The sequence below is a fragment of the Peromyscus maniculatus genome, chromosome 1, assembly GCF_049852395.1.
Source record: "Peromyscus maniculatus bairdii isolate BWxNUB_F1_BW_parent chromosome 1, HU_Pman_BW_mat_3.1, whole genome shotgun sequence".
NCBI lineage: Eukaryota > Metazoa > Chordata > Mammalia > Rodentia > Cricetidae > Peromyscus > Peromyscus maniculatus.
The window spans coordinates 72,947,268-73,508,525 of NC_134852.1; the positions used below are offsets into that span (position 1 = coordinate 72,947,268).

Genomic DNA, 561,258 nt, shown 5'->3' on the forward strand with positions numbered 1-561,258 from the left:
CCAGGAAAGGCACAAAGCTACAGAGAGAAACCCTGTCTCGAAAAACAAAAAAAACAAAAAAAAATTCTTGCTTGATAATGGTTTGGTTATTTGTAATTTTACTATGTGAAAAGTAAAACCTTCCTCTTTGAAGAAAAGAAAAGGAGAAGTGCTATGGGATGTTCTGTATGCTCTAAATATGTTGTTCTGATTGGTTAATAAATAAAGTGCTGATTGGCCTGTAGCCTAGCAGGAGTTATAAGTGGAACAAAGAAAGAGGAGAATTCGGGGAAGTTGAGGGCTGAGTGAGGGAGATGCTGCCAGCTGCCATGATAAGAAAGATGTTAAAAAATGGTAATCCAAGAGCCACATGGCAATTTATAGATTAATAGAAATGGGTTAATTTAAGATATAACAACAGCTAACAAGAACCCTGAGCCATTAGGCCATACAGTTTGTAAATAATATGTCTCTGTGTGTTTGTTTGGTTCTGAGTGCCATGAATCTGGGAAAGAATAGGATAACTTCAGCTACACCTACCCTGAGGAATTATAGTCCTTAAAAACTGTTACTGGCTATTGTAAAAGTTGACAGAAGACAGAATACAGTTCCACATTTTTGAGCCAAACTTTTCACTCCAGTCAGGTTAGAGGGTACCTTCCAAGGCCTGACTGGCACCTCAGTGTTACCCATATTCCCACGGTCAGACAAAATAAAGTTCTCTTCATGGTTCAGGACTCATTATGGAGTTGTGTAGAGATATTTCTTGTTTCTATTAAGTGGTCTCAGACATTCCCTGACCTCCTTCCCCAGGATATGGGATCCCTATATTTCTCCAGTCTGATATTAGTCTGGAGTTCACCTCCAGATTTTCCAGACCATATCTAAAGTTTTTAATATACCTCGGCATTTTCATATCCCGTATCATCATAAGTCCTCAGGGAAGGTACAGTATACCAAAAAGTCTTTAAAACACAGTCTTATTAAGATGCCACTGGAAATTCACTCTGACTTGATGAAATTATTGTTTCTAGCTCTTTTCATGCTCTGGACACATGCAAAGCAAGTCCTTTCAATCTCACCATTTGAACTCAGGTATGGGTGCCTAGCTCTAACCCCTGGCCTCTGATCCTAAATTTACGTCTCCCTGATCACCTCGAGAATTTCTAGGAAATGAGGGGGTGGGAAATGGTACAACCCACAGGAAACAATATGGAGAGTGAACTCAATTCCACCAATGGAAAGAAAATCCCAAGTTTCTCTTTGAGATCTCTTCAGAGCTGCTGAGTCATTTCACCCTCTCAACTAAATGTGTGCTGCAGTCAAAACAACGAAACTCAGTGTAGATGACAGAAAATGATGTACTGAACCTTAGGCCCAGAATTAAAATCTCCAAAGAGAAAAACATCACATAGTAACTAAACGGTGATCATGTACCTGGTACTTGGCCCTGTTTCCTGGCTATCTATCTGAAAGCCTCACTTATAATTCTGGTGGGCAAATTTTACCTTTCAGGTAACAGTGTTTGATATGCCATTTTATATTACCCAAATGCGATTATTTGTGGAATCTGATTCTGGAAATTTTCATAGATTTCCAGGTGGCTAAGTAAGAATTGTGACTGACATAGTCATTTTCTTAATGGGTCCTCTGAGGGAGCATATGATCAATACATCACTGCTTTCTGTCGGGTATTAAGGCTGAACCAGTGGCTTCAGAGGAAGGAGGACATTTCTAGCAGAGCATGCAGTTGCAGGTGATTTAGAGAAGGAGTGTGGGCAATACCACCAAACCCTGCTTATTCGTGTTTCTACTCCCTCTGTCTGCAGCAGTTCTCTGGGACAGTTATCCTTCTCTTGTGTTATTTCCAGTCAAGCTTGGCTAAATACCAGCTACGAGCTGGAATTTAGCCAGAAGCCTGGCTATTGAAACTGTGGATTGCAAGCACTTTTATTCCATCTGTCTGACTCATATTCAAATACACAACCAATAAGGAGAGAGCTGTCTAAAGTAGAAGGGAAAGCAAATGACAGCAATGACTTTGGAGATCGCCATTAGAGCTCTGACTCATCTGTCTCTCCCTCCTTCCTGTGTATTGTTAAAGGAGCAGGGAAACTGAAAAGGAACACACTATGAAATGAAATTACCCTAGGCTCACATTCCAACTAACAGTAAAGTACTGGCTTATGGTCTCTTGTGGTGTTATGCGTGCCAGCCACCCCCTAAATACATGACTGTGCATCCTCTGTCCATAAGTCAGGAAGATAACTTAGGCATCCCAGGGCCTTGCCTACTAAGTTACCCTATGGCATGTGATTATGTAACCTGCATGCAGCTTGATTACATAGTTTATGTTCCTGCATGGCATAGCTATGTGAGACATGAATAAGCCTGCAAACAAGACTGTCAAATCTAGCACAGGCTATCTGACCAGCCACATGAAGGCCTCCAGGTCCCTGTTTAAAATTTGTAGAGAAAGCCATTGGGCTTGAGCCAACCCCTGTCCCATGTAGATCACCTGGGCCTCATCTAAACGCTATTGATATGGACATAGGTCAGTTGACTGACCCTGTGTAACTCATGACATTGGGACATCAATCTAAAACCAACAAACAGGCAACACCCTACCCTGGGTAAGGGGCTTTTGAAGGTACGCAGGAACTTACCCAACAATACTCAAGTCATACCAAAATCTTGAGTAGCTATTATTATATAGGGATGATCCATATTCATTCTATGAAAACTGGAGGCCCTTACTGCATCCTGTGTGAGTTTTGGTGTCTTACTTGTCATTCCAATCTCCCTGTTGTTTGGGTAGAGGGACACCCTAACTTACCTCACCAAACCCAATGACTTGAATGTATTTTCATGGGAATATCTCTTACACGCAGTTTGTATGTGGAAAACTGCTCTGTGTTCATAATGGGAAGAATATTTTTAGCTAAGGAAGTAGCTTCTATTTCATTTGTGCCCATATTTCCCTACCACAGATTTGTCAGCAGCTCCTCTCCTCCTCATTCTTGGCACTCAACCCACTACCTCTGACATGATATTTTCCTTTCAATCTCTCATGTAGACCCCATAGTCATGTATAGCCAGCAATCTTCTGCTGCTAGAAACTATCACTCTATTGTTATCCAATTCCAGCACCCTACTTTGTACATCAATCAAATTCAGTACACTTACTCCAGAGCCTTAGAGGATTTAATTCCATCATTCTTGAACTTCTCAGAAAGATGCTACCTCATGTGATTTTTTTCCTTTTAATATCTCTATACTTAGAGTTAAGAAGCCTAAAAGAATATACCACCTAATTTAAGACATGCATGTAGACAAGTTTCTAAATGGTATCATTAAATAAAAAACACAGTGCTAAATATAGGGGTGAAGACTTAGAGATCATGGAAATGGGAAAAATCACACTCAAACCTTACCTCACCAACCCTGCAGCTTCCCAATGCAAGCTACTTGCTGTCTTACACATGCTTTCATTAACTTGTTATTTCCCCTTTATTTTTCTATATTAGCTCAGCTATCTCTTTTTACATGGTATGTCTGTATATAACTCCAGGTCTTTATGTTTGGTACTGGCCATAAGAGTGTGTCACCATGCTTTGCTCTGTTCCCAAGTATGGCGTTGAACACACAGAGACCCTGTCTGATAAGTGTGCTGCCTGAATTTTTGTTTACTTAAAATGGCTTTCCTTTCCTTCCTTATTCCAGCAAGATTTAATAAATCATAAATAAAATATCACCACATTTCAGCACAAACAAAATATCAATACACCTGCATCTCATTAGATCTTCAGATGTCCTCTCATTTGGTTATGCCTGGACTTTACTAAATTCTTTACACTATCCCTTCAGAAACCACACACTACTCAGTTCTAGATCTCAAGGATACCTTCTTTCCTATACCTCTCAACCCTCTGTCTCAAAATATCTTTTCCTTATCTTGGGCAGATGCTGACACTTACCTGTACATGTAGCTAACTTGGACTGCCTTGACTAACAGATTCATGGACATCCCACAATTATTTCATCAATCCACAGCTTGTGGCTTGCTCTCCTTCTCCCTCGTTGGCTTTAACTTTTACAATTAGTAGATAACATTCTACTCTGTGGCCCATAAGTATAGGTTATTCAAATTATCACCTCTCCTCTTCAAAATTTTTTGTAGAGTTGGAGTTATTGAGACTCAAGTTCCAAAATCCAGCTCTCCACTCCTCAGATCACCTATTTGGGTGTAAACATTACCACATCATACTAGGTTATAGCTTCAGATAGAAAGCATATAATTCAGTCTTTTGTAGGATGCTCTACTAAACAGGTTATTCTTACCTTTCAAGAAATAACTGACACCTTGTAATCCTGTGTTTGATCTTCTTAATATCCTGTCTCACTCCTCTTATGAGACAGCTCAGAAATCCTATATTAATCCCTCATTCACCCCATTTTTAATCCTTTCCAGAAGTTGCAATAGTCTCTGCTTAAGGAATCTGTACTATACCTCCCTAATGTCTCTCACCTATACCTTCCAGTTGGCACAGGGGCAATTCCTAAAGAGTATACATACTCCAAATATGATTTTTATTTTTGTTATGCAAGACAACTAACTCTGTGTAATTTTGGTGCCTGTCCCAAATCTTGCTCTGTAGACCATACTAAATTTGAACTCACAGACACCTGGCTGGGTCTGACGCCGAAGTGCTGGCATTAAAGGCATGTGCCACCACCAGCTTCCAAATATACTTTTCCTATCCTCCTAACCCACACTCATATCTGGAAAAACCATGGGCTTCTCACAGCAAAAGGACAATTCATAACTAACTCAAGGCAAATATTGGTCAAGATAAAAGCTTCCTATTTCCCAAATGCAATAGGAATTATTCACTGTCAATCTCATCAGACAGATAGCTCTATATTCTCTAAGGGAAATAACTATATCAACTTGGCATCGAGGATAGTGACAGTCTAGAGCCAAGACTCATGTACTTCAGCACAGGCAATAGATAGATTTCAACACATATCCTCACAGTCATCTCTTGTAACTAGGCCAATTCTGTCATATCTAAACCACCCAGTTCACGCTAATAGTATTGTTGTGTTTCAGTTAAAAAAGGGAACCTACAGCCCAAATGCTGTGGGATGTTCTGTATGCTCTGAATGTCTTGCTCTGATTGGTTAATAAATTGCTGAATGGCCAGTAGCCAGGCAGGAAGTGTAGGCAGGACAAATTTGTGGAAGTGGAAGGAAAAGTGTGGGAGATGCTGCCAGAATCCATGTTGAGAAGCAACATGTAATGATACTGTTAAGCCACGAGGCACATCACAACTTATAGCTTAATAGAAATGTGTTAATTTAAGATATTTAAACAGCTAACAACAATCCTGAGCCGTTCAGTCATACAGTTTGTTAATAATAAGTCTTAGTGTGTTTTCTTCTGTCTGAGGGCAATGGGAGCCTGGAAAATTCAGGCTAACTTCAGCTACAAAAGGCACCCAGTGGCTCAAGTATCCATCTGAAATCTGAAAATAACCAATTTTAAAAGGAGCAGGAACCATATCTCATGTGGGTGCTGAGAACCTGCAACATGCCGGCTTGAACTACTCTATGGTGGGTTCCACACATGTGGGCTTGACCTATTCCCACTGAGTTACACAGAGTTTTCTGTAAGACAATTCAGCCTCATGGACTATCTCTTAATCCTAAAATTTTCTTTATATTCCCATAAGAATAGAGAATCCTCATCAAGCAGGAAGTAGTATGAGAAGCTGTGCCCAAATTCCCAAATATGCCAAGCTTGCATTGGAGGTGAAATTGGCTCACTCTTTCTTTAAACCCAAGCATATTGCTAAAACAGAGTTTGAGAGATTTTTTTGTCCCATAAAGAGCCCTATAGTAGGGCATAGAAATAAGGAAATATTTTTATTTAAAAATGGTTGATTTAAATACAATCTCTTTCTGAAAATAAAAATGGAGGATAGGATCAAGATATGATAAGAAGAAATGGTAGGTTATTGAATGTACATTTAAAGAACAACTTGTTTAAAATGTTTTACATTGCAAAAGATTTTGGTTATTGATACAAGTTTAAACTTAATTTGTAAAACTGTATATATATTTCTACTCTTGTTTAAGATATTATTTTTATGTAATTCATTTAGACTGCACTTGATAATTAAAAAATACAGATTAATATTTAGTCTTCAATGACAGTCAAACTTATATTCATGTTAAGTTTTCTTGGTATACATAGATACATTGCTGTTATGGAGGTAATCTTCAAAGACTTCTAAGACCTACAGAATATGACATTTAAAATATTTTTAAAAATTTAGGCATTCTGTACAGTGAGACATGTTTTTTCCTGGCATCACCATATTACTTCAGACAGGAAGATGAACATTGAAGACACTCCATATGGAGTTTATCTTTTTGTTGTTAAAAATAGCCATTTGGGCAAGAAACTGTTCTTGCCTGGACTAAGTGATAAAATATATGACACGACATGCAGGAAACATAGGAAGGTGACCACTAACTTTTTTGGCAAAATGGTACTTTAGGTTCCTGTTTTGTCAAGGAAACTGCCATACATTCTAAAGGACACAGAGAGAAGTGACTGAAAACACTAGCAGTGGTGGTACAAGCCTTTTATCCTAGCACACGTGAGGCAGAGGTAGGTGGATGCCTGTGAGTTCGAGACCAGCCTGGTCTCAAAAGTGAGTTCCTGGAAAGGCAAAAAGCTACACAGAGAAAACCTGTCTTGAAAAAATGAAGAGAGAGAGACAGAGAGACTGCAAGACAGCAAGAGAGAGAGAGAGAGAGAGAGAGAGAGAGAGAGAGAGAGAGAGACAGAGACAGAGACAGAGACAGAGACAGAGAGAAACTGAGAGAGAAGTGACTGAGAGCCTCTAGGACTGTGGGTTGAAGACAGAAGACAGATACCCAATCTGTATAAAGGAACTTTGGATGACTGTCTAGGCTACCAGCTGTCTCTGTCTACTCTCCCAAGACTCCTGAAAGTTGCTCTCATCATTCTCCCATTTTACAGGTAGTAATATATATTCTTCTTAGGTCTTTGATGTAGTTGAAGACTAGATAGTTATAATTTTCCTTAGTTATGATAAAAGATAAGATAGAAACAAAACCTTAGAGTCACAAATATAGGATAGATAGGATATCTCCGATAATTTTGGCAGATACAAAATGGACTAGATAATTTAACTATAATTCTTGCTTGAAAAATGTTATGTTATTTGTAATTTTACTATGTGAAAAGTAAAACCTTCCTTTAAAAAAAAAAAGAAATGGGGAAGTGTAGTGGTATGCTCTGAATGTTTTGAACTGATTGATTAATAAATAATTTTCTGGTTGGCCAGTAGACAGGCAGGAAGTATACGTGAGACAAAGAGAGAGTAGAATTCTGGGAAGTGGAACACTGAGTGAGGGAGATGCTGCCAGCTGCCATGAGGAAAAGCAGCATGTTAAAAAACCGGAAAGCCAAGAGCCACATGGCTTCTTATAGATTAATAGAAATGGGTTATTGTAAGATGTAAGAACAGCTAATAAGAGGCCTGAGCTATTAGGCCATATACTTTGAAAATAATATAAGTCTCGGTGTATTTGCTTGGTTCTGAGTACCATGGGAACTGGAAATGAACCTCTGAGAACTTACAGTCCTTAAACCTATTACTGGTTATTTTAAATGTTGTCAGAAGACAGAATAGAGTTCTTCATTTTGGAGCCCACGTTTGAACACCAACCAGGTAGAGGGAACCTTCCAAAGACTGACTGGCAGCACAATTTTACCAATATGCCCACAGTCAGACAAATTAAATGTCTCCTCATGGTCATGGACTCATTTTTGAGTTGTGTAGAGATATTTCTTGTTTATACTAAGCTGAGAAAGAACATTTAGAAATGGAGCAAAAACAGCTTCCTAGTTGTCTCTCTCAAGTGACCTGCAGCCTGAGGTCCCGACCTACTCTATGGCAGGTTTGTGGTGTGTGGGCTTGATGCATCATGGCAAGAATGAGATATCTAAAAGCTACATATTATGCTGTATGGTGGTTTTAGCCTTTGATAGTACAGACCAAAAAAAATGTTTGTGAGCTACATGTTGCTTTGATAGAGGAATAGACCCACTGCCTCCCAGAGTCTGGCTGTGACCCTGCTTTCTCCAAAGCCACAGCTAATCTTTCAGTATTAGTAATGCTCCAGTTAAAAGCAAGAGGTTCACAAAAAGACAGATTCAAATGAGACAATTTACAATGCGTGTAAAAGTATATATAGGCTTGAAAGAGAGACAAAAATGAATATATGCAGTTATATGTAGAAATAGATAGTTTTAATGAATAAACTATTTAAAGAGAAAATAAAAGTAATACAAAAAATAAGCCATGTAAGGATAGATATTATACAGAGAATCTGTACTGTGCTGTCTTTGAACATTTTAACTGCAGAAAGACATTTGATTATAAAGACTGCTTAATTAATCTAATATGTATATTGTAATGCTATTTTGACTTTAAAATTTGGATCTATGGCTATGTTGCTTTCAAAAGGAGACTCTGCTTTTATTTCCACACAAAGCAACAGGCTACGAATTTGATCCAGATGAAGGTACATCATGTTGACCAACCAAGATCCCATGAAAGGTCTCCAATGACATCATGGCCTAGATGAATCAACATCCAGAATGGTTTCAAGACGATTGGCTCAGATAATACAGCCTCGAGGACTTTCCATAATCCTAAAATTTTCTTTGCGTCCCCATAAGAATACAATGCCCTCATCTAGCAGAAAGTATTATGAGAACCTATACCAAAACTCCCAAATATACCAAGCTGGATTTGGAGATAGAATTGGCACACTCCTTCTCTAAACCCAAGTATATTACTAATAAATGTCACCATGGGAATTGGCTTGGCGAATTTGTCCTTCAGGTTACCACTTCTCAGAGGAAACTGCCAGATATTCTACAGGACACAGAGAGAAGTAACTGAGAGACTCTAGAACTGTGGGCTCAAGACAGATACCCTGCCTTTACAGAGGAACTTTGAATGACTATTCAGGCTGCCAGCTGTCTCAGTTTACTCTGGCAAGAGTCCTGAAAGTTGCTTGCACCCTTCTCACATTTCTCAGGTCTGCATAGAGAGGATGATTGGACCACAGACCTGAGTGCAGGTGTCTGAGATGGTCTGCATTTAGGTGTGCTGAGGGGTTGTCTTTTGCTCTAAATTTCTATAAATACCCTAGGACAGAGAATGTCAAGGCCCATTGAGATAGGTTCCAGGACCTCTTAAGGCTATCTTGTATTTTCTATCTGTTTATCTCCACAATCTAAATCCTTCTAATCCTTCTAATGTTTCCTGCTGCTCTTCCTCAATAAAATGCTGGGGAACTGTGGGGTTGGTGGGTAGCCACCTCCACAGGCTTATCAGGAGTTTGTAGGTAGGGATAAACACCAGAAAAAATTAAAGCCTTATATTCAATAAAAATAAATGAATGAAGTGTTGTGGTCACCATTAAAATAAAGCATCCTGTCACATTTCTTAAGGTATTTTAAATGATTGTGTACATCAGAGTGTCTTATAACACAAAGTGTCTGACCTGAATAAGCACTTGCTTATGATGAATGTGAATTGTTTAAATTGTTATTTTATTTATGTGTGTGCACACATGTGTATCTGTACACACAGAGGCCATAGGAGGATGTATGATCTCCTGCAGTGGGAATCACAGAGAGTAGTAAGCCACCAAATTTAAGTTGCAGTTTCTTAACTTTGACATGACCTCTATGAGAAAATTTTCTCTATGAGAAAATAATTTCGAGCAGCATGAACCTGTAACCTATCTATGTTTATGAATGGCAAAGCTGCATAGGCCATATGCTCATGTGGGGAAGTCCCATAAAAAGAGGTTCCACCAATTCCTCTTGCACCCTATCCACAGAGGTTATCTCCATAGTCCTATGCAAATTTTCCCCATTCCCTTTGCTTTAGAAACTTTGATAGTGGGTTTCCATGTACCTCAAGTTTCTCTCAAGGGAAAACAGTGCCAAAAATAAATAACAGATTGGAATGAACAGGACCCTCCAAGTATCTGTCAGATTCTAAAGTCTGTAATGATTTATCTTACTTCCAATTGCATGGCATTTCAGGGCAGACACAGGGATGTCATTTCTTTTTGTTTTATTTTTCTTCCTGTCAGAAAGGCCAAGATCAAAAATAGTAATGACATCATTCGATGAAAAGTATGTATATTAAATGGCATTTATCAGCAGTTTGCTACTCACTGTCAGCATGGATCAACAACCTCCCAAGCTGCAGCAATAATTCTGACTCCCTGAAACCTAAGCCAAGAAGCTAGGCTCTCAGCTAACCAGGGATGAAAAGCCAACCGCAAATGATATGTTCCAACCCATATACTAAGCTGAGCCCTGTTAAACTGCAACTATTATAGGAGTTTAGGATTTGTCTCATGAGTTCAAAAACAATACAGATTTTCAATAAAGAATGATCCACCAGAAAAAAAAAATGTCTAGAAGAGTAACAGTGTGCTTAAAAAAATACCATATACCAGTGTCTCTGCTGTTCTGTTGTTATCCTCACAGACGCATTAAACAAGAAAATACAGACTTGTCTCTTGTACATAAAAGCACATTATTTGGGAAAATTGTGTGTGATCAATGTTCTTAAAGAGATGTCTTTTTACAATTGTTTACACTATGAGGATTTTAATAACATTCCCTTAAGCCATTGATATATCTAATATGTTCACTTATAATCATTCTATTTTATTAAGGTAAAATTGTAGGTAAAAGGACTACAAAACAAAAAGGTAAAGTTGATGATTTTACCAGTTCCTTTATATGTCATAATTTACCAACATTTAACACTTCATAGATTATTGCTGGTTATTATATGCAAAGACATTTCTGAAGTTTTCACTGTAAGCTTTTTCAGAAATTCCAACATATATCATTGACAAGAAAAGAAAATTCTGTCCAATATAATAAGCTAGCATAGTCCACATGGCCAGGGAGATAGTAGACACAGAAGGATAAACTTCATCTGCAACTTCTCTGAAAACATATGATTTCAGTCATTCTTCTATATATTTATCATTATTATCACAGACAACATTGCTGTGATTGTCAGAAAGAAAAAAAGCATCATTTACATCACTATTATACAACTTCTCAGATTGTTAAGGAATTCTAATCTTTTGTCTCAGGCCGCCTGATCAATCCAGAACACTCACCATTAATCTTAGAATAAGAAAATATTAAATACAATGGTTACATAGAGTTCTTATTAAAAGGAAAAGGATGTCTGCTGTGAAGACAGTGTCTTCTACAAATGACAGGGAATTAAGAATCATAAATATTTCAAAATCTAAAAAAAGTAAATTAAAAAAATAAATAAATAATATTTCAAAATCTGAGAATCAACAAAATACTACATGAAAGCAAGGAAATAATGAAAAATGGTTAGTACAAAGAAACCACAAGTTGTAATGTCAACACAGATGGGAAATGCCCTCAAATTTCCACAATTAACTGAAAACTACTGTGACATTGGCTGTGGCTTATTCTGCTCCTCTGATATTTCAAAATTCACCCTAAAACTGACACTGAGTTTTTTATTAATAAGGCCTTTTAAGATTCATGTTACATCTGATTCCTAAATTGGGCCTCGAACACACAACCCTGAGATTAAGAATCTCATGTGGCTGGGTCTGTTCAGGCCACAAATGGTTGTGGCAAGATAATGGATGCTGCTGATGCTCTGAGCTACATGGTGCTTCACATCATGTTGATAGTGATGGTGATGCTGCTACAGGAGTTGAATGAATTACTACTGATTGTTCAGAGAAAAATTGCCAGCACCATCCTATTTCAGGAAAGCATTGACATAGGTCAGTTTGGAGAAGTCTGTCAAGGCAAGTGGTGGGGAGAAATTGCTGTTAAGATATTCTCTTCTAGCAAAGAATTTACATAGGTCCAAGAGACAGACATTTATCAGACTGTGATTGCTTGAAACCACAGAGGAGGCACAAAAAGCATAAATAAAATAAAGAAAAGAAACAAGGAAATTTCTGTAGGAAACCACTGCCATGCCTAACACAAATTTGAAATCTTTAAATGCATGACAGGACCACACAATATAGATTCCACATGGACTATGATAAAGCCATTAAGCTGATTAACACCACTGAAATATCAGTTTAGACTACCAACTGCTCAGGAAATTTCAAGTTGGCCTGCGGAGATAATCCAGATTCACACACAACTCCATCAAGGACTGAGACAAGCTCTGTACTGTGCATTATGCAGAGAATAGATACTGTGACCTTTTCAGGACTTGACAATTAACCCCCCAAATTTTTTCAGGGTCTCCTAAAGTTGTCTTTGCCCTAAAAAGCAGAAAGTAATTTTAAGAAAACTGCCCACATGCACAAGAGTTGGAGTTGGTGGTTTTTGGTTGTTCAATGGCTTATTGTTAATTATCATTGCTTATAATGCTTGGTTACCAGTTAATTTTTAATGGTCAGAACAAAGGAAAATAAAGGAGATTAGATTGATGGTTCTTGTCTGCATACATATGTTATTGTGATTGATTTAATAAAGAACTTACTGGTTTATACCTAGGCAGGATAAATTTAGACTGGACCAGATTTGGACCAGAAAATAAGGTTTATGGGAAGAAGGGAGGAGGCCTAGAATTGTGAAGAGACTAAGAGAGAAGGAGCTGAACTTGCAATACTGAGAAAAGGATCCACTCTACATGGCAGAGCATAGGTAAGTATTATGGGTAAATTTAAAATAAGTTAGCTAATAAAAACAGGAGTTATAATTATTAATAAGTCACTTGTGGTTATTTGGGAACAGTCTGGTGGGACACAGAACCCAAGCTACAAATGGGATTTTTACATGGGGCCAGAATTTACACATAAAACTGAAAAAATCAACAAAAGTGATGCTAAGCACTCACAATAAGTGCTAATGGTGGCTGACTGATAACTGGCTTTCTTAGCTCAGATATTGCCAGTGGGAAACAGATGCATGGCTCATTTAAGAGCAGGCTTCTTGACTGGGTACAGGCTACTAATAGGGGCATGGCAGTTTTAAGAAGCTTTCTGACCAAACAATAATGGATTTATTTATTTTTTAATGTTTCCTCATGTAAGTCTTTTTTAATTTTTTTAAAATATTATTTCACCATGTTTGTCTTTCTCAGTCTGGGTTACCTCACTCAGAATTATTTTTTCTAGATCCATCCATTTGCATGCAAACCTTAGGATGTCATTGTTTTTTTCTCAGCTGAGTCATATTCCATTGTATATATGTAACACATTTTATGTATCCTTTCTTCAGTTGAAGGGCTTCTAGTTTGTTTCCTGGTTCTAGCTATTATGAACAATGCTGATATGAATATAGCTGAGCAAGAGCCCTTGACTGAGTATTCCTTGGGAATATGCCCAAGAGTGGTATAGCTGGATCTTGGGGGAGATTGATTCCCAATTTTCTAAGAAAGCGCGATATTGATTTCCAAAGTGGTTGTACAAGCTTGCATTCCTACCAGCAGTGGAGGAGAGTTCCCCTAGCTCCACATCCTCTCCAGCATATGGTGTCTTCATTGTTTTTGATCTTAGCCATTCTGACAGGTGTAAGGTGGTATCTCAGAGTTGTTTTGATTTGCATTTCCTTGATGATTAGGGATGTTGAGCAATTCCTTAAATGTCTTTCAGCCATTTGAGTTTCCTCTGTGGAGAATTCTGTTTTGTTCTATAGCCATTTCTTAATTGGATTGTTGGGCATTTTGTATATACTCACTCATAGGAGGATACTAGAAGTAAAACAAAGATGACTAGACTGCTACTCACAACTCCAGGGAGGCTACCTAGAAAACAGGACCCCAAGAAAGACACAAGTACCGGCCAATGATAGAGAAATGGATGAAATCTGCATGAACAACATGGACGTGAGTAGGGGAAATGAAGGCAAGCTTTGAGAGAAATAGAGCTTAGGAGAGTGGGAGATCCCAGCTGGATCAAGAACAGAGAGGGAGAACAATAAAAGACGATGATAAATGAAGATCACATAAAAACAGGAAGAAGCAGGGTGCTAGAGAGGCTCACAGAAATCCACAAAGATACCCCCACATTAGACTACTGGCAATGTTCAAGAACAGCCCAAACTGACCAACTCTGGTGATAGGATGGGCAAACACCCTAATTGTCATGCTAAAAACACCATCCAATGACTGAGGGAACCAGATGCAGAGATCCATAGCCAGGCCCCAGGTGGACCTCCAAGAGTCTAATTGTCAAGAAAGAGGAGGGTTTGTATGAGCAAGAATTGTTGAGGACAAGGTTGGATAAATTAAAGGGACAAATAGCCAAACGAATTGAAACAGAAACTATGAACCAATAGCTGAGGAGCCTCCAATTGGATCAAGCCCTCTGGATAAGTGAGACAGTTGATCTGCTTGATCTGTATAGGAGGCATCCAGGTAGTTGGACCTGGTCCTGTACTCACTGCATGTGTTGGCAGTTTGAAATGTGAGGCTTAAAGAGGGACACTTGGCTCAGACTGGGAGGAGGATACTGTACCTGCATGGACTGAATCTACCAGGTTGAACTCAATCCTAAGGGGAGTCTTTGCCCTGGAGGTGATGGGAATGGGGCATATGTTGGGGGGAGAAGGAGGGTGGAAAACAAACGAATCTGTGGCTGATATGTAAAATTAAAATAAATTATAATATAAAAAATAATAAAGTTATAGGTATTCACTTAAAAATATTATTTCATGTTATCAATGACACTTTCCCATCCTTGCTTGCTCCCATATTCTCCCTGTAAGTCAATTGAAATCCCCAATCCTTCCTCCCTCTCCTTTCAAAAAGGGTTAGGTCCCACTTGGGAATCAACAAAACACTGAATATCAAGTTGAGGCAGGAGCAACCAACTCAACGATGCATGAAGGCTTAATAAGGAATCCTACCATAGAGAATAAGTTTCCAAGAGCCAGCACATGCATTAGGGGCAGGTCCTGGTCCCTGTGCTAGGGGTCCCATCAAATACCAAGCTACAAAAATGTCTCCCAGATGCAGAGGGCTTATCCTAGTCACATGCCAGCTCCCTGGCAGTCCTTTCACAAAACCTCAGGTCATCTGTCTATGTGTTTTTTCTCATGATAATCTTGATGACCCCCCACACTCATATAATCCCTAATACTTATGTCCTGGACCCTAAGTTATCAAGCGAGGATTTGAATCTGGATCTCTGCATTTGTTTCATCAGGTACTGGATGAAGGCTCTATGATAACCATTAGGATAGTCACCAATCTGATTAAGGGGGTAGGCCAGTTTGGGACCACTGGGCCAGCTTGGGCCCTCTCTGAAATGCTGACAATAAGACAAAACAGCATCCTACAGAATGGGAAAAATCTTCACCAACTACACATTTGACAGAGGATTGCTTTAAAAAATATATAAAGAACACAAGTAACCAGGCATAAAAATACTAAATAAGGCCAGTAAAAACTGGGGACTGATTTAAAGAGAATGTTCTCAAAAATATAATTTGAATATCCCAGGTACACTTAAAAAAGTATTAATACCCTTAGAGACCAGGGAAATACAAGTCAAACTGCCAGTAAGATACCATCCCTAAGACACCTGTCAGAATGGCCATGATCAAAAGTACTAATGGTAGCATATGTTGAAAGGAAATGGATTAAATGGTGTTTGTAAGCAGTGGGACATATGCTACTCAGTGACAGAATGGACCCAAGAGCTTCCCAGTGCTACAGCAGTAATCATGGATCCTGATAGCTAAGCCATGAAGCTAGGCTCTCAGAGAGGGGGGAGGAGGGAAAAAGAACCAGCCATAAATGTTGTGTGCCATATCATACCTTAAGTTGAGCCTTGTTAAACTGCAAATATCATAGGAATTGAGTATTTGTCTCATGAGGTCAAAAACAATACAGATATTCAGTAAAGAAAGCATCAGACAGAAAAAAATGTCAAGACATTTAATAGTGTATTTAAAAATATACATATACCAGTGTCTCTGTTGTTATTTTGTAATAAAGACACACACACACACACACACACACACACACACACACACACACACCACCACCACCACCACCACCACCACCACCATACAAGAAAAATGCTGAGGAGTCTCCTGTATATAAAATCTTAGAATTTGGTAAAATTATGTGTGATCTTTGTAGTTCTTAAAAAGGGAGGTGCTTTTAACAATTGTTTACATTATGAGCATGTTATAAACAGTCCCTTAAGCCATTGATAGATCTGTTATCTCCACTTATACTCATTCTTCTTTATTAAGGTAAAATTGCAGCTAACAGGACTACAATGCAACAAGGTAAATTTGATGACTTTACCAGCTCTTTCAAATGTCATAATTTACCAAAACTTAGCCCTGCATATGGTATTGCTGGTTTCATATGGAAAGACAGGTCTAGCTTTCACTCTAACCTTTTCAGAAATGCAGACCTATAACACAGACCAGAACACAAACTCTATGGAATATAATATCTTAGTATATTTCACATGGCCAGGAAGGTACAAGACCAGAAGGAGAACCTTCGTCTGTTAACTCCCTGAAAGCATATAATTTCTGACAGTCTTCTAAATGTTTATCTTCATAAAAACAGGCCACATTGGCTGTTACTGTCTGAAAAAAAAGCACCATTTATATCACCAATACAGATCTCCAAATTTACACAAGTGAAGTATAACTTAAATTATTTTGTCTCATGTCAGCTGATCAATCCATAATCTCATCATTTTTCTTTGAATAAGAAAATATTTCATGCAATGATCAGACACAGATCTTATTTTTTGTAAAAAAAAGGATGTCTGCTTGAAGACAGTGTTTTCGAACAAAGATAGGGAATTAAAAAGCACAAATATTAGACAATTTAAGTGCCAAGAAAATATTACATGAAGGTAAGAAATAAAATGGTTAGCACAGTAAAACCACAAAAGATAATGCCAACATAGATGGGAAAAATCTCTCAAGATCCCTACTTAGCAGAAAATCTTGCACAAATATTGGATGCTAAGATACAAAGTATCCATTTATACTGTACACTAACACTGATAGTCCTTTCAACCACAAAAAGTCAATGCTGAAATGACTATACATAATCACCACATTCTGTACAGTGTGTGAGTTAGTTATACATTTTTATATGTAAAATTTCATACAATAATTTTTATAAATAATGGTATTTACTTTGACAATTTACACTGCAGATATATAGTAGGATGGAAAAATGAGTGCAAAATAATCTAAATTCAGTACTCATGCATGAAATTAAAAACTATATCAAGAAAATGTACACATGCATGTGTATCTCTGTATATGTATACACATGCATAAGCAAACTCATACATATACACATATATAAACTTATATCAATGTTATAATGTTTTTGAAGTGCATCATAGAACAAGTGGAGAGGTACTGTAAAAACTGAATCCATTATATTATGAAGGGTGTCAGTGTTTTCTCAATAATGAGGCAGTAATGTGTTATTTGTTTTACTTCATGGACAAAAGCATATCTTTAGTGCCAAACTAGAGCTCAAAAGACCATTTCAAAAATAAACTTACACATCCCAATATGATGGAAATAAACTATTTTTGAAGTACCTACAATCTTATGTCATAAGAGAACAGAAATGCAATTGCTGCTATTTACATCTTCCCTAGGATTGACTATATGTGACAGGACTGAAGGTAAATCTGCATGTTAGTGGACTAAATGATGAGGAACAAAATTTCTCAATCTCATGAGCTGCATAAACTAAAAGAGAAAATAGTGAGTAATTCTCAAATATAATTTTGTCATAGTGGACAAATAATCAGTGGAGGAATCAAGTAATTATTCAAGAAAAAATGAAAAAGGTGTGTTTATTATTATGAAATGAAAGATTGAATGCCTGTTGCCATCATCAATAAATAATTGACTTCCAATGAAGGTAATGCCCTCTCTTCTTTCATATATAGGAATGGATTGAGAATTAGGAAAAAATCATGTACAACACTCTTTTTATGCAAGAACACAGTGATAATGCAAACCAAGAATGCAAAGTTGATACTGTGTACCTAAAAGGCACCAGGATATTAACAAGTAATTTTCCAGTGCTAATCTTTATTTTTCATACTTTATTGACTCTGGTAACAGATAGAGAAGAGACTGCAAATTTTACTGCTCCATATTTTCAGTGTCTCTATGGTTCATGAATAAAATTATAATGCCAAGCCATTCCCACATTAAATCTCCCAGGGTAGAAGAAACAGTAGGGTTTCACCAGTCTCTGCCAGATATTAAAGCCTCAAGAAAATCAACTTGCTTTCCCATAGGGCAGGACATCAAGACTGGCACAGGAATGCTATATCCTTAAGGAAAGCAGTAGCGTCAGAAGAAGGGGAGAGCAGGAATCCCCTAGCCTATGCCACATCCTAAAGCCTGAAGGAACCTCAAACAGAGAAGGAGAGACCACATCTTTAAAGAGAAGTCATAGCTGCAGAAGCAGGAATCTGCTTGCTGCACATTGAAAAGGATCAGGTGACTCAGATCTGTAATGCTTGAATCAAACAATATTTGATTTGGAAATTTCCATGGGATCTGTCTCCCCTGTACTACAGGAGCAATCTGTCTTGTGGGCACCAAATAACAATCGGATTTTAGTTTGCTCATAAGCAGCTGAGTCCCAGATTATACCCACAGGCTGACTGGTGAGAAACTGCTGTGCTGACAATTTTTTAGCTCTTCTTGCTTCTGAATGAGGAGGGTGAGCATTCAAATTTTGTTTGGAATAGGAACCTGTTGGATCCCAATTAGGCTTTACCCAGCCAGTCTGTTTAGAGAGGATGATTGAATCATGGTTCTGAGTGCAGGTGGCTGAGATGACCTGCACCTGTCTCTGCAAGGGGTTGTCTTTTCTTCACCCCTTGGCATTGCTTTAACTACCCAAGGGCAGAGACAGTAAATGCTGGATGGATTAGGATACAAGCAATCTCAAAGCTATCCTGTAATTTCTATGTGTTCCTCTTTCCTAAAGCCTTCTAAATCATATTTCCTGCTGTTTCTACTCGAGAATTCTCTGTGGAAATGAGGGGATGGGACATGGCACAACCCACAGGAAACAATAAGGAGAGTGAACTCAATTCCACCAATGGAAAGCAAATCCTGGGGTACTCTTTGAGATCTCTTCAAGAGCTGCTGAGTCATTTCACCCTCCCAACTAAATGTGTGCTGCAGCCAAAACAACGAACCTGAAAGTGGATGACAGGAAATTATGTAATGAATCTTAGCCACAGAATTCAATTTTCAAAAGAGAAGAACATCTCATGGAAACTAGACAGTGATCATGTACCTGGTACTTGGCCCTGTTTCCTGGCTGTCTCCCGAAAAGCCTTACTTTACACCTGTGGATGGCTGATTGTGATTCTGGGCTGCAAATTTTACCTGCAATGGTTACTCAGGTAAAAATTATCAATATACCATTTTTGATTTCCCAAATATAATTATTTGTGGAATCTGATTCTTGAAATTTTCATAGAGTCCCAGGTGGCTATGTGAGAATTGTCACTGACATAGTCATTTTCTTAATGGGTTCTCTAAGGGGGCATATAATCAATACATCACTGGTTTCTGTCAGGTATTAAGGCTGAAGCAGTGGCTGCAGAGGAAGCAGGACATTCCCTGCAGAGCAGGCAGGTGCAGGTGACTCAGAGAAGGGGTGTGGGCAATACTACCAAACCCTACTTTTTCATGTTTCTACTGCCTCTGTCTGCAGCAGTTCTCTGGTTCAGTTATCCTTCTCTTGTGTTATTTCCAGTCAGGTTTGGCTAAATCCAGCTATGAGCTGGAATTTAGCCAGAAGCCTGGCTATTGAAACTGTGGACTGCAAGCTCTTTTATTCCATCTCTCTGACTCATATTCAAATACACAACCAATAAGAAGAGAGCTGTCTAAAGTAGAAGGGAAAGCAAATGACAGCAATGACTTTGGAGATCTCCATTAGAGCTGGTGACTCATCTGTCTCTCCCTACTTCCTGTGTGCTGTAAAAGGAGCAGGGAAACTGAAAAGAGAACACAGGATAAAATGAAGTTACTAAGGGCTCTGCCTCCAACTAACAGTAAATTACTGGCTTATGGTCTCTTGTGGTGTTATGTGTACCAATCAACCCCTAACTACATGACTGTGCATCCTCTGTCCATCAGTCAGGAAGATAATTAGGCATCCCAGTTACCCTATGGTATGGGATTATGTAACCTGTATGCAGCTTGATTACATAGTCTATGGTCCTGCATGGCATAGCTATGTGAGACATGAATAAGCCTGCAAACAAGACTGTCAAATCTAGCACAGTCTATCTGACCAGCCACATGAAGGCCTCCAGGTCCCTGTTTAAAAATATGGAGAGAAAGCCATTGGGCTTGAGCCAACCCCTTTCCCATGTAGGTCACTGGGGCCTCATCTAAAATACTATTGATGTGGACATAGGTTAGTTGACTGACCCTGTGTAACCCATGGCATGGGGACAACAATTGAAGACCATTATACAGGCCATCTCATACCCTGGTTAATGGACAATTGACAGTACCCAGGTGTTTATTTAAAAACTCTCATGTCATACCAAAATCTTGAGTAGCTATTATTATATACGGATAATCCATTTCCCTCCTTTGGACAGTGGAGGCCCTTCCTGCATCCTGTGGGAGTTTTGTGGTCTTACCTCTCATTCCAAACTCCCTGTTGTCTGGGTAGAAGGACACCATAACTTACCCCATCAAACATCATGACTTAAATGTATTTTCATGAGAATATCTCTTACACACAGTTTTGTATGTGGAAAACTGCTCTGTGTGCATAATGGGAAGAAATTTTTTAGCTAAGGCTTTAGCTTCTAGTTCATTAATGCTCACATTTCCCTAACAAAGATTTGTCAGGAGCTCCTCCCCTCCACCTCCTTGGCACTCAGGCCACTGGCTCTGACATGACAATTCCCTTTCAATCTCTTATATATACCCCAGTGTCTTAGATACCCAGAACACTGCTTTTGCTAGAAACCATCACTCTATTTTTATCCAGTTTCAGCACCCTACCTGGTACTTAAGCCTATCACCCCTGAACTACTAAGAATAATGCTACTTCATCCAAATTCTTCTCCTTTTAACACCTCTATACTTAGAGTTAAGAAGCCTATTAGAATATACCACCTGATTTAAGTCCTGCATGTAGACCAGTTTATAATTGGTATCATTAAATAAATAACACCATGCCAAATACAGGGGTGAAGACTAAGAGATCAGTGAAATGGGAAAAGTCACAAGCAAAACTTACCTCACCAACCCTGCAGCTTCCCAATGCAAGCTACTTGCTGTCTTACACATGCTTTCATTGCCTTGCTTTTATGCCCTTTAATTGGCTATATTAGTCCAGCTATCTCTTTTTATATTGTATGTCTGTACAGAACTCCAGGACTTTATGTTTGGTACTGGCCTTAAAGAGTGTGTCACCATGGTTTGCTCTGTTCCCTAGATTGGCCTTGAAAACACAGAGACCCTGTCTAAAAAGTGTGCTGTCTGAATTTTTGCTTACTTAAAATGGCTGTCCTTTCCTGTCTGATATCCAGCAAGCTTTAATAAAGCATAAATAAAATAGCACCACATTTCAGCACAAATAAAATATCAGTACACCTGCAGCTCATTAGAACTTCATGGGTACTCTCAATCCTGTAATGGCTGGACTTTACTCAATTCTTTACACTATCCCTTCAGAAACCACACACTACTCAGTTCTAGCTCTCAAGGACACCTTCTTTACTATATCTCTCAGCCTTCTGTCTGAATAATCATTTCCTAATCCTGGGCAGATGCTGACACTCACCTGTGTATGTACCTAACTGGACGGTCTTGACACACAGTTTATGGACATCCAACAACTTTTTCATCAATCCTCACCTTCTGGCTTGCTCTCCTTCTCCCTCATTGGCTTTACCTTTTACAATTAGTAGATAACATTCTCCTCTGTGGCCCATAGTGTAAGTTAGTCAAACTAACACCTCCTCTTCTATTTTTTTGTACCAGTGGAGTTATGGAATCTCAAGTTCCAAAATCCAGCTCTCCACTCCTCAGGTCACCTATGTGGGTGTAAACATTACCACATCATACTAGGCTATAGCTTCACATAGAAAGCATCTAATTAAATCTTTTGTAAGATGCTCTACTAAACAGGATATTCTTACCGTTCAAGAAATAGCTGACTCCTTGTAATCCTGTGTTTGATCTTTTCAGTCTCCTGGCTCACTCCTTTTATGAGGCAGCTCAGGGATTGATCCTGCATTAATCCCTCAATCATCTCATTATTAATCATTTCCAGAGACTGCAATAGGCTGTGCTTCAGGACTCTGAACTACACCTCACTAATGTCTCTCATCTATACCTTCCAGTTGGTACAGGGGCAATTCCTAAAGGTTATACATACTCCAAATATGCTTTTTTATTTTTGTTTTGCAAGACAAGCTCTGTGTAATTTTGGTGACTGTCCTGAATCTTCCTCTGTAGACCATGCTATCTTTGAACTCACAGACATCTGCCTGGGTCTGACTCTGATGTGCTGATTTTAAAGGCATTTGCCACCACCACCAATTTCCAAATATACTTTACATACCCTCCTGTCCCACACTCATCTGTGGAAAAAGCATGGGCTTCTCACAGCAAAAGGACAATTCATAACTAACTGAGGCCAAATATTGGTCAAGTTAAAAGCTTCCTACTTCCCAAATGTAATTGGAATTATTCACTGTCAATCTCATCAGAGTGAGAGCTCTATCATCTCTAAGGGAAATAACTATATCAACCTAATTTCTAGGACGGTGGCAGTCTAGACCCCAGACTCATGTCCTTCACCACAGGCAATACATAGATTTCAACCAATATCCTCACAGTCATCTCCTGTCACTATTGCAATTCTGGCGTATCTACACCAGCTCTTTCATGCGAATCATCTTTTTTATGTTTCAGTTCATAGTAGGGAACCTACAGTCCACATGCTGTGGGATGTTCTGTATGCTCTGAATATATTGCTCTGATTGCTTAATAATTAAAGTGCTGAAAGGCCAGTAGCCAGGCAGGAAGTATAGGCAGGATAAATAGAGAGGAGAGTTTGTGGAAGTGGAAGGCTGAGTGAGGGAGATGCTGCCAGAATCCATGTTGAGAAACAACATGTAATGATTCTGTTAAGCCATGAGTCACATGGCAACTTATTGATTAATAGAAATTGGTTAATTTAAGATATAAGAACAGCTAACAAGAAGCCTGAGCCATTAGGCCTTACAGTTTGTAAATAATATTAGTCTTGGTGTGTTTTCTTGTGTCTGAGGGCCGCAGGAGCTGGGCACAATCAGGATAACTTCAGCTACAAATAGCACACAATGGCTCGAGTTTCAATCCTGAAATCTGAAAATAACTAATTCTAACAGGAGCAGGAACCATGTCTCATGTGGGTAGTGAGAACCTGCAACATGCGGGCTTGAACTACTCTATGGTGGGTTCCACGCATTTGGACTTGACCGGTTCCCACTGAGTTACACAGAATTTTCTGTAAGACATTTCAGCCTCATGGACTATCCATTAATCCTATAATTTTCTTTATATTCCCATAAGAATAAACCATCCTCATCAAGCAGGAAGTAATATGAGAAGCTGTAACCATATTCCCAAATATGCCATGCTTGCATTGGAGGTGAAATTGGCTCACTCCTTCTCTAAACCCAAGCATATTGCTAAAACAGAGGTTGAGAGATTCTTTTTTCCCATAAAGAGCCCTGTGGTTTGGGGTAGAAATAAAGAAATATTTTTATTTAAAAATGGTTGATTTAAATACAATCGCTTTCTGAAAATAAAAGTGGGGGATAGGACATAGATATGAGAGGAAAAAAGGATAGATAATTGAATCTACTTTTAAAGAACAACTTGTTTAAAATATTTTATATTGCTACAGATTTTGGTTATTGATATAAGTTTAAAATTAATTTTGTAATAATATATATATATATATACTCTTGTTTAAGATGTCATGTTTATGTAATTCATTTAGAATGTAATGGATAATTTAAAACTACAGATTAATAATTAGTCTTCTATGATAGTCAAACCTATATTCATGTTAATTTTTCTTGGTATACATAGACATATTGCAGTTAGGTAGGTAATATCCAAACACTTCTAAGACCTACAGAATATGGCATTTTTTTCTATTTTTAGACTTTCTGGAGAATGAGACATCTCTGATTCTGGCACCACCAAGGTAATTAATAGGTGAGGATGGGCATGGAAGACACTCCGTATGGATTTTATGTTCTTCTTGGCAAAAATAGCCCTTTAGGCAAGAAACTGTTCTTTCCTGTACTAATTGATAAAATATATGACTCCATTTGCAGGATATATAGGAAGGTGACCACTGAAATTTGTTTGGCAAAACAGTACTTTAGGTTTCTGTTTCATCACAGTAACTGCCAGACATTCTACAGGACACAGAGAGAAATGACTGAAAAGATGGCAGAGGTGGCACATGCCTTTTATCCCAGCTGTAGGAAGGCAGAGGCAGTTGGATCCCTGTGAGTTCGAGCCCAACATGGTCTCCAAAGAGAGTTCCAGGAAAGGCAAAATGTAACACAGAGAAACCCTGTCCTAAAAAATGAAGAGAGAGAGAGAGAGAGAGAGAGAGAGAGAGAGACAGAGACAGAGACAGAGACAGAGACAGAGACAGAGAGAGAAAGTGACTGAGAGACTCTAGGCCTGTGGGCTGAAAACAGATACCCCATCTGTATAAAGGAACATTGGATGACAGTCTAGGCTAGCAGCTGTCTCTGGCTACTCTCACAAAACCCCTGAAAGTTACTTTCATCATTTTCCCATTTCTCAGGTAATAGCATATTCTTCTGATGTCTTTGATGTAGTTGAAGACTAGATAGTTATACTTTTCCTTAGTTATGATAAAAGATAAGTTAGATAGGGAACATTAGACTCACATATATACAGGATAGATATGTTATCTTCCATAATTTTGGCAGATACAAACAGACTTGATTTTTTAACTAAAATTCTTGCTTGAAGCCGGGCGGTGGTGGCACATGCCTTTAATCCCAGAAGAGGTAGGCGGATCTCCGTGAGTTCGAGGCCAGCCTGGGCTACCAAGTGAGTTCCAGGAAAGGCACAAAGCTACAGAGAGAAACCCTGTCTCGAAAAACCAAAAAAAAAAAATTCTTGCTTGATAATGGTTTGGTTATTTGTAATTTTACTATGTGAAAAGTAAAACCTTCCTCTTTGAAGAAAAGAAAAGAAGTGCTGTGGGATGTTCTGTATGCTCTAAATATGTTGCTCTGATTGGTTAATAAATAAAGTGCTAATTGGCCTGTAGCCTAGCAGGAGGTATAAGTGGAACAAAGAAAGAGGAGAATTCGGGGAAGTTGAGGGCTGAGTGAGGGAGATGCTGCCAGCTGCCATGATAAGAAAGATGTTAAAAAATGGTAATCCAAGAGCCACATGGCAACTTATAGATTAATAGAAATGGGTTAATTTAAGATATAATAACAGCAAACAAGAACCCTGAGCCATTAGGCCATACAGTTTGTAAATAATATGTCTCTCTGTGTTTGTTTGGTTCTGAGTGCCATGAATCTGGGAAGGAATAGGATAACTTCAGCTACACCTACCCTGAGGAATTATAGTCCTTAAAAACTGTTACTGGCTATTGTAAAAGATGACAGAAGACAGAATACAGTTCCACATTTTTGAGCCAAACTTTTCACTCCAGTCAGGTTAAAGGGTACCTTCCAAGCCTGACTGGCACCTCAGTGTTACCCATATTCCCACAGTCAGACAAAATTAACGTCTCTTCATGGTTTGGGACTCATTATGGAGTTGTGTAGAGATATTTCCTGTTTCTATTAAGTGGTCTCAGACATTCCCTGACCTCCTTCCCCAGGATATGAGATCCCTATATTTCTTCAGTCTGATATTAGTCTGGAGTTCACCTCCAGATTTTCCAGACCATATCTAAAGTTTTTAATATACCTCGGCATTTTCATATCCCGTATCATCATAAGTCCTCAGGGGACATATAGTATACCAAAAAATCTTTAAAACACAGTCTCATTAAGATGCCACTGGAAATTCACCCTGACTTGATGAAATTATTGTTTCTAGCTCTTTTCATGCTCTGGACACATGCAAATCAAGTCCTTTCAATCTCACCATTTGAACTCAGGTATGGGTGCCTAGCTCTAACCCCTGGCCTCTGATCCTAAATTTACCTCTCCCTGATCACCTCGAGAATTTCTAGGAAATGAGGGGGTGGGACATGACACAACACACAGGAAACAATATGGAGAGTGAACTCATTTCCACCAATGGAAAGCAAATGCCGTGGTTCTCTTGGAGATCTCATTCAGAGCTGCTGAGTCATTTCACCCTCCTAACTAAATGTGTGCTGCAGTCAAAACAATGAAACTGAGTGTAGATAACAGGAAATGATGTACTGAACCTTAGACCCAGAATTAAAATGTCAAAAGAGATGAACATCACATAGTAACTTAATGGTGATCATGTACCTGGTACTTGGCCCTGTTTCCTGGCTATCTACCTGAAAGCCTCACTTATAATTCTGGGCGGCAAATTTTACCTTTCAGGTAACAGTGTTTGATATGCCATTTTAAATTCCCTAAATGCGATTATTTGTGGAATCTGATTCTGGAAATTTTCATAGATTTCCAGGTGGCTAAATAAGAATTGTCACTGACATAGTCATTTTCTTAATGGGTCCTCTGAGCGAGCATATAATCAATACATCACTGGTTTCTGTCAGGTATTAAGGCTGAACCAGTGGCTTCAGAGGAAGGAGGATATTTCTAGCAGAGCATGCAGTTGCAGGTGACTCAGAGAAGGAGTGTGGGCAATACCACCAAACCCAGCTTATTCATGTTTCTACTCTCTCTGTCTGCAGCAGTTCTCTGGGACAGTTATCCTTCTCTTGTGTTATTTCCAGTCAGGCTTTGGCTAAATCCAGCTATGAGCTGGAATTTAGCCAGGAGCCTGGCTATTGAAACTGTGGATTGCAAGCGCTTTTATTCCATCTGTCTGACTCATATTCAAATACACAACCAATAAGGAGAGAACTGTCTAAAGGAGAAGGGAAAGCAAATGACAGCAATGACTTTGGAGATCGCCATTAGAGCTGTGACTCATCTGTCTCTCCCTCCTTCGTGTGTATTGTTAAAGGAGCAGGGAAACAGAAAAGGAACACACTATGAAATGAAATTACCATAGGCTCACATTCCAACTAACAGTAAAGTACTGGCTTATGGTCTCTTGTGGTGTTATGCATGCCAGCCACCCCCTAAATACATTACTGTGCATCCTCTGTCCATCAGTCAGGAAGATAACTTAGGCATCCCAGGGCCTTGCCTACTAAGTTACCCTATGGCATGTGATTATGTAACCTGCATGCAGCTTGATTACATAGTCTATGTTCCTGCATGGCACAGCTATGTGAGACATGAATAAGCCTGAAAACAAGACTGTCAAATCTAGCACAGGCTATGTGACCAGCCACATGAAGGCCTCCAGGTTCCTGTTTAAAAATTTGTAGTGAATGCCATTGGGCTTTAGCCAAACCCAGGCCCATATAGGTCACCTGGGCCTCATCTAAATGCTATTGATATGGACATATGTCAGTTGACTGACCCTGTGTAACTCAAGACATGGGTACAATAATCTAAGACCAACATACAGGCAATTTCCTACCCTGGGTCATGAATGATTAAAGGTACCCAGGTCCTTACCCAACATCCGTCTTGTCTTACCAATACCTTGAGTAGCCATTATAGTATAGGGATGACCATTTCCTTTCTTTGGACACTGGAGCCCCTTACTTCATCCTGATGGAGTTTTGGGGTCTTACCTGTCATTCCAACCTCCCTGTTGTCTGGGTAGAGGGTCACCTTAACTTACCTCACAGACCACATGACTTAAATATATTTTCATGGTTATATCTCTTACACACAGTTTGGTATGTGCAAACCTGCCAGGTGCACATAATGGGAAGAAATTTTTTAGCTAAGGCACTAGCTTCTAGTTCATTAGTGCCCACATTTCCCTACCACAGATTTGTCAGCAGCTCCTCTCCTCCTCTTTCTTGACACTCAGACCACTAATTCTGACATGACTTTTCTCTTTCAATCTCTCATGTATACTCCATAGTCTTGGATAGCCAGAACCCTTCTGATGCTAGAAACAATCACTCTATTGTTATCCAGTTCCAGGACCCTTCCTGGTACATCACTCAAATTCAGGACACAATTTCACTCCAAAGCCATAGAGGACTTAAGCCTATCATCCTTGAACTTCTCAGAAAGATGCTACTTCATCCAAATTCTTCTCCCTTTACCACCTCTATACTTAGAGTTAAAGACCAATAGAATATACCACCTGATTAAAGACTGGCATGTAACTACTAAATGTTATCATTAAATAAAAAACACAGTGCTAAATATTGGGGTGAAGAATTAGAGATCAGGGAAATTAGAAAAGTAATGAGCAAACCTTACCTCACCAACCCTGCATCATCCCAATGCAAGCTACTTGTTGTCTTACACATGCTTTTATTGCCTTGTTCCTATGCCCTATAATTGGCCTTATTATCCCAGCTATTTCGTTTTTACATTGTATGTCCATAAAGAACTCCACGTCTTTATGTTTGGTACTGGCCTTAAAGGAGTTTGTCACCATGCTATACTCTGTTCCTTAGTATGGCCTTGAACACACAGAGACCCTGTGTGATATGTGTGCTGCCTGAATATTTGTTTACTTAAAATGGTTGGCCTTTCCCACCTGATCTCCTGCAAGCTTTAATAAAGCATAAATAAAATATCACCACATTTCAGCACAAAAAAAATGTCAGTACACCTGCCGCTCATTAGATCTTCAGTGGTCCTCTCAATCCTGTAATAGATGGACTTTACACAATTCTTTACACTATCCCTTCAGAAACGACACATTACTCAGTACTATATCTCAAGGTTACCTTCTTTCCTATCCCTGTCAGCCCTCTGTCTCAAAATATCTTTACCTTATCCTGGACAGATGCTGACATTTACTTCTATATGTAGTTAACTTGGACTGTCTTGACACACAGATTCTTGGATTCCCACAACTATTTCATCAATGCCCAGGTTCTGACTTGCTCTCCCTCTCCCTCACTAGATTTAACTTTTACAATTAGTAGATAAAATTCTACTCTGTGGCCTATAAGTATATGTTCATCAAACTAAATCCTCTCCTCTTCTAAATTTTTTGTACACCTGGAGTTATGGAGTCTCAAGTTCCAAAATCCAGCTCTCCACTCCTCAGGGCACCTTTTGGGTGTAAACATTACCACGTCATACTAGGCTACAGCTTCAGATAGAAAGCATCTAATTCAGTCTTTTGCAGGCTGCTCTGCTAAACACGATATTCAGTCCTTTCTAGAAATAGCTAAATTATTGTAATCCTGCATTTGATCTTTTTAATCTCCTGCCAAACCCTTATCTGAGGAAGCTCAGAGATCTTGAATTAATCCCTCATTCACCCCATTATTAAACCTTTGCGGAAATTCCAATAGGCTCTGCTTCAGGACTCAGCACTATTCCTCCCATATCAACTCATCCATTCTCTGTCTATGTCACAGAAAGAGAATGATATGCCTTTGGGACTCTAGGGCACCAGCAGAGACCCTCCATTGCACCTGTATCATACCTGTCAAAAATCAACACCTCACCACACAGAGATGGTGACCAATCACATGTGATTTGGGGGCTGCTAATCTCCTTAATAGTGAATCCAAGAAACTAAATTTTGGGTCACCTAATCCATCCTCTTCCCACCATAATTTGTCCCATCTTTTAACTTATAAAATTTTACAAAATTTTCCTACTTCCTCCGTTTTTTTGTCTCCAAGTGTTATTACTGGAAGATACCACACTTACTTTCCAGACTTCCCCACTTGTTAATATTTCAATCCTCCTTCCTCAGACTAGTGCTGACTATTCCACATCTCACTACTGCACTTAAATCCTAAAGGGAATTTTGCCTCATCCTTCACACATACTGGATTGCATGTGCACCAGGCGACTTGTTCCTAGTACACAAATTGATGTTCCTTTTTATATGATGGGATGAATAAAACAGAATCTGCCATAGTGCCAGATATTAGGGTGGTAGAATCAAACGCATACACAACTAATCAAATGGCTGAGCTAATGTCTCACACCTGTACCTTCCACTTGGCAAAGGGGCAATTCCTAAATGTTATACATACTCCAAATATGATTTTTATTTTTGTTTTGCTAGACAGATAACTCTGTGTACTTTTGGTACCTGTCTTGAATCTTGCTCTGTAGACCATGCTAACTTTGAACTCACATATATCTGCCTGTGTCTGACTCCCAAATGCTGGTATTAAAGCATGTGCCACCACCACCCAGGTTCCAAATATACATTTCATATCTTCCTGTCCCACACTCATATCTGGAAAAACCATGGACTCTTCACATCAAAAGGACAGTTCATAACTAACTCAGGCCAAATATTGGTCATGATAAACGCTTCACATTTCCCTAATGTAATAGGAATTATTCACTGTCAATCTCAACAGACTGACAGCTCTATCATGTTGGAAATAACTGTATAAACCTGGTATCTAGGACAGTGGCAGTCTAGAGCCCAGACTCCTGTCCTTCACCACAGGCAATACATAGAGGTCACCCGAAATCCTCAATGTCATCTCCTGTTTCTAGGCCAATTCTGTCTGGGATACACCAGCTCTTTCACCCTAATAGTCTTGCTCTGTCTCAGTTCATAGAAGGGAACCTATAGTCTACCTGCTGGGGGATGTTCTGTATGCTCTGAAAGTCTTGATCTGATTGGTTAATACATAAAATGCTGATTGGCCAGTAACCAGGCAGGAAGTATAGGCAGGACAAAGAGAGAAAGAGAAGAGGAAGGCTGAGTGAGGGAGATGTGAACAGAATCTATGTTGAGAAGCAACATGTAATGATACTGTTAAGTCATGAGTCACATGACAATTTTTAAATTAATCTAAATGGGTTAATTTGAGATATAAGAGCAGGTAAGAAGAAGACTGAGCGATTAGGCCATACAGCTTGTTAATAATATAAATCTGTGTGTTTGCTTTGTTCTGAGTGCCATGGGATCTGGGAAGGAATAGGATAACTTTAGCTACATCTACCTCTGAGTACTTACAGTCCTTAAAAACTATTACAGGCTTTTGTAAAAGTTGTCATAAGAAAGAATACAGTTCCACATTTTGGAGCCAAACTTTTCACTCCAACAAGGGTAGACAGTACCTTCCAAGGCCTGAATGGCAGCTCAATTTTACCCATATGCCCAGAGTCAGACCAATTAAATGTCTCCTCATTGTTAGGGACTCATTTTTGATTTGTGTAGAGATACTTCTTGGTTATTCTAAGTGGCCTCAGACAGTCCCTGACATCCTTCCCCAGGATTTGGAATCCCTGAATTTCTTCAGTCTGATATTAGTCTGGAGTTCACCTTCCAGATTTTTCAGACCATATCTAAAGCTTTTAATATACGTGGGAATTTTCACATCGTTTACCATCATAAGTCCTCAGGGAAGGTACAGTATATGAATTATCTTTAAAAGACAATCTCATTAAGATGTCACCAGAAATTCACCCTGACTTGGTGAAAGTATTGTTTCTAGCTCTTTTCATGCTCTGGACACTTCCCAAGCAAGCCCTTTCAATCCCACCATTTGAACTCATCTATGGGTGACTAGCTCTAACCTCTCGCCTCTGATCCAAGCTTTTACCTCTCCCTGATCACCTCCTCACTCCTTTATGCCATCACCAATGAAGTATCCTCTGGAATTTTGCTGACTACTCCTTACACCAGCCATGTGATAATCCATGCGTAAACCTCTATCCACTTTGGGGATCAGGTCCTTCTTTCCCCTCCATCCCAACAAACCTCACCCCTGTACAGTAAATGGAAGATACCCTTCAAGGAACTTCTTGTAACCCTGCACAGGTGATAAACTTGAGGGCTTTCCCCACTAGATACATCTCCATAGCCTGAAACCTTTAATCCTGCCCCAACCCAACAGAAATTCTTCTTCATACACAGTGAATCAAATAAGGCGCCAGACTCTTAAGTTCCAGAGGACATCAGAATAATTCCTTGTCACCAATTGCAAAAGAATGTGCTTTCCTGACACAACATTCAATCCCACTGAATTGTGAAGCTTTTAAGGTTTTTTTCTCCTTCCCAATTTCCTCTTCAAGTTCCCCTTTCCCTACTGACATATTCTGCTTCATAAGTTTCCCTCTGTTGACTCTAATACTATATTCAAATTTCTAATTAACTACCCAGCTAATTGTTAAAAGACCAACTTCAGCCATAGATTTGGAGGTACAAGGATTATGAAAATATACAAAAAATGTACTGGTAAGAAACCCTAATAGACCAGAGGTATAAACACCTCTGTGTCAAAAGGCCCTTCACTTTGTAAAAACAAACTTTAATATAAAAATCTATCATTGTAAAATGCCCTCAGCAAGTTATCACCCGTGTCTCCTCAATACTAAAGTAATAAAGGAAAGAAGTATTTTAAGATTTGTCTCAGGAGATCATAAAAATTCCTAATTGATAATGGTAAAAAAAAAAGCATGATCCACATTGCTTTCTCTCACACTACTTCTTCTGCTATGGATATTGCTCTGTATAAATAAAATTCAGAATGGCCAGTAGCCAGGCAGGAAGTGTAGGCAGGATGAGCAGAGAAGAGAGTTCTGGGAACAGGGAGGCTGAGGCAGAGAAATGCTGCCAGCAGCCAGGAGTACAAGTGTGATGTAAGATACCAGTAAGCCATGAGCCACAGGGCAAAGTATAGAGTAATAACAATGGTAATTTAAGATATAAGAACAGATAGCAAGAAACCTGACATGGCCATACAGTTAATATACAATATGAGTCTCTGTGTGTTTACTTGGTTGGTTCTGAGCAACTGCAGAAATGGCAGGTGGGAAAGATATGTCCTGATAATGGGCAAGTCACACCAGGAAAACTCTAAACTCTATCTACATTCTCCACCCACTTCTCTCTCTCTCTCTCTCTCTCTCTCTCTCTCTCTCTCTCTCTCTCTCTCTCTCTCTCTCATAGAAGCAGAGTACTTAACATTATAAGATTATGGCTCACAGCTCAAGATTTTAAATTCCTTTTGGTTGCCTCATAATATGTTTAATATTTTATTCTTGGTAAACATAAAACTTCTTCCAAGCTCCACAGCCAGCTTGGATCCAACTGGACAGTCCAGATCCCCTTCAGATAAGTTTCATTCAAACTTTACTGATCATAGGATGTACCTCCCTCTTACTGGGGACCCTCGCAAGATAATTTTTTTTCTGAATTGCTTCATCTGACTCTCAAGCAACTTGTCAATTTCACAGGGCACAAACCAGAAGAAAATATTCCAATACATCTGATTGTCTAGCTACCTCTTGAAAAGCCACCTTCCCTACACCCAAAATTACTTAATGCCCAAAAAGTCAGCTGGAAGCAGTTCTCTGCAGCAAAGATCCCACATTCCTATTTATCTGTCACCCTTTACTCCCTACGTTTTCCTATAACTACAAGTGTAGTAGGTATGTGGCAATTCCTAGCCACCCCTAACTAAATAACTATGCATGCACTGTCCATCAGTCAGGCAGGATCCTCAGTCATCCCAGATCCTTGCATCCTATGTAATCCCTGTGCTAGATGAACATGGAATATGCTTGCAGCTTGATCAAGTAAATTATGTGGACATAGCTTCATAAGGCCACAAGCACATGCTCACGGGACCAACAACAGAAGATGCCACCAATTCCCTGGCCACCTTTTCCACACCATTTACTTCTAGTAAACCTATTGCACAATCTCTCTTTGCCCTTCCCAATTAACATTCTTTCAGTGGGGTTTAATGCACATTTTGTTTTCTCTCAAATGGTAAATAGCAATAAAATAAATAATAGATGTACTGAGAAAACTTCCAGCTGAATGGCCTAGATTCTATTTACAAGAAAGTCTTCATTCCTGTCTCGACTTTGGTGATTGTGACTGCCATCTGTCAAATGAATCTGGCTGCTATCTCTGTGATCTGTTTGTTTCAGAAACTTATGTGTGTTTTCTTATGTAGTAGAATTATAATTATGATATATAAGTACATACATTGTTGCAGAATTATAATCATAATTTTACATGTAGTTTAATAATAATTATACATAATATATTTATATCTATTAAAGTGCTCTACAAAAAGCTATTATGGTTGAAGAAAAATATTGAATTCAAGCTTTCTTCAAAATAGTGCCAACAGTAACATAATATCTCAGTGTCTTAATGATAAATAAATAATAAGATTAATTCATTTTATAAAAGAAAAATATACATATATGTATATTCTCAGCAATTATGTTGTCTAGTATAAGGCCTAAGTAGTTATTGCACAGTGACTTTTGCATGAGCTGTAGCAGTAGTCATAGTTCTTGATAGCTAAGCCATGAAGTTGGACTCTCAGAGATCCAGGTGGTGGGATGTTACAACAACAAATATCATGTGCCAAATCATACAATAACTTCAGTCCTGTGAAACTGCAACTGTAATAGTAGGTCAGGATCTGTCTCATGCCATCAAAAACAATACATTTGATTATTAAAAAGTGATCCAAACAGAGAAAAAATACCTAGACTGTTTACAGTGTGTTTAAAAGTATACCCATACCAGTGTCTCTGCTGTTCTTTTGTAATCCACACACACATATCCTACAAGAAAAATCATATGGATTCTCAGGTATATAAAACCACAGTATTTGGTTAATTATGCCAGACCATTTTTGCATTATAAAGGGGATCTTTTACCAGTTTTTTACACTAATCGGATATTAGAAACAATACCTAAAGCCATATGTAGACCTATTATGACCACTTATAATCATCCTTCTTTATGATGGCAAAATTGCAGCTAACAGGATTAAAAATCAACAAGGTAAAGCTAATGATTTTACCAGCAATTTCTTTTTTTAATTTAACCAATATGTCTGCTTTCTTTTTGTTTGAAGGTTTAGCCATGACAAGATTCATCCTGTGATGATTATGATGTGTGAAAGTTTGAGTGCCTCAGTCAGACTTAGAAGTGAAACAATTAAACATGAAAATACATTTAGCCCTCAGCATTATTACTAGTAAAACCAAGTCACATGTAATTAAAAAGAAAAACTTAGCGGAAATTATTTCACACTTGATGTCAGTACATCAAAATCTTCCCTCTTTGTCTACTTTTTAGAGTTTTTGAAATGATGGTCAACTTCAAATAATCACATTATATTTATGAAATTAAACATGCTCATTTTTTATAGCAATTTTGGTCAGACATTTATTTTGTGACATCATTGCTTCATTACTGGAGAACACAAATTCCCTTGCCACCAGTATTTCTATAAGTTACACATACCACATTTCATTTTTTTCTACTGTAACATACATTTAATCCTATAAGAACTTGCTTCTTGTAAAACCATTACTGTACTAGGTGACACATCGTGAGTGACAACTCTATTGTTAAACATGGGAGATCCACAGTGATCATTATGCCTTTGGTATTTAATTGTTCACAAATTCCTCATTGGTACTCATTAGGACTATAAGTTCTAGCTCATAGAAAGAAGATTTTTCAGTCCTTTTCTAGCTATATTTATTCAATTGTCTAAGTGTCCCACAAAAATCAATCATCTTCCTCATCATAACACCTTTTCCTTCCATCCTGAAATGCAATCAACAAATACACAACACTCTATAGGTTAAGAAGACTGTAAGACCTATGTAGCCAACAACTACTTGGAATATACCTCCTCCTAGAAATGTCCATCACAATGTATAAAGCAAGGAGGGAGGCAGGGCTTGAGTTCCCAAAAAAATCTCTCTGAAAAGGCTGAAATGACTTACTGGTACATCTGTTTTCTTTCACAGGCCTGGTAGGGTGGAGGAGCAAGCCCCTGGGACATCTAATTGACTAACTATAATGCAGAGAAAGTCTGTAAAGTCAAGTGAAACATTGAGGAGATAACAGAAAAGACAAGAAAAGGAGGAGGTGAAACTAAGTTACTAGAAATCAAAGGTGGCAAGATTTGAGGGGAACCTTATTTCCTAAGTGAAATTGCTTCACATGGGGCTTTCCCCACTTTCACCAAGTCCCTGGTCCCTATTCGTGGCACCACTATCTGTCAGGGACCCAGGGTACTCTCGAGGAGGGAGAAGTGAGAAATATTTAGTTAGAAGGATAAAGGGGAAAGAGACAGATAGAAACATAGGATGGTTCTGGAAGGCCTAGATCAATATCCACCAGCCCCTTCTCTCTCTCTTCTAAAGGGCTATTTATAGAAATGCTAAGGGGTGGAGCAAAAGACCTCCCCCTAGCACAACTCAGTGCAGACCCTTCCAAATACCTGGTAAACATGCACGTGGTCAATCCATCCCCTTATGCAGCCCTGCTGGTTAAAGCAAGCTCAGATCTCACTAGGAAACCTTTTTGGGCTACCACAGCATAATGTATTTTTAGTACATCAGAAACTTTCAGGACTACCTCATGCTAAAATAAGAGAAAAACTGGAGCGTTTTCTCTGGGGCACACTGCTTAGAATTTGGTGGCTACACTGAGTTCTTCACAATTCATGTTCCAGGATCTGTGTGTGCAATAACAAAGACAAGTGATTGTCCATACTGGAAATTCATATGTGTATCAAGGGGGGATATGCCATCTGTTACCAACCCATGAAATGTATCTTCTGCATTCTCCATTCCCAGACATATGTATCCTCTCTGGATCATTCAGGAGAAATTAACACTGCCTGGGGGAGGTCGGCGCTTCAGAACTCTTCCAGGGTTCTGAATAAAAGACCTCAGAGTAGCAAGGAAATAGAAAAAAAATCTTTTCTATATAGAGGCTAGACTTTTCTCTCTGAGGGTATTTAGAAATACATTTTTATCTATATGATGGGTAAAATAAACACACATGCTTTCTGATATAACTTTCTCTTTTACTACATCTTGAAAAATCTTTCTCTGATAATTTCTCTGTCTCCACACTGTTACATTCTCCATAAATCCTCCCACACAGCCATATACATCATTTGCACAGTAATATCTCTTTCTTATATAGTTCCATGTCTTTCTTCTATACACATTTCTCCTTTCTACTCTGTTACATTTCTTCACATATATTATTACATCATTTATTCACTCAATACTCATTTATTCTCTCATACATTCACTCTCTCATCTTACTCTCTGCCCAACTTTGGACAATCCTATGCAATATTTTCTTTCTGCCCATTCAGGCACATCCCTGACTCACCACACACACACACACACACACACACACACACACACACACACACACACACACACTCATATACTCTCTCTTTCCTCCTCCTTCTTCCTTTCTCAACCAAACTCTGGACAATTATATGTTACATTTTCAGGGTACCACCCATTCTCATAACACATGATAAGTCACACAGTTTCTCTCAGGCTAGGAAGTTTGTGCTGACCTGCTGGTGAGTAACATTTGGCCAAGCACGTAGCCTGAGTTGGTGATAGTTCTTAGGCAGAAAATAAACAGTTGGCTGAACCTAGATCCTGTGACATAAACTGAGGCTTGGACTACATGCAAAAAAGTCAATTACTCTAGGAGGTACATGCAGAAAGAAAATTACATCAGGGAGTTACATCTACCAAAGTTGCTTCAGTTCTGACCTTGATGTAACAAAATCTCCTGGAACTTATGTTTGTGCATTCTCTACTTGGCAGTTAGTCTGTTTTGAATTTTTTTCTGAAGTCTAAAATTAGCTATCTTTGAGACTAAGAATACTGTTACTTTCCTGTGCCAACTAAGAAAATACTCTAGTATATTTTCTATTCCTCAGAATTATACAGCTTAAACAGAAATCATCTTCCTAATTATCCACAGCTATAAGTGTGCCCAACTACCAATGGGCTGATTAAAGGACCCCACTTCTGTTCATTTTGGGGAGGTAAAGTGTGGAAACATGACAAAGTTACAGACAGGAGCAACTGATCACTAACAGTCAGTAACTTCACCACTTTGTCAGGTGGGGCTCCCTAACCTAGGGTTGACCTGATTAATACTACTTGTCCTATGGCCCTCTGCAAGCATTCACCACATAGCCATAATAAACAAAGCCTTATAGCTGCAGGAAAACAGAATCCCCCTACTTGCTTTATCAATGCTGGAGTTTGAAACTGAATTGGGGATTGAATTTTACTTGACAATATTGTGTTGGTCTCCTTACTCAAATGGGGAACTAAATAATGCATGACAGTCATTTCCACATCCAAGTCTTTTCCCATGATTTTCATTTACATATATTTACTTGACAAGAAGTCTTCTGAAATCCTGGATGACAGTACCCAGGAAAGGTTACATGCAAAAATGCAGTCGTCTGGATAAAACATGAGCTCATGTTCAGTGTAGGACAGAAGACTGAGACTTGAAAAAATAAAACAAATTATCAAGGTTTCTCAGTATTAGTTAGGAACGGAATGGTCCCAATCAAAGATTCTGCTAAATAATCTTTGAATAGATGTTTCAAAAGATCCTTGGATCTCATAATCTCTCTATTGTCCTGTTAGACATTTGCTACTGGGTCCTCTTTTTGTATCTGCTAGAAATGACTTCCAGAATTAATGATCACCCATTGTAGGGAGCTTAAGTTTGTTTTCACTGTCTACCTATGTCTCTACAAGTCTCCTATGTGAATCAGAGAAAGAAAGTGTGAATGTGAGTAGTTGGAACATGGGGGGAATGTGAGAGCAGGACAATGTGTAGAAATGGTGAGAAATATTGTCTTCTGGATTAGCATAAATATTGTTTTCTGGATTAGCATTCTTACTTCACAGTTCATTTACATAAAAAGCACCATAAGAGCAGCATAAAATCATGTTAAACTTCTAGCAAAGAAGAAGAAGGTATATGAGACAATATTACATGTTTAGTAATATTCTCAGTGCATAGCTTCAGGGAAACGAATGATAACTTTCTTGGGACCACAAGTGCCAATTTCCCAGTGAGTGACCTAACATTTGTGTGCATATGAGGAACAGTAATTTGAGATGTTTAACTTTAAAAAATTAATAAATATTAGCTTGAAGTTCAAGGGAATGTTTTGGATGATGTCTTCATGGTTTATGGTGAACTGGCATAAGATAAGATTTATGGAAGACTAATGTTCTAGCATATGTAAGACAATAGGTTTCACTCAGGTATAAAAAATAAGTATTTGGAGAGTACAGTAGGTGTGGATATTATTATGATATACATTCTATCAATTCTCTTTCACTAGACTCTAAAGACTAGGGGACCCTGATTAATGCACATAATAACTTCATGGAAATTTTAAAGGGCTTTCTTTCCAACTATTAATGAAATCACAGTATCTCCTAATATTAACAATTTTCCTCTACTGTCATTATTATTTATAGTTTGGATATGAATATGATACCAAATAAGATATAGTCACTTCTATTATCATTTGATAGTGCATAGCAATTTTACCATATTTGTATGTTTTCAACTACACATGGTATATTCTCATTTTAATGTTTTGATTATGCAGATTTAGATCATGGCAAAGTCTGTGGACTGAAATTAAGCATCACCTGGACAGGGACCACTTCCACATTCATGTAGTTGTTCTTCAGTTTCTAGGACTGAGCACTCAGTATGAATTCGCTGTTAGATAAATGTATTATTTAAGTAATAAACATGGATATTTTAGACTAAACATACATAGAAAAAAAATTTATCAACAAATTTCATAGGATGTTTTTAATTATAGAACATGGCATACAGAGGGCAAGGACAGAAATTTCTGTCTTCATATGCATATAAATAAAATATTACAGAAACATAAATGCATTTCATGTGTGCTCTCATACTAACAATGGATTTATATGAAATACCTCTTAAGCATCCTAGGCCTAAATGGCAGACAGAATTAGCTTCTCAGACAAAGCACTGATCTGAATTAAGGTAAACACACTTACGGAGCCACTGCCTGTCCTGTAGGCCTAGGAGACAGGAGGAAGTTAGGTGCATAGCTTTGTTTCTTGTGCAAATGAAGCTCAGACCTTTTATTGAGTTCTAAGATATATAGGCTATAGGAATGGGCTTATGTTCCACCTCATATACTGCAGGGATGCTAAACTAGGTGCAGTATTGTGAAACTCCATTGTTACCTGTTATGAGAAAGTATTAGACCTTTCACAACTAATGAGAAAGTAAATCAAATATAGGTCAGGTGCTTTAGAACATGGTTAGTTCTGATGTACTAGCATCATTTGTTTCTTCCCCATATAAATGATTTATACAAATAAAAAATATGAGGCATTGACTTGGTTGGAGGTGTAAAATCTACTTTCATTCTGACTGATTCAGACCAATTCCATAACCTAGATATCTTCAACTGAATTCTTTTATTTTCCCCACCAATAACTGAACTGAGAGTTTTGGATTCTGCTGCTCTCCTGTAACTTTAACTACTTTTGCACATCAGGCTTATTTCCCTCGGCTTAACTTTAGCCTGTTCTATATAGTTTGTTTTTTTCTAAATCTGAGAAATAAAGGCTATCCTAGTACAGAAGGTGATCATGGAAATGCCTACACCCTATGCTATGAATCTATCTGGAAGAACAATTGAAGCACTACTACATTCTCTACCTTTTAGAAACCCCTTCCTACAAAGGATGACTTTAGGCCTCTCCTTGTGGATGGGATGATCTACCTGTTTTCTCTATATGGGCTATTTGTTTAAAACTTTAACCTTTGGTCTCATGGGTGTTTTGAATTAGGGGACAAGGAAAGTAGTTATTAATATGAAGTGCAAGTTAAGAATGGGTAGTATATTGAACAAATATCAATTGATATTTGCCCACACCAAGTATAAATTTGTCTTTATCTACACTGCTTTATGATGTATGCCTTCTATGAACTTCTTGACATTCTTTAAAACCTGCCTCAATATCATCAGCACAAAATAGATTTTTCTTTCAATATCTTTCCTTTGGAAACTAAGACTCCATGCAAGTCTTGCCACATTTTATTTCCAGTAACTCAGTTTCGCCTCTTCCTTTTCTTGTCCTTTCTTTTATCTTGTCAATATGGCATTTCCACTTTAAAGACAATCTTTGCATTATAGTTAGTCAATTAGCTTTCTCCCCCAAATTCCAACACTATAAATATACTGCCACAAAAAAATGTCTCAAAAAGCTATGAAATCTCCATGCCAGTCTAGAGATCTAGGCTGAATCCAGGTATTTCTTAAATCTCCAGTTAATGTATACTATTAACCCCAGTGAACCATGCAACATATATTTCTTTCCTCATACCTGGTCCTCTCAGACCTCCCTGTCCCATATCTGTGACATCCCAGGGCACCTTTTCTGGTGATGCCCATATATGTCTAATGGCTGATGTGAAATAGTCCATCATGAACTGATTCATATTGTACTACTTGAAGTATTTCAGCATTTGTCTCAAGATGATTAGTGTGGAGATAATGCTAAGTTTCTCTCTTTCAACCATATTCAGGCTGGTTCTTTCTTTTACCCTGTCCAACAGCTAAATATGCCAATGTGTGAAAGATTTTTTTCTTTAACCCTTAACTGTGTTAAGGCTCATCTATGGTAGTATTTTATTTGTACTGAAATGTGATTTTAATTGTATGTTAATAAATAAAGTTGCCCTGGGGTCAGAGCTATTAGAGCCATAGCAAGAGCGTGGTGGTTAGAAGAGCTAGGTAGATTTCTGTGTGTTCAGGGATACAGCAACCATTGGAGACATAGACCTTTAGGACCTGGAGGGCAGTACTTACAAGCAGTGACAAGGCAGTCATGTGGTTGGGTTTACAACCAATGAGAAGGCAGAACAGAAAGACTATTTAAAGATAGACAAGCAGGAATTAGCTCTCTCTCGGGGAAGCTAGGAGCACTGCAGGAGGTAAGATGTTAGCTCTGCACTCTGACCTCTCGGCTTTCTGTTTTACATTGGTTCTGTGTTTCTTATTTTAATAAGATGGTTGGTTACATCAACACTCATCTGTATTTCTAGCAATTTCCATATTTAACTGTATGTTCTTACAATATTCTCTCAAACCTAACCACAATTAATTTTTTTTTTCTAGGTCACTCACTTCCTCACTGCTATATAACTTTTTTCATGTGTGCCAGCTATGGAATATCAAGCTGTGCTGTTTACTATTGGGTCCTTTTCAGTTGTTGTCCACCTAAAGATTAAACAAACAAATAAATAAACTTCCAACACCTGCATTCCTCATATCTTATACAATTTACACACTGTGTCAGAGGCCCATATCAAAGATGTCAGCCAAAATTTAAAGATCCACCATTCAAACACTGCCTGTGCTATGAGTTTGTTTTTCCTTGACACATGTTTTTCTCTAGTGCATTCTGTGCTTTACTTAGATTCTGCTGATACTGAGATGCTCAGACTCCTTATGCCACAGTATCTGGAAAATGAAACAAAAGTGCAAATGCCCAACTCAGAGCATGAAAGCCCAGAAACCAAAAAAGAGGCATGAAGGAAAGAATATATTCCATATCATAAAAATTAAGTAATGGTGGATTATTCCAGGTGATTAGAAAGAAAATGAGAATTAAGACCCAGTGAATTCCTCAAATTACAATACTCAGGCAGGCTCATCCTTATATTCCTCTCATCATTACTGGCAAGAGCTTTCCTAGAACTTGGCATTGGAGAAGTACAAATGCGCATGAGCATCCATGTTTTAGCAATCTTAGAACTGGAGTCACAAGGCCAGGAAATCTATATAGAATTCTTCTGACAGAGAAACTGTATTTTCCCCTTGTACTGACTATTCTGTTGCTGCAGAGAAACCAGAGATTTGCTGTGGAATGTCTTTCTATATGCTGTGAATATGTATTGCTCTGATTGGTTGATAAATAAAGCTGTTTGGCCAACAATGAGACAGAATAAGGTTAGGCAGTACATTCCAACTGAAGAGAGAGAAAGAGGAAAGGAGAGGCAGGGAGACACTGAGACACTGCCAGGAGAAGCAAGATGTGAAAGTAACAGTAAGCCATGAAGCCATGTGGCAATTTATAGACAAATAGAAATGGGTTAAGTTATAAGAGCTGCTAGTGAGAAGCCTGCCATAGACCATGCAATTGGTAATTAATATTAAGCTCCTGAATGATTATTTTATAAGTGGCTGAGGGACTGTGGGGTGGGCAGGACCAGAGGAACATTCCAGCTACAGAGATTCATGTGTTCAACCAAGCTTTCTACTACTGAGCCACAGCCTCAGTTCCTAGAGTGTTTATTTACCATTTTCTTCCCTACTCCCACATCACATTGGGTTATTCCAGACCCTAGTTCTTTTTGTTTTTGTTTTGTTTTGTTTTTTGGCAAAGCAAGCACAATACTTTGCATATACAATACCAAAAAACAATCCTTCATTGGAGAAGGAGTACATGTAAACAGGAGACATCTGCAACTGCATAACTATAAACTACCAGACAGTCCATCCAAACACACCTTGCCTCTGATGTACCAGTTCCCTCTTTCTGAGGTCAAATATCACATCCATATGAAGCCACAAGGAACACAACTGTGCATCTGAACTGTTGGCATAAATCTTTGAAGCAGTATATATTATGGTTTCCTTACAGTGATCTCAGGGACTAGCTCTCATAGCCCTGTGATTTCTTGACAAATAATCGAATCTCTTCAGGGCTCCCAAGCCCCAACATATATTTCCTATGTAGGGACAGAACCTTCACTCCTACATCATCCAAGGCACCTCCTCTTAAATTGAAGGACCTGCTCACTTTGATCATGAAAACACTTGATATAATTTTTTTAACATTGGAAAACTTTAAAACTATTTGAGAATGACAAAGGAAAAAATGTGAGGATTTTCTTTATGGCTGACAACTTAAACTTTGGTGGATACACTCAGTTCTTAACATTTCATATTCTAGGTTCTGTGTGCGGGATGACACAGAGGAGTTACTCTCCACAATGGCAATTTCTATGTCTATCAAGGAGAAAATTTCTCCCTGTTATCCAACACAGAGAAAATATTGCTTCTGTGGGCTCTATCCCCAGGCATATGGCTCCTCCTTGGACTACTCAGGAGATATCGCCACACAGACATGCTAGACAAAACATCATACATCCTTGAAAGTAGAATTACCCTACTTGTTTTACTTCTTCCTGAGTTGGAAATTGACTGTGGCATTGAACTTTACTAGCCAATATGGTGTTGGTCTCCTTACTTGAATGGTGCCCTAAAGAATTCAGGATAGTCATATCTACATCCAAGTCTTTCTCTATGATTGTGATTCACATATATAAATTTAGTAGCGGTCTTTTGAAATCCAGAAAGATAGTTCCTAGGAAAAGTTACTTGCAAGAAAAAGTTCTATTATCTGCATAAAACAGGAGCTCATTGCCTGTGAAATTTTCAGAAAAAAATAACAAGATTTTCCAGTATTAGTTAGGGATAGAATAGCCCCAGTTAAATATTCTGCTAAATGTATTTTGGTATAGATGTTTCAAAAAGTCACTGGATCTCTTTCCCCCTATTTTCCCTATTAGACACTCACCAGTAAGTCCTCTCTTCATCTTTAATAGGAAAGTTTTTCAGGATTATAGATAACCCATGTTAATAAGCTTATTTGTGTTTTAACTGTCTACCTATGTCTCTGTATATATCCTTAACTCTACCATATGATTATTTATGTCAGTCAGCAGAAGAGACTGAGAATGAGAATAATCAGAACATGGGGAGGATGTAAGTAGGAAAATGTGTAGAAGTGGTGAGAAACTTTGTCTACTGGATTTGAGATTGTTATTGCATAGTGAACTCACCCACAAAAGCTTGAAAAAAGAACAGCACAAAATCATGTTAAAGTTTTTAGCAAGGAAGGACAGGGTATATGGGGACCATATTACATGATTTGTAACATTCCCAGTTACATGCAGGGGAATGAGAGTCCCCTTTTCTTGGGACCACAGATTTTATAATGTCATTGTTCCAGTGAATGACCTAACACTAGTGTGCATATGAGGAGCACTAATCAGACTCAATGAGTTTAAAATTGAATAAGTAAATAAATAAATACATATGAGCTTGAAGTTCAAGGGAGTAATTTGGATGGTGTCTACATGATTTACGGTGGTGGGGCAGAAGATAAGGAAGACTGTTATGATAGCAGATGTGAGACAACAGGTATATTAAAAAAATACTTAGTGAGGACAGTAGATGTGGATCTTATTATGATGCACAATCTATCTATTTTCTTTCCCTAGACTCCAGAATCTATAAGACCCTGACAAAAAGAAAAAGAAGCTTCATAGAAATTTTAGAGGTTTTCTTCAAAAACTACTAGTGCAATCACAAAATCTGCTATTTCAACAATTTTTCTCTAGTGTCACCATTATTTATAGATTGGATATAATCATAGTATTAAATAAGATTGTCACCCCTAGTATCACTTCATTGTACATAGCAGCTTTACAATATTGATATATTTTTAAACTCAGAAGGCATATATTCACTTTTATCCTTCATATTAATCAGATATAGTTCATGGCCAAGCTGAAATCAAGCAGCTCCATTTCCACATTCATTTGGGAGTATTTCAGTTAGTAGGCCTGAGCATTCAACATGAATTCACTGATTAATAAATGAAATATTTAAGGAATAAAAATAGGTATTTTAGCCTAAACATACATATAAAATAATGTTTCTCAATTACATAGGACAATTTCAATAAAAAAAAACTTCTCAAACATCAGAAAAGGATGGAAATTTATTTCTCCATAAACATATAAATAAAATGTGATAAAAAGTATGTGTATGAAATAGTCAAGAAATTGGCTTGTGCAAGACTGTATTCTAGTAACTGGTAATATTTGTTTCTATCTGAATTTTGCACTGTTAGTATAACTAACATAATTAACCGACTTTCTATAAAGAATTGGATCTCACAAAACTAATACATAGGTCAATAAGGGATGCCAACTGACTTGGATTTATATCATGTAGACTGATATAATGTGCATGATATACAATACTATAGGTAAATGGGAATACAGTGATACTCATCTCAAAACATAAAGAGCAAAATGGAAATTAAAAATAATGGGGAGAGATGGTGAAGTTCAAGGTTAATATGTTTATTTCTCCTCAGCAAAATGATGTCAAGGAACTCAATAGCTTAGATAGAAGGGATGTGAAAAGGCCTCAGCATTTAAGCCTCAGCAAGATGCCAATCACTTACACTGGCAGGAGTTTCTGTATTGAGAGTGTATGTAGAACATCATCAACAACAGAAAGAGAATGAAAATAATAATGTGTAGAAAGACTGCTAAATAAATGGAGCAACATATTTTCAAATCACACAAATGTATAGCATCTATCATCCAGAATATGTAAAATACCACTGTAAAATTATCAGAGAATTGTATTAATTACTCAAACAAATTCCAAAAATAGATAGTTCTCCAAAGTAGCTATGTCACTATGCAAGAAACATAAAAGATTTTACTATTATTCTTATTACAATACAATTGTAAACTACCTGAGACAGAGTATGTAAATCTTTTTTTTTTGGTTGATTTTTTTTTTCAAGTCAGGGTTTCTCTGTGTAGCTTTGTGCCTTTCCTGGAGCTCACTTGGTAGCCCAGGCTGGCCTCAAACTCACAGAGATCCGTCTGGCTCTGCCTCCCGAGTGCTGGGATTAAAGGCGTGTGCCACCAACACCCGGCAAGTATGTAAATCTTACAAGCATACTGGGAAAGAGCTAGAACATTGCACTTAGTATGGAAATTATTCACTGGAGAAATACTATGCTACATTCTTGTGTTGTATAAAAGTTTCTACAGTAGCAGAGAATTTAGGGCTAAATTATGGAGACTGAAAACTGGATGATTGTAAGACATGCTATTTGTTCTTTCAAATATTAAGACATGATAAGGGAAAACAGACCATAAAAGTACTGTGTTCATATATTGGATAGCAGTGAATTCAATGACAATATCAAATCTTTAGACTTGCCATTTCACTTTAAACCAATGTAAATATTGTACTTACCTCAAGGAAACATGCAAAGGACTAGCATTGCAGCTACACTTATGTTCTTGAATATATTTAGAATTGCATTACAGGTGAGTAGTTGTGCAAGGTGAGTAAAATTACTGTGTGATATGATGGGGATACTCATTCCCTATGTAACAACATTAACCAGGTCCAATGTGTCACATATTCTTAATTTAACCTTGTAAAATTAATATGGGTGCCAATATGGGATGTTGGAATGCCCTCTACACCAACAGGAGATATGGACTTCTGGAAAGGCCCTTGCATCTTCCTAGATACACTTCCACTGAACCTCCTGTGTGTGCAGACATTTAACTGTCAGCATATCCTTCAGCCTTACCTGGAGTTTGTGGGTATGAATAAGCACAAGTACAATCAAAGCTTTATAATGAATAAAAATGAATGAACAGACTGATGTGTTCATCATGAAAATAAAGCATCATGTGACGTTCCTTAAGTTATTTTTGTGTGTTCATGTAAATCAGCATGTCTGTCCTGACTCAGCATTTCCTTGTGCTGAATGTGAATTTTAGAAAATTTGTTATTTTAATGTATGTGTGTGCACATGTGTGTCAGTACCCACAGAGGCCATAGGAGGATGTCTGATCCCATGACCCTAGAATCACAGGCAGAAGTAAACCACAAAATATGGGTGTTATATACAGCAAATGTATATGACTTTGTATTTTGGCATTTCTATTGCCAACATTTCTTGAGATCTCTGACCTAGGTATACCTGTGCTCACAGAATTTTCTGTACACATATAACCTGTGAAGCTCTGTTTCCCTATTCACTCCACGCCATCTCCCTACCCACTCAATCACAAGTTCAGTGAACATAAACCAATACTGAATACGTGGAGGTATTATAATCAGTGAATGCTGAAAGTAAATTCATTTAGTCATTGTGTCCAAAGTTGTTTCATTATTTTCTTGATTTTTGTTTTTTTCTATCTCTGTAAATATTTGTTTCTAATTATCTTATGCAATCTTTATACTAAAAGAACTATACAAATTAGAAATTTTTAACTTGTGCATTGTTGATAATGATATTTTTGACCAAAAAGAAAAAGCTGACATTAAAGCTGAAGTTATCAAAAGGACTGTATTATTTTCTTCAGATTGAATCCACTATATTAATCATATTTGTATATACTTGTACAAAAAGGCATGTAATAACAATATAAAAGAGGGCATGGACTAGAATGTGTGTCCGAAGGTCTATATAGGATAGTTTGGAGGGAGAAATGGGAATGAAAAATAATGTAATTATACTAGTATCTGAAAAATAAAATAAAATACAAATATATTACTGACATTCTCCAAAGAAAAATATAGTATATAATTAAAGAAAACCTATCACAAATATATTAAAAACCTTCTTTAGAACTGTCATAATCAGTTAATATATATTTTTCAAATATAAACACATTTTTGACAATTAAATGGCCCTGAATAAAATGCACCTTCTACCAGGACTGATGACAAGATCTGCATTTGAAGTCATGTGTTAGAAGGAGGTATCTGTCTCCATAACATCGTATTCTGGAATACACAGAGATATAGAAGGGAGGAAGGATGAGAAAGGAAAAGAGTTAGGTGGAGAAGAAAGAAGAGGGAGAGAAAGACAGAGACACGGAGAGGAAGAGGAGAGAGATGGAGAAACACATAGAGAATTAATTATGAAAGAGGTAACTGAGAAATAATTTAGATGTGTCAATGCTTTATATTACTCTAGAAAATGTAGTAATGTTTGCCATGAAATGTACAACTAAAGAAAATGACTTGAAAAGTTTTTCATACCCAGGAAACATGAACTATATTCTCTTGAGGTGTGCACTCATGTTACAACCAAAATCAACAGTTTCTTTAACTTTATCTTCAACTCTGGCTCTTTCTAGTCACCTGAGTATGATAACACAAACAACAAATTGATTCAGTCTGAGATGGGTGAATAAACTCAACAGCAAGTTTTCATTAAAAATGTTTGGCTCACGCTTCCACCAGACACCATGTTCCATTTAGGGCAGTGAATTGATAAGTTTGTGGCTTCTGGGTCCAACTCCAGTCTCACTGTAGTGTTTGCAATGGTTTCTGTATTGGGCTTCTAAGCGGCACAAGACTCTGAGAAAAAAAAATCACTAAGGGTGCATTAAACAGGTTTGGTTAAATCCTACCTTCCAGTTTATCACAGTGTTGTATAGAGACAGGATGCTCAGCACCTGGTCCTGAGTGACTCATTTATTAGTGTTTTTACTGTTAGCATTAGCATTTATTATATGGTACTTACAGCAACTGTTCTTCATATTCTTAAACCCATGTATTCCTGAAATGTTATGAATGCATATTCTTATAGCGAGAGATATGCAAAGATCAAGGAACATTGAAAATGATAACTGGGTTTTTTTACACACATGCATATATAACAAATATTATTCAAGAAGAAGTTATGAAATTGAAAGGGTGAGTACTTACAAAGAGTTGAAGAAAGGGAGATGTAGAAGTGATGTAAATATAGTACTCTCAGATGAAGTTCTGAAAAAATGTTACAAGTTTAAAAGAAAATAGTAATGAGATCGATAAATTATGGATTAAGCAGCAGAAACAGTATGATGAGACAGGGTAATTGGCATAAATAAGACTAACACACATAAATATATGAAATGATCACTTTGCATAAAAAATAGAGAATCCAAGAAAAAATTAAAAATTCATCAAACAAAATCAGGAATACATGTGGGATTTTTGAATCTTAAATGGAAGTAATTACTGAGAATTTTAAAAGTGTTCATTTTTTCCTCAAGGTTAGAAATTAAAAGGCATTTTTTTATTCCACACAGAAATTATTGGAGAAAATGAACAGTAGATGTTTCTGTTCTCATGTAACTTTTCTATGGCAGAAAGACAAGTGACTTCTGGTTGGAAAAGACATCCTGATATTTACAAGAAATAATAAGATATGAACAAAAGATATAGATTTAATAAATCAGAGCCAGAAAATATGTTATTATATATTGAAAATTCAACTTTATTTTATGCACAAGTAACAATTAATAGAAAATAAGAACAAAAAGTTTCTTTGCCTACAATGTCACTAGTAAGGTGTGGTTCTGTGCCACCATGAAACATGCATCTGCCCATTGCCTGAGTCTGAGACAAGCATGAGCAGCAGCATGAGACCATGCCTCAGGACCATAAATGGAAGAAAATAAGCAGTAATAGAGAGATAGCAGAGATACCTCTCTAGGGTGCCAGCAATGAGTTACTTAAATTGTTGTTGGCCAAAGACATTCCTATAGTTCCCCACCAAAGCTTCACAGACCATTTCCAAACCATGGTTACACCTCCCAATACAATGGTGAGAACCTATTTCTGAATTTCCTACATACTTAGGTCATCATAAAACAGACATCCATCTGGTGCCTAGTGTATAGCTTCACTGGGAGTTACTAAAGTTGATAGGGCCCAAAGTTAATCTGCATGATAGTGGAACAGGAACAAAATTCCTCACTTTCAAGAGCTACAGGTTCTAAAAGAGAAAATTGTTAGCAGTCTTCATATATATTGATGGCACAGTGGCCTAAATATAATAGGAGTAATCAAGCTACTTATGGGAATTGTGATTAAATCCACGAGAAGAAAGAAATACCATGAACTGCTAACATGACCAAGAATCTGAGATAAAATGTCACAGCCCTATGCAGATACTAATTCTCTCATTCTATTAGAGGAATACAGAAATAAAGTGAGTCCTAATTACATATTGACATACTGATAGATTTGTATATCACTTGACCCTATATATTTCTAGATGAGAAATAACACAATGATGTGCAGGTGGGTTCTTTATATAGAGTGCTAAGAGGCTTTGGGGTACCATGTTCTGATGTTTCATATCTTCATAAAATCCCTGCTTCAAAGCCTCATACATCTGCATTGAAAAGGCAGCAAAAAGATTCTAAGTGATTCAGAAGTGGTTGATGATTCCATACTGACAATCTCTTCCAGCCTCAACTTTACTATCAGACATAGGAATTCAGAGTCTGTGGAAGCAGACACAAGATCTGCACAGGATGAAAAACATTAAACACACACACACACACACACACACACACGCACGCACGCACGCACGCACGCACGCACACGCACACGCACACGCACACCAGAATCAAGAACAAAGAAATCTAGAGTGCCGTGGAAATTCCCAAGTTGGATCTCCCAGGGTAGAGAAAAGAGCAGTTCTAGCCTAGTATGCACCATCTACTAAAGTTTGAAGTGGATTATCTTCTATGCAGGCAATCCAGCACTGCAAGACTGAGTCAGGGATGTCACATCTTAATGGAGAAGCAGTAGCTTCAGAAGCAGGATCCTGCTTACTACAAGGTGACAGGAGTGGCAGACTCAGAGCTATACTGCTGGGAATCAAAAAATCCTTGCCTTTGCTGATTTCAATAGGATCTGTCTCCAGTAGATGTCAGGGGCAGTCTTTATTCTCAGGGCCTATGAACAATTAGGCTTTGGTTATACCCAGGACCAAGTGAGACCTGGAATATAGCCAGAGCATTACTGGTAAAAACCTGCACTACTGAGAGTTTTATTAGCACTCCTTGCCTCTGATTGAAAGAGTGTGTGCATTCAATTTGAGCATGGAGTAGGAACAAATGAGGGTGATCGCAGTTCCAGCAAAGGAGGTAAATCCTGTGGTTATCTTGAAGATCTCCATCAGATATACTGATTCATTTCTCCCTTCCACCTATATAAGTGCTGCCACTGAAGCAGCAAAATTGAAAGTGCACAAGAGGAAAAATGTAATTTACCCTGGGCTGCCACTCTGATTATCAATAGATAAAACCAGATGGTGGTAACTAGCAGATAATCGTTTATCTGGCTGCTTAGGCCTATTATCCTGGCTATCTACAGGAAAGCCTCTGTTTCTCTCTGAAGCTGGCTGATTGTGATTTTTGGGCTGCTAATTGCTGCTTGTTGTTTACTTTTTCTCTTATGCCATGTGAGATTTCCCAAAAGCAGTTATTGAATGTTTAACTTATAGCATTGCATTTTACATTTAATATTTAACATACATGTACATATATCATATATATATATATACATATATCGTATATATCATAGATGTATATATATATGTGTGTGTGTGTGCCTAAAATTAGATTCTTGTATTAAAAATAGAAATTTACTTATAAGCCCTTCTCTGAACATACCCAATTTGCAATTCATATTCCCAGTATCATGATGATTAAGAAATAATCTGAGGTATTTGTTTTAGAAAGAAGTATTCATAACACATGCATATTCTCAATAATATCATGTTTGTATATATGATTTTATGTGTGATCCCATGCATGTGTGCACACATTTGGCAATCATTTTTGGTTCAAATTCTAATTCATATTCTTGAAATATTTTAGTCAGTATTAATACATGGATATTGAAATTTTAAAACAATTCACCAAATTCCCTATTCTAGAATTCCACTCCAATCACTGCCATCACCATTGCATCATTACTTCATTTACTTACTCTATTTTTAGTGACATCTTAGTTCAGATATGGCACCTGTGTGTGTGTGGATGTGGGGCCATGTACAAGCACATGGGTAGCCTCTCAGGGATAGCATTACTGAGAAAAATCTGTCTTTCCCCTTTCATCAGTTCATTAAATAATATAAGGCACTCTGATATCATTTGGCTTCATAATTTTTCCTCACAATATAGTAGAATGTTGGCTGGGTTTTATAGTGAAAGAATTATGCATGCCAAGTCAACTGGTGGGAATTCAAGAGTACAAGTGTGCTTAAATACCCATCAAATACTAGCAGAATGCAGAGATAAATTAGTAATGGCAGACTGACATGGTGTTTCTCATGGGTATGGAATTTGGCAAACACGTTGCACAAGTTGGCCAATAAAATTCAAAGTTCTTACTGTCAATGCCCATTCCTTATAGCCTGGGTTTGCATGCTTAAGTGAATACACCTAGTTTTCTGTATTTGTATTTCATAAAATAATCTCAGATTATCATATTTCCAAACAGTGAGCTTGCTGAGAGAGCCATCTACTGGCTATGAATATCATAAACATAACAGCAAAACAGCATGATGAATATTACTCTAAGTCCTGATGTTCATTCTATGAACCAAATCTTCTATCACTTTCCTTTCTGTGATTTTACCCCCTGTGTTCCTCCAGTTTTGACGTTTGGTGCCTTACTCTTGGATTGAAATCATAGGACCTAATGTGTCTCTGACGTTTATTTGTTATCAACATATAGATGGAATTATAGCGACACTGAGGACTCTCCAATGTATAAAATCTCAAGAGTTCAATAAAGTTTTCACCTATCTTCATTTTACTTTACAATAATGTCCTTTTTCAGAATTTCTTACAATATAAAGGTCTTAATGACAGTTTTCTAAGTCACTAATATTGATATTATTTCTACTCATAACCACCATTGTGTGTTAATATCAAAACTATGGCTAACAAGATTGTAAATCATCAAGGTAAACTGTATGCTTTTACCAACTTTTTCTAATTTTGTACCAATACTCAACCCTTAGTAGGGTATTGATGGCTTGGTTCCCAAAGACATGTATAATATTTTTTCACTCTCTCTCTTTTTTTGAATAATGCAGAATTATATCATTGACAGGAAGACAAATCATGCACAATATAGCAAGCATAAAATACAACACATGGCAGAGGTTATTGTGGAACCAGAAGGGTAACTTTCATTGGCCTTTTTCCAGGAAGCATATAATGTCTAACTGTATTCTAAATACCTATCTTTATTTCCACAGAAAGCACACCTATAACTGTTATAAAAATAATCATTTTGGGAAATCAATATGGCGCTTTCTTAGAAAATTGGGAATCAATCTCCCCCAAGATCCAGCTATACCACTCCTGGGCATATATCCAAGAAATGCTCAATCATACCACAAGAACACTTGCTCAGCTATGTTCATATCAGCATTGTTTGTAATAGCCAAAACCTGGAAACAACCTAGATGCCCTTCAACTGAAGAATGGATAAATAAATTGTGGCACATATACACAATGGAATACTACTCAGCAGAGAAAAACAATGACATCATGAGGTTTGCAGACAAATGGATGGATCTAGAAAAAATCATCCTGAGTGAGGTAACCCAGACTCAGAAAGACAAATATGGTATGTACTCACTCATAGGAAGATGCTAGATGTGGAAAAAGGATGACTGGACTGCTACTCACATCACCAGTGAGGCTACCTGGAAAACGGGACCCCAAGAAAGACACGGAGAAATGGATGAGATCTACATGAACTGCCTGGACATGAGTGGGAGCAATGAAGGGCGAGGGTCAAGGGAAAGAGAGAGGGAGATCCTCGCTGGATCAAGAAAAGAGAGGGAGAACAAGGAATAGGATACCATGGTAAATGAAGACCACATGAGAAAAGGAAGAAACAAAGAGCTAAAGAGGCCCACAGAAACCCACAAAGATACCCCCACAAAACACTGCTGGCAATGGTCGAGAGAGAGCCGGGACTGACCTATTCTGGTGATGGGATGGCCAAACACCCTAATAGTTGTGCCATAAACCCCATCCAAGGACTGAGGAATCTGGATGCAGACATCCACAGCTAGGCCCCTGGTGGAGCGCTGGGAGTCTAATTAGTGAGAAAGAGGAGAGTTTATATGAGTGAGAATTGTTGAAAGTAAGGTTGGATAAAGCACAGGGACAAATAACCAAATGAATGGAAATACATGAACTATGAACCAAAGGCTGAGGGGCCCCCAACTGGATCAGGCCCTCTGAATAGGTGAGACAGTCGATTGGCTTGATCTGTTTGGGAGGCATCTAGGCAGTGGTACCATGTCCTGGGCTCATTGCATGAGTTGGCTGTTTGAAACCTGGGACTTATGCAGGGATGCTTGGCTCAGTCTGGGAGGAGGGGACTGGACCTGCCTATACTGAGTCTATCAATTCGATCCCAGTCCTCGGGGGAGACCTTGATATGAAGGAGGTAGGAATGGGGGGTGGGCTGGGGGGAAAGGGGAGGGGGGCAGGAAGGGAGAGAACAAGGGAATCTGTGGCTATTATATAGAACTGAATAGTATTGTAAAATAAAAAATAAAATAAATAATAATAATAATAATCATTTTGCTGTACCATTATAAAATTCCACAACTACAAAAACTGCTATGAAGAATTGACAGTCTTGTGTCCAGCCACAAATGATGAATGCACAACTCATCATCAGTCTTGACTGAGAAAATATTTTATACAATGGGGAGACACTGTATAAGAAACTAAGGATTTGTATATCTATTGTGACAAGTATCTTCAATAAGGATAAACAAGCCACAAAAACAAAATTTCAAAATAATTAATACCAAAAACATGATTAGCACAATTATACCACAAATCATGACAACAACGCCAGGAAATCATCTCAACATCCCACACTTAGCTGAAAAACTGCAGACAAATGGTGGATGCTAAGAGAGAAAGAACCCATCTTTCACTGGGACAATAATACTGATAGGCATTTTAATTCCAAGAGGTCAATGCTAAAATCTGTTATATATTATACCTTATAATATACACATTGTGCATTTATTTTGTATTCATTTGTGTAGGAATGGAAGAAGAGTATTAATAATAAGGGGTATTCACCTTGAATTAGTAACAGAAGATTTTCCTCATATTAAACTCTAGATTTCCATCAAAGTAATCAGCTTTCTGCATTCTACCTTACCATAAGGTTCTACTAGGAGTTTCTTATGATATTAAGGCCTTAGAAATAATCTGCTATGCCATTAATACTGTTTTTGTTTCTACTCATTACTACCATGTTGTATTAATGTAAATCCTAGAGTTAACAGTACTACCATAGGTTCAGGTAAACTTCATTATTGTACTAACTTTATCAAATTATACAGTTTGCCAAAACTTATCCTTTATTAGCATATTAGTGCCTTCATTCTCAAAGCCAAGCCTCAATTTCTCACTCTATCTTTTGTAAGTAACACAGAGCTATACCTTTGACAGGGAAATAAATTGTAGCCAATATAGTCATTCTAGGCTACTACACATGGCAGGTGAGATTATGAACCCAGAAAGAGACACTTTATCTGTTACTTTCATGAAACTGTATAACTTACATGTTCTAAATAGCTATCCTTATGCCCACCAACAAGTTTAGGTGTTACCATCAGCAAAATTCTACATGTTACAGCACCATCACACAAGTCCACAACTGCGGAAACTGCAAACAAGAACTGACAGTTGTGTATACAGTTAATGAATCCTCACAAATCATTATATGTAGACTCAGAAAATACAATGGGTAGACACACCATAAGATCATAAGGAATAGGCCATCTGCTGTGACAAAAATGTGTTCTAAAATTGACAGGGAAGATCCACAATGAAAATTTCTAAAGCATGAAAAAAGTTGGGCACAATGACACTTCAAGTTGTCATGCCTACACAGATGGGAAAATCAGTCAAATCCTATACTTTGTTGTAAAGGTACATGCAAATGAGGGATGCTAAGAGAGATAGAGAGAGAATAAGTCCTCTTCTGTGTCAAGACCATTGATATTTTATTCAGCTCAAAGAATTCAGCCCTAAACAGAGTTATATATTATCAGTACATAATGTACACTTCACAAATTAGAGACATATGTAGTCATGAATATATATATATATATATATATATATATATATATATATATATATATATAAAGAAAATGTTGAATAAAAAGTGGTAATCATTTTGATATTTAATGGAGCAGATATGTGCAGGAGACAGGAGAAAGAAATGTGAAAATAATATGAATATACATATACACAAATACATATAGATATATATGCATATGAAGGGAATTGAAAAGGAATCAAACTGTATTTGGAGAGATATTGCCACAAATATCCAAGACGTTTTATTGGGAATAACTCAAGTGTCATTAAATTTGGTTGAGTTTTTGGCTATGGGTATTCCTATAGTTCCCCACTCAAGCATCACAGACCATTTCAAAGCTGTGGTTAAATATTCACAATCTGATGGAAAGGCCCTATTGCTGAAGATATTACTTACTTATGCCATTGGAGAGGAGAAATCCATCTGCTTGCCAAATAGAAGCTTCAATGCTACTGACTATATTTGATAGGGGAGAAAGTTAAGCTGCTTGTTACTGGAGGAAGAAAAAACAATTTTCAATATTGTGAGCTAAAAATCCTGCAACACGCAATAATCAGTAGTCTTGAAGATATACTTTTGCCATTGTGGGATAAAAATTATGGGAGTAATGAACTACTTTTGATTTGAATTATTATCTACTCCATGAGATGGAAGCCTTACCTCCCAATGTTCAAGTGCCCAATAACCTGAGAATAGATAGTTTACAGACCTATGAAAAAATCTATTTCATATTCTGCTGAAGACACATAGTAATAAATTGAACCATAATGACATATTGTCATACCCACATGTCTGTGCATCACTTGACCCTCATCAGAGATCCTCCTTCTCATAATAGATGGGAAATAACACAGAGATACTCAGATGATATATCTGTAGAGACAGGGAGATTTTGGAGTACTAGGTCCTAAATTGGATAAGTTCTTCAAATCTCTCGCCTTAAACCTCATAGATATATGTTGAAAAAGAAGCATAAAGAATGTAACAGAGGAAGAGTTGGTGGGTGAAACCAAGGAAACAATGTGTTCCAGACTCAACTTTCCTATCAGACATAGGATCTCATAGAGTCTGTGACAGCCACAGAAAATCTGCATAGGTTCAAACCATAAAAATAAAACACCAAGAAGGGAAAGTAAAAAAGTATATCATCTTTAACCTAGAAGCTTTTTGCAATTGTTATATATACTGATAAGTACAAACATCAGATACAAAGAAAAAATTATGGTGTGACAAAGCAAATGTGACTTAAATATGTAGGATTACTTTAGCATACATAAAGTGGTAATGTAAAGTATTATGTTAATATAAGGAATGAAATGCTCACAGAAGAAACTTCTTAGAAAATTCCTATCCCCTTTATGATTTCAAGAAAGAATCCAATGATTGTTTACAAAAATTAAATTTCGCTGGGTAGTAGTGGTGCATGCCTTTAATCCAAGTACTTGGGAGGCAGAGACAGGCAGATCTCTGTGAGTTTGAGGCCAACCTGTTCTAAAAGCAAGTTCCAGGACAGCCAAGGCTGTTACACAGAAAAACTGTTTGAAAAAATACCAAAAAAAATAAATTTCATAATTTTAAATGGAAATATCACATGTGCAAATCTTAAATGCCTCAAAAACATGTGCAAATTTAAAAGCAGTCCAAAGATTCCTATTGTTACCACCTGCAATAGACATCTTCCTATTTAGCATCTTCAGGGAATTCATTAGGGAATGTAAATGCTGGGTCCTTTACTTTCCTTAATATCCTATGTTTAAGGCAAAGAAAACAACTTGAAAATATTGTATAGTACATAACTCCTGTGGATAGAAAACATACATTCTTTAAATTACTTTTAAATATAAACATAATTTTACCAAAGCTCTAGAAATTAAGAAAATAGAGTTTGAAATTGAATTGATTACACAAGTGCTTATATCTCAAAAATGCAAGTCAGAAAAGAGGTTGTTTTACAATACCATCAGCTGAGTGTGGTGGTAGACATCTGTGGTGGGAACTTCTCATGATGCTGAGGAGAAGTGAGGTTCAAGAGGTGAGTTTGAGATGGCAGTGAAGAGCACAGTGAGACTCTGTTTCAGAAGTATAGGACAACAATTAAAGAACAGCACTGGAATAAATGCAACATATGCACATTTTTAACTAAAATACAAATTAATACCCATATATATTTCAGAATTAAACTTAACACAAACTGCTCACAAATAAAGAAACAATGCCACTCTTCTAAGATTGCTAAAATAAAACTCATGAAATGGTGTGGGATTACAACAATCTATATTAAAATACTCTAGATTATGAAGTTCTCCATTAAAATTTATACATAAACAGAATAAAATTCCTAATAATCTTAAAGTTAACCATTGAGATCATGAGGATTAATATATCTGACCTATTAAGAAACTTACATGTTCAACAATTAAGTTAAATTTCTTCTACTTTTAGACAGCACTGCTTTTTTTTTCACATGCTTCCCTCTGATATCATTATTCTTTTCACGGGATTTTTATCTCTTTAGACATAATGTAAGAAGAATGTGGTTTGAAGGCAGTGAACAAATTTAGGTCTTAATTATCTATGTATATCCCTCTGTTATTGCAACAGTAAATCAGTTTAAGTTCATGCACTAATTTCGTTCAGAGAGCAGAGCCTTGCTTTATAATTCTGTGCTGTGAAATCTAATTTTCAACACTGACAGTACTATGAACAATTAACATTTTACGACAGAGTGTTTTAAGCAGGCGGTTTGTTAAGGAATAGGAACTTAGTAAAATGTGAGTCATTGTTTCTACATGTTTTCATTATATGCTTTCCTTCCAAAGATCGTATAAAATAGAAGACTTTGGGAAATGCAGTGCACATAGATAAACCTTATCACCCTCCACTCCCTTCTTCCTTCTTATTTTTTTATACTTTCTCTATTTCACTCAATTCCAGCTCTTTATCTATCTCTGTATCACTCAACCCTCAACTTTCCTAACTTTTCCTATCAATGTATCATTCTGGGAGGGCTACAAATTCCTTCACCTGATATTTCTAAGTGACACAATAATTCCATTGCTGCTTGTGCTTTTTGAATAGTTTCTACTCTGTCTCAGCTGACCATCTGATAAGACCCCAAATGCTTTCCCTCTCATATGCTCTAAAACAAGAGAAACTTGGAGAGAATTAAATTAATCTAGGACATAAAGACCATAATATTATATTACCATATTCACATGAAAAATGTTTAGTGATTGTAAGTAGCAACTCAGGCAAAGAACTATAAATGCATAAATATGTATGACATACCAGAGTGCTTGGTGGAGATAGATTACCAATGAGGAGATATTTAGTCAGTGGAAATTCAACATTTAAATGTATTAAGGAAATCTGGTGTGAAAATTTCTTTCAATGGAAATATGTAATAACAATCTGATATTATCAATAAATACTTGATTTCCTAAAAGGCTCATGCATCAATTGATGTAGTGGGTATCTGTTCCAGTTTTCACCTGGAATTACGACTCCTAGTGAGGCTTCTGGTAACTGCCATGCCTACCTATGACCAGCCTCTGGGGCATGGCCAGGACAGGAGCCCTTAAGACAGGAGTTCTGTACATACTGGGCCTCTTGCTTCCTAGTGATCCTGGATGCTGGATGGCAGACTGAGGCAGAGTTCTCCAGAGAACCCCACTGGGCTGCACCTCACCTCTCCCAGATCCTGTAATCAACCCTTTTACTGGCTGTAAGTTACCCCAAAATAAAACTTTTTTTTACAACATGGAGTTGCCTTGATAAATCTGCACAATAACATGACTTCATAGAAATGAATTGGCAGACCAGGAAGAGGGAACAAACTACATGAACTATTATTGCCAAAGTGCAATGAGACCCTTAATGGGAACAGAATGATAATAAGTAATTTTGCTGTGTAATCTGTCTTTGCCTACAAAATGTCTTTGGTGATATGTAAGACAATGCTAAAAATGTTACTGCTTGAAGATCACCATGAATCTCATGGCCCCAGGAGAGAAATGTCCCTGCTATTGGAATTTTTCACACTGAGTCCTCCAGGAAGTATAAGGAACTCTCTTTGGTTTCTGTCAGATAATCATTCTCAAAATAAACCCCCTTCCTTGCAGGATCCAGTAATGTGGCAGTGATGACAAATCTTAAACCAGAAGCAGTGTCTCCAGAGGTAGGAACACATTTCCTGAACACAAACAGGAGCAGGTTTGTGAGCAATCCTAGCAAGTCCCTTCCAGTGTTTGTTTTCAATTGGCTCTTTCTCCTGCAGGCATATTGAGCAGTAGTTTTTTTCTTCACTAAGGAGCAAGGTGTAGTGAGGCCCTAGCTAGTGCCAAAAACCATATGGGAACTGGACTGCAGCCAAGAGCTTAACTGGCAAAAGTTCTGTCTACAAATATTTACATTACCTTTAATTGTCTCTGTTTGGCTGAGTATGTACATGAAAATGAAGAATGGATTTAGATCTAATCATGAGGGAGATCTCAAATCTATGAATGAAAATTAAAACCATTAAACTGGGTAATCTCTATCAGAGTTTCTCTTTCATCTCACTTAACTTCCTCCTTTTATATTGCAGCAAATACAGGGAAAGGGAAAGGAGAAAGACAAGAAAAACTCAATATATCCTAAGCTCTGGCTCCAAATGACAACAAGCAATATCAGCCAGTAGTACCTTGGGATTCAGCGTGTATCTGACTACTTTGGACTCTTATCATGGCTTTCTAAAAGAAAGCTTCCATTTCTGTCTGGCCCTTCTGTTTGAGTGTCTTGAAATTCACATGACTGACAATTTCACATATGTACTGCAATAAGAGATACACAGAGAACTCTCCCATATATTCTATCCCTCATTTCTGTCAAGTTCCTCACTGATATGCATTATATACACTGATATACTCTACAAGAAGTTATAAATTAGAATTTATCATGCTAGTAGATACAATATTACAATATGTGTTGTCTAACCTTAATACAAACTGAGTTCAATTAAGGCACTTGTGTGTGTGTGTAGATATGGGAAGTGTAGTGTATTAAGGGAAGCATACCTGAAGATTCCTGACCCTCCTTTCTCCAACAACTCATCAGATGCTAATAGCTACTCAGTTCAGGGTAGGGATTCAAAAGTCCTTCTTCCTGCCATACTAGTTTGTTTCCTGGCTTGATCTGGTGTAAGAATTTTTGTGCAATATCACTTGTTGATAGTTTGTCTATTGAACAGTGCTGAAATATGCATCAAATAAATTTTTGATGCAGATGTCTACTATCTCTGCCTTCTCTGGGAAAGTATGTCTCCAAGGACTAAAATTTGCTATAACATATAGGTTAGTATTTCTTCAACTACTTACCATCATGGTACATTAATTTAAACATGGGCACTGTGCTATAAAACTTCCAGGTAAACTCCATGATTTTTATCAACCTTCTTAAGTGTCATCATTTCCAAAATCTTAATTCTTCTTATGATATTAATTGCTTGTGTCACACCTGGATATTTATGATATCTTTAGTGAATAATTGAGACTTATATAATGATCAAGAAAATAATATATGCATATTACTATAAACCTAGCTAACTACCTATGGTTATGCTATTTGTGGACTATGGAGAAAAACTTAGTTCTCTCAATTAACAGAAAGAGTGAGAGCAAATGCAGAGTCCCATGGTAACTCGGGACATCGGCAATTTTAAGGTTAATCCAACAATTACTTTTATCATGATTACTGCTACACACTGTACTAAATGGAATTCTTGGGGAAGTTGAGAATATGAAAACTGGACATTAGGTTTCTTAAGTATGTGATGCTTAATGTAAAGAAAATAATTCATAAGTTTGTAAAAGACATAAACTAATGTTCAGAAAACAAAGAGGTACAGTTAGATCTAAATATAAATGCATCAAACCTGTAGTAAACGAGAAAATAAAATTTTCAATTAAATTTTATAAACAAGTAATGAAAATAAATATTAAAATTAAGAAAGCAGGTGATTTTTACCATACCATCAGCAGAGTGTTGTTGCATGCATCCGTATTGGGAGCTTCTCATGATGGTGAGAGGAAGCAGGGCTTCAGGGATGAGTTTGAGACCACAGTGAGCAACCCAGTGAGACTTTGTATCAGAAGTACATGACATACATTAAAGGAACAATACTAGAATAATTGCAAAGTATATATGCATATAAATATTCAAGAACTGATCTTAACAGTAACTGCATAGAGATTATGAAAAGAAAACAATGTCATTCTTCCCAGAAAACTTAGACACATGGAAAAACTAAGGAATGCCATTGTCTATGTAAAAACATATTAGATTTTGAAGGGCTCTCCTATAGTTTCTGCATATATATAATAAAACTACAAATAAGTCCTTAACCTTTGAGATAATGTAATTTTAGTCATATCTTACCTCTTTAAATAACTTGTATATTCATATTTTTTAATTTTATATTCTTGTTTTTGACAATACTGCCTTATGCTGAGACCATATTTTTGGTTGTGAGCTTAGACTTTAATGGCTGAGCCATCTCTCCAGCCCTGAGATCATATTTTTATTAATCATTTTAAAATGATTATGTTTTGTTATGGTGGTGGTTATTTATTTTGGGGGGTTTTTAAGACAGGATTTCTCTGTGTAGACTTGGTCATCCTGGAACTTACTGTGTAGAACATGCTGGCCATGAACTCAGAGATTCACCTGGCTCTGCCGCTCAAATTCTAGGATTAAAGACATGTGTCACCAATGCTTGGCTAAAAATGATGCTTTCTAATATTTATGTTTCTTACTAAGTTGTATTGGTTTCGTTGGAAGCTGGATTTCATGTGATGATCCTGCTCTTGTATTCATCATCTAAGTAAATCCCACAGGTATGGAGATGGCAAAACAGTTTAATTCCATGTGCTATCTTCATTCCGATAGCAGAGACTGGTTTGGAATTCCTAGCTGTAAAAACTCAGTTCCAATACTTACAGCAATATGATTAATTAATATTTTACTCCAGAGGCTTTAACACAGGTGGAAAACTGATGGATAGAAACTGAGTATAATGATAGTGCTTAATATAAAATATATTCGTTATGAAATCTCATTAGCCATAATCAATTATTAACCATTAATTATTCCAAATAATATTAAAATTGTCACAGACATACTTTAAAATCTTTAATAATACCTAAAAACATTGTAAATACTCTGATACAATGAATAGAATCTCACTATTGTGAAGAATCCTAAAATCCTTAAACCTATTAGGTATTAGGACTATTCCCTTCCAAAGCCTTGATGTTTTGCTTTTGGTCCTATGGTCAAACTCATCTAATATTCATAAGGGATTCCAAAATAGCTAACATGATACAAAACAGATATTAAGAGTGAAGATTCGGAATTTGAAACAAACTTTGTTTTCAAAGTGATTATAATCAAGATATTGTTTTACTGTTGTATGATTAAAGTACACATGGATGAAGCAAAAATTAGTTCTTAACAATTAGCAATTAAACCAGGCATGATTATGCATGAATTTAACCCTAGCACATGGAGAAGAAGTTCAGGTGGATCGCTGCAAATTTAAAGCCAACCTGCTCTATATAGGAAGTGCCAGGCTATACAAACCCTTACAGTAGGTCCTTGATTCAAAACAGAAGACTTATTACATATCATATGTTTGAATGTAGCTGTGTATATATTGGTTCATGAATGTGTGCATTCGAGTTATGGGACTGGGCATGTAATTGTGAGATGTCAATTTCCCATATCTTCCTCATATGATCTCCAACTTATGTTTTATGATACAGTCTATCATTAAGTTCATATGTAACAAATTTCATAGAATTGCTATCCTATAGTGGAGTTGTAGATAGACAATTCCATGGTAATTTATTTTTATTTATTTATATGCAGATTCAAGTGTTCTGAACAGAAGTCTTTCTGCTTCCCTGAATGCAAATTCTAGACTGTCACCTCCTAAGCCTTAAACAGTTACATATAAGGTCAAATCATCTTACAAACTGAAGTACTGGGCAACAGAAAAAGGATTTTTAAAAAATATAGAGTCAAGACATATTGAAATTTACAGAAGGTTAGCATTTTGGGAATATGGATTATATACTCCAAACTCTCAAGATAACCCTACAGGATGCAAAGGATCTAAGTGGAGAAGAATATTTGTTTGATGCTTTTAAGAGACCAATGGAGTAGAGAAAGTATTAATGTGAGATGCTGTATCATGTACATTGAATAATATGTTAACAGCATCCTAAAGTCTTTCTGGTATATTTCATTTATTTTACTAGAATTTCAGTTATGATTACTGTATTAACATCATTTCTATCCTTCTCTCTGCCACATCATACTCTTCCTGTGCCCCTTACTCTCACTAAAATTCATGACATCATGCGCTTCAAATTTTAAAGGATTAATACCTTGAATAGCAATTCTAGATCTTAAATATTTAACCCATGCACCACTCACTTGGTCCTGTCCAGGAATTCAGAAGGTGATCCACGAATTATGTCTCATGGAGGCTGAGCTGGCCATGTCCAACTTCAGGGTATGTGGCAGCTTTGAGGATTAACTCAATGATGAAGAGAGGTTTTAAATAATTTTAGAAAAATAATAACTTTCCTATACAAGTTCCTTGGGAACTGAACAAAGAAAGCATAGTTTAAACAATTGCAGAAAACTGCAGACAAATATGATGTAAGAATAAGGGGAAGTGGCAGGATATATGGCTCAACACTTAGAAATACTGCCTGGTCTTCCAGAATTCACTAGTTTGATTCCCAGCACCGACACAGCACCTCACAAATGTCTGTAACTCCAGGCAGGAAGTTCTACAACACTTTCTGGCCATTAAAAGTACAAGACAGGCAGTTATTGAAACACATTCATAAAAGCAAAGCACTCACACACATAAAATTAAATGAAAAATTCATAAAGGAATACAAAGAAAAAAACTTCTTAAAATATACTGTTGAATGAAAGCTAACAAAAGAGAAACAAAATCAAACAATTCGTCAGTGGGTACAAGAGCCACATTCTTTCAAGATTAAAATAAGTGTTTATATGCTATACTATAAATAAAGAACATATTTTTAAAAAATGATGTGCATCCTCTCCACATTTTTATTCAACTTTGTTCCAAGAAACTGTCAGGTATATTACATGAAGAAATAACATAAGGAATCCTGTATTTAGTGTAGCCCCTTGAAAAAAATGATAAAATCATAATTACACCTTTGTGAAAATGACATAACCTGTATATATATATATATATATATATATATATATATATATATATATATATATATATATGCCACAAAACTCCTTTAAAAATATAAAAAAGATTATGCCACTTCTGCAACTCATAATTGCAAATAAATACTCAGGTGTATTTTGGTACAAATAAAGTTCCAAAAGATAACTCAATAGTAAAGAATATATGCCAAACCTGGTCATATGTGGTCACAAGCTCCTATCTTCACAGGTCACTAGGGTCTGAGTCAGAAGCATCACATGAGTGTATGAGTTCAAGTCCTACCTGGCCAACACATAAAGCACAAGGAAGAGCTTAGCACACCTAAAAATAAATGAAATGCAATTTGACTTCATTGAAAACTAGCAAGGAAACATTCTTCAAGTAGGTCCAGGTGTAATTTCTTTCTGTGTGTCTTTTCCTGGAATGACAAAGAAAAGGTCAGTTTCAACAAGATAGAACATGGATGACAAGCCAAATATTAAAAAGGTCCTGTAAAATCCAACGGGTTTAATGATGTTACATACAGAACCATGTGTAAGCACGGTGCTTATGTTCCTCAGTTCTATGAACAACCTTCCTCTCTTCAACTCAGAGGTAACAATTACCCAACAGGTTTGTATACAAAGAAACTACTCTACCAACTAAAATGGAGAGCTGAAATAATTTATGTATAATTTTGTTTTATTTTTGAGGGATTCATCATAGATTCAGAATTGGACTTAGGAAGTAGAAGTAATGGCCACTTCCTCACATATTGTGAGACCTGAAAATTACAATGAACTAACCTGTGTCTCTACCTATGTTACACTCTGAACATCTCAAAACTATGTCATTTGCATGAATTATCAAATCTTCACTTCTTGTGTAATGAAAAACAACCACTAGCAAAATAAGAGATGAAACTTTCTTGAAACTTGTATTTCTCATTTTTTGAGCATTTATTTAATTTTATTCCATGTACATGAGTTCTTTGCCAACATGTATGTCTATGTCTTGTATGTATGGAGGCCTTATGGAGGAAACATATACACTAGTACTAGGGATGCAGACAGCAGTTAGCTGTAGATTAGAACTCAGGATATCTGGAAGAGGAACAAATGTTCTTAATTATTGAAAAATCATTCCACAAAACCACATATATTTCTTAGTATTTTTATATAATTACATTAAAATATATTGTATTTATAGATATAATTGTAGTTAGATTGTTATTTATAATGAAAATAGCAGAATTCTTTAAAATTTTAATTCACAATTTTTCTCTTTAGGTCCAACTCTGGGGAAATTTGCCTTGTCTGTTTATCTATCATTTTCTGTACCCTGACATCATCTGTGCTGATAGGATGCTTTATTAATGGTGAAGTATATTTTAAAGCATTTTCTATCACACTCCTTATAGGATTACATTTCTAATCTATGAAAGCCCCTATGAATGCTATAATATGGATGGTCTCTTTTTAATGGGCTTACAAACAGAATTTCAGCAATTATAATGTTGGAGTACTTAAGTATAGTTACATTGTGTTGGCTTTCTAGCTAATATATAATCTCTACTGATGTGAAAACAGTTTCATTAGTGAAATAAAATATTTTTTCTTTTTTTATCCAATTTTACATGTAAAACTATGAATGCCTGGCTATAGTCTTGTCTAGAATGATAAAACATTTCAAATAATATTTCATTAAAGAAAAAAATATTGATTTGTTTCCTATAGTGATTGGTGCAATAACATTTTTTTTCATATTATAATAAACTATTGGAATGACATGATGAATTATTGGTATTTTATGTTGAGTGAGCATCCATTTGAATATGAGTTTCACAGTTAAAAGGAAGAAAGATCATTCAACCATTACTGTTTCCAGGTCTATGCCTCCTGCCAATTCCTTGAAGATGTCCATTCAGCTACTGGAGTTATTCAACTGTTGCATCAGGATAATCTCCCTAGGAAATGATGAAATAGAACATATGAGTTATTTCTTTTATGACACTCCTCCATGAAGTGATATACTTCTCACATCATCTTCTTAGTTGCAACGTGAACTCCTGGATCCTTCTTTCTTCATTCAAGCCCATGCACAAAATGAAGAGCCAAACCAGCTCAGTAAAGGCTTTAGGATTCTGCTCTTACAAATATATTTTTCTGTTTTTTTCATGTCTCTATGTTCTCGATTATTTGTCAGGTGCTATGATGAAACCCTGACCAACAACAATTTGAGGGGTGTAGACTGAAACTTTCTTACAACTTATACAGTTCATCATCGAGAGAGTTCAAGGTTAAATCTCAAGGAAGGTACCTGGAGGCACGGACTGAAGCAGAATCCATAGCAAGTTTTCCATAGCTTGCTTTCTTATAAGACTCATGACCACATCTCCAGGGCAGAACCATCTCCATAGGAATGGCCCTCCAAGATCAATAATCAATCAAGAATTTCACCACAGACAAGCCCAGATAATTATCTGATGAAGATATTATGCTACTTGGGCTACCTTCTTACCAGTTGGTTCTAGTCTTCATTAAACTGACAAAAACTAACCAGTATGACTTCACCTTCCTTAATCCACTCATCACCTTTTCTTTACCTCTCCCTCTATTTATATACCCCTCTCCTCTTATCTATCACATTTGCCCTCCTACATCTTCACACACACGCGCACACACACACACACACACGCATGCACACACACACACATACACACACACACACACACACACACACACACACACACACACACACTTGGGGTTGGGGGAGAGGCTTACAAACAGATCATCATAACTCTTTCATTGTTCTTCTCCTACCACCCCTTTATTCTAGCACTCTGCCGTGTTTGCTGACACCATGACTTCTCTCATGTGTCTGTATCTCACTGATGAAGTACTTAAGATGCTACTTCTTTGTTGAGCTGCTCTTCTGCTTCCCACATGATCAACACTCTAACCCTTTGCTCCTTCTCTGTCAAGGATCCCTTTGATAAGTAAAACCTGATGAGAATGAACTGGAAACCATTAACACAAGGAATATAGTTTTTTTTATGGAAATACAGAAACACTATGTCAAACACCAATAAGGCATTATGACATGCACCAATGCAAAGAAATATTTCACAAATGTTATAAATATCTACAAGATTGTGAGATCCATACTCTTTTTCTTGAAGTGGAACTAATACAGAAAAAATTAAAATATCTAGAGAATACCTATAGTATATTCTCAAAAAGAAAAAATTAAAAGACCATTAAGTACCAAGGCATCAAAGGGTTATTTGAAAACCCACACTAGAGTTAACACTAGGAAGACTTAGAAATTGTGGTTTTTCCTGCCTCTCATTTACAAAAATGAACCATATGCCAAGGAAGTACCATTTCAAATTTAATCATTTAGTAAACAGCAACCTTTCAATTTGATGGTTTTTTTCTCCCCAAGACTATCATTATAATCACAGAAACAATGGTCACATACACACAATAAAAAATCAATATAAAATCAGTTTGGGCTTCTGAAAGAAATTCTCCTATATCTATTTATTGTGCTACCCATCCCTACTTATGTACTTAGAATAGGGATGAATTTTGGTGTTCCCTAACAAAAATGGTGCAAAAAGTAGTCTCTTCTATTCATATGTGACAATCTCATACTTTTGACCTGTGCATCAAATTTATACCCAGGTCCATGTAGGACAATACAGGGTGACAGGATTCTGCTTCAATATGTATTGTCATTCTATATTACTCTAACATTATGTTTCTCTGAATTCTGTGGGTCGAGCTTACCTCAGTGACATCTAACAGTTTTAGTAGGTATTAGTCAACCAAATACCCTACATTCTTAGTAAATGGGGACCTCGTACTGGATCCTCTGTGTCCATAGTATCACATTAAGAAAATTATAATTTCTCTTAATCCTCACCATGTATTAGTCACTGACTCCTATTTGTCACTGACAGATTCTAATCCCTTGTTCTGATCTACTTATGCCTCATTTCTGACTGTCCACCTTGCCCCAATTTTGTGTAAAGTAACTGATATACAAAGGCATTCAGATTATACCTTATGATAACACACCCATAAGACTAATCAAGAGGAAATAAATGTAACAATACACTTCTTACAGGATCTCATGCACTTGTTCCATGGTAGAATCTTCTTCTTCTTCCTTTACATGCAATGAAATTCCTCCACCTATGTAGAACACATTTCAAATCATTAATTTTCTTCATTGTCAAAAACCTGTTGTTTAAATATTTATTTTCATGTATTACAATCAGTAGTTTACCTAAGTTCCCATGTTAATATTTCTATTTTTTGACCATGGTTTTTAAAGATTGAAACACTTCATCCCAACTCTTCCTTGTCTATGAACTTTAGCCTAGATATGGAAAATATAATATTGCATATTAGTGATTTTGTGTAAATAGCCACAATAAATGCTTGATAAAGTCTACATAATAAAAATACTTAGTTGTCTGTTCCTTAATGGTGACAGATTGAAGTACATTAATGACGTAAAAGAATGCATGCACCAAACTACAGTAGTTCATGAAGTTAGATTATGTTACCTACTATTGAGAATGAAAATCATAGTAACATAGTTCTAATCATTATTGTCCTTGTAAGTTTCATTAAAATGCAAGAGTATGGTGGAATCTTGACCTCTTTTAACACTGTTTCCACTTCTGTCATTAAATCAGCATTCCTCCATGCATTTCTTCCATGATGTGTTACCTTCCACATATGCCAATTAGTAACACATAATGTATGCCACAATAATCACTATTCTTTCCTTCACTATAGATCTGTGAGCCCGAGACCCTCGGGTATTCATTTCTGTTATAAATGTTGTCTGGGGAATGTAGCCAATGACATAACATAGTCAAAATAAGGATTCTGTCTTCATGGATGGCTGTGATATAAGGTGTGATTTCCATTGCTTTACACATTTTGCTAACAGGGATCTTGGATATAGCTCATGTAGTATCCAGCAGAGATAAGTGAGCATAAACAGATGATTTGACAAAAGTGAACAGTCAATACTGCTGCAGGATTCTTTGCTATCCAGCTAATGTGCAGCAAGTTTTTTTTTCAGTTACCATCCTAGCTCCTTGACGGAGAATGGTTGATGTCTAGGCTCCTGGTTCTTTACTTATGCACTAAGACCAATTTGGCTGTTGACAGTCAAATTCTAAATCAGTACATGCATTGATTTTTTTGAAAATCACAGTGTCCAAATAGTCATTTCTTGTATTGTTACTAATGCTATGATAAGAAATCCATGGTAAATTTACTTTAATCTGTATTTTGTTTTTAAGACAAAAGAAGTGGTCTTCCACAAATGCAATATACTTTTTGCCTAGGCTTATCATTATATTGTTGTCATTAGTTGTTGTTTTAGTGCATTAATGTTAAGATTAATTAGCATATGAGTGTGTGTTTATATATGTTCATATGTCCACACAGTATTACTTGTATATGTAATTAGGGTTGAAATTCTCTCTCGAAGTATATTTAAAAATGCACTTAGGTCTGACACTTAAAGATGATACTATCTACTCTTAAAATAGACTTAGTTATCTACAGGATCACTGAATTTATACCCTAAGATAGACGAGAATTAAAATGATGGTCAAGACAGAATATTGAACACTAGAGATTGAATTCTCAGGCCCTGTGAAAACTTCTCTTTCACTTATTGATATTGTTTCAATGTCTGCCCCATGATTTCCCTCAGTTTCTCCTTGCAAAATATTGCGTTGCAAAAATGTCATTTCTCAGGAGCCAGATATTACTTCCCTTGTTTAATTATGTGCCCATGTATCTGTCCTTAATTTATTATTCTCAGAAATCAGCCCCAAAAGATGCCAGGGGAGACAGCAATAACTGTTAAAACTAAATTGTAATTAGAGTGGGCAGAGTCTAGTTATTATATATCCAAGAGAATATGGACCTTTGTTGCAAAATATTTGTTCTAACTGTATAAAATTGTGTCTCTGTCCTTCCTCACCTGCCTAAGGTACCTTATGATTGGTTTAATTAAAGAGGTGAATGCCAATAACTAGTCAGGAGAAGATAGGTTGGAGGTCTCGGCAAGAAATTTTGGGAAGAATCTGCAAGGCAGGGAATTTCCCAGCCAGATATGGAGGAAGTTGGATGCAAGGTACTGAGGAGAGGTAATGAGCCACATGGCAGAATGTAGATTAATATAAATGGGTTAACTGAAAGTTTAAGAGCTAGATGGGAACAAGCCTAGGCTAAAGCCAACCTTTCATAATTAATTAAAAGTCTCTGTGCCATTATTTGGGATCTGGTGGTCAAAACAAAATCCAATTATTGACTCTTATAAGGTGCACTTTCAGGTCCTGTGGAAGATCTATTAGAGCTCCTTTCATTGAATCCATTCACAATCAGAACTTAGGTTGTGAAGTTATTCCTCCAGTGTCACCCACAGCTTCATTATTAATGATTATGTTAGGTAAGTCAATAAAAGACTTTTGTTTCATTAATACTAGAAAGAGAAGAATGAATTCAATTCCCATAGAGATTTTTTCCTCAGATATGCCATGGAATAATACATTGTATACATGTGGGAATAAAAGTTTTTAGGGGTTTCACCAATACAGACGTTCTGGGATGCAGGCAGTGCAAATAACGGGGACAGTCTCTAAATCCTTTGGGTGAACCAGTCCAAGAAACTGTCAGAACTAATGAGTTAGATAGCTTCTTTAATCTCTGGAGAAAAATCTTCTAAGTTCTGGAATACTTATGTACTATGGATTTGTTTTCAGGCCTTTGGATAGTTGTTGGATTGATGAGAATTGTTGTGTAATGCCTCTCCCAGATGGTTTCCATAAGAAGAAGATAAGGTAGAAATTAAACTAGTATTTAAGTTAAAAGAAAATAGTGGTTATACCTATCTTGTCTGAAAGTAGGCACTGTGGTATTGAATTGACTCAATATCATAACCTCTCTGGGCTACCTGTGAGGTAATCTGCATCCAAAGGAAAAAAATGCATCATGATGTCGCTTTCTGTACATCTACATTTTTGAATTGTAGATGTAAGAATCTACCCTGAACTAACCAGAGGAAACAGGATAGTTAAATGGATTATGGGCTTGGGAAATTTTTCTAAACAGGGGGATTAGAAGAATATATGTCCAAGAAGAAAATGGGAAATTTGAGAAGAAATTCTTTTATGGGGAAGTAAGATAAAAGACAAAATTGAGGGTAAAGAAGGCAGTGGAAACAAAGTGCATAGAGAATGATTGAAAACACCACAGTTAAATAATATTTTATTTCTACTTAATCACACATATAACATATATGTCTATACATGTGTAATAATACAGAAGAAGTTATGTAACTTGTGGTGATAATGCTCTCCTGAGTAATAAACTAATCAAATAAACTTCATTGCAAGATAAGTAAAATCACTTTTGAATCTTGCTAATGAGAGGATTGTAGGAAACTCAAAAAACAATATAACTTACTCCCATTTTTTATTGACTGTGAGATCTTGAAGGCAGTATTTTATTTATAAATATACCAACTACTTTGGGCTTAGAACTTAGAAAATTTGAAGTGAAAATCCTGCGCTGTGGATGATTGATTGACAAATAAAATGCTGATTGCCCAGTAGACAGGCAGGAATTATAGGCAGGACAAAGAGAGAGGAGAGGTCTGGGAAGTAGAAGGCTGAAGCAGAGAAATGCTGCCAGCAACTGCCATGAGAAGATGTTAAGATATCGGTAAGCCACGAGCCATGTGGCAACATATAGATTAATAGAAATGGGTCCATTTAAGATATGAGATATACAGTTAGCTAGAAGCCTGAGCCATTAGGCCAAACAGTTTAAATAATATAAGTGCCTGTGTGTTTATTTTATAAGTGGGCTGGGAGACTGTGGGGGTTTGGCGGGACCCAGGGCAAAACTCTCCAGCTACAATCCTGGAATTCTGCTATTTGAATATTCTCTCTCATAACATCCAAAGATGTTTTACAAGATACTAAAGGAAAAAAGTAATCGATATTACTACCCACTTATAAAGGCTGTCAAGCACAGTGGCCGTTATGTCAACATATAATCAATAATTCAATAGTGATACTTATGACCTTAGTATGCAAACAACTATCTAATGGGACATAGGCCTATACAGTAGAATAGAAGCTATGTCAGGTTTAATAAAACATAGGAAATTATTTATGGAAAGGGAGGATGTGGATCAGAGAAAATAACTTATTACTGAGATGTCCTTAAAGCAGTACATTTCCAAACTACACTAATTAATATTATCATAGGTAAATGTAGATCTAATTTCTAATCAATGAAAAATTTAATTCAGTCGAAGCATCCTAAGGTACAAAGAATAATAAACTTACTGATGCCCATCTCATTCTCACACATAATTTACAAAATTCCCATACCACTACTACGAGAACAATACATCAGTAAAAGATATAAATTTAAGGCTATATAACCAAAACCTTTGTTATGAGAAATATTTTAATATATATTATGGATTTTAGCCCATCAAGTCTTAACAAATACTCTGTACAAGATGTGCACAATTGAAACATCATGCCAGAATAAAATGAGAGAATCTCAAAAGGACTCACTCACAGATAAAGAACTATAGGCACATATTGTCTTCTAATAAAGGGTGATTAAGTATTCAATAGGGATGTGCCTCATGACAGGAATCCAATCCCAAGTGGGCAACTCTAAACACATATGCATATCATCAACTCTAAGGTGTGTGTGTGTATGTGTGTGTTTGTGTGTGTGTGTGTGTGTGTGTATGTGAGAGAGAGAGAGAGAGAGAGAGAGAGAGAGAGAGAGAGAGAGAGAGAGAGAGAGCATGCATATATGTATTAGGTATCACTGATAGTTTGGGGGTTGGGCATTGGATGAATTAGAGGGCAAAGAAATTGGGATTGACATATGGAACTACAGTAATCAAGTATGAAACAAATAAATATTAATATATATATCTTCTTATGATATCATGTAAAACACACACAAAATAGAATGCAGTCTTTAAACTGAAAATAGAGTGAATTAAATGTGCTTTTGCATTTGAGTAAATGCAAGAGAGAAAAGTGTATTTCTGGATTTTTTTCACCCTACCTTCTTTTCTTTATATTATAGAAATAATAAAAATCAAAATAATGTTATCATTTGAATTTTGTGTTTTATGCTTTCTCATTTCATAGGGTAGGACAATCTGACAGGAAAAGGGGGGGTTCAGATGACATTTTGACACAAATATGCTTGATATTAGAATCAGAAGGAAAAATCTTTGCTTGACCATGTTCAATGCTATTTTATTCACAATGTTTAGCAAATTGAGACAAAATATCAATGCTTTAACTAATAATGGATAATGAAAATGAGTAGATATACAACATGGAATTTATCAGTAAAAGAAAATGAAATTTTCAGATAATCAGAGGGAACTAGGAAAGATCATATTGAACACTTAACCCAGACATTCAAAGATAGCTGTGAAATGCTTTGTCACATCTGAGGCCCCTAGGTCCAACTTTTTGTATGAGGCTCCATGCCCTGAAGACATGGGGATAGTGAAATGAGACTATTGCTTAGGAAAAGGGTAGGGAGAGGACTGGGTTGTGAAAAATTAGATTATAATGATCCAATGGGGAAAATGGAGTAAACAGTAGTACTTTATTTAATTAGACAAAGTAGGAAGAGATAAATACAGAATAAAGAAAGGAAAGTTATAATAATGATGTTTGAAAGCCTGAGAAGTGATCATAATATTAACTATTACCTAAAATCTTATAATAAATACAAGATATCATATAGATGAACATATTAAATTCAAATCAGTTCTTCTTATTGGGTAAAAATGCCCAATGAAATAGCTAAAGACCATCATGCAGGGGGGGGGGCAGACAGAAAACAACAATCAAAATACATTATGAAGCCAAGTCAGTGAACAGTTCTACAAAACTTTTCCTTCACAAAAATGCTATTTACATAGAAAAAGCTAAAAATTTATACAAAGGATGGTAAAATAATGAGGCAAGTTACTGAACCAATGCTCTGGATGTCTTTCTGTACAATATGAATATGTGTTGCTCTAATTAGTTGATAAATAAAATGCTGATTGGCCAGTAGCCAGGCAGGAAATATAGGTGGGACAAGCAGACAAGGAGAATTCTGAGAAGAGGAAGGCTGAGTCAGGAGACACCAGCCCACTGTCCAGGGAGCAGCATGTAATGGCACACAGGTAAAGCCATGGAAAATGTGGCAACATACAGATTACCAGAAATGGGCTGAGTTTAAGTGTAAGAGCTATGCTGTTGGATGGTCTGTATGTCAAATCGCTCTGATTGGTCAATAAATAAAACACTGACTGGCCAGTGGCCAGGCAGGAAGTATAGGCAGGATTAACAGAGAGGAGAAAAGAAAGAACAGAAAGGCAGAAGAGACACTGCCAGCTGCTGCCATGACAAACAGCATGTGAAGATGCCGGTAAGCCACGAGCTACATAGCAAGGTATAAATTTATAGAAATGGATTAATTTAAGCTATAAGAATATTTAGCAAGAAAACTGCCACAGCCATACAGTTTGTAATCAATATAAATCTCTGTGTTTACTTGGTTGGGTCTGAGCAGCTGTGGGACTGGTGGGTGACAAAGATTTGTCCTTACTGTGGGCAAGGCAGGAAAACTCTAGCTACAGAGCTAGTTAGTAGTAAGCCTGAGCTAATGGCTGAGCAGTTTTAATTAATATAAGGCTCACTGTGTTTACTTTGGTCTGAACAGCTGCAGACTTGGTGGGTGGGACAAAGGAAAACTTCTGGTTACAAATGGTGCCCACATGTGGTGGCAAGAGTTTCCACCTAAAACCTGAGAGAGCTTAAGAAAAGATTATAAATGTAGCCAAGAGCACCTTCCTAGTTCATGTCACTCATGGCAGGCCTAGGTACAATGATGTGTCCACTAGCTCTGGTGGGTTCACAGCATGCAGGATGGAGCTACAGCATGGCAGATTCCCGCCAAGTTAGAGAGAGTTTTCTGCAAGCATTGCCACATGGGTCATGGTGGATATAGCTTTTGTTACAAAAAGAGAAAAAAGAGGTTTCTGGGCTATATGCTGCTGGATGGAATCATAGACACACTGCTTCCAAGAGTTGGTGGTACACATGGTTCCCAGAGCCAGAGCTGGCAGTAAACATACCACAGTCATGAAGAAAAGCTGAGATGGGTGGAGTTAGCAGCCAAGGCTGCTGCTTTAGTACTAATCACTGCAGTTTAAAGCATAGATTCATAATAAGCCAGATTCAGATGAAATAAGACTTTAAATGGTTTACGGTGTGTGTAAAAATGTATATAGGCTTGGAAGAGAGAAGAAAGGAATATAAGCATGGGAGATCTTTCCATTTTCTGACATCTTCAATTTCTTTTTTCAGGGACTTAATGTTTTTGTCATATAGGTCCTTCACTTGCCTAGTTAGTGTTACCCCAAGGTATTTTATATCATTTGTGGCTATTATAAAGGGTGATCAATTGTATATAGGAGGGCTACTGATTTTTTTAGTTGATCTTGTATCCTGCTATGTTGCTGAAGGTGTTTATAAACTGTATCATTTCCTTGGTTGAATTTTTGGGTCACTCAAGTATACTATCATGTCATCAACAAATAGGGAAAGCTTGACTTCTTCCTTTCCAATTTGGATACCCTTAATCTCCTTATGTTTTCTTATTGCTCTGGCTAGAACTTTAAGTACTATATTGAATAAGTATGGGGAGAGCAGACACCCTTACATTGTTCCTGATTTTAGTGGAATTGCTTTGAATTTCTCTCCATTTAATTTGATGTTGGTTGTTGGCTTACTGTAAATTGCCTTTATTATGTTTAGGTATGTTCTCTGTATTCCTGAGAAAGACACAGGGATCGCCCAATGACAGAGAAATGGATGAGATCTACATGAACAACCTGAACGTGAGTGGGATAATGAAGGGCAAGGGTCAAGTGAAAGAGAACTTAGGGGAGTGGGAGATCCCAGCTGGATCAAGAACAGAGAGGGAAAACAAGAAATAAGAGACCACGATAAATGAAGACCATATGATAATAGGAAGAAGCAATGTGCTAAAGAGGTCCACAGAATTCCACAAAGATACCTCCACAATAGACTACAAGCAATGGGTGAGAGAAAGCCTGAACTGACCTACTCTGGTGATAGGATGTCCAGACACCCTAATTGTCATGCTAGAAATCTCCTCCAATGATTGAGGGAACCAGATGCAGAGATCCACAGCCAGGCCCCAGGTGGAGCTCCAGGAGTCCAATTGGTGAGAAATAGGAGGGTTTGTATGAACGAGAATTGTTGAGACCAAGGTTGGAAAAGCACAGGGACAAATAGTCAAACGAATAGAAACACATGAAATATGAACCAATAGCTGAGGAGCTCCCAACTGGATCAAGCCCTCTGGACAAGTGAGACAGTTGATTACTTTCATCTGTTTGGGAGGCATCCAGGCAGTGGGACCGGGACCTGTCCTCAGTGCATGAGCTGGCTGTTTGGAACCTGGGGCTTATGCAGGGACACTTAGCTCAGCCTGTGAGGAGGGAATTGGACCTGCCTGTACTGAATCTACCAGGTTGAACTCAATTCTCAGGAGAGTCTTCACCCTGGAGGATATGGAAATGGGGCATAGGCTGCGAGGAAGGCAGGGAGGGGTGGAGGCGGGAGGACAAAGGAATCTGTGGCTAATATGTAAAATTAAATTAAATTAAAAAATAAAAACTACAACATAAAAAAGAAAAAAGGAATATAAACAGTTATATAAAGAAATAATTTTAAAAAATAAAGTCTTTAAATGGACAGTAAATGTAATATAAAAAATAAACCATGTAAAGATGGAAATCAAACACAGAGTCTGGATTATGTTGTCTTTGGGATTTTTTTTAACTGCAGAGAGACATTTGATTGTAAAGCCTGCTCAGTTAAACCAATATGTATATTTTAAAGGTATTTTGACTTCAAAATTGGATCTAAGGATAAGTTGCTTTGGAAAGGAGACTGTTTTTGTTTCTACAGGAAGCAAGAGGCTATGAATGTTCCAGGTTAAGATGGGTCAGACTTGATCATGCCAGATCTCCTGAAACTTAACAGATAGTACCTATCAACAAAGGTTATAGCTGGTCTTCCCAGGACTTGACCATTATCTTGAATTTTCTCAAGATGCCCATAAGACTACTAGTGCCTTCTATAAGCAGGAAGTGGCCTAGAAAACTATTCCCACATTCAAAAAAAAAACAAACTGGATTATGTATGTTTGTCTTTGTTTAGGTTATTGGCTACAAATTGTTATTGGTAATAGTCAATATCTTTCAAAGAAAAGAAAGAGGGATATAATTTGGAAATATAGGATGTAAATATGATAGGATAAAAGGGTGGATTGTTGAACATACTTTTAAAGAACAACAACTTGCTTAAAATATTTTATATTGTTATGGATTTTAGTTTATCAATACAAATTTCAAGTTAATTTTGTTATATTGTAAGTATATTTCTACTCTTGTTTAAAGTATTTTGTTTGTGTGACTCATTTGAAATTGAAATGCATCACTAAGAAATACAGATTAATTGTTAATCATCTGTGATAATGAAACTGATAGCCATGTTAGTTAGTTTTCTAGATATACATAGATATATTTCAGATAGCTAGGTAATCTTCTAACACTTCAAAGACCTACAGAAAATGGCATTTTAAAAGTTTTAAAAACTTAGACTTTCCTGGACAATGAGGCACATCTACTCCTGGCAGCACCAATTTACTTTAGAGAAGATGATGAGTGTCAAAGACACTCCATTGTGAGTTTATCCTCTTCTTAGCAAAAATCACCATTTGGATAAGAAACTGTTCATGCCTGGACCGCTTGACAAAATGTGTCAACTGGAAATGCAAGACCTTAGGAAGGTGACCACTGAACTCTGCAAGGTGATATGGTCCTTCAGGTTCCTGCTTCACAGAACAAACTGCCAGACATTCTACAGGACACAGGAAGAAGTGGCTGAGAGACTCTAGGCCTGTGGGCTGGAAATGGATGCCCCAACTTTCCAGAGGAACTTTGGGTGACTGTCCAGGCAGACAGCTGTCTCTGTCATTCTAGATTTTTAGAAGTTGCTTACAATGCTCTTCCTATTTACTTAGACCATATTTTATTCTTCTGAGGTTGTTGATACAGTTGAAGACTAGATAGTTATAATTAAAATATCCCTTGGTTATGATAAAAGATAAATTAGATATGAAACATTACATTTGCAAATATAGGATAGATAGAATATTTTCTTTAATTTTGCCAAATAAAAATAGACTAGATGTTATAACTGTAAATCTTGCTTGATAACTGTTCTAATATATGTAATTTTACTATGTTAAACTTAAAACCTTCCCTTTTGAATAGACACAAAAGGGGAGGTACTGTGGATATTCTGTATGCTTTGAATATGTGTTGCTCTGATGGGTTAATAAATAGAATGCTGATTGGTCAGTAGCCAGGCAGGAAGTGTAGGTGGGATAAGCAGACAAGGAAAATTCTGGGAAGACGAAGGCTGAGTCAGGAGATGCCAGCCCACTGTCCAGGGAACAGCATATAATGGCACACAGGTAAAGCCATGAAAAACATGGCAACATATAGATTAACAGAAATGGGCTGAGTTTAAGTGTAACAGCTAGTCAGTGGTAGGCCTGAGCTAATGGCTGAGCAGTTTTAATTAATATAACCCTCTGTGTGTTTACTTGGGTCTGAGCAGCTGTGGGCCAGGAGGGACATATGAAAATTTCTGGTTACAGGCCCCATTGTTGAAGATAGCACCTACACAACTCATCAAAGATGGAGATCTAGAGTTGCTGCCTACATAGAGACTTTACCCATATGTTCCAGTGTCTTTGGTACAGGAAAGTACTCTACATGCCACCAAAAAGTGAGACTATCCAACCAATACCTTGTTTGACTGAAGGCCCACGCAGAGAATCCATATCAACCCTGCTTAGGTAACCAAGAACCAGAGACTGGATAGTCTCACATCCTAGACTTTAACCAAATAGTGCTGGTCTAAAAATATAAACAAGACACAAAGTAGTGATAAAATGACTCCTAACGATATTCCTCTATACTCACTGATCAAGGCCTAGCTCAGCCATCACTTTTACACAAGCTTTCTCCAATAGGAAGTATGAATAAATATAGAGAAGTTATGAAAACAATGAATGACCTTGGAACACTCACCCATAGTAGGCCTTCTCTGTAAAAATCTCTTCCCTAGGGGCTCAGGGAACACTTTGGAAGAAAGCGTGGAGGAAGGTAAAAACCAGAGGAGATGAAGAATACCAAATAAAGAAGGCCCTTTTACTCCACTGGATCAAAGCACATACGAACTTAGAGAGACTGAGGCAGCATGTACAGGGAAAGCATGACTCATCACCAAGTCCTTCGTGTATATATCATGGCTCACTAGTAAGTGTTTTCTGTGATTTCTGAGTGTGCAAACAAGTAGGTATCAGATTCTTGTGCCTTCTCTTGGACTCTTTTTCTTTTTCTTTTTGCCCTGCCCAATCTCAGTGTGATAGTTTGATTTTATTTCATTTTGATATATTTTATTATTATCCCTTAGAAACATTTTCTAATGAGAGATAGAAAGGGAGTGGATCAGAATGAGAGGGAAAGTGGAGAGGAACTTGGAAAAGTAGACAGGAAATTGTAATTGGGATAAATGTTCTCTAAGTATATTCAGGTGCTTGGGGGTACCTTGGAGTGCTTCCACAGCCCCTGATCCTGCTTTGTGATATGTGGGAAGTTGAATTTCCTAAAGATACAGGCATTAGAGGAAAGAAAAGAAGAAACCTACTGTAATGTGTAACTGAAAATGTACTTATAAAACAAGAAGGGTGCTAGTGTTTGCTTGGGCTTTACAGTAACTTTGGAGACAGAAGTCTCTACAACAATTCTCTAGACATTCAGATCTTTCATTCTCATGAAAATATAACATATGTACTAAGATAACAAGTAGAAATTTTATATGGAACTAGACATACTTTCCTGATGTTTGCCTTTTTCTACAGTGACATGAAGAGAGAAGTCCACTCATCCAGGAAAGGACATTAATAAAAGAATCTGAACAGTCACCTCCTCCCCATTAATCATTTACTATTCATATAAATAAAACAAATGAATGAAGCTGATTCAAACTAGCAAGTGTATGAGTTTCCTGTACCATGTAAATTAAAGAATCATCTGAATCATTGAAAACTTTTTCCACCAATGTGAATGTTTCAATTCTGAGCAAATAGTCTTACAACCTTTTCCCCAAGCAAGTATAACTAACAGCATATCTCTGTTCTCTGTCAGATACTGAAAGCTAAAGTAAATTACCCCCTGCTGACAATGGAGGACTCTAAGACTGAGGCAGGGATAGCAGAGTTATAATCAAAATTAGTGCTCTCATGTAGCTGAAGTTTTCCTTTGCACACCTGGTCCACAGACGCTTAGACCAAGTAAACACACAGAGGCTTATATTCATTAAAACTGCTCAGCCATTAGCTCAGGCCAGTCACTGACTAGCTCTTGCATTTAAACTTAGCCCATTTTTGTTAATCTATATGTTGCCACGTGTTCTGTGGCTTTGCCTGTGTGCCATTACATGCTGCTCTCTGGACAGCAGACTGGTGTCTCCTGACACAGCCTTCCTCTTCCCAGAATTCTCCTTGTCTACTTATACCACCTATACTTCATGCCTGGCCAATCAGCCTTTTATTTATCAACCAATGTACAAAAGCATTATCCCACAGCACTCAGATGCATGAGCATATTTTGCATAGAAAACAGGAGCATGTGACTCAGTAGGATTATGAGGAAAGTCAGCATGTCCCTACCTATGCTGGGTTTCCATTATCTCTTTCTTCTGCAGTTCTCAGAGCAGTGAGCCTTCATTCTCTGCTGAGCAGCTTGTAGTAAAGTCCTGACCAGAGCTTGGAACCAGCTGAGAGCTCGACATCTGCCAAGAGCTTGACTGGTAAAAACCCGTATACAGAGGGGTAAAATAACTCTTGTTGCCTCTGTCTGAATTCATGTTGAGAATGGATTAAGAACCATTCAGTAGAGAGATATCAAACCTAAAAGTAGAAGTCAAAATCCTGCTGTAACCTGGGAGAGCTCCATCAGGGCTGTTTTTTCATCTGTTTCTCTCTGATCAGCTGCCAATCGCAGCTTACTCTAGACTCTTTGCAACTCCCCTATATCAGTTTCCCCAAGTGCTAATATGATTAAAATTGTAACATTAGATAATATATTAATGTTTATTAGTATGCCATTAAAAAGTGGTTTCAATTGTAAAAGGAAATGTTTTCTATCCTTGCTCAAGAAATACTCAGCATAGAATATCTCACAATATCATCATGGTATAGAAAAAAAATTAAGAGATATTTATTTTAGAAATGGAATGATTAAAATATAAACATTCTCAGCAAGATTTTGTATGTGTTCATGGTTTTATGTGGTGGTGCATAAAGGTACATTATAATAACTTCTATTATTCTTCTTCAGATGTGATTCATATTCATAAAATATTTTATCCAATATTAATACACGAATATTTTACCTTTGGAAAAATCCTAAATATTCCCTATTCTAGGATTCTAATCGTAACCCCACTATTGCTATTACATCTAAACTACTTACACTTCCTCTCTCTTTAGCAGAAATTGAGTTCATTCAAGTCATCTATGCGTGCATGGATATTGCACCATCTACTGGAATATGGGTAGCATCTCAGGGCATGTATCCCAGAATAAATCTTACTCTATTTTGTTTTATGAATACTGGATAAATTCTTTGAGAATTGGCAAATATCTGTGCTATCCCCTTTGATCTCACACATATAATGGAACAAGAACAGCACAGAGGCCTCTCCCACATATTCCATGACAGGCTTCCATTAAAATTCTAAATTTTGCTCCTTCGATTTCCAATAAGGTCGATTTAAGAATTTCTTACAATATCAAGATGGTATAGAGATTCCCTTATGTCATTCAGAGCAGTACTACATCTACTCCATATGACCATAGTATGTTAATGTAAATACTGCAGCTAAAATTGCCATAAAACTTCTAGATAAACTTTCTGATTTTGTCAACTATTTCAACTGTTAAAATTTTCCATATCTTAGCCCTTACAAGGGTATTAGTGACTTAAAGCCCAAAGCCACATCTGAATTTTTCACAATATCTCTGGTAAGTGATACAGATCTATATCATGGTCAGTGAAAGACTTTGTGCCTGATATTGTAAATCTGGACAACTACGCAAGGCTGGTGAAATCCTTGACCTTGGAGAAGAGCCTATTTCTGTCAATTTCCTGAAACAGTATCATTTCTAGCTCTCTTTTAAATTTCAATGTATATACACACAGACAATTTTAGATGTCACCCACAGGACAAAAGCTTCCTTTTGCAGCAGTCAGAGACCACCACTGAATTACAAAACCTGACACAATGCAAAGAACAACTGATTGTGGTATGTCAAACCACAATTAAATATCTCCAAATATTACTATACAGCCATAAGTCAGAGAACAATGTAAAAAGTAGCAGAAAAAGTGATATGATCCAAAGGAACAGGATGCTGGCGATGAGGAAAGTATCTTCCATATAGGATGGGGAGCTGCACACATTATGTTTCAATGCCATGCATACCTAAATAAAATTAGCACAATTAGCACATGAATATTACACCAGTTCTGATGGGAAAATTCTCATGAGACCTATCCTTAGAGAATAAGCAACAGGCAATTAGTGGATACTAGGTGAGTAAAAATCAGTCTTCTCTGGAGAAGGCCCCTGATAGTCTATTTAATACCAAGTGGTCAGCCCTAAACAAACATACACATACATAAACAAACACAAAAAAAAACAAGTAAACACACAATGAAGAAGTCCTTGCTGTACATATACACATGCACACAAAAAACACAATAAACATTTAATATACACAAAGAACTTATGTACATATTTTAGATATAAGTAACAATAATAATTAATAAAAAGTGGTAATCATTTTGATAGTAAATTGAGCTGACATGGTATTGGCTAGAAGCAGGAGAAGGAAAGGTGGAAATGATGTAATACAATACTCCTGGATAAAATTCTTAAATATATCAAAGAAACTTGCATATATATGCTATATATAGCATAACATTTCTTTGCACTGTGTGAAGATGTGTCACTGTGATCGGTTTAATAAAGAGCTGACTGGCAATTAGGTAGGCAGGAAGAGGATGGTTAGGCATAACTTCTGGGGACAGAGAGGACTAGGAGAAGAAGAAAGGCAGAGTTACCATCAGACACAGAGGGAATAAGACATGTATGGAAGTAAAAGCCATGAGTCACATGGCAACACATGGGTGAATAGAAATGGGTTTATTTATGTTATAAGAGCTATTGTGACAAGCCTAAGCTATAGGCTTAGATTTCATAATTAATAATAAGTCTCCATGTCACATTTTGTGAGCTGGTGGCCCAAAGAATCTACAAATGGTACCAAACATGGGGACACGTATATCCACATAATGCCTGAGAAAGCTTAAAAAAGTTTTTGGAATATGGAGTCAAACACATCTTCCTGGTGACTGTGATCTTTCCTGTAGGCTAGACAGTGTACAGAAACATAGCCGTTGCCTGTGGCCTGTAGCCAGCCACCAGCACCATGGGCCACTGCTATGTGCTAAGGTAAGCTACACCAGAAGCTGGTATAGCATTTTAAGATTTGTCTCACCCATTCAGAGAATTCTACATATGCTTAGTAAAGCCAGGCCCAGACACATTAAACCTCTAAAAAGGTAAAATATGCATAGGCTTAAAAAAGAAAAGAAAATGGGTATAGTCATAGAAAAATATAAATAATAAGATAAAGTCTTTAAAAAGAGAATAAAATAATATGCAAAGCATAAGCCACATAAAGATGGAAAATACTGGATCCTATATCATGTCTTGTTACCTTTGAATTTTTTAGTTGTTGATGAAAAAAAGGGACAACTACTGAGAGGCATGGGATTGTATGAGAGACTGCTCAATTAAACCAGCCTAGATACTTAATGAATGCCTTAACTTTAAAATGGAAGTAAGAAAATGTATTGTTTTGGGAAAGAGGTTATGCTTTTCTTACCACAGAAAAGGAAAGACTGTGGATTCCTTCAAGGTTGATAGGGATCAGTTTTGATCAGGGAAGATCCCCTGAAAATTCTGGCTACAGACATAAAGAAGTAAACCTACTAAAAACTACAAGAGAGCTAATGCATATTTCACCTGCTCAAAAAGAAGACCAAAAAAATCATCTTTGCCTGGCTTATGTGTACAATGCATAGTCCATTCTTGTGTTAATGCAGTTATGTATGTTACCTGTAAAAGTTGGTGCACTTTCAGAGCAAGGGGACCAGAAACCAATGAAAACAGCCACCCAGGTGATCCAGCCTCTCAGAGTGCCTCTGTTAGTTTCTTCATAGTTCTACACTCAGAACAGCTTTGAGGCTGCTGGCTGAGATGGTCCAGCCTCACAGACTATTCTAGCCAGGACTGTAGCTATGCCTTGCACTTTTCTGTTGCACAGCGACTGGACAACAAATGTTACTGATAGCTCTCCAAGGACTTTAGTATTATACTAATTTTTTCAGGGACCTCAAATATTCCACCCCCCACCCAGACAACAAGAAACAGTCTAGAGAACACAACAACAACATTCCTAAAAGGTGGGGGGTGGGTTTTTTTGTCATTAAATAACTTATGAATATTTGTCATCATTCCAGGGTGTTAGTTATAAGCTATTATTGGTCATGATCAGGAAAGAAGTTGAATAAAGGAGACTAGATTCAAGAATCTCTTTCTATGGGGAAAAAGGGAGATATTGTATAGAAATTATAGAATAAAAGGGTGGATTCTTGAATCTAAATTTGAACAACCACTAGTCTCAAATACTGTACATTAGTATGGATTTTTATATATTGATACATGTCAGGGTCCAGCCCTGACCTGTTGAAGGGTCCTTGAAGAAGGGATTGAGGAATTGAGAAATGCTAGATAGGAAAAAAATATAGATATAGATGAAGAAAAAGAGAGAAAGAGAGACAGGATAGCTTCAGCAGGCCATTGGGTCAATACCAAGTCATCTCAAGTTTATTCCTAATGGACTTTTTATACACTAGCAAGGATAGAGGCAAGAGACCTCCCCCTTTCAAGATCAAAGTATGAAGTACAAACAAGAGTAGACCCTTTTTTAATTCTCTAAACATCTGGCAACAATGCCTTTTGGCAAAGGATCTTGTAATTAGGCTTGAAGCATAAGACACCTGATAATGATGCCTTTAGCCAAACATCACTCTGATGTGGAGTCAAAATAGAAAAAAAAATACACAAGTTGGAATCTTTGTGGGCTCCCACAGATACAAACTTAAGGTTATTCTTGTTATAGTTTATATATTTCTATTCTTCTTATAGATATTGTGCTTATACAGATCATTCAAAATGTAATGTAAAGTTTTAGCACTTGAAAGCTATTGAGGATAATAAGGAAATATAGGCTAATATATGTATATGCATATATACATATATACATACACACATGTGTACATAAATACATATGTATATATGTATCAAACTTATAGTCATGTTAGGTATGCTTTTAAGTTCATACAAAGACAAGTTTTAGATAGATAGGTGATCTTCAAAGACATCAAAGACCCACAGAATATGGTATTTAAAATGTTTTAATAACATAAGGCTTTTCATGACAGTGAAACACATATTCTCCTGGCAGCACCAATTTACTTCAAAAAAGGATGATGAGAACAGAAGAGTATCCATATGGCCTTTGCTTTCTTTGTGACAAATCTAGCCACTGGGCAAAGAAACTATCCTTGCCTCAAATGCTGACAGTATGCTGCCTAGATTGGACAAGCAGGAGACAGGGAATAATACTGGTCAATTTTGACAAGCAAATATAGGATAGTCCTTCAGAATTCCTTCATTACACAAAAGTCTGAAAGATATTCTAGGTCTGTAGGTTGAAGACGGATGCTTAGGGTAACTGTCAAGGCAGCCAGCTGTTTCTGTAAGTTCTTATACTTTTGGAAGTTGTTTGCTCTGTACTTCCTGTTTATTTAGGTAACATTTTATTCTTCTGTGGTCTTTGATAGAGTGAAAGATGAGATAGTTATAATGTTTTCATTGTTACCAAATTAAAAAAAAATCACAAAGATACATGAGTTGTATAAGGTTGAGAGACAAAAAAGATTAAATTGTTTAAGAAAATGTTTTGAGGTCTAAAAAGATAGTTTTAAGATATTAATACATGTTATGATAGAAAATGGTTTAGGAATAAAACTTTAAATTCATCAAGATAAGATTGATAATAGAACATTTTCTTCAAATAAAAATGGAATGGACATTGTGAATGTAATTGTTGCAGGATAATTGTTCTTATTGTTTATAGTTTTGTACTGTTAGAGTTAAAATCATTTTTAATTAGACAAAAAAGGATTTTTTTTAGCTTGAGTTTTTATTTCTGGGAAGGGATACCATGACCATGGCAAAAACAGGGACATTTTGCAGAATATTCCTTTACATTATGTGAAGCTGTGTCATCATGATTGTTTTAATAAAGAGTTAAATGGCCATTAGCTAGTCAGGAAGAGATTAGGTTGGACTTCTGGGGACACAGAGGACTCAGAGAGGAAGAAAGGCACAGTTTTTAGCCAAAGAGGGATCTGTAATCTGTCAGACAGTCCATGCACACAGGCCCTCTTCTTACAGGTCATATATCATATCCCATATGGCAAATACAGGAAAGTAAAGGCACAGGTCCCCAACAATGTATCAGCACTGTGGTGATAACCATTGAGGGAACACCTTCATGCCTCTCTTCCTGAGATCTTTAAGTAAGTACAAGGAATATCATCTAGTAGCCCCTAAACCTCAGGACAAATCCTTAAATCACTTCAGGGCAGCCCCCATCAAATGTTTTCTATAAAGACATATTACTGTCTCTTCCAATGAACTCAAACCACCTTCTATTGAATTTCTAGTCCTGGACACCTCGAACTCAGTGCAAACATGATATAATGTATTTCACCACTTTACAAAACTTCAAGACGACTTCAGCCTTAACAAACAAAAATGTGATCATTTGCCTATTGCTAGACTGCCTGTCCTTGGGTGGCTAAACAAAACTATTTACCACTTGAGGGTCCTGGACCTGAAATGCTCATAAACAGGGGAGTGATGGTGCACTTGAACAAATCCTAGGTGTGTCAGATCCACTAGAGCTGGAGTAACAGGTGCCTGTGAGATATCATGACCTCTAGAAGAGCAACATATACTCGAAATTGCTGAGCCATATTTTGAACACCATAGACAGAAATGTTTTATACATAGACAATATTAGAGCTATAAATAGAGGTATAATACATTGTTCTTTGAAATTTTAATGCTAGTTTTTTGTTTGTTTTCTTACTATATTATGCATGGATTCCAGAGAGTGATAGCTCCCCAGAAGTACATAAAAATAAATATATAAAAATAAGACTGAATGAGAGTCCCACAGCTGATTATATGAACATGTGGAATCTCCATGGTTATATTAATCTTCGTTTATAATGCTTTATGTTTCATTCCAGAATTTGTATGTTTCTTTATATTTTGAAAATATTTAGCCAATTTATTCTGTTCTGTGTAAAAATATGGTGCCACAACAACGTCTGAACCAGTTCTAAAACAGGATATGAGCCTGTTAAAACCTAAGAGGAGAGAAAAGAAGTGCTACCATAGTCATGAGAAAAATGAGCACTTTGGTTATACCAATGCTCAGATAACCCAGATTAAAACTATGCAAATAGAAGCAAGAAACAAAATGAATATATCCCTTTCTGTGTGGTGCTTGTAAGGACACCATCTGTGTAGATGGAGGAGGCCAGAATTCCATGCAGCTCTCACATGACATACTCCAACAGATACACACATACATGTTAATAAAAATAAATCTGAAAAAATGCAGTCTATAAATGTAATAATGAATGGGTAAAAAGTAACATTAATCTACATTATTAGGAAAATCAATCATTATTTTAAAAACTCTAATCAAAATTCTGTACTTTTCTTTCAGATTTATTTTCTCACCTCAAATATTTCATAACCTAAAGTACTTTAGCAATGATTTCTATTGTAATTAAAACAATCATTGATAGATGAGTGTCTGATTTGTGTTTAGTCTTTCATTGGTAAAGTGGAAAAAATAAGCAGGCCCCACAGCCACTTTTAGCAGAAGGCAAAAGCAGTTGTGAGAAATGGGTCTGGGGTCTCAAGAAAATGAATATATTACCAAAGTTTTCTACAAGGCAAAAAGCTCTACTCCAGTAGAGTGGTGTATGTCCCCATTTAAGCTAGAAGTAAGTATATCCATTAGTGTTCTAATCCAAAGGGGTCTGTGCCTCTCTCTGATTGTAACTCACCTCCAATTCTTATATAATTGGGTAATACAGAACTGCAGAATTTCTAGGAAGAAATAAAACCTGAGCATATATTTTGATTTCATTAAGTGCTGATCCTAGAGGAATTTCTAACAAGTGGCTTCTTTACAATTTGTGTCAATGGAATTTTATTATATTTAACCCTTTGAGAGGAAACACAGAACATTGTATTTACATTTCCTACAGCTTCCTCAGACTGTCCAAATACTTGTGATCATCATCATCATCATCACCCCTTGTGGCATCAAAGGGCAGGGTACTGTGAAATGGCTTTCCAAGGGCCTAAAGAAATCTACTCCAAGATCTGCCAGTTGTTGGGCACCTTTATATAGACTTCTTTCCCTTGAAGGCACTGTCTCCTCCATCTATGTCTTTCCCATCACCTGTCCTTTGACAATGACCCCCTTTCTATAATAGAAAAGAAACAAAGCCAGGGACTAGTAAAATATTGCTATACAGATCTAAACAGAAAATTCTCAGTAGAGGAAACCCAAATGGCTGAGAAACAAGGAATGTGTAGTACCCTTAGCCATCAGAGAAATGTAAATCAATACTACTTTGGGATTTCATTTTATGCCCATCTGAATGTCGAAGATCAATAAAACAAATGACAGTTCATTATGGCAAAGATGTAGAGTAAGACTGGAATACTAATGCACTGCTTGTGGGAGCACAAACTCATACAAGCACTATAGAAATCAGTGTAATAATTCTGCAGAAAGATGGGAATCAATCTATAACAAGATCCAACTATACCACACATAGGTTCCATCCTACCACTTGCTCAACCATGTTCATGATTGCTCTATTCTCTATTCTAATGCCAGAAATTGTAACAACCTACATGTCCCTTAACAGAAGAATGGATAAAAAAAATGTGGTGCATTTACACAATGGAGTATTAGCTGCTAAAGACAATGGAATAATTAAATTTGCAGGTAAATGGATGTAACTAGAAAAAGAAATCATCCTGAGAAACTTATCCTGTGGGAGCCCGTTTTTGGGTTCCTCATGGCTTTACTCAGCAGGTCCACATAGAGGATGATCAGGCCTGAGTGCAGGTGTCTGAGATGGTCTGCACTTGGCTGTGCTGGGGGAGAAGGTCTTTTGCTCCACCCCTTGGCATCTCTATAAAAAACCTGGCAGAGACAGTCAGGGCCCCTTGGAATAGGTTCCAGGCCCTCTTGAGGCTATCCTTTATTTTCTATCTGTTTATCTCCGCAATATTCTCCGCAATAAATCCTGCTATCTAATATTTCCTGCTGCTCGCACTCAAGAAAACTCTGGGGAGCTGTGGGTTTGGTGGGTAAACGCCCCACAGAATGGCACCTGAACAGGGACTAAAGAAAAAAGAAAAAAAAGGGACAAAAGAAAAAAAGGGGCACTGAAAAGGGGGGACTAAAGACAAATGAACAGGGACTAAAGACAAAGTAATAGGGACTAAAGTTAAAGGAAAATAATAGTTTTATTACAGAGTTTTTGGTGAGAGTGCTGAGTCAGCCCTGCAGGGAAAAGGCATGCCAGTGTTATGGAAAATATATATTTTTATGTATTATTGAGAGGCAGGGGTTTTATCTTTGAGAGAAAAGGAAAGCAGACTGGAAGGATGTCCGATGCTGCAGCGAAATTCTCTTCTGTCAAAATTTTCTATCTTCTATCCCTGTCTCAGTTTCTATCTGTGAAAAATAAGTATAAGGTATAGGGTAGTAATATAGTGTAGGAAAAACTTATAAGTGTAAGATCGTGTAGGAAAAAATAAGACAACTAGACAGAAAAACTCTTCAATTTTCTAACTTTGGGGGCTATGAAAGGAAACTGGGGAAAAAAATCTTTCTTTGGGCTTTATGGGTAGTAAAAAAAAGCTCTTCTTTGAGATTATGGGGAAGAAAAAGTTTCCTATGGAAGCTTTTGTCCTGAGGACAGCTGAAATGCTAATTCCAAGCAACAGGAGAAAGTGTTTTCTCCCTGAAGCAAAAATGGGGGTGTAAGAAGTCAAAGTTTAAAGCTGGGAAGTTTTGGGAAAAGTTGGTCTTTCTCCTGGGGAAGAAAAAAAATCTTTCTCTTAAACTCTAAAGCTTTTCTTGGAAATCTTTCTCAAAAGCTCTCTTAAAAAACTTAAAAACTAAAGCCTTTAACTTTCTCAGAAGGATAAAAATTAGAATCACCTGAAGATATTAGTATGGGGACCACCTGTGATTAGCTCTAAGGGAAAACAACAAACCTCTTAAGACAGCAAAACCTCTAAGTTCTCTCAAGCTTTAACAATCTTCCCTGCTATGCAGGAGGCAGGAACAAGTTTTTAAAAACTTCTTCTAAGCTCTGTCTCTTCCAGCTAGTAAAAGACAGTGGGTCAGAGTTCCCTGAGGGAAACATTGGGAGAGTGTGGGTAAAGAGCTACAAAGGGCCCAAAAGGGCAGGAAACTTTACCTGAGAAAAGCAAAAAAACCAAGCTTTTCAGTTATAGCGGAGCTGAGGCATCAAGTGCTTTGTTTCTGAGTGAGCATTTCAGAATGAAAAGGTGCTCCTAATCATCCTAATGCAAAGATCCCCTGAAGAAAAGCAAACTGTTAGCATTATATCCTCGCTCCTGACCAAAAACCAGAGGCTACTGGCCAGTGTCTGAGTTGGAGTGCTTTTTGGGGATACTAGGGTTCCTGCGGATGCAAACTTCCTGGGGCACAGAGCTGAGGCAGGAAGGTGCAGGACCCAGGGGAAGATTGCTAATGAACAAACAAAGCTAAAGCCTGTGGGAACGGCACAGTTGTCTGCTTTCCTATAAGTCCCAGGTTGAAAGGTCCACAACTGCGAAAAGACATCTGAGAAAAAGCTTTCCTATTAGAGAAAGGACCTTTCTGGGAAAACAGTAAAACTGAACTGTGTCTAAAGCAGTCGTGCTGCTGAGTCAGAACGCTGTCTGGGGAAGGAGCCCAGCCAGGGCAAAACAGAACTTTCCAGGAGTAAAACTTTTTTTTTCTGTCAAAGAAAGCACCTCTTTGAGAAAAGCTTTGTTTCAACTGACTCCCTGAGATGAGGGAGTGTAGCCCTGAGGGGTGATTGCCTCTGGCATAAGCTCTGTCCTTGAGCACCCAGACAAGCAAATGCAACCCACTGGGGGACTGGGCCAGGTGAAGACCTAATGAGGCAAAGCACCTGTCCTAATGGGAGTTTAGAAATGACAAAAACCTCCCTTGTTAGATTTTCAGTCTGTATGCAAACCACACAGACGCTGAAAACAAATGGACAAAAAGCCCCGACCTTCAGTAGCAGGGAAAGCCACCACTATAGTGTCAGAAACTGTTCCTGGGGTAGATGGGAACAACTGAGACCAAACTGGGAACTGTCTGGGAGAAAGACTCTGAAGAAACAGAGGGGACAGATTCCTCCTCAGAAAATGCATGACCTGAAAAAGCTGCTAGAATTTGAGGCAGTTTCTGGGGGAGAAAAAAAGCCCCTACCTCCAAAAACAGCTAGTAGAGGTACAGAGCTGCAGATACCTGAAGCTCTGCATCTGGGAAGTGGGGAGAGGGGGCAAACAAGCAAAATGGGATAAATCAGTGGGAGAAAAATCTCTCTGAAGGAGCTATGGAAAAGCTGTTGTAAATGATCTTGTTTTTCACTGACTGGCTAAGGCAAAAACAAGCCTCGAGGAAAGTTGCTATCAGAAATGCCAGCCTCAATGCCGGCTAATGAGGCAGGTAGGGTTCTGATCCGGGGCCCAGTGTCAAATGAAGGAGAGACACCTGTTAAAGCCTTTTGAGGAGAGAATAGGAATTTCCCAATATGCCATAGCTGAAAATGAAAAGTGCTTGTTCAAATCTCCCGTTACAAAAGCAAAAAACTTTGTTCAAACCTCCCGGGCAAGAATTTGTAAGCAAGTCTGTTAAAAAAAAAAAAAAAAGAACTTAGAAGTTGACTCTCCGACCCCCAAAGAACTATGGGAAATGATATAAGGGACTGATATTATTATGGACTGATATAAGGGAAATGTATTCTGGGACAGGTAGTTTTTCCACTAACGATGGCAACATTGCCCTGAAACACTTGTCAGCTCAAAAAAACATTTATGGTAAACTTAAAATACAGCTTTTAAAAGAATAAGGAGGAAAATCGTCTAAGAGTTTAAGTGGTTTAAGTGTCAGTTCCAATGAAAAATTGAAAGGTATGGAACTAGGTGCTTCGTGGTTTGGGGCTCCGTTGATAAAATGCCTTATTTACTCTAATAGCTGTGCAAAGTTTTTACGGTAGTTGGATGACAAAAAGCTACCTATAATAGCAAACAAGCCACTTTAAAATCCTTAAAACAAGGGAAAGCAGTTTATACACTGAACGTTGTCTTAGATATGAAGACACTTATGTTGAAATTAAAAAATTCTTTGACTTTTGAACAAACTGCCTGCAATGAGTAATTCCTTTGCTAATCTAATAAGGAGGCAAGGAAATAGGCATTTAAAAAAGAGATGACTGCTCTATAGACGGGAAACAAACCTCAGAAAATCTAGCTGTCTTACAAAAGAGTTGCTTCACCTGAAAGTTCCTTATAAGAAATCAATGCTAAATATCACAGCTGCTAATAACATCAGGAGTTACTTCCTGTATAGTTAAGAGAATCTTTCTAATAGAGATAGTGATAATAATTATGAGTAAGAAGTAGAAAAAGATGAAAATAAGATATGTGAGTCTGTAAAAATTCTGTGTTGTTAGATCTGTGTTAAGAAATCTTAAGGTGTTTTCCAAGTTAAATATATGCTAATGGTAGCCTATATAAGTTTGTAAAATAGATCTATAGAGTTCCTTTAAGAATATAAGCTTGCAAGAAGTATCTAAGGTAGTCTTAAAACATGTAGTAATAAGCTTGTAAGAAGCTAGTTGTAAATGTAAGTTTAAATAAGAATAAGATGGAATAATAAGAAATATATTTGCTAAAGTGGTTCTATAGTTTAAGGAGTATAAATAAGTAGATGTTAATACATTATATGTGAGTTTGTAAAAATGTGTAAATGTTGAATGTGAGTATAAATGCTTTGCAAGGCAAAATATGTTATATGTGAGTTTGTGAAAAAGTGTAAATGTTAAGTGTGAGTCTATTAATGTATATGGTGAAAACACCTGAGACACAGGAAATACTGTCCTAGTAGATTGCAAAGTAGGCAGTCTGAGTGGTTTCAAAAGTTCCAGAAGCCGCTAAGAAGCTAAGAATGGTGGACACCAGAACCAGCACAAGGCATCCGCAGCTGAGATCTGTGGAAAATCAATGCAACGCAGGAAAACCGGAGCTAACATCAAAAATGGTGCGGTTTAGAATACTACTGTGCCTAAAAGGGTCTCTGGCTTGAGAATAAAAGTTCAGAGATGCTTGTTTGAACAAAAATTGTTAACTGCAAAAAGTTTTGGTTGAAAAACGTCTCTTCATATTTGAAAGTGAAAGCCTGATACCAGAATTTATTTCTTGCTTGAACTTTTTGAACATAAAATGAGATAAAATTACAAAAAGATTTTGGTAATGGATTTCTCATATTTCGAAGGCTAGTACCAGAATGTATCATTTGAATTTTAAGACTTAAGAAATGAAATAAACAATAGAGATTTCATTGCAATGGGACAATTTTGAGTAATGACCTAGGAACGGTTTTCTGGAATTGGGTTAAATGAAGAAATTTATTTCTACCTAGAATCAAGATGCAGTTTTGTGTATGCATATATGCTTTATTAACTGGTGATTCATGAATTGTTTTGTGGAACTGTTTATGAAAAATGGAATTACTTATGGAACTGGTTTTGTGTTACAAATGGAACTGTTTAAACAGAAAAGTTTGGGTTTTCTAACTAGGCTTGAGATTTTGCTTAAAATTATAAAGAATAGAGAGAGTTAATAATCCTTAGTCTATTTAACATCAATTGTTGTTTGAGTGGATTAATGTCAAGTTTTGTTAGTAAGAAATGAAAACAGGGTATACTAAGAGACTACTTTTAAAGTGTGTAACGAGTTTTATTAAGAAACTGCTTTTGGATGTTTTGCTAAAAGTTTTCAAAGTGTTAATGGTTAGATTGAAAATATTGCTTTTCAATATGAGTTTATAGGAATTGTATAAGTTTGGGTTCCTCTAACTAGGTTTGAGATTTTGTTTAAAAAATTCTAAAGAAAAGGAGGAGTTATGAGATTGAATTTTGTTCGCAGAAACCTATTGATATTAATGCACCCTGATTTTGTGAAGTTAAGGAAATGTCTAAGTTTGATGTGAATACATTGAATTTTTTCTTATGTTCTGTTAACAAGAAAATTCAAATGATTGAGTTAAAGTTGTAAGATGGAGAAAATTGTTAACTATATATAGCACCATAAAAGCTAATTCAAATGGTTCTGTTAAGAGTTTGCTTTGTGTTGTAAGATTGAGAGAATTGTGACTATGTATAGCAATATTTATGTTAACCTGTTAAGCGTAATGATGAAGCTAAGGGATTCTTTAAGTTTGTAGTTGCCTTAAGAGTTTTTGGTTTAGAAAGGGCTTGAGGCAGCTAAGACTGCTGTATGTACCTTGGACCTAATTCAAAAGAGAAATGCCATCTATATCATCCTCTACTCCCATACTGGGAGGTGTAACAGCTATGGAGATTGCTGTAAGGCATTAATAGTTATTTTTTTTATATATTAAGAAAGGGGGACCTGTGGTGGCCTGTTTTGGGGTTCCTCATGGCTTTACCCAGCAGGTCCACATAGAGGATGATCAGGACCACTGGCCTGAGTGCAGGTGTCTGAGATGGTCTGCACTTGGCTGTGCTGGGGGAGGAGGTCATTTGCTCCACCCCTTGGCATCTCTATAAAAACCCTGGGGCAGAGACAGTCAGGGGCCCCGTTGGAATAGGTTCCAGGACCTCTCGAGGGTATCCTTTATTTTCTATCTGTTTATTTCTGCCATATTCTCCGCAATCATTCTATCTAATATCTCCTGCTGCTCGCACTCAAGAAAACTCTGGGGAGCTGTGTGGTTGGTGGGTAAATGCCCCACATTATTACAGACTCAGAAAGAAGATATTGTATGCATTTAGTTATATGTTCATATTAGCTGTGGAGGTAATAATAAACAAGCTACCCAAAGAATCACAAAGGGTAGGTGTAGTGTACTGTGATAGAGGGAAAAAATAGACCTCATTGTGAAAGGGAAATAGAATAGAGTTATAGATGGAGAGGGGGTTAGAACTGGAAGATCAAGTGAGCATGGGAAGACATTTTAGAACAAGTGTATTTGATACTAAAGTGGGAAGAAACAATATACCATTTCTAGATGCTGCCTCCATCTACATTCAAACAGCAGACAACAATTTGATAAAAGGCATTGTTTCCTCTATAAAACTGAACATAGCATTTTACTCTGCACTAGATAATTTCAGTTTATTTAGTGATGAGTGCATGCATACAGACAAACTTCCTCCTTATAATCAGTATAGAAATTACAAAATTAATCTTATTTATTGGGCCATGCCTTGGCAACAGTGCTAGCCTATAGCAGAATGCTGATTCTTACCTATGTGATTTTGTACATTTCTAAAAGTCATATGATTGAAAACATGCAAGATCAAGGAAATAATGATGGTATAAATAACAACTTTTAAATGTGACTAAACTGAAACACTTCACAATTATATTTAACTCTTTGCTTGGAAAGTTGCAGTAAGTTTGTGTGTGCCTGAAAATGTAAGTAAACATATACTTTTACTTTTATTTTAGTTTCCAATTAGAAAGACCAAACTTTTGGGACCCATAGCTGGGCCTATATTTTCCCATGCTCTTCCACAAAGGAAACATTTCAAGGGATAGTGGGCTGGAACATGACTCCAAACAAATACTATTTGCTCATCAGAGATTCAGATTTTGCACATTCTTTGAGAACATTTTCTACCATTTACAAGAAAACATTTATGAAAAAAGTTTTGTTCTGTCTACAATGATAGTCTTTGGTTGTGATTGCCCATTCTGACCCGCGTGAAGATATAATACAGAGATGGAGGGATGAAATGGAAGGAAAAATGTAATTACATTATAACCTCAAAAAATAAAGGAAATAGTTAAAAATAAATTTCAACTCTTCTTACTTCCACCAAACAAGCTAACATTTAATTCCATCAGAATATTCTCTAGAGAGCCACTGGAATTATTGGGCTAATTTAAAGAGCATTGCGGATTGGCTGTTTCTCTGTTGTGTGTGCTCTGTCCCTAAAGCTACACCAGAAAGTCTTTACCCAACCACAAAGATGGATCTCTCATAGCTCCAATAATGAGACAATCCCTACTAGATTCTACTATATACTTGGTCTATATACTCTCAGCTTCTCCAATGGCTACATTTAGTCAGTGTAGAGTTGCATAGAACAAATTTTAGGACAATATGGATACTCAAGGGAGGATCTTGTGATGCTTCCTGTCATTAAGGAGAGGATGTAAACAATCCAGAAGCTCAGGTAGGAAAATCATTTGTTTACCAGCTGAAACAGATGATTGCCCCAAGATGACAGTTATTGCTTTGAAAGATAGGACTACATAACACCTTCATTGATCTCCTGAGCTCATCTATTCTTTCAACCTCCCTCTTCTGCAAGAATCTGAGTGATGGTTGTTCATAAATATTTGAAAATTATTCAACTATAGCAGCTTATTAAAATCTTAGGCACTTTTTAAAATAACTCAGTCTTTGGGACAGGAATACTGAAATTTCTGGAGAATTAGTATTATGTTATCTGCATAAAAAAAACTTTAAACATGGGATGTACAGAATTCTTGAGCCACCATCTCTAATTACAGTAGAATTGCAGAGAAGAAATACTTGGTAAAGAATTTTGAAAATTGTCATATGCTCTGAGCCTGTATCAGAATCTTCACAACTAATGATATACTAATATTAAATATAAGCAAGATGTAGTAGAACAATCTATATCTATTAATTATTTCATCTACATATCATTTTTTGAATATGACAGAATGTACACAAAGTTTTACATTGATTAGGAGTGTAGCCTTGAACCAGTCTGTTTCTACCCCCTAGAGCTTCTTAGTGGAGCTCTCCTTCATGTTCACAAACTGATTACATTGATGGATCATGCTCCTGCTGCTCTCCTGTTCCTCACACTGTCTTTTTGCCTTAGGCAACTTCCCCTTCATGTCAGACCTATATATATATATACAGTTTCGCTTCTCAAAGGTGACAGGTCATTGTTATCCTAGTGCAGAGTGGCCTTGCAAATGCCTACACATAGTACCAAGTATCTATCTATCTACATAATAGGTGGAACTACTGCTACCTTCTGCAGCAATTTGGTATAATTCCAAACTAAGAATGCTTTAAAGCCTCTCCTCTTTTAAGATCAACCTGCTTACTTTATGGTCCTTACTTGTTCAAAACTTGATTTCACATTTAAGTAATATAATATGATAGGGAAGGTAGATATTAATTGGCAGTTCAGGTTGAAAAATTGGTATCACAGTAAGAAAATACCATTGGATAAATTACTACAATAGAGATAGACTTGTCTTCAATTACATTTATTTATTATGGATATCTTCTATGAACTTCTTGTTAGTCTTTAGAGCCTCCTATAGTAAGAACCATTAGCACAGTTTTCCCCCCTTTTGAAATCAGTCTCAACACAGATCTTGCCTTCTAGTACCTTAGGTCCACCTATTCCTGATACTGACCCTTCTCTTATGTTCTCTAGATTGCATCACATATTTCAGACAATATTTGCATAGTGGACTTAGGCATTTTAACTTCCATGGCATTCAAACTTTAAAACATATACTGTGTCATTAAAAGAATCAGTAAATGAGCAAATCTCCATACTAGTCTAGAGATCTTAGCTGAATCCAGCTCTTTCATAAATCTCTGTTGCACACTATCCTATTAGCCCTAGTGACCAAGACAACAGACAGTGCTTTTCTCCTTCCTGGTCCTCCCAGTCATTCCTATCATTTCTATATTATTAATTCTACAGCCTGTGTCCTCCATGAGGAACTTCTCTGGAGATTCCCAACATCATTAATGGTTGATATAAACAGTCTACCAGGTACTAATTGTCCTTGCACTACCTCAGTATATGCAGCATCTGTCTCAAGGTGAGTAGTGTGGCTATATTGCTCAGTTTCTCTGTTACTGAAGTTTTAGAAAGGTTCTTTCATCTCCAAAAGTTACACAGCCAAAAGAGCCTGTCTGTGAAAGATTATTTCTGAATTTTCAGCAATTCATTATTTAATTCTTTGCCTATATTTGTCTCTGGAAACTGTTCATAATTAGAAATAATATCTACATTGTGGATCATTGATATCCCCTTTTCTATGTCAACTTGAGAAATCAGGAGCATTTTTTTCTAGGACATTCCTTTTCTTACTGGTCAATAACTTCCATGGTTTCAGTGGTGGGGTACTGAGATGTGTGCTTTATTATACATATAATCTGATCCCTCTCATAGTTTTTCCACTCATATTTTTTTAAAAAAATAGCTAAAACCTAAATTTATTCTTTATCTAATATACCCATTTGTCAGAGTTGTCTTCCTAGTATCCCCTTCTCACACAGTTCCCAACTTACATCAGCAGTCTTTCCCAGATATGTCTGCTTACACAGGGACAGATCTCTTAGCACACATAGCAGTAGCAGTGTTGCCTCTATAAATTATCCACATTGTTTCTTTGTTGAATTGTGACAACCATGGCAATTATAAAATATCAACCTATCCATAAGGACAGCAACTGCATTACATAAGGAAAATATTGCTGTGCAGTGAATTGCCCTGGAGACATCTACTATCCCTATGACCCTATATTATTGATATGTCTCACAATCCTCAGTACTTGCCATTCCCCTGCCAGTACCCTCCCACAGCAGAATAGAGACAATGAACCATGTAAAAAATACCAGTGCAAACTCTACCTGTCTATCACTATTGTTACAGTTGCATGTCTCATTCTCCAACTCAAGGACAACATCAGTTCTCTTCCTAAACTCATACACATTTTTTCATTATGTACCAGATGCTACAAGTGCTGCTAAAAGTCCACCCCTTGGTGAGAAAAGTAAAGACTGTCTAAAAATTTCCCCTGTGGTAACAATGAAAAATCAATTTACAATCGCATCAATATTTGCTCTGATTATCAAATGAGGATCCTGGGCTTATAAGCAAAACATAGTTGATGGACTACTTACTAGAGTGTGGGAACTCCAACATAAAAGGTGCACCAGAACATATCATGGCTTTCCCATAGGTGCGTATTTATAGTCTTCCTTCATTCATCTTCCCTGAAATACTCATAAATTACTTCTTTGAGGACATATTATTAAGGCAGAGTTGCATAAAATAGGTAGGAGGGAGAGGGTGGATACTCCAGCAAGGGTATTGTGACTCTGCTCACTCTTCTATGTGGGCATGGACAGAGCCATCAAGAAAAGCTAAGAGCATCTTCCACCAGCTGGCACAGCTAAACTTTGTAAGATGTCAATTATATGGCTGAGATGACAGTTCTGTGTAAGTCACCTGCCAAAATCTCTGGGTAACAAATAGAATTATCAACCAAATGGAGAGAAACTTGGACCTTCCCTCACAGGCTTGCTTTTGGTGCTTGTCACATTCCTGTATTGGTCTCACATCAGCAAGTTGGAGGTCTTCCAGGGAGAAAGTCACTAACTCTTCATGCCCTAGACATATTACTTGTGTTACTTGGCACTGAGTGTAAGATCAGCCAATATAATCTAGTTACATGTAGTTTACTGATATTTTGGAATATTAATTTAAGATGTGTTACATTCATTATGCTGTGGAATATTTGTTAATGATGCAAAGATATGTTGTATTCTTTTATGTTGCATTTGCTTAACTCTGTAAAGCTGTGTTACTTTTTCTGCTTATATAAAACACCTTATCTGTCTAATAAAGAGCAGAAAAGCCAATAGCTAAGCAGGAAAGAGAAATAGGCAAGGCTTCTAAGCAGAGAGAATAAATAGGAGAAGAGAATGGAAAGGGACAAAGAAAAGGAGGAGAGGACACCAGGTTCCAGCCACACAACCAAACACCCAGCCATGGAGTAGGAAGAAAAGAAATATGCATAAAATAAAGAAATGGAAAAAGCCCAGAGGCAAAACATAATTAAAGTGAAATGGGATAATTTAAATTAGAAAAGCTGGGTAGAAACAAGCCAAGTTAAGCCTGAGCATTCATAAGTAAGGATAATTTCCATGTATTTATTTGGGATCTGGGTGGCAGGCCACCAAAAAAGTCAAAAAACAAACTACACACTGGAATTTTCAAACATACTAGTCAAGTTACAAACACATGGTGGATGTGCATTTAGGACACTGCTCTTTGTTCACAACTATCCAGTTTTCAAAATGAATTGCCTATTAATATCTACTTCTCTTATTATATTTAATACAAAACCATGAGCTCAAGTGTTCAAGTTTTTATCAATTAGCTCCTATAATGAAAGTAGTCAAAGAGAAGGTGGGAGGTCAAAAGGAGAGGTCTAATACCATACCAGGAGAGGGTATCTGAATTTGTCAAAGACATGCTAGTCTCAAGAATCACATGATATGAGGGATCTATGGAAAATAGTGATTTATCAATGCTGTAACAAAGATCTAGCTACAGAGATAAAACTCAAAGTAAGCTAAAGGACAGTGTCTAAGTTGGAACTCTATTATTAGGGACAGAATAGAAGTGAAACTTGATGGTATGCTTCACTATTCTTCACTATTACCTATGCAAAACAATAATTTAAAAGAATCAATACAGGATGTCAGAACAGAGCAGTCTGATTTTTAGATCCAAAGTGCTTAATGTTTTCTTGTTCTTCTGATTGAGTGGGACTGACTAGTTGTACCCAGACCTAATGCATCTCATTGTTGCTTGTAGTAGATGCTCTGAACATGCCTCCTTTATTCAATTCATGTAACTTTCCATAATTTCAAATCATTGCTTGTCAGTGTTAGAGATTAAAAAAAACAATTATTGAGAGTAAATATTCTTTTGACGTTTTTTCAAAATCATTATCTGAAAACAAGCAAATAAGTAATGGGTAAATAATTTTCCATATGTACCTAGGTTCTACTGTTAGTGGCATGCTTAGATTGATTATGTCACAGGATATAGAATATGAAAACAAAAGTGTATATGCCCAGTACCTAATGAGGTAATAAAACAAAGCTGTCATTGTGGAGCAAAAGAATAAGCCATCTCATTATGATTTTAAAATTTGTGGTTGGAAATGTTACACAGAAACCTTAAGCATTAAGATACACTGATGTCCTAACATTTCCATACTCCTACCCAAGCAGCCTGATCCTTATATTTTTTCTGGTTCTTACTGGCAGGAGACTATCTAGCACCTGGCTCTGAGCTGCAGCAAATTCAAATGAGCTTCTAAATTGTAGATATCTTATCGAGTCACAAGCATGTAGAAACTGATAAGTCTCCTTTGAACAAAGTAAATAAATTTCCCCCTTGGACTGAATTTTCTTGTACTGCAGAAAGAACCCAGGGCTTCAAGTATCCAGTCAGGCTTTCTTCATATCGTGAAGCCACACAATTATATTTCTTAGCATTTTTTCCCTTCTCTCACAACATCAATGGGACCTGTAGAATCTAGTGTCTTTGGCAATGGAAGGAGAGTTCTTTGCACACATAATGGGGATGGAAGGAGCCTCAGTGGATAAGGGGCACATGAATAGAGAGGACAACTGAAAATTAGTAACTGTCATCTGCCATACAGTCCAGATCAACAGACCCTGTCCCTGCTGGACCATGTAATCCCCTAAGAAGTCATACATTACATCGTATATGGGTAACACAAGAAAGTAAGGTACAGGAGCCCAATTGTACATTAGCACTTTGGTGATAACACTTTGAGGGAATATGTTCATGTCTCTCCTCCTGAGATCTCTATGGATGTAAGGGACTACCTGCAAGTAGCTATGTTAGTTCTAGATAAACACTTAAATATTCTGAGGGCCACCACCCCTGAAAAGATTTCCTATGCAGGGATAGGACCATCCCATATAACTCTCTCAAGCCACCTCTTATTGACTTTCAGGCCTTGGACAACTTGAACTCAAAGCACACTTGGTAACATTTACTATCAGAACATCAAAAATTTAAGACTACTTTTGCCTGAAAAAAACAGAGTTATGTAGAAATTTCCCTTTGTCCAGAAAACATAGTCCTAAGTGGTAACCTGGAGGATATTGGTCAATTTGATAATTGCTGAATTAATAATTTCTATGGAAGACTAGAAAATGTAATGTTGTAGAAAGAAAAATTAACAATGCTTTCTAATATTACTTATAAGTAGAGCGGCCTTAAGTCTAGGTGAGCTTTAGGTTCTAGATGTTTCAAAAGGCCCCTAGGTCTTCCTATTTCCCTTATTCTTGTCTAGACATCTCCCATGGGTCTTTCCTCATTTCTCCTTGAATCTCTTCTAGGAATAGAAATCCCCAATGTCAGCAAGCTTACTTATGTTTTCCATGTCCACATATGTCTCTGAAGGTCTCCTTCACTCTGTCAATGCTGGAATATCTAAATCAAACAGCAAGTGAGCAAGCAAGAGAAAAAGAGATAGAGACAGAGACAGAAACAGAGACAGTGTAACACAGAGAGAGAGACAGAATGGGAGAAAAAGTAGGAAGAGTAGTGTGAGGAAGATGTAAGAAATAGAAAAGGTGGAGAAGTGGAAGGAATTACTATCTTCTTTGCTTGACATGGCTATTTCAAAGTGAATTCACAAAAAAAACATGAATTAAGACGGAGGGAGGAATTTGAATGTTATATTACAATTTATTGTTGAGGGGCTGCAGATATAGATTCATAGAAGATTGATGTCCTCTCATATGTGAGACAACAGGTTCTGTCCAAACATGAAAGAAAATATTTAGAGAGATTGGTAATGGGAGATACTATTATGATACACTTTCTATCAATTTTGTTCCTTTAGAAACCCTAAATAATATAGAGTTTTTGTTTGTTTGCTTGTTTGTTCATTCATTTGTCTTTGAAAATTATAGTGCAGTGGGCAGTCTTCCAAAATGAATTGTGGAAACACTATGTCAGCTACTTTTAACTACTTTTCTGTAGTGTCATTGTTTCCCATAACTTGTTTGTTAACACAATAACTACTGAGTAGTACCGACATCTGTATTACCTCTTGATTGTTCAAAACAAATTTTCTCTGTGGCTTTGTGGTCAAAGCATGGCAATTACTCACAGTCTTTCCATTTTTCAAGGTTGATGTGGATCATGGGCAAGGTTGAGGACTGAACCATCAATAGGACAGGGTCATCTTTCAAGTTCATTTTGTTGTTCAACAGGTTGGATGCATGTCCATTCAGGATCAATTCTGGTTAATAAAAGAAGTATTTAAATAATTAATACAAATATTTTAGTAAACATATTTAAATAAATAATATATGTAATACATCGTAAATATATCATATATATGATTTTGACTTTTAAAGTAGTCAAAGATTGAATACAGAAAATAACATACATTTCCATAGGCATGTGAATGAAATGGAAGTAAAACATAAAGAGGATATGAAGAAGAAAAAGTCAAGCGTAAGGGTAGTGAAAGATTGTATTCTAGCATTTGGGGAGACTTAAGAATTCCTTCAGTGGTTATTGCACTGCCTTTCTACACAACATGATTAACTTAATTTCAGAGAGCAATTCAATTTCACAAAATTAATGTGGAGAGCAATAAAAAGACAGCCTGACACTGACATATCACCTCAAGAGCCCTGTTCACAAGTGTGTGGACAACTGCACAATGTACACAATTATAAATGTATATTAATACAGTGACTCACATCTCACAAAACAATCACAATACATAAAATCATTTTATATTTTAGAAAATCATTTGTGGAGTCATGGTGAAGATCTGAATTAAAGTGTTTTGTTTGTCATATGTAAGACCATGTCAATGAACCAAAAGAATCCTCAGACTTAGAGGATTCAAAACGCCTTCATCAGGTGAGGCTCAATATGATTCACAAAAGTAGGACTTTGAGTGTTAATGGTATATATAGAAACTGTCAACCATAGTTCTTCCCCCCAGGATAACAGCTGCCTGAAAATATTCCCCTACAGAGCCCTCCTTCCTTGATTAACTAAACCTACCTCCTAGTTCAGCTATATACAATAAACTGCCTTCTTGATCCATATGTGCAAAATAAATGCTTTGAGGTTTCAGGCAATGTTGATGTTCTCCATCAGGAAAACACAGATTTCCCTGGATTACTGGACTCACCCTCATTCTCAACCATGTCTAAACAACAATAGAATCCTACTCCTCAAATGTCAGCCTCCACATAATAACACAAAGGGGAAAAGCATCAGCAACAACAGAAAGAAATTGAGAAAATATAACATGCAGAAAGATAATCAATGGAGTAACAAACTTTCAAATCACACTATTTATGAGCATCTATAGTCCAGAATCTGTAAAATACCCCTTTAAAGTTTTCAGGGGTATGACTTAATTAAAGCAGTATATTCAATGTATAGAAATTTCTCCAAAGTAGCTATAGAAATATGCAAGGAAACAAAAACTTTCAATATTGTTTTAGTCAAATGTAATCTAAGTAATCTTAAGAAAGACTATGCAAATCTAGCAGGCATACTAAGGTAGACAAGCCATTTACTTAGCATACCACTGAAGATACTCTATGTTGCATTCTCACGCTGTGTGAAATGTTTTCAAGTAGCAGAGGATTTATGATTAAATTAGGGAGAGTACAAACCAGCTCATCGTGAGACATTGTCAGCTTTTTAAAAATTTAAGGCATGCTAGGAGAAAATAGAACATAAAACTAATGAACTCAGAGCTTACACGGACACAAACTCACAGAACATAGCAAAACTTTAGTCTGGTCACTTCACTCCTAATCAATGTCAACTTTACAATAACCACAAAAAGACAAAGGACTAGCATTGCAACCACATTTATGTTATTGAGTATACACAGAATTGTTTCTGTTGTTATTAGCTGTCGTGCATGCTTACTAAAATTACTATGGGGGATGATGAACAGGTCTATTAATATTCACTGGATCCCACACGTGACCAAATGTATATTGTGATACCCTCTATACATTGAAGGAAGTGTAGACTTCTGAAAAAGGCCCCTGCATCTCACTGGATGCACTTGTTGTGAATGTCCAGTGTCACGTGGCATTTAATTGTTAGCATCATCATCACTCTGAAATGGAAGTCTGTGAGTGAGGATGAGCACCAGAGCAATCACTGATTCCGTAGTAAAAATGAACAAACAGACCGAACTGCTCATCATGAAAATACAGCTACAAGTCCCTAAGCCTCTGGCTATGTTCTTATAAGTTAGAACTTAAGATTTCCTAAGGTCCCCTGACTTATCCCTAACTTCTGTAGATAATGATTTTTTTTTCGTTCTTGGTTGTTATATTTCTATATATGTTAAATTTTGTTTTTAAAAATCTAAAATCAGCCGGGCGGTGGTGGCGCACGCCTTTAATCCCAGCACTTGGGAGGCAGAGCCAGGCAGATCTCTGTGAGTTCAAGGCCAACCTGTGCTACCAAGTGAGCTCCAGGAAAGGCGCAAAGCTACGCAGAGGAACCCTGTCTTGAAAAACCAAAAAAAGAAAAAAAAATCTAAAATCATCTTTATACAAAAACAACCATACCAAAGAACAGCAATTTTATTTGTACATTATTGTTATTGATATTGTTAACCAATGTGTTAAAAGAAGGCATTAAAACTGCAGTTAACTACTATGACTAAAGTATCTTCTACAGATATATTAGAATATATTAGGAATATATCTATATACTTATACAAAGCATGTAATAACAATTAATGAAAAAGAGGCCATGGATTTGAAAGTCATCATGGATTTATATACAGGGAAGTTTGTAGGGAATAAAGGCAAAAGGGTAAAAGATAATCATATTATTTTCTGAAAAACAAAATAATGCTTGGATAGTGAAAAAATTTAATTTCAAGCCCTGCTCCAAATATACCCAATATGCATACAGTATCTCAGTGTCATGATGATAAATAAATAATTCAAGAGGTATTTATTTAGAAAACTAATGCTTAAAATATGTGTATATTCTCAGTAAGTCTGCATTTTTTGTGAGTGGTATGTGTTGTTGCTCACATGTCTGCATTCAGGTTGCCTACACTTTTGTTTCTTGGGTGCAATTTGTAGTCATAAAATATTTTCTTCATTATTAATGTAGGAATTTGTGTTTGGAAAAATGCTGTCCTTTCCCTACACTATTATCCCTATTCAATCATCACTATAACTATTCCATCTGAAGTTCATTTACTTGCTCTTTATTAACAACTGATTTCATTCAAGGCACCCTGTGTGTACATGGATATGGGGCCATCCATTGAACATAGGAAACCACTTAGTGGAAGTGACCCAGAGAACATATGAACCTTTTCCTTCCATTAGCTCATTAAATGTTAACAGCCATTCTGATAAGGGTTGGAATTCTTGAGTCCTCTCCGTAGCCATTTTGGGATTGTGCATGTAATACCAGCTTTTGAGAATTCATGAGGGCAACTGTGCTTCAGATACTGGCTTGATATAGGTGTATATTACTACAAGCTGATAGAGATAGTGTCTCTCCCAGAACTGGAATTTACCAAAAGTCTAGCCTAGCTGTCCACTAAAATTCAGAGAACTTACTGACACCACCCCTCCCTCATGGCCTGGGATTGCATGCTCATACCAATATGCCTGTTTTTTAATATGAGAATTCTAGAACTAAATCTGAGGGGCTCATATTACCAAGCAAGCATGTTGTAGTCATCTATCTAGCTCTCCATATTATAACCTTAAAAATAAAACATAAAATAATAATGTATTCAAGGACCACACCAGGTTCATTTTATATAATCATCTATTCTTCTTCCTGCCTACCTCAAATTCTGTCCTCTATGTTTTTCCAGTTTCAACTTTTGGTTTTCTGAATACTTGACTGAAACCTTAGAAACGGGCAAGTATCCAGGCTGCTCTTCTCTGATTCCCACACATAAAATGGAGCAAAAGCAACAGAGAGGACTCTACTATAGGTTTTGTCACAAAATTCCATCAAAATCCTCATCTTTCTTTCTCTATTTTTCCATTAAGTTCCATTTAAGAATCTCTTACTGTATTAAGGTCTTAGGGAGAATTCCCTATGTCATTCATATTGTTATTCTTTTCACTCCTTACTACCATTATGTGTTAATGTAAACCTTGTAGCTAACACTACTATAAAATATCAAAGAAAAACCATGGCTTTACCAACTTTTTCAAATGTTATAATTTGTCAAATCTTAGCCCCTATTAGGGTATTAGTGGCTTAGTGTTCAAAGCTACATCTGAATATTTCACTGTATCTTTCGTGCCCCCATAGGCTATTCAAAACCAAGAAGTCAGCACTAAACATATTTTCATAAATTAGCCACATAATGTACACAGCATGAAATAGATATACATATTTTCTTTATGTAAGAGAAATAGTAATTAATAAAAAGTGATAATCATTTTGATATTTAATAGATCAGACATATTATAGTAAAGTGATGGAAAAAGTGTGGAAATAATCTAAATAAAGTACTCATGTATGAAACTATCAACTAAATCAAAAAAGCTTGCACACACAAACACATATGAAAGAAATTAAAATGGAATCACCCTGTATTTGGAGAGAGATTGTCATTTTTACCACAGTTATATATCACATGCCATAAAGTCATATCAGGAATAACTCTGGTGCCAGGAACGAGTTATTTTGTTGAGTTGTTTGTTGGCCACAGGTATCCTATAGTCTCCTACTCAGGTATAACACACCACTTCCTAATCTATGGTTAAATATCAACAACCTGATGGTAAGACCCTATTGCTGAACATACAATTCACATGGGTCATCAAAAAGCCAAAATTAACCTGGTGACCAATTAGAAGTTTCACTGCTACTGACTACATTTAATAAGACTGCAATGAATTCTGTATGTAACTGGAGGAAAAAAGAAATCTTCAATATCATGAGCTATATAACCTACAACAAAAAATAGTGAGCAATCTTCAAGATATGTTGTTTCCAACATAGCATAAATATTATGGTAGTAATCAACACTTTTAATTAGAATTATGATCAACCCCATGAAATGGAAGCCATACCTCACACTGCTAAAGTAGTCAACATCCTGAAACTTGATGGATCGCATGACTTCGAAAAACCTTCCTGCACTTACTCTGATAAGGAAACATAGAAATAAAATGAGTCTACTGAAACATTGCTATATGGCCAGATGTGCATCACTTTCATCAGAAAGGCTTCTTCTTGCACTAGATAGGAAATAACACAGAGATACTCAAATGGGATATGAATAGAAAATAAGAGATTTGGAGTAATAGGTCCTAAATTGGATATTCATCAAACCCTTCCCCTCAAGCCTATGTTGAAAAGGAGACAGAGAATTTGTAACAGGGCCAGAAGTGGTGGGTGACTCCAAGGAAATAATTTGTTTTGTTTTGTTTTTTAATAATAGCATCTGAGCCTCTGTTTACCCAAACTGAATTTCAGGATTTCAATAATTACATAATGTTGCTAACATGAAGCACTTTGCACAATGTGTGAACCATGCATTGTGGGTGGGTGTAAACTCTACACTTGCCTTGTGCATAAGGATATGCTAAGATATTTCCTGTGGCCCTAAGAAGCCTTTTAATGGAAAGGCTTATGCCAGACAGGCTGAGTCTGAGAAAGCTTTAGCACCTTGGAGAATTAGTTAATCAACCCAGGATCTCCTGGGATTTTTTTCCTACAATGTCAAAACACTATGTGATTACTTTAAAACTATTAGAGATTTCCATCTTAATTATTTATATTTTTTGTAGAAATGATGGTATTTACCATTATTTACAATGCAGGGAGGATGTATTTGAGGCATAGAGATGTTTGTTTCAGATACTTGTAAATCCTCTGAAAATTAAGGTATCATATAAGGAATACATCTGGTTAATTGAAAACCTACCATCCTTCAAGAAAGTATTTATTTTTAAGAAAACCTAAAAGATTCCACCTTTAATAAATTCTTTATAAGGAAATGTAGACTCATTTTCTTAGCCAGATCCAGCAGAGGGCATGATGCTGCCACTAAAGCTAGCTGGCTATACGCTCTACTCAGAACACTGCAACTCCCTAGCAGGGGAAAGAGAATTTTCCTAGAATCAGGGCAGTCCTCACTTTCTGACAGGAATCTGAGTAAGTTTGTCATCAGCTTGAAACCAGAATTTGTAAGTCATGGCTTTGGAGATGTGAGAGGAAATTTGCTTAGAGCATGTTCACATTCTTTTTGGGAATACAAAATCTTTTTTTAATTGAAAATAGATTCTTTTTTCATACAATATATTCCAACCACAATTCCCCCACCACACTCCTTCCAGCTCTTCATCACCTCCTCTCTTTCCTGGACACACTCTCGCCTGTCTCCCTTCAGAAAACTACAGTTCTCTAAGAGACAACAATCAAATAGGACAGAACAAAAATTCAGTAAGTCAAGGCAACAGTCCTTACAATGAGGATGGACAAGGCAACCCCATGGGAGGAAAAGAGTCACAAGATGATACAAAAGAGTCAAAGTTACACATGTTCCCACAGTGATGTGTCCCACAAAAAAATACCAAGCTGACAGTCACAACATATATGCAGAAGACCTGGTGCAGACAATGCAGGCCCCGTGTTTGTCACTTAAGACTGTGAGCCCACAGGCATGCTGCTCAGTTGATTCCATTGGCCCTGTCCTCCTAGTGTCCTCAAAACCCTCCGACTCCTACAATCTTCCTGCCCACTCTTCATGGGATTCACCAAGCTTAGAGGACAGGGAACCAATGGAGACCTCCAATTTAGATTCTCTCTCTGCATAATGTGTGGCCATGGGTATCTGCACTCATTCACATATGCTACTATAGGAAGCCTCTCTGATGATGCGTGGACAGGGCACAGAACATCATTAGAAACCAATTCATTTGTTAGACAAGTCACATTTAGTTCTACCCTAGGACTGTGGGCTATCCAGTGTCTTTTCACTGACCATCCAAGCAGTGTCAGGCAAGGGTTCCTCCTCCTAGAGTTGCCCTCAAATTAAATTCAACATTGGTTGGCCATTCCCACAAGTTCTGCCTGACCATTGCGCCAGCACATCTTGCAGTGAGGACATGTTGCATAGTAAAGATTTTGTGGCTAGTTTGGTGTCTAACTCTTTCTTTTAGTAGCATGCACAGTACCTTCCCATACCAAAGAGACTAGAATGCAGGTGTGAAGGCTTCATGCAGGCACTAGCTTGACCTCTCCATGTTCAATGAGCTGTGAGGATGTTGCCCTCAGCAATTGAGCCCTCTTGTCAATTTGCAGAGTGTTATCCTCTGTCCGAGCATCAGCCTGGGTTCTTTGAGGTTCTTCGCAAGGACTTAGATTACTTCTCAATGTCTCAGTTTGGCTGAGTATGTACATAAAAATAAAGAACAGATTTAGAACCAATCATGAGAGAGATCTAAATCCTAGAAAGGGAAATCAAAACCTGCTACAAACTGGGTGACTTCTATCATAGCTGCTATTTCTTCGAACTTACCTCTATCCCATTATATTGCACTAAAAATAGGGAAAGTGAAAGCAGAAAGATGAGGAAAATGCAATATACTCTGAGTTTTGCTGCAATTGACAACAGGCAAAATCATCCAAGGGAGTTGAGCATGTGTCTGGCTGCTTTGGACTCTATCATGGACTTCTACAGGAAGGCCTCCATTTCTTTCAGGGCTGTCTTGATTAATAACTTGACGTCCAAGTGCACACATTTACGGGAATAAGAGATAAACAGAGGACTCTCATATATATAGTGCACACAACAGTTCTGACCAAATCCTCACTCCTGTACATTCTACTATCCAGTCAGTTCTAATTTAGAGTTTCTTATGATAAGAGGTACAATATTATGATGTGTTCTCTTTCACTTTACTACAATGTGAGTTCATTTAAGGACCTGTGTATGCAGGGATTTGGAACTATGTACTGGAACATAGGTAACCTCCTAGGGAATGCATCTCTGAAGATATGTGGCCTTCCCTCGTCCATCAACCTATCAATTGTCAATAGCTGTAAAGATAGAGGTAGGATTCATGAGTCTTTCTAATTGCTATACTAGGATTTTTGCTGGTGTGATCTGGGAGAAAAAGTTTGCATGCAACACCAGGTATTGGCAGCCTGTGTGTCCAACTGTACTGAAATATCCACCATATAATCTTTTGATGCAAGTGTCTACTATTTCTGCCTCTTTGAGGAAGTGTATCTCCTGGACTGGAATTTGCCAAGTAGAAAGAGTCTCCTATAGCTTGCAGATTTGTATTTCTTCAACTGCATACATCCATGTAATATTAATGGAAACATTGCTTGATAACATTGCTACAAAACTTCAATATAAACATCATGATTTCATCAACTTTCACTAGTGTCATCGTTTTCAGTATTTTAACTCTTACTAGCATATAAGTGACTTGGTATCACGAAGCCACACATGAATAATTTATGTAATCTCTGGTAAATAATTGAGACTTATATCATGATCAAGTAGAGAATTTGTGCTTAAACTGTAAACCTAGCCAAGTACCCATGCCTGTGGATATCATGGACTCTGGAAGACAAACTACCTCTATCAATTTTCAGAAACAATTTAATTCCTAAGTTTTAAATGTAGATCCTTATACCTACAGAAATAAACCCTGAAACAAAGATGGAGTCTGTTTTGTGATAACAAACTACACCTGTACCTGGGAGTTATATTGTAGAATATATATATATATATATATATATATATATATATATATATATATATATATATATATATATCCAGTGACATTTTTTTGAATAAGTCACTGTCAATTGTTCTTTGCAATTTGAGCAGTTGTGGAATTCTGTAATGGTCTCTGTCTGCTGGCTAAATAGTTTCTTTAATGAGAGTGACAGCTAAAGTTTTCTATAGGTATAAGGATGTGTATTTAAAACTTAGTTATTTTTGAGTCTTGTTTTCATTAAATATACATGTATGTGTGTTTGATTTATATGTATATATACCATATACATGTATGTATATATACCACACACATATGCATATATATATATATACATATACCATATAATACACACACACACACACACACACACACACACACACACATATATATATATATATATATATATATATATATATATATATATATGTATGAAGCAATATCTATATGATCTTCTTGGTTTTTTGTTTGGCTGTTTTGATTCTTACATTTTTTTGCTTTGTTATTTTTTCTGGGGGTGGGTAGAGAAAAAGAAAGAGAGGGAGATGGGAGAGAGAGTAAGACAGATAGCTCACATTTAAGAGAATTTGAAGTTAGGTTGATAGGGAAGTGAGGAGAATATAGAATATATGAAGTGGAAGATAGAATATAATTACATAATATTGAAAGAATAAAATGTAAAAAATTTAAAACATGTACAAAGTAACACAAACTAAACAATACAATATGTAGGATTATTTTATACACGGACCAGGTAAATGTGACTTAAATATAAAGGCTTACTTTAACTTTCATAAACAGATCATGCAGTGCACTACATTAATAAATGACAAAACAAACATGATCATCTCAAAGTACAGAGAAAAGTATTTCAGAATCCCCAGTGACCTTCATGATTTGAATAAAAACTAAAATATTAGTTAAAGAGATGATAGTTCAAAAACTTAATTAAAAATACCTGATATGCAGATATAAAATGCATCAGTATATCTGCAGTTTTAAAGATAATCCAATAATATCTTCTATCACCACTTCTGTTGAACATTGTATCCTCAGGGAAGTTATTAGAGGACAGGAATACTGAACATTATCTATCTTAAATATGTGATGCTTAAGGTAAAGAATGTAATTTACAAGTTTTGTGAGGACATATATTTATGCAAAGAACACCACGAGTTATAAGTGTATGGTTAGATTTAAAGATAATTAAACAAACTTGTAATTGAGAAAATATAAATTTTCAACTGAATTTTATCAAGCAATGTAAGTTAAAGTTGAAAATAAAAAAGAAGATTGTTTTGCAATACCATCATCAGAATCTGATGACCTTCATCCCTTGGGAGCTTCATATGATCCTGAGATGAAGCACGGCTTCAGTGGTGAGTTTGAGATCCTGGTGGGCAGCACAGTGAGACTCTGTATCAGAAGTACATGACACATTAAAAGAACACATGGGAATAAGCTTATCTTATGTATACTTTAAACTACAAACACAAGAGTAAATATCCATAAAAATTTTCAAAAATTGAACTGAACAGTATCTACAGAGAAATTATGTAAAGGAAATAATGAAATTCTTCCAAGGAAACAAAAATTAAAAAGGTAATGTTTTCCTATGTGAAAACACAATAAATTATAACACACTTTCTTATACTTTAGGAATAAATATAATAAAATTACAAATAAATACTTAACATTTGAGATAACATACAATTAGCTATATCTGACTTGTTTACAAAACTTTCATGTTCCAATTTTTAAAATTCAATTTTCTTCTTCTTAACATAACACTCCCTTATGTTAAGAATATACTTTTTCAAATGTTTCTTTCTCATATCTGTGTTTTGCACTATAGTTGCATTACTTTAGTTGGAAATTGAATTGCTTATGAAAATCTCTTTCTTGAACTGAACATATATGTAAATCCCTCAGTTATTCAGATGGCAAATCAGTTTAAGTTCATTTATTAAGTTTATTCAGATAGCAGAGATTAATTAGGAATTCTATACTGTGAAAATTTGTTTTAGTACTAACACCACAATGATAAAATAGCAGTTAATACCAGAGTCTTTATAACAGTTGAATTGTTAGCAGAGTTGGATAAGAGTTACAGACATTTAAATTTTTCAGATTCATTGATTATAATCTCACTATTGTGAAGAAGTCCAAATTCCCCGAACCTACTAGATATTAGAATCATACCATTCCAAAGCATTGATATTTTAATATTGATCCTATTGTCCTACTCATCTAAAATTTATAAGGGAGTCCAAAATAGCCAACTTTGACCTAACAACCAGAAATCAAGAATAAAGGATTCAGAGTTTGAGACATGTTGTCTATATTCAAAGTATTTACAGCCAAGAGACTCTCTAAATGTTATATTGTTAAAAAATACTTGGATGGAATAAAATTTAGTACTAAAAAATTAAGAGAGTCTTCGTGGTACATGTCTTTAATCCTAGGACAAAATGGTCAGACTCAGGTGTAACTCCATGATTGAAGCCTGCCTGCTCTACATGGGAGTCATCAGTCCATTCCAGCCAATATAATCAGTCCTTGTCTCAAAATGGAGAGACTTTACATATCATATGTTTTAATGTAGATATGTACTTATTGGTTCATGTGTCTATGGATGTGAAGTGTGTGCACAAGAATGTAGAGGCAAGAGGCCAACTTCACATGTCTTCCTAATCTGATCTTCCACTTATTTTTTGAGATAGTATATCATTAAATTCATGTATCAAAAATATATAGAGACTTGCAATCCCAGAATGGGATTACAGATAAACAAATGTCATACTGAATTATTATTCTTTTTGTATATATGCAGATTCAAATTGTCTGAAGACTAGTCCTGCTCCCCAGTATGCAGATTATAAACTAATTTATTTATTTCCCCATTTTGATAACTTACATATAAGGACACATTGCTAAAAACGTTATGTGTGTATATATATATATATATATATATATATATATATATATATACAAAATCATGATATGTTGCAATAAATACAAGGTCAGCATTTTTGAAATATGCATTATAGATTCCAAATGTCTATAATCCTGAGATAGACTACAGGAATCAATAGGTTATATAGATAATTAGAGAAGAATATTTGTAAAATAAATTAAAATGCCAATAGAATAAAGATGGCAGAACTATCAAGTTATTGTACAATGTACAATGAACTCTGTGTCCTCAGCATCCTGAAGTCTATGTTTCATTTATTTTATTGTAATTTCATGTATGAGTACTGTATTTATAGAATTTCTACTTCTCTCTTTATTACTTCAAAATCCTCCTCCATGGACCACTCACTTGTTTCTCTGTTTAGGAATCCAGATTGAGATCCATGAAGGATATCAGCATTGAGACTCATCTGCCCTTGTCTCCATTCAAGGTCATGTGGTGGTATTGTGGACTAACTTCCTGTTGAACAAAGGTTTTTAAATTTTTAAAAGAATAATAACTTTCCTCTATAATCTTTTTTAAAGAGAATGAACAAAACATAAATTAAAGGGTTTCAAACAAACTATATAACAGTTACAAAAATTGAAGACAAATATGAATTAAAAATATTGAGAAGGTTTGGATAGATGGATCAACCATTAAGAACAGTGGCTGATGTTCCAGAGTACACTAGTTTGATTCCTACTACCTAGATAGTACTTAATAAAGGTCTGCAGCTTCATAGCAGTGGATCCTACAATACTTTCTGGCCATTAAGTGGTACAAAATGGCAGGTATTAAAATATATTCCTGAAAGCCAAGTACTCACATACATAAAATTCAAATAATTATTTAATAAATGAGTACATAATAAAACTTCTATATATACTTCTGAAACAAAGACAACAAAAGAGGAGAAAAATAAAAACAAGTAATAAATGGGCACATAAAAAACATTCTTTTAATATTAAAATAGTTATGTTGTACTACACATATAGAAAATCTATGTGTCATTAGCTAAAGGGAGGGACAGGATATCCTTCACAAATCCACAACCATTTCATAGGAAAACACTCAGCAAATTAGGTAGAGAAATTACTTTTTAAAACTTAAATGTCATCAGAAAAAAATCATAGGCATAGTTTTATCTCCAAAGGCTCATTCTTCCAGATTAAACAAACAAAGGAACAAAACAAAGCAACAAACAAATGTGGATTTTCTGCATATTTCTACTCAATATTTGTTTTAAGCTACTTTCAGTTGTACCAGGTGAGGACATATTTACTGTGGGCCTTTGGTTACTGATAAACACATAATAATATACCTACAAGAAAATGACAACTTGTAAGTATAAAAATCATAAGAACCCCACAAAATTCCTTTTAAAATATAAAGAGAACTTGTTACTGCTGCAACTTATATTATCAAAGTAAATGACCAGTTGCATTTCTACAAAAATGATTAATTCACAAAACAAATATTTACTAAAGGAATATATGCCACTCTTAATTATGTTCCTTCATCACAGCTTACTAGATCATTAAGCAGAAGAATCACATGAGTGTAAGAGTTGGATACTTTCCTGGGCAACATAGTAAGAGCTCCAGTGAGAACAGTGCTGTATAAAGTAATGTAAAAGGGATTGAATGCAATTTTAAAATACATTGACCACTGGTAAGGAAAGATTCTTCAACTGAGTCTGGACTATTTTTTTAATCTATTTTACTACTATGTACATTTTTCTGGAGAGGTCTTTTTGGCAATGACAGGACAGATATTTAAAAAGTCACATAAATTCCTTGAGAAATTTCATTTCTAAGCTATGAAATTATCTCTGCCAGCTGTGATAAGGATGATGACTTTGTAAGGGGCTGACAGAAGAATTTTTAAGAAAGTATTTGTAATATCTAAGCATATTTTCATTGTGAATGTGTTCTACCTAATAAATCATCCCTATCAATTTAAAAATATAGTGCTATTAGTAGAATAAAAGACTTTTCTTTAAAAATTTGATAGAAGAGGTCTTCAGACTAAGTTCCAGGACAGGTTTACAAAGCATCCTGTTTTGAAAAATAAAACAAAAAAAATTGATAGAAGAGATACATCAAATTTCATATGTAGAACCAAGAAAGGTCAGCTATAATTTTCTCTAGAACAATAAAACATTCAAATATTATTTCATTAATGAAATAAAATTGATTTGATCCCTATCTGGTGATTGGTACATTAAAACATTTACCAGACTATCACAATAACTATATTAATGACATGATGAAGTCTTGTTGTTTTTATGTTGAATGGCATCCATTTAAATATGACTTAACAGTTATAAAGGAAGAACAGAACATTCAACCTGGTCTGCTTCCTGCAATTTTCTTGAAGATGTCCATGAAGTAATTCAGGTTATTCAACTGTTACCTCTTGATTAGCTTCCTAGGGAAAGATGAAAGAGAACATTTATTGGCGATATTTCTTTATCACACATTTCTTTTATCACACACCTGCACATAGAACAGCATCTTCTTAGTTACAATGTGACTTCCTGGATCCTTCTAAATGCATTTAACCCTGTGTTCAAAAGGAAGGCCCAAGTAATCTCAGGAAAGGCTTTGGTACTCAACACTTGCATACTCATGGTTTCCCTATAATTTCTTTCCCTTATGTCCTGGTCTTTTTTTCTGTTGTTCTGATAAAATATTGGCCAACAACAAGTTGAGGGGTGTAGATTGGCCTTTTGTTTTTTTGTTCTTTCTTTTTTTTTTACCATGTAAAGTCTTTCATTATGGAAATTCAACTTTGTAACTCAATGCATATATTTGCAGGCTGGGACAAAAGCAGAGAGCATGGTAATCTCCCCCACACCTTTAGCTTGCTCTTTGGCAAAACGCATGGCCATCTCTCCAACACTTTCACCATCTACATTACAGTGGCCCTCCAACATCAAGTATCAATCAAGAAATGCCTCACAGACATGCTCATAGGATAATGTGATGAAGGCAGTTTATTAACTAAGGAACCTTTTACCCAGTTCACCCTGGGAGTTTGTATTTAATTGACAAAAACTAACCAGCATGCCTTCCCATTCCTTCATCCTTTCATTATCTTTCCTTCCTCTCTCCCTCTATTCCCATCTTTGTCTCTCCCCTTACATACCACATTTCCCCTCTCACATCATAGACCTGCACGTACACACACACCTGCCTATACAAGCCCCCATACTCACACAACATACCACACCATTCCACTCCACAAGCTTACAAATAGGTCAACATATCAGTTTTCTTATTCATCTCCTTCTATTACCTATTTATTTTATCACCCTGCCATGTTTACTCTCACATGCTTTTGATGTGCCTAAGTGATGTGGCTAATGCAGTGCCTAAAGTCGGGATGATCCTCCTTCTTTATTGAGCTGCTCTTCTGCTTCACACATGACCAGCACTCTGATCATCTGTCTGTTGTAGCCCACTAGGTTTCCTAGGGGCTGTACCCAGCAGGACTGTATAAGGGGCTGATTGGACCATGGGTCTGAGTATCAGATGTTTGTAAGGATGCACATTTGATTTAACTAGCAAGGGGGAGGTCTTTTGCTCCACCCTTTGGCATTGTTATAAACAGACCTTTGGAATAAAGTTCTGGGCCGGTGGATAAGGATCCAGGCCCACTCAAGTATATCCTGTGTTTTCTCTCTGTTTCTCTCCCCTTTTTATTTCTGACTAAATCCCTTATTCCTCATTCCTTAAGAGTCCCTTGGGTAAATAAATGTGGGGGCAGGTCCACCACAGATGGTACTACTGAACACAGACAAAGAAAAGGACATTTGTCCCTGTTCTCTTGAAGTTCTTGTGGATAAGTAAAACTTGGTGAGAATAAAGTGGACATCAGTGAGACATGGATGACAGTTCTTTAAATGTAAATATGGAGACGCTATCCTGAATATCAGTATGGCATTAAGCCATCCACCAGGGCAAAGAATTCTCTCATGAGTGTAATAAATATCCACAAACATTCTGTACCATCTGGTGAGATCCAGGTTTGTCTTCTTGCAGAATCACTAATGTAGAAAAAATAAAGCGTAAAAAATATTTAGAGAACACACATAAAAAATCTGACTCGAACAAAAAAAAAAGGAAGAATCAAGTAGGTAGGCATCAATGAGTTACATGAACACTAGAGGGGAGTGTTGTAAAGATTTAAAAGCTGTGGGGTTTGCTGCCCCTCCCTACAAATATCATTGTTCCCAGGAAGTACCAGATCAGATTTGCTTATTAAACAAACAGCAGTTTTTGCATCTAATTTGGTGTTGTTCCAAGGCTATTATTATAATTATAGGAACATTGATTCCAAAATTCACTATATAATAAGCATGGGCATCAGAAAATAATTCTGATATGCCCATTTAATATGCTGTCCTTCTCTACTTAACTACTAAGGAAAGGGAGTGAGTTTTGGTGCTCCATGACAAAAATGGAACAGAAAGTAGTCTTATCATTCCATATTTGCCAATCACATTCTAAGATTTTTTTTTTATCTGTGAAGTGTGTGTGTGTGTGTGTGTGTGTGTGTGTGTGTGTGTATGTATACCCATGTCCATTTAGGCCCCTGCACAGTGGGAGGATCTTGACCTATGATGTGGTATCACTTTATATGATTTTAATGATGTATTTCCCCAAATTCTGTGGACCAGTTTCTGTGATTTCTCACAGATGGTTTAGTAGGTAGCAACTAACCCAATTCCTTATGTTCTCAGTATCTGGGCACTACATAGCATAGGTTACTGTGCCCAATGTATCACATTGAGACAAATATATGTCATATGTTTTCTCTTAATCCTGTGCAAGTATGACTGACTGACTTCCATTTGTCACTAACAGATTCTGATTTCTAGTTATAATCCATTTATGCCTTTTTACTGACAGTCCAAATTGCCACAATTCTGTGTGAAGTATATGATGTAGGAATATGTTTGCGTTATACAGAATGACAACACACCCATAAATGTAAGACGAGATGAATGGTATCATATCCTTGTTACAGGACCTCACACACTTGTTACAGGGTAGAATCCTCTGGCTCCTTTATACGCAATGATTTTCCACCTGTGTAGAGCACAATAAAATTTATTATCTTTCTTCATTGTCAAAAATGTGATATCTAAATATTTGTTTTTATGTGTTACAAGCAATGATTTACCCAAGTTCCCATGTTAATAATAATTTTTCTGATGATTTTATTAAGGGTGAATACATGCTCCCAACATTTCCTTTTCTATGCTGTTTGACCAAGTGTGAAAAATACAGTATCTGAATGTGACACTGAATAGATAGCCTCAGTAAATACTTAATGCATTCTGTATAATAAAAGAAACTAGTTATGAATTAGTTTATGATACAGATTAAGGTACAGTTATAACTTGAAATTTTAAAGAAGACATGCATCAAGAATACACTAGTACGTCAGGCGTTGGTGGTGCATGCCTTTAATACCAGCACTTGGGAGGCAGAGCCAGGCAGAACTCTGTGAGTTCCAGGCCAGCCTGGTCTATAGAGAAAGACTCAGGACAGGCACCAAAACTACACAGAGAAACCCTGTCTTGAAAAACAAAAAAAAATTCACTAGTGCATAAACATGACTTATGTTTCCACTTGTGGATATTTCCAGTCATGGTAGTAAATTCTGATTATAATTGTCCTTGGAAATCCTACATCAATGCAAGGGGCAGGTGAGATCCTGAACTCTTTCAACTCTGTTTGGACTTTTGAGCCATTAACTTAGCATTTTCTCTGCATTTCTTCCAGGATGTGCTATCTTCCAAATATGCAAAGTAAGAACACCACACATACTGCCTGCGCTTATGATCACTGTTCTTTCCATCATTGAAGATCTATGGTCCTAGAACCTAGGGTCTTCATTACTGTTATAAATGTGTGGGGAATGTAGCCCATGATATGTTGTTGTCAAAATAATGATGCTGTCTTTGTAGATGACCTTGTTTCACAGGGTGAATTCCACAGTTTTGCAGGCTTTGTTAACATGGTTCATATACACAGCCCAAGTACTTTCTAGCAGAGAGCAATGAATATAAACAGACTGTAAAAAGAGTGACCATGCACAGTCCTGTATGGATCTGTGTTTATCCATATCATGTTTATCATCTTCTTTCAGTTACCATCCTAGTTCCCTGAAGGAGACTGGTGCATGAGTTTGTCCTTAGTTCTTTATTTATGCACTAGAACCACCTTGCCTGTTTACAACACATTCTAATTAAATAATTTTACTGATTTATGAAAACTGTGGTGTCCAAATGGTCACCCTTTGTACTGTTATTGACAAAATGACTACAATCCCATTTTCAATTTCTCTCTTTTTTTAACAGTTTAAAGAACTAGTTTACAATCAATGCAATATACTTTGTACACAGGTTTATTCTTGTCAAATGTACTTGCAAGATTTACAACACACTCAATATTTATCTACTTAGTAAAATGGATGCTTATAGTATGTTTTTTTTATAAATTAATGGGGTGATCCATTAACACATGCATGCATGTGTGAGTGTGTGTGTGTGTGTGTGTGTGTGTGTGTGTGTGTGCATGCGCATGCGCGCATGCCCGTGCCTGTGTCCGTCTCTCTGTTTGTATGTCCAGATAGTTTTTGCATATAAATAATTAAGGTTATAATTTTTTTTAAATTAAGTAATTATTTCTTAAATTTAAATGGGATACCATAAGATACTCTTATATTAGATATCATCACTACAGGATCACTCAGTTCATTGCCTGGGGTGGACAAAGAATTGAACATAGGAAAAGTCAGAATACTGAACGTCGGAGTGTATTTTATTGGGCCAAACATTGATCTTTACTATTTCTTAAATTTGATCCTTCTCATATTTTTGTTCACCTTGAAATATTTTTTAAAAAATAGTCAAAATTCAAATTTCTCTTCTTTTATCCAATACAATCACGTTGTCAGAAATGCAAGTGTAGCATCACTTTCTCACAGAATTCCAAAATGACATCAGTGGAATCCCAAAGGCTGTCAACCTACCCAGATACACAGCAAGACATAGAATAATATTAAAGAAAGCTATATAGAAAGGTAAAAGCCTGCAGGCAAAAAAATAAATTGGGATAATTTAAGAAAGCTGGCATAAAACAAGCCAATCTAAGACCAGGGATTCATAAGAAAGAATAAGTCTCTGTGTGATTAATTTGGGAGCTGAGTGAGTGGCCCCCAAAGAACCCTAAAAGCTAACCAAAAAACATACTACAAGGTCCTAACTTCTCCAAGCTCACACAAACAGGCAAATCCTCATTACTTCTGGTTGTTACTGGCAGCAGCTTGTCTAGAACCTGGCTGTGAGCTATTGCAAATTCACTTGAGCTTCGAAATATTAGCCATCTTAAAGTTAGCGTCACAAGCCTGGGGAAACTGTTAAGTATACTTTAGACACACTAAATTTATGTTCCTGGATTGACTGTTCTCATTCTGCAGAGAGAAGCCAGGTTTGCAGATACCCTGTCAGGCATTCTACCACTGAGCCATACCCTTGGGTCCTACAGTCATTTTTCCTTACCATTTTCTTCCCTTCTCTGACATCATCATGGGGAACTATAGAACCTAGTGTCATTGTCAATGCCAGCAGAGTTCTTTGCACAGACAATGGGGGAAAAAAAACAGAGCCTGCAGTGGAGATGAGTCAGTCACGTGTGATGATGGGGCATCAGCAAGGCACAGCTATCATCTGCCAAGCAGGCCGGCCAATCAGACCCTGCTTCTTCTTCACAACCCCCTCAGAAACTACATCACATCCTATACGGTGCTCACCACACAGCAGGGCACAGGTAACCAACTATGCATCAGCACTATGATGCCTCTCTTTCTGAGATTTCTAAGGAAGCAAAGCACTAGTGTCTACTAGCCCTATTACTTCTGAACAAATATTTAACCCTCTCAGGACTTCCATCCCCAACAACAAAGGTTTCCTATACCAAGACAGAACCTGCTCTTCTATCTCAGTCATGCCACATCCTATTGAATTCTAGGACCTGACCACATTGTACTCAGAGCCCATTTACTTTTCAGGATATCAAAACCTTCCAGACTCCTTCAGGCTGAAGAAACAGAAAAACATGGAGGTCTCTCTTTGGCCAGACAGCCTAGTCATAAGTGGTTACACTTAGCTATCCACAGTTAATATGCCAAGGTCTGAGTGTGGGGTAAGAAGGGATTGAGTAGAGAAGTGATTGTCCACACTGACAATTCCAACTTGTATATAGAGGGAATCTGCACGATGCTACCCAAGTATTTGTTCCCTGGGCTCTATTCTCAGGCATATGCCTCCTTCTGGATTATTCAGGAAAAATCTCCTTTTAGATATACAAGTTCAGACCTACAGCTACATGGAAACAGAATATTCCTGCTCTCTAAACTCCTCCTGGAAGTGGAGACTGACGAGGGGTTCCAACTGTATTACTCATAGTGCTGTCTGTTTGCTCACTTAAAAGGGGCCCTCAAGATTACAAGGCAGACAGTTCCATATCCAAGTCTTTCTCCATGATTGTCAGTCAGTTGCATTAACTTGAGTAAACGTCATTCAAATCATGTATGCGAGTCCCCAAGAAAAGTTATTTGTGGGAGGATAATCAATTCAATATTTGCTGATGTCATTTCCTGAGGACAAAAAAATGAGTCATGTAGAAAATATAATTAACAAGACTATTCAGCATTAGTGAGGGATGAAATTGCTCCAAATCCTGAATTCTGCTAATTGCCCTTTGGTTCTGATGTTTCAGTACTTCCCTGTGTCCTCCCATTTTCAATCGTGTTCTTCTATAGCTTATAGCTGAAGACATAGCTAATTATTGAATTGCTCTAATGAGCCCAGTCCCTCATGTCCATAAAAAAAAGCACAGAGTGATTTTCCCTGTCAAAAGCTATTAGAAAACAAAAGCCTTTGAGTAAGGCTGTCCACAGAAATAAAGAGGATCTGAGGATCTTGCTCCCCTTTCAATTTCCTTCTCTTTTCTGTTCCTGTTTCTCTCATATTCATATCTATGTATACCTCTACAGCAACATATGCTCAACTTTACCAGAATTTGCTATTAATGCATCATTTTGTGGGGCAACTAAATGTCTGCCTTTGAAATTTATAAGTGTGCAATACTTGCATTGCAGCTACTGCTCTGTTGACTTGTCTCTACTGAATCTCAGTTGCCTATCAGGTAAGACCCTAAATTCTTCCCCTCTCAGATTTTCCACGAGAAGGGTAACTTGGAGAGACTAAAATTACATAGGACACACAAGGTCACCAGATAATATATGACATACGCAATTGGAAATGTTTCTGTGGCTGCAAGGAACAACTCAGAGAAAGCAGCGTACCTGCGTAAGCACACATGTCATACCACAGAGATGTGATTGGTGGGAACAAAATGCTAAACAAAGGGATACGTCTCAGTTGGTACTGTTGCACTGTCAAGATTGACAAGGAAATCTGGTTGGTAAACATCTTTCCATGAGGGTACAGAACACAAGTCTGACAATATAGAGAGCCAAATGATTTTTTTCAACACCCCCATGCCTTGCCTGACCTCATAGAAATAAACAGGCAGATGGAGAAAATGAGAACAAACTATACTAGCTACTGTTTGCCCAAGCATAATCACAATTCAAACATTATTGTAGAACCCACATTGGAAAATTGAACTTCTGAAACCCGTGAAGGCAGCAGGATGGTAACAAGTAGCATAGCCAACATTATACTGCTTTGCCTAACAGGGATATGAGAAACAGGTAAAACAGTGTCAGAGAGTCTCAGGGGGACATGTAAGAACTGTCTCTGCCGGAGCAGCTTTTCACAGGGGAGTGAAAGAATAGCACATACCTGATCTTTGTCAGAAAATGATTCCCACAGTACATCATCCTCCCTGCCGATGATGCAGAACTCTAGTACCAGGACAGGGATGACAAATCTTAAAGGAGAAGTGGCTTAAAAGGCAGGAACACATTTCCTGCACAGTAAACAGGAGCAGGTGACTCAGAGCAGTAGTAGGAGAAATCTCAGTACGCCCCTGCCTATGCTAAGCTTCCTTGGGCTGTCTCCTGCAGGTGTCAGGAACAGTCTTCCTTCTCTGGGGCAGTTTACTGTCAGGCTATGGCTAGATCAGGTACCAGCTGGTACCTGGAATCTAGCCAGGAGCCTGACTGGTAAAATCCCCAAGTGAAGACATTTTTATTAGCTCTATTTGCCTCTGATTGGAGGAGTATGTGCTCTCAAATAGACAATTGATTAAGAACCAATCAGAAGAGAGATCTCAAACCTAGGCATAGAAAGCGAAAGCCTGCTGTAACCTTGGTGATCTCCACCAGAGCTGCTGATTCATCTCTCACTCCCCCTCCCTGTCTGTTGCAACAGGAGCAGGGAAAGTGAAAGGGGAAGACAGGAAAAACGTAATTTACCCGGAAATCTAGCTAACATTAAGAATGGGGTCCGGTACATTAGGTTGAGGCAAGAGGAGGGATGAGAGGGGGATCTGTGGGTGGTATGTAAAATTAATAAAAAAATATTTTAATAAACACACACACACACACACACACACACACACACACACACACACACAAGAATGGGGTCGGGTAGAAGCCTAATGCAAGGACTCCTGCCAACAGTGGATGCATAGCCAGGGCTGGCCATCCCCTGTAATCAAATTGGTGACTACTCCAATTGTTATCAAAGAGCCTTCATCCTGTTACTGATGAAGGCAGATTCAGAGACCCACAGCCAAATATTGGGCAGTGCTTAGAGAGTCTTGCTGAGGAGAGGGAGGAGAGCTTGTAGGAAATAGGGGGCGTCACGATATCAGGGAGGTGCTTGGTCTTATGGCAGCTTAATATGCCATGCTTTGCTGATACCCATGGGAGTCCTGCTCCTTTCTGAGCAAATATAAAGGAGGGGTGGTTGGGGGTGGTGGAGGGGAGGTGGCAGGGAGGGAGTGGGAGGAGAGGGGGGAGGGGAGGACAGAGTCAGGATATAAAATAAATACATTGTTTAAAATGACCAATAATAAAAACCAGCCTGTGGTGCCAGGGGCTAATCAAGTATCTTGCTGCTTGGGACTAGATCCTGGCTATCTAGAAGGAACCCTCCTTTTCTGTCTGCCATTTTCTGATTGTGACTCTGGGGTGCCAATTGCAGCTAGTTGCTGAATCTTTGATAATTTTCTCTGCCAATTTCCCCAGGATCTATGATTATATGGTTGAATTATAACACTTCATAATATATTTGTATCTATTAGAGTGTCCTACAAAATCTGCTTGGACTTAAAAGAAATGCTTCTTTAAAGCTCTGTTCCAAAATATCCAATTACCAAAAAATATCACACAGCATCCTAATGACGAAAAATAATTTTAGGGGTACTTATTTTAGAACAGAAATGCTTAAAATATATGTATAATCTCAAAAATTCTCTGTGAATATATGTAACTTTTTATGTATATTTGCTCATGTATCTAAATTCAGGTTGTCTCATTTTTCTTTATTAGTTGAAATTAATATTCATAAAAATTTTATTCAAATATAATACATGAAATTGTGTATTTAGAAAAATCCACTCCATTCCATACACTAAATTTCCTTTTCAATCACCACTATCACTGTTCCAACTGAAGTTCACATATATTCTCTCTCTTTAACAACAACTGAGTTCATTAAGGCACTTGTGAATTCATAGATACTGGACCATCTACTGGAAAATGGGAAGCCTCTTTTATCAAGCATTCCTGAGAAAATCTGACTCTTCCTCTATCAGTTCATTAAATACCAACAGGCACTCTGATGAGGGTTAGGATAAATGAGTACTGTTTCTAGCCATATTGCAATTTTCCCTGGGTGTATATTGTATAAGAATTGTGTATGGAAAACCAGATGATGGGGAGTCATGATTGCTACTGATCATAGATAGCCATTAAATCCTAGTTTGATGCAGATGTGTATTACCACTGGCTGATTTGAAACAGACTATCTCCAACGAATAGCATTTGCTAAACAATCTAGCTTAGCTGGCCAGTAAAACTCAGAGATCTTTCTGTAAACACCTCTCCCTCATGTCATATAATTGTATTTTAATACCAATATGCTTGCTTTTTAATATGTGTTTTATGGAAATAAATACCAGGTACTCATGTTTCCAAATAATCATGTTGCAAGTAATTAGCTCTACAAGGTTTTAGAATAAATATTGTGACCTCAGAACTTATCTCAACAAATTTCAGCTCATATATGAGAATCTCAGGGCTGTTCCAATTCTGCCTGCCATGTTTATGGTGCTTCCTAAAAATATCATATTCCACAGTCCAAAAGATGGAAAAAAATCAGAATTTGAAAATCATAGCATACAGGAAAACTAAAATTAGTAAAGCAGGTTTTCCAAAGAATTACTGTCATGAAATTTATGTAAATGTTAACAATAAGCATTGTATTAAAGTTCACATATAAAGTCCCAAACCATGTGTCTTAGTTACCTTTCAATTGCTGTGACAAAATACTGTGAGCAAGGCAACTAAGAAGAGAAAGTGTTTAATTTGGGGCCCATGGTTCCTGATAGAGTTTGACCATCATGGCAGGGAGAATGTAAAGGCAGAATATTTTCTCTTGTTGGATGGCCACAATTTTTTTTCATTACCATTGAAGTAAAAAAAAAAATAAAATCATTAGGGTAAGTGGATATGGGCATTGTTTCATTGTTCTGGCTTCACTCAGGAATTTCTTCAGATTTTCTGATTCAGGTTGTCACAAACATGGCAAGTACTAGGGATTTCCCACAGCAGTTTAAAGACAGAAAGAAAGAATGTGTGTGTGTGTGTGTGTGTGTGTGTGTGTGTGTGTGTGTGTGTTTAATGAATAGTAACAACAATGACCAAATATAGAATATAAATGGGCTCAACAAAAAGCCATAACATGGGGAAAAACAGAGGTAGTGGGTAGTAAGCAATGCATGTCATGTATTCATTTATTTAGTCAAAGTTTTGCTGTGTAGCCAAGACTTACCTAGAACTCATGAGCCTCCTTCTTCTGTCTTTTTTTAAAAAAACATCATTTACTAATTTTAATGTAGCTCTTATGTCTGTACAGATTCCATCACTTTTTTAGCCACTTTACTAATTGCAAGTAACTTGTCATTGCATGAAGTAGAAGGGTTACAATTGCCTCAACTGCTTAGAATGGGAAATGTCAACTTCATTTTCATCCCCAAAAAAGATTTGTTTCACTTTATCAGAGGTGATGCTTGTTATCCAAGGATCAATCAATTAATCAATAGCCCAAAGCCAGCCCAAATATTGTCTGCCTAATCATTTGATCTATAACAATAAATTCCTGGAGTGGCTGTACAATTACAGGTAATGTGATCATTATCACAGAAGACCCAGCTAGGTACAGATACAATATGATCACTTACCAATAGGCATCCTCCAATATGGTAGGACAACATAATCACTGTTCAGCAGGCTGGGTTCCTAACCTAGCCCTGACTAGAATATCACTGCCTATGCATTCTGAGTTCTGGGATTATAGGCATGTGCTACTGTGCCTGGCTATATCAGAGGTATTAATGAGGAAGATAATTGTGTCATTGAGGTTCCTATAGTAAGCCACCTGGGCAAGAATAATGCCTGCTGGAGAGTCCTTCTGAATACCTGAACTGGAACAATACCTGGAAGTGGAAGTCAATGTTGCTCCTGTTCTGTACAGGGAATGCCTAGGAGAAAGTGGGGTGAGAAGGGATGTCAAGGAGGTCTCTTGCTCCATTCCATCTCAATGGAAAAGGTCATCACTTGTTAAAGTTTTGTGGGACTTAGTGACTCAGTGAACAGCAAGGTTAAAGAAGAAGAGGATATAAAGTTCAGGAGATGGGAAGTTTTCCTGCCTATGGGTCATATTCTTCAGAGGATACAATTCAAGGTAGAGTGAAACAGAAGAAGATACAAATTTTAATATGGGGATTCTTCTAGTTTTCTTTTTTGTTGCTGTGATAAATATCATGATCAAAAAAAAAAAACTGGGAAGAAAGGGCTTATTTGGCTTCTACTGACAGGTCATAGTCCATCATTGAAATTAGAGCAGGAAATGAAGTAGAAACCATGGAGATAAAATGATTACTGGCTTGCTGACTGGCTCATGTTCAGCTATACTCCATACATAGCCTAAGCCCACCTGCCTAGAGATTGTGTCCCCAACAGTGGCCTGGGACCTCCCACATCAATCATCTATCATGACAATCTCTCACAGACATGGCCACAGGTCAATCTGATCTGGATAATTCCTCAACTAAAGTTCTCTTTTCCCAGGTGACTTAAGATTGTAACATGCTGAAAATAAAACAAACCATGTAGGGTTGATGAGCAGGTTGTCCTTGGATGCTGAAGAAAGTGTGACCCTGAGTAGTCCCTGATGCAAACAAATGGGAAAATACAAGGCTGCTTTTATTAATGTTTGATTTATGAAATTATATAGGACTCCAGGTTCAAGAGGATTCTAACATTGATTTAAGGCTTTCCTATTGCCATCTTAAATGCTTAGTACTGTTTTAACAAGGATCTTTCTATTTTTGTTTTCCTTTGAATCCCAGGCTCCAATGTAGTTGGTTTTGGTCGGGAGTTATATGTGATGATGTCTAGGAGGACAATTTGGTCTCCACACTAGCCAATGCTTGAACTTAACCAGATGTCTGTTTTCTTCCCAGTAGCACCTATGCAAATGTTATGAGCCAATTGATTGTTCTGAGACTTAACCTGATTTCCCTCCCACACACCTTCCAGGCATGATATTGACAGATTCTGCTCAGGCTTCTTGTCTCAGCTTTGTCAGGAGTTGATAGGAAGGAAGAGGCCACAGCAGTATTGTGGAAGAAAAGTCTACTAAATAGTATGTCTTTTAAAAGTTGCATAGGTAGGCTATGAATGCTGGGGAGAAGAGCAGTAAGGGAAATTGAGGGGATGGTGGAGTAGATATATGGGAAGGGGCAAGATAAGAATGAAAATGTTTGAAACTCATTAGTTTGTATACCAACTCTAAAAAAATAAAAATTTCCTATATTTCCAAAGGAACAAGAAAAGAATGTTGCTAACTAAGTCATCTACCTGGCCATGCATATTATAACCTTAAAAGCAAAAAGTGTCCTAATGAACATAACTCCAGGGCCATGATACTGCTCATGCTGTGGAACCATATATTCTTTTCCCCTACTTATTCTCATGTTCTCCTTTGTGTTCCACTGGATCCAACTTTTGTTTTCTGAATACTGGATGGAAATTTGGGGTAATGGGCAAGTGTCTGCACTGTTGCCCTTTAATCCTCACACATATAATGGAACAAGAGCAGCTCAGAGGACTCTCCTATATATTCCATCTCAGACTTGACTCAAAATCCTCACTGTAGTTCTTTCTATTTTCCTCTAAATTCCATTTAATAATTTCTTACAATTTTAAGGTCTTAGAGACAGTCTCCTCTGTCATTCATATTGTTATCATTTCTACTCCTTACCACCATGGTTGGGATAATGACAACCCCGAAAATAACATTATTATAAAACATGAATGTAAACTTCATGATTTTACCACCTTTATCAAGTATCAAAATTTGACAAATCCTAGCCTTTACAATGGTATTAGTGGCTTGGTGCTCAAGGTGAATCAGAATTTTTAACTATATCTTTAGCAAGTAATGCAGACATATATTATTGCCAAAGAGATAATTGGTTTATGCCCAGTACAATAAACCTAGCCTATCACTCATGGCTGGTGAGACCATGAATCCTTAAAATGTTCATTTGTGCATTTCCCTACAAGGTATCATCAGGGTATTCATTAAGCAAAGTAAATAATTGGAATTTTGTTTCTTATATATCTGAAGCTGAAGACAAAGAAAATAATTTATAAGTTTTGTAAAGGGCAAAATTCTTGTGTACAGAAAATACTAACTGTTAAACTAATATTTAGGCTAAACATAATTTCAGCAAAGCTGTAGTGATTGAGAAAATATGTTTTCAATTTAATTTTATACATAAAGCAACCAAAATTCAAAAATGAAAGTCAGAAAACACTTGGTTTCACAGCTGAGTTTGGTGCTCTGTATCTGCACTGTGAGCTTGTCATGATGCTGAGAGGAAACATGGCTTCAGTGAGGAGTTTGAGCAGCACAGTGAGACTCTGTGTCTGAAGTACAAAGAATACATTAAAAGAACAACTCTGGAATAAATGTAACATATGTATGCTTTAAACTACAAATGCAAATAATATGCATATGAAAACTACAGAATTATATTTATCAGTAGCTTTCGAGAAGATATGTTAAAAAAAACAGCAGTGCAACTCATGCAAATAAACTCAAATAAGACTCAGGAAATGTCAAGGGAACACCACATGAAAGTATAATAGACTATGGAGTGCTCCCTTATAGTTTGTGAACAAACATATAGAAGTTCTAAATAAAACCTTAAAGACTGGTGTTTGAGTGGGAGCTCCACCTCAGCACTTGGCACTCTGGCATCCTATACCCAAACAGTCTGGAATGTTCTGATGGAAGATCCACCTCAACTCCCCTCCCCCATCTCTTTCTCTAAACCCACCCCTTCAAAGCCTGCCAAACACAGCTCTTCCTCCAGACAGACTCAAGAACACTCCCACAGGTTATTTAAACTGCATCCCAGAAAACAGACCTGTGGTTTTCTGGTCTCTCATCCCTGTCTCCTCTCTGGGGGTGGGGGCAGGGAAGGGGCAGAGAATTACCCAGGAACACTTTTATCCGTTAAAACTGGGCATCTTCTAATTTGGTCTGATTTGGATTGCTGCACTGGCAAAGAGGTTTATCGGGATACATAAAAAATTTACCAACTGGTGGATCCACTGAGTGGGGGTTGATTTTCCCCCACTGGCCCGGGGCCATATGATGGGAAAACACCCCTCTCCTCCATACCTGCTCTTTGCCAGACTTTCCACTGTGTAAGTTGTCCTTTCCAAGTCATTGCCTAAGAGGTCCAGGGCCTCTTCATTTTGTAGGGTGACCTGCCAAAGCAGCAGCCGTATCAGGCCCCTCACCCATTCTGGAGCAAAAAGCTGCCTTTGTTCCATGGAACCCCTTCTCCAGAAGATGTTCTGTTGAAGGGAATTTCCAACACCCCCCCATACACACACCATTTTTGACCCAAGACCAACCACAGTGGACACATTGTGCTAGGCTTCGGGTCCCTACCATAGACCTGTGAAATGGGCACTTGCCAGTCAAAGCCTGATCCCCAAATGCCCCTTGGCTGTCTTTTATATAATCTATTCAAATTGGGGCTATCGGATACCATCTGTCGTGAACGCTTGATTTCTCTGAGCACTAAGGCCTGGCCACAGTATGAAACAGAATTTTAAAATTTTGTCAGCTTGGAGGTAATTGGATAGAACTGCCCTGCAGCCACAATTTTTGGGTTCTACATTCTGCCCTGTCTGCAGAGGGCAATGTCCCACAACACTGGTCTTATTGAGTAGGGTCATGGTGCCTCCAGATTCCTGCCTATCTGGGAAATGGGATCCTGAAAATTCCACTCTGACAATGCTGCCAGGGGCACTCGCCCCTCCCCCACTTCCCCCAAAGGCTACCTACCTAACCCCCTCTTACAGGGCCACATGTTCCATTCACTGGTGGAAACACTGGTCCTTCCCTCACTTCACCCAAACTCTACCTATCCAAGCCCCTCTCATGGGGCTACAAATCAAAGACCAAATCCCTCCTCCTTACTTCCCCTCCTTCCTGTCCTTCTCTCCCCCACTGCTCTCCCCTATCTCCCAGTGCCTCAAACCACATCCTGGTTCCTTTTCACATACTGGCCTAACACCCTTGAATTTTCCCCGATTTCTTCTCATGCTTGTTTTTGCCAGACTCCTGCCCTCCTCTGCCCTCTCTCTCTAAGAGGTAGGTGGAGCTGATGGAATGGAGTCCCCAAAGAAGAGACCTCATGGTTTGTTGACTCCTCCAAGGTATGGGAATAGTCTTGGACAAAGTAGTTAATTTTGATAAGCTCTGAGAGATTATACAGCTAGCTGATGTAAATCTGGCTGTTTTTCTGAACAGATTACAAGAGACCATGGTGCAGTATACTTGCCTTACCCCAGCTTCCCCAGCAGGAGCCATGGTCTTGGCCAACCATTTCATTTCTCAGTCAGCACCAGATAATAAAAAATAAAATAAAATAAAATAAAATAAAAAAGGGTGAGGAGGGTCCCCAACCTCCCCTACAGGAACTGCTAAAAATCGCTTTTAAAGTTCTTAATGACAGTTGAGTCATCCTGATAAATAAAACTACAACAGAATACAATCCAAGCCCAAGCTTTAGCAGCTGCCCTGAGGCCACCAGGGCCCCCACAATGGGGACAAGGGAAGTCAACTACAAGGCTCCATCCTGTCAGAGCGCAGCCCATGTTGATTCTGCCAGAAATGCAGCCAGCAGCCGCCAAGGAGGCCATGCCTTTCTGCCAACAGCCTGGACACTGTAGATCTAAATACCCCCATGCAGGCTCATCCTCTATGCCATGCCACAGAAGTTCAGCCTCACCAACATAGGCAATTGCCTTTGAACTCCTAAACATGTTGAAGGACTGATGCAGCCTAGACTTGGTGATTCCCATTGACCTCTCTGAGCCTAGGGTGTTGCTTTATGCAATGGGTAAGTCCATTGACTTCCTTTCAGACACAGGAGCTACCTATTCTGTTTTAATATCTCACTCAGGTCCTACAGTTCCCTTGCCAATTTCTCTCATGGGAATGGGCGGGATCCCTTCCTTCCCACTTAAGACCCTGACACTTCCCTGCATTCTTGCAGGGTGATTCTTCCCACACTCTTTTTCTGGTCATAGCTGTTTTTTCTGCACTTCTGCTTGGTTGCAATATTCTCAGCCTCTTTGGGGCCACACTCACCTTGGCTACAACACTCTCTCCTGAGTATTTCATAGGTCCATTCACAAGAGGCCCTCCAGATATATCAGTCTCTGCACCAGCTTTGAGGACACCAACCCATCAAGGATTGACAATGTCATGGATCTCCTATCAAAAGCTCTCAACATCTCCTGGAAGCTCCACATTCCTTATTACCCACAATCCTCAGGAAATGTTGAGAAAACCAATGGATTCATCAAAGAACAGTTCACCAAGCTCTCCATTGAATTCAAGTTATCTTGACCCTCCCTTCTCCCCATTGCCCTTACCTGCCTCCAGACCACCCCATGCTCTTCTACAGGCCTGAGCCATTTTGAGCTCCTTTATGGAATGCCCTTCCTCCTCAGTCACCACCTCCTGGCCCAAACTCCCCCCTGACCAGGTACTTCCTGTACTTCTCCCTTCTGAGGTCCCTTTTGTTCACAGGCTGACAAGTATCTTGATGCCTCAACACCAACAGACTCAACTGCCCCTGAGCCTGTCTCATTCTCCCTGGGGGACAGAGTACTCCTCAAACAGCTTGCTCCTAAGTCTCTTGAGCCCCTGTGGACAGGAAGGACCTTATACTGTGATTCTCACCACACCCTTGGCTGCCAAGCTCCTGGGATATCCAGGCTGGTGTCATGTCTCCAGGCTCAAGTGGGCACCTATTCAGGATACATTGTCTGTCCAGCAGCTGGGACCCTCCACCCTCGAGTTTTCCAAGATTTCCCAAGGAAGGGCCTATCTCTGCTCTTCTGTCCTGTGCATACAGCTAAGGCTGATATTAACAATCTATTTTTTTTGCCTAGAAACTTGTCTTCTTTGCTTCCTCAAGAAACAGATGCCTGAAGTATCCAGGATGACAATTAACTGGATGCTCCTCCATTCACACCCCCTGTTGAATATGAGCCCACAAACTAATGACTCCCCCCTTCTCCAGATCATCCAATGCCCACAGCAATTAGATACACTTGAACCAGTGACCCTGTACCCAAAGAGTCCGGAATATTTGGGTACTCAGCCCCTGGTACCCTGGAATCCTATACCCAAAGAGTCTGGAATGTTCTGGTGGAAGATCAATCTCAACTCACCTCCCTGATCTCTTCCTCCAAACCTGCTCCTTCAAAGCCTGTCAAACACAGCTCCTCCCCTGAGAGGATCAAGACCACTCCTACAGGGTATTTAAGCTACATTCCAGAAAAAAGATGTGTGGTTGTCTGATCTCTCATCCCAATCTCCTCTCTGAAGGGCAGGACAATCATCCTGGAATGGTTTACCTATTAAACCTGGGAGTTTTCTAATTTGGTCTGATTTGGATTGCTGCATTGGTGGAGAGGCTTATTGATGTGCAAAAAAAACCTTTTCAACTGGAATTAGATAAATATAATCATAAAATTTATATACTTACACAAACAAAAACAGAAGAATTTGTGAAAATATTTAACCATTTATTTTCTAAAATAAGTAATCTAAAATATTCATTTATCATTATGATACTGTTTAGGTACTCCATGTTAATGAGATATATTGCTAGAATTTACCCATTATATAATCCAAGTAATGTATAGTACACTCTACTAGTATCTTTGCTGATTTCCACAGGCTCTGACTCCTGGACAGCAGCAGTCTGCCTTGTTTCTCCAATGTACACATGGGCTTTGGTCATACCCAGGACCCACTGTGTCCTGGAATACGGCCAGAGCCTGACTGGTAAGCGATCACAATGCTGACACTTATTAGCACTCCTTGCTTCTGATTGAAGGACTGTGCGCATTCAAATTGAGCCGGGAATCAGAACTAATAAGGACAGTGATCTCAATTCCAGCAATGGAGGCAAATCCTGTGGTAAAGATGGAGGTCTCCCTCAGAACTGCTGATTCATTCTTGTCTCTCATGTGAATTCATGTAGCAGCAGAAGCAGAGAAATTGAAAGTGGACAGGAGGGAAAAGAACATAATTTACCTAGGTTTTTACTCCAATTATTAAAAGGAAAAACAACATGTGGCAAGTAGGGGATGATCATTTCTATAAACTTGATATTTAAACCACCTACTCCAATTGTTAAAATTCTCTAAAATCCATACCTTTGTAGAGTATTACTAACTTGGTTCCCAAAGAGATGGCTGATATAATCACTTTATCTTTATTGAGTAAGGCAGACATTTATGTTTCACAGGAATACAAATTATGCCCAATAAAATATACTCACTTATTATACATGGTTAGGGATATCTTGGATCCAGAAGCAGTACCTTCATCTGTTACTTCTCAGAAGACATAAAATTTCTAATAGTTATAGATATTTAACCCTATATCAATAGATAATTTTGCCGGGTGGTGGTGGCGCACACCTTTAATCCTAGCACTTGGGAGGCAGAGCCAAGCAGATCTCTGTGAGTTTGAGGCCAGCCTGGGCTACCAAGTGAGCTCCAGGAAAGGCACAAAGCTACGCAGAGAAACCCTGTCTTGAAAAACCAAAAAAAAAAAAAATAGATAATTTTAACTGTGACTTTCAGGAAACAAAGCATTATTTACAACACTGTTACATAATCTCACAACTGTTTGAATGACTATACACTTCCAATGTTGTGTTAAAGCACAAAGGTTCAATACACACAACTCTCCATTATCTCAAGACCCAGAGACTATTGCATGAAATGGGCAATTCAATATATATGGGCAGACAAATATTTCTATATAAACAAACATATATAATTCTTTAAACAAACAAACAAGTTTTTAAGGGCTAGAGATGGCTCAGAGGTTAAGAGCACTGACTGCTCATCCAGAGGTCTTGAGTTCAATTCCCAGCACCCACATGGTGGATCACAACCATCTGTAATGAGATCTCAAACCTTCTTCTATATATGTAATAAATAAATAATTCTTTAAAAAAAACTAACATATAAAGCCAGCCAGCCACACACACATGCATATATATATATATATATATATATATATATATATATGTGTGTATATATATATATTCCTACACATACACATATATATATACATATGTATGTATATACATATATATTCCTACACATACATATTCATCTATAAACATGTAAAAGGAATTGAAATGTCTTCAAATACATTTGGAGAAATATTGTCACAACTGCACATCTTATATCATGAAAGGATTTGAGAGAAGGAGTTTGTTGTTTCTTCTTTTTTTAAATAGGTTGGCCACGTGCTTAGACAGTCTCCCAAAGAACCTCACAGACAATTTCCATTCCAGGGATACACTCCCAACTTGTTGATAGCATTCTATTTCTGAAATTCCTACTTACTTACTTAGAATTCCATATGCTGCCAAATAGAAGCTTCACTGAAACGTACTACATGTGAGAGGACAGAGTAACTCTGCCTGTTACTTGTTAAGGAACAAAATTAGACACTCAAGTGCAACATACTCTAAAAAGGAAAATAACGACCAATCTGTAGATATCATATCGCCACAGTGACCTAAATATTGGGGGGGGGGCGGTAATCAACTCCTTTTGGGGATTATGATTAAAACCATTAGATGAAAGAACTATCCAACACAGTTAACATGTACAAGAAACTGAAACTTATGCATAAACTATTTCTGTTACTCTGTTAGGGAAATATAGAGATAAACTGATTCTCAATGACATATTGACCTACCCATAGGTTCTGTGCATCAGTTATCCCTAATCACAGCTGTTTCTTCATGCACTACATGGGAAATGACACAAGGATGTACAGGTGATCTCTTTCTATAATGCCTGACAGGCTTGGGGGTATATGTGTGATGTCACTTGATTTCATCTACCCCACCTCTAAAGGATCAATGGTCTATATTGAAAAGAAGGGAGAAAGAATCTAGCAGATTCAGGGTGGTAAATGTATCCATAGTTACAATAATTTCCAGCCTGAAATTTACTCTCAGACACAGGAATTCAGAGTCTAAGTTTACAGAGACAATATCTACACCGGTTCAAAACAAACAAAAGACTAGAACCAAGATAAAAAAAATATGGTGTGTTAATTACTTTCAAAGGAAGTATGTAATACCACTTTATCATCACCAATAAATAATTGACTTCCAACAAAAATCAGGCTTGGCCTGATGCCATGGAAAGGAATGGGCTGATTAGGAAAAATAGAACAAAAGTAATAGTGTTTGTATATGCCAAATGCAAAACAAGTTTAGAAAGTTAAACCTGTGAGGACAAATGGCAATAGGATGATAAGTTAATATACTGTACTACCAATGCATGCCCTGTGTGACAGGTGGAGTCTCGTCACAAATGTTACTGCTTGATATATTCATAGACTCTAAGGGTTGTTAGTAAACACTGGCAAGGTCATAGCAGGTCCCACAGGGGATCTCCCAGGATAAAGAATGGAGCCAGCCAGATTCCACTAGTGTCAGTCAGATACTAAAGTCTGTAATGCATTATCTTCCTTGCAGGTAGTGCAGTACTGCAAGCCTGAGACATCAATATAGCATCTTAACAGAGAAGCAGTTGCTTGAGAAGCAGGAGACAGAGAAGGTGACTAGGAGCTATAATGTTGGGAATGAAACAATCCCTGCCTTTGCTGGGATTACCACAGGCTCTGTCTGCTATACATGTCAGAAGCAGTCTGACTTGTCTATCCAGTGTATAGTCAGGCTTTAGTCATACCCAGGACCCACTGTGTTCTGAAATATGGCCAGAGCCTGACTGGCAAGTGTCCACAATGGAGGCAAATATTGTGGTAAAGATGGACATCTCCATCAGAATTGCCAAATCATTCTTGTCTCTGAACTGTGTGTTGGTCGTAGCAGATCTAGCAATATTGAAAGTGGATGAGAGGGAAAAAAAAACATAATTTACCCTGGGCTCTGTTGTTGTTTTTTTCCAGTTATCAAAAGAAAAAAAAAAACAACCTGTGGAAAGTAGTGAATGATCCTATATTTGGCTGTTTGGGCCTATATCTTGCCTATCTATATGAAGGCCTCCTTTTTGATTGAGAGCTAGAAGATTGTGATTCTGGGCTGCCAATGACTGCTTGGTGCTGACAGTTTCTGATATATCATGTCAGATTCCCCAACTGCAATTATTAAATGCTTGATTTTAGCTGCTCTCATATATGTATACATGAGTAACTGAAATGAGATGCTTATGTTGTTATTGGAATTGTTACATTCAAGCCATGCTCTGAACATCCCTGATTTACACAATTTACACGTATCCTACAATATCGTGATGATTAAGCAATAATCTGATGTATTCCTTTTAGAAGGAAGGGTTCATAATACATCTATACCTTCATTGCATATTTGTTTGTATAATTATTTGTTTGGTTCCACACATGTCTGCATGTATTTGTCATTAATTTTCGTTTCACAGTGCCAATTTATACTCATAAAATTTTCTGATCAGTATTAGTATATGCTTATTCAAATTTTGAAAAAAATTCACTACATTCTCTTCCACATAATTACTCTCCAATCACTCTTCCATCCTTAGTTCATATGCTGAGAATTAGGGTGTGGATAAGGACACATGCTCAACTATGTTCATAGCAACATTATTTGTAATAGCCAGAACCTGGAAACAACGTAGATGCCCTTCAACTGAAGAATGGATAAAGAAAATGTGGTACATATACACAATGGAGTACTACTCAGCAAAGAAAAACAATGACATCATGAGGTTTACAGGAAAATGGATGGGACTAGAAAATATCATACTGAGTGAGGTAACCCAGACTCAGAAAGACAAACATGGCATATACTCAGTCATAAGTGTATACTAGATGTAAAGTAAAGGATAACCAGACTGCAACTCACAGCTCCAGGGAGGCTAGGTAGTAAGAAGGACCCTAAGAAAGACACAGGGATTGACCAGCAACTAGAAATGGATAAGATTTACATGAGCAAACTGGGGATTATGGAGGGTAATGGATGGCAGATGTCAGAATAAAGAGAGCTTAGGGAAGCAGGACCTAGCTGGATCAGGAAAATACTGGGAGAACAAGGAAAGAGATACCATGATAAATGAAGACACCATGGGAATAGGAAGAAGCAGAGTGCTAGAGAGGTCCCTAGGAATCCACAAAGATGACTCCACTATAGACTACTGGCAATGGTTGACAGGGTGCCTGCCTGAGCTGACCTACTCTGGTGATCGAATAGCCGAACACCCTAACTGTCATGATAGAATCCTCATCCAGTGAGTGATGGAAGTAGATGCAGAGATCCACAGCCAAGACCCAGGCAGAGTTCCAGGAGTCCAATCGACCAGAGAGATGAGGGATTCTATGGGCAAGAGATATGGAGACCATGATTGGAAAAAGTACAGAGATAATTAGCTAAAATAGTGGAAACACATGAACTGTGAACCAATAGCTGAGGAGTCCCCATCACACTGGACTAGGCCCATTGGATAAGTGAGACAGTTCTTTAGTGTTAACTGTTTGGGGGCCCCCAGGCAGGCAGTGAGACCAGGAACTGTCCCTAGTGCATGAGCAGGCTTATTGGAACCTAGTGCCTATAGCGAGACACTTTTGTCAGCCTTGGTGCAGGAAGGAGGGGCTTGGGCCTGCCTCATCTGAATATCCAGGCTCTGCTGACTCCCCAGGAGAGACCTTGCCTTGGAGGAGGTGGGAATGAGGGATGGGTTGCAGGGGAAGTCTGGGGGTTGGAGGAGGAAGGACAGGGGAATTCATGGTTGATATGTAAAATGAATAGAAAATCTCTTAATAAAAATAACATAACCATAAAAACATAACCACAAAATAAACCTGTTTCTGCATAGAGATGGACGATTGTGATTCTCTGCTGCCAGTTGTTGCTTGCTGCTGACAGTTTCTGATATGACATGTCAGCTTCCCTAACTACAATGATTAAATGCTTGAATTTGAGTTGTTACATTATATATATATATGTGTGTGTGTGTGTGTGTGTGTGTGTGTGTGTGTGTGTGTGTATGTGTACATGAGTGCCTGAAATGGGGTGCTTGTATTGTAATTAAAGATGTGACTTTGAAGCCCTGCTCTAAACATCCCTAATTTGTATATCATATCCTGCAGTGTCATGTTGATTAAGCAATAATCTCATGAATTAATTTTGAAAGAAATATTCATGATACATATATACCTTCAGCAATTGCACATTTTTGTATGTTTTTTTGTGGTTCCATTCATATCTACATGCATTTGGCATTAATTTTTGTTTCAGAGTGTCAATTCATACTCATAATTTCCTGATCAGTATTAATGTGTGATTATTGAAATTTTGAACAAATTCACTACATCCTCTTCAATAGAATTCCTCTCCAATCACTATTCCATGCTTAGTTAATGTACTTGCTGTATTATTGGTGACATCTGTATTCACGTAAAGCACCTGAGTATGCATGGGTATGAGGCCAACTACTTTCAGACTCTCAGGGCAGACACGCAGGGCTAGCGTACCTGAGAAAAAAATATCTTTCCACTTTGATCATCTTATTAAATAATACAAAACACATGTATAATTTTTATTTTCACCATTCACCTACAGGATACATTATAATATTCCCTGAGTTTATAGTGAAAGAATTATGCATGCATGCACAGCTGATGTTATTTCAAGAGTACAAGCATGCTTATATGTCATCCCATTTTAGTTGCATGCAGAGGTGTATTACAAATGTTAGTGTTTCTCACAGGTATCGGATTTGCTAACCATGGTATACAAGCTGTCTAATTAAACTTGGAGTTCTTATTTTCACAATCCCATTCCATGTGTCCTGGAATTTGATTATAATGCTAAGATGTCTTATTTTTTATATCTATATCCTAATAATAGTTCCCAGTACTTCATAATTCCAAGCAATTAGGTTGCTGACATATCCATCTAACTGTCTGTGTAGACTATAAATAATAAAAAATAGAAACTTGAGAGATATAACTCAGAGAGTAAATCATGATGTGTTTATGCAACCAACTATTCTATAATTTTCCTATCTCTGATACTATCCTTTGTATTGCCCCCTTTCATCCTTGGCTGTCTGTCTACTGGATTAAAAACCTTAGGATCAATCCTGTGTCCACGTTGTTTTTTTTGGAATCCCAACAGAACCTTTACTTGCAAGTTCTCTTGAAGCCATAAAATGTCTAACTTTTATAAATATTTAATCATATACCAATAGACAACTTTAACTGTAACTTGCAGAAAAATACCATCATGTACATCACAATTACACACTTCCACAACTGTATAAACTATTATGAACTCACAATGTTATGTGCAAGCACATCTTTCAAACATAAAATATTCTCCATTATACCTAGACCCAGAGACTAGTGCATACTAATGGGGAGGTAAATATATATGGGCACACATATACCTCTACATATGCAAACACACACATAGAACAGGCACATACATATACACATATATTTATACACATGTAAAAGGAATTGAAATTTAATCAAATATATTTAGAGACATATTGCCACAACTTCACATCTTATACCAGGAAAGGATTTGAGAGACATGTTCCTCAACTGCCAGTAATGAGATTTGTTTGTTTGGTGGTTTGTTTTTTGGTCGTTGGCCAAGTGCTTTCCTACAGTCACCTACAGAGCCCTTCCATTCCAGGGTGAAAACTCCCAAAATGCTGGTAGGAAACTATTTCTGAAGTTCCTACTTATTTATGTCAACCTAGAACAGAAAACCATCTGCTGTCTAGTGAGGAGTTTCAATGCAACCTACAACATGTTAGAGGCATTTAAAATAATCTGCCTATGACTGGAGAAAGAACAAAACTTCTCGCTCTCAAGAGCAACATGCCCTAACAAAGAAAATAATGAGCAGTCTTCAGATACCATGTTGCACCACTGGCATAAATATTGTGGGAATAGCCAAATCTTTTTGAGGATTAAGATTAACTCCATGACGTGGAAGAATTATCCAACATTGTTAACATGTTCAAGAACCTGAGACTACAATGGTCACAGAATTATGCATAAACTGATTCATAATGACATACTGATGTATATGAGAGACAAGTCCCCACAGTTATCTGGGTACTCTTAATGAGATAGAAATATAGAGGGGAGAGAGGGATAGAAACATAGATTAGCCAACAAGGGGTCTAGATACTTAACCACAGGTCCAGTACTTCATTCAAAATGGGCTTTTTTATAAAAATACCAAAGGGTGGCAAAACACCTCCCCCTTGCTAGATATAACCAAGTTTAGACCCTTCAAAACACTTAGTAATAAGGCAAATGGTGCAAGTATGTCTTATGTAGCCCTGCTGCTAAAATAAGCTCAAATCTCACTAGGAAAATTCTGTGGGCTCCAATATATATACACATTGTATCTGAGCACCAAATGTCCCTAATCAGTGATGTTTCTTCATGCACTAGTTGAGAAATAAAGCAAGGATATGCTGGAGGTTCTTTCTATAGACCTGGCAAGCTTGGTTATACTACGTTTGATGATATTTGACTTCATCTCATCCACCCCCAAAACATCAATGATTTACATTGAAAAGAAGGTAGAAAAAAATCTAACAGATTCAAAAGTGGGGATGAATATATAGGAACAGTGGTATGCAGCCTCAAATGTACTGCCATTCATAGGATTCAGAGGTTGAAATTAGAGATACAAGATATGCACAATTGCAAAAAAGCAAACAAAAAAACATAATAGAGAACATAGAAATCTGGTTTGTTAATTACTTTGAAGGTAAATATGTAATACCATCCTGTAACCACCAGTAAATAATTGATTTCCAACATCATTCATGCCTGTCCTTATGAAATAAAGCAGAATGGGATGACTAGGAAAAAAGGAAAAAAGTACTGGGGCTTCTATATGACAAAATACAAGGGGAATCCGAATCAAGGTTGGAGAGTTGAATCTGTGATGATAAATAGCAACAGGATGATAACGACTTAATTTCTTGTACTACATTTTATTGTGAAAGCATGCCTTGTGAGATAGGTAGGATGTCATGAACAAATTTCACTGAGTGATATATACATAGACTCTAAGGGTTGTTAGTGAACACTGACAATGCCATAACAGCTCCACAGTACCCTCTCATGTGGAAGAAAGAAATGTGACTCTGCAAGTATATACTAATGGCTGAAATGGATTACCATACTTACAGATGATACAGTATTTCAAGTCTGACACAGCAATATCAAATCTTAAAAGAGAAGCAGATGCTTTAGAAGCAGAATGCTACTTCCTGGACAGGAGACAGAGCAGGTGACTTAGAACAATAAGGCTGGGAATCAAACAATTCCTGATTTTACTGATTTCCACAGTCTGTGACTTCTGTACATGTCAGGAGAAGTCTGCATTGTCTATCCAATGTATAGTCGGGCTTTAGTCATACCCAGGATCCACTGTGTCCTGGAATATGGCCAGAGCCTGACTGGTAAGATCTCGCAATGCTGTCTCTTTTATAAGGACTCCTTGCTTCTGATTGAAGGACAGTGTGCATCAAATTCATCAGAGAATAAGAACAAAAAAGAACGATGATCTCAATTCCAGCAATGGATGCAAATCCTGAGGTTACCTTGGAGATGAACACAGGAGCTGTTGACTCATTCTTGTCTCCCTCTGAATACATGTAGCAGCAGAAACAGCGAAACTGAATGTGGATGAGAGGGAAACAACATAATTGATACTGAGTTCTCACTCCAAATATCAAAAAGAAAAATAAAACCAGTGGCAAGTGGTGGGTGATCATTTATCCCTCTTCTTGTGTCTACATCCTTCCTATCTACAGAAAAGTCTCTGTTTCTGCCTAGAGATGGATGATTATGATTCTATGCTGCCAGTTGCTACTTGTTGATGACAGTTTCTGATATGCCTTGTTAGCTTCCCCAACAGAAATAATTAAATATTTGAAATTCAGTTGTGACCTGAGAAGTGTCTGTGTGTGTATTTGTGTGTGTGTGTGTGTATTTGTGTGTGTGTGTGTGTGTGTGTACATAGTGCCTGAAATGGGATGCTTCTATTGTAAATAGAGATGTGACTTTGCCACCCTGCTCTGAACATTCCTAAGTTACATATTGTATCTTACAGTGTCATGTTGATTAAGCAATAATCTGATCTATTCCTTTTAGAAAGATATATTCATGATACATATATACATTCAGCTATTGAACATTTGTCTGTTTAATTTCTTTTGTGGTTCCACACATGTCTGCATGCATTTGGCATTAATTTTGGTTCCACAGTACCAATTCATACTCATAAAATTTCCTTTTCAGGATTAATGTGTGATTCTTGAAAATTGAACAAATTCACTACATTCGCTTTACAGATTTAGTTTGTAATCACTAGTCCATCCTTTCATATTGTAGTAGCTCAATCATTTCTTATCTGTCTTCATGTAAAGCACCTGAGTATGCATGGGTATGAGACCTACTATTAGACCATGGGCAGCATCTCAGGGCTAGAATAGTGGAGAAAATCTACCTTTCCACTTCTGTTAACTTACTAAATAATATGTCACTCATACATTTTTCACTTCACCATTCTTCCACAGGATACATTAGAATGTTCCCTGGTTTTCATAGTGAAAGAATTATGCATCAACATGCAGCTGATGCAATTGCAAGAGTAGAGGTATGCTTAAATAGCCATCACATTTTAGTGGCATGCAGAGGTGCACACCAATGTCAGATTGACATAGAGTTTCTTCCAGGCATGTGTAGTGATATATTTTGTACCCTAAAAAATGTACATGAATATCAGAAAACAGATCAAGCCAATAGCGTAAATATAGAGGAAAGGAAGTGGTGGTACATATTTGAAATCCTATCAGTCAGGAAGCAGAGATTGGTTGCATCTCAGCGAATTCAAAGCTAACCTGAACGACTTGGGATTGACTCAGTCTAAGGGAGAAACACAGCCAGGCATTATTGGAATACACTTTTAATTCTAGTACTCAGTTGTCATTTGACTTTAACACCTGCACATGAGATATCATACCTTTAATCCCAGGTTTTGGGAAGCACATATTCCATGAATCCCAGCAGTAGGAAAGAAGTGATGGCTGAGCAGAAAAAGATAGATATGGCCTGAGGAGACAAGAATAGAAGCTTTTTGCCTGGATAACTTTCAGCTAAGGACTCAGAGACATTCATTCAGAGGATTCATGGAGTTGGAAAAGTGACACAAGGCAGTGGCTTGTTTTATTTTGTTTCTCACATCTCTCAGAATTTAACCCAATATCAGCTTCTGGGTTTTTTTTAATGAAAAAGTCCACCTACTATTTGTACAACATTTATGGATTTCGCCAAATATGATAAGCAAACTGACTATTAAAACTCAGGTATCTTGGGGTCCTGTTTTCCAGGTAGCCTCACTGGTGAAGTGAGTAGCAGTCCAGTCATCCTTGTTCCACATCTAGTATCCTCCTATGAGTGAGTACCTACCATGTTTGTCTTTCTGAGTCTGGGTTACCTCACTCAGGATGATTTTTTCTAGATCCATCCATTTGCCTGCAAACCTCATGATGCCATTGTTTTTCTCTGCTGAGTAGTATTCCATTGTGTATATGTGCCACAATTTATTTATCCATTCTTCAGTTGAAGGGCATCTAGGTTGTTTCCAGGATTTGGCTATTACAAACAATGCTGATATGAACATAGCTGAGCAAGTGCTCTTGTGGTATGATTGAGCATTTCTTGGGTATATGCCCAAGAGTGGTATAGCTGGATCTTGGGGGAGATTGGCTTGGTCTGCTTGGGAGGCATCTAGGCAGTGGTACCAGGTCCTTGGCTCGTTGCATGAGTTAGCTGTTTGAAACCTGGGACTTATGCAGGGATGCTTGTCTCAATCTGGGAGGAGGGGACTGGACCTGCCTGGACTGAGTCTATCAGGTGGATCCCAGTCCTCGGTGGAGACATTGATCTGGAGGAGGTGGGAATGGGGGGTGGGCTGGGGGGAAGGGGAGGGGGGCAGGAAGGGAGAGAACAAGGGAATCTGTGGCTATTCTGTAGAACAGAATAGTATTGTAAAATAAAAAAAAAATAAAATAAAAAAATTAAAAAGCAAAAAAATATAAAATAAAATAAATACAAATATGAAAGATCTCTTAAAATCTCAGGTATTTTACTGTAACTATGCACTGTAGCATGAATCTTAAAAATTCTTATTCATAAAACAAACCTTAAGCCAGGAATTGGGGTGAATGGTGGAATATCAGAGAAGCAGAACATGCCACAGCCACCTCACCTTGCCAATTCCTTAGCTGTTTCTGTTTCCTCAGACAAGCCACTGAGTCCTTATCCAGAATGAATCTCCGCTGAACTGCTGCTAGAAGCCTAAAAGCTTAAACAACTCTAGTTTCTGGTCTTCAAGCCTTATCTAACTTTTTGCTCCCTGTCATCACTTCCAGAGACCAAAGGCTCTTGATACCAGGCCCAGCTGTTTCCAATGTGGCCATAAACTCAAAGAGATGCAGACAGATCTCTGCCTCTAGAACGCTAGGATTAAAGGCGTGTGAGCCACCATTTTCTGGCCTCTATGTCTAGTGGCTGTTCTGTTCTCTGACCCCAGATAATTGTGTTAGGGTACAAATATTTTGGGGAACACAATAATTCCACAATCCACTACCTATGCGTTGTGTCCCAGAAGTGGATGGTAATGCAGAATATCATATTTTTATTTGTGTATTCCAATAATATTTCCAATTTCTTCATGATTCAGACCACTTAGCTTGCTAATAGATCCATCTACATTGTGGTGTAGAGTATAAACAGAAAAGCATAAAGTAACTTGAGGTATATTCCTCAAAGAATACACACACACACACACACACACACACACACACACACACACACACACACACATTGAGTTTATGCAACCAATTACTCTATAATTTTGCTATCTCTGAAGCAATCCTTTTTCTTCCACCACTTTCAAACTTGTTTGTCTGTCGGACTCCTGGATAAAAACATTAACATCAAGCCAGTATCTCCACACTTCTTTTGTAATCCCTCATTCATAGAACAAGAGCTACACTGAGGAAGGTTCTGAACATCAAAATATCGAAATGCTGAAAAGTTTCATTCTCTCTCTAACAACTTCTTTTTAAAAACAAGGTCCTTTTAACACTTCTTGGCACTCTTAAGCTTCTATGGACCGCTAAGTAATATATTAATAGAGCAATTATTTCTACTAATACCACCTGGGTCTGTTACTTTGCAAACTGCAACTAACATCACTATAAAAATAACTCAGCAAATATGATAATTTAAAATCATCTCCAATTGTTAAAACCATGTGTACACCCTTCAAACACTTAGTAACCAAACCCATGGTATAATCACTTCTCAAGCAACATTGCTGGTAAAGATACCTCAGATGTCACTAGGAAAATTCTATGGGCTCCCATATATGTACCCAGTGGATGTGGGCATCAAATGTATCTAATCAGAGGTGTTCCATCATGCACTATTTGGGAAATAAAGCAAGAATACACATGCGGGGTCTCTCTATATGCCTGGCAAATTGGGTGTACTATGTTTGATGTTACTTGGCTTCATCTCTCCCACCCAGAAAGCATCAATAGTCTATGTTGAAGACAAGGCAGAAAAAAAATCTAACAGATTCAGAGGGGACAGATTTATCTGTAGGAATAGTGTTATCTAGGGTCCAATGTGTAGAAGACTTTGTAATTCACAGGCTGAGGATACAGAGAAAAGATCTGCAAAGTTACACAACAAACAAACAAATCATAACTAAGAACAAAGACATCTGTTGTGCGAATTACTTAGAAGGTAAAGATGTAATACCATCCTCTCAGCAGCAGTAAATACTGATTTTCAAGAAACCTTAGGCCTGGCATGATTATATAAAGAGGAATGGGCTGACTAGTGAAGAAGAACAAAGGAACTACAGCTTGTATATAATAAAATACAAGGGGACTGCAAATCAAGCCTGGAAAGTTGAATCTGTGATGATAAATGACAATGGGATGATAACATCTTAATTTCCTGCAACACATTTTATTGTGAATGCATGCCTTTGGTGACAGGTAGTGTCTCATCAGCAAATGTCAGTGCCTGCTGTATTCATAGACACTAAGGGTTGCTTGTGAACACTGACAATGCCATAAAAGTTCCCATAGTACTCCCCATAAAGAAGAAAGGAGCCTGACTCCACTAGTATTTTTCAATACAAACATCTGAAATGGAGTGTATTCCTAACAGATGATACAGCATTTCAAGTCTGACACAGCAATATCAATCTTAAAAAAGAAGCAGTTGCTTCAGAAGCAGGATGCTACTTCCTGCACAGAGGACAGAGCAGGTAACTGGGAGTTATAATGCAGGGAATAAAACAATCCCTGCCTATGCTGATTTCAACAGGTTCTGACTCCTGTACATGTCAGAAGCAGTCTGCTTTGTCTATACAATATATAGTCGGGCTTTGGTCTTTTCCAGGACCCACTGTGTCCTGGAAAATGGCCAAAGCCTGACTGAGAAGAGCTTCCAATGCTGTCACTTTTATAAGCACTCCTTGCTTCTGATTGAAGGACAGTGTGCATTCAAATTCGTCTTAGAATAAGAACCAATAAGGACAGTGAACTCAATTCTAACAATGGAGGCAAATACTGAGGTTACCTTGGAGATGAACACAGGAGCTGCTGACTCATTCTTGTCTCAGACCTGAATACATGTTGCAGCAGAAGCAGCAAAACTGAAAGTGGATGAGAGGGGAAAGAACGTACTTGATCCTGAGTTCTCATTCCAATTATTAAAAGGAAAAAAAAAACCCGTGGCACATAGGGCAAGATCATTTATCTTTTGCTGGTTTTTATCTCTTGCCTATCTACATGAAAGCCTCCATTTCTGCCTAGAGAAGGAACGATTGTGATTCTCTGTTGCCAGTTTCTGCTTGTTGCAACCAGTTTCTGATATGACATGGTTGCTTCCCCAAGAGAAATGATTAAATGCTTGAAATTAAGTTGTGACATGATATATATATATATATATATATATATATATACATTGTATGTGTGTGTGTGTGTGTGTGTGTGTGTGTGTGTAAATAGTGCCTGAAATGGGATCTTTGTATTGTTAATAGAGATGTGCTTTGAAGACCTGCTCAGAATATCCCTATATCAAAACTGGCAGTGTCTTATTGATTAAGCCATAATCTGATGTATTCCTTTTAGAAAGATATATTCATGATACATATATACCTTCAGCAATTGCACATTTGTCTGCCTAATTTTTTTGTGTGGTTCCACACATATCTGCATGCATTTGGCATTAATTTTGGTTCCACAGTGCCAATTCATACTCATAAAATTTCCTGTTCAGGCATTGACATAGGAGATTACTTCCTAAATATAACTCCAGTAACACAGGCACTGAGAGAAACAATCAATCAATGGGACCTCTTGAAACTGAGAAACTATTGTATACTAAAGGATACGGTCAACAAGGCAAAGCGACAGCGTACAGAATGGGAAAAGATCTTCACCAACCCCACATCTGACAGAGGGCTGATATCCAGAATATATAAGGAACTCAAGAAATTAGACATCAAAATGACCAACAGTGCAATTAAGAAATGGGCTATAGAACTAAACAGAGAATTCTCAGCAGATGAAACTCAAATGGCTGAAAGACATTTAAGGAATTACTCAACATCCCTAGTCATCAGGGAAATGCAAATCAAACAACTCTGAGATACCACCTTACACCTGTCCGAATGGCTAAGATCAAAAACACAGAGGACACATTATGCTGGAGACGATGTGGAACTTGGGGAAATCTCCTCCACTGCTGGTGGGAATGCAAGTTGTACAAACACTTTGGAAATCAATATGGCACTTTCTTAGAAAATTGGGAATCAATCATCCCCAAGATCCAGTTATACCACTCTTGGGCATATACCCAAGAAATGCTCAATCATACCACAAGAGCACTTGCTCAGCTATGTTTATATCAGCATTGTTTGTAATAGCCAAATCCTGGAAACAACCTAGATGCCCTTCAACTGAAGAATGGATAAATAAATTGTGGCACATATACATAACAGAATACTACTCAGCAGAGAAAAACAATGACATCATGAGGTTTGCAGGCAAATGGATAGATCTAGAAAAAATCATCCTGAGTGAGGTAACCCAGACTCAGAAAGACAAATATGGTATGTATTCACTCATAGGAGGATACTAGATATGGAACAAGGATGACTGGACTGCTACTCACATCACCAGTGAGGCTACCTGGAAAACAGGACCTCAAGAAAGACACGGGGATCACCCAATGACAGAGAAATGGATGAGATCTACATGAACAGCCTGGACATAAGTGGGAGCAATGAACGGTGAGGGTCAAGGGAAAGAGAACAGGAGATCCCACCTGGATCAAGAAAGAGAGGGAGAACAAGGAATAGGAGACCATGGTAAATGAAGACCACATGAGAAAAGGAAGAAACAAAGTGCTAAAGAGGCACGCAGACATCCACAAAGATACCCCCACAAAAGACTGCTGGCAATGGCTGAGAGACAGCCGGGACTGACCTATTCTGGTGATGGGATGGCCAAACACCCTAATAGTTGTGCCAGAAACCCCATCCAAGGACTGAGGAATCTTGATGCAGACATCCACGGCTAGGCCCCGGGTGGAGCTCTGGGAGTCTAATTAGCGAGAAAGAGGAGGGTTTATATGAGCGAGAATTGTTGAAACCAATGTTGGATAAAGCACAGGCACAAATAGCCGAACCAATGGAAACACATGAACTATGAACCAAAGGGTGAGGGGCCCCCAACTGTATCATGCCCTCTGAATAGGTGAGAAAGTTCGTTGGCTTGATCTGTTTGGGAGGCATCTAGGCAGTGGTACCAGGTCCTGGGCTCGCTGCATGAGATCGCTGTTTGAAACCTGGGACTCATACAGGGATGCTTGGCTCAATCTGGGAGGAGGGGACTGGACCTGCCTGGACTGAGTCTACCAGGTTGATCTCAGTCCTCAGGGGTGGCCTTGATGTGGAGGTGGTGGAAATGGGGGGTGTCCTGGGGGAAATGGAGGGGCGCAGGAAGGGGGAGAACAAGGGAATCTGTGGCTATTATGTAGAACTGAATAGTATTGTAAAATATAATTTTAAAAAATGTAAAAAAAAATTCCTGTTCAGGAAAAATGTGCGATTATTCATATTAAAAAATTCACTACATTACCATCACAGATATAGTCTGCAATTGCTCTGCCATCCTTTGATCATGTACTTACTCTATTTTTTGTTAATTGTGTTCATGTAAAGTACCTGAGTATGCATGAATGTGAGCAAAAATATTAGTCCATGGGCAACATCGCAGGGCCTGAATAGTTGAGAAAATCTATCTTTCCACTTTTGTCAGCTTACTAAATAATATAAGACACTCATACATTTTTCACTTCATCATTCTTCCACAGGATATATTAGAATGTTCCCTGGTTATGATTAAATAGCCAGCACATTTTAGTGGCATGCAGATTTGCACACCGATGTCACACTGATATAGCGTTTCCTCCCGGTATGAATGGTGATATATTGTGTACCCTAAATAATGTATGTGAATATCACAGCGGAGAACACACCAATAGATTAAACATAGTGGTTCCATACACCTGAAATCATATCAGTGGGGAAGCCGTGATCTGTTTGTATCTGACAGCATTCAAAGCTACAACAGATGACATGGGATAGACTCAGTCTAGGAGAGAAACAAAGACAGGCATTGTTGGAATATACCTTTAATTTGAATGCTTGGTTGTCATTTGCCTTAACACCTACACTTAAGATCTCACACATTTAATCACAGTAATTGAAAGGTACATATGCCATTAATCCCAGCACTAGGAAAGAAGTAATGGCTAGGCAGACATAGGTGTATAAGGCCTTACGATAAAAGAACTAGAGGCTTTTTGCCTGGATAGCTTTCATCTAAGGACTCAGAGACATTCATTCAGAGGATTAATGGAGTTAGAAAAATGAGACATGGCAATGGATTGTTCCTTTGTTTCTCCCATCTGTCATAATTTACCACAATATGAGCTTCTGGGTTTTTGTTTGTTTTGTTTTTTATTATTTAAAATCCATCTACTATTTGTACAACAGTTATGGCATTTGCCAGGTATTTTAAGCAAACTGTTCATTAAACCTCAGGGATTTTATTTTCACTATCCACTACCTATGTCTTCACTACAAGAATTGGATAGTGATGCAAAATATCATATTTTGATTTGTATATTCTAATAATTTTTCAAAGTTCTCCATAATTTTGAAAAGTTAGCTTGCTGTTATACCCATCTACATTGTTGAGTAGACTATATTCAGGAAAGCATAAAGTACCTTGATGGATATTCCTTAGAAAACATAGACATATTGTGATTATGCAACCAATGACTCCATGAATTTTCTTTCTCTGACTCTATCCTTTTTTTCCATCACTTCGAACTTGCTTGTCTGCTTCCTAGATAAAAACATAGTATCTCAACACTTCTTTTGTAATCCCTCGTACATGAATCAATAGCTACAGTGAGGAATGTCCTGCACTTCAAAATATCGGAATACTGAAAAGCTATGTTCTCTCTTCTTCTTTTTAAAACTAATGTCATTCTAACACTTCTTGGCACGATGAAGCTTCTATAGACTGCTTACTAAGCCATTAATACAGCCACTATTTCCACTCATATCCTCCTGGTTTTGTGAATTAGAAAATCGCAGCTAAAAGAACTATAAAAATGTCAGTAAAATTGATAAATTTACCACCATCTCCACTTGTTAGAAACAAGTGTAAATGCCTCAAAACACTTAGTAATGAGGCCCATGGTCTAATCACCTCTTATTCAACCTTGCTGGAAAAGCAAGCTCAGATCTCACTAGCAAAACCCCGTAAGCTCCCATATATGTACCCTTTCGAGGTTGGCATCAAATGTCTCTAATCAGAGGTGTTCCATCATGCAAAATTTGGGAAATAAAGCAAGAATGTACAGGAGAGTTCTTTCTATATGCCTGTCAGGCTTGGCTGTACTGTGTGTGATGTTACTTGACTTCATCTCTCCCACCCAGAAAGCATCAATAGTCTATGTCAAAGAGAAGGCATAAAAAATCTAACAGATTCAGAGGTGGTAGATGAATTTGTGGGAACAGTGCTATCTAGTGTCCAATGTATTATAGGAAATCAGAGGCTGATGTTACAGAGACAAGAGCTGCACAGTTACATAAAAAAAAAAAAAAAACAAAAAAATAATAACGAAGAACAAACATCTGGTGTGTGAATAACTTAGAAGGGAAATATGTAATACCATCCTCTCGGCACTAGTAAATAACTGATTTGCAAAGAAAATTCAAGCCTGGCTTCATGACAAAAAGAGGAATGGGATGACTAGGAAAGAAGAACAAAAGAACTACAGCTTGTATTTGACAAAATACAAGGAGAATGCAAACCAACCTTTGAAAGTTGAATGTGTGAATATAAATGTCAACAGGATGATAACATCTTAATATCCTGCACTATAATTTTTTGTAATCGAAGGTAGGGTCTCAACAGCAAATATCACTGTGTGATATATTCATAGACTCTAAGGTTTCTTGTGAGCACTGACATTGCCAAAATACAAGGAGAATGCAAATCAAACTTGCAACGTTGAATTTGTGAGTATGAATGACAACAGGATGATAACTGTTTAATATCCTGCAATACATTATATTGTGAACATCTGCATTTTGTGACAGGTAGGTTCTCAGCAGCAAATTTCCCTGCATGATATATTCATAGACTCTATGTATTCTTGTGAACACTGACAATGCCAGAGTAGTTCCCACTGTGTCCTCCCAGGGTGAAGAAAGGAGCCTGACTCCACTAGCATCTGTCATATACTAAGGTATGCAATGGACTACTGAGCTAAGAGATGATACAGCATTTCAAATCTGACAGAGCAATATCAAATCTTAACAGAGAAGCAGTTGCTTCAAAAGCAGAATGCTACTTTCTGCACCGGAGACAGAGCAGGTGACTAGGACTTATAAAGCTGGGAATGAAAAAATCCCTGCCTTTGCTTATTTCCACAGGCTCTGACTCCTGTACATGTCAGAAGCAGTCTGCCTTGTCTATCCAAGGTACAGTCGGGCTTTAGCCACACCCAAGACCCACTGTGTCCTGGAATATGGCCAGAGCCTGACTGGTAAGTGCTTGCAATGCTGTCTCTTTTATAAGCACTCCTTGCTTCTGATTGAAGGACAGTGTGCATTCAAATTCATTGGAGAATAAGAACCAATAAGGACAGTGATCTCAGTTTTAGCAATGGAGGCAAATCCTGAGGTTACCTTGGAGATGAACACAGGAGCTGCTGACTCATTCTTGTCTCCCTCTGAATACATGCAGCAGCAGAAGCAGCGAAACTGAAAGAGGATGAGCAGGAAAGAATGTAATTGATCCTGATTCCTCACTCCAATTATCAAAAAGAAAAAAAAACTAGTGTCATGTACGGTGTGATCCTTTATCCTTCTGCTGGTGTCCACATCCTGCCTATCTACATGAAAGCCTCCCTTTCTGCCTAGAGATGTACGATTGTGATTCTCTGCTCCCAGTTGCTTCTTGCTGACAGTTTCTGATATGACATGTTAGCTTCACCAACACACACACACACACACACACACACACACACACACACTCACACACAAACACACACACACACACACACTCACGTTTGTGTGTGGGGGTGAGTGCAGGTGTGGGTGTGTGTACATAGTGCCTGAAATTAGATGTTTGTATTCTAAATAGAGACGTGACTGAAGACATGTTCTGAACATTCCTAAATTGCATATCGTATCTTATAGTGTCATGTTGTTCAAGCAATAATCTGATATATTCCTTTTAGAAAGACATATTCATGATAAATATATATACCTTCAGCAATTGTACATTTGTCTGTTTGATTTTTGCTGTGGTTCCACATGTCTGCATGCATTTGGCATTAATTTGGTTTCACAGTGCGAGTTCATATTCATGCAATTCCTTTTCAGATTTAACGTGTAACTATTGAAATTTTGATCAAATTCACTGCATCCCCTTCACTAGATTCCCTCTAGTCTGCAATCACTATTTCATCCTTTGATCATGTACCTGCTCTATTTTTGGTTATCTGTGTTCATGCAAAGCACCTGAGTGTGCATGGGTATGAGAACAACTAGCCCATGGGCAAAATACCAGTACTAGAATACAAGAGAAAATCTACCTTTCAAACTTGTCATCTTACTAAAAAATATAAGCCACTCATACATTTTTCACTTCACCATTCATCCACAGGATACACTAGATATTCCCTGGGTTTTAGAGTGAAAGAATTATGCATGCATATGCAGCTGATACATTTTCAAGAGTACAGGAATGCTTAAATAGCCATCACATTTTAGTGGCATGCAAAGGTGCACACCAAAGTCAGATTGACATAGAATTTCTCCCAGGTATATGTGGTGATATATTATGTAACCTAAAGAATGTGCTGCTTGAAGATCAGAACACAGGACAAGCCACTAGATTCAAGGTAGATGTCACGGAGTAGTGGCACACACCTGAAATCCTACCACATGAGAAGCAGAGATCTGTGTGTATATCATCTCCTCCAAAGACATACTGAACTACATGGGACTGACTCGGTGTAAGGGTGAAACAAAGCCAGGCATTATTGGAATACACCTTTAATTCTAGTACTTGGTGGTCATTTTCCTTTAACACCTGCACTTGAGATCTCACAACTTTAATCCCAAGATTTGGGAAGCACATATGCCATTAATCCCAGCACTAGGAAAGTAGTGATGGCTGGTCACACTAAGGTATATAAGACCCGAGGAAACAGGAACTAGAGGCTTTTCACCTGGATAGCTTTTGGCTAAGGACTCAGAATCATTTATTCAGAGGATTAATGGATTTGGCAAAGTGAGACTTGGCAGTATCTTGTTCTTTTGTTTCTCCCATGTTGAGAATTTACTCCAATATCAGATTCCAAGTTTTCATTTTTAATTAAAAAGTCCATCTACTATTTGTACACAGTCATGAAATTCCCAGAATATGTTAAGCAAACTGTCCTGTAAAACTCAGGTGTTTACTCTCACTATCCACTCACTATGCCTTTGTCCTAGAATTGGATGGTAATAAAAACGCCATATTTTCATTTGTATATTGTAATAATATTTCCAAGTTCTTCATAATTCTGAACAGGTAGCTTGATGATATATCCATCTACATTGGGGTGTAGACTATATTCAGGATAATACAGAATACCTTGATGGATATTCCTCAGAAAATACAGACATGCTATGATTATGCAAGTAATAACTTCATAAAATTCCTATCTCTGATGCTATCCTTTTTTTCCACCACTTTCAAGCGTGGTTGTCTGCTTCCTATATAGAAACATAGTATCTCCACACCTCTTTGTAATCCCACACACATGTATCAAGAGCTACACTGCGGGAAGGTCCTGCATTTCAAATATCAGAATACTGAAAAGTTATGTTCTCTCTTCTTCTTTTTAAAAATCATGTCATTATAACACTTCTTGGCATGATGAAGCTTCTATTGACGGATTACTAAGCCACTGATACAGCTTTAATTTCTTCTCAAATCCCTGGGCACCATTAATTAAAACTGCAGCTTACAGAACTGTAAAAAATGTCAGTAAAATTGATAAATTTACCTCCATCTCCAATTGTTAGAAACAAGTGTAGATGCTACAAAACACTTAGTAATCACCCCATGGTCTAATCAACTCTTATGCAGCCTTGCTGGTAAAACACGCTCAGATTTCACTAGCAAAACCCTGTGGGCTCCCATATATGTACCCTTTCAATGTTGCCATCAAATGTCTCTAATCAGAGGTGTTCCATCACACACTATTTGGGAAATAAAGCAAGAATGTGCAAGAGGGTTCTTTCTATATGCCTGTCAGGCTTAGCTGTACTGTGTGTGATGTTACTTGACTTCATCTCTCCCACCCAGAAAGCATCAATAGTCTATGTCAAAGAGAAGGTAGAAAAAAATCTAACAGATTTAGGAGTGGGAACAGTGAATGAATCTGTGGGAACAGTGCTATCTAGTATCCAATGTATGATAAGACATAGAATTCAGAGGCTGAGGTTACAGGGACAAGATCTGCACATTTACACAAAAAACAAACAAACAAATCATAATCAAGAACAAAGTCATCTGGTATGTGAATAACTTAAAAGGGAAATATGTAATACCATCCTCTCGGCACCAGTAAATAATTGATTTCCAGCAAAGTTCAGCCCTGCTTGATGACATAAAAAGGAACAGGATTTCTAAGACAGAAGAACAAAGGAACTACAGCTTGTATATGCCAAAATACAAGGAGAATTCAAATCAAGCTTGCAACGTTGAATCTGTGAGTATAAATGACAACAGAATGATAACAGTTTAATATCCTGCAATACATTATATTGTGAAAGTCTGCATTTTGTGACAGGTAGGGATTCAGCAGCAAATGTCACTGCATGATATATTCATAGAATCTAAAGTCTCTTGTGAAAACTGACAATGCCAGAGTAGTTCCCACTGTATCCTCCCAGGGTGAAGTAGCCTGACTTCACTAGCATCTGTCATATACAAAGGTCTCCAATTGACTACCATGCTAACATAACAGATGATACAGCATTTCAAGTCTGACACAGCAATAACAAATCTTAATAGAGAAGCACTTGCTTTAGAAGCAAGATGCTATTTCCTGCACAGGAGATAGAGCAGGTGACTAGAAGTTATAAGGCTGGATATGAAGTAATCCCTGCCTTTGTTTGGATTTCCACAGGCTCTGACTCCTGTACATGTCAGGAGCAGGCTGCATTGTCTATCCAATGTATAGTCGGGCTTTAGTCATACCCAGGATCCACTGTGTCCTGGAATATGGCCAGAGCCTGACTGGTAAGAGCTCACAATGCTGTCTCTTTTATAAGCACTCCTTTCTTCTGATTGAAGGACAGTGTGCATTCAAATTCATCATGGAATAAGAACCAATAAGGACAGTGATCTCAGTTTTAGCAATGGAGGCAAATCCTGAGGTTACCTTGGAGATGAACACAGGAGCTGCTGAATCATTCTTGTCTCCCTCTGAATACATGCAGCAGCAGAAGCAGCGAAACTGAAAAAGGATGAGCAGGAAAGAATGTAATTGATCCTGATTCCTCACTCCAATTATCAAAAAGGAAAAATACAACCAGTGGCAATTTGGGAGTGATCGTTTATCCCTCTGCTGGTGTCTACATCCTGACTATCTACATGAAAGCCTCCACTTCTTCCTAGAGATGGACGATTAGGATTCTCTGCTGCCAATTGCTTTTTGCTGCTGACAGTTTCTGATATGACATGTTAGCTTTCCCAACAAAACTGAAGAAATGCTTGAAATTCAGTTGTGACATGATATATATATATATATATATATATATATATATATATATATATATATGTGTGTGTGTGTGTGTGTGTGTGTGTGTGTGTGTGTGTGTGTGTGTAGTGCCTGAAAATGGATGTTTGTATGTTTGTACTGTAAATAGAGATATGAATTTGAAGACGTGCTCTGAACATACTTAAATTGCATATCTTATCTTACAGTTTCATGTTGATTAAGGAATAATCTGATGTTTTCCTTTTAGAAAGATATATTCATGATACATATATTCCTTAGGCAATTGTACATTTGTCATTTTAATTTTTGCTGTGGTTCTACACATGTCTGCATGCATTTGGAATTAATTTTGGTTTCACGGTACCCCTTCACACTCTTAAAATTTCCTCTTCATTATTAACATGTAACTATTGAAATTTTGAACAAATTTATTGCATACCCTTCAGTAGAATCTCTCTAGTCTGCAATTACTACTCCATCCTTTGATCATGTACTTGCTCTATATTTGGTTATCTGTATTCCTGTAAATCATCTGAGTATGCATGGGTTTGAGAATAACTACTAGCCCATGGGTAGAATACCAGGGAAAAAATAGTAGAGAAAATCTGTCTTTCCACTTTTGTCTGCTTACTAAAAAATATAAGCCACTCATACAGTTTTTTAATTCACCATTCTTCCACATGATACACTAGAATGTTCCCTGGGATTTATAGTGAAAGTATTATGCCTGAATATGCAGCTGATACAGTTTCCAGACTACAGGTATGCTGAAATGGCCATCACATATTAGTGGCATGCAGAGATGCACATCAAAGTCAGATAGAGATAGTGTTTCTCTCATGTATGTGTGGTCATATATTTTGTTCCCTAAAGAATGTGCCTGAAGACCAGAACACAGAACAAGCCACTAGAGTAAACATAGAGGCGAGGAAGTGGTGGCAAACATCTGAAATCCCATCACTTGGGAAGCAGAGATCTGTGTTTATCTCTGAGCCTTTAAAGCTTTGCAGGATTAGATGGGATTGATTCATTCTAAGGAAGAAACAAAGCCAGGCATTATTGGAATACACCTTTAATTCTAGTACTTGGTGGTCATTTGCCTTTAATACCTGCACTTGAGATCTTACACATTTAATCCCAGGATTTGGGAAGCACTTATGCCATTAATCCCAGCACTAGAAAAGAAGTGATGGCTGGTCACACTAAGGTATATAAAGCCAGAAGAAACAGGAACTAGAGGCTTTTCACCTGGATAGCTTTTGGCTAAGGACTCAGAGACATTCATTCAGAGGATTCATGGAGTTGGTAGAGTGAGACATGGCAGTGTCATTCTTTTGTTTATCCCATGTATCAGAATTTAAGCCAAAATCAGCTTCCGATATTTCATCTTTAATTAAAAAGTCCATCTACTATTTGTACACAGTTAGGAAATTCCCATAATATGTTAAACAAACTGTCCAGTAAAACTCAGGTATTTTACTCTATCCACTCACTATGCCTTTGTGCTAGAATTGGATGGCAATAAAACTGCCATATTTTAATTTGTATATTCTAATAATATTTCCAAGTTCTTCATAATTATGAACAGTTAGTTTGCTGATATATCCATCTACATTATGGTGTAGACTATGTTCAGGAAAGCATAAATTATTTTGATGGATATTCCTCAGAAAACACACACATTTTGTGATTACACAAGTAATAACTTCATAACATCACAAGTAATAACTTCATAACATCAAAATTCTGGGTTCCCATATATGTTACTGTTGGATCTGGGCATCAAATGTCTCTAACCAGGGTCTTCCATCATGGACTAGGTGGGAAATAAAGCAAGGATGTGCAGTTGGGGTCTCTCTATATGCCTGGCAGGTTTGGGTGTACTATTAGTGATGTTACTTGACCTCACCTCTCAAACCCAGAAAGCATCAATAGTGTATGTTGTAAAGAAGGCAGAAAAAATATAAGAGATTCAGAGGTGGTAGATGAATCCGTAGGAACAGTGTTATCTAAATTCCAATGTATTATAAGACAGAGGAGTTCATAGGTGGAGGTTACAAAGACAAGATCTGCACACTTATAAAACAAACCAAAAAAAAGGAAACAAACAAACAAATTATAACCAAGATACAAGAAAACTGGAGTATGAATTATTTAGAATGTAAATATAAAATACCATCCACTCAGCACCAGTAAATAATTGATTTGCAACAAATCTCATGTCTGGCCTCATGAAGTAAAGTTGAGTGGGCTAGGGCTTTTAAATGGCAAAATACAAGGAGAGTTCAAATCAAGCTGGGAGAGATTAATCTGTGATGATATATTGCAACAGGTTGATCAAAACAATTCCTTGTACTACATTTAATTGTGAAAGCATGCCTTTTTATGATAGTTAAGATTTCTTCAACAAATGTCACTAAATAATATATATCTAATATCTAGGGGTTGGTAGTGAACACTCACTATGCCGTAATAGTTCCCACAGTAGCTTTCCAGGTGGAAGAAAAGAACCTGACTCTGCCAGTATCTGTCATATACTAACGTATGCAATGGACAACGTTCCTAACATATGATACAGCATTTCAAGTCTGACACAGCAATATCAAATCTTAACAGAGAAGCAGTTGCTTCACAAGCAGGATGCTACGTCCTGCTCAGGAGACAGAACAGGTGACTAGTACTTATAATCCTGGGAATCAAACAATCCCTGCTTTTGCTGGGATTTCCACAGGCTGTGACTCCTGTACCTGTCAGGAGCAGTCTTCCTTGCCTATCCAATGTATAGTCGGGCTTTAGCCACACCCAGGACCCACTGTGTCCTGGAATATGGCCAGAGCCTGACTGGTAAGAGCTCACAATGCTGTCTCTTTTATAAGCACTCCTTGCATCTGATTGAAGGACAGTGTACATTCAAATACATCGGAGAATAAGAACCAATAAGGACATCGATCTCAATTCCAGCAATTGAGGCAAATCCTGAGGTTACCTTGTAGATGAACACAGGAGCTGTTGAATCATTCTTGTCATCTTCTGAATGAATACATGTAGCAGCAGAAGCAGTGACTGAAAGTGGATGAGAGGGAAAGAACGAATTTGATGCTGAGTTCTCACTCCAATTATTAAAAGGAAAAAAACTGTGGCAAGTGTTGGGTGATCATTTATCCCTCTGCTTGTGTCTACATCCTGCCTATCTACACAAAAGCCTCCATTTCTGCCTAGAGATGGAGGATTATTATTCTCTAGAGTCAGTTGCTGCTTGTTGCTGACAGTGTCTGATATGACATGTTAGCTTCCCCAACAGAAATGATGAAATGCTTGAAATTCAGTTGTTACAAGAACAGTATATATATACACACACACACACATGCATATGTGTGGTTACATACATGCCTGAAATGGAATGCGTGTATTGAAAATAGAGAGTTGACTTTGAAGCCCTGCTCTGAAAATCCCCAATTTGCATATCATAGCTTAAAGTGTTATGTTGATTAAGCAATAATTGATATATTCCTTTCAGAAAGTAATATTCATGATATATATATATATATATATATATATATATATATATATATATATATACACCTTCAGCAATTGCACATTTGTCTGTTCGATTTTTGGTGTGGTTCTACACATTTGCATGCATTTTTCATTACTTTCAGTTTCACAATTGCAATTCATACTCATACAATTTCCTGTGCAGTAAAATGCGATTATTGAAATTTTGAACAAATTTGCTACATTTACCTCATTATAAATAGTCCTCAAGGACTACTCATTGTTTTTGCATGTACTTGCTCTATTTTTTGTTTTCTTTGTTCATGTAAAGCACCTGAGTATGCATGGATATGAGAACAACTACTAGCTCATGGACATCATCTCAGGGCTAGAATAATTGAGAAAAAAAAACTTTCCACTTTTGTCAGCTTAGTAATAATATAAGCCACTCATACATCTGTCACTTCACCATTCTTCCACAGGATATATTAGAATGTTCACTGGTTTTCATAGTGAAAGAATTATGTATTTATATGGAGCTGATACAATTTCAAGAGTAGAGAGAAGCTTAAATAGCCATCATATTTCAGTGGAATGATGAGGTGCACATCAATGTGAGGTAAACATAGTGTGAATCCCAGGTTCGTATGGTGGTATAGTGTGTACCACAATTAATGTGCCTGAAAAACAGAGCAGAGAACAAGCCTCTAAATTAAACATAGAGGATAGGAAGTGGTGGGACACACCTGTAATCCTATCACTGGGGAAGCAGAGATCTCTTGGTATCTCAGGGCCTCAAAGCTACCTTGAACTACATGTGATTGACTCAGTCTAGGAGAGAAACAAAGACAGGCATTGTTGGAATACACTTTTAAGTCTAATAATCAGTAGTCATTTGCCTTTAACTCCTGTACTAGAGATCTCACACCTTTAATCCCAGTATTTGGGAAGAACTTATGTCATTAATTCCAGCACTAGGAAAGAATTGATGGCTGGGCAGACAAAGGTATATACAACCTGAAGAGACAGGAACTAGAGGCTATTTGCCTGGATAGCTTTGGGCTAGGGAATAAGAAACATGCTTTCCAAGATTCATGGAGTTGGCAAAGTTGGACATGGCAGTGGCTTATTACTTTGTTTCTCCTATCTATCAGAATTTACCACAATATCAGCTTCTGTTTTTTTTAATTAAAAGTCCATTTACTATTTTTACAACAGTTATGGATTTTGCTGAAAACGTTAATGAAACGGCCAAACACTCAGGTATTTTACTGTAACTATCCACTCACTATGCCTTGTGTCCTAGAATTGGATAGGACACAAGGCATAGTGTGTTTGTGTGTGTGTGTGTGTATACATAGTGCCTGAAATGGGATGCTTCTATTGTAAATAGAGATGTGACTTTGACACCCTGCTCTGAACATTCCTAAGTTACATATTGTATCTTACAGTGTCATGTTGATTAAGCAATAATCTGATCTATTCCTTTTAGAAAGATATATTCATAATACATATATACATTCAGCTATTGAACATTTGTGTGTTTAATTTTTTGTTGGTTCCACACATGTCTGCATGCATTTGGCATTAATTTTGGTTCCACAGTACCAATTCATACTCATAAAATTTCCTTTTCAGGATTAATGTGTGGTTATTGAAAATTTGAACAAATTCACTAAATTCTCTTCACAGATATAGTCTGTAACCACTAGTACATCCTTTAATCATGTAGTAGCTCAATTATTTGTTATCTGTGTTCATGTTATGCACCTGAGTATGCATGGATATGAGACCTACTATTGGCCCATGGACAGCAAGCATCTCAGGGCTAGAATAGAAGAGAAAATCTATCTTTCCACTTTTGTTAGCTTACTAAATAATATAAGACAGTCATACATTTTTCACTTCAACATTCTTTCACAAAATTATACATTATACATTATAATGTTCCCTGGTTTTCATAGTGAAAGAATTATGCATCAACATGCATCTGATCCGTTTGCAAGAGTAGAGGTATGCTTAAATAGCCAGCACATTTTAGTGGCATGCAGAGGTGCACACCAATGTCAGATTGACATAGAGTTTCTTCCAGGTATGCGTGGTGATATTTTGTGTATCCTAAATAATGTGCCTGAAGATCAGAACACAGAACAAGCCAATAGATTAAATATAGAGGACAGGAAGTCGTGGTATATATCTGAAATCCTATCACTGGGGAAGCAGAGATCAGTTTGTACCTCAGAGCATTCAAAGCTAACCTGAACTACTTGGGATTGACTCAGTCTAAGGGAGAAACACAGCCAGGCATTATTGGAATACACTTTTAATTCTAGTACTCAGTTGTCATTTGACTTTAACACCTGCACATGAGATATCATACCTTTAATCCCAGGTTTTGGGAAGCACATATACCATTAATCACAGCACTAGGAAGAAGTGATGGATGGATAGACTAAGGTATATAAGGCCCAAGCACACAAGAACTAGAAGCTTTTAAACTGGATAGCTTTTCCTTAAGGAATAAGAGACATTTATTCAGAGATCTCATGGAGTTGGCAGAGTGAGACATGGCAGTGTCTTGTTCCTTTGTTTCTCCCATATATCAAAATTTACCCCAATATCAGCTTCCATTTTTTTAATGAAAATTCTGTATACTGTTTGTACAACATTTATGGATTTCACCAAATATGATAAGTAAACTCTCTATTAAATTTCAGGTATTTTACTGTAACTACCAACTGTAACACAAATCTTAAAAGTTCTTATTAATAAAAACAAACCTGAAGGCAGGAATTGGGGTGAATACTGGAAGATCAGAGAAGCAGATCAAGCCACAGAAACCTCACATTGCCAATTACTTAAATGATCCTGTTTCCTGATAATGGAAGCCACTGAGTGCTGATCCAGAATGAATCTCAGCTAAACTGCTGCTAGAAGCCTAAAAGCTTAAACAACTCTAGTTTGGTCTTCAAGTCTTATCTACCTTTGTGATCCCTGTCATCACTTCCTGGAATTAAAGTCTCTTGTTACCAGGCCTGGCTGTTTCCAGTGTAGCCATGAACTCAAAGATATCCAGACAGATCTCTGACTCTAGAATGCTAGGATTAAAGGTGTGTGTGCCACCATTTTTTGGACTCTATGTCTACTGGCTGTTCTGTACTCTGACCCCAGATAAGTTTATTAGGATGCAAATATTTTGGGGTACACAATATTACCACAACACACTACCAATGCATTATGTCCCAAAAGTGGATAGTAATGCAGAATGTCATATTTTCATTTGTATATTCCAATAATATTTCCAGGTTCTTCATAATTTAGAGCAGTTAGCTTGCTGATATATCCATCTACATTGTCGTGTAGAGTATAAACAGAGAAACATAAAGTAACTTGAGGTATATTCCTCAGAGTACATACACACATTGCGTATATGCAACCAACACAAATTTCCTATCTCTAAAGCAATCCTTTTTCGTCCACCACTTTCAAACTTGTTTTTTGGACTCCTGGATAAAAACATTAAGATTAAGCCAGTATCTCCACACTTCTTTTGTAATCCCTCATTCATAGAATAAGAGGTACACTGAGGAAGGTTCTGCACATCACCATATCTAAACGCTGAAAAGTTACATTCTCTCTTAAACAACTTCTTTTTAAAAACATGGTCCTTTTAACACTGCTTGGAAATCTTAAGCTTCAATGGACTGCTTACTAATGTACTAATAGAGCAATTATTTCTACTAATACCACCTGGTTCTGTTACTTGGCAAACTGCAGCTAATATCACTATAAAAATAACCTCAGCAAATATGATAATTTTACCATCATCTCCAATTGTTAAAACCATGTGTACACCCTTCAAACACTTAGTAACCAAACCCATGGTATAATCACTTCTCAAGCAACATTGCTGGTAAAGATACCTCAGATGTCACTAGGAAAATTCTATGGGCTCCCATATATGTACCCAGTGGATGTGGGCATCAAATGTATCTAATCAGAGGTGTTCCATCATGCACTATTTGGGAAATAAAGCAAGAATACACATGCGGGGTCTCTCTATATGCCTGGCAAACTTGGGTGTACTATGTTTGATATTACTTGGCTTCATCTCTCCCACCCAGAAAGCATCCATAGTCTATGTTGAAGACAAGGCAGAAAAAAAATCTAACAGATTCAGAGGGGACAGATTTATCTGTAGGAATAGTGTTATCTAGGGTCCAATGTGTAGAAGACTTTGTAATTCACAGGCTGAGGATACAGAGAAAAGATCTGCAAAGTTACACAACAAACAAACAAATCATAACTAAGAACAAAGACATCTGTTGTGTGAATTACTTAAAAGGTAAAGATGTAATACCATCCTCTCAGCAGCAGTAAATACTGATTTTCAAGAAACCTTAGGCCTGGCATGATTATATAAAGAGGAATGGGCTGACTAGTGAAGAAGAACAAAGGAACTACAGCTTGTATATAATAAAATACAAGGGGACTGCAAATCAAGCCTGGAAAGTTGAATCTGTGATGATAAATGACAATGGGATGATAACATCTTAATTTCCTGCAACACATTTTATTGTGAATGCATGCCTTTGGTGACAGGTAGTGTCTCATCAGCAAATGTCAGTGCCTGCTGTATTCATAGACACTAAGGGTTGCTTGTGAACACTGACAATGCCATAAAAGTTCCCATAGTACTCCCCATAAAGAAGAAAGGAGCCTGACTCCACTAGTATTTTTCAATACAAACATCTGAAATGGAGTGTATTCCTAACAGATGATACAGCATTTCAAGTCTGACACAGCAATATCAATCTTAAAAAAGAAGCAGTTGCTTCAGAAGCAGGATGCTACTTCCTGCACAGAGGACAGAGCAGGTAACTGGGAGTTATAATGCAGGGAATAAAACAATCCCTGCCTATGCTGATTTCAACAGGTTCTGACTCCTGTACATGTCAGAAGCAGTCTGCTTTGTCTATACAATATATAGTCGGGCTTTGGTCTTTTCCAGGACCCACTGTGTCCTGGAAAATGGCCAAAGCCTGACTGAGAAGAGCTTCCAATGCTGTCACTTTTATAAGCACTCCTTGCTTCTGATTGAAGGACAGTGTGCATTCAAATTCATCTTAGAATAAGAACCAATAAGGACAGTGAACTCAATTCTAACAATGGAGGCAAATACTGAGGTTACCTTGGAGATGAACACAGGAGCTGCTGACTCATTCTTGTCTCAGACCTGAATACATGTTGCAGCAGAAGCAGCAAAACTGAAAGTGGATGAGAGGGAAAAGAACGTACTTGATCCTGAGTTCTCATTCCAATTATTAAAAGGAAAAAAAAACCCCGTGGCACATAGGGTGAGATCATTTATCTTTTGCTGGTTTTTATCTCTTGCCTATCTACATGAAAGCCTCCATTTCTGCCTAGAGAAGGAACGATTATGATTCTCTGTTGCCAGTTTCTGCTTGCTGCTACCAGTTTCTGATATAACATGTTTGCTTCCCCAAGAGAAATGATTAAATGCTTGAAATTAAGTTGTGACATGATATATATATATATGTATATATATATATATATATATATATATATATATATATATATATATATATATATATATATAGTGTGTGTGTGTGTGTGTGTGTGTGTGTAAATAGTGCCTGAAATGGGATGTTTGTATTGTTAATAGAGATGTGCTTTGAAGACCTGCTCAGAATATCTCTATATCATAGCTGGCAGTGTCATATTGATTAAGCCATAATCTGATGTATTCCTTTATAAAGATATATTCATGATACATATATACCTTCAGCAATTGAGCAATTGCACATTTGTCTGCTTCATTTTTTTTTTGTGTGGTTCGACACATGTCTGCATGCATTTGGCATTAATTTTGAATCCACAGTGCCAATTCATACTCATAAAATTTCCTGTTCAGGCATTGACATAGGAGATCACTTCTTAAATATAACACCAGTAGCACAGACACTGAGAGAAACAATCAATCAATGGGACCTCTTGAAACTGAGAAATTATTGTAGAGCAAAGGATACAGTCAACAAGGCAAAGAGACAGCGTACATAATGGGAAAAGATCTTCACCAACCCCACATCTGACAGAGGGCTGATATCCAGAATATATAAGGAAATCAAGAAATTAGACATCAAAATGACCAACGGTGCAAATAAGAAATTGGCTTAAGAACTAAACAGAGAATTCTCAGCAGATGAAACTCAAATGGCTGAAAGACATTTAAGGAATTACTCAACATCCCTAGTCATCAGGAAAATACAAATTAAAAAAACTCTGAGATACCACCTTACACCTGTCCAAATGGCTAAGATCAAAATCACTGAGGACACATTATGCTGGAGACGATGTGGAACTTGGGGAAATCTCCTCCACTGCTGGTGGGAATGCAAGCTTCTACAACCACTTTGGAAATCAATATGGCCCTTTCTTAGAAAATTGGGAATCAATCTCCCCCAAGATCCAGCTATACCACTCTTGGGCATATACCCAAGAAATGCTCAATCATACCACAAGAGCACTTGCTCAGCTATGTTTATATCAGCATTGTTTGTAATAGCCAAAACCTGGAAAAAACCTAGATGCCCTTCAACTGAAGAATGGATAAATAAATTGTGGCACATATACACAATGGAATACTACTCAGCAGAGAAAAACAATGACATCATGAGGTTTGCAGGAAAATGGATGGATCTAGAAAAATCATCCTGAGTGAGGTAACCCAGACTCAAAAAGACAAATATGGTATGTATTCACTCATAGGAGGATACTAGATATGGAACAAGGATGACTGGACTGCTATTCAAATCACCAGTGAGGCTATCTGGAAAACAGGACCTCAAGAAAGACACGGGGATCACCCAATGACGGAGAAATGGATGAGATCTACATGAACAGCCTGGACATAAGTGGGAGCAATGAACGGTGAGGGTCAAGGGAAAGAGAACAGGAGATCCCACCTGGATCAAGAAAGAGAGGGAGAACAAGGAATGGTAGACCATGGTAAATGAAGACCACATGAGAAAAGGAAGAAACAAAGTGCTAAAGAGGCACGCAGAAATCCACAAAGATACCCCCACAAAGGCCTGCTGGTAGTTGGTGAGAGACAGCCGGGACTGACCTACTCTGGTGATGGGATGGCCAAACACCCTAATAGTTGTGCCAGAAACCCTATCCAAGGACTGAGGAATCTGGATGCAGACATCCATGGCTAGGCTCCGGGTGGAGCGCTGGGAGTCTAATTAGCGAGAAAGAGGAGGGTTTATATGAGCAAGATTTGTTGAAACCAAGGTTGGATAAAGCAAAGGGACAAATAGCCAAACGAATGGAAACACATGAACTATTATCCAAAGGCTGAGGGGCCCCCAACTGGATCAGGCCCTCTGAATAGGTGAGAAAGTTGATTGGCTTGATGTGTTTGGGAGGCATCTAGGCAGTGGTACCATGTCCTGGGCTTGCTGCATGAGATTGCTGTTTGAAACCTGGGACTTATGCAGGGATGCTTGGCTCAGTCTGGGAGGAGGGGACTGGACCTGCCTGGACTGAGTCTACCAGGTTGATCTCAGTCCTCGGGGGAGCCTTGATGTGGAGGTGGTGGGATTGGGGGTTAGCTTGATGATATATCCATCTACATTGGGGTATAGACTATATTCAGGATAATATGGAATACCTTGATGGATATTCCTCAGAAAATACACACATGCTGTGATTATGCAAGTAATAACTTCATAAAATTCCTATCTCTGATGTTAATCTTTTCTTCCACCACATTCAAAGGTGGTTGTCTGCTTCCTATATAGACACATAGTATCTCCACACCTCTTTTGTAATCCCTCACACATGTATCAAGAGCTACACTGAGGAATGTCCTGCATTTCAAATATCAGAATACTGATAAGTTATGTTCTCTTTCTTCTTTTTAAAAATCATGTCATTATAACACTTCTTGGCATGATGAAGCTTCTATTGACGGATTACTAAGCCATTAATACAGCTGTAATTTCTTCTTAAATCCCTGGGCACCATTAATTACAGCTGCAGCGTACAGAACTGTAAAAAAATGTCAGTAAAATTGATAAATTTCCCTCCATCTCCAATTGTTAGAAACAAGTGTAGATGCTACAAAACACTTAGTAATCACCCCATGGTCTAAACAACTCTTATGCAGCCTTGCTGGTAAAACAAGCTCAGATCTCTACTAGCAAAACCATGTGGGCTCCCATATATGTACCCTTTCAATGTTGCCATCAAATATCTCTAATTAGAGGTGTTCCATCATGCACTATGAGGAAATAAAGCAAGAATGTGCAATAGCGTTCTTTCTATATGCCTGTCAGGTTTAGCTGTACTGTGTGTGATGTTACTTGACTTCATCTCTCCCACCCAGAAAGCATCAATAGTCTATGTCAAAGAGAAGATAGAAAAAAATCTAACAGATTTAGGAGTGGGAACATTGAATGAATCTGTGGGAACAGTGCTATCTAATGTCCAATGTATGATAAGACATAGAATTCAGAGGCTGCGGTTACAAGGACAAGATCTGCACATTTACACAAAAACAAACAAACAAATCATAATCAAGAACAAAGTCATCAGGTGTGTGAATAACATAAAAGGGAAATATGTAATACCATCCTCTCGGCACCAGTAAATAATTGATTTCCAACAAAGTTCAGCCCTGCTTGATGACATAAAAAGGAACAGGATTTCGAAGACAGAAGAACAAAGGAACTACAGCTTGTAAATGCCAAAATACAAGGAGAATGCAAATCAAGCTTGCAACGTTGAATCTGTGAGTATAAATGACAACAGAATGATAACAGTTTAATATCTTGCAATACATTATATTGTGAAAGTCTGCATTTTGTGACAGGTAGGGATTCAGCAGCAAATGTCACTGCATGATATATTCATAGAATCTAAAGTCTCTTGTGAACACTGACAATGTCAGAGTAGTTCCCACTGTATCCTCCCAGGGTGAAGTCGCCTGACTCCACTAGCATCTGTCATATACAAAGGTCTGCAATTGACTACCATGCTAACATAACAGATGATACAGCGTTTCAAGTCTGACACAGCAATATCAAATCTTAACAGAGAAGCAGTTGCTCTAGGAGCAGGATGCTACTTCCTGCACAGGAGATAGAGCAGGTGACTAGAAGTTATAAGGCTGGATATGAAGTAATCCCTGACTTTGCTTGGATTTCCACAGTCTCTGATTCCTGTACATGACAGGAGCAGGCTGCATTGTCTATCCAGTGTATAGTCGGGCTTTAGTCATACCCAGGATCCATTGTGTCCTGGAATATGGCCAGAGCCTGACTGGTCAGAGCTCACAATGCTGTCTCTTTTATAAGCTCTTCTTGCTTCTGATTGAAGGACAGTGTGCATTCAAATTCATCATAGAATAAGAACCAATAAGGACAGTGATCTCAGGTTTAGCAATGGAGGCAAATCCTGAGGTTACCTTGGAGATGAACACAGATGCTGCTGAATCATTCTTGTCTCCCTCTGAATACATGTAGCAGCAGAAGCAGCGAAACTGAAAGTGGATGAGAGGGAAAGAATGAAATTGATCCTGAGTCCTCACTCCAATTATCAAAAAGAAAAATACAACCAGTGGCAATTTGGGAGTGATCCTTTATCCCTCTGCTGGTGTCTACATCCTGACTATCTACATGAAAGCCTCCACTTCTTCCTAGAAATGGACGATTAGGATTCTCTGCTGCCAGTTGCTTTTTGCTGCTGACAGTTTCTGATATGACATGTTTGCTTCCCAAACAGAAATGATTAAAAGCTTGAAATGCAGTAGTGACATGAGCAATATATATATAATGTGTGTGTATGTGTGTGTGTGTGTGTGTAGTGCCTGAAAATGGATGTTTGTATGTTTGTATTCTAAATAGAGATATGAATTTGAAGACTTGCTCTGAACATTCTTAAATTGCATATCCTATCTTACAGTTTCATGTTGATTAAGGAATAATCTGATGTTTTCCTTTTAGAAAGACATATTCATGATACATATATACCTTAGGCAATTGGACATTTGTCAGTTTGATTTTTGGTGTGGTTCTACACATGTCTGCATGTATTTGGAATTAATATTGGTTTCACGGTACCACTTCACACTCTTAAAATTTCCTCTCAGTATTAACATGTAACTATTGAAATTTTGTATAAATTTATTGCATCCCCTTCACTAGAATCTCTCTAGTCTGCAATTACTACTCCATCCTTTGATCATGTACTTGCTCTATTTTTGATTATCTGTATTCCTATAATCATCTGAGTATGCATGGGTTTGAGAATAACTACTAGCCCATGGGTAGAATACCAGGGAAAAAATAGTAGAGAAAATCTGTCTTTCCACTTTTGTCTGCTTACTAAAAAATATAAGCCACTCATACAGTTTTTTAATATACCATTCTTCCACATGGTGCACTAGAATGTTCCCTGGGACTTATAGTGAAGGTATTATCCATGAATATGCAGCTGATACAGTTTCCAGACTACAGGTATGCTTAAATGGCTATCACATATTAGTGGCATGCAGAGATGCACATCAAAGTCAGATAGAGATAGTGTTTCTCTCATGTATGTGTGGTCATATATTTTGTTCCCTAAAGAATGTGCCTGAAGACCAGAACACAGAACAAGCCACTAGAGTAAACATAGAGGCGAGGAAGTGGTGGCAAACATCTGAAATCCCATCACTTGGGAAGCAGAGATCTGTGTTTATCTCTGAGCCTTTAAAGCTTTGCAGGATTAGATGGGATTGATTCATTCTAAGGAAGAAACAAAGCCAGGCATTATTGGAATACACCTTTAATTCTAGTACTTGGTGGTCATTTGCCTTTAATACCTGCACTTGAGATCTTACACATTTAATCCCAGGATTTGGGAAGCACTTATGCCATTAATCCCAGCACTAGAAAAGAAGTGATGGCTGGTCACACTAAGGTATATAAAGCCAGAAGAAACAGGAACTAGAGGCTTTTCACCTGGATAGCTTTTGGCTAAGGACTCAGAGACATTCATTCAGAGGATTCATGGAGTTGGTAGAGTGAGACATGGCAGTGTCATTCTTTTGTTTATCCCATGTATCAGAATTTAAGCCAAAATCAGCTTCCAATATTTCATCTTTAATTAAAAAGTCCATCTACTATTTGTACACAGTTATGAAATTCCCAGAATATGTTAAGCAAACTGTCCAGTTAAACTCAGATATTTTACCCTATCCACTCACTATGCCTTTGTCCTAGAATTAGATGGCAATAAAACTGCCATATTTTAATTTGTATATTCTAATAATATTTCCAAGTTCTTCATAATTATGAACAGTTACTTTGCTGATATATCCATCTACATTATGGTGTAGACTATGTTCAGGAAAGCATAAATTATTTTGATGGATATTCCTCAGAAAACACACACGTTTTGTGATTACACAAGTAATAACTTCATAAATTTCCTATCTCTGATGCTATCCTTGTTTTCCACCACTTTCAAACGTGGTTGTCTGCTTCCTATATCAAAATATAGCATCAACCCAGTATCTCCACACCTCTTTCAATGTATCTCATACATTGCATAAGAGCTATACTGAGGAAATATCCTAGACTTCAAAATATCGAAATATGAAAAGTTATGTACTCTCTTTTCTTTTTAAAAAATAATGTCACTTTAACATTTCTTAGCATGATGTAGCTTCTATTGACTGCTTCCTAATCCATTTATATAGCTATTTTGTTTCCAATACCCTCTTGGCTCTGTTAATTTCAAACTGAAGGTAACAGCACCTAAAAACTGTCATTAAAATTGATAAATTTACCATCATTTCTAATTGTCATAAAGAATTGTAGGTGCTTCAAAACACTTAGTAATCAGCGCCATGGTCTAATCAAGTCTTACACAGCCTTTCTGGTAAAGCAAGCTCAGGTCTCACATCAAAATTCTTTGGGTTCCCATATATGTTACTGTTGGATCTGGGCATCAAATGTCTCTTACCAGGGTCTTCCATCATGGACTAGGTGGGAAATAAAGCAAGGATGTGCAGTTGGGGTCTCTAAATGCCTGGCAGGTTTGGGTGTACTATTAGTGATGTTACTTGACCTCACCGCTCAAACCCAGAAAGCATCAATATTCTATGTTGTAAAGAAGGCAGAAAAAATATAACAGATTCAGAGGTGGTAGATGAATCCGTAGGAACAGTGTTATCTAAATTCCAACGTATTATAAGACAGAGGAGTTCATAGGTGGAGGATACAGAGACAAGATCTGCACACTTATAGAACAAACCAAAAAAAAAAGGAAACAAACAAACAAATTATAACCAAGAAACAAAAAAACTGGAGTATGAATTATTTAGAATGTAAATATAAAATGCCATCCACTCAGCACCAGTAAATAATTGATTTGCAACAAATCTCATGTCTGGCCTCATGAATAAGAGGAGTGGGCTAGGGCTTTTAAATGGCAAAATACAAGGAGACTTCAAATCAAACTGGGAGAGATTAATCTGTGATGATATATTGCAACAGGGTGATCAAAACAATTTCTTGTACTACATTTAATTGTGAAAGCATGCCTTTTTATGATAGTTAAGATTTCTTCAACAGATGTCACTAAATATTATATATAATAAAATCTAGGGGTTGGTAGTGAACACTCACTATGCCGTAATAGTTCCCACAGTACCTTTACAGGTTGAAGAAAAGAACCTGACTCTGCCAGTATCTGTCATATACTAAGGTATGCAATGGACAATGTTCCTAACAGATGATACAGCATTTCAAGTCTGACACAGCAATATCAAATCTTAACAGAGAAGCAGTTGCTTCACAAGCAGGATGCTACGTCCTGCACAGGAGACAGAGCAGGTGACTAGTACTTATAATCCTGGGAATCAAACAATCCCTGCTTTTGCTGGGATTTCCACAGGCTCTGACTCCTGTACATGTCACGAGCAGTGTGCTTTGCCTATCCAATGTATAGTCGGGCTTTAGCCACACCCAGGATCCACTGTGTCCTGGAATGTGGCCAGAGCCTGACTGGTAAGAGCTCACAATGCTGTCTCTTTTATTAGCATTCCTTGCTTCTGATTGAAGGACAGTGTACATTCAAATTCATCGGAGAATAAGAACCAATAAGGACAGTGATCTCAATTCCAACAATGGAGGCAAATCCTGAGGTTACCTTGTAGATGAACACAGGAGCTGTTGAATCATTCTTGTCATCTTCTGAATGAATACATGTAGCAGCAGAAGCAGTGACTGAAAGTGGATGAGAGGGAAAGAATGAAATTGATGCTGAGTTCTCACTCAAATTATTAAAAGGAAAAAAAGTGTGGCAAGTAGTAGGTGATCATTTATCCCTCTGCTTGTGTCTACATCCTGCCTATCTACACAAAAGCCTCCATTTCTGCCTAGAGATGGAGGATTATTATTCTCTGGAGTCAGGTGCTGCTTGTTGCTGACAGTTTCTGATATGATATGTTAGCTTCCCCAACAGAAATGATGAAATGCTTGAAATTCAGTTGTTACAAGAACAGTATACACACACACACACACACACACACACACACACACACACACACACGCATACATTTGGTTTTACATACATGCCTGAAATGGAATGCTTGTATTGAAAATAGAGAGTTGACTTTGAAGCCCTGCTCTGAAAATCCCCAATTTGCATATCATAGCTTAAAGTGTTATGTTGATTAAGCAATAATCTGATATATTCCTTTCAGAAAGTAATAATCATGATGTATATATACCTTCAGCAATTGCACATTTGTCTGTTCGATTTTTGGTTGGTTCTACACGTTTGCATGCATTTTTTATTACTTTCAGTTTCACAATTGCAATTCAAACTCATACAATTTCCTGTGCAGTAAAATGAGATTATTGAAATTTTGAACAAATTTGCTACATTCACCTCATTATAAATAGTTCTCAAGGACTACTCATTGTTTTTTCATGTACTTGCTCTATTTTTTGTTTTCTTTGCTCATGTAAAGCACCTGAGTATGCATGGATGTGAGAACAACTACTCGCTCATGGGCATCATCTCAGGGCTAGAATAATTGAGAAAAAAAATTTTCCACTTTTGTCAACTTAGTAAATAATATAAGCCACTCATACATCTGTCACTTCACCATTCTTACACAGGATACATTAGAATGTTCCCTCGTTTTCATAGTGAAAGAATTATGTATTTATATGGAGCTGATACAATTTCAAGAGTAGAGATATGCTTAAATAGCCATCACATTTCAGTGGAATGATGAGGTGCACATCAATGTGAGGTAAACATAGTGTGAATCCCAGGTTCGTATGGTGGTATAGTGTGTACCACAATTAATGTGCCTGAAAAACAGAGCAGAGAACAAGCCTCTAAATTAAACATAGAGGACAGGAAGTGGTGGGACACACCTGTAATCCTATCACTGGGGAAGCAGAGATCTCTTGGTATCTCAGGGCCTCAAAGCTACTTGAACTACATGTGATTGACTCAGTCTAGGAGAGAAACAAAGACATGCATTGTTGGAATACACTTTTAAGTCTAATACTCAGTAGTCATTTGCCTTTAACTCCTGTACTAGAGATCTCACACCTTTAATCCCAGTATTTGGGAACCACTTATGCCATTAATTCCAGCACTAGGAAAGAATTGATGGCTGGGCAGACAAAGGTGTATACAACCTGAAGAGACAGGAACTAGAGGCTATTTGCCTGAATAGCTTTGGGCTAGGGAATAAGAAACAGGCTTTCAACAGATCATGGAGTTGGCAAAGTTAGACATGGCAGTGGCTTATTACTTTGTTTCTCCTATCTATCAGAATTTACCACAATATCAGCTTCTTTTTTTTTTAACTAAATGTCCATTTACTATTTTTACAACAGTTATGGATTTTGCTGAAAACTTTAAGCAAACGGCCAAAACACTCAGGTATTTTACTGTAACTATCCACTCAGTATGCCTTGTGTCCTAGAATTGGATAGGAAAGCAAAATGTCATGTTTTCATTTGTATATTCTAATAATATTTCCAAGGTATTCATAATTCAGAGCAGTTAGCTTCCTGATATATCCATGTACATTGTGATTTAGCCTATAAACATATACAAATAAAGTAACTTGAGGGATATTCCTCAGAGAACACACACAATTTGTGATTATGAAACCCATAACTCTATAAATTTCCTATCTCTGATGATATCCCTTGTCTCCCATAACTTCTAAACTTGGTTGTTTGACTCCTGGTTGAAAACTTTAGAATCGACCCAGTTCCTCCACTTTTCTTTTGTAATCTGACATACATGGTACAAGAGCTACACTGAGGAATGTCCTGCAGTTCAAAATACTGGAATATTGAAAAGTTATATTCTCTCTCCTCCTCCTCCTCCCCCTCCTCCTCCTCCTCTTCCTCCTCCTCCTCCTCTTCCTCCTCCTCCTCCTCCTCAGTCTTCGTCCTTGTTGTCTGTCTTCTTCTTCTTCTTCTTCTTCTTCTTCTTCTTCTTCTTCTTCTTCTTCTTCTTCTTCTTCTTTTTCTTCTTCTTCTTCTTCTTCTTCCTCCTCCTCCTCCACCTCCTCCTCCTCCTCCTCCTCCTCTTCTTCTTCTTCTTCTTCCTCCTCCTCCTCCTCTTCTTAAAAATAAAGTCTATTAATGATTCTTGGCAATTTTAAACTCTATTGAAGGCTTACTATGCCATTAATATATCTATTATTTTTACTCACCACCACCACACCGGCTCTGTTAATTTGCAAATTGCAGATTACAGCACTATAAAATCTTGGTAAAATTGATCATTTTACCACATACTCAATTGGTTAAAAACAAGTGTAGACCTTTCAAAACACCTAGAAACCTTGCCCATGATCTAATCACCTCTTATGAGGCCTTGCTAATAAACTAAGCTCATATCTCACTAGCAAAACTCAGTGGGCTCCCTTATATGCACCCAATGGAACCGGGCATCAAATGTCACTAATCAGAGGTGTTCCATCATGCACTATTTGGGTAATAAAGGAAGAATGTACACATAGGGTCTTTCTAAATGCTTTGCATGCTTGGAAGTACTACTTTTGATATTATGTGACTTCATCTCTCCCACCCAAAAAACATCAAAAATCTATGTAGAAAACAAGGCAGAAAAAGATCCAACAGATTCAGAGGTAGTAGATGAATTCACAGGAACATTGTTACTTTGAATCCAATGTATTATCAGACATAGGAAATCAGAGACTGAGATTAGAGAAATAAGATCCACACAATTACAAATAAAACAATCAAAAAAAGCATAAGGAAGAACAAGGAAATCTGGTGTGTGAATTACTTTCAAGGTAAATATGTAAAACTATCCTCTTAGCACCAGTAATTAATTGATTTCCAAAAAAGCTAAGGCCTGAACTAATGACATAAAGAGGAATGGGCTGACTAGGAAAGAAAAACAAAAGAACTACATAGCTTGTATAGGCAAAAAAAAAAAAATAGGAAAGGAAATCAAGCTTGGAAAGCTGAATCTGTGATGATAAATGACAACTGGTGATAAAAATCTTAATATCTTGCACTACATTTTATTGTGAATGCATGCCTTGGGTGACAGGTAGTGTCTCATTAGCAAATGTCACTACGTCATATAATCATTGACACTATGGGTTGATTGTGAACACTGACAATGCCATATCAGTTCTCACAGTATCCTCCCAGAGTGAAGAAAGGAGCCTGACACCAAAAGCATCTGTCATATATAAGGTCTGAAATAGATTACATTCCTAACATATGATATGGTATTTTAAGTCTGACATAGCAATATCAATCTTAAAAAAGAAGCAGTTACTTCAGAAGAATGATGCTACTTCCTGCACTGGAGACAGAGCAGGTGACTAGGGCATCATTATAATGCTGGGAAGAAAACAATCCCTGTCTTTGCTGATTTCCACAGGCTCTGACCCCTGTACATGTCAGGAGCAGTCTGCCTTGCCTATCCAATGTATAGTTGGGCTTTAGCCATACCCAGGACCCACTGTGTCCTGGAATATGGCCAGAGCCTGACTGGTAAGAGCTTACATTGTTGTCGCTTTTACAAGCACTCCTTGCTTCTGATTGAAGGACAGTGTGCATTAAATTCATCGTAGAATAAGAACCAATAAGACAGTGATCTCAATTTCAGCAATGGAGGCAAATCCTGAGGTTATCTTGGAGATGAACACAGGAGCTGCTGAATCATTCTTGTCTCCCTCTGAATACATGTAGAAGCAGAAGCAGTGAAACTGAAAGTGGATGAGAGGGAAACAACATAATTGATCCTGAGTTCTCATTAAAATTATTAAAAGGGAAAAAACCTCTGGCAAGTAGGGCATGAACATTTATCCCTCTGCTTGTTTCTACATCCTGCCTATCTACACAAAACCCTCCGTTTCTGCCTAGAGATGGACAATTGTGAATCTCTGCTGCCAGGTTCTGCTTGCTGCTGACAGTTTCTGATATATCATGATAGCTTCCCCAAGAGAAATGATTAAATAATTGAAATTCAGTATTGACCTGAGATATATATATATATATATATATATATATATATATATATATATATATATATATATATATATATAATGTGTGTGTGTGTGTGTGTGTGTGTGTGTGTGTGTACATAGTGCCTAAAATGGGATGCTTGTATTGTAAATAGTGATGTGACTTTGATGCCCTCTTCTGAACATTCCTAAGTTATATCTTGTATCTTACAGTGTCATGTTGATTAAGCAATAATCTGATCTATTCCTTTTAGAAAGACATATTCATGATACATATATACATTCAGCTATTGAACATTTGTGTGTTTAATTTTTTGTGTGGTTCCACACATGTCTGCATGCATTTGGCATTAATTTTGGTTCCACGGTACCAATTCATACTCATAAAATTTCCTTTTCAGGATTAATGTGTGGTTATTGAAAATTTTAACAAATTCACTAAATTCTCTTGACAGATTCAGTCTGTAATTACTAGTCCATCCTTTAATCATGTAGTAGCTCAATTATTTGTTATCTGTGTTCATGTTATGCACCTGAGTATGCATGGGTATGAAACCTACTATTGGCCCATGGACAGCATCTCAGGGCTAGAATAGAAGAGAAAATCTATCTTTCCACTTTTGTTAGCTTACTAAATAATATAAGACAGTCATACATTTTTCACTTCACCATTCTTTCACAAAATTATACATTATACATTATAATGTTGCCTGGTTTTCGTAGTGAAAGAATTATGCATCAACATGCATCTGATGCAATTGCAAGAGTAGACGTGCTTAAATAGCCAGCACATTTTAGTGGCATGCAGAGGTGCACACCAATGTCAGATTGACATAGAGTTTCTTCCAGGTATGTGTGGTGATCTTTTGTGTACCCTAAATAATGTGCCTGAAGATCAGAACACAGAACAAGCCAATAGATTAAATATAGAGGACATGAAGTGGTGGTACATATCTGAAATCCTATCACTGGGGAAGCAGAGATCAGTTTGTATCTCAGAGCATTCAAAGCTAACCTGAACTACTTGGGATTGACTCAGTCTAAGGGAGAAACACAGCCAGGCATTATTGGAATACACTTTTAATTCTAGTACTCAGTTGTCATTTGACTTTAACACCTGCACATGAGATCTCATACCTTTAATCCCAGGTTTTGGGAAGCACATATACCATTAATCCCAGCACTAGGAAAGAAGTGATGGCTGGATAGACTAAGGTATATAAGGCCCAAGGACACAAGAACTAGAGGCTTTTAAACTGGATAGCTTTTCGTTAAGGAATCAGAGACATTTATTCAGAGATCTCATGGAGTTGGCAGAGTGAGACATGGCAGTGTCTTGTTCCTTTGTTTCTCCCATATATCAAAATTTACCCCAATATCAGCTTCCATTTTTTTTTAATGAAAAAGTCTGCGTACTGTTTGTACAACATTTATGGATTTCACCAAATATGATAAGTAAACTCTCTATTAAATTTCAGGTATTTTAATATACCTACCAACTGTAACACAAATCTTAAAAATTCTTATTAATAAAAACAAACCTGAAGGCAGGAATTGGGGTGAATACTGGAAGATCAGAGAAGCAGATCAAGCCACAGAAACCTCACATTGCCAATTACTTAAATGATCCTGTTTCCTCAGAATGGAAGCCACTGAGTCCTGATCCAGAATGAATCTCAGCTAAACTGCTGCTAGAAGCCTAAAAGCTTAAACAACTCTAGTTTCTGGTCTTCAAGTCTTATCTACCATTCTGATCCCTGTCATCACTTCCTGGAATTAAAGTCTCTTGTTACCAGGCCTGGCTGTTTTAAGTGTAGCCATGAACTCAAAGATATCCAGACAGATCTCTGACTCTAGAATGATAGGATTAAAGGCCTGTGTGCCACTATTTTTAGGCCTCTATGTCTAGTGGCTGTTCTGTACTCTGACCCCAGATAAGTTTATTAGGGTGCAAATATTTTGGAGAACAAAATATTACCACAACACACTACCAATGCATTATTTCCCAATAGTGGATGGTAATGCAGAATGTCATATTTTCATTTGTATATTCGAATAATATTTCCAAGTTCTTCATAATTTAGAGCAGATAGCTTGCTGATATATCCATCTACATTGTGGTGTAGAGTATAAACAGAGAAACATAAAGTAACTTGAGGTATATTCCTCAGAGTACACACACACATTATGTATATGCAACCAACACAAATTTCCTATCTCTAAAGCAATCCTTTTTCGTCCACCACTTTCAAACTTGTTTTTTGGACTCCTGGATAAAAACATTAAGATTAAGCCAGTATCCTCGCACTTTTTTGTAATCCCTCATTCATAGAATAAGAGCTACACTGAGGAATGTTCTGCACATCAACATATCTAAACGCTGAAAAGTTACATTCTCTCTTAAACAACTTCTTTTTAAAAACAAGGTCCTTTTAACACTGCTTGGCATTCTTAAGCTTCTATGGACTGCTTACTAATGTACTAATAGAGCAATTATTTCTACTAATACCACCTGGGTCTGTTACTTTGCAAACTGCAGCTAATATCACTATAAAAAAACCTCAGCAAATATGATAATTTTACGATCATCTCCAATTGTTAAAACCATGTGTACACCCTTCAAACACTTAGTAACCAAACCCATGGTATAATCACTTCTCAAGCAACATTGCTGGTAAAGATACCTCAGATGTCACTAGGAAAATTCTATGGGCTCCCATATATGTACCCAGTGGATGTGGGCATCAAATGTATCTAATCAGAGGTGTTCAATCATGCACTATTTGGGAAATTAAGCAAGAATACACATGCAGGTTCTCTCTATATACATGGCAAACATGGGTGTACTATGTTTGATGTTACTTGGCTTCATCTCTCCCACCCAGAAAGCATCAATAATCTATGTTGAAGACAAGGCAGAAAAAAATCTAACAGATTCAGAGGGGACAGATTTATCTGTAGGAATAGTGTTATCTAGGGTCCAATGTGTAGAAGACATTATAATTCACAGGCTGAGGATACAGAGAAAAGATCTGAAAAGTTACACAACAAACAAACAAACAAATCATAACTAAGAACAAAGACATCTGTTGTGCGAATTACTTAGAAGGTAAAGATGTAATACCATCCTCTCAGCAGCATTAAATACTGATTTTCAAGAAACCCCAGGCCTGGCATGATTACAAAAAGAGGAATGGGCTGACTAGGGAAGAAGAACAAAAGAACTACAGCTTGTATATAATAAAATACAAGGGGACTGCAAATCAAGCCTGGAAAGTTGAATCTGTGATGATAAATGACAACGGGATGATAACATCTTAATTTCCTGCAACACATTTTATTGTGAATGCATGCCTTGGGTGACAGGTAGGGTCTCATCAGCAAATGTCAGTGCCTGCTGTATTCATAGACACTAAGGGTTGCTTGTGAACACTGACAATGCCATAAAAGTTCCCATAGTACTCCCCATAAAGAAGAAAGGAGCCTGACTCCACTAGTATTTTTCAATACAAACGTCTGAAATGGAGTATATTCCTAACAGATGATACAGCATTTCTAGTCTGACACAGCAATATCAATCTTAAAAAAGAAGCAGTTGCTTCAGAAGCAGGAGGCTACTTCCTGCACAGAGAACAGAGCAGGTGACTGGGACTTACAATGCAGGGAATAAAACAATCCCTGCCTATGCTGATTTCAACAGGTTCTGACTCTTGTACATGTCAGAAGCAGTCTGCTTTGTCTATCCAATATATAGTCGGGCTTTGGTCTTTTCCAGGACCCACTGTGTCCTGGAATATGGCCAAAGCCTGACTGAGAAGAGCTTCCAATGCTGTCACTTTTATAAGCACTCCTGGCTTCTGATTGAAGGACAGTGTGCATTCAAATTCGTCTTAGCATAAGAACCAATAAGGACAGTGAACTCAATTCTAACAATGGAGGCAAATACTGAGGTTACCTTGAAGATGAACACAGGAGCTGCTGACTCATTCTAGTCTCAGACCTGAATACATGTTGCAGCAGAAGCAGCAAAACTGAAAGTGGATGAGAGGGGAAAAAATGTACTTTATCCTGAGTTCTCATTCCAATTATTAAAAGGAAAAAAAAACCTGTGGCACGTAGGGCAAGATCATTTATCTTTTGCTGGTTTCTATCTCTTGCCTATCTACATGAAAGCCTCCATTTCTGCCTAGAGAAGGAACGATTGTGATTCTCTGTTGCCAGTTTCTGCTTGCTGCTACCAGTTTCTGATAAGACATGGTTGCTTTCCCAAGAGAAATGATTAAATGCTTGAAATTAAGTTGTGACATTATATATATATATATATATATATATATATATATATATATATATAGTCTGTGTGTGTCTCTCTGTGTGTGTGTGTGTGTGTGTGTGTAAATAGTGCCTGAAATGGGATGTTTGTTTTGTTAATAGAGATGTGCTTTGAAGAACTGCTCAGAATATTCCTCTATCATAGCTGGCAATGTCATATTGATTAAGCCATAATCTGATGTATTCCTTTTAGAAAGATATATTCATGATACATATATACCTTCAGCAATTGCACATTTGTCTGCTTCATTTTTTTTGTGTGGTTCCACACATGTCTGCATGCATTTGGCATTAATTTTGGTTCCACAGTGCCAATTCATACTCATAAAATTTCCTGTTCAGGCATTCACATAGGAGATCACTTCTTAAATATAACACCAGTAGCACAGACACTGAGAGAAACAATCAATCAATGGGACCTCTTGAAACTGAGAAACTATTGTAGAGCAAAGGATACATTCAACAAGGCAAAGCGACAGCGTACATAATGGGAAAAGATCTTCACCAACCCCACATCTGACAGAGGGCTGATATCCAGAATATATAAGGAAATCAAGAAATTAGACATCAAAATGACCAACAGTGCAATTAAGGAATTGGCTATAGAACTAAACAGAGAATTCTCAGCAGATGAAACTCAAATGGCTGAAAGACATTTAAGGAATTACTCAACATCCCTAGTCATCAGGGAAATGCAAAACAAAACAACTCTGAGATACCACCTTACACCTGTCCGAATGGCTAAGATCAAAAACACTGAGGACACATTATGCTGGAGACGATGTGGAACTTGGAGAAACCTCCTCCGCTGCTGGTGGGAATGCAAGCTTCTACAACCACTTTGGAAATCAATATGGCCCTTTCTTAGAAAATTGGGAATCAATCTCCCCCAAGATCCAGCTATACCACTCTTGGGCATATACCCAAGAAATGCTCAATCATACCACAAGAGCACTTGCTCAGCTATGTTTATATCAGCATTGTTTGTAATAGCCAAAACCTGGAAACAACCTAGATGCCCTTCAACTGAAGAATGAATAAATAAATTGTGGCACATATACACAATGGAATACTACTCAGCAGAGAAAAACAATGATATCATGAGGTTTGCAGGAAAATGGATGGATCTAGAAAAAATCATCCTGAGTGAGGAAACCCAGACTCAGAAAGACAAATATGGTATGTATTCACTCATAGGAGGATACTAGATATGGAATAAGAATGACTGGACTGCTATTCAAATCACCAGTGAGGCTATCTGGAAAACAGGACCTCAAGAAAGACAAGGAAACACCCAATTTCAGAGAAATGGATGAGATCTACATGAACAGCCTGGACATAAGTGGGAGCAATGAACGGTGAGGGTCAAGGGAAAGAGAGCAGGAGATCCCACCTGGATCAAGAAAGAGAGGGAGAATAAGGAATGGAAGACCATGGTAAATGAAGACCACATGAGAAAAGGAAGAAACAAAGTGCTAAAGAGGCAGGCAGAATTCCTCAAAGATACCCCCACAAAAGACTGCTGGCAGTTGCTGTGAGACAGTGGGGACTGACCTACCCTGGTGATGGGATGGCCAAACACCCTAATAGTTGTGCCAGATACCCTATCCAAGGACTGAGGAATCTGGATGCAGACATTCACAGCTAGGCCCCAGGTGGAGCGCTGGGAGTCTAATTAGCGAGAAAGAGGAGGGTTTATATGATCGATAATTGTTGAAACCAAGGTTGGATAAAGCACAGGGAAAATAGCCAAACGAATGGAAACACATGAACTATGAACCAAAGGCTGAGGGGCCCCCAACTGGATCAGGCCCTCAGAATAGGTGAGACAGTTGATTGGCTTGATCTGTTTGGGAGGCATCTAGGCAATGGTACCAGGTCCTGGGATTGCTGCATGAGATTGCTGTTTGAAACCTGGGACTCATACAGGGATGCTTGGCTCAATCTGGGAGGAGGGGACTGGACCTGCCTGGATTGAGTCTACCAGGTTGATCTCAGTTCTCGGGGGTGGCCTTGATGTTGAGGTGGTGGGAATGGGGGGTGTGCTGGGGGGAAGGGGAGGGGGTCAGAAAGGGGGAGAACAAGGGAATCTGTGGCTATTATGTAGAACTGAAAAGTATTGTAAAATAAAATTTAAAAAATGTAAAAAAATTCCTGTTCAGGATTATTGTGTGATTATTCATATTTTGAACAAATTCACTACATTACCATCACAGATATAGTCTGCAATTACTCTGCCATCCTTTGATCATGTACTTACTCTATTTTTTGTTATTTGTGTTCATGTAAAGTACCTGAGTATGCATGAATATGAGCAATAATATTAGCCCATGGGCAACATCTCAGGGCCTGAATAGTTGAGAAAATCTATCTTTCCACTTTGTCAGCTTACTAAATAATATAAGACACTCATACATTTTTCACTTCACCATTCTTCCACAGGATACATTAGAATGTTCCCTGGTTTTCATAGTGAAAGAATTATGCATCAACATGCAGTTGATGCAATTGCAAGAATAGAGTTATGCTTAAATAGCCAGCACATTTTAGTGGCATGCAGATTTGCACACCAATGTCACACTGATATAGCGTTTCCTCCTGGTATGAATGGTGATATATTGTGTACCCTAAATAATGTGTGTGAATATCACAGCGGAGAACACACCAATAGATTAAACATAGTGGTTCCATACACCTGAAATCATATCAGTGGGAAAGCCGTGATCTGTTTGTATCTGACAGCCTTCAAAGCTACAACAGATGATATGGGATAGACTCAGTCTGGGAGAGAAACAAAGACAGGCATTGTTGGAATATACCTTTAATTTGAATGCTTGTTTGTCATTTGCCTTAACACCTACACTTCAGATCTCACACATTTAATCACAGTAATTGAAAGGTACATATGCCATTAATCCCAGCACTAGGAAAGAAGCGATGGCTGGGCAGACAAAGGTGTATAAGGACTTACGATAAAGGAACTAAAGGCTTTTTGCCTGGATAGCTTTCTTCTAAGGACTCAGAGACATTCATTCAGAGGATTAATGGAGTTGGAAAAATGAGACATGGCAATGGATTGTTCCTTTGTTTCTCCCATCTGTCATAATTTATCCCAATTTGAGCTTCTGGTTTTTTGTTTGTTTTGTTTTTTTTTCTTATTTAAAATCCATCTACTATTTGTACAACAGTTATGGCATTTGCCAGGTATTTTAAGCAAACTGTTCATTAAAACTCAGGGATTTTATTTTTACTATCCACTACCTATGTCTTCACTACAAGATTGGATAGTGATGCAAAATATCATATTTTGATTTGTATATTCTAATAATTTTTCAAAGTTCTCCATAATTTTGAACAGTTAAATTGCTGATATACCCATCTACATTGTTGAATAGACTATATTCAGGAAAACATAAAGTTCCTTGATGGATATTCCTAAGAAAACACACACATATTGTGATTATGCAACCAATAACTCCATGAATTTTCTTTCTCTGACTCAATCCTTTTTTCCATCACTTCCAAACGTGGTTGTCTGTTTCCTAGGTAAAAACATAGTATCTCAACACTTCTTTTGTAATCCCTTGTACATGAATCAAGAGCTACAGTGAGGAATGTCCTGCACTTCAAAATATCGGAATACTGAAAAGTTTTGTTCTCTCTTCTTCTTTTTAAAACTAATGTCATTCTAACACTTCTTGGCATGATGAAGCTTCTATTGGCTGCTTACTATGCCATTAATAAAGCCACTATTTCCACTCATACCCTCCTGGTTCTATGAATTAGAAAATTACACCTAAAAGAACTATAAAAATGTCAGTAAATTTGATAAATTTACTATCATCTCCACTTGTGAGAAACAAGTGTAAATGCCTCAAAACACTTAGTAATGAGGCCCATGGTCTAATCACCTCTTATTCAACCTTGCTGGAAAAGCAAGCTCAGATCTCACTAGCAAAACCCCGTAAGCTCCCATTTATGTACCCTTTGGAGGTTGGCATCAAATGTCTCTAATCAGAGGTGTTCCATCATGCAAAATTTGAGAAATAAAGCAAGAATGTACAGGAGGGTTCTTTCTATATGCCTGTCAGGCTTGGCTGTACTGTGTGTGATGTTACTTGACTTCATCTCTCCCACCCAGAAAGCATCAATAGTCTATGTCAAAGAGAAGGCAGAAAAAATCTAACAGATTCAGAGGTGGTAGATGAATTTGTGGGAACAGTGCTATCTAGTGTCCAATGTATTATAGGAAATCAGAGGCTGATGTTACAGAGACAAGAACTGCACAGTTACATAAAAAAAACAAACAAACAAATCATAACAAAGAACAAAGAATCTGGTATGTGAGTAACTTAGAAGGGAAATATGTAATACCATCCTCTCGGCACTAGTAAATAACTGATTTCCAAAGAAAATTCAAGCCTGGCTTCATGACAAAAAGAGGAATGGGATGACTAGGAAAGAAGAACAAAAGAACTACAGCTTGTATTTGCCAAAATACAAGGAGAATGCAAACCAACCTTGGAAAATGAATCTGTGAATATAAATGACAACAGGATGATAACATCTTAATATCCTGCACTATAATTTTTTGTGATCGAAGGTAGGGTCTCAACAGCAAATATCACTGTGTGATATATTCATAGACTCTAAGGTTTCTTGTGAACACAGACGTTGCCAAAATACAAGGAGAATGCAAATCAAGCTTGCAACGTTGAATTTGTGAGTATAAATGACAACAGGATGATAACTGTTTAATAAACTTCAATACATTATATTGTGAATGTCTGCATTTTGTGACAGGTAGGGTCTCAGCAGCAAATTTCCCTGCATGATATATTCATAGAATCTAAAGTCTCTTGTGAACACTGACAATGCCAGAGTAGTTCCCACTGTGTCCTCCCAGGGTGAAGAAAGGAGCCTGACTCCACTAGCATCTGTCATATACTAAGGTATGCAATGGAGTACCGAGCTAAGAGATGATACAGCATTTCAAATCTGACAGAAATATCAAATCTTAACAGAGAAGCAGTTGCTTCAAAAGCAGGATGCTACTTCGTGCATAGGAGATAGAGCAGGTGACTAGGACTTATAAAGCTGGGAATGAAAAAAAACCCTGCCTTTGCTTATTTCCACAGGCTCTGACTCCTGTACATGTCAGGAGCAGTCTGCCTTGCCTATCCAATGTATAGTCGGCCTTTAGCCACACCCAAGACCCACTGTGTCCTGGAATATGGCCAGAGCCTGACTGGTAAGAGCTCACAATGCTGTCTCTTTTATAAGCACTCCTTGCTTCTGATTGAAGGACAGTGTGCATTCAAATTCATTGTAGAATAAGAACCAATAAGGACAGTGATCTCAGTTTTAGCAATGGAGGCAAATCCTGAGGTTACCTTGGAGATGAACACAGGAGCTGCTGACTCATTCTTGTCTCCCTCTGAATACATGCAGCAGCAGAAGCAGCAAAACTGAAAGAGGATGAGCAGGAAAGAATGTAATTGATCCTGATTCCTCATTGCAATTATCAAAAAGAAAAATACAACCAGTGTCATATAGGGTGTGATCCTTTATCCCTCTGCTGGTGTCCAAATCCTGCCTATCTACATGAAAGCCTCCGATTATTCCTAGAGATGGACGATTATGATTCTCTGCTGCCAGTTGCTTCTTGTTGACAGTTTCTGATATGACATGTTAGCTTCCCCAACAGAAATAATTAAATGCTTGAAATTAGCAATACACACACACACACACACACACACACACACACACACACACACACACACACGTTTGTGTGTGGGGGTGAGTGCAGGTGTGGGTGTGAATACATAGTGCCTGAAATTAGATGTTTGTATTCTAAATAGAGACGTGACTTTGAACACCTGCTCTGAACGTCCCTAAACTTCATATCGTATCTTATAGTGTCATGTTGATTAAGCAATAATCTGATGTATTCCATTTAGAAAGACATATTCATGATAAATACATACCTTCAGCAATTGTATATTTGTTTGATTATTGCTGTGGTTCCACATGTCTGCATGCATTTGGCATTAATTTGGTTTCACAGTGTGAGTTCATATTCATGGAATTCCTTTTCAGATTTAACGTGTAACTACTGAAATTTTGATCAAATTCACTGCATTCCCTTCACTAGATTCCCTCTAGTCTGCAATCACTATTCCATCCTTTGATCATATATTTGCTCTATTTTTGGTTATCTGTGTTCATGCAAAGCACCTGAGTATGCATGAGTATGAGAACAACTAGCCCATGGGCAGAATACCAGGACTAGAATACATGAGATAATCTAACTTTCAAACTTGTCATCTTACTAAAACATATAAGCCACTCATACATTTTTCACTTCACCATTCATCCACAGGATACACTAGATATTCCCTGGGTTTTAGAGTGAAAGAATTATGCATGCATATGCAGCTGATACAGTTTCAAGAGTACAGGAATGCTTAAATAGCCATCACATTTTAGTGGCATGCAAAGGTGCACACCAAAGTCAGATTGACATAGAATTTCCCCCAGGTATATGTGGTGATATATTGTATAACCTAAAGAATGTGCTTGAAGATCAGAACACAGAACAAGCCACTAGATTCAAGGTAGAGGTCAGGGAGTAGTTGCACACACCTGAAATCCTACCACGTGAGAAGCAGAGATCTGTGTGTATATCATCGCCCCCAAAGATACCCCGAACTACATGGGAGTGACTGGGTCTAAGGGAGAAACTAAGCCAGGCATTATTGGAATACACCTTCAATTCTAGTACTGGTGGTCATTTTCCTTTAGCGCCTGCTCTTGAGATCTCACACCTTTAATCCCAAGATTTGGGAAGCACATATGCCATTAATCCCAGCACTAGGAAAGTAGTGATGGCTGGGCACACTAAGGTATATAAGACCCGAGGAAACAGGAACTAGAGGCTTTTCACCTGGATAGCTTTTGGCTAAGGACTCAGAATCATTTATTCAGAGGATTAATGGATTTGGCAAAGTGAGACTTGGCAATATCTTGTTCTTTTGTTTCTCCCATGTTCAGAATTTACTCCAATATCAGATTCCAAGTTTTCATTTTTAATTAAAAAGTCCATCTACTATTTGTACACAGTCATGAAATTCCCAGAATATGTTAAGCAAACTGTCCTGTAAAACTCAGGTGTTTACTCTCACTATCCACTCACTATGCCTTTGTCCTAGAATTGGATGGTAATAAAAATGCCATATTTTCATTTGTATATTGTAATAATATTTCCAAGTCTTCATAATTCTGAACAGTTAGCTTGATGACATATCCATCTACATTGGGGTATAGACTATATTCAGGATAATATAGAATACCTTGATGGATATTCCTCAGAAAATACACACATGCTGTGATTATGCAAGTAATAACTCCATAAAATTCTTATCACTGATGCTATCCTTTTTTTCCACCACTTTCAAACGTGGTTGTCTGCTTCCTACATAGAAACAGTATCTCCACACCCCTTTTGTAATCCCTCACACATGTATCAAGAGCTACACTGCGGAATGTCCTGCATTTCAAATATCAGAATACTGATAAGTTATGTTCTCTCTTCTTCTTTTTAAAAATCATGTCATTATAACACTTCTTGGCATGATGAAGCTTCTATTGACGGATCACTAAGCCATTAATACAGACAGCTATAATTTCTTCACAAATCACTGGGCACCGTTAATTAAAGCAGCAGCTTACAGAACTGTAAAAAATGTCAGTAAATTTGATAAATTTACCTCCATCTCCAATTGTTAGAAACAAGTGTAGATGCTACAAAACACTTAGTAATCACCCCATGGTCTAATCAACTCTTATGCAGCCTTGCTGGTAAAACAAGCTTAAATCTCACTAGCAAAACCCTGAGGGCTCCCATATATGTACCCTTTCAATGTTGCCATCAAATGTCTCTAATCAGAGGTGTTCCATCATGCACTATTTGGGAAATAAAGCAAGAATGTGCAGGAGGGTTCTTTCTATATGCCGGACAGGCTTGGCTGTACTGTGTGTGATGTTACTTGACTTCATCTCTCCCACCCAGAAAGCATCCATAGTCCATGTCAAAGAGAAGATAGAAAAAAAATCTAACAGATTTAGGAGTGCTAACAGTGAATGAATCTGTGGGAACAGTGCTATCTAGTGTCCAATGTATGATAAGACATAGAATTCAGAGGCTGAGGTTACAAGGACAAGATCTGCACATTTACACAAAAAACAAACAAACAAATCATAATCAAGAACAAAGTCATCTGGTGTGTGAATAACTTAAAAGGGAAATATGTAATACCATCCTTTCGGCACCAGTAAATAATTGATTTCCAACAAAGTTCAGCCCTGCTTGATGACATAAAATGGAACAGGATTTCTTAGACAGAAGAACAAAGGAACTACAGCTTGTAAATGCCAAAATACAAGGAGAATGCAAATCAAGCTTGCAACGTTGAATTTGTGAGTATAAATGACAACAGAATGATAACAGTTTAATATCCTGCAATACTTTATATTGTGAACGTCTGCAGTTTGTGACAGGTAGGGTCTCAGCAGCAAATGTCACTGCATGATATATTCATAGAATCTAAAGTCTCTTGTGAACACTGACAATGCCAGAGTAGTTCCCACTGTATCCTCCCAGGGTGAAGTCGCCTGGCTCCACTAGCATCTGTCATATACAAAGGTCTGCAATTGACTACCTTGCTAACATAACAGATGATACAGCGTTTCAAGTCTGACACAGCAATATCAAATCTTAACAGAGAAGCAGTTGCTTTAGGAGCAGGATGCTACTTCCTGCACAGGAGATAGAGCAGGTGACTAGAAGTTATAAGGCTGGATATGAAGTAATCCCTGCCTTTGCTTGGATTTCCACAGGCTCTGACTCCTGTACATGTCAGGAGCAGGCTGCATTGTCTATCCAATGTATAGTCGGGCTTTAGTCATACCCAGGATCCACTGTGTCCTGGAATATGGCCAGAGCCTGACTGGTAAGAGCTCACAATGCTGTCTCTTTTATAAGCACTCCTTGCTTCTGATTGAAGGACAGTGTACATTCAAATTCATCATAGAATAAGAACCAATAAGGACAGTGATATCAGTTTTAGCAATGGAGGCAAATCCTGAGGTTACCTTGGAGATGAACACAGGAGCTGCTGACTCATTCTTGTCTCCCTCTGAATACATGCAGCAGCAGAAGCAGCGAAACTGAAAGTGGATTAGAGGGAAAGAACGAAATTTATCCCGAGTCCTCACTCCAATTATCAAAAAGAAAAATACAACCAGTGGCAAGTTGGGAGTGATCCTTTATCCCTCTGCTGGTGTCTACATCCTGACTATCTACATGAAAGCCTCCACTTCTTCCTAGAAATGGATGATTGTGATTCTCTGCTGCCAGTTGCTTTTTGCTGCTGACAGTTTCTGATATGACATGTTTGCTTCCCCAACAGAAATGATTAAATGCTTGAAATTCAGTTTTGACATGAGCAATATATATAATGTGTGTGTATGTGTGTGTGTGTGTGTGTGTGTGTGTGTAGTGCCTGAAAATGAATGTTTGTATGTTTGTATTCTAAATAGAGATATGAATTTGAAGACTTGCTCTGAACATTCTTAAATTGCATATCCTATCTAACAATTTCATGTTGATTAAGAATAATCTGATGTTTTCCTTTTAGAAAGACATATTCATGATACATATATACCTTAGGCAAGTGGACATTTATCAGTTTGATTTTTGGTGTGGTTCTACACATGTCTGCATGCATTTGGAATTAATTTTGGTTTCACGGTACCACTTCACACTCTTAAAATTTCCTCTTCAGTACTAACATGTAACTATTGAAATTTTGTACAAATTTATTGAATACCCTTCACTAGAATCTCTCTCGTCTGCAATTACTACTCCATCCTTTGATCATGTACTTGCTCTATTTTTGGTTATCTGTATTCCTGCAAATCATCTGAGTATGCATGGGTTTGAGAATAACTACTAGCCCATGGGTAGAATACCAGGGATAGAATAGTAGAGAAAATCTGTCTTTCCCCTTTTGTCTGCTTACTAAAAATATAAGCCACTCGTACATTTTTTTTAATTCATCATTCTTCCACATGATACACTAGAATGTTCCCTGGGAATTATAGTGAAAGTATTATGCCTGAATATGCAGCTGATACAGTTTCCAGACTACAGGTATGCTTAAATGGCCATCACATATTAGTGGCATGCAGAGATGCACATCAAAGTCAGATAGAGATAGTGTTTCTCTCATGTATGTGTGGTCATATATTTTGTTCCCTAAAGAATGTGCCTGAAGACCAGAACACAGAACAAGCCACTAGAGTAAACATAGAGGCAAGGAAGTGGTGGCAAACATCTGAAATCCCATTACTTGGGAAGCAGTGATCTGTGTTTATCTCTGAGCCTTCAAAGCTTTGCAGGATTAGATGGGATTGATTCATTCTAAGGAAGAAAAAAAGCCAGGCATTATTGGAATACACCTTTAATTCTAGTACTTGGTGGTCATTTGCCTTTAATACCTGCACTTGAGATCTTACACATTTAATCCCAGGATTTGGGAAGCACTTATGCCATTAATCCCAGCACTAGAAAAGAAGTGATGGCTGGACACACTAAGGTATATAAGGCCAGAAGAAACAGGAACTAGAGGCTTTTCACCTGGATAGCTTTTGGCTAAGGACTCAGAGACATTCATTCAGAGGATTCATGGAGTTGGTAGAGTGAGACATGGCAGTGTCATTCTTTTGTTTATCCCATGTATCAGAATTTAAGCCAAAATCAGCTTCCGATATTTCATCTTTAATTAAAAAGTGCATCTACTATTTGTACACAGTTAGGAAATTCCCATAATATGTTAAGCAAAGTGTCCAGTAAAACTCAGGTATTTTACTCTATCCACTCACTTTGCCTTTGTCCTAGAATTGGATGGCAATAAAACTGCCATATTTTAATTTGTATATTCTAATAATATTTCCAAGTTTGCTGATATGTCCATCTACATTATGGTGTAGACTATGTTCAGGAAAGCATAAATTATTTTAATGGATATTCCTCAGAAAAGACATACGTTTTGTGATTACACAAGTAATAACTTCATAAATTTCCTATCTCTGATGCTATCCATGTTTTCCACCACTTTCAAACATGGTTGTCTGTTCCTAGATGAAAATATAGGATCAACCCAGTATCTCCACACTTCTTTCTATGTATCTCAAACATTGCACAAGAGCTATACTGAGGAAATACCCTAGACTTCAAAATATTGAAATATGAAAAGTTATGTACTCTCTTCTTCTTTTAAAAAAATAAAGTCATTTTAACATTTCTTAGCATGATTAAGCTTCTATTGACTGCTTCCTAATCCATTTATATAGCTATTTTGTTTCCAATACCCTCTTGGCTCTGTTAATTTCAAACTGCAGGTAACAGCACCTAAAAACTGTCATTAAAATTGATAAATTTACCATCATATCCAATTGTCATAAAGAATTGTAGGTGCTTCAAAACACTTAGTAAGCAGCCCCATGGTCTAAACAAGTCTTACACAGCCTCTCGAACACAGAAAGCATCAATATTCTATGTTGTAAAGAAGGCAAAAAAAATATAACAGATTCAGAGGTGGTAGATGAATCCGTAGGAACAGTGTTATCTAAATTCCAACGTATTATAAGACAGAGGAGTTCATAGGTGGAGGTTACACAGACAAGATCTGCACACTTATAGAACAAACCAAAAAAAGGAAACAAACAAACAAATTATAACCAAGAAACAAAAAAACTAGAGTATGAATTATTTAGAATGTAAATATAAAATACCATCCACTCAGCACCAGTAAATAATTGATTTGCAACAAATCTCATGTCTGGCCTCATGAAAATAAGAGGAGTGGGCTAGGGCTTTTAAATGGCAAAATACAAGGAGACTTCAAATCAAGCTGGGAGAGATTAATCTGTGATGATATATTGCAACAGGGTGATCAAAACAATTACTTGTACTACATTTAATTGTGAAAGCATGCCTTTTTATGATAGTTAAGATTTCTTCAACAGATGTCACTAAATATTATATATCTAAAATCTAGGGGTTGGTAGTGAACACTCACTATGCCGTAATAGTTCCCACAGTACCTTTACAGGTTGAAGAAAAGAACCTGACTCTGCCAGTATCTGTCATATACTAACGTATGCAATGGACAACGTTCCTAACAGATGATACAGCATTTTAAGTCTGACACAGCAATATCAAATCTTAACAGAGAAGCAGTTGCTTCACAAGCAGGATGCTACGTCCTGCACAGGAGACAGAGCAGGTGACTAGTACTTATAATCCTAGGAATCAAACAATCCCTGCTTTTGCTGGGATTTCCACAGGCTCTGACTCCTGTACATGTCAGGAGCAGTATGCCTTGCCTATCCAATGTATAGTCGGGCTTTAGCCACACCCAGTACCCACTGTGTCCTGGAATATGACCAGAGCCTGACTGGTAAGAGCTCACAATGCTGTCTCTTTTATAAGCACTCCTTGCATCTGATTGAAGGACAGTGTACATTCAAATACATCGGAGAATAAGAACCAATAAGGACAGTAATCTCAATTTCAGCAATGGAGGCATATCCTGAGGTTACCTTGTAGATGAACACAGGTGCTGGTGAATCATTCTTGTCATCTTCTGAATGAATACATGTAGCAGCAGAAGCAGTGACTGAAAGTGGATAAGAGGGAAAGAACGAAATTGATGCTGAGTTCTCACTCCAATTATTAAAAGGAAAAAAAGTGTGGCAAGTAGTTGGTGATCGTTTATCCCTCTGCTTGTGTCTACATCCTGCCTATCTACACAAAAGCCTCCATTTCTGCCTAGAGATGGAGGATTATTATTCTCTGGAGTCTGTTGCTGCTTGTTGCTGACAGTTTCTGATATGACATGTTAGCTTCCCCAACAGAAATGATGAAATGCTTGAAATTCAGTTTTTACAAGAACAGTATATATATACACACACACATTCATGCATATGTGTGGTTTTACATACATGCCTGAAATGGAATGCTTGTATTGAAAATAGAGAGTTGACTTTGAAGCCCTGCTCTGAAAATCCCCAGTTTGCATATAATAGCTTAAAGCTTAAAGTGTTATTATATGAAATAATCTGATATATTCCTTTCAGAAACTAATACTCATGATGTATATATACCTTCAGCAATTGCACATTTGTCTGTTCGATTTTTGGTTGGTTCTACACGTTTGCATGCATTTTTTATTACTTTCAGTTTCACAATTGCAATTCATACTCATACAATTTCCTGTGCAGTAAAATGTGATTATTGAAATTTTGAACAAATTTGCTACATTCACCTCATTATAAATAGTCCTCAAGAACTACTCATTGTTTTTTTCATGTATTTGCTCTATTTCTTGTTTTCTTTGTTCATGTAAAGCACCTGAGTTTGCATGGATATGAGAACAACTACTAGCTCATGGACATCATCTCAGGGCGAGAATAATTGAGAAAAAAAAAAACTTTCCACTTTTGTCAACTTAGTAAATAATATAAGCCACTCATACATCTGTCACTTCACCATTCTTCCACAGGATACATTAGAATGGTCGCTGGTTTTCATAGTGAAAGAATTATGTATTTATATGGAGCTGATACAATTTCAAGAGTAGAGATATGCTTAAATAGCCATCACATTTCAGTGGTATGATGAGGTGCACATCAATGTGAGGTAAATATAGTGTGAATCCCAGGTTCGCATGGTGGTATAGTGTGTACCACAATTAATGTGCCTGAAAAACAGAGCAGAGAACAAGCCTCTAGAATAAACATAGAGGACAGGAAGTGGTGGGACACACCTGTAATCCTATCACTGGGGAAGCAGAGATCTCTTGGTATCTCAGGGCCTCAAAGCCTCCTTGAACTACATGGGATTGACTCAGTCTAGGATAGAAACAAAGACAGGCATTGTTGGAATACACTTTTAAGTCTAATACTCAGTAGTCATTTGCCTTTAACTCCTGTACTAGAGATCTCACACCTTTAATCCCAGTATTTGAGAAGCACTTATGCCATTAATTCCAGCACTAGGAAAGAATTGGTGGCTGGGATGACAAAGGTGTATACACCCTGAAGAGACTTGAACTAGAGGCTATTTGCCTGGATAGCTTTGGGCTAGGGAATAAGAAACATGCCTTCAAAAAATTCATGGAGTTGGCAAAGTTAGACATGGCAGTGGCTTATTACTTTGTTTCTCCTATCAGAATTTACCACAATATCAGCTTCTGTTTTTTTTAACTAAATGTCCATTTACTATTTTTACAACAGTTATGGATTTTGCTGAAAACGTTAAGGAAACGGCAAAAACACTCAGGTATTTTACTGTAACTATCCACTCACTATGCCTTGTGTCCTAGAATTGGATAGGAAAGCAAAATGTCATATTTTCATTTGTATATTCTAATAATATTTCCAAGGTCTTCATAATTCAGAGCAGTTAGCTTCCTGATATATCCATGTACATTGTGATTTAGCCTATAAACATATACAAATAAAGTAACTTGAGGGATATTCCTCAGAGAACACACACAATTTGTGATTATGAAACACATAACTCTTTAAATTTCCTATCTCTGATGATATCCCTTGTCTCCCATAACTTCTAAACTTGGTTGTTTGACTCCTGGTTGAAAACTTTAGAATCAACCCAGTTCCTCCACTTTTCTTTTGTAATCTGACATACATGGTACAAGAGCTACACTGAGGAATGTCCGGCACTTCGAAATACTGGAATATTGAAAAGTTATATTCTCTCTCCTCCTCCTCCTCCTCCTCTTCCTCCTCCTCCTCCTCAGTCTTCGTCTTTGTCGTCTGTCTTCTTCTTCTTCTTCTTCTTCTTCTTCTTCTTCTTCTTCTTCTTCTTCTTCTTCTTCTCTTTTCTTCTTCTTCTTCTTCTTAAAAATAAAGTCTATTAATGATTCTTGGCAATTTTAAACTCGATTGAATGCTTACTATGCCATTAATATATCTACTATTTGTACTCACCACCACCAAACCGGCTCTGTTAATTTGCAAATTGCAGATTACAGCACTATAAAATCTTGGTAAAATTGATCATTTTACCACATACTCAAATTGTTAAAATCAAGTGTAGACCTTTCAAAACACCTAGTAACCATGCCCATGATCTAATCACCTCTTATGAGGCCTTGCTGATAAACTAAGCTCATATCTCACTAGCAAAACTCAGTGGGCTCCCTTATATGTACCAATTGGAACCGGGCATCAAATGTCACTAATCAGAGGTGTTCCATCATGCACTATTTGGGTAATAAAGGAAGAATGTACACATAGGGTCTTTCTAAATTCTTTGCAGGCTTGGGAGTACTACTTTTGATATTATGTGACTTCATCTCTCCCACCCAAAAAGCATCAAAAGTCTATGTAGAAAACAAGGCAGAAAAAGATCTAACAGATTCAGAGGTAGTAGATGAATTCATAGGAACAGTGTTACTTTGAATCCAATGTATTATCAGAAATAGGAAATCAGAGGCTGAGATTAGAGAAATAAGATCTACACAATTACAAATAAAACAATCAAAAAAAGCATAAGGAAGAACAAGGAAATCTGGTGTGTGAATTACTTTCAAGGTAAATATGTAAAACTATCCTCTTAGCACCAGTAAATAATTGATTTCCAACAAAGCTAAGGCCTGTCCTAATGACATAAAGAGGAATGGGCTGACTAGGAAAAAAAAACAAAAGAACTATATAGCTTGTATAGGCCAAAATAAAATAGGAAAGGAAATCAAGCTTGGAAAGCTGAATCTGTGATGATAAATGACAACTGATGATAAAATCTTAATATCCTGCACTACATTTTATTGTGAATGCATGCCTTGGGTGACAGGTAGTGTCTCATTAGCAAATGTCACTACGTCATATATGCATTGACACTATGGGTTGATTGTGAACACTGACAATGCCATATCAGTTCCCACAGTATCCTCCCAGAGTGAAGAAAGGAGCCTGACACCAAAAGCATCTGTCATATATAAGGTCTGAAATAGATTACATTCCTAACATATGATATGGTATTTTAAGTCTGACATAGCAATATCAATCTTAAAAAAGAAGCAGTTACTTCAGAAGAATGATGCTACTTTCTGCACAGGAGACAGAGCAGGTGACTAGGGAATCATTATAATGCTGGGAAGAAAACAATCCCTGTCTTTGCTGATTTCCACAGGCTCTGACCCCTGTACATGTCAGGAGCAGTCTGCCTTGCCTATCCAATGTATAGTCGGGCTTTAGTCATACCCAGGACCCACTGTGTACTTGAATATGGCCAGAGCCTGACTGGTAAGAGCTCACAATGATGTCGCTTTTATAAGCACTCCTTGCTTCTGATTGAAGGACAGTGTGCATTCAAATTCATTGCAGAATAAAAACCAATAAGGACAATGGTCTCAATTTAGCAAATGGAGGCAAATCCTGAGGTTACCTTGCAGATGAACACAGGAGCTGCTTACTCATTCTTGTCTCCCTCTGAATACATGTAGAAGCAGAAGCAGTGAAAATGAAAGTGGATGAGAGGGAAACAACATAATTGATCCTAGAGTTCTCATTAAAATTATTAAAAGGGAAAAAACTTCTTGCAATTAGGGAATGAACATTTATCCCTCTGCTTGCTTCTACATCCTGCCTATCTACACAAAAGCCTCCTTTTCTGCCTAGAGATGGACAATTGTGAATCTCTGCTGCCAGGTTCTGCTTGCTGCTGACAGTTTCTGATATATCATGATAGCTTCCCCAAGAGAAATGATTAAGTAATTGAAATTCAGTATTGACCTGAAATATATATATATATATATATATATATATATATATATATATATATATGTGTGTGTGTGTGTGTGTGTGTGTGTGTGTGTGTGTGTGTGTGTGTGTACATAGTGCCTGAAATGGGATGCTTGTATTGTAAATAGAGATGTGACTTTGATGCCCTGTTCTGAACATTCCTAAGTTATATATTGTATCTTACAGTGTCATGTTGATTAAGCAATAATCTGAACTATTCTTTTTAGAAAGATATATTCATGATACATATATACATTCAGCTATTGACAATTTGTCTGTTTAATTTTTTGTGTGGTTCCACACATGTCTGCATGCATTTGGCATTAATTTTGGTTCCACGGTACCAATTCATACTCATAAATTTTTTTTTTCAGGATTAATGTGTGATTATTGAAAATTTGAACAAATTCACTACATTCCCTTCACAGATTTAGTCTGTAATCATTAGTCCATCCTTTAATCATGTAGTAGCTCAATTATTTGCTATCTGTGTTCATGTAAAGCACCTGAGTATGCATGAGTATGAGACCTACTATTAGCCCATGGACAGCATCTCAGGGCTAGAATAGAAGAGAAAATCTATCTTTCCACTTTTGTTAGCTTACCATATAATATAAGACACTCATACATTTTTCAATTCACCATTCTTTCACAAAATTATATATTATACATTATAATGTTCCTTGGTTTTCATAGTGAAAGAATTATGCATCAACATGTAGCTGATGCAATTGCAAGAGTAGAGGTATGCTTAAATAGCCAGCACATTTTAGTGGCTTGCAGAGGTGCACACCAATGTCAGATTGACATAGAGTTTCTTCCATGTATGTGTGGTGATGTTTTGTGTACCCTAAATAATGTGCCTGAAGATCTGAACACAGAACAAGCCAATAGATTAAATATAGTGGACAGGAAGTGGTGGTATGCTGTGGATATTGTTCTATATAAATAAAACACTGGTGGCCAGTGACGAGGCAAGAAGTAGGTAGGACAAGGAGAGAGGAGAATTCTGGGAAGCGGAAGGCTGAGGGGAGACACTGCAGCCACCGCCAGGATAAGCAGCATGTGAAGATGCTGGGAAGCCACCAGCCACGTGGCAAGGTATAGATTTATAAAAATGGGTTAATTTAAGATAAAAGAACAGTTAGCAAGAAGCCTGCCACGGCCATACAGTTTATAAGTGATATAAGTGTCTGAGTGATTATTTTATAAGTGGATTGTGGGACTGCGGGGCTTGGGGAACCTGGAGAGAAGCCCTCCAGCAACAGTGGTACATATCTGAAATCCTATCACTGGGGAAGCAGAGATCAGTTTGTATCTCAGAGCATTCAAAGCTAACCTGAACTACTTGGGATTGACTCAGTCTAAGGGAGAAACACAGCCAGGCATTATTGGAATACACTTTTAATTCTAGTACTCAGTTGTCATTTGACTTTAACACCTGCACATGAGATCTCATACCTTTAATCCCAGGTTTTGGGAAGCACATATACCATTAATCCCAGCACTAGGAAAGAAGTGATGGCTGGATAGACTAAGGTATATAAGGCCCAAGGACACAAGAACTAGAGGCTTTTAAACTGGATAGCTTTTCGTTAAGGAATCAGAGACATTTATTCAGAGATCTCATGGAGTTGGCAGAGTGAGACATGGCAGTGTCTTGTTCCTTTGTTTTTCCCATACATCAAAATTTACCCAATATCAGCTTCCATTTTTTAATTATTATTATTATTATTATTTTACAACACCATTCAGTTCAACATAATAGCCACAGAATCCCCTGTTCTCCCCCTCTCGCCCACCCCTCCCCCCAGCCCACACCCCATTCCCACCTTCTCCAGACCAAGGTCTCCCCCGAGGACCTTCTTCAATTTTTTTAATGACAAAATCTGCCTACTGTTTGTACAACATTTATGGATTTCACCAAATATGATAAGTAAACTTTCTACTAAATTTCAGGTATTTTACTATACATACCAACTGTAACACAAATCTTAAAAGTTCTTATTAATAAAAACAAACCTGAAGGCAGGAATTGGGGTGAATAGTGGAAGATCAGAGAAGCAGATCAAGCCACAGAAACCTCACATTGCCAATTACTTAAATGATCCTGTTTCCTCAGAATGGAAGCCACTGAGTCCTGATCCAGAATGAATCTCAGCTAAACTGCTGCTAGAAGCCTAAAAGCTTAAGCAACTCTAGTTTCTGGTCTTTAAGTCTTATCTACCTTTTTGATCCCTGTCATCACTTCCTGGAATTAAAGTCTCTTGTTACCAGGCCTGGCTGTTTCCAGTGTAGCCATGAACTCAAAGATATCCAGACAGATTTCTGACTCTAGAATGCTAGGATTAAAGGCGTGTGTGCCACAATTTTTTTGGCCTCTATGTCTAGTGGCTCTTCTGTACTCTGACACCAGATAAGTTTATTAGGATGCAAATATTTTGGGGTACACAATATTACCACAACACACTACCAATGCATTATGTCCCCAAAGTGGATGGTAATGCAGAATGTCATATTTTCATTTGTATATTCCAATAATATTTCCAAGTTCTTCATAATTTAGAGCAGATAGCTTGCCGATATATCCATCTACATTGTGGTGTAGAGTATAAACAGAGAAACATAAAGTAACTTGAGGTATATTCCTCAGAGTACACACACACATTGTGTTTATGCAACCAACAAAAACTTCATATCTCTAAAGCATTCCTTTTTCGTCCACCATTTTCAAACTTGTTTTTTGGACTCCTGGATAAAAACATTAAGATTAAGCCAGTATCTCCACACTTCTTTTGTAATCCCTCATTCATAGAATAAGAGCTACACTGAGGAATGTTCTGCACATCAACATATCTAAACGCTGAAAAGATACATTCTCTCTTAAACAACTTCTTCTTAAAAACAACGTCCTTTTAACACTGCTTGGCACTCTTAAGCTTCTATGGACTGCTTACTAATGTACTAATAGAGTAATTATTTCTACTAATACCACCTTGGTCTGCTACTTTGCAAAATGCAGTTAATATCATTATAAAAAAAACCTCATAAAATATGATAATTTTACCATCATCTCCAATTGTTAAAACCAAGTGTACACCCTTCACACACTTAGTAACCAAACCCATGGTATAATCACTTCTCAAGCAACATTGCTGGTAAAGCAAGCTCAGATGTCACTAGGAAAATTCTATGGGCTCCCATATATGTACCCAGTGGATGTGGGCATCAAATGTATCTAATCAGAGGTGTTCAATCATGCACTATTTGGGAAATTAAGCAAGAATACACATGCGGGGTCTCTCTATATACATGGCAAACATGGGTGTACTATGTTTGATGTTACTTGGCTTCATCTCTCCCACCCAGAAAGCATCAATAGTCTATGTTGAAGACAAGGCAGAAAAAAATCTAACAGATTCAGAGGGGACAGATTTATCTGTAGGAATAGTGTTATCTAGGGTCCAATGTGTAGAAGACATTATAATTCACAGGCTGAGGATACAGAGAAAAGATCTGAAAAGTTACACAACAAACAAACAAACAAATCATAACTAAGAACAAAGACATCTGTTGTGCGAATTACTTAGAAGGTAAAGATGTAATACCATCCTCTCAGCAGCATTAAATACTGATTTTCAAGAAACCCCAGGCCTGGCATGATTACAAAAAGAGGAATGGGCTGACTAGGGAAGAAGAACAAAAGAACTACAGCTTGTATATAATAAAATACAAGGGGACTGCAAATCAAGCCTGGAAAGTTGAATCTGTGATGATAAATGACAACGGGATGATAACATCTTAATTTCCTGCAACACATTTTATTGTGAATGCATGCCTTGGGTGACAGGTAGTGTCTCATCAGCAAATGTCAGTGCCTGCTGTATTCATAGACACTAAGGGTTGCTTGTGAACACTGACAATGCCATAAAAGTTCCCATAGTACTCCCCATAAAGAAGAAAGGAGCCTGACTCCACTAGTATTTTTCAATACAAACGTCTGAAATGGAGTATATTCCTAACAGATGATACAGCATTTCTAGTCTGACACAGCAATATCAATCTTAAAAAAGAAGCAGTTGCTTCAGAAGCAGGAGGCTACTTCCTGCACAGAGAACAGAGCAGGTGACTGGGACTTACAATGCAGGGAATAAAACAATCCCTGCCTATGCTGATTTCAACAGGTTCTGACTCCTGTAAATGTCGGAAGCAGTCTGCTTTGTCTATCCAATATATAGTCGGGCTTTGGTCTTTTCCAGGACCCACTGTGTCCTGGAATATGGCCAAAGCCTGACTGAGAAGAGCTACCAATGCTGTCACTTTTATAAGGACTCCTGGCTTCTGATTGAAGGACAGTGTGCATTCAAATTCGTCTTAGCATAAGAACCAATAAGGACAGTGAACTCAATTCCAGCAGTGGAGGCAAATCCTGAGGTTACCTTGGAGATGAACACAGGAGCTGCTGACTCATTCTTGTCTCAGACCTGAGTACATGTAGCAGCAGAAGCAGCAAAACTGAAAGTGGATGAGAGGGGAAAGAACGTACTTGATCCTGAGTTCTCATTCCAATTATTAAAAGGAAAAAAACCTGTGGCACATAGGGCGAGATGATTTATCTTTTGCTGGTTTCTATCTCTTGCCTATCTACATGAAAGCCTCCATTTCTGCCTAGAGAAGGAACGATTGTGATTCTCTGGTGCCAGTTTCTGCTTGTTGCTACCAGTTTCTGATATGACATGGTTGCTTCCCCAAGAGAAATGATTAAATGCTTGAAATTAAGTTGTGACATGATATATATATATGATATATATATATATATATATATATATATATATACATGTGTGTGTGTGTGTGTGTGTGTGTGTGTGTGTGTGTAAATAGTGCCTGAAATGGGATGTTTGTATTGTTAATAGAGATGTGCTTTGAAGACCTGCTCAGAATATCCCTATATCATAGCTGGCAGTGTCATATTGATTAAGACTTAATCAGATGTATTCCTTTTAGAAAGATATATTCATGATAAATATATACCTTCACCAATCGCACATTTGTCTGCCTAATTTTTTTGTGTGGTTCCATACATGTCTGCATGCATTTGGCATTAATTTTGGCTCCACAGTGCCAATTCATACTCATAAAATTTCCTGTACAGGCATTGACATAGGAGATCACTTCCTAAATATAACTCCAGTAGCACAGGCACTGAGAGAAACAGTCAATCAATGGGACCTCTTGAATCTGAGAAACTATTGTAGAGCAATGGATACGGTCAACAAGGCAAAGCGACAGCGTACATAATGGGAAAAGATCTTCACCAACCCCACATCTGACAGAGGGCTGATATCCAGAATATATAAGGAACTCAAGAAATTAGACATCAAAATGACCAACAGTGCTATTAAGAAAGGGGCTATAGAACTAAACAGAGAATTCTCAGCAGATGAAACTCAAATGGCTGAAAGACATTTAAGGAATTACTCAACATCCCTAGTCATCAGGGAAATGCAAATCAAAACAACTCTGAGATACCACCTTACACCTGTCCGAATGGCTAAGATCAAAAACACTGAGTACACATTATGCTGGAGACAATGTGGAACTTGGAGAAATCTCCTCCACTGCTGGTGGGAATGCAAGCTTCTACAACCACTTTTGAAATCAATATGGCCCTTTCTTAGAAAATTGGGAATCAATCTCCCCCAAGATCCAGCTATACCACTCTTGGGCATATACCCAAGAAATGCTCAATCATACCACAAGAGCACTTGCTCAGCTATGTTTATATCAGCATTGTTTGTAAGAGCCAAAACCTGGAAATAACCTAGATGCCCTTCAACTGAAGAATGGATAAATAAATTGTGGCACATATATACAACGGAATACTACTCAGCAGAGAAAAACAATGACATCATGAGGTTTGCAGGCACATGGATAGATCTAGAAAAAATCATCCTGAGTGAGGAAACCCAGACTCAGAAAGACAAATATGGTATGTATTCACTCATAGGAGGATACTAGATATGGAACAAGGATGACTGGACTGCTACTCACATCACCAGTGAGGCTACCTGGAAAACAGGACCTCAAAAAGACACAGGGATCACCCGATGACGGAGAAATTAATGAGATCTACATGAACAGCCTGGGCATAAGTGGGAGCAAGGAACAGTGAGGGTAAAGGGAAAGAGAGCAGGAGATCCCACCTGGATCAAGAAAGAGAGGGAGAACAAGGAATAAGAGACCATGGTAAATGAAGACCACATGAGAAAAGGAAGAAACAAAGTGCTAAAGAGGTACGCAGAAATCCACAAAGATACCCTCACAAAAGACTGCTGGCAAAGACTGAGAGACAGCCGGGACTGACCTACTCTGGTGATGGGATGGCCAAACACCCTAATAGTTGTGCCAGAAACCCCATCAAAGACTGAGGAATCTGGATGCAGACATCCACGGCTAGGTCCCGGGTGGAGCGCTGGGAGTCTAATTACCGAGAAAGAGGAGGGTTTATATGAGCGAGAATTGTTGAAACCAAGGTTGGATAAAGCACAGGGACAAATAGCCAAACAGATGGAAACACATGAACTATGAACCAAAGGCTGAGGGGCCCCCAACTGGATCATGCCCTCAGAATAGGTGAGACAGTTGATTGGCTTGATCTGTTTGGGAGGCATCTAGGCAGTGGTACCAGGTCCTGGGCTCGCTGCATGAGTTAGCTGTTTGAAACCTGGGACTCATACAGGGACGCTTGGCTCAATCTGGGAGGAGGGGACTGGACCTGCTTGGACTGAGTCTACCAGGTTGATCTCAGTCCTCGGGGGTAGCCTTTATGTGGAGGTGGTGGGAATGGGGGGTGTGCTGGGGGGAAGAGGAGGGTGGCAGGAAGGGGGAGAACAAGGGAATCTGTGGCTATTATGTAGAACTGAATAGTATTGTAAAATAAAATTTAAAAAAATGTAAAAAAATTCCTGTTCAGGAATAATGTGTGATTATTCATATTTTGAACAAATTCACTACATTACCATCATAGATAGAGTCTGCAATTACTCCGCCATCCTTTGATCATGTACTTACTCTATTTTTTTTTATTTGTGTTCATGTAAAGTACCTGAGTATGCATGAATGTGAGCAAAAATATTAGCCCATGGGCAACATCTCAGGGCCTGAATAGTTGAGAAAATCTATCTTTCCACTTTTGTCAACTTATTAAATAATATAAGACACTCAAACATTTTTCACTGCAACATTCTTCCACAGGATACATTAGAATGTTCCCTGGATTTCATAGTGAAAGAATTTGCATCAACATGCAGTTGATGCAATTGCAAATATAGAGTTATGCTTAAATAGCCAGCACATCTTAGTGTCATGCAGAGTTGCACACCGATGTCACACTGATATAGCGTTTCCTCCTGGTATGAATGGTGATATATTGTGTACCCTAAATAATATATGTGAATATCACAGCAGAGAACACACCAATAGATTAAACTTAGTGGTTCCATACACCTGAAATCATATCAGTGTGGAAGCCGTGATCTGTTTTATCTGACAGCCTTCAAAACTACAAGAGATGACAAGGGATATACTCAGTCTATGAGAGAAATAAAGACAGGCATTGTTGGAATATACCTTTAATTTGAATGCTTGTTTGTCATTTGCCTTAACACCTACACTTAAGATCTCACACATTTAATCACAGTAATTGAAAGGTGCATATGCCATTAATCCCAGCACTAGGAAAGAAGTGATGGCTGGGCAGACAAAGGTGTATAAGGCCTTACGATAAAGGAACTAGAGGCTTTTTGCCTGGATAGCTTTCATCTAAGGACTCAGAGACATTCATTCAGAGGATTAATGGAGTTGGAAAAATGAGACATGGCAATGGATTATGCCTTTGTTTCTCCCATCTGTCATAATTTACCCCAATATGAGCTTCTGGTTTTTTCTTTGTTTTGTTTTTTTTCTTATTTAAAATCCATCTACTATTTGTACAACAGTTATGGCATTTGCCAGGTATTTTAAGCAAACTGTCCATTAAAACTCAGGGATTTTATTTTCACTATCCACTACCTATGTCTTCACTACAAGAATTGGATAGTGATGCAAAATATCATATTTTCATTGTATATTCTAATAATTTTTCAAAGTTCTACATAATTTTGAACAGTGATCTTGCTGATATACCCATCTACATTGTTGAGTAGACTATATTCAGGAAAACATAAAGTACCTTGATGGATTTTTCTCAGAAAACACACACATATTGTGATTATGCAACCAATAACTCCATGAATTTTCTTTCTCTGACTCTATCCTTTTTTTCCATCACTTCCAAACTTGGTTGTCTGCTTTATAGATAAAAACATAGTATCTCAACACTTCTTTTGTAATCCCTCGTACATGAATCAGAGCTACACTGAGGAATGTCCTGCATTTCAAAATATCAGAATACTGAAAAGTTATGTTCTCTCTTCTTCTTTAAAAACTAATGTCATTCTAACACTTCTTGGCACGATGAAGCTTCTATTGACTGCTTACTAAGCCATTAATACAGCCACTATTTCCACTCGTATCCTCCTGGTTCTGTGAATTAGAAAATTGCAGCTGAACGAACTATAAAAATGTCAGTAAAATTGATAAATTTACAACCATCTCCACTTGTTAGAAACAAGTGTAAATGCCTCAAAACACTTAGTAATGAGGCCCATGGTCTAATCACCTCTTATTCAACCTTGCTGGAAAAGCAAGCTCAGATCTCACTAGCAAAACCCCGTAAGTTCCCATCTATGTACCCTTTCAAGGTTGGCATCAAATGTCTCTAATCAGAGGTGTTCCATCATGCAAAATTTGGAAAATAATGCAAGAATGTACAGAAGAGTTCTTTCTATATGCCTGTCAGGCTTGGCTGTACTGTGTGTGATTTTACTTGACTTCATCTCTCCCACCCAGAAAGCATCAATAGTCTATGTCAAAGAGAAGGCAGAAAAAATCTATCAGATTCAGAGGTGGTAGATGAATTTGTGGGAACAGTGCTATCTAGTGTCCAATGTATTATAGGAATTCAGAGGCTGATGTTACAGAGACAAAACTGCACAGTTACATAAAAACAAACAAACAAACAAATCATAACGAAGAACAAAGAATCTAGTGTGTGAATATCTTAGAAGGGAAATATGTAACACCATCCTCTCGGCACTAGTAAATAACTGATTTCCAAAGAAAATTCAAGGCTGGCTTCATGACAAAAAGAGGAATGGGATGACTAGGAAAGAAGAACAAAAGAACTACAGCTTGTATTTGCCAAAATACAAGGAGAATGCAAATCAAGCTTGCAACGTTGAATTTGGGAGTATAACCTTGGAAAGTTGAATCTGTGAATATAAATGACAACAGGATGATAACATCTTAATATCCTGCACTATAATTTTTTGTGATCGAAGGTAGGGTCTCAACAGCAAATATCACTGTGTGATATATTCATAGGCTCTAAGGTTTCTTGTGAACACTGACATTGCCAAAATACAAGGAGAATGCAAATCAAGCTTGCAACGTTGACTTTGTGAGTATAAATGACAACAGGATGATAACTGTTTAATATCCTGCAATACATTATATTGTGAACGTCTGCATTTTGTGACAGGTAGGGTCTCAGCAGCAAATTTCCCTGCATGATATATTCATAGACTCTATGTATTCTTGTGAACACTGACAATGCCAGAGTAGTTCCCACTGTGTCCTCCCAGGGTGAAGAAAGGAGCCTGACTCCACTAGCATCTATCATATATTAATGTATGCAATGGACTACCGAGCTAAGAGATGATACAGCATTTCAAATCTGACAGAGATATCAAATCTTAACAGAGAAGCAGTTGCTTCAAAAGGAGGATGCTACTTCCTGCACAGGAGACAGAGCAGGTGACTAGGACTTATAAAGCTGGGAATGAAAAAATCCCTGCCTTTGCTTATTTCCACAGGCTCTGACTCCTGTACATGTCAGGAGCAGTCTGCCTTGCCTATCCAATGTATAGTCGGGCTTTAGCCACACCCAAGACCCAGTGTGTCCTGGAATATGGCCAGAGCCTTACTGGTAAGTGCTCGCAATTGTGTCTCTTTTATAAGCACTTCTTGCTTCTGATTGAAGGACAGTGTGCATTCAAATTCATCGGAGAATAAGAACCAATAAGGACAGTGATCTCAGTTTTAGCAATGGAGGCAAATCCTGAGGTTACCTTGGAATGAACACAGGAGCTGCTGACTCATTCTTGTCTCCCTCTGAATACATGCAGCAGCAGAAGCAGCGAAACTGAAAGAGGATGAGCAGGAAAGAATGTAATTGATCCTGATTCCTCACTGCAATTATCAAAAAGAAAAATACAACCAGTGTCATGTAGGGTGTGATCCTTCATCCCTCTGCTGGTGTCCACATCCTGCCTATCTACATGAAAGCCTCCGATTATTCCTAGAGATGGACGATTATGATTCTCTGCTGCCAGTTGCTTCTTGCTGACAGTTTCTGATATGACATGTTAGCTTCCCAACAGAAATGATTAAATGCTTGAAGTTAGCAAAACACACACACACACACACACACACACACACACACGCGCGCGCGCGTTTGTTTGTGGGGGGGGGGAGTGCAGGTGTGTGTGTACATAGTGCCAGAAATTAGATGTTTGTATTCTAAATAGAGACGTGACTTTGAATACCTGCTCTGAACATCCCTAAATTGCATATCGTATCTTATAGTGTCATGTTGATTAAGCAATAATCTGATGTATTCCTTTTAGAAAGACATATTCATGATACATATATACCTTCAGCAATTGTATATTTGTCTGTTTGATTATTGCTGTGGTTCCACATGTCTGCATGCATTTGGCATTAATTTGGTTTCACAGTGCGAGTTCATATTCATGCAATTCCTCTTCAGATTTAACGTGTAACTACTGAAATTTTGATCAAATTCACTGCATTCCCTTCACTAGATTCCCTCTAGTCTGCAATCACTATTCCACCCTTGATCATGTACTTGCTCTATTTTTGGTTATCTGTGTTCATGCAAAGCACCTGTGTATGCATGAGTATGAGAACAACTAGCCCATGGGCAGAATACCAGGACTAGAATACATGAGATAATCTAACTTTCAAACTTGTCATCTTACTAAAACATATAAGCCACTCATACATTTTTCACTTCACCATTCTTCCACAGGATACACTAGATATTCCCTGGGTTTTAGAGTGAAAGAATTATGCATGCATATGCAGCTGATACAGTTTCAAGAGTACAGGAATGCTTAAATAGCCATCACATTTTAGTGGCATGCAAAGGTGCACACCAAAGTCAGATTGACATAGAATTTCTCCCAGGTATATGTGGTGATATATTGTGTAACCTAAAGAATGTACTTGAAGATCAGAACACAGAACAAGCCACTAGATTCAAGGTAGAGGTCAGGGAGTAGTTGCACACACCTGAAATCCTACCACGTGAGAAGCAGAGATCTGTGTGTATATCATCGCCCCCAAAGATACCCTGAACTACATGGGACTGACTGGGTCTAAGGGAGAAACTAAGCCAGGCATTATTGGAATACACCTTCAATTCTAGTACTGGTGGTCATTTTCCTTTAACACCTGCACTTGACATCTCACACCTTTAATCCCAAGATTTGGGAAGCACATATGCCATTAATCCCAGCACTAGGAAAGTAGTGATGGCTGGGCACACTAAGGTAGATAAGACCCGAGGAAACAGGAACTAGAGGCTTTTCACCTGGATAGCATTTGGCTAAGGACTCAGAACATTTATTCAGAGGATTAATGGATTTGGCAAAGTGAGACTTGGCAATATCTTGTTCTTTTGTTTCTCCCATGTTGAGAATTACTCCAATATCAGATTTGAAGTTTTCATTTTTAATTAAAATGTCCATCTACTATTTATACACAGTCATGAAATTCCCAGAATATGTTAAGCAAACTGTCCTGTAAAACTCAGGTGATTACTCTCACTATCCACTCACTATGCCTTTGTCCTAGAATTGGATAGTAATAGAAAATGCCATATTTTCATTTGTATATTGTAATAATATTTCCAAGTTCTTCATAATTCTGAACAGTTAGCTTGATGATATATCCATCTACATTGGGGTGTAGAATATATTCAGGATAATATAGAATGCCTTGATGGATATTCCTCAGAAAATACACACATGCTGTTATTATGCAAGTAATAACTTCATAAAATTCCTATCGCTGATGCTATTCTTTTTTTCCACCACTTTCAAACGTGGTTGTCTGCTTCCTATATAGAAACATAGTATCTCCACACCTCTTTTGTAATCCCTCACACATGTATCAAGAGCTATACTGAGGAATGTCCTGCATTTAAAATATCAGAATACTGATAAGTTATGTTCTCTCTTCTTCTTTTTAAAAATCATGTCATTATAACACTTCTTGGCATGATGAAGCTTCTATTGACGGATTACTAAGCCATTAATACAGCTATAATTTCTTCTCAAATCCCTGGGCACCATTAATTAAAGCTGCAGCTTACAGAACTGTAAAAAAAGTCAGTAAAATTGATCAATTTACCTCCATCTCCAATTGTTAGAAACAAGTGTAGATGCTACAAAACACTTAGTAATCTCCCCATGGTCTAATCAACTCTTATGCAGCCTTGCTGGTAAAACAAGCTCAGATCTCACTAGCAAAACCCTGAGGGCTCCCATATATGTACCCTTTCAATGTTGCCATCAAATATCTCTAATTAGAGGTCTTCCATCATGCACTATTTGGGAAATAAAGCAAGAATGTGCAGGAGGGTTCTTTCTATATGCCTGTCAGGCTTAGCTCTACTGTGTGTGATGTTACTTGACTAAATCTCTCCCACCCAGAAAGCATCAATAGTCTATGTCAAAGAGAAGATAGAAAAAAATCTAACAGATTTAGGAGTGGGAACAGTGAATGAATCTGTGGGAACAGTGCTATCTAGTGTCCAATGTATGATAAGACATAGAATTCAGAGGCTGTGGGTACAGGGACAAAATCTACACATTTACACAAAAAACAAACAAACAAATCATAGTCAAGAACAAAGTCATATGGTGTGTGAATAACTTAAAAGGGAAATATGTAATACCATCCTCTTGCCACCAGTAAATAATTGATTTCCAACAAAGTTCAGCCCTGCTTGATGACATAAAAAGGAACAGGATTTCTTAGCCAGAAGAACAAAGGAACTACAGCTTGTAAATGCCAAAATACAAGGAGAATGCAAATCAAGCTTGCAACGTTGAATCTGTAAGTGTAAATGACAACAGAATGATATCCTGCAATACATTATATTGTGAACATCTGCATTTTGTGACAGGTAGGGTCTCAGCAGCAAATGTCATTGCATGATATATTCATAGAATTCAAAGCCTCTTGTGAACACTGACAATGCCAGAGTAGTTCCCACTGTATCCTCCCATGGTGAAATTGCCTGACTCCACTAGCATCTGTCACATACATAGGTCTTCAATTGACTACCTTGCTAACATAACAGATGATACAGCGTTTCAAGTCTGACACAGCAATATCAAATCTTAACAGAGAAGCAGTTGCTCTAGGAGCAGGATGCTACTTCCTGCACAGGAGATAGAGCAGGTGACTAGAAGTTATAAGGCTGGATATGAAGTAATACCTGCCTTTGCTTGGATTTCCACAGGCTCTGAGTCCTGTACATGACAGGAGCAGGCTGCATTGTCTATCCAATGTATAGTCGGGCTTTAGTCATACCCAGGATCAACTGTGTCCTGGAATATGGCCAGAGCCTGACTGGTCAGAGCTCACAATGCTGTCTCTTTTATAAGCACTTCTTGCTTCTGATTGAAGGACAGTGTGCATTCAAATTCATCATAGAATAAGAACCAATAAGGACAGTGATCTCAGTTTTAGCAATGGAGGCAATCCTGAGGTTACCTTGGAGATGAACACAGGAGCTGCTGACTCATTCTTGTCTCCCTCTGAATACATGTACAAGCAGAAGCAGCAAAACTGAAAGTGGATGAGAGGGAAAGAACGAAATTGATCCTGAGTCCTCACTCCAATTATCAAAAAGAAAAATACAACCAGTGGCATGTTGGGAGTGATCCTTTATCCCTCTGCTGGTGTCTACATCCTGACTATCTACATGAAAGCCTCCACTTCTTCCTAGAGATGTACAATTGTGATTCTCTGCTGCCAGTTGCTTTTTGCTGCTGACAGTTTCTGATATGACATGTTAGCTTCCCCAACAGAAATGATTAAATGCTTGAAATTCAGTTGTGACATGAGCAATATATATATAATGTGTGTGTGTATGTGTGTGTCTGTGTGTGTGTGGGTGTGTAGTGCCTGAAAATGGATGTTTGTATGTTTGTATTCTAAATAGAGATATGAATTTGAAGACTTGCTCTGAACATTCTTAAATTGCATATCCTATCTTACAGTTTCATGTTGATTAAGGAATAATCTGATGTTTTCCTTTTAGAAAGATATATTCATGATATATATATATATATATATACCTTAGGCAATTGGACATTTGTCAGTTTGATTTTTGGTGTGGTTCTACAAATGTCTGCATGCATTTGAAATTAATTTTGGTTTCACGGTACCACTTCACGCTCTTAAAATTTCCTCTTCAGTACTAACATGTAACTTTTGAAATTTTGTACAAATTTATTGCATACCCTTCACTAGAATCTCTCTTGTCTGCAATTACTACTCCATCATTTGATCATGTACTTGCTCTATTTTTGGTTATCTGTATTCCTTTAAATCATCTGAGTATGCATGGGCTTGAGAATAACTAGTAGCCCATGGGTAGAATACCAGGGATAGAATAGTAGAAAAAAACTGTCGCCGGGCGGTGGTGGCGCACGCCTTTAATCCCAGCACTCGGGAGGCAGAGCCAGGTGGATCTCTGTGAGTTCAAGGCCAGCCTGGACTACCAAGTGAGTCCCAGGAAAGGCGCAAAGCTACACAGAGAAACCCTGTCTCGAAAAAACCAAAAAAAAAAAAAAAACTGTCTTTCCACTTTTGTCTGCTTACTAAAAAATGTAAGCCACTCATACAATTTTTTAATTCACCATTCTTCCACATGATACACTAGAATGTTCCCTGGGATTTATAGTGAAAGTATTATGCATGAATATGCAGCTGATACAGTTTCCAGACTACAGGTATGCTTAAATGGCCATCACATATTAGTGGTATGCAGTGATGCACATCAAAGTCAGATAGAGATAGTGTTTCTCTCATGTATGTGTGGTCATATATTTTGTTCCCTAAAGAATGTGCCTGAAGACCAGAACACAGAACAAGCCACTAGAGTAAACATAGAGGCAAGGAAGTGGTGGCAAACATCTGAAATCCCATTACTTGGGAAGCAGAGATCTGTGTTTATCTCTGAGCCTTCAAAGCTTTGCTGGATTAGATGGGATTGATTCATTCTAAGGAAGAAACAAAGCCAGGCATTATTGGAATACACCTTTAATTCTTGTACTTGGTAGTCATTTGCCTTTAATACCTGCACTTGAGATCATACACATTTAATCCCAGGATTTGGGAAGCACTTATGCCATTAATCCCAGCACTAGAAAAGAAGTGATGGCTGGACACACTAAGGTATATAAGGCCAGAAGAAACAGGAACTAGAGACTTTTCTCCTGGATAGCTTTTGGCTAAGGACTCAGAGACATTCATTCAGAGGATTCATGGAGTTGGTAGAGTGAGACATGGCAGTGTCATTCTTTTGTTTATCCCATGTATCAGAATTTAAGCCAAAATCAGCTTCCGATATTTCATCTTTAATTAAAAAGTGCATCTACTATTTGTACACAGTTAGGAAATTCCCATAATATGTTAAGCAAAGTGTCCAGTAAAACTCAGGTATTTTACTCTATCCACTCACTTTGCCTTTGTCCTAGAATTGGATGGCAATAAAACTGCCATATTTTAATTTGTATATTCTAATAATATTTCCAAGTTCTTCATAATTATGAACAGTTAGTTTGCTGATATATCCATCTACATTATGGTGTAGACTATGTTCAGGAAAGCATAAATTATTTTGATGGATATTCCTCAGAAAAGACATACGTTTTGTGATTACACAAGTAATAACTTCATAAATTTCCTATCTCTGATGCTATCCATGTTTTCCACCACTTTCAAACGTGGTTGTCTGAGTCCTAGATCAAAATATAGGATCAACCCAGTATCTCCACACTTCTTTCCATGTATCTCATACATTGCACAAGAGCTATACTGAGGAAATATCCTAGACTTCAAAATATCGAAATATGAAAAGTTATGTACTCTCTTCTTCTTTTAAAAAAATAATGTCATTTTATCATTTCATAGCATGATCAAGCTTCTATTGACTGCTTCCTAATCCATTTATATAGCTATTTTGTTTCTAATACACTCTTGGCTCTGTTATTTTCAAACTGCAGGTAACAGCACCTAAAAAATATCATTAAAATTGATAAATTTACCATCATATCCACTTGTCATAAAGAATTGTAGGTGCTTCAAAACACTTAGTAATCAGCCCCATGGTCTAATCAAGTCTTACACAGCCTTTCTGGTAAAGCAAGCTCAGGTCTCACATCAAAATTCTTTGGGTTCCCATATATGTTACTGTTGGATCTGGGCATCAAATGTCTCTAACTAGAGTCTTCCATCATGGACTAGATGGGAAATAAAGCAAGGATGTGCAGTTGGGGTCTCTCTATATGCCTGGCAGGTTTGGGTGTACTATTAGTGATGTTACTTGACTTCACCTCTCAAACCCAGAAAGCATCAATATTCTATGTTGTAAAGAAGGCAGAAAAAATATAACAGATTCAGAGGTGGTAGATGAATCCATAGGAACAGTGTTATTTAAATTCCAACGTATTATAAGACAGAGGAGTTCATAGGTGGAGGTTACAGAGACAAGATCTGCACACTTATAGAACAAACCAAAAAATGGAAACAAATAAACAAATTATAACCAAGAAGAAATGGAGTATGAATTATTTAGAATGTAAATATAAAATGCCATCCACTCAGCACCAGTAAATCGTAGATTTGCAACAAATCTCATGTCTGGCCTCAGGAAATAAAGATGAATGGGCTAGGGCTTTTAAATGGCAAAATACAAGGAGACATCGAATCAAGCTGCGAAAGATTAAACTGTGATGACATATTGCAAAAGGGTGATCAAAACAATTACTTGTACTACATTTAATTGTGAAAGCATGCCTTTTTATGATAGTTAAGATTTCTTCAAAAAATGTCACTAAATATTATATATCTAAAATCTAGGGGTTGGTAGTGAACACTCACTATGCCGTAATAGTTCCCACAGTATCTTTCCAGGTTGAAGAAAAGAACCTGACTCTGCCAGTATCTGTCATATACTAAGGTATGCAATGGACAACGTTCCTAACAGATGATACAGCATTTCAAGTCTGACACAGCAATATCAAATCTTAACAGAGAAGCAGTTGCTTTAGGAGCAGGATGCTACGTCCTGCACAGGAGACAGAGCAGGTGACTAGTACTTATAATCCTCGGAATCAAACAATCGCTGCTTTTGCTGGGATTTCCACAGGCTGTGACTCCTGTACATGTCAGGAGCAGTCTTCCTTGCCTATCCAATGTATAGTCGGGCTTTAGCCACACCCAGGACCCACTGTGTCCTGGAATATGGCCAGAGCCTGACTGGTAAGAGCTCACAATGCTGTCTCTTTTATAAGCACTCCTTGCTTCTGATTGAAGGACAGTGTCCATTCAAATTCATCGGAGAATAAGAACCAATAAGGACAGTGATCTCCATTCCAGCATTGGAAGCAAATCCTGAGGTTACCTTGTAGATGAACACAGGAGCTGTTGAATCATTCTTGTCAGCCTCTGAATGAATACATGTAGCAGCAGAAGCAGTGACTGAAAGTCGATGAGAGGGAAAGAACGAATGTGATGCTGAGTTCTCACTCCAATTATTAAAAGGAAAAAAAAGTGTGGCAAGTGGTGGGTGTTCATTTATCCCTCTGCTTGTGTCTACATCCTGCCAATCTACAAAAGCTTCCATTTCTTCCTAGAGATGGACGACTATTATTCTCTGGAGTCAGTTGCTACTTGTTGCTGACAGTTTCTGATATGACATGTTAGCTTCCCCAACAGAAATGATGAAATGCTTGAAATTCAGTTGTTACAAGAACAGTATACACACACACACACACACACACACACACACAGATATATATATATATATATATATATATATATATATATATATATATATGTATGTATACACACACACACACACACACACACACACACATACATGCATATGTATGGTTTTATATGAATGCCTGAAATGGAATGCTTGTATTGAAAATAGAGAGTTGACTTTGAAGCCCTGCTCTGAAAATCCCCAATTTGCATATCATAGCTTAAAGTGTTATGTTGATTAAGCAATAATCTGATATATTCCTTTCAGAAAGTAATACTCATGATGCATATATACCTTCAGCAATTGCACATTTGTCTGTTCGATTTTTGGTGTGGTTCTACACATTTGCATGCATTTTGCATTACTTTCAGTTTCACAATTTCAATTCATACTCATACAATTTCCTGTGCAGTAAAATGTGATTATTGAAATTTTGAACAAATTTGGTACATTCACCTCATTATAAATAGTCCTCAAGGACTACTCATTGTTTTTTCATGTACTAGCTCTATTTTTTGTTTTCTTTGTTCATGTAAAGCACCTGAGTATGCATGGATATGAGAACAACTACTAGCTCATGGACATCATCTCAGGGCTAGAATAATTGAGAAAAAAAAAACTTTCCACTTTTGTCAGATTAGTAAATAATATAAGCCACTCATACATCTGTCACTTCACCATTCTTCCATAGGATACATTTGAATGTTCCCTGGTTTTCATAGTGAAAGAATTATGTATTTATATGGAGCTGATACAATTTCAAGAGTAGAGATATGCTTAAATAGCCATCACATTTCAGTGGAATGATGAGGTGCACATCAATGTGAGGTAAACATAGTGTGAATCCCAGGTTCGTATGGTGATATAGTGTGTACCACAATTAATGTGCCTGAAAAACACAGCAGAGAACAAGCCTCTAGATTAAACATAGAGGACAGGAAGTGGTGGGACACACCTGTAATCCTATCACTGGGGAAGCAGAGATCTCTTGGTATCTCAGGGCCTCAAAGCCTCCTTGAACTACATGTGATTGACTCAGTCTAGGATAGAAACAAAGACAGGCATTGTTGGAATACACTTTTAAGTCTAATACTCAGTAGTCATTTGCCTTTAACTCCTGTACTAGCGATCTCACTCCTTTAATCCCAGTATTTGAGAAGCACTTATGCCATTAATTACAGCACTAGGAAAGAATTGATGGCTGGGCAGACAAAGGTGTATACAACCTGAAGAGACAGGAACTAGAGGCTATTTGCCTGGATAGCTTTGGGCTAGGGAATAAGAAACATGCTTTCAAAAGGTTCATGGAGTTGGCAAAGTTAGACATGGTAGTGGCTTATTACTTTGTTTCTCCTACCTATCACAATTTACCACAATATCAGCTTCTGTTTTTTTAAATTAAAAGTCCATTTACTATTTTTACAACAGTTATGGATTTTGCTGAAAACATTAAGGAAACAGCCAAAACACTCAGGTATTTTACTGTAACTATCCACTCACTATGCCTTGTGTCCTAGAATTGGATAGGAAAGCAAAATGTCATATTTTCATTTGTATATTCTAATAATATTTCCAAGGTCTTCATAATTCAGAGCAGTTAGCTTCCTGATATGTCCATCTACATTGTGATATAGCCTATAAACATATAAAAATAAAGTAACTTGAGGGATATTCCTCAGAGAACACACACAATTTGTGATTATGAAACCCAGTCTCTATAAATTTCCTATCTCTGACGATATCGCTTGTCTCCCATAACTTCTAAACTTGGTTGTTTGACTCCTGGATGAAAACCTTATTTTTTTTTTTTTTTTTTTTTAGAATCAACCCAGTTCCTCCACTTTTCTTTTGTAATCTGACATACATGGTACAAGAGATACATTGGAATGTCCTGCACTTCAAAATACTGGAATATTGAAAAGTTATATTCTCTCTTCTCCTCTCCTCCTCTTCCTCCTCCTCCTCCTCAGTCTTCGTCTTTGTTGTTTCTTCTTCTTCTTCTTCTTCTTCTTCTTCTTCTTCTTCTTCTTCTTCTTCTTCTTCTTCTTCTTCTTCTTCTTAAAAATAAAGTCTATTAATGATTCTTGGCAATTTTAAACTCTATTGACTGCTTAATACGCCATTAAAATATCTATTATTTGTACTCACCACCACCATCCCCGCTCTGTTAATTTGCAAATTGCGGATTACAGGACTATAAAACCTTGGTAAAATTGATCATTTTACCACATACTCAAATTGTTAAAAACAAGTGTAGACCTTTCAAAACACCTAGTAACCATGCCTATGATCTAATCACCTCTTATGAGGCCTTGCTGATAAACTAAGCTCACATCTCACTAGCAAAACTCTGTGGGCTCCCTTAAATGTACCCATTGGAACCAGGCATCAAATGTCACTAATCAGAGGTGTTCCATCATGCACTATTTGGGTAATAAAGCAAGAATGTACACATAGGGTCTTTCTAAATTCTTTGCAGGCTTGGGAGTACTACTTTTGATATTATGCGACTTCATCTCTCCCACCCAAAAAGCATCAAAAGTCTATGTAGAACACAAGGCAGAAAAAGATCTAACAGATTCAGAGTTAGTAGATGAATTCATAAGAACAGTGTTACTTCGACTCCAATGTATTATCAGACATAGGAAATCAGAGACTGAGATTAGAGAAATACGATCTACACAATTACAAATAAAACAATCAAAAAAAGCATAAGGAAGAACAAGGAAATCTGGTGTGTGAATTACTTTCAAGGTAAATATGTAAATCTATCCTCTTAGCACCAGTAAATAATTGATTTCCAACAAAGCTAACGCCTGACCTAATGACATAAAGAGGAATGGGCTGACTAGGAAAGAAAAAGAAAAGAACTATATAGCTTGTATAGGCAAAAATAAAATAGGAAGGGAAATCAAGCTTGGAAAGCTGAATCTGTGATGATAAATGAAAACTGATGATAAAATCTTAATACCCTGCACTACATTTTATTTTGAATGCATGCCTTGGGTGACAGGTAGTGTCTCATTAGCAAATGTCACTATGTCATATATTCATTGACACAATGGGTTGATTGTGAACACTGACAATGCCATATCAGTTCCCACAGTATCCTCCCAGAGTGAAGAAAGGAGCCTGACACCAAAAGCATCTGTCATATATAAGGTCTGAAATAGATTACATTCCTAACATATGATAAGGAATTTTAAGTCTGACATAGCAATATCAATCTTAAAAAAGAAGCAGTTACTTCAGAAGAATGATGCTACTTTCTGCACAGGAGACAGAGCAGGTGACTAGGGAATCACTATAATGCTGGGAAAAAAACAATCCCTGTCTTTGCTGATTTCCACAGGCTCTGACCCCTGTACATGTCAGGAGCAGTCTGCCTTGCCTATCCAATGTATAGTCGGGCTTTAGTCATACCCAGGACCCACTGTGTCCTGGAATATGGCCAGAGCCTGACTGGCCAGAGCTTACAATGTTGTCGCTTTTATAAGCACTCCTTGCTTCTGATCGAAGGACAGTGTGCATTCAAATTCATTGTAGAATAAGAACCAATAAGGACAGTGGTCTCAATTTCAGCAATGGAGGCAAATCCTGAGGTTACCTTGGAGATGAACACAAGAGCTGCTGAATCATTCTTGTCTCCCTCTGAATACATGTAGAAGCAGAAGCAGTGAAACTGAAAGTGGATGACAGGGAAACAACATAATTGATCCTGAGTTCTCATTTAAATTATTAAAAGGGGAAAAAAAAACCTCTGGCATGTAGGCCATGAACATTTATCCCTCTGCTTATTTCTACATCCTGCCTATCTACACAAAACCCTTCTTTTCTGCCTAGAGATGCACAATTGTGAATCTCTGCTGCCAGGTTCTGCTTGCTGCTGACAGTTTCTGATATGTCATGATAGCTTCCCCAATAGAAATGTTTAAATAATTGACATTCAGTAGTGACCTGAGATATATATATATATATATATATATATATATATATATATATACACACACAGGTATATATATATATATATATATATATATATATATATATATATATATATACACGTGTGTGTGTGTGTGTGTTTGTGTGTGTGTGTGTGTGTGTGTGTGTACATAGTGCCTGAAATGGGATGCTTGTATTGTAAATAGAGATGTGACTTTGACGCCCTGTTCTGAACATTCCTAAGTTATATATTGTATCTTACAGTGTCATGCTGATTAAGTAATAATCTGATCTATTCCTTTTAGAAGGATATATTCATGATACATATATACATTCAGCTATTGAACATTTGTGTGTTTAATTTTTGTGTGGTTCCACAAATGTCTGCATGCATTTGGCATTAATTTTGGTTCCACCATACCAATTCATACTCATAAAATTTCCTTTTCAGGATTAATGTGTAGTTATTGAAAATTTGAACAAATTCACTAAATTCTCTTCACAGATTTAGTCTGTAATCACTAGTCCATCCTTTATCATGTAGTAGCTCAATTTTTTGTTATCTGTGTTCATGTTATGCACCTGAGTATGCATGCATATGAGAATTAATATTGGCCCATGGACAGCATCTCAGGGCTAGAATAGAAGAGAAAATCTATCTTTCCACTTTTGTTAGCTTACTAAATAATATAAGACACTCACACATTTTTCACTTCACCATTCTTTCACAAAATTATACATTATACATTATAATGTTGCCTGGTTTTCATAGTGAAAGAATTATGCATCAACATGTAGCTGATGCAATTGCAAGAGTAGAAGTATGCTTAAATAGCCAGCACATTTTAGTGGCATGCAGAGGTGCACACCAATGTCAGATTGACATAGAGTTTCTTCCAGGTATGTGTGGTGATCTTTTGTGTACCCTAAATAATGTGCTTGAAGATCAGAACACAGAACAAGCCAATAGATTAAATATAGAGGACAGGAAGTGGTGGTACATATCTGAAATCCTATCACGGGGGAAGCAGAGATCAGTTTGTATCTCAGATCATTCAAAGCTAACATGAACTACTTGGGATTGACTCAGTCTAAGGAAAAACCAAGCCAGGCATCATTGGAATACACTTTTAATTCTAGTACTCAGTTGTCATTTAACTTTAACACCTGCACATGAGATATCATACCTTTAATCCCAGGTTTTGGGAAACACATATACCATTAATCCCAGGACTAGGAAAGAAGTGATGGCTGGATAGACTAAGGTATATAAGGCACAAGGACACAAGGACTAGAGGCTTTTAAACTGGATAGCTTTTCGTTAAGGAATCAGAGCCATTTATTGAGATATCTCATGGAGTTGGCAGAGTGAGACATGGCAGCGTCTTGTTCCTTTGTTTCTCCCATATATCAAAATTTACCCCAATATCAGCTTCCATTTTTTTAATGAAATAGTCTGCCTACTGTTTGTACAACATTTATGGATATCACCAAATATGATAAGTAAACTCTCTATTAAATTTCAGGTATTTTACTATACCTACCAACTGTAACACAAATCTTAAAAGTTCTTATTAATAAAAACAAACCTGAAGGCAGGAATTGGGGTGAATACTGAAAGATCAGAGAAGCAGATCAAGCCACAGAAACCTCACATTGCCAATTACTTAAATGATCCTGTTTCCTCAGAATGGAAGCCACTGAGTCCTGATCCAGAATGAATCTCAGCTAAACTGCTGCTTGAAGACTAAAAGCTTAAACAACTCTAGTTTCTGGTCTTCAAGTCTTATCTACCTTTTTTATCCCTGTCATCACTTCCTGGAATTAAAGTCTCTTGTTACCAGGCCTGGCTGTTTCCAGTGTAGCCATGAACTCAAAGATATCCAGACAGATCTCTGACTCTAGAATGCTAGGATTAAAGGCGTGTGTGCCACCATTTTTTGGCCTCTATGTCTAGTGGCTGTTCTGTACTCTGACCCCAGATAAGTTTATTAGGATGCAAATATTTTGGGGAACACAATATTACCACAACACACTACCAATGCATTATGTCCCAAAACTGGATGGTAATGCAGAATGTCATATTTTCATTTGTATATTCCAATAATATTTCCAAGTTCTTCATAATTTAGAGCGGATAGCTTGCTGATATATCCATCTACAATGTGGTGTAGAGTATAAAAAGAGAAACATAAAGTAACTTGAGGTATATTCCTCAGAGTACACACACACATTGTGTTATGCAACCAACAAAAATTTCCTATCTCTAAAGCAATCCTTTTTCGTCCACCACTTTCAAACTTGTTTTTTGGACTCCTGGATAAAAAACATTAAGATTAAGCCAGTATCTCCACACTTCTTTTGTAATCCCTCATTCATAGAATAAGAGGTACACTGAGGAATGTTCTGCACATCAACATATCTAAACGCTGAAAAGTTACATTCTCTCTTAAACAACTTCTTTTTGAAAACAATGTCTTTTAACACTGCTTGGCACCCTTAAGCTTCTATGGACTGCTTACTAAATGTACTAATAGAGCAATTATTTCTACTAATACCACCTTGGTCTGCTACTTTGCAAACTGTAGCTAATATCACTATAAAAAAAAACCTCAGCAAATATGATAATTTTACCATCATCTCCAATTGTTAAAACCATGTGTACACCCTTCAAACACTTAGTAACCAAACCCATGGTATAATCACTTCTCAAGCAACATTGCTGGTAAAGATACCTCAGATGTCACTAGGAAAATTCCATGGGCTCCCATATATGTACCCAGTGGATGTGGGCATCAAATGTATCTAATCAGAGGTGATCCATCATACACTATTTGGGAAATAAAGCAAGAATACACATGCAGGGTCTCTCTATATGTGTGGCAAACCTGGGTGTACTATGTTTGATTTTACTTGGCTTCATCTCTCCCACCCAGAAAGCATCAATAGTCTATGTTGAAGACAAGGCAGAAAAAAAATCTAACAGATTCAGAGGGGACAGATTTATCTGTAGGAATAGTGTTATCTAGGGTCCAATGTGTAAAAGACATTGTAATTCACAGGCTAAGGATACAGAGAAAAGATCTGCAAAGTTACACAACAAACAAACAAACAAAAATATCATAACTAAGAACAAAGACATCTGTTGTGCGAATTACTTAGAAGGTAAAGATGTAATACCATCTTTTCAGCAGCAGTAAATACTGAATTTCAAGAAACCTCAGGCCTGACATGATTACATAATGAAGAATGGACTGACTAGGGAAGAAGAACAAAAGAACTACAGCTTGTATATAATAAAATACAAGGGGACTGCAAATCAAGCTTGGAAAGTTGAATCTGTGATGATAAATGACAACGGGATGATAACATCTTAATTTCCTGCAACACATTTTATTGTGAATGCATGCCTTGGGTGACAGGTAGGGTCTCATCAGCAAATGTCAGTGCCTGCTGTATTCATAGACACTAAGGGTTGCTTGTGAACAAAGACGATGTCATAAAAGTTCCCACAGTGACTTCCCATTAAGAAGAAAGGAGCCTGACTCCACTAGTGTCTCTCAATACAAACGTCTGAAATGGAGTATATTCCTAACAGATGATACAGCATTTCTAGTCTGACACAGCAATATCAATCTTAAAAAAGAAGCAGTTGCTTCAGAAGCAACTTCCTGCACAGAGAACAGAGAAGGTGACTGGGAGTTATAATGCAGGGAATAAAACAATCCCTGCCTATGCTGATTTCAACAGGTTCTGACTCCTGTAAATGTCAGAAGCAGTCTGCTTTGTCTATCCAATATATAGTCGGGCTTTGGTCTTTTCCAGAACCCACTGTGTCCTGGAATATGGCCAAAGCCTGACTGAGAAGAGCTTCCAATGCTGTCACTTTTATAAGGACTCCTGGCTTCTGATTGAAGGACAGTGTGCATTCAAATTCGTCTTAGAATAAGAACCAATAAGGACAGTGAACTCAATTCCAGCAATGGAGGCAAATCCTGAGGTTACCTTGGAGATGAACACAGGAGCTGCTGACTCATTCTTGTCTCAGACCTGAATACATGTAGAAGCAGAAGCAGCAAAACTGAAAGTGGATGAGAGGGGAAAGAACGTACTTGATCCTGAGTTCTCATTCCAATTATTAAAAGGAAAAAAAATGTGTGGCACGTAGGGCGAGATCATTTATCTTTTGCTGGTTTCTATCTCTTGCCTATCTACATGAAAGCCTCCATTTCTGCCTAAAGAAGAAACGATTGTGATTCTCTGTTGCCAGTTTCTGCTTGCTCCTACCAGTTTCTGATAAGACATGGTTGCTTCCCCAAGACAAATGATTAAATGCTTGAAATTAAGTTGTGACATGATACACACACACACACACACACACACGTATATATATACGTGTGTGTGTGTGTGTGTGTGTGTGTACATAGTGCCTGAAATGGGATGTTTGTATTGTTAATAGAGATGTGCATTGAAGACCTGCTCAGAATATCCCTATATCATAGCTGGCAGTGTCATATTGATTAAGCCATAATCTGATGTATTCCTTTTAGAAATATATATTCATGATACATATATACCTTCAGCAATTGCACATTTGTCTGCTTCATTTTTTATGTGGTTCCACACATGTCTGCATGCATTTGGCATTAATTTTGGTTCCACAGTGCCAATTCATACTCATAAAATTTCCTGTTCAGGCATTGACATAGAAGATCACTTCTTAAATATAACACCAGTAGCACAGACACTGAGAGAAACAATCAATCAATGGGACCTCTTGAAACTGAGAAATTATTGTAGAGCAAAGGATACAGTCAACAAGGTAAAGAGACAGCGTACATAATGGGAAAAGATCTTCACCAACCCCACATCTGACAGAGGGCTGATATCCAGAATATATAAGGAACTCAAGAAATTAGACATCAAAATGACCAACGGTGCAATTAAGAAATTGGCTTAAGAACTAAACAGAGAATTCTCAGCAGATGAAACTCAAATGGCTGAAAGACATTTAAGGAATTACTCAACATCCCTAGTCATCGGGAAAATACAAATTAAAAAAACTCTGAGATACCACCTTACACCTGTCCAAATGGCTAAGATCAAAATCACTGAGGACACATTATGCTGGAGACGATGTGGAACTTGGGGAAATCTCCTCCACTGCTGGTGGGAATGCAAGCTTCTACAACCACTTTGGAAATCAATATGGCGCTTTCTTAGAAAATTGGGAATCAATCTCCCCCAAGATCCAGCTATACCACTCTTGGGCATATACCCAAGAAATGCTCAATCATACCACAAGAGCACTTGCTCAGCTATGTTTATATCAGCATTGTTTGTAATAGCCAAAACCTGGAAACAACCTAGATGCCCTTCAACTGAAGAATGGATAAATAAATTGTGGCTCATATACACAACGGAATACTACTCAGCAGAGAAAAACAATGACATCATGAGGTTTGCAGGCAAATGGATGGATCTAGAAAAAATCATCCTGAGTGAGGTTACCCAGACTCAGAAAGACAAATATGGTATGTATTCACTCATAGGAGGATACTAGATATGGAACAAGGATGACTGGACTGCTACTCACATCACCAGTGAGGCTACCTGGAAAACAGGAGCCCAAGAAAGACATGGGGATCACCCGATGACGGAGAAATGGATGCGATCTACTTGAACAGCCTGGACATAAGTGGGAGCAATGAACAGTGAGGGTAAAGGGAAAGAGAACAGGAGATCCCACCCAGATGAAGAAAGAGGGAGAACAAGGAATGGGAGACCATGGTAAATGAAGACCACATGAGAAAAGGAAGAAACAAAGTGCTAAAGAGGCACGCAGAAATCCACAAAGATACCCCCACAAAAGACTGCTGGCAGTGACTGAGAGACAGCCGGGACTGACCTACTCTGGTGATGGGATGGCCAAACACCCTAATAGTTGTGCCAGAAACCCCATCAAAGGACTGAGGAATCTGGATGCAGACATCCACGGCTAGGCCCCAGGTGGAGCGCTGGGAGTCTAATTAGCGAGAAAGAGGAGGGTTTATATGAGTGAGAATTGTTGAAACCAAGGTTGGATAAAGCACAGGGACAAATAGCCAAACGAATGGAAACACATGAAGTATGAACCAAAGGCTGAGGGGCCCCCAACTGGATCAGGCCCTCAGAATAGGTGAGACAGTTGATTGGCTTGATCTGTTTGGGAGGCATCTAGGCAGTGGTACCAGGTCCTGGGCTTGCTGCATGAGTTAGCTGTTTGAAACCTGGGACTCATACAGGGTCGCTTGGCTCAATCTGGGAAGAGGGGACTGGACCTGCCTGGACTGAGTCTACCAGGTTGATCTCAGTCCTCGGGGGTGGCCTTGATGTGGAGGTGGTGGGAATGCGGGGTGTGCTGGGGGGAAAGAGAGGGTGGCAGGAAGGGGGAGAACAAGGGAATCTGTGGCTATTATGTAGAACTGAATTGTATTGTAAAATAAAATTTAAAAATGTAAAAAAATTCCTGTTCAGGATTAATGTGTGATTATTCATATTTTGAACAAATTCACTACATTACCATCACAGCTATAGTCTGCAATTACTCCGCCATCCTTTGATCATGTACTTACTCTATTTTTTGTTATTTTTGTTCATGTAAAGTACCTGAGTATGCATGAATGTGAGCAAAAATTTAGCCCATTGGCAACATCTCAGGGCCTGAATAGTTGAGAAAATCTATCTTTCCACTTTTGGCAGCTTACTAAATAAAATAAGACACTCATACATTTTTCACTTCACCATTCTTCCACAGGATACATTAGAATGTTCCCTGGTTTTCATAGTGAAAGAATTATGCATCAACATGCAGTTGATGCAATTGCAAGAATAGAGTTATGCTTAAATAGCCAGCACATTTTAGTGGCATGCAGAGTTGCACACCGATGTCACACTGATATAGCGTTTTCTCCCGGTATGAATGGTGATATATTGTGTACCCTAAATAATATATGTGAATATCACAGGAGAGAACACACTAATAGATTAAACATAGTGGTTCCATACACCTGAAATCATATCAGTGGGGAAGCCGTGATCTGTTTGTATCTGACAGCCTTCAAATCTACAAGAGACTATATGGGATAGACTCAGTCTAGGAGAGAAACAAAGACAGGTATTGTTGGAATATACCTTTAATTTGAATGCTTGGTTGTCATTTGCCTTAACACCTACACTTAAGATCTCACACATTTAATCACAGTAATTGAAAGTTACATATGCCATTAATCCCAGCACTAGAAAAGAAGTGCTGGCTGGGCAGACAAAAGTGTATAAGTCCTTATGATAAAGGAACTAGAGGCTTTTTGCCTGGAGAGCTTTCATCTAAGGACTCAGAGACATTCATTCAGAGGATTAATGGAGTTGGAAAAATGAGACATGGCAATGGATTGTTCCTTTGTTTCTCCCATCTGTCATAATTTACCCCAATATGAGCTTCTGGTTTTTTGTTTGTTTTATTTTTTTCTTATTTAAAATCCATCTACTATTTGTACAACAGCTATGGCATTTGCCACATATTTTAAGCAAACTGTTCATTAAAACTCAGGGATTTTATTTTCACTATCCACTACCTATGTCTTCACTACAAGAATTGGATAGTGATGCAAAATATCATATTTTGATTGTATATTCTAATAATTTTTCAAAGTTCTACATAATTTTGAACAGTTATCTTGCTGATATACCCATCTACATTGTTGAATAGACTATATTCAGGAAAACATAAAGTACTTGATGGATATTCCTGAGAAAACACACACATATTGTGATTATGCAACCAATAACTCCAAGAATTTTCTTTCTCTGACTCTATCCTTTTTTCCATCACTTCCAAACTTGGTTGTCTGTTTCCTAGATAAAAACATAGTATCTCAACACTGCTTTTGTAATCCCTCATATATGAATCAAAAGCTACAGTGAGGAATGTCCTGCACTTCAAAATATCAGAATACTGAAAAGTTATGTTCTCTCTTCTTCTTTTTAAAACTAATGTCATTCTAACACTTCTTGGCACGATGAAGCATCTATTGACTGCTTACTAAGCCATTAATATAGCCACTGTTTCCACTCATATCCTCCTGGTTCTATGAATTAGAAAATTGCAGCTAAAAGAACTATAAAAAAAGTCAGTAAAATTGATAAATTTACCACCATCTCCACTTGTTAGAAACAAGTGTAAATGCCTCAAAACACTTAGTAATGAGGCCCATGGTCTAATCACCTCTTATTCAACCTTGCTGGAAAAGCAAGCTCAGATCTCACTAGCAAAACCCCGTAAGCTCCCATATATGTACCCTTTCGAGGTTGGCATCAAATGTCTCTAATCAGAGGTGTTCCATCATGCAAAATTTGGGAAATAAAGCAAGAATGTACAGGAGAGTTCTTTCTATATGCCTGTCAGGCTTGGCTGTACTGTGTGTGATGTTACTTGACTTCATCTCTCCCACCCAGAAAGCATCCATAGTCTATGTCAAAGAGAAGGTAGAAAAAAATATAACAGATTTAGGGGTGGGAACAGTGAATGCATCTGTGGGAACAGTGCTATCTAGTGTCTAATGTATGACAAGACATAGAATTCAGAGGCTGAGGTTACAGGGACAAGATCTGCACAGTTACACAAAAAACAACCAAATAAACAAACAAATCATAGTCAAGAGCAAAGTCATCTGGTGTGTGAATAACTTAAAAGGGAAATATGTAATACCATCTTCTCAGCAGCAGTAAATAATTGATTTCCAACAAAGCTCAGGCCTGCTTGATGACATAATAAGGAACAGGATTTCTAAGACAGAAGAACAAAGGAACTACAGCTTGTAAATGCCAAAATACAAGGAGAATGCAAATCAAGCTTGCAACGTTGAATCTGTGAGTATAAATGACAACATAATGATAACAGTTTAATATCCTGCAATACATTATATTGTGAAAGTCTGCATTTTGTGACAGGTAGGGTTTCAGCAGCAAATATCACTGCATGATATATTCATAGACTCTAAGATTTCTTCGGAACACTGACAATGCCAGAGTAGTTCCCACTGTATCCTCCCAGGGTGAATGAGCCTGACTCCACTAGCATCTGTCATATACAAAGGTCTCCAATTGATTACCTTGCTAACATAACAGATGATACAGCATTTCAAGTCTGACACAGCAATATCAAATCTTAACAGAGAAGCAGTTGCTTTAGGAGCAGGATGCTATTTCCTGCACAGGAGATAGAGCAGGTGACTAGGATTTATAAAGCTGGATATGAAGCAATCCCTGCCTTTGCTTGGATTTCCACAGGCTCTGAGTCCTGTACATGTCAGGAGCAGTCTGCCTTGTCTATCCAATGTATAGTCGGGCTTTAGTCATACCCAGGATCTGATGTGTCCTGGAATATGGCCAGAGCCTGACTGGTAGGAGCTCGCAATGCTGTCTCTTTTATAAGCACTCCTTGCTTCTGATTGAAGGACAGTGTACATTCAAATTCATCGGAGAATAAGAACCAATAAGGACAGTGATCTCAGTTATAGCAATGGAGGCAAATCCTGTAGTTACCTTGGAGATGAACACAGGAGGTGCTGACTCATTCTTGTCTCCCTCTGAATACATGTAGCAGCAGAAGCAGCGAAACTGAAAGTGGATGAGAGGGAAAGAACGAAATTGATCCTGAGTCCTCACTCCAATTATCAAAAAGAAAAATACAACCAGTGGCAAGTTGGGAGTGATCCTTTATCCCTCTGCTGGTATCTATATCCTGCCTATCTACATGAAAGCCTCCGTTTATTCCTAGAGATGGACGATTATGATTCTGTGCTGCCAGTTGTTTCTTGCTGCTGACATTTTTTGATATGACATGTTAGCTTCCTCAACAGAAATGATTAAATGCTTGAAATTCAGTTGTGACATGAGCTATATATATATATATATATATATATATATATATATATATATATGTGTGTGTGTGTGTGTGTGTGTGTGTGTGTGTGTGTGTGTATAGTGCCTGAAAATGGATGTTTGTATGTTTGTATTGTAAATAGAGATATGAATTTGAAGACTTGCTCTGAACATTCCTAAATTGCATATCCTATCTTACAGTTTCATGTTGATTAAGGAATAATCTAATATTTTCCTTTTAGAAAGATATATTCATGATACATATATACCTTAGGCAATTGAACATTTGTCTGTTTGATTTTTGGTGTGGTTCTACACATGTCTGCATGTATTTGGAATTAATATTGGTTTCACGTTACCACTTCATACTCTTAAATTTTCCTCTTCAGTATTAACATGTAACAATTGAAATTTGGAACAAATTTATTGCATACCCTTCACTAGAATCTCTCTAGTCTGCAAATACTACTCCATCCTTTGATCATGTACTTGCTCTATTTTTGGTTATCTGTATTCCTGCAAATCATCTGAGTATGCATGGGTTTGAGAATAACTACTAGCACATGGGTAGAATACCAGGGATAGAATAGTGGAGAAAATCTGTCTTTCCACATTTGTCTGCTTACTAAAAAATGTAAGCCACTCATACATTTTTTTAATTCACCATTCTTCCACATGTTACACGAGAATGTTCCCTGGGATTTATAGTGAAGGTATTATCCATGAATATGCAGCTGATACAGTTTCCAGACTACAGGTATGCTTAAATGGCCATCACATATTAGTGACATGTAGACATGCACATCAAAGTCAGATAGAGATAGTGTTTCTCTCATGTATGTGTGGTCATATATTTTGTTCCCTAAAGAATGTGCCTGAAGACCGCAACACAGAACAAGCCACTAGAGTAAACATAGAGGCGAGGAAATGGTGACAAACATCTAAAATCCCACCACTTAGGAAGCAGAGATCTGTGTGTATCTCTGAGCCTTCAAAGCTATGCAGGATTAGATGAGATTGATTCATTCTAAGGAAGAAACAAAGCCAGGCATTATTGGAATACACCTTTAATTCTAGTACTTGGTGGTCATTTGCCTTTAATACCTGCACTTGAGATCTTACACATTTAATCCCAGGTTTTGGGAAGCACTTATGCCATTAATCCCAGCACTAGAAAAGAAGTGATGGCTGGACACACTAAGGTATATAAGGCCAGAAGAAACAGGAACTAGAGGCTTTTCACCTGGATAGCTTTTGGCTAAGGACTCAGAGACATTCATTTAGAGGATTCATGGAGTTGGTAGAGTGAGACATGGCAGTATCGTTCTTTTGTTTATCCCATGTATCAGAATTTAAGCCAAAATAAGCTTCCGATGTTTCATCTTTAATTAAAAAGTGCATCTACTATTTGTACACAGTTATGAAATTCTCAGAATATGTTAAGCAAACTGTCCAGTAAAACTCAGGTATTTTACTCTCACTATCCACTCACTATGCCTTTGTCCTAGAATTGGATGGTAATAACCTGCCATAATTTAATATGTATATTCTTATAATATTTCCAACTTCTTCATAATTCTGAACAGTTAGTTTGCTGATATATTCAAATACATTATGGTGTAGACTATATTCAGGAAAGCATAAATTAATTTAATGGATATTCCTCAGAAAACACACATTTTTTGATTATGCAAGTAATAACTTCATAAATTTCCTATCTCTGATGCTATCCTTGTTTTCCACCACTTTCAAACGTGGGTGTCTGCTTCCTAGATCAAAATATAGCATCAACCCAGTATCTCCACACTTCTTTCAATGTATCTCATACATTGCACAAGAGCTATATTGAGGAAATACCCTAGACTTCAAAATATTGAAATATGAAAAGTTATGTACTCTCTTCTTCTTTTTATAAAATAATGTCACTTTAACATTTCTTAGCACGATGAACCTTCTATTGACTGCTTCCTAATCCATTAATATAGGTATTTTGTTTCTAATTCCCTCCTGGCTCTGTTAATTTCAAACTGCAGGTAAAAGCACCTAAAAACTGTCATTAAAATTGATAAATTTACCCTCATATCCAATTGTCATAAAGAATTGTAGGTGCTTCAAAACACTTAGAAATCAGCCACATGGTCTAATCAAGTCTTACACAGCCTTTCTGGTAAAGCAAGCTCAGGTCTCACATCAAAATTCTTTGGGTTCCCATATATGTTACTGTTGGATCTGGGCATCAAATGTCTCTAACCAGGGACTTCCATCATGGACTAGATGGGAAATAAAGCAAGGATGTGCAGTTGGGGTCTCTCTATATGCCTGGCAGGTTTGGGTGTACTATTAGTCATGTTACTTGACTTCACCTCTCGAACCCAGAAAGCATCAATATTCTATGTTGTAAAGAAGGCAGAAAAAATATAACAGATTCAGAGGTGGTAGATGAATCTATAGGAACAGTGTTATCTAACTTCCAATGTATTATAAGACAGAGGAGTTCATAGGTGGAGGTTACAGAGAAAAGATCTGCACACTTATAGAACAAACCAAAAAAAAAAAAAGAACAAACAAACAAATTATAACCAAGAAACAAGAAAACTGGAGTATAATTATTTAGAAGGTAAATATAAAATACCATCCACTCAGCACCAGTAAATAATTGATTTGCAACAAATCTCATGTCTGGCCTCATGAAATAAAGAGGAATGGGCTAGGGCTTTTAAATGGCAAATTCAATGAGACATCGAATCAAGCTGTGAGAGATTAATCTGTGATGACATATTGCAACAGGGTGATCAAAACAATTACTTGTACTACATTTAATTGTGAAAGCATGCCTTTTATGATAGTTAAGATTTCTTCAACAAATGTCACTAAATATTATACATCTAAACTCTAGGGGTTGTTAGTGAACACTCACTATGCCGGAATATCTCCCACAGTAGCTTTCCAGGTTGAAGAAAAGAACCTGACTCTGCCAGTATCTGTCATATACTAATGTATGCAATGGACAACATTCCTAACAGATGATACAGCATTTCAAGTCTGACACAGCAATATCAAATCTTAACAGAGAAGCAGTTGCTTCACAAGCAGGATGCTACATCCTGCACAGGAGACAGAGCAGGTGACTAGTACTTATAATCAAGGGAATCAAACAATCCCTGCTTTTGCTGGGATTTCCACAGGCTGTGAATCCTGTACATGTCAGGAGCAGTCTGCCTTGCCTATCCAGTGTATAGTTGGGCTTTAGCCACACCCAGGACCCACTGTGTCCTGGAATATGGCCAGAGCCTGACTGGTAAGAGCTCATAATGCTGTCTCTTTTATAAGCACTCCTTGCTTCTGATTGAAGGACAGTGTACATTCAAATTCATCATTGAATAAGAACCAATAAGGAGAGTGATCTCAATTCCAGCAATAAAGGCAAATCCTGAGGTTACCTTGTAGATGAACACAGGAGCTGTTGATTCATTCTTGTCATCCTCTGAATGAATACATGTAGCAGTAGAAGCAGTGACTGAAAGTGGATGAGAGGGAAAGAATGAAATTGATGCTGAGTTCTCACTCCAATTATTAAAAGGAAAAAAAAGTGTGGTAAGTGGTGGGTCATCATTTATCCCTCTGCTTGTGTCTACATCTTGCCTATCTACACAAAAGCCTCCATTTCTGCCTAGAGATGGACGATTATTATTCTCTGCAGTCAGTTGCTGCTTGCTGCTGACAGTTTCTGATATGACATGTTAGCTTCCCCAACAAAAATGATGCAATGCTTGAAATTCAGTTGTTACAAGAACAGTATATATATATATATATATATATATATATATATATATATATGAATATGTATACACACACACACACATACATGCATATGTATGGTTTTATATGAATGCCTGAAATGGAATGCTTGTATTGAAAATAGAGGGTTGACTTTGAAGCCCTGCTCTGAAAATCCCCAATTTGCATATCATAGCTTAAGGTGTTATGTTGATTAAGCAATAATCTGATATATTCCTTTCAGAAAGTAATACTCATGATGCATATATACCTTCAGCAATTGCACATTTGTTTGTTCGATTTTTGGTGTGGTTCTACACATTTGCATGCATTTTGCATTACTTTCAGTTTCACAATTGCAATTCATACTCATACAATTTCCTGTGCAGTAAAATGTGATTATTGAAATTTTGAACAAATTTGGTACATCCACCTCATTATAAATAGTCCTCAAGAACTACTCATTGTTTTTTCATGTACTTGCTCTATTTTTTGTTTTCTTTGTTCATGTAAAGCACCTGAGTATGCATGGATATGAGAACAACTACTAGCTCATGGACATCATCTCAGGGCGAGAATAATTGAGAAAAAAAAACTTTCCACTTTTGTCAGATTAGTAAATAATATAAGCCACTCATACATCTGTCACTTCACCATTCTTCCACAGGATACATTAGAATGTTCCCTGGTTTTCATAGTGAAAGAATTATGTATTTATATGGATCTGATACAATTTCAAGAGTAGAGATATACTTAAATAGCCATCACATTTTAGTGTAATGATGAGGTGCACATCAATGTGAGGTAAACATAGTGTCAATCCCAGGTTCATATGGTGATATAGTATGTACCACGATTAATGTGCCTGAAAAACAGAACAGAGAACAAGCCTCTAGATTAAACCTAGAGGACAGGAAGTGGTGGGACACACCTGTAATCCTATCACTGGGGAAGCAGAGATCTCTTGGTATCTCAGCGCCTCAAAGCTACCCTGAACTACATGGGATTGACTCAGTCTAGGAGAGAAACAAAGACAGGCATTGTTGAAATACACTTTTAATTCTAATACTCAGTAGTCATTTGCCTTTAACTCCTGTACTAGAGATCTCACACCTTTAATCCCAGTATTTGGGAAGCACTTATGCCATTAATTCCAGCACTAGGAAAGAAGTCATGGCTGGGCAGACAAAGGTGTATACAACCTGAAGAGACAGGACCTAGAGGCTATTCACCTGGATAGCTTTGGCTAGGGAATAAGAAACATGCCTTCAAGAGATTCATGGAGTTGGCAAAGTTAGACATGGCAGTGGCTTATTACTTTGTATCTCCTATCTATCAGAATTTACCATAATATCAGCTTCTGTTTTTTTTAATTAAAAGTCCATTTACTATTTTTACAACAATTATGGAATTTGCTGAAAACATTAAGCAAACGACTAAAACACTCAGGTATTTTATTGCAACTGTCCACTCACTATGTGTTATGTCCTAGAATTGGATAGGAATGCAAAATGTGATATTTTCAATTGTATATTCTAATAATATTTCCAAGGTCTTCATAATTCAGAGCAGTTAGCTTCCTGTTATGTCCATCTACATTGTGATGTAGCCTATAAACATATACAAATAAAGTAACTTGAGGGATATTCCTCAGAGAACACACACAATTTGTGATTATGAAACCCATAACTCTATAAATTTCCTATCTCTGATGATATCCCTTGTCTCCCAAAACTTCTAAACTTGGTTGTTTGACTCCTGGATGAAAACTTTAGAATCAACACAACTCCTCCACTTTTCATTTGTAATGTGCCATACATGGTACAAGAGCTACACTGAGGAATGTTCTGCACTTCAAAATACTGGCATACTGAAAAGTTATATTCTCTCTCCTCCTCCTTCTCATCCTCCTCCTCCTCCTGCTCATCCGTCTTCTTCTTCCCCTCTTCCTCCTCCTCCTCAGTCTTCTTCGTCTTTGTCGTCTGTCTTTCTTCTTCTTCTTCTTCTTCTTCTTCTTCTTCTTCTTCTTCTTCTTCTTCTTCTTCTTCTTCTTCTTCTTCTTCTTCTTCTTCTTCTGCTTCTGCTTCTGCTTCTGCTTCTGCTTCTGCTTCTGCTTCTGCTTCTGCTTCTGCTTCTGCTTCTTCTTCTTCTTCTTCTTCATCTTCTTCTTCCTCTTCTTAAAAATAAAGTTTATTAATGATTCTTGGAATTTTAAACTCTATTGACTGCTTACTACGCCATTAATATATCTATTTTTTGTACTCACCACCACCACCCCGTCTCTGTTAATTTGCAAATTGCAGCTAACAGCACTATAAAATCTTGGTAAAATTGATCATTTTACCACATACTCCAATTGTTAAAAACAACTGTAGACCTTTCAAAACATCTAATAACCATGCCCATGATCTAATCACCTCTTTGAGGCATTGCTGATAAACTAAGCTCATATCTCACTATCAAAACTCTGTGGGCTCCCTTATATGTACCCATTGGAACTGGGCATCAAATGTCACTAATCAGAGGTGTTCCATCATGCACTATTTGCGTAATAAAGCAAGAATGTACACATAGGGTCTTTCTAAATGCTTGGCAGGCATGGGAGTACTATTTGTGATATTATGTGACTTCATTGCTCCCAAACCAAAAGCATCAAAATCTGCGTAGAAAAGAAGGCAGAAAAAGATCTAACATATTCAGAGGTAGTAGACGAATTCATAGCAACAGTGTTACTTCACCTCAAATGTATTATCAGGCATAGAAAATCAGAGACTGAGATTGGAGAGACAAGATCTACACAATTACAAATAAAACAATAAAAAAAGCATAAGGAAGAACAAGGAAATCTGGTGTGTGAATTACTTTCAAGGTAAATATGTAAAACTATCCTCTTAGCACCAGTGAATAATTGATTTCCAACAAAGCTTAGGCCTGGCCTAATGACATAAAGAGTAAAGGGCTGACTAGGAGAGAAAAACAAAAGAACTATATAGCTTGTATAGGCAAAAATAAAAGGAGAAAGGAAATCAAGCTTGGAAAGCTGAATCTGTGATGATAAATGACAACGGGTGATAACATCTTAATTTCCTGCACTACATTTTTTTTTTTTTTTTGGTTTTTTCGAGACAGGGTTTCTCTGTGTAGCTTTGCGCCTTTCCTGGAACTCGCTTTGGAGACCAGGCTGGCCTCGAACTCACAGAGATCCGCCTGCCTCTGCCTCCCGAGTGCTGGGATTAAAGGCGTGCGCCACCACCGCCCGGCTCCTGCACTACATTTTAATGTGAATGCATGCCTTGGGTGACAGGCAGGGCCTCATCAGCAAATGTCACTACCTGATATATTCATTGACACTATGGGTTGATTGTGAACACTGACAATGCCATATCAGTTCCCACAGTAACCTCCCAGGGTGAAGAAAGGAGCCTGACACCAAAATCATCTGTCATATATAAGGTCTGAAATAGATTACATTCCTAACATATGATATGGCATTTTAAATGTAACACAGCAATATCAAACTTAAAAAAGAAGCAGTTACTTCAGAAGCAGGATGCTACTTCCTGCACAGGAGACAGAGTAGGTGTCTAAGGAATCACTATAATGCTGGGAAACAAACAATCCCTGTCTTTGCTGATTTCCACAGGCTCTGACTCCTGTACATGTCAGGAGCAGTCTGTCTTGCCTATCCAATGTATAGTCGGGCTTTAGCCATACCCAGGACCCACTGTGTCCTGGAATATGGCCAAAGCCTGACTGGTAAGAGCTCACAATGTTGTCGCTTTTATAAGCACTCCTTGCTTCTGATTGAAGGACAGTGTGCATTCAAATTCATTGTAGAATAAGAACCAATAAGGACAGTGATCTCAATTTTAGCAATGGAGGCAAATCCCGAGGTTACCTTGGAGATGAACACAGGAGCTGCTGAATCATTCTTGTCTCCATTTGAATACATGTAGAAGCAGAAGCAGTGAAACTGAAAGTGGATGAGAGGGAAACAACATCATTGATCCTGAGTTCTCATTAAAATTATGAAAAGGGAAAAAACCTGTGACAAGTAGGGCATGAACATTTATCCCTCTGCTTGTTTCTACATCCTGACTATCTACACAAAATTTCCATTTCTGCCTAGAGATGGACATTTGTGAATTCTGCTGCCAGGTTCTGCTTGCTGACTGATAGTTTCTGATATATCATGATAGCTTCCCCAAGAGAAACGATTAAATAATTGAAATTCAGTAATGACCTTAGATATATATGTGTCTGTGTTTGTGTTTGTGTTTGTGTGTTTGTGTGCGTATGTGTGTGTATATAGTGCCTGAAATGGAATGCTTCTATTGTAAAAAGAGATGTGACTTTGACTCCCTGCTCTGAAAATTCCTAACTTGCATATTGTATCTTACAATGTCATGTTGATTAAGCAATACTCTGATCTATTCCTTTTAGAAAGATATATTCATGATACATATATACATTCAGCTATTGACAATTTGTCTGTTTAATTTTTTGTGTGGTTCCACACATGTCTGCATGCATTTGGCATTAATTTTGGTTCCACAGTACCAATTCATACTCATAAAATTTCCTTTTCAGGATTAATGTGTGATTATTGAAAATTTGAACAAATTCACTACATTCCCTTCACAGATTTAGTCTGTAATCACTAGTCCATCCTTTAATCATGTAGTAGCTCAATTATTTGCTATCTGTGTTCATGTAAAGCACCTGAGTATGCATGGGTATGAGACCTACTATTAGCCCATGGACAGCTTCTCAGGGCTAGAATAGTTGAGAAAATCGATCTTTCCACTTTTGTTTGCTTACCATATAATATAAGACACTCATACATTTTTCAATTCACCATTCTTTCACAAAATTATACATTATACATTATAATGTTCCCTGGTTTTCATAGTGAAAGAATTATGCATCAACATGCATCTGATGCAATTGCAAGAGTAGAGGTATGCTTAAATAACCAGCACATTTTAGTGACATGCAGAGGTGCACATCAATGTCAGATTGACAGAGAGTTTCTTCCAGGTATGTGTGGTGATATTTTTTTGTACCGTAAATAATGTGCCTGAAAATCAGAACACAGAACAAGCCAATAGATTAAATATAGAGGACAGGAAGTGGTGGTACATATCTAAAATCCTATCACTGGCGAAGCAGAGATCAGTTTGTATCTCAGCGCATTCAAAGCTAACCTGAACTACTTGGGATTGACTCAGTCTAAGGGAGAAACACAGCCAGGCATTATTGGAATACACTTTTAATTCTAGTACTCAGTTGTCATTTGACTTTAACACCTGCACATGAGATCTCACACCTTTAATCCCAGGTTTTGGGAAGCACATATACCATTAATCCCAGCACTAGGAAAGAAGTGATGGCTGGATAGACTAAGGTATATAAGGCCCAAGGACACAAGAACTAGAGTGTTTAAGCTGGATAGCTTTTCGGTAAGGAATCAGGGACATTTTTTTTTTAATATACATGATTTTTTTTAATTATTATTATTTTACGACACCATTCAGTTCAACATAATAGCCACAGATTCCCCTGTTCTCCCCCTCTCGCCCCGCCTCCCCCCAGCCCACCCCCCATTCCCACCTCCTCCAGACCAAGTTCTCCCCCGAGGACCAGGGTCGACCTGGTAGACTCAGTCCAGGCAGTTCCATTCCCCCCATCCCAGACTGAGCCAAGTGCCCCTGCATAAGTCCCAGGAATCAAACAGCCAACTCATGCAATGAGCTCAGGACCCAGCACCAATGCACAGCTGCCTCCCAAACAGATCAAGCCAAAAGACTGTCTCACCCATTCAGGGGGCCTGATCCAGTTGGGGGCCCTGCTGTGGGATGTTAATGTATGTCCTGTGGGAGCCCTTATTGGGTTCCTTGTGGCGTTACCCAGCAGGTTTGCATAGAGGATGATTAGGACCATGGGCCTGATTGCAGGTGTCTGAGGTGGTCTGCACTTGGCTGTACTGGGGGATGGTCTGTATGTCAAGTTGCTCTGATTGGTCAATAAATAAAACCTGATTGGTCGTGGCTAGGCAGGAGGTATGGGCGGGACTAACAGAGAGGAGAGATAAAAGAGCAGGAAGGCATAAGGAGACGCTGCCAGCCACTGCCAGGACAAGCAGCATGTGAAGATGCTGGTAAGCCACGAGCTGCGTGGCAAGGTATAGATTTGTAGAAATGCGTTACTTTAAGATATAGGAACAGTTAACAGGAGGCCAGCCACGACCATACAGTTTGTAAGCAATATAAGTCTCTGTGTTTACTTGGTTGGGTCTGAGCGGCTGTGGGACTGGTGGGTGACAGAGATTTGTCCTGACTGTGGGCAAGGCAGGAAAACTCTAGCAACAGGGCCCCTCAGCCTTTGGTTCATAAATCCTGTGCTTCCATTCATTTGGTTATTTGTCCCGGTGCTTTATCCAACCTTGGCTTCAACAATTCTCACTCATATAAACCCTCTTCTTTCTCACTAATTGGACTCCCAGTGCTCCACCAGGGGCCCTATCGTGGATGTCTGCATTCAGATTCCTCAGTCCTTGGATGGGGTTTATAGCATAACTATCAGGGTATCTGGCCATCCCATCACCAGAGTAGGTCAGTTCCTGCCATCTCGAGACCATTGTCAGCAGTCTTTTGCAGGGGTATCTTTGTGGATCTCCGTGGGCCTCCCTAGCTCTCTGCTTCCTCCCCATCTCACCTTCTCATGTGGTCTTCCTTTACCATGGTCTCCTATTCCTTGTTCAACGACCAACAGTCCAATTGAGAAATGGGATTTAGAATTAAACAGAGAATTCTCAACAGAGGAAACTCAAATGGCTGAAAGACATTTAAGGAATTGCTCAACATCCCTAATGATCAGGGAAATGCAAATCAAAACAACTCTGAGATACCACCTTACGCCTGTCAGAGTGGCTAAGATCAAAAACACTGAAGACATTTTATGCTGGAGAGGATGTGGAACTAGGGGAACTCTCCTCCACTGCTGGTGGGAATGCAAGCTTGTACAACCACTTTGGAAATCAATATGGCGCTTTCTCAGAAAATTGGGAATCAATCTCCCCCAAGATCCAGCTATACCACTCCTGGGAATATACCCAAGGAATGCTCAATCATACCACAAGAGCACTTGCTCAGCTATGTTCATATCAGCATTGTTTGTAATAGCCAAAACCTGGAAACAACCTAGATGCCCTTCAACTGAAGAATGGATAAATAAATTGTGGCACATATACACAATGGAATACTACTCAGCAGAGAAAAACAATGACATCATACGGTTTGCAGGCAAATGGATGGATCTAGAAAAAATCATCCTGAGTGAGGTAACCCAGACTCAGAAAGACAAATATGGTATGTACTCACTCATAGGAAGATGCTTGATGTGGAGCAAGGATGACTGGACTGCTACTCACATCACCAGTGAGGCTGCCTGGAAAACGGGACCCCCCCAAAAAAAAAACAAGGAGAAATGGAGGAGATCTACATGAACAGCTTGGTCATGAGTGGGAACAATGAAGGGCAACGGTCGAGGGAAAGAGAGTGGGAGATCCTAGCTGGATCAAGGAATCAGAGACATTTATTCAGAGATCTCATGCAGTTGGCAGAGGGAGACATGGTTGTGTCTTGTTGCTTTGTTTCTCCCATCTCTCAGAATTTACCCCAATATCAGCTTCTGGTTTTTTTTAATGAAAAAGTCTGCCTACCTACTATTTGTACAACATTTATGGATTTCACAAAATATAATAAGTAAACTGTCTATTAAAACTCAGGTATTTTACTGTAACTACCAACTGTAACACAAATCTTAAAAGTTCTTATTAATAAAAACAAATCTGAAGCCAGTAATTGGGGTGAATGCTGGAAGATCAGAGAAGCAGAACAAGCCACAGCAACCTCACATTGCCAATTACTTAGATGATCCTATTTCCTCAGAATGGAAGCCACTGAGTCCTTATCCAGAGTAAATCTACACTGAACTGCTGCTAGAAGCCTAAAAGCTTAAACAACTCTAGTTTCTGGTCTTCAAGCCTTATCTACCTTTTTGATCCCTGTCATCATTTCTTGGGACTAAAGTCTCTTGTTACCAGGCCTGGCTGTTTCCAGTGTGGCAATGAACTCAAAGAGATCCAGACAGATCTCTGCCTCTAGAATGCTAGGATAAAAGGCATGTTTGCCACCATTTTCTCGCCTCTATCTAGTGTCTGTTCTGTTCTCTGACCACAGATAAGTTAATTAGGGTGCAAATATTTTGGGGAACACAATATTACCACAACTCATTACCTATGCATTATGTCCCAAAAGTGGATGGTAATGCAGAATGTCATATTTTCATTTGTATATTCCAATGATATTTCCAAGTTCTTCATAATTTAGAGCAGTTAGCTTGCTGATATATCCATCTACATTGTGGTGTAGAGTATAAACAGAGAAACATAAAGTAACTTGAGGTATATTCCTCAGAGTACACAAACACGTTGTGTTTGTGCTACCAACACAAATTTCATATCTCTGAAGCAATCCTTTTTCTTCCACCACTTTCAAACTTGTTTGTCTGTCGGATTCCTGGATAAAAACATTAAGATCAAGCCAGTATCTCCACACTTCTTTTGTAATCCCTCATTCATAGAATAAGAGCTACACTGAGGAATGTTCTGCACATCAAAATATCTAAATGTTGAAAAGTTTCATTCTCTCTTTAACAACTTCTTTTTAAAAAACAAGGTCCTTTTAACACTGCTTGGCACCCTTAAGCTTCTATGGACTGCTTACTAATATACTAATAGAGCAATTATTCCTACTAATACTACCTAGGTCCATTACTTTGCAAACTGCAGCCTACATCACTATAAAAAAATCTCAGCAAACATGATAATTTTACCATCATCTCCAATTGTTAAAACCAAGTGTACACCCTTCAAACACTTACTATCCAAACCTATGGTATAATCAATTCTCAAGCAACATTGCTGGTAAAGATACCTCAGATGTCACTAGGAAAATTCTATGGGCTCCTATATATGTACCCAGTGGATGTCGGCATCAAAAGTATCTAATCAGAGGTGTTCCATCATGCACTATTTGGGAAATAAAGCAAGAATACACATGCGGGGTCTCTCTATATACATGGCAAACATGGGTGTACTATGTTTGATGTTACTTGGCTTCATCTCTCCCACCCAGAAAGCATCAATAGTCTATGTTGAAGACAAGGCAGAAAAAAATCTAACCAATTCAGAGGGGACAGATTTATCTGTAAGAACAGTTTTATCTAGGGTGCAATGTGTAGAAGACATTGTAATTCACAGGCTGAGGATACAGAGAAAAGATCTGAAAAGTTACACAACAAACAAACAAACAAATCATAACTAGGAACAAAGGCATCTGTTGTGCAAATTACTTAGAAGGTAAATATGTAATACCATCCTCTCAGCAGCAGTAAATACTGATTTTCAAGAAACCTCAGGCCTGGCATGATTACATAAATAGGAATGGGCTGACTAGGGAAGAAGAACAAAAGAACTACAGCTTGTATATAATAAAATACAAGGGGACTGCAAATCACGCTTGGAAAGTTGAATCTGTGATGATAAATGACAACGGGATGATAACATCTTAATTTCCTGCAATACATTTTATTGTGAATGCATGCCTTGGGTGACAGGTAGGGTCTCATCAGCAAATGTCAGTGCCTGCTGTATTCATAGACACTAAGGGTTGCTTGTGAACAAAGATGATGTCATAAAAGTTCCCATAGTGACTTCCCATTAAGAAGAAAGGAGCCTGACTCCACTAGTGTCTCTCAATACAAACGTCTGAAATGGAGTATATTCCTAACAGATGATACAGCATTTCTAGTCTGACACAGCAATATCAATCTTAAAAAAGAAGCAGTTGCTTCAGAAGCAGGATGCTACTTCCTGCACAGAGAACAGAGGAGGTGACTGGGAGTCATAATGCAGGGAATAAAACAATCCCTGCCTATGCTGATTTCAACAGGTTCTGACTCCTGTACATGTCAGAAGCAGTCTGCTTTATCTATCCAATATATAGTCGGGCTTTGGTCTTTTCCAGAACCCACTGTGTCCTGGAAAATGGCCAGAGCCTGACTGGTAAGAGCTCCCAATGCTGTCACTTTTATAAGCACTCCTTGCGTCTGATTGAAGGACAGTGTGCATTCAAATTCATCTTAGAATAAGAACCAATAAGGACAGTGATCTCATTTTCAGTAATGGAGGCAAATCATGAGGTTACCTTGGAGATGAACAAGGGAGCTGCTGACTCATTCTTGTCTCCCACCTGAATATATGTAGAAGCAGAAGCATCAAAACTGAAAGTGGATGAGAGGAGAAAGAACGTACTTGATCCTGAGTTCTCATTCCAATATTAAAAGGAAAAAAAAACCTGTGGCAAGTGGGGCATGATCATTTATCCCTTGTGTGTTTCTATCTCTTGCCTATCTACATGAAAGCCTCCATTTCTGCCTATTGATGGACGATTGTGATTCTCTGTTGCCAGTTTCTGCTTGCTGCTGCCAGTTTCTGATATGATATGGCAGCTTCCCCAAGAGAAATGATTAAATGCTTGAAATTAAGTTGTGACATGATATATATATATATATATATATATATATATATATATATACTGTATATATACATATACATATACATGTACATATACATATACAGTGTATGTGTATGTGTAAATAGTGCCTGAAATGGGATGTTTGTATTGTTAATACAGATGTGACTTTGAAGACCTGCTAAGAATATCCCTAATATCCATATCATAGCTTGCAGTGTCATGTTTATTAAGCCATAATCTGATGTATTCCTTTTAGAAAGATATATTCATGATACATATATACCATCAGCAATTGCATATTTGTTTGCTTCATTTATTGATTTTTTGTGTGGTTCCACACATATCTGCATGCATTTGGCATTAATTTTGGTTCCACAGTGCCAATCCATACTCATAAAATTTCCTGTTCAGGATTAATGTGTGATTACTCATATTTTGAACAAATTCACTACATTACTATCACAGATATAGTCTGCAATTGCTCCTCCATCCTTTGATTTTTTACTTACTCTATTTTTTGTTATCTGTGTTCATGTAAAGTACCTGAGTATGTATGTGTATGATAACAAATATTAGCCCATTGGCAGCATCTCAGGGCCAGAATAGTGGAGAAAATCTATCTTTCCACCCTTGTCAGCTTATTAAATAATATAAGTCAATCATACATTTTTCACTTCACCATTCTTCCACAGGATACATTAGAATGTTCCCTGGATTTCATAGTGAAAGAATTATGCATCAACATGCAGTTGATGCAATTGCAAGAATAGAGTTATGCTTAAATAGCCAGCACATTTTAGTGGCATGCAGAGTTGCACACCAATGTCACACTGATATAGCGTTTCCTCCCGGTATGAATGGTGATATATTGTGAACCCAAATAATGTGTGTGAATATCACAGCAGAGGACACTCCAATAGATTAAACATAGTGGTTCCATATACATGAAATAATATCACTGGGGAAGCCGTGATCTATTTTTTTTCTGACAGCCTTCAAAGCTGCCATGGGCTAAATATGGATAGACTCAGTCTAGGAGAGAAACAAAGACAGGCATTGTTGGAATATACCTTTAAGTTGAATGCTTGGTTGTCATTTGCCTTAACACCTACACTTGAGATCTCACACATTTAATCACAGTAATTGAAAGGTGCATATGCCATTAATCCCAGCACTAGGAAAGGAGTGATGGCTGGGCAGACAAAGGTGTATAAGGCCTTACGATAAAGGAACTAGAGGCTTTTTGCCTGGATAGCTTTCATCTAAGGACTCAGAGACATTCATTCAGAGGATTAATGGAGTTGGAAAAATGAGACATGGCAATGGATTATTCCTTTGTTTCTCCCATCTGTCATAATTTACCCCAATATGAGCTTCTTGTTTTTTGTTTGTTTTGTTTTTATTTAAAATCCATCTACTACTTGTACAACAGTTTTGGCATTTGCCAAATATTTTACGCAAACTGTCCATTAAAACTCAGGGATTTTATTTTCACTATCCACTACCTATGTCTTCACTACAAGAATTGGATAGTGATGCAAAATATCATATTTTGATTTGTATATTCTAATAATTTTTCCAAGTTCTCCATAATTTTGAACAGTTAGCTTGCTGATATACCCATCTACATTGTGGAGTAGACTATATTCAGGAATACATAAAGTATCTTGATGGATATTCCTCAGAAAACACACACATATTGTGATTATGCAACCAATAACTCCATGAATTTTCTTTCTCTGACTCTATCCTTTTTTTCCATCACTTCCAAACTTGGTTTTCTGCTTCCTAGATAAAAATATAGTATCTCAACACTCCTTTTGTAATCCCTCATACATCCATCAAGAGCTACACTGTTGAATGTCCTGCACTTCAAAATATTGGAATACTGAAAATTTATGTTTTCTCTTCTTCTTCTTCTTCTTCTTCTTCTTCTTCTTCTTCTTCTTCTTCTTCTTCTTCTTCTTCTTCTTCTTCTTCTTCTTCTCCTCCTCCTCCTCCTCCTCCTCCTCCTCCTCCTCCTCCTTCTTCTTCTTCAAACTAATGTCATTCTAACACTTCTGGCATGATGAAGCTTCTATTGACTGCTTACTAATCCATTAATACAGCCATTATTTCCACTCATATCCTCCTGGTTCTGTGAATTAAAAAATTGCAGCTAGAAGAACTATAAAAATGTCAGTAAAATTGATAAATTTACCACCATCTCCAATTGTTAAAAACAAGTGTAGATGCCTCAAAACACTAAGTAATGAGGCCCATGGTCTAATCAGATCTAATTCAACCTTGCTGGAAAAGCAAGCTCAGATCTCACTAGCAAAACACCTTGGGCTCCAATATATGTACCCTTTCAATGTTGGCATCAAATGTCTCTAATCAGCGGTGTTCAATCATCCACTATTTATGAAATAATGCAAGAATGTGCATGAGGGTTCTTTCTATATGCCTGTCAGGCTTCGCTCTACTGTGTGTGATGTTACTTGACTTCATCTCTCCCACCCAGAAAGCATCAATATTCTATGTCAAAGAGAAGGCAGAAAAAATTCTAACAGATTCAAAGGTGGTAGATGAATTTGTGGGAACAGTGCTATCTAGTGTCCAATGTATTGTAAGACATCGGAATTCAGAAGCTGAGGTTACAGAGACAAGATCTGCACACTTACATAAAAAAATCCTAACGAAGAACAAAGAATCTGGTGTGTGAATAACTTAGAAGGGAAATATGTAATACCATCCTCTCGACACCAGTAAATAACTGATTTCCAAAGAAAGTTCAAGCCTGGCTTCATGACAAAAAGAGGAATGGGATGACTAGAAAAGACGAACAAAAGAACTACAGCTTGCATTTTCCAAAATACAAGGAGAATTCAAATCAAGCTTGCAACGTTGAATCTGTGAGTATAAATGACAACAGGATGAAACATCTTAATATCCTGCACTATAATTTATAGTGATTGAAGGTAGGGTCTCAACAGCAAATACCACTGTGTGATATATTCATAGACTCTAAAGTTTCTTGTGAACACTGACATTGCCAAAATACAAGGAGAATGCAAATCAAGCTTGCAACGTTGAATCTGTGAGTATAAATGACAACAGGATGATAACAGTTTAATATCCTGCAATACATTTTATTGTGAACGTCTGAATTTTGTGACAGGTAGGGTCTCAGCAACAAATTTCACTGCATGATATATTCATAGACTCTAAGGTTTCTTGTGAACACTGATAATGCCAGAGTAGTTCCCACTGTATCGCCCCAGGGTGAAGAAAGGAGCCTGACTCCACTAGCATCTGTCATATACTAAGGTATGCAATGGCCTACCTTGTTAACAGATGATACAGCACTTCAAATCTGACACAGCAATATCAAACCTTAACAGAGAAGCAGTTGCTTCAAAAGCATGATGCTACTTCCTGCACAGGAGACAGAGCAGGTGACTAGGACTTATAAGGCTGGGAATGAAACAATCCCTGCCTTTGCTTATTTCCTCACGCTCTGACTCCTGTACATCTCAGAAGCAGTCTGCCTTGCCTATCCAATGTATAGTCGGGCTTTAGCAACACCCAGGACCCACTGTGTCCTGGAATATGGCCAGAGCCTGACTGGTAAGACATCGCAATGCTGTCACTTTTATAAGCACTCCTTGCTTCTGATTGAAGGACAGTGTGCATTCAAATTCATCGGGGAATACGAACCAATAAGGACAGTGATCTCAGTTCTAGCAATGGAAGCAAAACCTGAGGTTACCTTGAAGATGAACACAGGAGCTGCTGACTCATTCTTGTCTCCCTCTGAATACATGTACCAGCAGAAGCAGCAAAACTGAAAGTGGACGAGAGGGAAAGAACGTAATTGATCCTGATTCCTCACTCCAATTATCAAAAAGAAAAATACAACCAGTGTCATGTAGGGTGTGATCATTTATCCCTCTGCTGGTGTCCACATCCTGCCTATCTACACGAAAGCCTCCGTTTCTGCCTAGAGATGGACAATTGTGATTCTCTGCTGCCAGTTGCTTCTTGCTGTTGACAGTTTCTGATATGACATGTTAGCTTCCCCAACAGAAATGATTAAATGCTTGAAATTCAGTTGTGACATGAGCTATATATATATATATATATATATATATATATATATATATATATGTGTGTGTGTGTGTGTGTGTGTGTGTGTGTGTGTTCACGTGTGTGCACATATGTGTGCATGTGTGTGTGTTTGTGTGTGTGTGTGTACATTGTGCTTGAAAATGGATGTTTGTATTGTAAATACAGATATGACTTTGAAGACTTGCTCTGAACATTCCTAAATTGCATATCCTATCTTACAGTGTCATGTTGATTAAGGAATAATCTGATGTTTTCCTTTTAGAAAGATATATTCATGATACATATATACCTTAGGCAATTGGACATTTGTCTGTTTGATTTTTGGTGTAGTTCTACACATGTCTGCATGCATTTGGAATTAATTTTGGTTTCACGGTACCACTTCACAGTCTTAAAATTTCCTCTTCAGTATTAACACATAACTATTGAAATTTTGAACAAATTTATTGCATACCCTTCACTAGAGTCTCTCTAGTCTGCAATTACTACTCCATCCTTTGATCATGTACTTGCTCTATTTTTGGTTATCTGGTTTATGTAAATCATCTGATTATGCATAGGTTTGAGAATATCTACTAGCCCATGGGCAGAATACCAGGGCTAGAATAGTGGAGAAAATCTCTCTTTCCACTTTTGTCTGCTTACTAAAGAATGTAAGCCAATCATATATTTTTCAATTCACCATTCTTCCACATGATACACTAGAATGTTCCCCGGGCTTTATAGTGAAAGTATTATCCATGAATATGCAGCTGATACAGTTTCCAGAGTACAGGTATGCTTAAATAGCCATCACATTTTATTCGCATGCAGAGATGCACATCAAAGTCAGATAGAGATAGTGTTTCTCTCACGTATTGTGGTCATATATTTTGTTCCCTAAAGTTTGTGCCTGAAGACCAGAACACAGAACAAGCCACTAGAGTAAACATACAGGCAAGGAAGTGGTGGCAAACATCTGAAATCCAATCACTTGGGAAGCAGAGATCTGTGTGTATCTCTGAGCCTTCAAAGCAATGCAGGATTAGATGAGATTGATTCAATCTAAGGGAGAAACAAAGCCAGGCATTATTGGAATACACCTTTAATTCTAGTACTTGGTGGTCATTTGCCTTTAATACCTGCACTTGAGATCTTACACTTTTAATCCCAGGATTTGGGAAGCACATAAGCCATTAATCCCAGCACTAGGAAAGTAGTGATGGCTGGACACACTAAGGTAGATAAGACCCGAGGAAACAGGAACTAGAGGTTATTCACCTGGATAGCTTTTGGCTAAGGACTCAGAGACATTCATTCAGAGGATTCATGGAGTTGGCAGAGTGAGACATGGCAGTGTCTTGTTCTTTTGTTTTTCCCATGTATCAGAATTTTACCCAAAATCAGCTTCTGAGGTATTATCTTTAATTAAAAAGTCCATCTACTATTTGTACACAGTTATGAAATTCCCATAATATGTTAAGCAAACTGTCCAGTAATACTCTGGTATTTTACTCTCACTATCCACTCACTATGCCTTTGTCCTAGAATTGGGTGGTAATAAAAATGCCATATTTTCATTTGTATATTCTAATAATATTTCCAAGTTCTTCATAATTCTGAAGAGTTAATTTCAGATATATTCAAATACATTATGGTGTAGACTATGTTCAGGAAAGCATAAATTAATTTGATGGATATTCCTCATAAAACACACACGTTTTGTGATTATGCAAATAATAACTTCATAAATTTCCTATCTCTGATGCTATCCTTGTTTTCCACCACTTTCAAACGTGGGCGTCTGCTTCCTAGATCAAAATATCGATCAACCCAGTATCTTCACACTTCTTTCAATGTATCTCATACAATGAACAAGAGCTATACTGAGTAAATATCCTAGACTTCAAAATATCAAAATATGAAAAGTTATGTACTCTGTTATTCTTTTTAAAAAATAATGACATTTTAACATTTCTTAGCATGATGAAGCTTCTATTGACTGCTTACTAATCCATTAATATAGCTATTTTGTTACTAATACTCTCCTGGCACTGTTAATTTCAAACTGCAACTAACAGCACTATAAAAACTATCCCTAAAATTGATAAATTTACCGTCATCTCCAATTGTCATAAAGAATTGTAGATGCTTCAAAACACTTAGTAATCAGCCCCATGGTCTAATCAAGTCTTACACAGCCTTTCTGGTAAAGCAAGCTCAGGTCTCATATCAAAAGTCTTTGGGTTCCCATATATGTTGGATCTGGGCATCAAATGTCTCTAACCAGGGTCTTCCTTCTTGAACTAGATGGGAAATAAAGCAAGGATGTTCAGTTGCATTCTCTCTATATGCCTGGCAGATTTGGGTATACTATTAGTGATGTTACTTGACTTCATCTCTCCAACCCAGAAAGCATCAATATTCTATGTTGTAAAGAAGGCAGAAAAAAAAATCTAACAGATACAGAGGTAGTAGATGAATCCTTAGGAACAGTGTTATCTAAATTCCAATGTATTATAAGACAGAGGAGTTCATAGGCAGAGGTTACAGAGACAAGATCTGCACACTTATAGAATGAACCAAAAAAAAGGAAACAGACAAACAAATTATAACCAAGAAACAAGAAAACTGGAGTATGAATTATTTAGAAGGTAAATCCATCCACTCAGCACCACTAAATAATTGATTTACAACAAATCTTAGGTCTGGCCTCATGAAATAAAGAGGAATGGGCTAGGGCTTTTAAATGGCAAAATACAAGGGGACTTCGAATCAAGCTGGGAGAGATTAATCTGTGATGATAAATTGCAACAGGGTGATCAAAACTTAATTTATTGTACTACATTTAATTGTGAAAGCATGCCTTTTTATGATAGTTAAGATTTCTTCAACAAATGTCACTAAATATTATATACCAAAACTCTAGAGGTTGTTAGTGAACACTCACTATGCCATTATAGTTCCCACAGTAGCTTCCCAGGTGGAAGAAAGGAACCTGACTCTGCCAGTACCTCTCATATACTAATGTCTGCAATGGACTACCTTCCTAACAGATGATACAGCATTTTAAGTCTGACACAGCAATATCAAATCTTAACAGAGAAGCAGTTGCTTCAGAAGCAGGATGCTCTTTCCTGCATAGGACCAAGAGCAGGTGACTAGTACTTATAAGGCTGGGAATCAAACAATCCCTGCTTTTGCTGGGATTTCCACAGGCTCTGACTCCTGTACATGTCAGGAGCAGTCTGCCTTGCCTATCCAATGTATAGTTGGGATTTAGCCACACCCAGGACCCACTTTGTCCTGGAATATGGCCAGGCCTGATTGGTAAGAACTCCCAATGTTGTCTCTTTTATAAGCACTCTTTGCTTCTGATTGAAGGACAGTGTGCATTCAAATTCATCATAGAACAAGAACCAATAAGTTCATTGATCTCAATTCCAGCAATGAAGGCAAATCCTGAGGTTACCTTGGAGATGAACACAGGAGGTGCAGCCTCATTCTTGTCTCACACCTGAATACATGTAGCAGCAGAAGGAGTGAAACTGAAGTGTATGAGAGAGAAAGAATGAAATTGATCCTGAGTTCTCACTCCAATTATCAAAAGGAAAAAAAAACTGTGGCCAGTGGTGGGTGATCATTTATCCCTCTGCTTGTGTCTACATCCTGCCTATCTACATGAAAGCTTCCTTTTCTGCCTAGAGATGGAGGATTGTGATTCTCTGCTGCCAGTTGCTGCTTGATGCTGACAGTTTCTTTTTTTTTTTTTTTTTTTTTTTTTTTTTTTTTTTTTTTTTTTTTTTTTTTTTTTTTTTTTTTTGGTTTTTCGAGACAGGGTTTCTCTGTGTAGCTTTGCGCCTTTCCTGGGACTCACTTGGTAGCCCAGGCTGGCCTCGAACTCACAGAGATCCGCCTGCCTCTGCCTCCCGAGTGCTGGGATTAAAGGCGTGCGCCACCAACGCCCGGCTGATGCTGACAGTTTCTGATATGACATTTTAGCTTCCCCAACAGAAATGATTAAATGCTTTAATTCAGTTTTTACAAGAACAGTGTATATATACATATACATATATACATACATATATATGGAAATATACACAGACACACACACACACACACACACACACACACACACATATGTGTGGTTTTACATGAATACCTGAAATGGGATGATTGTATTGAAAATAGGGAGGTGACTTTTTAGAACCTGCTGTGAAAATCCCCAATTTGCATATCATAGTTTAAAGTGTCATGTTGATTAAGCAATAATCTGATATATTCCTTTCAGAAAGTAAACTCATAATGCATATATACCTTCAGCAATTGCACATTTGTCTGTTTGATTTTTGGTGTGGTTCCACACATGTCTGCATGTCTTTTGCATTAATTTTGGTTTTTCAGTTGCAATTCACACTCATACAATTTCCTGTTCAGTAAAATGTGATTATTGAAATTTTGAACAAATTCGCTACATTCCCTTCATTATAATTAGCCCTCAAGGACTACCCCATCCTTTGATCATGTACATGTTCTCCTTTTTTTTTTAATTTATTTTATAACACCATTCAGTTCAGCATAATAGCCACAGATTTCCCTGTTCTCCTCCTCTTGCCCCCTCCCCCTCCCCCCCAGCCCACCCCCCATTCCCACCTCCTCCAGATCAAGGTCTCCCCCGAGGACCGGGGTCGTCCTGGTAGACTCAGTCCAGGCAGGTCCAGTCCCACCCTCCCAAACTGAGCCAAGCGTCCCTGCATAAGTCCCAGGATTCAAACAGTCAACTCATGCAACGAGCCCAGGACCCGGCACCAACACACAGCTGCCTCCCAAACAGATCAAGCCAAATGACTGTCTCACCCATTCAGGGGGCCTGATCCAGTTGGGGGCCCCTCATCCTTTGGTTCATAGATCCTCTGCTTCCATTCATTTGGTTATTTGTCCCTGTGCTTTATCCAACCTTGGCTTCAACAATTCTCGCTCATATAAACCCTCTTCTTTCTCACTAGACTCCCATCAGAATAATACCTGATTTCTCAATGAAGACTTTGAAAGCCAGAAGGACCTGAACAGATGTAATGCAGACACTAAGAGACCATGGATGTCAGCCCAGACTAATATACCCAGCAAAACTTTCAATCATCATAGACAGAAGGAACAAGACATTCGAAGACAAAGGCAGATTTAAACAATACCTATCCACAAACCCAGCCCTACAGAAAGCACTAGAAGGAAAATTCCAATCGAAGGAAGTCAGATACACACTCGAAAACACAGGCAATAGATAAAGCCACAACAGTAAACCCCAAAGAAGGGAAGTACACACACACTACCACCAAAAATAACAGGGATGAATAATCACTGGTCATTAATATCCCTTAAAATCAACGGACTTAATTCACCTATAAAAAGACATAGACTTACAGAATGGATATGAAAGCAGGACCCATCTTTCTGCTGCATACAAGAAACACATCTCAAATTCAAAGACAGACACTACCTAAGAATAAAAGGCTGGGAAAAGACTTTCCAATCAAATGGTCTTAAGAAACAAGCAGGGGTAGCCATCCTGATATCCAACAAAATAGACTTCAAACTAAAATCAATCAAAAGAGATCAAGAAGGACATTACATACTCATCACAGGAAAGATCCACCAAGATGAAGTTTCAATTCTGAACATTTATGCCCCAAACACAAGGGCAACCACATATGTAAAAGAAACATTACTAAAGTTTAAATCACATATAAAACCCCACACATTAATAGTGGGAGATCTCAATACCCCACTTTCACCACTGGACAGATCTCCTAAATCGAAACTTCACAGAGAAACAAAGGACTTAACTGATATCATCACCCAATTGGACCTAATAGATATCTACAGAACATTCCATCCTAACAAGAAAGAATATACCTTCTTCTCAGCACCCCATGGAACTTTCTCTAAAATTGACCACATACTTGGCCACAAAGCAAATCTCAACAGATACAAAACAATTAGAATTACCTCCTGTGTTCTATCAGACCACCATGGTTTAAAGTTAGATTTCAACAACAACAAAAACTACAGAAAACCTACAATCTCATGGAAACTGAATAATGCTCAACTGAATCACCAATGGGTTAAGGAAGAAATAAAGAAAGAAATTAAAGACTTCCTAGAGATCAATGAAAATGAAGACACCACATACCCAAACTTATGGGACACTATGAAAGCAGTGCTAAGAGGGAAATTCATAGCACTAAATGCCCACATAAAGAAGTTGGAGAAATCCCACAGTAGTGACTTAACAGCACACCTGAAAGCTCTAGAACAAGAAGAAGCAAAGTCTCCCAGGAAGAATAGACACCAGGAAATTATCAAAGTGAGAGGTGAAATTAATAAATTAGAAACTAAGAGAATAATACAAAAAATTAATGAAACAAAGAGTTGGTTCTTTGAGAAAATCAACAAGATAGACAAGCCCTTATCCAAACTAACTAAAAGACAGAGAGAGAGAATCCAAATCAACAAAATCAGAAATGAAAAGGGGGACATAACAACAGACATTGAGGAAATCCAGAGAATTATCAGGTCATATTTCAAAAACCTCTACTCCACAAAACTGGAAAACCTAAAAGAAACGGACATTTTTCTGGATAGGTACCACATACCTAAGTTAAATCAAGACCAGATAAACTATTTAAATAGATCAATAACCTCGAAGGAAATAGAAACAGTCATTAAAAGTCTCCCAACCAAAAAAAGCCCGGGACCAGATGGTTTCAGTGCAGAATTCTACCAGATCTTCAAAGAAGAGTTAATACCAATACTCTCTAAATTGTTCCACATAATAGAAACAGAAGGAATATTACCAAACTCCTTCTATGAGGCTACAATTACCCTGATTCCTAAACCAAACAAGGATGCAAGAAAGAAAGAGAACTACAGACTGATCTCCCTCATGAACATTGATGCAAAAATACTCAATAAAATACTGGCAAACAGACTCCAAGAACACATCAGAACAATTATCCACCATGATCAAGTAGGCTTCATCCCAGGGAGGCAAGGGTGGTTCAACATACGAAAGTCCATCAATGTAATACACCATATAAACAAACTCAAAGAAAAAAAACCACATGATCATCTCACTAGATGCAGAAAAGGCATTTGACAAAATCCAACACCCCTTCATGATAAAAGTCTTGGAGCGATCAGGAATACAGGGAACATGCCTAAACATATAAAGGCAATATATAGCAAACCAACAGCCAACATCAAATTAAATGGAGAGAAACTCAAAGCAATTCCACTAAAATCAGGAACGAGGCAAGGCTGTCCACTCTACCCATACTTATTCAATATAGTACTTGAAGTTCTAGCCAGAGCAATAAGACAACATAAGGAGATTAAGGGGATACAAATTGGAAAGGAAGAAGTCAAGCTTTCCATGTTCTCTTTTTTGGTTTCTTTGTTCATGTAAACCACATGAGTTTGCATGGTTATGAGAACAACTACTAGCCCATGGGCATCACCTCAGGGCTAGAATATTTGAGAAAAAAAAAAAAACCTTTCCACTTTTGTCAACTTACTAAATATTATAAGTCACTCATACATTTTTCACTTTATCATTCTTACACAGGATACATTAGAATGTTCCCTGGTTTTCATAGTGAAATAATTATGTATGCACATGCAGCTGATGCAATTTCAAGAGGAGAGATATGCTTAAATAGCCACCACATTTTAGTAGATGGATGAGGTGCACATATTGTGAGATGGACATAGTGTGAATCCCAGATTCATGTGGTGATATAGTGTGTACCATAAATAATGTGCCTGAAAAACAGAGCAGAGAACAAGCCTCTAGATTAAGCACAGAGGACAGGAAGTGGTGGGGTACACCTGTAATCCTATCACTGGGGAAGCAGAGATCTCTTGGTATCTCAGCGCCTCAAAGCTACCCTGAACTACATGGGATTGACTCAGTCTAGGAGAGAAACAAAGACAGGCATTGTTGGAATACACTTTTAAGTCTAATAATAGGTAGTCATTTGCCTTTAACTCCTGAACTTGAGATCTTACACCTTTAATCCCAGTATTTGGGATCCACTTATGCCATTAATTCCAGCACTAGGAAAGAAGTCATGGCTGGGCAGACAAAGGTGTATAAGACCTGAAGAAACAGCAACTAGACGCTATTCACCTGGATAGCTTTTGGCTAGGGAATAAGAATCATTCCTTCAGATGATTCATGGAGTTGGCAAAGTTAGACATGGCAGTGACTTATTCCTTTGTTTCTCCTATCTGTCAGAATATACCCTAATATCAGATTCTGATTTTTTTTATTAAAAGTCCATTTACTATTTTTACAACAGCTATGGAATTTGCTGAAAATGTTAATCAAACTGTCCAAAACACTCGGGTATTTATTGTAACTGTCCATTCACTATGCTTGTGTCCTAGAATTGGATGGGAAAGCAAAATGTCATATTTTCATATGTATATCCTAATAATATTTTCAAGTTCTTCATAATTCAGAACAGTTAGCTTGCTGATATATCCATCTACATTGTGATATAGCCTATAAAGAGAAAAAAATAAAATAACTTGAGGGATATTCCTCAGAGAACACACACAACTTGTGATTATGAAAGCCATAGCTCTATAAACTTCCTATCTCCGATGACATCACTTGTCTCCCAAAACTTTCTAACTTGATTGTTTGACTCCTGGATGAAAACTTTAGAATCAATTCAGTGCCTCCACATTTCTTTTGTAATCTACCATACATGGAACAAGAGCTGCACTGAGGAATGCCCTGCACTTCAAAATACCAGAATATTGAAAGTTATATTCTCTCTCCTTCTCCTCCTCCTCCTCCTCCTCCTCCTTCTTCTTTTTCTTCTTCTTCCTCTTCCTCTTCTATTTAAAAATAAAGTTTATTAATGATTCTTGGCACTTTTAAACTATTGACTGCTTACTATGCCATTAATAAACCTATTATTTCTACTCATCACCCCCCCCAGGCTCTGTTACTTTGCAAATTGCAGCTAACAGCACTATAAAAAATCTTGGTAAAATTGATCATTTTACCACATACTCCAAATGTTAAAAACAAGTGTAGACCCTTCAAAACACCTAGTAACCAAGCCCAAGATCTAATCACCTCTTATCAGCCTTGCTGATAAACCAAGTTCATATCTCACTGGCAAAACTCTGTGGGCTCCCTTATATGTACCCATTGGAACCGGGCATCAAATGTCACTAATCAGAGGTGTTCCATCATGCACTATTTGGGAAATAAAGCAAGAATGTACAGGTAGGGTCTTTCTAAATGCTTGGCAGGCTTGGCTGTACTGTGTGTGATGGTACATGACTTCATCTCTCCGACCCCAAAAGCATCAAAAGTCTATGTAGAAAACAAGGCAGAAAAAGATCTAACAGATTTAGAGGTAGTAGATGAATTCATAGGAACAGTGTTACTTCAATTCCAATGTATTATCAGACATAGGAAATCAGAGACTGAGATTAGAGAGACAAGATCTACACAATTACAAATAAAACATCAAAAAAAGCATAAAGAAGAACAAGGAAATCTGGTGTGTGAATTACTTTCAAGGTAAATATGTAATACCAGCCCTTCAGCACCAGTAAATAATTGATTTCCAACAAATCTTAGGCCTGGCCTAATGACATAAAGAGGAATGGGCTGACTAGGAAAGAAGAACAAAAGAATTATATAGCTTGTATAGGCAAAAATAAAAGAGGAAAGGAAATCAAGCTTGGAAAGCTGAATCTGTGATGTTTAATGACAACCGATGATAAAATCTTAATTTTCTGCACTACATTTTAATGTGAATGCATGCCTGGGGTGACAGGCAGTGTCTCATCAGCAAATGTCACTACCTGATATATTCATAGACACTAAGGGTTGCTTGTGAACACTGACAATGCCATATCACTTCCCACAGTATCCTCACAGGGTAAAGAAAGGAGCCTGACACCAAAAGCATCTGTCATATATAAGTTCTGAAATAGATTACATTCCTAAAATATGATATGGCATTTTAAGTCTGACACAGCAATATCAAATCTTAACAGAGTTGCAGTTGCTTCAGAAGCAGGATGCTACTTCCTGCATAGGAGACTGAGCAGGTGACTAGGAGTTATAATTTTGGGAATCAAACAATCCCTGCCTTTGCTATGATTTCCACAGGCTCTGATTCCTGTACATGTCAGGAGCAGGCTGCATTGTCTATCCAATGTATAGTCGGGCTTTAGTCATACCCAGGATCCACTGTGTCCTGGAATATGGCCAGAGCCTGACTGGTAAGAGCTCGCAATGCTGTCGCTTATATAAGCACTTCTTGCTTCTCATTGAAGGACAGTGTGCATTTTAATTCATCATAGAATAAGAACCAATAAGGACAGTGATCTCATTTTCAGTAATGGAGGCAAATCCTGAGGTTACCTTGGAGATGAACACAGGAGCTGCTGACTCATTCTTGTCTCCCACCTCAATACTTGTAGCAGTAGCAGAAGTGAAAGTGAAAGTGGATGAGAGGAAAAGAACGTAAATGATCCCGTGTTCCAACACAATTACCAAAAAGAAAAAAAACCTGTGGCATGTAGGGCGTAATCATTTATTGCTCAGCTTGTGTCTACATCCTTCCTATCTACATGAAAGCCTCCATTTCTGCCTAGAGATGGACAATTGTGATTCCCTGCTGCTAGGTTCTGCTTGCTGCTGACAGTTTCTGATATACCATGATAGCTTCCCCAACAGAAATGATTAAATAATTGAAATTCAGTTGTGACCTGAGATGTGTGTGTGTGTGTGTGTGTGTGTGTGTGTGTGTGTGTGTGTGTGTGTACATAGTGCCTGAAATGGAATGCTTGTATTGTAAATAGAGATGTGATTTATGGACCTGGTCTGAACATTCCTAAGTTGCATATTATATCTTACAGTGTCATGTTCATTAAGCAATATTCTGATGTATTTCTTTTACAAAGATATATTCATGATACATATATACCTTCAGGAATTGAATATTTGTCTGTTTGATTTTTTGTGTGGTTCTACACATGTCTGCATGTATTTGACATTAATTTTTGTTCCACAGTGCCAATTCATACTCATAAAATTTCCTGTTCAGTATTAATATCTGATTATTCATATTTTGAACAAATTCACTACATTCCCTTCACTACATTTATCTACAATCACTACTCCAACCTTTGATCATGTACTTACTCTATTTTTTGTTATCTGTGTTCATGAAATGCACCTGAGTATGTATGGGTATGAACTTAGCCCATGGACAGAATCTCAGGGTCAGAATAGTTGAGAAAATCTATCTTTCCACTTCTGTCAGCTTAATAAATAATAGAAGCCATTCATACATCTCTCACTTCACCATTCTTCCACAGGATACATTAGAATGTTCCTCAGTTTTCATAGTGAAAGAATTATGCATCAACTTGCAGCTGATACAATTGCAAGAGTAGAGGTATGCTTAAATAGCCAGCACATTTTAGTAGCATGCAGAGGTGCACACCAATGAGAGATAGACATAGTATTTCCACCCAGTATAATTGGTGATATGTGTACCCTAAATAATGTGTGTGAATATCACAGCAGAGAACACACCAATAGATTAAACATAAGAGGAGAGGAAGTGGTGCCACACACTTGAAATCATATCACTGGGGATGCAGTGATCTGTTTATATCTGACAAATTTCAAAGATACCATCAAGTACATGGGATTGACTCAGTCTAGGAGAGAAACAAAGACAGGAATTATTGGAATACACCTTTAATTCAAATGCTTGGTAGTCATTTGCCTTTAACACCCGCACTTGAGATCTCACACATTTAATCTCAGTAATTTGAAACACATATGCCATTATTCCCAGCAGTAGGAAAGAAGTGATGCCCCTTCAGACAAAGGTATATAAGGCCTAAAGATAGAGGAACTAGAGGCTCTTTTGCCTGTATAGCTTTCATCCAAATACTCAGAGACATTCATTCAGTGGATTAATGGAGTTGGAAAAATGAGACATGGAAATGGATTGTTCCTTTGTTTCTCCCATCTGTCATAATTGACCCCAATATGAGCTTCTGTTTTTGTTTTTGTTTGTTTGTTTGTTTTGTTTTTTATTTAAAAGTCCATCTACAATTTGTACAACAGTTATGGAACATGCTGAATATTGTAAGCAAACTGTCCATTAAAACACAGGTATTTTACATTAACTATCGACTACCTATGTCTTATTTCCATGAATTGGATAGTGATGCAAAATGTCATATTCTTATATGTATATTCTAATAATTCTTCCAAGTTCTTCATACTTTTGAATAGTGAGCTTGCTGATATATCCATCTACATTGGGGTGTAAACTATGTTCAGGAAAACATAAAGTTCCTTGATGGATATTCCTCAGAAAACACACACATGTTGTGATTATACAACCAATAACTCCATGAATTTCCTATCACTGACTATATCTTTTTTTCAGCCACTTTCAAACTTGGATGTCTGCTTCCTAGATAACATATTTCCACACTTCTTTTGTAATTCCTCAGACATGGATCAAGAGCTACACTAAGGAATGTCCTGCAGTTCAAAATATCAGAATACTGAAAAGTTATGTTCTCTCTTCTTCTTCTTCTTTTTAAAAATCATGTAATTATAACATTTCTTGGCACAATGAAGCTTCTATTGACTGTTTACTAAGCCATTAATGCAGCTATTATTTCTACTCATACCCCCCTGGTTCTGTTAATTAGAAAACTGCAGCTAACAGAACTATAAAAATGTCAGTAAAATTGATAAATTTACCACCATCTCCAATTGTTAAAAACAAGTGTAGATGCTTCAAAACACGTAGTAATCAGGCCCATAGTCTAATCAATATTAATGCAGCCTTGCTGGTAAAGCAAGCTCAGATCTCACTAGCAAAACTCTGTGGGCTCCCATATATGTACCCTTTCAATATTGGCATCAAATGTCTCTAATCAGAGGTGTTCCATCATACACTAATTGGGAAAAAAAAGCAAGAATGTGCAGGTGAGGTCTTTCTATATGGCAGTCAGGCTTGTCTCTTTTATAAGCACTCCTTGATTCTGATTGAAGGACAGTGTGCATTCAAATTCATCGTAGAATAAGAACCAATAAGGACAGTGATCTCAATTCCAGCTATGGAGGCAAATCCTGAGGTTAATTTAGAGATGAACACAGGAGCTGCTGACTCATTCTGGTCTCAGACCTGAATACATGAAGCAGCGAAAGCAGCAAAACTGTAAGTGGATGAGAGGGAAAGGACGTAATTGTTCCTATGTTCTCCCCAAATAATCAAAAAGAAAAAAAAAGACAGTATCAAGTCGGGGGTGATCATTTATCCCTCTGCTGGTGTCTACATCCTGCCTATCTACACAATGCCTCCTTATCTGCCTAGAGATGGATTACTGTGATTCTCTGCTGCCAGTTGCTGCATGATGCTGACAGTTTCCGATATGACATGTCAGCTTCCCCAAATGAAATGATTAAAGGCTTGAAATTCAGTTGTGATATGATATATATATATGTGTGTGTGTGTGTGTGTGTGTGTGTGTGTGTGTGTGTGTGTCTGTGTCTGTGTGTCTGTGTCTGTGTGTCTGTGTGTGTGTTTATATGCATAGTGCCTGACATTGAATGTTTGTATTGAAAATAAGGATGTGATTTTGAAAACCTGCTCTGATCATCCAGACCTTGCATATCATATCTTACAGTGTCATGTTGATTAAGTAATAATATGATGTATTCCTTTTAGAAAGACATATTCATTATACATATATACCTTCAGCAATTCCACATTTGTCTATTTGATTTTTGGTGTGGTTCCACATGTGTGCATGCATTTGGCATTAATTTGGTTTCACAGTGCCAGTTCATATTCATGCAATTCCTTTTCAGATTTAACATGTAACTATTGAAATTTTGATCAAATTCACTGCATTCCCTTCATTAGAGTCTTTCTACTGTGCAAAAACTACTCCATCCTTTGATCATGTACTTGCTCTATTTTTGGTTATCTGTGTTCATGCAAAGCACCTGAGTATGCATGGGTATGAGAACAACAAGCCCATGGGCAGAATACCAGGACTAGAATACATGAGAAAATCTATAATTCAAACTTGTCAGCTTACTAAAAAATGTAAGCCACTCATACATTTTTCACTTCACCATTCTTCAACAGGATACATTAGATGTTCCTGGCTTTTAGAGTGAAAGAATTATGCATGCATATGCAGCTGACACAGTTTCAATAGTACAGGTATGTTTAAATAGACATCACATTTTAGTGGCAGGCAAGGTGCAGAACAAAGTCAGATTGACGTAGAATTTCTCCCAGGTATATGTGATGATATATTGTGTACCCGAAAGAATGTGCTTGAAGATTAGAACACAGAACAAGCCACTAGATTCAACGTAGAGGTCAGGAAGTAGTTGCACACACCTGAAATCCTATCACTTGAGGGGCAGAGATCTGTGTGTATCTCAGCGCCTCCAAAGACACCCTGAACTACATGGGACTGACTCAGTCTAAGGGAGAAATGAAGCCAGGCATTATTGGAATACACCTTTAATTCTAGTACTTGGTGGTCATTTTCCTTTAACACCTGCACTTGACATCTCACAACTTTAATCCCATGATTTGAGAAGCAGATATGCCATTAATCCCAGCACTAGAAAAGAAGTGATGGCTGGGCACACTAAGGTATATAAGGCCAGAGGAAACAGGAACTAGAGGCTTTTCACCTGGATAACTTTTGGCTAAGGACTCTGAGACATTTATTCAGAGGATTAATGGATTTGGCAATGTGAGACTTGGCAGTGTCTTGTTCTTTTGTTTCTCCCATGTTCAGAATTTACTCCAATATCAGCTTCCAATTTTTCGTTTTTAATTAAAAGCCCATCTATTATTTGTACAACAGTTATGAAATTCCCAGAATATGTTAAGCAAACTGTCCAGTAAAACTAAGATATTTTACTGTAACTATCAACTCACTATGCCTTTGTCCTAGAGTTGCATAGTAATACAAAATACCATATTTTCATTTGTACAATTGTATATTGTATATTGTATATTTCCAAGTTCTTCATAATTCTGAACAGTTAGATTGATGATATATCCATCTACATTGGGGTGTAGACTATATTCAGGAAAATATTGAATACCTTGATGGATATTCCTCAGAAAATACCCACGTGTTGTGATTATGCAAGTAATAACTTCATAAATTTCCTATCTCTAACACTATCCTTTTTTCCACTACTTTCAAACGTGGTTGTATGCTTCCTAGATAAAAACATAGTATCTCCACACTTCTTTTGTAATCCCTCACACATGGATCAAGAGCTACACTGAGGAATGTCCTGCATTTCAAAATTTCAGAATATTGAAAACTTCTGTTCTCTCTTCTTCTTCTTTTTAAAAATCATGTCATTATAACACTTCTTGGCATGAAGAAGCTTCTATTGACTGCTTACTAAGCCATTAATACAGCTATAATTTCTTCTCAAATCCCTGGGCACCATTAATTAAAACTGTAGCTAACAGAACTATTAAAATGTCAGTAAAATTGATAAATTTACCACCATCTCCAATTGTTAAAAACAAGTGTATAGGCTTCAAATCACTTAGTAATCATCCCATAGTCTAATCACCTCTTTTTCAGTCTTGCTAGTAAAGCAAGCTCAGATCTCACTAGCAAAGCTCTGTAAGCTCCCGTGCATGTCCCCTTTCGAGGTTGGCCTAAATGTCTCTAATCAGAGGTGTTCCATCATGCACTATTTGGGAAATAAAGCAAGAATGTGCAGGAGGGTTCTTTCTATATGCCTGTCAGTCTTCGCTATACTGTGTGTGATGTTACTTGACTTCATCTCTCCCACCCAGAAAGCATAAATAGTCTATGTCAAAGAGAAGGTAGAAAAAAATCTAACAGATTCAGAGGTGGTAGATGAATCTGTGGGAACAGTGCTATCTAGTGTCCAATGTATGATAAGACATAGGAATTCAGAGGCTGAGGTTACAGAGACAAGATCTGCACAGTTACACAACAAACAAACAAATAAATCATAATCAAGAACAAAGTCATCTTGTGTGTGAATAACTTAGAAGGGAAATATGTAATACCATCGTCTCGGCACCAGTAAATCATTGATTTCCAACAAAGTTCTGGACTGGGTTGATGACATAAGGAGAAACAGGATTTGTAGGACAGAAGAACAAAAGAACTACAGTTTGTATATGCCAAAATACAAGGAGAATGCAAATCAAGCTTGCATTGTTGAATCTGTGAGTATAAATGAAAACAGGATGATAACATCTTAATATCTTGCAATACATTATATTGTGAATGCCTGCATTTTGTGACAGGTAGGGTCTCAGAAGCAAATGTCACTGCACGATATATTCATAGACTCTAAGGTTTCTTGTGAACACTGACAATGCCAGAGTAGTTCCCACTGTATCCTCCCAAGGTGAAGGAGCCTGACTCGATTAGCATCTGTCATATATTAAGGTCTGCAATTGACTACCTTGCTAACAGCTGATACAGCATTTCAAGTCTGACACAGCAATATCAAATCTTAACAGAGAAGCAGTTGCTTCAGAAGCAGGATGTTACCTCCTGCACAGGAGACAGAGCAGGTGACTAGGAGTTATAATCCTGGGAATCAAACAATTCCTGCCTTTGATGGCATTTCCACAGGCTCTGACTCCTGTACATGTCAGGAGCAGTCTGCCTTGTCTATCCAATGTATAGTCGGGCTTTAGTCATACCCAGGACCCACTGTGTCCTGGAATATGGCCAGAGCCTGACTGGTAAGGGCTCACAATGCTGTCTCTTTTATAAGCACTCCTTGCTTCTGATTGAAGGAAAGTGAGCATTCAAATTCATCGGAGAATAAGAACCAATAAGGACAGTGATATCAATTTTAGCAATGGAGGCAAATCCTGAGGTTACCTTGGAGATGAACACAGGAGCTGCTGACTCATTCTTGTCTCCATCTGAATACATGTAGCAGCAGAAGCAGCAAAACTGAAAGTGGACGAGAGGGAAAGAACGTAATTGATCCTGATTCCTCACTCCAATTATCAAAAAGAAAAATACAACCAGTGGCAAGTCGGGGGTGATCATTTATACCTCTGCTGGTGTCTACATCCTGCCTATCTACATGAAAGCCTTCGTTTATGCCTAGAGATTGTCGATTGTGATTCTCTGCTGTCAGTTGCTTCTTGCTGCTAACAGTTTCTGATATGACATGTTAGCTTCCCCAACAGAAATGATTAAAACCTTGAAATTCAGTTGTGACATGAGCTATATGTATATGTATGTGTGTGTGTGTTCACATGTGTGCATATATGTGTGAGTGTGCGTGTGTGTGTGTACATAGTGCCTGAAATTGGATGTTTGTATTGTAAATAGAGATATGACTTTGAAGAACTGCTCTGAACATCCCTAAATTGCATATTGTATCTTACAATGTCATGTTGATTAAGGAATAATCTGATGTAGTCCTTTTAAAAAGTATATTCATGATACATATATACCTTCGGCAATTGGACATTTGTCTGTTTGATTTTTGGTATGGTTCTATACATGTCTGCATGCATTTGGAATTAATTTTGGTTTCACAGTACCACTTCATACTCTTAAAATTTCCTCTTCAGTATTAACTTGTAACTATTGAAATTTTGAACAAATCCATTGCATACCATTCACTAGATTCCATCTAGTCTGCAATCACTACTCCATTCTTTGATCATGTACTTGCTCTATTTTTGAATATCTCTGTTCATGTAAAGCACCTGAGTATGCATGGGTATGAGAACAACTACTAGCCCATGGGCAGAATACCAGGGCTAAAATAGTGGAAAAAATTCTATCTTTCCAATTTCATCAGCTTACTAAAAATATAAGCCACTCATACATTTTTCAGTTCACCATTATTCCACAAGATACACTAGAATGTTCCCTGGATTTTATAGTGAAAGAATTATGCATGAATATGCAGCTGATACAGTTTCAAGAGTACAGGTATGCTTAAATGGCCATCACATTTTAGTGTCATTCAGAGATGCACATCAAAGTTAGATAGACATAGTGTCTCTCTCAGGTATGTGTGGTCATATATTGTGTACCCTAAAGAATGTGCCTGAAGATCAGAACACAGAACAAGGCACTAGATTCAACATAGAGGCCAGGAAGTGGTGGCAAACATCTGAAATCCTATCACTTGGGAAGCAGAGATCTGTGTGTATCTCTGAGCCTTCAAAGCTATGCAGGATTAGATAAGATTGATTCAGTCTAAGAGAGAAACAAAGCCAGGCATTATTGGAATACACCTTTAATTCTAGTACTTGGTGGTCATTTGCCTTTAATACCTGCACTTGAGATCTTACACTTTTAATCCCAGGATTTGGGAAGCACTTATGCCATTAACTGAAGCACTAGGGAAGAAGTGATGGCTGTACACACTAAGGTATTTAAGGCCTGAGGAAACAGGAACTAGAGGCTTTTCACCTGGATAGCTTTTGGCTAAGGACACCCGAGACATTCATTCGAAGGATTCATGGAGTTGGCAGAGTGAGACATGGCAGTGTCTTGTTCTTTTGTTTTTCCCATGTATCAGAATTTTACCCAAAATCAGCTTCTGAGGTTTTTTCTTTAATTAAAAAGTCCATCTACTATTTGTACACAGTTGTGAAATTCCCAGAATATCTTAAGCAAACTGTCCAGTAAAACTCAGGTGTTTACTCTCACTATCCATTCACTAGGCCTTTGTCCTAGAATTGGATGGGAATAAAAATGCCATATTTTCATTTGTATATTCTAATAATATTTCCAAGTTCTTCATAATTCTGAACAGTTAGTTTGCTGATATATCCATCTACATTTTGGTGTAGACTATGTTCAGGAAAGCATAAATTATTTTGATGGATATTCCTCAGAAAATACCCACGTGTTGTGATTATGCAAGTAATAACTTCATAAATTTCCTATCTCTGATGCTATCCTTTTTTCCCATCACTTTCAAACCTGGTTGTCTGCTTCCTAGATCAAAATACAGGTTCAACCCAGTATCTTCACACTTCTTTTGTAATCCCTCATACATTGAACAGGGGCTACACTGGGAAAATATCCTACACTTCAAAATATTGAAATACTGAAAAGTTATGTAATCTCTTCTTCTTCTTTTTAAAAAATAATGTCATTTTAACATTTCTTGGCCTGATGAAGCTTCTATTGACTACTTACTAAGCCATTAATATAGCAATTGTTTTACTCATTCACTCCTGGCTCTGCTAATTTCAAACTGCAGGTAACAGCACTATAAAAACTGTCATTAAAATTGATAAATTTACCACCATCTCCAATTGTCATAAAGAATTGTAGGTGCTTCAAAACACTTAGTAATCAGCCCCATGGTCTAATCACGTCTTATGCAGCCTTTCTGGTAAAGCAAGCTCGGATCTCACATAAGAAGTCTTTGGGTTCCCATATATGTTACTGTTGTATCTGGGCATCAAATGTCTCTAACCAGGGTCTTCCATCATGGACTAGATGGGAAATAAAGCAAGGATGTGCAATTGGCGTCTCTTCATATTCCTGGCAGGTTTGGGTGTACTATTAGTGATGTTACTTGACTTCATCTCTCCAACCCAGAAATCATCAATATTCTATGTTGTAAAGAAGGCAGAAAAAAATCTAACAGATTCAGAGGTGGTAGATGAATCTGTAGGAACAGTGTTAGCTAGCCTCCAATGTATAGAAGACAGAGAAGTTCATAGGCAGGGGTTACAGAGACAAGATCTGCACATTTATCCAACAAAACACACTAAAAAGGAAACAAACAAACAAACAAATTATAACCAAGAAACAAGAAGTCTGGAATATGAATTATTTAGAAGGTAAATATATAATGTCATCCAATCAGCACCAGTAAATAAATGATTTGCAAAAATCTCATGTCTGGCCTCGTGAAATAAAGGGGAATGAGTAAGAATAAAGAACAAAAGGGCTAGGGCTTGAATATGCCAAAAATATAAGGGGACTTCGAATCAAACTGGGAGAGTTTAATCTGTGATGATAAATTTCAACAGGGTGATCAAAACTTAATTTATTGCACTACATTTAATTGTGAAAGCATGCCGTTTGTGATAGGTAAGATTTCTTAAACAAATGTCACTTAGTAATATATACCTAAACTCTAGAGGTTGGTAGTTAACACACACTATGCCATAATAGTTCCCACAGTACCTTCCCAGATGGAAGAAAGAACCTGAATCTACCAGTATCTGTCATATACTAATGTATGCAATGGACTACCTTCCTAACAGATGATACAACATTTCAAGACTGACACAGCAATATCAAATCTTAACAGAGAAGCAGTTGTTTCAGAAGCAGGATGCTACTTCCTGCACAGGAGACAGAGCAGGTGACTAGGAGTTATAAGGCTGGGAATCAAGCAATCACTGCTTTTGCTGGCATTTCCACAGGCTCTGAATCCTGTACATGTCAGGAGCAGTCTGCCTTGCCTATCCAATGTATCGTCAGGCTTTGGCCACACCCAGGACCCACTGTGTCCTGGAATATGGCCAGAGCCTGACGGGTAAGAGCTCACAATGCTGTCGCTTTTATAAGCACTCCTTGCTTCTGATTGAAGGACAGTGTGCATTCAAATTCATTGTAGAATAAGAACCAATAAGGAAAGTGAACTCAATTCCAGCAATGGAGGCATGTCCTGAGGTTACCTTGGAGATGAACACAGGAGGTGCTGACTCATTCTTGTCTCCCTCTGAATACTTGTAGCAGCAGAAGCAGCGAAACTGAAAGTGGATGAGAGGGAAAAACATAATTGATCCTTAGTTCTCACTCCAATTATCAAAAGGAAAAAACCTGTGGCAAGTGGTGGGTGATCATTTATCCCTCTGCTTGTGTCTACATCCTGCCTGCCTATCTACACAAAATCCTCCGTTTCTGCCTACAGATGGACGACTGTGATTCTCTGATTACAGTTGCTGCTTGTTGCTGCCAGTTTCTGATATTACATGTTAGCTTCCCCAACAGAAATGATTAAATGCTTGAATTCAGTTGTTACAAGAACAGAATATATACATATGAACACACACACACACACACACACACACACACACACACACACACACACACATGTATTTGTTGTTTTACATTAATGCTTGAAATGGAATGCTTGTATTGAAATAGAGAGGTGAACTTGAAGCCCTCTCTTAAAATCCCCAATTTGCATATCATAGTTTAAAGTGTCATGTTGATTAAGCAATAATCTGATAAATTCCTTTCAGAAAGAAATACTCATGATGCATATATACCTTCAGCAATTGCACATTTGTCTGTTTGATTTTTGGTGTGGTTCCACACATGTGTGCATGCATTTTGCATTACTTTTGGTTTCACAGTTGCAATTCATATTCATACAATTTCCTGTTCAGTAAAATGTGATTATTGAAATTTTGAACAAATTCACTACATTCCCATCATTATAATTAGTCCTCAAGGACTACTCCATCCTTTAATCATGTACTTGCTCTATTTTTGTTTTCTTTTTTCATGTAAACCACATGAATGTGCATGTTTATGAGAACAACTACTAGCCCATGGGAGGCAACAGCTATGGAATTTGCTAAAAATGTTAATCAAACTGTCCAAAACACTCGGGTATTTATTGTAACTGTCCATTCACTATGCTTGTGTCCTAGATTTGGATGGGAAGGTAATATGTCATATTTTCATATGTATATTCTAATAATATTTTCAAGTTCTTCATAATTCAGAACAGTTAGCTTGCTGATATATCCATCTACATTGTGATGTAGCCTATAAACAGAAAAAAATAAAATAACTTGAGGGATATTTCCCAGAGAACACACACAACTTGTGATTATGAAAGCCATAGCTCTATAAATTTCCTATCCCCGATGACATCACTTGTCTCCCAAAACTTTCAAACTTGATTGTTTGACTCCTGGATGAAAACTTTGGAATCAACTCAGTGCCTCCACATTTCTTTTGTAGTCTACCATACATGGAACAAGAGCTGCACTGAGGAATGTCCTGCACTTCAAAATACTGGAATACTGAAAAGTTATATTCTCTCTCCTCCTCCTCCTCCTCCTCCTCCTCCTCCTCCTCCTCCTCCTCCTCCTCCTCCTCCTTCTTCTTCTTCCTCTTCTTTTTTTTTTTTTTGGTTTTTTCGAGACAGGGTTTCTCTGTGTAGCTTTGTGCCTTTCCTGGAGCTCACTTGGTAGCCCAGGCTGGCCTCGAACTCACAGAGATCCGCCTGCCTCTGCCTCCCGAGTGCTGGGATTAAAGGCGTGCGCCACCAACGCCCGGCTTCTTCTTCCTCTTCTTAAAAATAAAGTTTATTGCCGGGCGGTGGTGGCGCACGCCTTTAATCCCAGCACTCGGGAGGCAGAGGCAGGCGGATCTTTGTGAGTTCGAGGCCAGCCTGGGCTACCAAGTGAGTTCCAGGAAAAGCGCAAAGCTACACAGAGAAACCCTGTCTCGAAAAACCAAAAAATAAATAAATAAATAAATAAAAATAAAGTTTATTAATGATTCTTGGCACTTTTAAACTCTTGACTGCTTACTATGCCATTAGTATACCTATTATTTCTACTCATCACCCCACCCCCCAGGCTCTGTTACTTTGCAAATTGCAACTAACAGCACTATAAAAAATCTTGGTAAAATTGATCATTTTACCACATACTCGAAATGTTAAAAACAAGTGTAGACCCTTCAAAACTTCAAAACACCTAGTAACCAAGCCCAAGATCTAATCACCTCTTATGCAGCCTTGCTGAGAAACCAAGCTCATATCTCACTAGTAAAAATCTGTGGGCTCCCTTATATGTACCAATTGGAACTGGGCATCAAATGTCACTAATCAGGGGTGTTCCATCATGCACTATTTGGGAAATAAAACAAGAATGTACAGGTATGGTCTTTCTAAATGCTTGGCAGGCTTGTGAGTTCTATTTCTGATATTATGCGACTTCCTCTCTCCCATTCCAAAAGCATCAAAAGTCTATGTAGAAAAGAAGGCAGAAAAAGATCTAACAGATTCAGAGGTAGTAGATGAATTCATAGGAACAGTGTTACTTCGACTCCCATGTACTATCAGACATAGGAAATCAGAGACTGAGATTAGAGACACAAGATCTACACAATTACAAATAAAACATCAAAAAGCATAAGGAAGAACAAGGAAATCTGGTGTGTGAATTACTTTCAAGGTAAATATGTAATACCAGCCCTTCAGCACCAGTAAATAATTGATTTCCAACAAAGATTAGTACTGGCCTAATGACATAAAGAGGAACGGGCTGACTAGGAAAGAAGAACAAAAGATCTATATAGTTTATATAGGCAAAAATACAAGAGGAATGGAAATCAAGCTTGGAAAGTTGAATCTGTGATGTTTAATGACAACAGGATGATAAAATCTTAATTTTCTGCACTACATTTTATAGTGAAGACATGCCTTGTGTGACAGGTAGGGTCTTATCAGCAAATGTCACAGCCTGATATATTCATAGACACTAAGAGTTGCTTGTGAACACTGACAATGCCATATCAGTTCCCACAGTATCCTCACAGGGTGAAGAAAGGAGCCTGACACCAAAAGCATCTGTTATATACTAAGTTCTGAAATGGATTACATTGGTAACATATGTTATGGCATTTTAAGTCTGACAAAGCAATATCAACCTTTAAAAAGATGTTTTACTTCAGAAGCAGGATGCTATCTCCTGCACAGGAGACAGAGCTAGTAACTAGGAGTTACAATGGTAGAAATCAAACAATCCCTGCCCTTGCTGGTTTCCACAGGCTCTGATTCCTGTACGTGTCAGGAGCAGTCTTCCTTGTCCATGCAATGTATAGTCAGGCTTTAGTCATACCCAGGAGCCACTATATCCTGGAATATGGCCAAAGCCTGACTGGTAAGAGATCGCAATGCTGTCGCTTTTATAAGCACTCCTTGCTTCTGATTAAAAGACAGTGTGCATCAAATTCATTGGAGAATAAGAACCCATAAGGACAGTGATCACAATTCCAGCAATGGAGGCAAATCCTGAAGTTACCTTGGAGATGAACAAAGGAGCTGCTGAATCATTCTTGTCTCCCTCTGAATACATGTAGAAGCAGAAGCAGTGAAACTGAAAGTGGATGAGAGGGAAAGAATGTAATTGATCCTGGGTTCCGACTCCAATTATTAAAAGGAAAAAAAACTTGTGGCAAGTAGGGCATGATCATTTATCCCTCTACTTGTGTCTACATAATGCCTATCTACATGAAAACCTCCATTTCTGCCTAGAGATGAATGACTGTGATTCTCTGCTGCCAGTTGCTGCTTGCTGCTGACAGTTTCTGATATGCCATGTCAGCTTCCCCAACAGAAATGATTAAATATTTGAAATTCAGTTGTGACCTGAGAGAAATGTGTGTGTGTGTGTGTGTGTGTGTGTGTGTGTGTGTGTGTGTGTGTGTACATAGTGCCTGAAATGGGATGCTTGCATTGTAAATAGAGATATGACTTAGAAGCCCTGCTCTGAACATCCCTAAGTTGCATATCATATCTTACAGTGTCATGTTCATTAAGCAATAATCTGATGTATTCCTTTTAAAAAGATATATTCATGATACATATATACCTTCAGCAATTGAACATTTGTCTGTTTGATTTGTTGTGTGTTTCCAAACATGTATGCATGTATTTGGGGTTGTTTTTGTTCCACAGTTCCATTTCATACTCACAAAATTTCCTGTTCACGATTAATGTGTGGTTATTGAAAATTTGAACAAATTCACTACATTCCCTTCATTACATTTAGTTTGCAATCACTACTCCATCCTTTGATCATGTACTAGCTCAATTATTTGTCATCTTTGTTTATGTAAATCACCTGAGTATGCATGGTTATAAGACCTACTATTAGCTCATGGACAGAATCTCAGGGCTAGAATAGTGGAGAAAATCTGTCTTTCCACTTATTTCAGCTTAATCATTAATATAAGTCACTCACACATTTTTCACTTCACCATTCTTCCACAGGATACATTAGAATGTTTCCTGGGTTTCATAGTAAAAGAATTATGCATGCATATGCAGCTGATAGAGTTTCAAAGTAGAGGTATGCTTAAATAGCCAGCACATTGTAATGGCATGCAGAGGTGCACACCAATGTCAGACAGACATAGTATTTCTTCCCGGTATGAGTGGTGATATATTGTGTACCCTAAATAATGTGTGTGAATATCACAGCAGAAAACACACCAATAGATTAAACATAAAAGACAGGAAATGGTGCCACAAACCTGAAATCATATCACTGGGGAAGCAGTGATCTGTTTTTAAATGACAGCCTTCAAAGCTACCATTGACTATAATGGATTGACTCAGTCAAGGAGAGAAACAAGGCAGGCATTATTGGAATACACCTTTAATTCGAATGCTTGGTAGTCATTTGCCTTTAATGCCTATACTTGAGATATCACACATTTAATCTCAGTAATTGGAAAGTGCATATGCCATTAATCCCAGCACTAGGAAAGAAGTGATGGCTGGGCAGACAAAGGTGTATAAGGCCTAAAGATAGAGGAACTAGAGTCTTTTTGCCTGGATAGTTTTCATCTAAGGACTCAAAGACATTCTTTCGGAGGATTAATGGAGTTGGAAAAATGACACACGGCAATGGATTGTTCCTTTCTTTCTCCCTTCTGTCATAATTTACCCCAATATCACCTTCTGTTTCTGTTTGGTTGTTTTGTTTTTTATTTAAAAATCCATCTACAATTTGTACAACAGTTATGGCATTTCCCAAATATTTTAAGCAAACTGTCCATTAAAACTCAGGTATTTTACATTAACTATCTACTACCTATGTCTTGTTTCCAAGAATTGGATAGTGACGAAAATGTCATTTTTTTATTTGTATATTCTAATAATATTTCCAAGTTCTTGATAGTTTTGAACAGTTAGCTTGCTGATATATCCATCTACATTGTGGAGTAGACTATATTCAGGAAAACATAAAGTAACTTGGTGGATATTAGAAAACACACACGTGTAGTGATTATGCAACCAATAACTCCATGAAAATCCTATCTCTGAATCTATCCTTTTTTTCAACCACATTCAAACTAGGTTGTCTGCTTCCTAGATTAAAAAAAAAGTATCTTCACACTTCTTTTGTAATCCCTTATACATGAATCAAGAGATACACTGAGGAATGTCCTGCACATCAAATTATTGGAATACCTAAAAGTTATGTTCTCTCTTCTTCTTCTTTTTAAATCTAATGTCATTATAACACTTCTTGGTATGATGAAGCTTCTATTAACTACTTACTAAGCCGTTAATACAGCCATTAATTCTACTCATACCCTCCTGGTTCTGTTAATTAGAAAATTACAGCTAACAGAACTATAAAAATGTCAGTAAAATTGATAAATTTACCACCATCTCCAATTGTTAGAAACAAGTGTATATATATGCCTGTCAGGCTTGGCTGTACTGTCTGTGATGTTACTTGACTTCATCTCTCCCACCCAAAAAGAATCAAGAGTCTATGTCAAAGAGAAGGCAGAAAAAAATCTAACAGATTCAGAGGTGGTAGATGAATGTATTATAAGACATAGGAATTCAAAGGCTGAAGTTACAGAGACAAGATCGACACAGTTACACAACACACAAACAAACAACTCATAAAAAAGAACAAAGACATAGTATATAGGAGGGCTACTGATTTTTTTGAGTTGATCTTGTATCCTGCTATGTTGCTGAAGGTGTTTATAAGCTTTATCAATTCCTGGGTGGAATCTTTGGGGTCACTCAAGTATACTATCATGTCATCTGCAAATAGGGAAAGCTTGACTTCTTCCTTTCCAATTTGTATCCCCTTAATCTCCTTATGTTGTCTTAGTGCTCTGGGTAGAACTTCAAGTACTATATTGAATAAGTATGGTAGAGTGGACAGCCTTGCCTCGTTCCTGATTTTAGTGGAATTGCTTTGAGTTTCTCTCCATTTAATTTGATGTTGGCTGTTGGCTTGCTATATATTGCCTTTATTATGTTTAGGTATGTTCCCTGTATTCCTGATCGCTCCAAGACTTTTATCATGAAGGGGTGTTGGATTTTGTCAAATGCCTTTTCTGCATCTAGTGAGATGATCATGTAGCTTTTTTTCTTTGAGTTTGTTTATATGGTGTATTACATTGATGGACTTTCGTATGTTGAACCACCCTTGCATCCCTGACTCAGAAAGACAAATATGGTATGTACTCACTCATAGGAAGATGCTAGATGTGGAACAAGGATGACTGGACTGCTACTCACATCACCAGTGAGGCTGCCTGGAAAACGGGACCCCAAAAAAGACACGGAAAAATGGATGAGATCTACATGAACAGCCTGGTCATGAGTGGAAGCAATGAAGGGCGACGGTCGAGGGAAAGAGAGCGGGAGATCCTAGCAGGATCAAGAAAAGAGAGGGAGAACAAGGAATAGGAGACCATGGTAAATGAAGACCACATGAGAAGGGGAGGAAACAGAGCTAGGGAGGCCCACGGAGATCCACAAAGATACCCCCACAAAAGACTGCTGGCAATGGTCGAGAGATAGCCGGGACTGACCTACTATGGTGATGGAATTGCCAAACACCCTGACAGTTGTGCCATAAACCCGATCCAAGACTGAGGAATCTGGATGCAGACATCCACGGCTGGGCCCCTGGTGCAGTACTGGGAGTCTAATTAGTGAGAAAGAGGAGGGTTTATATGAGCGAGAATTGTTGAAGCCAAGGTTGGATAAAGCACAGGGACAAATAACCAAATGAATGGAAGCACATGAACTATGAACCAAAGGCTGAGGGGCCCCCAACTGGATCAGGCCCTCTGAATGGGTGAGACAGTCATTTGGCTTGATCTGTTTGGGAGGCAGCTGTGCGGTGGTGCCGGGTCCTGAGCTCATTGCATGAGTTGGCTGTTTGAATCCTGGGACTTATGCAGGGACGCTTGGCTCAGTCTGGGAGGGGGGGAACTGGACCTGCCTGTACTGAGTCTATCAGGTCAATCCCGGTCCTCAGGGGAGACCTTGATCTGGAGGAGGTGGGAATGGGGGGTGGGCTGGGGGAAGGTGGAGGGATGTGGGAGGGGGAGAGCAGGGGATTCTGTGGCTATTATGTGGAACTGAATGGTGTTGTAAAATAAATAATAATAATAATAAATAATAATAATAATAATAATAAATAAAAAAGAACAAAGAGATCTGGTCTGTGAATAACTTAGAATGGAACTATGTAATACCATCCTCAGAGCACCAGTAAATAATTGATTTTCAGAAAATGTTCAAGCCTAGCTTCATGACATAAAGAGGAATGGGCTGCCTAGGAAAGAAGAACAAAAGAACTACAGGTTGTATATGCCAAAGTACAAGGAGAATGCAAATCAAGCTTGCAAATTTGAATCTGTGAGTATAAATGACAACAGGATGATAACATCTTAATATCCTGCACTACATATGTATTGCGAAGGCATGCTTTTTGTGACAGGTAGGGTCAGCAAATGTCAATGTGTGCTGTATTCATAGACTCTAAGGTTTGCTTGTGAACACTGACAATGCCAGAGAAGTACCACTGTGTCCTTCCAGGGTAAAGGAAGGACCCTAACTCCACTAGTGTCTGTCAAATACTAATGTCTGCAATGGACTACCTTCCTAAGAGATGATACAGCATTTCAAGTCTGACACAGCAATATCAAATCTTAACAGAGAAGCAGTTGCTTCAGAAGCAGGAAGCTACTTCCTGCACAGAAGACAGAGCAGGTGACTAGGACTTATAATCCTGGGAATCAAACAATCCCTGCCTTTGCTGTGATTTCCACAGGCTCTGACTCCTGTACATGTCAGGAGCAGTCTGCCTTTTATATCCAGTGTATAGTCGGGCTTTAGCCACACCCAGGACCCACTGTGTCCTGGAATATGGCCAAAGCCTGACTGGTAAGATCTCGCAATGCTGTCGCTTTTATAAGCACTCCTTGCTTCTGATTGAAGGACAGTGTGCATTCAAATTCATCATAAAATAAGAACCAATAAGGACAGTGATCTCAATTTCAGCAATGGAGGCAAATCCTGAGGTTACCTTGGAGAAGAACACAGGAGCTGCTGACTCATTCTTGTCTCCCACCTGAATATGGGTAGCAGCAGAAACAGCGAAACTGAAATTGGATGAGAGGAAAAGAAGGTAATTGATCCTGGGTTCTCACTCCAATTATCCAAAGGAAAAAAACAACCTCTGGCATGTCGGGGGTAATCAATTTTCCCTCTGTTGGTGTCTACATCCTGCCTATCTACACAAAAGCCTCCGTTTCTGCCTTGCGATGGACGATTGTGATTCTCTGCTGACAGTTGCTGCTTGCTGCTGACAGTTTCAGATATGACATGTTAGCTTCCCCAACAGAAATGATTAAATGCTTGAAGTCCAGTTGTGACATGAGCAACATATATGTGTGTCTGTGCGTGTGCATGTGTGTGTGTGTGTGTGTGTGTGTGTGTGTGTGTGTGTGTGTGTGTGTAGTGCCTGGAAAGGGATGCTTGTATTGTAAATAAGGAATTGACCTGGAGGACCTGCTCTGAACATACCTAAATTGCATATCGTATCTTATACTGTCGTGTTGATCATGCAATAATCTAATATATTCCTATTAGAAAGACATATTCATGATACATATATACCTTCAGCAATTGCATTTTTGTCTGTTTCATTTTTGGTGTGGATCCACACATGTCTGCATGCATTTGGCATTAATTTGGTTCACAATGCCAGTTCATATTCATGCAATTCCTTTTCAGAATTAACGTGTAACTATTAAAATTTTGAACAAATTCACTGCATTCCCTTCACTAGATTCCCTCTAGTCTGCAATCACTACTCCATACTTTGATCATGTACTTGCTCTATTTTTGGTTATCTGTGTTCATGTAAAGCACCTGAGTATGCATGGGTATGAGACCTAATACTAGCCCAAGGGCAGAGTACCAGGGCTAGAACACGTGAGAAAATCTATCTTTCCAATTTTATCAGCTTACTAAAAAATATAAGCCACTCATACATTTTTCAATTCACCATTCTTCCACAGGATACATTATAATGTTCCTTGAGTTTGAGAGTGAAAGAATTATGCATGCATATGCAGCTGATACAGTTTCAAGAGTACAGGAATGCTTAAATAGACATCACATTTTAGTGGCATGCAGGGGTGCACACCAATGTCAGAAAGATATAGTGTTTCTCCCCAGTATGTATCGTAATATATTGTGTACCATAAGTAATATGCCTGAAGATCAGAGCACAGAAAACGCCAGTAGATTAAACATAGAGGCCAAGAAGTTGTGGCACTCACCTAAAATCCTTTCACTTAGGATGCAGAGATTTGTTTGTATCTCAACGCCTTCAAAGCTAACATGGACTACATGGGATTGACTCAGTCTAATAGAGATACAAAGCCAGGCATTACTGGAATACACCTTTAATTCTAGTACTTGGTGGTCATTTGCCTTTAATACCTGCACTTGAGATCTCACATCTTTAATCCCTCTATTTGGAAAGCACATATGCCATTAAACCAGGCACTGGGAATGAAGTGATGGCAGGGCAGACCTAGGTAGATAAGGCCTGAGGAAACAGGAACTAGAGGCTTTTCACCTGGATAGCTTTGGGCTAAGGACTCAGAGACATTCATTCAGAGGATTCATGGGGTTGGCAGAGTGAGACATGCCAGTGTCTTGTTCTTTTGATTCTCCAATATATCAGAAATTACCCTCAATATCAGCTTCTGAGTTTTTTATTTTTAATTAAAAAGTCCATCTACTATTTGTACACAGTTATGAAATTCTCAGAATATCTTAAGCAAACTGTCCTATAAAACTAAGGTATTTTACTCTCACTATCCACTCACTATGCCTTTGTTCTAGAATTGGATGGGAATAAAAATGCCATATTTTCATTTGTATATTGTAATAACCTTTCCAAGTTCTTCATAATTCTAAACAGTTAGCTTGCTGCTATAACCATCTACATTCTGGGGTAGACAACACTCAGGAAAATATAAATAACTTGAGGAATATTACTCAGAAAACACACACATGTTGTGGTTATGCAACCATTAACTCCATGAATTTCCTATCTCTGATGCTATCCTGTTTTTCCACCACTATAAAACTTGGTTGTATGCTTCCTAGATAGGATGAACCCAGTATCTCCACACCTCTTTTGTAATCCCTCATACATGGATCAAGAGCTACACTGAGGAATGTCCTGCACTTAAAAATATCAGAATACTGAAAAGTTATGTTCTCCCTTCTTCTTTTTAAAACTAATGTCATTATAACAATTCTTGGCACAATGAGGCTTCTATGGACTGCTTACTAAGCCATTAATACAGCTATTATTTCTACTCATAGTCCCCTAGCTCTGTTAATTTCAAACTACAGCTAACAGCACTATAAAAATGTCAGTAAAATTGATAAATTTACCACCATCTCCAATTGTCAAAAACAAGTGTCGATGCCTAAATACACTTAGTAATCAGGCCCATGGTTTAACACTTCTTATGCAGCCTTCCTGGTAAAGCAAGCTCAGATATCACTAGCAAAACTCGGTGGGCTCCCATGTATGTACCTGTTGGATCTGAGCATCAAATGTCTCTAACCAGAGATTTTTCATCAGGGACTAATTGGGATATAAAGCAAGGATATGCAGTTGGGTTCTCTCTATATGCCTGACAGCTTTGGTGTACTATTAGTGATGTTACTTGACTTCATCTCACACACCCAGAAAGCATCAATATTCTATGTTGAAAAGAAGGCAGAAAAAAACTAACAGATTCTGAGGTGGTAGATGAATCCTTAGAAACAGTGCTATCTAGTCTCCAATGTAATATCAGACAGAGGAGTTCATGGGCGGGGGTTACAGAAACAAGATCTGCACACTTACACAACAAACAAAGAAAAGTAAACAAACAAACAAATTATAACCAAGAAACAAGAAATCAAGAGTATGAATTATTTAAAAGGTAAATATATAATACCATCCACTCAGCACCAGTAAATAATTGATTTGTAACAAATCTCAGGTCTGGCCTGATGACATAAAGAGGAATGGGCTGAGTAGGAAAAAGTACAAAAGAGCTAGGGCTTCTATACGCCAAAATAAAAGGGGAATTCGAATCAAGTTTGGAGAGTTTAATCTGTGATGATAAATTGAAATAGGGTGATCAAACTTATTTTCTTGTATTACATTTAATTGTGAAAGCATGCCTTGTATGATAGGATTTCTCCAACAAATATCACTGAGTAATATATATCTAAACTCTAGGGGTTGGTAGTGAACACTCACTATGCCGTAATAGTTCCCACAGTACCTTCCCTGGTAGAAGAAAGGAACCTGACCCTGCCAGTATCTCTCATATACTAACGTCTGCAATGGACTACCTTCCTAACAGATGATACAGCATTTCAAGTCTACACAGCAATATCAAATCTTAACAGAGAAGCAGTTGCATCAGAAGCATGATACTACTTCTTGCACAGGAGACAGAGCAGGTGATTAGGAGTTATAATGCAGAGAATCAAAAAGTCCCTGTCGTTTCTGATTTCTACAGGCTCTGACTCCTGTACATGTCAGGAGTAGTCTGCCTTGCCTGTCCAATGTATAGTCGGGCTTTAGTCATACCCAGGATCCACTGTGTCCTGGAATATGGCCAAAGCCTGACTGGTAAGAGCTCGCAATGCTGTCGCTTTTATAAGCACTCCTTGCTTCTGATTGAAGGACAGTGTGCATTCAAATTCATCATAGAATAAGAACCAATAAGGACAGTGATCTCAATTTCAGCAATGGAGGCAAATCCTGAGGTTACCTTGGAGATGAACACAGGAGCTGCTGACTCATTCTTGTCTCCCTCTGAATACATGTAGTAGCAGAAGCAGCGAAACTGAAAGTGGATGATAGGGAAAGAACGTAATTAATCCTGATTCCTCACTCCAATTATCAATAGTTTAAAAAAAACCTGAGGAAAATAGTGGATGATGATTTATCCCTCTGCTTATGTCTACATCCTGCCAATCTACACAAAAGCCTCCGTTTCTGCCTAGAATTGGATGATTTTGATTCTCTGCTGACAGTTGCTGCTTGCTGCTGCCAGTTTCTGACATGAAATATTAGCTTCCCCAACAGAAATGATTAAATGCTTGAAATTCAGTTGTTATAAGAACAGTATGTGTATATATATATATATACACACATATACATATATATGTGTATATATATATATATATATGTGTGTGTGTGTGTGTGTGTGTGTGTGTGTGTGTGTGTGGTTTTACATGAATGCCTGAATTGGGATGCTTGTATTGAAGATAGAGAGGTGTCCATGAAGCACTGCCCTGAAAATCCCCAATTTGCATATCATAGTTTAAAGTGTCATGTTGATTAAGCCATAATCTGATATATTCCTTTCAGAAAGAAATACTCAAGATGCATATATACCTTCAGCAATTGCACATTTCTCCGTTTTATTTTTGGTGTGGATCCACACATGTCTTCACGCATTCTGCATTAATTTTGTTTTCACAGTTGCAATTCATACTCATACAATTTCCTGTTCAGTATTAATGTGTGATTATTGAAATTTTTGAACAAATTCACTACATTCCCATCATTATAATTAGTCCGCAAAGACTACTCCATCTTTTGATCATGTACTTGCTCTACTTTTGTTATCTTTATTCATGAAATTCACATGAGTATGCATGGGTATGAGACCAACTCTAGCCCATGGGCAGCATCTTAGGGCTAGAATACTTGAGAAAAAATTTTTCCACTTTTGTCAGCTTACTAAATATTATAAGCCACTCATACATCTATCACTCCACTATTCTTCCATGGGATATATTAGAATATGCCCTGGTTTTCATAGTGAAAGAATTATGTATGCACATGCAGCTGATACAATTTCAAGAGTAGAGATATGCTTAAATAGCCATCATATTTTAGTGGCACGATGAGGTGCACATCAATGTGAGATGAACATAATGTGAATCCCAGGTTCGTATGGTGATATAGTGTGTACCATAGATAATGTGCTTGAAGAACAGAGCAGAGATCAAGCCTCTACATTAAACATAGAGGACAGGGAGTGGTGGGACACACCTGTAAACCTTTTACTGGGGAATCAGAGATCTCTTGGTATCCCACAGCCTTCAAAGCTACCCTGAACTACATAGGATTGACTCAGTCTAGGAGAGAAACAAAGACAGGCATTGTTGGAATACACCTTTAATTCTTATACTCCGTAGTCATTTGCCTTTAACTCTTGTACTTGAGATCTCACACCTTTAATCCCAGTATTTGGGAAGCACTTATGCCATTAACTGAAGCACTAGGAAAGAAGTGATGGCTGGGCAGACAACAGTGTATAAGATCTGAAGAGACAGGAACTAGAGGCTATCTGCCTGGATAGCTTTTGCCTAGGGAATCAGAAACATTCCTTCAGAAGATCCATGGAGATGGCAAATTTAGATATGGAAGTGGCTTATTCATTTGTTTCTCCTTTATATCAGAATTTACCCCAATATCAGCTTCCATTTTTTAATTAAAAAGACCATCTACTATTTATACAACAGTGATGGAATTTGCCAAATATGTTAAGCAGCCTGTCCATTAAAATTCAGGTATTTTACTGTAACTATCCACTCACTATGCCTTGTGTCCTAGAATTGGATGGTAATGCAAAATGTCATATTTTCATTTGTATATTCTAATATTTCCAAGGTCTTCATAAGTCAGAGCAGTTAGCTTGCTGATATATCCATCTACATAGTTATATAGAGTATAAACAGAAAAAATAAAGTAACTTGAGGGATATTCCTCAGAGAACACACACATGTTGTGATTATACAACCCATAACTCTATAAATATCCTATCCATGATGATATCCCTTGTCTCCCAAAACTTACAAACTTGGTTGTTTGACTCCTGGATGAAAACATTAGAATCAACCCAGTATCTCCACAGTTTTTTTGTAATCCCCCATGCATGGAACAAGAGCTACACTGAGGAATGTCCTGCAATTCAAAACATGGGAATATTGAAAAGTTATATTCTCTCTCCTCCTCCTCCTCCTCCTCCTCCTCCTCCTCCTCCTCCTCCTCCTCCTCTTCTTCTTCTTCTTCTTCTTCTTCTTCTTTTTCTCTTTCTCTGTCCTCTTCAAAATAAAGTCTATTCATAATTCTCATCACTATTATACTTTTATTGACTGCTTACTATGCATTAATATACCTATTATTTTTACTCACCCCCCCCCACAGCTCTGTTAATTTGCAAACTGCAGCAAACAGCACTATAAAAAATCTTGGTCAAATGGACAATTCTACCACCATCTCAAATTTATAAAAACAAGTGTAGACACTATAAAACACCTAGTAATCTGGCCCATGGTCTAATCATGTCTTCTTCTACGGCCTTGCTGGTAAAACAAGCTAAGATCTCCCTAGCAAAACTCTGTGGGATCCCATATATGTACCTATTGGAACTGGGCATCAAATGTCACTAATCAGAGGTGTTCCATTATGCAGTATTTGGGAAATAATGCAAGAAAGTACATGTAGGGTCTTTCTGAATGCTTGGCAGTCTTCGGTGTACTATTTGTGATACTACGTGACTTCATCTCTCCAACACACAAAGCATTAAAAGTCTATGTAAAAAGAAGGCAGAAAAAAAGCTCACATATTCAGAGGTGATAGATTAATCCATAAGAATGGTGTTACCTAGCCTCCAACATACTATCAGGAATAGGAAATCAGAGACTGAGGTTATAGAGACAAGATTTGCACAGTTAAAAAAAATAAAAAAAAAAACATAACCAAGAACAAGGAAATCTGGTGTGTGAATTACTTTCAAGGTAAATATGTAATACAATCCTCTCTACACCAGTAAATAATCTAATTCCAGCAAAGCACAGGCCGGGCCTGATGACATAAAGAGGAACGGGCTGACTAGGAAAGAAGAACAAAAGAACTACAGCTTATAGAGACAAAAATACAAGTGGAAAGGAAATCAAGCTTGGAAAGTTGAATCTGTGAAGATAAATGACAACAGGATGATAACATCTTAATTTACTGCACTACATTTTATTGTGAAGACATGCCTTGTGTGACAGGTAGGGTCTCAACAGCAAATGTCACTGCCTGATATATTCATAGACACTAAGGTTTGCTTGTGAACACTGACAATGCTATATCAGTTCCCACAGTAACCTTCAACAGAATCTGTCATATACTAAGGTCTGAAATAGATTGCATTCCTAACATATGATAAAGCATTTTAAGTCTGACAAAGTAATATCAATCTTAGAAGAGAAGGAGTTGATTCAGAAGCAGGATGCTACCTCCGGCACAGGAGACAGAACAGGTGACTAGGACTTATACTGCTGGGAATCAAACAGTTCCTGCCCTTGCTGATTTCCACAGGCTCTGACTCCTGTACATGTCAGGAGCAGTCTGCCTTGCCTATCCAGTGTATAGTTGGGCTTTAGCCACACCCAAGACCCACTGTGTCCTGGAATATGGCCAGTGCCGGACTGGTAAGAGCTTGCAATGCTGTCTCTTTTATAAGCACTCCTTGCTTCTGATTGAAGGACAGTGTGCATTCAAATTCATTGTAGAATAAGAACCAATAAGGACAGTGATCTCAATTCCAGCAATGAAGGCAAATCCTGAGCTTACCTTGGAGATGAACACAGGAGATGCTGATTCATTCTTGTCTCTGACCTGCATATGGGTAGCAGCAGAAACAGCGAAACTGAAAGTGGATGAGAGGGAAAGAAGGTAATTGATCCTTAGTTCTCACTCCAATTATCAAAAGGAAAAAAACAGCCTGTGGCTTGTAGGGGGTGATGATTTATCCCTCTGCTTGCATCTACATCCTGCCTATCTACACAAAAGCCTCCGTTTCTGCCTAGAGATGGACGATTGTGATTCTCTGATGCCAGTTGCTGCTTGTTGTTGACAGATTCTGATATGACATGTTAGCTTCCCTATCAGAAATGAATAAATGTTTGATATTAAGTTCTTACTTGAGCAATACATATATACATATGTGTGTGTATGTGTGTACATAGTGCCTGAATTGGGATGCTTGTATTATAAATAAAGATGTGACTTTGAAGACCTGTTCTGAACATCCCTAATTTGCATATCATATCTTACAGTGTCATGTTGATGAATCAGTAGTCTGATGTCTTCCTTTTAAAAAGATATATTCATGATACATATATACTTTCAGCAATAACATATTTGTCTGTTTGATTTTTCTTGTAGTTCCACACATGTCTGCTTGCATTTGGCATTAATTTTGTTTTCACAGTGCCAATTCATACTCATAAACTTTTCTGTTCAGTATTAATGTGAGATTATTGAAATTTTGAACAAATTCACTACATTCACTTTACTAGATTTAGTCTGCAATCACTACTCCATCCATGGATCATAAACTTGCTCTATTTTTTGTTATCTGTGTTCATGTAAAGCACCTGAGTATGCATGGGTATGAGACCAACTACTAGCCCATGGGCAGCATCTCAGGGCTAGAATACTTGAGAAAAAAAAAACCTTTCAATTTTGCCAGCTTACAAAATAATATGTCACTCATAAATTTTTCACTCACCCTTTTTCCAACGATACATTAGAATGTTCCCTTGGTTTCATAATGATGAATTATGCATGCATATGCAGCTGACACAATTTTAAGAGTAGAGGTATGCTTAAATAGCCATCACATTTTAGTGGCATGCAGAGGTGCACACCAATGTCAGACAGACATAGTGTTTCTCCCAGGTATGTGTGGTGATATATTGTGTGCCTGAAGATCAGAGACAAGACAAGCCACTAATTAATCATAGATGCCAGGAAGTGGTGGCATCACCTGATATCCTATCACTGGTGAAGCAGAGATGTGTTTGTATGTCAGCACCTCAATGTTACCCTGGACTACTGGATTGTCCCAATCTAGGAGAGAAACAAAGCCAGGCATTGGTGGAATAAACCTTTAATTCTAATAATTGATAGGCATTTGCCTTTATTACCTGCACTTGAGATCTCACACCTTTAATCCCAATATTTGGGATGTACATATGCCATCAATCCAGGCACTAGGAAAGAAGTGATGGCCTGGCAGATAAAGGTATATCAGGCATGAGGAGACAGGAACTAGATGCTTTTAGCCTGGATAGCTTTTGGCTAAGAAGCAGAGACATTCATTCAGAATATTCATGGAGTTGACAAAGTGAGACATGGCAGTGTCTTTTTCCTTTGTTTCTCCCATCTGTCAGAATTTATGCCAATATGAGTTTCTTTTTTTTTTAAATTAAAATGTCCATCTACTCTTTGAACAACAGTTATGGAATTCACTGAATATGTTAAGCCAACAGTACATTAAAGCTCAGGTATTTTACTGTAACTATCCAGTACCTATGCCTTGTGTCCTAGAATTGGAGGGTAACACAAAATGTCATATTTTTATTTGTATATTTTAATAATATTTCTGGGTACTTCATAACTCAGAGTACTTAGCTTGCTGATATATCCATCTACATTGTGGTGTAGACTATAAATAGATAAACATAAAATAACTTGAGGGATGTTACTCAGAGACCAAACACCTGTTGTGTTTATGCAACCAATACCACTATAAATTTTGTATCTCTGAAACTATCCTTTGTCTTCCTGGACTTTCAAACTTGGTGGTCTGCCTCATGGATAAAAATTTTCAGATCAACCCAGTATCTCCACACTTCTTTTGTAATCCCTCATGCAATGAACAAGTGCTACCCTTAGGAATGTCCTGCATTGCAAAATAGCAGAATAATCAAAAGTTATATTCTCCCATATTCTTCTTGTTTTTAAAAATCAGGTCCTTTAACATTTATTGGCACTATTAATCTTCTCTTGCTTGTTTATTAAGCCAGTGTTATGGCTATTATTTCTACTCATATCCCCTTGCTTCTGTTAATTTGCAAAAATCAGCTAAGGGCACTATAAAAAATCTCGGTAAAACTGATAATTTTACCTCCATGTCCAATTGTTAAAAACAAATGTAGACCCTTCAAAATACTGAGTAACCAGGTACATGGTCTGATCACCTCTTATGCAGCCTTGCTGGTAAATCAAGCTCAGATCTAACTAGCAAAAATCTGTGGGACCTCGTATATGTACCCATTGGATCTGGGCAGTAAAGGTCTCTAACCAGAGGTGTTCCATCATGTACTAGTTGCAAAATAAAGCAAAGATGTGCAGGTCTGGTCTTTCTATATGGCTGTCAGGCTTAGGTGTACTATGTGTGATGTTACTTGACTTCATCTCACCCACCCTTTAAGCATCAATAGTCTTTGAAAATAAGGCAGAAAAAAATCAAACAGATTCAGAGGTGGTAGAATCTGTAGAATCAGTGTTACATAATCTCCAACATACTATCAGACATAGGAGTTCATAGACTGAGGTTTCAGTGACAAGATCTGCACAATTATACAACAAACAAAACATAAACAAGAACAAAGAAATCGGGTGTATGAATAATTTAGAAGGTAACTATGTAATACCATCCTCTCAGCACCAGGAAATAACTGATTTCCAACAAAGCTCAGACCTGGCCTGATAACATAAAGAGGAATGGGCTGACTAGGAAAGAAGAACAAAGAACTGCAGCTTGTATATGCCAAAATGCAAAGGGAATCCAAATCAAGCTTGGAAAGTTGAATCTGTGATGATAAAAGGCAACAGGATGATAGCATCTTAGTTTTCTGTACTACATTTTATTGTGAACATATGCATTTTGTGACAGGTAGTGTCTCATCAGCAAATGACAATATGTGATATATTCATAGACTCTAAGGGTTGCTTGTGAACACTGACAATGCCATATCAGTTCCCACAGTATTCTCCCAGGATGAAGGAAAGAGCCTGACTCCACTAGTATCTGTCATATACTAACATCTGCAATGGACTACCTTCCTAACAGATGATACAGCATTTCAAATCTGTCACAGCAATATCCAATCTTAAAAGAGAAGTAGCTGCTTCAGAATCCTGATGCTAACATTTCCTGCACAGGAGACAGAGCAGGTGACTAGGAATTACAAGGTTAGGAATCAAACAATCCCTGCCTTTGCTGTTTTCCACAGGCTCTGACTCCTGTATATGTCAGGAGCAGTCGGCCTTGTCTATCCAAGATACAGTCGGGCTTTAGTCATTTCCAGGACCCACTGTGTCCTGGAATATGGCCAAAGCCTGACTGGTAAGAGCTCTCAATGCTGTCGCTTTTATAAGCACTCCTTGCTTCTGATTGAAGGACAGTGTGCATTCAAATTCATTGTAGAATAAGAACCAATAAGGACAGTGATCTCAATTCCAGCAATGGAGGCAAATCCTGAGGTTACCTTGGAGATGAACACAGGAGCTGCTGACTCATTCTTGTCTCCCTCTAAATACATGTAGCAGCAGAAGCAGCTAAACTGAAAGTACACGAGAGGGGAAAGAATATAATTGATCCTGGGTTCTCACTCCAGTTATCAAAAGGAAAGAAAAAACAACATGTGGCAAGTAAGGGGTGATGATTAATCCCTCTGCTTATGTCTACATCCTGCCTATCTACACAAAAGCCTCCATTTCTGCCTAGAGATGGACGACTATGATTCTCTGCTGCCAGTTGCTGCTTGCTGCTGACAATTTCTGATGTGCCATGTCACTTCCAAAACAGAAATGATTAAATGCTTCAAATTGAGTGGTTAAATGAGCAAAATACATGTGTGTGTGTGTGTGTGTGTGTGTGTGTGTGTGTGTGTGTGTGTGTGTGTATACATGAGTGCCTGACATGGCATGCTTGTTGTGTAAATAAAGTTGTGGCTTTGAAGCCCTGCCTGGAACATACCTAATTTGCATACCATATCCTGCAGTGTCATGTTGATTAAGCAATAATCTGCTGTATTCTTTTTAGAAAGAAATATTCAGGATACAGATATACCTTCAGTAATTGTACATTTGTTTGTCTGATGTTTTGTGTGGTTCCATACATGTCTGCATCCATTTGGCATTAATTTTGGTTTCCCAGTGCCCATTCATACTCATAAAATTTCCTGTTCAGGATTAATGTTGGATCATTGAAATTTTGAACAAATTCACTACATTCCCTTCACTAGAATTAGTCTGCAAATACTAATCCTTTCATTGATCATGTACTTGCTCTATTTTTTGTTATCTGTGTTCATGTAAAGCACCTGAGTATGCATGGGTATGAGACCTAATACTAGCCAATGGGCAGCATCTCAGGGCTAGAATACATGGGAAAAATCTATCTTTCAACTTTTTTCAGCTTATTAAATAATATAAGTCACTCATACATTTTTCACTTCACCATTCTTCCACAGGATACATTAGAATGTTCCCTGGGTTTCATAGTGAAAGAATTATGCATGTATATGCAGCTGATGCAATTGCAAGAGTAGAGGTATGCTTAAATAGCCATCACATTTTAGTGGCATGCAGCGGTGCATACCAATGTCAGATCGACTTAGTGTTTCTCCCAGGTATGTGTGGTGGTAAATTCTGTACCCTAAATAATGTGCCTGAAGATCAGAGGATTTACAAGTCACTAGATTAATCCAAGAGGCTAGGAAGAGATGGCACACTTGTAATCCTATCACTGGGGAAACAAAGATCTGTTTGTTTCTTGGCACCTTCAAAACCACCCTGGACTACATGCGATTGACCCAATCTAGGAGAGGAACAAAGCCTGGCATTGGTGGAAGATACCTTTAATTCTAATACTTTGGATTCTTTTGCCTTTAATACCTGCACTTGAGATCTAACACCTTTAATCCCAGTATTTGGGAAGCACATATTCCATGAATCCCAGCAGTAGGAAAGAAGTGATGGCTGGGCAGAAAAAGATAGATATGGCCTGAGGAGACAAGAATAGCAGCTTTTCGACTGGATAACTTTCAGCTAAGGACTCAGAGACATTCATTCAGAGGATTCATGGAGTTGGAAAAGTGACACAAGGCAGTGGCTTGTTTTTTTGTTTCTCCCATCTCTCAGAATTTAACCCAATATCAGCTTCTGTTTTTTTTGTTTGTTTGTTTGTTTGTTTGTTTTTGTTTTTTCTTTCTTCTCAGTACCCCGTGGAACCTTCTCTAAAACCGATCACATACTTAACCACAAAGCAAATCTCAACAGATACAAAACAATTGGAACAACCTCCTCTGTTCTATCAGACCACTATGGTTTAAAGTTAGATTTCAACAACAACAAATCTACAGAAAGCCTACAATCTCATGGAAACTGAATAATGCTCAACTGAATCACCAATGGGTAAAGGAAGAAATAAAGAAAGAAATTGAAGGCTTCCTAGAGATCAATGAAAATGAATATACCACCAGGCATTGGTGGCACATGCCTTTAATCCCAGCAATCGGGAGGCAGAGCTAGGCGGATCTCTGTGAGTTCGAGGCCAGCCTGGGCTACCAAGTGAATTCCAGAAAAGGTGCAAAGCTACAGAGAAACCCCGTCTCAAAAAAAAAAAAGCACTTAAGCCTGGGCTACCAAGTGAGTTCCAGGAAAGGCACAAAGCTACACAGAGAAACCCTGTCTTGAAAAAAAACAAAAAAAAAAAAAAAAAACCTCAGGTATTTTACTGTAACTCACTATGCCTGTGTCCTAGCATTGGATGGTAATGCAAAATGTCATATTTTCATTTGTATATTCTAATAATATTTTCAATTTCTTCATAATTCAGAGCAGTTAGCTTGCAGATATCTCCATCTACATTGTGGTATAGACTATAAACAGAAAAAATAAATAACCTGAGGGATATTCCTCAGAGAACACACACATGTTGTGATTATGCAACCCATAACTCTATAAATTTCCTATCTCTGATGCTATTCCCTTTTCCCACCACTTTAAACTTGGTTGTCTGCCTCCTACATAAAAACATAGGATCAACCCAGTATCTCCACACTTCTTTTGTAATCCCTCATACATGGATCAAAAGCTACACTGAGTACTGTACTGTACTTCAAAATATCTGAATACTGAAGAGTTATTCTTCTCTATTCTTCTTTTTAAATATAACGTCCTTTTAACACTTCATGGCAGTATTAAGCTTCTCTTGACTGCTTACTTAGCCATTAATATAGCTATTATTTCTACTCATACCTCCTGGCTCTGTTAATGTGAAAAATGCAGGTAACAGCACTATAAAATCCTGGTAAAATTATTAATTTTACCATCATTTCCAAATGTTAAAATTTACCAACACTTATCCCTTTGAAATATACTAGTGGCTTGGTTACCAAAAACATGTCTAAAGGTTCTTTCTATATTTCTTGAGTAAGAAGGATGTATATCATTCAAAGGAAGACAAATCGTGGCCAATATAATACACTGAGATACTGCACATGGTTAGGGAGATCTTGGACCCAGAAGCAGAAACTTTATCTGCAATCTCTAAAGCTATAAAATTTCTAACTCTTATAATTAACCATATGACAAAGGGGAATTTTTCTGTAACTTTCAGAAAAATACCATCATTTACACCATCATTAAACTATTCAACAAATGCTCAAACTATTATGAACTTATAATGTTGTGTACAAGCACCAATGAGCAGAATTTTATGTGTGTGTATGTATATATACATATACAAAATATATACATATTCAAACACACACAGAGAACAAGCAAGCCAACACACATATACACATACTCATTAGTTTATAAACGTGTAAAACAAATTGAAATTTATTTTGGAAGATATTGTGACAGCTGCACTTCTTATAGCATGAAAGGAATTGAGAGTCTTCTCAAGGAACAGACCATAATGAGATTTTGGTTTGGTTTGGTTTGGTTTTGCTTAGGTTGTTGGCCAAGTGCTTTCCTATAGCCACCCAGTGGAGCCTCAGAGACCCTTTCCATTCTAGCATTACACCTCCCAAAATTTTGGTAAAAAACTATTTCTGAAAATCCTTCTTACTTATGTTAACAAAGAACTGAATTCCATGTGCTGCCTAGTGAGAACTTTCTATGAAACCTGATGCACGTGAGGGGCAACAAAGTTAATCTGGCAGTTACTGGAGGTGGAAAAAACATCTCACTCTCAAGAGAAACATGCCCTAAAAATAAAATTATAGGCAGAGTTCAGATACCATTTTGGCACCGTTGTTGAAATATTGTGGGAGTAATCAACTCCTTTTGAGGATTAGGATTTAAACCATGAGATGGAAGAATTATTTAACACTGTTAACTTGTCCAAGAACCTGAGACTACAATGGTCACAGACTTATGCATAAACTATTTCTGGTATTCTGCTAGAAGAATATAGAGATAAACTGATTTCTAATGATATATTGATGTACAGGATGGACCAGCACCCATATTTACCTGGGTACTCATGAAAAGTGAGGGTTAAGAGATTTAGATAGAAATGTATATGGGAGAGAGAGAGAGAGAGACACAGACACAGAGACACAGAGACAGACAGAGAGAGAGACAGAGGGAGAGAGAGAAACAGAGGATAACCTCAGAAGGGTCTAAACACTTATGCACTGGCCCAGCACTTCATTCCAAAGGGTTTTTTATCACAATGCCAAGAACTGAGGCAAAAAACCTCCTTGTTCCTATATATAACCAAGTATAGACACTTCAAAACACTTAGTAACAAGGCCCACATTCTAATCACCTCTTATGAAGCACTGCTGGTAAAACAAGCTCATATCTCACTAGGAAAATAAATTCTGAAGGCTCCCATTGGATGTGGGCATCAAATGTGTCTAATCAGAAGTGTTTCTTCATGCACTACATAAGAAATAAAGCAAGTATGTGCAGGTGAGGTTTTTCTATATGTCTGGCTGGCTTAGTTGTATTACGTGTGATAATACTTGACTTCATCTCACCTACCCCAAAAAAATCAATGATCTATGTTTAAAAGAAGACAGAAAAAAATCTAACAGATTCAGAGGTGGTAGATGACTCCATAGGAACATGGTATTCAGCCTCGAATGTACAAATAGGCATATGAATTCAGAGGTTGAGGTTACAGACACAAGATCTGCACAATCACAAAGAAACAAACAAAAAACATAACCAAGAACAAGGAAATCTGGTGTGTGAATTACTTTCAAGGTAAATATGTAATACCATCTTCTCTGCACCAGTAAATAATTTATTTCCAACAAACCTCAGGCCTGGCCTAATGACATAAAGAGGAATGGGTTGACTATGAAAGAAGAGCAAAAGAACTACAGCTTGTATAGACAAAAATACAAGGGGAAAGGACATCAAGCTTGGAAAGGTGAATCTGTGAAGATAAATGACAACAGGATGATAAGATCTTCATTTCCTGCACTACATTTAATTGTGAAGATGTGCCTTATGTGACAGGTAGGGTCTCAATAGCAAATGTCACTGCCTGGTATATTCATAGACACTAAGGGTTGCTTGTAAACACTGACAATGCCATATCAGTTCCCACAGTATCCTCCCAGGGTGAAGGAAGGAGCCTGACTCCAATAGAATCTGTCATATACTAACATCTGCAATGGAAGATATTTCTAACAGATGATACAGCATTTCAAGTCTACACAGCAATATCAAATCATAAAAGACAAGCAGTTGCTTCAGAATCAGGATGCTGTTTCTTGCACAGGAGACAGAGCAAGTGACTAAGCGTTATAATGGTAGGAATCAAACAATCCCTGCCTTTGCTGTTTTCCACAGGCTCTGACTCCTGTACATGTCAGGAGCAGTCTGCCTTGCCTATCCAATGTATAGTCGGGCTTTAGCCATACCCAGGATCCACTGTGTCCTGGAATATGGCCAAAGCCTGACTGGTAAGAGCTCGCAATGCTGTCGCTTTTATAAGCACTCCTTGCTTCTGATTGAAGGACAGTGTGCATTCAAATTCATTGTAGAATAAGAACCAATAAGGACAGTGATCTCAATTCCAGCAATGGAGGCAAATCCTGAGGTTACCTTGGAGATGAACACAGGAGCTGCTGACTCATTCTTGTCTCCCACCTGAATACATGTAGCAGCAGAAGCAGCGAAACTGAAAATGGATGAGAGCAAAAGAAAATAATTGATCTTGTGTTCTCACTCCAATTATCAATAGGAAAAAAAAACAATGTGTGGCAAGTCGGGGATGATCATTTATCCCTCTGCTGGTGTCTGCATCCTGCCTATCTACACAAAAGCCTCCGTTTCTGCCTAGAGATGGACGATTGTGATTCTCTGCTGACAGTTGCTGCTTGCTGCTGCCAGTTTCTAATATGCCATGTTAGCTTCCCCAACAGAAATGTTTAAATATTTGAAATTCAGTTGTGACATGAGCAATATATGTGTGTGTGTGTGTGTGTGCGTGTGTGTGTGTAAATTTTGACTGCAATCGGATGCTTTTATTGTTAACAGAGATGTGACTTTGAAGACCTGCTCAGAATATCCCTAATGTGCATATCATAGCTTGCAGTGTCATGGTGATTAAGCAATAACCTGCTGTCTTCCTTTTAGAAAGAAATATTCATGATACATATATACCTTCAGCAATTGCACATTTGCTTATTTGATTTTTTTTGTATAGTTCTACACATGTCTGCATGCATTTGGCATTAATTTTGCTTTCCCAGTGCCAATTCATTCTTATAAAATTTCCTGTTCATTTCTAATATGTGCCAATTGAAATTTTGAACAAATTCACTGGATTCTCTTCACTAGATATAGTCTGCAATCACTCCTCCATCCTTTGATCATGTACTTGCTCTATTTTTTGTTATCTATGTTCACGTAAAGCACCTGAGTATGCATGGGTATGAGACCAACTACTAGCCCATGGGCAGCATCTCAGGGCTAGAATACTTGAGAAAATCTACCTTTCCACTTTTGTCATAAAACATATAAGCCACTCATACATTTTTCACTTCACCATTCTTCCAAAGAATGCATTATGATATTCCCTGGATTTCATGGTGAAAGAATTATGCATGCATATGCAGCTGATACAGTTTCAAGAGTACAGGTATGCTTAAATTGCCATCACATTTTAGTGGCATGCAGAGGTGCACACCAATGTCAGATGGACATAGTGTTTCTCCCAGGTACATGTGGTGATATATTGTGCACCCTAAATAATGTGCCTGAAGATCAGAGCACAGAACAAGCCACTAGAGTAAACATAGAGACCAGTAAGTGGTGGCAGACACCTGAAAACCTATCACTTGGGAAACAGAGATCTGTTTTTATCTCAGTGCCTTCAAAGCTACCATGGACTACATAGGATTGACTCAGTCTAGGAGAGAAACAAAGCCAGGCATTGGTGGCACACACCATTCATCGAAATACTTTGCACTTGATGTCTCACACTTTTAACCATATTATTTGGGAAGCACACATGCAATTAATACCAGGATTATGAAGGAAATCATGGATGGGTAGAGAAAAGGTATATAAGGCCTCAGGAGACAGCAACTACAGACTTTTTGCCTTGATCACTTACGGCTAAGTACTTAGAAACATTCATCAGAGATTTCATGGAATTGGCAAAGTAAGACATGGCAGTGGCTTGTTCCTTTGTTTCTCCCATCTTTCAGCATTTACCACAATATCAGACTCCAGTTGTTTTTTTATTAGAAAGATCATCTACTATATGCACAACAGGTATGAATTTTGTCAAATACATTATGCAACTGTCCTGTAAAACTCAGATTTCATATTGTAACTATCCATGCCTTATGCTTTGTGTCCAAAATTGGATGGTAATAGAATGTGCTTTATTTCATTTTTTTTTTTTTTTTGGTTTTTCGAGACAGGGTTTCTCTGTGTAGCTTTGTGCCTTTCCTGGGACTCACTTGGTAGCCCAGGCTGGCCTCGAACTCACAGAGATCCACCTGGCTCTGCCTCCCGAGTGCTTAAAGGCGTGTGCCACCACCGCCCGGCCTTTCATTTCTAATAATAGTTCCAAGTTCTTCCTAATTCAGAGCAGTTAGCTTGTGGATTAATCCATCTCTGATGTGGTATAATCTATAAACAAAAAAACATAAAGCAACTTGAGTGATATTGATCAGAGAACACACATATGTTTCATTTTTGCAACCAATCTGTCAATAAATATCATATCTCTGAAGCTATCCTTTGTGTTCCTACTATTTCAAACTTGGTTGTCTACCTCCTAGATAAAACCCTTAGGATCAATCCAACATCACTACACTTCTTTTGTAAAAACCCCTCATATATGGAATAAGAGCTACACTGAGGACTGTCTCACATTTAAAAATACCCAAATACGGAAATGTTTTATCCTCTCTTCTTCTTTGAAAATAAGGTCCTTTGAATAATTCCTTGTGCTACTAATGTTCTATTGACTGCCTACTAAGGAATTAATACAACTATGACTTCTACTCATACCGCACCTGTCTGTTAATGTGCAAACTGCAGCCAACATTACTATAAAAATTTTCAGTATACTTGATAGTTTTACCACCATCTACAAATCTTATAATTTATCAACACTTATTCCCTTGACGGGTATTAGTGGCTTGGTTATCAAAAACATGTCTAAAGCTTTCACTCTGTATTTCTTGAGTAAGAAGGATGTATATCATTGACAAAATACAAATCACTCCCTATACAATACAGTGACATATTACACACAGTTAGGGAGATCTTGGACCCTGATGCAGAAACTTTATTGCAAGTTCTATGAAGCAATAAAATTTCTAACTCTTATAAATATTTACCCATATGCCAAAAGGCAATTTAACTGTAACTTCCAGAAAAAAGATCATCACTTACACCATGATTACACTATTCCACAAATGCTCAAAATATTCTGAACTTACAACATTTTGTACAAGAACAAATTTTCAACACAAACAATTCTCCATCATTCTTTGACCCAGAAAAAATTGAAAGCAATGGGCAAATATATATATATATATATATATATATATATATATATATATATATATATAATTATACACACACATAGAACAAGCACACACATACACATACACATTCATTTATATATGTATAATACAAATTAAAATTTAAACAAAAATATCTGGAAGATATTGTAAGAGCTGCACTTTTTATAGCATGAAAGGAATTAAGAGTAATCTCAAGGAACATCCCATAATGAGATTTTTGTTTGGTTTTGTTTTGTTTTGTTTAGGTTGTTGGCCAAGTGCTTTCCTATAGTCACCCAGTAGAGCTTTACCGACCCTTTCCATTCCAGGGTTACACCTCCCAAAATTTTGGTAAAAAACTATTTCTGAAAATACTTCTTACTTATGTTAGCAAAGAACTGAATTCCATGTGCTGCCTAGTGAGAACTTTCTATGAAACCTAATACACATGAGGGGCAACAAAGTTAATCTGCCAGTTACTGGAGGAAAAAGAAAATCTCACTCTCAAGAGAAACATGCCCTAAAAAACAAAATAATAGGCAGTCTTCAGATACCATTTTGGCACAGTGACCTAAATATTGTGAATATGTTCAACTCCTTTTGAGGCTTTTGATAAAACTATGAGATGTAAGAATTTTACAACACTGTTAACATGTTCAAGAAACTGAGACTACAATGGTCACAGATCTATGCATAAACTATTTCTGGCAATCTACTACAAGAATATAGAGATAAACTGATTCCTAATGACATATTGACCTACCCATAAGTTCTGTTCATCCGTTGTCCCTAATCACAGCTGTTTCTTCATGCACCACTTGGGAAATGACTCAAGGATATGCAGGTGATCACTTTCTGTAATTCCTGACAGGCTTGGGGGTATATGTGTGATGTCACTTGATTTCATCTACCCCACCCCTAAAGTGTCAATGATTTATATTGAAAAGAAGGGAGAAAGAATAAAACAGATTCAGGGGTGGTAAATGTAGCAATAGTAACAGTGAATTCCAGCCTCAATTTACTATCAGACATAGGAATTCAGAGTCTAAGGTTAGAGAGATAACATCTTCACAGGTTCAAAACAAACAAAAATACCAGAACCAAGATCAGATAAATCTGGTGGTTAATTGCTTTCAAAAGAAGTATGTAATACCACTCCTTAATCACCAATAAATAATTGATTTTCAATTAAAATCAGGCCTGGCCTGATGACATGGAAAGAAATGGGCTGACTCAGAAAAAAACAGACCAAAAGTACTACAGTTTGTATATGTCAAATGCAAACCAAGTTTGGAAATTTGTACCTGTTAGGATAAATGGCAACAGGATGATAGCAAGTTGATTTCCTGTACAAAATTTTATTTTCACCACATGCCCTGGGTAACAGGGAGAGTCTCATTACAAATGATACTGAATATAGTCATAGACATAGACACAGACAATGTCAAAGGAGTTCCCACAGGGGATCTCCCAGGATAAAGAAAGAAGCCAGACTCCTCTAGGGTCTGTCTGATACTGAAGTCTGAAATGAATTACCTTCATTGCAGATCATTCAGCACTTCAAGACTGAAACAGTGGTATAGTATCTTAAAAGAGAAGAAGTAGCTTCAGAAGAGGATGCTACTTCCTGCCCTCTAGACAGATCAGGTAACTGGGAACTATAATGCCAGGTTCTGCTGATTTCTACAGGCTCTGACTCCTGCACATGTCAGGAGCAGTCTGCCTCATCTATCCAATGTATAGTCGGGCTTTAGTCATACCCAGGATCCACTGTGTCCTGGAATATGGCCAAAGCCTGACTGGTAAGAGCTCGCAATGCTGTCGCTTTTATAAGCATTCCTTGCTTCTGATTGAAGGACAGTGAGCATTCAAATTCATCGTAGAATAAGAACCAATAAGGACAGTGATCTCATTTCCAGCAATGGAGACAAATCCTGTGGTTACCATGGAGATGAACACAGGAGCTGCTGCTTCATTCTTGTCTCCCACCTGAATACATGTAGCAGCAGAAGCAGCGAAACTGAAAGTGGATGAGAGGGGAAGAATGTAATTGATCCTGGCTTCTCACTCTAATTAGCAAAAGGAAAAAAATGTATGGCAAGTCAGGGGTGATCATTCATCCCTCTGCTGCTGTCTACATCCTGCCTGCCTACACAAAAGCCTCCGTTTCTGCCTAGAGATGGACGATTGTGATTCTCTGCTGCCAGTTGCTGCTTGCTGCTGCCAGTTTCTCATATGCCATGTCAGCTTCCCCAACTGCAATAATTAAATGCTTGAATTTGAGTTGTTCTGAGTGGATAGTAAGGCTAAACCAGAGCCATGACAGACTCCTCTAGCAGCTGACATGGAACATGCCTTCAGTTCTGTTCACTAGAATGGGTTGGAACTGAGCAAGCAGTTTTCAGTAAACCACAACTGAGGAGCCACCAAACAACAGGTGCCCACCAGCCTCCTGCAGTCTCAGCAAGTGCCCCAAGCCCCTTCTGCTGGCTCAGCAGGTGCCCCATGCCCCTTCTGCTGGCTTGGCAGTTGCCCCATGCCCCTTCTGCTGGCTCAGAGTATGCCAGACATCTGTTGGCTAAAGATAGCTTTTACTTCTACTTGTCAACAAACCCCTAGACACTAGACCCCCACCAATAGGCCCCTAACTACTACATCTGCCCACCCATTAGCCCCCATACTAATCTTTCCTCTACCAATCAGCACCAGATTAATTCCCTCCTCCTTGGAATTCCCCTATCTCTACCTAAAAGGAACTTGTAACCTACTTTGTGGGTCACTATTTGCCATCCCAATATGTTGAAAATAAATGCTCATGCTAAATTGCATGCATCACTGTTAGTCTTTCTTGGGGCCTTCTCTCAGACCCCAACAATTGGTGCATTGGTCTGGAATCCCCCTCAATACCCCCAATATATGAGCATGGAAAACCTGGCTGACCAGTAAGTGAAGTCTCTGCTCATTATCCTTGTCTGTCATTTTACTCCATTTGTCACCTCACTGTTCCTCATTTTGTGTTTCTTCCTCCTAGAAGCTTGAATTAATTGAATCTGGAGGCTGGGGTTTGCCTGGCAGACACGCTAGAGGCACCTCTGCCACATGGGCTGGGAGATGTCCCAGAATAACCTGAGAGTGACAACTGGGTCCCTTCAGTTGAATTAGGCCAGGGGGTCCCTCTGGGTGAAGGGAAAGGCTGTTTGTTCTGCCTGAAAAGCAGAACTAAGCTATCAGTCCATTTTCAGTTACTCTTTCATGGTTCATACTGGTACACTTTGATTTCTGTAGCCCTCCTGTGTTTCTGTCTGCTTTTTAAATTGTTCTTTTAGAAGCAATGTGACAGGTATCTTCTAGTCTTGCTGGATCATTTTAAGGACTTTCAGGCCCAAACTGCTGACTTGGGAGTCATGGTCCAGAAGGGAAAACTCTCTGTCTTTTGTAGGAATGAATGGCCTGTGTTTGATGTGGGATGGCCTGAGGAGGGACTTTTGATCTCTCACATCTCCATAGAGTCAAATACATAGTCTATGGGTCACCAGGGTGCCCTGATCAGGTCACCTATATCAACAAACTGGTAATACCTCATAAAGAAGCTACTTGTGTGGTTAGAGCCCTTTCCTCCTCCCCCAGGGGGAGTCACGGATGTGGCTGCTGAGAAAAAGGAGAAACTAAAGGAGTAAAAGGAAAGAACACAGCCTTGTGCACCATTGTACCCTGTCCTTCCTTCTCTGGGCAATTTGGAGGAGGAGTTCTTTTCTATCCCACCAGCTTACCCCCAGGTGCCCCAGAATGAAGGAGCTGGGAGTGCTCCAGGGAAGAGATGGAGGAGCATTCCACACAAACACTTGAACAGTCTCAGAGGGAGGAGCCACCAACGAGGCTGATTGCATGGCCCTTACATTGCCTGCTGTGTGCCCACCTGATGGTGAGGGCAGGTAGCAGCTAATCCATTGGCCCTTTACCATGAGTGACCTTTATAGTTGGAAGTTACAAAATCCTTAGTTTTCTGAGAAGCCTGATAAACTTATTGATTTGTTGGATTGTATCCTTTTCACACATCAGCCATTATGCTCCAGGTCCTCTTTACTACTGAGGAGAGGGTGTAGATCATAGCTGAGGCCCAGAAACTGGTTCCGGGCCCAGGATGAAGACAGACCACCAATGCAGACCTCATAAATATTGGGTTTCCTGTGATGCAACTCAACTGGGATTTCAACATAGGGGAAGGTAGGGAGAGGCTGAAATTCTACCACCAGACTCTAATGGGGGGTCTCCAGTCTGCTGCTGGCAGCCCACATATTTTTCCAAAGTTAATCAAGTATACCAGGGGCCTGACAAAATACCAAGAGTGTTCCTAGAGAGGCTGATGGAGGCTTATACAACCTATACACTCTTGGATCCAGAAGCACCAGAGAATTGGTCTGCAGTCAGCCAGGCTTTTGTCAACCAGTCATCACCTGATATCTGCCATAAGCTGCAAAGGCTAGAAGGTTCTGAAGGTAAGAGGTTGGCTGAACTCATTGTAGTTGCTGAAAAAATGTTCAATAATAGGGAGACCCCAGAAGATAGACAGACCAAGGGGCTCATGAAGGCTTTAGAAAGACAGATGCAAGGACTCACCAAAGTCCTCCTAAATGTGTCATGTCAGGCAGCCCAAAGGTTAGAAAATAGACATTGGCTTCTAGAGGCTCTCCATATGGAAAGAAAAACCTGAATCAAGGATTGACTGCATATTAGGTCTAGTTTACAGAAAGATTGATGTGTCTGCTGTAAGAAGTTGTGTCACTGGAAGAGTAAATGCCCTATACAACAGGGCTCAAAAGTGAAGGTACTGGAATTTGAAGAAATGAATGATTGAAGGTATGGAGCTCAGAGCCCCCTTGAGTAATCCTAGAGGTAGAAGGGAAACCCATAGATTTGCTGGTGGATACAAGAGCAAAACTCTCCATTTTAAAACAACCCCTAGGCCAAAATATCACAAAAGCAATCCTGGGTCCAAGCGGCCACAGGGATGAACTGATATTCATGGACTACTTGAAGATTAGTAGTCACAGGAAAAGGCCATATAACCCACTCTTTCATAGTCATCCCTGAATGCTTATACCCACTGCTGGGAAGCGACTTACTAAGATGGGGGCACTCACCCATTTTGACCAGGCTGGGATATCAGTGACTGATGAAAAGCAAGAGGCACTACACGTGCTCACCATGTCACTTGTGGATGAATATAGTTTGTGGGCCCCCAAAGAATGAAGACAATATAAACCTATTCCAAAATTGGCTCCAAGGAATTTCCCAGGAATGGGCAGAACCTGGGGGGTCTGGGCTGGCAGGACACGCCCCATTCTAGTACAGCTGAAAGCTGGGGCAATGCCAATGTGGGTTAGACAGTACCCAATGCTCAGAGAGGCCAAGCAAAGGATCACCCCCCAATATTAAGCACCTCAGAGACCTGGATAGTTTCTTCCATTGCCAGTCAGCCTGGAATATGCATCTGCTGCCAGTTAAAAAGCCCTGTTCCAATTAATATAGATCAGTGCAAAACCTCCATGAGGTTGATAGGAAGGTTGAGGACATTCATACAACATTTCCCAATCCCTATACCATTCTAAGTGTCTTGCCCCCAGAACAGGTAATCTACACTTGTTAGACCTCAAGGATGCCTTCTTCAGCCTGCCACTGGCCCCAGCCAGTTAGCTTATGTTTGCTTTCCAATGGATGGATCCAGAGGATGGATTCAATGAACAGCTGCCTTGGACACGGCTGCTCCAGGAGTTCAAAAACTCTCCTACCATCTTTGATGAGGCACTCCACAAGGACTTGAGTGAATACCAAAAAGCCCACCCCAACATTAGCTTATAGCAGTATGTGGATGACCTCCTGATAGCAATTGACCACTTGGAATCCTACAAGGCCACAACTGAGGGGCTACTTAAAACTTTGGGAGGCCGGGCGGTGGTGGCACACGCCTTTAATCCCAGCACTCAGGAGGCAGAGCCAGGCAGATCTCTGTGAGTTCGAGGCCAGCCTGGGCTACCAAGTGAGCTCCAGGAAAGGCGCAAAGCTACGCAGAGAAACCCTGTCTCGAAAAAAAAAAAAAAAAAACAACTTTGGGAGACCTGGACTGTCATGTGTCAACAAAGAAGCCTCAACTCTGCCATACTGAGGTAACTTAACTAAGGTACATACTCAAGAGAGACAAAAGATATCTGTCCAAAGCAAACTAAGAGACGATCCTGAGGATCTCCAGACCCAGCAACCACTGAGTGGTGAGGGAGTTACTGGGGTCTGCTGGGTTCTATAAGCTATGGACCCCTGGGTTTGCTGGATTAGCCCAGCCTCTGTACAATGCCATAAGGGGTGGGAAGACTTGCCTTTATTGGACCCCACAAATAGAAAAGACCTGCAATGAAATTAAGGCAGCTCTACTGAATGGACCTGCTTTGGCACTACCAGATGTCACCAAATATTTCCACCTATACATGGATGAGAAGAAGGAAATGTCCAAAAGGGTATTGATACAAACCCTGGGTCCAGGGAAAAGGCCAATAGCCTACTTGTCCAAAAAGCTGGGCCCAGTGGCTGCTGGATGGCCTTCTAACCTCCACATAATTGCAGCAACAGACTTTTTAGTCAAAGACTGAGATAAACTAACTTTGGGGCAGATTCTTAAAGTGAATACAACCTATGGTATCAAGGGGGTCCTTAAACACCCTCCTGATAGATGGCTTTCTAATGCTCAGCTGTTTCAATATCAGGCTCTGCTTTAAAACCCACCCAGGATCCAATACACCCCTAGCAGTGCCTTGAACTGCCACCCTGCTCCCAGACCCAGATCTGGACTGACCCCTCCACCATTGTCTGGACATTCTGAGCCATCTCCCTGGGACCAAACCAAACCCCAAGGATGTCCCTTTATCAAGGGCTGTGGTAACGTGGTATACAGATGACAGTAGTTTCACCAAAGATGGTGTCACGTATGTGGAGGCAGCAGTTACAACTGAGGAACAAATCATATGGACAGAGGTCCAACCTCCTGGGATATCAGCCCAGAGGGCAGAGCTGATAGCTCGAACAAAGACACTGCAGCTGGGAAAGGGAAAAAGTCTTAATATCAAAACTGATAGTTGGTATACATTTGCTGTGATACATATCTGTGGTGCCATCTACAGGGAGAGGGGATTATTGACTACAAAAGGAAAGACTGTTAAAAACAAACAGGAAATTGTAGACCTCTTACAGCTATATGGCTGCCCCAAGAAATAGCTGTCATGCACTGTCCTGGACACCAGAAAGTAGAGTCCCAATCTCAAGGGGAAATAGCCAGGCAGGCAAGGCAGCAAAGGAAGCTGCCCTCCAGATGGCAGCCATCCTGCTGCCCACACCAAAAATGGTAACACCCACATTTCCAGAATTTCCAGCATATACCAACCAAGAGCTTTGAAGAATCCACACATGTACAAACACTTGTAAGGAGATAGGATGGTTCAAGACCCCCGAAGAATGGATCATCCTCCCATCTGAGTTTGCCACTCAACTAGTCTGACAAATACATCAGAGTGCCCATCTGGGAAAAAGAAAAATACAGGACCTTTTGAGAAGAGCACATCTTAAGGTTTTTTATCTTAAGGCCGAAACAGCAGAACCTTTAGGGCGATGTCCCACTTGCTGTCTCATGAATGCAAAAAATGGAGTCACAATAAATGGACATGGGAGAGGGGAACAGAGCCTGCTGCCAACTGGAAGATTGACTTCACAGAGATAACAACAGGCCTGTATAGCTATAAGTATTTCCCAGTTCCTACAGATACCTTTCCAGAATGGACTGAGGCTTTTCCAACTAAAAACATGAGACAGCTGCCATGGTGGTTAGGAAGCTTCTGGAAAAAAATATCTCAAGGTTTGGGCTCCCTGTGCTCTTGGGCTCAGATAGTGGGCCTGCATTCATCTTGCAGATAACACAAAAGTTAGTTAAGGTTATGGGGAACAATTGGGAATGTGCTTCTCACCCTCAAACTTCAGGCTAGGTAGAAAGGATAAACAGGACTCTGAAAAAGACCTTAACCAAATTAACCCTTGAGATTGGTGGTGATTAGCTGTCTCTCCTCCCCTTTGCTCTTTACAGGCCTTGCAATTCTCCTTACAATTTTACTCTCACTATTTGAGATCATGCATGCCAAGCCACCACCCATTCTGCCTAATCTCAGGGCAGAACAGATGACTGAATTTGATGACCACAGATTTATCTCCTCCCTACAAGGTCTATCTCAGGTGCAGCAACAACTTTGGCCTTGGCTTTGTGCAGTCTCCTGTGCCCCACAGGTTTGTGGCCAGGGGACCTGGTGATCATCAAGAAATACAGGAAAGAGACCTTGGAGCCTGGCTGGAAGGGACCTTACACTGTCATCCTGACAAGGCCCACAGCTATCAAAGTGGATCAGGTCCCTACTTGAATTCATCATTCCCACATGAAGCCTATGGACCCACACACTGATCCTGATGATAACACTCCAGAGGAAGTCAACCCTGGACTTTGGAGGGTGGTTGCACACCTAAGAGATCCTTTAAAACTGAGAATCCAGAAAGTCACCTATCCAGCTAAGTGATGGGCTTGTCCCTATGCTTCCTCAGCATATGCCTGTGCCTGCTGAGACTCTCCAGTCAGGTCATTATAGGGGACCACAACTCCCACCTACTCTTTAATCTCACATGGAGAATTATCAATGCTGGATCTGGAAAGATCCTGAACCAGACTTCCCATGTAGCCCTTTAGAGGACCTGAAATATATATAGTATTATTTTGAGGACTATAGAATATATAGTATTCTACATATACTCTGACTTGAGAATGTTTTATGGTTAGACTGAGGTATGTGATGCTAAATTACAAGAACTCACCCATTTTTATGTTTTCCCTGGGTATGATAGGAATAAGGGCCCAAATAGAGACCTGTGGGAGAGTCAATGTCTATTTCTCTGCTTCATGGATCTGTGTCTTCACTGGTCATATCTGGTGGAAGGCCCCAAAGGACGGATAACTTATCAAGGTGAAAAGGGCAAGCGAACCAAATTATCTGGGGGCTTGGAGGACTAAATTTGCTAGAGAAGGGACATGTAACCCAATATAATTCATTTTCTTGATGCTGGCAAAAAGACATCAGGTTAGATTTCAGGAAAGACCTGGGGTTTAAGGCTATATGGCCAGGACAGAGAACCAATGGGGAAAGACCCAGGAGCATTAATCACCCTTTGGTTGGATGTTCAACTGCTCCATCCACAAAAGCCCCTGGGCCCCAAATAAAAAAATAAGCACCCCAAAGCTTGAAAAAACAAAATCTCAGAAATCTAGGCCTAAGAAAAATAAAACATTGTCTTTGATAACCAAGGCTGCCCCAGTGAATTTGTTTACCTGCCAATTCAGGCCTCTTTAATCTGCTAAGATCTCCTTATTTTTTCTAAATGCCTCAAAGACAAGACTGTCTTGATGGCTCTGTCTGAATACAAAACACCCTACTATAAGGGGATTGCAATAAAAGGAAGTTATACCAGCTCTCCTGGCCTGCAGTTATGCAGATAGCAACATTCAGGCAGAGGAAGACTTACCCTATAGTCTGTAACAGAAACGCATCTGCATGGGTCAACTCCCACCTAATTATGTTGACCTCTGCAATAAAATACCAGGATCAGGATATTTAATCCCACCAGATGATGCCTGGGGGCCTATACCACAGGTTTAACCTCCTGCATACATGCCCAAGTGTTAAATGATACTCAGGGTTTCTGTGTCTTGGAGAAGCTGGTCCCCAGGATAGCATATTTCCCTGAGGAAGAGATTCTCCATCAGTTGAAACCAGTATGTTGGGCCAACAGGAGGTTTTCACAGCTGTCCTAATACCCTCCCTCATAGGTTTGGGCATAGCAGGGGCCATAGGCACTGGGACCTCAGCCCTCATCGTCCAAGACCAACATTATAAGAATCTGAGTGCAACCATAGATACAGACATAGCCACGCTAGAAAAATCCATCACTCATCTGTAGGAATCACTCTCCTCTTTAGCTGAGGTAGCCCTCCAAAATAGAAGGGGGCTAGACTTACTGTTCCTTCAACAAGGGGGTCTATGTTTGACTCTGGGAGAACAATGCTATTTTTATGCTAATCATTCAAGAGTTATAAAAGACTCCATGAATCTAAACAGAAAAAGGCTTCATGGTAGAAAACTGGAAAAAGAACAAATGAAGGATGGTATGAATCATCGTTCAATCGGTCACCCAGGTTAACTACTCTCCTTCAGCCCTGGCTGGGTTCTTGATCTTCTTACTTTTGGCCTTGACCTTTGGACCTTGCATTATTAATGCCCTAGTCAGGTTTATAAAGGAGAAGATCTCCATGGTCCAGGTGATGGTTCTGAGACAGTAGTAACCACCTGTAGATCCAGAGGATGCATCTCCAGGTTTTGAGATGGCCCACTACTCAAGGGGGTAATGAAAAGATGGGTAGCCAATCTAGGTCCATGACAGGCTCACCTAGCAGTCCTGACATGACCTGGACCTTAGTATCTTTCACTAGAACGCGCTGGAAAAAAGCAAGCAGTTCCCAGGAAAACCACATCTTAGGAGCAACCAATCAACAGGCACCCACCTGTCTCCTTCTGGCTTACCAGGCATCCCATAGTCCCTTCTGCTGGCTCACCAGGCATCCCAAGCACCTTCTGCTGGCTTAGCAGATGCCCCTCAGACTTCTGATAGCTAAAGATAGCTTTTACTACCTTCTAGTAAACAAGGTCCTAGACACTAGACCCACCACCACCACCACCAAGCCCCTAACCACTAGTGCTTCCCACCAATCAGTCCTGAGACTAAACTGTCCACCGCCAATCATCACCAGATTAATCTCTCCTCCCTAGAATTCCCCTAACTCTGCTTAAAACGAACTTGTAACCTTCTTTGTGGGTCACTATTTGCCACCCAATCATGTTGGAAATAAACGCTCTTGCTAAATTGCACATGTGAGTGTTGGTCTTTCATTGGGGCCTCTCTTGGACCCTAGTACTTCTAGTTATAATATATGTATACATGAGTGACTGAAATGAGTGGCTTGTATTGTAAACTGGAAATGGGATTTTCAAGCCCTGCTCTGATCATCCCCAATTTGCATATCCTATCCTCCAGTGTCAGGATGATTAAGCAACACTCTGATGTATTCCTTTTAGAAAGAAATATTCATGATTCATATGTACCATAAACAATTGCACATTTGTTTGTATGACTTTTTATGTGGTTCCACACATGTCTGCATGTGTTTGACATTTATTGTGGTTTCGCAGTGCAAATTCATTTCCTATACAGTATTAATATGTGGTTATTGAAATTTTGAACAAATTCACTACATTCTCTTCACTAGATTTAGTCTTCAATCACTACTCCATTCTTTGACCATGAACTTGCTCTATTTTTTGTGACATCTGCACTCTTGTAAAGCACCTGAGTATGCATGGGTATGAGACCAACTACTAGCCTGTGGGCAGCCTCTCAGGGCCAGAACACTTGAGAAAATCTACCTTTCCACTTTTATCAGCTTACTAAATAACATAAGCCATTCATAACTTTTGGGCTTCATTTATTCTATCCAATCCAACTAATCCACTATGTCAGTGTTCAATATCAAATATGTTAACCATAATTCAAAGGTCCACCATTCACATAAAAAATTTAGCATGTTTTCCCTCAACACCTTTTTATCTCAAGTTCATAATCTGTAGACAAGCAAACAGTGGCTCAATAGTTTACTTCATTTATGGAGATCCTATTGATACTTGGATGCTCATCTTGTTTATGTCACAGCAGCTAGAAAATGAAAACAAAATTGCAAATGCTCAGTGGCTACATTTAGCTATTTACAGTGCATGATCTAGCATCTGCTTGTGGGAAAATAAAAAGAAGTGAACAGAGGCGTGACTTCTTATACGGGCTATACCCAGATATATCAAGGAAAACCAGTGCTCTGTTACTCAACCCAAGAAAAGAATTGCTTCCATGGGCTCCATTCCCAGGACATACCTCCTCCCTTGATTATTCAAGAGAAATCTTTGCACAGCCATACTAGACCAAAACTCATTACTTGATTGAAGCAGAATCTTCCTACTCAGCCTTATTCCTGCTGGAGGTGGAAACTGACTTGGGGCCCAAACTATACCATTCATGGAGGTATAGGTCTCCTCACTCAGATGGGACCCACAAGAATGAATGGGGTTACAGCCACATCCAAGTCTTTCTCCATAACCATCACTTGTTATATTAACTTGTGTGGAGGTCTTCTAAAATCTGGAAGTAAGTCCCCAAAAAGGTTACTTAAGGGAATTTGTTCATTTGGATAAAACATGAGATCATTTCCTGGGGAAGACAGAAGATTGATACCTTGTTATAGTCAAATTAACAAGGTTTTCCAGTAGTATTTAGGGATTGAAGGGCCCCAATCTAAAATGCTGGTAAGTGAACTTTGGGATAGCTGTTTCAAGAGGTCCCTGGGTCCTCCCATTTACCTGTCATTTTGTTTTAAACACCAGCCCTTGGTCTTCTATTCATTTCTCCTAGAAATGTCTTCTATGAATAAAGTATCAGCCATACTTGCGAGCTCAATTGTGCTTTAACTATCTATCTACGTCTCTGCAAGTCTCCATAATTCTGCCATCTGAAATATATATCATTCAGTAGAAAAGAAAGACAATGAAAGTAGGAAGTGGAACATGGGAGGAATTAAGAGCAGAAAAATATATGGTATTGGTATGAAATATAGGTTTATAGAGCTTGCATGGCATTTGCAGAGTGAACTTATGGAAAATCCTGCATAAAACCTGCCATGAAGAGAGGGCATATGGAGTTCCTATTACATGCTGAAGAATATTTATAAAGGATACATGCAGTGGATTGAGGGTCTACCTTCTTGGGACTATTGTTTGTATAATTCTAATATCCCAGTGAATGACCCAAAGCCTGTTTGCTTGTGAGAAGCCTTAATTGTACTCAGTGGGCTTTAAATAAATAAATAAAAAGATAGATAGATAGATAGATAGATAGATAGATAGATAGATAGATAGATAGATAGATAGATATGTAGGGAGCCGCCATTCTAAGATGGCGCTGGCTTCCTGGTAGCCTAGCTGTAAACAACTCCATATTTGGCTATGATGCACGAGCATGGTAATTGGCCTTATGTCCTCAGCCTATCCCGTGGCTCCCCGTGCTAGCATTCTGGCGGGACCCAATCACAGTACGGCACGTTTGCCTGATTCCCTATATAAGCAGCTGCAGTTTAGTCCTCGGGGCTCCTCACCTCCCGCTCTCCCTTAATCAAGAGGCGCTCCAATAAAGTGTGTTCTGAAACGGATCCTCGCATGGTGGTCGTTCTTCCTCGCTGACCGAGGAGCACGCCGCATAGATAGATAGATAGAAGCTTGTAGTTCAAGGAAGTAATTTCTATGGTGGTGTCATGATTTATTGGGATGGAGCAGCAAATCTAGATTTATGGAAGACTGGTGTGTCAGCATATGTGAAAAAACTTTCCACCCAAATATGATAAAATATTTGGAGAGGACAGTAGAGGTTCATCCTATTAGAATATACATTCTATGAGTTCTGTTTCTCTAAAGAATCCTGAAAAACAAATACATATAATGTTTTTATGGAAATTTTGGAGGCCAATATTCTAAAACTACTTGTGAAATCATAATATCTGTTAATTCCTTCAATTTTTCTCTAATATCAACATTTTTTATAGATTTGTTATAAAGCTAAGACCAACTAAGTCATACTGCCACCTGCATTGTCTCTTATTTGTACACAACAAATTTACCATATTAATCTGATTTCAAATGCACATGACAATTACTCACTATTTTCTTTTCCAGTAAGGCAGATGTATATCAGGGCCAAGGTTGAGGTCAGAAGTTACACATCAGCATGCCAGGATCCACTTCCAAATTCCTTCTCTATGACTGATCATTCTGGATTAATTCACTGGTCAATAAATGAAATATTTAATGAGTTAATAAAATATTTCAGACTAAACATACATATAAAATAAGATTTCACAAATAATTCAGTAGGAAGATGTTAATCATAAAGCTTGCCAGACAGCTGACAAGGACAGAAAATTTTGTCCCCATAGGCATATGTGTGAAATATAAGAAACACATAAAAGGGGTGGTATGAAAGAGTGAAGAACAGTACTAGTCAAGACTGCATTCCGGCATTTGGTGAAGTCTAAGATTTTCTCTTGGGGTTATTGCATTACTAGCCCACCCAAAACAACTAAGTGAATTTCATTCAGGAATCCAGTCTCATGAAATGAATATGGTGCCAGCTGCCATGGATTTGTCATCCCCTATATTCACATATGTGCACATATGTGAACGATGCACAACACTATAGATATTCAGGAGCATGGTGATTCACTTATCACCAAACAAACAACAACAAGAGTTTTTTAAAAAATGTGGAGACATGATGAAGTCCTTAGTGAATGTGTTTTGTTTATCATGGGCAGGACGTGGTCAAGGAACTCAATACCTCAGACTAATGGGATTCAAAAGGGCTACTGAAGGTGGGGCTCTGTGGGATAGCAAAGTGTTACACTGGTAGAAGTTTGAGTGTTATCTCATATGTCCTCTGAAGAGGTAACATAGAACAAAGTGGATTACTGAACTATCCCCTCATTCTCACCTTCATAAACATCAATTAAAATCTTACTCCTAAAATATAAATGAAAATACTGTAACAGAATAAAAAGAAAATAATCAACAAGAGAAACTGCAATATGCAGAAAAGATAGCTCAATTGAGTAACATACTTCCAGATCACCTAAGTGTAGAGCATCTATTGTTCAGAATATTTTTTTTGAAAACACTGTAACGTAACCAGAAGATTGTGTTAATCAAGCAAATTCCAAAAGTAGACAATTCTCCAAAGTACCTATGACACTATGTAAAAAAAAAAAAAGTTTTCAATATTTTCAGTGAAATATAATTATAAACAACATAAAGTGCACACATCTAACAGGAATTCTGGTGAGTAGACAGGTCATTCTCATAGTATGACACTGGAATTATGCTCTGCTGTATTTGTGTGTTTTATGAAAGTCTTCACAGTAACAGGGAATGTGGGGCTAAATGAGAGAGTATACAGCCTGGCTAGTTTCAAGACCCAAATAGTCTCAACTAAGTTTGCACATTTCTTTTGAAAGTGATTTTTAAATAGTAATATTTTATGTGTGTGCTTCTATGTCTGTGAGTACCCACATAGGGTAGGAAAGCATTTTAGACTCCAAGGAGGTGGAATCACAAGCTGCAGTAAATTGACAAATCTGGATGCTGTGAACCAAGCTTTGGTCCTCTGCATGAGCACTCTTAACCACAACAGAACTTTATGTGGCTGTTTTCTTTTCTTTTTTAACTTCAGCCAGAACTCCATGTCTATGCCAGAATTCTGGACATTTATCAATAATGTATACTAGTTTCTTCTGTCAAGACCTTAAAATGTCCTTCATGCATATTAAATAAACAAAAGTACATGGAGATGACTTTTTATTTTGGCATTCATATCCCCAAACACTTCCTGAGATCTCGGTTATAAGCACTCCTGTACTCACAGCATTTCCTTCATAAAGTAAAGTCATGGTAGACACCTGCAGGCATGAAATGAAACACTCTTCTTCTAGGCTCTAGACCACAGAAATTGTTTCCTAAGTGAATGTGTGAATACAGTGGAGAAGCACCATCGTCATGGGTATTAAAGTAGGAGTGAGTCCTAGCTGTGTGGGGTCACTGTACTGAATTCACAGGGTATTGATAGCTATTCATTGGTAACTGAACAATTTCCCAGGAGATATGTTGTTTACTGTGTTACTTCCTCATTTGAAATTAGGTTTTACCAGTTGATGGCCACAGAGAATGTAATAATAACTGCCTTCTCCTTGATAAAAAACCTCTGTTTGGGTTTTTTTTCCTCTGTGCAGGCAGAAGGACTCTTCAGGAAAATGCAACAAAAACACAGAATTGGTTCATGGAAACAGAATGCTAATGAGGAGATACTGGTCAGCAAGCGGAGATTCCTTGTGAAAAAGCGTGACAAGGAAATCTGCTGCCTAAATTTCTTTCAGTGGGAGTACAGAATACTACTCAGACAGCACCGAGAGAATTATTTTCTAAGAATCTCATGCCTTATGCACGCCACAGAAGTGAATGGACACACGGGGAAGACAGTATTGCCAGACTGAAGTGAAAATTTAAACCGGACTTTAAAAACCCGATTGAAAATTTGAACCTCTGTGGTCCGTGAAGGCAGCAGGATGATAAATAACATTGCTAGTATTACACGTTTTAGCCCACAAAGGGCTTTAGATGACCCTCTTCTCCAGCTCCCCCGACTCTCCACACCTACCCCCACATCACCCCTATTCCCTCCTCATAGAAGGTAAGGCCTCCCTTGGGCAGTCAAGGCAGCTGCCATACCAAGTTGGGGGCTGGACCTAGCCCCTCCCCGCTGCATCAAGGCTGAGTAACGCATAGGGAATGTTAAAGGTCAAGGCTCTCAGAGCGTCTCAGTGGCTACATGAGAACAGACTTTGCCATGGCAGTCCTTCACAATGGGTCCCCCAAGGAAGTGTAAGGAACAGCACATCCCTGGTCTCGGTCAAAAACTGATTCCAAACTGCGTCATATTCCTTGCCGATGATGCAGGACTACAAGACAGGCATGGATGATGGATTTTAAAGCAGAAGCAAACGGCTAAAGAAGCAGGCTCACATTTCTTACACAGGAAGCAGGAGCCTGTGACTCAGAGCCGGAGTGCGGGGAATTTCAGCAGATCCATGCCTCTGCTTGGTTTTCACTTGCTCTGTCACCTGCAGGATACAGGCGCAGCCTTCCTTTGTTCTCACAGCTTACAGTCAGGCTTTGGCTAGATCAGGTACCAGCTGGTACCTGGATTCTAGCCAGGAGCCTGACTGGTAAAATCCCTGGCTGCGGAGATTTTTATTACCTCTGGTTGCCTCTAATTGGAGGAGTGGGTGCATTCAAATAGAAAGTGGATCAAGAACCAATCAGAAGAGAGATCTCAAACCTAGCCATGGAAAGCAAATGCCTGCGGTAACCTAGGTGATTTCCACCAGCGCAGCTGATTCATCTTCCTCTCCCTCCTCCCTTTGTGATAAAGCAGGAACAAGGAAAGTGAAAGGGAAAGACAGGACAAAACATAATTTTCCCGATCTCTGCTTCCAGTTAACAACAGACAAGAAGAGGTAGTGGTACCTAGGTGCTGATCACGTATCTACCTGCTCAGGGGTACATACTGGCTATATAAAAGAAAACCTCCATTACTGTCTTCACCTTTCTGCTTGTGAACCTGGGCTGCCGAGTGCAGCTTGCTGCTGTCTCTTTATGAGCTGCCTGTGTCCGTTTCTCCGGGTGCTATAATTATATTCTTTAATTGTAAAACTATCTAACATATTTATGGCTATTAGAGTACTCTAAAAAAGCTGCTTAGGGTTGTAAAAAGAAATGTTGCTTTCAAGCCCTGCTCAAAATGCACCAAATTATCACAGAGTATCACACAGTGTTACAATGATAAAGAAATGATTTAAGAAGTATTTATTTTAGAAAAGAAAAGCTTAAAATGTACTTAAATTCTCAACAATTCTGTATGTGTGCAATTTTTTATGTGTGGTTACACAAGTGTCTGTAGGCAAGTGGCAATCTTTTTGTTTCTCAGGTGCAACTAATATTCACAAAAATTTATTCAATATTAATATATGAAATTGTGTATTTGTAAAATTCCAGCCCATTCCCTACACTAGAATTCCTCTCCAATTACCACTATCACTATTCCATATGATGTTCATATATGTTTTGTCTGTTTAATAACAAGTAAACAATTTTATAGCACCTGTGTGCGAATGGATATGGGACCATTTATTGGAAAATGGGCAGCTTCTCAGGGTTTGCATCCCTGAGAAAATCTGACTATTTCTTTCCATCAGCTCATTAAATACCAAGAGCCACACTGATAATTCTTAGGATTCATGAGTCCTGCAGACACTAATTTGGAAATCTCTGCTGTGAACCCTATTTTTCAGCTCTGTCAATGCTATGAACCATCAACACTTTATACCACAGTCTTTAAGGCAGTTGGGTTATTAGCAGAGATAAACATAATTCAATACCAGTCATTAATTTTAAATGTTATTAATCCCATTATATATAAGAATTTGTTAACAGAATAAATCATACCAGGTAACCTAAAATGACCAAAACCACATTTTTTTTTTTTGGTTTTTCAAGACAGGGTTTCTCTGTGTAGCTTTGCGCCTTTCCTGGGACTCACTTGGTAGTCCAGGCTGGCCTTGAACTCACAGAGATCCGACTTGCTCTGCCTCCCGAGTGCTGGGATTAAAGGCATGTGCCACCACCGCCCGGCTCCAAAAGAACGTTTTTAAATTATTAACAGTACCTCCAAACATCTTAAATATTTTGACTCATTGATTAGAAACTGAGAATTATGAAGAAGCCCCAAATCTTCAAAACTATTAGATATTATGACTATTCCCTTCCAAGGCCTTGATGTTTTACTTTTGGTCCAATAGCTGAACTCACATAAAATTCATAAGAGACTCTGAGATGGCAGACACTGACACAACATCCAGAAATCAATAGTGAAGATTCAGAGTTTGATACAAAGTTTCTATATCCAGAGTGAGTATAACCAAGGTGTTCTCTTAATGTTGAATGGTTAAAGCAAAAATGAATGAAGTAAAATTTAGAGCACAAAAACAAGCAAATAAGCCAGAATTAGTGGTGCATACTTTTAATCCTAGTGTGTATGTGTTTTGTGTGTGTGTGTGTGTGTCTGTGTGTGTGTGTATGTATGGGGAGAGTGAGACTCTGGTGGATCTCTATGAGATTGAAGCCAGCATTGTTTACATGAGAACTGGGGCATTCAAACCTATATAGTATGTCCTTCTCTAAAATAAACGGAGACATAATATATATTATATGTGGGGATATAGAAGCTTATGTATTTTTTCATGTGTGGATGTATTGAGGTGTGTGCAAAGACATGTTAATGTAAGAGGTCAATTCACATAGATGCCTCTGACAATCTCCAACTTATTTTTGTGAGAGATTCTATAATTTAACTCACAGATTAGCAATGTTTATGAACTGTCTCTCCCATACTGGGATTAAAAATAGATAATGCCTCAACTATTGGTTCATAGTTCATGTGTTTCCATTAGCTTGGCTATTTGTCCCTGTGCTTTTTCCAGTCTTGGTCTCAACAATTCTCACTCATACAAACCCTCCTCTTTCTCACCAATTGGACTCCAGGAGCTCCACCTGGGGCCTGGCCATGGATCTCTGCATCTGGTTCCCTTAGTCACTGGATGATATTTCTAGCACAACAATTAGGTATTTGGCCATCCTATCACCAGAGTAGGTCAGTTTGGGCTTTCTCTCAACTATTGCCAGTAGTCTATTATGGAGGTATCTTTGTGGATTTCTGTGGGCCTCTCTAGCACTTTGCTTCTTCCTATTCTCATGTGGTGTTCAATTATCATGCTCTCTTATTTCTTGTTCTCCCTCTCTGTTCTTGATCCAGCTGGGATCTCCCCCTCCCCTAAGCACTCTTTCCCTCAAAACTTGCCAGGTTGTTCATGTAGATCTCATCCATTTCTCTGTCATTGGGCGATCCCTGTGTCTTTCTTAGGTCCTGTTTTCTAGGTAGTCTCCCTGGAGTTGTGAGTAGCAGTCTAGTCATCTTTGTTTTACATCTAGTATCCTCCTATGAGTGAGTACAAACCATGTTTGTCTTTCTGAGTCTGGGTTACCTCACTCAGGATGATTTTTTTCTAGATCCATCCATTTGACTGAAAACCTCATGATGTCATTGTTTTTCTCTGCTGAGTAGTATTCCATTGTGTACATGTACCCTCTGGATAAGTGAGACAATTGATTAGCTTGAACTGTTTGGGAGACATCCAGGCAGTGGGACCAGGACCTGTCCTCAGTGCATGAGTTGGCTGTTTGATACCTGGGGCTTATGCAGGGACACTTTGCTCAGCCTAGGAGGAGGGGGGGTCTGGACCTGCCTGGACTGAATCTACCAGGTTGAACTCAATCCCCAGGGGAGTCTTTGCCCTGGAAGCAATGGAAATGGGGGAGTGGGCTGGGGGGCAAGGCAGGGGGGAGGGGAGAACAAGGGAATCCGTGGCTGATATGTAAAATTAAATTATTAAATAAAAAATTATAAAAAATAGATAATGCCATGCTTATTTATATGCAGATTCAAGGAGTTGAATTAAAGTCCTTCTACTCAACTGCATGCAGATGATTATACACTGTTACCTCCCCAGTATTGGACATTTACATATAAGTTAAACAATATTAATATAAGGTAAAAGTATACAGAGGTGGGTTAGGACAAACAGATCAATAGCTAAGAACACTGGCTGGTCTTCTTGAATACACTAGTTTGATTCTGAGTACTTACATACTCAAAAGTGTTCCTACCTCCAGTGCAAGGCACCCAACATTTTCTGATCATTGAAAAGCAGAATAAAGGCAGATACTCTAAAACCTTCATGAAAGCAAAGCACTCAAATACAAAAAAAATCCCAATAATTTACAAATACATACAAAATAAAACTTTTCCAAAATATACTGTTGACTGTCAATGAAATAGGCATAAAATTAAAAAGGAAGCAATGTACACAAGAATAACATGCATTCTTTTAAGATTAAATAAAAAGACAATATGTTACATGACACACAAAAATGATGAAAATTAGTCATTATCTGAATGGATGGACAGGAAATGTTTTGCAAATCCACAAAATCCACAATCTATTCATAAAAACATTCAGTAAATCAGGTAGAGAAATGATTTTTTTTCCTGTGAAACTATTTTTATTTACCCTTCTCTCATACATTATATCCTGACCAGAGTTTCCCTTCACTCCATTCTTCCCACATACCCCAACCTCCCTTCTCTCCCACATCCACTCCTCCTGCATATCTTTCAGCAAACAGGAGGCCTCCCAGAGATATCAACAGAACACTGTATAACAAGTTACAATAAGACCAGGCACAAACCCTTATATCAAGGTTAGATAAAGCAGCCAAGTAAGAGTCAAGGGGTCCCAAGAGGAGGCAAAAGAGCCTGATATACCCCACTACCACTGTGTTTAGGAGTTCCCCAAAAATACCAAGCTATATAACCATAATATATATGTAGATGACTCAGGTCAGACCCATACAGGCTCCATAGTTGCTGACTGTTATCACATCAGCATCAGAAAGACTTCATCCAGCAGCTGATGGGAGACCTACACCCAAACATTAGACAGAGCTTAGGAAACCCCATGGAAGAAAGACTGTGGGAGCCAGAGGGGTCCAGGACACCATGAGAACATGGCCTACAGGATCAACTAACCTGGGCTCATAGGGTAACACAGATACTGAAGTGAGAAATGAATTTCTTAAACCCTAATGACATCAGAAAAAATTGACATGCAGCATTTTATTTTCAAAGGCATAACCTTGTGGATATAAAACTCTAAATGAACTTATGAAACCCCATTCAAAAATATAAAAGAAGTTTATCATTGATGCAACTCAAAGTAAATGTCCAGTTGCATTTCCATGTAAAAGATACTCCAACAGTTACCCCAAAGAACAAAGATATTAAAAGAATACATGTCAGGCTTGGTGATGTTCTTGTGAGCATAGCTCACTAGAGCATGAAGGATCACATGAGTATAAGATGTGGAGACCTGCCTTGGCAACACAGAGAACACCAGTGAGAAGTGACAGATTCTAAATATAAAGATTCTTTAATGGAATTTTCAAATGAGTAGACCACCAAGGAAGCATTGTCAACACCACAAGCAGCGCACCAGAAGCACCAGCAGCAGCATCACCAGCAGCAGCAGCAGCCATCCCCACTAATATCTGCAAATTGACAGTAAGCCAGCCACCAGAAAGAAAGTTTGACTATTGACCTGAAGAATTTTAGAGAAGAACTTCACCCAACATAACTGTTTTTTTTTAAGGCAGCCTCTTCCCCCCCCCCGATATCACTGAGGAGGAAATTATCAAAATTTTTGAGAACTATGGGGAAGCATGTGAATTTTTCATTCATAAAGATAAAGGCTTTGGCTTTATTCACTTGGAAACATGAACAGCAGTGGAAATTGCCAAAGTTGAGCTGAACAATATGCTACCATGTGAAAAGCAACTGTGTGTGTGCTTTGCCTGTCATAGTGCATCTCTTACAATTCACAACCTCCCTCAGTATGTACCCAATGAGCTGCTGGAAGAAGCCTTTTCTGTGTTTGGCCAGGTGGAGATGATCAATAAGCAAGGCAGGCCCTCAGGGAAAGGCATTGTTTAGTTCTCAAGGAAGCCAGCTGCTCAGAAATCTCTGAACAGATGCAGTGAAGACTCATTCTTGCTAACCACATTTCCTTCCCGTGTAATTGTGGAGCCTCTGGACCAGTTATATGATGAAGAAGAACTTCTGAAGAAGCTGTTTATAAAACATAAAACAATTTCACAGTGAATGAGAGCAGCCACCCAGATTTGCACAGCCTGGGTCCTTTGAGTATGACTATGCCATGCACATGAAGGCACTCATTAAGCTGGGGAAGCCTCAGCAGGACAAAGTAGACTAAAACATCAGGGAGGCTTGTGAGAAACTAGCAATGAAGATATCTTCATAACTTACACAAGCAGTCTCCACCAGAGCAGTCAGCTTACTCAGTATAGTCAGCTTAGTATACACAGAAGGAGCTCATCTGCTTATGTAGCTATTCAATAATACTTTTCCATGAAGATTTACTCCCAGGACATATGGCAAACAATTACCTCTCAATCAAAATTGCCACTGTATACCACATGGAAGAAGATGGCTGTCCTGTGATTTATCCAAGACATCCCCTAGCACAGTGGCCTCACATAATTGACATGTCTCACTACCATAGGTACCACCATTCCCCAGCCACTATACAACTCAAACAACATAGAAAAAAAATGAATGAAAAATTTTCTCCCCACATCCCCCATTCAACATTTCCTCAGCTTCCTCTCTCATTCCCCACATAAAGGAAAGCATCCATTCTTTTCCCAAACTCATTCTTTGTCTGTCATTATGTCCCATTTACATCATATGCTGCCAAACTTCTGTTCTTTGAAAAAAGATGTAAATAGCTTCTAAAGCTCCTCCTAACGTAACAATGGGGAACTATGGAACACTACTTACACTTGTTCATAGGAAAAACTGAGGTTCTTGGTCTTATTTGCATAGTGAAGGTAAATTGGTTACTTACTAGAATGTGGAAGTTCTAACACAAAAGCTGGAACAGGGAGTATTTGACAAGCAAGAATAATGGATTTCCCATAGCTGCATATATGGAGCCTCCCCCGACTGCTACACTTCTCTGAGACCATGTTAATTTATGATTGAGTTGCATATAGAAGGTAGGAGGGTGAGGCTGGATACTCAGGTAAGGGTCTATTGACTTTGCTTGCTCTTCCATGTGATTATGGAAATAGTCATCAAGCCAAGCTAGGGTGATCATTTATAATCTGACACACAAAGAAAAACTGATTAATTTTGTTACAGCAGTGCTTAGAGGCAGAGGAATGACCAAAATCAAAGCTATGGAAAATTCAGCAGAAAGCAAAATGAATGTATCTGTATTTGTTTCTACATAGTGCTTATTAGGACACCATCTTATTAGAGGTGGGAAGTCAGACTCCAAATAGCTCATCTGTGACATACTCACATGGACACAAACACAGAAATAAAAATAAATCTTAAAAAATACAGTATATAATTGTCATAACTGGGTACAAATAGCATTATTTGTAATAGCCAGAACCTGGAAACAACCTAGATGCCCTTCAACTGAAGAATGGATAAAGAAAATGTGGTACATATACAGAATGGAGTACTACTCAGCAGAGAAAAACAATGAGGTTTACAGGCAAATGTATGGGACTAGAAAATATCATCCTGCTGGGCAGTGGTGGTATACATCTTTAATCCCAGCACTCAGAGGCAGAGTCAGGTAAATATCTATGAGTTCAAGGCCAGCCTGGTCTACAGAGTGAGATCCAGGACAGGCACCAAAACTACACAGAGAAACCCTGTCTTGCAAAAACAAAAAGAAAAGAAAAGAAAATATCATCCTGACTGAGGTAACCCAGACTCTGAAAGACAAACATGGTATGTTTCATAAGTGGAACTAGATGTAAAGCAATGGATAACCATACTGCAACCCGCAGCTCCAGGGAGGCTACCTAGTAAGGAGGACACTAGGAAAGACTCAGTGATTGCCCACTGATGGAGAAATGGATGAAATCTACATAAGAAAACTGGGGGTGGGGTGGGGTAGTGGAGGGCAAGGGTCAGGGGAAAGTGAGCTTAGGGGAGCTGGAGGCTTGAGCTAGATCAGGAACAGAGTAGGAGAACAAGGAAATAGATATCATGATAAATGAAGACGCCATTAGAACAGGGAGAAGCAGAGTGCTGGGGAGGTTCCCAGGAATCCACAAAGATGACTCCACCATAGACTACTGGCAATGGTCGAGAGGGTGCCTGAGCTGACCTGCTCTGGTGATCAGAAGGCTGAATATCCTAACTGTCATGATAGAACCCTCATCCACTGACTGATGGAAGCAGATGCAGAGATACACGGCCGGATCCCAGGCAGAGCTCCAGGAGTCCAATCCACCAGAGAGAGGAGGAATTCTATGAGCAAGAGATACCGAGACCATGATAGGAAAATATACAGAGACAACTAGCCAAAGTAGTGGAAATGCATGAACTATGGACCAATAGCTGAGGAGCCCCCATGGTACTGGACTAGCCCTCTGGATAAGTGAGACAGTTGCTTAGCTTGAACTGTTCAGGGGGCCCCCAGGCAGTGGGACCGGGACCTAGCTACTTGGAACCTAGTGCCTATGGTGAGACACTTTGCACAGCCTTGGTGCAGGAAGGAGGGGCTTGGACCTGCCTCAACTGAATTTACCAGGCTCTGCTGACTCCCCATGGGAGACCTTGACATGGAAGAGGTGGGAGGGGGGGTGGATTGGGGCGAAAGGCTGGGGCGTGGAAGGAGGGAGGACAGGATAATCTGAGATTGATATGTAAAATAATAAAAAAAAAAACCTCCTAATTAAAAAAAGAAAAAAAACAGTCTATATAATTGGGGAAATTAATTAGAATTTTAAATTCTATAATCAAGACTTTATACTCTCCTTTCAGATACATCTTTCTCATTTCAAAATTTATTATAACATAAACTAAGGTAGCAGCTGGGCGGTGGTGGCACATACCTTTAAACCCAGCACTCAGAAAACAGTGGTGGGCAGATCTCTGTGAGTTCAAGGCCAGCCTGGTCTACAGAGCAATTTCCAGGACAGGCTCCAAAGTTACATAGAGAAACCCTGTCTCAAAAAAACTCAAAACAGACAAACAAATAAATAAATAAAATAAGGTAGCAATGACTTGTATTATAATCAAAACTCTCATTGATAGATGAGTGATTTGTGTTTAGTGGTTTGGGGACTTTGATCAATTCAGTGGGAATATTTAACAGGCCAAGCAGACAACAACTGAAGAGAAAAGCAGTTATGAGAAATGTGTCCTGGTTCTCAAGGAAACAGCCACATGATACTAAATTTTCTGCAAGGCAATTTTTTCTCCTGTTGCAGGGTGTGTGTTCACCCTTAAGCAAAAAGAAATCACAGGCCAGAGTGTTCTAATACCAAGGCATCCTGAGCTCCCTCTGGTTACAGCTTGGCCTCCAATCCTTATGCAACTGGCTAATAAAGAACTGCATCGATTCTAGGGAGAAATAAAACCTGAGTATATAGTTTGATTTCATTAAGTGCTGACCCTAGAGGAATTTGAATTTCTGACAAGTGGATTCTTTACAATTTGTTTTAGTGGAATTTTGTCTCATTTAGGCATTTGAGAGGAAAGACGAAATATTATTTTTACATTTTTATTGCTTCCTCCCACTGTTCAAGTCCTTGTGGGTGGCAGCAAGGGTACTGTGGGTTATGAAAAGGCTTTAACATCTAAGTTGTAAAAGAAATCTTCCCATCAGGCAGTTGCTGGAGTCCCCTTTATACAGACTACTTTTACTTGAAGTCACCTGCTTCCAGAAGTATATTTTACATCACCTGTCCTTTCACAATGACCCTGTTTCTACATCACAGAAAAGAAACAAACCCAGAGACCAATAAAAATGGGGTACAGATATAAATCAAGTGTTCTCAATACATAAACATCAAAAGGCTGAGAAACAAATGAATATTCCCCACTCTTAGCCATCAGAGAAATGGAAATCAACTTTGAGATTTCATCTTACACCTGCCATAATGGCTATGAACAATAAAACAAGTGACAGCTCATGTGAGCGAGGATGTAGAGTAAGAGGAACCTCCATACATTGCTTGTAGAGGTACAAACTAGTAGAGCCACTATGGAAGACAGTGTGGTGGTTCCTCAGGAAGATGGGGCTCAATCTTCCTCAGGCTACGGCTATACCACTCTTACGGATATACCCAAAAGATGCTGTATTCCACCAAAGAGTCATTTGTTCAAACATGTTCACCACTGCCCTACTCATGAGCACCATAAATTGGAAACAACCTAGATGTTCTTCAACAGAAGAATGGAGAAAGAAAATGTGGTACATTTGCACAATGGGGTATTACAGGTATTATGACACTATGAAATTTGGAAGTAAATGGGCAGAACTAGAAAAAAATGTCCTGAGTGAGTTATCTCAGACTCATAAAGAAAAAGAAGGTATGTGTTCCCTTATATGTGGTTAATAGACTAAATTTTTAATAACAGAGATTCAATCCATAAAACCAGAGAGGATCAGTACCTTTTTTAACATTCATTGAAGAAGATTCTTTCTTCCTGCAGTATATGGGGAAAATATAGAAACAAACAGACACGAGAGAGAGAGAGAGAGAGAGAGAGAGAGAGAGAGAGAGAGAGAGAGAGAGAGAGAGAGAGAGAGAGAGAGAGAAAACTCTGGAATACTCAGCCCTAAATGGTATGTCACTATCAAGTCCCTGTATTGCTTTATCGTGGATTCCTTCTAAGTCTTTAAAGACTCCCCAAATATGATTAGCACAGAATGTAGCTTTCTGTCTTGTTGGTTTTGTTTGTTGGTTGGTTTTGTTTTGTTTTAATTGAACTGAAGCTCAATACAAATCTTGACACTTTTGTTTGCTGATATAGCAGGGACACCTTTTACTTTGATTGCCCTGCTCTTACCTTCTCCAGATTGCATTTCCATTTTACAGATTTGCTGGTTTCAATCATTTAATTCTAGAGAGGTATTCTATACATTATAAATATACTGCCTCCATATCCAGAGGGCCTAGTCCAGTCCCATGGGAGCTCAACAGCCACTAGTCTACAGTCCATGGGCTTCCAATAGTGTGGTCAGCCATCTCTGCACATCTTCCCATCACGATCTTGATGTTCCCTGCCTGCAGAATCCCTCCTCTCTCTCATCAACTGGATTCTCTGAGCTCAGCTTGGTGCCTGGCCATGGATCTCTGCATATGCCTCCATCAGTCACAGGACAAAGGCTCTGTGATGACGGTTAGGGTATTCACTAGACTGGTCACCAGAGTAGACCAGTCCAGGTACTCTCTAGACTACTGTCAGCACTCCAAAGTGGGGTCATCCTTGTGGATTTTTGAGAGCCTTCCCGGCACCAGGGAATCAGGATCTATCCCTGGAACATAAGCAGGTTTTTGGGAGCCCGGTGACTGTGGTGTGATGCCTTGCGCAGCCTTGGTGCAGTGGGGAGGGGCTTGGACCTGCCTAGGCTCAGTGTGCCAGGCTCTGCTGACTCCCCATGGGAGACCTTAATTTGGGGGATGTGGGGATGTGGGGTGGCTATGAAGGAAGGCCTGGAGGGTGGGAGGAGGGGGGAATCTGTGGGCAGTATGTAGAGTGAGTAGAAAATTTCTTAATAAAGAAAAATGAAAATAAATAAATAAGTAAATAAATATACTGCCTCTTGAAAAATCTCATCAAAGACAGTAAATCTTCATGCTAGTCTAGACACCCTGGCTGAGTTATTATTAAGTTTTTACTTCAGACAGCTCATGTGACAAAAAGCACCATCCATTGCTTTCCTTATACCTGGTTCCCACAGACATACCTGTACCAGCTCTACTATTTTCCACCCTGTGACATGCGAGGGATCTTCCCTGGAAATGCACAAATATCTATAATGGCTTGTATGAAACCATTCATCAGGGAGACATTCCTCTTGCACTACCTCACTTTATGTAGCATTTGTCTCAATGTGAGTAGAGTGGTTAGATAGCTCAGTTTCTCTACTTCCACGGCTTTCTGACCAGTCCTTTCTTCCCCAATATCTCACAGCCCAAAGAGACAGGCTGTGAGAGATTTTTTTCTTTGTTGAGTTAAAGCTTTTCTGTATATACTGATATCCCAGTGTTTTAAAATGTCATTGATTATAATTGTCATTAAAAGTACCTCTGGAATCTGACCATAGTTAGGATTACTATCTACATGGATACTCACCGATTTCCCCTTTCTCTGTATCAATTTGGACTTAAGGGTATCTTTTGTTTCTTTCTAGCTCATGCTGTTCCTTACTGATATATGACTCCTTCCTTGGTTTGTGGGTACCAAGGTTTGCTCCTTATTATTGGTCTAATTGGGGCCTCTTAATTTTTTAGAGATTAAAGAAACAAACAACAACAAAAAACAGAGTGGACAACTCCATTTCTTTTACTTTATCCAGTTCATCCACTATAGAAGATGCCACAACCAAGGATTTCTGCCTTTTCTCCTATTCTGACACAATTCCCAACTTAAACTAGCAGTCTTCCACAGAGCTGCAAGCTTACCCAAAAACAAATCTCTTATCACACATACCAGGAGACCTGTTGCCTAAATGGCTACTCATTGGTACTTCTTCCCTCATGTGTGATGCTTGAGGCAAATAAAAAACATAAAACCCATAAATAAGGACTGCAACAGCATACCACAGAAAAAAATGACTAATTTTTTTTCACTCCTTGCCCCACTGGGTTCACATTATTGAAATTTCTCATTGCCCTATGTACTATCCATACTCCTGCCACTCTATGCCCCCATAACAGAATAGAGACAAAAGAACAGGTAAAATTTTCTTCTGCACACTCCACTCCCTCATTAATTGTTGCTTCACTTTCCTGTCTCATTCAAAGTACCTCCACATATCTGACCTCTGCTATGCTCTTCGGTATCACACAGGCTGCTCCCACCCAACTCTGGCTCCCACCTCCACTCTTCCTGTCACCCATTCTCAAGCTACCCTGAGTAGCATGGACAGGTCTGGAAGCAGGCTAGGACTCATGCAAATGAGTTTCTGATCAGGAAATACATTGGGATTATAATAATCAGGATGGCTCTCTAGCCAGAGATCAGTTTACAACCTGCCTCCTGGCATGTCTTCCTAAAGCTGTCCTCAAACCAGTAAACTTAAAAAAGAGAAAAAAATAATGTAATTCAAGATACAGAAAAAAATCGGTCTCGTGTCTCCCAGAGCTTCCAAACATCAGGGCTAAATTAAGCATCTGGAGAGAGGGCCCCTGACCCCACAGGCTGAAGTCTCAGCTGTGGCACTTAAGGAGAGATGAGAAATCACATGAACAGAACGACCAAATGCTGGCACATGCTATCTAAGCGGCTGTATAAAAGTACCTGTTTTAAGTATCCTAGAAAAGGCCACTGGGCTTGTGAAGGCCATCAATTGAGCCTTGTCTGAAGTGCCACCAAGAGAAATACTGGTCAGCTGACTGCTCTCATGCACCTCATGGCATGGGGACATCAAAAAAATACCTCCAGCAGACCTCCTAGGCTTGGCCACAGGCTCACAGGGAACCCAGGATGCAGCATGGGGTGATCCATTTCCTTCCTTTTGGACACCGAGCCACTTAGTCAGTCCTGAGGGAATTTTGTGGTCCCTCCTCTCCCTCTTGTTTCCCTATTGTTGGGGTAGGGGGACAGCCTTACTCACCTCACCAGACCCCACCACTTAACTATCCTTTCAGGGGTACCTAATGGGAAGAGGTTTTTCAGCTAAGGTAGAAGCTTTTGTTTTATTTGCTCCCTCTATGTGCCTCACTCCAGACCTGCCAGCAGTTCTTCTCTTCATGCACAGTGACACAGACAGGACCCTGCTCTCTCTCAAGGTCCAGAGGACACCATAATCTACTGCCTTGTCACCAATTCCAGAAGAATGAGGTCTTACCCCACAAGGTATTTCTTCTTGGTTCCCTCTTCTAATTAACTACTCAGCTAATTGTTACAGCACCACCCAAGAGCTGGAGTCCAAGAACCATCAAGTATACCCAAGCAGTGAGGAACTGTAACAGTCCAAAGGTATTTACACCCCCAGACACAAAATGGTCTGGACTCTACAAACAACAGACTTTAATATAACAATCTATTACTGTTAGCCCTCAGCAATTGATCACCTGGGTCTCCTGGATATTGATCTAATAAAGGAAACAGGTACCTCAAAATAACCTGTCTCAGATAAGGCTTATCTCAGGTAAAAATTAAAAGCATGTTCCAAGTATCCCCCTATGCCTCTCTTTCTCTCTCCCTCAATAACACTAAACAATATAGCAGAATTCTAATACATTAAAATATCATGGTTACCAGCTCAAGATTTTAAATCTCCCATGGCTACTTCTTAATATATTTAAAAATTCTTTCAAGCTCCATAGAATCCACCTGGATGGCACCTTGTCAGATGCCTCCAGAGCAGCAGATGACAATCCACCAGCACATCTGGCCACCTCAGAAGTCCCCTTCCCTACCCACTCCAAGAGTCAACCAATGCCCATCATGTCAGCCTGAAGCAGTTTTCAGAAGACATAGCACCCTTATTCCTGTTCACCTGCCTTTTTTATAATAAGCAAAGAGTCTGGAATGTTGGAATTCCCAGCCACTCCCTCAGCTTTATGACTGCACATGCACATTTCAGTAGCCAAGCAAGGGGTTGTTCTATGTTCTATGTAATCTGTGTGCGTAATTTGAGTGCATGATGATCACACAATTTATGCATATGCATAGCATATCTCTGTAAGTCCATATGAGCATGTGCAGGGGAATCATAAGAAGGGGGACACAGACTTCTTCTCTCTTCTTCTCCTTCTCCTCCCCATCTTCTCTCTCTACATATGTCTTCCACAGGCCTGGTCATGCTCTCTTCTATTCCTTCCTTCTCCTAATAAAGCTCGGTTACTGGGTTTTGTCCTGTCTCATGGCCTTTCTTGCCCAGCAACAGCACCACTTAATGAATAACACAGCACCACCACATTAAAAACAACAGGGGTGCTATGAAAATGCTTTCCTTATCCAGTTCTTGTATCCATAAAAACATGCATGATCTTGCTTTGCTTGTGTAAGAGTCCACATTCACAAAACCTTCTGGAGTAAGTGTTACCTTTGACTCATGCATTCATCAACTTCATTTTTTTAAATAAAAATGAAAACAAATACTACTAAACATGAAATAATAATTTAAACCATGTAAATTCTTGTATAATTATTGACATATATTAGTATGAATAATATATTAAATGATGTAAGTTGTTCATAAACACAACAAAATGATCTTTTGTCAATTTATATCCAACTCGGTGAAATGATTTCCTATATCCTTATCCAACATTCCCCACCCTGACAGCTTCTGTGCAGGTCATATGATATATTGATGCAGTATTTCTCTACAAAAGTCCATATGACTCCTGGAGGCATTGTCTTTCTAAGGTCTAACAACCTCTCTGCAGGTGGTTATAAGGATGGAGTGGAGATCACTGCAAGGAGCTTGGGGCATATTTTTAAACAAAGACATGTGTGATTATATAATGATAGTCAAATTAAGCTTGATTTCTGGCAAATTCACCATTCCTACTTACAAAAAATAAGCTTTTATATATATGGAATAAAATATTTTTGTCTTACTATTTATTTCTTCTTTAAAATTATGAAAGCCTCACTATCATATGACAGGGTATAATGAAATATGCTTTAGAAATTTTTTATATCAGTTAATAAATTAATTTTTAGCTGCCTGGTATTTAAAACTACTATAGCCATTATCAGGCTTAATCTAATCACTATTTGAGTGAAAGGGAGAATTCAAAGTAAGAACAGTGATAACACTCTCAACAATTTTCAGGTCTCTGCCTCTTCCATCTTCTTTGAAGTGACTCATCAGATACCCACATCATTGGACTGGTCCACAGTGCTAAACTCTGAGCTGAAATCAGATCCATCTTTTGAGCTGCCCCAATGAGCCTAGTTCCTCATGCCCATGAAAATAAGCATATCAACTCTGATTTTGACATGTGCTTCCTATACAAAGCTATTACAAAACAGAAATCTTTGAATAAGTCTGTGCACAGTAATGAAGGGAATCTTTCTCACTTCTCTATTTGTTTCTTGTCTGTTTCTATTTCTCTCACTTGTATATGTATATCTATTTCTATACCCACATACACGCACTTTTACCAGCTTTTCTATCAGTGCATCATTCTGTAATGCATATAAAGTCCTTGATTTGATATTCCGAAGTGATGCAATACCTGCATTGCCGCTTGTGCTTTGTTGAGTCGTCTGTGTCTTAGTTCACCATCAGTTCTCATCCTAAACTCTTTCCTACTCAGATGCTTCTCATGAAAGGAAACTTGGATCAAAGAAAATTACATAGGACATGGAAATAGTCCAGATAATATGTAATATATGCAATTAAAAAGGGTTTTGTGATTGAAAGGAGCAATACACATGAAGCAGTATAACTTCATAAATGAACAAGACATATGATGTAGAAGTTACAGGTTGAAACATATTGCTAATGAGGAGATACTGGTTAGTCAGTGGAAATTTATTGTCAAAGAAGAGTGACAAGGAAATCTGGTGGGCAATTTCTTTTGATGAGTGTACAGAACAGTAGTCTGATACCACAGAGCGACAATTGACTTTCTAATACTCTTGCGCCTTGCAGAACCTCATAGAAAGAATAGACACACAGGGAAGAAAGAACAAACCATAAAGACTATTATTTGCTAAAGTGCAATGAAAATTTAAGCCTTACTAAGGAACCCAGATTGAAAATTTGAACCTCTGAGACCTTAGAAGGCAGCAAGATGATAAGAAATAACGTTGACAGTATTACATTTCTTTGCCCACAGAGATTCTTGGGAGACAAGTAAGTTAGTGTCTGCAGCTGTTAAACGTCAAAGCTCTCAGAGGGATTCGGGGCCATGTGAGAATTGTCCTTGCCATAGCAGTCCTTCACAGTGGGTCCCCCAAGGAGGTATAAGGAACAGCACATCCCTGGTCTCTGTTAGAAACCGATATCAAACTGCATCATATTCCTTGAAGATGATGCAGGACTACAAGCCTGAGACAGGGATGACAGATATTAAAGCAGCATCAGGGACTTCAGAAGCAGGATCACATTTCCTGCAGGAAGCAGGAGCTGAGCCTGTGACTCAGAGCAGGAGTGTGGGGAATTTCAGCAAACCCCTGCCTATGGTGATTCACTGGCTCTGTCACCTGCAGTGTTCAGAAGCAGTCTTCCTTCTCTTTAGCAGCTTATAGTCAGGCTTTGGCTAGATCAGGTACCAGCTGGTACCTGGAATCTAGCCAGGAGCCTGACTGGTAAAAACCTCAGCTGCAGAGACTTTTATTACCTCTGCTGGCCTCTGATTGGAAGACTGTGTACATTTAAATGGAAGGAGGACTAAGAACCAATCAGGAGAAAGATCTCAAACGCAGGGATGGAAAGCAAATATGTGGTAACCTTGGAGATCGCCACCGCAGCTGCTGATTCATCTCTCTCTCCCTCCTCCCTGTGCTTTGCAGCAAGAGCAGGGAAAGTGAAAGTGGAAAACAGGGGGAAATGCAATTTGCCCTGAGCGCTCGTTCTCAATTAAAAATAGATTAACAATAGACAGGACCAGACAGCGGTGCCTAGGGGCTGATCACATATCTGGCTGCTCGCTGCTGGATCCTCGCTATCTACAAAAGGTTCCTTTCTGTCTGCATCTTTCTGATTGTGATTCTGGGCTACCGTGCGCAGCTGGCTGCTGCCTCTTTATTATCTGCCTGTGTCGGTTTCCCTAAGTGCAATGATTATATGCTTGGATTATAAACTACATAATGTATTTATTTCTTTTAGAATACTGTACAAAATGTTTCTTGGATTGGATAAAGAAATGTTGCTTTTAAGTCCTGCTCAAAATATAACCTTTAGCATAGAGTATTTCACAATGTCAAATGATAAATTATTTTAGAGGTATGTATTTTAGAAAAGAAATGCTTAAAATATATGCATGTTCTCAACAATTCTCTGTTAGTTTTTATGTATGGTTTCACATTAGTCTATAGGCGAGTGGCAACAATTGTTATTTTTCAGGTGCAACTGATAATTTTTTATTCAATATGAATATATGAAATAGTGTATTTGGAAAAATCCACCCCATTTTCCACACTAGAATACGTCTCCATACACCACTATTACTATTCCACCTTAAGTTCATATACTTTCCCTTTAATAGGAGTTCAGTTTAATTAAGGCACCTATGTGTACATGGATATAGATCCATCTACCGAACATATGTAGCTTCTCAAGAAAAGCATCCCCGAGAAAATGTGACGCTCCTCATTCATCTGCTCATTAAATACCAATAGCCATGCTAATAGGAGTTGGGGTTCGGGATTTCTGCCTCTAGCCATACTGCAGTTTTGACTGGCTGGACATATAAGAGAATTGTGCATACGATCACAAATGATGGCACCTAATGAGTGCTACTATGCCTACATATCAATCTAGTGCTGGTTCAATGCAGTTGTACCTTAAAACTAGCTGATTTGAGAGAGTATTTCTCCAATCAACAGAATTTGCTAAACAGTCTAGCCTAGCTTGCTAGTAAAACCCGAGGACTTTTATGTCACCACCCCTTCCTCATGTATGCTAACACCAGTACACCTGCATTTTAATATGTGTATTCTGGAAATGTATCCAAGATTCCTATTTCCACGTGAGCATGTTGCTACCTGATGTGCATATTATAACCTGAAAGGCAAAATATAACTTAACGAATGTAACTCAAGAACAACATTGATGTTCGTTTTAAGTAACTCTGTTCTGCTTCCTCCCTAGCTATGATTCTGTCCTCCTTGTTCCTCCAGTTTCAACTTTTCTTTTCTCAATAGTGCACTGAAATAGGATATGGGCAAGTATCTGTGCTGTTCATCTGTGAGCCTCACACATAAAAATGTAACAAGAGCACAGAGAACTCTCCTACGTATTCCATCTCAGGCATCAGTCAAAATCCTCTCCTCTGTTTGTTGTACTTTACAATAAGACTCATTTAAGAATTTATTACAATATTAAGATCATTGAGACAGTCCCTTATTTAATTTAATTTTCCACTCCTCACCACCATGTTATGACAATGTAAACACTGCAGCTAACAGTAATACAAAACATCAAGGTAAACAGCATGATTTTACCACATTTCTCAAGTGTTATAATTTGCCAAATCTTAGCCCTTAGAAGGGCTAATTAATGGCTTGGTGCTTAAAGCCTCATCTGAATTTTTCAGACCTATATCATGGCTAGGGAGAGATTTTTTTAATTTATTTTTTAATTACACTCATGATATTAATCACATTTGTGGTATTCATTGATTACATTCGCAGTATTCATTCAATAATTATATTTATGATATTAATTAATTACATTAATTGTATTGATTTATTATATTCATGATATTATGTCCTGATACTACTGTCCACTTGTGGGGTTTTTCCATCACACAAAACAGGGATTCTGTACTTAGGAAATCATTGCTCTATATTCCTTTCTTCTCTGTCTTGAGATAACAACTAATATTTCTGTCTCTGTGAATTTGTATATTCTATATATTTCATGTAATACAATTATATAGCATTTGTCCTTTTTTAAAATGTAAAACATTTTATGTACAATTACAGGAGAAATAATACTCAGTTTGCCTGAACATAAAAAGAGGCTATAATTTAAAAGTCCAGGATTATTTTAAACAGTAAAATATTTTCTCTGTAGAAAATAGTATAAATGATAACATTTCCCAATAAGCCCTTTAAAGCCAAATGATACCTAAATTATACATATAAATATTGATTAGATTCTGGGATACAGAAGAGATCTATCTTCATCTGTTCAGAGAGCTATGTTTTCTTCTCAGCACCCCATGGAACCTTCTCAAAAATTTACCACATGCTTGCTCACAAAGCAAATCTCAACAGATACAAAAACATTGGAATAACCCCCTGTATCTTATTGGACCACCATGCCTTAAAGTTAGATTTCAACTACAACAAAAACTATAGAAAGCCTACAATCTCATGGGAACTGAATAATGCCCACCTGAAGCACCAATGGTTCTAGGGAAAGATTTTATGTCTGATACAGCAAACCAAGCCTACTACACATGGCCGGTGGTATCAGGAGATGAACCTTCAGCTGCTGATTTTCCTGAAGCAGTATAATTTCTATATGCATTCTAAATACCTTTCTTCATATCTATAGACACATTTAGCCATCAACTCCAGAAAAACCTTCATTTTGTATCGCACAGAGATTACTACAGAATTCCACAGCTGAGCAAACTTCAAAGGACAACTGACAGTGGTATGTCTGACCCCATTGCTGATTCCATGAAATTCACAATTATTCCAAGACAATGATAACATTGAAGAAATTGGGAAAACAGATTATAAGATCCTATAAAATAGGATGTCTATACACATGATCTATCAAAATCATTCCTACCTAAAAATGATTAGCACAATGACACCATAAGTTAGTATTTCAACACAGATGAAAAACTATCAAATCTGATACTTTGCTAAAAAAAAAACTACAGGTAAATGATGGATGCTAAAAGAGGGAGAATTATTCTTCTCCAGGAACAAGACCCATGCTAGGCTACTCAGTAAAAAGATATCATATATATACATACATACATACATACATACATACATACATACATACATACACATGCAAATACACATATACATATGATAATGACATAATATATACATGAGTAAGTAGTTATGTATACAATTGTTTATGTAATAAATAATAGTATTTTATAGGTAGTAGTAACCTTTTGATAAATAATGTAGAAGACATGGAATGGACAAGGGTAGTCGAAGAAATGGTGGAAATAATTTAAATACATCACTCAGTACTTAGGTATGAAATTCACAAATAAATCAAAGAAGCTTTTATATATATATATATATATATATATATATATATATTACACATATTTCTGTATACACGCACGCACACATTTATGGTGCCTACCATGGCTGCACAGACTGAGCAAGGGCAGGCCCCTTCTCACTATTTCCTTTCACCTCCTCCCCACCGAACCACCACATTTCCACAATGTTGCCTCTCACTGTCTCCTAAAGAACTACAATCCTGACTACAAAGCATTCAAGACCCACTAAAATTTCTTTTTTTTTCTATATCTTAAAATTATTCTATTAACTAATCTCTTTTATTTCAGAATCTATAGAATGACCATCAGGCAATATTAAAATTTGTAACAAAATATCCCCTTCATGGGAAGTTTTTATTTGTCTATTTCTCACAAAAACTGTGTCATTAAAAGTTTGTCTATTTGTCTGGTTGTGCATTCTGACGTGTTAATAAATATGTCACTTAAATATGTCATGAAGACAAAGATGGGTTAAATATCTTTGTCTCTGTCACCCTTATTGCTTTTCAAGTCACCATGTGGCTAATCCCTCTTGGCAGGACCTCAAAAAATACCTCTGAGATGGTAGCCTAGTACCCCTTTCTCACACATCTCCCAACTTAGACAAGCAGCCTCATTCAGGACTGTCAGTTTTCCCGGTGACAAGTCTGTTATCATAGACAACAGGAGCCATGTTGCCTCAAGTAGTTATCAGTGATACTGTTTTTCTCTGATGTGTGATGCACAGGGCTGACAGCAGACATTCACCTATCAATTAGGACTGCCACTGATAACGCATGGAAGAAAAGCTGCCATATTGTGATTTATCAGAGAGGTGTATCCCCGTCCTGGTGGTCTCACATTAGTGGTGTTTCTCACGACCCCACATAGTAGCCATGTTCATGCCACTATCTACCCTGAACAGAATTAGAGAAAAAACACATGTAAATATATCCTCTGAGAACAAAGCTCCATTATTCACCATTGCTTCGGTTGCCTCCCTCATTTCTCACCTCAATGACAGCATCACTTCATTGGCAAATGCACCCTTGGTTTTGTCATTACAACCCACACACCTCAAGTGCTGACAAAGCTCCTTCTTTTGGTGAGAGATGAAAATACTGCCTAAAACTCCTCCTAATGGCAAAGCAATTTACAATTTGACCAAAAAATTACTCTGAGGAACAAATGAGGTTCTTGGGCTTATTTCCATAGCATGGGTGATGCATGGCATGACCTGTAGACATTTGCAAGTATTTTCCTACCACTAGAATATTACTGATTTCTCACCACTGGAGAAGCCCTAGCTGTACAGACCAGAATGGAGGTTAAGCTTAGGGATAGTGTCTAAGTAGAAAAGTAGTGTGAGGATCAGGAGAGAAGTGAAACTAGATCACATCACTCTTAATTATGAGAATCAAGGAAATGGGAAGATAATCTTCCTAGGTGCTCAGAAAACTGCAGTCTGACTTCAGACATGCAGTGCTTAAATGCTTCTGGTTCTCCTAACACTGCAGGACTGAGCTGTTGTACCTACATCTTTTACTTGCAGGAGATGCTCTGAAAATCCTTCCTTTATCCAATTCCAGTATCCTTAAACAATTCCTTAATCCCACCTTTCCTATGTAATATCTATCACTCAAAAGAAAAAGAAAAATCAGACAAACAAAACACCTGGGAACCCTGGAGTACGTGTCACCTTGAAACGTTCTTCTCCCATTCATAATCTGTAAATAAGCAATCACTCAATAATTTACTTCATTTGCCTGAATTCTCTTGATGTTGGAGTGCCCAGCTTGTTTATGTCACATCAACAGGGAAATGAAAACAAATTTGTAAATGCTCAGTGTATGATGGGCCAAAAAACAAAGACAGCAATATAGAAAAAAATACCATTCCAATATATTTAGATTTTAAAAATGGTGGGTTGGTTGGAGTTGTTTTAAAGACGAATAAGCATTAAGACACAGCGAAAGTCCTAAAATTCCAATCTCCAAGCAGGCTGATTCCTCTTTTCTTCTGTATGTTACTGGCAGGAGATTGTCTAACACCTGTCTCTGAACTGGTGCAAATACACATGAGCTTCCATGATTTAACCATCTTAGAGTTAGAGTCACAAGGCCAGATAAACTGGTAAGTCTCTGTTAGAAAAAGTAAATTTATGGATTGATTTTTCTTTTACTGCAAAGAGGACCTAGGGCTTCATGTACTCCGTTAAGCTTTCTGCCACTGAGCTACATATTAGGTTCAATAGTTATATTTTTTTAACCATTTTCTTCCCTTCTCCAAAATCATCATGGGGAACTGTATAACCTAGTCATTTTGGCAAGACAAACATATTTATACACTTTTTTATACACTAAATAGGGAAGAAGGGGCACATGTGTAGTAGGGACATCTGGCAGGGCATATCTATAATCTGCCAGACAGTCCAGCCAAACACCCTGCTCCTGGTGTACCATTTCCCTTTCTCAATGGTCATACTTCACTTCCTATAGTGAGCCCACAGGAAAATAAAGGCACAGGTCCCAAACAACACTATAGAAACTGTGGTCATAAGGAATTTGAGGCAGGATGATCGTGCCTCACTTCCTCATATCGGTATGAAAGCCAAGTATTAGTTTCTAGTATCCATGCAATTTCTTGACAAATCACCTCAGAGTGGAAGGCCACCAACAAATATTTCCTACACAGGGACAGAAGCTTCCCCCCTAAGTCACTCAAACCATCTCCTCTTGAATTCCAGGACCTGCCCACCTTGGAAACAAAGCAAATTTGGTATATTTTATTTTTCATATGTCAGTGAACTTCAAAACTCCTTCAGGCTGAATAAACAGAGAACTGTATTTCCTTTATCATCAGCCTAGCCTTAGGGAGTTACACTCAGCTATTCTCAGTTCATGCCCCATGAACTGACAGTGGGATAAGACATGATTAAGCAGAGCAGCGGCTGTCCACATTAACAATTACCAGTTGTATCAAGTGGGTATCTGCCCTCTGGTATCTGCTTTTGTGTGATCTATTCCCAGATACTTGCCTCCTCCCTTTATTATTCAGGAGAAATCTCTAAATGGACACACAAGATCAAACCTCACAGCTCCATGGGAGCACAATCTTCCTTTCCTCTTACTCCTAGAGAAGGTAGAAACTGCTGTTGATTCCAACTGTTCTAGTCATGGCAGTCTTAGTCCCTTCATTCAATAGCAGCCCTCATGAATGCAGTATAGATATGGCCACATACAAGTATTTCCCCACCATTGTCATTCATGTATATTAACTTGAGTAGAGATCTTCTAACATACTGGATAGGTATCCCCAAGAAAGGTAACTTGAAGGAGTTTGGCCATCTGCATAAAACCTGAGACCATTTTCTGGGTCAGACAGAAGGCAAAATTTACAAGTTTTCTAGTACTAGTTATAGATGGAATGGCCCCAACCAGGATTCTGCAATGTGAGCGTTGGTTTGGGTATATAAAAGTCCTCTGGATCCTTCCATTTCCATTATTGTGCCTATTTAGACATCAACTCCCAGAGAAATGAAGATTCCTCCTAGAAATGTCTCCCAGAAACAAGAATCCTCTGTGTTGGTGATCTTATTTCTGCTTTACCTGGCAACCTATGTCTCTGCAAGTCTTGTTAATTGTGCCATTGCTGGAATACCTACCTATATCAGACAGTAAAAGAGAGTGAATGAAGGGACAGAAACACAGGGAGAATGTAAGATCAGTAAAATATGGAGGAGAGGTAGGAATTAGGCATGGCTATTGTACAGTGAAGTCACAGAACACCTGCATATGACCTTTACTATCAAGTGAGCTGAAAATTCTAGCAAGGAAGGGCAGGGTACATGGAGTTCCTATTACATAGTGGGGAATATTTCAATTTGATACATGTAGCAGAGGTAGAATTAGTTTTGTGGGGGGCCAATGTTTGTATAATGCGAGTGACACAGTGAATGCCCTCACATTCACGTGATTTTGAGGAGCAATAATTGGACTCAGTGGTTTTAAAATAGATAAATGTGAGCTTGAAGTTTGAGGGAGTAATTTGGATGATGTCTGAATGATTTATTTTAGTGCGCCACAGATATAGATATATGGAAGTCTGGTGCCCAAAATATTTAACTAAATTTCAGTCAGAAACTGAATCTTATAAAATTATTAGGAAGAGTAATGTAGAGAGACAGCTGATACAAACATAAACTCTAGACCCATGTTCACCCTTGTGTTCAAAGCTACACAATGTACACAACTATTTTTTATTGAGATTTTTCTATTCACTTTACATATCAACCATGGATTCCCTTATACTCCCTCTTCCCACCCCAGCCTTTCCTCCCAACCCACACCCCCCATTCCCACCTCCTCCAAGGCAAGGTCTCCCATGGGGAGTGAGCAGAGCCTGGTACATTCAGTTGGGGCAGGTACAATCCACTCCTCTCTGCACCAAGGGAGAGCAAAGTGTCTCAGCATAGGCACTAGGTTCCAAAAAGCTGTCTCATGCATTAAGGACAGGTCCTGTTCTCACTGCCTGGGAGCCCTCTAAACAGTTCAAGCTAAACAACTGTCTCACTTATCCAGAGGGCCTAGTCCAGTTTCATGGGGGTTCCTCAGCTATTGGTTCACAGTTCATGTGTTTCCACTAGTTTGGCTAGTTGTTTCTGTACTTTTTCCAATCATGGTCTCGATATCTCTTGCTCATATGATTTCTCCTCTCTCTCATCAATTGGACTTCTGGAGCTCTGCCTGGAGCTTGGCCATGGATCTCTGCATCTGCTTCCATCAGTCACTCAATGAGATTTCTATCATGACAGTTAGAGTGTTCGGCCATCCAATCACCAGAGTAGGTCAGCTCAGGCACCCTCTCAACCATTGCCAATAGTCTATAGTGGAATCATTTTTGTAGATTCCTGGGGACCTCTCTAGTACTCCGATTCTTTCTATTCCCATGGTGTCTTCATTTATCATGGTAATTCTTTCCTTGTTCTCCCACTCTGTTCCTGATCCAGCTATGACCTCCCACTCCCCTAAGCTCTCTTTCCCCCAACCCATGCACTACATTATGCCCCCACCCCCACTTTGCTCATGTAATTCTCATCCATCTCTGTCACTGGGTGATCCCTCTGTCTTTACTAGGGTCCTCTTCACTTGCTAGCCTCCCTGGAGCTGTGAGTTGCAGTCTGGTTATCCTTTGCTTTACATATAATATCCACTTATGAGTGAATACATATCATGTTTGTCTCTCTGAGTCTGGGTTACCTCACTCAGGATGATATTTTCTAGTTCCATCCAAATACCTAACAGTCCAACTAAAAAATGAGCTATAGAACTAAACAGAGAATTCTCAAAAGAAGAATCTCAAATGTCTGAAAGACATTTAAGGAATTGGTCAGCATCCTTAGTCATCAGGGAAATACACATTAAAACAACACTGAGATACCATCTTACACCTGTCAGAATGGCTAAGATCAAAAACATCAAAGACAGCTTATGTTGGAGAGGATGTAGAACAAGGGGAACACTCCTACACTGTTGGTGGGAATGCAAACTTGTACAGCCACTTTGGAAATCAATATGGAGCTTTCTCAGAAACTTGAGAACCATTCTTCCTCAAGACCCAGCTATACCACTCTTGAGCATATACTCAAGGAATGCTCAATCATACAATAACACATGCTCAACTATGTTCATAGCAGCATTATTTGTAATAGCCAGAACCTGGAAACAACCCAGATGTCCCTCAACTGAAGAATGGATAAAGAAAATATGGTACACAATGGAGTACTACTCAGCAGAGAAAAATAATGACATCATGAGGTTTGCAGGCAAATGGATGGTACACAATGATTTTACCTCAAGAACACACTAACATCTCACAAAACAAATAACAAAAAGTAAAATTTTTAAATTGTGGAGAATTAGCAAATCCCTGAGCAAATTTGCTTTGTTTTTTTTTTTATGGGCAGTAACTTGTCAAGGAACATAAAACCTCAGATCTATATGATTTGAAAAATCTTCCCAAGGTAAGGCTCAGTGGACAGCAAAAACTTACACTGAGTTAACAGTGTATGGAGGAACTCTCAAACACTACTTCTTCCTCCCAGGATAATTGCACCCTGAGATTATTTCCCTATGGAGACCTTTTTCCTAGATTACTTAAACTTGCCTCCATGTTGATCTGTATACCACAAATTGCCTTCTTGTTTAGCTGTGTACAATCCAGGATCAAGATGTACAAAATAAATGCATTAAGGTTCCTTGTACAGTTGATGTTCTTCACCAGAGTAAGCAGAGCCCACTCAATCCAACCTTTATTTCCATATGTCTGTCCTTTCATTATTCCCTTGTCCTCTCAGATTTGTTAGTGAATAGCAGGCAGAAAAAACACTTTACACTTTAAAGGTGATATGTCCAAAAATAAGGAGGATGTCTGTTCAGGCGATTTTGCTAATTGGAGGCAAGCTGTGGGGATTAAAGCCATAACATAGGTTATGTTATACTGAATGTTCTCTGTAGAGATACCTCATGATAGAGCACACTCTTAACCTGGTTTATTCACAATTTCTCCAGGTTTACTAAACTTCCCCCTCATTATCCCATTTATAACACTAGTAAAATCCTACTTCTAAAATACCAACAACCACATAGTAACAACATGAAAAGAACATCATCATCAATGGAAAGAAAATGAGAATGCAGAACATGTAGAAAGACAGTTAATTCACTGTAGTAACATGTTTTCATATCACACAACTGATGAGTATATACTCTTCAGATTATGTAAAATACCACTGTTAAGTTACCAGATAAGTGCCTAAACTTAATATCATCAAGTAAATAGATATTTCTCCAAAGTAGCTATAGCACTTTGAAAGAAACATAATTTTTCAGTATTTTTGTCATAAAGAAATACAAATCTAAACAATCTGAAACATGTAGATGAATTTCTAAACGGTCTAACTAAAAAACAAACAAACAAACAAACACAAAAACCACAAAGCCAGATATAGGGGTGAAAGCCTTACAGAGATCAGGGAAATAGGGAAAGCCACAGCTAACCTTATCTCACCAGCTCAGCAGCTTCCAAATGTACATTACTTTCTGTCTATCCACACCTATATGCCCTGCTGTTCTGCCATCTGATTTGCTCTATCTGTTCAGATACATCACTTCCTCTCCCTGCCCAGCTCTGTCACTTCCTGTTTGTCTGTACAGACCTCCATGGTTAACTAGCATCGGAATTTGAGGCATGTGCCATCACACCCTCTGTTTCCTGTGCAGCCTTGAACACATAGAGATCCTGACTACCAAGTGATAGGATTAAATAGCCATGTGCTATTTGTGTTGTGGTTGGCTTTTTCCTCTGATCTCCAGGTAAGCTTTATTTATTAAAGCACAAATATAATATCACCACAGAGACAGACTACACATATCTAACAGGCAAACTGTTAAGTATACATGTCACTTAACTTTTAAGCAAACACATGTGTGATTACATAAGGTTAGTCACATTAAGAATACTTTCTGTGTTTCCATTCATTTGGTTATTTGTCCCTGTGCTTTATCCAACCTTGGTTTCAACAATTCTCGATCATATAAACCCTCCTCTTTCTCAATAGACTCCCAGCGCTCCACCCGGGGCCTAGCCGTGGATGTATGCATCCAGATTCCTCAGTCCTTGGATGGGGTTTATGGCCATCCCATCACCAGAGTATGGATGGAAACACATGAACTGTGAACCAAAGGCTGAGGGGCCCCCAACTAGATCAGGCCCTCTGAATAGGTGACACAGTTGATTGGCTTGATCTGTTTGGGAGGCATCTAGGCAGTGGTACCAGGTCCTGGGCTCGTTGCATGAGTTAGCTATTTGAAACCTGGGACTTATGCAGGGATGCTTGACTCAATCTGGGAGGAGGGGACTAGACCTGCCTGGACTGAGTCTATCAGGTCGATCCCAGTCCTCCGGGGAGACCTTGATCTGGAGGAGGTGGTAATGGGAGGTGTGCTGGGGGAAGGGGAGGGGGGCTGGAAGGGAGAGAACAAGGGAATCTGTGGCTATTATGTAGAACCAAATAGTATTGTAAAATAAATAATAATAATAATAATAATAATAATTTTGTTGATACTTCAAAAACAAGAATACTTTCTGGATAACATAACATCCCTGCTTACAAAAAATAAACTTTTAACAAAAAAAAAAGTTTTAAGTTATTTCTTATTTCTCCTTTAAAACTATGTTAGTCGTGATTTTCCTTGGCTATGATAAAAAATAAATTAGATATGAAACTTTAGACTCACAAATATAGGATGGATGATAGAATCTTTTCTTTAATTTTGCCAACTTAAAACAGACTAGATAATGTAACTGTAATTCTTGCTTGATAACTATTTTATTATATATAGTTTTACTATGTTAAAGTTTAAATCTTTCCTTTTGATTACACAGACAGGGAGAAGTGCTGTGGATGTCTTTCTGTATGTTGTGAATATGCCAATATGCTGTGAACAGCAACATGCCAGCAGACCAGTAATGCCATGGCCACTTGGCAACTTATAGATTAATAGATATGGGTTAAGTTATAAGAGCTAGCTAGCATGAAGCTTGAACAATAGCCATCCAGTTCATAATTAATATAAGCCTCTGAGTGATTAATTTGTAGGCAGCTAAGAGACCACTGGGCCATGCAGAACTGGAGAAACTTCTGGCTACCTGTTATATATAATAAAAATATTTTTGTGTTATTTCTTATTTCTCCCTTAAAATTATGTATGCTCAGCTATAAAATGGCATAATATAATAAAACATGTTTTAGGAAAATTTTCTAAGTTAAGAAAATCATGTTTTAGCCACCCAGTGTTTAAAGTTATTACATTACTTAGCAAGCTTAATACACTCACTATTGAAGGGCAAAAAACCTTGAGAATTTCCAGGTCTTCCTCAACTTCTTCAAAATGACCAATCTCAACAACTATGGGCTGCCCCACAGTATCCTAACTGAAATCACACCCAAGTTTTCAGTTGCTCCAGTGAGCCTAGTTACTCCTGTCCATGAAAATGAGCACAGCAATTCTCATTTATATACCATGAGACCTCCTGGATTCATGCTTTTCTTGTCCAAAATTACTCCAAATAAAATAAGCCTTTGAGTAAGGCCATGCACAGTAATAAAGTGGATCTTGCTGACCTACAGATTTCCCTCTCTCTTGTCAGGTTCTATTTCTCTCATTTTCATGCCTATACATACCTCTAACAACATATCCTCAGCTTTACCAGCTTTTTCTGTGAGTCATGCAAACTTCGTCTTCTGATATATTTAAGTGATGCACTTCTTGTATTGTTCCTTGTGATAGGTTGTGTCTATGGTATCTAAATTGACCATTAGATCTTACACTAAATTCTTTCTCTCTTTCTTCTTAACATGCTCCAGAAGATGGGAATAGGACATACTGACCTCTAGGTTATATGTAATATATACAACTGGTAAAGGTTTTGTGATTAAAAGGAGCAACACAGACAAAACACTATAACTGCATATACACATATGACATACCACAATGAAGTGATCTGTGGAAACAGAATGCTGATGAAGAGATATTAGCCAATCAGGGTATATTCATTGCTAAAGAGAGATAAGGAAAACTGGTGGGTAAATTTCTTTTCTTTCAATGGGGGTATAGAACACTACTCTGATACACCAAAGAGACGATTGACTTTTAAAGACTCACATGACTTGCCTGAATTTGTAGGAAATAATGAGCAGATAAACTATAAGAACTATTATTTGACAAAGCATAATGACAATTTAAACCTGATTTAATGTGTTTAACTCACATTGGAAACTGAACCTCTCAGAGCCTTGATGGCAGAAAGTATAACACAAGATTACTGTGTTATACTTCTTTGCTCACAGAGGGCCTTGGGTGACAGGTAAGATAGTGTCTAAAAAATTTAAAGGTTCTAAGAGTGTCTCAAGGCGGGGGGCAGGGGTGAGAACTGCCCCTGCCTTAGCAGTTCTTCAGAGAGGGGACTTCAAGGGAGTAGAAGGAACAGCACATACCTGGTGTCTATCAGAAACTGCTTTTCAAAGTGAACCATTCTCCTTGTAGATGGTAAGGGACTCCTAGACTGAAGCAGGGATGACAGATCTTAAAGCAGAAGCAGTGGCTTCAGAGCCAGAGACACATTTCCTGCACAGGACACAGGAGCAGGTGATTCTGAGCAGGAGTGTGGGGAATCCCAGCCAGTCCCTGCTTTGCTCGATTTCTACTGGCCTTGTCCCCTTTAGGTCTCAGGAACAGACTTCATTCTCTGGAGCCGCTTATTGTCAGGCTTTGGCTAGACCAGGTGCCAGCTGAGAGCTGGACTCTAACCAGGAGCCTGACTGGTAAAAAAAACCCTGGATGCACAAATGTTTATTAGCTCTGTTTTTTTCTAATTGGATGATTCTGTGCATTCAAATAGAAAATGGATTAAGAACAAATCAGTAGAGAGATCTCAAACCTAAGCATGAAAGCAAAAGCCTAGAATATTCTTGGAAATTTCCATCAGAGCTGCTGATTCATTATCTCTCCCTCCTCCCTAGATGTTGCACCAGAAGCAAGGAAATTTAAAGTGGAAGACATGAAAATGAAATTTACCCTGAGCTCTGCTGCCAATTAACAATAGACAAAACCAGCCATCAATGCCTTGGAGCTAATCATGTACCCTGCTGCTTGGTACTTGACCCTGCCTTTATACAAGAAAGCCTCAATTTCTGCTAGTGCCTTTCTGATTGTGAATCTGGGTTGCCAAGTGCAGATTTCTCCTGGCTCTTTGTGATCTTCCTGTGTCAGTTTCCCCAAGCACTATGACTATGGTTGAATTACAACATCACATAATATATTTACATCAATTAGAATGCTCCACATAAAGCTTCTTGGATTAGAAAAAGAAATGCTGTTTTCAAGCTCTGATCCAAATATAAAAAATTAGCCTACAGTACTCACTATATCATAATGATAAATAATTAAATAGCTACTTATTTAAAAAAGAAAAGCTTAAAATATATGCATATTGTCAAAAATTCTGTGTGTATAAGTTTATTTGTGTGGTTTCAGATATGTTTGCATGCAAGTGGCCATCATTTTTGTTTCTCAAATACAATTGACATTCATAAAATATTTTATTCCCTATTAATATATGAATATTGTGTGTTTGGAAAATTCCACCCCATTCCCTACACTAGAATTCCTCTTCAATCACCTCTATCACAATTCCATCTGAATTTTTTTTAATCAGGAAAAACATTTTGTTAAGATAAAATATAGCTGGAGAAACAAAAGGTTCTGATAACTCAAACAAACATCTCATATAAGATGGAAAGACAAAACTACTTGAGTTAAAAGGCTTACCATATATGCCCCCAAATGAAATGATACACAGATAACCTTGAAGCCTTTCATGCACTGACAGGCACTTTTAAACTTTGTTTCTAAAGGGTTAAAAACCCCATACCAGAGAACACCAGGGAGTTTCTGAGACTCTATATTTTGTATCTTTATTCTGAGTTCAGATCACATGAGTATGTTTGTTTTTTGTTTTTGTTTTTTTTTAAAAAAAAAAAAAACATACTTGAGCTGGAAAGACGCAACCTAAGTCAGAAGCTCATTTTTTAGTAAAAGAGGGGAACTGTAGGGCCCTGGCCCCCATTTTGGGTAGGTGTTGCCTTGCTTGCTGACCTTGACCTTGATATCCTCCCAATGCTAATTCCCTGTCGGGTTCCACCCTCCTGAATGCTTAAGGGAAGTTTGTTGTCAGTGTATCCTGCATTAACAGCTTAGATGCAAGATTGTAAAACATCGGAAGCAAACTTCTGCCCTTCGGGGTTCTCCCACTGTGCTATAAGCCTGTATTTAAGAGCTCCCCCCTCCTTCAATAAATGGCATTCGACATACAAAAAAAAGGTTTTAGTATATTTTATTTTTTAAATTCTGTATATATGTGTGTGTGTTTGGGCACACAAGTCCTAGGAAGCCAGAGGCATTGGATCCCCCCTGAAACTGGAGTTACAGGCTAGTGTGAGCCACCCAGTGTGAGTGCTGGGAATTGAGTTCAGGTCCTTTACAAGAGCCCTTTGTGGTCTTAAATGCTGAGCATCTTTCCATTTGAATTTTATATACTTTCTCTCCGTTTAATAAAAACTGAGTTCATTTAAGGCACCTGTGTGTGCATGGATATGAGACTATCTACTGGAACATGTGCAGTCTCTCAGGGCAAACATCCCTGAAAAAATCTGACTCTCCTCCTCTATCAGCTCATTAAATTCCAATAACAACTCTGATAAGAGTTGGGCTCCATGAGTCCTGTTTGTACCCAGGCTGGACTTTTGGCTAGGATGAATGGAGTATACAAATGCAAATTCAAATGTTGGGAATTCATGAGTGCATCTGTGCTTAAATATTTATCAAATACTGGCTTCATGGTGATATATATTACTACTGGTTCATCTGAGGAACTCTTTGTCCCAGGAATACAATTTACCTGAGAGTCTAGGCTAGCTGGCCAGTAAAACTCTTATATATTTCTGTTACCATACCTGTCATATGTCCTAGGATTGCATGCTAATACCAGTATGCCTGGTTTTTAGAATTTATTCTAGAAATAAACCCAATGTGTTCATATTTCCAAGTGAGCATGTTGCTTAGTAAGCCATCTACTTGGCTCTGTATATTACAACCTTAATACAAGCAGTAATGAACTCAATGTAATTCAAGAACCACTCCTGTTCCGTCTGTGGAACCATTTATTTTTCTTCCTCCCCAATTCTGATGCAGTACTTTTGTTCCTCCAGCTCCAACTTTTGTTTTCTGAATTCTTTATTCAAATATTAGGAGATAGTTAAGTGTCGGTACCTTGGAAAATCTATCTACCCAAAGACCCAGCTATACCACTCTTAGACATACAACCAAAGATTTTTCATCCTACCACAGGACACTTGCTCAACCATGTTCATTGTGTTTTTATTTATAATAGCCAGAAACTAGAAAAAAACCTAGATATGCCTCAACCAAAGAATGGATAAATAAATTGTGGTACATTTACAAAATCAAGCATTATTCTGCCCTTAAAAAATGATACCATGAAATTTGCCAGCAAATGGATAAAACTAGAAAAAAATCATCTTGAATGAGGTAACCCAGACCCAGAAAGAAAAACACAGTATGTGTGTATAAGTGTGCAGACAAATTTCTAAGTGGTCTTATTAAATAAAAAACTTAAAGTCAAATATAGGGGTGAAAGACTTAGAGATGAGGGAAGTAAGAATAACCACCAGATAACCTTACCTCATCACACTGCAGCTTCCAAAGTGTGATACTTCCTGTCTACCCACACCTTTATTGCCTTGCTGTTCTGCCCTCCCATTGGCTCTTAGTCCAGCTACCTCACTTCCTTGTCACTGCCTGTCTGTACAAACCTCCAGGTCTCTATGGTTGGTATTGGGATTAAAGGTGTGTGTCACCACACTTGGATCTGTTCTCTAGTATGGCTTTGAACACAGACCCTGCCTGACTAGTGATCAGATTAGGGGCATGTGCTACCACTGCCTGACTTTTGTGTTTACTTAAAATGGCTTGCTATTTCCTCTGATCTCCAGGCAAACTTTATTTATTAACACACAAATAAAATATCACCACATTTCAGCACAAATAAAATATCACCACATTTCAGCACAAATAAAATATCACCACATAAATGGATATAAGCTTTTAAGTTAATGATAATCAAGCTACTATGCATAGACCCAGAGAAAATAAGGAAAGAGGAATGACCTAGAGAGTATTCATGGATCTCCCTGTGAAGAAGAAATAAAATATATTTTATAGGTTGACTGGGTATAGATAAGGAAAGAAGTGGGAGGAATCAGATGGGGGTGGGATGAAATTGAGGGAGAGACCATTGGAACTAGGGGCATTTGGAGGGCAGTGTGGAACCCTAATGTAGTAGAAACTTCCTGGAATACATAAGGGCGATTCTAGTGAGGGATCATCTGGCCATTTGTTGTAGTCAGGAGAGACTCCCAAGGGTAGAACTGGGTTGCATTTGGTTTAGTCATTGGCTGGGAATGTTCCTGGGGAGACCCTGTACACAATCCCAGTCACAAAACCTTTGTCCTACAATGTGTCCTGCCTGAAAGATATCTTTGGGCAATAGTAGCAGAGAACTTGTGAGATTGGCCAAACAATGTCTGATTTATCTTGAGGCCCACCCATGAGAGAGAGTCCCTGCCCGACACTGCTTAGATGGCCAGGAAGTAGTGACTGTATAACTCAAAGAAATAGGATAGAACCAAACACAAGTGGTCAAAAAAAATACAGATGGGCATAACGGCACACACCTTTAATACCATCACTTGGGAGGCAGAAGCATGTGATCTCTGAGTTTGAATCTAGCCTGATCTACATAGTGAATTCCAGGCCAGCCAGAGCTACATAGTAAGATCAGAAAAAAAAAATAAAGCAATGAAACACTTCCTAATGATATCCCCCTATACTCATAGATCAGTGCCTTGTCCAATTGGTATCAGAGAGGCTTCCTCAAGCAGCAGATGGGAGCTGCATAGTCAGACATCATGCAGAAAGACTAAATTGGAAGTCTCCATCAGGTCACTCCCCTCGGAGCTCAGGGAATCTCAAGTAAGAGAGGGTGAAAAGATCATAGAATTCAGAGAGAATGAAGGACATGAGGAGAATACACCCAAATGAATCAAGTGAGTAGGAAGTGTATGGGCTCACAGAGACTGAAATGACAAGCACGGGAACTGCTGGGGTCTGCACTAGGTCTGTGTATATGTGTGCATGCTTAACTTGGAGTTTTTATGAAACTCCTAGCTGTGGGAGTAGGCATGTCTTTGATTCTTTTGCTCTTGGGCCCTTTTTCCTCCTGTTGGGTTGCTTTGTCCAGCCTCAGTGTGAGTGATTTTGCCTTGTCTTGTGGTATTTTGTTTTGTTGTATTTGGTTGTTGTTTTTTGGAAGGATTCTCTTCTGAATGGAGACAGAGGGGTATTGAATCATGTGGAAATGGAGAGGGGAGGCTCAGAGGAATGGAGGTGTGGAGGCCAAAATTCATTGGGGTCAGAAAATCTGAGCTTGCTTTACGCAGTGGTGCTGTATAAGGGGATGATTTAACAACAGGCATGGTTACCAGGTGATTGAAAGTGTCTATCCTTGGTTGTATCCAGCAAGAGGAGGTCTTTTGCCTCACCTCTTGGCATTGTTTTAAAAAGCTCTTTTGAGTAAAGTTCTGGGCCATTGGGTATTGACCCTGGTCCTTCTGAAACTATCCTGTTTCTGGCTTTCTACTTGTCATATAAAAAGGTATTTTGATTTTTTTTTGGGGGGGGGATTGGTGTTTGTTTGTTTGTTTGTTTGTTTTTCAAGACAGAGTTTCTCTGTGTAGCTTTGTGCTTTTCCTGGAATTCCCTCTGTAGTCCAGGTTGGTCTCAAACTAACAGAGACCCACCTGCCTCTGTCTCCTGAGTGCTGGGATTAAAGTCGTGCACCACCACTGCCAGGCAGGTATTTTGAATAAAGTTCTGGGCCTTTGGGTATTGACCCTGGTCCTCCTGAAACTATCCTGTTTCTGGCTTTCTACTTGTCAGCTATGTTGATCAGTTTACCTGATATTTTCTTATCCCTCTCTCCTCAAAACTATCCAGGGGAAAGTGGAGGCAGGTCCCCCACATGGAGGGAAGGGAAACTGTGCATTTTCTATGAGACAAGAATCTATTTCCAATTAAAAATAGAATAAAAATATACATGTACATATATGTATGTAACAACAATTAATAAAAAAAACAAGATGAATTTGAAAATGAGTAAATGAAAGTTTAAGGGATGGATGGAGGGAAGAAAAGAATGGGTATATTAGGGTTTTATTGCTATGAAGTGTTACAATGACCATGGCAACTCTAAAAGGAAAACATTTAATTGGGGCTGGCTTGCAGGCTCAGAGCTTTAGTCCATTATTATCATGATGAGAAGCATGGCAGCATGCAGGCAGACATGATGCTGGAGAAATGTCTTAGATTTCTTCATCCACATCATCAGGCAGCACGAAGAAAGAGTGACACTGGGCCTGGCTTGAGTATTCGAAACCTCAAAGACCACCCCCAGTGATACATTTCCTCCAACAAGGTCACACTTCTAATAAAGACACTCCCTATAAGCCTATGGGGGCCATTTTCATTCAAACCACCACAGAGGAAAAATAATTAAATTATGTTAAAATCTCAAAAAATGAAGGAAATAATTAAAAATGTAATTCTCCATAACACAGATGCAAGGAATGTCTGCCCCTCCACTTAGTACTCCCAAAATAAGCCAACATAGAATTCCATCAAATTTCTCTCTGGGGACTTAATGAGTTTATTGAGCAGAGTTATAGAACATAGATGATGAGCTACTTATTCTAATATGTATTTGTACTCTAACCCAAAGGCTACACTAGAAAGTGTCTACGCAGCAAAGATGATATCTCTTCCATAACTTCACCAATGAAACCACCTTCCCTGGACTTTCTTAAATTATATACTACAGACTTTTCTCAAGGTGACATCAAGTTAGTTGCATATAAGTTGTAGGAGCATATAGATACTCCAGTGGGAGTCTGCTAGGCTTTCCAGTCATTTAACAATGGGTTGTAAATAATCAATAAGTCCAGTTAGAACAAGCTCTTCCCAAGGGACACAATTAAATCCCAAGATGGCAGTTGTTTGGCTTGGAGGATAGAAATATACAACACCTTCACTCATTCCTCCAGCTCTTAAATTCTCTTGCACCTCTCTCTTCTTCAAGACTCCCTGAACTTTAATGGGTATAACAATTCTTCAGCTATAGCAGATTGCTGATTTCTCAAGAACATTTTGTCATAAGTATGTCTCTGGAACATTGTTGCTGGAAACCCTTGAGTATTTTTCTACTATAATATACAAGTGAGAAAAATGACAAAATAATTGAGAAATAAAAAATGTACAAATAGAGATGGAATATACTAATAGCTTGGATTGTAAGCACAAATGTATATGAACACTTTAGCTGGTACTGCACTTAACCAGTCAATAGCAAATGCTTCTTCATGGGGGCCTATGACTTCCATGGTCACAGATATTTTCCAAGTTACCCATACCAGATCTGAATTTTCCACTACTGGTGTGAAATTAAGCCCAATTCAATCTTTGATTCTATGCACCTCCCAAACACCAATATTGTATCAGCTAATACATCTTGACTGGCACTTCTATTGTGAAGCATTTGAGGTCTAAAATGAGTAGAACTTTGGGAAATAATTACCCACAGCATCCTTAGTAGTACATGATGGGACTGTAGGAACTTGCTCCCCAGGGAGTAGATAGACACTTTGGGACAATCCTAGCTGTTTTTCCCAGAGTCCCACACCCCAAAACAACCTGCTCAACAGTAGAACCTTAACATTCAGTCCCAGAATACCAACAAATGTAACAGCAGCCTTTGTGATTTTGTAACCCTCTACAGCATCTGGGGCCAACAACTACTTTGGGATGTAACCCATTCCTATCACTGTGAATCCAATTTAAAAATTTTAGGGCCTTGCCGGGCGGTGGTGGCGCACGCCTTTAATCCCAGCACTTGGGAGGCAGAGCCAGGTGGATCTCTGTGAGTTCAAGGCCAGCCTGGGCTACCAAGTGAGTTCCAGGAGAGGCGCAAAGCTATACAGAGAAACCCTGTCTCAAAAAACCAAAAAAAAAAAAAAAATTTAGGGCCTCAAGAAGCATCTGCTTTTATCATTTGTGTGATTTTAAACACTTATAAGCAAAGGTTATTGCAAACTTTCCCAATCATAATGGTAAGTGTGATAGTTTGAATATAATTGGCCCCCACAAGCTTGTAGGGAGTGGCACTATTAGGAAATGTAGATTGTTGGAGTAGGTGTGGCCTTCTTAAAGGAAGTGTATCACTGTAAGGGTGGGCTTTGAGTTCTCCTATGCTCAAGCTACTCCCAGTGTCACAGTTGACTTCCTGTTGCCTGAAAGATGTAAGACTCTCAGCTACTTCTTCAGTACCATGACTGCTTGCATGCTGTCATCCTCCTCTCTATGATGATAGTGTACTAAACCTCTGAAACTGTAAGCTACTACCTCAATTTAAAGTTTTCCTTTCTGTGAGTGTTGCCATGGTCATGGTGTCTCTTTACAGCAATAGAAACCCTAACTAAGACAGTAAGTCTCACTTATGTCCTTTCCAGCCTTAAAGCTACCATGTATTCTACAGAAATTCCTGACATTTGTAGTTTATTAAATAATTTTCCATTCTTCATTGTTCAGGTGTACATAACATATATGTCTCTTAAGTGAGTCTACAAATTTGCAAAACACGCAAATATTAGCTTAATGCTATCTACATAGAAAAATCTTTTTTTTTTTTTTGGTTTTTTTCAAGACAGGGTTTCTCTGTGTAGCTTTGCGCCTTTCCTGGAACTCATTTGGTAGCCCAGGCTGGCCTCGAACTCACAGAGATCTGCCTGCCTCTGCCTCCCGAGTGCTGAGAAAAATCTTTATACAGAGGATTATCTTTAAAATGAGGCAAATTCCTGATCCACCAACCTATAATTAATAGTAGGGCTTTAGATATAACCATGGAAAAACCCAATGACAGTCCATCATTATCTATTCTGAGCAGCTGTCATGTAACCTCAGAAGTTCATAACTAATAAGATACTATCATTAAATATAAGTAAGGTGTAATACAGCATGGGTAGATTGCATCCATTATCATCAATTGTTTCTTCCATTCTTCTGCATTTTAATATTGTATGTAATAGCACACATAAATGGATTAGTTAGTTGTGCAGTAACTTCAGTCATTCACCCTGAGTCGTTCCACTTCCATCCCCTAGTGACTTCAATGGGACTTTCCTTTATTTCTCAACCCATGATTAATTTGATGGACCTGGCTCCTGTTTCTCTTCCCTGCTAAGACAAAAGGGGATGAAGTCTTACTCTGTCATGCTGTATCTGCTGCTCAGACAGATGACCTCAGAGAGGCAATGAGTTGGCACTGTGGATGTAGTTGCAAATGTTGCCACTATATTTACCATACCTGATTGCTGATGGAGGCCCTAAATTGCCTAATGGGAACAAGCCTTGCATCTCATCTTTCTGCAGAAGATAAAAATAAGTTGATGAATCTATAAAAATTTGCCCACAACACAGCCAGAATTGGCTGTCTTTACCTTTACTGACTTATGATTTTTATGAACTTCTTGTCAGACTTTAAAGCCACCCCAAAAGTTCATTCATTTAGATTTTGTTCTTTTGTACAATTTTTTTCCCATCAGAACTCAAGCCAATGCAAATCCAGATATATTTGCCCTTCACTATCCCAGAGAGAAATCTTCTTTTGCTTATTTTTTTCTCATATCCCTTCCAGGTTGCTCTCCTATTTACAGATACTCTTTACATGCTGGTCTAAGCTACTTTCATCTGTAAAGGGATTTCTACCTTTATTAAGATCTAACCCCACCAAAGGATTCAAAAAATCTATAAACTCCATGCCATTTTCAAGATTCCTATTCATTCCAGGTCTTTCTTGATTTATTTTTGAATACATTACTGTCACCCCAGTCAATTGGGCATCATACTTTGCTTTCCTTATACCTAATTCCCTCAGGAGTGCTTATCTCAACTCTTTTGCACTCCTGCCCCTGATATCTATGGGTACCTTCTCTGGTGATAGCCAAGTTTCTAGTGGCTCATATGAGAAAGTCCATCAGGGACTCTCTCAGTTTACAAAGCTTTCATCTCAAGGATAGGAGGGGTTATATGGTTATATCACTCAGTTTCTTTTCTTCCACAATCCTAAAACTTAGCTTGTTTGCACTTATATACCACAGCCCCCAAGATAGTCTGTGAGATATTCTTTGTTTGTTTAAAGATTTTCCATAATTTCAGCATTTTCAGTGTTGATTGACAACCATAATCACTCATGTGATACTAATTAAGTATATTATCTAAATATTGTCTAATGAATTTTTCCATTTCTCTGTATCAAAAGTGAGACTAAAAGAATATCTTTCCACACTAGTTACTATCATCATCATTGGGACAGGATTCCTCTCATTGGTTCTAGGCTTTGGGATTTCAAGTTATGTTCTATATTACTAATCTAAATTGGACCTTCTTTTTGTTTTGTCCCCAGACACACACAAAAAAATACCAGCCAATGTCTCTCTCTATCATCCTTTATCAAATTTGCTTACAATGCAGGGGGCGAATACCAATTATAGGCCTAACATCCATTTTTTGTTACAGTCCCCACCTTACCCATCACTCTACTCAAGGGATGCCAACTAGTCCAGGGACAGACTTTTTCATTATCCACAGAAGTACCTATGTTACCTACACAGCTTGTCACAGATACTTCTGCCCTTCATGTGATGCCTTATGCATACTCCAACCATCCACCCATCAAGCAGGCCTGCCATCACATGCCATACAGGTAAAAAGTGCAATCATATGATATGCCCCATTGACTGGACTGCCCAGGAAGGCTTTCCTTAATGATATGTCTCACTACACTCTTAAATACTCTATGCTCCTTCTACTAACTACTTTAGCCCTAATAGGGACAAAATCCATGTAAAAATGTCTTCTGAAACCCCACTCCCCCATGCAAAGTTGTTTCAGGTGTGTATCTCCTGACCTGCCTGGACTGAATCTACCAGGTTGAGCTGAATCCCCAGGGCAGTCCTTGCCCTAGAGGAGATGGGAATGGGGGGTGGGTAGGGGCGGGAGGAGGGAGGACAGGGGAATCCGTGGCTGATATGTAATATTAAATCAAATTATAAAAAAATAAAATAAAATAAAAAAGAATTAAAATATTTTTTAAAAAGATGTGATTTCAAAAAACTAGAACAGAACATATCAGTTGACTGAATGTTCAATCCCGTTAAAATTCCTGTGTTGAAATCCTCTCAGGACTGGTGGATCTCGGTTATTGAGTTAATGAGATTTAGGATCATTGTGGGAACACACTTCTGGGTGTGTTTGTGAGTACATTTCCAGGAAGGTTTAACTGAGAAGGGATGACCCACTCTGAATATGGGCAGAATCATTCCATGGACTAAGGTCATAGACTGAATAAAACCAAGAAAGTGAACTAAGCTCTCAAATTCATTTCTCTCTACTTTCTGACTACAGGTGTGATGTGGCCAGCTGCCTTACTCTCTGCCACCAGGACTTCACCACTATGGTGGGCTGTGTTACTTTCTTTAAGCTGAAATAAAGTTTTTTGTCATGTTGCAGATAAAAATCACTGCTCTTTTTAAATCCATAATTATTTTTCTTGAATCCCCCAACTACCCCAAGTACTACCAAAAGCCCTTCCCTTGGAAAGACATGTAAACATTGTCTCCAACTCCTGCTAAGGTTCTCTCAATGAACCAATTTACAATAAAACCAAATTTGCCTCTGGGGAATCTATGATGTTTTGGACTTACCTACAAAACATAGTTGACAGGCTCTATTATGCAGTGTGTGAGAGCTACTCCCACCCAAAGTCTGCACCAGGAAGTTTTATCAAGAATAGATGACTTATTTTCCGTAGTTGCATAGATGGAGCCTACCTACCCTGGTCACTGACCCCATGTACTCTAACCCCTTTCAGAGGGCAAGTGCAACATTGTAAAACTGGATAGTAGGAAAGGGCTGGATACTCGGGTGAGCATCTTTTGTTCCTCCCTGCTCTTCAGTTTAGACATATAAACAGTCAAAAAGCCCAGCTGGGATGATCTGTCACAAGTTGGCACAGCTAATATCCCCAAAATGTAATTGTACGACTTAGATGATAATCCTGTGCATCACAGTCATTCACAGGCATCATAGAGAATCAATTATTATAATCAGGCCACTATCTAGTGAAATATCAAAGAAAAAGAATTACTATTATAAGGCCACTATTAAATATCATCCACTGTCTAAGGCATAGGTTCACTTTAATGTACTTAGAGAGGGTGATTCTAACAAATTAATTCTTTTATAAACCATATATTCTCATGTGCTTTTAGAATTACTTAGGGCTTCAAGATAATATACATGATGTCATAAGTCAATCAGTTTAATGCCTGGCCAATTGAGCATAAAATAGAGAATGTCTGTGTAAACTGAAGGTAACAGTCTTCTAAAATACCAATGAATTCACAAAGTCTGCTTATTTTTCTAGTGTCATCATTTTATATATGGTGGCTCTAACCATCATACCACCTTAGACTTACTGTCATTTTATTTTAAATTACAAATTAACATGCCATATTGTGGTCAAAGCCACATGTAGATTACATATAAGGTTTTTGGTCAGGAATGCAGATGTGGATCATGGCAGGGACGAGGTCTGAACTTAAGCATCAACAGAAAGGGTTTTTTTCAAGTTCATGAGGATGTTCTTTAGATTCTACTTCTGACCATTAATGATGAATTCCTGGTTATTAATGGAAACATTTAAACAATTAATGCAAGTCATTTAGAGTAAATGTCGATTAGAATATTTTCAAAATAATTCTATGTAAAAATTTGAAAAACAAAACTATGAAACAGCTGACAATGGCAGAAATTAATAGATTCATAGATATGTGAACAAAAACATAAGAGAAATACAAGGAGGTTTGTGGGTGCGGTAGTGTGAAAGAAAATGGCCGCCAAAGAGGGTGGTACTTTTAGGAACTGTGGCCCTGTTGGAGGAAGTCTGTGACTGTGGAGGCAGCATTGTGGTCTCATTTAGGCTGAAGCCATGCCCAGTGTGACAGACCACATCCTGTTAGCTGTCCAAGATGTGGAATTCCCAGCTACTCTCCAGATCTCCAACTCTACACACCACCATGTCCCACCAGGATGATAACGTATGAACCTCAAACTTAAATGTTTTCCTTCATAAAATTTGCCATAGTCATGTTGTCTCTTCACAGTAATAGAAACCCTAACTAAGGCAGAACTAGGTATCAGAGACTGGAGCATTGCTGGGATAGGACTGACTATGTTTTCGTTTGGAGGAATTTTGACCTTGAGAGTTTGGGTTAGGCAAAATATATGGCTGAATTTTGTCCTTGTCAGAATAGTCTGCCTGAGGCTAAAGTGACGAGTTTTAGATTAATTCCACTGGCAGAGGAAATCTCATAACAGCCTAGTATAGACTCTGTTGTAAGGTTATTAGTGTTGACACTAATGAAGATTTATAATGAAAAGGAACAAGCTGAGTAGGTTTATTTTAAAAATGTAAAATTTGAAGAGAAAAAGAACACCGGGAAGTGGAATGGTGCTATGTCCTGTGTTCAAGGAGATAAACAGATGAAAAATAAAGAGAGTAGTGGCCTCTGGGTAAGATCCCACCCAGTTAGATTTCCAACTTGTGAAAACAATTAAAGAAAAGTTCAGAACTGCATGTGGTGGTGCATGCCTTTAATCCCAGCACTCCAGAAGCAGAGACTGGCAGATCTCTGAGTTGGAGATTAGCCTGGTCTATGATATCCTGTTTCAAGACAGCCAATATTAGGTAGTGAAGGAAACCATTGAAAACAGAAAGCTGGTGAAGATGTAATAGAATGAGGGAGGCATGTTCCAGCCCAAGCAAACAGTAGACCTTCATAAATTTGGCCACATGGTTCTGGCTTTAAAGTCAATGGTAGAAGAAAGGGATTGTAGAATCTTCCTTCTCCACAAAGGGAAGCCATTGGGGTCAGGTGTGTGTCAGGGGTGTCCCTGCTTGGAGGCCTAGATGGGCCATTGTAGGAAACTATATAGATGAAGCCTGGACTGTGTTGGAGACCCCAAGATACTGGAGATGCCACAGCTGTGGAACACTTGCCAAGGAAAGCTGCTAACAAGAAGTGGAACCAACCCAAGAGAAAAGCATATGTTGGAGTGAATAAAGCTGAAAGGAGTTGGAGATCTGAAGAGTGTTTTGACATAAGACATGGAAATGCAGAGTTTAGAGTTTGCCCAGCTGGCTTTTGTCCAGTATTTCTGTACTATTCTCACTTTCCTCCATTTGGAAATGTAATGAGTATCCTGATCCAGTATGTGTTGGAAGCATGTGCTCTTCCTTTTTGTTCTGATTTTACAAGGTTACAGTTAAGAGACAGCATGAATCTCAGAAGAGACTGAACTTCAGACATAAAAATAAATTTTATACTGTTATAGACTATGGGAACTTTGGAAGATAGACAGAATGCATTTTTGCATTATGATATGGCTATAAGACTAGGGGTCTAGGAAGTAGAATCTGGGCTCTCAAAAGGGAGTGGCATGATTAGGAGGTGTGGCTTATTTGGAGTAGGTGGAGCCTTATTAGAGGAAATATGTCACTGTAGGGAGGTGAGCTTTGAGGTCTCCTATACTTGAGCTATGCAGACTGTGGCACTCAGTTCAGTTCCTGCTGCCTACAGTTCAAGATATAGAAATCTCAGCTCCTTTTCCAGCACCATGTCTGCCTGTGTGCCACCCACAGTGAAGATAATGGACTAAACCTCTGAATTGTAAGCTAACCTCAATTAAAAATTTTCCTTTCTGAGAGTTCCCTTGGTCATGGTGTCTCTTCACAGCAATAGAAACCCTAACTGAGACAACAGGTGAGGTTCACTGGGATGGCAAAGATGGCTTCTGGTAGATGTTTGAACATTGATAATGTATGTAGAAAATACCAATCACACACTTCTCCTTACAGGATACCTTCAGATTGAGACTTCTCCCCTACAGAGAATTCTCCCCAGCATTACCTAAACTTGCCTCCTTGTTCAGGTATATACCATACACCTGACCATTCATTCATTCAGCTGCACAAATAAGATCATTGATTCAGATGCATAAAATAAATGCACTGAGTTTCCAGGTACAGTTGGTGATCTCTATCAGAGCAAGTAAATCCTACCCAATTCCAACTTTTAAGTGCATGTCTCTTTGTTTCTGTCCATATTTCAGCCACTTGTTGCCATAGTTAACACAGTACCCAAAGCTCCAAAGAACACGATGCCACAAATAATTCCCAAAGGGAAAAAAAATGCACCCCACCAGGAGATGTGATCCACAAGTACATAGAACCTCTTTAATGAAATAATTTTTGAAAGCCTGTAGAAAGTAAAGCCAGAGTACAGGCAATGTCACCCTGCATAGTCTCTGCAGAGAAACCACGTGATAGAGTATACTCACAAACTATGTCCCCTCAAAACATTCTCTGGTTTACTTCACTTTCACCTTATTATTCCTGTCAATAATTATGAACACCAAAAATATGCTATAACTAAAATAAAAACCACCACAAAATCACATAAAAAGGAAGAGCAACAGCATCAAAGGAAAGCCACATAAAGAATGATCAGTCAACGGAGTAACATACTTGTAAACCACTAATGTAATAAGAATCTACTATCCATTATATGTTAAATAAAACTGCAACCTTAACAGCAATGTCTAAACTTAACGAGCAAATTCTATGAATAGAGATTTCTCCAAAGTAACTATAGCAGTATCCAAAAAAAATTATACACATATTTTCAGTCTTATTGAAATACAAATCTAAACAGCCTTGAGAATGACTACACAAATCTAAGAGACATACTGTTAACTGTGGATGTCACTGTATGCAGCATGCCCTTTAGCATGTGTTGAATTCTTGTGTGAAATATTTCACAGTAACAGAGAATTTAGGGATAAATTTAGGAGATTGCAAATTGCCCTCTTGAAGTAACATGCCATTAGCTTTTCAGAAAAGCATGCAATGCTGGGAAAAATAAGACATAAAACTACTGATCCAAGGCCTTGCAGAAAAGGCAACTCACAGTTCAAAGACAATTTTTAAACTTGCCACTTCAATCCTAACCAACACAAACATTGCACCAAACCTCAAGGCAAAAGAAAAACACATACCACAGATACTATGCCTATATTCCTAAATATACTTATCATTTGCAGTTGCTGAAAGAAGATGTTGTTCATGGTCACTAAAATTACTATATGACGTGATGGGCAGTCTCCTTACATGTGTATCAATCATTTACCAGGTCCAGTGATTCATACAATGAATGTAAGAATGCACTTTTACAGTGCTGGAAGTGTGGGCTTCTGGAAAGGCCCATGAATCTTCTTTGATGCACTTGTTCTGAATCTTCTGTGTCACCAGCATCCTAATTGTTATCATCTCTGTTAGCCTTAACTGTGAAATTTGTTGCTGAGGATTAGCACTAGAGCAAGCAAGGGCTTCCTTAGTAAAAGATAACAGACTGAAGTACCCATCATGGTACTACAACTTCATGTCCCCAAAGCATCTGAGTATGTTCACCTAAGTCAACACTTAGGATTTCCCAAGTACTCTGACCTGACTCAGACTTTACTTCTATTGAAAATATTGTTTCTTTGTTGTTTGTGTTCTGACAATGTATTTTTTTATTAAAACTGCTCATCCATTAGCTCAGGCTTGCTATGGACTTGCTCTTACATTTAAACTCAGCCCATTTGTTCTTCTATATGTCACCACGTTTTCCATGGCTTTACCTGTAAAGATCCAGCTCCATCTACTTCCTGAATGTAATTTAAAAAATATGTTATATAATCTTTACTCCAAAATAATCCTTTGAAAAAGAATTAATTGGACTTGGATGTGGTTAATAATGGCATCATTGACCAAACTTTCAAAAGAATAGATTAATAGAAAGCATCTTAAATTCCATGTATAAAAGTATGCTGGTATTTGAGAAAGGTTCACAGACAAGAAAGTTAAAACAAACAAAATCACATATTAAAACCTGCTTTACTACTACTGGTCACAAATAAATAATCATACTATAAATTTTTCTTAAATATATTCCAGGATATTTGAAAATGCCATTAAGGAACACCAAGTATATGGGAAGGGTGAAGGTCCCTAACAACATGTTTGATGACTGGATTTAAACTTAAAGACCTCATAATAGAATGAGTTTAATGACACCATAACACAATCCTCTGAAATAAACACACAATACATAAATAAATATCTTTTAAAAAGGCAATTTTGAAAGTACATAAAAGTGTTTGAGATTAACATTACTCTAAGAACTGTAGTGATAATTCTCTAGAGACGCCAGGCTTTGTCTCTCTCTTTCTCCCTCCCTCTCTCTCTCCCTCCCTCCCTCCCCCTCCTCTCTCTCTCTCTCTCTCTCTCTCTCTCTCTCTCTCTCTCTCTCTCTCTCTCACACACACACACACACACCACCACCACCTCCACCACCTCACATACATATATTTCTATTCATATATTTCAAAATACTTTGAAAACCTCTGCACATGATGGAAACATGGGTTGTATTCTCTTGAGCTGTACTCTATTCAACCATGCAACCATAATCAATTCTTTGTCTGACCTCATCTTTCCTGACACTCTTTGTAGCCTCCTGGGTATGATTACTCAAAAAAATCTTAATTCAGCCTAAGATGCATTAAGACATTTAATGGCAAGAATTTATGAAAGATACTTTGCTCGTGCATACTTTAAATGCTCTATTTCATTAACATTAGTATACTGAACGGTTGCTGGCTTGTGGATAACACTGTTGTTTCCATGGGATGTTAAAACAGCTTACTTAATTTCTGAAAAACAGACAGCCTCTGTGATGACTGCTCACCAGTGCTTTAGTGGACTGTATTAATTCACATATTTTATTTAAATCACGGTGTCTTTATTGGGACTGATACTCAGCACCTGGTCCTAAGCTCTTCGAACATATGTATCTTGATTTTCATGTATCTTCTGTCCTCTTTTACTCTAGAACATTCTGACAATTTTGACAACATTTACCTAGTAAGAGGATTTCTTTCTGTTCACACCTACATGAGGATTTTCTCAGGATTTTCCACTGCTCTGTATGTATGTATATATGATTATGTGTCTGTCCTTGTTTGTTATCTATTGCTGTGATAAACACCAGGACCAAAAGCAACTTGTTGATGAAATGGTTTATTTCATCTTACAGCTTATAGTACTTCATAAAGGGAAGTCAAAGCAGCAACTCGTGGACTTGGGGACCTGGATTTTGGAACTAAGAAGAGGCCACAGAATAATGCTACTTATTGGCTTGTTCACTATGGATCATTTAACTTACTGTTTTGTACAATCTGGGACAATATACCCAGAATAGAAATTTCTCAAAATGGACTGGTCCCTTCCTCATCAATCATTAATTTAGAAAATATTCCACAAGGGTCAAATTGATGAACAAACTTCTTCATTTGAGATTCACTCATCCCAAATATGTCTATGCTGTGTCATGTTAACAAAAACTAACAAGCACAGTGCACGAGTATGAGAAACATCAGATTTGTGCCTGAATACACAATGCATAACACGTTGGATTGCAGTGAAACCATCTACATCAAGAACTGCATCTAAAAAAATGAATTATTACCATTTAAAGTCATACAAACAAAATAAACATCAGTTAGTTCAGGTGCATTTTGGGTTTGGTTATTCATTACCCAGGATTCACTCATGAAATGCAAAGGGTAAGAAAGAAATTAAAGCTCCAAGTGTGCAAAGCCAATGAGCCTAAATATGTGCTGCCATGATCTCAGCAGTGAAGGCTGTAAGCCAGGACATCTGTCATTGCCCTCAAGGCTCCAGATCACAGCAGATATTATATTATTATATTATATTATATTATATTATATTATATTATATTATATTATATTATATTATATTATACTATTATATTATATTAAACTATATATTGGATATTAAAGTAGGAGTCCTTATGCTGCTCAGTATGCACTCACAGTGTCTGGAAGATGTTTTATTGTTTCCCAGGTGTCTATTTTGCCTCTTGCATTCTTTCCTGCTATTTCACTAGGATTTTCCCACCCATGTACAACATTCTGTTACACTAATTGCTTTCAGCTGAAACAACACTTGGTCTTTGTGATCCACCAGTCAGGACTGCAAATCCTACTCTATTGCATTCAGCAGTACATTATGTGATGTAATTCTAGTATGTGAGTAAACACATAGTTACAAGAGAACTCCTGATGTGGTCCACAGATTATAAGACACTGATATGAAATACATAAATATGGACCCCATTTTTAGTGGGTTAAATTATTTTTCCCCATGAGTGCCCATTTCTCAGGAGTAAGCATAGAGAACAGGCAGTATAATCAGTGTGTTTCTTTAAAAAAATTATTAAATAAAATTTCAGCAATTTAACAAAATTAATTCATATTCTATTAGTGATGAGAGTTACTATTGGACTATTGTAATTACTACTGTATATTATAACAAAAGCTTGCAGTTTTATATTGTATATCCATGTGAATAAAAACCTCAACTTTATCATTAAAAAATTCAGTACACTCACCCTTCAGGTTTCTAGTCCACTGTCATTCATAATGTCATCAGTATGATCCGTCTAGATATATATCCACATGGAGAAAATCTTCCCTCCTGACTAGATTCTAGGAAAATGTCAGATGCAACAATTAAGTGGCACTGCTGAGCCTTTCTCATCCCGCAGTCCACATAAAAATTCACATCAACTACCACTCAGTTACAGGGTGATAGTGTAAAATTTCTTGGCTGTCAGACAGCCTAGGTTCCATTAAAGATACTGTCAGCAGATGTCATAGCTCTAAGCTCTCAGTGAGTCTCATGGTGACAGGGGAGAACTGACCCTGATGTAGTAATTCTTCACAGGAACAGCAGCACTCTCATGTTTCTGTCTTATTCGGAAGGCTGAAGTGAATTATCCTTGTTGCAACTGAAGTAGGACTCCAAATCTGCATCAGGAATAATCAATCTTAAAGCAGAATCACTGGCCTCAGAAGTAAGATCAAATTCCAAGCAGAGATAACGGGAGCAGGTGACTCTGGGGGAAATCCCTGCAAGTCCCTGCACATGCTGGGTGTCTGCTGGCTCTGTCTCCTGCAGGTCTCAGGAGCACCCGCCCCCTTCTCTACTGAGCAGCTTGCGGTCAAGCCCCTGGCTAGAGCCTGGAATCAGCTGAGAGCTGGACTCTTGCCAGGAGCCTGACTGACAAAACAGCTATGTGAATGGACCCATATCAACTCTGGTTGCCTTTGATTGGTGGGCTATGTGCATGATAATAAAGAACAGATTAAGAACCAATCAGGAGAGAGATCTCAAACCTAGGAATGCAAAGTAAAGCCCGCTGTTGCCCCGGAGATCTCCATAGTAGCTGCTGCTCCTACTCCTCCCACAAATCCCACCCCACCCCACCCCCCCGTTGTTGCAACAGGCATGGCGGAAGTGGAAGGAGAAAGAACAAATATTTATATTTCCATTGAGTTCTGGTTCTGAAAATTGACAACAGAATAAACCTGCCAGTGTTGCCTGGAAGCTCAAGCCTGGATGTGGCCATTCATAGGCACAGTCCTGGCTCTTTATGAAAGAAAGCATCCATTTCTGTCTGGTGACTCTGATTGTGATTGTGTCAAATGGAGCCTGCTGCTGACTCTTTCCAATCCTCCTGTGACAGTTTCCACAAGACATGTGGTTTTCTGATAATCTATAACACTGAATCAGAATTTATCTTTGTTACAGCTCACACAAAATAAAGGCTTGAATTACCTAAAGAAATGACTGACTCTACCCCTGATTGAGACATATACAGAATTAATAGGGAGTGTATCAATGTATCAGACAGGTAAAGAAAGAATTTAAGAGAAATTTATTTTAGAAAAAGAAATAGTAAAATGTTAGCATGATTTCATCATTCCATATGTGGGAACATGGGAATTATTAAAATGCAGATATGTACTGTGTGCATGCTTATGGAGAATGGATAACTTCTGAATTATTTTTCAGGTATCATTCATCTTTTCCAAAAATACTTTACTTAATATTGATAAATACTTATAATATATTGGAAAAAATCTACCCAAATTTTCTACCCTAGAATTATTCCTCTATTTCTAGCACTAACATTCCATCACAACTTATCAAGATCTTTCATTTTGAATATGCACTAAATACATTTAGTGCTATCTGTATTTTGTGTGATTGGTTTTCAAAAATATACTAACCCCATCTACTGAGATATGAAGAGCCTCTCATGGAAAGCCTCCCTGAAGAAGTTTGACTGCCCTAGTAGCCCATCAAATGTCCAATCTCTCTAATACAGGTGAGACTTCATGAATCCTGCTTCCAGCCATAACAATATTTCAGCTGGCTTGATCCTGTACAAGAATTGTGTACACAGCTGTACCTATTATGAGTTCAACTACTACAATTGCAACTGTGTTGTCATGTCCAGCAATACTGTTTCAATGCAGAGGTCTACTACTTCTGACTCGTTTGAGACAGCATTTCTAACTGGACTGGATTTTACCCTGTAGTCTGGTCCAGATGGCCAGCAAGATACAGAAGTATCTCTGGCTCTAACCATCAAGACCTGGAATTGCTTGTTCATATCACTATGACTGTTTTCTTTGTATGTGTATGCTAGAGATAAAACCTAGGTGTTTATATCTTCAAGGCACACACAATGCTGGCTGAGCCATCTCCCAGCCCTGCAGATTTGACATTAAAAGCAAAACTAATTGACTGAATGTGTTCTTACACTGGTGTCGACACATCTCTTTCTCCAATTGGTGCAAATGGTGTCTTTGTCTCGGGGTCCAACTCTTGGTCCAATCAGAGCTCTTGGTCCAATCAGAACTGGCAGAGTCTGTGTCTCAAGGAGTAGCTGTGGTCTCAGAGGATGGGTATGTTTGAAGGGTGGATTAAGATAGATAGATAGATAGATAGATAGATAGATAGATAGATAGATAGATAGATAGATAGATAGATTATTTGAGCTGGGGATATGGCTCAGGTTGGTAGAGGGCTTGTCTAGTATACATGGGGCTGTGAGTTTGATTAGAAGTGTGTGTGTGTGTGTGTGTGTGTGTGTGTGTGTGTGTGTGTGTGTGTGTCTATTTGTAATATACACCAATTGCTTGTTTGACATACCCTAGTTATCATCACAGAGCTTTCATACAGTACATGATGGAAGCAGATGCAGAGATCCACAACCATGCACCAGGCCAAGCTCTGGGAATCCAGTCAAAGAGAGGAAAGAGGAATTACATGAGCAAGGGGGGGGGTGTCAAGATTATGATGGGGAAATCTACAGAGATAACTGGACCAAGCACAAAGAAATTCATGAACTTTAGACCAACAGCTTTGAAACCTGCATGGAACTGGACTAGATCCTCTGCATACAGGAGACAGTTATGCAGCTGTGTCTGTTTGAGGGCCCCTGGCAGTGTGATCAGGATTTTATCCCTGGTGCATGAACCTTCTTTCTGGATTCTTGCTCACTTTGCTCACCTGGCTCACCCCTGATAAATCTGAGAGGTGCTTGATCCTGCCTCAACTGAATGTACTAGGATTAGCTGTCCCCCTATGGGAGAACTTACCCTGTTGGAAGAAGTGATGAGGAGTGGGAGGGAAGGCAGGGGAGTCAGGAGGATGAATGAGAAGGGGATCTGTGGTTGGTATGTAAAATAAATAAAATTTAAAAAAAATAAAAAAGAAATATAAAAAGAAATCTTTGACTGAATATATGTCTGAAGTCACACATAAACTCAGTCTATGGAGCCTTCCAATTTTGTTCTACCCCAGATCTAATGATGTCTATGACTCCCTACACAAGTTCAATTTAATTTTCTGAATACTTGATTAAAACCCTTAAAAATGGGAAATTGTCTGAGTTGTGTCCCTCTGAGCCACAAACATGCACTAAACATTAGCAGCACAGAACACCTTCCTATACATTCCATGCCACATGTGAACCATGACTCTGCCAAAGTCCTCACCACCAAATTATTGCTTTACAATAATTTCCTAATGTCTTTCATTTGAAAAGCAGCAGTTTACATGATCAGGTCCCACCGTTCACTAGGGATGCCATTCTATGCATAGCATAGGATTTGTTAATATATGTGCCTGGAAGAATTACTTTAGTTTGAAACAATGTTAGTTCTTCCAAATTTACAAGATACAGAACAGTTATTACTACAAGAATAACACATATTAATAGCGAGAATTATTTTACTCACACTCCCAACTCCTTTCCTCCCTTTCCATTCCTCCTCGTCCTAATCCTTTCCAGCTGCACCCTCCTAACATGTCACTCCTTTTCTTCATTCCTTCTTTCATGCTTGTCTTCTTTCTTTCCACCTTCTCTCTTCTCCTCTTTCTTTCTTTGTTTTAATATTTTTACAAAATATGGAAAAGAAAATTCCAGGGATTTCTGAATGTTGACTTGACTTACCATAATCATAATATTTCATACAGAAAGTTTGATGTATGAATCAATATCAATAGGTTGATTGAGTTATTGGTAACATGTTATGAATATGAAACAAGTCCTGGTTCCCCTGGCAGCTTCTAGGGGCTTACACAGAAGATATCATGACTGCAATAGCAGACATTGCCCACAGTGTGACTGATATATGGACCATGTAAGGACCATCCCTGAGTATTTGTAATAAACATCATAGTGGAAAATAATTTTTTCTCAGTAAATGCTCTGGAAGCCAAACAGCATGGAAATAAATTTCACAGTGTACATAAAAGTATAAAGACTATTATATATGTACATATAAAGTCATGTGCAATACTATACATACAATATAATACAGTATTTAATAAAGATAGTACATAGTATACATTTATTGTTCCTAGGTGAAAGAAAGACCTAACTCTTCTATCTATGTTTCTGTTGGGTGATATTCCAACAACAGAATGAATATCTGTCTGTTTGTCCCAAACATAACACCAATGATAGAAAAACAACTAGATTTCAACCCAGTCTAGATTCATACACTGATTATTCTGCCAAATATGTTTCATGGAAAATTGGCAACTTTTTAGTTTGTGAGTGTATTTTTTTATTTCTATCTCTGGGTTAACATTTCACAGATAACTCATGGAGCCTCAGATATTACATTCTGCCATATTTTGATTAAACATTTCAATAAAATATGAATAATTTAGCACAATCCACTTTTTCCCTATTGTAAGATGCATTGACTTAATAATAGGATGCTGGGATTACAACTTATGACCCAATTAATTATCATAATTTTGTGGTGTGTCCACATATCTTGAATATAAACTTACTCTTTATTATAAAATGATTATAACATACTTACATTTGGTATTTCAGTTTCTCTACCTGATCCAACTTTATCAACATGGTACATCAAACTACTGTTTAGTGAACAAATCCTCAGTCATTTTCTCTGAGCCATTCCACTTCCACACCAAGTACTTTTCATCCAGATCTCTTTAATTTCCCTAACATTCATCAGTTTGGAGAACCTGGCTCTGCTGCTTGACCAGAGCAGAAAAAAAGAGAATGAGTTCCTGATCTGCCTTGCTGTATGTGTTGTTCAGGTTGGGTCTCTGGGTCATCAGAGAGTCTCAAGGTTGCTATTGTGACTGTGGTAGCAGCTGTTTTCTCTCATGCAACACACTTGGCTGACAGTAAAAGCCTTGGCTGTGTGAATCATGCCCCCGCTGCCCCCCACTATCAGATCTTTTTACGGAAGACAGAGATAAACTTATTAACCTGGAAGGATAATTTCCCACATTAGGAATAGGCTTTTGTCTTCATCTATATTGCTCTAGGGGTGCCCTCTGTGAGGTTCTAATGAGGAATTAAACCTCCTAGTTCATTATCACAGACTTCTGTTCTGTTTGAATATTTTTTCTCCCTTGGGAACTCAAGTTCAAACCAAATCTTGCTAAATTTGCCTTCCAGTACACAACATAGATCTTTTCCTTTACTTTTCCATTCTCTTATCTTCTCCATATATAACACAAATATATAGACACTCCTTACATGCTGGTCTATGTCACTTAAAAATGCAAAGGACTATCAATCTTTTAAAAATAATGCTGAACAAAGGGCTCAGCAAAGCCTCTAGATGTCCATAACAAAGCTCTTGTTGTGAACCCAGTACTATCAACCTCAATCAACTGGGCTTCATACATAGTCTTCCTCATACTTCCTTGGCTCGGGAGTGTGTATCACACCTCCACTATCCTCTAACATCTGTTTTCCATAGGGTCTTCTTTGTTGATGCACAAGTATTCCTAATGGATCACTTGAGACTGATACCATTTGTACTGTCAATTGTTTTTCTAGGTCACCTACTTCCTCATTACTGCATGACTCTTCCCAAGGGGATTCAGGTTTTGGGATCCCTGATAGTGCTTTATATTACTGCTCTAATCTGTATCCTATCCCAATATTGGGGGTCCCTATTTACTTAATTACTATATCCCCCTCTAATATTAACTAATATTAATCCCCCTGGCCTTTTAATCTGGTGTTATCAATCTGTCATTCCATCAACTCTGAGGAACAGAAACATTTTTCTATGAAATCTCTAAGTGATGCGATACTTCCTTATTGCATGTGTTTGTTGACTTGTCTCTATCTCATTTGAACATCGCTACTGAATTTTTGTCCTCTAAAAATGCTCACTAAAGCCGGGCGGTGGTGGCGCACGCCTTTAATCCCAGCACTCGGGAGGCAGAGGCAGGCGGATCTCTGTGAGTTCGAGGCCAGCCTGGGCTACCAAGTGAGTTCCAGGAAAGGCGCAAAGCTACACAGAGAAACCCTGTCTCGAAAAAACTAAAAAAAAAAAAAAAAAAAAAAAAAAAAAATGCTCACTAAGAAGTGCAACTTTAAGGGAATAAAATTAACATAGGGTAAATAATAGTTGCGAGTTGCTATGTAAAAAAAATGACTGGAAAAGGGATTTGTGATTTTCAATTGCAACTCAGGACAAATTATTTTAATTCCATTCATAAACATAACTTACCACACTAAAGTGATAGGTCAGAACAGGACTCAAATGAACAGATACTAGATACTACATGAAGATTACAAGTCTAAACTCTGAGCCTTGAAAAAAATAGAAGTAACATGTTACAGATTGAATTGGATATATTTAAGAATATATTTAGGAATATTTATGCAATATCCAAAAAAGGGGGAGCATAAGTTTGAAGGAGAGAGGGAATGGATATATAAAAAGGTATGGAAGGAAAGCAAATGGGGAATTGTAATAAAAAATCTCAAAATAAAAATATGAAAGCAAAACAAATTTTAGTATAAAAATTCTTTCCAAGGTAGCACAGACAGGTCTTTTACCTTACTTAATTTCAAATGATGGAATGTACAGAGAGGGAAGAATAAAAAAAAAAATGCATCTTTTTTTTTACCATAACACACAGCATTAACATTGTTCACCTGATAACAGCAGCTGGATTGAGAAGTGGAATCTGCAAGACCTTGATGCCAGCAGGGTGAAAACAAAGGAGGGTATGCACGTTTATAGTTCTTTATTCTCAGATGGCCACTGCCACCAGGCAAGAGAATGTCTGTCAGCACAAGCTCCCATTCCTAAACTAGAAGCTACCTCTGTAGGTTTTTTCCCCTCCCTCTCACCAGAGGCTCCGTGGGGGGGGGGGGCAGAATCACTATGAGTTTCTCAGGAAGCAGACTCAGGAGGCCAGCACTGAAGTGCAGATCCGCTTTAGTGTGTATGTTCACTGTCATATATGCAAACATTATTGAATCAGCTAATGTCACATCGAGTTACTAATCAATGAGGATGAATGGCACACAACCCAAATTACGTGAGGATGTACAGGGGCCTGGGGGGAGGGGCAGTATGTCTAGGCAATGTGTCTGCAGATAAAGGGCGGGAAGCAGGCAATACCCTGGGCTCTGGCATCAAATTAGAGGGTCTCCACATGAGAAGGGGAGGAAGCAGAGAGCTAGGGAGTCCCACGGAGATCCACAAAGATATCCCCGCAAAAGACTGCTGGCAATGGTCGAGAGACGGCAAGAACTGATCTACTCTGGTGATGGGATGGCCAGACACCCTGATAGTTGTGCCATAAACCCCATCCAAGGACTGAGGAATCTGGATGCAGACATCCACGGCTGGGCCCCTGGTGGAGCGCTGGGAGTCTAATTAGTGAGAAAGAGGAGGGTTTATATGAGCGAGAATTGTTGAAGCCAAGGTTGGATAAAGCACAGGGACACATAACCAAATGAATGGAAGCATATGAACTATGAACCAAAGGCTGAGGGGACCCAACTGGGTCAGGCCCTCTGAATGAGTGAGACAGTCATTTGGCTTGATCTGTTTGGGAGGCAGCTGGGCAGTGGTGCCAGGTCCTGGGCTTGTTGCATGAGTTGGCTGTTTGAATCCTGGGACTTATGCAGGGACGCTTGGCTCGGTCTGGGAGGGGGGGACTGGACCTGCCTGGACTGAGTCTATCAGGTTGATCCCGGTCCTCGGGGGAGACCTTGATCTGGAGGAGGTGGGAATGGAGGGTGGGCTGGGGGTCGGGGGAGGGGGTCGGGGGGAGGAGAGCATGGGAATCTGTGACTATTATGTGGAACTGAATGGTGTTGTAAAATAAAAAAATAAATAAATTAAAAAAAAATTAGAGGGTCTCCAGTTATCTGGGACTCCATTATGAGTCATCTGGTGTTCCAGAGATTCAAGTATGCTCAAACAGCCACAGGAGGTGTTGGAGCTTCTCATGTTCCCTGTATTTTAGTGACACCATCTGAAGAGAGACTGCCCCAGTGGCCCTGCTTATTATACAAGCTCCCAATTTAAAGCGTTCTGTGCTGATTAGAACATTACTCATAGCATAAGATTTCCTACAAGCCCCAAGAACAAGCCATAGTTGAGAGTGCTAACACTTCACTTTAAAAACAATTAGAAAAAGGGGGAAATGAGATTCATACACATCCATGAGAAAAATTAATATCAGCATTATTTAGGTTAAATTTCTTAACTTTTGATACATCTGGTTTAACCCCCACCTATAAGCAATGGGGAGCAATGGTCCATCGCGCTACACCACTGCCACTATTCCTCAATGGAGGGGTCCTGCCCCACTGCTAACTACAAGTTGAGGTTTTGCTTCTGTTTTCCCAGGAGCCCAAAACCCCATTTAGGTGCCTTGCCCAACTGTCAAGCTGTATACAGAGAATAGAGAGACTTTAGATGACAATTGACATTCTTGCATGGGACAAGAGGAAAAGATGATCTCGTCCAGGGAGACAACACTTCCCATGGGGAAGCAATATGCAGACATGAGGAAGCCAGGAGTAGGACCCCAGAGTAGGAGACATCATCTATTTGGAAAACCTGTTTCCAATCCCCCCATAACTTGGGGAGCCCTTAAAGCCTTCATAACCCAGGTCCAGGTTCAGGCTTTGTTTTGGGCCTCAGTTAGAGTCTCTCTGTGTCTAATGCCAGTCACCTCGAACTCTCACTTGCAGGCCATATACAGTGCCAACCCTAATGACACCCGATATACCTTTATTTGAATCTCCCAATACCAAATTCATCTTAACTACTTCTTGGCCATAAAACTCAAAAGACAGTATCTTACTAGGACATGGAATTTTTCTTTACATACTGTTTTCCAACAATTACATCAAGAAATTATCCATATTAATGCCACCAAGGTGGATATCATAACTTTGTCTGATATGACAGACTTTTTTAAGGGGTAGCTCAAAATTTGAACTCTATGTTCTCTCCAGAAAAGCTTGTCATATATGGATTGTTCCCCCCTCTTGCAGAAAATAATATTGAGCCGGGCGGTGGTGGCGCACACCTTTAATCCCAGCACTCAGGAGGCAGAGCCAGGCGGATCTCTGTGAGTTCGAGGCCAGCCTGGGCTACCAAATGAGTTCCAGGAAAGGCGCAAAGCTACACAGAGAAACCCTGTCTCGAAAAACCAAAAAAAAAAATAGTATTGAATATAAAAAATCAAATACTCAAAAGGTATTCCTCATGGAACAATTTAGTCTTGAATTAATAGAAAAGGGGAAAATGAGGGGTCAGTCTCTGTTTAGATGGTGTCACTAAAAGGCAGGGAACATGAGAAGTACCAGCACCTCTGTGGCCATTTGAGCAGACTTGAGTCTCTGAAACACAACATAATCCATAATGGAGTCCTAAATAACTAGAGACCCTCTAATTAGGCACCAGAGTACAGAGCATTACCTGTTTCCTGACCTTTGTCTGCAGACACACTGCCTGGACATCCTGCCCCCTGTACACTCTAACATAATTTGGGTGTCATGCCATTTGGTCTCATTGGACAGTAACTCAATATGACTTTAGCTGAGTAGATAAGGTATACATATATTCCTGTGAATATACACACTAAACCAAATCTGTACCTCGATGGTGGTCCCCTGATTCTGCTTCCTGGGAAACTCATAGTGACTCTGTCTCCCTCCTCCCTCCCCCACGGAGCCTATGATAAGATGGAGAAAAATTCCACATACCTCCAATTAATAACTGAAAGCAAATGAAAAGTTAATTTTCTCCAATGGAGTCTCGCTGTATATATGAATCACCTGTAATGGCCCAGCACAGCACTAGATGGCTACACACACACACACACACACACACACACACACACACACACACACACAAAAGAAAAAAAAAGTACTCGCTGTTTGGGGGAGTTCTTTGTCTCATAATGCTTTGTCAGTGATTTTTTTCTTTACAAGTCCTTTGCCTATATAGTATAACTTCTGGTTTGTGTCTTTAATGGGTTTTCTGTGGGAATTAGCATGTGTTTCTCTGCATCCATCCATACGTGATCATTTTTACTTTTTCTTTGGCTGTATTTCTTCTGTTTATTTGTTTTAGCCCATTCTTGTTTGGTTAGTAGTAGTAGTAACAGCAGCAGTGATGGTCATGCTAGTGGTAGTAGTACTGGTCACTTTCGTCATCATCATTATCATTATCATCATCATCATCATACTAGTGGTAGTCATAGTAGTAGCAGTAGTAGTAGTAGTAATAGTGTATGCCTGTTTTTATATTCTAGTGAAAAAGGAAGAAAGAAAGGAAGAAAGAAAGAAAGAAAAGGAAGGAAGGAAGGAAGGAAGAAAGAAAGAAAGAAAGAAAGAAAGAAAGAAAGAAAGAAAGAAAGAAAGAAAGAAAGAAAGAAAGAAAGAAAGAAAGAAAGAAAGCAAGCTTTGGGTGGGTGTGTAATTGCAGAGGATCTGGCAAGAGTTGGGGGAGGGGAGTATAATAAGTATATATTGTAGTAAATCAAATCTATCATCAGTAAAAATGAAAGCCCACTCCAAAATAGAGAGGATGTCATCTGCTTAAGACATAATTTTTTAGAACTCAAGGTGTCATGTGAGAGCTGTACTTTAATGCCATTTCCTCACATATGAGGTCCACAAAAGAAGTATGAGGAGCAGCAAGTCCCCTTTCTCTGAAGGCTGAGATTAATCACCCTTCTTGCATATGAAGCCAGAATCCAAAACTTAGTAAGAATGATATATCTTAAAGGAGCCCTCAATGAAAGGACTTACATTAGCTCTGGTTCCCTCTGATTGACTGAGTGTGTGCATTCACATGGAGAATGGAATTAGGAGAAATCAAGAGAGAGATTTCAAGCAATTTAGGAATGGAAATCAAAATCCTGCTGTAACCAAGGAGATTTCCATCAGAACTGCTGTTTTATCTATCTCTGCCTCCTCACTGGGTGTTATAGCAGAAGTAGGGAAAATGAAAGAAAAAAGAGAGAAAATTTGTAATCAGGCTCTGGGCTCTGATTCCAATAGATAATAGTCAAAGCCAGCCAGTTTTAAATGGGTCTGTGCATACATCTGGCTGCTTGGACCTAGATACTTGCCCTTTACTAGAAAAATCTCCATTTCTGTCTTGGCCCTTCTGATTTTATTTTTTATTTTATTAATTTTTAATCTTTTTTATTATTAAGATGTTTTCTATTCATTTTACCTACACATATCCCCCCTTCTTCCTCTTCCCAGCCCTAGCCTTCCCCCCAACTCTCCTCCAAGTCATAGTCTCCTATGGGGAGTCAACAGAGCCTAGTACATTCAGTTGAAGCAGGTCCAAGCCCCTTCCCACTGCACCAAGGCTGCACAAGGTGTTACACCTTAGGCACTGGGCTCCAAAAAGCCCACTCATGCACCAGAGACATATACTGATCCCCCTGCTTGGGGGCCTCCAAACAGTTCAAGCTAAACAACTGTATCCAGAGGGCCTTGTCCAGTCCCATGGGGGCTCCACAGCTATTGGTCCTGAGTTCATGGATTTCTACTAGTTTCGCTGGCCATGTCTGTACATTTTCCCATCATGATCTCATTGTCCCTTGCTTATAGAATCCTGAATCTCTCTCATCTAATAGATTCTTAGAGCTCAGCCTGGTGCCCAGCCATGGATCTCTGCATCTGCTTCCATCAGTAACTGGATGAAGGCTCTATGATGGCAGTTAGGGTATTCACTAATATGGTTACTGAAGTAGACCAATTCAGGCACCCTCTTGACTATTGCTAGTAGTCTAAGGAGGGGTCATCCTTGTGGATTCCTGGGAACTTCCCTAGCACCCTGTTTCTCCCTATTCCCATGATGTTCATTTATCAGGCCCTTCTGATATTAACTCTAGACTGCTAATCACAGCTTGCTGATGAGTCTTTGCAATCTGCTTCTGTAAGTTTCTCCAGGTGCTATAATTATACATATAAGCCATAAATCAGGATTAGAACTTTATATCTATTAGAGTGCCCCACAAAGAGCTACTTGGATTAAAGAAAGAAATGGTGGGGGCCAGACCTGGCCAAACAATATTCCCTAAGAGAATAAAGTGTCTTAAAGTTTCATAATGATAAAGTAATAAAGAATACTTTTAGAAAAGAAAGTGGGAGATCTGTATATATTTTCACTATTGTTTGTTTGTGTGTGTGTGTGTGTGTGTGTGTGTGTGTGTGTGTGTGTGTGTGTGTGTGTCCATGACTGGTTTGATGTGGGGCATGAACACGTGTTTATGCAGCTGACAGCCAGAAAACAAACTCTATTTTTCTCTATTGTTTTAATTTCTTAAAAACATTTTATTCAATATAAATATATAAATATTGTATGTTCATAAAAATTCACCCTCCATGCTCTAATCTAAAATTCCTCCCTACCCCTAATTATCATTATTCTGGCCTAACTTGATGAAATTTTTCTCTCTTCTCTTTGCCTGTGTTTGCAAATGGGTGTGTGTCTACTTTCTTATTTATTTTTGAGAATATACTTTAATTACATTTCTTCCTTAATTTTTCTCATTCAAACACTCCCATATAAAACTCATCATTCTCCTTCAAATTTATGGCCTCATTTTTTATTAGTTGTTGCTGCATGCACACACACACACACACACACACACACATATTCTTAAATACAAACTGATCAGCCTGTCTAGAGATGCCTGAATGTATGTTTTCAAAGCTGATGGTTTTGTACTAGAAAACAAATTGGTGCTTCCTCCCCTGGGAATGATCACATCTCTCTTCCCCAGCTTTGCTCAGCTGCCTACTCAGTTCAGGTTTTGACAGTCACGTGGCTGAGACTTTACAGGTGGAGCTTCTGATATTACAAGGAGATACAATATCATATCCAACCACCTAATCATTTGACTCTTATAATTTCCTATCCCTTTTTCTGCAATACTCCATAAGCCTTAGATTTGGGAACATTGTTTAGATGTATCCACTAGTACTGTGCAATCTTCCAATGGACTAAGTCAAACAATAGCCTTAAACAGTTGTGATGCCTATGAGTCATATTAATGAACAGTGTGTACAATAAACCTAAGGGGCAAGTTGTGGCACAAATATCTTGGCGGTAACCAACGCCTTTCTAATTGTGCTTATGAGCTATTCAACAAGGAGGATACCATGCCTAGCACAGGAAACCTAGTTAACTCCTCACTGATAGTGAAGTAACGGTTAAGAAGAATCTACAACTACAAATTTACCATACCAATTACAAGGTAAGTATGCTGCTGACTGAGCCAACTTCCTACCCAGGCATATTTAGCCTTAAAAGGAAAAGTAACCCGTTGAATATAATTCAAGGACCACAATGCTGCCCACTCTATGTAAACCTCCAGTCCTCCTCTATCACATCTTGGAAGCTTTATTCTGAGATCCTACTCAAATTTCAATTTTAGGTTTCTGAAATATTAGGAATTGGGAATGTGTCAGTGCTGTTCTGTGAGGCACAAAACTAGTGAAACAAAAGCAGCACAAAACTCTCTACTACCTCCCACATCACATGGGAGCCAAGCTTCTATCCAAGTACTCACATTTAGTCTTGTTTTCAATGAAATTGATTTTGGAATTACTTACAATATTAAAGTAGTAGGATCTCTTATGTCATTGTTATTCAGATTCATGTTGAGTGCTATAAAACTTGTAGGTAAATCCCATGATATTTCCAACTTTCTTTAAAAAACCACCATTTCCCAAATCTTAGCTCTTATCAGGCTATCAGATGCTAAGTGACTCAAAGCCACATGTGAACTGCTAATGACAGTTATGGTCAGTAAAGTAGACTTATATCATGTCAAACACTGTAAACCTGGCCAACTATTCATAGATAGTGATACCATGGGCCTTGGAAAACCTACAAGTGCCAACCTTCTGAACCAGTATAATTTCTCACTGCATTTTCAATATTTATCCTTATACACACAGATTATTGTAGCACCCACCCTCAGAAATGTAGCTTCATTTTGCAGCAGAAGGACACCATTACAATAATCTACTGGTGAATATGAAAGTGAATGTTGTATGCCCAACACCAATTGATAAATTAAAAATAGTAGTAAGCAGTTCAAGAGCAGATAAACTTGTGGAAGAGGTGGCAGTAAAAACATAAGACTTAGAGAAACATGATGTCTGCTGTGAAAATGTGTTTTCTACATATGACAGAGGATCTTCACCTATGAAACTTCAACCATAAATATACCTATGATAAATAATACACTTCCAGCCATATTGCCAATGTGGCTGGAGGAAAACTCCAAGGTTTCTCTGCTCTTCTCCAATTGTGAGCCCTTTGATTACACAGAATAACCAAACTCTACAATTATAAACACACACACACACACACACACACACACACACATGCATGTGTGCACGTACCATGCACATGTATTTGCAACTCCTAATGTATTCAGAAGTTGGTCATTAGATATATAACTATATGTATGTAACTATAAATATTAATTAGAAATGTCTACAAATATGGGAGGGCCTGTGTGTAAAAAAGGAAGGGAGGAAATGATCTAAATGTTGACTTAAATATGGGCATGTCAAAAATACTTATATGCTTCCTAAAATATATACATATAAGAGAGGGATGTAAAAGAATCACCTCACAAAAGGGAATACAGTCCCCAACTAGACATTTTATACCACCAAACAAAACCTCCAGTGCCGGACATGGATTATGTCTTATGAAGTCATTTATCAACTTCATCCCTTATACTTTCCAACAACCACAGTCTATAGACAAGACTGTCAGTTACTCTCCACAATGCGATGGTAAGGCTCGATTACTGAAAGTCCATTTATCCATACAATCAAGCATGAAGAAATCAAATTGGTGCCAAACTAGAAGTCTCAATCTTAGCGAGAATAAATCCTGGTGATGGAAGTTACTCTCCACATTACTGGAAGGAGGTAAAAAATCATCACTACCACACAACTACAACCCCTTCAACCTACAAGAGTGACCTGCCTGCAAGATAAAGTAGGTACAGTACTATCACAAATATTATGTGATTCAATACCACTCTTTTCATAGATTTAAGGCCCACTCCCTAAGATGGAGTCCATTCCTGACACAGCTAATGATCTAAAATTTTATAATAGATAGGACATGAGCCTAGAAGAAAAATCTACTAATATTTTCTGCCAAAGGAATATAGCGATGAAATGACTGCAATAGATCAGCGCACTTTTCAACACCCATCAACAAACAGTCTTTTTGGAGTAGATGGGAAATAAACAAACTTTCATAACTTGAAAACATGCCTAAAATGAGAGACTATGGAGCACTTGTTCATAAATAAGAAGTTTTCATCAACCCTTTTCAAGCCTCATGGATCTATGCAGAAGAGGAGGTGGAGAGATTATGAGACAGAGGCGGTGGATGATGACTCTGAGGAAACAGCATCTTACAGACCCAACAGGACAGGTAAGCCTGAACTGACAGATATTGTGATATCAAATAAGACATGCACAGATTTAATTTTGTTTCTCTCAGTCCTACATCCAAAGCCATCGACCTCATAAGCAATATGATCTTATCATCCAATCCTGAAATGTATTTAACACTTGTTGCAAAAGCCCTTATTGATTTAGAAATCTCTAAGGTCTCTGTGGCCAAAAACTACTAGGGAGGAAATCCACTGCTAACACTAGGATTCCCAATTAATAATGTCAGGATTTCAACAAGTATCTGCTTTGATCTTTTGTTGACCTTTCAACATTTATAGGCAAAGGCTATTGTAAACTTTCCAACCACTAGGGTATAACTTGTGCCTTCCCCAACAATAAAAAATTCCAAGAATTCTGCAAAAAACTTGTAATTTGTACCCTTTGTTAAATAAATTCCATGTTTTATTTTTCAGGAACAGTCACAAGTCTCTTAAATCTCCAAAATGCTCAAATATTAGCATTATGCTACACACACACACACACACACACACACACACGTATGAATGCTACCTACACACACACACACACACATAGATGGAGAGACAGAGACAGACATGCACACACACACAGAGAGACAGACAGAGAGAGAGAGAGAGAGAGAGAGAGAGAGAGAGAGAGAGAGTGAGAGAGTGAGTAGAGGGAGGATAGGCAGAACAATGGTACCAATGGTACAAATCCCTGAGCCACTACAATATATTTAGTAATAGGATTTCAGAGATAAACTTGGTGCCTTGTTAGAGTTTCTATTGCCATTCCCAGGCAGACACCCGTCACACACCTATCAATCATGCCTGCGACTGTATACCACACAGAAAAAGACTGCTATCCTTTGATTTCCCCAACCAGCAACCACTGCCCAGGTGGCCTCACCTTTGTGACGCAACTAACAGCTCTTCCCTGTTCATGCCATTGCCACAATCGCCCTACTCTCTTACATGGAAAAACTACCGTGGAAAAATTTACTCTCTAATATCCATAACTACATGCAAATTTTGTTCAGTTCTTGTCTCCTTCCCCATATCAAGAACATCATTGATCTTCCCAGTCTCACTGGCAGTTTTATTGTATCTTCCCAATTGCTCCACATGTTGATAAAATGTCTTCCCATGGAGACAGATTTACACATCTATAACTTCTCTTGATATCCCATTGGGAAACTAATTTACATTTCCACAAAATATTTCTCTGGGTAATCAATGACATTTCATGGTTACTTAAGGAGCACAGGTGTTGCAGGATATTTGATCATACTGTGAAAACAGAAACTGTGTTAATAAAATCAACTTTGGGTCAGGGGCAAAGCCAGCAACTAATAGGAATTCGCCATAGAGAGTACAGAGGAGTCAAGAAGATAGATAGAGAGATTCTCAGGAAGGGGTAGGGAGGGATTTGAAGTTTTGTTTTTTGTTGTTGTGGGCTTTTTTGTGTTTGTTTTTTGTTTTGTTTTGTTTTGTTTTGTTGTTTGTTTGTTTGCTTGTTTGTTTGTTTTGGACATTGTCTCTAGTTGCTCTCTTGCTGGGTATTCAGCCAGAAAGGAAAGTCAGCTGGTTGCTCCTTGGCCTCTCTGAGCTACCAGGTTTTATCCCAACATCTGACTCCCACAGCTTTATTGGTAAATAGAATGATAGAGACTTAGTTCAAGACAACTGTATTTGGTGGCAACAGCAGAGACTGCCGGGTGGGACCAGATGACATCACCAGAGAGTGGTGAATTTAGACACTACACATCCCTATTAAGCCTGGAAAGCCAGAACCTGTAAGGATAATCACTGCAGATGCTAAAAGTTCAGCACTCTGACTTCAGCAGACTGGTGCTGAATCTCTTGTGGTTCACTGACCCTGAAGGCCTGAGTGGTGGCACCTACATCTAGTGCTTCTAAGGGATGCTCTGAAAATGTTTCCTTTAACACACAACAAACTACTTTTTAACTTAGGCCAGTCATTTGTCGTGTTCCACATAAGCTTTGTGGGCTTTGCGTCCTAACTCACTCATTTGGCTTGTACTTTAATTTCAGGCCATGCCCACCTTGAACTAAAAGCAGCTTTAGTAGTCTTTTCATTTCTTTATGTCATATAACTTCAGATTATTTTGCAGCTTGCTTTCATGCTAGAAAAACCTAAAAGAATAGATGAATTTGAACAAGTTTTCCTGATCCCCAAACCACCAACCCTTAAGTGCCTATGAATAGGTATTCACAATGCATGGATCCAAGGTCAAAACTTGGGTTAACAATGAATTCAGCACTGGAATGACTATCCATATGGAACTTCTCTATATTTATCTACAGTGAAATCTGCCCTTTGCCTTCCAACCAAGGAAGATAAATGTCTCCATGCACTCCAGATTAGGCATAAGTTCTCTCCCTATATTCTGTTGAGGGAATCTCCACCCAGTCATAATCAAAGTTCACCTTTCCATGGGAATACAATCCTCCTACTCTACTCATTGTTTTTGGAGATGGAAAGTGACTGGGATTTCCAGTTGAGTACATGGTGGGATGGTGACCCTCTCAGAAGAGGCTTCTGGAGTGAGCGCCTGATAGTCAAGGCCACATCGAAGTTCTCCACCATGACTTTCAATCAGTTACATGAACTTGAGTAGAAAACTTCTAAAATCCTGGATGAGATTTGTAAGAACAAACAGAAAATTCTGCCAGACTCTGACAGATGCAAGCACTCTTTCCTTGAGGGAGAATAACTGTGCCTTGCTGTTTGAATCACAGTCTCCTCTATGGATATCAGACAGGCTTCTTTTCTGTCTTCTGTCATTCTGCACTACATCAGAAGTCTGACATCTGGCACTAGAATCCAGTAAAAGTAAAGGAATCTGCTGGTGGCATGAACCCTCCATACAAACCTCCTTGGTTCTCACTCACTTTCTAGCCCTTAGGGCCCTGATTGGGCCTGACAGTGCCATGTGTCTCTCAGGCAGTCATTCTTTAAATCTCCTTCTCCATCCTTCTCTCTTCTCACTCCCCTTTGTTGTTCTCAGACAAAACCTCACCTACAGATGAGAGGCCTTCCTCCATTAAACCAGACCATGCATCCAACACCTCCCTAAAACGTTAGGACAAGGTAACCTTGGGACCTAGTTGGGATGCACACATTTAGGACTTGGGGAATAATAAGTCCCTTTTGAGACTTTCTCAATGACTCTGTGAGCTTTCCACAAGCCTCGTGGTCCTGGGACTCCTGGAAGGTACCACATTTGGGGGCGCTGCTCCTACTTTCCAGGTACATTTGGGAAATCTGATGCAAGGGTGAAGCTCTGAGGAGCTACAATTTTACCCTTGTTTACTTCAGTTTTGCACCTTCTATGATTTCCTAATTACACACCTGCAGGACATCTATAAACTAACCAAAAGTAAAACAAAGAAAATGAACAAAGAAAAATGGCCTCAATAAACCTTGGATAATGACCACTGCTGGCTTGAATTTGAGGCATCCAATTGCAATATTTAAGCTGATGTATATAATTTCATAATATGAAATGAATAATGATCTGAGACCTTCCTCCCCATATAATTAACAACTCAATCAAATCCTCTTCATCCCTATCACTCAGCTCCTAATTGCAATATTGCCCGGAGCCTGAACTTAATTAACTCCTGTTCTCCTTTTCCAATTATCTCCTGTGGATAATGCTAAGTGCAGCATAAATTCAAGATAATTTCCCAGCCTGGACAGCTTGCCAGGAAGGGCGATGAGGGACTACTGGACCTATGAGGCAGAAATTGCCAAATGTAAGTGGAGTAACCACTCTTTTCTACCTCTATGGAAACCCCAGGCATCCCAGCAGCTTTGTCGGCCTGTGAGTTCAGCACAGTCATGGGAGCAGGACATATTTTTCTGGGCAAAAGAAGTTGTTTTCTAAGTGGAGAAAGTCCTTTGGCTTCACAGCTTTTGGAAACAAAAGTACATTGAGTCCTAATGTGTGACGTTTCTACTGGATCTTCAAGCCTGCTTACAATAACTGAGATAGGATAGTCTTTATGTTCCTGGTATTTTGTTTTTGCTTTATGCCTATTGTCTGCCTTTGTTTCTGCACCAACAAACCAAGATAATCTTGCTTTTGCTTTTATAGTTTTCTCTTTAATGGTCTCTAGGTTGCAGGTATTTAATATCTTTAGAAGAGAAAAAAATACTTGTTAATCTTTCCAATCATCTGACTCTACCTGCAAATACATACAAACTGGTCAAAACTCTACATAGAGGTAATTTTCATTTAATACATTATACCATATGTGTAAGTTGGATCCAACTTTAGTGTAGTGAAATGAAAAGGAACAACAAATAGATATGAGTAAATTATTTAAATGGATGTAAAATATAAGTTATGTGTTTAATTTAAAAAATATTTTTGATGAAAATGGATTTTTGTATGACTTTGTCCTATGAATGAAAAAAAATAAAGATGAAAACAAAGTCGTGAATACTTAGCCAAGTGGCAGAAGGTCTGAGTAAGTAACATAAGTCTATAGAAAATACAACTTAAGGATGACATATGTTTGACAACTAAGATTTACACATTTCTAGCACTATAATGCTTTATTACTGTAACAAATACTAACTTAAAAGATGTATATCTAATCATGTCTGTCTTTTCTAATTTTATTAAGCTTTACCAGCTTGGAGAAACTGGGTTATATAAAGAACTGCTGTTTTACAAACCTATGCTGTATAAAGATTAGGAAAATGCAGTTACCAATCTTTACTTAGGTGTTTTTAATGGTTTAAAGTTTACTTTGGTACTAAAAGAACTTCAGTTAAAAAATCATAATTTTTGAGCCTTCAAACCTGCAACAAGAATAAATTATGAAATCCTAACCTTGTAACAATTACTAACCTATTAAAAACTGTTACATCAAAGAATACTGAGACATAAAAATAAATGGTCATTCATCTTATAAATGTGTTTGTAGCCATGCTAACTATAAATGTAATTCATTTACAGAAAAGATTTTTGAAAGAAGAGCAATTTATAGTTCACATTATAGGGTTTTCTGTATGCATTGTTAAAGTTCACTCTAAATCAAGTAACTCAAAACAAGGTTGAAGTAAAATTCAAGTTTATTTACTATAAAATAGTACTCAAAATTAGGCATAAAACTGGCTATGAAAACTTGAGTGCCTGAATAAAATGGGTTAAATTTACAAATATACTTGCCAAACAGGACATCCTGAAGCTCAAATAGTAACCTTTCTCTTGGATATGACCCAGTTCCACCAGAGTAGATTACATGCTTGTCTCATTATAAGATGATTGTGGAAATAGCACTTGTCAGAAGTATGCTTGTCCTGTCTCCAGCTTTGTTGAACTGACAAGCTCCAGCTATGTAAGCAAGACCAGGAATACCACTTCTTTCTTTAGAGAAAATGAATTACTGCTCATATTTCACATAACAGGGGTATGAATTTTCTTGCCAAGTGTAGGATCTTAGAGTCTGTATCCCTACGCTAAATGTCTAAACAACAGAGAGGCAAATTATTCTCTCCTCAATGTCAGACAAACTTACATATAAGAATGCTGTGAACAGGGAAGTCTTGTACCTTAGCCTAAAACCCAACTTGTATGAGGCCTGCAGGATAGTTCAACTGGCCATGCCCCTTACCCTGACTTTCAATTCTTCTTACTAGCAAAACTAATTCCACGGTCCATATTTAAACCACCTGAGGCTGCCATCTACTCTGTCATCAAATGTATAGCTTTAGGTAATTACTCAGAATGTTAAAGCGGTATCTTTGGATCTTTGCTAGAAAATCCTATAAAAATGACTCAATAGGATTCTATTTATTTTATAAATTGTCAGGCATGTGCTGAATTTAACAGACATCCTTAACAAATTTTCCAAATGCTTGTTCCTAATACAGGAGCCTGATGGGTAATTACAGTTACCTAGAGCAGGAATCTTAAAAGGTCTTATTAATAAAAACAAATGTGGAGCCAAGTATTGGGGTGAACGCTGAAAGTTTAGAGAGACAGAACAGGCCACAGCAAACCTCACCTCACCAAATTCTCAGCCTATCTTGTTTCCTCAAACTGGAAGTCTCTCAGTCCTCATCTGGAATGGATCTCAGTTGAATGGCTGCTAAAAGCCTAAAAGCTTAACCAGCTCTAATTCCTGATCCTTATGCCTTATATACCTTTCTGCTTACTGCCATCACTTTCTGGGATTAAAGGCATGTGTCACCATGCCTGGCTGTTTCCAGTGTGGCTTTGAACTCACAGAGATCCAGATTGATCTCTGCCTTCAGAATGCCAGGATAAAAGGTGTGTATGCCACCATTTTCTGGCCTCTATATCTAGTGGCTGTTCTGTTCTCTGACCCCAGATAAGTTTATTAGGGTGCACAATGTATTGGGGAACACAATATCACCACAGTTACATTTCCTCCTTTCCTTCTACAGAATTCTGGTACATGGTTCAGCAACTTCTACAACTACATTTTACCTTGCTAAACAAAATTTGTATTAATTATTATATTAAACTCTTAATGATTCCAACAAAGCTGTGATACAGCAGAACCAATGGATAATTCTGAACTTCTTCTTGGCTAATAGAAGAGGTTTCAAGCTTCTCCACCAAACTAATGGTCTTCCATCTTGTGATCAACAACAGTGACACAAATCACCAGTGCTAAGACCTATGAAAAAGCCTTCCAAAGATTGCTTAGATGGTTCTCTTGCTTGTTTTCTTCATTCAATAGAGACAAACGTGCTATAATTTTTTATCTATTCTCTCAGTAAAATTTAAGATGCTACTAAAACAGATTCAATTTTTGTATGTTACAAATATGACCTCCCTTGTATAACATGCTTGAAAAATGAGCACTATTGCCAAAAGGATGTTTTTTATTCTGAACTACTGCTGGTTCTTCAGTTTTATTTTGGGAGCTTAGAAGGATCCTTCTCAGACACATCCAATTTCTGCCCCTTATACATTTCACCCTCTGTCAGCTAAAAGGATGTAACACCCCTCTTTCTCCTTTGTGCTCTTTTTATCTCTGTTCATATTGGTCTACCATCTCTACATATTTATCTGTCTCATTATAACCTCATCTTTCCCAGCTGTAACTATCAATCCAACATTCCACCAAGATTGAGTCATAAAGACCTGTTCTTCTGAGATCTGAAGGGGTTGAAATACTTCCATTTGTGCATGAACTGTCTTGACTTGTGTGTTTCTTACTTGACTGTCTTTCCTGCTCATGAATTTTTGCCCTTTCAAAAATCTACAAGAAAGGAAACTTTAAGAGAATAAAAATAACACAGGGCACACAACAGGTGCTATATGTTGTGTAATAAATATCTTTAGGAAAATGTTTGTGATTCCAATGAACAACACAGACAAAGACATAGAATGACATTAGCATGAATTACAACAATGAAATGACTGCCTGGAACAAGATGCTAATGAAGACATACTGGTCACTACATTGAGAGTGTGCATCAAAAAGGCAAAAGAAGATTTTGGTGAGTAATGTTCTTTTATGGAAGTATGCACAGCCTTCTTTCCTTGCCTGTCCTCAAAGAATGGAGTATGTAGAAAGGGAAGAGAATAAAAAACTGTATTTGTCACGTAGCAGTAACAAGTTACACCTGAGAGTTGAATTTGGATTGGAAGGAAGAAATTCTGAGAATATTATTGGCAACAGAATGGCAACAGTGGGTAAGGTTACAATACTTTGCTTTCAGATGGCTGCTGGGTGCAAGATAAGACAGTGTCAACAAATGTTATAGCTCTAAGTTCCCATTGATACTCAGGATGGCAGGTTATAGATGCCTGACATAGCAATCCTTCACAGAGTATGTCCACCAAGAGAGTGTAAGGTATAAGATTTCTCCCATCTCTGTCATTTTCAGAAAGCTGAAGTGAACCATCCATCTATCAGATAAAGCTGAATCTAAGGCTGAGTAATGAATGATATCCCTGAATGCAGAAGTGTGGCCTCAGATGAGTAAAAATTTCCCAACAGTTGAAGGAAGTGCCTAATCACTCTAAGGAGGACAATAGTGAATCCCAAAAAGTCTGTCAATTCTGGATTTCCATTAGTTCTGTCCAAACTGCAGATCTAAGTAGCAGTCCTTCATCTCTGGGATGTGCTTGATAGTGAAGCCCTTTGCTGGAACCGAGAACCATCTGAGATCTGGACTCCAGCCCAGGAAATTGTCAAAAACACTGTGTGCATGGATTCATATTAGCTCTGGATGGGTCTGATTGGCTGGCTGTGTGAAAATAAAGGGTGGATAAAGTGCCAATCTTCACAAAGAAATGGAGAGAGAAAGCTCAAACCAAGGAATGTAAATCAAAATTCTAACCTAGGAGGACTCCATTAGGAGTGCTGTTACAGCCAGGTATTCTGCCTCCTTGTTTATTGCCACAGAAACAGGGAGAGGGAAAAGAGAAAGACAGAAGAAAATGTAATCAATCTCTCTTCTCTCTGGAGACACACAAACCTGGCAGTGATGCTGGCCACTGAGCATGTATCTGGCTGCTTACAACTTCATCATGGCTATTTACTATAACTTTTCCTTTTTTTTAGCTGGGTTCTTCTGAATGTGACTGTTGGCTACTAAGTGAAATATGCTGGTGACCCTATGCAATCTCCCTGTGTCAGTTTTCCAGACTCTATGGTTATATTCATGAGTTACAAACTGGATCAGACTTTTATGTCCATTAGAATGCACTACTACAAAAAGATGTTTGCTCATAGAATCTCTCTTCCCTCTCTTTGACTGGACTTCTGGAGCTCAGCCTGGTGCTTGGCTGTGGATCTCGGCATCTGCTTCCATCAGTTACTGGATGAAGGTTCTATGGTGACATTTAGGGTATTCACCAATCTGATTACCAGGATAGGCCAGTTCATACACCCTCTCCACTATTGCTAGGGAATTTCCCTAGCACCAGTTTTTTCTCTTACCCCATGATGTCTCCCTACCTCTGTCAAGATATCTCTTTCATTGTTCTCTCACTCTATCCCTCCCCCAAGCTAGACCATCCTCTTCCCTCATGTTCTCATCCAAAGAGGATCAAGATCATAATGGGGAAATCTACAGAGACAACTTAAGCAAGCTCATAGAAACTTTAAACTAACAGCTGTGGAACCTGAATGGGATCAGACTAGACCCTCTACATACGAGAGACACTTGTATAGCTGGGGCTATTTGAGGGGCTCCTGACAGTGGGATCAGGATCTGCCACTGGTGCATGAGCTGGCTTTCTGGATCCCATTACCTATGGTCAAGACACCTTGCTTACCCTTGAAGCAGGGGGCAAGGACTGGGTCCTGCCTCAACTGAATGTACCAGACTTGGTGACTCCCCATGGGAAAACTTACCCTTTTGGAAGAGAGGTTTATGGGTAGGCCTGGGAGGAGTTAGTCTGGGGTGGGGTATTAGGAGAAGGGATGAGAGAGGGATCTATCATTGGTATGTAAAATGAATATTTTTTTAAATCAAAATTGTTTGCATTAAATAAAGATATGGTAGGTCCTAACCCTGAATCAGCAATATTATAAATAAGCATGGAGTGTATTATAAATGTCATATTGGTAAAGAAATCACTTAAGTTGCTTTTTAGAAAATAAATAATAAAAAGCTATGTGTAGCTTTACCATGCTCTCTCCCCCTCACCATCCCCCTCTCTTTTCATGCATGTGTGTTTGTGTGTCTGTTTATATGTGTTGACACACAGATTTTTTTCATTTGTTTCTTCAGGGAAAATATATGTGTGCATACATGTGATGGCCAGTGTGTGTGTGTGTGTGTGTGTGTGTGTGTGTGTGTGTGTAATATTTTCTGAAGTATAGATTAAAAGATTATAAAACCCAGGGAAAATGGAAGATAAAAAAAGAAACAGTGCCTTTCAGACACAACAGAACTGATATACATATGATCTGACAGAGAATGTGTCATATTCTACAAGACCTGTAGAGGGCCAAACCAGATGAGTTTCCAGCGCTGAGAAGCTAAAGGGAATATGCTCTCACATTTTTAACCAACAAGCTATCTCCAATTGACAAAAACTTGTGATGGAAAAATAAGTTTTCCAAAATGGACTCATACCGTATATACAAACAGCACACAGTGTCAGGCATCATGCCCATCAGTAGCCCTCAATTCAAAATGTACTACACTGTATTTTTGGATATTTTTTTTCTCACAATGTTTTGTGTGGTGGTAATCTAATTGTACTGAAATGTGATTTTGATTGTATATTAATAAATAAAGTTCCCTGGGGGTCAGAGCTATTAGAGCCATAGCAAGAGTGTGGCGGTGGTGGCACACGCCTTTAATCCCATAGATCTCTGTGTGTTCAGGGATACAGCCAGCATTGGAGACATATGCCTTTAAGACCTAGGGGGCTGTACATTCAGACAGTGACGAGGCAGTCACGTGTTTGGGTTTACAACCAATGAGAAGGAAGAACAAAATACTATAAATAGATGAACAGACAGGATATAGCTCTCTTTTCGGGAAGCTGGGACACCGCAGGAGGAAGGGTGAGATTTTAACTCTGAGCTCTGACCTCTCAGCTTTCTCTTTTACATTGTTTCTGTGTTTCTTATTTAATAAGACTGTTGGATACATCTACATCTGGCGCCCAATGTGACAAGAATCCATTAAAAACCGCTTGGCTTGGCGGCAGGTCTGCTTTCCCGCAAGGGGGGCAGGCCGAGCGGTCAGCTTCCTAGTCCAAGCGGTGGCTTCCAAGCCTGGGTCTAGGTCTGCTTGACCTCAGGCTTGACTATCTGTGAGCTGCTTGCTTAAAGCCAGTGCTACAAACAACTCAGACCTGCCCTGCCGAACAGGGCCCCTGCCTGTAAAGCCAACACACGTGGTCGGGGCTTAAGGAAGCCAGACCCAAGCTTTGACTCGGCACAAGAGGGAACACATGGCTGGATTTAAGCTTTAGCCAGCTATGCTTTCTTGTGCGTTCTCTCTCTCTCTCTCTCTCTCTCTCTCTCTCTCTCTCTCTCTTTCTCTCTTTCTCTTTGGATTTACACCTTGGACACTAGGTGGCTGTTTTGAAAATTGCCTCGGATTTCTACTGTTCTACGCAGATTTGGTAAGTCATAACATATCAGATATTTTAAAGGAAACTATCTAAAAGAGAATTTTTTTCCACATTAAAAAACAAATGGGTTTTATATGTACATTGGAAGAAAATTGGGTTTTGTTCGAAATTTTAGGCAGTCTGAAAATGGAAAAACTATATGAGAAGATTAGCATTGGTGGAATTATGCAATTTATCACTATGCTAATCCTCATTTTAATATTTAAAAAGATAGTGAATTTAAGTGCCAGGATAACAGCTTTAGAAAACCTTGTTAAGCCTGTAAAAATTCAGACAGAAGAAATTAACAGCGAAGTTGTTTCAAGTTTGGATCATAAGGTTATAGAAAGAAAGCCTGTTTTCACACAGTCACCCTTAATTTATCCTGTAACCGTACAGCAGATGCCTGATCAAATGGCTACACAAAATATTTGGGCTCCAATTGAAATGTTGGATTTAAAAAGGTTCAAGGATAGCCGGGCGGTGGTGGCGCACGCCTTTAATCCCAGCACTCGGGAGGCAGAGCCAGGCGTATCTCTGTGAGTTCGAGGCCAGCCTGGGCTACCAAGTGAGCTCCAGGAAAGGCGCAAAGCTACGCAGAGAAACCCTGTCTCGAAAAACCAAAAAAAAAAATAAATAAATAAAAAAAAAATAAAAAAAATAAAAAATAAAAAGGTTCAAGGAGGCAATAGTATCTTATGGCATGCATTCCCCATATGTAAAGCAAATGTTAAACTCTTGGTCAACATATAATAGGATTGTACCACAGGACTGGCAGGACCTTGCACAAGCTGTTCTGGAACCCAGCCAGAGACTTCAATTTCGGACCTGGTTTAAGGATGAGGCTAAAAACATAGAAAGACAATGGAGGGAAAAAGGAATACAAGTTTGCCAGGATCAGCTCATTGGAGAAGGCCAATATGCTTCAGTACAAACACAATGTTTATATGATGTCCAAACCCTAATTTTATGTCAAACGGCAGCCTTGAATGCATGGGACAGAGTTGAGGAACCAGGAAAAAAATCTGAGTCATTTACAAAGGTGATGCAAGGCCCAAAAGAGTCTTTTACAGATTTTTTACAAAGACTGGCTTCAGCAGTAAAGAGAATGGTCTCGGATTCAGAAGCTAGTAAGGCAATAATTGAATCTTTGGCCTTTGAGAATGCGAATGCAGCATGCAAAAGAATAATCAGGTCATTAAGGGCAAGATCTGCACCTTTGGAAGATTGGATTAGAGAAACAATTAATGTTGAGGCTGATGAGCATGATGATACGTGGGTAGGAGAAGTAATTTCAAAAGGTTTGAGGAGTGTTAGATGTTTTGGATGTGGAAAGCAAGGACATTTGAAAAGGGAATGTAGACAGGTCATTCCTAGAAACAATGTTTCTTCAAGGAACAATGGCAACAGAATGCCCCTTCCTTCTGGAGTATGCAGAAGGTGTGGTAAGGGAAAACACTGGACCAACGAATGTAGATCAACAAAGGACAGACAGGGTAATCCTTTGCCTCAGTCTTCGGGAAACTCCCAGAGGGGCCTCAGGCAGGCTCCCATTGCAAATCCAGTTCTAACCTTTCCTGCAGCCATAGAGGAAATCCCTGCTCTGAGCGATTAAATAACCAAATGCCTATTGGAATAAATCATGCTGGTCAGGATGATGAAACAGAGAGAATAGCAAATTCAGGAGAAAACATGAAGAAAAAATTTTGGCAAACTTTTATTAATGAACAAAGACCAAAATTAACGATAAAAATAAATGGTGTTTTGTTGTCTGGTCTGGTAGACACAGGTACGGATGTTACCATAATTGCACCAGAATTTTGGCATCCAACTTGGCCTCTTCAGGAGGTAAACGTTCAACTGTTAGGAATTGGGACATTATCTCAGGTGAAACAGAGTGCAAGATGGCTCGAATGTATAGGTCCAGAAGGACAGAGAGGAAAATTAAAACCATATGTGGCTAACATAACTATGAACCTGTGGGGTCGAGACTTGTTGCAACAATGGAATACACAGATTAACATCCCTCCAATCTCAGAAACAAATCATAAACTAGCACATGTTACTGAGAGAAATATTAGAAGATATTGTTCTAATGAGTGGTCACCAGCCATCCATATTATACAAGAACAGGGCACAATAACTGATGATTTTCCAAAGACACCAATAGCTCTACCTTTAAAATGGTTAACAGACAAGCCTGTATGAGTCCAGCAATGGCCTTTAACAACAGAGAAACTCCAGGCTTTAGAAGAGCTGGTAGAAGAACAGTTAAATGCTCAGCATATTGAAGAATCAAGCAGCCCTTGGAATTCTCCTGTATTTGTTATTAAAAAGAAATCTGGTAAATGGAGAATGGTAACAGACCTTAGAGCAATTAACAAAGTAATTCAGCCAATGGGCTCTCTACAATCTGGGATGCCTTTGCCTACTTTATTACTAAAAGGATGGCCTCTGATAGTTGTTGATTTAAAAGATTTTCTTTTCAATACCCTTACAAGAAAAAGACAGAGAAAGATTTGCTTTTACAGTACCTACTTATAATAATTCTCAACCGGTTAAAGGATTTCAATGGAGGGTCCTCCCACAGGGAATGTTGAATAGCCCAACTCTGTGCCAATACTTTGTACAACAGCCATTGGAAGTGATATGGAAAAAATTTCCTAAATCTATAATTTATCATTATATGGATGATATTTTACTAGCTGACTCAAATGCAGATACTTTAGAAAGAATGTTTGAAGAAATAAAGAAAAATTTGCCTTGTGGGGATTACAAATTGCTCCTGAAAAAATACAAAGAGGAGATACTATTAATTATTTAGGATATAAAATAGAGCTACAAAAAATTAGACCCCAAAAGGTGCAAATTAGGAGAGATAGACTACGGACTCTTAATGACTTTCAAAGATTATTTGGAGATATTTCTCATCTACGAACTATTGTTGGGGTAAAAAATGATAAACTGACTAATTTGTTCAAAACTTTAGAAGGTGACAAGGATTTAAATAGTCCAAGAGAATTATCACCTGAAGCTGAGAAAGAATTGGCCTTGGTAGAAAAGAAAGTTCATGAAGGACACGTGGATCGTATTGATCCAAAGCTGGATTGCATTTTGATTATTTTACCTTCTAGGTGTTCTCCTACTGGAATATTAATGCAGAGGGAAGATATTATATTGGAATGGATATTTTTATGAAATAAACCAAATAAAAAATTGAAAACTTATGTGGAAAAAATCTCTGACTTGATTTACAAAGGAAAATTGAGACTTTGTCAATTAGTAGGCATAGACCCAGCAGAAATTGTCATACCATTAACTAAGGAGGACATTGAAAAATTATGGACAGAAAGTGAACCTTGGCAAAGAGCTTGCAGTAATTTTTTGGGAGAAATTAACAGCAAATATCCCAAAAGTGATAGAATTGATCTTATAAAGAGAGCGGATTGGATCTTGCCTCGAATTGTACGGCAAAAACCCACATCTGGAGTTCGTACATTTTATACAGATGCCAACAAAGAAGGAAAGGCAGGTTACAAATCAGAAAATTTAAGTAAAGTGGTTCAAAGTCCGTATAATTCAGTTCGAAAATCAGAATTGTATGCTATTCTGTTGGTATTAATGGATTTTTCAGAACCTCTCAACATAGTAACTGACTCTCAGTATGCTGAAAGAGTGGTGTTACATATTGAGACTGCAGAATTTATCCCTGATGCTTCAGAATTAACTTCACTATTTATTCAATTACAAGATACAATAAGGAAAAGGAATCATCCTTTATATATAACTCACATTCGATCCCATACTGGTCTGCCAGGCCCTCTAGCACAAGGCAATGATGAGATTGATAAATTATTGATAGGAAATGTGCTGGAGGCCTCAGAATTTCATAAAAAACATCATGTCAACAGTAAAGGTTTAAAAAAGGATTTTTCCATAACATGGCAACAAGCCAAAGAAATAGTAAAGAAATGTCCTACTTGTTCCTTCTACAATCAAATGCCATTACCAGCAGGATGTAACCCAAAGGGTACTCAGAGGAATGAAATCTGTCAGATGGACGTGTTTCACTTTGCAGAATTTGGAAAATTGAAATATGTACACCACACCATCGATACTTATTCAGGATTTCAATGGGCAACTGCTTTGAGTTCTGAAAAAGCTGATTCTGTAGTCATTCATTTGCTAGAAGTTATGGCCATCATGGGTATACCTGCACAAATCAAAACTGACAATGCTCCATCATATGTCTCTGTTAAAATGAAACAGTTTTTTGCTTATTGCAATATAAAGCATATTGCAGGCATATCACATAATCCTACAGGTCAAGCAGTTATAGAAAGATCAAACAGAACTCTAAAGGATATGCTAAATAAACAGAAAGGGGTAACAAAAACCCCCAGAAATAGACTGCATAATGCTCTTCTAACTTTCAATTTTCTGAATGCCAATGAGAAAGGAACAACAGCTGCAGAGAGACACTGGATAATAGAAAAAACTACAGAATTAAATCAGCCTATATACTTTAAGGATGTGCTGACCTCAGAATGGAAACCAGGGTATGTGTTACATTGGGGACGAGGTTTTGCTTTTGTTTCTACAGGAGAAGATAAGCTGTGGGTACCATCAAAGTTGATAAAGGTTCGATTTGAACAAGAGAGACCTCTTAATTAGAGGAGGTGATAGTTCATCAACCAGCATGAACATCGAATTTAAACTAACTTGTACCAGTAACACATGCCATTTCATTTAATCAGATAATAACTTGCAAAAAGGAAACATCCCCAAAATTAGTTTTGGGGAAAGGTTTTTTGTTTTTGTCTTTTAGGAGAATGAAGGTTAAGGAATCTGAAGAACACTGGACAAAGGAGACAACTAAAGAAAAGGGACAAATCATCTATCCTAAGAAACAGAGTGAAACGGCGTATGGGTGGCGCCCAACGACGTGGGGCTAAAGAAAAAAAGGGAAGAAAAAAAAAGAGGGACTAAAGAAAAAGGACAAATGAACAGGGATAAAGGCCAGTGTTATGAAAAAAAAAATAAATAAATACTAAAGACAAAGTCCCTTAACCAAGAGGCGCTCCAATAAAGTGTGATCTGAGAAGAATCCTCGCGTGGTGGTAAAGAGGATTCAGAACTCAACACACGGAGCGGTGACGTCGGTAAGTTCTCCAGGAACGGTGATGTCGGTAAACGCCCCACAGTTCCTAATTCTCTCTCTCAAATGAGCAGCAGCGGCCCTTTGAGTTACTGGCGGGCTCCTGGCGTGTGCGCTTGACCTGCAGTATGGTGGGAATGAGGCCTCTGCAAATGGAACATTAAGCTGCGTGGCGGATTTAGCCTTTGCTAGTACAAAACAAAAAAAAAGAGGTTTCTGGGCTACACGCTGCTTGGATAAAAGTGTAGACCCACTATTTCTGAGACTTGATGGCTCCCAGAGCTGGTGGAAAACGTACCACCGCCATGTTGGGAAGCTGAAGGGGGCGGAGCCAGCAGCCACAGAGCTGTTTCAGGCTTAGAAGGCTACAGTTTAAAGCAATAAGTTTGCAATAAGACAGATTCAGATGGAACAAGACTTTAAATGCTTTACAATGTGTGTAAAAATGTACATAGGCTTGGAAGAGAGAGGAAAAGGAACATAGACAGTTATATAAAGAAATAGAAAGTTTAAAAAAATAAAGTCTTTAAAGAGAAAGTAAAAGTAATATAAAAAATAAGCCATGTAAAGATGGATATCACACAGAGAGTTTGGATTATATTGTCTTTGGGATTTTTAACTGCAGAAAAACATTTGATCGTAAAAGATGTTGAGTTAAACCAATATGTATATATTAAAGATATCTTGACTTTAAAATTTGGATATAAGAATGTGTTACTTTGGAAAGGAGACTCTGCTTTTGTCTCTACAGAAAGCCAGAGGCTATGGATTTGTTCCAGATTAAGATACATCAGATTTGACTAGCCAAGACCACCTGAAAGGTCTCCGATGACACCATGGCCCAGATGATCCAACATCCAGAATCGTTTCAAGGCAACTGCTCAGACGATATGGTCTCATGGACTACTCCATGATCCTAAAATTTTCTTTGCATCCCCATAAGATACAGCGCCCCCCTCCAGCAGGAAGTAGTTAAGAGAAGCTACGCCCAAATTCCCAAATATACCAAGCTGACTTTGGAGATGTGTAAAAGTTAAAACCTTCCTTTTAAAAAAAAAGAAAAGGGGAGGTGCTGTGGGATGTTCTGTATGTCCTGTGGGAGCCCTTCTTAGGTTCTTTGTGGCGTTGCCCAGCAGGTCCGTATGGAGGATGATTGGGACCATGGGCCTGAGTGCAGGTGTTTGAGATGGTCTGCACTTGGCTGTGCTGGGGGATGGTCTGTATGTCAAGTTGCTCTGATTGGTTAATAAATAAAACCTGATCGGCCGTGGCTAGGCAGGAAAGATAGGCGGGACTAACAGAGAGGAGAAATAAAAGGACAGAAAGGCAGAAGGAGATGCTGCAGCCGCCGCCATGACCAGCAGCATGTGAAGACGCCAGTAAGCCACCAGCCACATGGCAAGGTATAGATGTATGGAAATGGACCAATTTAAGATAAAAGCACAGTTAGCAAGATAAGGACAGTTAGCAGGAAGCCTGCCACGGCCATGCAGTTTGTAAGCAAATTAAGTCTCTGTGTTTACTTGGTTGGGTCTGAGTGGCTGTGGGACTGGTGGGTGACAAAGATTTGTCCTGACTGTGGGCAAGGCGAAAAAATCAAGCTACATATGGGTATATATTATCTAAAAAATTTTATGTCTTCCTAAATGTTTGTTTCTGCTTTTCTCTAAAGATTTAACACTATTGGTCTTCTAATAGTCCCAGTTCAATTAAAATTTAAAGCTGACTTTGGAGTTGGAGAATGGCTCTCTCTATCTTTAAACTCAAGCATGTTGTTAAAAGGAAAATGCAAACTCCCTGTATCATGCCAGAATAAAAGAGCCATCTTCTGCTATGGGACAGGACAAAAGCAAAAGTAATTAAGGGACTATTCTATTACTAATCTCAACTCTTTGATTCTATTCTGATTCTTTAATCTTTTCTTAAAGTATAAATTTTATATCAAAATTTACAAGATTAATTTATATATATATATATATATATATATATATATATATATATACATTTTAAACTTTGTTAAGATATGAATGGTCATATAGAGTACTAACTAATTCTAGAAAAAAGGCTAGCTGCATATATATGTCTTTGTGTTCGAGTCTCTTATCAGTTTTCTGCAGGAAATCACGGCCAGGCCTAACATCAACTGAAGTCTTCAGGAAGAAGATGGGGCCCCACAACAACAACAATTCCACGTGGACAATAATAATATCAATAAGCGCCGGGCGGTGGTGGCGCACGCCTTTAATCCCAGCACTCGGGAGGCAGAGCCAGGCGGATCTCTGTGAGTTCGAGGCCAGCCTGGGCTACCAAGTGAGCTCCAGGAAAGGCGCAAAGCTACACAGAGAAACCCTGTCTCGAAAAACCAAAAAAAAAAAAAAAAAAAAATAATATCAATAAGCTGAGAAACATCATCCACAGATCAGCTTTGAACTACAAGGTGTTCAGAGCAATTTTGAGATGACTAGCTGAGATGATCCAGTCTCAAAGACTACTTGAATAAGGACTTGAGATAAACCCTGAACTTTGGCATTATACACAGACTGGATAATGAAGGATATAGTTACCTTTCCTAGAATTTGACAATTAACCTAAAATTTTTCTTTCAGGATAAAGAAAACTTCGCCCATTCCCAGCAGGAAGCAATTTTAAGAATATGACGCCCACATTCCCAAAGAGGTGGTGTGGGGCGGGTGTTTTTTGGTCTTTTTAATGGGTTTTGGGTCTGGGATAATTTTCAGTGTTTAGGGGGGTTGGTTACAAGTTGTTGTCAAGGGTTAGGAAAAAGGCTAAGCAAAGGAGATTAGATTTAAGGTTCTTGTTTAAAAAAAGAAAAGAAAAAAGACAATTACTAGTTTTAAATACTTTACATTGGATTGGATTGTCTTATATTGTATACAAATTTGAAATTGATATTGTTAGAAAATGCTATATGTATATTTCTAATTGTATTCATACCATTCATTTAACAATGTAATGCAAATTTCTGATCCTTGAATGTTATTATTACCAACTATTAGGATATAGGATATAAAGAAATGAAAGTTAGTAGTTAGACATTACAATAGAACTTGTAGTCATATTAGATATGTTTTAAAAATTGAGCAGAGATGTTTTAGACAGGTCATCTTCAAACCCTTCAGAGATCTACCAAATATGGCATTTAAAATGTTTTAATAACTTAGAAAATTTTTCTTTTTTGAGACATGTCGGCTCCTGGCAGTACCAATCTACTTCAGAGAAAAATATGGGCATTGAAGAAACTGTATACGGAGTCAACTTTCATTGTGGCAAAAGTTAGCCTCTGGACAACAAAGTATCCTCGAATCAACAGGACAAAATGGACAGACAGAACACGAAACAAGGGACTACTGATTCTTGCCAAAACAAGTGTGGTTATGGCTTTATCAAAAGGCATCTTCTGAGGCCAGGACAATATGGCCCCATCCCTGAAGTGGCCTTCACATCCGGAAAAGGTACGGTGCCCTTTTCTTCGAAGGCAGCTTAACAGGCAGAGGGCCGATGGCTTCTGTTGTGCAATGGAACAGCAACTGAAAGGTCACACCTCTTGACAGTAAACTGGCATTTAATAGAGGGATGTGGAGAAGAAGGGGATGCTGAGTTGAAGCCATATATACACAGCCAAGAAGAATGGACAGCTGAATTCAAAAACTGTCAACAATTTCCAGAACTTAAAATCCTGAATCATGACAGGACACTAGTGGAATTCAGGTGTTTCTGGTACGTGGACTTGTTGATGTAACCAATCGTCTTATTAAAATAAGAAACACAGAGCCAATGTAAAAGAGAAAGCCGAGAGGTCAGAGCTCAGAGATAAAATCTTACCTCCTGTAGTGCTCCTAGCTTCCCCGAGAGAGAGCTACTTCCTGTTTGTCTGTGTTTAAATAGTCTTTTTGTTCTGCCTTCTCATTGGTTGTAAACCCAACCACATGACTGCCTCATCACTGCCTGTAAGTACCGCCCTCCAGGTCTTAAAGGCGTATGTCTCCAATACTGGCTGTATCCCTGAACACACAGAAATCTACCTAGCTCTTCTAACCACCACGCTCTTACTATGGCTCTAATAGCTCTGACCCCAGGGCAACTTTATTTATTAACATAAAATTAAAATCACATTTCAGTACAAATAAAATATCACCATATTTCCCCTTTTCTATTTTAATAAAAAGAAAAAAGGCAAAAGGTTATAACTAACAAAAGAAAAACTATATACAAAAGTACAATAACTATATACAATATATACAAGTAACAAATACCTAAACGATGTCTAGTCCATTTGTATTTGACAAATCAGAGAAAATAATTTCCTTATCTATCCTATTTTAGTAAGTTTAAAATGTATCTAATTCACTTTTTATCCTAATTAATCTTTAACTATAACTAACTAATCTTTAACTCCCTCAGAGACCCAAGAAGGAAATAATATTAGCTCACAAAAATAAAAACAGGAAGTGCACAAAAGCAACTTCCAAAAATTTTGTGAGTTGACAGAAGCAGCCAGATGTCTGGACAGTCACCTGAGGTTTTTTAGCAGTGTTGGGGCATCATCTTTAGCCTATAGGCTTATCGTATCTGACAGACTCATTTGTGAAGTAGGTTGTACACAAGGTCAACAGTTTAACCTCACATTGGGTGAGAGCAGTCCATGTACCAGAAATGCCTGAATTTCACTAGTGTCATGTCATGATTCAGGATTTTAAATTCTGGAAATTGTTGATGGTTTTTTAATTTAGCTGTCCATTCTTCTTGGCTGTGTATATATGGCTTTATCTCAGCATCCCCTTTTTTTCCACATCCCTTTATTAAATGTCAGTCTGCTATTGAGAGGCGTGAGCTTTAGTTGCTGTTCCATTGCACAACAGAAGCCATCGGCCCACTGCCTGTTCAGCTGCCTTCGAAGAAAAGGACACTGTACCTTTTTCAGATTGTGAAGTCTACTTCAGGGATGGTGCCATATTGTCCTGGCCTCAGAAGATGCCTTTTGATAAAGCCATAACCACACTTGTTTTGGCAGGAATCGGTAGTCCTTTGTTTTGTGTTCTGTCTGTCCATTTTGTCCTGTTGATTTGAGGATACTTTGTTGTCCAGTGGCTAACTTTTTTCACAATGAAAGTTAACTCTATATGCAGTTTCTTCAATGCCCATATTTTCTCTGAAGTAGATTGGTACTGCCAGGAGCCGACATGTCTCAAAAAAGAAAAATTTTTAAGTTATTAAAACATTCTAAATGCCATATTTGGTAGATCTCTGAAGGGTTTGAAGATGACCTGTCTAAAATATATCTGTTCAATTTTTAAAACATATCTAATATGACTACAATTTTTATTGTAATGTCTAACTACTTTTATTTCTTTATATCCTAATAGTTGGTAATAATGTAAAGTATTTAAAACTAGCAATTGTCTTTTTTTAAAAAAAAAAAACAAGAACCTTAAATCTAATCTCCTTTGCTTAGCCTTTTTCCTAAGCCTTGACAACAACGTGTAACCAACCCCCCTAAACATTGAAAATTATCCCAGACCCAAAACCCATTAAAAAGACCAAAAAAAAAAAAAAACCACCCGCCCCACACCACCTCTTTGGGAATGTGGGCGTCATTCTTAAAATTGCTTCCTGCTGGGTATGGGCGAAGTTATCTTTATCCTGAAAGAAAAATTTTAGGTTAATTGTCAAATTTTAGGAAAGGTAACTATATCTTTCATTATTATCCAGTCTGTGTATAAAGCCAAAGTTCAGGGTTTATGGACTGCTCTCACCCAATGTGAGGTTGAACTGTTGACCTTGTGTACATCCTACTTCACAAATGAGTCGGTCAGATACACTAAGCCTATAGGCTGAAGATGATGCCCCAACATTGTGGAGAAACCTCAGGTGACTGCGCAGGCAGCTGACTGTTTCTGTCAACTCACAAATTTTTTGGAAGTTGCTTGCATGCACTTCCTGTTTTTATTTTTGTTAGCTAATATTATTCCCTTTTGGGGTCTCTGAGGGAGTTGAAGATTAGTTAGTTATGGTTGAAGATTAGTTAGTTAGAGTTGAAAATCAATTAGGATGGAAAGTGCATTAGATACATCTTGGATTTACCAAAATAGGATAGATGATGGAATTATTTTCTCTGATTTGTCAAATACCTGTTTAGGTATTTATTACTTGTATATATTGTATATAGTTATTATAATTTTGTATATAGTTCTTCTTTTATTAGTTATAACCTTTTGCTTTTTTTTTCTTTTTATTAAAATAGAAGAGGGGAAATGTGGTGGTAATCTAATTGTACTGAAATGTGATTTTGATTGTATGTTAATAAATAAAGTTGCCCGGGGGTCAGAGCTATTAGAGCCATAGCAATAGTGTGGCGATGGTGGCACATGCCTTTAATCCCATAGATCTCTGTGTGTTCAGGGATACAGCCAGCATTGGAGACATATACCTTTAAGACCTAGGGGGCTGTACATTCAGACAGTGACGAGGCAGTCACGTGTTTGGGTTTACAACCAATGAGAAGGCAGAACAAAATACTATAAATAGACGAACAGACAGGATATAGCTCTCTTTTCGGGAAGCTGGGACAAGGCAGGAGGAAGGGTGAGATTTTAGCTCTGAGCTCTGACCTCTCGGCTTTCTCTTTTACATTGTTTCTGTGTTTCTTATTTAATAAGACTGTTGGATACATCCACAGTTTTGTCTGAATACTTTCTTGCCTTCCTTGTCTATTATCTATCATGCTTTCAGAATTTGTGATTTTATGGCTTGCCTATATCTTTGCATATATTTATATATATATCCTTCTCTTGATTTTATTTTGCTTCCAGTGTTTTATTTTGTGTTTTTCTCTCTGTGTTAATTTTATCACATTCTGGGTTGTTTGTTCTTTTATTTTATTGTATATTTTGGAAAGAGAGAGAGAAAAAAAGCGAATGGAGTTGGATGGATAGGGAGGTAGGGAGGACCAGGAAGGAGAGGATAGGGAAACCATAACAAGAATATATTAAATATAATATATTATATTAAATATTTTTGATTAAAAATACTTTATTCAATGTTAAAATATATTGTATATAAAATATATTGTGTTTGTAAAATTTGCCCTTATCATTATCATCACTATTCTATTTTAACTTCATCCTCTCTCTCTCTCTCTCTCTCTCTCTCTCTCTCTCTCTCTCTCTCTCTCTCCCTCTGTCTCTCTCTTTCTGCTATATAACAAATGAGTCAATTTAGTGTTGACTGCACATATGCATGGATGTAAGACATTTAACTGGAGAATGGGTAGACTCTCAGTACAAATATACCTGAAGGAACCTGACTCTCCTATCTCTAGTAGCCCATCAAATATAGCAGCTACTCAGTCAGAGGTGGCACTTCATGAGTCTCTCCTCCAGCTGTAGTGGGATATTGGCTGGTTTGATATATTATAAGTCATGTGTATGTAGTCCTAGTTTTGGGAGTTCATGTGTCCAGATGTTGTTATGTGCAGCAAATACTCTTATGATGCAGATGTCTACTACTTCTGGTTCATTTGAGACAGTTTATTTCAATGGAATAGAATTTACCAAGTATCTCGGCAAGCTGGTCAATAAAACTCAGAGTTCGGTCTACCTCTTCCCCTCATGTCCTGAGAGAACTAGCCCACCCCATACTACCATGCCTTATTTTTCACATATGGCTTACAAATAAAACTCAGGTACTCATATAAGTGAGGCAAACATGTTACTGACTAAGCCAGATGCCTAGCCCTGCATATTTTGATCTGATACAGGAAAGTAACACACTGAATAATATTCAAGGACCATAACATTCCTCATCCTATATAAATCTCTAAACTTCTACCATATCTGTTAAGCTTTACTTTGATATCCTTCTCAAGTTTCAATTTTATTTTTCTGAATAATGGACTGAACACTTACGAAATGGGAATTCGTCTATGCTACTTCACTGTGAGCCCCAAATGAGTAGTGAATAAGAGAAGCACAGAGGACTCTCATGCACATTATATGACCCACATAGTGAAAGCATCTACCAAAGGTATCAACCACATTCAATCTACTTTCCATAGGGTAAAATTAGAATTTCTTACAATTACCATCATGGACATCTGTGGTATTCAGCTTTGTATTTGTTCTGCCCCTTACCACCATGCTATGTTGAGGTGAACAGTGCAGATAACAGTGCTACAAGACTTTTAGGTAAACCTCATGATTTTACCATCTTAAGTGTCATCAATACCCAAACCTTAGCCCTTAGCAGGGTATTAGAGGCTTCATGGCTCAAAGTCAAACATGAATTATGCATGATATTTCTTGTCAGCAAAGTAGACTGATATTAGCTAAGGAGAACAATTATGCTGGATTCTGCACAGCTGGCCAACTATCCATGTGTGGTAAAGTTAAGTATCTTGTAGGAGAACTTACCACTGCCATTTTTAAGAACAAGTATAAGTTCTAACTGCATTTTCAACATTTATCCCTTTATCCAGAGATTAAAGTAGCTCTCAGGCTCATCAAAATGCTTCATTTATTTTACAGCAGATGGAGACCAGTATAGCATTCCATAACTAGTGAAAATGCAAAGAATAAAATATTGTGGAATGCTCAAAGCCAGTGAATAAATCAGAAGAAAGGAAGAAAGAAAAAAGAAATCACACAACACTCAAGACTCAGAGACCACTGTGGAAGAAGTGGCAGAAGGAATATAAGGTCCAGAGGAACAGGATATCTGCTGTGAGAAAGGTCTTCTATATGTCAGGGAAGCTGCACCTACAACATCTCAACAGTAAAGATATCTGAGGGAGATTTCCAAAATGATACCACAAGTTCTCTTGCAAGGTGAACAACAATAATCTCACAGGCATCACTGCTGACTGAAGAGCAACAGGTAATTCATACTTCCCTTTATAAGTCATTCAGTTTAAAGACATCAGCCTCATGAGTGTGTGCACATGCACACACACAACACACACACATACACACACATCTATACATACACTGGTTGGATTTTCTAAAGAAATGGTGTGTTCTAGCCATGGAGCATCTTGTAGTATGGTAGTAGTAAAGAAATAATTTGAGAGGTATATTTTTAAAACAAAAATAGTCAAAATCTATTCATATTTTCACCAGTTTTGTCGGTAATATATGTGTATTTTACTATTGTGGTAAGTACATACTCTGTATGTCTATGGAAACTAGAGAAGTGCTCTTGGAATTTTTTCTCTGGTATCTTCCCTTGAAACTATTTTTCTTCTTAATATACACATATTATATGTTTGAAAAAGTCCACATCCTTTACCCTAGCTTTGAATTCCTCTCCAATGTCAACTAATATTCTACCAAAATTTCATGTGCTCTCTTCTTTTAATGCCCACTCAGTCCATTCAGTGCTGTCTATGTGTGCCTAGATGTGGGACCAAACAGTTATTACTGGACTGGATTTCACTATGTAGAGTAGGATAGCTCTTCAGGTAGATCCAGAGTCTTCCCTGCCTCTAAACTTCAATCCTCCAGATGGCTTTTACATACTACTATGTCTGTTTTAATGTACATACTAGAAATAAATCATGGGTGGTCATAATTGTAAGACAAGCACATTGCTGGCTGATCTATTGCCCCAGCCACACATATTTTAACTTTAAATAATTAGCTGAATAAAATTCAAAGACCTCTTTACTACACACTACATGTAACTCAAATTTTCATTCACCCTGTCTGGGATATTGTCCTCTGAGATCCACTTCTAAGTGTCAATTTTAGTTTTCTGAATACGGGACTGAAGTCTCAGGAAATGGACAAGTATCTGTGCTATTCCCCTTTGAGCACCACACATGTAGCGGAACAAGAGCAGCACAGAGCTTTCTCCCATATATTTCTTGTCACACATTGACCAAGCCTTGTCAAAATCCCTGCATATGATCATTCTTCTTTCCAAAAAGTTCTTTCTTTCCTTTGTTATTCAATAATTTCTATAAAGAGGTTTAACTGTACAAAATTGATGCCATCCTGCATTGAATAGGTTTTATTAATGTAGTTGGATGGGAAAATTACACTTTGAAGTAATCTAAGTAAGTGAAAGGTCCAGGCAGATACCATAATAAGCTGCTCAGTCTTCTCTCAGAGATCAGGCCTCAATTTCAGTTTCATGAGACCTGAGCAAACAGTTTCTGGGAGGGTCGTGAACAAAAGACATAGTCTGTGTAGTGTTCCCTTTCTGCATGTACTCTGACTCCTCAAGGTTCAGTCAATCATTTACTGTCAGGGACCCCTCACCAACTGAGAGCAATGTGTATGAGTCAAAGTCAGAGCCGAGGATACTGAGTGAGCCCCCACAGTCAGTATGTGCTAGGCCAGCCAGCTTAGATGGCAGCTTAAGGACAGAGCCTGGGACTTGTCCAGGCCTGCTCCAAAATGAAAATTGTAACCCCCAACCAGTGAATTCAAAGGTTACATACCCTCACCCTCATATCATAAGGATTATATCACTCACCCAATCATATGACACAAAGGCTTGTGCCACCCTGCCTGTGGTTTTTCCCTTTAAAAACCCATCATTCTGAGAGTTCAGGGCCATCCTCCTCCACCTGCTGTGTCAGAGAGTTGGACATGAACCAAGCTCAGTCTTGAGTATTATCAATAAACCCCTGTGTGATTTGCATCAGATATCAGCTCTTTGGTGGTCTTGTGATGTGGGCACATCATAAGCATTCAAAATCATAAAATAGAACACAATTTTTACTGCAAGAATAGCATAAGTTTATTGTGATGATATATTGTGTATCCTATTAAACTTATCCTCGGATCAGAGGACAGAGCCAGCCACTAGATTAGACATAGAGGCCAGACAATGGTGCCATACACCCTTAATCCTATCACTTGGGAGGCAGAGATTCATCTGGATCTCTGTGAGTTCAAGGCCATGCTGGGAGCAGTTAGGCAGTGGTGGTACACGCCTTTAATCCCAGCACTTGAGATCTCGTGCCTTTGCTTGGAAAGCACACACACCTTTAATCAAAGGAAGTGATATGGATGGGTGGAGAATGGTATATAAGGCATGAGGAGACAGGAACTAAGCAGTAGTTCAACTGAGACCCTCAAGGGTGAGGACTCAGGGACTTTCAGTCTAAGGATTTGTGGAAACAAGATCAGCTGAGGAGTTGGCGAGGTGAGATTGGATGTGGCTTGTTTTGTTTCTCTGATCCTTCAGTGTTCACCCCAATAACTGGCTCTGGGTTTTTCTATTAATAAGAACTTTTAAGATTCATGTTACAGTTTATCATAAGGATTATATAATTCCCCTTCTTCACTACCATTTATCTCATTCTATTCATGGTGGATATAATCCTTTCCAACACCCACGCCCTTCTGCTGCCATGTTATTCTTTCCCTTTTTTTGTCCTCTCAATATTCCTTTCTTCTTTACTACTCATTTTCTGTCTTCTCATGCTCCCTAATTCTATTGTTTGTTCTTATAAATATGACAATTAAATGTACAAATACCTCTGAATGTAGCCTTGCTTTTCGGAAATTAACTAAATAATTCACCTCCAAACTATCAATAAAGGTGGTCTTATCAGGGAGATCAAGAAATGTGTGCTATTTATGAAGGGAAGATACAAGTAAAAGAGAAGAAAAATATCAATAGGGATGCTTTAAAAGTCACAAGAAACAACACTACCAACTACATATCTAAAAATATATAATAAATATAAATCTATGAATAAATAAATATATCAAGTTTAAATTAACTTTTCTCATGTGATCAGGCAATGCCACCTCAACCAAACAAAATGCCAATAACAGGTATAAGAAGCCCTCTTTTGATTTGCTTTTGGGGTCTGTCCAAGAGATTCTCAGACCATACAGATAATTTCTCTTGCCTGTGGTGGGCTCTCAAAGCTAGAGAGTAAGTCCCTATTGCTGAAAACAACATACTCTTCAGACACAGGGTCTAGATGTGAGACTCTAGTCCTTGAGCTCAAACGAACCTGAACGCCTTTTACCTGAGAACTAATTTTCATGGTACCAGAAAATGCCATGAAAGCTTTTACAGGAAGGAAGCAAACAACACTCCTACACAGCTGTGACACCCATGAATCAAAATGTCTACCAACATGACATAATAACCATGAGGGTGTCATACTGACCCATATACATTGACAGTAACCAACAGCTCTCCAATTGTACTTGAGACCTACTCAACATGAAGAAAGCTATGCCTGGTACTGGACACCCAATAAGCTACTGAGTGTTAATGTTGGCATGGTTCCTAGAGGAGAATCTACTAGTCTTCACAATTTTATTAAACCAGCATAACCCCTAACAACAATCTAAGCATTTTTCTTTATACCTACAGATAACTGTAGTTTTGATGAGTAAAGCTTGTCTTTGAAAAGACACTTCCTTCCTATTAATTAGAATTCATTGTGCTAGAAGGTACTCTGAATCCTACTAAATGACAGAAGTATCCATCAATACATCCAACTACATTTCATACTTTAATTTAGACTTGACTTTTGTTTTTAAATTATTTAACCAAGAAAGGTTATGGAAGATATTTACCCATTTTTAGTGTATTTGCTTATACTGGTGGATCATCATACTCCTGACTGTCTGACCTGAGAGAGAGTGATTCTCTCACAGGAGGCTTATTTTATCATCACATTATCATGTGCTACTTGTAGGTCCTATGCACTATTTATTCTCCCTCTGCTTTCATTTCCTTGGTGATGCATGGCAAGGAAAGAACATAAGCTCAGGAATGTTTGTCCATCTTTTAAAAAAGACCACCACAAAAGATATACTATAGAGGAAGTATTTTATCCCTTAAGATCTTGGAGCAAAGAGAGAATCTCAATTAACTGGCATTGCAAAATTGGAGCGACACAGTATACCCAGACAGACTCGTGCAGAAACTAAGATACCAAGGCCTTTACTCGTATCTACAGCAATCCTCAGAGACTTCCTTTCAATGTGGGTCTTGAGGAAGAGAAAAAGATTTTAGGTGGCCATACTCTAAGAAATATATGGTGGCCTGGCCGGGCGGTGGTGGCGCATGCCTTTAATCCCAGAACTCAGGAGGCAGAGCCAGGCGGATCTCTGTGAGTTCGAGGCCAGCCTGGGCTACCAAGTGAGTCCCAGGAAAGGTGCAAAGCTACACAGAGAAACACTGTCTCAAAAAAAAGAAAGAAAGAAAAAAAGAAAGAAATATATGGTGGGTATTTATGCACAGGCAGTGTGAATAGTTAGGTTCAATATAACCTAATTAGTCCATTGAATGTTACCTGCATGTATGTTTTGCAAGCTGACCATTGGTACTAAGGAACCAAATGGTGGAGTTTTTCCTGGAAAAGGCCATATCTTCCTTTCTCAACTTTTCTCAGTTTCCTATCGTTCTTTCTGAACAAGGGTTGAGGCCTTGTGTATTTTGCCCAGTTTAATGTACCCATGAAATCTAAATGATAAGGATATCTAAGGGGGAATAATAATTTTCAAGTTGAAATGCCAGTGTGGATGATGGAAAACTCATGTACCATTGCCAGTTGAGAAAATATAAGCAAGGATAGGTATAAGAGATAGAGAAGCAGTATTCTCTCTGGATGTGCCCTTTGATGTGACAGAATAGCCAAGGAGCTCAGCCCTAAAAATAGACACAAGCACAGAGAAGCACAGACACATAGACACAGACATAGATAAATGCACACACACACACACACACACACACACACACAAAACCCCCCATACACACACAAAAAGTGGAGGAGACAAAGAAAAAGAGAATTAATTATATGTGTATAGACGAATTTCTAAACAGTCTTATTAAATAAGAAACACAGAGCCAAATACAGGGGTGAAAGCTATAGAGATCAGAGAATTAGGAATAGCCACCAGCTACCCTTAGCTCACCATACCACCATAGCTTCCCAAGAGAACCAGCTTCTTCCTGTCTAACCTGCCCCTTTATTGCCTTGCTGTTCTGCATTCTCATTGGTTCTTAGCCCAGCCACTTTACTTCCTTGTCACTGCCTGTCCGTACAGACCTCCAGGTCTCTATGGCTGGAAATGGGATTCAAGACATGTGTCACCATGCTTGGCTGTGTCCTTGAATGCACAGAGACTCTGTTTGCCATGTGATTTGATTAAGGGTGTGTGCTACCACCGCCTGAGTTTTGTTTATGGCTAGCTATCTATGTCCTCTGATCTCCAGACAAATTTTATTCATTAACATACAAATAAAATATCACCACATTTCAGCACAAATAAATATCACCCCATATATGAGCAACATCTAATGAATTCAGCAGTTGGGCATTAGATATAAGTAATTATATGGATGTACCTACAAAAGTTAATAAGAATAGTTCATGAATTTGAAAGCAAATTGGGCACCTATGGGAGGAGCTAAAGGTGAAAGAAGAATGGGTGGAAATAATCTAAATGAAGTTCTTAAGTATGAATTCTTCAAAAAAATACTTAAAAGATTACTAATATATATATATATATATATATAAATGGAACTTCAATAATTACCTTACAATAAGAGAGACAGTCCCCAACTAGTTACACCACCAAATAAAAACTCCAGTGTCAGGAATGAGTTCTTTACTGTTTAGTAATTCATTAGCAGGGTCAAATAGGCTTCTAGAAAATCATATTCTACAGATAAAGCTATCAATTAATCTCCACCACCTGATGGTAAGGCCCTATTATGAGGCATACTGCTTATTTATGACATCAAGAAGTTTCACTCCTAGTGATTAGAAATTATGAAGTTAGAAGGTACTCTACACAGTACTGGAAGAGAACAAAAATCATCACTACCATCCAGATACAACCCCTGCCACCTACAACTGTGACCTTACTGTAGGATAAAGTGGGTATACAGTAAAAAAAAAAAGGTTATGTAATTTAATAACAAATTTTTATTGGATTTAAGGGTCATTTCATAAGGTGTAGCCCATATGTGACACTGCTAATGGACAAAAACCTAAGTCTACATAAGTCATGGGCTTATGTGAAAACCCACTACTATTATTTGGCTAAAAGAAATCTAGCAATAAAATTACTCTTGTATAGCAGTGCATTTTTCAACACTCATCAAAAATCTTCTTGCTATAGCTGGGAAATAATAAAGAAACTTAGAACTGGACAGCATGCTGATGATGAGAGACTATGGTGCACTTATTCCTAAATGGAATATCATCATCAAACCTCTCCCTTTTTGCCTCTTGGATCTATGCAGAAGAGGAGGTGGAATGATTAGGAGGCAGAGGTGGTAGATGACTCCAATCAAACGGCATTTTACAGATACAATCAGGAATGATAAACCTGAACTCACAAAGAGTGTGACAGCAAATAAGACCTGAACAGGCTCAATCTTATTTCTCCAAACCCCACATTCAAAGCAATCAACACCATTATCAGTAGGATCTTACCTCTGGTACCCTATGTGAGGCGCTTGACCCTTGGAAAAGGTAAGAAAGGTTCTTTTCAAATAGAAATAAGGGACAGGATTTTTTACTTCTCACCCAAATAGTTGTAAATGTAAATTAGAGTGCGTTAAACTAACAGAGGAACAGGGGACAAATTTTCTTCAAGACTTGTTTTGGCGGGGGTGGGGGGGTGGGGGGGTGGGGGGGGTGGCATGGTCTATGTGACCACTATGGCTTCAGTGTTGAACTATCTTTTTTTGTTGTTTGTTTTTTGTTGTTTTTTTTGTTTGTTTTGTTTTGTTTTTCGAGTCAGGGTTTCTCTGTGAACCAGTCCTGGCTGTCCTGGAACTCAATCTATAGACCAGGCTGGCCTCAAACTCATAGAAATTTGCCTGTCTCTGCCTCCTGGGTGCTGGGATTAAAGGTGTGTACCACCCAGCTCAGTGTTGAATTGCCTTTGATGACCATAGTCTCAGACACCTGAACATAACAAAGAGCAATGTCTGTATTCTGGCTCATGAATTTTCCATTTATCTTACCAAGCGTGGGTGTTAAGGTGCACATTTTGTTTTTTCTAGGCTCCTCACATCCTATTTGCTACATGTGTCCAAAGGGTTCCAGCTTTACAGGGTGGCACATGGTGCTCTATATTACTGGTGTAACCCAGGCCCTCTTTCAGTTGTGTCCCCCCAAAGCTATAAAGAATATTCACCAACACCTTCATTTCTCTTCATTTGTCCAATATACATGTTGTTGCATGCCAATACCAAATTATAAGCCTCACATAGCTTTTTATGGCAACAGTTGCTACCTTACACCAGAAGTATCACTCATAGCTGACATTCACCATGAGACAACTTTTGGAAGGCAAGAGGTCTTTGTGCTCACAGATAAGCACTATGAAAACCATGAATGGTAAGCATGTAGACCTATCTATTCAGTGGAAGTGATGTATATAACTGTTTTCCAATCTAAAGCCTGCAAGTGGATGTTGTTAATAGCCTGGTGATCTGTGCTGTCTAGAGGGCCAAACTATATCCATACTTCCCAGACTAATGTGTTTATCCTATGCTTCTCCTCCCTAGAACTTTAGTTTTGATTTTCAGTCAATAGAACACATACTTATATATACAGGTGTACTTTATGGCCTGATAACTTCTATGTTATCTTTATATCTGAGACCACATCATATCCTAGGCCCATAAGTTATAGAACCCATCTTGTTGTTATAGGAAACATGTATTTTGCAAAAAAATCAATGAAATCATATTTTAAACTTCATTTGGCACATAGATTGTGATGAGATTGTTATGAGAAAACCTTTTTCCAAATTTGTACTATACTTCAATATATCTAAAATAAACTGCCTCATGTCCAACCCTTAAAGTTTGTACTAACACCAGCTACTGAGTTGTGTTGAACCAGGTTTCTTCTGTGCCTCATGTGGATTGTTGCTCTGCTGGATGTAGCATTTGCAGAGAACCTCACCTCTGGAGCCCTATGTGAGGGGCTTGACCTTGGAAAAAGTAAGAAAGGATCTTTTCAAATAGAAATAAGGAACAGGATTTTTTACTTCTCACCCAAAGAGTTGTGAATGCAAATTAGAGTGCGTTAAATTAACAGAGAGACAGAGGACAAATTTTCTTTAAGACTTGTTTTGGCAGGGTGGGTAGAATGGTATATGTGACCACTATGGCTCCTGGTGGTTACTCAGTTATTCACACTTGGGACTCACCCTCCCATGTAATCTGACTAAAACTTAAAGTCCTCTAGCCTATGGTCCTTTCAGCCACCTGGTTCTTGTCAAGCTCCAGGCTTAGAACAGTGTCTGTGGCAACTTGTAGCTTGAAATAATGTCTGATGTGAGGGATAGTGGGTAAGACACCATGAGCTAGTACTCAGAAGGCCCAGAGTTTAGATTTTTGTTTAATTGATTTTTGTTTGTTGTTTTTGATATTTTTCCCTCACAGAGGGAATAATTCAATATAGCTAGATCAAAGTCACCATCATGGGAGAAGAAATAAATAAAAAAGCCAATTTCTAGCACAGGAAAATTTACAACTAGAACATAGAGCACCTATGCCTGTGCTGCTGAAATTTTCTGAGGTATTGGTCATTCAGGATATGCATAGCATTCTCCTCTCCTGTTTGGCTAGTCAATGCTTAAATAAATACTTAACTTAAGTGATAACTGAACTACAATAGCTAACTTCACAACTTTGTGCCATGTCAATTCAGTTGGGTATATTCTACTATGATCTGCCTATCACTATTGAGGATTTGGCTTCATTATTTAAGTTAAATTCTGCAAATTTAACTCTCAGTTAATTTCTATAAGAAATGTAAAACCGGAAGCAGAGGGCGTTATTAGACCATTAAGTAATGCTGCTAATTACGTAGTATCACATAGAATTAATCCCTTGCTTATCACTTACTGTCCTTCCTCTCTCTTCATCTCCTACTGGAATTATATATCAACAAGGTAATCTTATTTTAGAAATTTATGCATATCATAATTTTCCATAAGGATCCATAACTCCTTGTTTACAAGGAATTATAGACTTTATAATGATGGGAAGTATATGTTTTAAACAATTTATTGATAATGAGCCTATAGAAATAATTGTGCCAGTAGATAAAATACAAGTATAATACTTATTACATACTGACAATAATTGACAGATGCATTAATCTGTCACTCAGGATATGTCAATAATCACTACCCACAAGATGCTCTTTTAAAATTATTTGAAGATACCCCATGAGTATTTACTATAACTAGATCTAAAACCCTATTGAGATTGTTCTTAATGCTTTTACAGATGGCCTCTGAAAAAGACAAGGAGCATATATTTTATATACAAATTCCAAATGTGCCACAAAAAAAGATTGTATCCGTTCCTGCTTGTAGAGCTGAACAGTCTAAACTCAGTGTATTCAATCAGCTTTTATTCAATGTTTCTCAGCCACTGAATATTTTAACTGACTCTGCTATTTACTTAAATTTATTAAAGTTTATTTGGTGGATTAAGGATGAATCAGATGGAACTAGAAAAAAATCATCCTGAGTGAGGTAACCCAAACCCAAAAAAGACAGTCATGGTATGTACTCACTCATAAGTGGATTCTAGATATAAAATAAAGACCAATAAGACCACAACCCATAGAACTATGGAGGCTATATATATAGCATGGAGGTCCCTAGGACGACTGTGGCCTATAATAAATTTCGGTTTTACTCAATTATTGAAAAACAAGTAGCCAAACGAATGGAAACACATGAACTATGAACCAAAGGCTGAGGGGCCCCCAGCTGGATCAGGCCCTCTGAATAGGTGAGACAGTTGATTGGCTTGATCAGTTTGGGAGGCAACGAGGCAGTGGGACCAAGTCCTGTGCTCATTGCATGAGTTGGCTGTTTGAAACCTGGAGCTTATGCAGGGACACTTGGCTCAGTCTAGGAGGAAGGGACTGGACCTGCTTGGACTGAGTGTACCAGGTTGATTGCAGTCCTCGGGAGAGGATTTGCCCTGGAGGAGGTGGGAATGGGAGGTAGCCTGGGGGTAAGGGGAGGGGGTGGGTGGGGGGAGAATAGGCTGATATGTAGAACTGAATGGTATTGTAAAATAAATTTTTTTAAAAAAGAATGAATCAGAGACTCCCAGTCATGGTGTTTAGCTTTGGAACTTCAGTTTGTGCATTGTCACCTAAAATTGGCATCCTGGAGGAAGACTGAGGCTAAATATTGACTGACCTCATATATAAGTTAGTACATGATGGATAGAAATGCACTGAGAATGTAAACCAACCTAACTTGAGAGAAAAATATGTTGAAGAAGGATTATGAATGTAGAAAAGGTATAACGGAAGGAAACATCTGGAATGAGGGATCAAGGATGGGGCCTAGTAAACATAAATTTGGAATGGATGGGGCATGAGTAGCTTGGAGACAGAAATGGAAAAAAGACAGAAATTAAAAATAAAAGTACTTAGTATGCTCCTTCAGCTGAGTTCCCTTGCCTTTAAAATAGAATATGAACAGAAAAATAAATCAAGACTTATTGAAACATGACAGTAAAACCTAACTGCTGACACCTCTGACTCTAGAGAACACAAGCAGGAAAAACATGCATAGGAGGGAAGCCAGAAACAACCATGACTGTTGCTGGCAAGAGGATGCTCCAAAGGGTTGGTTCATTGTGTTGTCTCTTCCTGACACTACAGATACTTTCCCTGCTGGTGCCTGGTCAAATGACACATATACTCAGTGGCACACATACTTACAGAAATAACAAAATAAGGAATTTCATCTTGTCTTTTACATAAAATAAAAATAATAATGTAAGTAGTCTTAGGATGGATTTAAGAAGAAAAATAAGAGTAAATTGAAATTAAAAAGTGTTTTTTAAAATATTTCTTCTGGATATTATGATTGCCAAAAATGTCAACATAATTTCATGTTTCTCAAATTCCCTTGGAGTCCAAAAGAGGTTAAACCAAAGTTTAAATTATTAGGAGTTATATTAATTTTTTAATATTTTTTATTTAATAAAATTTTCTTTCCCCTTACATACCAACTCCTGTTCCCCTTCCCTCCCCTTCTTCCATTCCTCCTCCACTTCCCCCATCCCATCCCCATTTCCTTCTGATAGAGGGTAAGGCCTCCCTTGGGTAGTCAACAGAGACTGGCATACCAAGTTGGGGCCAGACCTAGCCCCTCCCCCTGCATCAAGGCTGACTAAGGCATCACACCACAGGGGATGGGCTCTAAAAAGCTAGTTCATGTACCTGGAATAAGTCCTGGTCCTATTGCCAGGGGACTCACAAACACATCAAGCCATGAAACTTTCATCTACATTCAGAGTGCCTAGTGCGGTCCCATGCAGGATCCTCAGCTGTCAGCCCAGAGTCCATGAGCTCCCACCAGCTTGGGTCAGCTGTCTCTGTAGTTTCTCCCATCATGATTCTGACCCCCCTTGCTCCTATAATCCTTCCTTCCTCTCTTCAACTAACACCAGAGTCTTGGCCAAGTGCTTTGCTGTGGGTCTCTATGTCTGCTTCCTTCAGTCACTGGATGTAGGTTCTATGATGGCAATTAGGTAGGCACCAGTCTGAGTGCAGGGGAAGGCTAGTTCAAGCATCCTCTCCACCATTGCTATGAGTCATAGCTGAGGACAATCTTGTGAGTTTCTGGGGTTTTCCCTATCTGCAGATTTCTCCCCCATTCCCTTAATGGTACTTTCTGTCAAAATATCTCTTTCATTGTTCTTCCTCTGTCTGTCCCCCCATTCGACCATCTCTAGCCCTCATGTTCCCAACTCCCATCCCCTTCCCCCCATTGCCCCCTCACAGTTTACTCAGGAGATCTTAACCCTTTCTCCTTCATTGGGTGATCCATGTGTATCCCTCTTAGTGTCCTCCTCTTTACCTAGCTTCTCTGGGGTTGTGGATTATAGCCTGGTTATCCTTTGCTTTGCATCTAATATTCACTTATGAGTGAGTACATACCATGTTTGTCTTTCTGAATGGAGTTAGATTATTTTAAAGATTTCATCTAAAATTATTTTTATTACAGCCTGAGAACTTGTTATGTCAGACTGTCTCTGTAAAATGTAGTAAAAACTAAAGCCTCCTAGTTTTTATAGCATGAACCTGTTATGATTTGATATTTTCCACATTTTTATTTCATTTACAGTATCAGCTGAATATAAACTTTCATGCTTATATGGAAACCATCAATTGTTTTCTCATCATGATATTCTAGGATTATTTCCCAGACTGTATATCCTATTACCTAATATGAGACTCTTCTTAAATGCAAATTAAAATTGCCACATATAGAGTCCTATATATCTTGTTATCTGATACAAGACTCTTCTTAAATTCAAATTAAAAGTGCTCTAAACTTTGTGTGTGTGTGTGTGTGGTCTTTCTTTTTTTTTAATTTAATTTAATTTTATTTTATTTTACAATACTGTTCAGTTCTACATAACAGCCACAGATTCCCTTGTTCTCCCCCTTCCTGCCCCCCTCCCCTTCCCCCAGCTCACCCCCCACTCCCACCACCTCCAGATCAAGGCCTCCCCCGAGGACTGAGATCGACCTGATAGACTCAGTCCAAGCAGGTCCAGTCCCCTCCTCCCAGATTGAGCCAAGCGTCCCTGTATAAGTCCCAGGTTTCAAACAGCTATCTCATGCAATGAGCCCAGGACCTGGTACCACTGCCTAGATGCCTCCCAAACAGATCAAGCCAATCAACTGTCTCAACTGTTCAAAGGGCCTGATCCACTTGGGGGCCCCCTCAGCCTTTGGTTCATAGTTCATGTATTTCCGTTCGTTTGGCTATTTGTCTCTGTGCTTTACCCAACCTTGGTTTCAACAATTCTCGCTCATATAAACCCTCCTCTTTCTCACTAATTAGACTCCCAGCGCTCCACCCGGGGCCTAGCCGTGGATGTCTGCATCCAGCTTCCTCAGTCCTTGGATGGGGTTTCTGGCACAACTATTAGGGTGTTTGGCCATCCCATCACCAGAGTAGGTCAGTCCCAGCTGTCTCTCAGCCTTTGCCAGCAGTCTTTGTGGGGGTATCTTTGTGGATTTCTGTGGGCCTCTTTAGCACTTTGTTTCTTCCTTTTCTCATGTGATCTTAATTTACCATGGTCTCCTATTCCTTGTTCTCCCTCTCTGTTCTTGATCTAGCTGGGATCTCCCGCTCTCTTTATCTCGACCCTCGCCCTTCATTGCTCCCACTCATGTCCAGGCTGTTCATGTAGATCTCACCCATTTCTCCGTCATTGTGTGAAAAGATCACAATCTTAATGTTTAAGGTTTAAATCTTTAAAAGTTAATGACTGTTGTTAATTAGTGTTTTTTTTTTTATTTTGTGCTTGACCTTGGTCTGACATAAATGATCAGAGTCTGACAAGAGAATGTTAAAGGAGACTCATGAAAGCCTTCCTTCTACTAAAGGCATTATTTCTACACAGCATATAGGCATTACTTTATATAATATTCCAAGATTCTAGTGTATAATTAGTAATGGGTAGACATCAGCTTGACATCTGAAACTACGGCTGACTGTGTCTAGGACCTTCTCTGCTGTCAAATATGTAGAGACATGTGCTTGAGTACCCTATGGGCATGCATAATGCTTCTCCCTAACTAACCAGCTACAGAGCACAGCCTGTCACCGATGTGACATGAAGGTCTGGGAGCTCCAGGAAAATATTACCATTATGCCATATGTGGAATTTCACTTTATGAAATAACTCTTGATACATTTCCTTTCTAGGACTCCCATTTTAACTAAATACTAATAATGGTTCCCTGCTTATGTTTACAAATTATTTGAGCAATTTTAATACTAATCAGAGGATGAAGCTATTGTAGAATGACACCATCAAATACTAAATTGGCAATTTTAAAAAATAAAAAAGCATACTGTAGACACCCTCCTAAATTTATGTTTACCTATGTCAACTTTATTTTATTTTTACTTAAAAGGATAAAGCTTTTGTTCTGCAAATGTATTTTGTCCTAAAGAGGATACAACATAAATCATATGGTAAATGAAAAGTCAGAGAAACTAATCAATGGAAAGGGCCTGACATTCTTCTCACATCAGATGAGATTATAGTTCTGTCTTTCCAGAAAATGAACAACGTCTCAGATGGATCCCACTCTGATGCATTTGACCAGGATGGCATCCCTGAGACCAAAGAACCAATGGAACTTCTGAAGGCAGAGAAAAATTACAGCAAAAGATATCCCAAGAGGAAGGGTAAGAAGATCACTTGAAGAGATATCCAAACTTTTGAAAACTCATCAAGCTGAGGCTTTGGGAAAACAACAAGGACATAATACTATTGACCATAAAATGATACTGTTATATATTCTAACTTTATTGCATGTTAACTTTCAGTCAATTCTGTTAATGTAGAATCCAAATGTTTTTTTTTTCATCAGAAGGGATAATAGACACACCTGTAATAGGAGACAGTGTGATAATTTTTGCAATGCTAAGGATAATTTTTATCCTGTAGAACAAGATAGTATATAAATATTTAGTCACATGAATTGGGGAATATTTTGGTTGTACTTATATAACTGATTAGTTAAAATGAAATAGTATGGATTTTAGAATAATTAAGTATTTTTTAGAAAACTCTGATAGCAGAAGCTATTTTTGTATGAAGAGGAAAAGGGGAATACCTGATGTAATCCTTACCAAAATTGCTATGATTGTACCTAGAAAATCACAATCTGTTGCCAGTGTTCTAGAAAATAACCTCTGGCTTTATTTGGCCCATGATAGTGAACAAAAACAATCTTTTTGCATCAGAGGAGACCCATCTTTTCCTGGGCTCTTAAAACAAAACTGATATGGCACAGTAGTCACTCACATGCACTATGCACAAATAACCAGGAGCACAATAGAATCTACCTGCACCCATGTTCATAGGACTTCTACTAATATTTCTGCCAATGGTGTTTTTCTTTCACATTGTTTATGCTTTAAATATACACATATCCCTCCTCATTGTAATTCCACCTCTAATCATACTCTTCCTTTTGAAAAATAACGGCCTTTGCAATGGACATATTTTATGAAAATGCTACTTATTTTGTCCTTTGTTTTGGTTGTAAAGGCTTATGTGAGGTTGGCTGTATTACATCCATTTTGTTAAGTATTTAGAGTCAATCAATAGAATTAAGATAGCTTTCCCAAAAATTGTGATGCTTCCTAGCATCTATTGAATCCCGTAATAGTTGCCGCCACAATGACTTTTTATTGCCTATCTCAGAAATGATTACTGGAGTACAAAGAAAGGCCTCAAATGATGGCCTTACCATTTTACAAAATAGAGTTACTATAGATTATTTGTTGCTCAAGCATAATCTTTGTGGCAAACAATTTCTTGGCATGTGTTGCTTTGATGTGTCAGATTTTTCTCATACTATTGATAATAAAATTAATTATTTGCATAAAGAGATAGACAAAATTTCTCAAGTTATCTTTGAATGGCCACCTTGGTTAAGATGACATTCCCCTTGCTTGGTCCTCTGTTACCTATTCTTATAATCCACTTATGCATTCACATATGAATTAGAATACCCATAAAGGCAATGCAATCAGTCATCCTCTATATTACAGCCACTATTATTTCTTTAAAAACTTAGAAATAGGGAGATGTATGAGGTCATGAGGTCTTTGTGCTCACAGATAAGCACTGTGGAAACCAGGAGTGTTAAGCATGCAATCTGTTTCTTCAATGGAAAAAATATGTGCCAGTGGTATTTTCCAATAAGCAGCAGGTAGCAATTAAAGTTCAGGGTGTCAGCCCACCAGGAAGCAAAACCCTGATGGGTGAATCTTGGATAGGTAAGGCCTGGACACCACAGACTCCAGAATGTCTTTTGCTCCTGCTGTGCCTTCACGTTTGCCACTGCCATTTTTCTCTGGTATCTGCCATGGTGTGGATGAGTGTGAGGAGATCTCCATTACCTCTAATGTAGTATAACATGAATTGCTAAATGGTCGTATTAATAAAAAAAATCCTGGAGCCAGATATTGGAGTGAAAGCCGAAAGATCAGAGGGATAGAGCAACCAGCCACATGTTCTTACTATGGGAATATCCTAAGCCCAAGAGAAAGCTACTTCCTGCATACTCATGCCTATATACTTTTCTGTGCCCTGCCATCTTACTTCCTCTCTCTGGCCAGCTACATCACTTCCTCTTTTTGCTCAGCTCTATCACTTCCTGTCTGTCTGTACAAACTTCCAGACCTCTATGGTTAACTAGTGCTGGGAATAAAGGCATGTGCCACTCTGCCTGGCTCTGTTCCCAGTGTGGCATTCAACTCACAGAGATCTGGGTGAATCTCTGCCTCCCAAATGCTAGGATTAAAGATGTGTGCTACCACTGACTGACCTCTATGTTTAATATAGTGGCTGGCTTTGTCCTTTGATCCCCAGGCAAGCTTTATTTCTTAGATCACAAATAAAATATTACCACAATGCAGTGTGTTTATGTCATGGATATATTCTGTTCTACTGGGAATTTTACCTGTGCATTTTTAGAAGATGGTTCTTCCTAAGCTGTACTGTCTAGTTGACAATCATAATGTGAGTTTAAATAGAGTTTTGATGATTGAAAATAAATACAAGGAAGTGTCACACAGCTAGGGCCTATAAGTTTCACTTAAGGAGTTGCACAGATCATAGTTTACGTTAATGATTAAGAAAAACAATTGAGTCCCAGGAGTCAGTTTGGCTTGAATTCTCTTAACTTAATGATGAAAGATGCATTTACATGTTTCAGTGCATATAATATGTGAAAGAAAGGCTTAGAATTACCTGAGGTTCAATTAAGATGTTTTGATAATAGCTTTGAAATTAAAAATCCTAGAAGTTCACAAGGACACATAGCTCAGGGATAGATTTATTAGGTTAGGGATCAAAAACAAAGCAACCCAATTATTAGCTAACATTCTTTCCTTGCTAGGATTGGTTGGTGATCAAAGGTGATGATTAATTCCTTGTACCCATTTCTTCCCTCAATATCTTGATATAAAATCTGTTGATGAGTGGGTATGTAACCTAAAGATTTAAAGTAGAGCTGACTGATTTTCATGTTTAAACATTTAGGTTTATAATTCCTTTAAGGTTCCTTATAAGATTATCTTTAAAGGTAATCTAGTAAGGTGATTGAATCTTTCTTTGTAAGCACAATATGTAGCCTTCCAGCAAAAGAACTGGCTGAAAAAAATGCCCTGCTTGCTCACACTCTGTTAATCTATAACACGTTCCTTAGATGAAAATATATGTGGGTTTTTTAATGACTTTGTTTTAATTATGTAAAGGAAATGAAAAACATGTTTTTTACCTGTATTCATTATAATAATTGACTCTCAAGTTAGATTATAACCACATGACTGAAAGATTTTTTTTGGGATATATAAGCTATAGTGGAAAAATAAAACAAGAAGAATACAGAAGAATAATAAAGAAAAGGTCCAAAAGAAACCAGCAAGAGGGTGTGTGGCTTTTCCCTTATTCCCTCAGATAAAAATGGTCTAGTATGCCAACTCTGTGGATTCCTTTCGAGCTCTGCGCTGCTAGAGGTTGGCCCTCAGGACAGCAGTAGATATGTATACCTGTTTTCCAACCTGAATGCTGAGAGCTGATGATGTTAATAGCCTGTTCTGTCTGTATGTCTAGGCCACACCTGAATTTCCACAGATTACTGTGTTTATTCCAGACTCTTCCTCCTGAGAATTTTATTTTTATTTTGTTTCTTAGTCACTAGAACCCAACCTTTCAGGAGAGGTCTCATGTACTCTACAGTCTGGTGACCTCTATGCTTTCTGTATGACTGAGACCAACCATATCCTGGGCCCTTAAGCCATAAGTAGAGGTCACATGTACTTTGCAAAAGAAATTCAAGGTAGTCATGCATTATACTTTATAGTGCACACAGGTTTGAGATGATTGTTATAAGAAACTTTTTTCCAATATTAAACTGTACTTAAATATGTCTAAAATAAATTTCCTGCTGTCAGACCCTAGAAGAGTGATTCTCAACCTTCCTAATGCTTCAACTCTTTAATACAGTTCTTCATCTTGTAGTAACCTCTAGCCATAAAATTATTTTCACTGATATTTCATAACTGTAACTTTTCTATTGTTGTGAACAATAATGTAAATATCTGTTTTCTGATGGTCTTTGATGATCTCTGTGATTGGGGCCTCCAAAGGGGCCATAACCTAACCCACAAATTGAGAACCACTACTCTAGAAGTTTGAACCAACACTGCCTACTAAATTGTATTGAATTGAATTTACTTCTTGCCTCATATGGATCATTGCTCTGCTGGCCTTAGCATTTGCAGAGACGTCCCCCCCCCACACATCTCACATTATCCACAGGAGTAGTCATATTGCCTCTGCAAATGTTTAACTGATACTTCTATCACTGATGGGACATTCGAAGGTAGAAACTGGTCATATATCCTTCAACCATGTCTGCTACTACACACCACACAGAAAAAGACCGATACCCTGCTATCTTGTAATTTTCTAACTTACAGCCACTGTCCAGGAGGCCTGACAACAGTGACATATCTCACCACTCTCTGTACTGTGTATGCCTCTACTACTCTCCCTTTCTCACTGACCAGAACAAATCACCATGCTAAAATTTCCTCTGTGATATCCACTAACTCATGAAAATTCTCTTCAGTTGCTGGACTTTTTTCCAGTGTCAATAACAGCATCATTGCTGTCAATAACAACATCATTGCTCTTCCCAAACTGGCTTGTAGTTTTGTTGCATCCTCCCAACTACCACAAGTGCTGATAAAATTCTGTCAAATGGAGAGAGATCTAGACAACCTCTACAGACTATGGAGGTCTGAAGCATAATGTTCCAGGGGAAAATTTGAGAGTCATTTAAAGATTCTCTCAGGGCCATTGCATATGTTGAGTTAGTCTGCATTACTCAAGAAAACCAAAATACACAACTGTTACATATATGCAAAGGGCCTAGGGCATTTCCATGCAGACTCCCTGGTTGTCAGTTCAGTCTCTGTGAGGTCATATGAGCCCAGGATAATTAATTCTGTGGGTTTTCTTGTGATGCTTTTGACCTCTCTGGCTCCTACAATCCTTCCTCCCTTTCTTCAGCAGTATCCCTTGAGCTCAACCTAATGTTTGACTGTGGGTCTCTACATCTGTTTTCACAAGTTGCTGGATGAAGACTCTTTGATGACTATTGGGCTGGGCACCAATCTATGAGTATGGCAGAATATTGTCAGGAATCATTACACTGACTTTTTTTGTTCTCCAGTTGTGTTCATCCAGCCTCTGGATGTTGGTGCCCTAGGCAGTGTCAGAGGTGGGCTCATTCTTGTGGCATGTGTCTCAGGCTGGACCAGTTATTGGTTGACCACTCCCACAATCTCTGTGCCACTCTTACCCCAGCACGTCTCATAGACAGGGTAGATTGTAGGCCTCTGATATCTTTGTTGGCTTTTACGACCCTATTTCTCATACTGGGTTGCCCTTTCCAGCCTTGATACAAGGAGAGATGCTTAATCTTATTGCAACTTGCTATGCCATGTTCTGTCAATATCTATGGGAGAGCTGTCCTCTGAATAGAAAAAGATGAAGAATCAGGGGGCAGAGAGGAGGAAGGGGGAGAGACTTGGAGGAGAGGAGGGAAAGGAAACAAAGGTTGGGTTGTAAAATAAATATTTTTTAAAGAGAATCTGTGTTTCTGGTAGCTGGGGCTGGAGAAATCTTATTGATAATTTTCAAGAAATGAGAACCACTAAAAGAAAACCTTTGCTTTCCTGGAACAATTAATGTTGGTCATATGTGGCTGAGAAATTAGTGGTAATTAAGAAAAGACCAGTATCACTGAAGTGAAATATTTTGGGAAGTGTTTCCTAGGAATCAGCATGCTGAATCTTGTCTTCTAGAGTTAGCCAATGTTGTACCTCGAGCTGGTAACAGAATGTGGTAGTGTAAGAGTCACCCAGGTTGTATTGGTTTTGAGAACATGAAGGAGTTATGAAAAGCAGCTGGGGCTTGGAACTGTGAAAAGCCAAGATAGGCCATGGAAGAACACGTAACCTCAGTGGCGCTTGCTGATGAGGTACATGGCAGCTGCACCCACATAGTTGGGTGTTAGGTTTTTGTGACAAGTTGATACAACAAGCTAGAGGCAGCTGAAAGGAGGGAACCACAATGAAGAGAATGTCTCTTTAATTTCTAGCTGTAGGCATTTTCTTAATTAGTGGTTGATTGTGGGAAGGTGTAGCACATTGTGTTTGCTAACATCCAGGGGCTGGTGATCATGTGTTCTATATGCAAGCAGGCTGAACAATCCATGAGTAACAAAAGCTAGTAAGTGGCTTTCCTCTGTGGCCTTTGCATCAGCTTCTGCCTTCAGATTCCTGTCCTGTTTGAGTTCCTGCCCCGACATCCTTCAGTGATGGACTATGAAAGACCCTAGCCCTTCAGGCTTACAACCCCAAGGCTTAGGAAAAGAGAAACTTCAAGCAGCAGGAAATGAGAAACTAAAAATCTAGTTGCAAGGGCAATCTGACTTAGCCATTGTTCAATCTCCCCTGCAACCATATAACAATGTAAAAAGATTTCTGTTAAGAGATGCACTCAACTGTGACTGGGATAGTGGCAGGTGTTTCAGGAAGGACCACTGTGACTTTTGTGTAAACTCCACTCCTGCCCTGATACCCCTCTTGAGGTTTCAGGAAAAATGTACCTGTTGACATTACTGTACCCCCTCTGTGATCACTCTGTACCCAGACCATGATCTTGTAAAACGAAATTGTATGGGAATTGTAATCTTATGGCTTTTGTGGGGTTTTCCTTTAAAAACCCCCATGTGGCTGCAGTAAGATGTGGCTCTTGCTCTTAGGAGCAGGGTTTGCCCTTCTATATAGAAGCTTTAATAAATCCTCGTGTGTTTGCATCAACTGGACTGGAGTCTGGGTTCATGGGGCGCCCACTCGAGACCCCCTGATTTGGGGTCCAAAACTATTGTTGTACCCTGAGTCCCCCAAAGACCACCAAGAGACTAATTCCAATGCAAAAGCAAAGAGCCTTTGTATTGTTACAAGTTAACTCGGGACTCTCCTTCCGTCCTACACAGCAGCAGAGCAGGAGAGACCCCAGTTAGCAATAAAGCAGGTTATTTATAGGGAGTAGAGCAAGGGGAGGTGACACAAGGGGAGTTTGGGGTCTACTGACTACATAGGAGCAGACTCATGTTTGATGTTTTTCTCTCACCCAGAGGTGCTGTCCTTGGTTAGTTTGCAGCTGCAAGAAAAGTATTATCTCTATTAGCAGTCGTTGTGGCTACAGCATATTTTCTTTATGCTTACCTATCGTGCTATAACTTTTAGTTGGCATCTTTTACTGTATGAGGACATCTGGTGGCCTTTTTCTGTAACTATAGCTAGACTCAACGTTGGGGGCTCAATGGCATATTGTGCTGTGCCAGGGGCCTACATTCTGTTGGGTGTTTTCCACAGCTTGTCATGACTGCAGAATAGTCAAGGCAGGGGTCTTGGCAGGGACTTGGGTTCCTCACTATGATGTGGAAGTTTCAGCCAAAGGAACAACTCCTTGAGTCACTCTATTCATGGTTTTTCATCATATAAATATAAACCATAACTAAGACACCACAAAGCAGGCATATTGTTCTTGGCTTCTACCAAAGCCAGCAGCTTTTCTAGTAGCTGCCCCTGGGCTGCTGCCATTTAACAGGGGCTTTCCAGTTTTAGCCACTTTAGAGCTAGAGTCACATATCTGGAGAAATACTTGCATCTCCTCTAGTTAAAGCAAATTTGTTTTCTCTGTGGTCTGAGTGTTCCAGTGCTGCAAAAGAAACCACAGGAAAGCCTTCTAAAACTGAGCCACATCAACTGGGCCTACTGTTAATTTTCTTGACATTTTCTTCACTTAGTCCCTATCATTTTGGACCTCTTGAGCCTCTGGTGTCTTTCACCAGGACATCAGTGAGCACTGTAGACAGCTTAGAATGGAGGAAACTTAGCTGTCAAAACTGCACATGTGTGGAGGAGGTTCCTGCAAGGTCAGAGCTAGAGTACAAACTGCTCATGTTGTAATCTGCTAGTGCTGCATGCTCCATCAGAGTTCACACATCTCAAACCATATGGAGCCCACCAGCAGGTGAAGGAGCAGTTTCCCATGTATTTGTTATGACTTTGGTGATAACTCTTGAGGAAACACATTCATGTCTCTCTTCTTGAAATCTCTAAGGAAGAAACATGTCAAGCTTCCAGTAGCCATGTGATTTGGGGACAATGATTTAAAGGAGCTCAGGACTTTCAGGACTCATGAAATATTTCCTACAATGAGACAAAGCTTTTCATCTTCACTCAATCAAGTGACTTCTACATTCGTTTCAGGCACTGACTACTTTAAAGCAGGGTTTATATCAATTTCTTTTCTGTTGGAAAGATTAAAACTATTTCAGAGTTTTCCTTCATGACAGAGAAGCTAAAGCAATAGAGAAATTTAAACAAGTTCCGCATACAGCCTACCATGATTGGCCTATAATTAGCTGTTCACTATGCATGGGCCCAAGTTCCAGAATTGAATATGAAGGGATTCAGCAGTGAAATTGCTATTCACATCAACATTTTCTATGTTTATCTGTAGTGAAATATACCCTTTACCTCACAACCTGGGAAAATAATTGTATCTTTGAGCTCAAATCATCAGGCATAATTCTATTCCTTGGATTATGCAGGTGAAATCCTCACACAACCATAATCAAAGCTCACAGCTCCATTGAAGCACAATCCTCCTACACTTCTCATAGTTGTTTGAGGCAGAGACTGACTGGGGACCCCCACTATACTACCCATGATGGAAGGAAGGGTTTGCCTCTCAGAGGGAGCTGGGGCTTCTGGAGTTAGTGTCAGATAGTCCATATCCAGGTATTTCTCCACGATTTCCAACCAGGTATATGAACTTGACTAGATAATTTCTAAAACCCTGGATGAGAACTGTTGGATTAAACCTTGACCAACCTCTGCCAGACCCTGACCAAAGCAGTTACTCATTTCCTTTGGAAGAGGATTTGTGCCATGCTGTTTGAAATTGTTTTTTTTTCCTTTCTGTTGAAGTGAGGCTGTTCTCTTCCAACTTCTGTCACTTTAAGCTGCCTCAGAAATCTATTATCTAGTGCTGACAACCAAGAAGGGCAAAGGGATTCAGCAGGTGGCCTGAGTGCTCCCAAAAGACCTCTTTTGTTCTCAATCACTTTCTAGCCATGGGGACTTGAATGGGCTTGGCAGGGTCATCAGTCCATCCAGCAATCATTTCTTTCACTCTCCTTCTCCGCCCCTCTCTCCTGTCATTCCCCTTTGTTTTGCTCAGACACCAACTGTTGTCCACTAGGCCTTTCTCCATTCGACCAGACCATGAATCTAACACTTCAACAAATGTCAAGACAAAGGAAGGTATGGGACCTTACTTGGAAGCACTCCATTTAGGTCTTCTGCTATCACAAGTCTCATCTTTAGACATGCTCAGTTAATGGCTCTGGGAACTTTCCACATGCTCTGAAAACTCTAGCAAGGCCTGAGAGTTTGGGGAAACCTCTCCAAACTTTCAGGCACATTTAGGAAATCTGTTACATAGGATATATTGCTAAACCTTTTCAGTTCGTGGGCTCAATCTGGCCTCAATATACATTGGGCAATACTCATTGCTAGCCTGAATTTGAGGCACTTTAATTTAATATTTGAACTCATTTAGATAACTTCATAAGATAGAATGAAGAATGGTCTGAGGGCCTTCTCCCATATAATTAATAGCTCATCTGAACCCTTCTCATCCCTTCTACACAGCTTCCTCTTGCAACCAAGCCCAGAGCCTGAACTTAACTAACTCCTGTTCTCTCTTCACGATAAGTCCTCCCATACCCCATGGGAAGGAAGCATAAAATCAAGATAAAGATTCAGCCTGGCAGCCCGCTAAAAAGAGCAAAGAGTGGCTGCGGAAGCAATGGGGCAAAAACTGTACAACGAAAATGGACCAGCTAATTCTACTTCTATACCCCTGCTGAGACCCCAGGCATACAGGTAGCCTTGCCAGACAGTGAGTCCAGGACCCCACCTCAGGAGAGTTACAGGGACAAGACATGTTTTTTTTTTCTGTATAAGGCAAGTTTATGTCTATGTAGAAAAAAAGTTACATAGGCTTCTTAGCTTGTAAGGAAACTAAAGATACAAATATATTTGGGTCCTAATGTCTGTCATTTCCACTGGGTCTCCAAGACTGCTTCCCATAACTGAGATAGGATGATAGTCTTTATAATCTTGGGACTGCCTTCCCTATGCCCATTATCTGCTTTTGTTTCTGCCCTACCAAATCTGAGTACTCTTTCTTTTCTTTTTTCTTGTTTTCTTGTAGATGGCCTGCTGTGGGATGGTCTGTATGTCAAATTGCTCTGATTGGTCAATAAATAAAACACTGATTGGCCAGTGGCCAGGCAGGAAGTAGGTGGGACAAGGAGAGAGGAGAATTCGGAGCAGAAGGCTGAGGTAGAGAGACACTGCCAGCTGCCGCCATGAACAGCAGCATGTGAAGACACTGGTAAGCCACCAGCCATGTGGCAAGGTATAGTTTTATGGGAATGGATTAATTAAAGCTATAAGAACAGTTAGCAAGAAGCCTACCACGGCCATACAGTTTGTAAGCAATATAAGTCTCTGTGTTTACTTGGTTGTGTCTGAGCGGCTGTGGGACTGGCAGGTGACAAAGATTTATCCTGACTGTGGGCAAGGCAGGAAAACTCCAGCTACAATGGCCTCTAGGTTGCAGGTACTTGTATAACGGGCAACTTGGTATCTTCATAAAACAAACAAAAGAAATACTTGTTAATATTTTCAGGTTGTCTGCCTCTATCTGAAGATACATACAAACTGGTTATAGAAATAGAGATTACTAGATTGAGTATTATACAGATTTAGATATCTTTTGGGTATTGAGAATATTAGAAAAGTGTCACATGCTGTTTTATTTCATCCATTCAAAGTCATGGATATCTTTGAAGATACCCATTTCAGCTCTTGCTGAAACAAAATTCTTTCTCTTATAATCTGTAAGGCCATTGAGGACATGATTCAAAGAATGTAAACGTACAAGCAGGAAAATATTGGGTTAAAACTAGTAATAAAATTAAATTCAGAGTTGAAGTATAAGTACAGGTTATCTTAATTTAATACACCACACCATATATGTAATTTGGCTTCCACTCTTATTTAGGAAAGTAACAAAAAGTATATATGAGAAAAAAATCTGTAAACTGATATAACATTTTAGATAGGTATCTTTCTAATTTTTAAAAAGGGGTTAAAATGTTTTGGCTAAGAGTAGATTTTTGTATGAGTTTTTTTCTCTCCTAGAAGTGAAAGACTAAGTGATGAAGACAAAGCCAAGAAAGCTTTTCAGTGAATCACATTATGTCTAAGTAACTTATGTACAAGGTCTATGAAAAATAGTACTTAAGGATGATAGATAGTTGGTGATTAAGATTTATACATGCCCAAGGTTATACTGGTTATACTGGTATATGGCAACAACAACTGATTTCAAAAATGTATATCCAATCATGCACATCTTTGCAAACGTTACTAAGCTTTAGACATTTGGAGAAACTGTGTCATATAAAGAACTTTTACTTTATAAACATAGGCTATAAAAGTATCAGGAAAATGAGGTTCCCAGTCTCATTATACATTGTATATGTTATTAAAGTTTATTTTTGTACTAAAAGAGCTGCAAATACAAAAACTGTGATTTTTGAGCTTCAGAAACTACAACAATGGTAAAATTATAAAATTATAAGCTTAAAAGATTTACTAATTTATTGAAAACTGTTACAACAAAGGTAACTAAGATATAAGAGTAGTGTGGTTATGGACCTTATAAATGATCAAATTATTTAATGTGCTTAGAACTATGTGTATAGCTATGGTAAGTACAAATGTCATTCATTTACAGACAAGCTTGAAGGGAAAGTCCAAATTATAATTCCCATTATAGAGTCTTCATATATGTTGTTAAAGTTAACACTAAAGCAAGTGACTCAAAATAGTTTAAAGTAAAATTAAAGATTATTTACTATAAAGTAATATTTAAAAGTGGGAGGGTAAACTTGTTATGAAAAATTGAATGGTTGAATAAAATGGGTTAAATTACAAGTGCACTGTACAGCAGGGCATTCTGAAGCTCAATTGGTACACTTTCTCTTGAATACTACACAGCCTCCCTAGAGAAAATTGCATGTTACCTTATTATAAGATAAGGATACATGAAAAAATAAGACCTAACAGAAGTCTGCACTCTTGCCTCCATCTGTGTAGACCAGACCTGTAATACCTATAGGGAAGATGAATGACTTGTCATGACAGGGGTGAGAATTCTCTTGTCTAGAGGATCTTAGAGCTGCATCCCTATCCTGAATATCTGAAAAAAAATAGAGGTAAGTCACAATTCCTTAGCCCTCAATGTTTCCTGAAATAATATATGAGGAGTCCCTAAACAGGGGAACCTTGTGTATAAGCCTACAATCTGACTATTATGGAACCTGCATGATACTCCAATAGGCATGCACTCTATCCTGTCTTTCATTTGTTGCTCTTAGAAAAAGCTAATTCCATGGTTCATACTGTAACCACAAATGTTCTCAACATTAAGGGAGGCTGTCAGATATTCTGTCATCAAACTCACAGGTTTGGATTATTATTCAAAATATCAAAGTGGTATCGTTGGATCTTTGCTGGACAACTCTACAAAAAGCATTGAACAGGTTTCTATTTATTTTATGAATTGACAAAAAGGTGCTAAATTTTACAGAATTCCTTTAGAAATCATCCAGAAGCTTGTTTCTTTTGCAGGGATCTGACAGATAATTACAGTCAAGTTATCTTGTTGCAGAACTCTGAAACATGGTCCAACCAGTTGTGCGACTGCAATTCACTTTACTAAACAGACTTTCTATGTTAATTGCCGGGCGGTGGTGGCGCACGCCTTTAATCCTAGCACTCGGGAGGCAGAGCCAGGCGGATCTCTGTGAGTTCGAGGCCAGCCTGGGCTACCAAGTGAGTTCCAGGAAAGGCGCAAAGCTACACAGAGAAACCCTGTCTCGAAAAACCAAAAAAAAAAATTGCATTGATTCCCTCAAGGTTGTAATAGAGCAGACCCAATGGGTGATTCTGAACTTATCTGGACAATGGTAAATGTCTCAGGATCTTCTATCAAACCAATGACCTCATATCTAGTAAGCAACAATTACACAAATCATCATTCTCACTAAAACATATGAAAAAGCCTGCCAAAGATTGCTTAGATGTTTTTCATACATGTTCTCTTACTTCAATTAAGACAAAACTGCCCTAAATGTTTTCCTAACTATACCCTCAGTAAAAATTATAATACCACTACTACCAGTTTCCTTTTTCATGTGTTACAGACAGGAATACCCTCATGTCACTTGCAAGAATACACACTATCATCAAATGTGTGTGTGGTGATATATTGTGTACCCCAATAAAGCTTGCCAGAGGACCAGAAGATATGGAGCATAGGGAACACTTCTCCACTGCTGGTGAAAGTACAAATTTGTACAGCCACTTTGGAAATCAGTATGGCAGCTTCTCAAAAAATTGGGAATCAATCTACCTTAAGACCCAGTAATACTACTCTCGGGCATATACCCAAGGAATGCATATTCATACCACAAGGGCACTTGCTCAGCTATGTTCACATCAGCATTATTCATAATAGCCAGAATCTGGAAACAACCTAGAGGCTCCTCAACTGAAGAATGGATAAAGGAAATGTGGTACATATAAACAATGGAGTACTACTCAGCAATTAAAAAAACAATAATATCATGAAATTTCTAGACTATGGGTCAAATTAGAAAATAGATAGAACTAGAAAATATCCTCCAGGCTGGGCGGTGGTGGCACCTGCCTTTAATCCCAGCACTCAGAAGGCAGAAGCAGGCAGATCTCTGTGAGTCTGAGGCCAGCCTGGGCTACAGAGAGATCTATCCCTGGCACATGAGCTGGCTTACTGCAGCCCATTACCTATGGTGGGACATCTTTCAAAGCCTTGATGCATGGGGAGGAGGGGTTTGTACCTGCCTCAACTAAATGTACCAGGCTTTGCTGACTCCCCATGGAAGGCCTTACCTTTTTAGAGGAGGACATGGGGATGGGTTGGCAGGGGAAGGCTGGAGAAGGAGCAGGAGGATGGATGAGAGGGATATGTAGTAGGTATGTAAAATGAATAATTTTTAATAAAAATGTGAAAAAAAGAAAATATGTATGTACAGCATATATATGCCTTGCCTGTCCTCCAAGAATACAGTATATAGAAAGGAAAGAGAAAACAAACAAATGAATAAACAAAAACTGTATTTGGCATATAGCAGGGACAGCTTTCACCTGTCAGGAAAAATTGAATTGTGATGTAGAACCTCTATGCCGCAGGGTTGGGGATTTAGCTCAGTGGTAGAGCACTTGCCTAGCAAGTGCAAGGCCTTGGGTTCGGTCCTCAGCTCTGAAAATAAAAGAAAAAGAAAAGTCGCTTGCCGGGTGGTGGTGGCGCACGCCTTTAATCCCAGTACTCGGGAGGCAGAGCCAGGTGGATCTCTGTGAGTTCAAGGCCAGCCTGGGGTACCAAATGAGTTCCAGGAAAGGCGCAAAGCTACACAGAGAAACCCTGTCTCAAAAAAACCAAAAAAAAAAAAAAAAAGAACCTCTATGCCTCCTAATGACAATAAGATGTCAACAAATAGGATGCTAATATAATATTTTACTCTAAAATGGCCATTAGGTACAAGGTAAGATAGTGTCTGGAAATGTTATACCTCTAAGCTCCAGGAGTATTAGGGCAGCATGTAAGAGTTGCTCCTGACATAGCATTCTTTCCAGAGTGGGTCCACCAAGGGAGAGTAGAGAACAGCAGTTCTCCCATCTCTGTCATTTTCAGGTTGAAGTGAACCATCCTTCTCTCAGATAAAGCTGGAATCTAAGGCTGAATAATGAATGCCAACCTAACCTGAAAGCAGAAGTAGTGGCCACAGATGAGAAAAAATAGTCTCTATATGAGGGCTTTTGCCTTGAATTATTGTGCCTTGATTTGTCCTGTTTGGCTGTCTTCTTATAGACCAGCATTTTTAGGAAAGTAAATGGAAGGGCTGTGAATCTGCGGGAGAAAAGAAGTGAGAGAGGAGGTGAGAGGAGTGGAGGGAAAACTGTGGTTGGGATTTCCCAACAGATGAAACAGGTGCAAAATCACTCAAAAGAAGAAGGGGTGGATCCCAGAAAATCCCCTGCCAATTCTGGATTTCTATTGGCTCTGTCACAGCTACAGTTCTCAGGCACAGTCCTTTTCTGAATTAAGCTTGGTAGCCAAGCCATTTGCTAGATCCTGGAACCACCTAGGAGCTGGAGACTGTCAAACACAGTATGTTCATGAATTTATATCATCTCTGGTTGTCTCACTATGTGAATGAAAATGAAGAATGGATTAAGTACCAATCAGGAGAGGGAGAGAGAGAGAGAGAGAGAGAGAGAGAGACAGAGAGACAGAGAGACAGAGAGACAGAGAGACAGAGAGACAGAGACAGACAGAGAGACAGACAGAGACAGAGAGAACCAAAAAACAGACATAAAAAATCTAACCTAGGAGATCTACATTAGAGGTGGTGTTTCATTCAGGTACCCCTCATCCCTGTGTGCTGCAACAGAAGATGGGAAAGGGAAAGGAGAAGGACAGGAAAAATGTAACTCATCCTAGGCTCTGGCTATATTTGACAACAGACAAAACCAGCTAGTGGCACCTGGATGAGCAAGAGAAAGATATTGTCTGACTTGACCTGGTACATGTCCTATGCATGCATTCTTAGCTGTTTGGAATTCGTGTGTTCAGCTGTTCTTCCATGTCCAGCAAATACTCTTTACATTGTAGATGTCTACTGGCTGGCTCATTTGAGACAGTGTTTTGTAATGGGCTAGAATTTGCCAAGTAGTCTAGACTGGATGTTCACCAAAACTCAGAGAATGTTCTGTCACTTTCCCTCATGCCCTAGGAGTACTAGGCCAAAGCACTGCATCCTGATTTTTACATACATATTTATGCCAGGCAGTGGTGGCACACGCCTTTAATTCCAGCACTGGGAGGCAGAGCCAGGTGAATCTCTGTGAGTTTGCGGTCAGCCTGGTCTACAGAGTGAGATCCAGGATAGGCACCAAAACTACATAGAGAAACCCTCCCTGTCTCAAATAAAATAATGCATACATATTTATTAATAAAACTCAGGTGTTCAAATAAGCAAGGGAAGAATGTTGCAGACAGAGCCAATTCCTATAAATTTTGATCTAAAAAAGTAACACTTTAGGCCAAGCGGTGGTGGCGCACGCCTTTAATCCCAGCACTCGGGAGGCAGAGGCAGGCGGATCTCTGTGAGTTTGAGGCCAGCCTGGGCTACCAAGTGAGTTCAGGAAAGGCACAAAGCTACACAAGAGAAACCCTGTCTCGAAAAATCAAAAAAAAAAAAAGTAACACTTTGAATATTATTCAAAGATCACAAGGCTGCTTACTCTTTGTAAACTTCAAATTTCTTCCCACCACATCTCTAAAACTTTCCTCTGTCATCTTCCTCATTTCAGTTTTGTTTTCTGAATACTGGACTGAAATTTTAGAAAAAGGGAAATTGTAGGTGCTGTTCTTCTGTGAGGCCAAAACTTGGAGTGGAACAAGGGAAGTCCAGAGGACTCTGACTGCTATCCCTTGCCACACATGGCCTAAGTATTGGTCAAAGGCCTCCAATGTGTTCAATCTACTTTTCAATTAGTCAAGTTTTGGGATTTCTTGCAATATTAAAGTGGAAGGCAGAGTCTCCTATGCCATTTCGCCTTCTATTTGGTCTACTTCTTACCACCATGCTATATTGATGTGAACATTGCCAATACCAGTTCTTCTAGGTAAACTTTGCGATTTTCCTACCTTTCCTTAAATGTCATCATTTCTCAAAACTTAGTTCTTAGCAGGACAATAGAGGCTTAGTGGCTCAAAGCCATGCCTGCTGAGTTATATTCCCTGAGGAGATATGAATGAATGATATGAATGAATGTTTCTTTAGTCCATCCTGGGATCAATAACCTAACAATTGCAAAACAGTTTCAACCATCCCAGACCAATGACCCAAGCTGAGTGGTTTCTCTTATGGGATCATGGGTAACATAAAGCCAGCTACATTACAAAACACTCATCACAGTGTGGATAGTGATTCAGGGAAGGTGGAGCAGAAGAGATTACAGCCCTCAAAACAGGCAACTCCGCAAACAAATATTGACTATTTATATTCTCTCCAAGTATGTTCATGAAATGTGCCATTTCTTCACTTCCTAGGTGGGAAAAGCTTTCCTTATGCCTACAGGTATGAATCGTCATTACAGAGTAAATAGCAATGAAATAAGAAGTGTTCTTCTAGAGGTAATATGAGATAAGTAGCTATAGAGAGACTTATAAGAATGAACTGTGCTCTACATTTTTTTCCTTAAAGATTTGAGCTTGGAATTAGAAAGAGACAAGTGAGTGAAGGTCTGTTTATATGGTAGGACTGAATAAAATAACAATACATAGATCCTACAAAATTTAGTTGTATACAAAATACATACTAAGTTATTTAGGAAAAAATGACTTTTCTGCCAAATATATCAGTGACATGATTGTCAACCCTCTTATTTTGTGAATATATGTATGCATTTATGTCTATGCATTAACATTTCATAGGTAAAGGCAATGGACCCCCAGCTATTACATTCTAGTCTATACTGATTTAAAATGTCCTAGTGAAATATCAATAAAATAATAGAATTTATCTAATGCTTTCTGGTTAGATCCATTGATTAATAGTAGAGTAAAAATTGTAAATTGTGTAAAAAGTAATACCATAATTGCGTGTTGTTTCCTCATATATTTGAATATAAACTTACCTTTTATTGTAAAATTACTACAGTATACTCACATTTGATGTTTCCATTATTCTGCCTCCTCAATCTCCCTCAGTATGATTCATCAAACTGTCCATCCTGTTCAACAACTTTCTAGTAAACAGCTACTAAAAGAGAGTCAAATATAAGACATGTGTTACAGAATTGATCCTGTCCACATTGTCTGTTCATAAATTCCCACCATAGAACTCTTAGAGTACAGCCACCAAGCCACCTGAAAACTTTCATAACTCTGTGGGTACCATCAAAATTGATAAAGGTTCGATTTGAACAAGAGAGACCTCTTAATTAAGGAGGTGATAGTTCATCAACTAGCATGAACATCCAATTTAAACTAACTTGTATCAATAACACATGCCTTTTCATTTAATCAGATAATAACTTGTCAAAAGGAAACATCCCCAAAAATTAGTCTTGGGGAAAGGTTTTTGTTTTTGTCTTTTAGGAGAATGAAGGTTAAGGAATCTGAAGAACACTGGACAAATGAGACAACTGAAGAAAAGGGACAAATCATCTATCCCAAGAAACAGAATGAAACGGTGTATGGGTATATATTATCTAAAAAAAATTTTATGTCTTCCTAAATGTTTGTTTCTGCTTTTCTCTAAAGATTTAACACTAATGGTTTTCTAATAGTCCCAGTTCAATTAAAATTTAAAGCTGACTTTGAAGTTGGAGAATGGCTCTCTCCTTCTTTAAAATCAAGCATGTTGTTAAAAGGAAAATGCAAACTCCCTGTATCATGCCAGAATAAGAGCCATCTTCTGCTATGGTACAGGACAAAAGCAAAATTAATTAAGGGACTATTCTATTACTAATCTCAACTCTTTGATTCTATCCTGATTCTTTAAATTTTTCTTAAAGTATGAATTTTTTATCAAAATTTACAAGATTAACATATAAAGATATATAGATATATATACATTTTAAACTTTGTTAAGATATGAATGGTCATATAGAGTACTAACTAATTCTAGAAAAAAGGCTAGCTGCATATATATGTTTTTTGTGTTCGAGTCTCTTATCAGTTTTCTGCAGGAAATCATGGCCAGGCCTAACATCAACTGAAGTCTCCAGAAAGAAGATGGGGCCCCACAACAACAACAATTCCACGTGGACAATAATGATATCATTAAGCTGACAAACATCATCCACAGATCAGCTTTGAACTACAAGGTGCTCAGAGCATTCTTTCATGATAAAGAAAACTTCGCCCATACCCAGCAGGAAGCAATTTTAAGACTACGTCGCCCACATTCCCAAAGAGGTGGTGTGGGGTGGGTGGTTTTTTGGTCTTTTTAATGGGTTTTGGGTCTGGGATAATTTTCAGTATTTAGGGGGGTTGGTTACAAGTTATTGTCAAGAGTTAAGAAAAAGGCTAAGCAAAGGAGATTAGATTTAAGGTTCTTGTTTAAAAAAAAGAGAGAGAGAAAGAAAGAAAGAAAAGAAAAAGACAATTACTAATACTTTACATTGGATTGAATTGTTTTATATTGTATACAAATTTGAAACTGATATTGTTAGAAAATGTTATATGTATATTTCTAATTGTATTTATACCATTCATTTAACAATGTAATAGGGGGCTGTACATTCAGACAGTGACGAGGCAGTCACATGTTTGGGTTTACAACCAATGAGAAGGCAGAACAAAATACTTTAAATAGACGAACAGACAGGAAGAAGAAGCCTCATTCGGGAAGCTGGGACACCGCAGGCGGAAGGGTGAGATTTTAGCTCTGAGCTCTGACCTCTCGGCTTTCTCTTTTGCATTGTTTCTGTGTTTCTTATTTAATAAGACGGTTGGTTACATCTATATAACTCTTCCAGACCACATGGAAAGGAAAGTCTCTGAGAAATGCTATGAACACTAGTAAAGACTTCGAAAGTACACATTGCTTATAATTCTGGGTTGTAATGTAAATATTGAAATCAAGAAGCAGAGGTGTAAAATGAATTATTGCCAATAACATCAAATAAACAGGAAAAATCTCCATCATTCAAGGTGGATTTTTAGCTTGGTTCTACATTTTCTAGGATTCATTTATGAGATGAAATGGTTGGAAAAGACCATTAAGCTACATGTGTGCAAAGTGAAACACCCTAAATATTTGCTGCCTTGGTATGACAAATGACCATGTGGACCAGGTCAGTTATCACTCTTCTTCCAGACTCTAGGCCACAGGAGTTAATTTTCTAACTGAATACATGAACATGGTAGAGATGCATCATAGTTATGTATATTAAAGTAGTAGTCCTGATGTGTGGGTTCCCATGGAGCTCAGTGTGTACTCACAGTGAATTGTAGGTTTTTAATTGATGATTGGACCTTTCTGTCTGGGAGACATATTCTCTCCTCTGTTCTTACTCAATTTTGTCCTATGATTTTCACACTCCTGTACAGAATATTCTTTAATACATCCCCTGATAAAAAACCTTGGACTTTCTGTATCTCCAAAATTGGAGATTCAACTCCAACTCTGTTGCATTGGCAAAATACAATGTGATATAATTCTGGGTTATAAGTGGAAATAAAACACATAGAGACAGTAAACTCATTCTGGGCTCCAAAACAATAACAGTGAATGTATTACTAGATGGTTTCTACAAACACTTAAAGAAAACACTATCTTAATACTTAAAGAATCCATGTAAGAAAAAAAAAACAGATAAACAAAAATCCTACTATTCTCTATGCAAAGGGTGATTTTTGTTTCCTGTCACTGGCACAACAGTTTGATGTGTTTGCTAACTGGTTTAATTTCAAATTGACACTGGCTAGCATTGTAGGATAGATGGGAACTTCAATTGAAAAACGCCTCCAATGTCAGGCAGTGGTGGTGCATGCCTTTAATCCCAGCACTTGAGAGGCAGAGGCGGGCAGATCTGTGAGTTAGGGGCCAGCCTGGGCTACAAAGCAAGTTCCAGGACAGCCAGAGCTGTTACACAGAGAAACCCTGTCTCAAAAAACAAACAAACACACAAAAATACCTCCATAATGTCTGACTGTAGGCAATCTTATAAGGCACTTTCTTAATTAGTAATCAATTTGGTTGGGACCAGGCAATTGTATGTGGTGCCCTCCATGTACAAGTAGTCCTGGTTTCTATAAGAGAGCAGACTGAGCAATACATGAGAGCAAATCAGTAAGCAGCACCCCTACATGCACTCTGCATCAGCTCCTGCTTCCATGTTCCTATCTTGATTGAGTTCTTAGCCTGACATCCTCCATGGGTATACTATGATGTGGAAGTGTAAGACAAAGGAACTCTTTTCTCCCCTAGTTGCTTTGGTAGTAGTGTTCCATATCATATTACCCCTAACAAAGACAGAAGTTGGTACCACAAGTCATGACCATATTGTTTGGCAGAGGATGTTGGAAGGAGATAGGAACTTTGGGCTAGAAAAGTCATTGAGGGTTGAGTGTACATTGGGCTGTTATGTAGGTCTTTGGTAGATAGGAATATTGAGGGCAGTGCAGGCAATGCTGTCCTGGCTTGTGACATATAAGAGAAATGCAAAGACTCTACCAGACCATTTGTGTGATGAATCCATCCTGCTGGATCCACTTTAGCTGATCAATCAACTGTGGTTAACAAGAGACCAGAACCACTAAAGTAAATTTTTTGTTTTACTGGGTGAATGGAGACTGTTCTACTGGTGCTGAAAAATTATCTGCATTTAAGAAGAGCCTCACCTAATTGAAGTGAAGTCTTCTGGGAAGTTGTTTCTTAAGAGTCAACACACAGAAACTGTGTTCTAAAATCTGTTAAGGCAATCCCTACTGTTAGCAGCCAAAACTTGTACTGTAAGAGTCACCCAGCTAGTACCCCTTTGAAGGCATGAAGGAGTCATGGGTGGCAGCTGAGACATGACACTGTATGGCATATCTGTACTCTTTGAAGAGAGCTCAGGGGATGCACTTAGTGGAAGTACAGCCCTGTTGCAACAGAAGGCTCCAGCATTTTGGGAGATGTTAGTACATTTGAACAATCACCATGGACAGCAGCCAGTGTGAAGTTGTGCTGTCCTATGCCTGGGACATAATCTGTTCTGCAGAGGGCAGAGCAATAAAAGTAAATCCAAGCCATTTGGAGTCCAGAAAATTGTGATTAGATCCCAGACATTAGATACTAAGTTCTTTATACACTTGGAGTTTACTTTGATTTGATTGTGAGTGTGCCCTGGTTCTTCCCTCTTTTAGTAAGAAAGTATTAAGTTATTTTTATTTTTTATTTCATAGGAGCCAACAGTTCAGAGACACTGGATTTTAAAGAATTTTGGGTTACAAACATGATTGGATATATTAAAGAGGCTGAATTTCTAAGTGTTTGAATGTTTAAATTCTGGGACTTTTAAAATTTGGAGTGTCTATAATGCAATTTTGATATTAATACATGATCTTGGGAATTAACAAGAAAGTAAATATTATGGCTTAACAGTGATAGGCTTGTGTTTCTAATTGAGAAGGGATTAATTGTGCTGGGCAATTTAATGTTAATTTGACACAGGTTATAGTCAATAGAGAGATGGGTAGGTCAATTAAAAAATGCCTCCATAGCATCCAGCAATAAGGTAAGTTCTTAATTAGTGATTAATGGAGGATGGCCCAGCCCATTGTTGGTGGTGCCATCCATGGTCTTATGCTCCAGTGTTCTATAAGAAAGCAAGCTAAGTAAAGCCAAGAGAGCAAGCCAGTAAAAAGCACCCTTCCATGGCCTCTGCATCAGATACTTGTTCCTGCCCTATTTGAGTTCCTTCCATGACTTCCTTCAATGATGTCATATAAATCTTTTCCTCCCCAATTTGCTTTTGATGATGTTTCATCACAAGAATAGTAACACTAACTAAGACAATATGTATGTATCATATTTTAATACAAGTGAGTTAAGCACAGAGGCAGACTAGGAAGAATCAAAGGCTTATAATTCCAGTCCTGTTAGATGTCTCCTAATATGGAGAATTGGGACTAAGGAGTGGAATCATGCCAAATTTCTAATGTGTTATGTGGTCAGAATTAACTAACTATGGACAGATATGTAGACTAATAGAAACCCTGACATATTTAATAGTATTGAACATGTTTTCAAATCAGAGGATATGATTCAAGCTACAATGTATCACTTAAATCTAATGTTGAAAAATAACTACTTATCATCATCACATACAGATATCTTAGTATATTATGTCTCTCCAAATTGTATACAATCCTATAAATATGAAATAATTTTGTAAAACTGTTTCTATGACACTCAGCCAGCTTTAAAACGAAGTATTTATACTAAATCAACATGTGTGTCTTGACTTCCATTTAAATAAGACTATGTGAGAGACCTCCTTCCCTTTTGTCCATGATATCCCCATAATGGTATATTCTGTATGGATCTGATTGATAAGTGATACACATTTCCTCAAGTACGTCTCATACTCTTCTCTAAAAATTGTGTTTACATCCTTTGCAGGCTTCAAAACAGTTTTTGTTTTGTTTTGTTTTGTGAAGGAATCATTAGAAGAGAACCATTAGAAGGTATTGTTTAATACATGTGAGAAAACAGAATACACAGAATAGGTACTGTAAGGCCAACATACTATTCAGACCAGACAGATGCAAATATGGACCCTATTTCAGTGGAATTAACTATTTTTGTCTGCGATTTAACATTTCTTAGGAAACACAATAGAGACTCACTTACAGGATCCTGTGTATTTCATGAAGAAATACGATTGAATGAAAGGTCAACAATTTTAAGAAATTATATCAGCTACTATTAGTGATGAAACTTACTACTAGCCAATTTCAGCTACTACTGCACATAAAAATAGATGTTTACAACTTCATGCAATATATTCATGTGAACATAAATTCAATTTGATATTGAAAAATGAAGTGCAATTTCAGGTTTCTAATTCATTGTCATTTCCAAAGTCATAAATATGATTCTTCTAGATACCCACATGGAGCAAATCTCCCTCCTGGCCAGATTTGAAGAAAAAGACAGATAACAGTGAAGTGGCACTGCTCAGCCTCTCTCATCACACAGTCCACACAGAGATGCATATGAACTACCTCTCAGTTACAGGGTAAAAAAACCCTTCTGTCAGCCATGCTTCTTACTTCCAACCTATCAGACAAGGGAGGTTTTGAGAACTTTTCAAGATTCCCATAAATAATTTGTCCCTCAGTGCTGTGTTCTCTCTCTCTACTACCTGTCTCATTTCCTTTTTTCCATCTTGTTGAAAATGTTGATTGCTTATGTCTTGGTATTCACCTCATGCATACTTACAGGAAGCACTAATTGAAATAATTGGATCTGAAGGATAAATAATTATTATAGAAGGAGCATTGTGGGATGCCTTATCCCTAATGGGCTTGAGGGCCAGATGGCCCAAACAAGTAAAAGAGATACTTTCTGAGAGCCAGTCTGGGTCTGCCTGATGGTCTTAGCAACAGCAGCTGAAACATGATCTGGAGATGACCTGGACCAATGAGAGACAGGCATGGCACACCAGCTGATGCATATTCATCAGACCTCTCCCAAGGGTAGGGTGGAGGGTATATAAGGCTTGTCTCTTCCTGAATAAACTGAGCTTGTTTTGACATTCTCCTGGAGTCTGTGTGGTTTGACTCTGCGCCTGCTTGGCCCCCGCCCCCAAAGGGAACAACAATAAGGACCCTACTACAGACCATGTGAAATTAGAATAAAGGTTTGGTAGAGTGTGGGTGGATATAATAAAGCACATTTGGATAAATATATGAAAATTTCAAATAATTAATCAAATAAAAATTGTAATAATAAAAGGTCCCATGTGAAATTTTTATTAATTGTATTTTTAAACTATGATCCCCATGATGTGTCAGTAGAGATTTAAGAGCTGATGAGATTTAAGGAAGAACATGTTTGAGCACCTAAGGATGATCAATTCAGACTTCTCTATGTCTACTTTTCCATCTCTGTCAAAAATTACCTTATCATTAGTGTATGTAGATATTTCTTGGGACTTCACATTTCACAGAAACAATTATAGGAGCTTAACAATATACTGTCATAAGACAAAATATTTATGTGAATATATATATATATAAATTTAAAATTAAAGTTAAATAAAATTAACTTCATTAAGTCTAATAATTGAATTATTAAAATTTGCAGATTAGAGTAAGCACTATTTGAATAACATAGGGAATATATAATAAATACTTACAAACTTACCATGAATCAACATCCATTTGAGTATAGCTTATCTTTCTTATAAAAGAAGAGTGCAAGCACCTTTCACTAAAATACTTGATAGAAAAGTTCTTTCTATGGAAATATGGGCAGGACACTTACCTTACTTGATCTCAAATACTGGTTAGTCCAGACAGGGAAGAGTAAACAAGAGTATTTGCTACACCGGAGAAACAATAAATACCTGAAAAGAAAATGTTGATTAGAACAGAACATAGAATCAGTGAGACTCTTGATGGAAGCAGTCAGGAAACAAAGGAGGATGTCATTGTTACAGTTCTCTGCTCCAAGATGGTCATTCAGTACCAGGCAAGAGAAGCTCTTCACAAGTCCACCTCCCAAAACCAGAATATATCTCCCATTAATAACTGCAAGCAAACAAAAAAATAGCTTCCTCCAAGGAGTCTCACTGCAAGTACAAATCGCCCTTAAGAGAGGATCTAATGCCCAGCAGTAGATGACACACATAAAAAGCACTCAATAGAATTTTGGGAAATTCTTTGTCTCATAATCCTTAGTCAGTGATTTTTTTAATCCTTACATGTCCTTTGCCTATATGTAATGGTTTATGGTTTTGTGTTTTTGTGGCATTTATATTTGCATAGACATATCTGTCTTTGCATCTTTGTGTTTCTTGTGCTCTTCTTTGGCTATTTTTCTTCTGTTTATTTGTTTTATTTCTCCTATTCTTGTGTTTTATTTATTTATTATTATTGCTGTTATCATTGATATTTTACTATTATTATCATTATCATTATTATTATATGCCTGTGTATATTCTAATGAGAGAGAGAAAGGATGAGCATAGATTTAGGCAGGAGGGAGTGTGAGGAATATCTTAAAGGATTTGGAAGAGGGGAAACCATAGTCATTATGTATTGCATAAAATAAAATCTATCTTCAATAAAAAGAATCCCCCTCCCCCAAAAAAAGAGTGTCAGCAAATATTTCAGATATGAGCTCTCAGAGTTTTAGGTTGCCATGTGAATGATGTTCTTAGATAACAATTATTCACATAGTAGGTCCATGAAGGGAGTGGTAAGAGCAGCAGGGCTCCTGTATTTGTTAGATACTGAAGGATGAGATGAATCACATTTATTGCAGATGAAGCCAAAATCCAAGGCTGAATAAGAATGATTTATGAAAGGGAAACAGTGGTTTAGGAAGCAGTAACATTCCCTGCACAGGAAATAAGAGCAGGTGATTCAGCAGGCAAGAGGGTAATCTTAGCAAGTACCTGCCTATGCTGGATTTCCACTGGCTCTGTTTCCTGGCATGTTTCAGGTGCAGTCCTCCTTCACTGCTGAGTAGGTTATAGTCAGGTCCTGGCTAGAGCCTGGAGCTAGCTGAGAGCTAGACTCCAGCCAGGAGCCTGACTGGAAAAAACGCTGTGTGAAGGGACTTATATTCTCTCTGGTTGCCTGTCATTGCCAATTATGTTCAATCATATAGAGAATGAATTTGGGCCAATCAAAAGAGAGATCTCAAACCTAGTAATGTAAATCAAGAGCCTGCTGTAACCATGGAGATTTCCATCTGAGCTGCTATTTCACGTATCTCTCCCTCCTCCCTGTGTGTTACAACAGGAACAGGGAAAGTGAAATTAGAAAAGCAGTAAAAAAATGTAACTTAACGTGAACTGTGGCTACAGTTGACAACAGAGAAAACCAGTCAGTGGTGCCTGGAGCCTGGACATGTATCTGGCTCCTGGTGAATAGACCCTGGCTATCTATTAAAAAAAAAGCCTCGATTTCTGTCTGGATCCTTATGAATGTCACTCTGAACAGCCAGTGACATTTGATGCTGACTCTTGGCTATCTGCCTGTGTCAGTTTCCATAAGTGCTGTGAATATATGCATGAGCCACCACACAGGATTAGCACTATTAGAGTGACCTACAAAGAATTTATTAAAGAAAGAAATGGTGGGTACTACCCCTGGTCAAGCAATATGCACAGTGTCATAATGGTAAAGAAATAATTTAAGAGGTATTATGAAAAAAAGAAACTTTCAAAATCTCTCTCTCTCTCTCTCTCTCTCTCTCTCTCTCTCTCTCTCTGTGTGTGTGTGTGTGTGTGTGTGTGTGTGTGTGTTGTGTGTGTGTGTGTGTGCAGTTCGGGTGTGATAAATGAACACATGTGTGCATGCAGGAAACATACAGAAGATGAACTCTACAATTTTTTCTCTGTTGTCTTCATTTCTTAAGAATATCTTATTCAATATAAATATATAAATATTGTATGCTTTTAAAACTCACCATCCAAAAGATAATCCAAACTCCTCCCCTAACTCTTACATCACTATTTTGCACTAACTTGAAGAAATCTCTCTTTTCTTTGTGTGTGTGGGAGGTGGTATGCATGTGTTTTTGTGTGCATCTCTGTGCATGTGTTCATGTAAGCATTGTGTGGCTGCTTTCTCATTTTTACTTTTGTCATTATAATTTAATTATAACATATCTTTCTTGCCTTCCCACCTTCAAACCCTCCCATATACCAATTCACACTTTCCTTCAAATTTATAGCCCCTTTTTTCACTAATTATTGTTGCATGCATAAAAATATACATATCTTATTAAATATAACCTGATCATTAAGTTTAATGCTACTTGCATGTACGTTTTCAAAGTTAAACTTTGATATGAAACAAATAATTCGTGTGCTCTGCCATGGGACAGGCCACATCCTCCTTTTCCAGCTTTCCTCAGTTGCCTATAGTTCTCTGTGTACAGTTGAGTCATTGTGGGCTTTGTCTGTCTGGTTTGGCATTTTCATTGCTGTCATCCTTATTCAGCTCATTTTTGGACAGTCATATTTTTGAGAGTTTACAGATGGAGCTTCTGTTATTACCATGACATACAATACCACAACATACTCCCTCATCATCTGATTCTTTCAACTTTTCTGCCCACTTCACTGCAATATACCATGAGCATTAGGTGTAGGAGTGCTTTGTAGATGTATTTATTAAGACTGTGCAAGGTTCTGAAGGAGGAAAATAATGTAAAGTCTTACACAGCTATGAAGGCTATGAACCACATCAATGAATAGTATGGCACAATAATCTTAAGTGTGCAGTAGTAGCACACTTATCTTGGTGGTATCAAATACATCTCTCTGTGCATTATAACCTGCCCAACAAGAGGAAGACAATGCTTGGTACTGGAAACCTACTTAATCATTCAGTGCTTATGAAATTATAGGTAATGAAGGATAACTGACAACCACAATTTATTAATCAAACTTAATCTCTAAAAACAACTTATTACTTGTCCTCATACATGCAGATGAATTTTTAGTCTTTTTCCCTCATCAATAAACTCCATATTATAACAGAAGGAGTTCAGGAGTTCATTTCAGAAAATAATAGCCAGGCAAAAAATAGAGTTGTAGAGCCCGGGCTCCCTCTCTTCTTAATACTAACTGAGTGCATTTAGGGCTGCCTGTATTTTCATGTATGTTTGGAAATCTACTGGAAGCTTGGTATCTTCTGGGGGTAAATATTACTGAAGAAAATAAATTCTCCCACAATTTATCAAATGCCAATGACTACTAAATAGGAGTAGGATTTCAATAGCCCCTCCAACAGGCATCCTGATATTTTAGCTAGATTGATCTGGTACAAATCTTGTAATGCAGTCTTGACTGATTGGAGCTCATGTGTGCAACTCTGCTATTATATTCAGGAAATACTATTTTAATTCAAATATCTACTACCTCAAGTTCACTTGAGACAGTTACTTTCAATAAAATTCACCAAATAACCTAGGAGGGCTACCCAGCAACTCTCAGAGATCTATCACTGCCAATCATGCCCTGGGATTGAATTCTCAGAGCACTGTATCTGATTTTTTACATGTATATTCTAGAAATAAACTCAGATGCTCATAATTTCAAAATAAGTATGCTGCTAACTGCACCAACTTCAGACTCAGGAATATTTCACCTTAAAAGGAAAAGTAATCCACTGAATATAATTCAAGGACCACAAGGATATCCACTCTATATAATTCTGCAATATTCTTGTAACACATCCTTGAATTTTTCCTTGGAAATCCTCCTAAAGTTTCAATTTTAGTTCCCACAAATCTTAGAAAATGGGAAAGTGTCTGTGTTATTCTGTGTGAGGCACGGGTAGTGGAACAAGTGAAGCACAGGTGATGCTTTAATATATTCCACACACATGTAAGACAAGCATCTGATAAAAATACATTTATTCTAGTTTCCAGTAAGGTTAATTTTAGAATTCTTTACAATATTAAAGTGGTAAAGAGGGTCTCCTGTGTCTTTCATCTCTGTGTTTGGTCTACTCCTTATCACTGTGCTATGTTGGATGTGAACACTGAAGGTAAGAGCACTACAAAACATGTAGGTAAACTTTATTATTTTACCAACTTCCCTCAAGTGTCATCATTTCTCAAATCTTAGCACTCATCATGGTATTAGAGGCTTAGTGGTTCAAAATACATATAAATTAATCATGATAGAATGTAATGTTCATAATGGTGAGTAAAATAAAATTATCAAGGAAAGAAATTATGCCAAACACTGTAAACCTGGCCAAATATCCACATATAGATCATGAACCTTGAAAAACAAGTTACAGCAGTCAATTTAATGAATCAGTTTTGTTTCTAATTACATTTTAAATATTTGATTTTATATCCACAGATTAGTGTAGCACTCACCCTCAACAAAGTAGCTTCATTTTGCAGCAAAAAGGACACAATCACAATAATCCACAGGTCAAAAGCAGCTGATTGTGCTATGCCCAAGACCAACTGATAAATGTAAAAGTATCATCCAACACACAAGCCTCAGATAATACTGGGAAAGAGGTGGCAGAAATAATTTAAGATCCAGAGGAACAGTACGTCTTCTATGAGAAATTGCCTTCTACACATGACAGGGAAGCTGCATCCATGAAATTTCAACCATAAATCTACTTAAAGAAGAATAACATGATGAGACTCAAAGTTTAACTGCCAATGTAGGTAATGGGAAAGTCACAAGGTTGCACTGGTAGATGAACAGGTAACAATAGAGGCTAAGAGATAGAGAATCAGTCTTTTTAGAATGAGCCTTTGAAGGGAGAGAATACCTGAAGAGTTCAGCACTAAACACACACACACACACACACACACACACACGAGCAACACTTAATGAATTCAGCCGTTAGTCATTAGATATACATAATTATATATCCAACTACAAAATGAATAAAAGTAGACCAACAATTTGAAAGCAAAATGGGTCATATATGTGCAGAGCTGGGGGTAAAAGACATAAAGGTGAAAATGATCTAAAGAATTAATCATGCAGAAATATGTTCAAAAATACTTTAAAAGTTCCTAAAATGCATATATTTATGAAAGGAATATAAATGATTTGCCTTGCAATGGGGGGGGGGTTGCAGTCACCAAGTAAACATTTTAGGCCATCAAATAAATCTTCCAGTGTCAGAAATCATTATTTTTATTGAGCCATTCATTAATGAGATAAAAGACCCCTCAACCACTACTGGCTACAGCTAAGAATATTGGTTATTCTCCACAGCCTAATAGTAAGGTCCTATTCCTAGAAATACCACTTATTTATGACATCGTAAGTGGCGACAATGAGCTTGTGCAGAAATAGTAGCTTCACTACTACTGACTGAAAATCTGGGTATTGTAAGGTATTCTGCACACTAATGGAAGAGGAAAGAAATCATCAAAATTGCCCAGATACAAATGTTCTGACCTACTGTAGTGATATGCCTGTGCAATATATTGGTGCAATTATTTCATAAATGTTATTGGAGTAATCATTCATTTTTTATGGATTTGTGATACAATCCATAAAGCAAAGCACATATCTGATGGTGTTAATGTGACTAAAAACCTAAGAGATGGAACAGAGCCTACTGAAAAACCTACTAATATGCTAAAGGGACCTAGCAATAAAATGACTCACACAGATCAGTGTATTTTCAACAATCACTAACAAAGCTTCTTCTTCCAGTAGATGGGAAATAATATGGAGACTCATAACTAGACATTCTAGGGATAAGAAAAATTGGAGCAATGGTCCTAAATGAGATGTCTTTACCAAAACTCCCAGTTCAAGGCTCAAATATCCATTCAGAAGAAGAGGTGGAAAAATTGGCAGAGTCAAAGATGTTGAATGTCTCCAAAGAAATAGTATCTGACACCTTCTGCACTGCTCTACCCATGGCAAAAGTACAGTGAGATCGTGTTCTCTAGCGCTGTGCTACAGTAATTATTTAGGTTGATACCCTGCGACATCAGAGTGGCTCTTTTTCCTTCTGCGATCTTAATTCCAACTGCTGCCTGCTGTCCATGAGACCTGAATGCTGGTAGAGGTCCTTGATAGTCACGCCCCAGTGATCCTGCAGGCTTTCCAGGTCATGTGCCTTATGTAAACCCATGTGCTACTTGGTTGTGTAATCACACACCATGACCATGTAATCTATGCACATGCATGGACCCAAGTGTACATGTGCAGGTTAGTCCTTCAAAGGTGGGCCCATGTACCCTGCCCTCTCTTTTAGCATGTTCACAGGCCTGAGCACATCTTCATTTTGTTTCCCTCTTTCTTTTTTAATAAAACTCTTGTTAGTGGGTTTTCTGTGTTTGCAACTTTTCCTTGCAGGGTAAGTGCACTAAAAAAAAAACATTTTGGTGCTGTGACTCAGATGCCCTCCTGGCATTCTGAGTCTGGGAACCTATGCTGAGGTTCTGCCCTGACCACAACAGCTGTTTTCCATTTGCCTGGCCAAGGGACTTCTGCACACAACATTGGCCTTCTGATTGGTGAGTTAACCCCTTCCAGCCAACATAAATAGCCACTTAGACCTGTGGTAATGACCGTGGATTGTTCAGTACCCCACCACTGTCTCTGACACTGGGGGTGCCCTTGGTCGTAGCCTTCAATGGCTATGACTGATCCCTAATGCTGGCTCAAGTTTCTATCCTTTCCCACGTCTGTACTTTGAGATTTATTTCTCGCTGTCAGACTTGCTGCATCCTCCGCCCACATACAGCCTACACATTTCACTGGTCTAATGAGATTGTAAATCCTGTAGGACGCCCAGGGAGTCCCTGCCTGCACCTGCATGAGCCTAGGGCCCCCACCACCACTTGGCGAAGTGTGGCAGTGTCCTATGCCCATTTATAGACTCACTCTTAGTCCTGTGGATGCCTGGACTTTGACCTTGGGTCACTGCATTTATTCTTTTATTTTATTTTTTATTTTTTCCTCTCTGCTGCAGACATGGGAAATAAGTCTTCCAGTTCCATCAGTCCTATCTCCCTCCTAGGATGCATTCTGGAAGCTCTGAAACCTCTCAGCTTAATGCCTTACTTAAATATCCCTAAGCTTGTCTGCCTCTGTACTAAGAAATGGCCCAAGTATGCTTTAGCTAATAACAAAAGCTGATGCCTGGTGCCTCCTTAGACCCTGATACTTTACAGGAACTGTCTAACTTCTGCCAGCAAACAGGCAAATGGAAAGAGTTACTCTATATTCAGGCTTTTTTCTATCTAAGCTCTAAACTTCCCCTTCTCTATTCCTTCTCTCTTGCTCATGTGCTTCTAGTTATTAATCCTGAACCTGAGAAACTTCTGACTCTAGACCTTGCCAATGAACCTCCACCTTTCTGACCTTCTGCTCCTGCTTCTGCTGTCGATTTTTCTCCTACTCCTGTCCACAGGGTTGCACTGCTACTTCTCTGGCTTTTTCTTCTCATCTGGTACCAGGTGCTTCCAAAAGCCTGCCTCTGGCTCCAACTTTCACACCTACCACTACCTGCTCTTGGACTGCTAAGGAATCTGACCCCAGTCAGGCCAACCCACAGACCATTCTTCCCTTGTGAGAGGTAGCCAGGGTGAAAGGACTGGTAAGAGTTCATGTCCCATTATCTCTTTTAGAACTCTCTCAGATAGAACAAAAACTGTGTTCCTATACCTCTAATTCTATTTCCTTTATTAGACAATTTGAATATATTACTCAGTGTATGTACACACACACACACACACACACACACACACACACATATATATATATATATATATATATATATATATATATATATATATATGATACTTTCTAATAACCTCCTTCCTGAGGAGTGCAGGAACATTTGGGATCAGGCAAGAACACATGCATATGAGACACATCAGACTTGCCCTGCCCACCCACCAGGGGCTGAGGCGGTCCCCAACTGGACCCACACTGGGATTATAATACCCAGGGAAGGTCTCTACCCAGAAATAGATTTATCACCTACCTCCTGGCAGGCCTCCATAAGGCTGCCCTAAAGCCAGTGAACTATGGAAAATTAAAAACTATAATTCAAGATAACGATGAAAATCTGTCTAATTTCCTAGAGCGTCTTATGAAGATGTCCAATATACCAGGTTAGACCCTAAAAGCCCAGAGGGCAGGCAGTTACTTATGACCCACTTTGTCTCACAGAGTTTCCCCAACATTAGGGCTAAGCTTCAACATTTGGAAAAAGGCCCCTTGACCCCACAGGCTGAACTGTTAGTGGTGTCATTTAAGGTGTATCATGGGAGAGATGAGAAGGCCCCAAAACAGAAATACTAAACATGGTACATTCTGTCTGACTGGCTCCCTGAAAAACACCAGGTCCTTGCTTCAAGTGTGGGCAAGAAGGTCACTGGCCTCAGGTCTGCACTGCTCCCCGCCAGGCTCCCAATGGGCCACCACCGGGGCCTTGTCTGAGGTGCCACCTAGAGGTTCATTTGTCTGTTGACTGCCCTAGTGCACCTGGTGGCATGGGGTCATCAAATCAGGATCACCCGCCTGACTAACCTCCTAGGCTTGGCTTTGATCAAGGATGACTGAAGCTGCCCAGTTCCCAGCCCGACCACGCCAATCTCACACTGGGAACCCAGGGTCATCATAACAGTAGCTGGATGGCCCATCTATTTCCTTATGGACACCAGAACCACCTACTCAGTCCTGATGGAGTTTTGGGGCCTGACCACTCCTTCCCATCTACCTATTTTTGGAGTAGGGGGCAGCTTTACCTACCTCACCAGACTCCACCATTTAATTGTATTTTCAGGGGCATTCCTCCTACACACACATTTTTAGTGGTGCCAATTTGTCCTGTACCTCTAATGGGAAGATATTTCTTAGCCAAACTGGGGGTACCTATTTCATTTGCTCCCCACATTCACCTCACTCCAGACTCACCAGCAACTCCTCTCCTCCTCCTAGCCACCCACTCTACTAACTCTAACCGTTCATTTCACCTGCCAGCCTCTCAGTTGGACCCCAAAGTCTGGGACACCCAGAACCCTTCTATTGCTAGGCACCACCACCCCTATTATTATCCAATTGCAGGACTCTATCAGGTACATTACCAAAGCTCAGTACCCTCTCTCACTCCAGAGCCTAAGAGGACTTAAGCCTATCATTTCTGACCTTCTCAATAAAAAGCTGCTCCACCCAACCTCTTTGCCTTTTAACACCCCCATATTTACAGTTAAAAAGTCTAATGGAACCTACCACCTGGTTCAAGAACTCCAGCCCATTAATTTTGCAGTGTTCCCCCTCCATCCAATAGTGGCTAACCCCTATACCCTCCTGTCCACTATCCCTTCAGAAACATCCCACTTCTCAGTTTTGAACCTCAAGGATACCTTCTTTTCTAATCCTCTCAGCCCTCAGTCTCAAAATATCTTTGCTTTCACCTGGACAGACCCTGATACTCATTTGTCTAACTTGGACTGTCCTGCCACAGGGATTCAGGGACAGTCCACACCTATTTGGTCAAGCTCTGGCCTCTGACCTGTTCTCTCTGTCCTTCCCTGGCTCTAAGTTTATACAGTGTGTAGATGACATTCTGCTCTGCAGAGCTTCATTACAACTTAGCCAAACTAACACCTCTGCCCTTCTAAATTTCTTATCCAGCCAAGGTTACAAGGTATCCCCTTCTTAAGCTCAGCTGTCTGCTCCCCAGTCACCTATTTGGGTCTAACTATTACTCCAACCCACAAGGCTATTATTGTAGCTGGAAAGCACCTAATTCAGTCTCTTGCAGTCCCTTCTACTAAACAGGAGATTCTGTCTCTCCTGGGAATAACTGGCTTCTTATGGTCCTGGGTTCCATCCTTTTCTCTCCTTGCTAGCCCCTTACACGAGGCAGCTCAAGGCTCACCTCATGAGCCCCTTCTCCACCCTGTTAATAAGCCTTTCCAGAAGCTCCAACAGCCTCTCCTTCAGACCCCATCACTTGGTCTTCCAGATCTAAACAGCCCCTTCTCCCTCTATGTAATAGTGAAAGACCCCAACCTTTCAGGCTTACACCCCCCAGGCCCCAGGAAATGAGAAACTAAAAAAACTAGTTCCAAGGGCCACCTGACTCAATCAGTTACTCAACCTCCCCTGTAACAATGTAACAATGTAAAAAGATTTCTGTTAAGAGATGTGCTCAACTGTGACTGGGATAGTTGCAGGTGTTCCAGGAAGGACCACTGTGACCTTTTGTGTAAACTCCACTCCCGCCCTGATACCCCCTTGAGGTTTCAAGAAGAATGTTCCTGTTGACGTGACTGTACCCACTCTGTGATCAGACCATGATCTTGTGAAACGAAATTGTATGGGAAATGTAATCTTATGGCTTTTGTGGTTTTTTTTCCTTTAAAAGCCCCCATGTGGCTGCGGTAAGATACAACTCTTGCTCTCAGGACAAGAGTTTGCCCATCTGTACAGATGCTTCAATAAAAACCTCATGCTGTTGCATCAACTGGACTGGAGTCTGGGTTCTTGGGGCGCCCACTTGAGACCCTAACCTTTGGGGTCCAACAATAGAAAAGGAGGAATTTGCCCTTGGGACCCTAGGGCATCAGCTGGGACCCTCCTTTGCACCTGTAGCATACCTGTCAAAGAAACTAGATCTTACCACTCAGGGATGAGCACCCTATATTCACACCCTAGGGGCTTCTGAACTCCTTATTCGGGAATCAAAGATGCTAAACTTTGGGTCACCTATTACTGTCTTCTCTCATCATAGCCTTTCTCATCTCCTAACTTATAAAGGCTTACAAACTTTACCTCCCTCTAGGGTTCTTTCTCTCCAGGTGGCACTACTATAAGGATGTCACCCTTACTTTCAAACTTGCTTGCCTCTTAGTATATCAAGTCTCCTCTTTCAACCTAACTGATTATTCCCCCTTCTTTCCTGCACTGAAACCTTGGAGGAACTGTTGCCACACCCTTCACACATACAGGAGGGCGCATTGCCCCCAGGCCACTCATACCTGGTACACAGATGGTAGCTCCTTCTTACATGAAGGGACCCGTAAAGCAGGCTATGCCATAGTGTCAGATACTGAGGTGATAGTAGCACAGGCATTACCCCCACACACTACTAATCAACAGGCTACGCTGATTGCTCTCACCGGTGCCTTCCAATTGGCACAATCCCAAAATGTTTGCACTGACTCCAAATATGCCTTCCATATCCTCCTGTCCCATGCTTCTATCAGGAAAGAGTGTGGGCTCTTTACAGTGAAGGGAGGATCCATATCTAATTCAGGCCAAATAATGGCCATGCTAAAAGCTTCCCACCTCCCCAAGGCTTTAGGAATTATCCACTGTCGGTCTCATCAGACCAACAGCTCCATCATCTCCAAGGGAAATAACCGGGCTGACCAGGCAGCCAGGACAGCAGCCCTTCAGGGCCAAGACTCACCCCACCCACCACAGAGAATCTATACAGTACACCTCACACCCTCACAGGGAACTCCTGACACTAGAAAAATTCTGTCCTATCTACACCAGCTCTTTCACCCTAATAGTCTTACTCTGTCTCAGTTCATAAAAGCTCACCTGCAGCCCACCTCTGAGGACTTACAGTTCTTAAGAACTATTACTGCCTATTGGGAAATTTGCCAAAAGACAGACCCCAATATAGAAATCAGCATTTACCCACCCACCAGGCCAGAGTTTCCCTTCCAGGGACTGACTGGCAGCTCAATTTTACCCATATGCCAACCGTCAGGAGAATTAAATATCTCCTTGTGATGGTGAACTCATTTTCATACTGGGTGGAGGCATAGCCAGTTTCTAATAAGCCGGCTCAGACAGTTGCAGATTTCCTTCTCTGAGAAATCACTTCTTGGTTCGGGATTCCTACATCTCTTCACTTTGATAATGGTCCGGAGTTCACCTGCCAGATTTCTGAGGCACTAGCTAAGGCTCTTAATATTCCTTGGCATTTTCTTATGCCATACATTCCTCAGTCCTCAGGAAAGGTGGAGCACACCAACCGATCTTTAGCTGGGGGGAGAATGGGGCGGGGGAGGGATGACAGGGGAATCCATGGCTGATATGTAAAATTAAATCAAATTATAAAATAAAAAATCTGGGTAAATCCGTGGCTGATATGTGAAATTAAGTTAATTATAAAATAAAAATACTATTTAAAAAAATCCACTCTTACCCTTGACTGGGTAAAGTTATTGCCACTGGCATTTTTCAGGCTCAGGGCTCTTCCCAAAAACCCTCTTTCCATTTCCCTATGAACTGATGTATGGGAGGCCGGCCTTAACACCAGGCCTCCTACTCAAATCTTCATCTCTTCTAGATAGTTGTTAACTCCTCTACTCTGTCATCTCAGGTCTATTCTATGGGACTTCGCAGACCATTCCTTACCTCAGCCAGGTGATAGTTCCTGCCCACCCACAAACCATGTTGGAGATCAGGTTCCTCTTTCTCCTCCAGGCCACCACCTCTCACTCCCTCCTTCTAAGTGGCAGGGACCCTTCAATGTAGTTCTTGTAACTCCAACAGCTGCTAAGCTCCAGGGTTTTCCTCACTGGATTCACCTGTCCAACCTGAAGCCTTTCCCTTCACCTCCATCCCAGAAAAATCTCTCTTCATACACAGTCACACAGACAGGGACCTGCTCTCTTAAGTTCCATAGGACACCAGGATCCACTGACCTGCCACCAATTGCAGAACAGTGAGGTGTCAACCCACAAGATTCTCCTTCCTGATTCCCACTCCTAATTAAGCACTCAGGTTAAGAAAAAAAAATTCCCTAAGCTCCAGAAACCAGCTTGAATTCATCCAGATGGACTGGATCTGCTTCAGAATAAGTATAACCCAAACTTTCCTGGTCCCGGAACTACCTCCTCTCCCCAACCCACCTCACCCTGGGACCCCCTCCTTACCCTGCCTACCTCACCCGGGAACCCCTTCCAAAACAAAAAAATAAAAATAACATTAATAATTCTTTTTTTCTAAGTTCTCTCTGTCTTGCTAGTGCTCTCCCAGATACAAATGGTCAAGGAGCCCCGAGCTGGGACAGATGGATGGCTCCAGGGCAGTAGATGGCAGCCCACCATCCCAAGACATCTCACTACCTCAGAAGCCCCTTTCTACCCCCCTGTAAGAGTCAACTGACGCCCACCAAGTCAGTTGGAAGCAGTTTTTAGGAGACACAACACCCCCATACCTGGTCATCCACCATCTTTTATAAAAACAAAGAGCCTAAAATGATAGTCACACCCCAGTGATCATGCATGCTTTCTGGGTCATGTGTCATACGTAAACCCATGCATGATGTGGTCACATAATTGCACAGCATGACCATGTAATCTATGCATATGCATGGACCCGAGTGCTCATGCTCAGGCTAGCCCTTAACAGGAGAGCTTTACATATCGTGCCCTCTCTTTTTGTGTGTTCACAGGCCTGAGCACATCTTCAATTTGTTTCCCTCTTTCTTTTTTTAATAAACTCTTGTTAGTGGGTTTACTGTGTTTGTGACTTCTCCTCGCAGGGTGAGTATACCGAAAAAAAAAAAGACCTAACTATGCAAATTAAAGCATTGATTAGTCCAGAGACATAATTGCACTGATCAGGAATAGGCTTGACTCTCTTTACCTATAATGATTTAGGCTGAAAACTTTCCGTGAAATTCTAGTTGGGATTTACTTATTTATTGCTTTTTATTATTTTTTTAAAATTTATTTTACATACAGACCACAGTTTCCCATCCCTCCTCTCCTCTCATCCCCTCCCCAAACCCACTTCTAACCTCCACCATCCACTCCTCCTCTATCTCCTTTCAAAAAGCTCAGGCTTACCATGAGAGTCAACAAAGCATGGCACATCAAGTTGAGGCAGACCAAGCTCCTCCCCCTATATCAAGGTTGGGCAAGGTAACCCAGTTTGGAGATAGGGTTCCCAAAAGCCAGTTCAAGTATCAGGGACAGGTCCTTATCCCACTGCTAGGGGTCTCACAAACAGACCAAGCTACACAACTATCATATAAATGCAGAGAGCCTAGGTCAGTCCCATGCAGGCTCCCTAGCTCTTCATCCAGTGTCCATGAGCTCCTACAAGCTCAGGTCAGCTGTCTCTGTGGGTCTCCCTGTCATGGCCTTGACATCCTAGCTGGAACAATCTTTCTTCCCTCTCTTCATCTGGTGCTTGGCGTGGATCTCTGAATCTGCTTCCATCAGTTACTGGATGAATACTCTCTGATGACAATTAGGATAGTCACCAGTACAATTACAGGAGAAGGCCAGTTCAGGCACCCTCTCCATTATTGCTAGGAGTCTTACCTGTGGTCATCCTTAAAGATTCCTGGGAGTTTCCCTGAACAGTTTTCTCCATATCTCTGAAATGTTCCCCCATCAAGCTATCTCTTTCATTATTCTCCCTATCTGTCCTGGCTCCAATCAGCCCAACCTGATTACTCATGTTCCCTTACCTCCATCTCCCTCTACCCCCAATTTACCCAGGAGATCTCTTCTATTTGCCCTTCCCAGGGAAATACATGTGCCTCTCTTTGGGCCTTCCTTATTATGTAGCCTCTCTGAGGCTGTGGATTTTAGCCTGGTTATCCTTTACTATACACCTAATATCCACTAATGAGTGAGCACATACCATGTAGGAAGTAGCCTCAAATGCATTGTCACTAGAGACCACTTCCTGAATATAATAGCAGTAGCTCAGACACTGAGATTTCCAATTAATAAATGGACCTCCTGAAACTGAAAAGCTTCTGTAAGGTAAAGGATACTGTAAGACAAAATGGCAGCTTAAAGAATGAGAAAATAACTTCATGAACCCCACTTCTGACAGAGGGATGATTTCCAAAATAAATAAATAACTCAAGAAACTAGACACCAAAATAACCCAATTGAAAAAAAATGGGGTACAGATTTCAAGAGAAAATTTTCAACAGAAGAATCTCAAATGGCTTAGATAAATGTAATGAATTGTTCAACCTCCTCAGTCATCAGGGAAATGCAAATCAAAATGACCCTGAGATACCATCTTACACCTGTCAGAATGGCTAAGATTAAAAACTCTGATGACAGCTTATGTTGGAGAGGATAAGGAGTAAGGGGAATACTCCTTCACTGCTGGTGGGTGTGCAAGCTTGTACAGCCACTTTGGTGGTTTCTCAGAAAATTGGGAATCAATCTACATCAAGGCCCAGCTATACTAATCTTGGGTGTATACCTGAAGGATGCTCAATCATACCACAGGACCTTTGCTCAACTATGTTCATAGCAGCGTTATTCATAGTAGCCAAATCCTGGAAACAACCTAGATGCCCCTCAATCAAAGAATGGGTAAAGAAAAAATGTGGTACATTTACACAATAGAGTATTTATTACTCAGCAGAAAACAAAACAATGACATCATGAAATTTGCAGGAAAATAGATGCAACTAGAAAAAAAAATCATTCTGATTGAGGTAACCCTGACCCAGAAAGACAAACATGCTATGTGCTCACTCATAATAAATATACAAAAATATGTTGAAAAGTACTTGCTCTCTTCAGTTGTTTTGATTAGGAACTTGAACATAACACAAAATTTGCCTTTATGTACCACACCTAAACTTATTCTGCTTATCCCTTCTCTGCCCTCCTCCAGGATGCAATCTCATGTTACAGACAATCTTTACAGGCTGGTATAAATTACTTACACCTGCCAAGGACTTTCTAAGTTTACAAATATCTGGACACATCAAAAAGATCAGCAAAACTACTAAATCTCCATTCCAGTTTCAAGAATCTTGGTGGGCCCATGCCTTCCTTAAATCAGTGGTGAACACTGTACTATCAGTCTCCGTCAACCAGAAATCATTCATTTCTTTCCTCATACTTGATACCTTCAGTAGTTTTCTCCCCATTTCTTCTGTCCTCCAGTCATTAATACACATGGTGACTTCTCCAGTGATGTATCAGTGTTTCTTGTGGCTCATATGAGACAGTCATCAGGGACTGGTTAGATTTCTACTGTCTCTATTTATGTATCCTATGTAGAAAGGGAAATATGTGACCATGTTCCTCAGTTTCTCTGACTCCACAGCTCACACACTCATCTGTTCTGTCCCCATATCCAGGGAAAATACATAGCAGGCTGTGAGAAATTAGTTCTTTGCTTGCTAAAGCTTTTCTGTAGTTCTAGCAATTTCAGCACTGAATTTTCCTTGATGAGCCTTTCCTCAGATGTATGTATGTAATGAAAAGTAATGTCTGCTTTCCTGATCATGGACTCAAGTTGTATCTTTTGCTTTTTCTATGTCACTCCATTCCCATCACTACAAGATTCCAGTGGATTCCAGGCTTGGGGGTGACAGATGATGCTCTGTTTTTCAGATCTAATCTGAGCCCCCTTACCCATAGATATAAAGAACAATAGCAGACACTTGCTTTTCTTTTGTCCAATATACCTCCTGCACTGAAAACCAATATCAAATTGTTGGCTTTGCAGATCTTTCCTGCTACAGTTCCCACATTACAATGGCAGTATCACTCAGAGCTGACACTCACCAAGAGACACATCTCTCATTATGCACAACAGTAGCCATGTTGTCTCCACAGCTACTCACTGATACTTATGACAATTATATGCCATTCCCAGGCAGAAACCAGTCACACACCCCTCAATCATGCCTGCCCCCACATACCAACAGAGAAAGACTGCTATCCTGTGATTTTCCTAACTTACAATCACTCTTCCCCCAAGGGCCTTACCTTAGCAATATATCTCACCATACCATATTGCTAATGTGTCTTCCACTACCTCCTACTGCCTTACAAGGAAAAAAAAACAATATAAAAGTCTGTCTGTAATCTCCATGAATTTATGCAAATTTCTTCAGTTAGTTGTCTCCTTCCCCATATCAAGAAAAATATCATTGCTCTTCCCAATGCCACCTGCAGTTTCGTTGTATCCTTCAAACTGCCCCAATGTGCCAATAATATTTCTTCTAATGGAGAGATATTTAAACACCTACAACTTCTCTTGAGATCCCAATGGGAAACTAATTTACATTCCCACAAAATTTTACTCTCAGGGAACCAATGATGTTTGACATTTACTCAAAGATCACATGCAATGGGCTACTTGCAGGAGTGTGGGTAATGCCACCCAAAGTTGCAACAAAATTCTTTCCCTGGCAGGGATGATAGCTTTCCCATAGTCACACTTCATCTTCCTTGGTCTATACATACTAGCCTTTCGAAAAGGCCAGTTTCACTTCTGGCAGAGTTGCATCAAGTGGTGGCAAATAATTATATGGCTTAGAAAATACTCCTGTGCAAGACTTACATTTGGAGAAATCCAATATATGCCATTATTAACCACAACTAACAGCCAGAGTTGTACCTTCATCACAGGACGACATTTGCTGTTCATCACATTGTTTTCTGGTCCCTGGATGAACAGGTGAGAGGTCTTTCCCAGAGACAAACTGCTGACTCCCAAAGCATGACCCCTGTAAATTCGGCACTGACTGTATGCCAACCAACAGAAAATGGTTGCATGCATCTAGCAGGTTCTTCTAATGTAGTCCTCAAGATCTTAGAAACAAGAAATACCTGGGTTTTGGACATTCCTATTTATTTTATATTCTGAAAATGTCTTAATATGAACTACCTATTAATATCAACCTTCCCAAATATGTTTCAATACATAATAACAGGGCCAATCTTTCATGGTTGGAACAAGTAGAATCTGCATAGGAAGCACTCACTAACAGAAAGGAACTTCAACAAGGAGTAGCCTAAAAACATCATAGGGGTGGAGGGGGAGTTCTAATTGGTAGAAAAAGAGATTATAGTCCCAAGGATTATCAATATGGACAGACCTATAACATTACATGTAAACTCTGCATCAACACTCTCTTCCACTAGTATAAAAATATCCTTGCATGTCTGGAGAATCTCAAGCCATAAGGACCAGGCCAGAATAAAACTAAGGGGATGGCATCAAAGGAGAAAAATTAGTGCTGTGGGATGTCTGTATGCTGTGAAAGTGTTGGTCTGATTGGTTTATGAATAAAAAGTTGATTGACCAGTAGCCAGGCAGGAAGTATAGGCAGGATAAGCAGACAAGGAGAATTCTGGAAAGAGTAAGGCTGAGTGAGGATATGCCAACCCGCTATCTAGGGAGCAGCATGTAATGGCACACAGGTAAGGCTATGGAACATGTGTCAACATATAGATTAACAGAAATGTGCTAGGTTTAAGTGTAAGTGCTAGCCAGTGGTAGGCCTGAGCTAATTACCAAGCAGTTTTAATTAATATAAGCCTCTGAGTGTTTACTTGGGTCTACCTTTTTGCCAGACTGCAGGGCCACAGAAGCCGGGGAGGAGGGAGGTTTCCAGGAAGACTTTCAGCTACAAAGTAGTGTCAAGAACAAAATATCAGTGAAACTAGACACTATATATCTCTATTAATCAATGAACCTGAAAGGAGAATCACTGCAGATGCTCAGATAAAGAGTTTGACTTCATAGCCACAGTGCTTGATCTCTTCTTGTTCTCCTGACCCTACAGGATTGTTTGAACCTATAGCTAATGTTTCAAGGAGCTGTTCTGACAATATTTTCTTTAACCCACTACAGACTAATTTTTTTACATAAGCTATGCAAAAGCAGTATTCCTCTATATAAGGTCTGTGCATCAAGAGTATCTTAAAGGGTAAGCAATGGGTATATACACAGTCTAGAAGACTTTGCTGATAACCAACAATCTGTAAAGCAATAGAAGACACCATGGAACATCTTCCAGATCTTGTTTATCTCCCACTCTGGAGCACCTTAAAGAAATTTTATTGACATAAACATGGGTATCTATGTACTCAGCTCTTTCAATAGGTACCATGAAGAAATCAGGCCTCTTCAGATTACTGTATCTTATCCATGTGATGCTTTAATTGATATAACCTTAAAGAATTCCTAATCTTGCCTTGCTATGAAAGAGTCATACTTTAAACATTCCTCTGGAGTAAATGTTTCCTTTGTCTCTTTTGATTTGTCTTTCATTTAAAATCTGTAATTAACAAACTAAGCAGAGTCAGTAATTTAGCACATGTAGCTAGAATCTAGAATAGATGAATGTTCAGCTTGTTAAGCAACTGGAAAGTAAATACAGTTGTGAGTGCCTACTAAATGATGAAGCAGAAAGCAGAGCAGATGGAATGGACAGACAGAACTTTCCATCTCCAATAAGTAAAATAAAAACAAAAGCAAATTACAGTTGGTAGGCAAAAAGAGAAGGAACTAAGAGCCAGTGGATTCCTAACATTTCTGACTTCCCAAATACATATGGAATTTTCTGTTTCTTGGTGTTTTTACTGGAAGGAGTTGGTCTGGATCTAGTCCTGAGCTGCTGAAAATTAACTAGAGAATCCAAATTTTAGCCATCTTAGAGCTAGGAGCACTTGGCTAGAGACATCCTTAAAACACCTTTAGGTAGAGTAATTTATCGGTCTGTGGTTTGATGGTTCCAGTGTTGCAAGGGAAACCCAAAACACTATGTAGTTAGGAAAGTCTTCTAGAACTGTAACATAGTGTCAGGCCTTACAGTTGATTTTCTTGCCATTTCCTTCCCTTCTCATCCATCCTCTTGGACAACACTAAGGCCTCTGATTTCTTTCAAAAGACCAATAGAGAGCATTGTGTACTGGAAATGGTAGACCCTAAAGTGGTAAAGCTGCACAAGTGTGTAGAAGGGTCTAGAAAGGCCAGAGTTCTACAATCTCCAAGAGAGTACAACCTGCTCATGTTGTACTCTGCTCATGCTAAACATGATGCTCCAGAGGAAGCCATATATCTCAAAGTATATGGAGTCCACTGGTGGTGGAATGCACATGTTTCCAACTATGTGCTGTGACTTTGGTGATAACTCTTGAGGAAACATATTCATGCTTCTCTTTTAAAATCTCTAAGGATGAACGTTGACAAGTTTCCAGTAGCCATATAATTTCTGGACAATGATTTAAATGTCCTCATGGCTTCCAGTACATAATTAAGGGTTCCTCCATGGAGACAAGACTTCACAATATTAACTCACTTAATTGGCTTCCAATTGAATCTCAAGCCATGTCCATCTTGAATTTAAAACAGGCTTAGTATCACTTCCTTTTCAATATATCAGAAATCTTCAGACTACTTCAGAGTTTGCCTTCATGCCACAAAAGCTATAACAACAGAGAAATTTGAACAGGTCTCTACTTCCCAACGACAATATTCCCTCAGATGCCTATACTTGGCTATTGACAGTGCCTGGGCCAAAGATCCAAACATGGGATAGGAAGCCATTCAGCATCTGCATGATTATCCACATGAACCTTTACCAGGTCTAGAGTGAAAACTGACTTTTGCTTTCCAACACAGAAAGATAATTGTTTTCTGGTCCTGTGATAGGAAAAAGGTGAACATAAGAACAGCTCAGGAAAAACACAATATGTGCTTGAGGATTGTTTTGAGGTAAATTATTTCTAATAGATCTGGCTATTAGTTATCTCATGGTATGAAGGTATCTATAATAAAACAAGCAATCTGGATATTCATACACATAAAGGATAAAGGGAAGCTCTATTAAAATGTCTCAATAATGACTCCGGCATCTTATTTTTTAACCGGGATCCCTTAGTTAAATTCTGTTATATGATGTAAACATGATTTTTTTAATTATGATTATGGTGAAGACAAAAGACAACCAAACTAAAAAAAAAAAGAAAAAACATAAGCAAACAAAAATCTCTCTATAAGCTGCCTAAGTCATAAAGGCTACCTTATATTTTTATAAGGTTTACCTGAACTTACAGGGTCTAAAATGTTTAACATTAAGTATACAGGTAGTATTATTACATCACTCCATGAATGTACTTTGGATTTGACCAGCTTTTATTATGGTGATGTTGCACAATATCTTCTAAACTAAACCATTTCCTTATTCAGAAATCTAGCTGTGGCTGCTTAAAATAATTACAACTGAACTTACTGATATACCTTCAAAATAGTGAAGATAGGCAGGGTCATTAGACCTTTACCTGCTGTTCAGTCACTCTGCCCAAGTAGTCATATGCAACTGGACCCTGTTAATATGAGACCACAAGGGATATATATATATATATATATATATATATATATATATATATATATATATATATATATATATATACTGGGGTGTACAGGCTAAAAAATTTAAAATACCAATTTTCGCATGCAATATTCCTGTGTCAATTTCCCCAAATACTAGGATTATATTCATGAATTATAACACTTTATTTCTATTAGAGTCTCATTTAAAAAACTACTTGGATTAGATTAAAGACATGTGGTTTGCAGTCCTGATCAAACAACATTCCAAATTAGCATGGAGTGTATTAAAATGTCATAATTGTAAAGAAATAATTTAAGGGGTACTTTAGAATTAGCAATTAATATCCACTATAGATGGAAGACACAAAGCATACAATTCCTTTCACACACAACAAGACTGGTCCACATATGAACTCACAGAGACCATGGCAGCAAGCACAGGAGTGTACAGGTCTAAGCCAGATAGCATCCCAACACTGAGAAGAGGAATAGAGCATGATCTCCCATTTCTAAGCATTAAACTATCTCCAACTGAAAACCACTTACAAAGAAAAAAATAGATTTCTCCACTGCAGTCTCACTGGGAAACCAAACTATACTAATGGCGGGCCCCATGCCCAGCAATAGTTTGCCTAACTCAAAACGAATGAAAATGTATTTGGGGAAATTTTTTTTTCATACTCTGCTTTGTCTGGAAATAGTTTGTTTCTAATTTTGTGTTTTTTACTCTACTGTTGTGTTGCTTATATATTATGGGTTCTAAACTTGTTTTTATGAGCATTCTGTGAGCCCGTGTGTCTCTGCATGTATATGAGCTTTTCTATCACTTGTTCTTTTGATTTTCTTTCCTCTTTCTGTTTTTATCCTATCCTGGATTGTTTGTCTGCCAGTTTTCCTGTTTCCTTTCTGAAAAGAGAGAGAAAGATGTTATGGAGTTGGATGGGTGGGTAGATGAGGAGGACCTGGGAGATGAGGGGAACACCATGATCAGAAAAGACTGTATGAAAAATATTTTAAATTAAAATATTTTATTCACTGTTTACATGTTTTATTTTTAAAAATCCTCCTTTATACCTAGTATAACTATTTTATCTCAACTTCATGTACTCACTCTCTCCTCTTTATACCAAATGAAGCGATTTAGTGGTGCATGCATGTACATGAATGAGGGACTATATATATGAGAATGGGTAGCCTTATACAGGGCAAAGATCCATGAAAACTGACTCTTCCATCTCTAGCAGCCTATCCACTGCCATTAACTCCTCAGATGGGAGAGGAACTTCATGAGTCTGTAAGATGAATTGCTAAACAGTCCTTTTTTTTTTTTTTTGGTTTTTTGAGACAGGGTTTCTATGTGTAGCTTTGCGCCTTTCCTGGAACTCACCATGTTGCCCAGGCAGGCCTCGAACTCACAGAGATCTGCCTGCCTCTGCCTCCCAAGTGCTGGGATTAAAGGCGTGCGCCACCACTGCCCGGCCTAAACAGTCTTATTAATAAAAAACCTGGAGCCAGATATTGAGGTAAAAACTGAGAGATCAGGCAAACAGAAAGAAACCAGCCATGTTCTTACTGCTAGAAATCCTCAGCCAAAAAGACAACTACTTCTTATATACCCATGCCCATATGCCTTTTTGTCCCAGCTATCTTACTTCTTCTCTCTACCCAGTTATATCACTTCCTCTTTCTGCCCATATGTGTCACTTACTGTCTGTCTGTACAGACATCCAGACCTCTATGGTTAGTGCTGGGTTTAAAGGCATGTGTCACTATGCCTGGCTCTGTTCCCAATGTGGATCTCTGCCTCCCAAATGTTAGGATTAAAGGTGTGTGCTACCATTGCCTGACTTCTATGTTTAATATAATGGATGGATTTTCCTCAGATCTTCAGATAAGCTTTATTAGGGTGCACAAATAAAATATTACCACATGAGTCCCTCCTCCAGCCATGGTGGGATATAAGCTGGCTTGATATGGCACAAGTCACAAGCATATAGTCTTGGTGTTGGGAGTTGATGAGTTCAAATGTTCTCTTATGCCAGTAAATACTATTCAGATGTAGATATATACCAACTCTAGCTCAGCTGAGACAGTCCTTCTCGATGGACTAGAATTTACCAAGTTGTCTGGCTGGCTGGCCAACAAAATTCAGAGATCTGCCTCTCAGTTTGCCTCATGTCCTGTCAGTGCTAACCCACACTGCTATGCCTTGACTTTTACATATATTCTATAAATAAAATTCAGGTGCTCATATCTGCAAGGCAAGCATATTGCTAACTGAGCAAACTCACCAACCTGGCATATTTTGATTTAAATGGAAAAGTGACACACCGAAACCAAATATTGTTGAAGGACCACAAGGCAGCTCACCTATGTAAACTTCCAACCCTATAAACTTCTAACACATCTCTGAAGCTTTATTCTGAACACAAGTTTCTATTTTAGTCTTCTGAATACTGGACTGCAATCTTAAGAAACAACAACAACAAAAATTGTCTGTTGTTTCCCTGTGAACCCTAAATATATAGTAGAAAAAGAATCACAGAGAACAATCCATACCACACATGGCCCAAGCATCTGTCAAAGGACTGAAGAACAATCTATTTTCCAATACTGTCCATTGTAGAATTTCTTATGCCACTAAAATGGTAGAGAGTCTCCTATGTCGTTCAGATATGTTTAGCCTCTTCTTTACCGCCATGCTACGATGAGGAAAGCACTGCAGATAACATGGCTACACAACTTCTAAGTAAACTTCATGATGTTATCATGTTGCTTAAGTGTCATCATTTTGCAAATCTTATCCCTAACCAGGGTATTAGAGAATTTGTGGCTCCAAGACACATCCAGATGTTTTATAATATTTCTGGTCAGTAACTCAGACTTGATTGCTGTGAGAATGTGTCTTTTATTTATTATATGAAAGATGCAGCCACAAAATCTCAACAATAGAGATGTCTAAAGGAAGATTAACAAAATTACACAAGTTCACATGACAACATGATGGTCAGAAATCTCACAGGCTTCAATACTAGCTGAAGAGCTACAAGAAATTAATGAATGTTAAGAGAAGGAGAATCAGCCTTCTTCTGGGACAAGTCCCTTGATGAGTTATTAAATCTCAAGATATCAGCCCTAAACAAAAATATAAGAGAATCACCTAATAGACTCAACAATCAGTAGTTAAGGATACATCACTGTATTATACCATAATAATTAATAAGGGTAGGGCATAAATTTTAGAGCTAATGTGGTAACAAGATTTAATCCATTCCAGCTGCTGGAGGATTTGTGGCATAATATGTCAAGTTCAGGAATTGTCTCCTTTATAAAGGGTGACTGCATTAAAATTATATTCATAAATGTATATATTTAAAAAAACTTCTATAGTAATAGGTACAAAAAAGACTTACACAAGTTCAAACTAGATAAATCCCAGCATTATTAAAACACATGAACCCAAAGTTCAACTCCTAATCAGGAATCAATTTTCAATTTGTATCTGTTGGGAAAGGGACAATCTGATTTTCAAATGGAACGTTGCTGAGACTAGGAACCACACTCCAGTGATGACACCATGCCTAAGAGTTTGTAGTCAATACCAAATGTAATGCTTGCTTTCAGTATGTGTTCACGTTTTATAGTGGTAGTTTTTGTTTTACTAGATTTAGTCTTGGTTTTCATTTTTTTCTTTGAGAGAGAGAACAGAAATAACATGAATGAGGGAGGACAGGGATATGAGAAGGAACTTGGTGGAGTTGGGAACAGGAAAATTTGATTAAAATATACTACAAGAAAAAAAATCAATGAATTGCAAAATGTGTAACATACATGAACAAGTAACATTATATGCATGAAATATCCACCGGAGAGAAAGAGAGAAAATCAGGATTTCATGAATACACATGCTAGAAAAAAAAACCTTGTCAAGAACTAGACAAAAGTAAATAAAATCTAACCTACACTGGAAATATGAAACAACACTACAAATTATTTGATAAAACTTAAAGATTGGGTCTAATGCTGCCTTGTTCAATCTGTTTGGCCTAATATCAGGAATAGTGATTACATACATTACCTGCTTTTCACTAACAACAGAAGATGAGGCATTCTGATATTCATGAATGTTTGGGTCTGGCCCAGCTCCACTACCAACTCCACTCTTGGACTTGGAAACAAAAATGCTATTTGGTGTTTCCTTATAAACACAATAGGTGAAAATCATATGCTCATGACATAGAATGTTGATTAAAACTGGAGACCTTGCTCATATCTTATTCTCAAGCAGGATGACTGTAAAGGCACATATCTAAAAATTTGGTGCATGAAACCCTTTCTAAATGGATCTTCTGGTTGGGCCTCTCTAGGGTTGTAGCAGTTCATGCATTCCATGCTTATTAATAATATCTAACTGTGATCAAATTGGGAGCTCATTACTATATCCTCTGTCTCTCTGATATCACAGTAAAGGGGGTTGTGTATATTATATGTCTTCTTTGAATGTATATTTGTTCCCTTTTATGCCATTTCCCTCTGTGATGAGGCTGACAGTATGTGAGTTTGTGTGTTTGTTTGCGGCAAAACAAAATCTGTACTATAATCTTCACAAGCTATGATGAAGTACCCATATAAAAATGTGGACTACTACATAAATTTCAAAATCATCCCTTGGGGTCTATTTGGTAATAAAATAGTTAAAACTATAAAAGGGAAAAGAATTATAAATCCACATGCGTAATGACAGTTACCTGGAAAGAATGAGAGTTAATAATCAAAATAAATCCCTCCAACATATAGAAAATATTACTTATATTATGTAAGAAATTAGCACATGTGCGGATCCTTAAAGGATAGTATAACTGTGTGTTAAATAGTAACCAAGAATGTTCACGTATATCATCTCCATTTCACATTGTCTTGGAAGGTTTCCTCAAAGCAGTTAGTGAGGAAAATAAATACTACACATATCTGGTTGTAGGATGTCTGGAGATCAAGGCAGACAATATTTTTACTATTTTTGTCAAAGGGCATAATGTTGTGTAAAGTAAAGCACTCAGTAGTAAAAAAATATAATTGAGTTTAATAACTTAAGCAAAGTCAGGAATATAATAACAAAATATATAGTTCAATCTATAATTTACATGAGCAATCAATTATCCAAAATGAAATTGGGAAGCAAATTGTTATACAATACCATAGGCTGAGAGAGGGGTCTCCTCTGGTGTCAGCTTCTCGGGATGCAGGGAGGAAGGACAGCTTTAGTGCTTGAGTTGCAACCTCATGAGCAGCATCATCAGACCCTGTATCAGAAATAAATGACATAAATTAAAGGACAACACAGGGATAAATAAATATGAGTATTCTTAAAGATATAAACATGTACTTAAGATTATTAATAATATGTATTTATATCTTTAAATGTCACAACTCACTGACTTTAAAGAGACTATAATTCTCAAAGCTATTTAGAGACTTAAACTATCCCATCCACAGTGAAGATATATTACTTTTTGCTCTACGCAAAGCTCATTTAAACTTCATAAGAAACTGCCATAAGATAGGCAACATGGACACAATATTCAGATAGAAAAGCAAAGATGGAGAACTTGACCATTCAGACATTTTTCAAAACTTAGGACAAACTAGTTGACATGAAGTCATTTGGATATGGTATATAGTTAAATATAGAGTAGTGAAAGGAAATCAGATGCTCCAAAATGAATAGTTAAATATATTTGTGTGTGGGATCAAGGATGTGTGATGGTTCCACAGTTGTGTGAAGGCAAGGCCAACAACGGATCACTTTCTCCATTCAATTCCAACTTAATTTCTTTGAGACAGAGTCTGTCATTGATCCTAGATGTCAACAGTATATTAGACTGGTGGACCAATTCTGAGATTACAATGGAACTTGTGTGCATGTGTGTGCGTGTGTGTGTGTGTGTGTGTGTGTGTGTGTGTGTCTGTGTGTGTCTGTGTCTGTGTAAAACATCACCGAAACTAAAAAACTTCAGGTATTTGAAGACACAATAATTTTCAAAACCATTGAGACAAGTGGATACAAAAGTGGATATGAAAATTGATTGCTTACTCAATGACACACAAAGGAGATTAAAATTTCCCATATGATGAATATGAGAAATTATATAAATAATAGTCTGAATAGTCATTTCTGTAAAGCAGCTCTATGAGGATTCAAGAAGTAAATTTAAAAATAAGTAGAAATATTAGGAGTGGTCAAAATGACAAGAACTCATTATTTCATATTCATTCCAAATTATCTAATACATATAAAGTATGTGCATAGATTAAATAATATTAAATATACTCTGGAAGATAATCTACCCACCAGTGGCCATGAGTACTTAAGAAGAACATCAGAGCCATTCAGGAGATATATCTTTTCAAATTATTGGTAAGGGAGTCCAGAAAACTACTAAGAGTCTATTCCAACTGCCCTTGGTTGCTTCCAAGAAGTTGCAGTTCAGCCCTTATTGCTGAAATACTGCGTTTTTGTTATGGAAGTATAAAAATTTGAAGAGGAACTTTATAAAACCCTGGTAACTGGGGATCAGCTTTCAAAGACCAGGTAGGTTTTAGGAAAGCTGTTTGTGAAGAAAAGTATTAATTGTCCAATTTAGTTATGATACCTTTGAATGACAATGACTAAGATAACTAGATTTCACTAAAGGTGCACAACTGGCTTATATAGCTTATCAATAACTAATATCAACATAATTGAACTCAAATCCTCCTTTAAAATGTCCATGGAACTTAAGCCTCCATACCACCACTTTCATAAAACATTGTAATACCTAACTGTACTACCATTATTGTCATATCTATAGAATAATATAGAGCAAAGAAGAACAAATGAATTCACTAGGATTTATTTATACACTAAAATGTATATAAGTTTATGTGTACATATATGTAACAATAATAATTAATAAGGAAGAAACGAATTTGAGAGTGGAGTGAGGAATACACAGTAAGAGTTTGAAGACAGTGATGTGGATATTATGAAAATACACAAGTCTTGTATTAAATTCTCTTATTTTAAAATAAAAAAGAAAAGAATATAGCATAGGGACTTAGAAAACATTTTCAGCAGAATAGTAGGATAAGAGAGGACCATTCAGATGAAAATGAGCAAAACTCATATAGAATCATAAAAACACTATATTTGTTAAGAAAGATTAATCCAAAAAGAAAAGAATAAACAAATCAGGTCCTACATTAAACTGGAATTTCATGATTTTAAATGGAGAAAATACCAAGAGACCTAAAAGATAAATATTTTCTCCATAGTTAGAAAGGAAAAGATCCAAGAGGATGTCACTTCACAGAACACTTACTGGACATTGTCCTCAGGGCAATTTCTGGATAAAATGAACAGTTAATGTTTCTATGGAATGTAACATAAACTACATCTAGTTGGAAAGAACATGTTATTTCTACAAATATAGTAAGACATACACACAATATATGGATTTAAAATTATGGTCAGCAAATATTCTAATACATGAAAACATAAAAAAAGTAATTGAAATTTACATGCAAGAAATTAGTGATTGAAAAGGAAAGGGGAAAAAACACCAAGATTTACAATACCACCAGCTAGGTGTGATAACCATGTCTTCAGTGAAACCTTCTCAGAAGTTGTGGAGAAGTACTTCCTGTGAGCCTGAGTCTGAGATTATCATGAGCAACCTTGTCAGACACTGCATCAGAATCATAAAATAAAAAAAGGAAAATGTTTAGGAATGAATAGTGAGAAATAGTAAGACATGTACTCTTAAAAGAAAATCATTGTCATATGTTTAGTAAGTTCCTCATAAGGTTTCAGAAGTCCCAAATTCCTAGACAAGTAGTTTTAATATTATTATGAATGCAGTATTTACAAGCAATATAGATATTAGGCAGAGTGGGCATACAGAAGATCTTCATATGTGTCATTATTTTCTCAAAATGATAAATATATTCTAAAATATGTACAGAACCACAAGGAATCCAATATTGATGAATTTGTCCTGAAAATAAGAACAGGATTGGAGCATTCTACTCATATTTCCTGTTTTCAAAACTTACTGGAATCTGACACAACACACACACACACACACACACACACACACACACACACACACACACTTATAAATATAAAATTATTTGACATAAGGGCTCAAAAAATATCATTTACTTAAAATCATTTAATTCACCATATAAATTGCCAAAAGATATACTAGGTAAAAAGCTTCTCAAGTGTTCTGTCATAATTAGATAACACAGTAAAATTAGATTTTTAACCTACATAATATTGTGGGATAATACTGTGTGATTATTTTATAAGCAGGCTACGGGACTGCAGGGCCCAGAGAAGACCAGAGAAACTTCTAGTTACAAATGGTGCCAAAATGTGGGACCTAAAACCTGAGAAAGCTTTAAAAAACAGATTCTAAAACAGAACTACAAACAGCTTCCTAGTTGTGTGGGCTTGAGTGCAGCCTGGTGGATTTCCTCCAAGGTACACAGTGGCATCTCTAAGCCGCACAGTGCACTGCTTTGTGACAGATTTAGCTTTTGCTAGTACAGAAAAAAGAGGTTTCTGGGCTACACATTGCTGAATGGAAGCATAGATCCACTGCTTCCCATAGTCAGCGGTGAGTCTGGTTCTGAGAGCTGACAGTAAACATAGTTCTGTCATGTGGGGAAGCTGAGGTAGGTGGAGGCAGCAGACAAAGATGCCATTTCAGTCCTAGTAAAGGTGTAATTTAAAGCAATAGATTTACAATAAGGCATATTCAGATGGAACAAGACTTTGAATGGTTTACAGTATGTGTAAAAATGTATGTAGGCTTGGAGGACAGAAGAAAATGAATATAGACAGTTATATAAAGAAATAGTTTTAAAAAATAAAGTCTTTAAAGAGACAGTAAAGGTAATATAAAAATAAGCCATATAAAGATGGATATTATACTGAGAATCTGGATTGTGTTGTCTTTGATATTTTTAACTCCAGGAAGACATTTGATTGTAAAGGCTGCTAAATTAAGCCTATCTATACATATTAAAATCATGTTAGTTAAGTTTTCTAGGTATACATAGATATATTTCAAAGAGGTAGGTAATTTTCAAACACTTCAAATACATACAGGTTATGGCATTTAAAATGTTTTAAAAACTTAGACTTTCTGGACAACAAGACACATCAGCTCCTGGCAGCACTGATTTGCTTCAGACAGAGAGATGGGTGTCAAAGACACTCCATATGGAGTTTATATTCTTCTTGGCAAAAACAGCCATTTGGGCAAGAAACTGTTCATTTTTTGGTGAGTTACACTGTATTTTTATTTCTTTGATGCAGAAACTATAAAATACTGAATTATTACTTCACAGCAAAGCTGCTATTTAAAAAATTCAATATTGGCTGCTGTCAGATCAGTGTCTAGATTTATTGACATAAGACATAGATTTAAACTGAGGTGAAGGCAAGGTAAGGTCAATATTTGTCTTGTGAATCAATAGATTTGGATATGAATAAAAAGTAATACTAAATACATGTGCATGGTTGGTAGGAAGATGAAACAGCAAATCAGAAAGTTTGTAGTTGGGATTGGATATCATTTACCCTCAGGGTATAAAAGGGTCATAATTCTAAGTAACAGTACCAAGAATATAGGATACATAATGGAGACATACAATATTTGTGTCTCCAGAAGACAATCATTGCATTATTAGCCATTAAAATTCTTTTTCAGGTTAGCTCTTATTTATCTTAGGAGAAAACAGAAACAAGTAGGAGGATACTGAGTTATAACATGGAATTGTGCTAATTTTTTTAACCAGTTTCACTTGAAATTTTGTTTCTCAGTATAAGCTATAATTTCTTGGATACTTATTTATCATTTGCCTAATAGTGCACTTGTGTGCTAAGATACCCCATATACTCTAGACACACAACTCTTTAATTACTTAAAGGGATACTGTTTTCTGTATTTCCTAAGCAAATTCACAAAAATTCTCAGCTCTTCACATCAGTTCCACATAACAGAAAATTGTCCAATATTTACTGAGTTTAAAGTAAAGAAATCTGAAATACTTGTTATCTTAACTCTTTTTCTTATACATTTTTCTACTTAAAACTCAGTAAATAGTAGACAAGAAAATGTTTTTGCCTGCACTGCTTGACAAAATATCATATGGACTGGACATGCAGGACCTATAGAAAGGTAACCACTGAACTTTGCAAGGCAGATGGTCCTGCTGGTTCCTGCTTCACAGAAGAAACTGCCAGACATTGTACAGGATATAGAAAAAAATACTGAGAGACTAGGCCTATGGGCTGAAAATGGATGCCCCAACATTACAGGGGAACTTTGGATGACTGTCCAGGCATCCAGCTGTCACTGTCATTCTAGATTTTTGAAAGTTGCTTACAATGCACTTCCTGTTTACTTAGATAATTTTGTATCCTTCTGGGGTCTTTGATGTAGTTGAAGACTAGATAGTTATAATTTGCTTTTCCTTGTTTATGATAAGAGATAAGATAGATGTGAAACTTTAGACTCACAAACTTTAGTATTTTCTTTAATTTTAGAAAATATAAATAGACAGATATTATAATTCTGCCTCGATAACTGTTTTGTTATATATAATTTTACTATGTTAAAGTTTTTTTTTTGTTTTTGTTGTTGTTTTTTTAAATTTTGCTCCTTATGCTTTATGTTTGGGGATTCTTTTTTTTTAATTTTGTTTTTTGGGTTTTTTTATTTTTGATTGTTTTTATTTAAAGATTTATTTATTTATTATGTATACAGTGAGTTCTGCCTGCAGCCCAGAAGAGAGCACCAGATCTCATTACAGATGGTTGTGAGTCACCATGTGGTTTCTGGGAATTGAACTCAGGACCTCTGGTAGAGCAAGCATCCAATCCTCTTAACTTCTGAGCCATCTCTCCAGCCCTACTATGTTAAAGTTAAAAGTTTCCTTTTTAATTAAACAGAAAAGGGGAAATGCTGTGTGGTAATATTTTGTACACTGATTTAATAAAATGGTGATTGGCCTGTAGTCAGGCAGGAAATATAAGCAGAATAAGCAGACAAGGAGAATTCTGGGAAGGGGAAGGCTGATTCAGGAGATATTAGGCTGCCATCCAGAGAACAACATGTAATGGCACATAAGTAAAACCAAGGAACACATGGTGACATATAGATTAACAGAAGTGGGTTGAGTTTAAGTGCAAGAGCTAGTCAGTAGTAAGCTTGAGCTAATGGCTGAGCAGTTTTTATTACTATAAGCCTCTGTGTGTTTACTTGGGTCTGAGTGGCTGCAGAACTGTGGGTTGGGTCCAGGAAAACTTCCAAGCTACAACATAACACATAGAGTTTATTTTTTAAAATTATATATTTGGGAGTGTGTGTGTGTGTGTGTGTGTGTGTGTGTGTGTGTGTGTGTGTGTGTAAAAACAAACAATAATAAAGAGGCCATAAATTTAAATGTGAACCAAGAGGGTTATATGGGTGTATTTGGAAAGTAGAAAGGAAAGGGGAAAAATGCAGTTATATTATAATGTCAAAAAAATTAATATAGTTAAATAAAAAAGCAGATCACATCCAAAAACATAGGTATAATTTTCAAAACCTAAAAAGAGCATATGTCATAAAAATAATCATTCTAGCCAGGCAGTGGTGGCTCACGCCTTTAATCCCAGTACTTGGGAGCCAGAGGCAGGTGGATCTCAGTGAGTTCGAGACCAGCCTGGGCAACAAAGAGAGTTCAAGAACAGGTCCCAAAGCTACACAGAGAATCCCTGTCTTGAATCCTCCCAAAAAAATCTCTGAGGAATTAATAAAACAATAATTTCTAAGGTATGCAGCCATAGATTTTATTGAAAAAGAGATAAGTATCCTCTAGGCCCTCTCTGGCAGATTGGGATAGCTTGGTGTGTTTCCACAGGCTCTTACCCTGGCACATGATGGTGCAGCAATGAAAATTTCCTAAAGATCCAGGCAACAAAGGAAGAAATAGAGGAAGCCTGATATCAAATAATTAACTGAAGGATATACCTCTGAAACTTTGAGCAACAATGTTGCCAGATTCAGTTTCTCATGAACTTTAGACATGTAAGTGTCAATAGCCATGCTCAAAACCCTAAAAACTTTTCTTTCATATGAAGTAAAACAAAAGATAGTGGAGAAAATATATCTCATTCAGAAGATTTAAAAATGAAAAAAAAAATTTTACCAAAACAAGCACACACACAAATAGTGATGACATACTAACTGGTCAGCCCTAAAAACATAAAATAGTAATATTAGACAGACCTAGCAGGATATATATTTTATTTAGAAATATATATGTACATACATATAGTTATGTGCATGTAACTTCAAATAATGTTTTAAAAAGGATATGAATTTGCAAGAGTGCATAAGGGTATGTATAGGAGATACAGAAGAAGAAAGCATAAGGGTAAGTGTAAATATGTAATTATATTATTATTTATATAATAATATAGATATTGTTATGTAATTATATTATTATCTCAAAAATTAAAGAGATAAATTTTTAAAATATATAAAAAAAATAAACTGCACCTTGATATATTTTCTTGCAATTTATCTTTCCCTAAAGAGACATGAAGAAAAGTCCATTCATCCAGGACAGGGCATCCATAAAATTAAAAAAAATTGCTCTAAACTTCAGTATGGTGAAGCAGTGAGCTTATTGGGGTGACAGATGGAATTGAGGCACACGCATCACCAAAAGGTCAACCCAGCAGCACCAATAACTTGGGACTCGTACAGAGCCAGACCTTCTATACCATGACAGCCAACAGCTCCACTGGAAAGACCCCACTACCACAATAATAATCTACTATGGATACAAATGAGGCAATATTAAGAAGCCTTTTCAAACTACTAAGTTCATGAGCTTCTTTAATAGTGTAAGTGAATGCAGTGCCCCTCATCTAAGAAATATCCTCCCAAAAGGAAATTCTTTAATTTACAGAAAGCAGATTCACAACAGAGAAAATGCACCAAGCTGGGTAATGTAAGGAAAGACCATGGGGACAGAACAGAAACATCCAATGATCCTCTATTCACTTATTACTTAACTCATCTCAGGTTGAGAATTAGGTAATGAAATGGTAAGAGTGCCTGCTTCTTGGTATAATTTGAGGTCTGAATGATGTGAGTATTCAGTAAAATGGTCACATATGTCGACAAACTATCAGTAGTATTTTCTAATATTAATTCTTCTGTAACAATATATAATTCAATACTAAACTCATTTTTTGTAAAAATGAATAACAGCCTTAAAATATGACATAATAGGGTGGGGTTTTTTTTTGCTCATTTATAGGGAGAGCAGATTTCAAGATAGGATTTCTCTGTGTAGCCTTGGCTGTTCCTGAACTCATTCTGTAGACCAGGCTGGCCTCAAACTCAGAGATCTGCCTGCCTCTGCCTCAAAAATGCTATGATTAAAGGAGTGAGCCACCACTGCCCATCCATAATAAATTTTAACACTTCAATATTTATATAATGACACACTTTTTCAGTAAGCATAATACCATTATTAAATGAGGGAAAATATCGATAAACCATACATTCTCTAATTCAGACCCAACTCCATGAAAAGATTTCCCATCACGATGTCCACCATCTCTCCACACTGCCATGCTTGTACTGATCTCATGAATTGGTGCTGCAGCATTTCTTTAGAACTTCCACATGATCTAGAAGCAATACCTTTCTAAGCTATAAATGTCATACAGCAGGTTGTTATAAAAGTGGAGTCTCTGGGCCAGGAGGAGGTGGCACATGCCTTTAATTCCAGAACTTGGGAGGCAGAGACAGATAGATATCTGTGAGTTTGAGGCCAGCCTGGTCTACAGAGCAAGATCCAGGACAGGTACCAAAACAACTCAGAGAAACCCTGTCTCAAAAAAAATGGAGTCTCTGAAAGGACCTGATGGGATATGATTTTTATTATTTTTTAATTAAAAGTTTTTTCTTTACTTTTACATACCAACTCCTGTTTGCTCTCCCTCCCCTTCTCCTGCTCCTCCCACCTGTCCCCATCTCACCCCCATCCCCTCCTCATAGATAGTAAGGCCTGATGTTTTTAGGCAAGCACTTGTATGAGTACATAAGAATAATCACATTAAGACTGCATTCTCACTAACATATCATCATTACTTACACACACACACACACACACACACACACACACACACACACACACACAAATAAAACACTAAACATTTTTACTATGACCTGAGTCATCAGAGAGCCTCAGGGTTGGCACTGTGGCTGTAGTAGAATCTGTTGACTCTTCATCCAACACACCTGGCTGCTGTTGAAATCCTGGAATGTACAAATCCTCCTCTTAGTAGCATACCTTTTCACAAAAGAGAGGGGAAAATATTAATCTGGAAGCATAATTCCACACATGAAGAATAGACTTAATTATCTTCACTTACATGGCTTTATTATAGAATTTTATCAGTGAAGTTCTAATGAGGATTTAAGTCTTCCAGCTCTTTTTTTTTTTTTGGTTTGGTTTTTTGAGACAGGGTTTCTCTGTGTAGCTTTGTGCCTTTCCTGGAACTCACTTGGTAGACCAGGCTGGCCTCGAACTCACAGAGATCTGCCTGCTGCTGCCTCCTGAGTGCTTTGGATTAAAGGCGTGTGCCACCACTGCCCAGCTGTGCCCCACCACCGCCTGGCTGTTCCACCACCACCCGGCGTCTTCCAGTTCTTTACCACAAAATTATGCTTTGTTTCAGTATTTTTCCTTAGGAACTCTGCCTCAACACAAATCTTGACAACTTTCCTTCTAGTTCAGAAAATACACCTCTCCTTCTGCTTATACATTCTCCTGTATCCTCTAATATACAATATCACTCTATAGACACTCTTTACGTGGTCTTTGTCACTTAACAATGTAAAGGACTTTCAATCTTTTAAATATCTTGCTGAACACAAAGCTCACCAAAGCCAGTAAATGTCCATGACAGTCTTAAAACACTTGCTGTGATCATAGCACTATGAACACAAGCAACTGGGCATCATACATAACTTTTCTCATACTTAGTTCCCTCTGAAGAGTGCTAACTCCACCTCTACTGTTGATTAGCTTCTGATTTCCCTGGGGGCTTCACTGTTCATGGACAAGTATGATACAGAAATATAGGATATAGATATGAAATGATAAAAGGGTGGATTGTTGAACCTACTTTTAAAGAGCAACTTGTTTAAAATGCTTTACATTGTTATAGATTTTAGTTTATTGATAAAAATGTAAGGTTAATTTTGTTATTATATATATATATATTTCTTCTATTGTTTAAGGTATTATGTTGGTTTATCTCATTTAAATTATAATGAATAATTAATATAGATTAATAATTAGTCTTCTATGATAGTAAAACTTATAGTCATGTTAACTTTTCTAGATATACATAGATATAATTCAATTAGCTAGATAATCTTCCAACACTTCAAAGATCTACAGAATATGCCATTTAAAATGTTTTAAAATCTGAGACTTATTGGACAGTGCGACACGTCTGCTCCTGGCAGGATTGATTTACTTAAGAGGAGGACAGGCATCAAAGACACTCCATATGGAATTTATATTCTTCTTGGCAAAAATAGCCATTTGGGAAAGAAACTTTTCTTGTCTGGACTGCTTGACAAAATGTTGTATGGACTGGACAAGCAGGACTCATAGGAATTTGACCACTGAACTTTGCAAGGCAAGATGGTCCTTCAGGTTCCTGCTTCATAGAAGAAACTGCCAGACATTCTACAGGACACAAAGAAAAGTGACAGAGACTAGGCCTATGGACTGAAGATGGATGTCCCAAGGCTAAAGAAGAACTTTGGATGACTATCCAGGCAGCCAGCTTTCTCTGTCCTTCTAGATTTACAAGTTGCTTACAATGTACTTCTTGTTTACTTAGGTAATATATCCTTCTGAGGTCTTTGATGTAGGTGAAGACTAGATAGTTATAATTTTCCTTTGTTATGATAAGATATAAGGTAGATATGAAACTTTAGACTCACAAAGCACATTTCCTTTAATTTTGCCAAATACAAATAGACTCGACATTGTAACTGTAATTATTCCTTGAAAGCTGTATTGTTGTATATAATTTTACTATGTTAAAGTTCAAAGTTTCCTTTTTATTTAAACAGAGAAGGGGAAATGCTGTGTGATAATGCTTTTGTACTCTGGTTTAATAAAATGCTAATTGATCAGTAGCCAGGCAGGAAGTATAGGCAGAATAAGCAGACAAGAAGAATTCTGGGAAGAGGGAGGTTGAGGCAGGAGATGCCCACCTGCCATCCAGGGAACAACATGTAATGGCACACAGGTAAAGCCACAAAACACATGGTGACATATAGATTAACAGAAATGGGCTGAGTTTAAGTGCAAGAGCTAGTCAGTGGTAGGCCTGAGCTAATGGCCAAGCAGTTTTAATTAATATAAACCTCTGTGTGTTTACTTAAGTCTGAGCAACTGTGGACCTGACAGGACATAGGAAAATCTTCTGACTATACAAGTATCCCTAATGTGATCTTCTGTGTGGATCTGATGCATGGATGATGTAACATTTATTAAGAAAGTCTCACAATCTTCCATAAAATTTGTATTTACATCTATTGCAGCTTTAACTGTGTTTTGTTGCTGAAGCATTCTATGGAAGACTTGAGAGGGACACTCTGGACCCTATTATTAGTGGTATTAATTATTATTGTCTGTGAGATAGCATTTCTTATGAAATACCAGGAAGTCACCTAGAGCATCCAGTGCCATTCTTGAAGAAAAATTATTCATAAAATTTCAACAATTTCACCAAATTTTTTCGTCTACATTTAGTATCAAGATGTATTATTGAAAGCTTTAAACAACAACTATATATATTGAGTGCTTACAACTTTTCTGCTCTATATCATGTGACTTTATATTATCATGAAATAAGAAGTGAACTCACCCTTCAGGTTTCTAGGTCACTGTTGTTTCATGGCCATCAATATGATCCATCCAGATATCAACAGGAATCAAACTTCCCTCCTGACCAGATTCTATGGGGAAGAGAGACATAAGAGGTAAGTATCACCCCTGAGTCTCTCTGACCTCATGGTCCATGAAGAAATGCAAATGATTCACCACTCAGCTACAGAGGAACAGTAACCTCCTGGACTCCATATTCCTTACACCAAACCCATTAAATAAGGTGTGCTTTGTGAACTTTTCTAGATTTCAATAAATTATTACTCCCTCAGTGCTTGTGTTTTTTCTCAACCCTACTGTCATGTTGTCTTTATCAGTCCTTGTTGAAAATGTTGAATGCTGTTGGGTTGAAACACACGGGAAGCACTAACTGAAATTATTGGTTTTGAAGGATAAATAAGTAAATTATGATAGAAGGAAGATGTGAAGTTTAAATTCAGATTGGTGGAGCGATGGTGGATATGATAAAGCTCTATTTGATACATATATGAAAATTTCAAAGAATAAGTCAAATGAAATTAAAATATAGTAAGTCTCAGACAATCTTTTAATTAATTTCACTTTTTATTTATGATAGGATGTCAGAAATCTACAATCCTCATAGTGTAGCTGTAGAAGCTGATGGGCTTTTAAGCAAGCACATGTTTAATACCCAGGCATAATTACATTTAGACAGGTCTATTGCTACTTTTAAATCTCTGTCAACAACACTTCATTATTATTAGTGTAACTAACTAGTCATTTCCTTTGACTTCCCACTTTAGAGAAACAGTTATGAGAGCTTAGCAAAATATTAACAAAATATTAAAGCAAGTTTATATTTAAATTTAAATTAATCTTAAAATGTTTCTGTTAAAAAGTCATCTGATAATTGAACTATTAAAATGGAATATTACTTTAACTACTGGAGTAAGAAAGCTTGAGCCTTTATCTGGCTGTCCAGGACTTCATCCTGGCAACATACAAGAAAATCTCCATTTCTGCCTGGAGCCTTCTGATTGTGACTATAGGTTGTCAAATATAGCCTGCTGTTGATTCTTTCCAATCCTCCCATGTCTGTTTCATTGAATGTTGTGATTATATGATGATCCATCACACTATATGGTGTCTTCATGTCTACTATAGCTCAGTAAAGACAAACTGTTTGATTATCTATAGAAAAGGTGGGTCCTAACCCTGGTCAAGAAATAAATCCAAATATCACGGACTAAATTCTTGTTTCATGGTGGTAAAAAATAATTTAAGAGTTACATATTTAAAAGAAAAATTGTCAAAATCTACTCATACTTTAACCATTTCTTGGTGGGAAATAAAGGTGTATTATTTTCATTGTGTGGAGCACATAGCCTGCTTGTCCATGGGAATGAGAGGAGGACTCCTGGAATTGTTTCTTAAGTAACTTAATCCTTTCAAAACTATTTTATATTAATATACACACATAATATTTCTTGGGAAATTCCACTGTCAATTTCCTAGACTTTCATTCTTCACAAATATCTACTAATGATCCATTTTAATTTCATAGTCTTGCTTCTTTAATAGACACTCAGTCCATTCAGTGCTGTCTTTGTGTAGATAGATGAGTGACCACCTATTAGAGCATAAATAGCCTGTCATGGCAAGTATCTCTGAATAAACTTATTCTCCTCCTGCAGTCAATCAAATTCCACTTGCTTATAGGATGTGTTTAGCTTCAGCAATATGCTCCTGATTTTGCTGAGGTTTTGATGGCTTATTTTAGTTTGAGAAATTGTGCATGTAGCTCCAGCTATTGGGAGTTTATGTGTTCAAATGTGTTGAAATGTCCAGCAAACACTGTTTCAGCATGAAAGTCTACTATCTCTTGATTTTTTGAATAACATTTAACACTGGGCTGAATTTCACCATGTTATCAGGCTGGCTGGCCAGCAAGATTCAAAGGTCCTTCTGTCTCTAAACCTGAAGTTCCAGGATGGCTTGCAAACACCACTATGCCTCTTTTTAATAAGAATCTAGAAATAAACCACATGTGATCATAACTGTAAGTCACGCACATAGATGACTGAGCACTCTCACCAGCCCTGCATTTTTTAATCTAAAATAATCGGATTAAAAAATCCTCCCTTCTACTTCCAACAGGTAACTAACTAATTTTCTTCCACCCTGTTTTCTGAGATGCTCCTCTAGTGTTAATTTTAGTTCTTTTGGGTACAGAACTGAAATCTTAGGAAAGGGAAATGTGTCTGTGCTGCTCCCTTGTGAACTACACACATGTATGGAACAAGAGCAACATGGATTGCTCACTTGTATATTCCTTCTCACACATTATCCAAGGCTTCTCAAATTCCTTGTTTACATTCATTCAAATTTCCAACAATCTTCAACTTTCTTTCATTTGTAAAGCAGTGATATATGTGAACAGGTTTCTAGTGTTCAACAGGAATGCCACTGCGCTTTGCATAGAGTTTGTCAATATGATTAGTTGGGAAAATTAATACAGTTTGAAGTAATGTAAGTAGGTCTCCGAAATTATAAAACATAGCACAATTATAACTACTATAATGAAATAAGTATATACTAGGGATCCCTTCACTTGCCCCCCTACTCTAATTCATCCCATTGTGACTGTAATATTTTCCAATGTCCCTGCACTTCTACTGGCATGTCATTCCTTTCCTTCTTTACATCTTATCACTCTATCTTTCTGCTTTCTTGCTTGCCTTTTTATTTATTCCAACTTTCTCTGCCCCTTGCCTTCATTGTTTTGTATTTTACAAATATGGTAATGAAAATTCAAAGGACCTCTCTCTATACACACACACACACACACACACACACACACACACACACACACACACATATATATATATATATATATATATATATATATGGAGAGAGAGAAAGAGAGAGAGAGAGAGATATCTATGGAGGTGTGTGTGTGTGTGTGTATGTGTGTGTGTGTGTGTGTGTATGAACTTTTCTCATCTGAACTGGCCATGCTGCTTCCACCAAACAACCCCCCCCAAAACAATGTATAAAAGCATCATTTGTGTTGCCATTCAGGTCTGTCCAAGAGACTCCCAAAACTTATAGACTATTTTAATGCCTATAATTGGCACCCAAAGTTTAAAAGTAAGTAGCTACTGTTGAAGAAAACATAAACTTCAGATACAGGGCCTAGAGGTCCCTAAGGTGAAACTGGCTTGAATGTCTCCTCTCTGAGGTCTAGCTTTCATGACACTAGAAAATGACATGCAACCTTTTAAAGGAAGGACACAATCAGCTGTGACATCTAAAACCACAACAACTACCAGCATGGCACAATAAAACTAAGAGTCCAGGAACAACTTTAACATTAACCACACCTATTTAGCAGTGACCAAAAGCTCTTTAATTGGACTTAAGGCACACTCAGCTTGAAGAAATTGGTGCTCAGTACTGGGACTACTGAGTACTAATAAAGTCATTACTCTTAGAGGAAAAACTATGAAAATTTATAACTTTAATACACAAGCATAATCCCTAACATCAATCTACATTTTTCCTTATACCTACCTATATGTGAACTTTCAACCATCAAGAAGTAAACTTCTCTGTGAAACAGTGGGAGACCAATCAAAATGGAAACTTGTGAAACATAGCCACATTGTATAAATCTGCAAAATATTACTTCACCTAAGGCTTTGGGAGCATTATAGTAGAAATCTCAGAAAGACTGAAAGAGCAAAAGGAACATGGAAATTGCTGTAAGATATCACAACTGCAATAAAAGACAATACTGTTATTGTGACCAACAGGAATAATATGTGAAGACCATCCAAGATTATCTGTAATACACAACAATGAAGAAAAGAAAAAAATCAGAACATGTTATGGAAATGAAACACATGAATGGGTGGTTAAAATATTCTGACCTGATTTTAACATTACACACAAAAATATAAATATTACATATGTGTGAATATATACAGACAACCTAATACAGTACTTAATTTATGACATGCATATTGACCCTAGAAAAAGGTACCAAAAATGCCCCATCATTATGTTCCTGTTGAGGGATATCTTTCAAAACTATGTCTAAATGCTATGAGCATTCCTCTTCCTTACAGGTGTGAATGTCTCATTTGAGAGGAAATGGCTATGAAAAGAAATATTCTTCATAGGTGATATGAGATATGAAGTTACAGAAGACTTAAGAGAATCAATGGTGATCTAGTTTACTATTTTTCCTTTTCCTCTAGATCTTAGCTCATATTTAGAAAGAGACAAGGCAGTGCAGGTATGCTGATATGTTGTTAGGTCTGAATAAAATAATAATGTGTATATGCTACAAACTTAATTTAGTTTAATACAAATCAAAAACTCAGTTATTTGGGAAATATGACTATATTTCCAAAATGTGTCATTGACATAATTGTCAACCCTCTTATATTGTGAAAATATGTATGCATTTCCATCCATGAGTTCACATTTCATGAGTAAAGAAATGGAGTCCCAGATATTACATTAGGCTCTATATTGATTAAACATGTACCAATGAAATGAAAGGGTATGGAAACAGAGTCCTAATTCAGGGATCTATTTGCAATTTACATCTGTTGGGAAAGAGAAAATCAGATTTCTCAAATGGGGTCACTGAGAATATCAACAACAGTCCAGGGCTGACTCCATGCCCAGGGACTATAGGGCAACATAAAATCGAATTCTTTTTTTGTTCATTTCTTGCTTATTTTTGTGTGTGTGTTGTTAGGGTATTTATTATGCTGTTAGTTTTTCTGTTTGTTTTCATAGAAAAGGAGAACTAAAGAGAAAGACAGGAGAGAACATTAAAATGGGTAGATAATGAGATAGGAAGGATCAGGATGGAATAGGGAGAAGGAAAATTTTAATTAAAATATAATGTATGAAAATATTAATAATTGGTAAAATTTATAATATATGCAAACAACTTAGATGCTATGCATGGAATATTTACTGGAAAAGGATAAAGAAAAATCACTAGTAGCTGAGTAAGCATGCTGGAGTTTCAACCTTGTAAGGAACTAGACAAAAGGAAACAAATTCTGTACTACACTGGTATTATGAAACACCACTGTAAATTTTTTTTTTTTTTTTGGTTTTTCGAGACAGGGTTTCTCTGCATAGCTTTGCGCCTTTCCTGGAGCTCACTTGGTAGCCCAGGCTGGCCTCGAACTCACAGAGATCCGCCTGGCTCTTCCTCCCAAGTGCTGGGATTAAAGGCGTGCGCCACCACCGCCCGGCCACCACTGTAAATTTAATTGTGCATAATGCTGCCTTGTTCAATATGTTCTGTTCAGGCTCAGGAACAGCGATCATGCAGATCACATTGTCTTCTTTCAAAACAGAAAACAATGCATACAGTCTTAGAAACATGAAAGAACTCTTGTTTCTCAATTAAAACAGTGAATGAAAATCTTTTGCTCAAGATTTACATTGCTGACTCCCCATGGTAGGCCTTACATTTTCGGAGGAGCAAATGGGTAATGGTTTGGGGGATACTCTGGGTGGTGTGAGGAGGCAAGAAAGGGGGATCTGTGGAATGTATGTAAAATGAATAAAAACTTTTCTTAATAAAAAGATATTTAGAATGCTGATTAAAATGGGATGCATTAATTTTCCCCAAAAAAGCTGATGAAAATACAAATCTAGTTTTTATAGTTTTGACATATGATTTGCTAGATTCTTGAATCTATGCATTCTACTGCAACCAGACTGTGCAAGGTGTTTGTTCATAACTTATTCTCAGGCAGGATTAATATAATGACCTATTGGTAACAATTTGGTATCTGAAAACCCTTTGTAAATGTGTCTCCTAGGTAGGTTTCTACAGAGTTGCAGCAGTTCATACATCTCATGCTATCAATTAGAGGTAACTGTGATTCAACTGGAAGCGTATCACTATGTCCTCTGTACCCATGATGTCACAGTAGGGTTGGTTTGTGTAAGATTTAAGGTCTCTAACCTTATTTCCTGGCTGGCCCCATTTATGTGATTTCACTCTGTAATGAAGGTAACATCACATGTGTTTCTGTGTAGAATCTGCAGAGGCAAAAAAATTCATACTGTAATCATAATGATATATGATACGGTAGCCACAAAAATGATGAAATATGAATAAAATTATGATTGTTACAGGACTTAAGTAATGTCCTATGACAATGAGGTGAACACATTTATTTCTGTTATTGTGAATGATGTATGGATGACCTTATAGGCAAGAAGGGACTTCTGAATTCCAAATACACAAAATAAAAGCACTTAATAGACATTATACAAAGCACAAGTGAGGAAGTTGATATGGTTTCTTATATCTTTCACCCAAGGACATAGAACTAGGTTTTCACATGCAAAATAGTAATGTGGTCTGGAGAAATATTTTATCATTTGGCCAAATGTGGTAGTTTTATGGCTAACTTTGGAGGATGAGGTATATGTCAAAGGCTTTACAAGAAATACAGTTTCAAATGCTGCTCTGCAGAGCAATAAGTGTAAAGAGAGAGAGATGTGTGCGATGATATGGCAGTCCTTGCTACTCAGTGATTCTATGTTTTCCAGCTCAGAGTTAGAATCTTTATCCTATTTTGTTAATCCTAGGTTACTACAAGGGTGGTGCTTATGTCTCTTCTCATGCATTTGGATTAACCCGTTTGTGTGCAAGGAATGCTAAATTATTAATGGGTTAAATCTGTTAAAATACTTTTGTCTTCATGTTTATGTCCTTCACCTATAAGCAATGGTAAATTGAAGGTATGATGTGGAAGAAAAAAAGAGTTCACAGTGGGTAAGTAACTTCCTGAGCAGCGGCACCTGGATTTGGCATGATGGATAATCATGGAAGCTACACCCATTTTCACTTTCAACACATTCAATTAGCATCTTGTGCATAAAGTTATTCTATGTATGTCTGAAAGTAGATTCCACTAAATAAAATGGACTTAGAACAATAATAGTCTGATGTTATTTGTAGTTTCTTACAATATCAAGGTGTGAGAGACAGTGCCTGCAATTCCCAGCTAATTTAGCTTTGTATTTGTGAACTCTATACAAACATAAAATGATAATATAATCACCATTGTTGACAGTTCTAGGAATCTATATAGTATACTTCATGATGTCCACTCTTTTTCTCTATTTTACACCTTAAAAGGATATCACAATGTACTTAAGCTAGGTATGTAATGTTCCCATAACAAACAAGTGTTTTCAATGTTCAAACTATACTTATACATCATCCCAATGGTCACTAATATGGAGTTTTCTTATGATCTAGGACGAGGAAAATAATTTGGCTTAGCTAATCTGGATTCCCTTACAAGTACATAAGATTGCTGCTATGTTTCATTTCCTGACCACTCATGAATATTTTCCTTGTGCATAATGTCAGGTATTTAAAGAACTGAGGCTACTACTTAACAAATAACTGAGAAATAATACACACATAAAGTGATACTTTAGAAATCATTCCACGGGGTCTATTTGGTACCAAACTCATCAAAACCCAGAGAGGGCAGATCCACATGCTTACAGGATATAAATAGGACAGAATAAAAGTTAATAATCAAAATGAAAACCTCCAATATATATAAATATGATATATTATGTATGGAAACAGCACATGAACAGATCCTTAAAGGATGGTACTTCTGCAGGTTTGAACAGTAACCAATAATAAGCACCTTTACCTTCTCCCTTTTTCATTTTAATGGAGTTCTTCTTCAAAAGACTTCCTGGAGAAAATAAGAACTATACTTTTCTGTTTCTTAGAAGTCTGGTGCTTAAGGTAAATAATATAATATCTACTTTTTTTGTGAATTTTTATGCACTGAAAAGTATTAACTAAGACAAAAATGTACTAATGTCTAATAATATCCTCAATTTGTAAAGCATAACAAAATATAAAATTAAATCTAATTATTTATATAAGTAATCAATAATAAAAAACAAAATTGGAAAGAAATTGATTTTACAATACCATAAGCTGAGAGCAGTGTTCTCCAGTGTGAGCTTCTCAGGATGCTGAGAGGAAGCATGGCTTTAGTGCTTGTGTTGCAACTTCACTGAGCAGAAGTCAGAGTCTGTATCAGAAATACTTCACATTCCTTAAATGATAAACACAGGGATAAATGAGTGTAAGAATACTTAAAGATACAAACATGCATTTAAGATTATTAATAACACAAATACAGTGTTAATGTAGCAATTCATAGACTTTAAGTAGTCAGAGATTATCAAAGCTATTAGAGACTAATGGTATCCCCATCCTAAGACAAGTCATCTTACTTTTTGTTCTAGGGCCAAACAAATCTAAACTTCACAAGGAACTGCCATAGTATATCCAACATTAACACAATATTCAGATAATGAAAATTAATGAAGGAAGACCTGAACTTTTGATCTGTTTCAAAACTTATGACAAATTAATTTCAATAAAGACATTTGGATATGGTATATAGTTAAACATAGATTAGGAAAATGAAACAGGTAACAAAATAAACAATTAATAGTATTTATGTATGTGATCATGGGTATGTGTGGATGTTGCAATATGTGCATGTGTATGGATGCAAGAACAACATCAGATCTTTTCATCAATCCACTTCTATTTTTTTGAGACAGTATCTATCACTGATCCTAGAGTTCAGCAGCTCCTTAGATTGGCAGATGAGTTCTGGAAAGACAGTGGCACACCATCACACCCTGGGGGTCTGTTTGCTTCTGTAACTACTAAGTATTGAAACTTGTATCTTCATGAGAAACATTTTACAAGTGGGTAATCTACCTAGTTTAAAATACTTATATTTTATATCAAGAATTCTATGTTTTCCAATGGTCTTAGGAGACCCCAGTAAAAGAGTCATTTGATCCTCAAAGGTGCAGTGACCCACAGGTTGAGAACTAGTGATGAAGAGGTCATGATTTTGAGAATGAAGAGATAAGTACACCAAATGAATTGGACAGACAGAGATTGCTGTGAATATCACTCTGTGTAAATAAACACTGATTGGCCAGACAGAAAGTATAGGCAGGACTAACAGAGGAGAATTGAGGAAGGAGGAAGGATAGGGGAGACTCCCTGGAGCCGCCGCCAGGACAAGGAAGATGTAAAGTACCGGTAAGCCATGAGCCACGTGGCAAAGTAAAGATTAATAGAAATGGACTAAATATAAGAGTAAGAGCTAGACAATGATAGGCCTGAGCTAATGGCCAGGCATTTTAAATAATGTAAGAGTCTGTATGTTTATTTTATAAGTGGGCTCTGGGACTGGCGGGACTTGGCGGCGGGAGCTGGAGAGAAATTCTCCAGCAACAAGGGATGCCAAAATTATGTAACTACTCTAGTCTTGTATGAAATTCTCTTTTTTTAAAAATAACAAAAGTAATAAGCAGATTTAGAATGTAGTAATTCCACAGAAAAAAAGAGTAGAATGAGATAGGAGAATTGAGATGAAAATGACTAAAACTCATTCTGTGAATTCATGAAGATATATTTATTAAGACTGCTAAATAAAAGGAAAAAACATCAAAATCAGATCATGTACAGAACTGACATTTCATGGATTCAAATGGAAGGAAATACCTAGAATTCTAAAAAGGTTCATTACTTTCATAACATTATAAACCAAAAGATACAGGTGGATGCCACTTCACTGAATATTTATTTGACATTGATCTTGGTCAAATTATTGGGAAAAAAGAACAGTAGGTTGATATGCTGTCTTTTACTTATGAAAAGGAAAAAAACTACTTCTAGTTAGAAAAAATAACATGAAATGCAAAAAAACCCAGATTTTAAAATATAGCCAGCAATCTGAAACTATATAAAAATATAAAATTTCAACTCAGTTTACACATAAGAAACTAACAATGGAAAATGAAAGGCAAAAACCCCTGTATTTACAATACCACCAGATAGGTGTGGGGTCTGCGTCTTCAGTGAAAGCTCCACAGGAGACATGGGAGAAGCAAGCACCTCAGGGCCTGAGTCCGAGATTGTCATAAGCAGTATGAGATGTTGCAGTATAAGATGCAGCAACATCTTAAAAGGAAAACAAATATTTAGAAATAAAAAGTGAGTTATTATAAAATATATACACTTAGGCAGTAAGTCATTTTCATATGATTATTAAGATCATTATAAGGTTTAGCATGTCCCAAATTCCTGGACAAGAAGTCTTAACATTATTATGAATGCAGTATTCACAAGGAAGGGACAGATTGGGTGCAGTCACTATCCAGGTTCCCATATGTGTTATTATTTTATGCTAATTATCAAAATAATTGTAAAATTTATACAGAACCATAAGAAATCCGGTATCAATGAAATTATACTGAAAGTAAGAATAAAATCAAAACACTCTATTTGTATTTACTTTTCTTTATATTGAAAATAGATTCTTCTGTAATACCATACATCTCTATCAGAGTTCCCTCTCTTCCCAGAACCCTCCCCATCAGTGTCTCCTGTCCCCCAGATCCAATCCCCCTCTGTTTTCCTTCAGAAAAGAGCAGCACTCCAAGAGGAAACAACCACACAGGACAAACATTTATGATCAGACAAGGCAAAAATCCCCTCACATTGAGGGTGGACAAGGCTACCTAATAGGAGGAAAGGAGTCCCAAGAGCAGGCAAGATGGTCAGAGACACACCCACTCTCACTGTTAAGAGTCCAGCAAAAACACCAGCTAACGGCCATGACATACACTCAGATAACCAAGTGCAGACCCTTGAAGGCCCCGTGTTTGCCACTTCTGTCTCTGAAGCCCATATCAGACCTTCTTACTGATTCAGTGGGCTACATTCTCCTGGTGTCCTCCATCCAATCTGACTCTAAAATCTTTTGTCCTCCTTTTCTGTGGGGTTCCTAGAGCTCTGAGAGCAAGGAGTCAATGGAATCCTAGACCCTCTGCATAATATTTGGCTGTGGGTCTTTTCACCCACTCCCATCTGCTGGCACAGGCAGCCTCTCTGATGCTAACTGGACTAGGCACTGATCTGGTTTCAAAGTGCATGACAGTGTAACACCAAACACACACACACACACACACACACACACACACACACACACACACACACACACACACACACATGCACACTCGCATGCACACACAAATACAAAATTACTTGAGATAAGTTTAGGGCTCAAAAATATCATATATGAATTTTCACTTAACTCATATTACAAATTATGAAAATTGATAAAATGTTTCTCCAAAGTTCTACAACAAGTGGATATCACAGGAAAATTTGATTTTTAACTGACATGAAAAACATAATTGATGTTTGTATTTAAGTATTTAGGAGTGTGTGTGTGTGTGTGTGTGTGTGTGTGTGTGTGTGTGTGTGTATAAGAACAAGTAGTGAAAAAGAATATGGTGGTATTTTATTTGTACTGAAATGTGATTTTAATTGTATGTTAATAAATAAAGTTGCCCGGGGGTCAGAGCTATTAGAGCCATAGCAAGAGCACGGCAGTGGTAGTGCATGCCTTTAATCCCAGCTCTTGGTAGACAGAGCTAGGTAGATCTCTGTGTGTTCAGGGATACAGCCAGCATTGGAGACATACGCCTTTAAGACCTGGAGGGCTGTATTTACAGGCAGTGACGAGGCAGTCATGTGTTTGGGTTTACAACCAATGAGAAGGCAGAACAGGAAGACTATCTAAATACAAACACACAGGAAGTAGCTCTGTTTCGGAGAGGTAGGATCACCGCAGGAGGAAGGGTAAGGTTTTAGCTCTGAGCTCTGACATCTTGACTTTCTCTTTTACATTGGTCTGTGTTTCTTATTTAATAAGACAGTTGGTTACATCTACAAAAGAAGGCATGAATTTGAATGTGAACAAGGATCAACTTTATAGGTTCCAGGGAGCTTCCATTGCACTAGATTTCCATAACACCCCTAAATGCCCACCTAATTCACATGTCTCTCCTTGTATTCTCTTCCTCCATTCCTCCCTCCCCCAACTGATCACTCCTTTCCACATCTACATTGACTCTAGCAAGAGCTCCTGGTAATGGAAGATATGGAGCCTGAAACAATTAACTTCTGTAGCAGGCACGGCTCCTAGTGGTGGGACTGGTACACCAACCCAGCCACAGAACTTATGACTGCGACCTGACCTGCCTGCAAGGTGTGGTAGGGGAAAGGAGGCTCAGAGCATGTGGGAGAGGTTGACCAAAGACTGGTCTAACCTGAAGATCAGTGCCTACGCAAATCATGATCAGAGAGGCTTCCTCCAGCAGCTGATGGCAGCTAATACAGAGACTAAAACATTAGGTGGAGCTCAGGGAACTCTGCAGAAGAGAAGGAAGGATTGTGGGAATCTGAGAGGTCGAGCACACCAGGAGAACATGGCCAACAGAATCAGCTAAGCAGGGGTCACAGGGGCTCTCACAAACTGAAGCAGCAGCCATGGAGCCCGCCTGGGTCTGCACCAGGCACTCTGCATTCATGCTGTGGTTCTTTAGCTTAGGGATTTTTTTGGACTCCTAACTGTAGGAGTGGGGGTGTCTCTGACTCTCTTTACTGCTCATGGAACCTATTTCCTCCTACTGGGTCACCTTGTCCAGCCTTGATATGAGGGTATGTGTCTAAGCACATTGCATCTTAATATGTCGAGTATGGTTAATATCACGAGGAGGGAGGCTCTTTTCTGAAAGAAAATGGAAGAGCACTGGATCTGGGGGAGAAGGGAGGTGGGGAGAATTGGGAGGTGAAGAGGGAGGGGAGGCTGCAGTCAGGATATATTGTATGAGAGGATAATAAATTGAAAAAGAAGTGAACAAGGAGGTTATATGAAAGAATTTTGATAGAACAAATGAAAGGGAGAAATGATGCAACTATATTATAATCTCAAAAATTTAAAAATAAAATGAAAAAGTAGATCATATACCAAAATGCATCAATAATTTAAAGAGTAATCAAAGACCATATTAAATTAAATTTGAACCCTGAAGCTCTTCTGAACTAGAAAATTCACTGAGTGTTGAGAGCTCAGTGAGCTGTTCTCTAGCTTGGAAGATAAAATCTTGAAAATAGTGCAGACACTGGAACTATGACTTGGGCAAATTCATATAGAAGCAAAAATTCTATAAGGTCATTTGTGTGAAGAATCTGTGGTGTCTGGTCAGCTGGAACTGAAGAATCACCTATGGCTAACCACAGACCAGAACCAATGAAAATAAAGTGAAAACTTGGCATTGCACCAGTTGTTGGGCACAAACTCGTGGGATTTACTTTAAGAAGTGGAGGAAGCCAGATCATGAGTTCAAGGTCAGTCTAGGTACATATTCAAGCTTGGCAGTGGTGGTAAATGCCTTTAATCCTGGTACTTGGGAATCAGATGCATAGGTGTCTCTGAGTTTGGGGTTAGCCTGGTCTACAAAGTGAGTCCCATGATGCCAAGGGCTAAAAGGAGAAACCCTGCCTTGAAAAAAGTCTTTGCATTGCTGGTACAATGGATGCTGGTCAGATGGGGCTGAAGAATCAGCTATGATTAAGAAGAGACCAGCATCATTGAGGTGATGTCTTCAAGCAAGTGTATCCTGAGAATTAGTATACAGAAGCTGTGTTCCATAGGCAGCCAAGGTTGGAATGCATACTAGCAGCTGACCTTGGAAATATACTTGTCACTCAGGTAGTTCTGGTATTGAAGGCATGAGGGTCATAGAGAGTGACTGGGATTTATCATTGTGTAGCAGAGTCCCTGTCACTGGCCCAACATTACCATCCATGTGCTGTCTAGTTTACTTTTACCTTGACAAAAGCTGTCAGGAAAATGGGAATCTTATTTGAAAATGTCACCATAAGATCTTGCTGTAGGCCAGATAGTGGTGGAGCATGCCTTTAATACCAGCAATTGGGAGGCAGAGACAGGTGGATCTCTGTGAGTTTGAGGCCAGCCTGGCCTACAGAGTGAGTTCCAGGGAACACACCAAAACTACACGGAGAAACTCTGTCTCAAAAAAAAATTAAAAAAATTTGGTGTAGGAAGTCCATGGGGCATTTTCTTAATTATTCATTGATCGGGGAGTACCCAGTCTATTGTGTATGGTGCCACCCCATTTCTGGTGGTCCTAGGTTCTTTAAGAATGTGACTATGCAACTCATGGGGAATAAGCCAGTAAGCAGTACTATTCTATGGCCTCTGTATCAGCTGAGCAAACTATGGCATATGTAATAATATTGAAAATGTTTTCAAAAAATTGTATAAATCAATTGACAATATTTCACATTGATCTAATGACAAAAATGAACTACTCAATATCATCACATAAAGGTTTCAAAATATATAATGGTTTTCAAATTTATACACATCACATTATATATATGTCCACATATATATTTGGAAAATCCATTCATGTGACTGGAGAGTTAAATTGCAGCAGATATAGTAAATCAATATCATTGCTAAATTCTGATCAGATTATGTGAGAGAATTCCATTCCTCATGCCCATGGTTTCACTATAATATCATTTTCCGTGTGGAAATGATCCATGGGTGATACTGCACTTTTTGAGCAAGTCTCATATTCTTCCCTAAAAATTGTTACTTTTTTAACACATATTGCCGAATTTCAAACATGTTTTATTTCAGGATATCCAGAAGAATACCAATGGAAATTATGGGCTATTTTGTTTGGTTGGTTTGGTTTTTCTAATATATGGCAATAAACACATGGACCCTCACAGGAAAAGTACTGTCAGGATAACATATTATTCAAATTAGATAGATGCATATCTGGAGGACATTATTTGTGGAATTAACTATGTATATGTGTAAGATGCCAATTCTTAGGAAACAACATAGAAAATCTGCTAGAACATCTTATTCATTTCTTAAAGATAATAATTAAATGAAATTTCCATGACTTTACAAAATTAATTCATCTACTATTTGTGATGAAAGTTATTATTGGACACTCTAAATATTAAATATTCTGTGCACTCACCCTTCAGGTTTCTGGTTGACTGTCAATACCCACAACATGAATGTGATCCATCTAGATATTCACATAGAGCAAATCTTGCTAGTGACCAGATTCTCAGAGAAAGAAGGAAAAAATAATTAAATATCATGACATGCAGAAATGCATGTGAACTACCACTCAGTTACAGGGCAAGAGTGACCACCTGCCATCCATGTTGTTTACTCCTAACACAGACTTTGAGAACTTTTCTAGATTCCAATTAATAATTTGTCCCTCAGTCCTTGTGTTTTCTCTCTACACTACCTCTGTTTCCTTCTCTTTCCCCTACCTTGTTGAAAATGATGAATGTTCTTTTCTGGGTACTCATACTATATACATATATGTGAAGCAATAATTGAACATTGGTTATGAAAGATAAATAAATAAATTATTATAGAAGAATGACATGAAGTTGGAATTGTGATTTAATATGGGCATCATGGATGGGTTGGTGGGTAGAGAATGGGTAGATATGATAAAGATCTATTATATACATATAATATAATTCCAAAGAATAACTAAATTTAAATTAAAATGTGCAATGTGCCCTTTAAATTGATTTCCATTCTAAGCTTTGATAGGATACTGGCAAACTTGTCCATATGGTGTATTTCTAGGAGTCAATGGGTTTTTAAGCATGCACATGTGTGAGTTCCCAAGGATAATGAAATAAAGACTGTGTTATGCCTACTTTGCAATCTACTTCAATGAAAATTACACTACTCTCAGTATAATTATAGTTCCTGTGACTTTGTACTTCAAAGAAACAATTACAAGCACTTAGAAATATACTGTTCTAAGATACTATCAAGGTGTGAATAAGAATGTCCCCCATAGACTCATAGATTTGAAGGCTTGGTTTCTAACTAATACCACTTATTAGGAGGTGTGGCCTTGTTAGAGGAAAATTTGGAGGTGGCAAATTGGGGCTGTGCTTTGAAGTTTCAAATGTTCAAACAAGGCCTAGTGTCTCTATTCTTGTTGCCCCAATGCCACATACTGCCTAACACTTCACTTAGGGAAAAGTTCTTATAAAAAGGGCGGTGGTGGCACACACCTTTAATCCCAGAACTCGGGAGGCAGAGGCAGGCGGATCTCTGTGAGTTCGAGGCCAGCCTGGGCTACCAAGTGAGTTCCAGGAAAGGCGCAAAGCTACACAGAGAAACCCTGTCTCGAAAAACCAAAAAAAAAAAAAAAAAAGAATGGTAAATTTATTTGTCACTATTATGTATCATGGTATTTAAATTTTTGAGCAAGAAATTTTTTATAGAAAAACATAGCTAAATATATTTATAGGTGTTTAGCTCTCTACATTCTTCCCCTTTATCTAGGTTTTGTTTAAAATATGTTTCCCCATGGATATCTTTGGCTCTATTGCTGAAATGTAAGGTGTCTTTCTTGCAGGATCTGTAAGTTGTGGGCCTGGATTTAAAAAAAAAAAAAACTGGGAAATTCCAAACAGAGAAAGATTTTGCTTAAAACTTAAAAACAAAGGGGTTAATACTCAAAATTATATGTACAGGTAATCTTTTTTTTTCTTTTTTCCTTATTAAGAAATTTTCTACTCACTCCATATACTATCCACAAAACACCCCCGTCCTCCCTCATTACACCCCTGTACAGGTAATCTTCATTTAACCCGACACTAGATTGAAACTTGGGTCCAACTCTTGATGAGAGAAATAAGAAGAAACAATAAGTAGATATGAATGTTTAAGCATAGAAAATATTTAAACAGATAAAAATAAAACATATGTTTATAATTTTTGAAGTGTCAAATATTTTGTATAAGAATTAATTCTTGTCTCATGATTTTTGTCTTATGAGTGAAAACATGACCAAGGAGGACAAAGCCATGAAAATTATAGTCAAGTTCCAGATGGTCTGAGTTAGTTACACAATATTTATGGAAAATAGGATTTAAGGGTGATATGACTGATGATTAGTATTTATTAATTATTAAGGTTATAAAGGACTGTCCATAGTACCAAAACATGAATTAATTTATATAGATCAAATAACATATGTCTTTGGTAACTTTATTAGGCTCAAAAGGTTTGAAAAAACCTAGTCATATAGAGAACTGTTATTTTATAAAAGTGTGCTTAAGGAGAACAGTAAAATGAGGTTACTGGCTGTCAAGAGATTGTATTTATATTTTAAAGTTTGTTTTGTTAATAAGAGAGTTCAGTTCAAACACTATACATTGTGAAGTTCAAAATTGTCATAAGGATAATATGATAAAGTCAATCTCATGAGAGTTTAAATTTTATTGAAACAAGTTACACCTAAGGTATTTAAGACATAAAAATTAAATGGTCAATCACCACATAAATATTCAAATTATTTGATGTGCTTCGAACTATGTTTGTAGCCACGCTAAGAACAAAGGTAATTTGTTTACAGAAAGAGGGAGTGACCAATTTATATCACCCATTATATAGTATTCTGTGTATGATGTAAAAGTAATATAAAACTAGGTTAAAATAAACTTAAAGTTTATTTAATATAAAATAATGTTCAAGAGCTGTATGAAAACTGTTTATAAAAAGTCAAATGCTTGCCTGGCAGCAGTGGTGGACACCTTTAATCCCAGCACTCAGGAGGCAGAGCCAGGAAGATCTCTATGAGTTTTCGTCCAGGCTGGTCTAAAGGACAAGCACCAAAACTGTACAGAGAAACCCTGTCTCAAAATACCAAAAAAAAAAATGAAATGCTTGAATAGAATGGGTTAAATTTACAAATACATTTGCATACCAGGATATCTCAAAGATCAAGTGCACCTTTATCTCGGATAGGACACATCCCTGCCAGCGTAAATTATATGCTAGCCTCATTACAGGACAAGACTGCATTGGAAAATAAGACCTGTCAGAATTCTACTGTTCCTGTCTACAGCTGTGTAGGCCTGAGCAGCTCTAGCTATGGGGGTCATATCAGGAAAATCTCCACCTTATCTACATGGAAGAAGATTTACTCAACATTCCTCACATACCCGGGGAGGGGGGAATTATCTTTCCCAATAGAAGCTGATAGAGTTTATACTCACATTCTAAATGTGTAAGCAAGAGAGAAGCACATGTCAATTACTCTGCTTTCAATGTTTCCCATAATGTTGTATAAGGATGCTGTGAACCAGGAAACCTACCTAAGCCTATATCACACAACTGTTGTGGGACTTGAACAGTAGTTCAATTGGCCATGACCTTCACCTTGCTTTCAATATCTCCTAATGGCAAAAAGCCTATTTTGTGGTTTATACTGTAACCACCTATGTTCCCTGATTAAGGAAGGCTACCTGATACTCTGTTCTGAAACTCACAGTTTTGGGTGATTATTCAGAATATCCAAGCAGTGTCTGTAAAAAATTGTGGAACAATCTTATAAAAATAACTTAATAGGATTCCTTTACTTTTCTGAATTTTCATTCACATGCTGAATATAAATGACTTCTTTTTCAAAAGTCACAGGCATCTGTTCCTTGTACAGGAATGTAATGTTAACAAATAGCTATTAATAGTTACATTATGCTTCTATAGAACTCAGGTAAATGGTCCAGCCAGTCATACAATTGTATTTCATTTTACTAGGCAAAATTTAAAACAATCATTATGTTAAATTCTTAAAATTCTATACAATAAAGTAATAGTGGAGACACAATAGATGATTCTGAACTTATGCTGGCCAGTGAAAAAAGCCAAAAATCTAAAGGCCTAGCATAATGTGATTAAAAACAATGACATAAATCAACAAACTTTTCAACTCTTATAACCAAACCTGTAAAGATTCTTTAGAAGGTCTCCTTAGCTCTTCCTCCAATAAGGAGATAATATCCCAAATAATTTTATTAATTATATACTCAGTAAAATTTATCATAGTACTAACAGTTTTACCTTCATATGTTACAAATTCTATCTCCTTCACATAGCATGCTTGAAAATACACACTATCAGCAAATAGCTGTCTTGCGGTCTGGACATTTGGCATCTTATAAGTTTTACTGTGGTCTCTTTAATGGAACCTCCTCTGAGACATTATAATTGCTCCCCCTTCTACATTACTCCTTTTGTGATGAAAAAAATGGAATTGTCTTTTCCCTCCTTTTTATTATTTCTATATGAGCCCATATTTATCTATCATCTCTACATGTGTCTCAATCTCATCATCCCCTATCCATTTCCAGAACTTATTATCAATACATTATCCCATCCAATTTGAGGCATGAAAATCTCTTCCTCTGAAAACTCTCAGGGTAAAATACATCCATTCTAAAGTGTGCTTTCCTGACTGGTCTCTACTATTACTCACTTGACCATTTCTCCTGATCCTGATTGAGTGCATGGATTCATATTAGTACTTGTTGGCACTACTGTCTGCTGTGTTTATAAAAAATAAGAATGGATTAAATACCAATCCGAAGAAAAAATGAGAGAGATCTCAAACCAAGGATAGTATATAAAAATTATAGCCAGGCAGTGGTGGCGCACGCCTTTAATCCCAGCACTCGGGAGGCAGAGGCAGGCAGATCTCTGTGAGTTCGAGGCCAGCCTGGTCTCCAAAGTGAGATCCAGGAAAGGCGCAAAGCTACACAGAGAAACCCTGTCTCGAAAAACAAAAACAAACAAACAAACAAACAAACAATTATAACCTGGGAATCTCAATTAGAGGTACTGCTTCAACAAGATATCACTCTTCTGTGGTGATATTTTATTTGTACTGAAATGTTATTTTAATTTTATGTTAATAAATAAAGTTGCCCTGGGGTCAGAGCTATTAGAGCCATAGTAAGAGCGTGGTGGTTAGAAGAGCTAGGTAGATTTCTGTGTGTTCAGGGATACAGCCAGTATTGGAGACATACGCCTTTAAGACCTGGAGGGCGGTACTTACAGGCAGTGATGAGGCAGTCATGTGGTTGGGTTTACAACCAATGAGAAGGCAGAACAGAAAGATTATTTAAACAGGGACACAGGAAGTACCTCCCTCTCTCGGGGAAGCTAGGAACACTGCAGGAGGTAAGATTTTATCTCTGAGCTCTGACCTCTCGGCTTTTCTCTTTTACCTTGGCTCTGTGTTTCTTATTTTAATAATACGATTGGTTACATCTACATCTGGCGCCCAACGTGACAAGAATCCATTAAAAACTGCTTGGGGCCGGCTCCCTAGCCGGAGCAGCCAGCTCCCTAGCCCCGGCCCAGGTCTGGGCTCAGGCTGGACTGTGAGCTGCTTGCTTAAAGCCAGTGCTACAAACAGCTCAGGCCTGCCCTGCTAAACAGGGACCCTGGCTGTAAAGCCAAGCCTTGACTCGGCTCAAGAGGGAACAAGTGGCTGGCTTTAAGCTTTAGCCGGCTACCCCTTCGCGTTCACTTTCACTTTCACTTTCGCTTTTGCTTTCTCTCTTGCTTTCTCTCTGTCTCTCTGTTTCTGTCTCTCTCTCTCTCTCTCTCTCTCTCTCTGGATTTACACCTAGGACTCTAGGTGGCTGTTTTGAAATTTGCTCGGATTTCTACTGTTCTACGCAGATTTGGTAAGTCATAAAGGAAACTATTTAAAAGACAAATTTTTTCCACATTTAAAAAAATGGGTTTCCTGTGTACATTGGAAGAAAATTGGGTTTTGTTTGAAATTTTAGGCAGTCTGACAATGGAACAACTATATGAAAAGATTAGTATTATGGGAATTATGCAGTTAATCACCATGCTTATTCTCATTTTACTATTTAAAAAGATAGTCGATTTAAGTGCCAGGATAACAGCTTTAGAAAAACCTGTTAATTTTAACAGTGAAGTTGGTTCAAGTTTGGATCATAAGGTTACAGAAAGAAAGCCTGTTTTCACACAGTCATCCTTAATTTATCCTGTAACCGTACAGCAGATGCCTGATCAAATGGCTACACAAAATATCTGGGCTCCAATTGAACTGATGGATTTTAAAAGGTTTAAGGAGGCAATAGTATCTTATGGCATGCATTCCCCATATGTAAAGCAAATGTTAAACTCTTGGTCAACATATAATAGGATTATACCACAGGACTGGCGGGACCTTGCACAAGCTGTTCTGGAACCCAGCCAGAGAATTCAATTTCTAACGTGGTTTAAGGAGGAAGCTAGAAACGTAAAACACAATGGAGGGATAAAGGAATACAAGTTTGTCAGGATCAGCTTATTGGAGAAGGCCAATATGCTTCAATACAAACACAATGTTTATATGATGTTCAAACTGTAATTTTATGTCGAATGGCAGCCTTGAATGCATGGGACAGAGTTGATGAACCAGGAAAAAAAACCTGAGTCATTCACAAAGGTTATGCAAGGCCCAAAAGAATCTTTCACAGATTTTTTAGAAAGACTGGCTTCAGCAGTAAACAGAGTGGTCTCAGGATCAGAAGCTAGTAAGGCAATAATTGAAGCTTTGGCATTTGAGAATGCGAATGCAGCATGCAAAAGAATAATCAGGCCGTTAAGGGCAAGATCTGCACCTTTGGAAGATTGGATTAGAGAAACAATTAATGTTGAGGTTGATGAGCATGATACGTGGGTAGGAGAAGTAATTTCAAAAGGTTTGAGGAGTGTTAGATGTTTTGGGTGTGGAAAGCAAGGACATTTTAAAAGGGACTGTAAACAGGTCATTCCTAGAAGCAATGTTTCTTCAAGGAACAATGGCAACAGAATGCCCCTTCCTTCTGGAGTATGCAGAAGGTGTGGTAAGGGAAAACACTGGACCAACGAATGTAGATCAACAAAGGACAGACAGGGTAATCCTTTGCCTCAGTTTTCGGGAAACTCCCGGAGGGGCCTCATGCAGGCCCCCATAGCAAAACCAGTTCAAACCCTTCCTGCAGCTGTAGAGGAAATCCCTGCTCTGAGCGATTAAATAACCAAATGACTATTGGAATAAATCATGCTGGTCAGGATGATGAAAAAGAGAGAATAGAAAATTCAGGAGAAAACATAAAGAAAATTTTTTGGCAAACTTCTATTAATGAACAGAGACCAAAATTAACAATAAAAATAAATGGTGTTTTGTTGTCTGGTCTGGTAGACACAGGTGCGGACATTACCATAATTGCACCAGAATTTTGGCATCCAGCTTGGCCTCTTCAAGAGGTAAACGTTCAACTGTTAGGAATTGGGACATTATCTGGAGTGAAACAGAGTGCAAGATGGCTGGAATGTATAGGTCCAGAAGGACAGAGAGGAAAATTAAAACCATATGTCGCTAACATAGCTATGAACCTGTGGGGTCGAGACTTGTTGCAACAATGGAATACTCAGATTAAAATCCCTCCAATCTCAGAAACAAATCATAAACTAGCACATGTTTCTGAGAGAAATATTAGAAGGCATTATTTTGAGTGGTCACCAGCCATCCATATTATACAAGAACAGGGCACAACAACTGATAATCTTCCAAAAATACCAACAGCTCTACCTTTAAAATGGTTAACAGACAAGCCTGTATGGGTTCAGCAATGGCCTTTAACAACAGAGAAACTCCAGGCTTTAGAAGAGCTGGTAGAAGAACAGTTAAATGCTCAGCATATTGAACAGTCAACCAGCCCTTGGAATTCTCCTGTATTTGTTATTAAAAAGAAATCTGGTAAATGGAGAATGGTAACAGACCTTAGAGCAATTAACAAAGTAATTCAGCCGATGGGCTCTCTACAATCTGGAATTCCTTTGCCTACTCTGTTACCAAAAGGATGGCCTCTCATAGTTATTGATTTAAAAGACTGTTTCTTTTCAATACCCTTACAAGAAAAAGACAGAGAAAGATTTGCTTTCACAGTGCCTACTTATAATAATTCTCAACCGGTTAAAAGATTTCAATGGAGGGTCCTCCCACAGGGAATGTTAAATACCCCAACTCTGTGCCAATATTTTGTACAACAGCCATTGGAAGTGATACGTAAAAAATTTCCTAAATCTATAATTTATCATTATATGGATGATATTTTACTAGCTGACTCAAATGCAGATACTTTAGAAAGAATGTTTGAAGAAGTAAAGAAAATTTTGCCTTGCTGGGGATTACAAATTGCTCCTGAAAAAATACAAAGAGGAGATTCTATTAATTATTTAGGATATAAAATAGAGCTACAAAAAATTAGACCCCAAAAGGTGCAAATTAGGAGAGATAGACTACAGACTCTTAATGACTTTCAAAGATTATTTGGAGATATTTCTCATCTACGAACTATTGTTGGGGTAAAAAATGATGAACTGACTAATTTGTTCAAAACCTTAGGAGGTGACAAGGACTTAAATAGTCCAAGAGAATTATCACCTGAAGCTGAGAAAGAATTGGCCTTGGTAGAAAAGAAAGTACATGAAGGGCACGTGGATCGTATTGATCCAAAGCTGGATTGCATTTTGGTTATTTTACCTTCTAGGCATTCCCCTACTGGAATATTAATGCAGAGGGAAGATATTATATTGGAATGGATATTTTTACCAAATAAACCAAATAAAAAATTAAAAACTTATGGGGAAAAAATCTCTGACTTGATTTGGAAAGGAAAATTGAGACTTCGTCAATTAGCAGGAATAGACCCAGCAGAAATTGTCGTACCTTTAACTAAGGAGGACATTGAAAAATTATGGACAGAAAGTGAACCTTGGCAAAGAGCTTGCAGTAATTTTTTGGGAGAAATTAACAGCAAATATCCCAAAAGCAACAGAATTGATTTTATAAAGAGAGCTGATTGGATCTTGCCTCGAATTGTACGGCAAAAACCCATATCTGGAGTTCGTACATTTTATACAGATGCCAACAAACAAGGAAAGGCAGGTTACAAATCAGAAAATTTAAGTAAAGTGGTACAAAGTCCTTATAATTCAGTGCAAAAATCAGAATTGTATGCTATTCTGTTGGTATTAATGGATTTTTCAGAACCTCTCAACATAGTAACTGACTCTCAGTATGCTGAAAGAGTGGTATTACATATTGAGACTGCAGAATTTATCCCTGATGCTTCAGAATTAACTTCACTATTTATTCAATTACAAGATACAATCAGGAAAAGGAGTCATCCTTTATATATAACTCACATCCAATCTCATACTGGTCTGCCAGGCCCTCTAGCACAAGGCAATGATGAGATTGATAAATTATTGATAGGAAATGTGCTGGAGGCCTCAGAATTTCATAAAAAACATCATGTCAATACTAAAGGTTTAAAAAAGGATTTTTCCATAACCTGGCAACAAGCCAAAGAAATAGTAAAGAAATGTCCTACTTGTTCCTTCTATAATCAAACGCCATTACCAGCAGGATGTAACCCAAAGGGTACTCAGAGAAATGAAATCTGGCAGATGGATGTGTTTCACTTTGCAGAATTTGGAAAACTGAAATATGTACACCACACTATCGATACTTATTCAGGATTTCAATGGGCAACTGCTCTGAGTTCTGAAAAAGCTGATTCTGTAATCACTCATTTGCTAGAAGTTATGGCCATTATGGGTATACCTGCACAAATCAAAACTGACAATGCTCCATCATATGTCTCTGTTAAAATGAAACAGTTTTTTGCTTATTACAATATAAAGCATATTACAGGTATACCACATAATCCTACAGGTCAAGCAGTTATAGAAAGGTCAAACAGAACTCTAAAGGATATGCTAAATAAACAGAAAGGAGTAACAAAACCCCCCAGAAATAGACTGCATAATGCTCTATTAACTTTGAATTTTCTGAATGCCAATGAGAAAGGAACAACAGCTGCAGAGAGACATTGGGTAATAGAAAAAACTACAGAATTAAATCAGCCTATATACTTTAAGGATGTGCTGACCTCAGAATGGAAACCAGGGTATGTATTACGTTGAGGACGAGGTTTTGCTTTTGTTTCTACAGGAGAAGATAAGCTGTGGATACCATCAAAATTGATAAAGGTTCGATTTGAACAAGAAAAACCTCTTAATTAGAGGAGGTGATAGTTCATCAATCAGCATGAACATCCAATTTAAACTAACTTGTACCTGTAACACATGTCTTTTCATTTAATCAGATAATAACTTGCCAAAAAGGAACATCCCCAAAATTAGTCTTGGGGGAAGGTTTTTGTTTTTGTCTTTTAGGAGATTGAAGGTTAAGGAATCTGAAGGACACAAGACAAATGAGACAACTGAAGAAAAGGGACAAATCATCTATCCCAGGAAACAGAGTATATGGGAGTATATGGCATATGGGTATATATTATCTAAAAAATTTTATGTCTTCTTAAATGTTTGTTTCTGCTTTTCTCTAAAGATTTAACACTATTGGTTTTCTAATAGTCCCAGTTCAATTAAAATTTAAAGCTGACTTTGGAGTTGGAGAATGGCTCTCTCCTTCTTCAAACTCAAGCATGTTGTTAAAAGGAAAATGCAAACTCCCTGTATCATGCCAGAAAGAGCCATTTTCTGCTATGGGACAGGACAAAAGCCAAATTAATTAAGGGACTATTCTATTACTAATCTCAACTCTTTGATTCTATTCTGATTCTTTAAACTTTTCTTAAAATATAAATTTTATATCAAAATTTACAAGATTAATATATATATACATTTTAAACTTTGTTAAGATATGAATGGTCATATAGAGTACTAACTAATTCTAGAAAAAAGGCTTCAGTTAGCTGCATATATATGTCTTTGTGTTCGAGTCTCTTATCAGTTTTCTGCAGGAAATCACGGCCAGGCCTAACATCAACTGAAGTCTCCGGAAAGAAGATGGGGCCCCACAACAACAACAACAACAACAACAACAATTCCACATGGACAATAATAATATCACTAAACTGACAAACATCATCTACAGATCAGCTTTGAACTACAAGGTGCTCAGAGCAATTTTGAGATGACTAGCTGAGATGATCCAGTCTCAAAGACTACTTGAATAAGGACTTGAGATAAACCCTGAACTTTGGCTTTATACACAGACTGGATAATAATGAAGGATATAGTTACCTTTCCTAGAATTTGACAATTAACCTAAATTTTTCTTTCAGGATAAAGATAACTTCGCCCATACCCAGCAGGAAGCAATTTTAAGAATATGACACCCACATTCCCAAAGAAGTGGTGTGGGGCGGGTGGTTTTTTGGTTCTTTTAATGGGTTTTGGGTCTGGGATAATTTTCATTATTTAGGGGGGTAGGTTACAAGTTGTCAAGGGTTAGGAAAAAGGCTAAGCAAAGGAGATTAGATTTAAGGTTCTTGTTTAAAAAAAAAAAGAAAGAAAGAAAGAAAAGAAAAAGACAATTACTAGTTTTAAATACTTTACATTATTACCAACTATTAGGATATAAAGAAATGAAAGTTAGTAGTTAGACATTACAATAGAAATTGTAGTCATATTAGATATGTTTTAAAAATTGAGCAGATGTATTTTAGACAGGTCATCTTCAAACCCTTCAGAGATCTACAGAATATGGCATTTAAAATGTTTTAATAACTTAGAAATTTTTCTTTTTTGAGACATGTCGGCTCCTAGCAGTACCAATCTACTTCAGAGAAAATATGGGCATTGAAGAAACTGCATATGGAGTTAATTTTCATTGTGGCAAAAGTTAGCCACTGGACAACAAAGTATCCTCAAATCAACAGAAAAAATGGACAGACAGAACATGAAACAAAGGACTACCAATTCCTGCCAAAACAAGTGTGGTTATGGCTTTATCAGATGGCATCTTCTGAGGCCAGGACAATATGACACCATCCCTGAAGTGGCCTTCACAATCTGGAAAAGGTACAGTGCCCTTTTCTTTGAAGGCAGCTGAACAGGCAGTGGGCCAATGGCTTCTGTTGTGCAATGGAACAGCAACTGAAAGCTCACGCCTCTCAATAGTAGACTGGCATTTAATAGAGGGATGTGGAGAAGGGCATGCTTAGATGAAGCCATATATACACAGCCAAGAAGAATGGACAGCTGAATTCAAAAACCATCAACAATTTCCAGAATTTAAAATCCTGAATCATGACATGATACTAGTGGAATTCAGGTGTTTCTGGTACATGGACTGCTCTCACCCAGTGTGAGGTTGAACTGTTGACCTTGTGTACAACCTACTTCACAAATGAGTCTGTCAGATACCATAAGCCTATAGGCTGAAGATGATGCCCCAACACTGTGGAGAAACCTCAGGTGACTGTCCAGGCAGCTGGCTGTTTCTGTCAACTCACAAAATTTTTGGAAGTTGCTTTTGTGCACTTCCTGTTTTTATTTTTGTTAGCTAATATTATTTCCTTCTTGGGTCTCTGAGGGAGTTGAAGATTAGTTAGTTATAGTTGAAGATTAATTAGGATAGAAAGTGAATTAGATACATTTTGGACTTACTAAAATAGGATAGATAAGGGAATTATTTTCTCTGATTTGTCAAATACAAATGGACTAGACATCGTTTATGTATTTGTTACTTGTATATATTGTATATAGTTATTGTACTTTTGTATATAGTTTTTCTTTTGTTAGTTATAACCTTTTGCCTTTTTTCTTTTTATTAAAATAGAAAAGGGGAAATGTGGTGATATTTTATTTGTACTGAAATGTTATTTTAATTTTATGTTAATAAATAAAGTTGCCCTGGGGTCAGAGCTATTAGAGCCATAGTAAGAGCGTGGTGGGTAGAAGAGCTAGGTAGATTTCTGTGTGTTCAGGGATACAGCCAGTATTGGAGACATACGCCTTTAAGACCTGGAGGGCGGTACTTACAGGCAGTGATGAGGCAGTCATGTGGTTGGGTTTACAACCAATGAGAAGGCAGAACAGAAAGATTATTTAAACAGGGACACAGGAAGTACCTCCCTCTCTCGGGGAAGCTAGGAGCACTGCAGGAGGTAAGATTTTATCTCTGAGCTCTGACCTCTCGGCTTTTCTCTTTTACCTTGGCTCTGTGTTTCTTATTTTAATAATACGATTGGTTACATCTACACTCTTCCCTGCATGTTGCAGCAGAAACAGCGAAAGAGAAAGATGAAAGGCAGGAAAAAAAGGAATTTACTAAGGGCTCTGGCTGCAATTGACAGTGGATAAAAGAGCCAGTGATGCTTGGTGGCTGATCTTGTATCTGCTACTTGTGGCTTTATCATGGTTATCTACAAGAAAGCCTCAGATTCTGTCTGGGGCATGCTGACTGTGACTGTGGGATGCCAAATGCAACATTTTGTTGACACCTTGCATTCTCCTTGTCAGTTCTCTCATGTACTACAATTATATTCATGAATTATTACACTGGAAAAGACCGTTCTCTCTATGGGGCTGTGTGTGTATGCATACAATTTTTTTTTATGTGTAAAGCAAATACATATGTGAAAGCAAGTGTATGCCAGAAGTCAAACTCCTATTTCTAGATTTAAAAAATTGTAGGTTTTTAAAAATATTTGTTGAAGAGGAGGCTAAAATAATTAAAGAGCCAGTAGGGTTAGAAGACAAAATGAAGCAAAGATTTCTAGATGGAACAGAACTGACACACAGGAACTCACAGAGACAGTGGCAGTAATCACAGAACTGACACAGGAATAATACAGTTCAGGTCCCAGCACTGGTAAGGGGGAAGTCTTGATCTCCTGTCCCAAACCAAAGAGCTGTCTCCAATTCACAACTACACACAAAGGAAAAAAATGGATGTTTTCCAAGTGGAGTCTCACTTAGGATGCAAATAGTATTAAAAGGAATACCCCTTGTCAAGGAGCAGTCAGTCAACACAAAATTAACTCAATTATATTGATAGAGTTTCTGTTTTTCTATAATAATACTTTTAAACATTATTGGTATTTGGCTTATATGATAGGATGAATAGTAACAACTTGTTTAAAAATGGTTGACATTGCTAGTAGTTTATTGATACAAATTTGAAGTTAATTTTGTTATACTGTATATATATTATTACTTTCATTTGAGGTATTATGTTTATGAAACTCATGTAGATTGTAATGGATAATTAAAAATACAGATTAACAATTAGTTTTCTATGAGTGTCAAACTTGTAGTCATGTTACTTTAATTTTCTAGGTATACATAGATACAATTCAATTAAGTAGGTAATCTTCAAACACTTCAAAGACCTACAGAATATGGCATTTAAAATGTTTTTAAAAAATTAGACTTTCTAGACAGTGAGACATGTCTGCTCCTGGCAGCAGCAATTTACTTCAGAGAGGAGGATGAGCAGGAAAGACACTCTATATGGAGTTTATCTTCTTCTTGGCAAAAATATCCATTTGGGCAAGAAACTGTTCTTGCCTGGACTGCTTGATCAACTGGAAATGCAGGACCCATAGGAAGGTGACCAATGAAATTTGCTTGGAAAATGGTCCTTCAGGTTCCTGCTTTGCAGAGGAAACTGCCAGACATTCTACAGGACACAGAGAAAAGTGACTGAAAGACTCGAGGCCTGTGTACTGAAGAAAGATGCCCCAACGTTACAGAGGGACTTTGAATGATTGTCCACACTGCCAGCTGTCTCTGTCTACTCTCGCAAGACTCCTGAAAGTTGCTTGCATCCTTCTCCCATTTCTCATGTAACAGTATATCCTTCTGAGTTCTTTGATGTAGTTGAAGACTAGATAGTTATAATTTCCTTAGTTATGATAAAAGATAAGTTAGATATGGAACCTTAGACTCACAAATATAGGATAGATAGGATATCTTCTTTAATTTTGCCAAATACAAATAGACTGGATATTATAAATAGACTAGATATTGTAACTTTAATTCTTGCTTGATAATTGTTTTGATATATGTAATTTTACTATGTTAAAGGTAAAAACTTTCTTTTTGAAAAAAAGAAGAGGGGAAAGTGCTGTGGAGGATTGATTGATAAATAAAACACTGATTTGCCAGTAGCCAGACAGGAAGTACTGGTGGGAAAAAGAGGGAGGAGAATTCTGGGAAGTGGAAGGCTGAAGCAGACAGCCACCAGCCTGCCCTCCAGGGAGCAGCATGTAAACGAAGCATGAAAAGAACAGCAGGTAAAGCCATGGAGCATGTGGTGACATACAGATTAACAGAAATGGGCTGAGTTTAAGTGTAAGAGCTAGACAGTGGTAGGCCTGAGCTAATGGCCAAGCAGTTTAATTAAATATGAGCTTCTGAGTGATTATTTTATAAATGGTTGTGGGGTTCGTAGGGCTGGGCAGGACTGAAGAAAATTCCAGCTATATTTATTCATTATAGTTTCCAAATTTGTGCTTTTATGGGTGTCCTATATGTGCATGTGCCTTTCTGTGTATATGTATTTCTCTTATTTTTTCTTATCAATGATATCAACTGTTGGCACTTTGTATTGAACATAGTCCTAGACCACATATTCATGACCAGAATGGGAAAAAATGAACACTGGACATTTTATTCTTAAATATCTGAACCTTAAAGCAACAAAAATAATCTAGAAGTTTTGTGATATATATATATATATATAAAACATTGTATGTAGAAAAATATTGACATTCTTAGTTCAAAAAATAATTTCAGTAAAGTAGTAATGCATGCAAAATAAAAAAAAATAAATAAATTGTGTTTTACATGCAAGCAATCGACACTCAAAACTAAATGTTGAAAAGCAATTAGTTTTATACTACAGTGAGTGACTTGGCTTATATCTAAACTGTGAGCTCCTTAGGATCCAGAGGAGCAAGCAGGCTTAAGTGATGAGATTCAAGTCATCCTGGAAAGCACACTGAAACTTGCGATCATAAATCAAATATATTATAGTAATATCTGCTGAGCTTGGTAGTTTTCCTATGATCACATCTCACTAGAGCCTGAATCAGAAGAATCACAAGTGTATATGAGTTGTAGACCTGCCTGAGTAACAAAGAGAGCACTCATGAGAACTAGTTGCATCTAAATGTAAAGATTATTTAATAAAACTTTAAAATGCATTTGCCATTGGTAAGGAAATATTCCATTTCTAAGATTGATTTATTTGTTATGTATACAATGTTCTGCCTGCATGTATGCTTGCACACCAGAAGAGGGCACAAGATGGCATGACAGATGGTTGTGAGTCAAGTTAAATATAACATATTTTACTGCTCTTTCTCTTTTTGCTGAAGAGACATAAGGAACAATCTGTCGGTCCAGGTAGGACATGCATGCCAGGACAGAAATTTAAAAAGGACCCATCACGTCCACACTGGTGAACCACTGGGTTTAGTGGGCTTACTTATAGAAACATCACTTAGCGTGTGTGATGTGTGACACAAAGCAGCTGTATTACCAAAAAGTCCAAAGCAGTGCTGAAGAAGTCTACCAAAATTTCAGCCTAGAGTGATGGAAATGTCCTTAAGAATGCTACAAATGTGTATTGTTCTGATATAGTTGATAAATAAAATACTGATTGGCCAGTAGCCAGGCATGAAGTATAGTATAGGCAGGACAAGCAGACAGGAGAATTCTGGGAACTGGAAGGCCGAGTCAGGAGTTGCCAGCCAGACACAGAGTAAGCAAGAAGTGAAGGCAGAGCTGAGAAAAGGTACCAAGCCACGTGGCTAAACATAAATATGAATTATTGGTTAGTTTAAGTGTAAGAGTTAGTCCATAGTTAGCCTGAGCTAATGGCCAATCAGTTTTAATTACTATAAGCCTCTGTGTGTTTACTTGGGTCCAAGCAACCCTGTGGCCTCAGGACTCCGGCAGGACTACAGGAAAACCTTATCTATAATAGAGCTCCTGAACTAATGTGAGAGAAACTCCTGTAATGAGTGTCTCACTCCAAAGTTTCTATTTGCATAAAAAGCTATGTTGCATTGGCTCTTCTTTATGTGAATTGACCATCACTTCTGAACCTTTATTTTCCTTTCAGAGTTAACAAAAGAAGAGAAATTTAGTTGGAAAAAATTAACTAGGGGAGCATGAGAGCCACAAGATGGTGAAAATAAAAGGATAAAACAGTTTTTGTTTCCAAAGAACGTCACAGACAAAGCAAAATAACTGCATTAACATACATAACAGCACAGTAAAGTGGATCATAGGAAAAGGTTGCTTTTGAGGAGCGCTTAGTCAATAAGATGAGATTAATGAGTAAGTGAATGATGTAGTAATATGTGAAGGAATGTAGCAGAGTAGAGGGAAGTAATGTGTATGGAAGAGAGATGTGGAGCTTTGTAAAAAAAATGATGTATCTGTGTATAGAGATGTGGGGCTACAGGAGAGAGGTGTATGTATGTAAACAGAAGTACATAGCTGTATGCCAAGAATGTAGCTGTGGAGAAAGGTAAATTCCAAAAAGAGATTTTTCAAGATGAAGTAAAAGAGAGAGTTAACATGAGAAAAATATGTGTCTTTGTTTATCCCTCAGATAGAAAAGTCTAGCTCTTGCTGTGTTCCTGTATTTTTTGCATACCTTGGAGTCTTAGAACAGACTCTCCAAAAGTGTGCTGATACCATTCAGTGTGGTCTGTGTGTACATGGATGGGTGACCAACTACTGAAGCATGAATAGCCTTTCAGGGCAACATCTCTGGATAAACTGACTCTCAGTCCTCCTGAGGCCAATCAAATGACACTAGCTTCTCAGGTTTGTGTTTGGCTTCCACACATAAGCCACTCAATTGCTGAGATTTTGAAAGCTTGTTCTAGCATAAGAATTGTGCAGGTAGACACAAGTGTTGAGAGTTTATGTGTTCAAATGCGCTGTAATGTCTAGCAAATACTGTTTCAGTGCAGAGGTCTAACTATCTCTTATTCTTTTGAGATAACATTAACACTGGATTGAATTTCACCATGTTATCTAGGATAGCTGGCCTGAAAGATCCAAAGGTCTCTCTGTCTCTAAACCTGAAGTTCCAGGAAGACTTGAAAATACCACTATGCCTCCTTTTAATATGGAAAATAGAAATAAACCATGGGTGATCAAAACTGGAAGGCAAGCACATGGATGACTGGGCACTCTCCCCAGTCTTGTACTCTTAAACAAAAATAACCAATTCAGTATAAATTCAAAAATCTCTCTGCTACTCATTTCATGTAAATAACAATTTTTCTTCCACCCTATCACTGATTTGTCTCTGAGATACTCCTCTAATGTTAATTTTATTTTTTGGATACAGACCTGAAATAACAGCAAAGGGGAAAGTGTCTGTTTTATTCCCCTGTGAACTACACACACGTATGCAATAAAAGAAACACTGATGGCTCAACTGTATATTCCTTCTCACATATTAACAAGCCTTGTCAAATTCCTCATCTACATTCATTCAATTTTCCTAAAATCTCTTGCTGTGGAATGTCATTCTGAATGCTGTGAACATATGTTGATCTGATTGATTGATAAATAAAACACTGATTGGCCTGTAGCTAGGCAGGAAGCATAGGTGGGATAAATGGATGAGGAGAATTCTGGGAAGTGGAAGGCAGAGTAAGAGAAGCCACCCAGCTGTCCAGGGAGTAGCATGTAATGGCACACAGGTAAAGCCATGGAACACATGGCTCCATAAAGATTAACAGAAATGGGCTGAGTATAAATGTAAGAACTAGTCAGTAACAATCCTGAGCTAATGGCTGAGCACTTTTAATTAATATAAGCCTCTGTGTGTTTACAGGGGTATGAACGGCTGTGGACCTGGGGGGACACAGGAAAACTTGAAGCTACAATCTCTAACTTTCTTTCAAATGTAAATCAATGATTTGTAAGAACAGTGTTCTACTGCTCTACAGGAATGCCATTCTGCATTGTCTAGAGTTTGTCAGAATGGTTAATTGGGGAAATTAATATAGTTTGAAGTAATATAAGAAGGTCTTCCAAATTATAAGGCAGAACACGATTACAACTATTTAATGAAGTAAGTATATACTAGGGATTATTTCACTCACCTTCCAAATTATAATTCATTCTATTTTATTACCACTGACTGTAATGCTGGACAATGTTCCTGCACATCTCCTGGTATGTCATTCCTTTCCTAATTTACATTCTTTCACTCGATCTTTCTCCCTTCTTGCTTACCTTTTTCTTTATTCCCAGTCTGCCCTTTAGTTTCATTGATTTGTATTTTGCAAATATAAAAATAAATATTCAAAGGACCTCAGAAAATAGCCTTCTCTTTCAGAAATCAAAATACTCCATATAAACAGACATATATAAGTGCTTTGATCAAGGAAATCAGAAAAGGCAATCTCTTTGTGGCGGGAGAAATTAGATAAATACAGAAGGAGGGCAAACTAACAATAGGGAAGTCTGAAAAGACATAAGGAATCACACTATCAACTATTTAACTAAAAACTATTGTATAGATAGATAGATGATAGATGATAGATAGATAGATAGATAGATATGCATATAAAAATATATATTAATCCATGGAATATACATATATTTAAATGACTATTTGTCATCTGATCTAGCAATGCTGCCTCCATCAAAAAAAAAAAACAAGTGTAACAAGCCTCATTTGGGTTGCTATTTAGGTCTGTCCAAGAGACTCCCAAAACAGCCTATTTCAGTGCCTGTGATTGGCCCCCAGATGTAGAAAGTAAGTCACTATTGCTAAAGGCAACATACACTTCAGACACAGACCCTATGTCTGCTGTGGATATCACTCTATATAAATAAAACACTGATGGCCAGTGACCAGGCAGGAAGTATAGGCGGGACAAAGAGAGAGGAGAATTGGGGAAACAGGAAGAAGGAGGAGAGACACTGCAGCCACCGCCAGGAGAGGCAACCTGTAAGACGCCGGTAAGCCACCAGCCACGTGGCAAGGTATAGATTTATAAAAATGGGTTAATTTAAGATAAAAGAACAGTTAACAGGAAGCCTGCCACGGCCATACAGTTTATAAGTGATATAAGCATCTGAGTGATTATTTTATAAGTGGATTGTGGGACTGCGGGGCTTGGGGAACCTGGAGAGAAGCCCTCCAGCAACATATGTCCCTGATCAAAAACTGACCAGAATATCTCCCCGCTGAGGACTAGCTCTTATGATAAAAGAAAATGCCATGCAAACTTTTACAGGAAGGAAGTAACCAGCTGTGGCACCTATGAACCACAACTACCACCAGCATGACACAATAGACCTAACAATGCAGCAGTGGCATGCATACTTTAGCAGGAACTAAGAGCTCTTCAGTTGGACTTAAATGTTCAACTTTAAGAAATTGATAGCAGTACAGGAACTACTGAATACTATTAAAGTAATTGTTCTTAAAAACAACCTACATAAATTTACAACTTTCATAAACACATAATCCATAACATCAATCTAAACAGTTTTCCCTATGCCTACATATACATGTACTTTCAAACATTATGAAGGAAACTTCTCTGTGAAAAACAGAGAGAAACCAATCAAAATGAAAATTTTGGAACCTAGTCACATTGTATAAATCTGCAAGATATTACTTCACCTTAGGCTAAGGGAACATTATAGTAGAAATCTCAGAAAGACTGCAAGTGCATACATAATATGGAGCTCCCTGTGAGATTATGAATTGTAGGAAGTTATATTTAGGGATATATATATATATATCAATGAATTCCAAATAGTCTATGAATTCCAAATAGAGTAAGAGGGAGGGAATATGAGAGTGGTGGAAAAAAATGAAATAAAAGGGAGAAATAATGTAAGTATATTATGATCACAAAATAAAAGAAAAAAGTTTATAAAAGATCATTATTAATGTCCCAACCAGAATTATTAAATTACTGATAATATTTTGTACATATGGAGCAAAGGATGAACCATTAAGGAGCTTCCAGAGCTTTTAGATTAAAAGGTATCATGACTGCAATAGCAAACAATGTGATCAACAGGAAAACTATGTGAGGATCACCCAAGATTATCTGTAATAGACACGGGGGAATAAAAGAGAAGAAAAAAATCAGAACATGTTCCAGGAAATGAAACACACAAATGAGCTAAAATTTTTATGATATAAATTTAACATTATACACAAAAAATTACATAGGAATAAATATAGACAACCTAATACTGTACTTAACTTTTAATATGCTTATTGATACTAGAAGAAAGTACAAATAAGTCCTATCTTTATGTGCCTGTTTAGGAATATTATTCAAAATGATATCTGAAGGCTAAGAGTTTTCCTCCTTGTTACAGATGTGAATGTCTCATTTCAGAGGAAATGACTATAAAAAGAAATACTCTTCATACGGTAGAAGAAGTTCAGAGTAAAGAAGGTACAAAAGACTTAAGAGAAGCAATGGTGTTCTAGTTTTCTCTTTCCTACATGATCTTAGCTCAGATTTAGCAAGAGACAAGGCAGTGTAGGTATGCTGATATGTCCATAGAACTGAATAATATAACCATTTATAGATTCTACAAACTTAACTTAGTTGTATACAAACCAAAATCTCAGTTATTTGGGGGGAGGGGAATTATACTCCCAAAATGTGTCATTGACATAACTGTCAATCCTTTTATTTTGTGAGCATATGTATGCATCTGTCCATAAGTTTGAATTTCATGGGTAAAGGAATGAAATACCAGATATTACATTCTACTTTACATTGATTAAACATGAAGCAGTGAAATATCAATAATATAACACAAATTAACTAATACTTTCTGGTTATATATTTCAGTTAATGGTGCATTGCTAGAATTATAAATTACATTATCACCAATCATCACAATTTTGTGTTGTTTACACATATATTTGAATAAAAATTCACCCTTTATTGTGAAATGATTCCAGCATACTCACATTTCTCTGCCTCCTCAATCTTCCTCATCATGGTCCATCAAATTATCCATTCTTTTCAAGAACTCTTGAGTGACCAGCTCCTTAAAGAAAGTCAAATACCACCCTTGAGTTGCAGAATTGAGCCTCTTGGTCCACACATTCTTGGGTCTGTGCATAAAACCCCTCGTATAAATCTTAGTTACAGTATGGCCAACTGAATACATTTATGCTACCACCAAATCCACACAGAAGGAAAGTGTCTAGGAATGCTGTGGACACTGGTAAGCTTTTGTATCCCATCATGTAAATGAGCTTGTCTAGGTTGCTCTTTCTTCCTAGTTGTGCATTACTAGTTAAGTGAGATTCTCCCCTAGATCTAAGATTTTAAGAGAAAAATACTTCCAGTATTGTTTATTTTTGAGTACCTTTTTTATCAGTTGATCAAACAATCCTAACCTCATGATCCTTCATTGCCATGGATCTTAGGAAAGGGAAACAGTAGGATAATGAATAAAACAGAAGCCCTACAAGGAGTATATGGTAATCTGATGATAAAATGACCATAGTGTAAGAGAACTACTCTTTCAAAGGACAGGCAGTCAGGAGTAAAATGGTCCATTATTACAATATATACATTAAGAAATGCATAAACATCCTTCATCAACTTTCATAATGAGTTATCGGTTAAATATTGAAATAATTTAAGAACTTGATCAAGCTTATTATTGATGAATACTTCTATCCTTTACTTGCATGTGGAGTACTTTCTGGCAACATGAAATCTAGTTCGTAGGGGTGAAGTATCTACTTGGAAACAAAGTCAAATTCTTAAACTTTGATGCAGAAGAAAAAAAGAGAGAAAAGAAGTTCTAAGCATGTGTGTTATGTTCCTGAGCAAGAAAATCACTGAGCAGGATTTGGTAGATGGACAAGCATGTGTGCTACACTAGCCTTTACTTTCAACATATCTAATTAGCATCTCAGGTATAAGGTTATTTATGTACATCTGAAAGAACATTCCACTAAATAAAATCTACTTTAAACAATATTGTGGTGTTCTTTTAGTTTCTTACAATATCAAAGTGGAAGAAAGATTCACAGAAATATATTTTCTTTTTTTTAACTCCATTCAAACATGGTTATGTTAATGTAAAGAACCATTGCTGACACTCTCAGGAATCTACAGAATAAACTCCAATTTTACCAATTTTCCTCAAGTGTCAACATTTTCCCTATTTTATTCACTACTAGATATTAGATTGTGATGAATGCCAGATATGTAATTTTTTCCACAAAAAGCAAGGGCCTCCACAGCTCAAACCCACACCTCTATTGAGCATCATCCCACAAATGAAAACTTGTTTCATGGTCAAGGCTGAGGAAAGTAACAAAGTCTCAGCTAGTTTGCACCTGCTTCCAAGCTCCTATTGTTGTTGTTCTGTTTCACTTCCGGACTACTCAGGAATACATTTCTTGTGAATACTAGCGATTACTTTAAAAAATTTGTGCAAATATGTAACATTCAAAATCATTCCTTGGGGTCTAATTGATCATAAAATAGTTAAAACTATAAAAGGGAAAAAATTGTAAATCCACATGCCTAATGACCACAGCCTGGAAAGAATATTTGTTAACAATAAAATTAAAAACCTCCATCATGTATAAAATATGATATATTGTATATGGAAGTAACACATGTGCAGATCCTTAAAGGACAGTACTTCTGAGTGTTGAATATTAACTAACAATATTCAACCTTGCCATCGCCATTTCACAGTGTCCTGGAAGGTTTGCTAAAGCAGATAGAGGGGAAAATAAATACTCCACATTTCTGGTTCTCAACTATCTGGTGCTTAAGGCAAACCAGGTTTTTACATTTTTTCTGAAAAGACATAAGCCAGCATAAATAATGCACCTAGTAATCAAAAAATGTACTTAGGTCTAATAACTTCAGCAAACTTCAGAATATAAAAAATAATTCAATCTAATTATTTATATGAGCAATCAATAGTCTGAAATGTAATCATGTGGCCAGTGGTTTTATAATACCATAAGCTCAGGGAAGTGGGATCCTCCAGTGTCAGCTTCTCAGGATGCAGAGAGGAAACATGACTTCCATGAGGAGTAGCAATCACACTAAGCAGCACAGTCAGACACTCTATCGAAAAATTGATATAAATTAAAGGACAACATAGGGATAAAGGGATTTGAATATTCTTAAAGCAAAAACATGTATTTATGACTATTAATAACATGCACTTATATTTTTAAATGTCACAAGTCATTGACTTTTAAAGACAATAATTCATTATGTACTTTTTTTTGGTTTTTCAAGACAGGGTTTCTCTGTGTAGCTTTGTGCCTTTCCTGGAACTCACTTGGTAGTCCAGGCTGGCCTTGAATTCACAGAGATCTGCCTGACTCTGCCTTCTGAGTGCTGGGATTAAAGGCATGCATCACTAACGCCTGGCTCATTATGTATATTTAAAAGGCCAATAATTTACTCTGCTACCTCAGTTTCCCAACATAATGTCTTTATGGGTCAAAATTCCTAAAAAAGTAATAACATGTAAAAAACAACCATAACACAATAATAGATTTAAAAAAATAACTTAAAAATCAAAATCCACAACATGACCTGACATAATTAAGTAAAAGACATAACTCAATTAAGAGAATCAATTATTTTTAAACATGACAAAGGATAAGTTCACTTATTAGGAAGTATAAAATATTAGACCAGACTAATTTTTTGGTTTGTTTGTTTTTGAGACAGGTTTTCTCTGTGTTGCTTTTGGTGCCTGTCCTGGTTCCCGCTCTGTAGACCAGGCTGATCTAGAACTCACATAGTGCTGATATTAAAGGCATATGCCACCACCACCTGGCCCTTTCACCAGTATAAATTAAAAGATGAATATGAGAACTACAAAGTAATACTCTAAATAGCTATTTCTGCAAAGCAGCTCTATGAGGATTTAAGAAGTAAATTTAAGACATAAAGAATTAGAAACACCAAGGAATGTCAAAAATGACAAGGAATCATTATTTTATATTCATTCCAAATTATCTAATACATGTGAATTATGTGCATGGATTACAGGAAACTACACATACTTTGGAAGAAAATCTGCCCACCAGGGGGCCATGACTACCTAAGTAAAACATCAGATCCAGTTCAGAAGAAAACGCCTTTCAAATAATTAGTAAGGGAATACAGAAAACTACTGCCGTTGGCTGTTTTCATGGGGACTTAAGTGGAAGTTAAGTCCCTATTGCTGAAATACTGCATTTTTGATATGCAACTATAAAAATTTGAACAGGAGCTCCATAAAACCCTGATAATGGAGGATTAGCTTTCAGGGACCAGGAAGGTCTTAGGAGAGTGTTAGGGAAGAAAAGTATTAAATTGTCCAATTTAGTTATGATACCTTTGAATGGCAATGACCAGCATGGCTAGATTTTACTAAAGGTACACCACTGGCTTATATATCTTATCAATTAGTAATATCTACCAAGAAGAAGAAGAGACAACATGTCAAGTCACATATACAACTGTAATTTCATTATAAAATGGGTGTAACATCTAGAGTCTTGAAAGGTTCAGTACTTTTCCCAAAGTTAGAAAGGAAAAGATACAAGTGGATGCCACGTCACAGAACATTTCATGGACATTGTCCTCAGGACAATTACTGGATAAAATGAATAAGAGGGGTTTCTATGGCAAGAAACATAAACAACATCTAGTTGGAAAGAATATCATGTGATTTCTATGAAAATAATAAGACATACACAAAATATATGGATATAAAAATAAGGCCCATAAAATAGTACACGAAAATAAAAATATGTAATTGATTTTTACATGCAAGAAATTAGTAATTGTAAAAGAAAGGGGAAAAACACCGAGATTTACAATACCACCAGCTAGATGTGATGACCATGTCTTCTGTGAAATCTCAGAATTTGTGGAGAAGCACTTCTTCCAAGCCTGAGTCTGAGATTATCATAAACAAGCTTGTGAGACCCTACATCAGGATCATAAAATAAAAAGGGAAATGTTTAGGAATAAACAGGGAGAAACTGTAAAACATGTACACTTAAACAGAAAATCATTGTCATATAATTAGTAAGATCCACAAAAGTGTAGAAAGCCCCACATTCCTAGTGAAATAGTTTTACTATTACTATGAATGCAGTATTCACAAGCAGTGTAGAGATTAGGTACAGTGGGTATACATATCTTCATATGTGTGATTCTTTTCATGAAATGATCAAAATTATTCTAAATTTGTACAGAACCACAAGATTTCCAGTAGTGATGAAACTGTCCTGAAAATAAGAATGAGGCAAGAACATTCCACTCACGCTTCCTGTTTTCAAAACTTACTGAAATATGACATCACACACACACACACACACACACACACTCACACACGCGCACACACACACACACACACGTACACACATACATATATAGAAATTATTTAGATAAATTAAGGACTCAAAAATAGAACATATTAATAACCATTTAACTCATCCTATAAACTGTCAAAAGATATACTAGGTAAAAAGTTTCTCAATTGTTCTGTCATAATTGAATAAGACAGTAAAATTGGTTTTTAATTACATAAAACGTGTAGTTGTTTTTTATTTATGTAATTAAGAGTGTGTGTGAGTATGTGTGAGTGTGCGTTTGTGTGTTTGTGTGTGTGTGTGTGTGTGTGTGTGTGTGTGAAAAAAGCAATGAAAAGAAGGTCATAAATTTAAAAGTGAACAAGGAGGGTTATATGGGAAGATATGGAAAGCAGAAAGGAAAGGGGAAAATGATATAATTCTATTATAATCTCAATATTTTTAATATAGTTACATAAAAAGCAGATTATATACCAAAATATACATCTAATTTTAAAAAATTTAGAAAGATCATAGGTCTTAAAATTAATCTCTGAAGCATTAATAAAAACTATACTTTCTAAGGTGTTAGCCATGGATTTTATTAAAAATTAGATAAATAGCCTCTATGCCCTCTCTGGTGCATGGGGATAGCTTCGGGTGTTCCCACAGGCTCTTGTCCTGGAACATGATGCTGGAGAAATAAGTATTTCCTAAGGATCCAGGCAGTAGAGAAAGAAAAAGAGGAAGCCTGATATCAAATAATTAACTGAAGGGTACACAGGTGCCAGCTTCAGTTTCACATGAACTTTAGACAAATATGCTCAAAATACTAAAATCATTTCTTTCATATGCAGTAAAATAGACAATACTGGAGAATATATGACTCGTTCAGAAGATTTAAAAAAATATTTTAACAAGGGAAACACACAGAAAGATGGGTATGAAATACTTAATGGTCAGTCGTGAAAACATAAAAATGTAACATTAGGCAGAACTTGCAGGGTGCATTTATTTATTTGAAAATATATACGTACATACATATAGTTTTTGCATGTAACATCAAATAATGTATTAAAAGGACAAGAATTTGCAAGAAAGCATGGGGTATATAGGATGATTTGGAGGAAGAAAGCATGGGATGAATTATATAATTATAATATAATCACAAGACAGTTGCTTAGCTTGAACTGTTTAGGGGGGTGCCCAGTCAGTGGGACCAGGTCCTGTCCCTAGTGCATGAGCCACCTTTTTCGAAACTAGTGCTTATAGTGAGACACTTTGTGCAGCCTTGGTGCAAGGAGGAGTGGCTTGGACCTGCCTCGACTGAAGGTACCATGCTCGGCTGAATCCCCATGGGAGACCTTGCCTTGGAGGAGGTGGACATGGGGGTGGGTTGGGGGAAAGGTTGGGGGGTGTGAGGAGGGAGGAGAGGTTGATGTGCAATATGATTAGAAAATCTCTTAATAAGAAAACTAGAAAAAATAATCACAAAAATTAAAGAAATAATTTTTTTAAACATACAACATAAACTGCCCCTTGACATACTTTCCTATTGTTTATCTTTCCCTAGAGAAGCATGAAGAAAGGCCCATTCATTCTAACAGAGCATGCATAAAATTAAAAGAAAATTGCTCTAAGCTTCTGCATGGTGAACCACTGAGCTTAATGGAGTTACAGGTGGAATTCAGGCACATGCATCACCAAAATCTCAATCCAGCAGCAGCAAGGACTTGGGACAGGTTCAGAGCCAGATCTGCTCTGCCATGGTGGATAGCAGCTCCACTGGACAGAACCCACAACCACAACACTTACTTACTATGTATACAAATGAGGCAATTTTATGAGCCTTTTCGAACTGGTACGTTCATGAGCTTCTTGAATAGTGTAAGTGAATACAGTACCCCTAGTAAAGGAAATATCCTCCCAAAACTAAATGCTTTAATTCACAGATAATAGATTCACAACAGTGAAAAAACACTAAGCTTCATTATTAAGGAAAGACCATGGGGACAGAATGAGGACATCCAAGGTTCCTCTATGTTACTTAACTCATCTCAGGTTGACAATTAGGCAAGGAAAAGATAAGAGTGCCTGATTCTTGGTGTAATCTGAAATCTGGATGAAGTGAGCAATCAGTAAACTGGTCACAGGTGTGGACAGATTACTGGTAGTATTTTCTAATGTTAATTTTTCTGTCACACATATATGATTCAATCATCAACTTCTCATATTTGTATAAGATTGAATAACATCCATGAATAAAATATGACATAAATTATTATTGTCATTGTTTATATGGTGTGGGGGCAGATTTTGAGACATGATTTCTACGTTCATCCTTGGCTGTTCTTGCGCTCATTCTATAGACCAGGCTGGCCTTAAACTCAGAAATCTGCCTATCTCTGCCTCAAAAGTGTTGGGATTAAAGAGGTGAGCCACAACTGCCCCTCCATAATAAATTTAGCACTTTAATTCTTATATGATTATATAATTTATCTGTAAGTATAATACCATGATTAAATAAGGAAAATATTAATAAACCATATATTCCCTAATTCAGACCTAACTCCATGGCAAGTTCAACCATTACTATATCCACCATCTCTCCACATAACCATGCTTTATACTGAACTCATGATTTGGTGGTGCAGCATTTCTTTAGAACTTCCACATGATCCAGAAGCAATACCTTTCTAAGCTGTAAAAGTCACATTACAGGTTGTTTTAAAAATGTGTCTGAAGGACTTGATTGGCATTTGTAAGCATGCAAATGTATGAATACATAAGAATAATCAAATTAAGACTGCATTCTCACTAACATATTATCTCTACTTACAAAAATACACTAGAACTAGTGGACTAAATTTTTTAGCATCACCTGAGTTACCAGAGAGCCTAAGTGTTGCCATTGGGCTGTAGCAGAAGCTGTTGACTCTCCATCCAGCACACCTGGCTGCTGTTGAAAATCTGGACTCCTGCAAATCATCCTCTTAGCAGCATATCTTTTCACAGAAGAGAGGAGAAACATATAAATCTGGAATCATGAATCTCCATAACAAGAATAGACTTGGTTATCTTCATCTATATAGTTGTATCATAGAGGCCCTCTGTGAAGTACTAGTGAGGATTTAAAGCCTCGCAGTTCTTCACAACAGAATTATGCTTTGTTTCAGAACTTTTCCTTGGGAACTCTGTCTCAACACAAATCGTGACAACTTTCCTGCAAGTACACAAAACAGCTTTCCCTCTCCTTATACATTCTCCTGTATCCTCCAAGATGCAGTACCACTCTATAGACACATTTTACATTATGGTCTATGTAAAGGACTTTCAATCTTTTAAATATCTTGCTGAACAAAAAGCTCACCACAGCCAGTAAAAATCCATGATAGTCTCAAAACCCTTGCTGTGAGCATAGCACTATGAACCTACTTAACTGGATATCATACATAGGTTTTCTCATACTTAGTTCCCTCATAAGCTTGTTCCACTTCTACTGTCCTTTAGCTTCTGATTTCCCTGGAGACTTCACTGTTGATGGACAAATATCCATAATGGCTCACATGAAGCAGTCCATCAGAGAATGATATTCTGTGTTCTACAACAGTATATGTGTTCCATGTCTCAAGGGGGAATAAATAGATATATTCTCAGTTTCTAGGATTCCAAAGCCCTAGGCTTGATCTTGTCTCTGCCCTTATAGCCCCTCTACACAGGTCAGCCTGTGAGAGAATCTCATTTTCTTCTTTAAAGCTTATTCATAACCCAGGATTTTCTATGTTGAATTATCTTTATTTATCATTATATCACATATTTGATCCTAAATAATACCTATGCCTAAATGCTGTCTTATAAATTTTCCATTGTATCAAAGGTAGTAATCATGTGGTAACTTTTTGTTTTTATACATAATGTGCTTCCTATTTAATACATGATTCTTCCCATGGCTTCCAGTTTTGGGACGCCAGCACTGCTCTATATTATTGCTATAATCTGTGCCCTCTTTCCATACTCTCACACAAACAAAGAAAAAATACAATACCACCATTTCTCCTTTTTTACCCAGTGTGCTCCCTATGTCGGATGTAAATACAAAATCCCAGCCTCATGTGCATTTCTTGCTATAATCCACAACTTACACCTGAAGTTTCAACCCTGCCAAATCTCAATGGGATATATCTCTCATTATCAGTAGTAGTATCCATGTTGCCTCTGCAGCTGTCCACTGAGAGTTATGCCTCAGATGGGCCAGTCCCAGAACTGACTCTATGCATCCAACCAACCACAATTCCTGAAACAGCATATGAAAGATAAAAAGACCACTATACTATAATTTCTCCTTCAGATACCTCCTGCCAACCTTAGAGATGTTTCACTACATCCTTTATTATCCATGACTGGGCAACTAACCACAAAGCACTGTACATTCAATATTTCCTATGCAATGTGTGCTCCTTCATACAACTCTGGTTCAATTATTTGTTGCTCTGGAATTAGTTTTCCATATACTGAGAAGACATATTATTCTCATTATTAAAAAAAGCTGATTGGCTGATGGCTAAGCAGGATGTTTGGGGAAGTGAGAATGCTGGAGAGAGGAAGAGCAGAATCAGAGAGATGTCATGAGATGCAGAGTGAGCAGGATGGGAAGTACATATGTGAGGTAAGTGAGCCTCAAGGCAGCACATACATTAACAGAAATAGGTTAATTTATGTTATAAATAGGTTAAATTATGTTATAAGAGCTAGCTAAGAAAAAGCCTAACTTAATATCTGAGCATTCGTAATTAATATTAAGTGTCTGTGTGGTTATGTGGGGCCCAGCTGGCAGGACAGAAAGGTTTCCCTACAGTTTGTATTATTCTCTGTGTCAAGAACAACACCATTTTTTTCAAAAATTCATCTGCAGTTTTGGTTTATGCTCCCAACTACCACAAGAGGGACAAACACACTTCATTTGGAGAGAAATGTAAACTATTTCTATGACTCCTGCTCAATATGTTCAAAGGAGGAAACCTATTTACAATTCCTCCAAGATGAGCTCTGGGAAACCAGTAAGGTTATTGTCCTTACTAACACCACATAGATTGCACATAATTACCGCAGTGTGTGTACTCTCAACCACATAGATTATATGATAATTACAGCAGTGTGTGTACTCTCAACCACATTGATTATATGATAATTACAGGAGTGTGTGTACTCTCAACCACATAGATTATATGATAATTACTGCAATGTGTGTACTGTTATTCAAATGCTGCAGCAGAAGGTCTTTTTCTAGCAGGTATGATTGCTTTCCTATAATGGCATACATGGGGCATCAATCCCTAGTTTTCCCAGCCCTATATTGTAGCTAGAGTTTTCTTGCCTTGCCCATAGTCAGGACAAATCTTTCTCACCGCCAGTCCCACAGCTGCTCAGACCCAACCAAGTAAACACAGAGACTTATGTTGCTTCAAACTGTATGGCCGTGTCAGGCTTCTTACTAACTGTTCTTATAGCTTAAATTAATCCATTTCTACAAATCTATACCCTGCCATGCGGCTCGTGGCTAACCAGCATCATTCATGCTGCTTGTCAAGGTGGTGTCTGGCAGTGACTCCTTCTACCTTCCTGTTCTTTCTTTTCTCCTGTCTGTTAGTCCCGCCTATACTTCCTGCCTAGCCACTGGCCAATCAGTGTTTTATTTATTGACTAATCAAAGAAACTTGACATACAGACCATCCCACAGCACAGCAAATGCAGACCATCTCAGACACCTGCACTCTGGTCTGTGGTCCTAATCATCCTCTATGCAGACCTGCTGGGTAAAGCCACTAGGAACCTGAGAACGGGCTCCCACAGGACATACAGAACATCCCACAGCACTATATACTCTAGTTCCTCTCTGAGTCCCTTAGGGCAGGCTGAATAAAATAGGTGGGAGGGATAGGCTGTGTGATCAGATTACCATCTTCTGACAATGCCTGCTCTTCGATATGGCAGGAAAACAGTAAACAAGCCAAGATAGGATACCTGCTCTTTTAAAATGACCACAGCTATACTCCCCATGCTGTGAGTTGAATGATGTAAAGGATGCTTCTGTAAAACATAGTAATGTAAAAGTCCAAAGGAAATATTTAGAAGTATCTGCTCATTCAAACAGAGTTAATAGTCTTGGATTGCCACTCTGGGAAAGGCTTATATTACATGATTATCACATTATGAGCAGCTTCTAGGTCTTTCCCAGAAATAGCTGCTGCCTATGTGAATTTCAGACCTGTGTCTTGGCACTAAGTTTAGGGACAGCTAAGAAAACTGGTTCTTTATAGCTTTGCCAGCAAAGTTTCAGAGTTGTGCTCAAGCCTACATTCAGTCCAAAGCTTTTTGCCTACTTCTCCACACATTTACAACATGAATTTCCTCTTGCTATCCACATTCTCTATTACATTTCACTACACAATCATGACATTAAGGATTCAAAGTTTTAACAAGTAGTACTTTTATATGAATTTACATAGAGAGGCCTCAAACCCTCAGGGGAGTCAGTTATCAAAATGAGACAAAAGTATACATAGTACCAAAGACCATCAGGATAGAAAGAACTATTGCATGACATGCAGATATTTATAAGCAAAGTCTGTGACTAAAACAATAATAATTTTTCATGTCTGGCCATATGTGAGCTGTTTAGATCAGGCCAGAGGAAGGATGAGAGAGTGGTAGCTAAGGTGAAAAACTAGTGTCATAAATAGATCAGTGAAAGTAGACACAACACATCCCTCTTAGTGTAGAAATCAAAACCTAGAACAGTATTACCATGGGAGCTAAGAATACAGCAGTCTGACTTAAGAGTCCTAGTGCTTGACAACTTCTGGTTCTCCAGATCTTCAGGAGAGTGGTGGAACTTCAACCTCATTTGCCCCTGTGTTGCTGATAGGGGCTGTTCTAAAAATGCTTTCTTTATACCAATACAGGTTACATTCTGAATTAAGCCAGGTACCTGTGTTGTTCCTATATCTAAAGCCTATGGTTTAAAAGTATCCCTATGGGTGAGGACATAGTCTAGGAGAGCATTTGTTGAGAAGGTACTTAGAGTAAAGAAGGGACAGCTGTGAATGGATATCTGCTAGATTAATGTTGCCATCTACCAGATACAGGTAAACAGACCCTGATTCTGCTACATCATTTTTCTTTTGTGAGATCATAGATCTCACCCCTTTTAGAGCCCACATGCAGGTAAAGGTACATGCTCCCAACTCTACACCAGGACTGTGACAATAAAGCTTTGAGGCATTAACACGGCTCTACTTGAGAATTCTATGGAAAACAAAGACAAACTATGAAGAGCCCTGTGATTCTGGATCACAGAAGTAAACCTATTCAGGGGAACCAGGATTCATGGGAGCAAAGTTTCCTACATAGAGACCACACTTTCCCTCCTAAACAACTCAGGTGTTCTCCAGGGGAAATTCTGGCTTTGCCAAATCTGAACTCAGAGAAACCTTGGTGTCAAACTTCTTTCGGTACATCATAAAAGTTCAAGACTATTTAGAAGATTGCCTGCTGTGGGATGTTAATGTATGTCCTGTGGGAGCCCTTCTTGGGTTCCTTGTGGCGTTACCCAGCAGGTTTGCATAGAGGATGATTAGGACCATGGGCCTGAGTGCAGGTGTCTGAGATGGTCTGCACTTGGCTGTACTGGGGGATGGTCTGTATGTCAAGTTGCTCTGATTGGTCAATAAATAAAACCTGATTGGTCATGGCTAGGAAGGAAGTATAGGCGTGACTAACAGAGGAGAAATAAAAGAACAGGAAGGCAGAAGGAGACACTGCCAGCCACCGCCAGGACAAGCAGCATGTGAAGATGCTGGTAAGCCACGAGCCACGTGGCAAGGTATAGATTTGTAGAAATGTGTTACTTTAAGATATAAGAACAGTTAACAAGAAGCCTGCCACAGCCATACAGTTTGTAAGCAATATAAGTCTCTGTGTTTACTTGGTTGGGTCTGAGCAGCTGTGGGACTGGCGGGTGACAGAGATTTGTCCTGACTGTGGGCAAGGCAGGAAAACTCTAGCTGCAAATTGCCTATATTCCAGAGGCTAGAGACAGATGAATTGGAACATGGTTTCCTTTCCCCAACATATGTATTTTCCTAATCTTAGAAGTGAGGAATGTGGCCAGGCAGTGATGGCGCACGCCTTTAATCCCAGCACTCAGGAGGCAGAGGCATGCGGATCTCTGTGAGTTCGAGGCCAGCCTGGGCTACCAAGTGAGTTCCAGGGAAGGTGCAAAGCTACACAGAGAAACCCTGTCTTGAAAAACCAAAAAAAAAAAAGTGAGGAATGTGGGCCAAGCCAGTTGTTAATCTTCTTCAAATCTCTAGAACATGAGAACTAATATTCTAACTGAATATATGAGTATGTTGGAGATGCACCATAGTTATTGATATGAAAATAGTAATCCTGATACTGTGGATGAACATGGGCCTCAATGTGAATGAACAGTATGTGGGATATTCTTAATTTATAACTAAACATTTCTCTAGGGGCATATCATCAATTATGTTCCTCTTGTGTTTATTCCTGATTAGCAGGACCATCCTCAGCATAATCTACAATAAGTTCCCTGTTACAATCCTTGATATTTCTGCCATCTATAATTGGAAACTCAACTCCATCTGTTTTACATTGGCAGTATAAAGTATTGTGTAATTACAGTATATGGTATATATTCAAGTATATATAGGACACTTAGAGGGAAGGGAAACTATAATCAGGATATATCCTATAAGAAAATAATCTATTTTCAATAAAAGGAAAAAGAGAGAGATCCGATCCTCTACAGTTAAACCTTTTCTTTGCACTGTCAATGGATTCCAGTCAGCTAGGGCTGAAGAGTAGCTTTGATTAAGAAGAAATCAGTAGGAGGGTTACTGATTCTTTTGAGTTGATCTTGTATCCTGCTACCTACTGAAGGTATTTATAAGTTGTATGAGTTCCTGGTTGAATTTTGGGGGTCACTTATATATACTATCATGTCATTTGCAAATAGTGAAAACTTGACTTCTTCCTTTCCAATTTGTATCCCCTTGATCTCCTTATGTTGTCTTATTGCTCTGGCTAGAACTTCAAGTACTATATTGAATAAGTAGAGGAGAGTGGACAGCCTTGTCTAATTCCTGATTTTAGTGGAATTGCTTTGAGTTTTTCTCCATTTACCATGATGTTGGCTGTTGGCTTGCTGTAAATTGTCTTTATTATGTTTAGGTATGCTCCCTGTATTCCTGATCTCTCCAAGAACTTTATCTTGCCCTATTTGTGTTTCTGACCCGACATATTCCAATGATGTACTATTTGTTAAAGGCCTTTTCAGCATCTAGTGCGATGATCATATGATTCTTTTCTTTCAGTTTGTTTATATGGTGTATTATATTGACAGACTTTCATATGTTGAACCACCCTTGCAAACCTGGGATGAAGCCTACTTGATCATGTTGGATAATTGTTTTGATGTGTTCTTGGAGTCTGTTTGCCAGTATTTTATTTAGTATTTTTGTATCTATGTTCATGGGGGAGATTGGTCTGTAGTTCTCTTTCTTTGTTGCATCTAAGTTTGGCTAGAGAGGCCCCCAGAAATCCACAAAGATACCTCCACTGTAGACTACTGGCAAAGATGGAGAGAGTGCCTGAGCTGACCTACTCTGGTGATCAAAGGCCGAACACCCTAACTGTCATGATAGAACTCTCAACCAGTGACTGGTGGAAGCAGATGCAGAGATCCACAGCTAAGCCCCAGGTGGAGCCCCAGGTGTCCAACTGGCAAGATAGAGAGGAGGGATCATATGAACAAGAGATATCAAGACCATGATTGGAAAAACCACAGGGACAAATAGCTAAACTAGCAGAAACACATGAACTGTGAACCACTAGCTGAGGAGCCCCCATGGAACTGGACCAGGCCCTCTGGATAAATGAGACAGTTGATGAACTTGAACTGTTTATGAGTCCCCCAGGCAGTGGGACCGGGACTTATCCTTGGTGCATGAGGTGGTTTTCTGGAACCTAGGGCCTATGCTGAGACATTTTGCTCAGTCTTGGTGCCAGGAAGAGAGGACTGGACCTGCATCAACTGAATCTACCAGGTGGGCTGAATCCCAGGGGAGACCTTGCCTTGGAGTAAGTGGAAATGGGGGTGGATTAGAGGAAAAAATGGGGGATGGGAGGAGGGAGGACAGGGTAATTCATGGCTGATATGTAAAATTAAATTAATTCTAAAATAAAAATATTTATTTTAAAAAAAGAAGAGATCAGTACGATTTTAAGGCTAAGTATTCTAGTAGGTGTCTTGAAATTTAGCACACAGGAGCTGGGTTTTAGTCACAGTTCAGGTATACATCATGCTGGCAGCCAAATTTGGTAATATAAGAGTCACTCAGATGGTGTGGTGTTTAAAGGCATAAAAGGGTCAAGAAGAATAGCTGAAGCTTGGCACTCTGTGAGAGCTGGTGTCCCTGTCACTGGCACAATAAATTCATGTGCATGCTGGCTAGTTTACTGTCAACATGACAAGCTAGAGTAATTTGAGAAATGGGAGCCTTGGTTGAAAAAATCCCTCTGTAAGATCTTGCTATAGGTAAGCACTACAGGGCATTTTCTTAATTCATGATTGATGGGGACAGCCCAGCCCATTGCTGATGGTGCCATCTACAGGCAGGTGAACCTAGGTTTCCTACAAAAGCAGGCTAAGCAAAACCATGAGAGCAAGCAAGCCAGTAAGCAGAACCCCTCTATAGGCTATGCACCAGCCACTGAATCTAGGATCTTGCCCTGTTTGTGTTTCTGCCCTGACATATTCCAATGATGTACTATTATGTACCTATGAAACAAACCCTTTCTTCCCTAATTTGTTTTTGGTGATGATGCTTCATCATAGCAGTAATAACCCTAAGACAGTGTATACGTGAAGATATGCTTATACATGTGAGCAAAGCATAGATGCCGATTGAGCAGAATCCCTCTACGTCTAGACTTCTGCTAAGATACAGAGTTGATGCTAAGGAGTGGAACTATGTCATATTTCTGATATTCTGTTGAGATAGAATGAACTAACCATAGATAGATGTATAGACTAATCACAAACCATGAGATATTTAATTATATTGAACATGTTTTCAAAACTGATCAATTGTATGAATCATGAATACTTCACTTTTGTCTAATGATGAAAAGTAAGTCCTCAACAGCATTACATAAAGATCTCTTTCCATATCAGGTTTTTCACATGTATACAAATCCTAAAAACATAAATGGGTTTTGGAAAACCATTTATGTGACTATCTGTGGAGTTAAAATGAAGCAGATATAATAAATCAAAATCTGTGTCTTGACTTCCATTTATACCAGACCATGTGAAAGACTCCTTCCCTCATGTCCATGGTTTCCCCACAATGTCATCTGATGTGTGGATCTGATGCATGGATGCTTTGGGATGTTCTGTATGTCAAATTGCTCTGATCAGTCATAAATAAAACACTGATTGGCCAGTGGCTAGGCAGGAAGTATAGGCGGGACTAACAGACAGGAGAAAAGAAAGAACAGGAAGGCAGAAGGAGTCACTGCCAGCCTCACCCAGAATAAGAAGCATGTGAAGATGCAGGTAAGCCATGAGCCACATGGCAGGGTATAGATTTATGGAAATGGATTAATTTAAGCTATAAGAACAGTTAGCAAGAAGCCTGCCATGGCCATACAGTTTGTAAGCAATATAAGTCTCTGTGTTTACTAGTTTAGGTCTGAGCATGTGTAGGACTGGCAGGTAACAAAGATTTGTCCTGACTGTGGGCAAGGCAGGAAAACTCTAGCTACACATGGATGATACAAAATTTCTTAAGAATGTCTCACAATCTTCCATAAAATTTGTATTTATGTCTCCTCCAGCTTCAGACATGTTTTGTTGCTGAAGCAATCTATGGAAGACTTGAAAGAATGGTGGTTATATATTATATTTTATTTAAATTTAGTACATGAGTGAAAACAGGAGGTTATTCTAAGGATAAATACTGTCAGAAAACATATCTTTCAGTCCAGAGGAATGCAAATCTGGACCCTATTATTAGTGGAATTAACTATTTTTGTCTGTGAGATAGCATTTCTTTTGAAACACCATGAAATCACCTAGAGTATCCTTTGCCTTTCTGGGTTTTTTTTTGTGTGTCTTTTTTGAAGAAAAATTATTACATAAAATTTCAACAATTTTACCAAATTAATTCATCTACATTTAGTGACAGGAGGTATTACTGAACACTTTAAATAGCAACTATACGTATTGGAAGCTTACAGCATTATGCTCTATATCATGTGAATTTATATTATCATGAAATATGAAGTGTACTCACCCTTCAGGTTTCTAGTTCACTGTTGTTTCATGGCCATCAATATGATCCATCCAGATGTCAAGAGGAATCAAATTTTCCTCCTGACCAGATTCTATGGGGAAAGCGAGATACAACACTTAAGTGTCACCCCTGAGTCTCTCTGACCTAATGGTCCATGAAGAAATGCAAATTATTCACCACTCAGTTACAAAGTAACAGTAACCTCCTGAACTCCATATTCCTTACTCCAAACCCATTAAATAAGGTGTGCTTTGTGAATGTTTCTAGATTTCAATAAATAATCACTCCCTCAGTGCTTGTGTTTTTTCTCAACCCTACTGTCATGTTGTCTTTATCAGTCCTTGTTGAAAATATTGAATGCTGTTGGGGTGATACACACCTCATGCATTCACATGGGAAGCACTAAATGAAACCACTGGTTTTGAAGGATAAATAAATAAATTTTTATAGAAGGAAGATGTGAGGTTTAAATTCAGATTGGTGGAGTGATGGCAGATATGATAAAGCTCTATTTGATACATATATGAAAATTTCAAAGAATAAGTCAAATAAAGTGAAAATAATAATAACTTCAAGATGATCTTTTTTTGCTTTTTTTTTTTGTTTCTGTTTTTTGAGACAGGGTTTCTCTGTGTAGCTTTGCGCCTTTCCTGGAACTCACTTGGTAGCCCAAGCTGGCCTCAAACTCACAGAGATCCGCCTGCCTCTGCCTCCCGAGTGCTGGGATTAAAGGCGTGCGCCACCACCGCCCGGCCCAAGATGATCTTTTGATTGATTTCACTTTTTAGCTATGATAGGATGTCAGAAATCTAGGATCCTCACAGTGCAGCTGTAGAAGCAGATGGGATTTTAAGTAAGCACATGTTTAATAAGTAGGCATAATTACATTCAGACAGGTCTATTGCTACTTTTAAATCTCTGTCAACAAAAATTATATTCTTATTATTGTAACCAGTTATTTCCTTTGACTTCCCATTTTATAGATACAATCATGAGAGCTTAGTAATTTACTGCTCTAAGATAACAAAATATTAAAGGAAGTTTATATTTAAATTTAATTAATCTTAAAAATGTTTCAGTTAAAAAGTCATCTGATAATTGAACTATTAAAATGGAATATTACCGTAACTACTGGAGCAAGAAAGCTTGAGTCTTTATATGGTCATCCAGGCATTCATCCTGGCAATGTACTCCATTTCCGTCTGGAGACTTCTGATTGTGACTATAGGTTATCAAATATAGCCTGCTGTTGACTCTTTCCAACCCTCCCATGTCTGTTTCATTAAATGTGTGATCATATGATGATCCATCACACTACATTGTATCTTCATGTCTATTATAGCTCACTAAAGAGAAACTGCTTTGATTATCCACAGAAAAGGTGGCTCCTAGCCCTGGTCAAGGAAGAAACCAAAATATCATAGAGTAAATTATAGTTTCATGGTTATAAAAATAATTTAAGAGTTACATATTTAAAAGAAAATTTGTCAAAATCTACTCACGCTTTCACCATTTGTTTGTGGGAAATAAAGGTGTATTATTTTCATTGAGGGGAGCCTGCTTACCCATGGGAATGAGAGGAGGACGCCTGGAATTGTATCTTAAGTAACTTAATCCTTTCAAAACTATTTCATATTAATATATGCATATAATATCTTTAGGAATATCCACTCTCAATTATCTAGACTAGAATAATTCTTCCCCAGTATCCACTAATGATTCATTCCAACTTCATAGACTCGCTTCTTTAATAGACACTCAGTCTATTCAGTGCTGTCTTTGTGTACATAGATGGGTAACCTCCTACTAGAGCATGAATAGCCTGTCATGGAAAGTATCTCTGAATAATCTGACTCTCCTCCTGTAGTCAATCAAGTGCAACTTGCTTCTAGGATGTGTTTGACTTCAACAATATTCCCCTGAGTTTGCTGAGATTTGGATGGCTTGTTCTAGCATGAGAAATTGTGCATGTAGCTCCAGCTATTGGGAGTTTATGTGTTCAAATGTGCTGAAATGTCCAGCAAATACTGTTTCAGCATAAGTCTACTATCTCTTGCTCTTTTGGGATAACATTTATTTATTATATGGATGAATTTCACCATGTTTTCTAGGCTGAATGGCCAGCAAGATTCAAAGGTCCTTCTGTCTCTAAACCTGAAGCTCCAGGATGGCTTGCAAACACAACTATGCCTCTTTTTAATAGGAATCTAGAAATAAACCACATGTGATCATAACTGTAAGTCAAGCCCATGAATGACTGAGCACTCTCACCAGCCCTTCCTTTTTGAAAAAACTAAAATAAACAATTTGGATTCAAAAAGCCTCCTTGCTACTCCAGAAAGGTAATTTCTTCCACCCTGTGTCTGACATTGCCTCTGAGATACACCTCAAAATCTCAGGAAAGGGGAAGGTATCTGTGCTGCTCCCCTATGAACTACACACATGTATAAAACAAGAAAAACATGGATGGCTCACCTGTATATTCCTTCTCACACTTTAACCAAGCCCTATCAAATTCCTCATCTACATTCATTCAACTTTCTAATAATCTCCAACATTCTTTCATTTGTAAATGAGTGATATGTGTGAACAGGGTTCTACTGTTCAACAGGAATGCCATTCTGCATTGCATGGAGTTTGTCAATACGATTAGTTGGGAAAATCAATATAGTTTGAAGTAATGTAAGTAGGTCTTCCAAATTCTAAAACAGAACACGATTATAACTAGAATGAAATAAGTATTTACTGGGGATCACTTCACTCTCCTCCTAACTCTAATTCATCCCATTGTGACTGTAATACTTTCCAATGTCCCCGCACCTCTACTGGCATGTCATTTCTTTCCTTCTTTACATCTTGTCACTCTATCTTTCTGTTTTCTTGCTTGCCTTATCCTTTATTCCAACGTTCTCTGCCCCTTGCCTTCATTGTTTTGTATTTTACAAATATGGCAATGAAAAGTTCAAGGACCTCAGAAAATAGCCTTCTCTTTTAGAAATGAAAATATTTCATATAAAACCACAAATATAAAGGATTGATCAATTAAAGTAGAAAAGGCAGGACCTTGTGGAGGAAAAAATGGATTAATACAGAAGGAGGGCAAAATAACAATAGGGATGTCTGAAAGTCATAAGGAATCACATTGTCAACTATTTAAAAATATTATATCTATATCTATATATAGATATACGTACATATGAATATATATATGAACTTTTCTCATCTGAGCTTGCAATGCTGCTTCCACCAAACATCCCCAAAAAACAATGTATAAAAGCAACATTTGAATTGCTATTTAGGTCTGTCCAAGAGACTCCCAAAACATACAGCCTATTTCTAATGCCTATAATTGGCACCCAAAGTTAAAAAGAAAGTTGCTATTTCTGAATAAAAAATATACTTCAGACACAGGGCCTTGAGGTCCCTGAGCTGAAACTGACTTGAATGTCTCCTTCTTGAGGACTAGCTTTCATGATACCAGAAAATGTCTTGCAACCTTTTAAAGGAAGGAAGCAATAAGCTGTGACACCTATGAACCACAACAATTACCATCATGGTACAACAAACCTCAGAGTCCAGCAGTGACTTTAATACTAACGACATATACTTTAGCAATAATAAAGAGCTCTTTCATTGGACTTAAGGCACATTCAGCTTGAGGATATAGTACTGGGACTACTGAGTACTAATAAATTCACTATTCTTAGAGTACAAACTATGAAAATTTACAACTTTAATGTACAAGCAAAATCCCTAACATCAATCTACACAGTTTTCCTTATACCTACATATATGTGCACTTTCAACCATCAAGAAGTAAACTTCTCTGTGAAACAGTGGGAGACCAATCAAAATGGAAAGTTGTGGAACATAACCCGATTGTATGAATCTGCAAAGTATTACTTCACCTAAGGCTTAGGGAAAATTATAGTAGAAATCTCAGAAAGATTGTAAGATCAAAAGGAACATGGAGATTGCTGTGAGATTATGAATCTTCGGAGGTTATATTTAGGGATATATGTGTGTGTGTGTGTGTGTGTGTGTGTGTGTGTGTGTGTGTGTGTGTGTGTACACTCAGGTAATAACAATGAATGAACAAATAGTCCATTAATTTCAAACAATGTAAGGGGGAATATATGAGAGTGATTAGAAAGAGGAAATGAAATGGATAAATGATGTAACTATATTATGACCACAAAAGAAAAGAAAAAGATTTAAATAGACCAATCCAAATGTCCCAATAGTATTTATGGACTTATTTATAATCCTTAGTACATGAAGCAAATGCTGAACCACTAAGTAGCTACCATGGCCTTTAGATTGAAAGGTATCATGACTGCAATTACAGACAATACTATCAGTGTGATCAACAGGAATACTCTATGAGGACCACCCAAGATTATCTGTAATAGACTCCAATGAAGAAAAGAAAAAAATCGGAACATCTTATGGAAATGAACACATGAATGGGTACCTAAAATGTTTGGACATGAATTTAATATTATACACAGAAATATAAATATTACATATGTATACAGACAACCTAATATGGCACTTACATTACGATATGTTTATTGAACCTAGAAAAGGGTAAAAAATGCCTTATCATTATGTTCCTGTTGAGGGATATCATTCAAAATGATGTCTAAATGCTAAGAAAATTCCTCCTCCTTATAGGCGTGAATGTCTAATTCAGAGGAAATGGCTATGAAAAGAAATATTCTTCAGAGCTCATATGAGATAAGAAGTTACAGAAGACTTACTCTTAAGAATGAGTGTTCTAGTTTTCTCTTTTTCTTTTTCTTCCAGAACTTAGCTCAGATTTAGAAAGAGACAAGGCAGTGCAGGTATGCTGATATGTAGTAAGATCTGAATAAAATAATAATGTGTAGATCCTATAGACTTAATTTAGTTTGATAAAAATCAAAAACTCAGTTACTTGAGGAATATGACTACATTGCCAAAATATGCCATTGACACAACTGTCAACCCTCTTATTTTGTGAATATATGTATGCATTTCCATCCATGAGTTTGATTTCATGAGTAAAGATATGGAGTCCCAGATATTACATTCTACTCTATATTGATTAAACTTGCATGAGTGAAATACCAATAATTTACAACAATTTAACTAAGGCTTTCTGGTTAGATACTTTGATTAATAATGGATAGTTATAATTATAAGTTATGTTATCACCAATCATCACAACTTTGGGTTATTTTCACATTTATTTGGATTTAAAACTCACCCTTTATTGTGAAATGATTACAGCATACTCTCAATTGATGTCATTTCTCTGCCTCCTCAATCTTCTTCCACATGGTCCACCACATCATCCTTTCTTTATGACTACTCTTGAGTGACCAGCTCCTTAAAGAAAGTCAAATACTATCAAGTGAATTACAGAATTGAGCCTCTTGGTCCACACACCCTCTTGGGTCTGTGTATAAATAGCTACCAAATAACTCATAGTTACAGTATAACCACATGAAAATGCTTATGCTTCCACCAAAACTACATTGAAAGGAAGTGTCTAAGAATTCTATGGATACTAGTAAGGCTTTGGTATTCCAGCATGTAAATGTCTAGGTATACGCTATCATCTTAATTGTGCATTACTAGTTAAGTGAGATTCTCTCCCTGATCTAAAATTTGAAGAGACAAAATACTTGCAGTATTGTTTATTTTTGAGTACCTTTTTTTTCCAGTTGACCAAACAGTTCTGACCTCATGTTCCTTCATTCCTATGGATCCTAGGAAATAGTGGGATAATGGATAAAACAGAATCCCTAAAAGGAGCACATGATAATCTGATGATAAAATGACCCTACTGTAAGAGAAATACTCTTTCAAAGTACAGGCAGTCAGGAGGAAAATTGTCCACTGGCAAAACTAAGTATACTAAGAAATGGATAAATATCCTCTACACATTTCATAATGAGTTATTGGTTGAGGATTTAAACAATGAAAAACATTTTTAAGTTTATATTGCTGAATACTTCAATCCTTTATTTGAATGCACAGTACATCCTGGCAACATGAAGTCTAGTTAGAAGGGTTGAAGTATCTACTTGAACACAAAATGAAATTCTCAATGTTTGATGATATAAGGAAGTATCTTTAGCAAGAGGGCCTTTCCATCACATTGTGTGGTATAACTAGTAGCTTTAGTAATATCATTTAATGTTTGAGTTGGGGGTATATGGGAACTCTTTGGCCAATAACCTAACCAGCCTGGTCATTTAACCCATTCCTACTACCGTGCTGTGGTATGTTGTTCTGTATACTGTAAAAATACGTTGCTCAGATGGACTGATAAATATAATGCTGATCGGCCAGTAGCCAGACAGTAAGTATAGGTGGAATAAACAGAGGAGGAGAATTCTAAGAGAGGAAGGGCTGAGTCAAAATTCACCAGCCAGATACAGAGGAAGCAAGATGTGAAGGCAGAACTGAGAAAAGGTACCAAGGCACATGGCTAAACATACATAAGAATTATGGGTTAATTTAAGTGTAAGAGCTAGTTAGTAATAAGCCTGAGCTAATGGCCATATAGAATGTAATTAATATAAGTCTCTGTGTGTTTACTTGGGTTCAAGCAGCTGCAAGACTGGTGGGTGAGAAATATTTGTCCTGACTGTGGGCCAGGCAGGACACAGAAAAACTTCTGACTACATTACTGGAGTTTTACTTGGTGGTATGCCTAGCTGGAAAAATTGTCACCCTTAAATATGGTGATTGCATTAAAATTACTATCATACATGAGCATATTTTAGAAAGCTTTTATACAATAAAGGTATGAACAAAACTTCCAAGAGTTCAAACCACTTACAACCCGTATAATAATAAAGGGTATGGACAAAGAGTTCTAATTTTGGGAAATATTTGCAATTTACATCTGTTGGGAAAGAGAAAGTCAGATTTCTCAAATGGAGTCACTGAGAATATCAACTACAGTCCAGGGCTGGCTTCATGGCCAGGGACTATAGGGCAACAAAATTTGAATGCTTCTTTGGTTGTTGTTGTTCATTTCTTGCTTGTTTTTGTGTGTGTGTTGTTAGGGTATTTATTATTTTGTTAGTTTTTCTGTTTGTTTTCATTTTTTTTGTCTTAGAAAAAGAGAACTAAAGAGAGACAGGAAAGAACATTAAATTAGGTGGGTAATGAGATAGGAAGGATTGGGATGGAATAAAGAGAGGAAATTTTTTAATTAAAATATAATGTACAAAAATATTAATATTGGGTAAAATTTATAATATACATGAACAACTATGATTCTATCCATCGACTATTTATTGAGAAGGAGTAGAGAAAAATACCTAGTAGCTGAGTAAGCATGCTGGAGTTTTAACCTTGTAAGGAACTAGACAAAAGGAAACAAATTCTGCACTACACTGGAATTATGAAACACCACCATAAATTTCATTGTGCATAATGCTCCCTCATTCAATGTGTTCTGTTTAGGCCCAGGAATAGTGATTACAACAGAAGGCAATGTATCCTATTTTAGAAACCTGAAATCACTCTTGTTTCCCAATTAAAACAGTGAATGAAAATTTTTGCTCAAGATTTACATTGCCCACTCCCCATGGGAGGCCTTACATTTTCAGGGGAGGGAATGAGTGATGGGCTTAAGGGAAGCCTGGGGGGTGAGAGGAGGGAATAGAGGGGGTCTGTGGTTTGTATGTAAAATGAATAAAAAATTTCTTAATAAAAAGATTTAGAATGCTGATTAAAATGGGGTGCATTAATTTCCCCACAAAAGCTGGTGAAAACACAAATCTAGTTTTTATAGTTTTGACATATGATTTGCTAGATTTTTAGATCTATGCATTCTGCTGCAACTACGCTGTGTATGGTGTTGGTTCATAACTTGTTCCAGGCAGAATTACTGTAATGGCATATTTGTAATAATTTGGTATCTGAAAACCCGCTGTAAATGTGTCTCCTGTGCAGGTTTCTCCAGAGTTGTAGGAGTTCATACAGCTCATGCTATCAATTAGATGTAACTGTGATCCAACTGGAAGCTTATACCTGTGTCCTCTGTGCCCATGTCATGGTGGAACTGGTTTGTGTATGATTTAAGTTCACTAACCTTGTTTACTGGCCCCATTTATGTCATTTCACTCTGCCATGCAGGTAACAGCACATGTGTTTCTATGTAGCATCTGCAGAGGAAAAAATCCATATTATAGTCATCATGATATATGATAAATGAGGAAATGTGGTGAATGAAATTATAGGACTGTTTCAGGACTTAAGTAAAGTCCTATGACAATGAGGTAAACACATTCGTTTCTATTATTGTGAATAATGTATGGATGACTTTAGATGCAAGATGGGACCTCTGAATTCCAAATACACAAAATAGAAGCACTTAATAATCATTATGCAAAGCATAGAAGTGAGGAATTTGATATGGCTTCTTATATCTTTCACCAAAGGACATAGAACTAGGTTTTCTAATGCAAAATAGGAATGTGGTCTGAAGAAATATTATAACATTTGGCCAAATGTGGTAGTTTTATGGCTAACTTTGGAGGATGAGGTATATGTCAAAGGCTTTTTACAGGAAATACAGTTTCAAATGCTGCTCTGCAGAGCAATGAGTGGGAAGAGGGAAACGTGTGGGATGATATGGCAGTCCTTGCTACTAAGTGATCCTGTGTTTTCCAGAATCACATTTTTATCCTCTTTTGCATATTCTAGGTTACTACAAGGGTGGTGCTTATGTCTCTTCTCGTGCATTTGGATTAACCCATTTGTGTGCAAGGAATTCTAAATTATTAATGGTTTAAATCTGTTAAAATATTTTGTCTTCATGTTCATGCACTTTACTTATAAACAATGGTAAACTGAAGGTATGATGTGGAAGAAAAAAAGGAAAAAAGAATGCAGAGTGGGTGAGTGACTTCAAAAGCAGGGGCACCTGGCTTTGACCTGTCGGATAATCATGAAAGCTACACTCATTTTCACTTTCAACACACCCAATTAGCATCTCATGCATAAAATTATTCTATGTACTTCTGAAAGTAGAAACCACTAAATAAAATGGACTTAGAGCAATAATAGTTTGGTGTTATTTTGTAATGTCCTGCAATATTAAGATGTGGAAGATAATTTAGCTTTGTATTGTGAACTCCATGCAAACGTGTGTTATTGTAAACACTATTGTTGAATGTTCTAGGGATCTACATAGTATACTTCATCATGTCCACTCTTTTTCTCCATTTTACACCTTACAACTATATAACAATATACTTAAGGCTAGGTATGTAATGTTCCCATAACAAACAAGTGTTTTCAACACTGAAAACTATACTTACACATCATCCCAATGGTCAATAATAAGGATTTATATCAAGGTCTAGGATAAGGAAAATAATTTAGGCTTAGCTAATCTGGATCCCCTCCCAAACTCATAAGATTGTTGTTATGTTTCATTTCATGGCCACTCATGAAAATTTCCCTCATGCATAATGGCAGTTATTTAAAGAACTGAGGCTACAACTTAACAAATAACTGAGAAGAAATACATATACAAAGTGACACTTTCAAAATCATTCCAAGGGGTCTATTTGGTACCAAACTCATCAAAACCTTGAAAGGGCAGATCTACATGCATAAACAATATAAATAGCACTGAATACAAGATAATAATCAAAATAAAAACATTCAACATATATGAAATATGATATATTATGTATGGAAGAAGTACATGTGCAGATCATTACAGAATGGTGTTTCTGCAGGTTTGAACAGTAACCAATAATAAGCACCATGGCCTTCTCACTTTTTCTTGACTAAGGCTATAGTCAAAAAATGGGAATCTTATTTGAAAATGTCACCATAAGTTCTTGCTGTAGCCTGGGCAGTGGTGGCACATACCTTTAATCCCAGCACTTCGGAGGCAGAGACAGGTGGATCTCTGTGAGTTCGAGGCCAGCATGGTCTACAGAGTGAGTTCCAGGAAATGCAACAAAACTACATGGAGGAATCCTTTCTCAAAAAACCAAAACTTAAAAAATTTTTTAAAAAGATCTTGCTGTAGGAATTCCCATGGGGCATTTTCTTATTTACTGATTGGTGGGGAGTGCACACCCTATTGTGTGTGGTGTCACCCCTATACAGGTGGTCCCAGGTTCTTTAAGATTTTGACTAAGCAACTTACGGGGAATAAGCCACTATGCAGTACTCTTCTATGGCCTCTGTATCAGCTGAGCAAACAATGGCATATATAATAATATTGAAACTGTTTTCAAAACAAATTATGTGAATCAATTGACAATATTTCACATTGATCTAATGACAAAAATGAACTACTCAATATCATCACAAAACAGTTTCTTAATATATAATGGTTTTCAAATTTCTACACATTACATTATATATATATACATATATATGTATATATATATATGTATGTATATTACAATCCATTCATGTGACTGGGGAGTTAATATGCAGCAGATTCAGTAAATCAATATGACTGCTGAATTTTGACCAGGCTTATGTGAGTGAATTCCTTCCCTCATGCCCATAAATTCACCCTAATGTCATTTTCTATATGGAAATGATTCATGGGTGATGCTGCTCTTCTTGAGAAAGTCTCTCATTCTTCCCTGAAAACTGTTTTTTTTTTGTACACATATTGCAGACTTCAAACAAGTTTTATTTCAGGATATCCAAAAGAGCATGAATGGAAATTTGGGGATATTTTGCTTTGTGTTTTGGGTTTTTTAATACATGGAAATAAACAAAAGGACCCTCATAGGAAAAGTACTCTCAGGATAACATACTATTTAAATTAAAAAGATGCATATCTGGATTACATTATTTGTGGAATAAAGTATGTATGTGTGTAAGATGTCTATTCTTAGGAAACAACATAGAAAACAAGCTAGACTATCTTGTTCATTTGAAGAAAATTACTAAATGAAATTTCAATGATTTCACAAAATTAATTCATCAACCCTTTGTGATGAATGTCATTACTGGACACACTAAATACCACTGTCTATGAAAATAGATGCTTATTATTTTATGGTATATATTCATGTGACTATAAATTCAACTTATTATTAAAAATTCAGTGCACTCACCCTTCAGGTTTCTGGTTGACTGTCAATCCTCACAACATCAATGTGATCCATCTAGATATTCACATGGAGCAAATCTTGCTTGTGACCAGATTCTCAGAGAAAGAAGGAAAAAATAATTAAATATCATGACATGCAGAAATGCATGTGAACTACCACTCAGTTACAGGGTAAGAGTGACCACCTGCCATTCCTGTTGATATCTCCTAATGCAGACTTTGAGAACTTGTATAGATTCCCATTAATAATTTGTCCCTCAGTCCTTGTGTTTTCTCTCTACACACTACTTCTGTTTCCTTCTCTTTCCCCTACCTTGTTGAAAATGATGAATTTTTTTCTGGGTACTCATCCTATACACATATATGTGAAGCCCCAATTGATCATTGTTTTTTAAAGATAAATAAATAAATTATTATAGAAGAAGAACACAAAGCTGGAATTCACATTTAATATGGGCATCATGGATGGGTTGAAGGGTAAAGAATAGGTACATATGATAAATATCATATATATATATATATATATATATATATATATATATTAAGAATAACTAATATTAAATTAAAATGCCCAATGTAACCTTTAAATTGATCACCATTCTAAGCTTTGATAGGATATTGGCAAACTATGATCCATATGGTATATTTCTAAGAGTCAATGGGGTTTTAAGCATGCACATGTGTGAGTACCCAAGGATAATGAAATAAAGACTGTGTTATGCCTACTTTTCAATCTCCTTCTATGAAAATTACACTGCTCTCAGTATAATTATAGTTCCTTCAAAGGAACTTCTTTGTACTTCAAAGAAGCAAGTACAAGCACTTAGAAATATACTGTTCTAAGATACTATCATGGTTTGAATAAGAATGTTACCCATAGCCTCATAGATTTGAAGGCTTGGTCTCTAACTAGTACCACTTATTAGGAGGTGTGGCCTTGTTGGAGAAACTGTTAGAGGCAGTAAACTGGGGCTGTGCTTTGAGGTTTCAAATGCTCAAGCCAGGCCTAGTGTCTCTATTCCTGTTGCCCCAATACTGCCTAACACTTCACTTACGGAAAATTTCTTACAAAAAGAATGGTAAAGTTATTTGTCACTATTACGTATCACAGTATTTCAATTTTTTCAACAAGAAAATTTTTATAGAAAAGCATAGCTAAATACTATTATAGGTCTTTACTTCTCTAAATTCTTCCCTTTATCTAGGTTTTGTTTAAAATATGTTTCCCCATGGATATCTTTGACACTATTTTTAGAATGTTAGCTTTCTTTCTTGTAGGATATGTAAGATCATTGTGGGTATGGATCTAAAAAAAAAACTGTAAAATCCCAAATAGAGAGAGTATTTGCTTAAAATATATAACAAGAAGGGTTAATACTCAAAAGTCTATGTATAAGTGAACTTAATTTAATACACTATACTAGGTTGTAACTTGGATCCAACTCTTTTTGTTTTTTGGAGACAGCGTTTCTCTGTTTAGTTTTGGTGCCTGTCCTGGATATCACTCGGTAGACCAGGCTGGCCTCGAACTCACAGAGATCCACATGGTTTTGGTCCTGAGTGTTGGGATTAAAGGTGTGTGCCACTGCCTCGAAGCTGTATCCAACACTTGATGAGGGAAATAAGAAAAAACAATAAGTAGATATGAATGTTTAAGCATAGAAAATAATTAAACAGATATAAAATAAATCATAACTTTATAATATTAAAAGTATCAAATATTTTGTATAAGAATTGAATCTCATCAGATAAGATTTTTGTCCTATGAATGAAAACATGACCAAGGAGGACAAAGCCATGAAGATTATAGTCAAGTTGCAGATGGTCTGAGGTAGTTACACATTATTTATAAAAAATAGGATTTAAGGGTGATATGATTGATGATTAATATTTATGAGTTATTAAGGTTATAAAGGACTGGCCATGGTACCACAAACTGAATTAATTTATAAAGATCAAATAACATATGTCTTTCTTAACTTTATTAGGTTAAAAGGTTGAAAAAATTTAATCACATAGAGAACTGTTATTTTATAAAAGTATGCTAAAAGAGAACAGTAAAATGAAATTACCTGGCTCTCAAGAGATTATCTTTATATTTTAAAGTTTATGTTGTTAATAAAGGAGTTCAATTCAAACACTATACATTGTGAAGTTCAAAATTGTAATAAGGATAAAATTATAAAATCAATCTCATGAACATTTAAATTGTATTGAAACAAGTTACACTTAAGGTATTTAAGATATAAAAATTAAATGGTCAATCACCACATAAATGTTCAAATTATTTTATGTGCTTCGAACAATGTTTGTAGCCACACTAAGAACAAAGGTAATTTGTTTACAGAAAGAGGGAGTGACCAATTTATACCACCCATTATATAGTATTCTGTGTATGATGTAAAAGTTAAACTTAAGAAAGTAATTCAAAACTAGCTTAAAATAAACTTAAATTATATTTAACATAAAATAATTTTAAAGATCTGTATGAAAACTGTTTATAAAAAGTCAAATGCTTGCCTGGCAGCAGTGGTGCACACCTTTAATCCCAGCACTCAGGAGGTAGAGCCAGAATGATCTCTGTGAGTTCCTGTAGTTCCAGCCCAGTCTACAGATCCAGGACAGGCACCAAAACTGTACAGAGAAACCCTGTCTCGAAATACCAAAAAAAAAAAAATGAAATGCTTGAATAAAATGGGTTAAATTTACAAATACATTTGCATACCAGGATATCTCAAAGATCAAGTGCTCACTTTATCTTGGATAGGACACATCCCTGCCAGAGTAAATTGTATGCTAGCCTCACTACAGGACAAGAATGCATTGGAAAATAAGAATTCTACTGTTCCTGTCTACAGCTGTGTAGGCCTGACCAGCTCCAACTATGTTGGCCATATCAGGAAAATCTCTACCTTATCTACATGGAAGATGATTTTTCTCAACATTCCTCACATACCAGCAGGGTAATTATCTTGCCCAATGGAAGCTTTTAGAGTTTATACTCACAATCTAAATGTGTTAAAAAAAAAAAAAGAAAGCACATGTCAATTACTCTGCTTTCAATGTTTTTCATAATGTCATATCAGGATGCTGTGAACCAGGAAACCTACCTAAGCCTATATCACACAACTGATATGGGACCTGCATAGTAGTTCAACTGGACATGACATTCACCCTAGCTTTCACTATTTCCTCTTAGCGAAAAACTAATTTTGTGGTTTATACTGTAACCACCTATGTTCCCTGATTAAGGAAGGCTACCTGATACTCTGTTATGAAACTCAGAGCTTTGTGTGATTATTAAGAATATCTGATCAGTGTCTGTAAAATATTGTGGAACAATCCTATAAAATGACTCGATAGGATTCCTTTTCTTTTCTGAATTTTCAGTCACATGCTGAATATAACTGACTTCTTTTACAAAAGTCACAGGTATTTGTTCTTATACAGGAATCTAATGGTAACAAATAGCTATTAACAGTTACATTATGCTTCTATAGAACTCAGGTACATGGTCCAGCCAGTTGTACAATTGCATTTCATTTTACTAGACAAAACATAAATTAATCATTATGTTAAATTCTTAAAATTCCATACAATAAGGTAATAGTGGAGACACAATAGATGATTCTGAACTTATGCTGGCCAGTGAAAAATGCCAAAACTCCAAAGGCCAAGCATCATGTGATTAACAACAATGACATAAGTCAACAATCTTTTCAACACTTATAACAAAACCTGTAAAGATTCTTTAGAAGGTCTCCTTAGTTCTTCCTCCAATAAGGAGATAATATTCCAAATTATTTTATTAATTATAGACTCAGTAAAATTTACCATAGTACTAACAGTTTCACCTTCATATGTTACAAATTCTATCTCCTTCACATCACATGCTTGAAAATACACACTATCAGCAAATAGCTGTCTTGTGGTCTGGACATTTGGCATCTCCTAAGTTTTACTGTGGTCTCTTTAAGGGACCCTCCTCTGAGACATAATAATTGCTTCCCCTTCTACATTGCTCGTTTTGTGATGAAAAAAAATGGAATTGTCTTTTCCCTCCTTTTTATTATTTCTATATGAGCCCATATTTATCTATCATCTCTACATGTGTCTCAATCTCATCATCCCCTATCCTTTTCGAGAACTTATTATCAATACGTTATCCCATCAAATTTGAGGCATGAAAATCTCTTCCTCTGAAATCTCTCAGTGGTGAAATGCATCCATTCTCAAGTGTGCTTTCCTGACTTGTCTCTACTATTACTGACTTGACCATTTCTCCTGGTCCTGATAGAGTGCATGGATGCATATTAGCACTGCTTGCCACTACTGAATGCTGTGTTTATAAAAATAAAGAAGGGATTAAATACCAATCAGAAGAAAAAATGAGAGAGAGCTCAAACCAAGGATAGGATATAAAAATTGTAAGCTGGGTATCTCAATTAGAGGTACTGCTTCAACAAGATATCACTCCTCCCTGTATGTTGCAGCAGAAACAGTGAAAGAGAAAGAGGAAAGGTAAGAAAAAAGGAATTTACTAGGGGCTCTGGCTGCAATTGACAGTGGATAAAAGAGATAGTGGTGCTTTACGGCTGATCTTGTATCTGGTACTTGGGGCTTCATCATGGTAATTAAGATTCTGTCTGGGACATTTTGACTGTGACTCTGGAATACCAAATGCAACATTTTGTTGACATCTTGCAATCTCCTTGTCAGTTCTCTCATGTGGTACAATTACATTCATGAATTATTACACTGGATCAGACCGTTCTCTCTATGTGGCTGTGTGTGTATGCATACAATTGTTTATTTTTTTTTAGGTGTAAGGCAAATACATATGTGAATGCAAGTGTTTGCCAGAAGTCAAACAACTATTCCTTGATTTAAAAAATTGTATGTTTTAAAAAATATTTGCTGAAGAGGAGGCTAAAATAATTAAAGAGCCAGTAGGTTTGGAAGATAAAGTGAAGCAAAATTTCTCCATGGACCAGAACTGACACACACAGGAACTCACAGAGACAGTGGCAGTAATCACAGAACCTACCCAGGAACAATACAGTTCAGGTCTGGCCACTGGGAAGTGGAAGTCATGATCTCCTTTCCCTAACCAAGGAGCTGTCTTCAATTTACAACTACTCAGAAAGAAAAAAAAATGGATATTTTCCAAGTGGAGTCTCACTTAGGATGCAAATTAAAAGGCAAACCCCTTGTCAAGGAGCAGTCTGTCAACACAAAATAACTCAGTTGTATTGAAGGATTTTTTGTTTTTCTCTAATAATACTTTTTTAACATTATTGGTATTTGGTTTATATGATAGGATGAATAGTAACAACTTGTTCAAAAATGCTTTATATTGCTGTGGATTTTAGTTCATTGATAAAAATTTGAAGTTAATTTTGTTATTATATATATATATATACTCATTTGAGGTATTATGATTATGTAACTCATGTAGATTGTAATGGATAATTAAAAATACAGATTAATAATTAGTCTTCTATGAGTGTCAAACTTGTAGCCATGTTAGTTAAATTTTATAGGTATACATAGATACAATTCAATTAAGTAGGTAATTTTCAAACACTTCAAAGACCTACAGAATATGACATTTAAAATGTTTTTAAAAATTTAGACTTTCTGGAAAGTGAGACATGTCTGCTCCTGGCAGCACCAATTTACTTCAGAGAAAAGGATGGGCATCAAAGACACTCTATATGGAGTTTCTCTTCTTGGCAAAAATAGCCATTTGTGAAAGAAACTGTTCTTCCTCAGACTGCTTGATCTACTAGACATGCAGGACCCATAGGAAGGTGACCACTGAAATTTGCTTGGCAAAATGGTCCTTCAGGTTCCTGCTTTGCAGAGAAAACTGCCAGACATTCTACAGGACACAGAGAGAAGTGACTGAGAGCCTCTAGGCCTGTGGGCTGAAGACAGATGCCCCAACTATACAGAGGAAATTTGGATGATTGTCCAGGCTGCCAGCTGTCTCTATCTACTCTCGCATGACTCCTGAAAGTTGCTTGCATCCTTCTCCCATTTCTCAGGTAATAGTATATCCTTCTGAGGTCTTTGATCTAGTTGAAGACTAGATAGTTATAATTTCCTTAGTTATGATAAAAGATAAGTTAGATATGAATCCTTAGACTCACAAACATAGGATAGATAGGATATCTTCTTTAATTTTGTCAAATACAAATAGACTAGATATTATATTATAATGATAATCCTTGCTTGATAAGGTTTTGTTATATGTAATTTTACTATGTTAAAGTTAAAACCTTCTTTTTAAAAAAAAGAAGAGGAGGAAGTGCTATGGATGATTGATTGATAAATAAAATACTGATTGGCCATTAGCCAGGCAGGAAGTACTAGTGGGAAAAAGAGGGAGAAGAATTCTGGAAAGTGGAAGGCTGAGGCAGACAGCCTCCAGCCTGCCCTCCAGGGAGCAGCATGTAAAGGAAGCAGAAAAAGAGCAGCAGGTAAAGCCATGAAACATGTGGTGACATATAGATTAATGGAAATGGGCTGAGTTTAAGTGTAACACTAGGCAGTGGTAGGCCTGAGCTAATGGCCAAGCAGTATACTTAATATGAGCTTCTGAGTGATTATTTTATAAGTGGTTGTAGGATTCATGGGGCTGGGCAGGACTCAAAAAAACTCCAGTTATACACACACGCACCCCCCCATATATATATATATGTGTGTGTGTGTGTGTGTGTGTGTGTGTGTGTGTGTGTGTGTACATAAAATGTTTCCTAATTTGTGTTTTTATGTATGTCCTATATGTGCATGTGTCTTTCTGTGAATTTGTGCTTCTCTTATTTTTTCTTAACAGTGATATCCACTGTTGGCACTTGGCATTGGACATAGTCCTAGACCACTTATTCATGGCTGGACTTGGGAAAAATGAAAATTGGACATTTTATTCTTAAATGCATAAACCTTAAAGCAACAAAAAATAATCTAAAACTTTTGTGATGAATGTAACCTTGTATGTAGAAAAATATTGACATTCTTAATTCAAAAAATAATTTCAGTAAAGTAGTAATGCATACAAAAATAAAAAATTAAATTGAGTTTTATATGCAAGCAATCGACACTCAAAACTAAATGTTGAAAAGCAATTAGTTTTATACTACAGTGAGTGACTTGGCTTATATCTACACTGTGAGCTCCTTAGGATCAGAGGAGCAAGCAGGCTTAAGTGATGAGATTCAAGTTATACTGGAAAGCACACTGAAACTTGGGATCATAAGTCAAATATATCACAGTAATATCTGCTGAGTTTGGTCATATTCCTATGATCACAGCTCACTAGAGCCTGAATCAGAAGGATCACAAGTGTATGAGTTGTAGACCTGCCTGGGTAACAAAGAGAGCACTCATGAGAACTAGTGGTATCTAAATGTAAAGATTATTTGATAAAACTTTAA

At 38.0% G+C, this 561,258-nt stretch overlaps 3 protein-coding genes, 2 long non-coding RNA genes and 1 pseudogene across 6 annotated transcripts; 1 reads left to right on the forward strand and 5 right to left on the reverse strand.

Moving 5' to 3' along the window:
* Positions 1–66,356: 66,356 nt before the first annotated feature.
* Positions 66,357–148,647, reverse strand: LOC143267162 (uncharacterized). Its single transcript, XR_013042072.1, has 12 exons — positions 148,557–148,647; positions 147,133–147,207; positions 122,629–122,735; positions 119,990–120,069; positions 118,006–118,116; positions 115,988–116,096; positions 113,134–113,335; positions 111,015–111,089; positions 106,064–106,195; positions 70,564–70,656; positions 70,400–70,469; positions 66,357–68,233 (listed from the first exon to the last, which is right to left on the reverse strand). It is a non-coding gene; the product is annotated as an uncharacterized LOC143267162 (long non-coding RNA).
* A 3,550-nt stretch (positions 148,648–152,197) lies between these two features.
* Positions 152,198–202,337, reverse strand: LOC143267163 (uncharacterized). Of its 2 annotated transcripts, XM_076544064.1 has the most exons (11): positions 202,153–202,337; positions 201,269–201,353; positions 200,043–200,119; positions 196,530–196,604; positions 192,770–192,844; positions 178,709–178,785; positions 174,978–175,052; positions 170,676–170,751; positions 164,976–165,052; positions 161,651–161,725; positions 157,896–157,970 (listed from the first exon to the last, which is right to left on the reverse strand). In XM_076544064.1, exons 4-8 carry the CDS (start codon positions 196,581–196,583, stop codon positions 170,715–170,717), a joined length of 318 nt encoding a protein of 105 aa, XP_076400179.1. In that variant the 5' UTR covers positions 196,584–196,604; positions 200,043–200,119; positions 201,269–201,353; positions 202,153–202,337; the 3' UTR covers positions 157,896–157,970; positions 161,651–161,725; positions 164,976–165,052; positions 170,676–170,714. The 2 variants fall into 2 exon arrangements, with proteins under 2 accessions (XP_076400177.1, XP_076400179.1); XM_076544062.1 differs by lacking the exons at positions 192,770–192,844; positions 196,530–196,604; positions 200,043–200,119; positions 201,269–201,353; positions 202,153–202,337 and adding exons at positions 152,198–152,273; positions 179,950–180,033; positions 182,587–182,824.
* A 9,270-nt stretch (positions 202,338–211,607) lies between these two features.
* LOC107400294 (uncharacterized) lies at positions 211,608–256,573 on the reverse strand. Its single transcript, XM_076544071.1, has 12 exons — positions 255,808–256,573; positions 254,515–254,589; positions 244,061–244,135; positions 242,034–242,338; positions 241,094–241,178; positions 239,826–239,902; positions 236,047–236,121; positions 226,130–226,204; positions 223,478–223,562; positions 222,157–222,233; positions 218,238–218,312; positions 211,608–214,572 (listed from the first exon to the last, which is right to left on the reverse strand). The coding sequence occupies exons 1-12, from the start codon at positions 255,829–255,831 to the stop codon at positions 214,470–214,472; spliced, it is 1,131 nt and encodes a 376-aa protein (XP_076400186.1). The 5' UTR covers positions 255,832–256,573; the 3' UTR covers positions 211,608–214,469.
* Positions 256,574–264,126: 7,553 nt separating this feature from the next.
* On the reverse strand, positions 264,127–443,795 carry LOC143269826 (uncharacterized). Its single transcript, XM_076556968.1, has 12 exons — positions 443,701–443,795; positions 317,820–317,943; positions 301,010–301,085; positions 291,713–291,788; positions 287,847–287,921; positions 284,072–284,147; positions 282,567–282,682; positions 279,017–279,091; positions 275,645–275,719; positions 271,851–271,925; positions 265,309–265,456; positions 264,127–264,246 (listed from the first exon to the last, which is right to left on the reverse strand). Exons 4-12 carry the CDS (start codon positions 291,742–291,744, stop codon positions 264,127–264,129), a joined length of 792 nt encoding a protein of 263 aa, XP_076413083.1. The 5' UTR covers positions 291,745–291,788; positions 301,010–301,085; positions 317,820–317,943; positions 443,701–443,795.
* On the forward strand, positions 308,297–326,698 carry LOC102924512 (non-POU domain-containing octamer-binding protein pseudogene; annotated as a pseudogene).
* An 82,166-nt stretch (positions 443,796–525,961) lies between the features above and the next one.
* LOC143267170 (uncharacterized) lies at positions 525,962–548,080 on the reverse strand. The gene is made up of 6 exons (XR_013042074.1): positions 547,970–548,080; positions 542,719–542,809; positions 533,217–533,340; positions 529,862–529,968; positions 527,993–528,101; positions 525,962–526,044 (listed from the first exon to the last, which is right to left on the reverse strand). It is a non-coding gene; the product is annotated as an uncharacterized LOC143267170 (long non-coding RNA).
* Positions 548,081–561,258: the final 13,178 nt, after the last annotated feature.

Bases quoted from the DNA above. Each gene is read 5' to 3' on its own strand.
- LOC143267163 (XM_076544062.1), bottom strand. From the start codon at position 182,649: ATGAATTTAATGCACACTGTCCTTCAATCAGAAGCAAGGAGTGCTTGT. The intron at 180,034-182,586 runs GTAAGCTCTTAC...TTTCTCTCCTAG, and splicing joins CTTGTAAAAGCGACAACAAT to ACTGAGTCAATCACATGTAG. The intron at 175,053-178,708 runs GTAACCTCAGGA...ATCCACTTTCAG, and splicing joins CTCCTGTGTTCATCTACAAG to TTTCGCTGCTTCTGCTGCTA.
- LOC107400294 (XM_076544071.1), bottom strand. From the start codon at position 255,831: ATGTTTGCCACCACTTCCTTGCCT. The intron at 242,339-244,060 runs GTAACCTCGGGA...TTTATTTTTAAG, and splicing joins CTCCTGTGTTCATCTCCAAG to AAGAGGAAGAAGAAGATGAA. The intron at 222,234-223,477 runs GTGTGTCCCACC...ATCGACTTTCAG, and splicing joins CCCCAGTGATAGGATTACAG to TCACTGCTTCTGCTGCTACA.
- LOC143269826 (XM_076556968.1), bottom strand. From the start codon at position 291,744: ATGAATCAGCATCTCCTGTGTTCATCTCCAAG. The intron at 275,720-279,016 runs GTAACTTCAGGA...ATCCACTTTCAG, and splicing joins CTCCTTTGTTCATCTCCAAG to TTTCGCTGCTTCTGCTGCTA. The intron at 264,247-265,308 runs GTAACCTCAGGA...TTTTCTACATAG, and splicing joins CTCCTGTGTTCATCTCCAAG to ACTTTTGATGCTTTTGGGGT.